Source organism: Triturus cristatus, chromosome 12, assembly GCF_964204655.1.
Source record: "Triturus cristatus chromosome 12, aTriCri1.1, whole genome shotgun sequence".
Taxonomy (NCBI): Eukaryota; Metazoa; Chordata; class Amphibia; order Caudata; family Salamandridae; genus Triturus; species Triturus cristatus.
This window is the reverse complement of record NC_140595.1, coordinates 679,870,479-680,447,194: the sequence shown is the minus strand read 5'-3', so window position 1 is coordinate 680,447,194 and position 576,716 is coordinate 679,870,479. Positions and strand designations below refer to the sequence as shown.

The following is a 576,716-nucleotide window of genomic DNA, read 5'->3' as shown; positions in this document are numbered from 1 at the left end:
CTTTCAGTTTTTTACTTTGATTCCATCAAGAAGGCATTCAGATGTGTCACACATTTCATTTGCCATAAATTCAGAATGTTAGGACTCTAGGTGCTCATTAGATCACTGTAGTAAAGCTACTGCTCACTAGGGAGTTAACTGGAAAAGTCTGCTGCTGGGATTGAAAGTGCATGTTTCAGTCTGCATGTCAGAATTTCTTCAATGAAATAGAAGAGGATTTGAGAAGTCACTCAAAATGTGCCCTAATTTTTCTTTCTGCGGCACTAATCATAATTTCTATGCAAAATGACGCCCTCATTTTGTTCCTTTTTAATTTAAATGTTTTTAGTGTTACCGGTTTATTCCAATCAAGCTGGCTTCAGGTGTGCCATACTTTTGTCATGAGTAAGACTGTTAGCGCTCTAGTTGTTCTTTAGAACACTCTGGGAAGTTGCAGTAGAACACAAATGAAAGGAATCAACTGACAGTCGATGCCCTTGTTGGATGTACATGTTTTACTGAGAATGTCAGGCTTCATTTTCACATGTCTGAGAAAGATGATGTGAATTTACATGAAATACGCTCTCATTTTAGCTTCTAGAGCACCGTCCAAACCTCTATCGGAAAAGCAGAAGAAAATAGTTTTCTCTCAAACGTGGTTCATGATATCCCAACAGAAAGCTTTTTCACAGGGTAAAATCACCTTAGAACACACCACAATTCCTAAAATTAGTATGGTACCAACAACATATGATTTAAAATGTAACTAAAGTCTGTTATCACCCTTTATACGTTCTCCTTTTGGTGACCCTCAAAACCTTCCATTTACCACAATGCAAATCAAATTAAATATCTTTATTCGGTTTTGTGAAAAAACCCATAAAAGCACAACAAAAACAAGTTAAAATTTAATACAATATGTGCAAACCTGATCCGATCAATCCCGATTACGGCATCTCGATAAATGATTTTAAACATACTTGTTGCAGCTAAAAATTAGTTAAAAACCTAACCGATTCGATATGCAGTTAACATAAAAAGTGCATAAAACCAGGAATTAGGACAAGGTAGAAGCGAGTTAGTCACAGCTCGCCTCAAGCCTAATGGCAGATTTTAAAAAGTTTAACACATGAAAGACGGTGTTACCCGTCAACATCTGGAGGAATAAAAAGGCAGGCCGAACTTTTCTAAAATGTGCCTGTTTTAAGATGGGGATTAAGAAAGATTTTCTGGGGGACGTGAAGTGGACCATGTCCTGTGGAGATGTACCATCGCAGCCGCAGGACGAAAGAGCTTGCCCTTTATTCATGCCCCTAGGCTGGGCGAGGAGAAGATAGAAAACATCAAACCAGAATCTGGTCAGGAGGAAATGGTCATAACTGTTTACATACCCCAATAGGTATGGCTCTGCTGTCACTGATGTCCTTAACATGACAAAGCAGCATACGCTTGGCTTCGTGAGCTCCCTCTCCTCCCTTGCCATGGACTGACGTGCAATAAACGCCTTTTTAAGGAGGGCTAGGTCTTCCTTTTGTGTTGCCTCAGGGTTAGAAAAAGATCTCCTCTTCCCGGGCTCATAAGACTCCTTTCTATATATTTGAGCCATGGTACCTTGGAAGCATGGTCCTGACCCAGGCATTCTGTAAGAATTGCTTTATTTAACGAAATCCCCTCTTTAACCCACATTTTTAACCAAAGAGACAGCGGGCAAAAGGCTATCAGATCAGTAATGTGAGGCATTCCTAGCTCCTCGTGAACGATAAAAGAAGGGGTACCCTGGGGAACTGATAGCAGAGGTCGCACAAATTTGTTTTCTGCAATTTGAATATAATTTGTGCCAGCATATCCCCAGAGTTCACTGCCCTAGAGAACCTTTGACATACACTTAGCCCTATAGAGCTCAAGAAGGGCCCCACTGGTCTTTTCCCCAATCTAGAGGCGAAACTGCTGTGGTCTCCCTATTGAGATCGTTACTCTTACGTGTAATTTGGGGTCCCCGTTTCATTTTAATGTCCAGGAGAATCCCCAGGATCGTCCAGGAGAACCCCAATGCATTTTAATGGGGTGCCATCATCTATATTGGTCCCAATATGGCTTCCAATCAGATCTCACGATGAGATGTGTCGTTAGGCTCTGGCCAGATATATACCTTTCTTTTCTGTTTAATATTTAAAAATTAACTGAACGGATTTACACCATTTAAACCAAAGAGTGCAATCTGGACCAAGAGCTCCCTTTCTATCAAATTTGGTGTAATTCTGTTTAGCAGTTCGGCTGTAGCCGCAACAAAAGTTTCCTATGGAAATTAAAATGGAGAAAACACGTTTTGGGACCCTCCTTTTTTTGCGGGCCCCACTTGACGAATCACCCCAAAACGTTCAAGACAGGAGCTGACCAGAGCGCCCCATAAGTTTTGAAAATTTTGCGGAGATTCGGCAAACGGCCCAAAGAAATTGGCAAAAGAAAAAACGCTTTTTGAATATATATATATATATATATATATATATATATATATATATATATATATATATATATATATATTCACTGAAAAAAAACCATAGGTTTCACACAAGTTATAGTTAGCTGTACATTTCACTCGTAAAAAACCAATGAAATTCCCCCGTTATAGTTAGTGCAGGCAACTATAACTCACGCGACCGCAATCCTCTGCTGACGCTAATACTGTATTTAGACACTTATTTGCCCATGTCTTCTTCCATTAAATTTTAGCTATACATATATTACAAATATTTTTTTTTCATAAAGACACATATGTGATCAGCAGAGGATTGCGGTCGCGTGAGTTATAGTTGCCTGCACTAACTATAACGGGGGAATTTCATTGGTTTTTTACGAGTGAAATGTACAGCTAACTATAACTTGTGTGAAACCTATGGTTTTTTCAGTGAATTTGCAAGGTTTTTTAAATGCTAATTCCTAACTATAACGTGTGTGAAACCTATGGTTTTTTCAGTGAATTTGCACGGTTTTTTAAATGCTAAGTTATGTATTTATTAATATATTTTTTTAAACAAAACTTTTTCTCAGCGCGCGCACGGTGCGCTTCGCGCACCGTGCGCCCACTTTACGCAGTTCATGCCGTGCACACCTCGCGCCCACTTTTCGCAGTTAGTGCCGTGCACGCGCGGTGGGCACTTAGCGCTTCGCCCCCAAGGGCCAAATACATTTTTTTGGGGGGGAAAAATAATGGAGTGCGCGCACGTTGCGCGAACTTCGCAGAATTTTCTCCGTTTGGGTGGTGCGCGCAAGGTGCGCGCACTCGGCGATTTTTCGAAAAAAAAATAAAAACATTTTTGGCCCTTGGGGGTCCTTCTGGGACCCCCTGACCACGGATAGGGGGTCAGGAACTGTCCACCCAGCCCCCTTTTCACGTTCTCCACATTTGTTTTTCACCCCCTCAGAGTGCGAGAGACAAAATGGCGGCCGACACTTCCTGGTTTCGACCGATTCGAATGTTTACTAAGATCTAACAACCAATCAGAATTGCGCTCGCGCACGGCAAGGTGCGCGCACCCAGCGCGCACGCTGCGCGCGTACAGATATATATATTGATTTAAATGCTATTTTCTCTGGAAATACTCAGCAGATTTACACCAAACCTGCAAAAGGCACTTCATGGACCTTATGGCTACCTCTCTGCCAAATTTCACGTACTTCTGTTCAGCCGTTCGGGCTGTAGCTGCGACTAAATTCCCTATGAAAAAATCCATGGGGAAAACGTGTTTTGGGACCCCCCCTTTTTCTCGGCCCCTGCTTGACGAATCACCCCGAGACTTTCAGGGTAGGAGCGGAGCGGAGCGCCCCATTAGTTTTGAAAATTTCGCGAGGATTCGTCAATCGGCGCCAAAGTTATTCAAAATAGAATTTTGAGATTTCCTATGGAAACTCGGTCCTAACTATAACTATCTACTGGCGACCGCCAGTAGATAATATATATATATATATATATATATATATATATATATTCACTGAAAAGACCATAGGTTTCAGGCACATTATAGTTAGGAATTAGCATTTAAAGAACCTTAGAAATTCACTGCAAAAACCATAGGTTTCAGGGGCGTAATAGTTAGCTGGATATTTCCCTCATACAAAACCGTAGAAATTCCCCCGTTATAGTTAGTTCAGCTATCTATAACTCGCGCTCCCGCAATGCACTGCTGATGATGTCACATATTACATCCCTCATGACATGGTCAGTGACATCACTGATGACATCACAGATGACATCTCAAATGACATCACTGATGACATCACTAGACACATTGAGACACATGTTCTCAAGTTGATGACTTCTGTTTGGGTAATATGTGTCCAACATATTTGTTTTCAAAATAACTGTACTTTCTGGTTCTTTTTCTGCTAAATATTCAATTTCTTGAACAGATTTCAGTACCCGATTTCACATTGCTGCAAGACCTAGACTCACCCAAATGATTCTTCTACTTTTGGAGTATAGACTTGCAGATGATAACCGATCTGAGCATTCATATGCTCCAATTTCACGATGCGATAACATCTTCAAACTGAAACTGTATAATTTCTTACTTAGAGTCTTCTCGTGAGAAATCTCTTCCCGCATTTCTTTCAATTCCGTCTTTTCTGATTTAGTAATGTAGGACGTTACATATCGAGCAACAGCAATGGAATTGTCCGCAACATACTGAATATCCATGTCAGTTTTCCACATGGATAAAATAACTGGATTGTAGTCATTTATGTATTTTGACTCTTCGCTTCTTCTTAAGTTGTAGGTATTTTTCAGAGACTTTCTTGTGATGGTATGTCGCATAGCTGACATAAAACTGTTCACTCTTCCTTTGGATAATACAGGACGTGGAAATCCAAAACGACATTTGGTATAGAACTTATCCTTAGACATGTACTTTCGTCGACAGTATTTTCCACATCTATGACTTTGGAATCGTAAGACTTGTTGTTTTAAGTTTTGATCTTCTCTGCTATTGGGTACAGCACATGTGGCATAATCTTCAATAAAAGACAAAACAGTATCATCTGAATCTGTTCCAAATTTGGGGGCGTCCTTGATCCATAACAACATATGTATATGAGGAGCACCTTTTGCTTGATACTCCTTTCTCCAAAAGAAATCCACAACTTCTCCAAGAGAAGGATTTTTTTTTATTGCAGATGAAAGACATCATAGCTTCAAATCTATGTTTGAAATATCTGCATACATTAACAGGATCCAAAGAGCACAATTCTCCAGGTGTCTTGTATTCAATATTTTTTATATTGGAATTTGCCTCTCAAAGAAATTCAAGTAAATCATCCCAAGCATACTCAGCACAGCTTAGTGTAATGAACCATGTAGGAGTTCCTAAGTTCCTTAGCATACATTTCAGTTCCCCATGACGACGGTACCAATATTCATTAGTCCCACGCTGACATGCCATCAGATTAATCAAATGAGATTTTAAATGATCATCTCTCTGATGCACTTTATCCATATCAATCAATCAATCAATCAATCAATCAATCAAAGACATTTATAGAGCGCACTACCTACCCGTAGGGTCTCAAGGCGCTGGGGGGGGGGGGGGTGCCGCTACTGCTCGAACAGCCAGGTCTTGAGCTTCTTCCTGAAGGAGAGGTGGTCTTGGGTCAGGCGCAGGTCGGCCGGGAGGGAGTTCCAGGTCTTGGCGGCCAGGTAGGAGAAGGACCTTCCTCCTGTAGTGGCTCTGCGGATGCGTGGGACGGCGGCGAGGGCGTGGCTGGCAGATCGGAGGTGGCGTTTGGGAGCGTAGAAGTTGATGCGGTTGTTGAGGTAGCTCGGGCATTGATCGTGGAGAGCTTTGTGTGCGTGGGTAAGGAGGCGGAAGGTGATTCTCTTGTTGACCGGGAGCCAGTGCAGGTCTCTTAGGTGTCCGGAGATGTGGCTGTGTCGTGGGATGTCGAGGATGAGTCTGGCTGAGGCGTTCTGGGTGCGCTGGAGTCTCTTCTGGATCTTGGCGGTGGTTCCGGCGTAGAGTGCGTTGCCGTAGTCCAGTCGGCTGGTGACGAGGGCCTGGGTGACGGTCTTCCTGGTCTCTGTGGGGATCCACCAGAAGATCTTCCGAAGCATGCGCAGGATGTTGAAGCACGACGAGGAGACGGCGTTGACTTGCCTGGTCATGGAGAGGGAGGAGTCCAGGATGAAACCCAGGTTGCGTGCGTGGTCCGTCGGTTTGGGTGCGGTGCCCAGGGCGGGGGGCCACCAGGAGTCGTCCCAGGCGGAGGGGGAGGAGCCCAGGATGAGGACCTCTGTCTTATCTGAGTTCAGTTTCAGGCGGCTCGTCGTCATCCACTCGGCTACCTCTCTCATCCCTTCGTGCAGGTTGGCTCTGGCGGCGGCGGGATCGTTGGTCAGGGAGAGGATCAGCTGGGTGTCGTCGGCGTAGGAGATTATGTTGAGGTTGTGTTGGCGTGCGATGGCCGCGAGGGGGCTCATGTAGACGTTGAAGAGAGTAGGGCTCAGCGAGGATCCTTGAGGGACGCCGCAGATGACTTCGGTGGCCTCTGACTTGTACGGTGGTAGGCGGACTCTTTGTGTTCTTCCGTCGAGGAAGGAGACGATCCATTCCAGTGCCTTCTCCTGGATTCCGACGTTGCTGAGGCGCTGCACTAGGGTGCGGTGGCAGACCGTGTCGAAAGCCGCGGAGAGGTCTAGGAGGATGAGGGCCGCTATTTCTCCGTTGTCCATCAGGGCTCGGATGTCGTCAGTGGCGGCGATGAGGGCGGTCTCGGTGCTGTGGTTGGCACGGAATCCGGACTGCGATGGGTCGAGGGATCCGTTCGTCTCGAGGAAGGCGGCCAGCTGTTTGTTGACGGTCTTTTCGATGACTTTGGCTGGAAACGGGAGTAGAGAGATGGGGCGGTAATTCTTGAGTTCGGTGGGGTCTGCTGTAGGTTTCTTGAGTAGAGCGCTGAGTTCGGCGTGCTTCCAGCTCTCGGGGAAGGTGGCGGTGTCGAATGAGGTGTTGATGATGTCCCGCAGGTGGGGTGCGATGACAGCGTCGGCTTTGTTGAAGACGTGGTGAGGGCAGGGGTCGGTCGGAGATCCGGAGTGGACGGAGTTCATCATGTGGACGGTGTCTTCGGTGTTGACCGGGGTCCAGGCGCGGAGGGTGGTGGTGGGTGGCGTTGCTGCGGTCGTGGCGTGCGTCGGTTGAGTGCTGAAGCTGTTGTGTATGTCCGCGATCTTGTTGTGGAAGTAGGAGGCGAGGGAGTTGCAGAGGTCTTGCGATGGGGTGATGTCGTTGTTTCCGGCGTTGGGGTTGGAGAGCTCTTTCACGATGTTGAAGAGTTCCTTGCAGTTGTGTGCGTTGTTGTCCAGTCGGTTCTTGAATGCAGTTTTCTTGGCGGTGCGGATCAATTGGTGGTGTTTCCGGGTGGCGAGCTTGAGGGTGGTCCTGTTGTCCGGCGTGGGTTCCTTTCTCCAGGCTTTCTCGAGGGCTCGGCAGTTCTTCTTGGAGCTCTTGAGTTCGTCGGTGAACCATGGGGCTCTCTCTCTTATTGCCGGGTCTGCTGGGCGGGGTCCTCAGAGGGGCGAGTTCGTCTGCGCATTTGCTGATCCACTTCGAGAGGTTGTCGGCGGCCTGGCTGGGGTTCGCTGAGCTGGCTGGAGGGTGCTGGCTCAGGGAAGCGGCGAGCTGGTCGGCTGTGATCTTGTTCCAGCTTCTTCGGGCAACCTGTTGCTGGTGGTGGTGGATCGTCATTCTTCTGAAGGTGAAGTGGATGCATCTGTGGTCCGTCCAGTGGAGTTCTGTGGCGTGGCTGAAGGTGATGTCTTTGCTGGATGAGAAGATGGCGTCGAGTGTGTGTCCGGCGAGGTGGGTGGGGGTGGACACCAGCTGCTTGAGTCCAAGGTTGGCGAGGTTGTCGAGCAGGGTGCTGGTGTTGCAGTCGTTGTTGTTCTCCAGGTGGAAGTTGAAGTCCCCCAGGAGGATGTAGTCAGCGGAGGGGAGGGCGTGCGGGCTGACGAAGTCGGCGATGTCCTCGCTGAATTGAGTGCGTGGTCCCGGAGGTCGGTAGATCAGGGTGCCTCTGAGGGTGGTCTTCGGGTCGGTGTGAATCTGGAAATGCAGGTGTTCGGCGGAGGGTGGGGTGTTGTCGGTGCTGGTCGTGATGCGGATGGTGTTCTTGTGGATGATGGCGATGCCTCCTCCCACCTGGTTGGCGTTGCGGTCCCTCCGGGTGATCTTGTAGCCTTCTGGGATGGCGATGGCGATGTCGGGCGCTGAGGAGGCGTTCATCCAGATCTCCGTGATGAAGGCAACGTCAGGGGCTGTGGCGTCTAGGAGGTTCCAGAGTTCGATGGCGTGTCTGTGGACGGAGCGGGTGTTGAGCAGGATGCACTTGAGGTGGTTGCTGCTGGTGTTCGGCTTCGGCTTGGCGAGGCAGGTCTGGATGCAGGTGAACTTGCAGGCGTGGCAGCTGAAGGGTCCGTGGGTGCGTCGTGGGGTGGCTTGGTAGCATCCTGGGAGTCGACCGGTGTTGAGTGCGCTGAGGGTGGTGGCGGTGTACGTCAGGCGGGTTGGCCGGGGTCCTCGTGGGCCAGGGGTCCTGGCGCTGGGCGCGGTCCAGGCGCGGACGGGCGTAGACGGGCTTGCCTTCGGCGCGCCCGCTGCGCGTTCGCACGGTCGCCATATATGGCGAAGTGCGCGGGTGGGCGGAGCAGCTGGGAGGCGGGAGCGGGGAGGGAACAGAAGGAAAAAAGGGGCGGGGTCAGCGGTGGTGGCGGGAAGCGGGGAGGGAAGACGGAGGGCGGCAACAGGCGGGAAAAAGACAGTCAATACGGCGGAAAAAACAACAATGAACACAAATACAATTCTACAGGCAATACGGCGGAAAAACAACAATAAGCACAAATAAGCACAAATACAAGTCTGCACAGAGAACCAGGGGCACAGGGAGAGGAGCGCTGATCACGGACCACGCCGCTCGAAGGAGGGGGCGTGGTCACGAGCCGGCAGTCGGGCAGCGAGGCACAAAGGAAGGGGGGGCACACACAGCAGCTGGTGGCCGTGCGGCGCGGGGGTGTCCTAAAACTAGGTCACACTCACCTGCGTCGCACGGTCGCCATATATGGCCAAGTGCGCGGGTGGGCGGAGCAGCTGGGAGGCGGGAGCGGGGAGGGAACAGAAGGAAAAAAGGGGCGGGGTCAGCGGTGGTGGCGGGAAGCGGGGAGCGGGGAGGGAAGACGGAGGGCGGCAACAGGCGGGAAAAAGACAGTCAATACGGCGGAAAAAACAACAATGAACACAAATACAATTCTACAGGCAATACGGCGGAAAAACAACAATAAGCACAAATAAGCACAAATACAAGTCTGCACAGAGAACCAGGGGCACAGGGAGAGGAGCGCTGATCACGGACCACGCCGCTCGAAGGAGGGGGCGTGGTCACGAGCCGGCAGTCGGGCAGCGAGGCACAAAGGAAGGGGGGGCACACGCAGCAGCTGGTGGCCGTGCGGCGCGGGGGTGTCCTAAAACCTAAAATCCTTTGCAGTTACATTTTGCAGATGCATTCCAGTTTTTAAAATGTGATTTACTGTATATGAAAGTCCAGACAAGTCACTTTCAAACAGAAGATGAAACATATAAGGGATACATTGTTGAAATCTTGGATCTTCTGCATAAAATCTTGTTGTCCGATATTCAGATGCAGGAATCTGCACAGGATGTTTATCATATCGTCCACCTTTTCCTGTTGGAAACAACTGCGGGAAACAACGAGCTTCCAAGCTCTCTTCCCATACACTCATGGGACTTCCTCTTGCTTTTTTCATTTGGAACAACTCAATCATATTCCCCATCACCTCTTTGGAATGAAGTGGATGTACACTGTTATGTTCATAGATTTCTTCACATCTGGACATGTCCACTTTTTCAATTTGTCCACTTAATGTTTCATTATCTTCTGCTAAATCTATTTCTTCTTCTCCTACAAACACATTTCTATAGTACTCATTATTTTTATCAGATACAATGATGCCTTTTGTACTTTTCTCACATCCACTAACTCTTGCCAGATCTTCTTTTTCTTAGTAGGAACACCATTAACTAGAATGACTAGTGGTTCATTTTCTGCATGGTCTACACCAATAGTTTCAATGTTTTTCTTTAAATCTAACGGTAAATACACAACTCTTCCTTTCAATCCTCTTTGTAACTCTGATTGAGGCAATTTACCTGTTTTAGGTTCCATACGAACAATAGCCTGAAACGGGTGCACACATTGAATGAGAATAGACTCAAAGGTATTTAAATCTATCAGCTCTGGAGGAACAGCATCCAACTCTAGATTATTATGAACAGCTCTAGCAGGCATTTTATTCTCATCTAATTTGTTATAACAATATTTGCACATACGCTGCTCAGATCCCAAAGTAAAACAATCCTCTACCAACAAATAAGTTGCAAATTCCTTCTACTTATCATTATTTTCTGTTTCACTTTTAAATACAGATTAACACTCCTAGTCTGATTTTTATAGTGACTTCGCCGACAACAAATACAAGAAACATTTGGCCTTTCAACTGAAATTACCTTAAATTTTGTGATTTGATCTTCAAATATTTTTTTGTAATCACGGGTTCTACATTGTCTTCAACATTTTGTTCTACTAATGTGTCAGTTTCTGCACTCTCTTGCTGAGGACCAAAGTAACAAAACTCAATATCATCACAAACCTTCCTCACATCTGATACTGACCCACGCAAAAGAGCACTGTTCAACTCATTTAACTTTAGTGCTGGACTTTTTGCATAATATAATCTTCTTACTAACTTCCGCATTTGAGTATGATGTACTTCCAACATCCTAAAATGGTGAAAAACACTTTGAAAAACTTTCCTACAAAGACAAGACAGAGAATGACCTTGCAAACCAGTATTTTTGTTCTCACTCTGCAAGGGTCTAGTCCTTGCAACACCTTAATCTTTTGTTTAACACTTCTTTTACTATATGCTCATAAGAAACTACATAATTTATCAATAGATTCTTGTCGTACACTACAAATACTACTGCAATCCCAAGTGTACACAGGGTGTTTAGGACGTCTCCCTAGAACTTCATCAGCTATCACTTCTTCTGCATTTCTTGCAACCATTTTCTCTTTGTCAATTGGACAACCATTTCTAACCTTATAACCTCGACCACTGGTGTCAACTGCATGCAATAATTTATTGCTCTGTAAATAACTCTCTTCATTAAAGAAAGGCTCTGAACTTGAACTGTGTTTCCATTCTCCCCAAAAAAATCACAAACATTTGTTCTATTAATTACTCTTTTCCTCCTACTTTTGGCCTTCATTAAATGGATTGGTTTATCTAGTGATCAAATTCTGTTTAATACTAAAATGAATAGTTTCCTTTTTACTTCAAAAGCCTTTTCAACAATGGTTTCAATATGCTTCTTCTTTTTATAAAATAGAGCTCTCTTTTTATATTTCTTCACATCTTTCAGCAAATTATGTACTACTCTCTTGTAAAATATTTTTATGCGTATTTCCTTATACTGATTTTGCCTTCTTTTACCATACTTCATCTCCTTTGACTGTCCATTTGCTTTTTTGCTTTTCCTATTATTTTGAATATTTTTTCTAGTTGAAGCATTCTCAGAGGTTTCAGCATTCTGTACATTCTGTCTGGTCCTACAAACATTTTTAATAAATTGCTTTGTGATCTTACCTGAAGATTTTTTCTTTTTAGCCACATTATGTTGTTCATTCAATACTTGTGGTTGATTTTTCTTCAAGTAACTGTCCTTTTTCTGATCTTTTCTTTTTCTTTCTTTTTCCGGCATGATTTCTCTATTTTAATGGTGAAAAACAGTATATGTAAAAAATAATCACAAATAAATGTATATTAATAACTTTATAATTTATACTTTTCTATTACTATAAAAACACTTTTTATATAAATACTGACTAAGAAATTATAGTTCTGAAGCACAAATGTGACGATGGTTAAAACACTACATGCATAGTGCATACTACTTTGAAGCAGTTCATGCCCTAAAGCCTGCCTCACTGAAAGACTACATGCTAACTGACTAAATGATTACAGTACTATAAGGAGAGACACTGGGTAAAATCACAGTTGTTTGAATTTTACTTCATTGAATAGATCACTACATGCTACTAAAAGACTCACTATGGGTTTGCAACAGCAGTCACAGTGTGTTTTCTGGAGTGTATGCATAGTAACTGTGGAAAAGTAGGCCTGATGCACCAGTGTAAAACTGGTTAGACCACTACATACATAGTGAATAGTTACTTCAAACAGTCCTTGTCAAAAGGCATGCTTCACTGCATGAGTACCTGAATACTGACTGAAACATTAGAGTAATGCAAGGATAGTACCTGAATGAATCTTTTAAGGGTTTGGGTTTTTGTGCAGTAAAGATTACTACATGGTGCCGGATGAGTCACTAGAGGAGAGCAAGGGGATTGACAGGGTGTCTGCTGGAAGTGTATGGATACTGACTAGCGAATTGAAGGTGTGAAAGACAATTGTGTACGTGGTTACAGGCCTACATGCATAGTGGATAGGCATTTGAATCAATCCATGTACTAAGGCCTGCCTCACTCCATTAGTACTTGGGTACTGACTGAATGTTTTGAGTATTGCAAGGAGAGTGCCTGGATGAATTTATAAGTATTTGTTTTTTGGCACAGTAAATGCATTAGTACATGGTGCTGAATGAGTCACTAGAGGAGTGTACGGGGAGTGACAGGGTGTTTGCTGGAACATATGGATACTGACTGGGGAATTGAAGGTGTGAAAGACAAGTGTGTAGGTGGCTAGAGACCTGCATGCATTGTGGATAGACGTTTGAAACAGTCCATGGACTAACACCTGGGTCACTGCATAACTACCTGGGTACTGACTGAATCATTAGAGTACTGCAAGGAGAGTGCCTGGGTGAATCTTTTTAAGTTTTGGGGTTATGGCGCAGTGAATAGATTAGTACATAGTGCCAATTTAGTCAGTAGAGGTGTGCAATTGGAGTGACAGGGTGTTTATTGGAGTTTATAGATACTGACTGGGAAATTGAAGGTGTGAAAGACAATTGTGTAGGTGGTTAGATGCCTCCATGCATAGTGGATACGCGTTTGAATCAATCCATGTGCTGAGGCCTGCCTCACTCCATTAGTACTTGGGTACTGACTGAATGATTAGAGTATTGCAAGGAGAGTGCCTGGGTGAATTTATAAGTGTTTGGGTTTTGGCGCAGTGAATGCATTACTACATGGTGCTGAAGAAGTCACTGGAAGAGTGCAAGGGGAGTGACAGGGTGATTGCTGGAAGTACACGGATACTGACTGGGGAATTCAAGCTGTTAAAGACAAGTGTATAGTAGGTCAGAAGCCTGCATGCATACTGGATAGACATTTGAAACAGTCCCATGTGGTAATGCATGGTTCACCTCATGAGTACCTGGGTAGTGACTGAATCATTAGACTACTGCTAGGAGAGTGCCTGGGTGAAACTTTTAAGTTTTTCGGTTTTGACGCAGTGAATAGATTAGCACATGGTACTGGATCAGTCACTGGAGGAGTGCAAAATGAGTGACAGGGTGTTTATTGAATTATATAGATACTGACTAGTTAATTGAAGAAGTGAAAGACAAGTGTGTAGGTGGTTAGAGGCCTGCATGCATAGTGGACAGACGTTTGAATCAATGCATGTGCTAAGACCTGCCTCACTCCATTAGTACTTGGGTACTGACTGAATGTTTAGAGTATTGCATGGAGAGTGCCTGCATGAATTTATAACTGTTTCTTTTTTGGCACAGTTAATGGATTACTTCATGGAACTGAATGAATCACTGGACAAGTGGAAAGGGAGTTACAGGGTGTTCGCAAGAACTGTATGAATACTGTCTGGGGTATTGAAGGTGTGAAAGACAAGTGTGTAGGTGACTAGAGGCCTGCATGCATAGTGGATAGACGTTTAAACAGTCCATGAGCTAAGGCCTCGGTTACTGCATGATTACCTGGGTACTGACTGAATCATTACAGTACTGCAAGGAGAGTGCCTGGGTTAATCTTTGTAAGTTTTTGTGTTTTGGCGCAGTGAATAGATTAGTACATAGTGCCAGATGAGTCACTAGAGGTGTGCAAGTGGACTGAAAGAGTGTTTACTGGAGTTTATAAATACTGACTGAGAAATTGAAGGTCTGAAAGGCAATCGTGTAGGGGGTTAGAGGCCTCCATGCATAGTGGATACACATCCATGTGCTAAGGCCTGTCTAACTCCATTACTACTTGGATATTAACTGAATGTATACAATATTGCAAGGAGAGTTTCTGGGTGCATTTATAATTGTTTAGGTTTTGGCACAGTAAATGGATTACTACATGATGCTGAATGAGTCACTAAAAGAGTGTAAGAGGAGTGACAGGGTGTTTGTAGGAACTGTATGAATACTGTCTAGGGTATTGAAGATGTGAAAGACAAATGTGTAGGTGGTTAGAGGACTGCATGCATAGTGGATTTGCGTTTGAATCAATCCATGTGCTAAAGCCTGCCTCACTCCATTACTACTTGGATATTAACTAAATGTGATTCTAGACAAGCAACTCTATCCCTTGGAGTTTACCAAAACTCATTCACTACTCTGGAAGGGGTAAGGGGACTGCACACAATCTACATATTTCAGTACTGCACTTTAGTGTCAAAGCCTGACTCATTTTATAGATACATAAGCAGTGACTGGCTTCTAATGCTACTAAAACTTGACAACATGACAGGTTGTAAAACAGTTATCTGTCAGCAAATACACAATGTTACCAAATGCTTCTCTCACAATGGTTACCCAAATGCACATAGACTCATAGTGTGATTCTAGACAAGCAACACTATCCCTAGGAGTTTACCAAAAGTCATTCACTACTCTGGAAGGGGTAAGGTGACTGCACACATTCTACATATTTCAATACTGCACACTACTGTGAAAGCCTGACTCATTTTGCAATTGCATAAGCAATGACTGGCCTCTAATGCTACTCAGACTTGACAACAAAACAGATTTTAAAGCAGTAATCTGCCAGCAAATACATGATGTTACCAAATGCTTTTCTCACAATAATTGCCTAAATGCACACAGACTCACAGTGTGATTGTAGACAGCCAGCTATCCCTTGTACAAAATACATTTACTAGTCTACAGGATGTAAGGTGACTGCACACATTGCAGAACATCTTCTACTACACATTAGTACCAACATGTTTCTCTCAAAATGATTCCTAAATGCACACAGACTCACTGTGTGATTCTAGACAAACAACACTATCCTTTGCACTGTACCAAAACACATTTTTTAATCTAGAAGGAGTACTACATTTTAGTGTAGAAACGGGACTCATTTAGCAAATACATAAACAATGACTGGTTTCTAATTCTACCAAAACATAAAAACAGCACAGTTATCTGTATGCAAACACATGAAAAACACAAATGCTTAACATAGAATGGTTGCTACATGCACACACACTGACAATAAGTTTGTAGACAAAAAAAAGTACTCCATGTACTTTAGCAGGAGAAATACATTAGTCTGATTAAAATCAAAATACACCACATACATCCCCTCACAATTAAATAACTCACCTTTCAATATGTTTTGTAGATTAAGAAGTATGCCAGATTTTCTTATACAGAATCTCTGCACTGTGCACCTGTCAGCAAAACCAAAGAATGGCAAAGTTTCCCTCTCATTTTGCACACATATACATGTAAACATCAATCACATTCCTTCCCACATTAATTCAAAAGCTAACACACATTTCTATTGGTTAAACAATTCAACCCTTTCCAAATGACATACATTTGAACCCTTCCCCCAATCTACCTTCTGCCTGTTACCACAGAAACAGTTCATGGAACACTGAACTGAACACACAGGTCACAAGTTCAGCACACAATGTTGCTAATCAAAACAGCAAGTGTGCTTGACTTTTCAACATATCAGCTTATCATATATAATGTTCCTTTCAATCAGTTTTTGTTAACCAATAAGAATCATGCGTTTAAAAAACAGAAACATGCACCCTAGTTTTCAGTGTAGAAGGTTATCAAACAACCAATGATTTCTTTTCTTTTTTCAAAACTGCATCTTAGCCACCATTTTAGAAAAATCTTACTTTTCAAGCTGCCATTTCATTTACAGAGACCATCTGAGTGCATCCAGACCTCCCTTCAAGATGCTTAGAGTGTGGATGTGGGACACAGCTATATTTTCTGGAGCCAAAGGTATGCAGAAAACAAAGGCATTCACAAAGACTTAGGTTTGCCAAATGTAGACATTAAATGGATTGGATAGAGAGGGTTAAAGTGGCACCAATTGATGCCATTGGTAAAATCCTTTATGCATCTCCAACACCCTGACCTCATAATAGTGCACTATGGTGGCAATGACCTAGGCACTTTGACTGGGGTAGGTCTGGAAATGCTTATGAAGGACACCTTTGCAGAATTGATTTCACTTTTTCCCAAAACTGCCTTTGTGTATTCTAACATATGCCAAAGGCAGAAATGGAACTGGTCCAATCATTTTTGTCCACAGATTGAGAAAGCTAGGAAACTTGTGAATAAATCTGTTTCTGCTTTTCTCCGAGACTATAGCATGGGGTCCATTTACAATAACAATCTTCGCTTTTATATGCAAGAGATGTATAGGAGAGATGGAGTACACTTTAATGATGAAGGAAACAGAGTCTTCCTCAACAACTTTAAACTCTGTATAGGTACTTACTTATAAGTACCAAAAACTCTCAATGAACACTTTTTAGAGCCACTCAAGAACAGAACACTTAAGATTGATGTTTATCTCCAAAAAATGTCAGTTTTTTTTCCTTGGAGTCGCCACCCAACACGCTAGGAACCGTGCACCCTACGCGAGAGAAATCGTGCACCCGACGCGTTAAGATGCGCGACTCCTAATTTTATCGTAAAAAAAAAATAGCCCCTATCACTAATTTGTATTATCCCTGGGGACCCCATCCCCCGGGGCTTCTAAAAAACGTTGGGGACCATGGGGGGGGGCCCAACGCCCCTACGGTCCCAGCCGGCTCCCCGCGTCCTTCGGGAGCCGGCATTGTTTTTCCACATGGGGAGCTGCTGACATGCAGCTCCCCGTGTGGAAAAGCAATATGGTTTGGATTTTGAAAGAGAGAGCAGGTTTCCCTGCTCTCTCTTTCAAAATCCAAACAAAGTTTGCTATGGAAGGGCGGGAGACTCCCACCCTCTCATAGCAAACAACAGTGTCCTGGGGGTGGGCACCCCATGACACTGTAGGAGCTGGCCCTGGGGGGTGGCGGTTCCCAGGGCCCTTGAAGGCTCCAGGAGGGGGGCCACGCAGCCCCCCTCCCTCAATTAATAAAGCCCCGCGGGTGATGGTCCCCGGGGCTTGGGGGGCCCATTCAGCTCCCCCACCCTTTTTATTTTCTAGCCCCAGGGGGTAGCGGTCCCTGGGATTTGGCCCCCCCTGGGGGCTAATTGTTAAGGAAGCGCGAAAGCCAGCGCTTTGTTTTTTTTTTTTTTACGGCCAGATCTGCGCACCCTGCGCACATTTTGCCGTTAAAAAAATATCTTTCACACACTTATTTCCCTTACTTCTTCAGCCTCGCTTCTACCGAGGCACAAAATGGCTGCCAACAGTTCCTGCTTTCGAATGTTGACAGACACTTGACAGCCAATTTGCATTCAGCGCGTGCTCAGGAGGGTGCGCGCACGGTTCGCAGAGGGTGCGCTCAGGGTGCTCATAGGGTGCGTGGATCCTCCGAGGCCATAGATATATATGTACTTTTAACTCTAATTTTCTCAGGAACTACTGAACGGATTTACACCATTTAAGCAAAAGGCATGAGTCTGAACTGAGGACTACCTTTTTGCCAAATTTGGTGTAATTCCGTTCAGCAGTTCGGGCTGTAGCTGCGTCTAAAGGTCCTATGGGAAAATGCATGGGGAAAACGTGTTTTGGGACCCCCCTTTTTTCTCGGCCCACGCTTGACGAATCACCACGAAACGTTCAGGATAGGAGCGGCCCGGATCTGGCCAAATGTTTGGAAACTTTTGCGAACATTCGTCAACCGACGCCAAGCTTATTGGAAATAGAAGGTTGCATATATATATATATATATATATATATATATATATATATATATATATATATATATATATATATATATATATATATATATTCAATAACAGTCGGGTCCTTCCGGAAGGACCCGACTGTTATTGAATTGAAACGGAGGGATCACTCGCCGGCCTTGGAGATACGAGGAGACTCCGTGGATAGACGAATCGGGAGAGAAACGAGAGCCTGCATGCAAAGGAGGTAAGCCGGGTCCCGGTGTGTGCTGCGGGGGAGGGTGGCAGGCGGGCACTTGTGCACGAGTGTTTACCCTCCTAGCGCGGATGCGGGGGGGCCCGGTACTTGCCTCCGATCAAATCGGATTGTACTTTACTGTAACAACGGAGACAAGCAGACAGGGCCACTTCTAACTCCCATACGATTCAGACAATATTACATCCCAAGGCATCAGGAACCGCGCATGTACAGCGGGGAGGTCTGTCATGATTAATTGAATCGGAGGGTGTAACAGACACTACAGGTTCTGTTTGTCCGCTGGTTTCTCAAGTGCAAACAGAAGACACAGAGTGTGTGCTGCATCCGGAAGTAATTGATCTAAGTTATGGAGAGTGACAGTGAGAGACGTAGGGAAGCACAAACTTTGTTCGCAAGAGCTCCCGGCAAGGGAAGCCAATCTGGAGCTTCTGTAAATAAACCAGATGTTAATACGTTGAACACCAAAATGCGGAGGTATGAGAAACTAAAAAAACAGGAAGCATCGAAATGGTGGGAGGCAGTCTCACTTCAAGACTACGTTGACAAGGAAATGGTGCCACGTGGTTTGCGCATATATACTACCCCGTCACATGAGGCACGGAACCCACGAATGCTTGAAGACTGGGCAAACAATTCGGCCCTGAGTTCCAAGAATATGCTTCTGATCCTCATTAAATACGCATGGGAGGATAGAGAGGAAATAATTAAAGAATTGGAAGCGATCAATGACGATTTCAAAAAGAGTACCGACCAGGAGGAGATCAAAAAATTCAAAGAAGACCTGGTGAATAGACTCAAGAGATATGAAGATGATATCAAATCACGGAAACAGAGAAAGCTGCATAGGGATTGTGCGGACTACGAGAGCGGTCGTATCTTAACGTATAGCCAGAAATATGATCATCTCTATAAACAGAAAGACAACCAAGGAAACACTTCTGAAAATGTGGAAGCAGTAACTGAAACACCGACAACAGAAGATTCGGACACAGAACTCTCAGATACCACAGCCAGTACTTCCTCTGAAGTGGAGATAACAAGTAAACCTGCGTCTTTTTTAGACGAATTTCGCGTCATGAGGACCAGACGACAGAAGGAAGATACCCAACCGACCACTCCGAAGAGAGGACGGGGACGTGGCCGGGGGCAAGGAAGAGGAAGAGGAAGAGGCAGGGGCGGTCCAAGCAGAGGAGACTCAGGCTCCGACAAAGGAGAAATAAGCAAGGCACTCATGGGAACCAAAAGAGGAGGCCAAAGGAAAATATACTAATCATGGATGAGGAAATGGTAAATAGAACAATCATCAATCTATCCTCTAGATTCCTTACACCCATGGGAAAAAACAACGCTATGCTTAGGCCTAACTTACTGCCCCACTGAGTTGTATAATTATGCTAACACTAGAGTGGATATCTTTAAGTTTGTAAGAAAACTTAAATTAAAAAAATGGCATAGCCTAAGGAACGCCAGACCACCTGAAAGCATTGATCAACAATTGGATATCTGGTCGCAACCGAATCTCAATGTTGGTGATGCAGATGTCCTAGAAACTATGTATGATCTAGCAGAGCCTGTGATGGGCACTGGAGGGTCCCAGGATTCAGAAGATCTGGAGGGTGTCAATATACATAGGGCAGCTTGCACTACGTTCAAGCCCAGATCCATTTTCTTTCCGACTTTGCCACACGACTCAATAGACACCTTTCAGGAAGTGGTAACGAAGGAAATGATTAAGCATAAACACAGACTAGGTACACGTCAGAATTATGACTCCAATCTTTCCAATCAGCAAAGAACCTTTATTCTTTCTCTAGCACAAGACAGTAGTATGGTAATCAGACCCTCCGACAAGGGAGGCAATATTGTCTTGTGGGACAAACGTATGTACATTGATGAAGCACTAAAACAACTTTCTGATGCGAACTTTTATTGCAAATGTACCACTGATGTATATAATGACAGCATAAATAACACATGGGAAAAACTAGCTAATTGGCAAAAAGAAGGACTCATCACATGGCAGGAATACTGTTTTCTAAAAAAAGATTTCCCCAAATTACCTATCTTGTACTTACTCCCGAAGATACATAAAAACCCACTTGTACCACCAGGGAGACCTATAGTATCATCACTAGGCAATGTCAATGAGAACATATTTAAATACGTTGACTTCTTTCTTAGAGAGTATGTCACCCAGTTACCCTCACACATCAGGGATACTAAAGATTTTCTGAATAAAATCTCTGATATCACATGGGCAGAGGAATATCTACTCATTGCCCTGGATGTGAGTTCATTATATACCATCATTGATCACACCCAGGGCATTGAAGCATGTCTCCACTTTCTCAAAGCAAGAAATATCTGCTATCTTGATCACACCAATATGTTAATTGACATGATGGGTCTATGTCTGAAAAATAACATCTTCCTATTTAATGGTGAAATTTACAAACAGGTCCGCGGCACGGCCATGGGAACGTGCTTCGCACCTAGTTTTGCGAACCTCTTCCTGGGTAAGTGGGAGGAGGAGCTCCACACTAACAGTGACATGGACTCAGACTTTGAAAAAGTCTTGGTGTGGTTAAGGTATATTGACGATCTCTTCGTCATTTGGAAGGGCAATGAAGAGGAAGCTAGGAAATTCATTAGCAAACTTAACAACAACAAGTATAACATACATCTTACTGCTAGTATAAGTAGCAATAAAATTGAATTCCTAGACACCGTCATTTCTATACAGGAAGGCAGAATGGTTTCCAGCTTACACCGGAAGGAAACTTCCGGGAACAGCCTGCTCCATGCTAACAGTGCTCATCCAGAGCCACTTAAATGGAGCATCCCCTTTGGGGAGGTGCTAAGAGCACGGAGAAATTGCAGCACGGAGGAAGACTTTAAGAAAGAACTAGGTATCGTACTAGGCAGATTCAGAGAAAGAGGGTACCCGGAATGGGTATTAAACAAGGCAGTAAAGAAGATCAGTGGAATCAGCAGATTACAAGCCTTGGAATACTCCACCAGGGAGGACCAGGAAGAAATGCCAACTAGAGTGATAACTACATTCAATCACGAATCAAAACAGGTCCAGAAAATGCTAGCTGACAATTGGAGGATCTTGAAATCAGATTCTGTCATTGGTGGGACCATCGGTGACAGACCTCTAATAACATATAGAAGAGGGAGGAATTTGAAAGATATTTTGGTCAGAGGAGATATCACAGAAACACCCAATAGGAACCGCTTCGATCTCAAAGGGTTCTATCCATGTGGCCATTGCAAAGCCTGCAAATGTAGCCACATGGTTAAGGATTTTAGGATCCCGGGATTAAGACAGAATAAAACTATCCCGCAGTTCCTTACATGTAGTACTAACTATGTAGTGTATATCCTGGAATGCCCGTGCGGACTCTGGTATGTTGGGAGTACAACTTGCATGGTTAAAAAGCGGATACAGGAACACCTTAGAGCCATAACCAACAAGGACCAGAATTATCCCATTGCTCGACACTTCCAGGGTGTACACCAGTCCAATAACTCTCTTTTGAAGTACTTCGCCATAGAACAGGTGCATGTTTCCAAAAGGGGAGGTAATAGAGAGCTGGCCCTGAGAAAGAGGGAATCCAAATGGATCATGGAATTAGAAACTAAGTTCCCTGGGGGGCATAATATGGACGAAGAACTTGCAACACACTTACATGATGATTGAACAGTTAATCGTGTATTGTGATATCTATCTGTATTTTGTAGTATATATGTAATTTATATGTATTTTATGAGTATTGAATGCCTTTTATATCGTTTTGAATAACATGCTAGTTCAGACATGTGATTTATGAGTAATCGATAGCCAATTTTTAACCTATGTTTCTCTCACCATCCAGGAGGAAAGGAAGGGACCATTCACTTGTTAACGACACGGCACAGGTTCCCTACCCTTTTCTTCATGAGGATGACACTTCATCGCACTCTCCTAGAGATAAGAATTTCACAGTTTTCGTATTATTTCAGTATATTAATTCAGTTCTTCTTTGATGTTAAGTACACTCTTGTGACTTTGGTCTTTGCTAACCACCATGTGGTTGTAATTGGATGTGCCAACTGCTCTTGGCTTTTATTTGCCACTTGGCATTTGAGCTATGCATTCTGTCCTTAAGGGTGCGTTTGTATATGAGGCACTAGTCCGTATAGAAATCCATACAATTGAGTTCAAAGTTTGAAAACCAATATATGCATGCCTGCACATCTATGGGAACGTATGCGGCACTAGTCCGCTTAATGCATATATAGTGGAGTCTACCGGGCTTGACTATTCAGTATTACTAGCTTTTGTCTGATTTTCAACTCGCAATGGATAAAGTTGGTTGAATCTTTTGTCGGAAATTCAATGTGCGGTAAAACGTATTGCATATATCCGACAACATGACATAATTGGAATTCAATATGTAAAATGTTAACAAGCTGATCGAATGTCAGAACTCAAAGAATACTAGGTTATATTCATCTAATTGTACGAGGTTTGTACCTGTTTAGAAATGGCGGCCGCTTTGCAGCCTAAATGAGCAATATGTCAGCACCTCTTCTATGTTTACATATACCTATATGTATGTTTGAGAATCCAGAAGTAATCGTGTGACCAAGACACAGGTTGTGTCGAAACGCATAGCGATTTATGATTAAAAAAGACTGACCTTTGAAAAAAAGTTGAAAATATATCACGCAATGAGGCACTGTTCTCTTCACGAAAGAAAGGGGAGAAAGAGAAAGGGACAGTCATCCCCAGGCTAATTACCACCTACAATAGCAGATCGAATACTCTAAGATATCTCATGAAGAAACACTGGGGATTACTTGAATCGGACCCTATCATTGGTACTGAGATAGGTCCTGCGCCCTTAATAACATATAAAAAATCCAAATCACTTAAAGACCAACTTGTGCACAGCTATCAGAACACTCCTGAGAACACTACATGGCTAGGAAGTACCAGGGGCTTTAAGAAATGTGGCTCGTGCAAAGCATGTGAGCACAGCAAAAACCGTGACAGTTACATCGCAGGAAAAAAGAGAAAAAAGATCAATAAATTTATAACCTGCACCAGTGACTATACCATCTATGTCCTGGAATGCCCCTGCGGTTTGAACTATGTGGGCAGCACGAAACTACAGCTCAAGACCCGCATTCTACAACACATGAGAGCTGTGACCAATACTGACCTCAATTACCCCGTTGCGAGGCATTACCAAGAGAAACATCAGAGTAATGCCAAATTGGTCAAGTTCTATGGCATTGACAGGATCTTACCCCTCCAAAGAGGGGGAGTTCGCGAGAAACTTCTGAGAATTACTGAGTCAAAGTATATCATTGAACTCAACACTAAGATTCCTAATGGGATGAATTATGGTGAAGAACTGGCCACTCACATAGGGATTTAGACCTCTTCCTCGAGCGTGTCCTCACATTCATATAACATTTTTACACCTTTCTTTTAATACCGGAGTAAAGGGCACAGTATAAGAATGACCTGAGATGATATTAGGTTGATATATCATTGTTTATTTATAGCTAGGTTTAGCTTAATGATAGGTTGTCCTAACCCTCCGGTGACATTTAGTTTTATCGCATTAATTTTCTTTTTTCTATCTTCACTGGGTGTAGGTATTGAAATAGATTTTATTTCTCACGATCCTTATCACGAACAGTTGATGGCCCTGCCCCATAATATCCCCTTCTCTTCCCCATTTTTGGCAAGTGGTAGAAGAAGTTATCGCTGTAATAATCTATCCATCTACTCCATGGGTTATCTGAATATATCATTTCGACTATGAGATAATGCCGACATGCTGTTGAGGCTATGGTAAACTACATAAACTATCTTTGGAATAGAGTTGGGGTACATTACCCTCAATTTATATTCACAATTTACAATTACAATTATATGAAATTGTCTCTGAAATATTGTCGGGGTACATTACCCGTTATTTATTTGAGCACCATAGTACCAGGTGGGTACCTCACCCAAGCACCCTAGGACTTCCCGTTTTATGTTTCATTGAGTATAAGGACAACAATTAATAAGTTGTGTCACATGTAGGAGATATTGCACCGAAATATGGATAAACCTGTACTGTGACCTGTCCTAACCTAATCTAAATGTTTAGGATTTATGATGAACGTCCATATAGTGTATCAGAAATTGTTTCTATGGGAATACGTCATTGGTGTACACGGGGTACCTTTACCAGGTGCATGTATGAAGTTGTGCTATCAGTGAGACATCGTATCAATTTGTTATTTGTCAATATTATAATTTCACATTGTCGGATGAATTTGAAAAATAATTGTATGAACAGCATTATAATCATCAGCATATTTTAGACATTATCATGGATTGTTTTGAATTATGCAAACATACACAATTGAAATGGTGGAGTTCGATAGTATTTCTTCACTATCTATCATTTAGTGTACTCGAGGTACATGAATTTGTGCTACCAGTGAGACATCATATGAATATGTTAATTGACTATTTTCCGTTGTCTGATGGACTTGTAAATAACTGTATTAGCATTATTATTAGAATGCGTTATCATGGATTGTTCAAAATGACGAAAATGTAAACAAATGAAATGTTTGATCGCGATAGTATTTCTTCACTATCCATCTACCTTGACCTGTATTTCTAGGGGAATTTGGGCACGGGTCACTAACTTGACAAAGGCTTCGCCGAAACGCGTAGTTCTGTTCGTTTGAAACAATAATAAACTTATTGTTTTGTCCTGGGTGTGCTGCTGGATTATTTACTGAGATTTCTCAGATTATATCCACACTGAGATATATATATATATATATATATATTCACTGAAAAAACCATAGGTTTCACACACGTTATAGTTAGGAATTAGCATTTAAAAAACCTTAGAAATTCAGTGAAAAAACCATAGGTTTCACACATGTTATAGTTAGCTGGACATTTTACTCGTAAAAAACCAATGAAATTGCCCCGTTATAGTTAGTTCAGCTAACTATAACTCGCGCGCCCGCAATGCACTGCTGATGACGTCACATATTACATCACTCATGACATGGTCAGTGACATCACTCATGACATCACTGATGACATCTCAAATGACATCACTGATGACATCACTGATGACATCATCCTTGTGATAGAGTGGCAGACCTCCTCTCACCTTAATATAAGCTTTGATACACACATTCAAAAATAGAGACTAAAAATTTCAAAACAATGGACATACCAATACCAGTTACAACAACCTCTTCAGTAATTCTAAGATCCACATACACATCCACTCATTCACCAACAGTCCTATACAGTCACTCATACATGTACTCACTCATCATATGTACTCATACATCTATACATCCTGTTACACAATGCCACTCATCCATAGAGTTACTCACACACATAGTCACTCATGCTAATAAAGAATAAAACATACATTTACTTGCATATACAGTAATACACACACCACCATACTTACTTCTACGGAAACTTACACATACTTAGTCTTTTAAACAATCACTTATAGAAACACATACTTATTCATATCTCTCCCTCTCACATATACTCACATATATACACCAATAGTCACATATACTAGTTAAAAACATATGTAGTTACTCCTGAAGACACTATTGAGACAGTCATTCACTCACTAACACACCCATACACACACTCATCCACCCATACAGTCCTGCACACATGCTGTCTTCAACACATACAAACAGTGAGTCACTCATTCATGCATCTATGCACTACGTAATACCCCCCACCGTACCATACAGACACTCAGACTGATACTCAAAAAAACAACTAATAACCTATATAGACACCCATGTAGCTACTCACCAACCCATGCAGCCACTTATACACAAAGTGAGAGATACACTTAATCAGTCAGTAACACAATCAATTTTTCAAAAACAAATCATCCATTTAGACACTTATATACCCATTTATTCTTCCATCGACCTTGAGATACACATATATAAAACATATTTAATTTTCAGAAAAACACACATTCACTGGATGATGTCATCAGTGATGTCATCAGTGATGTCATTTGAGATGTCATCAGTGATGTCATGAGTGATGTCACTGACCATGTCATGAGTGATGTAATATGTGACGTCATCAGCAGTGCATTGCGGGCGCGCGAGTTATAGTTAGCTGAACTAACTATAACGGGGCAATTTCATTGGTTTTTTACGAGTAAAATGTCCAGCTAACTATAACATGTGTGAAACCTATGGTTTTTTCACTGAATTTCTAAGGTTTTTTAAATGCTAATTCCTAACTATAACGTGTGTGAAACCTATGGTTTTTTCAGTGAATTTCTAAGGTTTTTTAAATGCTAATTCCTAACTATAACGTGTGTGAAACCCATGGTTTTTTCAGTGAATTTGCAAGGTTTTTTAAATGCTAATTCCTAACTATAACGTGTGTGAAACCCATGGTTTTTTCAGTGAATTTGCAAGGTTTTTTAAATGCTATTTTTTTTTTTTTATTCTTCATTTTTTTCAAACATATTTTTAATTTAATTTTCTTATCTTTTATAAAGACTATGCTTAAATTTTTAAAATCCTTAAATATTTTTTTTATATATATTTTTTAAAATAAACATGTAAAATTTATTTCCAGTTTTTTTTTTATTTTTTTTTATAGTACGCGTACCGTAAGCTCACGGTAAGCGTACGGTTTACGCAACGCCCGTAATCTATCTACGCTGCTTGCGTATAGTTACGTACTTTGCGTAGCCGCGCGTACTGCGCGTGGGACGCGTGCGCGCTTACGCAACACGCGTACGTTACGCGGAAGTGCCGGGGAGTGACTGTTATGCGCATGCGCGCAAGCGCGTGTCTTTTTTACGCGCACGCGTACTTTTTGCCGTAAGCGTACCGTAAGCGTACCGTAAGCGTACGGTAGGTCATGTGATCTTGAAACACAACTTTTGATTGGTTGAAACTACTTTCAGTTCTAGAACTCTCCTACACCACACCCATTCCCCTCATTTCTGCTTGTGATCCCTTGGGAGAAGGAGCTGGTTTGTCTTTGGGATACGATGGCAGAACAGCAGAGCTCTTCTGAGAGTGAGGCTAGCACCAGCAGCACTGTCTTGAGGCAGAGAGCGAGGAAAGTAAAGCCTTCTTATGTTTGGGATTATTTTACTTTTCCAGAAGGCCAGCAAAAGGTGAATGCACCCTTAGTTACTTGCAAGCTGTGTAAGCGTGTACTTTCTAGAGGTAATCCTAACAGGAAGTATTCCTTTGGGAATCACACCATGAAGAGACACCTCCAGGAAGTACACAGAAGGACACATGGTCATCTTTTTGGAGGTAACTCTTCAGAAAGACGAGCCAGTACATCCACAGCAGCTCAGCCTGGACCATCACCTGCAGGGCAGACTCCTTCTTCTGCAGGTCAGGTGAGCCCTTCATCTGTGGGGGGAGAATCTCCTTTTGCTGGCCCTCTGGAAATTAACCCTCGGTTTGCGAGGGTTGAAGTACGGTGCGCCACTTGTCACGATCTAATTACTTATAGGGAGACCAGTGTTTCCCTGGTGAACAGTAAAATAGATCAGCACACTTGTCGTACCGTCTAATATTCCCAATCTTTCTTTCCTCTGTCCCTGCATGAACACAACGGTTCTTTTAAGAGCCAACCTTATCTTTCATCTTTTTTTTACATATGTTTTTAAAAACTTTTTTTTATTTTTTTTTACCGTACGCGTACGGTAAGCGTACCTTTTTTTTATTTTAAAAAAAAAACACTAAAAATCATTTATCACATTACAAGGTCCTTGAGAGACTACAATTATTATTATTGACTTACCATACTCACTCAAAAAAATATTTATTCATTTGTTTTTTTTAAAAATAGTTTTTAAAATGGTTGTAGTTTCCAAAAATTTTCTATATCGATCTGAAAAAAAAGAAAAAAGTATTAATATTTTTAAACCATTTTATAATACAGTACACATATTTACATTGCTACACTCCAGCAAGGGCAACCAGCCTTAGTGATGCTGAATGTATTTGCATTACAGACTTAAACCTGAAAACCCCACTCGCTTCTAATTACTGTGCATGACTATACATGGCAAGCACATGGGTGTGTGCTAAGCCTCTGCTTCTTCCCCCAAAAATTCGCTCCCCTTTTCCATCTACTGCAACTGTGAAATCACCAGAGCAAGACGCAATAAATCTCTGCCTATAATTCTTCTATGCACACAGAGTCATGTTTTCACATTAGTGCCAAAATGAAATTTCTTTGCCAATTTGAAAGCACACTTACTGCTCTTTTTTTTTCGGGCCAAGTGAAAATCTCTTTTTACAATTTGAAATCACTTTTACAGACTGACACATTCTGAAACCTTTTTTTTAAATTTATTTAAATGCACATGTCCAAGCTGTTTTTTTTTCAGAGCACCACCGTGTGTATTCTCTGTGACTGCCTACACTCCAGCAGGGGCAACCAGCCTTACTGATGCTGAATGTATTTGCATTACAGACTTAAACCTGAAAACCCCACTCGCTTCTAATTACTGTGCATGACTATACATGGCAAGCACATGGGTGTGTGCTAAGCCTCTGCTTCTTCCCCCAAAAATTCGCTCCCCCTTTCCATCTACTGCAACTGTGAAATCACCAGAGCAAGACGCAATAAATCTCTGCCTATAATTCTTCTATGCACACAGAGTCATGTTTTCACATTAGTGCCAAAACGAAATTTCTTTGCCAATTTGAAAGCACACTTACTGCTCTTTTTTTTTCGGGCCAAGTGAAAATCTCTTTTTACAATTTGAAATCACTTTTACAGACTGACACATTCTGAAACCTTTTTTTTAAATTTATTTAAATGCACATGTCCAAGCTGTTTTTTTTTCAGACCACCACCGTGTGTATTCTCTGTGACTGCCTACACTCCAGCAGGGGCAACCAGCCTTAGTGATGCTGAATGTATTTGCATTACAGACTTAAACCTGAAAACCCCACTCGCTTCTAATTACTGTGCATGACTATACATGGCAAGCACATGGGTGTGTGCTAAGCCTCTGCTTCTTCCCCCAAAAAATCGCTCCCCCTTTCCATCTACTGCAACTGTGAAATCACCAGAGCAAGACGCAATAAATCTCTGCCTATAATTCTTCTATGCACACAGAGTCATGTTTTCACATTAGTGCCAAAACGAAATTTCTTTGCCAATTTGAAAGCACACTTAATGCTCTTTTTTTTTCGGGCCAAGTGAAAATCACTTTTACAGACTGACACATTATGAAACCACCATGTGTAACTACAACAAAAACAATTCCCATTTCTATTATTCATTTCTTAAGTTACCACATACATCCCCTCTCAAACTGTAAACTCACCTTTAAAATTAGTTAGTTGTGAAAGAAATGTGACACTCAAACAGCAGATTATCAGAGCCAGGATCTCTGTTGTGTTCACCTCTCTCCTCTCAGCAGAACCAGATAATGGCAAACTTTCCCTCTATTTTTCCACACATATACATGTAAGTTTCAAATCTCAGTGCTTCCCCCTTTTTTTCAAATGTAATGACACATTTCTATTGGTTGAAAACCAACCCTTTTCCAAAAGTACCCTTCCCCCAACTTGACTTCTGCCTAGTACCCTTCCCCCAACTTGACTTCTGCCTGCTACCATAGCAACAGCTCATGGAACACTGCTGTGTGCAGTTAGGTCAGAAGTTCGACACACAATGTTTCAATTCCACAGAGCAAGAGTGCTTGACTTTTCAAACCTAACAGCAAATCCATAGTACTGTTCTTTGGTTACACATTTTTTTGTACCAATACAAAACATGCTTCTATTAATTTTCACATACAGCCTAGTTTTTTTTCTAGAATGGTATGAAACAGCCAATCAGTTCTTTTTGTTTTGTAAAAAATATGTATGCCTCCATTTCCAAACTGTCTTTCTTTTCATATTGCCATTCTACTGAAAGACACCTCCTGAGTGCATCCAGTTCTCCTTTGAAGATGTTCACAGTGTGGATTGTAGGGCACAGCTATGTCTTCTGGAGTGAAAAGTTTGCAGAGAAAACAGATATGGTGAGAGACCTTGCTTTGCCAAATGTAGACATTAAATGGATTGGTCAGAGAGGGTTAAAGTGGCACCAATTGATGCCATTGGTGAAATCCTTCATTCAAATCCAACACCCTGACCTCATAATAGTGCACTGTGGTGGCAATGACCTAGGCACTTTGACTGGGGTAGGTCTGGAAATGCTTATGAAGGACACCTTTGCACAACTGTTTACACTTTTCCCTAAAACTGCCTTTGTGTTTTCCAACATATGCCAAAGGCAAAAATGGAACTGGTCCAATCATTTCTGTCCACAGATTGACAAAGCAAGAAAGCACGTCAACAAATCTGTTTCTGCTTTCCTCCGTGACTATGGTATGGGTGCCATTTACCACAACAACTTGCGTTACGACATGCAAGACATTTATAGAGGAGATGGTGTGCACTTCAATGATGAAGGGAACAGAGTCTTCCTCTTGAACCTTAGACTCTGCATCGGTACTTACTTGTAGGTACCACTAAAAAAATGACTCCATAAACACAACAGCTCTTTTTAGAGCTCCCTAATTTCTAAACTCTTAAATCTGATTTTCATTTATTTATTATTTTTTTTTTTACCGTACGCTTACCGTAAGCTCACCGTACGCGTACCCCGTGATTTTTTTTAAAATCAATAAATGTTTTTTTTGTACTTTTCTGTCCTTCTTTGACCCCCTTACAATTGTTAGGGGGTCTGTAACTCTCCTCATTGCCCCCTTTCCTTGTTTTCACTCTTTTTTTTCAGAGTGAAATACACAAAATGGCGGCCGCCGCTTCCTGGTTTCGGCCGATTCGAATGTTTACTAAGATCTAAGAGCCAATCAGAATCGCGCTCGCGCACGCCACCGTACGCTTACCGTAAGCGTACGGTAAGCGTACCGTAAGCGGGCTCAGATATATATATTGATTTAAAGGCTATTTTCTCAGAATCTACTGAACAGATTTACACCAAACCTACAAAAGGCACTTCCTTGACCTAGGGACTACCTCTCTGCCAAATTTTGAGTAATTCTGTTCAGCCGTTCGGGCTGTAGCTCGTTCTAAAGGTCCTATGGAAAAATGCATGGGAAAAACGCGTTTTGGGACCCCCCTTTTATCTCAGCCCCTGCTTGACGGATCCCCCCGAGACTTTCAGGGTAGGAGCGGAGCGTAGCGCCCCACCTATTTTGAGAAATTCGCGAGGATTCGTCGACCGGCGCCAAAGTTATTCAAAATAGAATGTTGAGGTTTTCCTATGGAAACGTGGTCCTAACTATAACTACCTACTGGCGACCGCCAGTAGGTAATATATATATATATATATATGTATATATATATATATATATTATTAGAGTATTTTAGGGGTTAGGGTAGGTATAGGATTTTGGTTGGTAAGGGCATTTTCAGGGTTTAGGGTGTTGGTATGGGATTTTGGATGATAAGGGCATTTTTAGGACCTAGTTTCTATTAAAAAGGTGATTTTTAATTGCGTATATCTTTGGCGCTGGTTGAAATTTTCCCCATAAATTTGACCAGTATTTCACAAATTTCAGGGTGTTTACAATGAGGGGTGGGAATGTATTATGGCCATGAAAATGCCCCCAATTTTTTTTGATTGTTCGCTGTTAGACCTGGCACCGTTGGCGTGGGTCACCCTTCCATTTTTGTTTGTGCCTCAATGTATTTTTGTGCTGGTGTTAGCTGCTCAGGACCCTGTGACACTGCCATCCAGTGCCACAGGGCAAGTGCTCCCTATGGTAAAATGTATTATGTGAATTGACTTCCACGATTGGTTTATTTGGTTTACTGTCAGCCCCTAGTAAAGCGCACCAGGAGTGTCAGGGCTTGTAAATACAAATACCGCTAGTGGGCTGCAGCACTGGTTGTGCCACCCACAGAAGCGGCCTAGTAAAATGTGTCTAGGACCTGCCACTGCAGAACCTGCGCGCAGTCAGGTACTGTTGCGCTGGCTGCGCAAGTGCACCCACTTGCCAGTCCATAAACCTTCCCTTAAGTGCATGTTAGCCACCCCTCTGGTAGGCCCAAGGGCAGGGTGCATTGTAGGCATAAGGTAGGACATGCCCTGATGTGTGTGGCATGTCTTACTAGTGAATAACAGCCCTTTTCGTTTTTCACTAGTGAGGGCTACCTGCTCTCCATAGGCCAGAATGGGCTGCTGGGATTGCTACACGCTGTGATCCCAGTGGACTCATAGAGCATGGTAGAAAGTCATCTTTAGTATGCCTGAACTCAGAATAATAAAATACTTCTTTTAGTAAAGTTTATTTTAATATCCTGTGTTTGTAAATACTACTTTTAGAAAGTTAGTATTTACTGATCTGGCCATCCAGTCCGCCTCTGCGCTGTGTGTGTGTTCTGCCTAGTAACAGGAGGAGTAGGGCTGGGGAATTCCAGGAGACAAGTTGGCTGCCAGGTGGTGGGTAGAAAGATTACACCAGGATGGGTGGGAGGAGTACACCTTGACTCTTGAATAGACCTGTGCTCTGCCACCACAAAGCCGGCTCCGCCCCCTGTGGAGCGGCTGATGTCTCTGCCCTGCTGCTGAAAAGAAAGAGCAGAGTCACCACAACAAAGTGCTCCAAAACTGGACTAAGCCGGGCCCAGGCCCCCTGGCGATAAAGAACAAAGGATTTGTGCTTTAAAAGAAGGAGCCCTGCTCCAAGGAAATCAGATCCTGCTCGTGACCAAGAAGAACGCTCTGCCTGAGGAAGAGGAACCTGAAGCTGAAGGAGGAAACGCTGTTCCTAAAGTCTGGAGGACTTGCCTGCAGTGGTTGCCTCGCTGCCAAAGGAGAGAAGAAACCTGCATAAGACTTGCTTTATTTGTTTGACCCAAAAACTTGTGCTCACAGCAATCTCCAAGGGCTTGATTGAGCTTGCCCCCTGAACTGAACCCCAGGACCAGTGGGTTCACCGTGCCTCCGCTCATCTGTGAATCGAGCCTTGTGCTTTCTCCCGCCGGAGTGCTCTGCGCACCTGCCCCCCCTCCACGGGCCGTGACACCCAGAAGCCTGGCCGCCTCCACTCGCTGAGAGCCCCGCTCTACCTGAGTCGCTCTTGACCCCTCGGGTCTGGCCGCCCCGCTTCCCTGTCACCCGCCAGCAGCTGGAGTGGGCTTGGTGCCCTCTCGCCCTCCCGCCGGCTTTCTGCTCGGACCGCGAGTTCAAAGCCCCGGACGGCCGCCCGTACGTCGTAACGTATCCGGCCGCCCCGCTTCGCCTCCCTGCAAGATTCAGACCGCGCCCCCCCCAGAGGTGACCTCCCGCACCGTCCGTGTTGGAGGCCCTGGGCCGCGTCTGTCGTCCGAAAGCCGCCCGCTGATTCCAGATCCGGAGTCCCTCAAGGTGCCGAAGCTGCACCCCCCCGAAGACGCGTCCAACCCGCCGCACGAACCAAGGTACAGTGAACACTCTATCGGACTCGGGGTCCGCAACGTTCTGATTTCCCCGTATCACTGTACCCTGGGCGCACGGCGTTTCACTGTGGCTGGACAGATCCAAGAGAGCGCTACAGAGCGCCCGTAACAAAGAACTTACCAACCAAAGAGAACTGGGCCGAATTGTCATCTTGTGGCTCCCCTTGCCCGAATGTTATTTATGGTCTTGTACTACGTCTGCATAACAAAGAACCTTTTACATAAAGTATACGTATTTTTGATACAACTTAGGCCTGGCGTCCATTTGTGGGGGATCTGGTGATTTACTGTGTGTGCTCATAAATGCTTAACTGACGTAATGCCCTGAGGTTTAGCCCTGACTGCTCGCGCCACACTACCTATAGGGTGAGCAGGGGTTGTTCTGAGGGAGAAATTCTCTTGCCCTGACTAGAAGAAGGGACCACAGCTTGTCACAAATACCTACCTGTGCCAACCAGGGGTTCCCCATTCTAACATTCGCAAACTCCACAGTTTGCTTACAAGGCTCAACGCGCCCCTGTGCTACTTCACAGGGGATCCACAGATTTAGCGCAGCTGGAAAATAAATTATATATATATTTATACTCTCTTCTTCTCACAGCTACTCACATACCCATACAGATACTGCTACACCCACTCACGCACCCATAAAGACACTGTCACTCCTATCCAAAACCCCATACTAACTCTTAAACACCCATTCACATACCTTTCAAGACACTATCACTCCATTCACAAACCCATACACACACTGACACACCCATTCACTAAGCCATACAGACACTGCCATACCCATTCACAATCCCACACAGACTGTGTCACGCCCATTCACATACCCATAGAGACACTGCTATACACATTGACATATCCATAGAGACTCTGTGACATCCATTCACAAACCCATAAATCCACTGTCACACCACTGCCAAACCCATACCGACGCTGTCAAACCCTTTCAAAACCCCATACAGACTCTGTCACACCCATTTACAACTATATAGAGACACTCCATGTCCTTTCATAACCCCATACATATTCTGTGACACCTATTCACAAACCTATAGAGACACTGCCACACCAATCCAAAAGCCATACAGTCACTGTCACACCCATTGACAAACACATACAGATACTATCACACCCATTGGCAACCCCATACAGACTGTCACACCCATCCATATACCCATACAGACAATGCAACACCCATTTACAAACCCATACAGACACTGCCACACCTATTCGCAAAGCCATACAGACACTGCCACACCCATTCATGTATCTAAAAAGACACTGTCACAGTCATTCACATACTCATAGAGCCACTGTGACACCCATTAACAAACTCATACATTCACTGTCACACATATTCAGAACTCCATACAGACTCTGTCACATCCATTCACATACCCATACAGAGACTCTCATTACCATTGCCAACCCCATACAGACTCTGTGCCACCTATTCACAAACCTATAGGAACACTGTCACACCCATTCACTAACCCATACAGTTACTGTTCCACTCATTGACAAACCTACACAGACATTGTCATTTCCATTTAAATACCATAAAGACACTGTTACACCCATTCACAAACCCACTTATGCACCTAAAATTATACCCACTGTGAGATTCATTGGGAAACCATTACTAGAAATATTAAATGTGTTCTTTTGCATTGAATGTGTGGTTTTGCTTTATAGATCCACGATGGATCCGCAGAATAGATAATCATTTTCAAAAAAAGGATTTACAGTTAAAAATAATTGTTTGGGGCGTAGGGTGGCTCTTAGAAGAGTTGTTATATTAATTGTAAGTATATGATTACTACATATACGAGCGATGCTGAGTTTCAAGTTGTTCAGAAACACTCTGTTGCCTTTATCTGTGAAGTGAACATCCTCTCTTATGTATATTCCATGCATGTGGAAGTTCAGATTATTATTATTAGACATAGTCCATGATATGGTCTCCGAGGAATGCTGAAACAGTTTTATTAACATGTTTCCTGGCTTCCCCTATCTGTGGACAGAATTCAGAAGGCCAGTTCCATTTCTGCCTCTTGCGTGTGTTAGAAAACACCAAGGCAGTGTGACGGAAAAGTTGCATTAATTGTTCAAAGGTATTCTTCATTAGGATTTCCAGTCCTACCCCAGCCAATGTGCCCAGGTCATTGCTACCACAGTGCACAAACATGAGGTCTGGATGTTAGTTCTCCATAATGCTTTCAACCAAGGGGAGAAGTTCATGCCACTTCAACCCTCTCTGGCCAAAACAATTAATATCCACATTAGGCAAACCTAAGTCCCTATCAATCCCTCTGTTTCTGGAAAACTCTCTCGACCAGAACATAAAGATATGACCCACAATACACACTCTAACCATTTTGAAGCATGCAGCAGTAGCACACAGGAGAAGTCTTGTGCAATAAATTTAAAATAAGTACAAGTGTGATTGGTTATGACGAGTATGTTTGTTATTGTATACATTCAAGCACACCTGCACAATTTGGCTTGGAAGTTAGTATGCTGCTGTAGACACAGTTGTGAACTTCTGACCTACTGCTAGCAGAGAATAATACATTGTTGGTCACCATGGAAACAGAGCTACAGGATTATGGGGAGAATGGAACAAAAAAAAGGCTAGAATGTCTTTGTATACACTCAACCACACCTTCAAAATTTGGCTTAGAAGTTAGTATGCTGCTGTAGAGACAGTTGTGAACTTCTGACCTACTGCTAGCGGAGAATGTTACATTTTTGGTCACTATGAAAACAAAAAAAGACTAGCATGTCAATGTGAGGGGACATTGTTCATGAAAGAAATTGTGAATAAGAATTGTTTTGGTTTAAATTTTGGGATTTGTAGAAAGTGGCGTATAAGTGGTAGTGTTTAGGAATAGTTTTAAAAAAAGATCTCGGTTTGACGAGTGGATCCATGGATTCTCCTTGAGGTTACACGAGTGGCCGTGCTGACAATGCCAGATACCCTCGTAAATACCCAGATCCTGTCCAAAAGTGCTACAGAATTGGGCTCTCTTTAGAGGAGTCAAACATCTGGTTAAGAAATTTGACCATTCAGAAGAGCTCTATGACTAGTATGGGAATGAAATTAAATGAAAGCAGTGTTTATATTTGTGGAATTGGTTGCAATCTCTGTAACCTTGAAAGCAAAGTTGAATTGGGTGACATTCATGGTTGCCCTATATAAGATCATTAATCTGCTTGGTTTTTGTGTGCTTTCTTGAAACAAGTTTGAGAACCTGATACTTGGAAAGAAAAATACTCACCACCAATCACATTGAACAGGTTTGTGCATTAAGGTGCAGCATAAAAGAAAATCGATACAGAAGGGCTTACTGTAAGTAAGCTGGATGGAAGTGAGCAGGATGTTTGAGAAAAGTAAAAGGAAATGCTGAAAGTGAGTGAAGTGTATTGATCAGCAACTATGAATAAAAAGTAGTGAAGAAAAAACCCCACAGGTATGCACCAATCTAGGGAGTGACTCAAAGAGTGAAAGGCTAATATATGCTGTGACATATTAAGGCTATTTATTATGTATTCAGTTATGCAACAAGATATACACAGATATGTAGATTAAGATGAGTCAGTTCACACTGATGCTTTTGCTAAGTGAGCAGGGTATAGTTAAATATATTTACTTTTCGCAGATAATGATATAGCTATGCATACAGTAACAGAGCAAAATGTACAGTGGTGAATACAATTGCCTAGTCAGGAGGAAGCTGATGTGTGCATCCTTTCACAAACTCACTAAGACCTCCTTTAGTCCCATTCGTATACAGACACTGCTATACCCATTCACATACTGATAGACTCTGACATTCTCTCATATACTTGCAGTGAGACTTTCACACCATCCCACATACCCATATATACACTGTCACATACCCATTCAGACCTCATTTATTCCTATCTACATGCCCATACAAACAGTCTGACACCCATTCACATACCCATACAGAGAGGCACACCCTCTCACATATATATATGCATAGACTGTCACACCCTCTCAACATACATATAGTGTCATAACCATTCACATGTGCATACAGAGACTCTCACACACTCACATATCCATTCAGACATCCTAATACCCATTATTATAGCTGTACACAAACTCTGACACCCTTTCCCATACTCATTTTGTCCTTACACTTTCTTATAGAGACAGTCTGACACCCCTTCACATACACTACAGGCATGGTAACACCCTCTCACATACCCATGTAGACACTGTTATACCCACTCACATACTGATACAGAGACTCTGACATCCTCATATGTACCCATAGAGAGACTCTCACCCCTCTCACATACTCATACAGTGTCACATCCTATCACATACCCATTCAGACCTCCTTTATTCCCATCCACATCCCCATATAGAGTAACAACCATTCACATACCCATACAGAGACTGTCACACCCTCTCACATACACATATAGAGACTGTCACATCCTCTCACATACCTAAGTAGACACCCTTATATCATTTGCATACACATACAGACTTTCACACCCTCTCACATGCCCATACACAGACTCTCCCATCATCTCGTATATCCATATAGACATCCTTATACCCATTCATATACCCACAGAGATACACTCACACCCTCTCACATGCCCATCCACAGACTCTCATATTGTCTCATATATCCATAGAGACATCTTAATACCCATTCATATACTATACAGAGACTCTTACACCCTTTTCAACTCGAGGCCAAGTGGCTTCCCAGTCTTGCTGGCTGCGTTTTGCGCAATGTCCCAGCAACCATTGAGGAAATGTTGATTGAAACACTAGGCAGATGCGTTTCAGCCTGACGGCTTTCTTCAGTGCCTGTTCCATCAAGCGATGTGATTTCACCTGGGGGCTGGTTTAAAAAAGGTTCCCAGTTCGCTCTGATAAGAGCAAAATGTTAGCCCAGCCTCTGCAGTCACTGTTGCGCTGCCCCCATTCCTTGCCAGGTTTTCGTGCGCTCCACAGAGAGTGAAAAATACAGGGATTTTCAACTCAAGGCCAAGTGGCTTCCCAGTCCTGCTGGCTGCGTTTTGCACAATGTCCCAGCAACCATTGAGGGAATAAAAAAAGGAAAAATCATGCTGCCAGCACCTTAATGCAGCAAAATGCTGCATCCTCTCTCTCCATATGGCGTATAGACTCAGGTGAGTGTTCTTCCCATACAGGGGGGCGCCGCGCTGTAGTTTCATACAAAGTCCAACGGTGCAAACCATGCGCGGAGCTCCAGAACGGGAGGGCGTACAGGACACGGTGCCTGCTGTACCGGTCAAATAATAAAATCCAATCCCACTTTTCACTGAAAAACGGGTCCGACACATGCTCAGTGCTGACAGCTAGATTTATTTCCAGATTTCAAGCGCTCAGGGTGAAAATGTTGATTGAAACACTAGGCAGACGCGTTTCAGCCTGACGGCTTTCTTCAGTCCCTGTTCCATCAAGCGATGTGATTTCACCTGGGTGCTGGTTTAGAAAATGTTCACGGTTCGCTCCGATAGGAGCAAAATGTTAGCCCAGCCTCTGCGGTCACTTTTGCGCTGCCCCCATTCCTTGCCAGGTTTTCGTGCGCTCCACCGAGAGTGAAAAATACAGGGATTTTCAACTCAAGGCCAAGTGGCTTCCCAGTCCTGCTGGCTGCATTTTTGCACAATGTCCCAGCACCCATTGAGGGAATAAAAAAAGGAAAAATCATGCTGCCAGCACCTTAACGCAGCGAAATGCTGCATCCTCTCTCCCCATATGGAGCGGGTGCCTCCGTGGTGACAGTGGCAGTCACCAAATATATAAACACCAAATGTCCCCACTTGGACGACGCAGAGCACTCCACATTGTCATGTCTTTCATTCATTATTTAAGCAGGCAGACGCGTTTCAACATTCCTGTCTTTCTAAATGCCCATTACTTTTGCATAATTAATTTCAGCCGCATTTAAATCATTGTCCTGGTAAGTGAAGACGGACTGGTATATTGTTATACCTGCACCTCTTTTAATGTCCGCCATATTTGCATGACTAAATTATCTCTCAGTGAGTAAGGCTTTACGTTTATAATGTCAATGTCACTCAAGTAGTGAATACGCATGCCATCATTTTTTTGTCATGCTTCTCTCACCCATTGCGGTTTCTCAAATGAAGACAGTTCCTCGCCCAGTTCCTAGTCATGAAGGCCCCCGCGGTTCCTGCCGGCTCCCCGTTTCCTTCCGGAGCTGCCATTGCTTTTGAACAGAGGAAGCTGCTATGCATGCAGCTCCCTCTGTCAAAAAGCAAGAGCAATTCTGCTCTGCTTCGAGTAAACCAAAGCATTTTACATGCTCTTGCTTGCTCGAAGCAAAGCAGATCTAGCAGTAGTCCTGCCAAGTCATAGCAAACTGCAATGTCCCAGGGGTGGGCACCTCAGGACATTGCTGGAGGCTGCCCTGAAGGAGGTGGTCCCCAGGGGCATTATTGGCCCTAGGAGGGGGGTCACATGCTCCCCCTCCATTGTGTGATTTAGCCCCAGGGAGGTGGTGATCCCGTGGGCTCAGAGGGGGGTTCCCCTTGGGCCCACAGTATTTAAATTTGAAGCCCAGAGGATTTGGTGGTCCATGGGGCTGCAGGTTGGCCCCCTGCACTCAATGTGAAGGCTGCAGGGGGTCGGTGCAGCCTCCCCTTTATTTAGAAAAAAAAAAAAAAGACCCGGGGAGGTGGAGACCCCCATGGTTGTGGGTGGTGGGTCCGTGTGGCCCCCGCATTCCTTTAGCGTAAAGCCCCCATCCATTATCAAAAAAGTGCTCCCAGGCCTGGCCCACCTGGGCGATGATAATGAACGAAGCGCCAGGGCTTGGCCTTGGGGGTTCCCAGTGGGACCCCTGCAAGAGGCATGGGAGGTCAGAGTGTTTCAACCCTGCCCCCCATTTTTTTCATTTTTTTTTACATTTTTTGTTCAAGTTAGTCCCGAGATGGCTGCAAACGCTTCCTAATTGAAGTATTGGCAGCCAATCAAATTTCAGTAGCATTTCATTAGGATTTTGGGCTACCAGATGACTATATTTTTTTAACTTAAATATCTCTGAAACTACTCAATGGATTCACACTAAATCACAAAAAGCATGCTTTCTGGAACAACATCCAGCTTTCTGCCAAATTTGGTATAATTCCGTTCAGCAGTCTGGTCTGTAGTTATGTTAAAAAAATGAAATATCCCATAGACATAGCATGATGAAAATGCATTTTAGGACCCCCCTTTTTTCTCGGCCCCTGTTTGATGGATCACTGCAAAACTTTTAACACAGCAGCTGAACCAAAAAGGGGAGGTTTTTGAAAATGTTGTGAAGAGTCACCAAGTGGCGCCACAGTTATTGGTAAAAAACAAAAAAGCTTTTCCTATTGAAACTTTGGTCCTAACTATGACTACCTATATATGTATATATATATATATATATATATTCACTTAAAAAAACCATAGGTTTCACACACGTTATAGTTAGGAATTAGCATTTAAAAAACCTTGCAAATTCACTTAAAAAACCATAGGTTTCACACATGTTATAGTTAGCTGGACATTTCCCTCGGAAAAAAACAATGAAATTCCCCCGTTATAGTTAGTGCAGGCAACTATAACTCACGCGACCGCAATCCTCTGCTGATGATGTCAGATATTACATCACTGTATTTAGACACCTATTTACCCATGTCTTCTTCCATTAATCTTTAGCTATACATATATTACAAATATTTATTTTTCAGAAAGACACATATTTAATCAGTGATGTAATATCTGACGTCATCAGCAGAGGATTGCGGTCGCGTGAGTTATAGTTGCCTGGACTAACTATAACGGGGGAATTTCATTGGTTTTTTCCGAGGGAAATGTCTAGCTAACTATAACATGTGTGAAACCTATGGTTTTTTAAGTGAATTTGCAAGGTTTTTTAAATGCTAATTCCTAACTATAACGTGTGTGAAACCTATGGTTTTTAAAGTGAATCTGTACGGTTTTTTTAAATGCTAAGTTATGTATTTATTAATATTTTTTTTTTTCAGGTTCTTCACCGTGCGCGCACCGTGCACGCGCTGTGGGCGCTCGATGCACTTCGCGCACCGAGCGCCCACGATGCGTTGTGCTTGCCGTGCGCGCACAGTGCGCGCACCCGGCGCTTTTTCGAAAAAAAATAATGTTTTTTTCATCCTTGGGGGTCCTTCAGTAACCCCCTGACAAAGGCTAGGGGGTCAGGAACTGTCCACCCTGCCCCCTTTTCACATTCTGCACCTTTGTTTTTCACTGCCTCAGACTGCGAGAGACAAAATGGCGGCCGACACTTCCTGATTTCGACCGACTGGAATGTTTACTGTCATGTAACCACCAATCAGAATTACGCTCGCGCACGGCAGCGTGCGCGTACGGTATGCTTACCGTACGCGCACGGTGCGCGCCTATAGATATATATGTACTTTTAACTGAAATTTTCTCAGGAACTACTGAACAGATTGACTCCAGATATTCAAAAGGCACATCCCTGACCTGAGGACTTTCTCTTTGCCAAATTTCAAATAATTCTGTTCAGCCGTTCGGGCTGTACCTTGGACTAAAGGTCCCTATGGAAAAATGCATGGGGAAAACACATTTTGGGACCCCCCTTTTTTCTCGGCCCCCGCTTGACTAATCACCCGAGACTTTCAGGGTAGGAGCGGAGCGCCCCACCTATTTTGAAAACTTCGCGAGAATTCGTCAACCGGCGCCAAAGTTATTCAAAATAGATTTTTCAGATTTCCTATGGAAACACGGTCCTAACTATAACTATCTACTGGCGACCGCCAGTAGATAATATACATATATATTATATACACATATATTATATGTTTGTTTGATTCAAAGGATTGAATTGACTCCGGCCCGCCCCGAAGTACATGCCTGAACCCTGGACTTCTGCGTGGTGCAGCTTGTCATTTGACATGGAGACGGGCTCACTGCAACTCCGTTTCATGGTCCGGACGGCAAACGTGCAACGAGGCCCGAGCGCTAAAGGGGACCAGAGGAGGATCGGCAATTCTTTCTTTTTTGCAAGACTCTCTATTTGAACACTCCACACCGTTCCAGAATAAAACCCTACATTTATGGGGGTTATTTTATTTAGCCACTGCCTAGCAACACTCACCCGAGCCTACAGCATTCTGGTAGCTGTAGTTGTGGCAGAACTACAGTGGGGTTGCACACATGTGACCGTGGGTCAGCGGATTTCCGCCAATGGCAGTGACTCTGGACAATGAAAGGTGGGGGTGGGGGTGGAGTTATCTCTTGCAATGCAGCAGCATCTGAGGAAGGCCGAAAGGCTGAAATGCATTATGCACACGCTGTCATCAATTAAAGATCTTCCAACGTTACCCCTGGTGTGGCCTCTACCTGTTCTGGTTGGAGTAGGAGTTTTTTGATGTTTTCGCGTCGGCCAGAGACGCGTGGGAGGCCCCGTTCCGACAAGAGGCCGGGGACATCACTGGCATCCGCTGCGAGCAGCTTTTGTTTGATTCAAGGGATTGAATTGACTCCGGCCCGCCCCGAAGTACATGCCTGAACCCTGGACTTCTGCGTGGTGCAGCTTGTCATTTGACATGGAGACGGGTTCACTGCAACTCCGTTTCATGGTCCGGACGGCAAACGTGCAACGAGGCTGGAGCGCTAAAGGGGACCAGAGGAGGATCGGCAATTCTTTCTTTTTTGCAAGACTCTCTATTTGAAAACTCCGCACCATTCCAGAATAAAACCCTACATTCATGGGGGTTATTTTATTTAGCCACTGCCTAGCAACACTCACCCGAGCCTACAGCATTCTGGTAGCTGTAGTTGTGGCAGAACTACAGTGGGGTTGCACACATGTGACCGTGGGTCAGCGGATTTCCGCCAATGGCAGTGACTCTGGACAATGAAAGGTGGGGGTGGAGTTATCTCTTGCAATGCAGCAGCATCTGAGGAAGGCCGAAAGGCTGAAATGCATTATGCACACGCTGTCATCAATTAAAGATCTTCCAACGTTACCCCTGGTGTGGCCTCTACCTGTTCTCGTTGGAGTAGGAGTTTTTTGATATATATATATATATATATATATATATATATATATATATATATATTCACTGAAAAAACCATAGGTTTCACACATGTTATAGTTAGCTGGACATTTTACTGATAAAAAACCAATGAAATTCCCCCGTTATAGTTACTGTAGGCAACTATAACTCACGCGACCGCAATCCTCTGCTGATGCTAATACTGTATTTAGACACTTATTTGCCCATGTCTTCTTCCATTAAATTTTAGCTATACATATATTACAAATATTTTTTTTTCATAAAGACACATATGTCATCAGCAGAGGATTACGGTCGCGTGAGTTATAGTTGCCTACAGTAACTATAACGGGGGAATTTCATTGGTTTTTTATCAGTAAAATGTCCAGCTAACTATAACATGTGTGAAACCTATGGTTTTTTCAGTGAATTAGCAAGGTTTTTTAAATGCTAATTCCTAACTATAACGTGTGTGAAACCTATGGTTTTTTCAGTGAATTTGTACGGTTTTTTAAATGCTAATTTATTTATGTATTATTTTTTATATATTTATTTTGCAATAAACTACGTATTAAAAATTATTATTATTTTTTTTTTTGGTTTTCACCCTGCGAATTATTTTTTTTTTTTTGCAAAAAAAAAAATTTTTTTTTTGTGTTTTTCAGGGTGCGCGCACTGTGCGCGCACCCCCGCGATTTTAAAAAAAAAAAAAATTTTTTTTTTGCCTTCGGGGTCCTTCAGGGACCCCCTGACAAAGGCTAGGGGGTCAGGAACTCTCTACCCTGCCCCCTTTTCACGTTCGCCACCTTCCTTTTTCACTCTCGCACTGAAAACAAACAAAATGGCGGCCGACACTTCCTGATTTCGACCGATTCGAACGTTGACTAACATGTAACCACCAATCAGAATTACGCTCGCGCACGTTAGGGTGCTCGCACGGTGCTCGCACGGTGCGCGCACCCTGCGCGCATATATATATATATATGCTTTTAAATGCTATTTTCTCCGGAAATACTGAACAGATTTACACCAGACCTACAAAAGGCACTTCCTTGACCTAGGGACTACCTCTCTGCCAAATTTTGAGTAATTCTGTTCAGCCGTTCGGGCTGTAGCTCGTTCTAAAGGTCCTATGGAAAAATGCATGGGAAAAACGCGTTTTGGGACCCCCCTTTTATCTCAGCCCCCGCTTGACGGATCCCCCCGAGACTTTCAGGGTAGGAGCGGAGCGTAGCGCCCCACCTATTTTGAGAAATTCGCGAGGATTCGTCGACCGGCGCCAAAGTTATTCAAAATAGAATGTTGAGGTTTTCCTATGGAAACGTGGTCCTAACTATAACTACCTACTGGCGACCGCCAGTAGGTAATATATATATATATATATATATATATATATATATATATACATATAGATAGATAGATAGATGGATGGATGGATGGATGGATGGATGGATAGATAGATAGATAGATAGATAGATAGATAGATAGATAGATAGATAGATAGATAGATAGATAGATAGATAGATAGATAGATAGATAGATAGATAGATAGATAGATAGATAGATAGATAGATAGATAGATCCTGAACGCGTTGGCTAGGACTTTCTTGTATTCTCTTATGCACCCTGCATGTTTAAATTTATCTACATGAGGTGTTCAGACCCAGCCGTATGTAGATGTCTGAAAAGTTTTAGCACTCCGTCCATCATCGCCTTGTGTTTGCTTTGTTGGCCCTAAGTAGGCAGGTTATGCCCAGACGTGGATCCCTCGCTCACTTTGCCACTGAATAAAAGCTAGCCTGGCTGATGAGGGGTGCTACCCCGAAACCTGTACCAGGATGCTAGTTTCCGGTCCAGGGTAGAGCTGGCTTAGCAGTTCGGGCTGGACTGTTCCGATGAGGACAGGGTCAAGGCTGATTTGCATTTGGCTGGGTCTGAACTGGGGTGGTGAAGTGGGCTAAAGAACGATGATGGATTCAACCCAGATCTGTGGCTGGGGGTGGGTGTCTGAAACGTTTCAGCACTCCGTCCATCATCTCCTTGTGTCATTTCTAAATTAGCCACACGGCGCCACTTTGTGGTAGACTGTTTCAAGTGCAGGTGTTGGCAATTAAGTGCCGGTGGCCAGCCCAGGAAACCACCGGCTCAAATTAAGCAGTGCCAAACTTTTCAATAATGCAGTTCAAGGATATGACAAAAGAATCTAGAACTTGAGTAACATTGAAATATGCGACAAAGGTGATTATGGCATGTGGGAACTTTTAGGGCTTGGAGCTGATGTTGACCCAGGACTCACGGGTGGAGCCACTACTTCTGATTGTGTGATAAGCCAAAACCATACTCGGAGGAAGCTCTGTTATTTGCATGATTGTGTGACAGGCTTAATTGTATGCCTTGTTTTGCTAGCTCCTGCTGAAATTTGAATATTTTCTTTGTGCATTTAATTCTTCCCTTATCACGTTTTCTTAATGTTTCCTTGGCTTCTTCTATTTTGTTCTTATTGTTTAGAGTCATCTCATTTGTTCTAGGTATCCTGATTTATTATTTGTGGGTTTTCTTTTTCAATATTAAAGGGGAAGATCTCTTTTTTAGAAGTGTTCCGTTTTAGAATATAGTGGCCTGAAATGCTGACTCAAGGCTCTGTAGATTTCAAGCAGTCCGTGGCTGGTTTAATGATGGTGAATGAATTGTTTCAAAAAAGCTCATCATATTTCGATCTTGTGCCTGTCGTAACTTTTTTTTTTACAAAAAGATAACATGTATAATACATTATAGACACAGAGTTGGGGAGGTGCCGCTCGGAGGCTGAATTTGCTTGTTGGGCTGAACTTTGGATTCCTAACTCACCGGAGGACTCTGCTGGGCAGACACAGTGAGGGAGTGTTGATTGTTCCTTTCCTCTGAAAGCACCCGGGACTGCGAGTATCAGCGGCCCTTCTGCCTCTGTGAAAACTGGACGCAGCTGGTGGCTCTTCCCGGTCCCTCCCTCCTACACTACAAAGCGCCTCGCGGCTCCCGCCTCGCGGCCCCCGCTTGGCGGGCGCCGCTCGGAGGCTGAATTTGCTTGTTGGGCTGAACTTTGGATTCCTAACTCACCGGAGGACTCTGCTGGGCGGACACAGTGAGGGAGTGTTGATTGTTCCTTTCCTCTGAAAGCACCCGGGACTGCGAGTACCAGCGGCCCTTCTGCCTCTGTGAAAACTGGACGCAGCTGGTGGCTCTTCCCGGTCCCTCCCTCCTACACTACAAAGCGCCTCGCGGCCCCCGCTTCGCGGGCGCCGCTCGGAGGCTGAATTTGCTTGTTGGGCTGAACTTTGGATTCCTAACTCACCGGAGGACTCTGCTGGGTGGACACAGTGAGGGAGTGTTGATTGTTCCTTTCCTCTGAAAGCACCCGGGACTGCGAGTACCAGCGGCCCTTCTGCCTCTGTGAAAACTGGACGCAGCTGGTGGCTCCTCCCCCTTTCATCCTTTTAATTGTGTCCCCATTTACGCGTACACGGGACGCATCCGGGGCGTTGTCCCGGGCGAAGCCCGGGCCAAGGGCGGGCCCGTTCTAGCCCGTTACAGACCGAGCAAGACTGGACCGGGCTATATCTCTTTTATTTGTCTTCTGGTCTTGGTCGGTTGTGTTGGTAATTGTACTCAACTAACATCTAATGTACTAGAATGGCTGCTAGGGGAACCCGCAGCAAATGCCTCTCGACGAGCACTTCCATCTCAGGTACCCTTGATTCCTTTCTACTTAGAGCCAATGCAGTACTCAGCAATGAGATAACTGTTTTGGAGAAGCGCCTGTCGATAGGCATCGAAAATGCTAAAAGATCCTCCCTGGGCCATATTGCTAATGCGATAACGCCCGATAAAGAACTTATCCTCCCAATGCACCCCTCTCCTACCCCTACTTCTGAGCCCTCTTTGTCTGTAGTTATCGATTGTCTCCCTGGTAATTCGAGTGCTTCGCTACTTCTTACTAAAGGGCCTAATTTCACCCCTGCCCTACCACAACTTCGTAAGCGCCCCAGAGCAGCCAGGGAGGGGGCTATTTGTAAGAGGAAAATGGGTCCGCCTTCAAAGAGAAACAAGCTTCGTAAGGCTCCGACTTCTTCTCACCTGCTTCCCGTACTTGGGAACATTACAAATCTGAGCATGAATTCTGCTATAGTACAAAAGTCTACATTCCCCCTGTCCACTCTTACTCCTCAGATAACCCCTGCCCCACATTCTCCTTCTGTGGCTACTGCTGTTAATAGAGCAACAATGACTGAACCTCAAACCCAAGATCTGGAGGTCCTATTAAAAACCATACTTGACCCTTTGTGTACTAAACTGGTTCAAATTGAGGATAGGTTAGTAAACATGGTAAGAGCGCTCGGGTTGCATCTTGACCCTGGTCTTACTCTTCCATCTGTAGCTAGGGGGCGGGTTAATACTGTAGCCAAGGAGAGCCAAAGTGCACCCATACTTCAGCAAACCTTACAATCAGTGGAAAACCCCCATTTGCACCCGAAGGATGTCACCGCTCCTAATAGCTCTGTCCCTTCTTTTCCCCCTCGAGATAACCTTATTTCTGCACCTGGGATAGTGGGAACCATGCGGCAGGAGGTTACTGCTACAAATGTGCCCATCACGGGAGATTATCAAAATCTAAATCTCCCCCCGGAAGCAGCACCGCTTGTTGTTGTTTTAGCGGGAGTCCCTAAGCTTACTGAGGGAACTATCGAATCCTTCGCATGACTTAAGAACAAAGTGATGAGTTGGCTTTCAAAACATAGACCACTCCCGCTAAAATTCTCAGGTGAAATCCTAATGGTTCGAAGGGTTCAATGGGTGGGCCCCACTAAGAAGGATCTCGATGGGGATTGTGTGATTATTAATATGAGGGATAAGGGTGCAGTCTCATTTATCCTGAGTTCTTTCCACCTAGGGATACAGTCTTCTATCAAGACTCTCCCATTAGCTTTTTTTTATCCCCCATTGAGTAGTAACCAGAGGCAAGATCCTGAATCAGGGTGGACACGGGTGGGACGGAGAGGCTTTTCTGCTGGGCATAGAACCGGACAGGATCCTCAGGCCCCTACATTGCATTTCAGAGATTACAATCGATTTAGGTGCCTAAGTGAGATTGATTGACTAGCCAATCATTCTACCCTGGATTCTCACTTAGATCTCTCAGGGCTCCGTCATGGAATTACAGTTATTAATTCAAATTCTACTAGTCCACTTACCTCGGGTGCTATAGGATTGGAAGTTGTTGACATACGAGAAGCCCGGGCTCCAAATACACCATTACAGAACTTTTCCCACGTGAATTCCCCCACAGTTTCTCATAGGGGGGCTAATAAGATCGGCTCTCCTCGTAGAAATTGTACAACTGAAGTAGAAATTCCAATTGTAATCATAGATTCACCATCTTTACTCCTTCATAGCGGAGATAATAAGACTGTCTTATGTCCCGTGAATCGTATAACTGAGGTAGATAGCTTCACTGTAAATGCAGATTCACCGCCGTTACTCCCTCACAGTGGGGTTAATAAGATCGGTTCATCCCTTGGAAATTTTACAACTGAAGTAGATAATTCATCTGTAACTGTAGACATACCATCTTTATTCCCCCATTTGAAAATGTTATCGTGGAATAGCTGGTTTGACTAATAAACTAGGGTGTCCTGACTGGGGTCAATTTATAGATACTATGGACATCTGCCTTTTCCAAGAAACTTGGGCAAGGTCCCCACAGTTCCGCAATGCCTTTGCTTGCTTTTCAATTCCAGCTCGGTGGCAGGGCCGCGGCAGACCATCAGGTGGTTTAACTATCTGGGTCCGTACACACTTAGGTTGCAATGCGACCGAGGTGAGTTCAGATTCCCCAGATATTCAGTGTGTGACTCTGACTTGGCCGAATGATGTTCACCTCACTCTGGTCAATGTATATTCTAGGCCAGTTAATCCGACTGCGGAGTCTGTAACTATTGCTCAGCTTTCGCAGTTTTTGAGCAGCCTTTCTAAGTGCTCTAGTGTGATAATAGGTGGTGACTTTAATTGTCATTTTGAGCCCCTCCCTGGTTTGATAGACGGTGATATACAGGTGGAGGACGATTACTGGAAAATCCCACCATCGGTTGGAAATCCCCCTAAGGCCTGGACCCCATTGTTAGTCCAGATCACGGCCTTGACTTTGCAGTATTCTTTCAGGGCCTGTAATGGTCGTACAAAATCTGATGTTCCTGCCAAAAGTACATTTAACAAACTTGGCCATGAGTCCCTGCTCGATTATATATTTGTGGAGACAAGAGCGTGGGACAAGGTTCATGATTTTATGGTCCATTCGAGGGTTGAAAGTGATCATAACCCACTACAGCTATGGTTCTTTCTTCAGGGGGTTTGTACAACTTCGGTTAATGACATTGACACGCTGAGTACTGATACTGGACTTGTACTCTCCACCAATAGAAGAAGGGTGAGGTGGGAAAATCTGGTTATGAAGCCTGGAGCAATCGATGATCTTTATGCCAAGGTAATTCCATCATTGGAAGCAGTCCGACATTTACCACTCCGAGCTCCTACTAAGGCCATTTATAAAAGATTTGAAGAATTAAACCATGAGCTTACCATTGTACTGGCTAGTGTCCTCAATCCTATAACTTCCAATGGAAGAAAATCTCCTGCAATACCTAAATGGTATAATGCATCTTGCAGGAAAGCGAAAACCCAGCTTTTTGCCGCACTCAAATCTACAAATAAAATATTAATAAAACAGAAACGCAGAGAATATAAAACATTAATTGCTCATGCAAAAGCAGAGTGGGATGCAAGTAATTGGGATAATCTAACTCAGGCATTAAAAGATAATGATCCTCGACTATTTTGGCAAATTGTCAATACAGGATCGATGGCCTCTCTCCCGGCAGTAATTCCCAATGTAGCCGCTAGTGTCTGGGAGTCTTATTTTTCATTATGCTTGTAATAATCCCCCATCCCATGATACCTTGATTGAGGAGGCTAACCGGGAGGTTAACCCGGAGGACTCTGGTTTTTATCAATTCGTGGATGAGTTTCACATTTCTGAAGTAGCAGACATTTTGATTAGTCTTCCTACTGCGAAAGCCCTGGGCTTAGATAAGCTCCCCGGCGATCTTTTTAAAAGTGAGCCGTTAATATGGGCCCCTTATTTAACCACATTATATAATGCAATTTTAAAGGGTATGGCAATCCCCACTACCTGGCTCGGAGCAGAGATAGTTCGAATTTATAAAAAAGGCTCTCCTTTACTTCCCGCTAACTATAGGCCAATTAGCCTTATAGACGTCTCCCAGAAGATCTTCGCTCGATTAATTTTAAATCGATTGCTAGATTGGATGGAGGATACCGCTATACTTAGTCCCTACCAGGCTGGTTTTAGGAAAAAGGTATCCACGGTCGATCAAATCTTTCTGCTCATGCTTATACATTGGAAGACTGTCCATGTTGAGGCGGGATCCCTCTATACTGTGTTTGTCGATCTTCGCGCGGCCTTTGACCTGGTCCCCAGAGTCAAACTCTGGACCGTCTTAGCAAACCTTGGAGTGCCTGCCCCCCTGTTGAATATTATAATCCGTTTACACAAGGGGAACTTCGCTCAAGTAAGGTATGGGAAGTCTGGTACACTCACCCCAAGATTTGCTGTAGAGAAGGGAGTTAGGCAAGGCTGCGTCCTTGCACCCACCCTTTTCTGTCTTTATGTAAACGGAGCCTTTACGTACTTGAACAGGGTTGTAAATAGTGATGCTCCTAAGTTGGACCGTAACAGGATTCCGGCGATAATGTTCGCCGACGATACCCTGCTGCTCTCCAAATCTCCCCTGGGTTTGCAGAGGGTATTAGATGGGTTTGAGCTTTTTTGTAATGAACAGGGATTGAAAATCAACACGTTGAAAACTAAATTTATGATTTTCAACCCTCCACTTAGAACACGCCCAAACCCCTCTATAGGCGGCATTATCCTGGAAAGAGTTCACACCTTCGATTATTTAGGCCTTACCCTAAACGAAGGATTATCTTGGTCCTCCCATCAAACAAAAGCCCACCTAAAACTAGCCCAGTCGACTGGTGCAATTTTAAAGTTTTATAATTCTTCATCTGAAAAGCCCTTAGCTCCACCTCTTGAAATCTATAAGCTTCAGGCCCGTGGACGGATTCTATATGGTGCAGAACTCTGGGGTTCTAAATGCTGTAATGAGACCCCACTTGTGGAATCCAAGTTTATAAGACATCTAACAGCTTTACCCCAAAGTACCCCTTTGCTTCCCGTAAGATTGGATTTGGGTTTACGACCAATAGAAGAAGTCATTGGTTTAAAGCCATTGATTTTCTGGAGGAGGATATGGTCAACACCTGAGCTGGAGGTCTATAAGAATGAATTAGCGGAAATACTGAGTCTTCCAAGTGCAGCCAAATTTCCATGGTTATCATATGTAAAGAAACAATTGACTGCACTTAGACTATCGGATCTTTGGTCAGACCCAGAGTTGGCTTGTACTACTATTTCTCGGAAAAAACTTATTAAAATATATCATGAGTACAAATTAGCAGAGATTATCTCTAAATCCCAACCTTTTATTTTAACCCAATCTTTTTTAAAAGTTAAAGCCGATTATCATTTAGAGCTGGCTTTAAGCGAGATTAGACCTTACTTTACTAGGAAATTGTTCTTACAGTGGAGATACGGCACACTGCCTCTAAGAGCATTTACAGCCAAATGGTCGCATCCCACGTTGCAAAATTGTCCAAGTTGCGATGCAGAATTAGAGTCAGATTTATATATGTTATTCTTCTGCCCCGCCTACAGAAAGAGTAGGAAATATTGGATTATACCTATTTGTAGGAATTTAGGGTTCGCACATTGCATGGAAGCCTATAGAGCTTTTAAATCAGACTCCTCTAGGCAAATAGTATTTGCAATTTCTCATTCCTTGCAGCAATGTGGAGGACAAGAAGATTACAACTGTCCTAGTTTGATTTTGTCAACTTGCCTCTTGTCCCAAAAATTGATGATTGTCTGTTGTATAATTTAATTTAATTTAAATTTTATTATTACTGCTAGTATTGTACAGGTTGGAGTTTTCGAATGATTGTCTCATATCTGCTTTTCTCTTTTTTTATGACAACTGTATTGTTTTTACTCATGTTTGTGCTTTTATGACTAAATTAGTCGCAATAAAGTTGGAAAGAAAGAAAGAAATACCCTCGCTTAGATTTGCAAAGTATGAGAGTGAGGCTAAATACGTCAGAGGTGAAGTAATCTAGGCATGGCCATACAAAATAGCAGCTATTAAAGCAAAATGACGGTGGCTATTTTAAGATCAAAATTGTGTGATTTCTCACTACTAATTTATACAGAAAGTAACTCACCTAAGGAGTAGAAAGCAAGTGAGTGTCGGGCTGGAGCTATGCCTGAGCTTGGCCACACCTTCACTCATGATTCGGAAGTGTGTCCTAGTTACGATGTATGCAAGTGCCATCCCCTCCCAGCTGGAGAGATAATTGGGCAACTTGATCCTTAGAGTTCTGATCCAAAGAAGGATGCTAATGGGACTCAAGTAAAAATAGGGCATGTATCTATCTTCTCCACTGTTTTCCCTGTGCGCCCTCCCTCTTATATGGACGAATGAACGTGTCCGCCCTGTCCTTCAGCTGATGCATAACATGGCGGCTAAAGTTGCTCTTGGCCTGGCCAGTTTTGTTTTTGCCCCTACTGCCCTTGACTCTCTGCATTGGTTGCCTGAGGTTAAAAGGATCACTTTTATATCTCAGCCTCACGTCTCTGGAATGATCTGCCCTCGAATAATAGACAAATTCATTTTCTTCTTCCTTTCAGAAAAGGCTTAAAGACCTGGCTCTTCCCTAGGGATGAGTCAAATGAGCTCTTTAAATCTGCGAGTAGGCTATCTGTTTTGCCGGTGCCACCTTGGTAACTCGCAGCGCCAGGATACCTGTAGGGTGACGGTTTTTCCGCTATATAAGTCTTTGATACAATACAATACAATAGAATATCTTTGTGCATTGTTCACAACTTCAAGGCTCTTCACCAAGCTGGTCCAACTTACTGAAACAATAAATGTAAGTTTTACATTACTAGTCGCTCTTTTTATTCTCAGGACTCTTTCCTTTGTATTCCAAGTTAAAGGAGCTTATTTGGCCGGTAGGGACTTTTCTTCAACTGTTGCTACATTGTGGAACTCTATGCCCCTCTCTCTGCATAGGATGTCAGGCCTGATTAAAGTAAGGAAAGCCTTAAAGACTTGGGGCTGTATTATCCATGCAACAGAATTTCCTTCATTGCGCTGGGCGCACCTTTAATAAGGTGCAACAGTGGCCTCCCCCCTGCTCTTATCTGCGGCTGTCGCAGTAAACGCCAGCACCCCTCGCTCTTACATTTGGCTGCCGGGTGGCAAACGCAGGGACTGCCATGGGTGGCAAAACATCTAGCTATGCCACTGAGGTGCACGTATCGCAATGAAGGAAAATGCGCTGTATTATGACGAATGCGCTGACCTCAGGGCAGCTGGGAACTCACGCTGCCCTGGGGCCAGTGCATTTATGAGAAAAACATAGCGGCTGCTTTGAAGGGGCTCTGTGTTTTCACAGTGCAGGCGGCAACCTGCCTGCACTTTGAAGGGGGTTTAGAGATCCCCTCACAGACGGGTGCAGTCAGGGACGGCACCCGCCTGCAAGGGGATGTCTGGTGGGGTCTATGGGACCCCCTTTTCCCCCTCCAGATGGCTGCTCTCAGGGGGTGCACTGACAGGGCGTCACCTTTTAGGTGGTGCATTGTTAGTACACCCCCTGAGAGCGTTGTTGCTCTTCGCCCGTATCTGTAATACGGCGCAGGCACAGGGGCAAAGGGATTCCCTCATTTGCATGGGGTATGCAAATAAGGGAATGCCCCTTAAGATAGGCCTGGCGCTTTACATGCACTAGCCTTTAGGCATCACAGAAGGGGCCGCACAAGCTTTTGCGGCCCCTTCTATAATACTAAAGTGCCAGGGGGCATGCAAAATGGGTGCAATGCCCGTTGCACCCCCGGGGCACTTTCTGTAATATGGTCCCTGGTTGTATACTCATTGACTTGGCTTCTGAAGTCGACTGTCTCTCTGTTTGTTATTGGATCGCTGTGCTCATTTCTGTAGCGCCCAGACCCTTTTTGACTATTTGAGCGCTTCATAAAGCATCTAAACATAACAGGCCAAAGGCATTACCATTTCTGCCACTAATAAAGCCACGTGGAAAGTTGTGTGGCTGCTGCACATGGTGTTTGACTGGTTTTCCAACTTATGCCGGCTGGTCCACTATCGGGTTTGGCATTGCACCTCTATACAAGCAATTGTGGCCGTGCATAGAAATCGCTGGAAGAGGCCCTATTGTGCTAAGAGAAAATCTTCCAGTGGGCGAAGGACACCTACAAAGTGGGGACTAATAGCAAACCCCTATCTTTCAAGCACTTTTCCAGTACACACATTTTGTTGATGGCGATTTCATCATGCCACATGATTGTAGTGGGGTTAACGTAAGGGAGCTAGTATGATGCGGGAGGGAGCCAACTCAGGAGGAAAACAGATGCCTTCTTGGTGTCAGAGGTTAAGTGGTTCCTCTGCCATGGTGTCTAAGATCTCTCCTACACTGCACTGGCATTCCCTAAAAGTTCTAAATTAGACTGCCACAAAACTTACTATAGTTAGTAACTTGCAAGTCAGGTTGGAGTACACTACTAAACCCAGCACACTGGTACTTACCTTGCCAGATTTCGGTAGGCAAGTGGCTAAAAATGCCAGTGGGAGTTAAACCTGTAATATGCTGATGGCAAAAGTCTCTTTTGTAGATACATTAACCCACTGAGCTTTAGTACTAGCTTCTTAAAAGACCTACAGTGAAGCAAACCTTTCTAATAGATATTATATTATATCTAAGTCATTTATATCGACACACCGTTATGTTGAGTTCACAAAAGCGACCTTCCTCTACATTGTAAAGTAACTATATATATGCTATTTTTAAGTGACAGAGAGTAGTAATTACGTACTTAGCTTACAATGTAGTGGTGGTTCGATGTAGTAGGTGCGACATTCTTGCCTTTCGAAATGTCGCAAGCGTTATAATGACGTATCACCTTGTCAGGTGACGTGAACAGTGAAAACCTTAAAGGGGCGTTAGCAGGTTTGTCCATGCGGGCTGAGATGAGGTCTGTAATTTCCAGCAGCGTAGCCAGGATGGCATGGGCCGTGATGCAAACGCGGATAATGGTGTCTTTGACTGCAGTTGGGGTTGTAAAACACACAATTATCAGGATTCAACGGTCCGCCTCAGGGTTCTATGCCCCGGTGCCACTGCACCTGCTGCACCAATGATAGCTACGCCCATGGTGTTTTTTTGTTTTGTGCAATACATATTACTGTCTAGATAGCCTCACCCTCTGGGAAAATGTGTGAAAACGAAGCCACAAAATGCTTCAGAATTGCCTTGGAGTTTGGCGTCTGCTGGCACTGTCCTGCAGCCGACAGTCTGTTCTGTACCCCGAGCAGGAGACATGCTGTAACACAAAAGCAGACACTCTGTAACAGAAAAGGAACAGCTTTTCCCAGCAGAGCAGGCTTCGACTTAATGAAATTTGCAGCTGTGGAGAGACAGGGAAACTCAATCACCGTGCCTCAAAACAAAGGGCTTTCTGTGAAGCGGAATATGGGGCGTCTTTATTTCCCTGAGAATGTGTGGTGGTTGTTGCAAATAAATGGACACGGTGATAACTTTAAATCATCGTAGGAGCCTGATCCAGCGAGGGGGAGCACTGTCTGCGTGATAGTTATGCACATTTCCGGTGACCTGCTCCTCCACACGTCATCGACTGTCTTGGGAGGGGAGCGGGGGCCCTGCGCCCTTTCTAACGTTTTCTTTGGGAACCCCCTCCATTGTTTTGTAATCGGCAGCCCGCCGTAGCATACCTCTGCAATCTAACAACACCTAGGGGCAGATTTACTACTTCGGGCCATCACTGCTAATCAGCAGGGATGTGCCAGAAGAGTTGCGGCGCATCTGCCCACCCGTGCGCCACCACTGATGTGCCGCATTTACAATGCGGCACACCATGGCGCACGGATGGGCAGATGCGTGTCGCATCCCCCCCCGCGGAAAGGCGGCGGATTGCTGGAGTTGCGTCGTAAGCGTGACAGCGCGACGCAGCTCCAGCAAGGCTCGGGGTGCCCCTATCCCTAACATGCTGCGTCAATCCTTACGCCTGCTTCAAGCAGGCACAGGGTTTTGACATAGGATGGCCGTAAAAGTAACTGAGTGAAACCTTGTAGATTTCACTCAGCCACTTTTCGGAGGCGTTCCTGCGCCGGAACGCCCCCCCCCCCCTGTGCAGGAACACCCACATGTGGCGCAGGGTTTTACAACGTGACGCATCTCCCTAGATGCGTCACGTTGTAAATAGCCCGCAGACATGGCGCTGGCTTTGCACCGCCGCTACGTCACAAAAGTGACGCAACGGTGGTGCAAATCTGGCGTAAGGGGCTTGTAAATTTGCCCCCTACTGTCTATCTATTTATCCCACCAGCCATGTGCATTAACTCACATACCCCCAATAAGGATCCCGCCTAACCATGGTAGTTTATTCTGCAACTGGAGTAAGTGCGTGGAATGGTTTCTCGGAGAGCACAAAACTAACCCCAATAACCGATAATGGTGGACTAACCACTCACGTTGGGTTCCAGAGTAGGCGAGTTACTCGCCATAAAGTGCTTCAGCGCCTCGTCAGGAGTCATAAGTACTATAGAAATGCAATTACAATCGACTAGAATAGAATACAATTGGTCTTTTTATGTTGGGAAGGCATCTTGGCTTCTCCGGAGACGCTGTTCATTGTGTTGTTTTGGTGCAGCTCTCTATACTGTGGTGCCAGGAAACTAATCTATTCTCTTCCTCCAAGGAGCTTCTCAGCTCTTTTTATTGGAGGGCCCATCAATTCACCTCTATCTGGTAATTCATCTATTCTTTAGGCCGGCAATCAAGGGCTTTCAACTTGTCCTCTATATCCATTGGTCTGGTATTGTCATTCACATTTTCTTCCGCCCACTATGCAGTGAAGTATGGGTCAACCCACTCAACCATTGGCCAACTTCACTATGAGTGACAGCATTGTGCCCTTTTACAAGGATCACATCCACACACAATTTAGTTCCCCTAAATGCCACAATTACAGGCAAATGCGTGCTTGTGTGCTTTTTGAGATCAAAAAAAATATTTCTGTGTTTAACTATTTTTTATTTTTGTGGAATGATGAGCCCCCGACAGCTTCTCCAACTATAAAGTGTTGTTAAAAACATGAAAAAACAAAACAAGCATTAGCCAAGCTTAAAAGCTGGCAGCTAGTGGTAAACCTTTTGACTTTGCCAGTACCTGTTTGTATTAAGCAGCACATCATTTGTCTTCTGGGATAGCTCTCTGTCCTTTTGTGCGGGGTAACCTACCCATTCTCTTCTTTTAGGGATCCCCTCCATTGTTGATTTGGGGGCACCCCTTTTGGCTCCTCTATTCCCCTCCACTGGAGCCTCTCTCTTGAGGATCCCACATTATCTTCGTTTGGACAGCGCCGCTGCCCCGTTTATAACATTTGGAGGGTTTTAGGGCCTCTGAATGCCCAGGCCCTGGGCCAACTCTGGAAGATCATAGGAAGCCACGGAGCCTGAACGTCATTGCCAAGTCATGTTTCAATGACAGGGTTGGTCCTCCCCAGGTTGTGAAATGACATTTTTCATAGTAATGGGTGTCTCTTTGTGCGACGCCTTTTAAACCTGTCTAGGTAGTGCCAAACTTAGCACAGTGTCATGGTGCAAGCAATAACTTGCCAAATGACCCAACAAAACAATACTAGGTACGTTTCCGTGCACAGTAGTGGTCGTGGTGGTCACAAGTGTCAACCCATACCCATTTCTAATGGGATACGGGCATGGGGTATTGCTGCGGTGCATGCACTAGTGACATTGCACACTGTAGTGCATGCATATATGGTGGCAAATAGTGCAAAGTTTTAGTGCTGCTCCATCACTACATTTGACTGTGCACAGTGTGTGAGGCAAGATGGCGGCCGAGTGAAGTCGGCCGTAGGTGGTTCCCTCTGTGACTGGACGATTAGGATGAAATAAGGATGCAGAGGATCTGAATGGCGTGGCTACAAAGGAAACCAGAAGCGGCAATAAAGCGCACGGAGACAGAGCGGATCTTACCTGGACTGAGGAGCTGGGTGTCGGCGCTGGCTGAGATCGCGGAACAACAGTTCAACGGCTGTCGAGGTCTTGAACACGAGATTTCCCGTGTGTCAAAGTGGAGCGTCGGCTGTGGCGTGGTTACTAGGCCTGGGCAAAAATTTCGTTCCGTTCGCGGAAATTGCGATAATTTGACATTTTTGCGTTCCGCGGAGAGCGCGAAAATGTCAAAAATTCCGGTTTCCGCAGCTTGGCGATAATTTGTTTCTTGCTCGCGCTGTAAAATGATACATTCTCGCGCGCGCGCGATCGCCTTACCTGAATCCCTGCGTTCGCCGACAAGTTTTCTTGATCCGGTCGCGTTCTCCATGAGATGTTGTATTGTTTTTAGCCATTTGCGCTGTCTCGCGACAGTTCGCGCCCGCAGTGACGTCATGCGTCGCGCGATCACGTCTTTCTTCTCGCGATCATGCACCGCGAGAACAACTCAAAACAAGATGGCCGCGCCCGCAAGCAACCACATGGGTAAGTTGGCGACCCGCAACCATGCAGAAAATCTCGCGAACATGCCGGAAAAAAACTTCCGCATCTTTGCGATATTTCTGCTTGTTTGCGATAATTTTAAACATTCTCGCGATAATTTGCGACGGTTAATTCCGCAAATTCCGCCCACCCCTAGTGGTTACCAGCGCGGAAGTCATGGTTCCTAAAACAGGCACGAAAAGCAAGGGCGGCCCCTTGCAACCACTTCCCATGGAGTCTCCACAGCGAAGTCTGGCAGACGCGGAAAGTGCTCTTGCCCCTTCAGCCCAAGGACTCTGGCAAAGGGTTCAGCCGGAGAATCCCCCGGAAGGGAAGGGGAGGGGTGCGGGCACGCAGCTCCAGCCGTCGAGGCCCGCCACAATAATCAACTTGCTCCGGGTCGCTGGAACAGGATCCGCTGCCAGCCAGGCAAGAGGGCAGACTGACGTTCCCGGCTTCAATGGATGGGAGTATGCAGAATCTAACCGGTAAGCCACCGGTGGGTCTCAGGGCGAATGTGAAGCAGGGGGATTTGGAGGTCATAAAGATGCATGCTCAAGGATCCAAGGGGGACAATGTGGGTCAGACATTGCAACGGGGGAAAGCCCTAGACACGGTACCGATCACCCATGGCATGGAGGATACGGGAGAGTCGGTTCAAGCGAATCCCTCACAGTACAGGGAAACTTTGGAGGCACCTAGTGCACAGAAACCAAAGGGGAACCTGAAAGAGCCTAAAGGAGCTCTGAAGCCTCACAGGATGCTGTTGGAGGGCAGGGAGAGGGACACTGATTCAGAGGCAAATGACTATTACTCCCTTTCAGATGCCACATGGTCAGGGCTGGGCTCAGAGTTAGGGTCCAATACTGAATCAAGTGAGGAAGAGAGTATACCTGGTATGGAGGACAGAGGTCGGGAAATGCTCACTACTACACGAAAAACGTTCCCTCGGACGGGGAGAACAGATAACCCTAAGCATACTGATCTCAGATGGGATTACTCTACTGGAGACCAATTGGTGGGGATTAGTAATCAGCCAAATGTGGGGCCCTCTATGCTAACCCCTACCTTGGAATCTATAATACAGTGCGTAATGACACATAGGGTAGAAGAACGGCTGGACAGCAAACGATCCCAAAACGCTACACGGAAACTACAGAGAGCTGTTAGAAAAATTGCATGAACTTGTAATGATATTAGCGACAGGATGATGGAGCTAGAAACAAGGACAGCTGCTCTGGAAGTGGATGTAGCAGGATCAAAAGGGCAAGTTGAAGCACATGGGGATCAACTCATGGATATCCAATGGAAACTGGAGGAAGGAGAAAACCGTCAAAGAAGAAATAACTTACGTTTTCTGGGTATTCCGGAGGGAAAGGAGGGATCCGATGCACGTCTGTTCATGGTTCAGCTTCTGGAGAAAGCCTTCCCAGAATTGGAAGGGTGGAACTGGCTCCAGGAAGTACAAAGGGCACATCGAGTCCCGTTTAATATTCGGTAGCCACCTCGCCGAGACGCTAAACCTCAGGCATTCCTGGTGTACTTTGGCAACTACTTGCTGAGACAAAATGTGTTTGAGAAGGCAAGACCTGAGGCACAGCGGGCAGCAGATGATTTTTCTTTCTTTACTAGACCAGACTTTTGCCACATTACACTGGAAAGAAGATGGCGTCTGCGTCAAATGATCTCCCAGTTTCAGGAGAAAGGAGCACAGGCCTTTCTCCTTAACCCAGCCCGTCTGAAAGTAATATGGAAAGATCAAACTAAATTTTTCACATCGGAGATCAACGCCAAGGAGTACTTAAACACTGGGGGGAGATGCTTTCTTAAAATAACTAGAATCGCAAATGCTCCTTGACTACGCTGGCCTAGAAATTTATAGGGGAGAGATAAAGTTATAATTTGCATTCAGATGTCATCTGAGGGAGGGAACCACCACTCATCACACACACAGACCTAGGTGGGTCTGTTGTTTCACGTAGCTGGGAGGGAAAGAAGGCACATGGAGGGAGGGGGGGAGGGCTGGGGAGGGAGAGGGAGAGGAGGAAGGGGGGAGTCCGGGGAAGGGGGGGTAAAATGCAGAAAATCCAGGAAAGCAATGTATGGGTACAGGGAAAGAGGTGTACCAGATTTACTAGAAGGAATCTAAAAACGTGGTCTAAAGCGCAAGTTAGGAACCAAGGTAGCCCAAATATGGGTAGACTGACTATCTGCACAATCCATATCGGGGGCTAAATGATAGAAGCAAAAGAAATAGGGCTGGGGAGATCTCGCGAGCACTGGGGGTCGATATTATCTGTCAGCAAGAGACTCACATCCCGTGGCAGAAAAGAGGGATTAATATCATCCCAGGGTATTCCCAGGTAATCTGCTCATCGCAGCCTACTAACACCAGAGAGGTGGCTATACATGTATCTAATCAGATTTTACCTATTAAGCAAACAAAGTCGGATAAATGGGGCAGGTGGGCCATTGCACACATTCCAAATTACTTTACAATCTGCACAGTATATGGCTCAAATATAGATGATGCAAATCTGTTTATTGAACTTGAGCTTGAATTGGCCTCTTGGCCAACGCCATTGATTATCTGTGGTGATTTTAACATTCATTTGGATTCAGGGGATTCTCTCAGGGGTGGGTATAAAGGTAGGAAACCACAAGTTTATAAAGCAGTAAAGACACTCTCGGTTAGTCATGGGCTGGTAGATATTTGGGCATGTAAAAAGGCAGGGCATCCGGGGTTCACATTCTTTTCATTCCCTCACAGAAAATATGTTAGACTTGATTATTTTTTCATCTCATTTTTGGAGGGTGCACAAGTTAAGAGACTCCCTAAGATCCTGTCAGACCATAACCCATTGGTGATTAATATTGAGGTCCCCACATACAATAAAATATTCACAAGGTGGACGTTTGACAAAAAAGTATTAGTTACAGAAGGTTTTGTAGATCACATCAGGGGTGGACCAAACAGTTTTTTGACATTAACAGACTTAGTACATCGAGAGAAATTGTTTGGGATACTTTTAAAGCAGGACTTTGGGGTGAGATAATAAGTTTTGGGGTTTTTTATAGGAAAAAACAGAGGGATGAAATGTATGCACTAACTGAGGAATTGAGTAATTATGAGAGACTACATATGGTAGCAATAGGTCATAAACAGATAGACCGGCAAACACAATTAGAGCTAAAAGTAATCAGGACTAAGGCTAACATTAATGGAATCCTTAATAAAAGAGTGGCCGAAATTCCAAACAGATATGCGGAATAATTACGAATATGGCGAGATGATGGGGAAGCACTTGGCACTCCAATTGAGGCAAAAAGCAGCAGCAAATATTATTTTAAAACTAAGAGGGAAAGAAAGTAAGATATCTACATATCTTCCGGGTATTTTAAATATACTCATGGACTTTTATCAAGATTTATACCACTCCAGAGGCCCTGGGCCAATGACAATAGAGGAAGCAACAGGGAACGGGCCCCCTCAGCTGCTAGAGCTAGAAGAAGACATATCCCTGAATGAGGTCCTTGAAGTACTGCAGACGATGGCCCCGGGCAAAGCTTCGGGCCCAGATGGAATCCTGATGGAGATACATAAAGTGCTACAGCCAGAATTGGCCCTGCTAATGTTAGATTTATTTCTAGCGGTACAACAGAAGGGGGTCCCACCCCAGTCGTGGCAGGAGACCAATATAGGGATCTTTTTTAAAAAGGGGAAGAACGCTGAGGACCCTGCCTCATACAGACCAATATCATTAATCAACACTGATGAGAAACTATATTCCAAGATTATGGCTCTAAGATTATCTAAAATAATCGGGACACTAGTGAGCCCATGGCAACATGGGTTCATACCGGGCACAGTAACAATGGATCATGTCCCAAGGGTAATCTCCCTATTTGATATAGCCGAAGCCACAGGTACACAGATGTCTCTGATATTGTTGGATGCACAAAAAGCATTCGACCAAGTAGAATGGGCATATTTGTGGCAAAATTTACGATCTAATGGTTTAGGTCCACAAATTTTAACCACCATTCAAGCTATGTATGTCCAAGCTCATGCAAAGATACAGCTAATGGGGAGGGAGTCGGGTAGGATTAAGATCACACGTGGTACAAGGCAGGGGTATCCCTGCTCCCCTATGTTATTCGCGCTCTATATAGACCCCCTAATTAGATCTCTGTTGAATGGTCATGTAATTAAATATAGTAAAGGTTCGGGGATACACTACTAAAGTCCTAGCCTACACCGATGATATTGCGTTTTAAGACTGTAAGAGCAGCCTGGAATGTGTGGTGGAGGGTTAGTAAAATGTTGAAAATCCCCAGAATTCAGAGATATGTGTCCCTATGGGGCTTCTCAGTCTTTCCGGCTCCGTTTTATGACAAAATAAGCAGAATATGGGAAAAGGCAGGAGTTAATAAAATCGGAAATATTATTGAAATGAATATGAGCTAGACCCTAGAACATTTCTTAAATATATACAAGTTAGTGAGATAATAAAAAAAACGGCCATACAACCTTCCAACCTTGCCCACATCCCGATTTTAGACTACCTAACGAAAAAACAAGCCAGAGTAAAGGATCTGTACGCTATGACTACCTAACGAAAAAACAAGCCAGAGTAAAGGATCTGTACGCTATGGAGGCTAATCAGGATGACATAGCAAGAGTAGAAAGTGGGTGGGCGACTAAACTGGACAACACGGACGTAGATCTGTGTAGATCATTAGAATTATCCAAGAAAGTATTTCTATCGGCTAACCTTAAAGCCCAAATTTTTTAAACTACTTTTAGGCTCTACTTTACGCCAGCTAAACTTTGGGCATGGGGGAAAAGGGATAATAACAAATGCCCAAGGTGTGATCAGGGCCCGGCTGATCTGGTCCACATGTTCTCTGACTGCTGCAAATTGGATGTATTAAAGGAGGGGATTGAAATGTTTTTAGGTCAAAATTTGGGGCGGGACATCTCTCTAACACCAACCATATTGTTATTTGGCTTTGATGAAAGTTTACAGTTAGCACGGCCCCAAATCTATTTCTGTTTCATGGTAATAGCTATTTATCGTATAATGATAGCGTTAAAGTGGAAGGATGAGGATCCTCCGACCTATCAGGCATGGTATGCCAGATTGTATCATGTGTACAATTTGGAAATGGCACTGTATAAATGTAAAGGCAGAAGTGGGAAGGTCAGGGGCCGGTTAGTTTGGGGACCACTGATGAAACAGTAGGCAAAAAAAAAATCTTTTGGTACACTGCTCGAGCTTGGTTGGTTGTTCTTATTCTCAGTTGTTGTTGTTTTCTTTAAAGAAAAGAATGTAACTACTGCTTTCTGGAAATAAAAATAAAAATAAAAGAAATAAAAAATGACTGTGCACAGTGTGTGCAATACTATTCAAATGCCACTATTGTGCAAACGTACATGAAAAATTGGCACTGGCATGAAACAAACCTAGCTCCGGATAGATATGTAGTCTGGGAACCTCAGGGGAAACTAGGAAATGCTTGCAACAAGCTGGGTCTGGCAGCTCAGTGGGTTAATGCATCCTCAGTAGGGGTCTGTCTTGGGCTGACTAGTCACGGGTTTCAATGACGGTTCTTTCACCCTAGGATAAAATGGGTATCAATGAGGTGGATAAAAGTTCCCCAAAAAAAACGTGCGCTGTATGAATACAGCGCTATGTTGTTATTGCCAGTTCTTCCTGGAACCAGCTACAACAGCTACTAATACAAAGTCAGTGACCTGGCATGGACCTGCCCTGTTGGCACTGAATCTCAGGGTGAGCATTCAATGCTTCTTCTTCAAGAGGGTGCCCCGGTTGGGGGTGGAGGGGGTGCAAACACAGCGAATTAAATTTCCAGTCAGTTCTATTACAGATCAATCTTTAGGCTTAATTCAAGTGCTAAATGCAAGAGTGCCACAGTTCCGGAGGCGACCTGGCTTCTACCATGCAGTACGTATCTCTGCAGCACAGCCAGGGCACTGGGAGGGGCACAGGCAACACTAGCTTGTTTGAGTGCGGTGCGGTCTAGGCTCTGTATATCTGGTTTTGGTTCAGCTCAAAGAGTTCTACAAACCTTTTTGAGGATGTATACTAGCCCAGCGTGGGGACTGGTGATGCCAGTCCAGGGGCAAGCTGTTTTCACGGAGGTCCTTGATGTTTTACATCACACAGAAGGAGTCAGGCGTGCGTGTGGGGGCTGCGAGGCAGCACGTGTTAGATGAAGTGGTAAAAGGGGAAAGAAAGGTGTTCCCCACCTGGGGAACACGTGGCTCAGTCTCAGCCTGGCGTCAGAGGGCCAACGAGACCAACAACAGTCCATGAGGGGAGCCAGTCTTAACAAAATCTGCCGACGGTAGGCCTCTGGACGTGGCCACTGCAGTAAATCTCGCACGGCTCCCTACCTCACTAGGACCACCAAAGGGGGCAGCAGTCATGGGGGTCTGCCCAAACATACCTGAGGTCATGGCGTTTCTTGTATACTCCTCATTGTGTGAATGCTGCCATGCAAAAGGGACGTGGAGACAGAACAGGGACGAGAGGATGTTTCATTGTCATCCTGGGGTCAGGGTGGGTGGCGGGAGGAGCACTGTGCTAGCGGGAGGACTATCATTATTTTAGCAGTTTTTAGCAGCTGCTGCATCGAGACCTTCTTGATGAGTGCAGGTGTGTTCTCGCCACCCAGGGCAGTCCGCCACCTTTACATTTTGTGCAAGCATCAGCAGTTGTTTCCTGTCACTTCTACAGCGTGCAGTGTAGGTCAGCCCACTCAACCATTGGCCAGCTTCACTGTGAGTGCCAGCATTCTGCCCTTTCTCAAGGAGCACATCCACACACATTGTAGTTCCCTTACGTGCCACGATTGCCATGGCAAATGCGTGCGTGTGTGCTTTTTGAGTTCCCATCTTGTTTTCTGTGTTTAACTATTTTTAATTTTTGTGGAATGATGAGCCCCCGACAGCTTCTCCAACTATAAAGTGTTGTTAAAAAAATGAACAAACAAAACAAACATAAGCCAAGCTGAAAGGCTGGCAGCTAGTGGTAAACTTGTTGACTTTGCCAGTACTTGTTTGTATCAAGCAGCACAACACTTGTCTTGATTTGGAATAGCTCTCTGTCCTCTTGTGTGGGGTAACCTACCGATTCTCTTCTTTTAGGGATCCCCTCCATTGTTGATTTGGGGGCACCCCTTTTGGCTCCTCCATTTCCCCCACTGGAGCCTCTCTCTTGAGGATCCCACATTCCCTTCGTTTGGACAGCCCCTCTGCCCCTTTTCATTTGGAGGGTTTTAGGGCCTCTGAATGCCCAGGCCCTGGGCCAATCCTGAAAGATCATAGGAAGCCACCGAGCCGGAACGTCATTGCCGAGTCATGTTTCAATGACAGGGTTGGTCCTCCCGCTCCCCAGGGTGTGAAATGATATTTTTCACAGTAATGGGTGTCTCTTTGTGCGCCGCCTTTTAAACCTGTCTAGGTAGTGCCAAACTTAGCACAGTGTCATGGTGCAAGCAATAACTTGCCAAATGACCCAAAAAAACAATCCTAGGTACGTTTCGGTGCACAGTAGTGGCCGTGGTGGTCGCAAGTGTCAACCCATACCCATTTCTAATGGAATACTGGCATGGGGTATTGCTGTGGTGCGTGCACTAGTGACATTGCACACTTTAGTGCATGCATATATATGGTGGCAAATGGAGCAAAATATTAGTGCTGCGACATCACTACATTTGACTGTGCACAGTGTGTGCAATCCTATTCAAATGCCATTATTGTGCAAACGTACATGAAAAATTGGCACTGGCATGAAACAAACCTAGCTCGGATGGATATGTAGTCTGGGAACCTCAGGGAAAACTAGGAAATGCTTGCAACAAGCTGGGTCTGGCAGCTCAGTGGGTTAATGCATCCTCAGTAGGGCTCTGTCTTGGGCTCACTAGTCACGGGTTTCAATGACGGTTCTTTCACCCTAGGATAAAATGGGTATCAATGAGGTGGATAAAAGTTCCAAAAGAACCCGTGCGCTGTATGAATACAGCGCTATGTTGTTATTGCCAGTTCTTCCTGGAACCAGCTACACCAGCTACTAATACAAAGTCAGTGACCTGGCATGGACCTGCCCTCTTGGCACTGATTCTCAGGGCGAGCATTCAATGCTCCTTCTTGAAGAGGGTGCCCCGGTTGGGGGTGTGGTGGGGGGCAACACACCGAATTAACTTTCCAGTCAGTTCTATTACAGGGCATTCTTTAGGCTTAATTCAAGTGCTAAATGCAAGAGTGCCACAGTTCCGGAGGCGACCTGGCTTCTTCCATGCAGTATGGATCTCTGCAGCACAGCCAGGGCACTGGAAGGGGCACAGGCAACGCTAGCTTGTTTGAGTGCGGGTGCGGTCTAGGCTCTGTATATCTGGTTTTGGTCCAGCTCAAAGAGTTCTACAAACCTTTGTGAGGATGTATACTAGCCCAGCTTGGGGACTGGCGATGCCAGTCCAGGGGCAAGCTGTTTTCACGGAGGTCCTTGATGTGTTACATCACACAGAAGGAGTCAGGCGTGCTTGTGGGAGCTGCGAGGCAGCACGTGTTAGATGAAGTGGTAAAAGGGGAAAGGAAGGTGTTCCCCACCTGGGGAACACGTGGCTCAGTCTCAGCCTGGCGTCAGAGGGCCAACAAGACCAACAACAGTCCAAGAGGGCAGCCAGTCTTGACAAAACCTGCCGACGGTAGGCCTCTGGACGTGGCCACTGCAGTAAATCTCGCACGGCTCCCTACCTCACTGGGACCACCAAAGGGGGCAGCGGTCATGGGGGTCTGCCCAACCATACCTGAGGTCATGGCGTTTCTTGTATACTCCTCATTGCGTGAATGCTGCCATGCAAAAGGGACGTGGAGACAGAACAGATATTTGTTTCATTGTCATCCTGGGGTCATGGTGGGCAGCGGCAGGAGCACTGTGCTGCTGGGAGGACTATCATTATTTTTGAGGTATTTAGGTGCTGCTCCATCAAGACCTTCTTGATGAGTGCAGGTGTGTTCTCGCCACACAGTGCAGGCCGCCACCTTTACATTATGTGCAAGCATCAGCAGGTGGTACTTGTCACTTCTACAGCCCAGTCCTGAAATCTCTCTATATTCAATGGACAGGCAAGAGTCCTGCCTGGTCCATACCTTTCATCTGTGCTGGTACGGACAGTACTGCAACACAGGCCATGGCAGTAACTAGAGCTCACCCCGGATGTAAGCCACAGCAATATGTGCATCGAAAGGTTAGCCCAGGACTTCAGTCCTACTTGTTATTGTTCACTTATGGGCCCTGTCTCTTTCCTGACATGTGTCCATGCCAGTGCTTAATTTGTAAAAAAATTAAGTGCCAGGGCTCTCGTCAGGAGGCTACTGCAGCTTGCACCACATATTGCCCCTGCTGTGCTGCCAATGATAGTAACAACACAACTACTAACCATCACACTCCTACAAGTGTGACAATTTGGACTATTTCAGGCCCCTGAAGCTATAAGAATGACTTGGGCGTCGGTTAATAGTCATTTTGATGTTTATTAACTTAATACTTAACTGTTGTTGTGGACATCTCTAAAATGGCCAGACAGCGCCACCTTGTGGCAGACTGTCACAAGTCCCGGTGCTGACAATTAAGTGCAGCGGGGAGCACCGGAAACCACCGGCTCAAATTAAGCACTGGCCCAGGCACCTTCCTTGTGACCTCTCACTGAATCAAAGAGCACCTTTGAAGTGTAGCGGGAAGCTTGGCTCCCCCCTCTCCAGTGTGTGTCCCACCTAGCTTACAGGAATGCAGCAATACACAAATCTGTCTGTGGAGGATTCATCTACCTCCTCTCCTCATGCTTCACCAAGCAGGCCTTGATCTCCCAAAATAGAACCCAAGATCCTCCATGTATCTTACGATTCACAGGCACACACACACCCAGTGCATATAAATAACATACACTCATTGCACCGCACTATACCCTCCCTGTACTGTACCACTCATAGGCATACATACACTTAGCACATACATTTAACATGCACGTACTCTAGAGGACTGTATCCTTTATGTATTGTACCACTCTTAGGCACACATCAGTTCTTTATGTGTGCCGGTGATTTCCAGAGCTAAGCACCGGCACTTATTTGTCAACACCGGCACTTGTGACAGGCTGGCACAAGGTGGCACTGTCTGGCTGATTTAGAGATGACCACATCAGCAATTAATTATTAATTAAATATACTTTAAACGTAAAATGACTATTATCTGCTGCCCCAGTCATTCCTATAGCTTTAGGGAAGTGTCATTCTCTGATAGTCGCACATGTAAGAGCATGATGGTTATTAGTTGTGTTGTTACTATCATTGGCAGCATGGCAGGGGCAATATGTGGTGCAAGCTGCAGTGGCCTCCTGACGAGAGCCCTGGCACGTATTCTTTTACAAACTAAGCACTGGCACACAATCATCCAGCACATTCTTTTAAAATGCACACACTGCACAGCACTACATCTTTCATATATTGCACAAGTTATAGGTAAACATGCATCCAGCACATGCATTTAACATGCACGCACTTCACAGTACTTGATTATACATGTATTTGTGTCCTTCACAGTCACACATATACCCAGTGCAGGCCCACCAGTCATTCGCTGAACAGCACTACACACCAAACCAATGTAGGCCAAGGGATGAGGTAAGCACACAGCAGCAGGACCTAAAAATGTGTGGGCCTGTAGGCCTCACTCCAGTGACACAGTTTAAAAAGGACCTGTTTACTCCTGCTGATCACTACACAGTATGCTGCCACCACCACACTCATGCTGTTTAACCTCTGATGAAGACAGTAGCCACTATGAGGGTAGCACTTCGGGTGTCCCTCCCAGTTCAACAAGGCTGCAATCTGTGAGACAGGCCTATGTCATTGCGCACATGGATGATCCGTGTTTGCCTACGACAACAAAAATCAGTATCAGGGTCCTGACATCAGTACAGTTGGACACTCAGGGCTCAGGTGTACTTCTATTACCATGCAGAAGACATTTCCATCCCAACATCAGGGCAGTCATAAATGTTGAAATAAGGATCAGGACAACATAGGGTCTCTGGACCGATGAGTTTCTAAGAAACAGTCTATTAGCATGCAGAAGACTTGTCCATCCCAACATCAGGGTAGTCAGCAATGTTGAAATAAGGATCAGGCCAACATAGGGTCTCTGCACCGATGAGTTTCTAAGAAACAAAAACAAAAGTAAGAAGTAAATAGAACTGGGCTGCAAAAGCATGGGCAAGTATCACATCCGTACAAATCCTAACAACCAACTAAGGGCCTCATTATGATGCAAGTCAGACTGCCCATCTGACCACCGTGGCCCGATTCCAACTGCTAAGGCCGGAAAATCTCTGCCCTCCGTATTAGGATGCAACCACTGCTACCGTAGAGGTCTCAAGTTCGGCAGTGCCCTGCTTCCCGGACATGTTGCTGCAAGTGGGAACAAATGCACAGGAAACATGTGCTATTGTACATACATGCAGGACACATTTGGGGACAAGCCTTGTGCACCATGTACCCCATTGTTGGAGTGTGGTGATATGTGCTCACTCCAGTCAACGGAGATACATGCTACCTGAAGACTTACCTGGATACCACCGCCCACAGGACCATCCACTTCGGGTGCAGCTGCTGAGGTGTAAGGGGAACCTGGAGGAAGGGATCCATGCCAGAGACTGTTGGAGAGAATCTGATTTGGACGAGTATGCACCCAAATCCTTAGTTTCCAATGAGTTGAGGCAGCTCGTCAGACGGCCATGGTCTGCTCGTCAGAAATGCAAATCGTAATCCAGATGGCGGTAGGAACTTCCTGTACAGCTCTATGGCTCCTGCTTTTCACCAGCTGCCATGTCAGCGGTTTGAGAAAGGCTGTCAGAGTTGGCAGTCTTCCAGCAGTTGATTGGACAGCATTCAGCATGCATCGTAGTTTGGCGGTCTGTCTGACCACTTCCAACAAGACCACAGCGGTCCGACTGACGCAGACAAGGCCACGGATGTTGGTCCGACCGGAATTGTAATGAGGCCAATAATATCCAGCCAAGGCATTGCTTGCAAGTAGGTGGGAGAGATGCACACTCTTAAACCATGGGCATTTTATGTGATTCAAGCTGTCGTACTGCTCTCTCTGATGGTACCAATAAGTCACAAGACTGTGAGACATGCCCAGACCCACACTCTGGAGATATGGAAGGGTAACAAGAAATAATCAATATTATTGAGGTCCCGATGGCTAGGAAATGCACTAATTATCTTAAATCACAAAGGTTAAAACTATTAATAATGGACTTAATAAACCAATGTCTTCTCCCACTGCCTGCACTTCCTGTCCTCTCCTGTGAAGATTATCTAATAACAGGGGAAGGCTGGGTAGCAGACAATTTAGAGACATGGGGCACAAGATAATTGGCTAGAAATTGTTTATGCAGCAGTCCTAATTTATATGGGATGCCCCCTCACTTTTATCCCCTGCCAGTGTCACATACATGATGGTCTGAGTCTGGGATACTTGATGCAGAGTCAAATACTGGACTTGTAGTTTTACTGATATCCAAGCAGCAGCCTACTAAAAGTTCCCAGGGCCAGACCATGAACTTAGAGATGCATTAGACTGTGTTTTCTTGCAGTTTCTGTTACATAAAGTGGAATGGAAACAAGTCCCCACCCACCTCTGGCTCCTCTGTAGCATCATAAAAACTGCCAGAGGCCTTTGTCTGAGAAAGGGATAGGTGTACAGTGTACAGTACAACCAATTATAGCCTTGAGGGCAGTGCACTCAGCTTCACGTATGCATACGCAGAAAGTAAAATGGGAGAAAAAGTTCCCTCCTAGACTTAGGGATGAGTCTGGTTTTTTTATTTGGGTCTGTGACCTGTCCAAACCTAAACCTGATTTACTATTTGAAAAATGTATTGCAGAGTCATCAAAGGGAGCCAAGGTTATAAGCAAAGTAAAACATGGCTTAGTTATTTAAGACAGTACATAATGCAAATAAGAAAAGAACAAGCTGAATAGCCACATCTTTTTATTATTTGTAGCTAATCCAAAACTGAAGATTTAGTAATGAAAACTTCATGTCTATGCAAACAGATAATGTCAGTGCATTTTGAGTAGGGTTTTCCAAAACTACCACATGATATGCATTAGCACAACTACAGTCAAAAGTTGTCTGCTCCAGCAATCCAGATATCCCTGTAAATCAGAGGTTTCTCTTAAATCCTATTAAACAATGGACTAGCATTTTTATACAGACCCTAAACATAGACATTTACAATTACACCCTCTTAGAAGACCACCTGGATATAGCTAACATGCAATCCTCCCAGATTTGATCCCTCTTGCCTTCATACATGCTTCAAAGTGGTGTTTCTGGCAGAAAATGTTATACCCTGGGCCGAAATACGGCCTGTGTCCTGCTCGACAGATCCCATCACGTCCGCTTAATGAAGCGGGATGCTCTGTCTCGTTACCTGGGTAGGGATCAGCCACAACCCGTGCAGTTAAGAGCAGTGGGGTGGTGGGGCCGAGTGGGAGGGGGGATTTCAACATACTTTGACGAGGGAAAATTAATTTTCCCTCATCATCATTGTCAAAATCCCCCCCCCCACCTGGCCCCACCGCTCTTACCTGCATGGACCACGGCTGGTGGGGATGAATGTGCTGGTGGGCAGCCTCAGTCTTTCTGGGGTGCACCTTCAAGGTGGTTGGCCTGCATGTGCAGTCTTCAGCGTTCTTCTTCCTGGGGGCCATTTTGTAAGTCACTATAGTTCTCCTTCCCAGAATTCCTGGGAAGGAGTTTTTTAAACCCTAATAAATTGTATTGTATTGTATTGTATAAAGATTTATATAGCGCGGAGAAACTGTAACCCTACGGGTATCCAGGCGCTCTGACCAGATAAGATGTTTTATCGCGCGAGGAAGGTAGATCAGGGACTTCATGCTACTGGGAAAAGGCAGGTCTTAAGGCCCCTTCTGAAATCTGTCAATGACTGCGTCTGCCTAAGAGCGGGTGGGAGTGCATTCCAGCTTTGAGCTCCGACCACCCTAAAAGCCCTCCCTCCCAGTCTAGCCCGTTTAAAGCTGGGCTGTACCAGCAGGTTGGCCCTAGATGACCGCATCTGCCTTACGGGGGAGTACCGGGCAAATCTTTCCTGTAGTGGGATCGGGCCTGTTCCGTGAATTGCCTTATGCACCAAGCACAGAGATTTGAAAAGGACCCTCTCTCTAACAGGTAACCAATGTAGTTCCCTTAGTGCCTGGGTGGAGGATGAGTCGAAATTGCGAAATGGCGGTTCACTCATTCCTTGCTGACGTGCCTTCCCAATTCATAATGGCTGCATCATTTCTGATGTAATTTCCTGTTCTAAAGGTATGTAAGAAGTGGGATTTCTTACACATTGCGCTGCAACACTTGTTCACTCCATTAGGTGTGTTTACACGCTCCTGTTGTTTCTAATTCTTGTGACGTTTCCAGTGTGACTGCTCTGGTTTCCGGCTTGATTCTTCTATATCTAGTTGGCACCTTCACTTCTGTGGGAGACAATCACATGAGATGACCAAGTGGAGAAGGCTTTCAAAGAATAAAACTAGCATTTATTCAGCCCCCTATTTTACATCATCCAGACACCACCAAGAAGTTCATAGTTAAAACAGAAGTTTCTGATCGAGCTGTGGGAGTAGTTTTGTTGCAAATGCAAGCAGATGATGGATTGGAACTTCCCATCTTCTACCTTTCAGACATATTGTCCACTGTTAGAACGTAAACTATTGGCCATGAAGCTTGCCTGTAATGAGTGGAGATGATTCTTTATGGGATCATCAGTGTCTTGGCAACATGCAATGTAGGAATAAGCGGCAAATACGAGGGCTAATTTTCTCAACAAATATGATTTCATCATCACTTACACACCTGGTTCTAAAAACATCATGGCAGACACTCTTTCTCACCGATGTCCTGAATCCCCGACTATCTTTAATCAGAATGTCCTGGCCCCTCAATTGGATAATAATAATTGGAGCCACACAATCATTATTGGACAGGGTACTATCTGAATATGCAACAATTACTGGGAGTATTGGAGATCCTTACATGGACAGATCCAAAATCAAGATGAATACTACTTCAATAGCAAAGCCTTCTTCATACTTACAAAGGAGTAACAACTTGAAGTTTTAAAGATGTGTCATGATTCCCCCATTGCTGGTCATCAAGGTGTCAAATCCAAATGGAACTAATACTTTACTTTTTTTGTGGCCTTCAGTACATACCGACATTGATCTGTTTTTGAACTCAATCTCATACTATCTAAACAATCTCATACCCAGCCTTTGGGGTTGTTGCGTCCTTTACCTGTTTCACCTGCACCCTAGCACACTGTATCCACTGACTTTATTGCTACCTTATCCCATTCAACAGGGAATAAAGCCATAATGGAAACAGTGGATTCTTTTTTTTAAGATGGCATACTTCATTCCTCTTAAGAAATTGCCATCAGCCAAATAATTGGGACAAATCTTCTTTATGAAATAGTACATTTTCAGGGCCTTCCTCATCTAATAGTGTCAGATTGCCACAATACATATCCTGTTTTTGGAAAGTTTTTTCCAAATTCCTACACATCGAGGTTGCATTGTCCTTTGGCTTTCATCCACAGACCAATGGTCAGACAGAATGTCTTAACCATGGTCTTGAACAATACCTCCTATATTTTGCAACTCTCCGCAGAGTGGTTGGTTCACCTTTTTGTCTCTTGCTGAATTTTCATATAATAATTCACTGCATAGTGCATCCAAGGCAACATCATTTTTTCTGTTTTCATGGGCTTGATCCTCAAACTTTCCAATCGGTCCTGCAGGGGCTGTCTCAGTTCCTGCTGCTGCGTATTTAACACATAATCTGTGGTAAATAAAATAAATATTACCTGACTGAATTTCGTACGGAGTCTTAAAATAAAGTAAAATAGCTCAAAATAACAAGAGGCAGAATCCGTGGTATAAGAGGTTCTCTAATGGGCTTTATTCCATTCAAAATGGCCGACTCGAGTGGCGGCCTTCAGGTTCCGTCACCACGAAGGTTCAGGAAGTGAAGTACAATAATTTATTGATAGACATGTATTTTTATAATAAGTACATTACAATGAAACGAATGTAGAAGGCGTAACATTTGATAAGAAAAGTGACGTAACAGTGACATAATCGAAACTAGGCGTAATAAGAAATAAAAGAAACATGATTGGCTTGCATTATCAGACATAGGTGGATCTATAAGATAATACTTGGCATAGATGCGCGCGCGGCAGCATGACGTGTAATTGACGTGTAACTAGGGGGTGAAGGGGACTTGACATTTAGCTCTACATGTGGAGACGAGAAGTCTGGGGTCAAGTCAACCTAATCCCAAATCATATCTAATATCCTATGTTTAGAGAACTATGTTATCCACAAGGAAGGACTCTCGGACAGAATCTATTCTATACTGACTGTGTGCGCGTACAAGCGTCTAAGTGTCTATATGAGATGCGAGGGGCAGAAAACTTTCCATGGCAGCAGGGCTATGAATCACTTGCATGAAGACAGAGAAGCCTGGCCTTTTGCTTGGTAACTGGAGGAATGTTTACTTAAACTACTAGGCAAGAATGCATCGGCTGAAGAGCAAAATAGATAATTCGAAGGTGAAATACAACTTCTTGGCAGACAGGCGAAAACTGGCCGAGGCAGGCACCGTTAGCTGCACAGGGAGTAGGACAAAGTTCATGGATACAGATGCGAGCTCAAGCTGAAGCTGTCAGAGGCTGGGAGCAGGGAAAGGCTTTGAGGACAGAATCGGGCCTACTCGCCTGAACTGTAAAAATGGAGTAACTTAGCCATATAAAGTCGGTGGCCTTTTATACTTAGGAATCGAATATCCAGCCCATTGATGGCGGATCTGACAGAGAACATGTTGACGGTAGACACACATATGTTTGCGTCTTAGAAACTGGAACTGGAGGGAACATACATGTACTTGTAACATGCATATAGAACCGTTGGGGTCCAAGATAGGGGACATAACTGACCAGGAAAATCCACATTTCCACATTCCCTCCTTGTCCCCTTCTTGCCCTTCACGAGACATCAATCTTCATCATTCCATCGATTTGCTCATGGAGCATCATTTCTTCTTCCTTCTTCTTCCGGGATCTTGAGCGAAAACCTTGATGTGGAATACACGATGTGGCACACAGACCACAAATCGCTGGTCCACATTGCAGACATATACAACAACTGAAAAGCATAAGAAGGCCAATACCTAGGAAGGATAGAACTCTCCATCCCCAGGCTGATATCACACTCCAAAACCACCCGGACCACGTCCAAGTGCCTGGATTCTCGTGTATCTGGCTTACAATCTTATGAAGGCGTGTTATAGCTTTATATACAGATGGCGAATTTTCTGGTATGAAAATGCAGCAGCTGGATCCGATGACCCTGCAAGCTCCGCCCCTATCGGCCAGGATGACGTCAAGGACAAGACGATTCTGGAGAACAACAATTCTCATCACTGATTGTTCCTCTGTCAGATTGCCTAGGGCGGCTATAGTCTCGTTTACTACGGCTTCAAGAGTCTTGGTGAGTCTGCGTATCAGCTTACTATTTGATATTGTACCTATATAGGGAAAGATACCTTTATTGAAATCTACATACTTGTCCCATGCCGTCTCAGTATAATCGACGACTGGGAGATCTCTTCGCTCTCTATTGTGTACTAAATGATCATTTCGATAATAATCAGGGGGAGCTAGGAAAACAGGTGGCAGTACTGGGGTGACCCTCCTTATTAGGGTGACAGACTTTGAATAAAACTAGATTCAGATTTCCCCATATCCAATGTTGTTGATAAACTGCTGTGTCTGGGTCTATGGAATTTAATAAACTAAACCATGCTCCACAGGAGCCATTGCGTGTAAATGGATGTGGAAAGAAAGGCAGAACTCCTTTGTTATTCTGATAGGGAGGGAGTCGGCCACACACCCAACAATTGGTGGCATTACTAGTCTGATGGGAATGATGTAACATACTAATGAATGTGTTATTGCGCAGCGCAAGTCTATAGGACAACTCATGTGGCGGTAGGTCACTAAAAGAATGTTCATCAGTTATATTGAGAACACGTTTAGAAACAGGATAATACATATGCAACAATATACTTGCAATAACTATTAAAAAACTCAAGGAAAACAATATTAATAAAGTCACAATACAGTGGTTACGCAGTAATTTACAATAAGCATGTCGTTTCATTATGATTCTGGACTCTACATCATTCAGACCTAAGGGATACATGTCGGGACAGATTCAACCGCTTCACCTTGGAGAGGACTTAAACAATCAAATCGTCCGACAGTTTAGATCTGGACCTGAGTTTCTGTTTATAGAGTTCGGTGCTACTGGCCTCAGCCAAAGGTAGCTTTGAGTCAATGGGGGAAGACACACGGGAAGTACTGTTTGTGTCAGGAGGAAGTCCATGAAATTTTTTTATATGGGTGGAATGCACCCATCCTTTCCGTCCTTCGATCTTCACAGCTGTTCTGGTCGTCAGCAGGACCTGCTTAGGCAACTTCCACCTAGGATCCAATTGGCTTTTCCTATCAAAATTCCGAACCAGGACAAAGTCCCCGGGGACCACGTCATGGGGTTTCACCTCAGTGTTGTCAGGAAAAGCTGCGACCACCTGTGAACGAGAAGATTGTAGTGCAGACATCAAGGAAGCCAGGTAATCTGTCAGCATATTACAGTCAACATCAGTTATTTTACGGGGTATAGGCGTCCCCCACATATTCGGTGGTCTACCAAAGATCACCTCATACGGGGATAGCCCTGTTCGAGAGTGTGCTACCATTCTCATGTAAAAGAGTGCAACTGGTAATGCTACTATCCAGTCGACACCTTTCTCTCTACATATTTTGGACAGTCTGATTTTCAGTGTCTGGTTATGTCTTTCTACGAGACCTGCTGCCTCGGGGTGTCGGACACAGTGGAATTTCCACTGATATCCCAACAAGAGTGATACATGTTTCATTAATTCGGATGAGAAAGGCTGGCCGTTGTCTGAATATACAACACGTGGTAAACCGTACCGTGGGAAGAATTCTCGAACTAGCTGCTTGGCAGTAGTCGGGGCAGTGTAATCTGATACGGGATACGCCTCTGTCCAACGGGAGAGAGCGCAGACAACTACGAGGACATATTTGAATCCTCGACAACGTTCCATCTGAATATAATCCATCTGGAGGACTTCAAAAGGATGGTCAGGAGGCTGAAATCCACCCTGCTCTACGGGAACACTCTTTCCTGGATTAAACTGACAACATATCATACAGGTACGAACTTTTTGTTTAGCTGCTGCTCGTAAATGTTTGTTGAACCAAATGTGCTGAATGCTGTCTAGCATAGCCTTCTCTCCTAAATGTGCTGGACTGTGAACTGTAGCTATAATGGCTTGAACCATGGAATCAGGGAGAAACCATACAGATTTCTCCTTCGTCATCCATCCTTGATCTGTCTGGATCCCTCCTAGTTCAGTCCACTTCTTTATTTCTTCTGCTGTGGCATGTGTCTGTATGTCAATTACGTCAAGTGCGGGGTCCTTAATTGTCATACACTGTGTTGGTGTCTGAACTATTGGCTTTGTCATGTCTAATGTGCGATTCTGAGCAGTCTGTTTAGCTGTTCTGTCAGCTAAGTCATTGCCTTGAGAAATGGTATCAGTAACCTTCGTGTGTGCTTTACATTTCATAATTGATATAGCAGTGGGTAGATGTATTGCGTCTAACAAGGCATGAATGAGGGGTCCGTGCTGAATGTGGGCACCATGGGAAGTTAAATAACCTCTCTCTCGCCACAGCACGCCGAAGTCGTGTACAACTCCGAATGCATAACGTGAATCAGTGTATACATTAACTTTCTTATTTGTGGCTTGAATACAGGCTTTTGTTAGAGCAATAAGTTCTGCTGCTTGGGCTGACAGAGTATCTATACAATTTGTCTCAATAACTTCAGTGTCTGTTGTGACTGCATACGCGGCTACTAAATCTCCTGTACTTGTTCTCATGCATGATCCGTCTACATACAACGTCAGGTCTGGATCTAACAATGGAACGTCTGTCAAATCTTGTCTAGGTTTCGTCTTTATTTCAATGATTTCAACACAATCATGAGCTAGTGGGTCTGTTCCAATTACAGGTAATAGTGTAGCAGGATTCAATGTATTACACCGTCGGATCTCTATGTGTGGTTGAAACAATGTCAGTTCATAACCGGTAAGTCTTGCTATGGTCAAGTGTTGTGTTTGTGTTCGGTTCACAAGAACCTCTACTGCATGTGGTACTTGTACTGTCAATGGGTGTCCTAAAACTATGGCATCGCTTTGTCTGATTGCTAAAGCTGTCGCTGCCACTGATTTCAGGCATGCAGGCAAAGCCTGAGCTACGGGATCTAATGTACTGGAAAAATAAGCACATGGCTTGCGTGATCCTGCTTGATCCTGAGTGAGTACTGACAAGGCAGTACCTTCGCGTTCTGTAACAAAGAGTGTAAAAGGTTTGCTATAACATGGTGTTGCTAAAACAGGTGCTTGACATAAAGCTTCCTTTAGGCTTTCAAAAGCTTGTGTATGTTCCTGAGTCCAAGGGAGAACAGTCGATGTGGCTGCCTCCTGTGTGGTTAACTGAATGAGTGGTTTTGCTAGAAATGCGTACTGAGGGATCCACTGTCTACAATATGAAGTGAGGCCTATGAAAGCCCGCACCTCCTTTTGTGTCTGGGGTATTGACATGTTAGCAATTAACTGGATGCGGTCTGGTGTAAGCTGCCTTCCCTCCTTGGACAGCGAGTGACCAAGATAAATAACTCGCTGAACACAGAATTGCAGCTTAGAAGGGGACACCTTGTGCCCCTTGTCGGCTAGGAAATGTAAAACTGTCAGAGAAGCTTTTTCACATTCTGGCTCGCTTCTCGCGGTGATCAGCAGATCATCGACATATTGAAGCAGTGCTGTATTGACTGGCATGTGGATACTGTCAAGTTCTCGTTTCAGTGCTTGGCTGTAGATGCTGGGGCTTTCTGTAAATCCTTGAGGAGCGCGTGAGAATTTAAAGCTGCGCCCATTTAAACTGAATCCGAACAAGTATTGGCTTTCCGGATCTATTGGGACGCTGAAAAAGGCATTCTTGAGATCAATTACAGTAAAGAATGTTGCTTCGGAATCAATTGCTGTCAATAATGATGATATATCAGGGACCACAGGGAATTGTGGTACAATACACTTGTTTAGTTCACGCAAATCAATAACCAATCGGTACACTGGTGGGGCAGTAGGATCAGTTCGTTTAAGAATCGGAATTATCGGTGAATTACATACATTGGAGTCTGTTTCTACAACTACTCCCTGGGCAATTAGCTCATCAATGATTTTCAGCAAAGCCACTACAGCATCATGCGGTAACTTGTATTGTCGCATTCGTGGTAGTACCACTCCTGCTTTCAGTGTGACTCGATAGGGTGTAATGTTCATGCAGCCAACATCCGTAGGGCCTTGTGCCCATAGACGTACTGGTAAAGTCTGTAGTCGGGGATCCATGTCTCTAGACACATAGTGACCTTTAAAATCACGTAAAAACAACCTTACTCCTTCCGGAGAACAACATATTATGGCTCCTAGTGCTTTCAGAGTTTTAATTCCCAGCAAATTTTCTGGGCATGATTTAGTAAGCAACAAATCTGTAGTTCGTGTCAAAGGTCCTATTGTAAGTGGTAGAGGCTTTGATACTTCATTAACAATAGGTTTTCCTGAAAAACCAAGGGAAACATTTTGAGAGCCTGAGAGGGGTGCCCCTGGAACTTCGCTACGTTTTATAGTTGTTCGACTTGCCCCTGTATCGAGTAAGAATTTTCTATCTTGACCTAATAATTCACTATGTACATAAGGTCCTTCTTGATCTACAGGAATCTCGATAAGTGGTAAGTCAACTTCCCTCTCTAGGCTGGTTCATGCGTAACGCTGGTATTCAGGGTATTCATACTGTGCAGTCTGATACAGTTGTCGTGTTGCGGTTTGTGTGGCAGTAGCAGGCAACGGTGGTGCAGCTGGCACAAACTGTATGGGTTGCTGTGAGGCTGGCATGGACTGTCCATGCTGCATAGCTCCTTGTTCATTCTGATCTTGTCTAACTAATCGTGGTCTCTCCTTTGAAATGCCTGTAGCTATATTACGTTTCAGGACTGGACAATCGTGTACATGATGGCCCAGTTGTTTACAGTAATTGCAGGTTCCTTTTACAGGAACTGCAGAATCACCAGAATGTGCTACACCCTTTTTGTGACCATCTGCTGGTACTGTCTGAGAAACTAGCATTTTCATTTTTGTATCCTTCATGCGTCTATGCTCGTGTTCTTGTTCATCCCTAATTCTATTGTGATGATACTGTAACATTTGTAGCATTTGCGACGGAGTGTTACTTTGCCAGGTACTCTCGAATTTCAATATTCTATTCTTTACTGGAGGTAATGCATTTTCCACTAATTTTGTCACAAATAAATGTGGATATGAGTCACTACTTGCTTTTATACCACTATTTATACCAAAACATTTTTCAAATCGAGCATAATAATCGCTTGTGTCTTCATCTTGCTTTTGTTTGCAGGCTGTGATTGCACCCCAATCTTCCTTTTTTGTAGTTAATAAACGTGGCAGTACCTGTACTAGTAAACCTGGTAACAATTTAACTTTATCCCCGAGCCCTGAACCTGCAGCTCGGGTCCTTTCTTCCTCTGCTAATGCTGTCCAGTCTATCTTTTGGTCTCCCACTTCCCACTCTTTTTCTTTCAGTTTTTCATAAATGCCAGCAGGCAAAAGCACCTTTAATATCGTCATAATATCAGGAAAGGTGTACTCTCCCATCAGTAACATGTCTTTAATTTCTCGGTGGAAACCCGCTGGGTCTTTATCATGGCTAGGTACTACTTTCTTCATTTCTAATAATTCCATTTTTGATATAGGTGTGTAAACAAATACACGGTGAAACTCATTGTCTTCGCCTTTTATTGGGTGCACTTCTCGTAAAGGATTTTGTCTATCCATATAGTACGGCGTTCTTTCTCTATGGGGCAGCGAGAGAGAATCCGGACTTACAAAAAGGACATACTGTTTACGTGACACTAATATCTCTTTAATTAACTTGTTACTAGAACCTCTCCATCTGTTCGTGAGTAGTTCCGTTAATATATCAGGTAAAGGACCAGGATCAGCATGTTGGCTCTTATATAATATGAGGAGTTGCTGAATCATATAGATTCCAGCTAAACGTTGTTCATCTGAACTGAGATTGAGAAACGTGTGTGCTACGGTCTCATCACCATATTTTTCAGGACTAACGATCCAGTGAACGGCTGATCTGGCTAATTCTTGCTCATCCATGGAATCGAGGAGGTGGTAACCCCTTCGTTCTCGTAGTATTTTATCTGCGGCTTGAAACGAATGTTCAGGAGACTTCAGATTTATTACAGGCGTTGGATACGTCCTGCTATTATTTGGACATACAGAATGTATGGGATCAGAAAAACATCTAGTATTTTCACAGGATCTTCCTCTGCCTACATAGGCTATGGTTTCTGACTGTTTTGCGGAATTCTCTGATTCGGACACTTCATCTTGCTCAAACTCGTCTGTTCCCAATCTCTCTTCATGAATACGTTCTATTTCTTTACGGATTTTTCGGCACATGGCTATTATACAATTTCGCTTATCGTGTCTCCCTTCTGATATATTCTGACTCCATCTTGTAAGAGTAAGCATTGCATTCGGGTCTACCCCCGGACGATCTTGATTTCTGATCACACAGTTTATGAGAAAACGCAACAGTTCCCCCTGTATCTCTACTTTCTGGAATTCCATAGCTCTGTTAATACATCCTGGATCTCGTCCTGTTTGAACAAAATGATATATGTTATCCAGATGCGTAATCATCCCTGGTAACCTTGCTAAATACTCTGCGGCTCGCCTGATACGTAACGATGCCAGAACCATTTCATCCTCTTTACCAACCACCGGGTCATATCTACAATTTACAAGGAGTTCCTTAAGCGTACGTTCATTTACGAATTTTGGTGTACGTGAATGTGTTGACTCTTGAAAGACAAGTTTATTTATTCTAGGTGGTGTAAAAGTACTGCTAGCACCTCCCGTGGCCCCATCTGGGGCGTCGGGTGTGAATGGGTTCGTTGAACGTGACACCGCAACTATGGGTGTCGATACCTCTGTAGAGTCGACTGCGGAGACAGATGCGGAAACAGATGTGCTTGCCGACGTTTGTGTCGGGACTTGCTGTTGCACGGGAACAGATACTTGAACCTGACGTTGAACCCCTCCGCCAGACGGTCTATGTGGTGTGGCGTTAGCATACTCGGGGGCTGCATCATCTAGATATGAGGAAAGGAAAACGTCTTCTGCGGTTCTGGGACGCCCTTTTGGATGTACCTTAATTGGAAATAATGGGGGTGGCAAGTCTTTTGGCATCTCTGGAGCAGCCTTAGGTAGTCCTTCGGCTAGAAGGGGATACATACCATTCATAAGAGCATTTCTTTGTCTATTTACTTGTTCTGATTTCACTCGGATACCTTCCTCAGTTAATAGATTTTCTTGAACTTTATTTGAACTTTCTTTACTCCTCTCTTCTTGTCTACGTGCTTTTTCTGTTCGTCTATGAGATTCTTTACGCCATAACTCAACAGCGTCTTTCTGTGACTGTCTGACCTTTCTTTTCCATAACTCTTCCTCCACTTTCATGATGCACTCTGCATCCCAGGTTCCCGCTGCGGGCCACCTTTGACTTTCTGGTAATCCCTTGGTATAATCTACCCATAGATCAAGAAACAATATGGCATCTAAGCCATGTTTATGGTACATGAAATGTCCTGGAGTGTCTCTAGGAGGAATAGGAACTGCTTCTTCAAGCACCCCTTTTCTGGTAGTAATCTGTCTTAACTTCGAGAAGAGCGGCATATTGACAACTGATCTGATACTTACTCTTGAACTTACTTAATACGAGAAACACAATAATGAACAGTGAACAATGAACAGTCATTCATACCACAATATGCAAGACATTTTCTGAATACTTTAAACATTAAACATTAAACATTTAATAATGGTCGACAATGATGACAGTCTGCTTAACTAATCACCACGCTGAATTCTTGACAATAACTGAATACTTCGGAATACTTGATATACTGCTAAACAGTACATATACACTGCTAAACAGTGCAGACCGGATTTGTGTACCCAAATCCGTCTTGACCGGCACAACCTATGTGCACGTCAACACGCCTCCCCGGCGATGGTACTCACCGAGTAGCTCCTTGAAACGGAAGGCCTCAGAGAATGGACAGGACTCGACGACTGTGGACATCGGACCCTCTGCACATCGGGATTTCGGAAAACCTGGTGGGCCTCTGTATACCTCGGATCTTGCTCTCTCAGCTAGGCTCTGGTCGGGATACTTCGCACTTCTCACCGCCTCGTCTGGGTTGATCGCAGCCTCAGTCGCCCCCGCTTGACCGGAGGGAGCTTACAGGAAATCCTGCTGGTACGCGTTTATGGTCCGTCCAGCTGTGGCAGGAGACCGGGCCTGCAACGCACCGCCGGCGCGTGAGATGAGAAAGTGTCCCTGTTCGGGCGCCATTATGTGGTAAATAAAATAAATATTACCTGACTGAATTTCGTACGGAGTCTTAAAATAAAGTAAAATAGCTCAAAATAACAAGAGGCAGAATCCGTGGTATAAGAGGTTCTCTAATGGGCTTTATTCCATTCAAAATGGCCGACTCGAGTGGCGGCCTTCAGGTTCCGTCACCACGAAGGTTCAGGAAGTGAAGTACAATAATTTATTGATAGACATGTATTTTTATAATAAGTACATTACAATGAAACGAATGTAGAAGGCGTAACATTTGATAAGAAAAGTGACGTAACAGTGACATAATCGAAACTAGGCGTAATAAGAAATAAAAGAAACATGATTGGCTTGCATTATCAGACATAGGTGGATCTATAAGATAATACTTGGCATAGATGCGCGCGCGGCAGCATGACGTGTAATTGACGTGTAACTAGGGGGTGAAGGGGACTTGACATTTAGCTCTACATGTGGAGACGAGAAGTCTGGGGTCAAGTCAACCTAATCCCAAATCATATCTAATATCCTATGTTTAGAGAACTATGTTATCCACAAGGAAGGACTCTCGGACAGAATCTATTCTATACTGACTGTGTGCGCGTACAAGCGTCTAAGTGTCTATATGAGATGCGAGGGGCAGAAAACTTTCCATGGCAGCAGGGCTATGAATCACTTGCATGAAGACAGAGAAGCCTGGCCTTTTGCTTGGTAACTGGAGGAATGTTTACTTAAACTACTAGGCAAGAATGCATCGGCTGAAGAGCAAAATAGATAATTCGAAGGTGAAATACAACTTCTTGGCAGACAGGCGAAAACTGGCCGAGGCAGGCACCGTTAGCTGCACAGGGAGTAGGACAAAGTTCATGGATACAGATGCGAGCTCAAGCTGAAGCTGTCAGAGGCTGGGAGCAGGGAAAGGCTTTGAGGACAGAATCGGGCCTACTCGCCTGAACTGTAAAAATGGAGTAACTTAGCCATATAAAGTCGGTGGCCTTTTATACTTAGGAATCGAATATCCAGCCCATTGATGGCGGATCTGACAGAGAACATGTTGACGGTAGACACACATATGTTTGCGTCTTAGAAACTGGAACTGGAGGGAACATACATGTACTTGTAACATGCATATAGAACCGTTGGGGTCCAAGATAGGGGACATAACTGACCAGGAAAATCCACATTTCCACAAATCTCCAAAATGTTAGGCATGCAATGTTCCTGAATTTACAAGAATCCAATTGACTAGTTAAAGCCTCTTCAGACGCCTATCAGCATCAGTCTCCTGCTTATCAAGTGGGAGACAAGGAGTGGCTGTCATCCAAATACTGACCGGTTCACCTCTCATTGAAAACATTTATATCCCTGTTTTATGGACAATTCAAGATTGTTCGAGCCCTCAGTCTGGTGGCATTCTGGGTTCAGGCACTCCTTTCGTGGAAGGTGCATCCTGTTTTTCATGCCTCACAATTAAAACTCTATGTAACAGATCCTTTCTGACGTGTTTTTTCTTGTCCACCTCTGGTTTTGGTTAATGATGCTCCTGAATATGAAATTCAGGATCTTTGTGATTCTCACTGTTTCAAGAATCAGCTGCAGTTTTTAATTCGTTGGAAGGGTTATCCTCCCAGTGAGAGGTAATGGGAAGATGCCTCTACAGGTCATTCCCCTGTTCTGGTTTGATTCTTTCAGCAGTATCCTAATAATCCCGAGGCCTCGGCAGGGGTTAGTACTGTTATATAGCGGGCCCGATGCAACATGTGTCCTCCCCAAGAGTTTCCCCCACATCCCGCTCTGTGCAGCAGGACATACTGCCTCCTTACATGGGTGGTTATGGCTGTATTGGTGTGCTGCCGTATGCATTCTGGGGTGCATCTTCACTGTGGTTGGCCTGCCGGCGCAGTCTTCAGAATCTTCTCCCTGGGGGCCATTTTGAAAGTTACTATAGTTCTCATTCCTAGAATTCATGGGGAGGAGTTTTCTAAAGCCCAATCCATCATGGCAGCTGATTAATTCCTTATTGAAGGGCCTTCCCAATCCATAATGGCTGAATCATTTCTGATATAATTTCCTGATCTAACGGTATATAAGGAGTGGGGTTTCTTTCCACATTGCGTTGCAACACTTCTTCGCTCCCGTAGGTGTGTTTCCATGCTCCTGTTACTCCTCAATCCTGTGACATTTCCAGTTTGGCTGCTTCTGTTTTCCTGTGGGGTTCTTCCTCTCTCCAGTTGGTTCTTTCACTCCTGTGGGAGGTCTATCTTCTGGCTTGTGCCTACAGTGGTGCTTTTGTGTCTAGTTTCTGTCTGCTCAGTCCCTTGGTCTTTGCCCTTGACATCTGGGAACCTACCATCTTAATCAGAGGTTTTTACCCTTCAAGAGTTTTCCTCCTTGGGGCTACTTTGGGAAGGCGATATCTGCTTAGACACTAAAAGGTGTCAGCGGCATCGTGGCTACTGGAGGGGGTCTTCCTTACCTCAGGCAGACCAAGACAGTCAAGGCTTGGGTTCAAAGATCTTCACTTCACCCTAAGCTACCGGCCAGATGTTTTCAATGCAAGAGTTCTGACAAGCCTGACAGAAAAGATGTTTGCGGTAACCTTACTCCAAATGATGAATGGCTCTGTGAAACCTGATGGCCGCCTGTCAAACTTTTAACTTATTTGAAAACAAAATCCAAATCAATTTTTGAAAAAACTAAAATCTAGTGACCCCACACCATGGGAGTTGTCTGCTATGGTTTGGGAGTCCTTTAATTGTTTTCATTGTCTCTTACCACCAGGTGTTTCACAGCAGTAAGGGAGAGTGACAGTCTGTACTCCGTTGGGCAGTGAGAGGAGTATGTCAATGATGGAGCTGAAGTAGTCTCTATTGCTGACATCCTGAAGGTTACCTTGTCTGTAATCCAGACAGAGTACCTTCTCAACCAAACTCTGAAATAGGCCTATGATATTTTCAGACCTAAAAGTACCAAAACAAATGGAACGTTCTTTGATAGTGACATAACCAAATATTGCAATTTGGACTGTAACAACCTTGGGTGTCTAGAAAGCTCCAAATAGTGTTTTATAATTCTAAAAGCAGTGCCAAAGTTATCTGGAAGCAGTGAGGGGACCTTCAAACAAACATTGACAAGGCCATTCATTCTGGGCTATTTTAGGTTAATATGCTTTTTGTTGTAATGTTTAAAGTTGGATGGAATAAAGATTTCTGTATATTGTAATGCAGATTAAAGGATCCACTGAATCCTCACTGCTGAATGTGATGAGCAACAAAACAACTTAGCTGTCAAAAGACTGCTCTTCACAGTAGTGCAGTATGGGGCAAGATCATAGCAAAGCTAAAGGCTAAGCAAGCATAAGGAAAACAGGAAAATATGGGGACCTAATGGTCTTTAGCTGTTACAATAGAGTATACACCTATAATATAAACGTAAAGGGGTCCCTGTATTTAGTATTCATATTTTGCTTCCTATTGGAATGGTTTGCTTGTCTATGGACCTTTAGCAGAAAATGCTTTGTGTTTGGTTTTTATAGGTTTTGATATCATGCTATAAACAATTTTCTTTTAAAATGCATATAACCAGTGAAAATGCAACAAAATATTTTACATTAAATCAACCTCCTCAATGCCACACACTAAAATGCCACACTTTGCAGTGGATTTTCTTTGTATCAATTCCTCTCCAAAACCCATATTTATTTCCCTTAATGTGGAGTAGCTGCACTAGAATCATGTTTTCAATACTGTGTTCCATATGGTAAGAAAAAAAGAGTGGATTTTACCCCCAAACTAATGACTTTAAAAATGCATATTTAAGTCCCCTCTACTTAGCCAACAACACTGAAGAACATAGACATTAATGCACAGGGAGGTACTCACTAGAATCAAATTGTTGTAAGGAGGTTCTGACTATCAAAAAGGAGAACAACGAGGTTTGGCAATCTGGAACAGTCTAAGTTTAATTAAACAATAACAGCTGCGAATAGCAGCCACATCTCTTAAAGTTGCGTGGTGAAATTCAACTTGCATTAGGAACATGGCATGCTTTATACTGTACAGGGGGTGCAATAAAGCAAAGCTCATCCCCTTTTGGGCAAGAAATACTGGCACAGTGGTCCTTTAATTTCCTGTTAGATGCCTGATCTCAACCTGATAGAAGGGTCCATAAATACCCACTGGAGGGCACATTGTGAGGTGGTCCAGGTGACCGGTTGTGTCATCTGTGTGTGTGTAATCTAGGGTGGCATTTACTACTAGGCATTGTTTGGGCTTTATCTGTTGAATGCAACTGTCAGGTTGCTCTGGTACAGCATCTTTGGGCTGAATGCAGGTCCTCTGCTGAGCCTTTGCTTTTGTTTATAAGTGTGTACATCTGACTCATTTTTTAGACATTACATCCTTGGGCCATATGTGATTTACTGTTGCAATCTTCCAGGGTTGTTTGAGGCTGTTCCATATCTGGTGTTTCCATCACAGGAAGAGCTCGGGTGGACAGAGGGCAGCTGTGATATGTTGATCTGGTAATGGGTGACTGAAACTGTAACGAGTGTTTTATTATGGAATAGGGTAACACAGGCAACAGTTGCTCTGTGGTGTGCTGGACTCCTAAAAGCGGTACCTTTTTATAAATTGATCCAATGCTATCAATACTCTAATGCTTTGGTTTTAAAAAATCCACTAAAACTACAAAGATAGCAAACTTCTCAAAGAAGACCTATATTATGATCTATCTTTACCAAACCTGCACACACCCTTTGAAAAAAGTGATTTCTTAGCACAAATAAACCCACCTTCAAAAACTACCCATTGCCTTGGTCACAGAGATCATTTCTCACATTTCAATATTATCTCTGTCACGCTACAGCTTGTGTAACCAGTGCTTGATTTGTGCAGGTCGGTTGGCGCTAGCAGTCATGTTTGTGCAACAGGACTTCATTTTTGTTATCAAACCTTGACCTACAGCATGGGAAAATAACAGTGGTAGAAAAAGAGAAACACGGAGAAACAGTGCAATGGTGAAAGTGAGTACGAGATGAAGAAAGCAACTTCAAGAGTTAGATGGGAAAGAAATGTAGTGTGGTGAAAGAAAAGAGGCTTGGGGTGGAATCAAGAGTAAGGCAGCCTTCATCTTCAACAACCTTGGCATTGAACAGGATCAGAAAAAGGTGGCTCATAAAAGGGCAAGGCATTTCTGTTAGGAGCATTCTTAGATGAAGAAACTTTGGTTGAAGTTTATCATAAAGGGCCATTTAAAAAAAAAAAAAAGGTAAATGTAGACGTCCATCACAAAGCACCAGTGCAAATGTATGCATAGGTGCACTTTTATATCACCTCCCTGACTGTTACTACTACCTTTTGTAATGGACCACAGGCACACCCTGCTGAATTTCTCCATTTCACTACAGCACAGGTGGCAATCTCCAAGCTGGAGAAGTTTGCATCCCTTTGGGTGTCAGAGGTGCTCTCGTTGGAGAGTGGTCCATTCTTTAATGAGAGCTCCATGACTAACTTGGCTCACTTGGGCTTCCGTCAATTACAGATTACACCATGCTAGCCACAAAGAGGAATGTTTTAGGATGACTGTAAACAAACAGCACAGTTTTACGCAAGAGAGGGAGGCAAGCATGGCAGTGGCTGTGCTGCTATTTTCAAAGGGTTGGGGGTGAGTCCTCACTTTTCCACCGAATATGCTTCCACACTTATTAGTTGACAGACTAAACCAAAAATCTCTGCTTACTAAGCATTGATCCCCACTCAAGTGAAAATAATAAGATAATTCTTCTGAGGGCTGTGCAAATCATGTTTGTGCCTGAATCAGGATTCTGTTTTAGGTGCTGCTTGTGCACCGTGGGAGTGTTTGCTTTATGATTTTTACCAGGTAAAACCACACCTCACCATTTTAATGACAAGCTGTAAAACGAGAAGGAAAGCTGTTGAATTTCCCCAGAAACAGTTCCGCTTTCTGATGGTCTGTCACTACCACCAACATAGTTGATCTTCCTCAACAGCACCTTGGACTCTGCAGGCTACACACTAGGGCCCTCATTATGAGTTGTGGTATTTCACCCAAAGCGATAACTGTGGGAGAAATATTGCATCAATTTCAATTGTTTCCAGGCCTGGATTGATCTTGTCCTCCAACACTGGACCCGATACTTCCTGCCCTGCACCCTATATCTCACCCCTCCCCCCCCTTCATTCAGGCCCCACTGGCCCTCCTGCTGACACTTTCATCCTGCTCAAAGCAGGTGGAAAGTGTCAGTGATTTCCCCCCAAACCTCCTCCCCCAGAATAAAGGGAAAACACACACTAAAGGGCCTAGGGGCATATTTACAAGAGCTTATCGCCACTGAAATGTCACTTTTTATGACGTTCCTGTGGCGATAAGCCCTTTGTCTTATTCACAAGGTGGTGTTAAGCCAAATATGACACGTTATTTTGCATGCCATTACTTTGCATTCCATTACTACGCGGTTATTACTTAGCAATAACCGTTACTACGCAAGTTTTTAGTTCGCATACCATTACATTGAAAGTGTTAATGTATACGAAGTAAAAACTTGCCTAGTAATAAAAATGGTATGCGGAATAATGTGTCATATTAAAAAAAGACATTTAACCCCTTTTTTTAAATGTTCAAAACACAACACTACAATAAATAACAAATAGAAATACACTACCCTACACATCTAAAAATGGAAAACACTACCAAAACACTCAAACACTACACTGCCCTACACTACTGAAACACAACTACACTACCCTAAATCCTAAATCACAACCCCCTACACGAACATTGGCATTCCCCCACTCCAGTCCCTACACTCATTCACTACCCATCACAGCCCCCCACACTACACTAAACACTAAAACAGTAACCTACACTACACTAACACCACAACACTACCCTAAACCCTAAAACACTACCCCCAGCACTACCCTGCCCTATGCCGCAGTCCTGTCCCGACGCCTAAACACTACCCTGCAGGGCCCCCAACACTACCCTAAACCCTACAACAGTATCCCACACTACACTAACACTACAACACTACCCTAAAACACTACCCCCAGCAAGACCATGCCCCTACCCCCAGTCCATCCCCTACACTTAAACACTACCCTGCACAACCCCCAGACACTACCCTAAACCCTAAAACACTACCCTACACTACACAAACACTACAACACTACTCTAAACCCTAAAACACTACCCTAAGCACGACCCTGCCCCTACTCCCAGTCATGCCCCTACACGCAAACACTTCCCTTACATGACCTCCTGACACTACCCTAAACCCTAAAACACTACCCTACACTACACAAACAATACAACACTACCATAAACCCTAAAACAAAACCCCAAGCACGACCCTTTCCCTACCCCCAATCCGCTCCCTACACTTAAACACTAGCCTGCACGACCCCCCGACACTACCCTACACCACACAAACACCACAACACTACACTAATCCATAAAACACTAACCCCTGCACGACCCTCCCCATCCCCCACTCCTGTACCTACACACAAACACTACCCTACATGACCCACAACACTACCCTTGAACTAAAAACACTACTCCTCAAACACAAACCCTTCAAAATTAAACAGTCCCTCTTACCACTCTCTCCTCGGTGGGTGCCCGGTGCCCCTCGTGCCCCTCCTTTGATGCTGTTGTCACCTGTTCTACTTCCACCACGCAGTATTTCTGGTCTCCACCTCACTGCAATTCGTCATCGCTGCCTCCTCGACTCCCGTCATTCATACACGCATTACAATGCATGCGTTGTAACAGCGCATGTGAAGTAATAACACGCGTAGTAAAGGCTACGCGTTATTACAGCGCATGCGTTGTAACGCTTGCGTAGTAATGGTATGCGGTGTAATGACCGCGTACAAAAGGATGTTTACCGTTAAGGCACTTAACATGGCTTTAAACAACTTAACATGGCTTAGCGCTGCCTTGCTAATAAGGCCCTCTTTCATGCAGCACTTATCGTGAAAAGGGCGGGCAATGAGTGTTGCGATGGACATTTCGCCACAACACCCATTGCTGTTTGACGCTGCCCGCAATTTGGCGTAAATATGGGGCAGTGCTAAAAATAAGACCAGGGACAAACTGGTCTTAACGTGGCGAAATGGGGAGAAATGATCAATTTGTCCTTGTTTTTGCTGTTTCTTTGTGTGCAGCATTCTGCAGCACAGATAGAAACAGCAAATCACCATTAGTAATTGTTCAGGTGTCCCTTCCTGCACATGAGCAATCATAAAAACATTATGAGTAACAATTACTATATGTGCTGCATTCTGCAGCACACAGAAGTTGCAATTCGCCATTAGTAATTGTGTGCAGGTAGGATCCCCTTCCTGCACATAAACAAACATGCCCTGCAACTCAGGCACCCTTGCACTATGGTGCATGGGTGACTGCATTGGTGCTAGGCAGCTGAATTTAGTGCCAGAGCTAGGGAAAATGCAGGGGTGTGCTGCATCTATGTTTTCAGAATTGCGTAGTGCGGCATTAGCAATTTTGGCTTCTTTTGTAAATATGTCCCCCAGTATCTCTACTTATTCTCCATGCAAGGGACAAAAGTCATAATCAATGGAGTTTGGTGCAACGGTGCTCGAGTGGAACAAGACATTTCACTCCTACCCTGTATCCCAGCCCCAAATTCCACTACACGTGTAGTGAGAGCCCAAGTGTGCTAATAACCTTTCTTGCTTCCCCTTTAAGGCCTAGCCAGGGATTGGGACATGCACTGACCCAGAGGATGCGTGCACTCATCAAGTAGAAGGTCTATAAGTAGTTCATTGTACCTTTTACAATATGGCAATTCCTTCCATCCATAGGTTTTTAGAGAAAGAGAGGTATTTTTACGGATCTTTCACAACCTAATGTACACATGGCACTATCTACAATAGCTTCGCGCAAACAGGCAACTGCTAACATTGAGCAGAGTGGTGAACCTGTTATACTACATATGTGTTGTGTGTCTACCTCTGAGTCTGTTGGTACACACTTGCACGAGCCCCCCCTGTGGCCATACTTAAATCCTCTTTTAGGGACACATCTTGTGTGTTCTGCTGTCACAGCTTCCACTGATGTCCCCACTTTCTTTGGCCGGTAGTCTGCATGCATGCAGCCTCTGTATGCTTGTTTTCCTCATCGCTCTCTGCCAATAGCATTAATAAAACCCCATTGGTGGTTGCAAGGCCTATGGGATCTCTGCTGGCTTCACCTTGTCATCTGAGACTTGACACAGATTGTTAATAAGCACATTTGTCAGTAACTCCCTCCTGCCGCAGGCTCTCAAGCGCGACTCTCCCTCTCTGCACACATCTGTGAGTCATCACATTTCATCTCTACACCACTCTATCAAGAGATGCCAAGTGGCGCGCTCTACAATGATGAGAATTATTAGCTTGATACATTGTGACAGGACTGGACAGGTTTGTAACTGCACAGTCATCTACAGTACTTTTAAGAGTTGTCAACTTTAATTAAGAATTCGATGCATTTCGTGTTTGAGTTTTTAAACTATCTGTAACATGGGATTGCCTATTAATATTTTAAAATGCATATAATCACCAGCAGACCTCTATTTAGACTCTACGCCTTAAGAAAGTCTTCCACCTGCGTGCCCCTTAACACAACACTGGTTCACTGTGTCTGTGGGGGTCACCTGCCCACTCAAGTCCACACATGGTTATATTTCATAGTTTCATCTTTCTGAGTGAGTGAAAGTTACAGTAGATATGGAAAAGAAGAAGACTTGTTATACACAATGAGAGTAAAGCATAATTTGCCCCGGATACTATTGAAGTGGGAAACAATTAAGGGCATTTGGCAAACGGGTACACCAATACAGATGTGGCGGATACCCCGTCCATCTTATTACAAGTACTTTAACATGTCGTATTGTAGGTACTGTATGGGTGATACTATAAGGTCCTATGAAGATGGTACCCGTTTCGGCACACCTTCTTTACTAGTTGGCTAATTCAATAACGCCAGGTTGGAGTTCGACAAGAGGGTTTCTCTACCCCTATATTTTTCTCTCTATCTTTTTTCCACTGTTTTGTGTTATGAAGATGAACTCGGGCTTTTGCATATCTTACATCCACATGGAACCCACATATCATGTCTATTAAATGCCTGTTGTTTTCTTGCTTATAGCCCATGTAACCGTCGATGTCTTTGTTTCGATCTTACCTCTGTTTCATTTTAGTCTGTTTTCTGGAAAATGTCTCAATAAAAAAATCTTAAATTTAGAAAACAAGTACTTTATGGTGATGTTCGCCCCTACCAATTTGTGAGTCGTTTTGCGAATGGCAAATATGCGACTCGCAAATTAGAATGTACAACAGTTTTGCAAATTGCCTGCCTCTAAAATACATCAGGTAGGTGCAATTTGAGACCCCATTAGGAATGGCTAGCAGTCCCAGGGATGTAGCCCTGCTGGGGTCGGCAGACCACCATGTCTGTGACTGCTTGTAAATAGAGCTGTTGTTTTTTTTAATGCAGCCTGTTTTCCTCAAAGGAAAACGGGATGCATTTAAAAAAAGAAAAATTAAATGTTATCGTTTCGTTATTTAAGAGTAGGCAGTGGACCACTGGCTGCTCTTAAAAAGTATTTTCAATGCCAGTCACAAAGGTGACGGGGTACCCTGTGGACCCCTTCACGTTTGTGAGTGGCCTGCCACCTACTTGAAGTAGGTTGTAAACTGCGAGTGTTTTGCGACCGCAATTGCAGTCGCAAAACAACGGTACATGCCATTGAGATTCGCTATCAGGAAGGGACGCGTTTGGCATGCCCCTTCCTAATAGCAGGTGGCAACCCCTATTTTGCGAGTCGGTAATAGGTTACTGGCTCGCAAAATAGGGTGTGTACATGGGCCAGACCTATTTTTGTCGCAAACAGGCCAGTTTGCGACCACACAAAACGGTCGTACATCTGGCACCAAATCGTAATGCACTTGTAATAAGTCAGACAGGGTCTCTGTCATGTTTGCGATGGAGTATCCGTCTGCCAAAGCCTAAATCAGGTCCTAATTCCTAATTGAATTCGAATCCCTGTGCACATGGGGACATTACCACATACCCACATTTCACACAGCAAACTTTTCAGGTCAAACCTGTCGAAATCTACCTTGGGAAAATGTGCAACAAATTCTAACATGTGCATAGTCTAGTGAAGATAATTCCAGTTCCACATATAGTTTTTAATTTTCCAGGTGAAAACTGTAACCTTCCCCCCTCACAACGGCGTGTTGATATTTACTGAGTTCAGTAAATACTTTACCTTTTACCTATACCTTGTAATCAACGTCTTGTGGAGAGGTGTGGCTCACTGGTTAGAGGCGGCAGACCCGTAAGCAGAGAATCGGCCAGGGACCAGGGTTCAATTCCCGACGTGGCAGGATCATGGACCAGGGTCAAAACGGACTCGATAATTCTCGCCTCGGTACCTACTCTAACCAGGAACACACTCGGCAGCTCTGGGCATTAAGCTTGCCTCATCTCTACAACGACCCCCCACAGATGCCGGGGATGCCTGGTTTCACCTTGGAGATACCCAGAAAGGGACCATCTCACAGGGATAGCCAGGACGGGTTCCCCAGTGGTCTACAGTGCCGGGACGCCCCGTTGCTGGGGCAGCTGTGCGCTTTACAAGTCTACAACATTTACATTACAATTTAGGTGAGGTGGGCAGTGGCTTTAACATCTGTCAATTGCAGTGAGCAAACAAACAGATCTAGTTAAGCCAGGACAAGAAATTGACGTTTTTTTCCACTCAAGAAAATATTGAAAAATAAATTCAACACAGTAGTTAAAAAATCCATAACTTCAGTAGTCGATTGTTTGTGTGTATTAATTGACATGGTCCTTTTAAAAATCCTGAAGCAGCTACTTTGTCATTTAGCTCTCAGTTCTTTTAATTTTCCTGGTCTTATAATATTATTAAAAGTATTCTTGGGAAGAGCACCATGAGGAAATGGAAAGTTAAATAGACTGAGTGACATGTCTTTCTTTATTTCAGTGGCGATTTGACAATCGTACTCTTCACAACTCTTGTGTGTTGGGCACTCTTACTTTGGCCAGCTATATGATTAGTGTAAATGCATATTAAGGTAGAAGCCTGAATATTGCATTGCAATGTAGCATCGGTATAGCATGTCACACCCTTGATGAAGCCTTGAAGTGCTGCTGAGTGGATGGATAAGATATTATCTAATATATTGTGAATTGTTGCAGGATAAAGGTGAACGTGTAAGGTTCCAGGGAGTGTGCCATGATGTTTTGTTTCTTGTAGTTGTGCATAAGTCTGTAGTGTAACTGAAATATTTAATAACAATCAAGTTATGTTTGCCTATGTCTACTGGCTTATTAGTGGTTGGAACCATGGACACCCTGATTGTTGTACTTGTATTCAGTGGTCTGGGTTTGTAGTCCTGTCTATTTAGGAATCATTAAATGTCAAGAGTGGAGTTTGGAGAGGTTCACCAATTGTGTTGCACCAGTGTTTTAGTGCCTGTTATACATGGATTGTAAAAGAAAAGTATAAAATGGGGTTGGTCTTGAGGGTATAATGACATCATCTACTAATCTGACTTGAGCCTTACTGAGTTCTTTTGGGAACAGCTTGGTGTTTGCAGCCCACTGTAATTTCAAGCAATTGTAGATGCTCTATATTCATTCTGGGAGCAAGATCGCAAACATGGTCATTTGAATACTGAATGGAATACAAGCAGCATATATTTTTCTAAAGGAGGCTTGGTCAAAAGGTCGACCTATCTTGATTGGTGCATTGTTCTTTGGGAGTATGGGCATGGTTTTATGTTTTATTTTCAGGAGGGAAGTTTGCATGTTGAGATGGCCAGGCAGGAGATGTAAGGACCCTTAAGGTAGCTACATGTGACAATGCACAGAATGCAGAGAGCTTGCAGAGCGGTGAACAGTCAAAATATCGATTTTTAAATATCGACCTACACTAATATCGAGTTCTTAATATCGTGGGGACAGAATATCGATCTCAAGAATATCGTAGACCAGAATATCGACCTTAAGGTATGTAATATCGTTTTTTTTATATCCAAGTAAGTAATAACGAAGTCAGGAATACTGAAGTATGTAATATTGTTAGCAATAATATTGATATTTCTATTAGTGTTATGTATTTTAGAATGTATTTTGTATGTATGTTTAAAATTTTTCTGTAATGTATTTTTTATTATTTTTAAATATATGTATTAAATGTTTAGAAATTGGTAATTTTTTTTAAGTAAATTTTGCGTTTAAGTATCAGAGTGGGTTGTGGGTTTATAGGGGAATAGGGTGGGAAGTAATTTAAATATAATTTATTCATTATTTTTTTATTTATGTCATATATAATGTATTGTTAATTAATTATTAATTGGTAATTAATTTGTATTAATTGATTATTTAGAATTATAATAATTATAATTAATTTATTATTAATTTGTATTATTGTTATTGTTGATTAATTTCTTGTTAATTTATTATTAATTGGTAAATAATTTGTATTAATTGATTAATTGAGAATTACATTATTTGTGTTTTTTTATGTGTAGCGGGTTGTGTGTTTATGGGGGAATAGGGTGGGAAGTAATTTAATGTTATTTAAGTAAATATTTATGTAATTTTATTGGTAGTTTTAATTAAAATTTTATGTAATTAATTTTTTATTTTTTACAAAAATTATTGAATTCATAAGTATGTTAATGGAACCCCTACGCTATACTGCATTTTCCACACTGTTACATTCACTGGAGTTGGAATATTAATTTTAACCTCAACGCTATCCAACATTTTCTCTACTGTTGCACTCACTGGAATGGGAATAGTAATTTTTACCCCTAGGAAATCCAACACTTTCCCAGCAGCTGCTCTCCCTTGAGTGGGAATAGTAATTTTAACCCCTACGCTATCCAACACTTTCCCTACTCTTGCACTCACTGGAGTGGGAATAGTAATTTCTACCCCTACGCTATCCAACACTTTCCCTACTGTTGCACTCCCTGAAGTGGGAATAGTAATATTAACCCCTTCGCTATCCAGTAATTTTCCTACTGTTGCAGTCACTGGAGTGGGAATAGTAATTTTTACCCATAAGCTATCCCACACTTCCCTACTGTTACACCCAGTAGAGTGTTAATAGTAATTTTAACCCTTACGCTATCTAACACTTTGCCTACTGTTGCACTCACTGGATTGGGAATAGTAATTTTTACCCCAACGCTATCCAACACTTTCCCTACTGTTGCACTCACTGGAGTGGGAATAGTAATTTTACCCCTACGCTACATTTTCCCTACTGTTGCACTGTTTGGAGTTGAAATAGTAATTTTATTACCTCCAGTATCTAATAATATGTGTATTATTTTAGTTAATGTAGTTTAATGTAGTATATAATTAATATTTAAAAGATTAACAATATTTTTAATTATTTTTAATTATTTTAATTTGACATATATATTTATTTAATGTGTATTTATATTATTGGTTTATGTGTATAGATTTATGTATAATTTATGTGTTTTTAAAAAAATACATTATTGAAATAAATATTTAAAATTATTAGTAAGTATATATATTATAGGTTTGATTTATTTTTACTTTATATATTAATTATAATTCTTAAACTTAAAAAAATAACTATGTTTATTTTAGTTATATGTATTATTTACTTTATTTTACTTTATTTTAACAACAATATTTTTGACATCGATATTTTTTCCCGATATTTTTGTACTTATCATAATGTAGATAGGATGTCGATACTCTTGAATTCGATATTCTTGCTGCGATATTTTTGTAGGTCGATATTCTGACCTTCAATATTCATAGATTTAGTATTTAACTGGCAACTTTATTCTGGATTCCTAAGCAGTTGATACAGTGGTGTAGTCTAGGCATGACAGGACTAAGGTGATGGTAGCCTTATCCATTTGAGGATATCCTACATGCAGGAAAATGTGGTGTAAAGGTTAGATGTTGAAGAAGGAAATTGTGGTGACTTTATCTACTTGTGGATCATGGAAGGGTTCAAAATTCATAACCATTCCCATACTCCAATGAGGTGGCTGTTGAATATTCAACTTTCTGAGGCCGGACAGAGGTGTGAATGAATGAGCATTTTATGTATAGCACAAACAAATACCTGAAGAAGTCAAGGCGCTGAAGCGGATCAACTATCTGACAGGAGCAAAGGATCTCAATACTGGCCAATTTACAAGGCAAAAAGCCAAGTCTTCAAGGCCTTACGAAAAGGAAGATGTAGCTTTAAAGAAGAAATAGATAGAGGAAGCGTTTTTCAAAGCTTGGCAGCTGCTACCGCAAAAGCTCTTCCTCCCCATCTCAGCCTCCTATACCTGGAGGTTGGCAAACGCACTGACCTCAGGCTCTGAAGTAGAACTTGACTCTGGATGCCCTGTAGTACTTGTTCTGGCCTGGGGCGGGAGACCTCTAATTACCAGCCGTTCGTTTTCAAAGTCAATGGCTTGCTCAGCTATCAAAGTTTTGTACTTGGCAACATCCACTTCTGAAAAGGAATTACTACCTTACTGTTCAGAAATACTTTGTACCGTGGATCCAAAAATGTGGCAGTAATGTAATGTGGATGTGACACAATGTTATTTTGAATCCTTGTATTTTCAGATAAGCGAACGGCTAAGGAGTCCGCCAAATAATATGCGTCTTGTTTGACATCCACACCTGCGTATGTTTCAGACACCTCCTTCAGCTGTTGCTTTAGCATGTGCAACAGTGGGATAGCTTGGCCCATAGTACAGTCCTCCCTGCTGACTTCACGTGTGAAGTCCTCAAAAGGAAGAAGCATCTATGTCAGGCATTTAACGAGGTCCCATTCGCCCATCTCAACTGTCATGCCTCTCACAGTAGGATCCCCTAATCTTTGCATGACATAAGCATTGAGTGGTATGTACTGCTCAAACAGACGATCAAGCATGTAATAAGTTGAGTTCCAACGTGTTGGCGCCGCCTGGATGAGGGCTTTGACTGGCATTTTATGCTCACGTTGAATGACCCTCAGCTGCTTCCGGGCTTTAAAAGAATGGCTGAAATGTGTGCATATTCTTCTGCAGGTGGCCAGTAAGATGCTGACTTTGTATTCATTTTTCAGAATTTCTTGAACAACAATGTTAATGCAGTGTGCCAAACACGGGACCCTGAAATAGCCACCATCTTTCAAGGCCCTAACTACATTACTGCCATTGCCTGTGGCAACAAAACCAATGTTAAGCCCTCTTGGGTGCAGCCACTCAAAGACCTTGCTGTTAAACTCATCTAAAATGTTTGCAGCGGTATGAGATTTCTCCATGGCAAACATGGCTACAGTTGCATGTTTGTGAGTGGCATGAAAAATCTCAGCAGCGTCAACACCAGCAGATATCTGTTCTCTAACCACCACAAAAGAGATCCAGTGTGCAGTGATGCACATGTAATCAGTGGCTTGGCAAATGGTCCACATGTCTGTTGTCAGGTGGATACTCTGAACAGCACTCTGCTTCAAGGCTTTTCCAAGCAATTCCAGCACATTGTGATGTAGTGCTGGAACAGCAACTCTGGCAAAATAGTAGCGGCTGGGAACCTGTCATTTTGGGCAGATGGCTGTCACAAATTCCAGAAAATCCACCCCTTCAACAAAAGAAAAAGGGAGAAGGTCCAGTGCTAACATTTTAGCCAGCTTCGCATTGTACAAACGTGCTAATGAGTGGTTGCGTTCGTACTGCTCCTCCCCCCTAAACATGCTGATAATGGGAGGCTGCATGGTTTTCCTTTCTCTTAGGCTCCACAATGCACTTTTTTTCATTGCGGTACTCCATGCTGTCTCAGGCTGACTCTTACTCTTGTGCCACTGAGATGTTGCTGAAGATGTGGGTGATGATAACACTGCACTGCTGGGGACAGGGCTACTTTGTGTACCACTACCAGAGAGAATGTCTCCCTGTCCTTCCTCTCCTCTTCCACCGTGATCGGATCTTCTTCTTCTACTCGTTTATCCCCACCAACACCAATGGTTGCAATTTTTATGCCACAAAGGTGGTCCTCCCAGTCGATCAAGTGGTGTTTTTTCAGATGGGTTTTTTGGCCTCCGGTACCATAGTTTGTACCAAGCTTATCCCGACTAACAGAGGTATTACAAATGGAGCATATAGCAATGTTCTCCTCTTTTTCACTAACCGTAAAGAAGTCCCAAACTGGAGAGATTAACTTTTGCCTCCTGCTTGAGGTGCCACTTCCAATGCCGGATGAACTGGAGGGTGTGAATTGAATTTGACTCTGTGCTTTACCACTGCCTACTTCTACTGAGGTGGTGGTTGTGCTGGATGTAGGTCGCTGCCGGGCCTTTGCGAATGCAAATATGGAAGCTGTAAGTCGTGCTGGTGTTACCTGTGTTGGAGGTATGCATGCTACATCCCTCGCAGCGATTTTGGATAGGGTAATAATGTTGGTCTCCATCTCCTCGGGCCGGGAGTGATGTTCGTGATGACTGGCTCATCATCATCATCCTGCTGTTTTACATCAACTTCCATAAGTGTAAGGCTTTCTGGAACCTTCCTTTTCCCTAGCCTGGTCTTGGGTCGTGTCTCCCTCTCAGACTCAGTTTGTGACTTCCAAGTGGCATCTAGATCATCAGAAGGGGGGCTTGGCGAAGAACTTGATGGACTATCCCTCCTTTTCCTTGCTGGGGATTTGGAAGACAATGGATCTTCTGAATGAGTGGCTTCCTCTTCTTCTTCCTCTGCATGAGGCTCAACTTCCTGAACTGCCCCTACTTCGGGAGGAACAACAACTACTATTGCGGGCATTGGTGGTGGCAGTTGTTGTTGAACACTTATCTGCTGTGTTTCCTCCTGCGTTGATTGGGTACTACTTTGAGATAGCGATAAGTTTAGCTCAGGCTCAGCATCAATGGTTTCCACCATTAGGCTGGCTACCTCTTCCACACTCATGTGCTTGGGCCTGGGTTGGTGGGTTGGACCCACTGATGTGGAGGTGCTGCCCCCAGCTTGCCCCCCGGACACCGCTGCTGCAGGCGTCATTTTTGGTTTCCCAAAAAAGGTTTTGGGCGGCACACCAGAGTCACTTCCTTCTTCTCTTCCTTCTTCTCAATAGCAACTTTCTTGGTACTGGAGGACCTGGTACCTGCTTTCTTTGGGGCCATCTTCTTCAGATGTCAGCAGCAGTCAGTTGCACAAGTTGCAGAGATGTCTTGTCATGTCACTCACACGTCACGTTGTGTACAGCAGCAGGACGTCTGTCTGGCAGCACAACGGGCGATGATGACACACCTCCTCCTCAGTCTTTTGTGCACCTAAAAGCAAAAAATCCAGAATAACATCAGTCAAATGATAGTACAATCAAACTAACATAATATATAACTTAGTGTGTGGTGGTCACAATTATTAAATTTTAGTAACTCACTGAACAACAACAGTGTAGCCATTTATGAGACTTTGACAACAAGGCCAGGGTTTTCCTGGTGTACTGTGTACACTCAGGAAGAACAAGAATAGCAAAGAACAAAAATGTAGTGGAGCCTGTTTGGCCTAAATTTGTGCATCACGTGGGATGGATGCAGCATCAGGGAGCTGCAGCTGGCAATGAGGATGGATTTGGAAGCAGTAACACAAGAGGAACAATGGAAAGACACACAGGCCTATGTGGCAAAAACAGCACAATACGAACTACCACCACAAAAGGTCACCCACAGGCACAAGGCATGGCAAACAATGAACTCAAGCAGGCCTATATGGCCAGACAAAGGATGCCTGATAAACAACACAGCTTTAATGCAAAAATGAAAATCCACATGGCTAAAAACAGGTTGGAAAATTACACAACAACAACAACACATATACACGCAAAAATGGCATTTATTTAACTCTCTTCAAAAAGTGAAATATACCCCAGAAAACCCCCCACATTTTGCAATTCAATCCAATGCCATCCATGCCCTAAATGAAATTCAACAGACACCACAGAAACAGTTGTTTCATGCACCCATGAGTACCTCTGAGCCTACTGAGTGAAAAGGCCGAACACACACCCAAAAAGTGAACCCCCCCAAAAAAAAACAGTTTACAATTCAATCCAATGCCATCCATGCCCTAAATGATGTTTAAATTCAACAGACAACACAAAAACAGTTGTTTCATGCACCCATGATAATTGATGGGTACCTCTGGGCCTACTGGCAGACAAGGCCACAAGCTTGGAGGCCTATGGCAAAAGCAGAGTGGCTGGTCCCACAACATGGCCGCCACCACATGGCCAGGCCACCCACAACAACAAGAAATGGAAGACAAGACAGACAATGCAGGTCTATGGCAAAAGCACAATGCCTGGCTTCACAAAATGGCTGCCACCCACATGGTCAGGCCACCCATAATAACAAGAAAGTGAAGACAAAGGACAGGACCAGGAAGTTGGAGACTCTGGGGAACTTCCTTCCTCTTTAAAATAATTGTAAAAAAAGTAAGGGTGGGCAGGATTTGCGAAAGTGCCTTTCGCAAAATATCACGAAACTGCAAAAAATCTCTGCGATCACGCGAAATTTCGCGTGATTGCGGAGATTTTTGTGTGCTGACTGCTGATTAATGCGTTACTGAATTTGACCTTCAACTCGGGCACCTGCTTTATTTATATCTGTAAGACTTACAGATATAAATAAAGGAGGTGCCCGAGTTGAAGGTCAAATACAAGTGCTTCCTGTTGGGGATGAATTTTTGTGACAGGAGCATCGTGCCAGAAATTAATCCTGCCCTGCCTGCATATTTATCCAAGAAGATGCCACAGTTTTGTGCAATACCTCTACTCAACTGGAGTACTTTCTACTGGCTAATCAGTAAGTGCTACCTCGTTGGGTAAATGACATAAATGTATAGTGCTTTTCCTACACTACAGCTGCGTAAAGGGCCAGAAGAGTTGTCTACAGTGACCATGTGTGTCTGTAACGTTGCCACAGTGCTGACGGGCGCCGGGGTCCCTCGAGTAAGCTCAGCTGTCCATCATAGTGGGGGAAAGGGCGGGAAGACGTTGCACACCGCTGGTGTGTGGGCCGGTGCCAAGCGGGCGGGGCTTCCATGCAGTTCACATGCCTCTTGTTTATAAAGGGCCAGAGACCGATCAGAGCCACAGATGAGGCGACAGAAGGAACCTCCTGGTGTCAGGAACTACACGGGAATTGCGCTCGAGAAACAAATGGGTGCACAGAGCTCCATCGAGTATACTGGAGTACTTTCTACTGGCTAATCAGTAAGTGCTAGCTTGTTGGGTAAATGACATAAATGTATAGTGCTTTTCCTACACTACAGCTGCGTAAAGGGCCAGAAGAGTTGTCTACAGTGACCATGTGTGTCTGTAACGTTGCCACAGCGCCGACGGGCGCAGGGGTCCCTTGAGTGAGCTCCGCTGTCCATCATAGTGGGGGAAAGGGCGGGAAGACGTTGCACACCGCTGGTGTGTGGGCCGGTGCCAAGCGGGCAGGGCTTCCATGCAGTTCACATGCCTCTTGTTTATAAAGGGCCAGAGACCGATCAGAGCCGCAGATGAGGCGACAGAAGGAACCTCCTGGTGTCAGGGACTACACGGGAATTGCGCTCGAGAAACTCATGGGTGCACAGAGCTCCATCAAGCATTACGGCAAATTGTTGATGGTAGATATGGGGAGAAAGCACACCTGCCTAGGTGACAATTTTCGTTCCCTCGGGGATCGCAGAAGTTTCGACATTTTCACGTTCCGCGCGGAACGTGAAAATGTCGAATTTTCACAATTTCCGCGAACGGAAATTGTCGCCCACCCTTAAAAAAAAGAAAAATTACTCCTTACCCAAAAAACTACAGCCAAATGACAACCTGAGGAGTTTTTTTAGCAAAATGAACAAAATCATCATTTTCAAGAAGGTTTTATGCTGCTCGAGAGATATTCTTCGCCAGATTGCAAATTCTGCATGTTCGGCATCGCGATCTTCACAAAAAGTCATTATCGCGTGCGCGAACACACATATTGAGTGCGCGAAGAAGAAAAAATGTGTAAGTCCGCCTTATCACGCAGTGCGGAGTTGCCACAGCTACGTGAGCTGAATGCCTAGAGTTACCTACTGGCTGAAAAGGCCTATTTATTTAACACATACCAAAAAAATGAAATTCCACCCCAAAAACCACAGTTTGCAATTCAATCCAATGCCATCCATGTCATAAATTATGTTAAAATTCAACAGACAACACAAACAGTTTTTATGCACCCATGATGACTACCTCTGGGCCTATTGGCAGACTAGGCCACAAGCTTGAAACTGAAGCCTATGGCAAAAGCAAGCACACTGCCTTACTCCACAAAATGTCAGCCACCCACATGGCCAGGCCACCCACAGTAACAAGAAAGTGAAGACAGATAATGAATGCAGGCCTATGGCAAAAGCAGTGCACACAGCCTGGATGGCTCCACAAAATGGCCGCTAGCCACCTACAACAAAAAGAAATGGAAGACAGACAATGCAAGCCTATGGCAAAAGCACACTGCCTTACTCCACAAAATGGCCACCACCCAGATGGCCAGGCCACCCACAATAACAAGAAAGTGAAGACAGACAATGAATGCAGGCTTATGGCAAAAGTACACTGCCTGGATGATTCCACAAAATGGCCGCTAGCCACCCACAACAAAAAGAAATGGAAGACAGACAATGCAAGCCTATGGCAAAAGCACACTGCCTGCCTTCACAAAATGGCCGTCACCCACATGGCCAGGCCACAACAACAACAAGCATACGCCAATGGGAACAAAGAAAAGACATGCAGGCCTATACGGAAAAAGCAGCACAATATTAAACTACCACCACAAAATGGCCCCATGCCACATGGTCACTCACAGTCACAACAGGCTATGGAAAACAATTAACTCAAGCAGGCCTATATATGACCAGACAAAGGAGGCTACGAAAGGTTGGAAATTTACACAGCAAGCACACACACACACCCAACAAAGGTATTTATTTATGAACACGGACACCCAAAAAGTGAAATACACCCCAACCACATTTAGCAATTCAATCCAATGCCATCCACGCCCTACATGATGTTTACATTCAACAGACACCACAGAAACATGCACCCATGGGTACCTCTGGGCCCACTGGCTGAAATTTCTAAGAAAAACAACTAGGCCCCTACTGAAACTACAGGCCACCCACAACAATACATTTTTAAAATGATGAAAATCCCCCAAAAATGTAGGTACAAACAAGCCCCAATCAAACAAGCAAGTACACCAATTCTCCAACTTACTTGTAAATTCTCAAATCTAAAAGTCCTCAAATCCAATCCAATGATATGATGCAGCAGACAGACACAAAAAGTGATCCTTCCAGCTCCAAATCCAAATGAAGGTGAACAGCACATGGACAAAGCACTGGGAGGAGCCTGCTGGACAGGAACAGGAAGTTGGAGACTCAGGGACACTTCCTTCCTCTCGATAAAAAAAGTAAAAAAAGAAAAAGGACTCCATGCACAAAAAACGACAGCCAAATCACAATCTGAGGAGTTTTTTTGAGCAAAATGATAATTTTTTAGAAGGTTTTATGATGCCCGAGAGATATTTTTCGCCAGATTGTAGTTACTGCGTGTTCGGGATCACGATCTCACCAACACGGCCGCCGGAAGTCAGATCGTGTATCCGAATGACGTGTTCGCGTTCGCTCACTCTCGCGGGGTCGTGTGGCCGGATTCTAAATCTCGTGGCGCACGTGAACGGATAGGAAATCTCGTCGGCGAACGCAGAATCACGGTAAGTCGTTACCACACGCGTGAGAAAGTATATTGGGCGTGCGAAGAATAAAAACAGCTACGCAACGTTGCAGATTGCGTAGAATTCAGTACCTGCGTGTTCTACGCGAACCACGAAGTTACCGAAACTCTGCAAACTCCGCGAGCGTAGCGTAGTTCACCGCCCAGGGTTCATAAAAATCATGATTCACAGGTGTTGCAGACATTACGAGAACATCATTTGTTTGCGAAACTGGAGAAGTGTAAGTTCAGTGCGTCTTGTGTGGAGTTTTTAGGTTTCCTTATTTCTCTTGATGGTATTAAGATGGATACCCGTAAAATTTAGGCCATTGTAGCCTGGCCTTCTCCTACTTGTGTTAAGGATGTTCAGGCTCTCCTAGGGTTTGCAAATTTTTATAAGCATTTTGTCTCACATTTCTCGGACATTATTTCGCCTATGACAGCCCTGTTAAGAAAAGGAGTGCCTTTTCTTTGGTCTTCTGCAGCTCAATCCACATTAGAACAGTTGATAGCCAAGTTTACCACTGCTCCTGTTCTTATGCATCCGGATCCTGCCCTGCCTTTTTATGTGGAGGCGGATGCTTCTCAATATGCGGTGGGTGGGGTATTGTCCCAAAGGGATGCGGATACAGGTCTGATGCATCCTGTTGCTTTTTATTCCAAAAAGTTGTTGCCAGCTGAGCAGAATTATACAGTTGTCGGCTATTAAATTGTCGTTTGAAGAGTGGCTTCATCATTTATGGGTAGCTAGTCATCCCATTACCATTTACACGGATCATAAAAATCTGGAGTTTTTTCGCTCTGGAAGGGCTTTAACCCCGAGACAGATGAGATGGTTATTGCTTTTTAATGAATATGACTTTACCACGACATATAGACCTGCTACACAACAACTTAAATCAGATGCATTGTCTCGTATACATGTAGGCCCCTTTGAAGAAGAGTCGGTCTCAGACGTTAGGCCTTTGATTCCAGCTGAAAAGATCGTGGGATGCGTCTCTATGGACGATTTTTTGGCATCACTAAAGGAAGACGTGAAAGATCTAGATCTGTCTCCTTTGTTGGCCAATCCGTTCTTTAAATTAAAGATGGATTGTTGTATCATGATGGACGGCTATTTATACCACCCGAGTTACAGAAGCAAGTGTTGACTTGGTGTCATTCCTCCCCTTTAGTGGGACACCCAGGGATGAATAAGACAAGGGAGTTATGTTTGCGGTGGTTTTGGTGGGACACAGTGGGACATGATGTTCAGATATTTGTGTCATCCTTCCCTGTTTGTGCTGTTAGTAAGGCTTCACATACACATCCTTCTGGGCTTTTACATCCCTTACCTGTGCCTCCTACCCCCGGCATACTATCAGTATGGATTTTGTTACGGATCTTCCATTGGAAGCGGGGTATACTACCATATTGGTGGTAGTAGATTTGATCAGTAAGACAGCACATTTCTTCCCATTACCAAAATTGCCAACTGCTAAGGAATTGGCTGTTTCTTTCATAGCCCAGGTATTAAGGTTGCATGGGTTGCCTTCTGCCATTGTGTACGATAGGGAGCACAGTTTATTTAAATTTTTTGGACGGGTTTTGTGTTCGTTGCTGAAGATGGAGTTGCGGTTGTCCTCCGCCTATCATCCACAGACGGATGGCAAACGGAATGGACGAATCAGACAATGGAACAGTACTTATGATGCCTCTTGTCCTCCTTGACAAGGAGTTGAGTAACAGCACTTCTGGTGGCTGAATTTGCATATAATACCAGCTTGCATGCAGCTTTGGGTATGACTATTTATTTTGTTCAATGGGTTTTCACCCTAAGGCCCTTCCCTTTCAACCTTCAGGGAGTGTTCCTGCTGCAGACACCACGAGTCGTGCTTTGGTGGACATTTGGGGAAAGACTCAGGAACAGTTATTGGTCGCCAAGAGTAGCATGAAGAAGCAGGCAGACAGGCATAGGTGTTCTGCCCCCTTATATGTAGTCGGCGACATGGTATGGTTGGCTACAAAGAATTTGAGGTTGGAAGGTCCTAGGAATTTGCAGCCTTGGTATGTTGGACCCTTTAGTATAGTGAAAGTAGTGAATCCTGTGGCTATGAAACTAGCTGATTATCGGATTCATCCAGTATTTCATATTTCCCTGTTAAAACCTTATACTAGAACTACCTAAGCTTTGCCTCCTCCTCCTCCTGTGATGATTGATGAACATGAGTAGTTTGAAGTCAACGCTATCATGGATTCCAGGAGGAGACGAGGGAGATTATTTTATTTGGAGGATTGGAAAGGTTATACTCCTGATGACCGTACATGGGAAACAGCCAGTAATGTACATGCTCCCCGATTGATGCGGCTCTTCCATGTACGACATCCTGGCAAACCGCGTCGGGTAGGAAGGCGTTTGGGAAGAGGTACTGTTGGGACTTAGAACATCTTTCCCTTATATGTTTACACTGTATAAATCTAGAGGCCACATACCTGATTGGGTGCACTTGTGGGGATGACGAGCCAGTCAGTGGCAGGTATATAAGTTCTTGCTTGCTGATCGACTGCGCTTGGTTTCTCTTCCAGTTCTGGTCACCGGAAGGACTTTGCTGGATCTGATCTCCAACCCACGTGGATAACGTTGATTCATGGCAAAGCAGTTTTGGCAAGGCTTGGCACTTCTGACTTCCTTGTTTCTAGGACTCCAAGTGGGACACTTTGGGTATTTTTTGTTTCTTTCCTTCCCTGGTTGTTTTTTGGGCCTTATCGGATTTTGAGATAAATAGAAGGAAAGTATGGGTCAAGCAACGTGGCTGCGTTCCCGACTTCCTCTCATCATTTCCAGTGTTCTTTTTTGCAACCTATCAACGTTGTTATCTGTCTGCTGGCAGTTGTTGGGTATTTTCTAGGATCCCTGTTCCTTTTTTTTTTGCCTATATAGTCCTTTTCCTCCTTTGTTTTGCCATAAATTGAGGACCTTCGTTTCTATGACAACCTTACCTTTATGTGGAGAAGTTCCCCATTTCCTTTGTTTTTTTGGCATGGACCACAGAAGAATTCTCTGTGGCATAATACCCTCTCTGACAAGGAGTTATGGCCATCCACAAAGGGTAAGTGAAAAAGGATCTTGACTCACTGGTCCTGAACTTTGGCTGCTTTGTCAACTCTCCTTAGCTATCTCAGCAGCAATTGTTTCTTGTTGTTCCATGTCATCATTGAACATTCATGAATTGTATGGAAAGACTGAATACTGAAGGCCGTCTTTCACAGTGTTGAAAGAATCTTTGTACCAGTCATAGTCTCTGAGTAATTATGATTCATAATACCAAGGTTTGAAGACGTGTAGAAGTGTCTGGAGTTTGATAACTAAGTTTTCTGTGGTTAATTAGATTTTCTTTTGTGTGTCTAGACCAAACAACCATCACAACCAAACACTGCATATTTCCCTTCATCTACATTTTCTGTAACATTGCTTCTATAACTGTAGCATTTAAGTATTTCATAAAGGCGCATGTTTTCTAGATATGGACTCCTTGGATAGTACATGGCCAACATATTTGATTTCATAATGTCTGTACTTTCCAGGTCAAACTCTGCTAGGTACTACATTTCCAAGAAAGACTTTAACACTCTATTTCACATGCTTGGAAGGCTTAGACTTACCCAAACAATTCCCCTTGACTTCAAGAACAGACTAGCTGAGGCAAGTGATCACACCACTCATAGGACACCTTCTCTCTATGGAAAAGCATTTTCAAGCTGAAGCTGCACAATCTCTTGGTTAGAGTCTTTTCTGCAGAAATCTCCTCCCAAATTTCCTACATCTCTTTGGTTCTCTGATTTTGTAATATACGAAGTGACATAAGTAGCCAAAGCGATGGAGTTATCTGCAACAAATTGAATATCCATATTAACATTTCACATTTTGAGAATCAAAGGGTTATAATATACTTGGAGTACTTTGTTCTTCTCAGGTTGTATGTGTTTTTCAGTGATTTTCTTGCCAGTGTTTATTTGACTGCAGATAAAAAACTGTTCACTCTTCTTTGGAAAATGACATGTTGTGGAAATCTAAAACAACATCTTGTGTAAAAGTTTCCTTTAACATCTGTATTTTCAATGGCAGTACTTGCCACATCTATGTGTTTGAAAGTGCAAAACTTGGAGTCTGAGGCCTTTTTCACCACTATCCTATGGGATGGCACATTTCACATATTGTTCTATGAAAAAGAGTACAGACTCAATATTGCCTGTTCCAAATGTTGGTTCATCTTTTATCCATAGCAGCATGTGAATATGAGGTGCACCTTTTGCTTGATACTCTTTACACCAACAGTGGTGGCTGCCTTGGAACAGGGGTGGTGAGGCGGTGGGATGAAAAATTAAATAAAATAAACTTAACTTCACCACTGCCACTGCACGCCTCTCCTCCATTCTCACTCGGCACTGGCAGCACCGGAAGCACCTAGGCTCTCAGATTCTCATAGCCAATCATGATGCTGCATCTGCAGCGTTGTGATTGGTCTGAGCGGCCTGCTTGGCCACTCAGGCACTGCCTGGGAGCCTGTGCAACACAGACAGGTGGAGAACATGCTAAGTGTGGATGACGGTTTGGCCGGCCCCAAAGGGCAGGCCAAACCATCATGCACACTTAGGGAGTGCAAACCACTCCTCACTCTGCTCTGGCGAGCTCAGCCTGGCCTCACCCCGACCTGGCACCTAGTCCCGCACAGAAAGATAAAATGATAATAACCTCTTGTTATCATTTTCTTTTTCTTTTTTTGTGCTGTCCCAAGAGCAGTGGAGCGACGCTTGTCCGCATTAGCGGAGGAAATGCCACTGTACGCTAAAATTAATTAATTACTTCACCAAGAGGAACATTTGTTTTGTTGCAGATGAAAGAATGCATGGCTTAAAACCTGTGGGTAAAATATCTACAAACATTAGCAGGATCTAAAGAGCAAAATTCTTCTGCTGTCTTCACATTGATGTCCTTAATGTTTGAGATTGCTTCTCTCAAAAGGTCAAGCAAGTCATCCCGCGCGCACTCAGCAACATGGAGTGTCAGAAAGCAAGTAGGTGCACCTAGGTTTCTCAATATACATTTCATTTCTCCATGATGATGATACCAATACTCGTTCGTGCCATGTTGGCACGCCATCAAATTAATCAAGTTATATTCTAAGCTCTAATCCTTCTCATGAACTTTGTCAATGTATTCCTTTGCAGAGAGATTTTGAAGGTTAACTCCTGTCACCAGTATGTGGTTTACATCATGTGATAGTCCAGACATGTCACTCTCAAACAGAAGATGGAATATGTATGGAATACACTGGAAATAGGATCCTCTGAATATAATCTGGTCGACCAGTATTCAGCTGCTGGTATTTGCATGGGGTGTCAAATGTCAAATGTCAAATGTCAAAGATTTTTGTATAGCGCGCAAATCACCAAAGGTCTCATGGCGCTAGCAACCAAGACAAAAGAACCGGAATGACTGAAAGTGATCATGCAACAACATTTATTGGGAAAACAGCCAAGTTTTCAACTTTTTACGGAAAAGTAAATGGTCAGATATAGAAAGCAGGTCCAGAGGAAGCTTGTTCCAGAGCAGAGGGGCCAGGTATGAGAAGGACCGACCTCCGTTACGAACTGTCCGAATGCGGGGTTGGAAAAGAAAAAGTCTGGAACTGGACCGCAAAGGGCGTCGAGGGACATACCATTGAAGTTTTTTTGCCAGATAAAGTGGACCAGTGCCATACATTATTTTATGCGTAAGACTTAAAAGTTTAAAATGCCCTCTTTGGCGGATCGAAAGCCAGTGCAAAGTTTTTAATGTGGGGGCAGAGGGGGTGCGGGAAGGAAGATTCAGAACAAGTCTGGCGGCCGTATTTTGAAGGACTTGAAGTTTGGAAATTAGATCCTGATTGAGTGCGGTGAAAAGGGAGTTACCATAGTCCAAGCGGCTAACGATGAGACCCTGGACCAGAGGTTTTCTTGCTTCAATGGGTAGCCATTTAAAGATCTTGCGTAACATACGCATCATCCCAAAACAGGTCCCAAGCACTTGATTTATATGGGTCTTCAAAGATAAAGAATTGTCAATCGTAATGCCTAGGTTGCGGACTGCGGACTTAGGGGAGGGACAGGTGCCCAGTTCTGATGGCCACCAGGCGTTGGTCCAGAGCTGTTCAGCTTTCCCAAATAGAATAACTTCAGTCTTCCCACCGTTCAATTGGAGCTTGTTTAGACTCATCCATTCGTTTACACGGATCAAACAGCTCTTAAAACGGGTTTGGACATCAGGATGGTCGGGGTCACAGGTCACTAGCAGCTGGGTATCATCGGCATAGGATAGTGTGTCAAAACCATAAGACCTGATGATATCAGCCAAAGGTGTTAAGTAAACATTGAACAGCATAGGGCTGAGAATAGAACCCTGCGGGACCCCCACTGTTACAGGATATGAGCTGGAAACTAACCCATCCACGGAAACCGCAGTGGATCGGTCAGCAAGATAACTGTCGAACCAGTCAAGGGCCCTCCCTCTGACACCAATCTCCCACAGACGATGTTTAAGAATACTGTGGGAGATGGTGTTGAATGCTGCAGATAGATCCAGGAGGACCAGGATTGCAGATTCTCGACGGTCCAAGGCCAGTCTGATGTTGTCCACTACCTCAATAACGGCGGTCTCCGTGCTATGGGCCGCACGAAAGCCAGATTGAGAAGAATCAAGAAGCTTATGAGTTTCAAGATAGGCGGTGAGATGTTTATTAACTAAAAACTCCAGTACCTTTCCAAAATAAGGGAGCAAAGAAATAGGACGATAGTTTGCAGGTGCACTGGGGTTGGTAAGGGTTTTTTTAAGGATAGGCTTAACCTGTGCTAATTTCCACCTGTGCGGAAATGTGGCTTGGTTCAGAGACAAATTAAAAACAATAGTTAAGATATCCACAAATAAGAGTAAAATTTTAGCACAGGGGCGGGGGGGGAAGGGGTCAGCTGGGGAGCCCGACTTGATCCGTCCCAGGCATTCCCTAACTTCAGTTTTTGTTATGGGATCAAACTCAGCTAATAAGGGTGATTTGTTTAATTCTGACGGAAGGCCATGTTCACTCACGTTAGTGTTATGACAACCGAAGTCTTCCACCTGAGAGGGGAATGAGGCATATATGGTTTTAATTTTATTGTCAAAAAATAGGGCAATAGAGTCAACCCATTCTTGGGTGGGTGTAAAAGAAGGTTGCTCAACCTGGGGAGCAGTAAATTCCTTCAGTATTTTATATAGCTCTTTACTCGAGTGAGCTGCATTGCTGATACGCTGAGTGAGGTAGGCCTTTTTTGCTGATTTAATATTATTCATATATATCGAATGGAGGATAGTATATTCCCTACGGTTTTTGTCAGTTTTACATTTCCTCCAATGACGTTCAGCGGCGCGACATTGTTGCTTATCCGCTTTTAATGCATCGGTAAACCATGGTGAAGCTTTGCTTTTTTCAAGAACGCTTGTAAGGGGAAGAACTTTGTCAAGGGTCGTCAAAATAGCAGATTCTAGATTATTAACAACAGAGTTGACAGCGTCAACTTTCTCACCCTGTAGAAGAGGCCCAAAATGAGAAAGAAAGGTGTCCAAGGTGTCATCATAATGGCCACCTGCCCCAGTGGGAAATAGTTGTGAAAAACAGCGAGCCTCTAAACTTTTCTCCCATACACTCATGATAGCTCCTTTTGCTTGTTTAATTTGAAAACGATCAATAGCATCACCAAAAACTTCTTTAGAATGCAGGGGATGGATGCTGTAGTGTTCATAAATTTCTTCTGATCTGGATCGATCCACTTTTTCAATCTGTCCTCTTAATGGTAATATTTCATCCTTCATACATGTTACATCTCGAACAACATCAACATTTGTCTAATAAAATATTATTTTGCACTAGATATAACATTCCTTTTTTTTTACTTTACTAAGATCCACTATCTCTTCCTAGAATTTTCTTTTCTTGATGGGCACACCATTTACTAGAATGATAAGTGGTTCATCAATATCTCTCTCTGCCCCTACAGTGTCAATATTCCATTTAAAATCTAAAGGTAAGTAACCAGCTCTTCTTTTAAGGCCATTCTGTACCTCTGTTGGTGGTAATTTTCCTGTCTTTGGTTCCATATGAACTATTGCTTGAAAAGGGTGTATACATGTATGAGAATTGATTCATATATAATCCTCAACGTTTTTCTGGAATTAATACTAATTCCAACTTTTGTATGTATTGCTCGGGTTAGCATTTTTTTATCCTCTAACTTATCATAGCAATACTTACATATAAAATATAATAATATATCTCAAATATAATTTGCCATGTGGACAAATCAAAGCGTTCCTCTACAAATAAATATACAGCAAAACCTTGCCTCTTATCTCTGTTCTCTTGTTCAGTTTTAAGTACAGAAGAAAATTACCAGTTTCGCTTTTGTTATGTGCATCGACAACAAATACAAACACGGTTTGTTTTTTCCTCAAGAAACTGTGTTAAACTTTGCAATCTCATGTGTATAATTATCACTACTAAAGCCTGTGTCCTGTTCCTCTACACCTCTAGTAACAAAGTCTTCATTTTACCTAGATTCCTGTTCTGGACCTAAGAAATGAACATCTTCAGAAATGCTTTCTACCTCTGCTACTGTACCATGAAAAAGAGCTCTATTCATTGCTCTTAAACATAACACAGGGGTTTTCATAAAGTAAAGTCTCTTAACTATTTTTAGCTAATATCCTGAAGCAATGAACAGTGCTTGTGTACACTTTCTTAGATAGACATGCCAGTGACTGTGCCTGTAAATTAGTGTACTTTCTCACTTTGCATGGATCTAATTATTGCAAAATTGGAGTCTTCCGCTTGACACTTCTATCTGGAAATTGATGTACAAAATGACTTACTATGTCAATTGATTCCTGCCTAACACTGCAAATACTGCTACAGTTCCATTTATACACAGGGGCCGATGTATGTCTTACTTGAACCTCTTCAGCTATCCCTTCCTCCACATTCCTAAGAACTATCTCCTCTTTTGCAATAGGAGCACCATTTTTTACTTCATAACATTGACCAACCATTTCCACTGTATGCACTAATATGTTTATTTGGAATTAGCTTTCTTCGTCAAAGAAAGGCTCGGTACTGGACGTATATTTCCTTTCACCTCTAAACATTTTTAAGAATGTACTTCTTTTCACAAGTCTTTTTATTTTGGCTGCTCCTCTTCATAGACAACACTGCTTTTTCCAGGGTTCTCATTCTACTCAGTATCAAAATACATAGCTTCATCTTCAGGGTAAATGCCTTATCTACTACAGCCTCAAAAGTTTGTTTTTGTTTGACTTCTTCTCTTCTCCTTTTATACTGCCTCATAGTTTGTACTTAATTCTTAATTACCCTGCTACAAAATATTGACTCTTATTTCCTTAAGTTGCCTCTGTCTCCTTGTTATCTGCCTTTTTATAAGATTTATATCTCTTTAAGTCACTTAGTTTTACTCCTTTCTTAGCTGATTTGAACCTTACTTTTTGTTTGCATGGTTTTGCTCACTGCATTTTTCCACATACTATTTTAAGAAACTTTTTTGTTTTTCTTACCAGCAGCTCCTTTCTCTTTAACCATCTTCTCCACATTGTGTTCCTCTTTTCTCTCTGTTGTAAGGAGATAGTATCCTTTCTAATATTTGTTTCTTGTTTCTGTTTTTTCGCCATTGTAACTCTCTGTTTTTAAGTACAAGTAGATGCCTGGAAAGAAAAAACAAATCAATACATTATGTTTCCATAATACACTATTAAATTACTTAATTTGAGCATTTAACTACCTTCATTAACAGTTATGACTTTTTTTTGTAACATTTTTTTTTTTGCCTCATTCTGCCAATTCTCTTGTTGGCAATAATCCATTCCCATTGCTAGAATACCAGCCGGGGGTAGAGTAATTCCATCAAAGAAAAAGTAGCTGCTTCCACTTCCACCCTTAACTGGTGTGCCCATAGCAAATAAGGGTCCAGGACCGACAACAAATCATTGGCTTAATCATTGGACCCCAGATTTTTGACTCCTGTCAACCAGCATAGCCCATATTTTCTCCTGACTACTAGGATCGCATGCTATATCATGTTGGCTTCTGGATATGATGATCTTCTTACACTATGAGAAATTATGTGGAACTCCTGATTTCCAAGGTCTACAAATCTCCTGTGTCCCCAATAAGATTACATAGAAAATAAATCTTGAAACCAGATTATTAAAACGGGTGGCACTGTCCTGACATATCCCCAAAAATACAAGTAAAGGACTTTCCCTCACCTGTATGCCTGTTACTTCCGTCAGGTATTTGCACAGTTCAATCCAGAAATTTGTAATCTTGGGGCATGTTAAAAACATATGCACGTCATCTGCTGGGGGATCCCAACATCTTGGGCATGAATAGTGTGTTCCTGAAAATTTTGATAATTTTGCTGGGGACCAATACACCCTATAAACAGTGAAAAGGTGGTTACTTTTAAGAAAAAGACAGGTTTGACTATCTCCCGAAACATTGCAAATGAGCCAAACCAAGCCTCGGTCAAGTTTAAGTTTACTAAGTCTTTTCCCCAGTGCTTTTGAATATCTTTATCCAGTTCATTTTCCGCCTCCACCAAAGTACGATACCACAAAGAAACCTCCTTTTTGATGGTACCAATTTTTATCGCCTGATCCAACCAAGTGTCGTCTTGTTCCTCATCCCAATCTTGTCGTGCCCACCACGCGGAGACTTGATAATACTTGAATCTACTTAGTTGACCCCTGTACATAAATTCAAAGTTTCCCAACTAACTAACTCGGTCTCCGACTTCAGATCTCCCCATCGGGAAATCCCCGCATTTTTCAGTGGAAGGCTGAGCAAGTCCTTTAAACACTCCGGGGTTCCTGGTGAATCCCATATCGGGCCCTAGAGGAGTAGTATGTTATTCCTATTTTTTTCCGAATGAAGACCCATGATTTCAATGTCCCCAGCAAAATCTTCAGTCTCACTTTTAAAAAAAACTTTGTGTCCCCATACTTAAGTAGAAACTGATCTTGTCCATCTCTCAGTCCACTCAGCATTGCCCCAAAGAGTGTTCCTATTGATGAGCCATCAACTTTATTTAACAGCATCCGACAGTTCTTAAAGTAAAAAGAATGCCCGTATGTCATCAGATCAGGAAGCGCCAACCCCCCCCTTCTCCAACCTCCTCCTTAATTTATTCCAAGAGATACGGGGGCCCTTCGAGTCCCAAATAAAGCTGCCTATCTTTTCCTGTAATTTAGCAATCTCTCCTTTGTCAAACAATAAGGGTATAGAGTTAAAGAGGAAAGTGACCTTAGGGAGAACAATCATTTTAATGAGATTGTCAGGAACCCTTTTGTTTGCCTCAGTGCCATTCGCACTCAAAGACTGTACCCTCGTTGGAGAAAAGCAAGTCCTGGCTGGAGAGCCGTCTTGTGCGCGATTTTGCAGGCCTTAAAGCATTACCGTAGATCGCATTCCCTTCTTGGGGAGTTGGCGGTCTAGTTCTTTCTGGTTGCAGTCTCTGCAGCGTTTAATGCGCATGCGCGACTAGCGCGCTGCGCACTTCAACCGTGAAGAGAATTCTGACAGGAGTGTTTCCCCTCACGCTCCGTTTTCCTGAAGTGAATATTGGGGGGTTTGAAGGCTCGACTCCCACCAGTTCTCTTTTAAAGGAAAGTACTAGAGACTATCATAATCCTGTGAGCCTGTTTATTTACTAATTCAAATTGAACCTTTAGTTTTCAGTCTCAACTTAGTCTGCTGAGGAGTATCTGCTTTTGAGTTCCCTGGAGAGTGAAGTTGGAGTTAGTTCGGCACCACAAAGTATATCTGGAAGAAGTCGCAGGAGAAAAGGTCTTTTCAAAGGAAGTCGCTTCTGTGAAGAGAAGCTCTTCGAATTCAAAGTAAGCGTATTTAAACCTTTTTGAACTAAACAGAAAAAACTGTCGAGAAAACTTTCAAGCATCACAAGAGGAGAAAATTCCAATTCATTTCCAGTAATTCAGAGATTGTTTTTTAAAGGATAGTTGGTTGAATAAATCCCAGCTCTTTCCCCCTTTCACACACCAAAGAATAAGAGAACATTGCAAGCGCGCTGAAAGGGATCATTCTGAGGAAAAACCTTGTCGCAGTTTTATTACAAAAAGAACTCTTTCCCAAAACAAAGACTTTTAGCAGGAAGTTCCCCTTGAGAGAAGATTTGAAAGAATGAATTCCTCTCCTAGAGTGCACAATTATCTGGTTGCCTAGAGAAAGATTGATTCTCAAGGCAACAGAATAAACTGCAAATTTATGCTGGGGGTTCTTCCTGTGAATCAGATGAAATAACAAGCTACTAGACAAAACATTTATAGAGAGTGGCAAATCCTAAACACAGTTGCAGGTAAACATAACACAATAGGATGAGAAGATAGACGGGAGCGTTAGATAGCAAGAAGGGTAATGTTTGTGTTTATCTTTCAGGTCTCTTCCAGTCTCCAGATTGCCTAAAAAAGAAGAGTCCGCAGCTGGGAGCAGTCTCTCTTGTTTTGTCTTCCACTTCCCCTTTCCCCCTGGCTGAAATTAGAGACAGGAAGCAGTACGTCTGTCTCTGTATTTTGGTTAGAGGGATCTGGGGTGTCAGTCATCTGCTTCCGAGGGGATCGTATCCTTTTAGCAAAGAGTTTCTGACAGATTGAAGTGCCTTAACCTCTTAATTGAGGAATATAGGTCCCCTCCCGGGCAGAATGACGGAAGAATTTGATTTAACGTCTTTGACGACTATATTAAGTAACATGCAGGAACAGTTACGCACTGCTGTGGGAGAAAACCAGTCTTTGAGGGAGGAAGTTAGAAGGTCCAGGGAGGAGTCCATTCAGACAAGACAAAAATTAGATGAGTTGTTAGCTTCAGGGTCAGTTTTTAAGGGACCTCCGCCCTTGTCTAGCAATTCATCCGCTGCAGACATTTCCACGCAGGTTATCCATGCCATTTCTCCCATTATCCCTTTGGCACCCCCAGAAAGGTTTGGTGGAGACCCTCAGAGAGCACAAATTTTTTTGACACAGTGTTCATTACACTTTTTGTGTCGTCCTGTGATTTTCGTGGAGGATCAATCTAAAGTGGCATTCATTCTGTCGTATCTCAATGGTGACGCAGCAGCTTGGTCGATGTCCTTGGTCACAAGAAATGATCCAGTGTTGTACGATTTTGCAAATTTCAAAACTGAATTTTTAAGAATATTCGACAGACGATCTGCATCTCAGGCAACTGACAACGAGTTATTAGAGCTCAGACAAGGGACAAAAGACTTAGTAGGGTATTTGGCGCAATTTAACAAACTAATTGTGGAGACGAATTGGCCGGAGGAGAAAAGAGCTGCCATTTTTTATAGAGGATTAAAAGATGAACTCAAGGATGCTTTGGCCCAGATTCCTCGTAGACCGACTGAGGTTTCGGAGCTGATTGATTTGGTGTTACAAATAGATCATAGACTGAGCGAACGTCGCAGTGAAAAGAGAAAAGATTTTCGCCCTCCGCCTCCTCGTTTCGATCGAATTAAATCTGAAGGTCACAAGGGAACAGAAAGTACGTCGGCAGAAGAGCCAATGCAAATCGGGTCTGTCCGGGGCCCGTTGTCTAAAGAGGAAAAAGAGCGCAGAAGAAATTCACAGTTATGCTTATATTGTGGAGCAGCTGGACATTTTGTGAGAGAATGCCCTAAGAAGCCAAAACCAGTTCCAGCAGTGGAAGAGCATGTAAAAGAGGTTCAGAGAACCTTAATGCAAGTAAAGGAAAATCTAGCTAAGGCAAAGGCTTCATACAAAGTTCAAGCTGATAAAAAGAGAAGGGAGGGACCAGTTTATTGCCCTGGTGACAAGGTGTGGCTTTCTACCAAAAATCTTAAATTAAAGGAGAGTCGTAAATTTCAACCCCGTTTTATTGGTCCCTTTCAGGTAGAAAGAATGATAAATCCAGTGACAGTAAAAATCCATTTGCCACCTTATTTGAAAGTTCATCCAACATTTCACGTTTCTTTACTTAAGAAAAGTCCACCAAATTTGAGAGTTCAGGCATCACCTAAACCAGTAACAGTAGATGCTGCTGAAGAGTTTGAGGTACACAAAATTTTAGATTCAACCTTTAGAAAAGGCAAATTGTTTTATCTGATTGATTGGAAGAACTTTGGCCCAGAGGAGAGGTCTTGGGAGTTATGTTCTGACGTTCATGCCCCAAGACTTATTCGAGAATTTCACAAAGCTAACCCAACAAAACCAAGGTTGGGGAGACGTTTTTTGGTGGGGGGTACTGTCAGGAACCCTTTTGTTTGCCTCAGTGCCATTCGCACTCAAAGACTGTACCCTCGTTGGAGAAAAGCAAGTCCTGGCTGGAGAGCCGTCTTGTGCGCGATTTTGCAGGCCTTAAAGCATTACCGTAGATCGCATTCCCTTCTTGGGGAGTTGGCGGTCTAGTTCTTTCTGGTTGCAGTCTCTGCAGCGTTTAATGCGCATGCGCGACTAGCGCGCTGCGCACTTCAACCGTGAAGAGAATTCTGACAGGAGTGTTTCCCCTCACGCTCCGTTTTCCTGAAGTGAATATTGGGGGGTTTGAAGGCTCGACTCCCACCAGTTCTCTTTTAAAGGAAAGTACTAGAGACTATCATAATCCTGTGAGCCTGTTTATTTACTAATTCAAATTGAACCTTTAGTTTTCAGTCTCAACTTAGTCTGCTGAGGAGTATCTGCTTTTGAGTTCCCTGGAGAGTGAAGTTGGAGTTAGTTCGGCACCACAAAGTATATCTGGAAGAAGTCGCAGGAGAAAAGGTCTTTTCAAAGGAAGTCGCTTCTGTGAAGAGAAGCTCTTCGAATTCAAAGTAAGCGTATTTAAACCTTTTTGAACTAAACAGAAAAAACTGTCGAGAAAACTTTCAAGCATCACAAGAGGAGAAAATTCCAATTCATTTCCAGTAATTCAGAGATTGTTTTTTAAAGGATAGTTGGTTGAATAAATCCCAGCTCTTTCCCCCTTTCACACACCAAAGAATAAGAGAACATTGCAAGCGCGCTGAAAGGGATCATTCTGAGGAAAAACCTTGTCGCAGTTTTATTACAAAAAGAACTCTTTCCCAAAACAAAGACTTTTAGCAGGAAGTTCCCCTTGAGAGAAGATTTGAAAGAATGAATTCCTCTCCTAGAGTGCACTATTATCTGGTTGCCTAGAGAAAGATTGATTCTCAAGGCAACAGAATAAACTGCAAATTTATGCTGGGGGTTCTTCCTGTGAATCAGATGAAATAACAAGCTACTAGACAAAACATTTATAGAGAGTGGCAAATCCTAAACACAGTTGCAGGTAAACATAACACAATAGGATGAGAAGATAGACGGGAGCGTTAGATAGCAAGAAGGGTAATGTTTGTGTTTATCTTTCAGGTCTCTTCCAGTCTCCAGATTGCCTAAAAAAGAAGAGTCCGCAGCTGGGAGCAGTCTCTCTTGTTTTGTCTTCCACTTCCCCTTTCCCCCTGGCTGAAATTAGAGACAGGAAGCAGTACGTCTGTCTCTGTATTTTGGTTAGAGGGATCTGGGGTGTCAGTCATCTGCTTCCGAGGGGATCGTATCCTTTTAGCAAAGAGTTTCTGACAGAGATTTACCCTGCCATATAGATTTAGGGGTAGATTTGCCCACCTGACCAACAATCTCCCTACATCCTGACATATCTTTCTCCAGTTAACAGTAATCACTTCCGCTAATTTCTGTGTAATTATGATACCCAAGTAAAGCATATGCGATTTTGTCCCACCGGGTTTGCTTAGGCTGATTCCACTCCATAATTTCTGTCTTATCCCTGTTTACCTTGTACCCCGATATCTTCCAGAATGTTTCCGCCTTAGCCATTAAGTTGGGGATAGCCCTCTCAGGGTTGACCGTATACAATATAAGATCATCTGCGTACAAGGCTAATTTTGCCTCCAAACCTGCATATCTGAATGGAACAATGGAGTCATCATTTCTAATCCAAGCCGCTAATGAATCAATGTAAAGATTGACATCCCTGCCTAGTTCCGCACATTATATTGAACCAATCCGTTAGCTCCCCATTGACTAGACCTCTTGCTCTAGGTGAACTGCCCTTATGATATTCTCGGGAAACCCAAAGCTCTTTAGAGCCTTCCAGAGATAGGGCCAGTGAACTTGGTCAAAGGCCTTAGCGGCGTCCACTGCCACAACTGTTACAGGTAAATTATAAGTTTCCGCCAAATCAATTACCCCAAACATCCCGAAGGTTAGCTCATTGAGCTGCCTCCCAGGGATAGACCTTCTCTGATCTCGATGTATAACACTTTTAATGATCCTAGCAACCCTGGCAGCCAATATCTCAGAGAAAGCCTTGTAATCGGTATTCAATAACGATATGGGCCTATAGGAGTCTACCACCAGGGGATCCATATTGGGTTTCAAGATCAGGGTTACTGTGGCTTCAGCCCAAGACAGCGGAGGGTCTTCCCCTTCCATCAAAATATCATTAAATAGCTCTTTCAAAACTGGTACTCTGCTGTCTGGGAGACTAAGATATATCTCAACCTGGAGACCGCCTTCCCTCTAGCCATCTTTCTCAGCTGAGCTTGGACTGCCTCCTCCGTTATCTCAGACGTTAGAGTCGTCTTCTGGTCTTCGCTTAATTTCAGGAGTTCAATGTTCTTTAAAAAAAACTCTATATTCTCTCTCCCGGGGGAAATATCCTCCTTATACAGTTGACTCATGTTTCTGCAGACTTCCGAACCAATTTTTATGTTGGTATCTACTATGGCACCTATTGTTATACGGGCTTTATCTACTTTGGCTTTCCAAGCTAAAAGTGAGCCACTCTTCTCCCTGTACGCGAAATGTTGCAATTTACTAACCCTCCATCTATCAGACAGCGTCTTATCTAGGACTCCTTGATATTCTGCTTGAAGCTGTTCTACTTCTTTGGACAGCAAAGAAAAATTACTAGAGATCTCAAATGATGCCTTTTGGAGCTCCTGCTCTTTACTTTTGTCAGAGGTCGAAGGGACCCACGTGATCGGGGAACATGACAGCTGGCTAACGCCAGTTGGGAGAACCGCCATGCAGTGATGTGGTAAATCCGGCGATTTTTGGCAATTTCAGCGAGGCGGTGACAGTGGTAACCGTTCGTAACTGATTCAGGGCATATTCAGAACTTATCCAGTGTCATACAGGAGTATTGTGCATGGGCTTGGACGCTGTTTCTGCCACGGCCACAAGATGTGCCCCCCCAAGGGAGCTGGAGTTGGGCGGCTGTGTTTCTGCGGAGGTCTCGGGTGGCGGCTACGCGGCTTAGAAGTTATAGGGGGAGAGCCCCAACAGATCTCTGTAGGCTTTTGACACAGCAGGTGAAGGGCAGTAGGAGCTCAGTTGTATTATTAGCTAACAGGGTGTCCATAGGAGGTGGCGTGGGAACATTATATCCTTTTCTAGAAGGAACTGAGCGACTGGTACAGAGATATATCCCTAGTCCCAAAGTAAAGTGGGGTAGATGGAAAGTGACCCCCCCCTTCGAGACCTACTCTCCAGCGTGAGTGATATAAGCCTTAAGAATACGGGTTTGGCGAGTGGCACTGGGGGTGCTTTGGTAAATCAAGAAAGTATTGGGGTGGTGAAGGCCCCTGCGGTCACTGTAGATGCACGCAGGGAGGAGCAATTTCCACCGGTGAGGAGTAGATATCTTCTACGCTCTGCCCCTGAAAAGAAGAGTGCAGTGGGAAGAGCGACACCAGTTAATGTACTTCAAGTCGTAACTCCTGTTAAAAAAGCAACTAGAGGAGGCAAAGCAAAAAGGTGTGGGTCAAGGGAAACACGTTCTCTTCCAAAACATCCCCACTCCCTTAGGTCCTATTTTAAAATCATGGAGCAGGTTGCAGGATCGGCAGGGGCTTTGGGGGATACCGGGAGTGTTACAGCACAGCTAAGTTGGACAGATCCACTGAGGTTGGAAAATCACTTTGCCCCCCAAGCAGATAACCAAGAAGATAGTACATCTAGCATACCCACAACACGACCAATTCAAAAGGGTGCGAGGGATAAAAATGAAGAAGGTAACAAAGTGTCCCTGAGTAATGGTGAGAACCCTGGATGGGATCACAGTCCGCAGGAAAAATCTTCCTCAGGAATTCAGGTTGCAGACCTATTATAAAGTCTGAGGCAAGACATCCTGTTTGAGACTTCTGAGCATTATCAGAAGGATATCCAAGAAAAGTGTGGGATACTTGAGCAGAAAATAGATAGAATAGTCCTACGTACTGCAGTATTGGAGAAGGAGGTGAAGACGTTGGAGACAGCTACTGCGACAAACTCTAGAAAAATAGGGGAACTTAAAAAGCAAAACAAGATCCTACAAGATGATTTGGAGAGACTTGAATTGCAGGCTAGGCAGAATAATGTTCGTCTCTTGGGTGTTCCTGAAAACGTGGAATGCATTAAAGCTTTTGAATGTAAGTTGTTGAGAGGATTGTTTCAGGATAGGATGGATATTGACTGGGAAAGGGAGCTCCAAAGGGTCCGTAGAGATTCTTTTCGGTTGCATACAGGGAGGAAAGCCCCAAGGAGGATATTATTAAATGTTCTTACTTTTTCAATTAAGGAACTCGTGCTGGGGCGAGCACTAAAGGAACGTTCTGTGAAGTTTGGAGATTTTAGCTATCAAATTCAGTCTGACATGGGCAAGAGAACAGCACAGAGACAGTGGACGTTAGGCATAAAAATGAACAAATTGCGTTCCAAGGGGGCCCAGGTGCATATGAAGTTCCCTGCCATGCTGAAGATAATGTGGCGAAACAAAATGTATGCTATAAGAGAACTGGAAGAGGTAGATTCTTTGCTGAAGCAGATGGAAGGCTCAGTATAGAGAACAAGGATGTATACCCTGCCACTCTGTGCATGTAGTACATACAAACATATTTGGTATTTGGTTTGTTTTAAGGATTTGCCTTTCACTAGCACAGGGGTATCTCAAAGGTGATTTTCACCCAAGAGATAGGGAGGGGGGTTCTCCAAGGTGGGTGGCGGGGGGGTACACGGGGTGTTGGGAGCATGTGGGACAAAATGAGAAAAAAGTGTCCTTACTCTGTCTTATAGGTGTCTGATCCCGACAAAACTTATTGATTCTATAGCCCTGCTAAATTGTCATGGTAGTCAGAAACTCCTCACATGGTGAAACTGCTCAGCCCCAAAACTCCTCACATGGTGAAACTGCTCAGCCCCTTTAATGCCCTCAGACCCTTTAATCCCACTTATGAATCCTAAAAGACCTACATGTGAGGTTCTCATTCTTTCCTGGCGTATGTATTTATTTTGATGTGCATGTAATCTATTAATAAGATATGGTTATCACAAACACCAAGAAACGCACCTAGAAATGCACTAGAATGATTAAACACTGCTGGTAGCAAAAACCTAATCATGCTGTCACATTCACGTGCTAAATATAATTAAGAACTCTGCACATTGTAGTGGTTGCATTCACGTGAAGAAACCGCTGTTGGGCTTGCCCATTGTATATTATTTGCATTTTGCATTTCAGCGGCAGAAGGGTATTTAAACCGCTCGCGTACACCGCCCTTTGCTTGGTCTCGTCGTTTGAAGCCCTTACCTGGTGATCCTGTTATTCTGAGCACCTCCACTGAACTCCGATACTTCCCAGCATTTCATCTTGGCATCTTCCGGATTCCGGGACAGCTCTTCATCTTCCGGACTCCTCGATCTCCCAAACTTCCTCCGGAACGTCTTCAGTGCCATCATTTCTAGTTCCTGTAAAAACAACACGCAAAGAAAGATAAGTTAAAGGCAACATTCTAAATAAGTGCATAAAACTGAAAAGAACGATCGGTGAGTTAATTATATGCTATTTCATTTAACCTGGAAGACTTTTGTAGATTCATTTCATGTGCAATCTGGAACCTTTAAGCAACTCAAAATCAGGATAACAGACAATTATCTTTGATTTGTGAAAAGTCAAGGATTTCAACAGACTCATCAGAAGACTAAAAGACAATATATTTCTACAAATACAAGACTATTTATTATCAGCCTCATGCATCAAGCCAAAATCCAGTCGGTAAAATACCGAATCGCAAAAATCACCCGTTAGCGATTACAAAATACCTACTTCAAATGCATGAACCCAAAACGTGAGCAAATAACGAATCGCAAAAAATAAATCCGCAAAAATACCGAATCGCTAATAACCAAAATGCAAAATTACCGAATCGCTAAATACACAATTAGCAGATACCGAAATCACTATTAGCTCCCGGAAAGTGCCAATAGCAAATAACGATTCGCACCCCAATGCAACAACAGTCGCTAATAACGAAAATCCCAAAAATCGCTATTTTGCCAGAGCTAAATAAGGGGAATCAAATCCTGGAGGTAAAGTAAAAAAAAAAAAAGCGAATCCCCCCAAAAAAATTCAACATGTGCAAATGATTGAGGCAATCACAAAACCCTTAAATGTGGCCCAGGAGACCCTGTTGGCTCCCACAAAATGGCTGCCCTCTACGTGCTTGCAAGGAGGATGCGTATCAATGCAGCAGGACAGCGCAGGAGAAGGGTCCAGGAGCGGGTTTTCAGACTGCGCATAACCTTGCTCGGGCAGAATGAGGACGAGGTGTACGAGAAGTATCGCCTCAATCGTGCAATGATCATGCGCCTGATTGCAGACCTGGAACCATTACTGAAGCACCAGACACACCGGACCAATGAAATCCCTGCGCACGTTCAGGTCCTATGCAGCCTGCACCTACTGGCCTCAGGGAGTTTCCAGGGGGTAACTGCGGTGGCCGGAGGCGTATCGCAAAGCGCACTGTCACGCTTCTTCAAGAAATTCCTAGATGCCATGCTGACAATGCTGCACACCCACATCAGCTTCCCCACAACCCCGCAGCAGTTGGACCACACCAAACAGGCATTCTACCAGGTGGCACAATTCCCACATGTAATTGGATGCATCAACTGTACGCATATCCCCATATGTCCACCCGCAGCAAATGAGTACTGTTAGACGGCGACCTCAGAGGAGCCCGGAAAGGGGTCCTGACTACCCTGAGACCCACCCTCGAAGTATCGTAGCCGGGCACTGGCGGGAGATTCCCCCGGGGGAGGAATCTCGCAACTAGGATCGTACTTCTGGCACCACACGACACAGAGTGACCACACTGGGTTTTCTCAGAAAACAAGCTTTATCAAATAGGTATCACTGCAAATATGTACAAGGTGAGCACGGGCTCAAGAGTCTCGGAAAGGTAGGGGGTAGCGGGACAGTCTCTGGTAACGGTTCAAAGCGGGGACGTATCCGGCGCACAGCTCACAATCCTCGAGCTGGGGGATACGCGGTCGGAGTCGGGGTCCGGCGGGACCGTGAGAGTCTGGGGGAGCCGCGAGTCACTCAGCGGGCTCAGGTACAGGTTCGGAGGTCTTACGATCTTCAAGGAGCCGCGAGTCACTCAGCAGGGCTCAGGTACAAGTTCGGAGGTCTTACGATCTTCAGGGAGCCGCGAGTCACTCAGCAGGGCTCAGGTACAAGTTCGGAGGTCTTACGATCTTCAGGGAGCCGCGAGTCACTCAGCAGGGCTCAGGTACAAGTTCGGAGGTCTTACGATCTTCAGGGAGCCGCGAGTCACTCAGCAGGGCTCAGGTGGGTTCAGGTTCCAGGAGCCGCGACCACGTCGGCAGGCTCTCGTTTTTCCAGCGTCCAATCTGCCGGACAGTCTCAGAGCACCCCTTGTTATAGGTCGACCCCTCTTTGATGTCCGGCGTCTGTGCAGGCAGGGGTCTTGTCACCTGGGGGCCGCTTGTCGGGGTTTCCTGCTATTGTCTTTTGATCCTTTCAAGGCCGGGTCGGGAGGAGTCCCAGACACCCAGCAGGCACGGAGCCAGCCCGCAGGGAGGCCGGAGGGCCGATCGAAACCCATCGTCCCAGGGGAGTTCAGAGGTGCGATAGAAACTGCTCCTCCCTCTCGCATCCCCTGGAAGCGTGATGTCCTCCAGCCGGAGTGGCGCCTCGAGGCCCGGGTCGCGCCGGGGCCGGGCGGCCATCTTGTTGCATGGAGTTGGCACGCGGGCCCGGGGTGGCCGAAAGGAGGGAGGCCATGGACGGGGATGTCCGGGGTTGGTGCGGGTGTCCTGGTGGGAAGGGTCGGCTGGGCCGTGTGCTTGGGCTGCAGGTACCAGGTTTCGGTGGTGCGGGGGCACGGAGGGCCATTCTACGAGGCCGGGTCCAACACGCGTCCCCCCCAGCTGAAAGCCGGAGAGAACTGCCCATCACCTTGGGGGGGTTCTCTTCGCTGAGGCGGAAGAACCGGGAGAGGCCGTCAGCGTTGGCGTGGTCCGTACCAGGGCGGTGTTCTACGGTGAAGTCCATTCCCTGGAGGGAGATTGACCACCGCAGTAGCTTGGGGTTTTCTCCTCGCATCTGCATGAGCCATCGCAAGGGCCGATGGTCAGTTTGGACTCTGAAATGAGTGCCGAACAGGTAGGGTCGTAGTTTTTTGAGTGCCCAGACCACGGCAAAGGCTTCGCGCTCTATGGTGCTCCACCTCTGTTCTCGGGGCAGCAGCCGCCGACTGAGGAAGGCGACGGGCTGGTCTAGGCCTTGATCATTCACTTGGGACAGGACGGCCCCAATACCATGCTCGGAGGCATCGGTCTGGACTATGAACTCCTTGGTGTAGTCGGGAGCCTGGAGGACGGGGGCAGTGCACATGGCCTTCTTCAGAGCATCGAAAGCTTCCTGGCAGGCAGCCGTCCACTGCACCTTCTTTGGCTGCTTTTTAGACGTGAGTTCAGTGAGAGGGCCGACCAGGCTGCCATACCCCCGAATGAATCGGCGGTAGTAGCCCGTGAGTCCCAGAAAGGCTCGGACCTCCGTTTGGGTAATGGGTGGTTCCCATGCCAGGATGGCGTCGATCTTTGGCTGTAGAGGGGCGACCTGGCCATTCCCGACTTGATGCCCCAGGTAGACTACGGATCCTTGCCCGATCTGGCACTTGCTGGCTTTTACGGTGAGGCCTGCCTGGCGCAGGGCTGTTAGCACTCTCCGGAGGTGCTGGAGGTGCTCACTCCACTCTGAACTGAAGACAGCGATGTCGTCCAGATAGGCCGCGCTGAACTGTTCTAGCCCGGCCAGGACCCTATTCACCAGTCTCTGGAAAGTGGCCGGGGCATTTTTCATCCCGAAGGGCATCACGCGGAAGCGGTAGTGCCCATCGGGGGTGGAGAAAGCAGACCGCTCCTTGGCTCCTTCGGTGAGCGCAATCTGCCAGTATCCGCAGGTGAGGTCGAAAGTGCTGAGGAACCGGGCGGCCCCTAGGCGGTCAATGAGTTCGTCGGCTCGTGGAATGGGGTGGGTATCGGCTCGGGTAATGTCATTGAGCCCCCGGTAATCCACGCAGAACCGGAGCTCGGGGGCGACACCGGGGGCCGCTGCCTTCGGAACTAGGACCACGGGGCTGGCCCAGGGACTGTCAGAGGGCTCGATCACCCCCAGGGTTAACATCTTCGAGACTTCAGCTTGAATGCAGGACCGGACCCGGTCAGGAACCCGGTAGGCTCGGTGTCTCACCGGCGGGCTGTCCCCGGTGTCCACATCGTGAACACACCAGTTGGTGACCCGGGGGGTCAGAGAGAAGAGGTCGGAAAATTGTCTGAGGAGCTGGCGGCAGTCCGCTTGTTGCTGGGCAGTGAGGGCTGGGGAGAGGTTCACCCCCTCCACGGAGCCATCCTGCTCCTTGACACACAGGAGGTCCGGGAGGGGATCCGACTTATCTTCGGCCCCGTCATCGGTGGCCAGCAGGAGGCTCAGTTCTGTCCGCACGAAGTGAGGCTTGAGGCGGTTCACGTGCAGGACCCGGAGGGGATCCCGAGGCGACTGGACGTCCACCAAGTAGGTGACTTGACTCTTCCTCTCAACCACTTTGTAGGGCCCAGTCCATCGGTCCTGGAGGGCGCCGGGCTTCACGGGGGCCATGACCCACACCTGCTGGCCCGGCTGGAACTCGACCAGAGTAGCATTCTGGTCGTACCAGCGCTTCATTTCTTCTTGACTCGCCTCCAGGTTGGCCTCGGCCAGTTCTCGGAACCTCCTGGTCTGGTTCCGGAGGGCCAGGACATATTGGAACACATCTCGGGGGGTGGTCTGGGGCGCTGCCTCCCACCCTTCCTTAACCAAACTGAGGGGACCTCGGACGGGGTGCCCATAGAGTAACTCAAATGGGCTGAACCCTAAGGACTTCTGGGGGACCTCCCGGTAAGCGAACAAGAGGCAGGGGAGCAGGACGTCCCACTTACGCCGGAGGGGCTCTTCTAGGCCAGCGATCATCCCTTTCAAAGTCCTATTAAACCTCTCTACTAGGCCGTTCCCTTGGGGATGGTACGGGGTGGTGAACTTATAGAACACCCCACATTGTTGCCACAGGGACATCATATACCTTGATATAAAATTAGTGCCGCGATCGCTCACGACCTCGCGGGGGAAACCCACCCTGGAAAAGATCCCCATCAGGGCCCGGCCCACCACGGGGGCCGTAATGGTGCGTAGGGGAATAGCCTCTGGATAGCGGGTGGCGTGGTCTACTAGGACCAAGATGAAACGGTGACCTTGGGAGGTGGGGGGGTCCAGTGGCCCCACGATGTCGATTCCGACTCGTTCGAAGGGGGTACTGACGACCGGGAAGGGTTGGAGGGGAGCCTTGCACTTCCCCCCACTCTTCCCACTGGCCTGGCACGTGGGGCAGGACTTGCAGTGTGCCTCTACCGCTGCTTTCATCTTAGGCCAATAAAAATGGGTCACGAGACGGCTGTAGGTCTTGTCCTGACCCAGGTGGCCGGCGAGGGGGACGTCGTGGGCTAAGCCCAGGAGGAAATCTCGGAAGCGGAGGGGTACCACCAGTACCCGTCCGGATCCCAGCTCCACCGACTTCTGCTCACTATACAGGATGTTATTCTCCCAATAGATTCGGTGCGTTCCGGTCTGGTCACCTGCGGCTTGGCCCTCGGCCTGGCGCCGCAGCCCAACCAGGGAAGGACAGGTGGCTTGCTCCCGGCAAAATTCTTTCCGGGTGGGCCCGCCCTCGTGGCGCCAATGGGCCAACTCGGGTAGATCCCCCAACTCGGGGACCGGGGCGGGGTCGGATGGTGCGGGTTCGTCGCTGGCGACGGACCCTTCTGATGGGGGAACGGGAGGACCCTCGGCGGGGACGGTACTGGTTTCTTCGACCGGGGGGCTCTCGACTTCTCTCCGGGGAGTGAGTCGGGCTGTCATAGATCGGGTGGTGGCACACACCCACTCGGGGAGTCCCATCATTCCTAGGTGGGCCTTGCGCTCTACGTGCTTCCAGGGAGAACTCTCCAGGTCGTTCCCTAGGAGGCAGTCGACCGGCTGGGAGGTTCTTACGGCCACCTTGAGTTTACCTATCACCCCTCCCCACTCAAATGGCACCAGGGCTACCTGACACATACTTTCCCTATTGTCTGCGGATATTACGGGGCAAAAGACATTGGGGAGGATCTGCTCCTCGGGGACTAGGTGCCTGAGGACACCGGTGATACTGGCCCCGGTGTCCCGCAGGGCCTCTACCTGGTGACCATTGATCTTGACGAGCTGCCCATATTTCTGTGTGTTGGAGGGTAGGAGGCTACCAGGGATCATTTCCCTATCTCCCAGGGATACTAGGGCCATCGCGGCGGGTTCCCACTCCTCGGCTTCCCCAACCTCCTCCCCCAGGGCTACGTTGGCTATCTGTCTTGCAGGGGGGACTTGGGTGGCCATGGGACACTCTGGGTCATTGGCGTAGTGCCCGGGTTTCTGGCAACGGAAGCACGTGACGGTCACCCGGTGTCCCCGTCTCCCAGGGGGCCCGGTCACTGGTGGAGGGGGCGCCGGGAAAGGTGGAGGTGGTGTCTTCGGGGGGCTAGGCTGGGCCTCCCTCGGCCCTCCCTGGTTCCCTCCTCCTCTCTGGCGGGGTGGTCCCTGACTGGCTCGGGGATACTGTCCTACCATGCCCCGGGAGACCCGGGTGTTGGTCCAGCGGTCGGCCTCCACAGCCAGCTTCCGGGGATCTGTGAGCTTGCTATCCAGCAGATGTTGACGTAGCTCTATGAAGCAGTTCGCAGCCAGATGTTCCCATAACATGAGATCAGTGAGTTCGGCAAGGGTGGTGACTTTGCTGCCCTTGACCCACCCATCGAAGGCCCGACTAAAAAAGTTTACATACTCCACCCAGGTGGTGCCCGGGATCTTCCTGCAGTCCCGGAACCGTTGGCGGTACATTTCTGGGGTGAGGCCGTATCTTGTGAGGAGAGCCTCTTTCATGTGGCTGTAGGAGGTCTGTAGGGAGAGGGGTAGGTCGAGCAGGGTGTCCCTTCCTTCGCTCAGAAACCGCCCCCACAACCCCGCCCCCCAGTCCTTCTGTGGGATCCGATGGGAGGTCATGGCGACCTCGTAGGCCCGAAACCATTGCTGAATGTCATCGTTCTTATAATATTCCTTGACCACATCCTTGGGGATGTGGACCTTCTGTTCCGCTGGGGGGGCCGTCTCTCGGTTTCCCGAGGGCCTCCCGTCCTCATTTCGGGCCTTGAGCTCGAGTTCCTTTAAGCTGCGTTCGTGCTCCAGTTGAAGCTTCCTTCCTTCGTGCTCCCGTTGGAGCTTCTTTTCTTCCAGTTCGCCTTGTACGCGCATTTGCTCTACCGCTAGCTTTTTCTCCGCTAGCTTCAATTCGCCCTCGATTTTGAGTTTGGCTAACTCGAGTTCATGACTGCGGCTTCTCTCTCTGTCCGCGAGTTCTTCCGGGGATAGGCCCCCGTCTGGTACTATGCCTCGCACCTGATTGTCGCTGCTTTCACTTGGAGGGGGTTCGGCTTCGTCGGGGCGCTCTCCCGTGCCTTCCGGGCGGGGGGCCCCGGTCTCCACCCAAGTTTTCAGTGCTTTCTGCAAGTCTTCCTTAGTGTTGAGGCCAGTGGTAGCGATTTTAAGTTCTTTGCAAAATTGCTTTAGCTCTTTGTGTGTGTATTCTTCTAGATGCTCCACCTGGAACACTCTGTTGGCGTTGGTTTCTGCGGAGCTCGTGGCGCTTCCTTCTGCCATCTTTGTTGGTCGTGCGTCCGTTGTTCACTGTACGATCTCTAGGTGATGGGCCCGAATCCCGTCGCTTGCCACCAATGTTAGACGGCGACCTCAGAGGAGCCCGGAAAGGGGTCCTGACTACCCTGAGACCCACCCTCGAAGTATCGTAGCCGGGCACTGGCGGGAGATTCCCCCGGGGGAGGAATCTCGCAACTAGGATCGTACTTCTGGCACCACACGACACAGAGTGACCACACTGGGTTTTCTCAGAAAACAAGCTTTATCAAATAGGTATCACTGCAAATATGTACAAGGTGAGCACGGGCTCAAGAGTCTCGGAAAGGTAGGGGGTAGCGGGACAGTCTCTGGTAACGGTTCAAAGCGGGGACGTATGCGGCGCACAGCTCACAATCCTTGAGCTGGGGGATACGCGGTCGGAGTCGGGGTCCGGCGGGACCGAGAGAGTCTGGGGGAGCCGCGAGTCACTCAGCGGGCTCAGGTACAGGTTCGGAGGTCTTACGATCTACAAGGAGCCGCGAGTCACTCAGCAGGGCTCAGGTACAAGTTCGGAGGTCTTACGATCTTCAGGGAGCCGCGAGTCACTCAGCAGGGCTCAGGTACAAGTTCGGAGGTCTTACGATCTTCAGGGAGCCGCGAGTCACTCAGCAGGGCTCAGGTACAAGTTCGGAGGTCTTACGATCTTCAGGGAGCCGCGAGTCACTCAGCAGGGCTCAGGTGGGTTCAGGTTCCAGGAGCCGCGACCACGTCGGCAGGCTCTCGTTGTTCCAGCGTCGAATCTGCCGGACAGTCTCAGAGCACCCCTTGTTATAGGTCGACCCCTCTTTGATGTCCGGCGTCTGTGCAGGCAGGGGTCTTGTCACCTGGGGGCCGCTTGTCGGGGTTTCCTGCTATTGTCTTTTGATCCTTTCAAGGCCGGGTCGGGAGGAGTCCCAGACACCCAGCAGGCACGGAGCCAGCCCGCAGGGAGGCCGGAGGGCCGATCGAAACCCATCGTCCCAGGGGAGTTCAGAGGTGCGATAGAAACTGCTCCTCCCTCTCGCATCCCCTGGAAGAGTGATGTCCTCCAGCCGGAGTGGCGCCTCGAGGCCCGGGTCGCGCCGGGGCCGGGCAGCCATCTTGTTGCATGGAGTGGGCACGCGGGCCCGGGGTGGCCGAAAGGAGGGAGGCCATGGACGGGGATGTCCGGGGTTGGTGCGGGTGTCCTGGTGGGAAGGGTCGGCTGGGCCGTGTGCTTGGGCTGCAGGTACCAGGTTTCGGTGGTGCGGGGGCACGGAGGGCCATTCTACGAGGCCGGGTCCAACAAGTACATATTCCGGAACCGCAAGTCATACCACTCAATCAACGTGCAGGTTGTGTGCGATGCCCATAACATCATAACGGACCTAGTGGCACAATTCCCGGGGAGCACACACGACTCCTACATCTTCCGCCACAGTGGAATGCACAGGCGACTAATCAACGGAGAATTTGGAGAGGGATTCCTGCTAGGTACGTAAAAATTACGCTTCCCTACACCAACACCACACATGTATGTACATCACCAATGCTAAGTCTATGCTTCTATCTTCTAGGTGACAGTGCTTACGCCCTGCGTGAATACATACTCACCCCATACATCAATCCAGCCACCTCACAGGAACATCGCTACAACGCTGCATAATTGCTGTATGTGCAATGCTGCACAACATTGCGACCAGAAGGGGGATACCCATAGAGGTGGACAGGAATGACGACCACCGGGATGACCAACCACCCGCCCAACAACGACAGGCACACGTCCCTAACACAGCAGAGGGCCATAGGAGGCGGACATACATCATGCAAAATCATTTTTGAAACATGTGAGAATGAAACATTACAAGTTTGTTTGGGGTGCAACTGTTTAATGCACAGTAGCACTGAGGTTTGTGCAACAAAACTAGCTATGTAAATCATGCTCCAATTGCATAAATTAAAATCAAATGTGCCTTAAACTCACGCCTGTGCATACTCAGTAAGTGGATGTCCATGGTTGCCCCACCATGGTCCTGTATGCATGTTCCACTGTCTAGTGGCGCTTGCCACGTACCCCAAGCCTCCGCTCAGGTGTCTCCATTGCCTCACCACGGCCTGTCCCCATGGATGCCCGCGAACTGCGGCGCCTGGTGCTGGCCTCTGCCAGTGACACGCTGCTGACACTGGAGGCAGCCTCACTAGCGTCATCCCCCCCCAAAGCTGCAGCACTGCATGTGCTGCTCTGGAAGTGTTCCACAGCAGTGGTCAACTGCCCCAGTGCCTTTGCCACATTCCCGCAGAAGTGCCCAAGGTCGACCTGCAAGGACACAGTGCGGCGTGCCAACACTGCGGTACTGTTGCTGTGGCGCGTGATAGCCTTAGTAGCGGCAGCGGAACGCAACAATTGCTGTCCGTGCCTCCTCTTCTGGCACTCATGGCCCTCCCTCATGGCACTGGTGAGCTCCTGTATATCTTCCCTGAGGTGAGCATTGCCCTCTGCCACCACAGTGCTCATGTCCCTGACCGACGTGCCCATGGCCGTTACTGCGGCAGTCATGGCTCGCATTTCACGAACAAGGTGCACGATGTTGGTGCTGATGGTTGCCATGTGGCGGCTCTGCACGCGCTGTACAGACAGCATCCTCTCCTCAATGCCAGGAGTGTGTTGGAGATCCAGGTTGCCTGAGGAGACCGAACGTTGGCGAGACCTGCGCCGCTGTGTTAGCCTGGTGCGGACAGGTGGTGCATCAGGTGGTGTGATGGCGCGCTGACCGTGTCCCGTTTGTGTGGTGGGTGTTTCCATCACCGGCAAGGGCGCAACCTGGGACCTGCGCTGCGGCGCTTTGGTGGCTGTCGTGGCAGCAGCTGGTGTGGCTGGTGCTGGTGCTGGTGGTGCTGGTGTTGCTGGTGCTGGTGTTGCTGGTTCTGGTGGTGCTGGTGGGGTGGCAGGTGTAGGTGATGTGAGGGCATCCTGCGCTGTCCCAAGGTCTGAATCAACCGGTGTTTCGGAGATTACCAGCTGGCCGCTGTCATCTGAATCCCCAGGTGATGCATCTGTGTGTGAAACAGTGCATGGTTAGTGGGATAGTTAGACCTACGTAGTGTTGTACACATACATGTCCCTCTGTGATCCACTAAATATACTGTCTATACCCAGCTTCTACTGATCTGGTGAATGGTTATTGCATTTACCCCTTTACATGCACACTTGCCTGAGTAGACTACAACTCCCATGATGCACTAGTGTTAGGAGTAAAGCTGTGTGTTGCAAAGCTGCATGCACACTCAGATCCTGCTGGGGGCCTGGAATGGGATTTACGCTATGCTGGGTATGGCAACAGGCATGCATCTTACCTTGGGCACTTGTGGCTGTGCCGGATGTGTCCATCTGGGTCACTCCTACGACAGCTTCCCGCTCAATTGTTCCTTCCACCAGCTCCTCCAGGGCAGTGTTAGCCTGGACCGTGGAAGGGCCGCCTCCCGTTCTGCTTGCGTCCCGGAGCCTCTCTGCTATCCTCTCCTTCGCACGCTTCCGCAGGTCGTACCACCTTTTTTTTAGGTCGTCGATGCTGCGGGGCATCACACCTACTGCATTCACCCTCTCGCGGATGCGCAGCCATATGCGGCGCTTCTCCGCCTCAGGCACCTTGAGGGACAGCTTGCCGAAGAGGCGATCGTGCTTGCTCAAGACTCCCTCAATTAGGTGCTCCAGCTCCCTGTCGGAGAACTTGCGCTTGCGCTTGCGCGCAGCCTCAGCGCTGGATGGGGCTTCCTTCTTCATGGATGGTGTATTTTAGCAGATGGAACAGTCTGTGTGGCTTCAGTCTGCACAGGCAGTCTGCAGTCAGTGCTCCTGTTTGCTCCTCTGTTGATGCAATGAGGGTGGGGCAGCTGTATTTCCTGGTTGGTGATGTCATCTGCACGTTCCCGGTGCGACGCGGTCATTTGCGATTTCGCTAATATCGAATTCGCAATTTGCTAATTCGGTATTACCGAACTCGCTATTAGCTATTCGGAGTTTGCATGCCCCGCTATTGTATATTCGGTAAAAATAGCGATTTTTAAGGAATCGCTAATAATTACCGAATCTGTTGATGCATGCCCAAAAGCGATTCCTTAATAACGATTCCTTATTTCTCGCTATTAAGGAATCGCTTTTGGTTTGCTTGATGCATGTGCACCTATGTTGTTATTTAGTGTATGAAGAATTACCACATATCAAAGGTAACGATGTATGCCTAGAAGAAAAAATATTTGATTATTGTTGAATGATGAATAGGTGATTGAAACGCTTAAATTTTCCTCCACAGGACAAGAAGCATAAGGCAACTGTTATAGGAAGCATTTTTTTCTAAAGATTATGATAACGCAGTATAAAAATAGGTAATGATATAAAGTTCCAGAAGTCATTAGGTTTAAGCAAATGTTGTAGAAGATTAACAAGTGAGTTTTAATCCTACATTATTGTTGTTTATGCATTAGGTAATAATTTGAAGTTGCCAGTACAAGAGACTTATATCCATTACACGGGGAGAAGTCGTGAACAGTGGACCATTGGTTAGCTGCACTATCGCCAGTTGAAGCAGTGCCTCTTTTTCTTGTCTTTTGATTCCCATCCCCCTTTCCCCTTGGGGGCTTCTCAGACTTCAGAGTATTTACTAAGAACTCTGCCTTTTGGGGAGCTACCGAGGAGACTGGGGTTCGATCGTCGTTAGAGAAGAACAAGGAACAAACACCAGGTGAGTGGCTTGTTTGACAGAAGACCAAGCCACTATAAAAAGGTTCTTCTAAAATGACGACCGAACAAGGATCCAACTAGTAATGTTACCGAACTTTCTGAAAAATTAGACACCTACAAATAGAGATGCAGCAGGTAAAACAAGAGAACTATGCTCTCAGAGAATAATTATCCAAAAATAAAACCGAGTTTATGCAGTGGAGGGATCCCAAAAAATCCGATAAACATCCTATTTTGTCCCAAATTTGGTCAAACTACATTCTCTCCTTCCACTTGTATAGTACAACAACCTGAGTCTAATGTTCAGGTCACAGTTGTCACTCCTACCCCGTCCCTCTGGCCAATCCCGAACGCTTCCAAAGAGATAGTTCTCGTTTTGCGGCTTTCATGAGCCAATGTCAGTTACATTTTCTTTGTAAACCTCAAGTGTTTAATTCAGACTCTGCCAAAACATCCTTTATCATTTCTTACCTAGGTGGGGTAGCTGCAGACTGGGCTATTCCATTAGTTGAGAAAGAAGATCCACTTTTACAGAATCTTACTGCTTTCAATGAAGCAATGACACAGCTTTTTTCTTGTCATGTTTTTGTCCAATCTAGTGATAGTGAATTATTAAATCTTCGTCAAGAAACAAAAGTTTTACTTACTTACCTTACAACATTTAATAGACTTTTTTCCGAAACCCATTGACCCGATGAAAAACGTACCTCATTATTTTATAGAGGACTGAGAGAGGATCTTAAAGATTCACTGGCCCACATTGTAGATTTGCCCAAAGACTATGGGGAGTTTGTTGATCTTGTGGTCAAGCTAGACCATAGAATAACCGAAAGAAAAAGTGAAAAGCCTAGAGCTGATTTTAGACCAACAGTATTTAAATCAGAAAGAAAAGAAAAAGAACTACGAGTCACTGAACCAGAACCTATGCAAATAGGAGATATAAAAGGGCCATTGTCAGATGAAGAAAAAGATAGATGGCGTAAAGAAAGACTGTGTTTATTTTGCGGAAAGGCTGAACATTTTGCTAAGGAATGTCCCATAAAACCCAAGAAAAAGAAAGAAGTCTCTCTTACAGAGCAAACTAAATCGGAAAACTAATCTGCACAAAGAAAGTCGAGACCGTTTCTTTGAGTAAAACCAAAACTAGGGTCTTGAAAGCCGTCCCAAACATTACCAACAAAGTTGCTAAACACATGATGATTTTAATGACTGTTGTTATAACCGTTCAACAGCCACCTTTTATCTGTCCTAGTTGATTCAGGGGCTACCGGAATTTTTTTTATATTACTCTTGCTAACAAACTAGGTATTTCTCACATAACTCAAGATGAACCCGAACCTGTAAGAGCAGTTGATGGTTCAGCTCTGGCATCTGGTTTAATTCGGTTTCATACTGTGCCATTGACCATAGTAAGCGAGAATGGTCATACTGAACAACTAATGTTTGGTTTAATTGACACCCCTGTTTTTGGAATTATTCTAGGAATGCCCCGGCTTGAAAAACATAATCCGCAAATTGATTGGGTACAATGGACTATAAGTCTTGATTCACCTTTCTGTAGAACCCACTGTTACCAAGAAGCCGAGGATCCTATTTATCCTCCACATTGCGCAGTCACTTATAGCATTGAGAATACCCTACCCAATGAATATAAGAATTTTGCTGAAGTGTTTGATCCAGTACAGGCCACTCAACTCCCACCACATAGAGTATATGACTGCAGAATCAACTTAATACCAGGAGTCCCTTTACCTTGTAGTCCTATTTACTCTCTGACTGAACCCGAAACTCAATATTTAAAGGAATATCTTGATGAGTTACTTGAAAAAGGGTTTATTTGGCATTCAACTGCCCCAGTATCCTCTCCACTTTTCTACGGAGCGAGAAATCAGGAGATTTAAGGGCATGTATTGACTACCATGCGGTTAATAAAGCTACAATCAAAAACCTCTACCCTTTACCACTAATTCCTGTCTTGCTTGATCAAGTAAAAGGATTGAACATTTACACAAAGCTTGATCTCCGCAGTGCTTAACACCTAATACGTGTACGTGAGGGTGACGAATGGAGTACCGCCTTTCTCACTAAATTCGACTTGTATGAATATACTGTAATGCCTTTTGGGTTATGTAATGTCCCAGAGGCATTTCAGTATTTCATTAGTGAGGTTTTCCATGATCTTTTGGACGTATTTGCTATCGTCTATATAGACGATATATTAATCGTCTCAAAAAATGAAGAGGAACATGTGTTACATGTGCGAACAGTTTTACAAAGACTAAAAGATCATTCCTTGTTTGCTAAGCTTGAAAAATGTGTTTTCAATGTTCGTTCTGTGAAATTTCTAGGATATGTTCTGTCACCCAAATGTATAAAAATGGATCCTAAAAAGGTTGAAGCAATACCAAATTGGCCAGTTCCTACCTCAGTTAAAGAGGTCCAAAAGGTTTTGGGATTTGCTAACTTTGACCGTCGTTTAATCGCACATTTTTCCAGAATAGTAACCCCAATCACACAACTGTTAAAAACGGGACAAAACTTCCATTGGACAGAAGATGCTGATAAGGCTTTTCTAGATTAAAAAAGGCCTTTACCACTGCTCCAGTATTAAACCACCCAGACCCAGACCAGCCATTTATAGTTGAAGCAGACACCTCTCAAACTGCTGAGGGAGGGGTTTTAATGCAGAATGATCCTAAAACTGGGTATCTACAACCCTTGGCCTACTTTTCACGTAAATTTCTGCCAGCTGAGCAAAACTACACAATTGCCGAACAAGAGTTGTTAGCCATTAAAGATGTTTTCTCAGAATGGAGACACCACCTTCTTGGAGCTAAGCGCACTGTGACCATTTATACAGATTACAAGAATTTGCAATTCTTTACTTCTATCAAAGCATTAACACCAAGACAAATGAGGTGGTTAATTTTTTTCAGTGAATTTGACTTTTTAATAACATATTGGTAAGGACAAAAACAATTGATATCGGATACCCTTTCTCGCTTGCATGAGAAAGGTTCACAAGAACACCAAAATACAACACAAAACATCATACCAGTTGAAAGAATTGTAGCAACAACCCAATCTGATACCTTTTTGTCAGAGGTCAAGATCAAATTCCAAAAGTTAAACAAAGAAAAATGGTTGCAGAGAAAAGACAAATCTATCATTGAAAGACTTTATTTTTATAAAGAAAAGTTATTTATTCCATCAGAAAAACTGAGAGAACAAATCATATTCTGGCATCAGGATTCGAGTTTAACTGGTCACCCAGGTATGCAAAAAACCATTGAACTATGTTCCCGAAAGTTTTGGAGGGAAACTATGAGAAAAGATACTATGGATTAAGTAAACAAATGCCCCATTTGTGCTCATAATAAATCACACCATATAGCCCCAGCTGGTCTTTTACAACCTTTACCCATTCCTTCAGTTCCATGGCATACAATCAGTCTTGATTTTATTACCGATATGCCCTTGGCGAATGGTTTTACGACTATTTTGGTGGTTGTTGATTTATTATCTAAAATGGGTCATTTTGTTCCACTCAAAAAATTACCTACTTCTGCTGAGTTTTGTGATATTTTTGTCCAACATATTGTCAAATTACATGGGTTGCCAAGTAAGATTGTGTCAGACAGAGGCCCTCAGTTCGTCTCCAAATTTTGGAAAAATCTATGTGAACAATTAGGAATTGAAGTGGCATTGTCATCAGCCTTCCATCCACAAACAAAAGGCCAAACTGAAAAGGTTAATCAGTTTGTAGAACAATCATTGCGATGTTATCTAACTACCTTGACTTCGCAATGGGACAAAGTGGTACCCTTTGCAGAATTTTCATATAATAATAGTGTACATTCAGCATTAGGCTGTTCACCATTTTATTTTATGACCGGTTATCATCCAAAATGTATTCCCATCTCAATGCCGTCTCATCAGGATGCCATGCCAGCTGTGTCCGAATAAATTAAGGAATTACAATCCCTGCAAGACAGAGCCAGAAATTGCTTAGCAAAGAATAAAATCAGGATAAAAAAACAGGCAGACAAACACCGAACTCTTGAACCAACATATAAAATTGGAGACTTAGTCTGGCTATCCACCCGAAATACTCATTTGGATGGGCCACGAAAATTACAACCTCGTTTTATAGGACCCTTCCCCATACAAGAGGTGATAAATCTAGTTTCAGTTCGATTGTCATTACCAACTGAGTATACTATTCACCCAGTTTTTCATGTGTCCGTATTGAAACCCTATCATCCAGGTACTAGAAAAGATAATCCCTCTCCGCCAATCATTGTAAACGATCATTTGGAATATAAGGTTAATCGCATTCTAGATGCAAAAAGAATTAATAAAAAGTTTCATTACTTCATCGATTGGAAAGGTTATGAGGCTGCTGAAAGATCTTGGGAACAAGCATCCAGCATTCATGCCCCTAGATTGGTCAGACGTTTCACGCATGTAATCCAAACAAACCTCGACCTATTAGACAAAGGCAACCTTTGCAGGGTGAACTGTCATGGTAGTCAGAAACTCCTCACATGGTGAAACTGCTCAGCCCCAAAACTCCTCACATGCTCAGCCCCTTTAATTCCCTCAGACCCTTTAATCGCACTTATGAATCCTAAAAGACCTACACATGAGGTTCTCATTCTTTCCTGGCATATGTATTTATTTTGATGTGCATGTAATCCATTAATAAGATATGGTTATCACAAACACCAAGAAACGCACCTAGAAATGCACTAGAATGATTAAACACTGCTGCTGGTAGCAAAAACCCAATCACGCTGTCACATTCACGTGCTAAATGTAATTAAGAACTCTGCACGTTGTGGTAGTTGCATTCCTATGAAGAAACCACTGTTGGGCTCGCACGTTGTATATTATTTGCATCTCACATGTGCGACTCTCACGCGGTATACGTGAGCGGCAGAAGGGTATTTAAACCGCTCGCATACACCGCCTTTTGCTTGGTTTCATCGTTTGAAGCCCTTACCTGGTGATCCTGTTATTCTGAGCACCTCCACTGAACTCCGATACTTCCCAGCATTTCATCTTGGCATCTTCCGGATTTCGGGACAGCTCTTCATCTTCCGGACTTCTCGATCTCCCAAACTTCCTCCGGAATGTCTTCAGTGCCATCATTTCTGGTTCCTGTAAAAACAACACGCAAAGAAAGATACGTTAAAGGCAACATTCTAAATAAGTGCACGAACTGAAAAGAACGATCGGTGAGTTAATTATCTGGTATTTCATTTAAGACTTCAGGAAGCTCGTTTTGTTATTTAACCTGGAAGACTTTTGTAGATTAATTTCATGTGCAATCTGGAACCTTTAAACAACTCAAAATCAGGATAACGATCTTAGATTCGTGAAAAGTCAAGGATTTCAACAGACTCATCAGAAGACTAAAAGACAATTTATTTCTACAAATACAAGACTATTTAATATGTTGTTATTTAGTGGTAAGCATAATTACTACATATCAAAGGTAACGATGTATGTCTAGAAGAAAACATATTTGATTATTGTTGAATGTTGAATAGGTGATTGAACCTCTTAAATTTTCCTTCACAGGACAAAATTTGTAAGGCAACTGTTATAGGAAGCATTTTTTTCTAAAGATTATGATTACGCAGTATAAAAATAGGTAATGATATAAAGTTCCAGAAGTCATTAGGTTTAAGCAAATGTTGTAGAAGATTAAAAAGTGAGTTTTAATCCTACATTATTGTTGTTTATGCATTAGGTAATAAATTGAAGTTGCCAGTACAAGAGACTTATATCCATTCCACGGGGAGAAGTCGGGAACGGTGGACCATTGGTTAGCTGCACTATCGCCAGTTGAGGCAGTGCCTCTTTTTCTTGTTTTTTGATTCCCATCCCTCTTTCCCCCTGGGGGCTTTTCATACTTCAGATTATTTACTAAGAACTCTGCCATTTGGGGAGCTAACGAGGAGACTGGGGTTCGATCGTTGTTAGAGAAGAACAAGGAACAAACACCAGGTGAGTGGCTTGTTTGACATAAATATAGCGGTGTGCAATGAGTATAGGTTTAAATCTGGGAAGGTGGTTAGGAAGCGGGCGTTAACATATAATAAATGAGTAAAAATTTGGCCCAGTTTATGTCCTCGAATGTAAATGGCTTGAGGTCCACGAGAAAGTTGGCCCCAATCCTGGAATTCCTTAAGAAAACTGAGGCCAGCGTTATTTTGTTACAAGAAACTCATCTAGAAAAGAGTGAGTGCAAAAATGCATTTAATAAATTGGCCTGGGTTCAGGATGTTGCCAGGATGTTGGATCAGAGAGGCAGTACGAGGGGGGTGGCAGTTATTATAAGAAGTAATCGGGGTTTTAAATTGGCGAGTAGTCAGACAGATTCCTCTGGGAGATGGGTACTAGTTAAGATGAGGATACAGTGACTGCCAATAGTTTGAGCCAGTTACTATGGGCCAAACGAGGACAATCCAGATGCACTACTTAAGATGGAATCATGTTTGCTATTAACTAATGCCCCATGATAATTGGAGAGGATTTTAACATAGTACAAAATAAAGATCTGGATAGAACCTCCAAAGTTAAATATATTAGCCCACCGACAACAACTGCGGTACTTAAGACTCTGTTCCAAGAATTAAACTTGGTGGACATTTGGAGAAATAAGGTGGGAGATAAGAGGGATTTTACTTTCTTTAGTAAGAAGTACAGCCACCATTCTTGTATCGATTATTTTTTAATGGATCGGGATGTGTTGACAGGGGTTGAAGGGATTAAACATCTTCCTGCTATCCTTTCAGACCACTCAGCTGTGCTTTTTTCCTTGAGGCTCCAGGATAAGAGGGGTACAATAAGGTGGACTCTAGATAGGGTCATCCTGTTGAATGAGGAGGTGATATCTAATATGAGAGATGAGGTCTCGGTCTTCTATCAAGCCAACATAGGGTCAGCAAAGATTCAAACTGTATGGGACTCCATCAAGGCCTTTCTAAGAGTTATTGGTACTTCGATAATGGTGGGTAAAAGGCGTTGCATGAGGCAGCAAGAGGATGAACTTTCTAAAAAAATCGAAAGTAAAGAGCAGGAGCTACAAAAGACATCATTTGAGGGCTCTAGTAATGTTTCTTTGCTGTACATTAACAGTTATGTCACTATGTTATAGCCACTTTAAGTCTGTTACTTTTCATGTTTAAATCGGTCTGTGCCTAGCTGTGTCAGTGTATGCATCAGTGTGACACCGGTGTATCACTCTATGCATCAGTATGTACCTGGGTGTGTCAAGATATGTAGCAGTGTGTGCATGGGTGTGACAGCATATACGTCAGTGAGTGCCTGGGTGTGTCAGTGTATGCATACATGTGCCTGGTTGCGTTAGTGTAGAGATCAGTGTGTGACAGTATATGCAGAAGCGTGTACCTGGGCGTGTTAGTATATGCATAAGTGTGTGCCGGTGTATATCAGTGTATGCATCAGTGTGTTCATGGGTGTGTCAGTGTAGGACTCTATGTGTGCTAAGGTTTCTTATTGGATGGGCTAGTGTTTAGCTTGGTGTTTCAGTGTCTGAATTGGTATATGTCTGGGTATGCCAGTGTATACATTGGGATGTCTCTGGGTGTCTCAGTGTATGCATCAATGCATGCCTGGGTGTGCTAGTATATACATGAGTGTGTGCTTCAGTGTGTTAGTGTATGCACCAGTGTGTGCCTGGGTGTGCTACTGTAGGCATTAAAGTGTGTCTGGATGAGTTAATGTATGCATCAGTGTATATCTACCTATGGCCTACATTAGAGGTGACATATGTAGTAGGGAGTTTAAGTCTTGGCATGGGGTGTTAAATGCTTAATTAACCTGGTAGTAAAACTAAACACACAGGCTGTGTAGTCATAGGCCCAACACATGTTTAAAGGACTTCTTGTCTGGATATGTGTCTTAGAATGTTACTACTTGAGTACATATCTAAATGAGTGTATCAGTATCTCTGTAGGTGTGTCACTGGATGTGTAAGTAACTATCTCGCTACATGACTCGCTGTCTTAGGATCTGTATTGGTGTCTATATTTATATGTAAGTAGCTATACATATTACTTACTGGCTCTATTACTGAGTGTTTGGGTATGTAAGTGTGTGTTACGGCTGGATACCTACATACTGTATGGACATGTGACTGAATATGTAAGTGCCTATGTCTCTGTCTGACTGGGTGGTGAGTGCCTCTATGTTTTTGTAAATAAGTATGTGACTAGCAGAATGAGTGGGAGATTGGATGTATTACTGTGCCTATTGGTCTGCACGTATGCATGTAACTCACTAAAACATCAAAGTTAATGTCTTACCTTCTAAGCACATAGCACCCTGCCCAATTGCTTACCTATATTCTACCTTTGGGGTTACTTTTATGTTGTAGAAGGGAAGTTTAAAGCTTGGCAAGGAATTTTCAATACCAGCTTGAACTGGCAGTAAAGCTGCAAATACTGGCTCTGCAGCAGCACACTAAACACATGTTTAAAGGCCTACTAGTCTGGATCACTGACTAGGAATTTCAGTACTTGAGTACATATCTGAAAGAGTGTATCAATCCCGCTCTGGTGTGTCAATGGATCTGTAAGCAACTATGTCGCTATATGACAGGCTGTCTTAGTATCTCTATGGGTCTGAATATATGTCTGTAAGTGGCTGTACAGATTGGCTGGCTCAGTTACTGCTGCATACACAACTGCTCTGTGGGTGTGTGCCTGAATATGTAACTTCCTCTGTGTCTGTCTAACTTGATGGGAGAGTTTCAGTATGCTTTTTTTATTGGAGGGAGACTGGAAGTATAACTGGACATAAGGGTCTGAAAGCGTGCATGTGACTCACCGAAAATTCAAAGTACATGTCTTACCTTCTAAGCACATACCAACCTCCTCTTTATGGCCTACATACAGCCTACCTTAAAGGTGCCTTAGGTGTAGCAGATGGGAAGTCTAAGGCTTGGCTAGAAGTTTTCAATACCAAGTCAACCTGGTAGTAAAACTGCACATACAGGCTCTCAAGTAGCAGGCTAAGCGCATGTTTAAAGGCCTAGTAGTCTGGATCACTGACTAGGACTATCAATACTTCAATACGCATGTAAATAAGTGTATCAGTCCCTCTCTAGCTTTATCTAAGACACTCTCTATAAGTTTCTATACATCACACACACTTTCATCTACTTTATCTACACACATATGTTTCCAAACACATTTTTTAATAAAATATACTCTATTTCACATAACTTTTAAAATTAGTTTTTGGTTGTTGGTCTGTAATTTTTTGTGATGGTATCAGTTACACTCTTCTCTCTCTCCGGAAATGTGAAATCTAAGCATAAGAATGGTATACCACTCTCATACAAAGTAACCATTAATGGCAACCTTTTTAGCTTTTCTCTCAGTGATACTGTCATATTTAGCAAATCATAACATGTGTTTCATATTTAACCTTTTTTATTCAATTTCTCAATGGTCAGTGTTTGTTGACCCTTTCCTGCACTTCTGTTAAGAATCCCAATCTGGCTGTGTTTTTGGGTGAACTCGCGATTTGTGTCGCAATGCTTAGTAGGGACCCCTGTGCTACTTTGCGATTGATTCGCAAATACCACTAGGAGTCCGAAAAGTATTTAGCATTGCTCTCTTAAAACTTTACAATGCACTTTATAAGATAGCTCTGGATGAGAAAATATACCCTCTGTAATAAGTAATGACTCTAAACCACTCTAGTTTTAACTAACACACTACAGACTGTTTTTTACCCTTCCAAACTACAGTCTCTTAACTGGTTTTCCATAGCAAAACCCTTGTGAACACTCTCTTAAACCAGTAAGTCAAATGTTCATAACACATTCTAGAAGCAGCATACTATCATCAAAATCATTTGCATCAGGTGTGGTTGACTGTTTGGAATTAACAGCATATCCAAAATAGCATTACATTTTTTTATTTTTACCAGAGCCAATCACAGATCTACTTACTTTTCTTTAAAAATGAGTACCTAATTTTAGCTACCCGGGTATTTACACCATGCAATCATATATGTATTTTTTTAAGCTAGGTCCTGCCCTCTATTTTATGTGCCTTTCATTTTGAAAACTGTCTCATTCAGCTCCAGCCTTCTCCTGTGTGCTACTCCTACTTGCCTCAAAGTGGTCAGAGTGTGGATTGTGGGTAATAGTTTTATATTTTGGGTTAGAGAGTGTGCTAGAAAGAGTGGCATAGACAGGGACTTGGGTTTGCCTAATGTGGACATTACTTGGGTTGGGCAGCTAGGATTAAAGTGCCATCAATTGCTGGCTTTGGTTGAAAACATTGTGGATTGCCAACATCCTAACCTCATTTTGCACCGTGTCATGACCTAGGGACACATACTGGGATAGGACTGGAAAACCTAATGAAGGATACCTTCACTCAGTTGATGGTACATTTCCCTCATACTGCCTTGGTGTTCTTCAACATATGCCAAAGGCAGAAATGGAAGTGGTCAAAAGAATTCTGTCCTCAGATAGACAAAGCCAGGAAACATGTTAGTAAAACTGTTTCTGCATTCCTCAGAAACCATAACATGGGCTCTATCTACAACAGCAATTTATGCTTTGACATGGATAGTATCTATATAAGTGACAGCTTGAAATACTGCATCCTATTTAATGTGTAGTTATCATTTACAAATAATAAATACAAAGACTCTTCTCAGAGCCACCTTTTTACCCAAACTCTGTTAATTTTCTTTTTAAATCCCTTTTCAAATTCCCGAATCCATTGTGAATGCTCAAACAAAAGCACACATTCAATACACAAGAGCACATATACTTTTAAAAACTGTATAAGTGACTCTACCCATCTCATTAACTGCATCACTGAGTGGGCCTGTGAGTGAGTGCATGAGTATCTGAGTGGGTCAGTGAGTGGGTACGTGAGTGTCTAAGTGAATTTGTAAGAAGGTACATGTATCTGTGAGTGGGTCTGTGAGTGGGTGTGTCAGTGTCTGAGTGGGTCTGTGAGTGGGTGTGTGAGTATCTTAGTGGGTATGTGAGTGTCTGAGTGTGTCTCTGAGTGGGTGTGAGAGTGTCTGAGTAGGTCTGTGAGTGGGTGTGTGAGTGTCTGACTAGGACTGTGAGTGGGGGACTAAGTATCTGAGGAGATCTATGAGTGGATGCATGAGTGTTTGTGTGTGGATCTGTGAGTGTATGTGTGTCTGAATAGGTCTGTGAATGTCTGTGTGAGTCTAGGAGTGGGTGTGTATATCTCTCAGTAGGTCTATGAAGGCATGCATAAGTATCTGAGTGAGAGTGTTATTGTGTGTCTTAGTGATTGAGTGGGTGTAAAAGAGTGTGAGTGGGTCTGTGAGTGAATGCAATAGTATCTGAGTGACTACGTGATGGTATATTTTTTCATTTCGGTGATATTCGTGAACCCATTGCAACATTACACTGAGGGGCCATGCTCAGCATCGCGATGGATTTGAGAATGTCACACGTGGGGAATTTATTTTTCTTTGACATGTTAAATACATATGAATTCCCTGGAAGATCCCTATTTTCCAGTCATGGGTATCAAGGTACCTCTACTCTGAACATTTCTAGTACTTTCCAAAAACTGTTGAGGCCCTCAGGACAGTGTCCTTTGACACAAAATGGCAGCCGCAACTTTCTCCACAGTTTGCAGTCAGTCGATCATGGCTAGCCTGTTGGCGCATGGATTCGCAACATGTTGCAATGTATTTGCGAAGGATCCGCAATAATGGATTTAACACAGATCTCTTGACTGGGGGAGAATGTTTTATTCATTCAGCATTCCATCCATCATTTGTTGCCACAGCATGTTCCAAATGTTAGCATGCTTTCTTCTTTCCTCCACTTTTTGCATTTTTTTAAATTTCTTTTTGAATTTTCAAAAAAGATATATATATACAATTCTGTAAACTTTTTGAATGCAATACATACAGTAAATAAATTGTTATGGACACATATACTCAGTCATTAAAAAATTGTCAGAAAAAAATTTATATATGGGATACATATATGTATAATATTAGGGGTGGGCGGAATTTGCGAAATTCACTTTCGCAAATTATCGCGAAAATGTTCAAAATATCCGCAAACACGCGGAAATATCGCGAAGATGCGGAAGTTTTTTTCCCACCCGTTCGCGGTATTTTCTGCGTGGTCGCGGCTTGCCAACTTACCCATGCGGTTGCTCACGGGCGCGGCCATCTTAGTTTCACTTGTCTCACGGTGCATGATCGCGAGAAGAAAGACGTGATTGCGTGACGCATGACGTTACTTCGGGCGCGAACTGTCGCGAGACAGCGCGAATGGCTACCGACAATCCAACATCACGTGGAGAACGCGATTGGATCGGGAAAACTTGTCGGCGAACGCGGGGATTCAGGTAAGGCGATCAGGCGCACGCAAGAATGTATTATTTTACAGCGTGAGCAAGAAACAAATTATCGCTAAGCTGCGGAATGCGGAAATTTTGACACTTTCGCGCTTTCCGCGGAACGCGAAAATGCCAAATTATCGCAATTTCCGCGAACGGAACGGAATTTTGGCCCAGGCCTATATAATATATAGAAATAGCAAAAATAGTAAATAATTGTAAACAATTCTTCATATGAAAACACATACATCAACACATATATCCCAAAAACTTTAATTGGTTCTCATCAATTAATCAAATATTGACTAAAAATCCATAAAATAGCCTTTCCAATTTCAGTGTGGTGGTATTGACCACTCAAAATAATTTATCTCCAGCACATTCTCACATTCTTTTCTATTACCTTATACATATTAATGTGTAGATATGAACATATAAAATAATTGAAATGTGAAAATATTAAGATGTTAGAATTGAGCCCAAGTGGCATTTGCAGAGTAGTGCAGAAAGGGGGCGGAGCCTCCGGCAACTTGCTAGTGCTTCTTTCGGCCCGAGGACCCCATCCCCTGGGGCCTGGCCTTTTAAAAAATGTTATTTCTTTTTTCTTTTTGGGAGAGGGGGACATGCAGCCCCCCTTCTTGGGCCAAATTAAGCTCCTGGGACCCCAACCCCCAGGACCTACCTGTGTAAGGAGGGTATCTCCAGAGCAATCACCCCTTACTGGGACCAAGGGGGGAGCCTCAAGGCTGCTGCGGTCCTTGCCCTCTCCCTGCATCTCTCTGGAGCCGGCATTGCTTTTGGACAGAGGGAGCTGCTGAACATGCAAAAAAACCTTGTTTCTAGCTCAAATGGCTCAAACATTACAAAAAATGCAGCAACAAGTGGTACAGCCTGGTGGAAAGCTCTTTGCAAAGCTGGAATGGTTACCTGTTACTCATTGCTAAATGTGGGTGTTAAATTGATACTACTGGTGTGCAAACCACTCTTGCTTCTTTCTGCATCTCTCTTATTTCTTTCTGAAACTCTCTTGTCTCTTTCATCACTTCTGTTGCTTCTTTCTGCACCTATTTTGCTTCTTTTTGTACTTCTGTCACCCCTCATACCTCTTTCTGCACCTCTCTTGCCTCTTTCTGCACATCACTTGCCTCCTTCTGCAGTTCTTTTGCTACTTTCTATACCTCTGTTGCTTCGTTCTGCACTTCTCATGCCTCTTTCTGCACCTCTCTTGCCTCTTTCTGCACCTCTGTTGGTTCTTCCTGCACCCCTCCTGCCTCTTTCTGCACACCTCTTCCCTCTTTCTGCACCTCTCTTGACTTTTTCTGTATCCGTGTTCCCTCTTTTTGCACCTCTCTTGCCTCCTCCTGCACCCCTCTTGCTTCTTTCTGCACTCCTGTTTCCTCTTTCTGCACATTTCTTCCCTGTTTCTGTACCTTTCTTGCCTATTTTTTCACTTCTCTTGGCTCTTTCTGCACCTCTGTTGCTTTTTTCTGTACTTCACTTGCCTTTTTCTGCATTTCTGTTGCTTCTTTCTGCATTTCTCTTGCCTCTTTCTACATTTCTCTTGCTTCTTTCTGCACTTCTCTTGCCTCTTTCTGCATCCCTCTTGCCTCTTTCTGTACCTCTCTTGCCTCTATCTGCACCCCTGTTCCCTCTTTCTGTACCTCTCTTGCCTGTTTCTGTACCTCTCTTGCCTCTTTCAGTACATCTATTGCTTCTTTCTGCACTTCTATAGCCTCGTCTGCATTTATGTTGCTTCTTTCCACAGTTCTCTTGCCTCTTTCTGCACCTCTCTTGCCCTTTTATGCACTTCTTTTGCTTCTTTCTGCACCTCTATTGCCTCTTTCTGCAGTTCTCTTGCCTCTTTCTGCACCTCTGTTGTATCTTTCTGCACTTCTCTATCCTCTTTCTGAATTTCTGTGTCTTCTTTTTGCACTTCGCATGCCTCTTTCTACATTTCTGTTGCTTCATTTTTCTCTTCTCTTGCCTCTTTCTGCACCCCTGTTCCCTCTTTATGCACCTCTCTTGCCCCTTTCTGCTGCTCTCTTGCCTCTTCCTGCCCATCTGTTGCTTCTTTCTGCACCTCTGTTATTTCTTTCTGCACCCCTCCTGCTTCTTTCTGCACCCCTCTTCCCTCTTTTTGCATGTTTCTTGCCTGTATCTGCATCTCTTTTGCCTCTTTTTTGTGCTTCTGCTGCCTCTTTCTACATTTCTGTTGATTCTTTCTGCACTTCACTTGCCTCTTTCTGCAACTCTGTTGCTTCTTTCTGTACTTCTCTTGCCTCTTTCTGCACCCATTTCGCCTCTTTTCTGCACCTCTGTTGATTCTTTATGCACCTCTCCTGCCTCTTTCTGCACCCCTTTTCCCTCTGTCTGCGCCTCTCTTGCCTTTTTCTGTACCCCTGTCCTCTCGTGTTGCACCTCTCTTGCCTGTTTCTGCACATATCTTGCCACTTTCTGCACTTCTCTTGCTTCTTTCTGCACCTCTGTTGCTTCTTTCTGTATTTCTCTAGCCTGTTTCTGCATTTCTGTTCCTTCTTTCTGTACTTCTCTTGCCTCTTTGTACATTTTTGTTGCTTTTTTCTGCACTCCTCTTCCCTCTTTCTGTACCTTTCTTGCCTCTTTCTGCACCTCTGTTGCTTCTTTCAGCAATTCTCTTGCCTCTTCCTGCACCTCTCTTGCTTGTTTCTGCACCTCTCTTGCATCTTTCTGCACCTCTCTTGCATCTTTCTGCACCTCTTTCTGCACCTCTCTTGACTTTTTCTGTATCCGTGTTCCCTCTTTTTGCACCTCTCTTGCCTCCTCCTGCACCCCTCTTGCTTCTTTCTGCACCCCTGTTTCCTCTTTCTGCACATTTCTTCCCTGTTTCTGTACCTTTCTTGCCTATTTTTTCACTTCTCTTGGCTCTTTCTGCACCTCTGTTGCTTTTTTCTGTACTTCACTTGCCTTTTTCTGCATTTCTGTTGCTTCTTTCTGCATTTCTCTTGCCTCTTTCTACATTTCTCTTGCTTCTTTCTGCACTTCTCTTGCCTCTTTCTGCATCCCTCTTGCCTCTTTCTGTACCTCTCTTGCCTCTATCTGCACCCCTGTTCCCTCTTTCTGTACCTCTCTTGCCTGTTTCTGTACCTCTCTTGCCTCTTTCGGTACATCTATTGCTTCTTTCTGCACTTCTATAGCCTCGTCTGCATTTATGTTGCTTCTTTCCACAGTTCTCTTGCCTCTTTCTGCACCTCTCTTGCCCTTTTATGCACTTCTTTTGCTTCTTTCTGCACCTCTATTGCCTCTTTCTGCAGTTCTCTTGCCTCTTTCTGCACCTCTGTTGTATCTTTCTGCACTTCTCTATCCTCTTTCTGAATTTCTGTGTCTTCTTTTTGCACTTCGCATGCCTCTTTCTACATTTCTGTTGCTTCATTTTTCTCTTCTCTTGCCTCTTTCTGCACCCCTGTTCCCTCTTTATGCACCTCTCTTGCCCCTTTCTGCTGCTCTCTTGCCTCTTCCTGCACATCTGTTGCTTCTTTCTGCACCTCTGTTATTTCTTTCTGCACCCCTCCTGCTTCTTTCTGCACCCCTCTTCCCTCTTTTTGCATGTTTCTTGCCTGTATCTGCATCTCTTTTGCCTCTTTTTTGTGCTTCTGCTGCCTCTTTCTACATTTCTGTTGATTCTTTCTGCACTTCACTTGCCTCTTTCTGCAACTCTGTTGCTTCTTTCTGTACTTCTCTTGCCTCTTTCTGCACCCATTTCGCCTCTTTCTGCACCTCTGTTGATTCTTTCTGCACCTCTCCTGCCTCTTTCTGCACCCCTTTTCCCTCTGTCTGCGCCTCTCTTGCCTTTTTCTGTACCCCTGTTCTCTCGTGTTGCACCTCTCTTGCCTGTTTCTGCACCTATCTTGCCACTTTCTGCACTTCTCTTGCTTCTTTCTGCACCTCTGTTGCTTCTTTCTGTATTTCTCTAGCCTGTTTCTGCATTTCTGTTCCTTCTTTCTGTACTTCTCTTGCCTCTTTGTACATTTTTGTTGCTTTTTTCTGCACTCCTCTTCCCTCTTTCTGTACCTTTCTTGCCTCTTTCTGCACCTCTGTTGCTTCTTTCAGCAATTCTCTTGCCTCTTCCTGCACCTCTCTTGCTTGTTTCTGCACCTCTCTTGCATCTTTCTGCACCTCTCTTGCATCTTTCTGCACCTCTGGTGCCTCTTCATGTACCTCACTTGCCGCTTTCTGCACCTCTCTTGCATCTTTCTGCACCCTCATTCTACACCTTTCCTGTCTCTTTTTGCACCTCTCTTGACTTTTTCTGTACCTCTGTTGCTTCTTTCTGCACTTCTCTTGCCTCTTTCTGCACCCCTCTTGCCTCTTTCAGCACCTCTGTTGTGTCTTTCTGCACTGCCCTTTCTTCTTTCTGCATCTTTGTTGAAATTTCTGCATCCCTCTTGCCTCTTTCTGTACCCCTTTTTACCTCTTTATGCATCCCTCCTGCCTCTTTCTGTACTCCTCTTCCCTCTTTCTGCATTGCTCTTCCCTCTGTCTGCACAGCTGTTCCCTCTTTCTGTGCCCCTTTTGCTTTTTTCTGCAACTCTCTTGCCTCTTTCTGCAGTTCTCTTTGCCTTCTTCTGCACCTCACTGGCCTCTTTCTTCACTTCTTTTACTTCTTTCTGCACCCTTCTTCCCTTTTTCTGTACATTTCTTGCCTCTTTCTGTACCTCTCTTGCCTCTTTCGCACATCTCTTGGTTCTTTCTGCACTGCTCTGGCTCTTTCTGCACCCCTCTCGCCTCTTTCTGTACCTCTTTTGCTTCTTTCTGCATTTCTCTCTCCTCTTTCTGCACCCCTCTTGCCTCTTTCTGCACCTCTGTTGCTTCTTTCAGCACTGATTTAGCTTCTTTCTGTACCTCTCTTGCCTCTTTCTGCACCCCTCTTCCCTCTTTCTGCAATTCTCTTGCCTCTGTCTGCACCCCTGTTCCCTCTTTCTGTACCTCTTTTGTCTGTTTCTGTAACTCTCTGGCCTCTTTGTACAGTTCTCTTGCCTCCTTCTGCACCTCTGTTTCCTCTTTCTGCAACCCTCTTTCCTCTTTCTGCTCCCCTCCTACCTCTTTCTGCACACTTCTTCCCTTTGTGTGCATCTCTCTTGCCTCTTTCTGCACTTCTCTTTCCTCTTTCTGCACCCCTCTTGCCTCTTTATACACCTCGTTGGTACTTTATGCACTTCTCTTGCTTTTTTCTGCACTTCTCTTGCTTCTACCTTATTGTACACAAGTTAACAGAGTATGCTGTTTGAAACACAGGTATTCAAGTATTTGATGTTTTTATTTTTATGCTTAGGGTTGCTGTTTTATATTTGGTAGGCCTAACATTCTGAGCAGTCGATGAATACTGAACCTTCAAGAAAAAAGTGAGGTTTAAGACATCTTGGGAGACAGATTAGTGATTAGGCTACTTTGTATGCATCTGTGGAAAGGTACAGTTAAAGTAGGCCTCTTTCTGCACCTCTATTGTTACTTCCTGCACTCCTCTTGCTTCTTTTTGCACCCCTCCTGCTTCTTTCTGTACCTTTCTTCCTCTTTTTGGACTTCTGTTGCCTCTTTCTGCACTTCTCTTGCTTCTTTCTGCGCCTTTCTTCATCTTTCTGCACATGTACTACCTATGTAGGCATAGTTATAAATTAACATTTAAAAAACCTTAGTAATTCACTGCAAAAACCACAGGTTTCAGGGATGTTATAGTAAGAAATTTTCATTTAAAAAAAACTTTGAAATTCACTGAAAAAAACATAGGTTTCAAGGATGTTATAGTTAGAAATTAGCATTTACAAAAACCTTTGAAATTCACTGAAAAACATAGGTTTCAGGGACGTTGTAGTTAGAAATTAGAATTTAAAAAACCTTTGAAATTGAGTGTAAAAGCATATTTTTCAGGGACGTTATAGTTAGAAATTAGCATTTAAAAAACCTTTGAAATTCACTGAAAAAACCATAGGTTTCAGGGACGTTATAGTTAGAAATTAGCATTTAAAAAAACGTTGAAATTGACTGAAAAAATCATAGGTTTCATGGATCTTATAGTAAGAAATTAGCATTCAAACAACCTTAGAAATTCACTGAAAAACCTTAGGTTTCAGGGACGTGCTAGTTAGTTGGACATTACATTTCGTACAAAACCAGAGAAATTCGGCTGTTATAGTTAGTTGAGATAACTCGTCCCCCGCAATGCACTGCTGTTGACGTCACATATTACATCACTCATGACATGGTCAGTGGCATCACTGATGATATAACTGATGACATCACTGATGACTTCATCCAAGTGATCATCTGATGCACCTCCTCACACCCTAATATAACCTTTGATGCACCTACTCTAAAATACAGACTACCATTCTCGAAACCATAGACACAACAATACCAGTTAGTACATACCCACTCACTGATTCTTAGGTCTACACACTCATACACTCACTCATACATACAGACACTCATCAATTCAGCCACTATCACATGCACTCATACACCTATACAGACACACATACCGCTACTCATCCATAGAGATACTCACACACCTAGTCAGTCATGCAAAGAATCAATAACACTCTCATTTACTCACCTATACAGTTATACACATACCACCTCACTTATTCAAACATATACTAAAACATACTTACCCTATTATACAATTACTGATACGAGCACACACTCATCCACACAGGCACTCTCACAATCACTCACTCTTACATATAGTCATTTATATACTCCAACACTCACATATTCTGCCTTTCACATATGGAGTTATTCACATATGAACCACTGAGACATCCATTCACTCACCAAGATACACATACACATACTCACCCACCCATACAGCCCAACACAGATGCACTCTTGAACCCCTACACCCAGTGAATCACCCAGTCACACATCTATGCACAGAGTCACCCACCCCCACCCACTCACACAGACACTCAGGCACCCACACAAATACTCAGACAACCAATTAATAACCCATATAGATACTCATTGAGCTACTCACCAACCCATGCAACCATTTACACACCAACTGACAAACTAAACTTTGTGAATGTAAGTATCAGTCACTAACGCACGCATTCAAGAAGACATATTTAATTACTCACTTATACAATCAGTCACACAACTAATAAATCATCCATACAGACACTCATACACCCACTCATTCTTCAATACTCCTTGGCATAATATATATATAATATATATATATATATATATATATATATATATATATATATATATATATATATATATAAAACATATTTAAACTTTACAGAAACACACAGTCACTGGATGATGTCATCAGTGATGTCATCAGTGATGTCACTGACCATGTCATGAATGATGTAATATGTGACGTCACGCAGCCTCAGCCAGCTCCTTGCATGCTGTAGGAGCTGGCATTGTTTCAGACTGCAGGGAGCAGCAATTTATTTCAGTATTTCTGGGCAGGGGGAATTTCTTGCTCTGTTTCCCTACTCAAATCAGTGCAGGTGGGGACACAGACCAAAGTCTGCTCCCAGCTGGAGGGAGCATTTTTAAAGCTCTCGCCCACTTTGTGTTTGCTCCAGTGTGGAGGATTCTTGAAAATCCTACCACCAGGCAGGAGCAAACACAATATTCCCTGCCAGCACTTGTGCAGATGCCTGAAAACTGCCTGGGAAGGGGTGCCACGCATCCCCCTTCTTTAGAAAAATAAAGCTGGCGCCTCCAATCGTAATACCTTTTACAACGCAACTTTTATAATGCAGGCACCATTACATCGCATGCTATTACGAGGCATGTGCCTCTGCTACGTATGTCATTACAATGCAAGCCATTACAACGTATGCTATTTGAACGCATTTTTAGGTAAGTATTTGATTCATGTTTTATGTGATGTTTTTTACACTTGAAAATTAACACTCTTGTTTTTTTTAAATACTCAGGTAATATTTTGTGAACATTTTTAATATGCAAAATCTTAAAAATGATTTTATTTAAAGTTAACTTTAATGTTTTTCAAAATGAATAATAATACTCTATGATTTTAAAAAAAAGTTTAATGTTGTTTTGGGTGGGTGTTATTTTTAATACTCTGGTATTAATAGTATTACTAGAGTATTTTTTGTAAAAGTATTGGAAATGTGGGGCCAGCCCGGCGGGGGCGACCTGCCCGCCATCCTTCCATGATTGACCCCCTGCCACGTTAGGATGGCTGGGGGGTCTGCAGCGGACGGGTAGACCGTCCGCCACTTTTAAGCCAGTCGACTCGTCGACCAGGCAGAAAACTGCCACAATATGGTGGCGGTGTCTGTAAGACACCGCCAACCATATCAAGATGCCAGCGGAGAGCAGCCTTTCCATGGCGGCGCATGCGGTTTTTGCTGTTGGGGTCCCGTAGCGGGCCCCCAGGATGTTGGGGGGTGGGTGTGCACATGGGGGTACTTATGGTACCCCCCTGCATTTGCATGCACAAGGTGGCAGGCACCGCGCAGTGCTTGTCACGTTGTGCATGCAAATGCACTACATGCATTTTTTACATTGCGGCGGGTGCTGCTTACAGCACCGCCAGCCGCAATGTAACAAATGCGTGATGCGCCTGCCAGTGTGGCGGGCGGATGCTAATTTGAATGGCGGGACCGCCGTACTTATGGCGGGCGGTCCCTTTTGCCGTTGAGCACTATATTTTTAGAAGTAATTTATCATAACTTGAATATTAAATAGAGGGGGAATAGTATTAATTTAAAAGCTTGGGGTGATTTGTAGTATTTAAAAGATAGAGGTATAATAGAATGATGTATTTAAAAAATTGGAAATAAATTTAAATACAAAAGTAAAAAAAACAGTTCGACGGGATACTAGGAAAATAGGGGGGTTTGATGCGGAAGTGATTTACAGCTCAGGTAATAAATTCAATACAAGAGCATTTTTTGAGACTATTGAAAAATGTATTTTAAAAATTATTAAAACATTTAAATATATTTTTCAATTAATTAGATAAAAAGTAATTATATGTAATGGAAGTATTTTGATATAGGTAATCATAGAGAAAAGTGATATATTTTAGAAATTAATGTAGACAGTATTATGAATAAAAATAGATTTTAAAGTATTAAATAATTCATTTTAATTACTACTAAAATATAAACTAAAACTTATTGGAGAACATAAGTAGGAAAAAATACATATAGATAATTTAAACATCACAATTTAATTTACTAAAAAAAGAACTCGTTTGAGATGGGAGGTTATTACTCCTAGTGATTTTCTTGAGAAATTGTATCACAGTAATCTGGAGGATTTTAATATATGCCTAGCGATAGAATCTAAACCAGGGGATATTCTTGGTGCCTTTGAGCGAATAACCAGCCAGGTTATGGACAATTTAACTCTCGTAGGGAAACCCAGACCTAAGAAGCATAAAAACTGGTTTGATCAGGCATGTAGTAGCGCGCACTCTACTCTCTTACTGGCCTTAAAAGACGGCGCTAAAGATACCAGTAGGATTGTGGAGGCAAGAAGATCCTTCAAGAAAGCACTAAAGGCAAGGAAATCTTGCCTGAAAAAATTGGCGTGGGAAGAATTGTCAGACGCTAGTGTCTTAAAAAGTAGTTCCCAATTTTGGAAAGTAATTAACAGCCCACTTTTTAATGAAATGGAAAACACTATAAACGATTGTCTTATTGCCCCAGATAAATGGGTGTCTCATTTTAGTGGGCTTTATTCTGAGATTCCTGACCAGAATCCGGTAAATTTTGGGGATACAAATCTGTCATCGAAAATTAATTTTACTGAGACGGAAGTTCAGGACGCCATTGAATCAATGGCAAAGGGCAAAGCACCCGGCCCCGATGGTGTCCCGGCGGATTTGTACAAGGCAGATTCTATTTACTGGGCGAAAATCCTAACCTTAGTTTTTAATGCGGCAGCAAAGGAGGGTGTCCCTCGTTCTTGGGGTAAGGCCGTGATAGTACCAATTTTTAAAAAAGGTGCAAGAGAGGATCCGGCATGTTACCGGCCTATTTCTCTTCTTGACTCCGCAACAAAAATAATGGGTAAAGTTGTCCTAGTACGGTTAACATCATGGTTGGAGGCTAACTCCATAATTTCGGACCTACAGTATGGTTTCAGAAAGGGAATGAGCACGGTTGGCCAATGCCTTAATTTGCATCTCATCATTGGGAAGTACACGATTGCGAAGCAGGGGGTCTTACATTTAGCATTCATGGACCTATCGACTGCTTTTGATTTGGTTAACCGCCAAAAACTTTGGGCTTCCCTGGCAACTATGGGTCTTGACCCTGTGCTGATTTCCTTTTTGGCACTTATACACGAAGATACTACTGCGGCGGTCCGTTATAATAAGGACGGAATCTAACTGATGCCTGGCAGGTGAAGCGTGGGGTGAGACAGGGGTGCATTCTTGCCCCCCTGCTTTTCTCACTCTATATTAATAACCTGGGGGATGTTTTGTCTTCATCTTGTAAAGACATCCCTAGAGTAGGTACTAAGTTGATTCCCGCGTTGTTGTATGCGGATGACACGGTCTTATTGGCTAGAACTGCAAGAGGCCTTTAAGCCCTTTTAAATGGTTTTAATGATTTTATGGTCTCTTTGGACTTAGTAATAAATTTTAAGAAATCCCATTCTATGACAATAGGTGATGGAGCTGCAAAAAAGGTTAAATTCTTCTGCAATAAGCAGGTGCTTACAAAAGTCCAGACCTTTCCATATTTGGGGGTCACTTTTGATGATCGAGGATCATGGGTCGCGCAACGCGCGCTGAAACAGAATATCCTCGCCAGGGCAACTGGAGCGTTGTTGGGCTTTGCAAAACGGCTGGGATGCAGGCCCTTGCCTGCGATCCTGAAAATATACAACGCTAAGTGTGTGCCTATGGCCCTGTACGGCAGTGAGGTCTGGGGCTATGCATCCGCAGTAGAGATTCAACTAATCGAAAATGCCTTTTTCCGGAAACTTTTGTCATTGCCTGTTTCTACTTCTATTTTTAATATTCATGAGGATTTGGGGGCCGAGTATTTAGTGGACCAGATTGCTGTTGCCCCTTTAATGGGTTGGCTAAGGGTTTGGGCGCAGCACCCACCAACCCTAAACCAGCTCATTATACAAGACTGTCTGGTCCTCGATAAAGCCATGTGCATTCCCTGGCTACGATATATTAAATTTCATATGGAGACCCTTGGATGCCTAGAATTATTTGTGAGACCATGTGAGCTGTCCAAATTGAAAATAAAAGACTTAAAGTCTCAGTTCATGTGCAGGGCAAAGTTGCAGAGAGAAGGCGTGGAAGTGTGCAAACCGTCTGTTAGAAGATTTGTCATGTTAAGTATGGGCAATGAGATTCAGCCATACTTGACTTATATAAATAACCCTTTTCATTTGTTTTTACTGATTAGGTTTAAACATGACATGTTACCCTGGCTCCTAGCACACCCGAAGGGCTTTTTTAAAGAGGGCACTTTGGGCCCTTGTCCATGTGATAACGCCTCTGAACAAAATACGCTGCATATGATTTTTTGCTGTAAATTTTACACTCTGTTACGTAAGAAATTTATTTGCCCTATTTTTAGGAACTGCCACTTTGACCAAGTAAGGCCCGCCTTGGTATTTCTGCAAATGCTGGGTTCTCCTTTTGTCTGTTTTGGAGTTGCCAGTTATCTTTCAGGGGCTATTCGAAGTAGAAATCGAATGTAACCTAATATATTTTAGCTCTATTCTTTTTATAATGTTCGAGAGACCGAGACCAGGCCTTTTTATCTTCTTTTTTTTGAAATCATGAAATAGTCTTTTAAATTTTGGCCTGTTTTAATCTCTTAATGTTCACTCTCGCCAATTTTCTGTTTAAACTTATTTTTATGTATATTTGCGTATTTTGCACTGTTTGTATTTTCTTTGTTAATTATCTTTATTTGTAACTATTTGCAAATGAAATTTTCTGTATGCTTTGATGGTTTTAATTATTAACCGAATAAAGCTATTGTTGACTGACTGACTGACTACTAAAAAAAGAAACAGTCAAGAAAAAAACAGATATTTTTTGTTTAAAAGAAATGTATTAACATTTTTTTAAAAAAAAATAGCATTAGAAATAAATATGCACAACATATTGAAAAAAAACGTTATTATTAATTACTACTAAAATATAAACTAAAACTTATTGGAGAATATAAGTAGGAAAAAATACATATAGATAATTTAAACATCACAATTTAATTTACTAAAAAAAGAAACAGTCAAGAAAAAAACAGATATTTTTTGTTTAAAAGAAATGTATTAACATTTTTAAAAAAAACATAGCATTAGAAATAAATATGCACAACATATTGAAAAAAAACGTTATTATTAATTATTATTTTTTTAAAATAGGTATAGAATTTACAATGAACAGTAACATATTTTTTCTCATTTCTTTCTAGGCTTTCCCACGGTTTTCCGTTGAAGTCAATGGGGAAAATTTTCCTTTTTTATTTTTTACAGAAAGACATGACGAAGCAGCGTATAAGTAACTTTCATTATTACGAGGATCATCACACTACGGATCAGATGCAAGGGAGAGCTCCATCAAAGAAATGCAAATTTTAAGTATTAAAAAAAACAATAGTGGTAATGTTTATTGTATGGAGAGTGGAGGGAGGTGGTTAGAAGTTGTAAATGTGTTTTCTGTACTTTTAGTGTGTGTTAATGTAAAATGTCATTCCATAATAGGTTGCAGTAGTAGGCCCACATCTGGTTTCATTCTTTCGTAACACTTTTTGATTAATAAAATGTTTTAAAATATAAAGATAATACATTTTATCAAACCAAAGTGTAATGAAAGTAATCGTTTGTGATTTTTTATTTTAAAGCAACCGTTTTTTTATTAAATAAAGTTAAAGCGTTGTCGCAGTTAGAGGTATTAGTTATAGGAACTTACAAAAAGGCATTGTTTCTGGAAAAAAAACATTTTGGACATTTTTAATCCATTGCATATTGGTTTTGGCAAGAACGTATTGTTTTTTTCGAGAAGGGATTGCAATGATGGGTTTCAGGATGTGGATTTCATTTAGATTGGATTTCGATCGAGATTGAATTGCTTCCCTGGGTTTTTTTTTTGTGTTTTTTGCCAAACTATTTTTCATTTTCGAGATTTGTTTTTGGGTGTGAATTTTGTAAATATGCACAGAAATGTTTACAGTTACTTTTATAACTGTAAAAATATATGTTTAGAGAACTGTGCTCTTTTTAAAAGTTTAATTCAGGTCATGGACTTTCAAAAGGATTATGGAATTTTTGCAATGGATTAAATGACTACAAAGGACTCTTGGTGAAAAAATGGATTGTACGTAAGTGCAAGAGTTTAAAAAAGAAGTCATCAGAAGGTACGAAAACTCGACTTTTAAATAAAATTGAAGTATTTCAATGACAATTGAATTAGGTGGTTTATTGGGTCAAAACAGGCAAGTAAGGAGATAGTGCAGGTTAGAAATGGAGGATGTGTGTAATATTATCTAGGTAGTCTGAAGCCACCATCAACGTAAATTTCCGAATTGCACCCAATAAAGTTGATAGGACATTTCTTTTGTTCTTTTAGAAATTGGTGGGTTCAGACTACCAGTTAATGATTACAACATTCTCATTTCTTGGAAACTTTGCTCCTTCCACAAAATATCCAAGAAATGATAGAAGTTAGGATGAGGTTTCCCAATTGACTTATTGAAGGAGTTGGGCCATCCCTCCATGGCATTGTTTGTTTTTGCTTCTCTCTCTAAGCAGGTCGAGTAGCAGTTCCACCACTTCACATGGAAACATGGCTTCCTCCTGAAACCTGACCGGCTTAGATGGCCAATCCATGTGTCTTCAAAGTAATTTGAAAGGGGTACCAATTTGTCTTTGTTTGCTGTAAAGTATTCAGATTCTGTAATAGAAGTGTAGTGTTCGTCTACACTGTCAGGAGGAACAAAACAAAGTGCTGTTATTTTTTTTAAATTCAAATTGTAGTTTGCTGTCTGATATATAATCCCCTCAACCAAAGATGTTTTTTGTTTTTTTTGCCAATATGCCTGTGAAAAGTGAAAAAAAATCCTTGAATTTGGGTATCTGTGTACATTCTGGTAAGTGTGTTAATCATTGGTAATTCAAAGTCAATTAACACTTTTCTAGGTCTTTTGTTTGCTGTTTTTGCTTTTATTACTGACAAAAATTCAGTGTATGTTGAGGATTGTTTATCAGGGAGTAAACTGTACACTAAGGGAACAACTGTATTATTGATGTAGGCATGAATAGTGTGTATTTGGGTGAATTGATGGGGTGTGGATTTAAACGTCCCATCCATCATCCAAATAACAAATATCACTACTCTCCAACTTAACGAGGTGATGGGCTGTGCTAAAATTAGTATTCTTTTATAAGGGTTTTGGTTGTCATGTAAAAGAAATGGTTCAATAGTAACTGTTATAGAAAGTTCAGTAGGAATGTTAATGTCAGAAAAGGTTTGGGGTGTTACTCTTTGTGGGTTATGTGCCTGTTTTTTACGCTGAATAATTTTGCGTAGGTTGGGTATTGTAGGCATACTACTTGCAACATGAGATGGAATGTGTTGGGATACCTCCCTCAAAACTGGGCCACAGGCTTCACTGGAAGTGGATGCAATTGATTTGATTTCATTTATATTTTCACGTACTTCATTCTCCATTGCAGAGTGGTTATGCTCTGTGGTTCTTAAAACAGATGCTTTCTGCACCTCCTTCATGGAATGTGTCCCCCTTTGCTCTCAATAGGTGAACTTCAATAGGTGAGTGCAAAATTCACGCAATGTATGAATAAATATATGTATTGAAATTTCACCTAATTCAAGTCGTTTGAATATTCATCAACCTGAAAAACTAGGATATGATCAACAGCTGTGCCCAGAGGGACACATTCCATGAAGGAAGTGCAGAAAGCAATTGTTTTGATGACGTTCTGAATGAAAACGCCACCCTAGGAGCATGCATACAAATTCAGAAGGATTATCAACCAGACGTAAAGATAACCCAGGTAGTAGCGCGTATTCAAATCAACTTACAGTTCTTAAAACAGAGTCACCAAGAGTAACCACTCTGTCTGTGCAATGGAATGAGTAATATTGCACACACCTCCAATGACACCTGGGCTCAGTTACTCTCTCCATACAATAAACATGCCCACTATGGTTTAGCAGATGGTTTCCTCTGATGGAGGTAATGTATTTTGCTTTTTTATTGACAGACATTTTCTGTGAAGGATTGAAAAAGAAAACATATTTGTTAATTAATTTTGAATTTTTAGTGATTTCCTCTTTTAATTAAAAAAACATTGTGAACATTTTATGCTCATTTTTTTTACTGTTTATATTTTATGCACTAATAAGTATGAATTAATAGTTTAACCTTGTTGGTTTTGAATTCTGAGGTTTTTAAATCTAAATTATTAGGTTGTTATACAGATTAGTTATTGTTATACCTTACCTTTTTTATTGTTGTTTTTTTTTATGCTTTTGGTGTATTTGATGTTCTGTGGTGGTTCTTCTTCGTTCTGTTGGTGTTTTTCACAGTCTATAGTTTTGTTTCTTTGTTGGGTCTGGAAAAAAGATTTAGAGCCATTTTTGGTGTTTTTGATATTTACGATTATCCTGCAATGGAATAGATTAGTGGTTTGAAATGGTAGTACATTTGAAAGTTTGGTTTGTTTTTCTTTGTATTGTTTGCTTCGGTTTTACTTTTTTGGGGTGTTTTTTAAACTGTTTGTTGATGTCCAGCACTTTCCCTGAGGCAAGCACAGTTCGGAGTAGGAATAGTAATATTGCCCCCACCACCTTCTAGCACTTTCCCTGTTGTAAGCAGTTGTTGGAGTAGTAATAGTAAATTTGCCACCACCACCATCCAGCTCTTTCCCTGAGGCAGGCACTGTTGGATTAGGAATAGTAAATTCACCCCCACCACCATCCAGCTCTTTCCATGAGGGATGCACCTGTCGGAGTAGGAATATTACATTTACCCCAACACCATCCAGCCCTTTCCCTGAGGCATGCACCTGTCGGATTAGGATTAGTAAATTTGCCTCACCACTATTCAGCACTTTCCCTGAGGTATGCACCTGTCAGAGTAGGAATAGTAAATCTACCCCAACACCATCCAGCGCTTCCCCTGAGGCATGCACCTGTTGGAGTAGGCATAGTAAATTTGCCCCACCACTATCCAGCACTTTCTCTGAGGAATGCAACTGTCAGAGTAGGAATAGTAAATTTCCCAGCAATACTTTCCAGCACTTTTTCTGAGGCATGCTGTAGGAGTAGGAATAGTAAATTTGCTCCCACCATCGTCAAGCAGTTTCCTGCTGGTAAGTACCTGTCAGAGTAGGAATAGTAATGTTGTCCTCACCACTATCCAGCACTTTCCCTGAGGTGAGCACCTGTCGGAATAGGAATAGTACATTTTCTCCCACCACCATCCAGCACTTTCCCTGAAGCATGCAACTGTCGGAGTAGGAATAGTAATTTTCCCCCCACCTCTATCCAGGACTTTTCCTGTGGTAAGCACCTGTCGGAATAGGAATAGTAAATTTATTACCACTACCATCAAGCACTTCCCCAGAGGCATGCTTCGGTTGGACTGTGGACACTATGGTTCGGATTACGAATAGTACATTTGTTACACACTCTATTTCATACTTTAAGTGAATGAAATACTGGTTAGATTTAAATGTGCCTTTATGTTTTGGACCATACCACATAGAGGAAGAGTCACACAGACCTCTGTCTATTTTTATTAAGTTTTACTTCAATATATATTTCACTCTAAAAACCTAAAAAATTAGCTATTCATTTTTAAATAAATCTCTGTTTTACTTACAGAGTTTGTGGGTTTATTGGCTGGGTTGTAACTTAATTAAATATGTGTCTGTTTTTCTAAATTAGCAAAGTCTGTAAAACATTTAGAATTTAAAATTTCATTTTTTAATGTTCATGTTTTTTATTATTGTACCTAAAATATATTTATTTTGTATACTTCAAACTGTAGATGGCACTGTTTGAGTTCAACAAAAGTTCAACTGCTGCCAGGCTGGAAAAATGTGTGTGGTGTCTGTGGAAATCAGTTTACCACTGTTTTCAAAATGGTGATTGGCTGCTTTTATACTTTTTTGGATGGTGAATGGTAATTCAAATGAAATATGTTTTGTGCTTTTTTGGGGGGCATGATTTAGATGCTAACAAAAGTATAGTTATTTTGATTATTTTAAAAATGTTCGTTATATCTTTTTTTGTTTTATTGTATGCCGTTTTGTTGAGTTGTGGGTTAATTTGCATTCATAGACATTGGTGCCAATTACGATCCGGTAAAAACCAGGTACGAACCGTCGGACGGAGCATATTCTCCGTCCGACGCGTACCCGGTCGTCAAAATATACAAACATGGAATTACGATTCGCACGGGAACACCATTTCCGTACGAATCGTAAAAAACCCCGACCGAACAAAATAAACCTACAAATGGGATCCGGGAAAGCGCCGACCTGACGTCGGGACGCTCGCAGCCTGCCATTCACGAACAAGGAATTACGATTCGCACCGACGTCATCCCGCACGGTGAATATTTTCCGGCAGCCAAAAACTGCCGGGAAATCAGGACGAGGCGAACAAGGACTACCAGTACGCGACGGACAGACAAGACGACGCGAACAAGGAGGACCAGTACGCGACGGACACACAGGACGACGCGAACAAGGAGGACCAGTACGCGACGGACACACAGGACGACGCGAACAAGGAGGACCAGTACGCGACGGACACACAGGACGACGCGAACAAGGAGGACCCGTACGCGACGGACAGACATGGACCCGAACCTACGTGTCATCCCGGCCCTCATAGCAGTCGACCTCCTCTACAGGTTCGGACGCAGACGCCGCAGAAGGTCAGAACAACTAAGGGAGGGGGGAAAGTGGGGTGGGGTGGGGGTGGCAGGACCAGGGCAGGCCACAAACCCCCCACCAAAGTCACACAGCACACATGCCCTGACATACCTGACTCCCATGCCCTGGTCACTACGAGGGGGTGGGGGCGTGTCCAGCTAAGCCAGCGACCGCCACAACGGAAGTCCGTCACAACGCGAACCGGCAACACAACCAGACATGTACATCCCGTACCCACGCCTGAAGAGCGTGGGTACGAGTCGTACCATGCCCACACCCACATCACCCCAACAATGGCGGGACGGCTCGTACCCACGTGGCAAAGGCCTGGGTACGGGCCGCACAAGCATCACATAGCGTGGGGACGGATATGTACGGACCCTACCCCCACCCGCGTACGTATGGAGTGTACCCCCACCCCAACAGTGTAAGTACGACCCGTACCCACACCCACGTACGTATGGAGCGTACCCCCACCCCAACAGTGTAAGTACGACCCCCACCCCGTATGCATGGAGCGTACCCCCACCCCAAAAGTGTAAGTACGACCCGTACCGCCACCCGCGTACGTATGGAGCGTACCCCCACTCCAACAGTGTAAGTATGACCCGTACCCACACCCACATACGTATGGAGCGTACCCCCACCCCAACAGTGTAAGTACGACCCATACCCTCACCTCGAATGCATGGAGCGTACCCCCACCCCAACAGTGTAAGCATGACCCGTACCCACACCCGCGTACGTATGGAGCGTACCCCCACCCCAACAGTGTAAGTACGACCCGTACCCTCACCTCGAATGCATGGAGCGTACCCCCACCCCAACAGTGTAAGTACGACCCGTACCCTCACCCGCGTACGTATGGAGCGTACCCCCACCCCAACAGTGTAAGTACGACCCCCACCCCGTATGCATGGAGCGTACCCCCACCCCAACAGTGTAAGTACGACCCGTACCGCCACCCGCGTACGTCTGGAGCGTACCCCCACCCCAACAGTGTAAGTACGACCCGTACCCACACCCGCGTACGTATGGAGCGTACCCCCACCCCAACAGTGTAAGTACGACCCCTACCCCCACCCCGTATGCATGGAGCGTACCCCCACCCCAACAGTGTAAGTACGACCCGTACCCTCACCTCGAATGCATGGAGTGTACCCCCACCCCAACAGTGTAAGTACGACACGTACCCCCACCTCGAATGCATGGAGCGTACCCACATCCGTGCATGTCATGAGCGTACATATTGTGAAATTGGAGAGGTGGGTGCAGAGTCCTCCCAGCAGTGCCCTGAGACAGGAGGGGTGGGTGCAGAGTCCTCCCAGCAGTGCCCTGAGACAGGAGGGGTGGGGGCCTATCACTCCCAGCAGTGCCCTGAGACAGGAGGGGTGGGTGCAGAGTCCTCCCAGCAGTGCCCTGAGACAGGAGGTGTGGGTGCAGAGTCCTCCCAGCAGTGCCCTGAGACAGGAGGGGTGGGGGCCTATCACTCCCAGCAGTGCCCTGAGACAGCAGGGGTGGGGGCCTATCACTCCCAGCAGTGCCCTGAGACAGGAGGGGTGGGTGCAGAGTCCTCCCAGCAGTGCCCTGAGACAGGAGGGGTGGGGGCCTATCACTCCCAGCAGTGCCCTGAGACAGGAGGGGTGGGTGCAGAGTCCTCCCAGCAGTGCCCTGAGACAGGAGGGGTGGGGGCCTATCACTCCCAGCAGTGCCCATGGAATGCAAAGGGTGGAGTAGTCACATATACCATGCCCACAAATCTCAGTCAGGTGCACAAAGACCCTGCAGTACATGTACCACATGTGTGCGAGGCTGGGAGTATACGCATGCATAGCACAGAAAAGAAAACATGTACACATGAAGTCATGTCAATAGGCCACATACACAAGTACAATGACTACCAAGGATGCCACGAATGATGCAGGTGGAGACATCGCTCAGCATGCATGTGCAAAGGTGAAAGACTAGGTCACACACCCAGCTAATGGACACACAGCTCTGTGCTAAAGTCAGGGGACACCCTGCAGGGAAGAAGTCAGGGTACACAGAGGAAGGAATACACCTTGGGACAATTGCAACATGCAGCAACTGCATACATTAATGGAGAAAGGTAGCTAACACCGTGTGAGGCACACAGATCCCAGGGTCCCCCCTATGAGCAGCACACTACTACATTTCCCACACACCCAACACATGACCAACACCCACAACCATGTAGCAGCCCCACCAACAGCAATGCCAGCAATGCAGGAGTGTTCCAAGGGAAAAAAATAAATAGCTTTATTCAGCATGAGCAAAAAACTAGTATGACGTAAGTCCAATATTAACAAAGGCCATAGGGCAGTCCAGGAGTCCCAGCTGGATGGGGGACACAGTGGGATGCGTGTCCCCTAGCTTGCCTGCACAGTTACAATCCGTTGTCTTCCACAGGGGTGAGGGCATCATGTGGGGGTGAGGAAACAGGCACCGAAGGGACAGGAGGGTGAAGGGTAGGCGTCGTGAGTGCAGGGATGGAGGACTCCACCACAGGGGGTGGGGCAGGGCCAAAGGCGGAGGCCAGGATCTCGCTGCACACCTTAGCAAGGTCCTCCAGGGACTCCCCTGCACCCGAAGGAACCACAGGCCCCAAGGAGGGGGGGGTCAGAGGGATGGGTCGCAGCGCCACTGGGGGAGGATGTGGACAGGGGGGGGACTCAAGCACCCTGACCGGGGACCTCCTTGACCGCTTGCGGGGTGGTGTCAATGTGGGGCTCAGGGACAGAGCGGCCATGAAGGAGTCCTTGGGGGAGATGTGGCCAAGGTGAGGGGAGGGGATTTGGAGGGAGTGGATTGGGTGGAATGCGGACTCCCACTCTGGCTGCGTGTCACACGTTTGCCCCCCGACCCAGTGGGTGTGCCTACTGCACCCTTTGTGTGCGTGTCAGGAGGTGTGCGGCGGACCTTGCCTGCTGGTGTGGTGCCTGCGTCTGTTGTGGTGGGTGCATGCTTACGTCTGGGTGTATGTGGGACAGGCATGGGAGTGGGAATTGTGGAAGGAGCAGGGGTAGGGGGTGGGACGTAGCGCTGCAGGAGACCCACTGCTGCAGTCAGTGTGGAGTCTATGGACCTCAGCAAGTTGCGTTTTTCAGCCTGCGATGAATGAATGCCCTCCAAGTATGCCTCCATGTTGTTGAGGACCTGGCTGTGGCCATGGAGGACATTAAGGATCGCAGTCTGACCAATCTGCAACTGCCGCTGGATGTCCACAGACTCAGCATTGGCGGCAGCAGTGGAGACAGGGGCAGGGGGTGCGGTGCCTGGCAGGAAGGAGACATGTGGTGACCGGGCACGTTGGGAAGGGACACGGGCACGTGGGAGGCGGCTGATGCCAATGGAGGGGGCGGTGCCAGATGTAGGGCTGCTGTCAGATGGTGGTGCAGCCACCGCCCACTCGGAGTGATCATCCTCGGACCCGTCAGCTTCATACTCTGTTGTGCCAGTCGACAGGTCCCCGGGTTCACTCTCCACCGCCTCAGTCCCACTCGAAGTGCCAGCCCCGATGTCACCGCTGGCACTGGTGCTCGGTCCCTCCGCGCCGTCTGTGTCCATGTCTCCCTCCGTGTCCCCCGACGATACTGTGGGCAGGGTGAAGAGACAGAAAGTAATCATACACCTGTATACATATGTCACATGAGTCAAATCTACGTAGGTTACAGTGCATAGCCTGAAACAAAGGAAGAGTTACATCTACAAAACAAGGTACATATGTAGGGCATGCAAGACACAGTTTTTTGACCCACCATGCCATGGAAAAACTATGGAGAGCATGACACAATAGCAAATGAGATGATATGGAATTTTGACTGAGGAGCAAGGCCCTGGGGACAATCCAGCACTGCATCTGCACCACACAGCGTGGCAGCAAATAGGGATGAGCAGGGACCATAGGCAGGAACTAGAGGCACATGCAGCATAGGTAATACTGATAACATGCCCACCCTGACTGGCACACTGCACCTTGAGTGTATGTCCAGGCAAACATCACACACTGGCCAGTCCTAGCAAGGAGATATCAGGTCTTGACATGTAGGACATGCCTGCACCACCCACCCCCTACATGAGACAAATCTATGGAGACACAGGAAGCACGTATATCTCTTAGTCAGGGTGAAATACACATGTGATGCAAAACTTCAATATTGCACACAAACTACCCAAGGTGCGGCTGTGCAAATTATCATGTACAAATGGGCAGCATCAGATGATTGCAACAAGACACAAAGGCAATGGCCACCGTGAGTATGTAATAGGAAAATCAGGTCAGGCTGTACAGTGGACACTTGTAATACATCGCACGTCAATATACACGTTGCCAGGGGACAATGGCACAGAGCACAACCTATGCTGTAGACCCAGAGATTGTCGACATTCTCGGATTACACACATGATACCTAGGAAAAGATGCCCCTGGGGACGGTAGTGGCCACACAACTCCATGCTCCTGAATGGGAATGACTGCAACACACGCTAACATCCCTGCACTATGCCTAACGCACACTCATGCACATCATGTCACAGGCCACCACATGGGACATGCCTGCTGGAAGGCCTGGCACTCGAGAGATTAACTCCCATGTCTGGACTCAGCATTAGTGCCAACTGACATGGAACCCACAAGTCCAGAACTGGACAGGGCACAGGCAAGGTCACAAAACCTGTTACACACCACCCCCACACATGATGCTGCAGGCATTGTACACTTGTAGAAGGTGTCAGGCTACATAACCTTGTGATGGAGTGACTACACACAGACCAGGGAACACATTGCAAGGAGGGGAAGGGAGGCAGGAGAGCACTGCAATACTGTGGGGAACAGGATCTGCACAGCACCATAAACCCTGGAAGTGTATCCATGGAACATTGCACTTACAAATGCTGGTGAAACACAACAAACACACACATGTACCTACCCCCTTCCGGCTGCTGCATCTCCTGTAGACGCCTGTCCAAGTCAGGAAAGACCACCGCCAGCACACGTTTCTGGATGTGGGAGAGACGGCGGCGCCCGCGGTTCTTGTGGCTCTCAGGTGAGTCCCCCAGCAGGACCCGTGCGATCCTCCGCGTCCAGCACCGGATATCCTGCCAGCGTTTCCTCACCTGGGACAGGCGCCGCTTCCGACCATCCGCACTCCTCACGGCACTGACGGCGTCCAGCCATATCTGCTCCTTGGCAGAGGCGTCTACCTGTGAGGATGAACAAGTGACACGACATCAATACACCTTGCACATGTCACGGGGACACAGATTAGAAAACATTTGCTGTTTACAACAAGGCATAGTGTGCATGCAACGCATTGCAACTTTGTCATAGGGACATGATCCTGTGGGGGAAGGCCAATAGCTGTACGTGCCATTGAAAGGACACAGGTGGAATTAGGGCAAATACACAATCAATGAGCCAGGCTCACACTGTGCATCACACCCACCCCTCCTGTCTCAGGGCACTGCTGGGAGGACTCTGCACCCACCCCTCCTGTCTCAGGGCACTGCTGGGAGGACTCTGCACCCACCCCTCCTGTCTCAGGGCACTGCTGGGAGGACTCTGCACCCACCCCTCCTGTCTCAGGGCACTGCTGGGAGTGATAGGCCCCCACCCCTCCTGTCTCAGGGCACTGCTGGGAGGACTCTGCACCCACCCCTCCTGTCTCAGGGCACTGCTGGGAGGACTCTGCACCCACCCCTCCTGTCTCAGGGCACTGCTGGGAGGACTCTGCACCCACCCCTCCTGTCTCAGGGCACTGCTGGGAGTGATAGGCCCCCACCCCTCCTGTCTCAGGGCACTGTTGGGAGACATCAGGCATTCCCCCCCTGGGACCCCCCCTACAGTACATAGCATGTGTGTCACACCTGGACACAATGGCAGAAGTCACAGTCACAAAAAAGGGACACAGTCTGTGGCAGTGGACACTGCACTCACCTGATAACCTGGTCGCCCATACAGCATGGGGTACCGTGGGAGGATCACATCCACCAAAGCCATGTTCTCCTCCAGGGTGAATGGCTGTGACCTCTCCACAGCCCTTGACATGGTTCCAGGGAATCAGTAGCAGCAGCTGGGTCGTGGAATACAGAGATGTGCAGACAAGTGCTCCCTCATGGGACCTGGCTGCCTTATATCTGCCTTGCTGGCCCATCTCATGCACAGGAGTACAGAGTGATTGGTCACTCACATTTGCATCCTATGTTTCCTCCAATCCCTTCAAACCTAGCAGTCTGTGGGTTCTCTATCGGTTTCATTCTCCTGCATGATGTCAGCCCCACAAACACATTGCAACAAAGTAGAAGAATTCCAACTGACTTCTGCTGTGCACCTTCCAGAACAAATTCGAAATTTGAACTTGGTCTCCATGACAACCAGCATGCATGTAGGCCTTAATACTTGTCCCTCATGTGTCCCCTATGTAATTTGGAGCTTCACACACAGGTACGGTGCGTTCCGGGGCCCTAGGGCATCCCAAATGCATTGCAACGGCCCGTACACGCGTGCCTACGTTCACTATCACTATGGGTGTCCTCGCGTATGCGTACTCGTAGTGGTACGGGCCGTACACACGCCTGTACGCTCCCTATCACTATGGGTGTCCTCGCGTACGCGTACTCGTAGTGGTACGGGCCGTACACACGCCTGTACGCTCCCTATCACTATGGGTGTCCTTGCGTATGCGTACTCGTAGTGGTATGGGCCGTACACACGCAGGTACGCTCACTATCACTACGAGTACGCATACGCGAGGACACCCATAGTGATAGGGAGCGTACAGGCGTGTGTACGGCCCGTACCACTACGAGTACGCATACGCGAGGACACCCATTGTGATAGGGAGCGTACAGGCGTGCGTACGGCCCTACCACTATGGGAGTTCTTGCGTATGCGTACTCGTAGTGGTACGGACCGTACAAATGCCTGTACGCTCGCAATCACGATGGGTACACATACGGCAGCACTCCCATAGTGATATGGGAACGTACACAGGCCCTCTTAGCAGCAGTACGGCTGTTTTCACACATCACAGTGGTGATAGGCGGCACACAGGTAGGAATAGGGCAGACATACTTGTCCATGGATGGACATACTTATCCATGGATGGACATACTTGTCCAGGAATGGACATCAAGGCATCGTCTGTGCATTACTACATGTGTGGGGCACAGGTGTGACAGGCTGTGATGTGGAACATCACTCCTGAGTGGAGAAGGCACCAGATGTATGATGAGATGTGTACAGATGTACTGTGTGACGGTGCAATGTGTGCCAGGCATGCCCTTGACTCCTTTGACATGTGTGCATGTCGTACTGCACACTTGGGGTGAGCGTCACTGCCATGGCACGGACACCAACACATGGAAGTGTCCCCTGATTCCCGGTACAGGGGTTACCACACCTGCCTTGTCACTACCCACGGTGCACAATGTGACAATGTCATGTATGTGTGGGGGCTTCCCATCAGGTTGATGTTGGAGCACCCTCAAAAGCTGCAGCTGTTGCAGCAACCAACATGTGTCTGTGTGTCGATTGACATTGCACACTGTTCCGCACACCATGCCACATGTGGTATCGGATGTGAGGTGCACATGTATGCATGGGACAAGGAGTAGCGTGACAAGGACATGTCTGCATCCTCACAATGATTGTGTGGTGAGTCATGACATGTGCACCTTCATGGCAAGGTGTGTGGGCTGTCCTAGTGTAATGTCATGTGACCTGTGGCTCTAGTGTTCCACTACCAGTCTCTGCAATCGGCATCCTACTTCTGCTGATGTGTGGGCGTATGTCACTCCTGTCTTGCGTCTGGCTGTTCACTTGCACTGGTACACAGCTATTCCCATGGCATGGCATGGGGAGGTTCTCAATCTCCGTGTGTAGGGGGGTCTTGGTAGGAATGTCACCTGGCAGCCATACGTGTCCTGGGCATGTAGCACATACCTGACTCCATATGTAGCATATGTGTATTGACAGATTAACATGTGCTCAGTACATATGAATTGTTGTCGTAGTGCACTCACTCTTCCTTGTCACTTCCTAATTACTGCAGAGCGCCGCCTCTTGCACGACCAATTCCGGACTTGGCTGCCATGCGGGAGAATGACAGGATCCGTTGCTACCGTTTCCCCCAACCGTTGATTCTGGAGTTGACGGCGAGACTGGCACCACACCTGCAACCGCAGCACAGGTACCCTACGGCACTGACACCCCAGCTGAAGGTAATGGCTGCCCTACATTTTCTTGCCACGGGTACCTTTCAATATACCATAGCTCATGTTGGTGGCATGTCCCAGAGCATGTTCTGCCGTGTGCTGCATGATTTCTTAGAGGCCATGTTGATTCACCTGGATGACTTCATCAAGTTCCCAACCCCTGAACAGTTGACTGCGGTCAAGCGTGGATTCTATGCCCTGGGAGGGATGCCCCATGTCATTGGGTCCATAGATGGGACACATGTAGCTTTGGTACCACCACACGCACGGGAGGTAGCGTACCGCAATCGGAAGCACTACCACTCCATCAATGCCCTTGTGGTGTGTCAGTCCAACATGGTGATTTCACATGTCTGTGCTCGTTTTCCAGGATCAGCACACGATGCCTACATCATGAGGCGTAGCAGGATGCCTGAAATGATGATGCAGCTGCGCAACGAAAGAGCATGTGTTGTTGGTGGGTACAGTCTGTCTGTCCTGTATTTTGCATTGCCTACCAGCACGACCGCTTCACCAGTTCTAACGATGTCCATGTGCTTCCCATGTAGGGGACGCTGGCTATCCCAACATGCCTTGGCTGCTCACACCTCTCCACAACCCCATCACGCCGGCCCAGCTCCGCTACAACACCGCCCATGGCCGGACAAGGCGAGTGATAGAGGATGTTTGGCCTGCTGAAGAGCCGCTTTCGGTGCCTCCACAAGACCGGCGGCGCCCTCCCATATGCCCCTGAGAAGGTCTGCAAAATATTCATGGTCTGCTGTATGCTGCACAACATGGCAGTTGAGAAAGCTGTGCCACTCATCCTGGATCAAGATGACGAGGACCATCCACCCGTGGAGGACGAAGGTCTTGGCAATGGGGCTAGTGATGTGGAGGATGTGGAGCCGCAAGAGGACATCCGGACTCGGCTCATACGCGACTTCTTTGCTTAGTGGTGAGTACCAGTGTCTGAGTGTGCACGCATTGGTCCCCGTGTGGCATGTGTTGTGATGTGTGTGTCCACCTGCATGTATGGCATGTGAGTCAGAGGTGTGTGTGGATGTGTCACTGGAGTGATGGTGCCAGTGATGTGTATTTCCCCAGTCATAATTGTGACCTGGCATGTTGTCATCCTTACATGTGTCGAGTAAATGCACATGCAAGTGGCTGTTCTTTTTGTGGCTGACTTCTTGTGTGTCTCTCTTCCCCAGGTACTTGCGCATGCCGTCTGCTGGTTGCATTGTTGTGGCACTGCTATTCCTCATGGACACGTAATCGTGGGCTGACTCAGCGTTACAGGCACGGACACGTTTGGAAGTCTCCATAGGGTAAGGGATGCATCAGGGGTGTATTGGGTGTGGCAGTTGTTCACGATGTATGCACACTGCCCCAGTCGATGTTTGGTTCCTCTGCAGCCATGTAGCATCACCATGGGACACGACATGCAGCTGTGTACACCTGAATAGATGGTCTGACTGGTTGACAGTCATCAGTGATGGGATAGTGGATTGTGATGATGGCATCAATCTGTGTGACACTGCCCTCGGACACATACGGTTAGCATTGGCTTGACATGGTGTGGGACTTCCACATCAGCGGATCAATGGTGTATGGCAGGCTCTCCGTGAGCAGCTGTGGGTGTTTAGCTGTTAGCCGACAAGTGTGTGCCAGTTCCATGGCTAACACGCATTAGTGCTGCAGAAGGGGGGTGCCAGTGTTGGACCCACATGTTACTCCACAAGATGTGTTCATGTGTACTTCAAGTTGCCTCTGCAATCTCGAAAACATGACTAATAAAGGTGTCCCTATGCCTCCAAGGTGCCTCTTCTCAGTCAATGCTGGTGTGTTGCCACGGTGCATCCAGCATGTCTGGCATGGTTTTCCCTGATTGTGGCTATGTGTCAATGTGTCGAGTAGCAAGATGCAAACTGTGTGTGTGGGCTGAGACTGTGTTTTGGGCATGATGTCCATGACTGTGTGGGTATTGTGACATGTACCATCCCCATGCATCCAACGTTGGCCAGGCCCCCATTCTCTGCATCCACCGGACTCAAGCTTGCAGGACATGGTTCTGCCACCTGTCTACACATACCTGCGTGCCCCCCAGGACACTCCACATGATCCCTGACCTCTGTGCATGACTGTTGCTGTACTCAATGTGTCTGTCAGCACGGTTGTGCGGCCACCCCCTCAGCTGGTTGGGCCCATCACGGGTGTGTATGGTGCTCCATGTCTGTCTTGCCTAATACACTGTGACCCGTGTGTCCTGTGCCAGACTCAGGCCCCAGGGTGTGGATGGTTGAAGTCAAAAGAGAACTCAGGCATGTTTAGACTTTACAACACACATGTAAGGTAATATTGCAACCAGCAGGCATCTTCTCTTCATAGTGTGATATATTATTTGGGGGGGGGGGGATAAAGTGAGGGGCTTTCCGGGAGTTTGGAATCCAAAGTTCAGTAGGGGAGTTGGTGTCCTTGCCATTGGAAATCATCAGAGTCCATGCCACAGTCTTTGTCAACATTGGTCAGACAGTGACCAGCAGGGCCATGTGGCAGAGAATGTCTCTTGATGCTGTGATGCTGTTGCTCCAGTGGGCCAGGTGCCAGGCCAGGTGTCCTGGGAGATGGTGATGTTGCGCCGACCCTCACGGCCTTTTCCGTGGACGACCCGCCCTCCTGCGGGGACCCTCAAAAGCAGGCCGTGACGACGTCTGGGATGCTCCATCGGATGTGTCCTCCTCCTCCTCCTGCTCCCTCCCTGTGGGTGGTGATGTTCTCCGCCTTCTGGCACAGGGAGGGTCGGCCATGTTGTCGGCCATCCGACGGAGTGTATTGTGAATCCCCTGGAACACCGTCACTTGCTCAGCCTGTCTGTCCTCCATCCGTCCTTGGTGTCGCTGTAGACAGGCATGTTGCTGGGCCTGCTGGGTCTTTATCTCATTGAGGGTCTCCTTGATCTCATTGAGGGTGGACACAACCTGGGCCATGCCCGTGGTGTCCTGCCGGTATGTGTCCATGATGTTACGGACATGGGCAAATACCGGTTCCCCAGCCAACTGGTCAGGCTCGCGCCTCCTCCGTCCTCCACTCCCACCACCCCTGCCCACTTGCACCTGGCCTGCCCTTGTGGGTACATCGGGTCTCCGGGACCCCTGAGGGGTGTCATTGGCGTTGTCGCCTGCCTCCTCCTGGGTGCCCGGGACACCGTGTCCCTCCTGGCCAGCCTGGCTGCATTGTGGTGGTGGGGCAGGGATCCTGGGTGTCTCCTGGGATGTGGCAGGTGTGGGGGTGGTGGTTGGCACAGTTGTACCTGACGCAGGTGCTGCAGGTCGTTGGACACCAGAGGGGCCAGGTCGGTCGGGGTCGTCCACAGAGTGGTGAGAGTCGTCGCTGCCGGTGGGATCGGGCTCCCGCAGATCCGGGTCCTGTGAGTCTTCCCCCCCAGTGTTGGGGGGTGAACCACGACGTTGACCTGTGTGTGAGAGAGACAATGTTAATTTTGGTCCATGCAACATCCATGTTTCATCAGTTTCAAAGTTGGCACATTTCCTCTTGGAATTATGATCTGTCTTGCATTCCACTCACAGTGCACTTGTGCATGGGTGTGTCCCTTGGGCACCACTTTGGCCCCTTTAACTATGTGTGGCACAGTCTTACTTGCTGCGTCAAGTGTGACTGCAGTCAGCAGTGGAGTGGGCAGGTGTGGCAAGCCATGCATTGGCGCCTTCCGTGTAGCACTGTACATGTGCACATGGAGTGGATCCACACACTTATATAATGCAGGTAGCTGTCGTCGTGATCGTGCACAGGTTGTGACATGGCCCTGTGTTTTGCCATGGAGAAGAGGGGGGGTTCTGGCACTGGCCACCCTTGGCTACATGCACGCAGTCTACCTGCTGACGAGCAGACATTCCCACACACCACACGGCTGATTTGCTCTCCCTGTGTCTCCCTCCCTCTCTGTCCCCCTCTCCCTCCCTCTCTGTCCCCCTCTCCCTCCCTCTGTGTGTCAGCCTCCTCCCTCTGTCCGTCTCCCCGTGTCTCCCTCCCTCTCTGTCCCCCTCTCCCTCCCTCTCTGTCCCCCTCTCCCTCCCTCTGTGTGTCAGCCTCCTCCCTCTGTCCGTCTTCCCGTGTCTCCTTCCCTCTCTGTCCCCCTCTCCCTCCCTCTGTGTGTCACCCTCTGTCACCTCAGCCCAGCTTCCTAGGCACACAGTTTTTGCAGATCTTTGAATGGCCCTTGGCTTGTTGATGTGAGTTTGTTTCTGATCTCCAGGCACCCATTGGGTGTAGTGTCTGTGTGTGCGCTGCTGCTGTGGTGGTGTGTGCTGCCACTCTTTCACATTGTTGGCTGTTCATTAGCTGCTGTCATGTGCTAAACAGTGCCTTCACCCCCATGTGTTGATGCAAGGCGTCCGCCATTTGCTGGCAAGTATTTCCTGTGTGGGGACACACTGTTTGTCTGTCTGTGACCTAGGCCATATGGGCAGAGGGCATTGTTGTCTGCTTCTGAGTTGCACTATGTGAATTTTGGGGCCCACCCTCCCGCCATCCGGGTTACCGTGTCATGTGTTGGTGTCTTCTGTGGCCTCTGACTTGCCATTGTCCAGCTGGGTGCATGGGGCATGGTGGCGGCAGTGGCATGTGCGTGTTCATGGAGTGTGGTTGAGTCATGCGATAGCTTGGGGTGGTTGCGTGCCTGTTTGTGAGTTTGGTTGTGCATGACGTTCCCCCCATGTGAGGTGCGTTGTTTGTGTACTCACCCGGGTCTCGGAGTCCTCCTACTCCTTCGACTGCCTCCACCGGCAGTATGGCCATCACCCTCTCCTCCCAGGGCTGGTAGTGTACGGGACTGCGGGAGGGCCCTCCTCCAGTGGCGTTGGCCTGGTTGTGTTCCTCCAGCATCTTGGCTCGGACCCTCCTCCGCAGATCGTACCACCTGGATTGGCATTCCTGCCTGGTCCTTCTGGTGTCCACAACAGCATTCACAGCATCGATGATGGTCTGCCACATGGCTGTTTTTGCTGCCATGCTGGTGTTTCTGACCAATGTTCCAAAGAGCTGTGGCTCGACTCTGAGGATTTCATCGACAAGAACCGCCAACTCTCGGTTACTGAACTTTGGATTCTTGGTAGTGGGCATGGTGAGGGGTGTGGGTGTGGATGGTGGGGGGTGTGTGTGGATGGTGGGGGGGTGTGTGGATGGTTGTGGGTGTGTGGGTGTGGTTGTGCAGGTGTGTGTGTGAATGTGATGAGGGGGTGTTTGTGAAGGTGGTTGTGTGAAGGTGTGCAAGTGTAAGGTGTGGTGAAGCTTGTAGTATGGTGCTGTAGGTTGTCTGTGGTGTCTGGCAGCAGTGAGTCTGTTGCAAAGGCTCATGGTTTGTGTGTGTGGGCCCTTTTTATTGGTCCATTGGTGGGTGTGGCTGTGTTTGAAGTTTGGGTGGGTGTGTTATAAGGAGTGGTGGTGTTTTGGGCCTCTGTTTGTTTTTGGCAGTTGCAGGTCAGTGAATGTGTTATTTTAGTGGTTGTTGGACATGTTTAGTGGCTTTGTGCCATTCGAATGGTGTATTCTTGTGTTGTTTTGGTTTGTCCTGGTTGTGTACGTGCATTTTGAGCGTGTGTACGGTGTGTACATGGGCCATGTGGTTGTACGGTGCTGTCCTTGTGTGTGGCTTGGTACGACTCGTACATGCGGTTGTGATGTTGGGGCCTGGGGTGCGCTCCGTACTTAGGAGGTTGTGTTGGGGGTGCGACTGGAACGTACTGGGGTGTACATAGACGGTGGTACGACACGTACAGGGGTGGGGGTAGGACTCGAACGTACAGGGGTGTAGGTACACGGGGGTACGACACGTACAGGGGTGGGGGTAGGACTCGAACGTACAGGGGTGTGGGTACACGATGGTACGACACGTACAGGGGTGGGGGTGTGACTGGAATGTACAGGGGTGTGGGTAAACGGGGTTACGACACGTACAGGGGTGGGGGTAGGACTCGAACGTACAGGGGTGTGGGTACACGGGGGTACGACACGTACAGGGGTGGGGGTAGGACTCGAACGTACAGGGGTGTGGGTACACGGGGGTACGACACGTACAGGGGCTGGGGGTACGACTCGAACGTACTGGGGTGTACATTGACGGTGGTACGACACGTACAGGGGTGGGGGTACGACTCGAACGTACAGGGGTGTAGGTACACGAGGGTACGACACGTACAGGGGTGGGGGTATGACTCGAACGTACAGGGGTGTGGGTACACAGGGGTACGACACGTACAGGGGTGGGGGTACGACTCAAACGTACTGGGGTGTACATAGACGGTGGTACAACACGTACAGGGGTGGGGGTGCGACTCTGACGTACAGGGGTGTACATACAGGGGGGTACGACACGTACAGGGGTGGGGGTAGGACTTGAACGTACAGGGGTGTAGGTACACGGGGGTACGACACGTACAGGGGTGGGTGTACGACTCGAACGTACTGGGGTGTACATAGACGGTGGTACGACACGTACAGGGGTGGGGTAGGACTCGAACGTACTGGGGTGTACATAGACGGTGGTACGACACGTACAGGGGTGGGGGTGCGACTGGAACGTACAGGGGTGTACATAGACGGTGGTACGACACGTACAGGGGTGGGGGTAGGACTCGAACGTACAGGGGTGTAGGTACACGGGGGTACGACACGTACAGGGGTGGGGGTAGGACTCGAACGTACAGGGGTGTGGGTACACGGGGGTACGACACGTACAGGGGTGGGGGTACGACTCGAACGTACTGGGGTGTACATAGACGGTGGTACAACACGTACAGGGGTGGGGGTACGACTCGAACGTACAGGGGTGTACATACACGGGTGGGGGTGTACATACACGGGGGGTACGTGTCGGACGTACGGGGGCGGGGGGGAGTGTTGGGCGCGTATGCGGGCACATGTCTCCATGGTTGCTATGGGAATTCGGTGCGGACGGTGTTTTTTCCATACGGTTGTGAGATCGGACGCACGGGATGGATCGTGATTCCTCGGTCGGACTTCACCTTTCACATTTGTACGGTAAATAGTCCGAGGACGTGTCGGACACATTTTCCGACCCGAGGACGTGTGGGAAATCATTCCCGATGCGGTTCGTATGGACTTTTTACCATGCGAATCGTGATTGCCAGTTCGTACGGCACTTGTACGATTCGTACGGTAAAAAGACCGGATACGAGTCGCACGGGGAATTTTTTTCCCGGATCGTAATTGGCACCATAGTTGCAGGACTTTCATGCTCAATTTGGGAAAGCAAATGTAAGTTACATGTTTTTTATTTGTACCAACTGATGATATCAGTGAGTTCCTAAATGCATGTGTATGCATGCTTTTAGAAGTGCCTAGGTTGTAAACCTCAATAGCTTGACATATCATACTCAAATCAAAATATACTATACAATAACAGGCATGACATCCACACCAAACTATACTATACGACAACAGACGATAACACACATGTTATACTAAAACAAACTGTACCATAACATTGCAAGCCATATTATACAATAAGAGGCCAAAACATACCGTACAATAAAGGCCCATACCATTCTATTAAATGACTGGCTATACCATATCAAATTACCCTCACCTACTTTTGCATTTGAACACTCCTGAACACTAAAGTCGCCCTCACCTCCCTTTACATCTACCCATCCCTGAGCCCCCAAGCCACGCTAGTTTCCCTTTACATCTATCCAAGTCTGAACCATTTAGTCACGCTTAAAGCTCAAGTCAGCCTCACCTCCCTTTACCTCTACTGTAGGAAAGAGACTCTTTTGGCATAATTAGTCCCCACTTTTTGCTTGGAACATGATGTGATTTTGAATTTAAGTACACTGGATCCCTTCTAACCAGGCTCTGAGTGCCAGAACTATTTCCCTAAATGGTACCACGATTGGCACAACTTTAGCAACTCCTGTAAGTTCCTAGCAAATGGTACCCCGATACCTAGGGCATTGGAACTGAAGAGGGTCCACTAGGACTGCAGCATTTAATTTGCCCCCCTAGGGACCCTTCACCAGGTTCATGCATACTACCACTGAAGACTGTGTGTCTTGGTGCAGAGAAAACTGAAGAGTAGACATGGCACACATCCCTGTGTGCCATGCCCACAGACAATGCATGAGATGGTGAGCAGTCTAAATATCGAAAATTTTATTGCGACCTAAATTAATATCGAGTCTAGAATATCGAAGGGACAGAATATCGATGTCAAGAATATCGATGGACAGAATATCGACCCTAAGGTAAGTAATATCGATTTTTTTATATCGATGTTAGTAATATCGAAGTTAGTAATATCGATATGAAATATATCGATGTTACTAATATCCCTGTCACTAATATCAATATGTATAATATTGCTATGTATTTTATTATGTATTTAATATGTATGTGTTAATTATTTTTTGTTAAGTGTTCAACTGGTTTTAAAATATATGTATATAATTTTTATATGTTAATAATGTGTTTTTTAAGTTAATTTTGTGTTTTAGTACCGTAGCGGGTTGTGGGTTTATAGGGGAATAGGGTGGGAAGTAATTTAATTATATGAATTTAATGATACATTTTTCGGAAATATAAATAAATTTTAAATAATTTTTGCGTTTAAATTCTGTAGCGGGTTGTGGGTTTATAGGGGATTAGGGTGGGAAGTAATTTAATTATGTGAAATTAATTATAAATTTTTAGGAATTATAAATTAATTTAAAATAATTTTTGCGTTTAAATTCTGTAGCGGGTTGTGGGTTTATAGGGGAATAGGGTGGGAAGTAATTTAATTGTAATTAAGTAATATTTTTATTTATTTATTGGTATTAATAATTATATTTTTGTTAATTAAGTATAAATTGGTAATTAATTTTTATTAATTGGTAATTAGTTTTTATTAATTGATTAATTGATAATTATGTTAACTGTATTATTTTATTATTTGAGTGTTTCGTGCGTTTATAGGGGAATAGTGTTGGAAGTAATTGAAATTTAATTAAGTAATTATTAAATTTGTTGCTGGGTATTGATAATTAATTAATTGGAGATTAATTATTAATTGGTAAATATTTTAAATTATAATATTTTGGTTATGAAAATTGGGTTATTGTTGATTAATAATCAATTGGAAATTAGATATGTTTAAATATTATGTATTGATATTTCTAATTAATATATTAATAAGTAATTATTAATTGGTAATTAAAGGTTGATAATTATTTTTGGGTATAAAAATGTAATTGTTCAATATTTTTTAATTGGTAATTAATATTCATTAATTAGTATTTATTGGTATTTATTAAAAATGTATTGCTAAATAATTATTTATTGGTAGTTATGTTTTTAATAAATATCTATTGGTATTTGTAAGTAATTTTGAGTTATTTAATAATTACATTATTAATTATTTTAAAGAATTATTGTATTTATAAGTATGTTATTTTTAACTTCTAAGCTATCCAACACTTTCCCTACTGTTGCACTCTCTGGAGTTGGAATAGCAATTTTTACCCCTACGCTATCCAACACTTTCCCTACTGTTGCACTCTCTGGAGTTGGAATAGTAATTTTTACCCCTACGCTATCCAACTCTTTCCCTACTGTTGCACTCTCTGGAGTTGTAGTAGTAATTTTTACCCCTACGCTATCCAACACTTTCCCTACTGTTGCACTCTCTGGAGTTGGAATAGTCATTTTTACACCTACGCTATCCAACACTTTCCCTACTCTTGCACTCTCTGGAGTTGGAATAGCAATTTTTACTCCTACGCTATCCAACACTTTCCCTACTCTTGCACTCTCTGGAGTTGGAATAGCAATTTTTACCCCTACGCTATCCAACACTTTCCCTACTGTTGCACTCTCTGGAGTTGGAATAGTAATTTTTACCCCTATGCTATCCAACACTTTCCCTACTGTTGCACTCTCTGGAGTTGTAGTAGTAATTTTTACCCCTACGCTATCCAACACTTTCCCTACTGTTGCACTCTCTGGAGTTGGAATAGTCATTTTTACCCCTACGCTATCCAACCCTTTCCCTACTCTTGCACTCTCTGGAGTTGGAATAGCAATTTTTACTCCTACGCTATCCAACACTTTCCCTACTCTTGCACTCTCTGGAGTTGGAATAGTAATTTTTACCCCTACGCTATCCAACACTTTCCCTACTGTTGCACTCTCTGGAGTTGGAATAGTAATTTTTACCCCTACGCTATCCAACACTTTCCCTACTCTTGCACTCTCTGGAGTTGGAATAGCAATTTTTACCCCTACGCTATCCAACACTTTCCCTACTGTTGCACTCTCTGGAGTTGGAATAGTAATTTTTACCCCTACGCTATCCAACACTTTCCCTACTGTTGCACTCTCTGGAGTTGGAATAGTAATTTTTACTCCTACGCTATCCAACACTTTCCCTACTGTTGCACTCTCTGGAGTTGGAATAGTAATTTTTAGCCCTACGCTATCCAACACTTTCCCTACTGTTGCAGTGTCTGGAGTGGGAATAGTAATTTTTATCCCTACGCAATCCAACACTTTCTCTACTGTTGCACTCCTTGGAGTTGGAATAGTAATTTTTACCCTTACGTTATCCAACACTTTCCCTACTGTTGCACTGTATGAAGTGGGAATTGTAATTTTTACCCCTACGCCATCCAACATTTTCCCTATGGTTGCACTGTCTGGAGTGGGAATACTAACTTTTACCCCTACGCCATCCAACACTTTCCCTACTGTTGCACTCTTTGGAGTTGGAATAGTTATTTTTACCCCTACGCTATCCAACACTTTCCTTACTGTTGCAGTCCCTGGAGTCAGAATAATAATTTATACCTCTACGTTATCCAACACTTTCCCTACTGTTACACTATCTGGAGTGGATATAGTAATTTTTAGCCCTCCGCTATCCAAAATTTTCCTTTCTGTTGTTTTTTGGAGCTGGAGTAGTAGTTTTATTGTCTCGGCTATTTAATATTTTTTTTATTATTTTAGCTAAGGTAGTATATAATTAATTTTAACAACATTTAAATTAAATGTAATTTTTTTAATTTGTGATATATAATTATTGAATTTTTATTTATGTTATTGGTTTATGTGTGTAATGTTTTTGCAATTTTTAATATTTTTATATAATTTATAATTTATTAAAATAACTATAAAAACATTATTAAGTAAGTATATATATTATATATTATATGTATATGTTTACTTATTTTGTTATTAAATTATATTGCTTAATTATTAATTTTGAACATTAGGAAATATATTTAATTATGTTTATTTTATTCATAAGTATTATTATGTTTATTTTACATATTTTTTGTAACCAAAAAAAACCCGATATTTTTAAAAACGATATTTTTGACATCGATATTTTATTTTCGATATTTTTGTACTTACCATGTTGTAGATAGGATGTCGATATTCTTGACAACGATATTTTTGTTGCGATATTTTTGTAGGTCGAATTTCTGACCTTCGAAATTTTGTCAGAGATCCGCATGAGATATAGGTACTCCACCCCTACAGCAGGCCTTACAGCCTAAGAAGGGTGCACTATATCCCATGTATAGACTTATCTGCCTGAGTGAATTTCACCCTACAATCTCCTAGTCCATTCTTGAAAATTTTAAGTGCACAGGGAAGCCATAAAGAGACCATGGGCTGGATACTTGTCAGTACGAGTTCACCAGCACTATGATGGCTTCACTGTACCTACAAATGATTGGTAACAAATATCTTGTCTTAATTAATCCTCACTGATGCTGCTGTTGGATTTATTAATAAATGCACACAGAGGGCACCCACGAGTTGCCCCCTGAAAACCAATCAAACACTGCTGTGGACTCTGACTAGTCTTAGCCAGCCTGCCATCACCAGACCTGTTTCTGACCTCATGCAGTGAGAAACTTCGCTCTCATTGGCTGAGAACAATTCCTGTTCTGGGCAGAGGTGCTTAACACCTCCCCAAGGCAAGAGTGGCAGGCGGAGGTGCTTCACACCTGCCAAGGACAGAGTGGCATTACAAGGTGGGAAGCTTCAACGGTTATGCCGCCTTTGAAATGTAACCCAGGCATCTCCAGTTAGTGGAGGTTGCCAACACCCCTGTCCTGCTCCACGTTTAGAGGGAGGACAGGTGAGAAAATTAGTTAGATTAGGAGGTGTGCCGACATTCAGCCTGCACCACCCCTAAGGTGGGGCATGTGATGTGAATCCCACTTCTCCAAATCCTCCATCTTGTCTTGGAGAGAATTAGCCAACCAGGGTCAGGGTTAGGCCCTCTTCCCAATGGAAGTGGTCATACGAGGGTGTAGTCACCCTAAAGGTAGATAGCCCATTGGCTAATACCTGTCACCCCCTTTACCACCCCTAAATTTAGTATTAGGTGGCAACCCTAAACCCTGAACTCTAGATTTGACAGACCTAAGAAGAAAGCATACAAAGAAGAGCTGCTGAAACCGAGAACCGAGTGACTGCTGTGGACTTTGGGCACAAAACCTTGCCTGTCGCTGCAAAGTCTCCACCATTGTGGTGTGCTGTCTCATTTTGCCACTGCGAGGGCTCTAAGAACCCATGAGGACCTCCAGCACTTCACAAATCACCCATGAACTCCCTTAGAATAGAGGAGCTACTGCCCTGCAGGCACCAAACCGGCAGAATCTAGCTTACGGACTTTCCACTCCCCAGGCTACACCGATGAAGCAACCAAACCAGAAGAGGAACACCAGTTTCAGTGGGTCAGATCTGCCTCCCCACCAACTGTAAAGACACCAGGACCTACTGGAGCCGTGCCGAAGCAATACCTAGGGTACCGGACCCCCTGCAACCTACACCAAGACGAAGAGTCTAAACTGGACTCTCACTGCCCAGGAAGCAAGCACACATCAAGTGACATCAAGACCCCAGAGACCCACTTAATGAGTGGCCCAGCTGTCTGAAAATCGTCCCTGTAACCTGCTTGCCCCTGACCATGAAGACCATCTAGACGCACAGTGCCCAACTGACCAGCCTGTTCTGCACCCACCCCACCCGGCCATCGATAAGGCAGCTGTGCTCTAATGCTCCTGAGGCCGTTGCAACCTGGTCCCTCGGGCTTACTTGTAAGTCCCCTTCTGCAGCCTCTTCTTAGGTGGCCTCCTTCTCCGTAGCGCGCCTACTACTAATGACTACGCTACCCTGCGGCCAGCTGAATCTAGGATTTTCCCAATGATCCGCTGGTGGAACATTGGACGTTGGCTTGCTGCTACCCTAAACCTCGAAGGTGAACCCCTAGAACAGAATGTATGATTTGATATGCATTAAGCATAATATTCTCCCATAGGATATCATTGTGCATAATTGAGCACAATAGTGAAATATTTTTTGAACTTTGATAAATCATAAGAAATTAAATACTTACATGTAAACAAAGTTCTTGGTCTGAAAAATTAAATAAAAATAAGTATTATTTTTACAAATTAGTCTCGGATTTATTCTTGAGTGTGTCTCATTTATTGCCTCTGTGAGTACAACAAATGCTTAGCACTACCCTCTGATAAGCCTAATTGCTGGTTATATGATGCAACCACGAATTCCCCTACCCCGCATGCCTAAACAACGTGGTTTAAATAATGACCACATATTAACCAAGCATTCCTTTACCATGCATGCCTTTACCACAAATTTTCATAGTACAGGCATATCTGGAGTGGCATGCATGGCTAAGGTTGCCACCCCCCTCTCCAGAACCCTAAGGTACAAACTCCTCCGCCTCCCTCCCACCCTGAGGTGCAAATACCCTTACACCCTCCCAACCCCCCCACAGTGTGCCCCCTGCCCTGATGTCTAAAACCCTATTCCTTAACCCTGTATCTTAACCTGACCCTGCCCAGCCCTGGCCCAGCCTGAAACACTGCCCCACCCTCACCAAAGCCCTAAAAACGACCCCGACTATCCATTCCCCTCCCCCTGAGGCCTAATACCCTATCCCCAATCAAAGCAACTACCCCAACACTCCCCCAGCCCTAAAAACTACACCAACCCCCCAGTGCTGAAAACTAGCCCTGACCCCTCCAGTTCTGAAAACTTGCCCCACCCCGAGCCCTGAAAACTGGGACCACCCACAGCCCTGAAGACTAGCCCCAAACCCCCCTAGCCCTGAAAACTACCTCCAACCCCCAGCCCTGAAGACTAGCCCTGAACCCTCAGCCTTTAAAACTACCCCTGACCCAACCCCAGCCCAAAAAACTACCCTGATCCGCCACCCAGCCCAGAAAACTATCCCGACCCAATCTCCAGCCCACAAAGCTACCCCAACCCACCCCAGCCCAGAAAACTACCCCCAACCCACCCCAACCCACAAAATTACCCCAGAACCACAAAACGACCACAACCCACACCAGCCCTAAAAACTACTCTGACCCCACATCCATGAAAACTATCCCCTAACCCCCAATCCCTGAAAACTTGCCCCACCCCCAGCCCTGAAAAACAGCCCCAACTCAGCCCTGAAAACTAGCCCCAAACCCCCTATCCCTGAAAACTACCTCCAACCCCCATCCCTGAAGACTTGCCCGAACCCATAGCCCAGAAAACTACCCCAACCCACCGCCAGCCCAGAAAACTACCCCAACCCAAAGCCCACAAAACTACCCTCAACCCACCCCCAGCCAAGAAAATTACCCTCGACCCAACCCCCAGCCCACAAAAACTACCCCATACCCACAAAACAACCCCGACTCATCCCCCAGCCCACAAAACTACCCCCACCCCAGCCCACATGAGTAGCACAACACTTACCTCATCGCTGCTCTCTTTTTGCTTCCATCCAATGCAGCCCACAGCCCACAAAGGATTCCTGACCCACCCCTAGCCCACAAAACATCCCCAATCCACCACCAACCCACAAAAGTACCCCAACCCACCACCAGCCCACAAAACATCCCTGACCCACCCCCAGCCCACAAAGGTACCCCACCCACCCCAGCCCACAAAACTACCCTGACCTACCCCCAGCCCACAAAACATTCCTGTCCCACCCCAGCCCACAAAATAACCCCGACCCACCCCAGCCCACAAAAGTACCCTGACCCACCCCCAGTCCCACTTACCTCACCTCTCCCTCCTTCCGTCCATCCATTCCGCAGCTAGACAACACATATGCCTTAACTACACACATGCGTGGTTAAGGCATATTCATGAGTAAGGCATGAATGGTAGGGCTTGCAGAGTCGTAACACTCGTGATTTAGACTGCGGTGTTCCAACTGTTTCCCCTAATTGCTCTCCCGCACTGCCACAAATAGAGTGTTAGTATTATCCACTTTTGTCTCTGTATACCAATCTGGGACTCACTGGAATCTCAGCACAGTGTACTTCTTTTTAGTGCACTATATAGAGAAGCAGCTTCCTACATCTACCCACCCCTGACCCTCAAGTCACCCTCACCTGGCTTTACCTCTACCCACCCCTGGACCCTTGAGTCATCCTCAGCACCCTTTACCTCTAACTACCCCTAACCTTCAAGTCAACCTCACCTCTCTTTACCGTAAACCACAATAAACTCTCAAATCACACTCACCTCCCCTTACCTCTATCCACCCCAAACTCAAATCACCCTCACCTCCCTTTACCTCTACCACTCCCAAACAGTTACACCACCCTTGCCCTTACCTCCCCTTACCTCTACCCCAGCCTGAACCCTCAGGTCATCTCCACCTTCCTTTAGCTCTACCCACACGGAACCGTCCCCTTAACTCTAACCACCCCACCTCCCTTTACGTCTGCCCACTATGTGCCCTCAAGTCTCCCTCCACCTCTCCTCCCCCTGCCTGTACTCACCCCTGGACCCTCAAGTTACCCTCATCTCCCTTTACCTCTACCTACTCCTGAACCCTCAAGTCATCCTCACCTTCCCTTATATCTGCCTTCTCCTGGACCCTGAAGCCACCCTCATCTCACTTTAACTCTATCCCCACCTGAATGCTCATGTCACCCTCACCTCCCCTTACCTTTATCCATCCCTAAGCCCTCTAGTCACCCTTACCTCTCCTCACCTATACTCACCCTGTAGGCTCAAGTCACCCTCACCTCTCCTTACTTCTATCCACCCCTAAACCCTCAAGTCACCATCACCTCCCCTCACCTCCCCTTACCTCACTGTTCCGCTGAACTGTCAAGTCACCCTCACCTCCCTATACCTCTATCCACCCCTCAACCTTCAAGCCACTCTCACCTCCCTTTACCTCCACCTTACAGCCAATACTTTGGGTCACGCCTGAGAAAGTGGATGAGCTGTTGCTTGCGAAACATTTTGTTTCCTTAGCGGGCTTAGAGCCCACCTATTTGTTTATAGTTGGTTGGCTTCATTGTCAGTAAAACTGTATTTAATCTGCACCTGCATGCTGATTTCCAGCTTCAGTACTAAGGACAGCTGGCTGCACGTCATTACGAGTGCGCTGCCGGCTGTGTTTAAGGCTTTCCCTCTGGCTTGATGTGTCACGATGATATGCACACCTTGTGAAGGAACTTCATTTTCTTCAACGTGTCAAGAATTCAGTGATGTGCACACTTGTGAGTGCATTTCTATGAAGTATTTTCTTTAGGCTTGTCGTGTCACGGTGATACGCACACCTTGTGAGGGAATTTCATTTTCTTCAAAGCGTCAAGAATTCAGAGACGCACACACTTTGAGGTGCATTTCCAGTTCCTATGCCTGATAGGCTCACGGTGATGGGCAAACCTTAGTGTGCATCTTGAAGATTTCTAGCTTTTCAAAGTGAATGGAAGCACACACATTACACGCTATAAAAAAGTTATGGTGATGCACACACCTCATCTTTGTTAAGGAAACACATTCAATTGCTGCTCATTTATTTTCACCTCATTTTCTAAGAGGTTTTGTGTGGCATCAGTAACTCGCTCATATTTTCTTTGGGTATTTATATACACTGTGTTTCAGGGTCAACTAGGTGTGCTCAAATTTTCTCACTTAACCTTCCATTACCATCTTTACCTGGTCCATGGGAGCCACAAATGAAATGGCTAAAAAGCAATAAAAGAGGAGGGTTCTGAGGAGTTTACTTCCTCCCGCAAAAAGAAACTTTTACTGCATAGACTAGGTTGTGAAGGGATACACATCTACCTTCAAATGGATAAGCAGACTAGAACAGCAGAAGAAGGGGATGTTTTTGTGAATGCTCCTTATGACTTGGATCACTATTATCTACCCATAGTTTGCTTAGCCATTGACAGGTTCAACTACTTCCAGAGAAAGCAAGGCAAGTCTGAACCTGTAGAAGACTATGGTGCCCATCACGATCCGGTAAAAACCGGGTACGAACCGTCGGATGGAGCATATTCTCCGTCCGACGCGTACCCGGTCGTCAAAATATACAAACATGGAATTACGATTCGCGCGGAAACTCCATTTCCGTACGAATGGTACAAAACCCCGACCGACGAAAATAAACATACAAATGTGATCCGGGAAAGCGCCGACGTGACGTCGGGACGCACGCAGCCTGCCATTCACGAACCAGGAATCATGATTCGCACCGACGTCATCCCACACGGTGAATATTTTCCGGCTGCCAAAAACTGCCGGGAAATCAGGACGACGCAAACAAGGAGTACCTGTACGCGACGGACAGACATGGACCCGAACCTACATGTCATCCCGGCCCTCATAGCAGTCGACCTCCTCTACAGGTTCGGACGCAGACGCCGCAGAAGGTCAGAACAACAAAGGGAGGGGGGAAAAGGGGGGGGCAGAACCAGGGGCAGGCCACAAAACACCCACCAAAGTCACACAGCACACATGCCCTGTACCTACCTGACCCCCAGGCCCTGATCACTACGAGGGGGTGGGGGCGTGTCCAGCAAAGCCAGCGTCCGCCACAACGGAAGTGCCTGACGATGCGAACCGGCAACACAACAATACAGGTACGTCCCGTACCCATGCCTTAAGAGCGTGGGTATGAGTCGTACCCCGCCCACACCTACGTCATCCCAACAATGGCGGGACGGCTGTACCCACGTGGCAAAAGCCTGGGTATGGCCCGCACAAGCATCACATAGCGTGGGGACGCATATGTACGGACCGTACCCTCACCCACGTACGTATGGAGCGTACCCCCCACCCCAACAGTGTAAGTACTACCCGTACCCTCACACGCGTACGTATGGAGCGTACCCTCCACCCCAACAGTGTAAGTACAACCCGTACCCTCACACGCGTACGTATGGAGCGTACCCCCCACCCCAACAGTGTAAGTACGACCCGTACCCTCACACGTGTACGTATGGAGCGTACCCCCCACCCCAACAGTGTAAGTATGACCTGTACCCTCACACGCGTACGTATGGAGCGTACCCCCCACCCCAACAGTGTAAGTACGACCCGTACCCTCACACGCATATGTATGGAGCGTACCCCCCACCCCAACAGTGTAAGTACGACCCGTACCCTCACACGCGTACGTATGGAGCGTACTCCCCACCCCAACAGTGTAAGTACGACCCGTACCCTCACCCGCGTACGTATACGTCCCACCCCAACAGTTTAAGTACGACCTGTACCCTCACCCGCGTATGCATGGAGCGTACCCCCACCCCAACTGTGTATGTACGACACGTACCCCCACCTCGTATGCATGGAGCTAACCCACACCTGTGTATGTTCTAAGCGTACATATCGTGAAATGGGAGGGGTGGGTGCAGAGTCCTCCCAGCAGTGCCCAGGCACAGGAGGGGTGGGTGCAGAATCCTCCCAGCAGTGCCCAGACACAGGAGGGGTGTGTGCAGAGTCCTCCCAGCAGTGCCCAGACACAGGAGGGGTGGGTGCAGAGTCCTCCCAGCAGTGCCCAGACACAGGAGGGGTGTGTGCAGAGTCCTCCCAGCAGTGCCCAGACACAGGAGGGGTGGGTGCAGAGTCCTCCCAGCAGTGGCCAGACACAGGAGGGGTGGGTGCAGAGTCCTCCCAGCAGTGCAAAGACACAGGAGGAGTGGGTGCCTATCACTCCCAGCAGTGCCCATACGCAGGAGGGGTGGGTGTAGATTCCCCCCAGCAGTGCCCAGACACAGGAGGGGTGGGTGCAGAGTCCTCCCAGCAGTGCCCAGACACAGGAGGGGCGGGTGCCTATCACTCCCAGCAGTGCCCAGACGCAGGAGGGGTGGGTGTAGATTCCCCCCCAGCAGTGCCCAGACACAGGAGGGGTGGGTGCCTATCACTCCCAGCAGTGCCCAGACACAGGAGGGGTGGGTGCCTAACACTCCCAGCAGTGCCCAGACACAGGAGGGGTGGGTGCCTATCACTCACAGCAGTGCCCAGAGAGAGGAGGGGTGGGTGCAGAGTCCTCCCAGCAGTGCCCAGAGACAGGAGGGGTGTGTGCAGAGTCCTCCCAGCAGTGCCCAGAGACAGGAGGGGTGTGTGCAGAGTCCTCCCAGCAGTGCCCAGACACAGGAGGGGTGGGTGCAGAGTCCTCCCAGCAGTGCCCAGACACAGGAGGGGTGGGTACCTAACACTCACAGCAGTGCCCCTGCAAAGAAAAGGGTGGAGTAATCACAGATCCAATGCCCACAAATGTCAGTCAGGTGCACAAAGATCCTGCAGTACATGTACCACATGTGTGCGAGGCTGGGAGTATACACATGCATAGCGCCAAAAAGAAAACATGTCCACATGAAGTCATGTCAACAGTCTACATACACAAGTACAGTGACCACCAAGGATGCCACGAATGATGCAGGTGGAGACATCGCTCAGCATGCATGTGCAAAGTTGAAGGAGTCCATCACACCCCCAGCTGATGTAGACACAGCTCAGCACCACATAGTGGAAACACCCTGCAGGGAAGATGTCAGGGTACACAGAGGAAGGAACACACCTTGGGACAATTTCACCATGCAGTAACTGCTTACATGAACAAAGACACTTAGCTAACACCTTGTGATGGCACACAGTTACCAGGGTCCCCCCTATGACCAGCACACTACTACATTTCCCACACACCCAACACATGTTCACCACCCAAAATCATGTAGCAGCCTCACCAACAGCAATACTAGAAAAGCAGTACTGATCTAAGGAAAAAAAAATTGGCTTTATTCAGCATTACCAAAAAATGTTTGTGTGGATAAAGTTCAATATTTACAAAGCCCATAGGGCAGTCCATGAGTCACAGCTGGATGGGGGACACAGTTGGACGTGTGTCCCCTAGCTTGCCTGCACAGTCAGACTCCTTCGTCTTCCACAGCGGGGAGGGCATCATGTGGGGGGGAAGGACCAGGCACCGCACACTGGGGGAGGGTGTGGACAGGGGGGGACTCAACCACCCTGACCGGGGACTCCCTTGACCGCTTGCGGGGTGGTGTCAAAGTGGGGCTCAGGGACAGAGCGGCCATGAAGGAGTCCTTGCCGGATATGTGGCCAGGAGAGCTGAGGGGGGCGGGGGATTTGGAGGGAGTGGATTGGGTGGAATGCGGACTCCCACTCTGGCTGCATGACTTGCGTTTGCCCCCCGACCCAGTGGGTGTGCCTACTTCACCCTGTGTGTGCGTGCCAGGAGGTGTGCGTATGACCTTCCCTGCTGGTGTGGTGCCTGTGTCTGTTGTGGTGGGTGCATGCTGACGTCTGGGTGTATGTGGGACAGGCATGGGAGTGGGAAGTGTGGATGGGGCAGGGGTAGGGGGTGGGACGTAGCGCTGCAGGAGACCCACTGCTGCAGTCAGTGTTGAGTCTATGGACCTCAGCAACTGGCGTTGGTCAGCCTGCGATGAAAAAATGCCCTCCAAGTATGCCTCCATGTTGTGCAGCACTTGGCTGTGGCCATGGAGGACATTAAGGATCGCAGCCTGACCAATCTGCAACTGCCGCTGGATGTCCACAGACTCAGCATTGGCGGCAGCAGTGGAGACAGGGGCAGGGGGTGCGGTGCCTGGCAGGAAGGAGACATGTAGTGACCGGGCACGCTGGGAAGGGACACGAGCAAGTGGGAGGCGGCTGATGGCAATGGAGGGGGCGAGGTGCGATGTTGTGCCGCTGTCAGCTGCTGGTGCAGCCTCTGCCCACTCGGAGGGATCATCCTCGGACCCGTCAGCTTCATATTCAGTCGTGCCAGTGGACAGGTCCTCGGCCTCACTCTCCACCGCCTCAGTACCACTCAATGTGCCAGGCACGATGTCAACGCTGGCACTGGTGCTCGGTCCCTCCGCTCCGTCTGTGCTCATGTCTCCCTCCGTGTCCCCCGACGATGCTGTGGGCAAGGTGAAGAGACAGCAATTAATCACACACCTGTATACATATGTCACATGAGTCCAATCTACATAGGTTACAGTGCATAGCCTGCAAAGAAAGATCAGTAACACCTACAAAACAAGGTACAGATGTAGGGCATGCAACACACAGTTGGTTGACCCACCATGCCAATGAAAATCCATGGAGAGCATGACACAATAGCAAATGACATGAAATGGAGTTTGACATAGGAGCCAGGCCCTGGGGACAATCCAGCACTGCATCTGCACCACACAGCGTTGCCGACAATAGGGATGAGGAGGGACCATATCCATGAACTTGAGGCACATGCTACATAGGTAATACTGAAAACATGCCCACCATGACTGGCTCACTGCACCTTGAGTGTATGTCCAGACAAATATCTTACACTGGCCAGACCTAGCAAGGAGAATTCTGGTTTTGACATGTAGGCTTGGCCCGCACCAACCACCCCCTACATGAGACAATTTGTTGAGACACAGGTGGCACTTAAATCTCTTAGTCTGGGTGAAATACACAGGGGCTGCATAAATGCAAGATTGGACGCCAAATATCCAAGGTGCGCCTGTCCAAATAATCATGTACAAATGGCCACCATCAGATGATTGTAACAAGACACACAGGCACTGGCCACCGTGAGTATGAACAAGGAAAATCAGGTCAGGCTGTACAGTGGACACTTGTACTACATTTTACGTCATTATACATGGCGCCAGGGGACAATGGCACAGAGCACAACCTATGCTGTAGTCACTGAGAGTGTCCACGTTTTGTGATGACACACATGACACCTAGGAAAATATGCCCCAGGGGACAGTAGTGGCCACACAACTCCATGATCCTGAATGGGAATGACTACAACACACGCCACCATCCCTGCACCATGCGTATCGCACACTCATGCACATCATGTCACAGGCCACAACATATTACATGCGCGCTGTAAGGCATTACACTTGAGAGACTAACTCCCATGTCTGGACTCAGCATCAGTGCCAACTGACATGGAACCCACATGTACTGAACTGGACAGGGCACAGGCAAGGTCCCAAAACCTGTTACACACCACCCCCACACATGATGCTACAGGCATAGTTCACGTGGAGAAAGCGCCAGCCTACATTACCTTGTGAAGGAGTGACTACACACAGACCAGGGAACACATTGCAAGGAGGGGAAGGGAGGCAGGAGAGCACCGCTATACTGTGGGTAACTGGATCTGCACAGCACCTTTAAACCCTGGCAGTGTATCCATGCAACTGTGCCACTTACAGATGCTGGTGACACACAACAAACACACATGTACCTACCCCCTTCCTGCTGCTGCTTCTCCTGTAAGCGTCTGTCCAAGTCTGGAAATACCACTGCCAGCACACGCTTGTGGATGTGGGTCAGACGGCGGCGCCCGCGGTTCTTATGGGTCTCAGGTGAGTCCCCCAGCAAGACCCGTGCGATCCTCCGCGTCCAGCACCGGATATCCTGCCAGCGTTTCCTCACCTGGGCCAGGCGCCGCTTGCGACCATCCGCACTCCTCACGGCACTGACGGCAGTCAGCCATATCTGCTTCTTGGCAGAGGCGCCTACCTGTGAGGATGAACAAGTGACACTACATCAATACACCAGGCACATGTCACAGAGAGACATATTTGAACAAAATTGCTGTTTACAACAAGGCATAGTATGCATCCAACGCATTGCACCTTTGTCATAGGGACATGATCCTTTGGGGAAGGGCTAAAGCAGTACGTGCCATTGAAAGTACACAGGTGGAATGAGGGCAACCACACAATCAATGATCCAGGATCACACTGTGCATCACAAACTACACCAGGATAATGTGCAGCACCTCAAAGCAGTCACATGCCACAGGCCACTGACGCTACCGCAGCAGAGTACACAGACACACACAGGCACAGGACATTCACCTGCCATTGCCAAATGCAGCGACAAACCTCACTCTGTACATGTGCCACTAGACGGGGGGGCTCACAGGTGTGGGGCTGGCTCTGCACGTCAGACACACAGCACTGCTCCCTGCTCACATCACATGGGCAGGGTATCTCCATCCCTCATGCAGCCCGGGTGCTACACTCCACATATGCACCCACCCACATGACAGGGGACTTACACACACACACACATGTCCTGGGTACGAACACATCATGTGGACACTCTCAGCACAGGTACACAGAACTAACACACATCTGTGGGTACAGTCACCTGTCACACTGGGCTGACCACATAATCACATGAGGACTGTAGAGGCTACATTCCCAGGAGGACAAGACAGGCAGATTGTGGCATGCACCATGCAGTGATTGTCACAGTAAACACAATGCAAGTGAGGACGGCAGACATGCACCACTGCATGCTCCCCCCTACAATACATAGCATGTGTGTCACACCTGGACACAATGGCAGAAGTCACAGTCACAAAAAAGGGACACAGTCTGTGCTAGTAGACTCTGCACTCACCTGATACCCTGGTCGGCCATACAGCAGGGGGTACTGTGGGAGGATCACATCCAGCAAAGCCAGGTTTTCCTCCAGGGTGAAAGGCTGTGACCTCTCCACAGACCTTGACATGGTTCCAGGGAATCAGTAGCAGCAGCTGGGTCGTCGAATACAAGGATGTGCAGGCAAGTGCTCCCTCATGGGACCTGGCTGCCTTATATCTGCCTTGCTGTCCTGTTTCATGCACAGGAGTACAAAGTGATTGGTCACTCACATTTGCATCCTATGTTTCCTCCAATCCCTTCAAACCTAGCACAGTCAGTGGGTTCTTATTGTGTTTTTTTCTTCAGCATGATGTCACCTCCAGAACCACATTGCAACAAAGTAGATTCATTCAAACTGACTACTGCTGTGCACCTGTTTAAAAAAATTCAAACTTTAAACTGGGTCTCCATGACAACCAGCATGCATGTAGGCCTTAATACTTGTCCCTCATGTGTCCCCTATGTAATTTGGAGCTCCACACACAGGTACGGTGCGTCCCGGGGCCCTAGGGCACCCCAAATGCATATCAACGGCCCGTACAGGCGTGTGTACGGTCCGTCTCACTATGGGTGTGCTCGCGTATGCGTACTCATAGTGATAGTGAGCGTACGCACGCGTGTACAGTCCGTATCACAATGGGTACGCATACGCGAGAACACCCATAGTGATAGTGAGCGTACAGGCGTGTGTACGGTCCGTACCACTATGAGTACGCATACGCGAGAACACCCTTAGTGATAGTGAGCGTACGCACGCGTGTACGGTCCGTACCACTATGAGTACGCATACACGAGAACACCCATAGTGATAGTGAGCGTACGCACGCGTGTACGGTCCGTACCACTATGGGTGTGCTCGCGTATGCGTACTCATAGTGATAGTGAGCGTACACACGCCTGTATGCTCACTATCACTATGAGTACGCATACGCGAGCACACCCATAGTGGTACGGACCCTACACACGTGCGTACGCTCACTATCACTATGGGTGTTCTCGCGTATGCGTACTCATAGTGGTACGGACCGTTCACACGCCTGTACGCTCACTATCACTATGAGTACGCATACGCGAGCACTCCCATAGTGATAGGGAACGGACACAGGCCCTCTTAGCGAAAGTACGGTGCCTTTCACACATCACAGTGGTGACAGGCAGCACACAGGAAGGAATAGGGCTGACATACTTGTCCATGGATGGACATCAAGGCATTGTCTGGCCAGTACTACATGTGTGGGGCACAGGTGTGAAAGGCTGTGATGTGGCACATTACTCCTGAGTGGAGAAGGTACCAGATGTATAATGAGATGTGTACAGATGTTATGTGTGATGGTGCAATGTGTGCCAGGCATGCCCTTAACTCCTTTGACATGTGTGCATGTCGTACTGCACACTTGGGATGAGCGTCACTGGCATGGCACGGTCCACAACACACGCAAGTGTCCCCTGATGCCCGGTACAGGGGTTACCACACCAGACATGTCACTACCCACGGTGCACGATGTGTCTATGTCATGTATGTGTGGTGTGTTCCCATTAGGTTGATGTTGGAGCTCCCTCAAAAGCATCAGCTGTTGCAGCAACCAACATGTGTCTGTGTGTAGATGGACATGGCACACAGTTACGCACACCAGGCCACATGTGGTATCGGATGTGAGGTGCGTATGTATGCATGGGACACGGAGTAGCGTAACAAGGACATGTCTGCATCCTCTCTATGAATGTGTGGTGAGTCATCACATGTACACCTTCATGGCAAGGTGTGTGGGCTGTCCTAGTGTAATGTCATGTGACCTGTGGCTCTAGTGTTCCGCTACCAGTCTCTGCAATCAACATCCTACTTCTGCTGATGTGTGGATGTATGTCACTCCTGTGTTGCGTCTGGCTGTTCACTTACACTGGGACACAGCTAATCCCATGCCATGGCATGTGGAGGTTCACAATCTCCGTGTGTAGCTGGGTCTTGGTAGGAGTGTCACCTGGCAGCCATACGTGTCCAGGGCATGTGGCACATACCTGACTCCGTATGTCACATATGTGTATTGACAGATTAACATGTGCTCAGCACCAAATAACTGTTGTTGTAGTGCACTCACTCTTCCTTGTCACTTCCAAATTACTGCAGAGCGCCGCCTCTTCCCCGAGCAATTCCGGACTTGGCTGACATGCGGGAGAATTACTGTATCCGGTGCTACCGCTTCCCCCAACCGTTGATTCTGGAGTTGACAGCGAGGCTGGCACCACACCTGCAACCGCTGCACAGGTATCCTACGGCACTGACACCCAAGCTGAAGGTAATGGCAGCCCTACATTTTCTTGCCACGGGTACCTTTCAAAATACCATAGCTCATGTTGGTGGCATGTCCCAGAGCATGTTCTGCCGTGTGCTGCATGATTTCTTAGAGGCCATGTTGCTTCACCTGGATGAGTTCATCCATTTCCCAACCCCTGAAATGTTGACTGGGGTAAAGCGTGGATTCTATGCCCTGGGAGGGATGCCCCATGTCATTGGGTCCATAGATGGGACACATGTGGCTTTGGTACCACCACAGGCACAGGAGGTAGCGTACAGGAATCGCAAGCACTACCACTCCATCAATGCCCTTGTGGTGTGTCTGTCCAACATGGTGATTTCACATGTCTGTGCTCGTTTTCCAGGATCAGCACACGATGCCTACATCATGAGGCGTAGCAGGGTGCCTGAAATGATGATGCAGCTGCGCAACGAACGAGCATGTGTTGTTGGTGGGTACACTCTGTCTGTCCTGTATTTTGCATAGACTTCCAGCACGACCGCTTCTCCTGTCCTACTTATGTCCATGTGCTTTCCATGTAGGGGATGCTGGCTATCCAAACATGCCATGGCTGATCACACCTCTCCGCAACCCAATCACGCCGGCCCAGCTCCGCTACAACACCGCCCATGGCCGGACAAGGCGAGTGATAGAGAGGACATTTGGCCTCCTGAAGAGCCGATTCAGATGCCTCCACAAGACCGGCGGCGCCCTCCCATATGCCCCGGCGAAGGTCTGCAAAATCTTCATGGTCTGCTGCATGCTGCACAACATGGCAGTTGAGAAAGCTGTGCCACTCATCCTGGATCAAGATGATCAGGACCATCCACCCGTGGAGGACGAAGGTCTTGGCAATGGGGCTAGTGATGTGGAGGATGTGGTTCCGCAAGAGGACATCCGGACTCGACTCATACGCGACTTCTTTGCTTAGTGGTGAGTACCAGTGTCTGTGTGTGCACGCATTGGTCCCCGTGTGGCTTGTGTTGCGATGTGTGTGTCCATCTGCATCTATGCCACGTGAGTCAGAGGTGTGTGTGGATGTGTCACTGGAGTGATGGTGCCAGTGATGTGTATTTCCCCAGTCATAATTGTGACCTGGCATGTTGTCATCCTTACATGTGTCGAGTACATGCACATACAAGTGGTTGTGCTTTTTGTGGCTGACTTCTTGTGTGTCTCTCATCCCTAGGTACTTCCGTATGCCGTCTGCTGGTTGCATTGTTGTGGCACTGCTATTCCTCATGGACACGTCATCGTGTGCTGACTCAGCGTTACACGCACGGACAAGTTTGGAAGTCTCCTTAGGGTAAGGGATGCATCAGGGGTGTATTGGGTGTGGCAGTTGTTTACGATATATGCACACTGCCCCTGTTGATGTTTGGTTCCTCTGCAGACATGTTGCATCACCATGGTACACATGACATGCAGCGGGGTACACCTGAATAGATGGTCAGACTTGTTGACAGTCATCGGTGATGGGATTGTGGAATGTGATGATGGCATCAATGTGTGTTACACTGCCCTCGGACACATACGGTTTGCATTGGCTTGACATGGTGTGGGACTTCCACATCAGCGGATCAATGGTGTATGGCAGTCTCTCCGTGAGCAGCAGGGGGTGTTTAGCTGTTGGCCGACACTTGTGTGCCAGTTCCATGGCTATCACGCATTTGTGCTGCAGAAGGGGGGTGCCAGTGTTGGACCCACATGTTACTCCACTTGACCCGTTCATGTGTACTCCGAGTTGCCTCTGCAATCCCGAATACATGACTAATAAAGGTGTCCCTATGCCTCCAAGGTGCCTCTTCTCAGTCAATGCTGGTGTGTTGCCACAGTGCATCCGGCATGTCTGGCATGGTTTTCCGTGATAGTGGCTATGTGTCTATGTGTAGAGTAGCAAGATGCAAGCTGTTTGTGTGGGATTGGACTGTGTATTGTGCATGATGTCCATGACTGTGTGGGTATTGTGACATGTGCCATCCCCATGCATCCAACGTTGGCCAGGCCACCATTCTCTGCATCCACCTGACTCAAGCTTGCAGGACATGGTTCTGCCACCTGTCCACACATACCTGGGTGCCCCCCAGGTCACTCCACATGATCCCTGACCTCTGCGCATGGATGTCGCTGTACTCAATATGTCCGTCGGCACGGTTGTGCGGCCACCCCCTCAGCTGGTTGGGTCCATCACGGGTGTGTATGGTGCTCCATGTCTGTCTTGCCTAATACAATGTGACCCATGTGTGTCCGGTGCCAGACTCAGGCCCCAGGGTGTGGATGGTTGAAGTCAAATGAGAACTCAGGCATGGTTAGACTTTACAAGACACATGTAAGGTAATAATGCAATCAGTAGGCATCTTTTCTTCATGGTGTGACTTTTTATTTTGGTTGGGGTAGGGGGGGGGTTTGACATGAGGGGCTTTCCGGGTGTGTGGAATCCAAAGTTCACTAGGGGAGTTGGTGTCCTTGCCATTTGAAATCCTCAGAGTCCATGCCACAGTCTTTGTCAACATTGGTCAGACAGTGACCAGCAAGTCCATGTGGCAGAGAATGTGCTGCTGTTGCTCCAGTGGTCCAGGTGCCAGGTCAGGTGTCCTGGGAGGTGGTGCTGTTGCGCCGACCCTCACGGTCTTTTCCGTGGACGACCCTCCCTCCTGCGGGGACCCTCAGAAGCAGGCCGTGACGATGTTTGGGATGCTCCATCGGATGTCTCCTCCTCCTCCTCCTGATCCCTCCCTGTGGGTGGTGATGTTCTACGCCTGATGGCACAGGGAGGGTTGCCCATGTTGTCGGCCATCCGACGGAGTGTACTGTGAATTCCCGTGAACACCGTCACGAGCTCAGCCTGTCTGTCCTCCATCCGCCGTTGGTGTTGCAGTAGACAGGCATGTTTCTCCGCATGTTGCTGGGCTTGCTGGGTCTTGATCTCCTCGAGGATGGACACAACCTGGGCCATGCCCGTGGTGTCCTGTCGGTATGTGTCCAGGATGTTTTGGACATGGGAATATACCGGTTCCCCAGCCAACCGGTCAGGCTCGCGCCTTCGCCGTCCTCCACTCTCACCACCCCTGCCCACTTGCACCTGGCCTGCCCTTGTGGGCACATCGGGTCTCCGGGACCCCTGAGGGGTGGCATTGGAGTTGTCGCCTGCCTCCTCCTGGGTGCCCGGGACACCGTGTCCCTCCTGGCCAGCCTGGCTGCATTGTGGTGGTGGGGCAGGGATCCTGGGTGTCTCCTGGGATGTGGCAGGAATGGGGGTGGTGGTTGGCACAGTTGTACCTGACGCAGGTGCTGCAGGTCGTTGGACACCAGAGAGGCCAGGTCGGTCGGGTTCGTCCACAGAGTGGTGAGAGTCGTCGCTGCCGGTGGCTCCGTCATCCCGCCGAGCCGGGTCCTGTGTGTCTTCCCCCCCAGTGTTGGGGGGTGATCCACGACGTTGACCTGTGTGTGAGAGAGACAATGTTAATTTTGTTCCATGCAACATCCATGTTTCATTGGTTTCTAAGTTGGCACATTTCCTCTGGGAATTTGGATATGTCTTGCATTCCACTCACAGTGCACTTGTGCATGGGTATGTCCCTTGGGCACAGCTTTTGCGACTTTACCTATGTGTGGCACAGTCTTACTAGCTGCGTCATGCAGTCAGCAGTGGAGTGGGCAGGTGTGGCGAGCCATGCATTGGCGCCTTCCGTGTAGCACTGTACGTGGGCACATGGAGTGGTTCCACACACTTAGATAATGCAGGTAGCTGTCGTTGTGCTCGTGCACAGGTTGTGACATGGCCCTGTGTTTTGCCATGGAGAAGAGGGGGGGTTCTGGCACTGGCCACCCTTGTCTACATGCACGCAGTCCCCCTGCTGACGAGCAGACATTCCCACACACCACAAGGCTGATTTGCTCTCCCTGTGTGTCCCTTTCTCGCTCCCTCTCTGTCCCCCTCTCCCTCCCTCTGTGTGTCAGCCTCCTCCCTCTGTCCGTCTCCCTGTGTCTTGCTCCCTCTCTGTCCCCCTCTCCCTCCCTCTGTGTGTCAGCCTCCTCCCTCTGTCCATCTCCCTGTGTCTCCCTCCCTCTCTGTCCCCCTCTCCCTCCCTCTGTGTGTCACCCTCTGTCACCTCAGCCCAGCTTCCTGGGCACACACTGTTAGCAGATCTTTGAATGGCCCTTGGATTGTTGATGTGAGTTTGTTTCTGATCTCCAGGCACCCATTGGGTGTAGTGTCTGTGTCTGCGCTGCTGCTGTGGTGGTGTGTGCTGCCACTCTTTCACAGTGTTGGCTGTTCATTAGCTGCTGTCATGTGCAAGAACGTGCCGTCACCCCCATGTGTTGATGCAAGGCGTCCGCCATTTGCAGGCAAGTCATTCCTGTGTGGGGACACACTGTTTGTCTGGCTGTGACCTAGGCCATATGGGCAGGGGGCATTGTTGTCTGCTTCTGATTTGCACTATGTGATTTTTGTGGCCCACCCTCCCGCCATCCTGCTTACCGTGTCATGTGTTGGTGTTTTCTGTGGCCTGTGACTTGACATTGTCCAGCTGGGTGCATGGGGCATGGTGGCGCCAGTGGCATGTGCGTGTTCATGGAGTGTGGTTGAGTCATGCGATAGCTTGGGGTGGTTGCGTGCCTGATTGTGAGTATGGTTGTGGATGACGTTCCCCCCATGTGAGGTGAGTTGTTTGTGTACTCACCCGGGTCTCGGAGTCCTTCTAATCCTTCGACTGCCACCACCGGCAGTATGGCCATCACCCTCTCCTCCCAGGGATGGTATTGTACGGTTCTGCGGGGCGGCCCTCCTCCAGTGACGTTGGCCTGGTTGTGTTCGTCGGTCATTTTGGCTCGGACCCTCCTCCGCAGATCGTACCACCTGGCTTGGCATTCATGCCTGGTCCTTCTGGTGTCCGCAACAGCATTCACAGCATCGACGATCGTCTGCCACATGGCTGTTTTTTCTGAAATGCTGGTCTGTCTGACCAATGTTCCAAAGAGGTGTGGCTCAACTCTGAGGATTTCATCGACAAGGACCTCCAACTCTCGGCTAGTGAACTTTGGATTCTTGTTAGTGGGCATGGTGAGGGGTGTGGGTGTGGATGGTGGGGGGGGTGTGTGGATGGTTGTGGGTGTGTGGGTGTGGTTGTGCAGGTGTGTGTGTGTGAATGGGATGAGGGGGTGTTTGTGAAGGTGTGTGTGTGAAGGTGTGCAAGTGTAAGGTGTAGTAAAGGTTCTAGTTTGGTGCTGTAGGTTGTCTGTGGGGTCTGGCAGCAGTGAGTCTGTTGCAAAGGCTCATGGTTTGTGTGTGTGGGCCCTTTTTATTGGCCCATTGGTGGGTGTGGCTGTGTTTGAAGTTTGGGTGGGTGTGTTATATGGAGTGGTTGTGTTTTGGGCCTCTGTTTTGGATTTTGGCAGTTGCAGGTCAGTGAATGTGTTGTTTTTGTGGTTGTTGGACATGTTTTGTGGCTTTGTGCCATTCGAATGGTGTATTCTTGTGTTGTTTTGCTTTGTCCTGGTTGTGTACGTGCGTTTTTAGCGTGTGTACGGTGTGTACATGGGCCATTTTGTTGTACAGTGCTGTCCTTGTGTCTGGCTTGGAACGACTCGTACATGCGCGATGTTGTGTGAAGGTGGTGATGTTGGGGCCTGGGGTGCGCTCCGTACTTAGAATGTTGGGGTGGGGGTACGCTCCATGCAAACGCGGGTGGGGGTTCGCGTCGTACATACACGGTTGGGGTGGGGGCACGGTCCGTACGTACGCGTCTGAGGGTACGGGTCATACATACACAGTTGGGGTGGGGGGTACGCTCCATGCATACGCGGGTGAGGGTACGGGTCGTACTTACACTGTTGGGGTGGGACGTATACGTATGCGGGTGAGGGTACGGGTCGTACTTACACTGTTGGGGTGGGGGGTACGCTCCATACGTACGCGTGTGAGGGTAGGGGTCGTACTTACACTGTTGGGGTGGGGGTACGCTCCATATGTACGCATGTGAGGGTACGGGTCGTACTTACACTGTTGGGGTGGGGGGTACGCTACATACATACGCGGGTGAGGGTACGGGTCGTACATACACGGGTGGGGGTAGGACTCTGACATACACGGGTGTACATACAGGGGGGTACGACATGTACACGGGTGTACATACACAGGTGGGGGTACGACTCTAATGTACACGGGTGTACATACACGGGGGGTACGACACGTACACGGGTGTACATACATGGGGGGGTACGACTCGAACGTACACGGGTGTACATACACGGGGGTACGACTCGAACGTACACGGGTGTATATACACGGGGGGTATGACTCGAACGTACACGGGTGTACATACACAGGGGTATGACTCGAACGTACACGGGTGTACATACACGGGGGGTACGACACGTACATGGGTGTACATACACGGGGGGGTACGACTCGAACGTACACGGGTGTACATACACGGGGGGTACGACATGTACACGGGTGTACATACACGGGGGGGTATGACTCGAACGTACACGAGTGTACATACACGGGGGGGTACGACTCGAACGTACACGGGTGTACATACACGGGGGTACGACACGTACACGGGTGTACATACACGTGGGGGTACGACTCAAACGTACACGGGTGTACATACACGGGGGTACGACTCTAACGTACACGGGTGTACATACACGGGGGATACGACACGTACACGGGTGTACATACACGGGTGGGGGTACGTTTCTAACGTACACGGGTGTACATACACAGGTGGGGGTGTACATACACGGGGGTACGACTCGAACATACGGGGGCTGGGGGGGGTCGGCCCGTATGCGGGCACATGTCTCCATGGTTGCTATGAGAGTTCGGTGCGGACGGTGTTTTTTCCATACGGTTGTAACATCGGACGCACGGGATGGATCGTGATTCCGCGGTCGGACTTCACTTTTCACATTTGTACGGTAAATCGTCCGGGGACGTGTCGGACACATTTTCCGACCCGAGGACGTGTGGGGAATTATTCCCAATGCGATTCGTATGGTCTTTTTCCCATGCGAATCGTAATTGGCAGTTTGTACGGCACTTGTACAATTCGTACGGTAAAAAGACCGGATACGAGTTGTACGGGGAATTTTTTTACCGGATCGTGATCAGCACCTATGTGTCAGCCTTAAAAAGGTTAGGAATCACATGTAAATTTGGTAATTTACATAATGATCTAATTAGGGATAAGGTCATCATGCATACTAATGATACCAATGTGCAAGAAAGAATTTGGGTGATTGGGGACTCATCACTCAAGGATGTTATAGCTCTAGTAAAAAAGAGTGAGCTATCTAAAAGATGGGCCAAAGCAGCTCATTCCTCATCCACCACTAATGTGGGTGAAGCCAAGGAGGATATGTTAGTTTTTAAAGTTTTTAAAGCAAAGATTGTTAAAAGTTCTGGCAGTTCTGAGACCAAAAGGAAACCTGCAATGGGTTGGAAAGGTAAAATTCTGAGTTGCTATATGTGTGGTAGGAAAGAGCACCTAGCCAGAAACAAGAACTGCCCTGCGATAAAAGTGAAGCGTTGTCCTGTGGGGTAATGGGTCATTATGCCAAGGTGTGCAGGAGGAAAAACAAAGGTATGCAGTGTGTTAAATTAGTGGATGATAGGTCAGACTCTGAACAGTCTGACACTGGCCAAGTAGATGAAGATGCGGGGGTGCTGTGTATTGAGTGCCCCGGTCTAAACCTAGGCAATTTAGAAAGGGACAAACCATTGTGGGATGTTGACATAGGTGGTGTAACAATAAGCATTACAACAGACTCTGGCTCACCATTTACTATCGTGAACAAAGCTGTATTGGAAAGTAAATTTGTGGATGCAGTGGGTATGCAACTAATGGATTCTGACATCCACGTGGTCACGTTCACGGGTGAGAAAATACCGATGTGTGGGTATTTTGTATTACCTTTTGAATTCAAAAGTACAGTGATGGTGGGAAAACTTTATGTGTCTGAGATTGGTCCTTGGGGTGGGTGGATCAAAAAGCCTTGAACATTACATTAAACCCCAGCAGTGTGAAGCAAGAGCTAGGAGTAGAAGATGCTGAATTGTGTTTTGTAGAGAAGCTTAAGAAGCAGTATCCAGAGGTGTTTTCAGGCACAATTGGGAATCTTAAGAACTTTGTTCATAAGATTGTCTTAAAGAAGGATGCTGTACTCGTTTCTGATAAAGTGAGGAATATTCCTTTCAGTATGAGGGAAGAAGTTACAAAAGAATTGGAGAACTGAGAACGTAAAGGTATTATAGAGGAAGTGGAGTGTGCAGAAAGGGTGGCTCCACTTGTAGCGGCCAGAAAAGGGAACGGTAAAGTGAGCTTATGTATAGATTTGAGGGACCTCAATAAAAATATATTTGTGGACAAATTCCCACTGCCCAATATAAATGAATTGCTGGGTTTGACCGAAGGTGTCAAGTGGTTCTCTACTATTAATCTGGCGTTGGCATACCACCAAGTGATCTTGCATCTTGACAGCAGAGATTTAACAGCGTTCATGACGGCGTTTATGTGTTTCAGATTTATTCGCATGCCATATGGACTGGCCACAGCTGCTGCAGTCTGAATAGACTTTTCAAATATCTTCCTGGAGTAGCCTAATTCCAGGATGACATACTGATTATGGGCAAGAGCAAAGAGGAACATGAGTTTAGACTATACATAGTCTTAGATAAGTTGAGTGCCTGTGGTTTAATTTAACTGCCAAGATAGAAAAATGTACGTTTGGATAACAGTCAGTGACTTATTTGGGGCACAAGTTGTGTGATAGTGGTATCACTCAAAAAAAACAATTCTGGCATCTATTAGGAATGCACTGGCTCCGTCATGTGAAGATGAAGTGAGATCAGTTTTGGGCTTAGCCAAATTTTATGCCAAATTTGTTGAGGGATTTGCAGACAAAATATATCAATTGAGGCAACTCCTACGCACTAGATAAGCATTTGAATGGAGTGAGATGTGTCAAAAGCAATTTGAGCTGATTAAACTTTGCATCTATGGGGCAATACCTCTTCAAGGATTTGATCAGAGAGCTAAAACATTGGTGCTGTCCTCTGCCAGATTTCAGGGTGATGGGGTAGAAAGCTTCATTTCCTTAGCTTCCTGATCCTTAACCTCTCCTGAAGGGAAATATTCTGTGATAGAACTGTGAATGTTAGCTTGTGTATAGGCCACATATATGTTCAGGCAGTTTGTGTGGGGTAAAGAGTTCACTATACGGACAGACCATAAGCTACTGGTGAAGGTGTTAACTACTGAGGGGTCAAACATTGCTACTCTCCGCTTACTTGATTATGCATAGAATGTTGAGTAGATCCCAGGGAAAAAGAATAATGTAGCTAACTATCTCAGAAGTTCACTGTTTCAAGGAGATTGCAATGAAGTGTGTGATGGGATGGTTACAGTGTCGCAAGCATGGAATGTGATGCTGGTAGTATTGCTGAGATCGAATGGGAAACTGGTTACAAAAAGGACTCTACTTTGAGCAAGGTCAAAGATTACACATTGCAGGGTTGGCCAGATAAAGACGATTGAGGAAGAATGTAGGATTTTTGGGAGCTCAGGATTCCTTCTAAGGAATTTTTGAGTTTCCGTCCCGCCTCTTTCCTCCGCCAAGGCCAACTCATTCATATCTCTCAACCCGACCCTATATACCAGGCATCTTGCTGATCTCCACTGTATTGCCAATCTGCGCTTATCCAACAAGAGAGAAGCACATTTATTTTGTATTGTATCCTTCTTGGGCTGTGGTATAAGGTCCAACAAGTAATGTTTGACTATTGCTTCTGCTGGAACTGATGTTGCCCGTCCCTGTCGCGTTGTCATCTCCCCACAGTAGTCTGAGGCCAGACCACAATCCCAGGGCATTTGTTTAAATGTGGTGTTGGCCTCCGGGCATCTTAAACATACTGAGGGCCAGTCTGGATATACTTCATGTAATCTCTCTGTTGTAAGGTATGTGTGACATAAGATTATGAAATGCATCAACGTAAACCTTGCTTTAGCGGTTATCTGTTGCTCAAGTGCACCCGCTGTCTCCCACCCCTCATTTGTTAACCGTTCAAGTAAGTTGTGTTTCCACCTGTGGTGCAAATTTAGAGTTATTCATAGTCTATCAGTTGTCAGTGCTTTGTACAGCTGTGTGGACACCAGATAATTGAATGGTTATTTTTGTGGACACAGAGAATACACTACTAGGAAAACTTACCACTGCCTCCCATGGTCAATGGTGGCTGCATTATATCACTTTTTTTTTTAACTTTTAGCTGTGCTGCATAGAAGCCGTGGTGCTGTACAACACTGCTAAAAGAAACTGACAAAGTTGGCAGCTGTCTCATAGGTGAGACCTATTGACTTTCCCAAGGCTTGTCTTTTTTGGATACATATTTGAAATTCTGCAGTCTTTCAGAAACTTTTATACAATTACCTCATAATCCTCTATTACATGTATTCTGTATGTCTTCTGTTTCAATGCTATTATATATCTATCCTCGATTGTCTAATTCGTCACACTCTCTGCCATTTAATTTTGTCCAATTAAATTTTACAAAGACACTTTTCCATTAAACAACCATCACTCCTTCCCCTTCCATCTCCTAAGTAGGTGGCTTTATCTTCCCGCCTAAGATGGGCAAAACTAAGGGCCTTATTACGAGTACATTGGTCCTCAGGACCGCTGTACTCGCAGTGCGACAACCGCCACCCCTGCGGGTCCACCCACTGGTTTTTCAGTGTGCCGATCAGATCTCCATGAGACCCCCAGCTACACTGGGATCAAGGATCCCACTGCGCCGACGGTCTGCTACTATCCTCAACATGCTGCAGGTGCCGATGCCGGCACTGTCGAGCATATTATGACCTACACATCCACCGCCCTTTTCATGGGGGTGAGCTTGCCATGTGAAGGGTGGCGGACATGCAGGAAAGGGGGCTCTAAGAGGGCTCTCAGCCAGATCTTTGCCTGGGGGTGCATGCAGGGGGGGGCACATGTTGTGCGTCTCTGGAATTGCACCCTCGTTCCTGCACAGTGTGGCATGCAAGACATGGTGCATGCCACACCGTGCAGGAAACGTTCTGCAGGAGCTGTCATGGTGGCGGTCTGCTGTTAAGGCACTCCTATGAGCTTTATACAGTTGTGTCGTGAGACCACTTCAGCACCGCCCGCCTGCCCTGGATTTTACTCATAATCCAGCGGTCGGGCGAATGGCGGGCTTGGCGGTCTCCCTGCCTGTGAGGCAGTGGTGGGCCTTGAGGAGGACCACCAAACTTAAAATAATTCCTTAAGACTTCATGAATGCTCTAAACCTTTTAATTTACTTTCAAAGAACTGCATGAGAATAACATCCAAATGCCTTCCAGAATCTTTTCAATAATATCATACTGGCCTCCTTTGATGTCAGTCACTCTTTCCTCTTTTATTTCCCAACCCGCTGTTCAGTAGCTCAAGTAACTTATGAGTTAATTGATAACTTCATTACCTCGGATCAATCTTGGCTCCACGTTGCAGGAATTTCTAGGGATTTCTCTTCTTTATGTAGAGCCAGGATTTTCAGGAGAAGGGCAGCAAATTGGATTGTTCAAATATTCTCTCCAATGTATAGTTTAGTCTATGAAAGAGCATAACATATAATTCGTTTTACACAAAATTAGTGATCTATCGATTTTCTAAAGTATGGGATGAATCTAACATTTTTTTTGCATGAATGTGTATCTGCAATCAACATAACATCTAGCTAAAAAAACTTGTGATCAAATGGTACTTATTAACCTAATCTACTTTGTGTTTGTCGACAGACTGACTGCCAACGTATAATTCTAACGGCATGACACTTAATACAATTTTCACCATATGAAACATAAGTTTAGTGCTTGCTGATTGTCTTCATGTGTATTTTAATTAGTTTCAAACAAAAATATCTTGAACAGTTGTTTGTCCTTGAATGCATTTCTAGAAACGCTTCTCTTCATCAGGAGTATTATCATTAATTGTATTGGCTTGCTCCATGTAACATAATGCCAAGCCCCTTTTTGGCTTCTTATCAATGCACCTTTTAACTTGGAAACCTATTGGTAGATAATGGTAGGTATTCAGTAGATTCTTATGAACAACTCCATAGCCTATTTTGCCACTATACAATGCCATGAGTCATACTTCTAATGATGTCATGAAAGAGTCTGGGTCATGAAGTCCACCCAAAGACAATCTCCTTTTCTGTGGCCTTCTGACCACATTTTCAGCAGACATCCCAGCGGTTTCTCTGGGCACTTTTTCTCAAATAAGAGTTTCAGAGCGGCTTTAACAAAGAAACAAGTGCAAAGCTTTTAGAAGTACCACAACAATTGAATACGGATGAAACACAACACAAAGGGAATCAAACACCAATTTATAAAAAAGATTTTATTTTTATGAATTTTTAGACACCAAAATAAACAAAATCCCAGTGGCGGCTCGCAGAGGGTGTGCTGCGGGGCGGTGAGGCGGGGTGTGGGAGGGGCAGGGGGGGTAGTGGACTCCGACATACGGTGGAACTGAGTAATCTAAGTAAATACATAAAACTATTTACCTTGCGCGCGCTGCATCGCCAACTCTGCGATGCAGCGCGCGCATGGTAAATGGTTTTATTTATTTATTTACTTAGTTTACTTCGTTCCGCCGTATGTCCGAGTCTACTACCCCCCCAGCCTGCGCTGCCCCCGCCGTCCTCACCGCCCCGCTGCACTCCCACTGCAAAATCCATCAGAGGGCTCCAGAGAAATAAGTTATAAAGCAAATTATAAATCACAGCTTTTCACTGAAAAAACGCAAACAAGCACTGGCAACTACTATGGTTAGCAGTTTCTTTACTTTGAAAACGTTTTGTAAAGTTGTGTTTGGGAACTGCAGGCCGCTTTGGGCGACCAACTCCGGCTGTCCAGTTCCAGGCTCTATGGGCCAGTCACTATAGGCATCAATGGAGTGGTCCTGATGCAAGGAATACAGTATGTTGAAGATGCTGGAGGATACTCTGGATGATGATCTGGTCAATGAGGATCTTCCTGGGGCCACCCCTCATCCACGAACACCATGGGGCAACTGTGGCCACAGGGGTTGATGTCCCTCAAAGTTCAGGTGAAGTCCAGCCAAAAAACTGTTGCCACTGGTCTATTGGTCTCCGATCACAGAGAAACCAGCGGTCCCTTATAACTGAGGATAGTGTTCATCTTTGGCAGCCAAACTGCTCTCCCATGACTCTCCCGGTCCAACAGACTTGAGTGCAACATTTGAGCATGAGGGCTCAGTTTTCCAGGCTGCACTTCTGTGGTAAGTGGCAGTCAAGTGATTGTGGCTACCAACTCGCCAATGCAGGCTTCTTCACCTTTTGTAACCCTGGAGCTGCAACAGGAAGTCAGCCAACTGACTACTGGAGTTCACCTCTTCTAACCCCTTGGGGAGGTCTTTTCCTCAACAGGGCACCACATGTACTATCCTCTCTGCTAGATCATGAACAGCAGGTGCAGTCTAGTCCTTGGTTCAGCCTCTCTTTGCCAGTACCAGGGAACAGCTGGGCAGTTCTTCTCGGTCCTATCTTCTGTGCAGATGTGTTCTGAAGTCTGGGTGCCAGGGGTGCCACTTTTATGCCCCCAACTTGCCCTTAGGGGATGTGGTGACTAGTAGCCAATTGGCTCCCAGGTCCCCTTCAACCTGGTCATGACGTCCTGCAAAGTGTGTCATCCATCTATCCAATAGTGCAATATTCTGCCACTTCAAAGATGTCAGTACCCTTCTCTGGGTGCATGAAGCTTGGTAGCCCACCCTAGAGGTGTGGCTACCTGAGGGCTACAGGCCCACTGGAAAACTGGTGCAGCAACAGTTGTCTCCTCACTGTCCCCATAACAAAGCTATTTGGCTTTGTGCCAGGGAGATGTATCATCTCTTCCAATGACAGGCCTTTCCTGGGGGTCATTCACACCCCTCCTCAGAGGGCAGAAGGAGGTGTCTCATGGACAGCAACCATAAATGGCCATTAGAAAACTTGGGCAAAAGAGTGGTAACTTTCTTGAGCTGTGTTTTACTCAAAGGTTACATTAAATTTGACTTGAGCATCAAGTCGGGTGTAATGTAATGATACTTTTGGTACTGTGAAGTACCAATTTTAGTAGTCCCATTCAGAAGTTAGCAGTGCTGACTTGTATGCATGCAACCCTATACTTGTCAAGGGGCTACTAGCCTTTCTTCTATAAATTGAAAATTTAGGGTTTCTACTGTTAGGACATTAAAAAGACACATGTTCTACTTTATTATACAGCACCCTGCCTTGGGGCTCCATGGGCCTACTTTAAGAGTGACTTATATATATTAAAAAGGAAGGTCTGGCCTTTGTCATTAGTTTAAATGGCAAAGTCGAGTTAGCAGTCTAAAACTGCTTTACCAGTCAGCAGTGGCTGGCTAAGAAACCTGTTTTACTTTGCCACACTCATGGTGGCACAATAAGGTCTGCAATCCACAAAGGATACTGTAACTTACAGGCCCTAGGTATCCCTGGAACTATATACTAGGGACTTATAGGTAAATTAACCTATGCCAATTGAGTATAAGTCAATTAAACATACTCATTTTTAGGAATCAGAGCGCTTTAACTGGGGTCTGGTTAACAGGCCTCAGTGCACTCGCAGAGCCATTACACCAGTACCTAAAAGTCAAAAAGTGTGGCAAAATGTGGGGGTGAACCTACAAAACGTAGTTTCCTCACACATACAAATTGTCCCCCATAGACATCATACCAGCTTCTGATAGATTCTAAGTTGTCTAGCCCTGAGGAATTGGGCAAGATGGCTGATGAATGGTTACGCACTTGGGTGCCCAATACGTCCATGTAAAGAAATGCCTCTTTTTCCATGGCCAACCTCCAGAAAAAGGGTGATAAGCAACTAACCAACACCCTGGTAGTTCTCATCATCTAAGACCCTGGAAAGGAAATCTGCATTGGCATCAGTGGTGGCTCGCAGAGGTAACGCTGTCGGGCAGTAAGGCGGGGCGGGGCGGGGCAGGGCTGGGTAGGGGGTAGTGGAGTCTGACATATGACGGCAAACGTGAACGTAAATAAATGATTAAATATCTGCCGTCGTATGTCAGACTCCACTATCCCCACACCCAGCCCCAAACCTACCCGGCTCCACCGCCCCACGGCATTACCTCTGCGAGCCGCCACTGATTGGCATAGTCGTCCCAAAACAGTATTCCACTGTAAAGTCCATACCTATTGGTAAATGGCCCCCCTCACAAATGTGGGGTTCTCTCCTCTCACCTGCATCAGCCACCTGAGGCATCTGTGGTCAGTTTGAAATTTGAAGTGAGTGCCAAACAAGACTTTGTCCTTTTCTATCTCGGCGTGGATGGCACTGTGCTAATCCTATGCTTAAAGATTTTGATAGAAAACAGACATTTGAGGTGAGCAGATCTAGAGTGTCGCTGGTGTTGAGAGTGCTCCATACAGGAGCTGCTTTCCACCTAAACTTGAGAACTACCCAGAGTTCTCTGCTTCTTTTTTGAGTGCCAAACAAGTAGGGCCTCTACTTCTTCAGGGACCACACCACAGCAAAGGTTTCCCTCTCGATGGCATTCCAACTCTGCTCTCTGGGGAGGAGTCAACCATGAATAACTTCAACTGGTTGGTCCTGGTCCTCATCATTTACCTGTGCCAACACTGCCCCAATTCCTATAATGTGTGCGGATAACTCTCCCCCTCAACAATTACGTGGGTGTTTTCTTCCTCCTGCTCCCGTAAAAAAAAAAGCATTTTTACCCTTGGTAGGTGTTAATCTCCATATATTTCTATGGTTTGAAGGGGTCAAACAGGAGTTTGATATTGACCATAAACTCTTGGGTTTGAGGATGTTCAAAAAGTTACCAGGGACCCCTATCCTGGAACAAGCCCTTCCACCCATTCAGTAGGAATTCCTTCGGCATAATATTACAGAATTATGGATTGATAAAAGACATAAGTAAAAGGATTTATTAGTGAAGGTGCCCTTTTGTGAAAACCGAGTACTAGTAAATCCAGTCATTTGTGAGTGTAAGCCAAACTCACATGCAAAACTTCTATTGTGAGTAAAGCAGAATGTGTCCTTTCAGGACAGACCATTAACAAAACACTAGAACTCCCAAACAAGTATCCACATATAAAACCATAAAACACATTGTTCATGGGGGAGTGCAGTTCTGGGAACTGAATGGACTTTCTAAGAGATAGATGGTACACCCTCTCCCATGTGCACAGGTAAACCAGCATTGACAATGATAATAAGTGCTGCCTGTAACATCCTGTTGACTTTGCCAATGCTTGTGTTTTTGATCCCAGTTTGATGCCACGCATGTGCCTAATTGGTGGCCATGTTGGAATGCTTTTCTTTTATTTAAAAAAAAGAATTCATAGAGTGCTGCTATACATGTGAGATAACCGTCTTTAAATAACTATTGAAAACGAAAGAAAAACCCTTCAAAGGTGGCTCCTGTGAAAGTGTGTTTATGCATGTTGGCAATCTTAAAATGTTTTTTTTGTTTTATTAAAAATCATTCAAAGATAGCTTCTGGATGTGAGCACTCATGTGCAGCAGCCAATTTTGAATGATTGTTCTTGAAAAGAAAAACCATTCCAATTTGGCTACCGTGTGTGCATACCCACATGTACCTAGCCATCTTGAAATTGTTTAAAATCCATTTAAAGATGGCCATCTGCTGATATAGAGGTGTGCAGTGGTGAGAAACGAAGAGGTGTTTGCAGGCAAACAAGTGCAGTGGGGACTAATTAACTATAAAAAGTGCAAGGGGGTGAAAAATCAGGGAAGAGAAGGGAGGGACAAATCGAGGGAGGAAATTAGTCCCTGATGTCCTTCAAAGTAGTTACAACATGAACATTAGTAAAAGGATTTATAAATGAAGGTGACCCATGCCCTTCAGTGTAAAGTTACATCTACAGTGAAAGAATGCACCTCATCCAATCCAACATGGTAAGGCCGAAATCCTTCTTTGGTGGCAAAAGCACAAGATTGGACAAGAAAGTAATTGAATCATTCGCAAGGGATGGATGCAAAGCTTACTCCAAGTCTGCAGTTCTAGGTCTGTTTGCAAGCAAACTACTGAAGATGGCTGTAGCTGAAACCTAAAAAATATCTGCGCTGCATTTGAAATCAACCGCCACCAGGGAAGCAACTAGACCCAACCTTTGAGGGGGGCTAACAGTGGGAGCGGAGCTATATTCAGATCTGCATAAAAATTACTTGTTTGCACTCCCTTCGCTCGTCTTGTTCAGTACCATGATATGGGGTGTCATTATTCTCAAACATACGCAGTCAATAATGGTTATTTAAGTGCACTAGCAAATATTGTTGTTCTCAGCATAAGAAGACTTATTTTTTACCATGGTGTCAGTGAGTGACACATTATGCTATTGGCCAATGGAGGCTCCATAGACAGAATACTTAAGGTCCGTCCATCTCTATATAAGGAGAGCAGACCAATGGTTTGGTGGAAAGGGTACAATGGGCCATATTATCAAGCCAGGCGATAAAATTATCGCTGCTTTAGCAGCAGAAAACTGCAGCTAAAACGGCGATAATGGGCTTGATAACATGCTCTATGGATTTCCAATTGAAGCCCATGTTAAATGTGAGGGACGTCTAACATGGGCTTCAATTGGAATTCCATAGAGCATAATATTAAGCCCATTATCGCCGTTTTAGCTGCAGTTTTCTGCCGCTAAAGCAGCGATAATTTTATCGCCTGGCTTGATAATATGCCCCTCTGTCACGTTTGCAACAGAGTACACGGACTGCCAAACTCTAAATCAGGCCCTTAGGACATGCATATTTCTTTCTTTCTTTCTTTCTTTCTTTCTTTCTTTCTTTCTTTCTTTCTTTCTTTCTTTCTTTCATAAAAGAACATTCAAAAATATAAAAAATGCATAAAAATAGATTAAAGAACTAAAACACAGATAAAATGAGATTTGATTATACATATTACCAGGAGGACAAAGTTCCTGTGGGCAGGTGCAAAAAGTCACCCGAGCCCTTAAAAATAAATAAGGAGTGAAAGAGTTCCTAGTTTGAAGAACCACTCAGGTAAGTGGAGGACCACTCTATGTCCTCTGTTGCCCTCACACACCCCGAGAGGTGTCATGCTTCATCATCGGGCGGTTGCTCCTCGTAGGGCCGGCGCTGCAATTCCCTACGGGCCCCCGAAGGGTCACTTTTTCGGAGATCTTTTAGGAACCGCCGGATGGTGCATGTGGGTATGTGGAAAGTGGGTTCTGTATGGAGGGTAAAAAAGGTGCGTGCAAGTGAGTGAAAAACATGGTGGGTCATCATGCAGCAAGACCTGTTACCACTCTGAGGGTGTACAGGCATTTGCCCAGACCGATATTGAGGGTATTTTAACTTGATTTACTCATTTTTCACGTGCACTTATTGTTAAGAATTTGGTCCTGACGAAGCGCCACCGACCTCTCAGGCGATAGAGGCGCGAAACATGTTGGCCTTTGATCCATGATCCATGGGCAGATTGTGCCTTCAGGGTCACAATTTTTTAGCAGTTTAATTCTGCTCAGGGTACATCTATACAAGTTGCTGCATGATGACCCACCATGTTTTTCACTCACTTGCACGCACCTTTTTTACCCTCCATACAGAACCCACTTTCCACATACCCACATGCACCATCCGGCGGTTCCTAAAAGATCTCCGAAAAAGTGACCCTTCGGGGGCCCGTAGGGAATTGCAGCGCCGGCCCTACGAGGAGCAACCGCCCGATGATGAAGCATGACACCTCTCGGGGTGTGTGAGGGCAACAGAGGACATAGAGTGGTCCTCCACTTACCTGAGTGGTTCTTCAAACTAGGAACTCTTTCACTCCTTATTTATTTTTAAGGGCTCGGGTGACTTTTTGCACCTGCCCACAGGAACTTTGTCCTCCTGGTAATATGTACCTAGTCTTGGGAGCATGGACACTGGACCTATTTTAGCTCCTAGATCCCCCCCTCTTTTTGTGTTTGATAATTTGATTATACATAACAGTTAAAAATCAGTCGACATTAAATTCATTGCTGGTTCCCAAAAAGACCTTTCGCACCCACCACATAGAGCTTAAAAAACAGGATACAGCACAGACAATTGGCATTTGAGTGTTGTATTTTAGGAGCCTAAATGCTTCTTCACATTGTCGTGTTCCTAGATTCCTGCACAATTGACCCAGCCATCTGTGTCAAAGTTTTTGATGCCCAGGACAGAAAAAAAGCATGCAGTGTCATCTCCTTTCCCCTACTGCAGTTCTGGGCAGCCCAAAGCAGAGATGCCAGTCCATTTATTAGTAAATACACACAGTGTGAGGTAGCAGTGCCTATATTTGTACGTAGAGTTTCCTGGCTAGAGCCGGTTGTATTTCATCTAGGAATGGTTCTAGATTGTACATATCCTTTATTGCCAAACAATTAGCTGTGAGGGAACCAGTGACAAAAATTTTATAAAGTTGGGCAAGTTTTCCCTCCCTTGTAGCTGCTAACTAGTTGATTGCGCGAAATTGCCGCACAAGCCGACTCCGGGTTGTTCTATAGATTTTATCTCCCTATGATACAGAGACATTCCTTGATATGTGCGAACCAAGCCAGTTTACCAGTGCTGTGAAGACCTAGTAGTTCTTGAAGCTCGGACCTATATTCGGCCAGTTCAGGGGTCACCCATAAGCGTTGCCAGAATAGTAGGGGTCTACAATGAATTTCCTCTGCAATGGGTCTCACCCCTAAATCCAATTGAAGTGGAACTAATGGGGAGCTCGCTGGTAGACCGAACAACTGTCTAAGGAAACTGTTCTCGGTTTTAGTAATAGTCTTAGGGCAGTGGTCTTCAAACTTTGTTATGCCAAGCCCCCCTGAGAAAAGTTTTTGGGGGTCAGCCCCCCCTCAAACATATGAAAGGGTAGATTGAGACAAGGGCAAGAAGGCTAACTAAATTGCCAGTATATAGGGATTTCCTCTGGGCAAAAGCCCCATCCAGGTCCTCTTACCAAAGCCTCATTCAGATCTTCTCTGCCAAGCACCATCCTGATCTGAACTTACAATGCCCTATTCTGAAAGACCTGGAAATTCACACCCATACCAAAGCTGCTAAGTTTTCTGAATGCTTATGTGTCACATTTCCATGGTTTCAGTATGCTTAGGAGTGACATTCAATGATCAAATGTGTGACACTTAAAGTAAGACTTTCCCATGAACAAAAATAAGCAATGAAGTGCATGGAAATAGCTAGATCTCAGAAATTGCACCCTTTTAAGCAATGAGAAGCATTAAAAATTTGTAGAAACTGTTGAAAAACATCTACAATGGAAGGTCACTTATCTTCTACCCCTTAATGACCCGACCATAACAAGAAATTGAGTGACTAATGCATTTTAGTGCTGTGATGCGGACACCAGCACTAAAATGGTTTAGTCTAACCACCGATGCGTGGTACTTGACAGGATAACCAGACTCATTCTCCAGAGTTCTCAACTAGACCTCCTCAGTGTTTGAAATGGAGAAATAAAAGTGCAGGTACTCTGTACCAGAGTACCTGCTTGTTTCTGAGACGTGCTGGTACTCTCAATTAAAAGTATCACGTTTTTCTTTAGAAGTGCAGGTACTCTCCCTCCCAAAATAAAAAAGTGCTGGTACTCAGTGATAGACATTACTGGCCCATTTAAAGCACTGGACATCCTCTAGAAAGCTCACTATGGACTCCCTCTGCAAAGCCATACCTCGACTTTCTCTGAAAGGCACCACACAGATCCCACCTGTAAAAGCAGTGCTCGGGCCCCTTTCTAGAAAGCACAATTCAGACATCATCTACGAAGCCCCACACAGAACCCACTTTGTAAAACACCATTCAGTACCCCTTTTCATAGCACCACCTAACCTGCTAAAAATCCCCATCTAAAAGTCCTCTCCAAATACCCATCCAAAACCCCACTGGGGTGTCTTTATTAAAACCACAACCAGCCCCCATCTTCTGACTCCCATCCAGACAGTAGAAATTTTAAAGTGTGCAATGCTCAGTCTCCCTGTCCACCCTTCGCTACTTACGAGTTTTCAAGGCTGCTCCTGCCCCTCCTTACACAAATCCAAGCCATTCTCAGTACAAGCCCATCTGCATTTTAAAAATGAATGAATGAATGAATGAATGAATGAAATTGTATTTGTATAGTGCATGGCTACCCTGAGGCCTCCCAGCGCTGTAGACAGAACAGGCAGACGAGCCGAGATGTTAGAGTGATGTCTTGAAGAGGTGAGTTTTTAGAAGTTTACGGAAGGCCAGCAGATTTGTTTCCTTCCGTATAGTAGAGGGAAGCGTATTCCAGAGTTTTGGTACATTAAACGAAAAGGAGCGTCCGCCCCATCTAGATCTTCGTATTTTCTTTGGAGAGGCCAGAAAAGAGGAGCTGGAACCAAGATTTCTGGAGGGGTGATATGGAGTGACAAGGGAGTGGGTGATGACTGGGCCAGTTTTCCACATGGCTCTGTGGGCCAGGCACATGGCTTTGAACTGTATCCTGGCCGAAATTGGGAGCCAGTGTGCACAAAGACATAAACTGGCTACAAAATGTTCGAATCAAAACCACTCGTGAGTGCGTTCTAGGGCTTCTGCTTGCCACTGGGGGGAGATGGACTGGCGACCCCCTTAAGAGGACTCCACGACTCCCCAGGGGGCACGCCCCGTAGTTTGAAGACCAATGTCTTAAGGTGATGATGACCATAGAGTTTGGTCCCATTTTCTTTTTTTAAACAGAGTTTTATATACCGCAAACTTGACCCAAAGGTATCGGGTATCAGAGCACTTTACATAGCACCAGTTGAGTTACACATTCATTTTTGTTAGGCACGAGGAGATTAAGTAATTTGTCCAGAATCACAGGATGTTCAGCGTCATTGCCAAGACCCGAACCTGGTTCCCCAGATTCGAGGTTGACCGCCTTAGCCGTTAGGCCAACTCCTTTCCCCAATACAAAGCAGCACTCCTTAGTTGTGTTATATATATGTCTATGACCAGGCCCACAGGCTTGTGAAAAGAGTTTCTGTAGAGCTTGGCCAGACCACCAGCGGTCTGAGTCAGCTTGAGGCTTGACTTGTGTATTTGTGGCCCCCAGTCCATTTTTTTCTGTTAGGGTTAAACCTAAGTAGTCAAAAACAGATACCGGCTCCAAGTTGAATACCATTCATGTGCGGGGGCGGGTGGGTAGAGCTGGCGGGGTTGAAGACCATGTATTTTGCCTTTTGAATGTTGATCTCCAACCTTCTGAGACTACAAAACTCACAAAGCCCATCAAGGATTCTCTGAATTCCCATAAGAGATTTAGAAAGCAGGAGGGTGTCATCTGCGAACATCGTTGCTGGAATTAACTTGTGTGCTAACTTGGGGGCATCTATGTCTTTCAGACCACTCAACACACCTATCAGTCCATTGATGTAAATACAGAACAGGGTAGGGGCGAGCACACAACCCTGTCCGACTCCCTTGTGAGTCCAGCCCAAATTGCGGGGAGTGCCAACCCTTGTCAAATGGCATTGAAAAGCACCCACAAATAGGGATTCCAAATGTTAGGCTCGGCACGGAAAAGATCCCCAGGTATCTTATCCAGACCTGGGGCCTTGCCAGGAGCAATTCTGTTCATGGCTATGATACCTTCTGCCAGGGTTAGCTCTGGGGTCTCAAGATTGGAATTCAATAGGGGCTGGGTTACTAGGGCTGACTGCTGTCCTCAGCCTCCAGTGGAGCATAGAGAGCCTGGAATTACTTTTTCCAGCTAGCAGCGGCTATATTTGACTCCAGAACCTCCTTTCCATTGCTGCTACCTGTGGTTACGGTGTTCGAAAAGGCTTTCATCTCTTTGGCTGCTAGTGCCAACTTCAGGGTTGCCCATAGGTCCATTTCCCAAGATTTTTTTGCGAGTGCAATAGTGGCTTTGTAGAAAGCTCTCGGTGTTTAATTTTGGGGACGCACTTGGATTTCCTAGCCTCTATCAAGGCCTTCTTTGCCTCCTGACAGCTTCCGTTGAACCAGGTCTGCTTCACTTTTGACCCTCCCCTCTGGGTGCCCAGTGGCCAGAATATATCCACCAACTTAGCTGTCAAGGTCTCATGAATCTAAGTAACAACTACTGTGGATACAATGGTACCATCTTACATGACAAGCTTTGCCGGTTCCCCAAAAATAGGAATAATGGATTCAAATAAAAGGGAAATTTTTTGGGGTGGTGTTCTATCCACACCCACCTTACATTTTGCCTACCATTGGTAAGTGTTATCCTATTATCTATTGTTGAGACTAGGTCAGGGTGTCCCACAGTAGTTGGCACCAACAACTCGAGAATTAAAGCATTATGATCGCTGTCGTGTCAAGTCAACAACCCTGGCCCACATTCTGGTTTCTATCAGAATGTAGTCCATGATGGAACAGTGATCAACCCTAATCAATGTGTGCTTCCCAGGAGAGTCAGAACTGGTTCGGCCATTGCAGGCTCTCAGAGAATGTTTTAGAGTAAAGGATTTTATCTGGAGAGGCAGCGGTGTCCAATCCCTGATTTGAGAGGTGTTAGGCTCAGGGATAGCCCAGAACTCATCCTCCTCTGTGGAAGGTGTGCCTTTAAGATCTTTTATTGGCTCATATTGGCAGTTAAAATCACCCCCTATAACCACCAATACATTATTGGGAAACTTAGACATTAGGCCATCTAGTTGATCTAGAGTCTGGATTATTGGCCAATCATCACAGGCCTAGAATAGACATTGACTAGAACTAGTTTATAGTTTTGTGAGAAGGTTAGCATAGTACACAGTATATCAACTGAGGGGTACTCCACCGGGGTGACTGTGCAACCTAGGTGGGAACCTACCCAGGTACATAACCCTCACGAGGGTCTACCCCATCCCCGTGATGTGGCAGAAATTTTAGAAGATGCAAACCCCACACCCAATGTCTCTTCCATTGCCCAAGTTTCCTGGAACATGCATATATCAAATGAATCCACAAAATCCCACCAATCGGAACAGCTCAGTTTACTCTTGAGACCTGCTACATTCCAGGATAGAGCTTTAAATGTATTTGTTACGTTTTGAATGGCTGAACTGCCACCCTGAGTTTCAAGCTCCAGTGATTCTTCTGACTCAAACAGCACACTGTGACACTTGCTCATAATACCAACAGTGGCTTCAGATTTCGCCCTGTCGGCTAAAGGGCCAGGGGTTTCTGATACGCCTGGCGAGTGAGTTTGAACATGTGAGTTTATGTAGCTAAAGGGGGCTTTTCCTGTGGCAATGTGTTAAGCTTGGGGCTTGATGTTACTAGTGGAGCTAGGGACAATGTCAGGGAATCAGTTAAACTAGAGTGCACAATAACAGGGTTGACATTGGGACACTGTCTAATGGACCTAGACTCTTCAGTTTTAACAACCATGGCCGTACCCAATGAGTGTTCTCTCATTTGTGCCATCTTTGGTTCCCTCCCCGCCTCAAGCAGAACAGCCAAGCCAGATCGCAAGCAGGGCCACAAGCCCCACCCCTTAATTGTCACTGGGCTGGTGGTTTGCGGGTTGGGATTGGGTTCTGGTACGAGTCAATTGACTTCTTCCAAGATCCCTGTAACGATTCTCGGCTGTGTCCTGCAAGCCCCGAGCTTCTCCCACCCCCGTAAATTCACCTGTGTGCACGGGCACTGGCGTAGGCAGTCAGGGAACCGGCTGCACTACAATTCCCATAAGACAGTGGGGCCTGGCCAACACCAACCCCGCTACCGGAAGAACCAACCCATATTTAAGCACCGCCTCTGCAATGGGAGGGTGCTTGACAATCCGTACCAGTGACAAGCTGCGAGCGGACGCTTCCTGTCCCGCTCTCACATCAACTACGGACTCTCCGACGCTTCCGCGATTGCGCGGATGCTCTCTTTCCCGCTACGGATACGGGAAACCCCTGAGTAGGCAGACGCTTCCACTGTGAGCGGACGCGCGCCTTCTTGCTATGAGAGGCGAGAGACGCCTCTGCGGAGCTCCGAGGGAGGACGCTTTCTTTCCCGCCTTGGAGTGTTTAGGCACTTTGAGGGTGGACGCTTTCCTCCCCGCCTTGGAGCGTAGTGCGAAAACCCCTGGACACCTCTCCTGAGGATACCACGCAGTAATTTCTTGCACAGACGTCGATGGACCACCTCGCATTGCACAGATATCATGTGTATGATGAGGGTTATGTGTCAGCGCCCCCGGCATTGACGCACTGCCAGTGACGAAACGAAACGAAAGACGCATTAGCAGTATTCTAGGCGCAACAGCGCGTACTATGGGGATTCCTCTGTGACCATTTGTGTTAGTTATATACATTTCATTCCTCGTTTGTCGTAACGTTGAGAAACGAGCAGTGGAGAAATTCATTTAACCGCTGGTTGTGGTGGATAACAGCCAGGCGGAATCGTTTCTTGGCAATTCCGGGTGATGCAATGACCGTTATGTCATATGGGTTCTTAGGACTTCTGATATCTGGAGTATAGAGGAGGTGGAGCAGGATTAAGACGCCAGTACCTTCCAGACAACCACAGATAGTCCTATAGTGAGTGGTTGAGGTGTTTTATGAGAGCTTACACCCAGATAAGAGCAACACATGGTTGTTACTTGTACTTCTATCTTTTGTCTTTCTGCAGTACACCAGTAGAAGGTGGTTTTGAAAGAGCCTATACCAGACGCTCTCCCAAAGACACCAGCACTGCCTACAGTACTGCCTTTTATTTTTCTTCCCTGTTCTCCGGCGGACTATTTTCCATAGACGTGCTCCCTACACTGTGGGAAGTTATGCCCTGGCAAATAGGGAAGCTTTTCTACCTGCTGTCGTTCTCGCTGGCTGCTGTGATATGGTTAGTGGCTTGTTCCTCTCTCTTGCGCTGCTGACAACCCTGACATCCCATATCTATTTGCTATGGGCAGATTAAATGTTTGGGGTCTCGAGTATTGATACCCCAGTCCCAACGATGACTACTTATGGTACCAGTCATCCTGTAGTCAACAGTTGCCTGCCTTGGGTTGGATCATCGGTCTTGGAATGAAAAAGTGGGTCAGCAGGAGTGGCCTGATTACGGTGCCTGGATCCTGGGTATAGTGGTTCAGTTGCAGGAGGTGTTGTACAATTGGTGGGTTTTTAAAGTTGACGCAATCCCCATGTTGATCTTTGGGCCTGTTACCCGTCCAGCTGACCCTCCTAGTCGTAAGGATTTCATTCGGCTGTGAGTAGGCATACTGGCGATATCTAGCAAGCCAGTGTAAACACTTATTTTTAAGCTCAAACTGTGTTTCCCTCTGACCCTCTTTAACTTCAGTGACTCCTGCAAGTACAACAACATATGCGGTTTGAAGCAAGGGGAAGGTTAATAGTTGGCAAATCAGTCCCTACCTCACCCACCGCCCAGTTCTGGGGCCCAGCTTTGGCCACACTATTAGTCAAAGTACCCCTGGTGATAGTGCCCGCTCCCCCTGCTTAGATCCAGCATCAAAGCGATTGTTTGCCAGAGCCATGGAAGCATGGACCTCCTCACAAGATGCTTCAGGCATTTCCATAGCCTCTGCGATGCCAGAAAGTCTGTGGTCAACAGGGTTGGTTCCGCTTACTCTGACTGGTGCGGGGTTTACAAAGATTTTTCCATCACTATTGACACACAGGTGGCCAGTTTATGAAGTCTAGCTGATACTGGGGCAAGCTCCTCTCTCACAATGTTTCTGATCAGCCCTTGTAGAACCTCCATCAGGGCAGCCACCCATGGCAGGAGTGAAGTGTCCAGTTCTAAATGTTGACCATTGTACAAGACCAGGGTAGGCGGGGTTCCATGAAATTTCCTACTTTCTGGGGTTTGCACCACACAGAGGGCCTTTTTCACAAAGATGACAAACCTTTGAGTAATTTATCATTTTTCAGTGAGTTTACTGCTTTTTAGCTGTTCACAAAATAAAGGTGTAAATTTGTTTTAAAAGTGTAACCTACATGTCCCCATCAACTTGAAGGGCCTAGGGACTACTCATAAACTGGAGGGGTTATACATAAGGGATACTTACAGTTTTTAGTAATTTATCATGTAATTTACTCTTACACTTTTGAGGCTGCAGATATTGTTCCCTGCAAAATGGGAGCCCTCAGACTTTGTTACCTTGTCGCAGCTGAGGTGTGACTATGTGCCCCAGCTTCTGCAGCCCAGAAGAAGGGGCATTCAACACGCTAAAAGCGGTTTCCTTTTCCCACATTGCAGGAGCTCGCAGATTTTGTTAGCTTGCTGCAGCTGGGGTGGGACTATGTCCCCCAGAATTCTGCTGCCCGAAGCCCAGGAGAAGGGGCAAGCAACGTACTAAGAGCACTTTCTAAGAGCACTTTCCTGATTCCGCAGCAGAGGAGGCCGCAGATCTTGTTCCCCACAGTGCGGGAGCCAGCAGACTTTGTTACCTTGCCACAGTTGGGTTGGGACTACGTCCCCCAGCAGTCCACTGCCCGCAGCCCAGTAGGAGGGGCAACCGACTCACTAAAAGCACGGTCTTGTTCCAGCTGTACAGGATGCGTGTGGGACTTGCCTGGGTACGTGCCCAGGTGAAGACTGGTCCAAGAGTGGGCCCATCTGCGCCTGTCCGTGGCCAGACAAAGGTGGGCTAGGTCTGGTCTCTTGGCTCTGGTTGATCAGGCTAAATTAAGCTTAAGGTAACTTTTTACCTTAGTTTGTTTTGATAAACATCAGCTGGGATGTTGCAATGGGCAAATGTAAGGGGGATCAGCGCTATGTGGGGGCTAAGAAAAGACAACCAACTTCTAAATTCATCACTAATTATTTGTACTCTCTGATGGACGTAATTGATTATGAAATAGGCCATGTTGAGGCCAGGTTGGACGCTACCCTGAAAGACCCTAATGTTGTCATTGTGAATCCACATAAGGAAGGGCCCCTTACTCTCCAGATGGCCTGTACGGAACCTCCTCTAATAACTGCATACGCTCATCAGCCTGACTCCTTAAAAGTCATTATGCATCCTAGTGGGGAAGGCATAGCTGTTACGCATGGCCATAATCAGTGTGCCATTTACACTATGGCGAGCTCATCTACTTCAGGGAACTCAAACTTATCCAATAGCCTGCCTAGGAAAAGGTCTCAGAAGGCCATCTTGAGACTTAAGGGATCTACTACCGGCCCCCCCCGCCCTGTTTCTTTGCCAGTACTGTAGACAGGGAGACGGTTTTGGTCCTATCTGTACTTGAAAATAAAGTAAAAGACTATGGCGAGAGGTACCTTGGTAAACTGAACAAATTAGAAGCACTGACAACAACTTTTGCTCCACAATTCAGTCTAATGAGAAATTCTGAAATGGCAAGGAGGAAAAAATATATACAAACTCTCACTCTCATAATTCCGTCTAAGTTAAGAGTTATGGACAATAAATGTGAGCTCTTTAGTAAAGTTTCAGCGGTTGCACAACCTTCATCTACCAGAGCTCACCAAATGGAACAAATGGAAATTGTGTATGTTGCTGGTTTTAGAGACATGTTGAGGTGATAAGAAACAATGTGTCTTTACTCTTTTTTCATATTAAGTCTGCTTGGCCCTTAGATACATATATCATGAACTTTAAACTAATGCATAGTTGCCTAGGGGTTTTGTTCATATAACCAGTCTCAGGCGCATCCACAATTGTTGCCCCTTGTCAACCCATTCTATAATGATCCTCACACAGATAATGGCAAACTCGGTCCATCATGGGGCCGAGAGAGAGTTCCCGCATTCGCTACCTAACCTTCCTCCCCGTTTGATCGATGTTACTAATACTCGTCCGCAGATTCCTCCACAATGTACTCCCTATATTATTGTTTTAGACAATGTTCCAGGTCTTTTATACCCTGATGTAGAAAACCATACCTCACTTTTGAACAAAGTTGTCCATTGGCTCAGGAAACACTCCAAATGGACTTGCAACCTCTTTGATGAGATACTTACCACCAGGAGAGTTCCTTGCATGGGGACAAGTGTGAAAACATCTAAAGGAGACTGTATCGTTATTAACTTTAAAAATCCTTCATTCGCTTGAGCAATGTTACATTACCTTCACCCTCTGACTAATTTACAAGGAAACATCAAAGTTCATCCATTGGGATTCTTTTATCGTCCATCTTCTTGCGCCTCAGGATGCTTTAGTGTCCAGGCCCAAAGGATCGAATATCTTGGCCCCAGTCCAAACATGGTAAGCCAGATATTGACCTATTATAGGTTTGCGGCCCTCTCATCCCTGGTTTTGATGTACTGACTTATTATCTGCAGCCAGGATTGACTTGAAAGCCTTGTGCATTGCATTTATGACTTTGCACAACTCCGGAACTGAATATTTAAGTCCAACAACGCAGCCATTTCAGTCAGGAAGGATGAACAAGGGCTAAGGCTTGGGAAGACTTGGAGTTGACTTGGAAGTTAAAGAACTTTAGTGCTTTCTGGAGGGTTGTAAATTAACCATTCATCCGCAGCTTTGACAGACCTCAGATTAACACCGTTAATCCAGTTACTGCGTGGGTTGAAAGTTTTTCTAAAATCTCCGACCCTGGGAGTTCAAATCAGGGTACTCAGCATAGTGAAGAACCAGTCTTTGATTATGAGGCTGCTGTCCTTTTAAGTTAGTCTACTGGTATTAAGGATGCAAAACTGGTCATTGAAAACAGCCTTTCTGGGAAAGTACCAGGCCTGGTGGATTTGTTCAATGATAACTCCTTGTTCTACGCCCCAACTGTTACAAAAGTTGTAATGGCTGCCATAGTAGGCCCATTGGTGCCAACATGGCAGGAGTCAGTTGTCATCCCAATATTTTAAAAGGGGAACAAATGCCAGCCATCTCCTTATTGGATAGTACTTTTAAAATCGTGGTAAGGGTGGTATTATTAAAGCTTGAAGAATGGGCACATGAGAACAGGATCCTGTCCGACAGATAGGATTTGTCCAGGAGTTGGTACGTTAGATCAAATCCTTAATCTTTACCTTATTACGCAGAAATATGTTAGAGTTAAGAAAGGAACTTTACACTTAGTCATCGTGGATCGCACATGTTCTTTTGATTCAGTTCAACTGCACAGGTTATGGGATATCATAGAAGGCGGGGTGCAATAGGGTCCTTGTCTATTTGCTAGGCAGATTACACTGGCAGGCATCTGCCAAGTTGCGTTACAGCTCCGATGACAATTTATCTGTTGGGGTATGCTTAGGTTGTGTCATAGCACCCTTCCTATTTTTACTTTACATTAACGGTTTGGAAGACTTCCTGTGTAAAAATGTCAAAGATTTTAAGTTAGTTCCTCACCCCATCCAAGCCCTTTTATATGTAGACGACGTGGTCCTATTGGCTAGAACTGCCAATGGGCTGCAGATACTTTTGGATGTTTTTAATACTTTAATGGTTGACCTGGACCAGACAACTAATCTTGCAAAACATTTAAGTCTTGGAAATTTACAGTTTCAGGGAATGAGGTGGCCAAAGTTTTAAACATTACTTTTTTGGGAATTCTATTGCATGTAGCATTTTTGCTAAAAATTAGATCACTTCAATTCCAAAGAATGGTTGATTCAGCATTTTGTCTCACTAAGCGACTTGGTCATAAACCAGTTAAGGAACTAATTTACATCTATAAAAGGAAAAGCCTACTGGTTGGCACATGTGGTGCAAGAGTCCGGGGTTACACAGATGTCAGCTGCTTGTTGGCTTGCCTTCTGTTCTCTGAAGTCTCAGGGTCACAAAAGACTTCTAGCAACTGTGCTGGTGCTCCTGGACTCTGTCATCTATGAGTCCTACCCTTGCCTGAGGTGGCCCCTCCAGTTGGGGCCTCAGAAGTGGGTTTTCTGCTCTACAGCCCCTTTACACGAAACCTTTGGGCTCTTTGCGACCACGAACGGGCCCACGTCGCTCGCTGGAAGGATCAGAGCAAGCAGACGCAAGTTCACCTCTTTGCACAGAAGCATCACCGCTCGCAACTGCGAGGCCCCAGCCAGTCTGTTCACGACACCCGGGGGCTCTTCGCACCTTGTGGACCACCGCCAGCAAAGCTCACTGTGCTCCTGCCAAACTATTTCCCCGCGAATGGGACTCTAGGCTCAACTTGAGAAGGTAAAACTTCAGTGGGAACTTTTTGGAACTCCAGGCGACCCGCAAACCATCATGTTTGGCTAGATTTTTAAGATTTTGGCCTGGTACAGCCTGACCTTGGGTAATCCTTTAGTGCTATTGACTTCTGAGCACTGTTTTCACATTTCATCTTTAAAAATTCATATCTCAACTTCTACTGATTTAGATATTTGTCATTTTGGGTTTGTTTTAAGCAGAAATATATTTTCTATTTTTCTAAACTGGTGTGGAGTCTTTTTTTTGTGTTTTCACTGTGTTACTGTAATTAAAGCATGCACAAATACTTTGCACATTGCCTCTTAAGTTAAGCCTGACTGCTCTGTGCCAATCTATCAGAGGGTGAGCACGGGTTAATTTAAGGTGTGTATTTGACTTACCCAGACTAGAGTGGTGGTTCCTATTTGGACAGGGTGCACACCTCTACCAACTGCAGACCCCATTTCTAACATCCGCACCTTACTAAAAGTTGTACATTGCTTCATTCATAAGCTCCTGGCAATTCCCCAATCCTCACCAACTCTTTGCTATCATGCTGAATTGGGGCTAGGCCTCATCGAAGATTTTATCAAATTACATCCTTTGCTCTTATGGCTAAGAGCCTGGAGGAATACAGAAGCACACCTCATAAAAGCAATACTACTGGATTGTCTTGCTTTAGATAATGACTTAAGAATGCCATGGATCATATATATTAGGCACACTACTACTGAGCCAGTTGTACCTGAATTATTTTTAAATCCTCAGAGCTCTGTACACCTAGCTATTGATCAGATTAAAGCTTTGAAATATAAAATGATTTTAATATGCATAGGGCTAACTTGTAGGTGAGGGATCTGGGACCTATCCCAATGGAATACTATTATGAGTCCTGCCCTGAAGGCATACCTCCAACTTAGTTCAAACAAATGGTTTAGGTTTCTCCTCACAAGGTTTTGTTTTAACCATGTCCACTTTGTAGTGGCATTTCCCGTACAAGGCACATGGTTCTTGTCCCTTCCACCACAGTGTCGGCTGGTAATTTTACCAGGGAGAAGCTGGAGAGGGGCACACACGTACACATGGACCTCACTCACACCCATTTATTCACACACACCCATTCACAACACTCACTAACAAAAACACATACATGGACATACCAAACAAAATAAAACACATAAAACTTACCTCAATAGAAACTCTCAAACAGGGAAGCCTCAGAGGTTCCAGGAGGATTGGGACTGCTGCCTTCCCTTAATGTCAGCCAAGGAGGTAAGGCAGAAATCCCAAACTTGTCACAGAGTGGGATGGGTTCAGTGAGACTGCGGACTCCACACCACTCTGTGACAAGGTGTCACTGATTGCCACCTGGCCCGGTGCTCTTCAGGGCCGAGGCAATCATTGAAACTCCACTTCGTCACGAACGGGAGGGCCTCGAGGCACTTTTTCCAGGCTGAGGAGATCACGCCCACAGGGCTGTGAAATCCTCAGTCTGGCAAAGCTTAGCTCAGGCAGCCAGGAGCCTGACCATTTAGAGCATGTCTAGCTCCTTGCTGCCTTACCTGGACAAGAAGGGCAATTGTCAGGCTGACCTTGTTTCAGCTTGACAGACACTGTTCTTGCCTGGAAAAGGTGGAGATGTGGCCCCTCAGCCTGTACTAATGGGTCCCTGGTGTTCCAAGCCCTTGTGATGGTTGATTCGAGCAGAACACAATGTACTTTATCCTTTTCTGTAGATTTTACGCAACTCATAGGAAACTCTTCCTTATTCCTTTCCTGCGCAGTTTTAATGCAAGTTCGCACAAGGCGGGTTTTACCTTTATACAGCAATTAGGCACCCCAGAGTTGTATTATGCTGTGCTATAGTTTGTTACATGCTGTTTACAGACCAAGAAGAGGTATTGATGTGATGATGAACTGCCAGAGTTTTTAACCTTGTGATATTGCTCTGTATTTTGTATATAACTCTTTGCTGCTTTTATAGTACATTGTGTGAGTTGTTATGTATTTCTTGTGTACTTTTATGGTTGTTTACACAGCAGAATAAAGTTTGATTAACTGACTGGGCTACTAGTTACCACTATTCACATCCAAGCAAAAAGTTACTCACAGTGAAAGATACATTTACACACATTGTATGGGTAAATTACATGTGCAAATGATGCAACATTGTAAATTACCTCTGTGAACAGCCCTTAGAATGTTTAATCTATATTTCCATCATTCTAAATAGTACCTCTGAGTTTTAGCGGCCATCAAAATGTATTTTTCCAGGATATGCATATGCACTCCTAAGGGCTAAAATGGTGCACACATTGGGAAATATGTAGAATGTGCAGACACACAAGAAACACAGAAACTGAGATTGAAGTGTAGTAATCCAAGGTGCCACAATAACGCAGAATCAATGCAAAAACTTGCAACATGCCCATTAACATTGGTGTCTGTACAATGTTAAATAGTAATACACTGTATAACAAGCATTGACATAGCCAATAGGTCTCGCTTTTGGGACCTTATAAGTATTTAGTCATGCAGCACAATAGCCTTGGTGCAACAACATCAACTGTTGCATGGCTAAACACTTATAAGGTCCCAAAGGCGAGACCTATTGGCTATGCCAATGTTTGTTTTTAATGTGGGCTTTTCCTTCTGTAGTGTCACCGATGGTACGTTCACCCGAACCTGTACAATTTTAGGTATTTGTAATTGTGTTGAATTCTTTTTAAAACCGCCATAGTTTATAAATATTAGACAGCTAGAGCCGGCCGGGACTTGAGCCCTGCCCCAGTTACTAAGTCGGAAACTCTGTATATTACGCCACATCCTCTCACTAATGAGGCCTCAAGGAGAGTGCATTGTGGTAATGCACTACATTCTTGCTGAAGTGCCCTTATTAAACAGAGCTGTTAATATTGGCCGATGGGAGGGAGTACACGGCCTCTCGCTTAAAGCAAACTGCTACGGCAGAGCCATACTTATGCTCCATTGTCACTTATCATCCCCAGCTCCTTTGCAGCCAATGGTTGTTCAACCGTGTTTATCTGGCAGAAAGGCTGCACAGACGGAAAAGCAAGCCCACTCACTCCTGCTGAGGGAAGACGGCATTTCCTCCAATTGGGCCGTCATTCCCGCTTCAGGTCAGAGGTGGCTCAGAAATGAAACGGACAGATGAGCCCGTCTCCTCCTCACGGAATAAATTAAAAGTAACAAGCGCGTGGAGGGGGTTGCCATTTAGCTGACTGCACTTTGTACATGGATGCTAACAGGGCCATAGCTTATGAGGTGCTTTTTTCTAGCTCCTGAACTTCTTGGCGATTTATCCTTCAAGCATAATTCTTAGGTTTGGAAAATAGTACTCAGAAATGTGTTCTTGAGGCCCTGTGTCACAGGAGTTCGATTTGAAGAAAAAACAAGCTCTCAAAGTGCTAAGGCTGCAGCGCTCGTTACATAAACAAGCACTGGCTGCGCACGCCTCGCGCTCAAAGATTAAAAAGACACAAGCTGCGAGACGCGCTCTGTGGTGGGGGAGGGGAAGGGGCATTGAAGCGATAGGGTGCCTCTGCTCATGCCTGTGAAAGTGCTCACCCTCCAGATGGCGCCTCGGGTGCTGAAAGCTGGTGGCTGCGTGCGCGCTCGCGCGCGTAACCGCAAGTTTGAGGCCAGCAAAAGCCTCTGTGGCACTTTTAAAAGCCACTTACTAAATGTCTCGAAGAGACAGCGCATGCGCAGTCTCAGGCGAGACCTAAATAACGATTTCTCCACATTGATTGCACTCTACTTCAATTTATATCAGTGGAAATTTTACAGATGGCATTATAAGTGTACTTCAGTGGAATTCTTGTGAGGTTGGGTGGACTCATGCATTCCCTGAAAGGATCTATATTTGCCCTTATTGTAAAATGCTTGAATTCCAATAGGCTTTTATCCACCTGAAGTCAATAAAATTAATATCACTGAGATTGATAACTAAATATCTGTTATTTATATCACATTTTATTTGATATAGAAGCCATGGAATAAAACTAAGAAAATGTTCAATACTGGCCAAATAGAAGAAAGAATGATAAATGCATGAAACTGGCTACCATCAAGAGTGATTGGGTTACATCAAATCAGAAGTTGAACAGGAGTATTTGTAGTGTAAGGAAAAGTGATTTGCAGGCATGTTAGTTTATATTGCCTTGCAGAAAGCAAGGAAGTGAGAGGAAGAGATAAACACAGCAATCCTAATCCCAAACTCATGTGAATTCCAGAGGTAGAGTACTGCCTCTTCTGAGCAGAAAACAAGTACTGCAGGATAATAAACACCTGCTCTTGGCATTTTTCATTTGAGGAAGCGCAGCTTGCCATTTTTTTCATTATTATCTTTCCTGTCACCGGTTAACTTTCACTTCTTTTTTCTCACATACTTTTTTCTCATTTCCTCCTCAGTGCTCCTTCTCTCTTCTGGTCTTTTCCATCTCTTATGCCTTTCTCTGCGTACATTTTCTGTCCATCTTTCTCTTACTCTCTACCTCTGTAGCTCTTTTCTCTTTATATTCATCTCTTATTTCTTTTGCCGCAGTGTCTGGTTTTGCCCCTATCTTGTTTTCTTTTCTCTTCCTGTTCTTTTCGTTATCTTCTCTGTTAATTTCTAACATTTCTTTGACTAACCAGAGACTTTGAAGATCTCTCAGAATCTGCATGTCCTCTGTGGCATGTAGCATGCCTTCAACAGGTACAGTGCATTTAGAAGGTGGTGCAAACTCAACGTTTCCAAATGTTATCACATACAGGAAGCTGCAAAAACAGGGCATCTGGTCTTGCAACGTATGGTTACTGGAAAAGCCAGGATTGTTAAATCCAGCAAAGCCATGGTTATCAATTACCTTAAGCATAGCTATCAGATAAAGGTCATGCAGGAATATGAGAGAAATATGGAATTACAGAAAACCATTAATGGCAAGAAAAGAATGTAAAAATATTTTGATCAAAATGGTAACATTTCAATCTACTTCGCACTATAGTGATGTCATAAACAGAAATTCTTCAGAATTTGTGGCTTTTGCATACTATTTTAACCAAAAGGAGCCTATGAACTAGTATGGTATTCTACAACAGTACATACATCAGTATTCAGGACTTATCCATGGTCATGGCAGATACGTGTGCCAAACAAACTCATATTGAGTGAGTTTCTGAAAAATTTAAGTTGGGCTGTGGGAGGTGGTGCTATTTGCAAAAACAAAAATTTTGGACAGAATGCAGATCAGTGTTATACGTTCACCCCAGTACAGAGATTTGGGCCTAAATCCATCATTTTTTTGCTCACCATGCCATTCCAGTTTGAAGCCAGCTATATGCAAATCATTCTTGACCCTGCACCCAATGGGAACAGTCCAGCCCAAACTGCCAGGTCAGGTCCTCCCTGGACTGGAAACAAGCATCCTAGGACCGTTGTCGGGGATTCACCCCACATCATCCAGGATAGCTTGGGTCCAGTGGCATGAAGAGCATGGGACCCATGTCTGGGCCTACCCGTCCCACTCAGGATGACAAATGCAAAAATAATACTTGATGGACAGAATGCAGAACAATGTCATACATTCACCACAGTACAGAGATCTGGGCCTAAATTCATCTTTCTTTTACTCACCATGCCATTCCAGTTTGAACCCAGCCATATGCAAATCAGTCTTGACCCTACGCCTTGACAAGCATCCTAGGACCGGGCTCACTGTGCCACTGGATTCAAGCTATCCTGGCTGATGAGGGGTGAAACCCCGAAACTGGCCCTAGGACGCTTGTTTCCGGTCCAGGGAGGACCTGGCTTGGCAGTTCGGGCTAGACTGCTCACATGAGGCACAGGATCAAGACTGATTTGCATATGACCAGGTCTAAACTGGGGTGGCATGGTGAGCAAAATAATGATGGATTTAACCCAGCTCTCTTTACTGGGGATGAATGTTTTGATTTGTTCTGCATTCCGTCCGTCAATTGTGTGTCTTTTGCGGAGGTGGTGCTATTGACGGTATTCAAAGAGTCAAGTTGGAGGACCCTTACATATTTAAATCTTCATGGAGAAGACATCATTTAGCTTTAAGATTCAATCATTTGGGCTTTTCTGAACAATACAGTATTGATTTGGCACAGTTGGGCTTCAATTCCATGTTGGCTGGGTTTAGTAAGTTGTACAAGATGTCCGGTACAATTCAGCTTGGCTTAACACTACTTTGTCTTTTCAGGAACCTATCAGCCAGTGCTTAATTTGTGCTGGTGCTTTCCGGTGCTTAGCACCGGCACATATTTATCAGGGCCGGGTCTACTTGTCTGCTGCACCGCGTCACATTATGATTATTCACATGATATTAGCAGGGCCGGACTGGGAACAGAAACCGGCCCTAGCAAACTGCTCAGCCGGCCCCCCCTGGGGCAAATTGCGAGTCGCAATTAAGGAATTGATTCCCATTCATTCCTCCAGGCCTACAGGCCGCGAGGAATAAATGGGAATTGCATGCGCAATTTGCCAGTACCCAATAGGTACTCGCAAATTGGGCATGCAATTTCAAGGGTGCAAGGGTGCCAAAAGGACACCCTGTTGCACCCCTGAAATGACAATTTATCCACATGTTGCGCACACACATGCCCCATGGGCATGTGTGTGTTTGTAACATGGGACTTTGAAAAATGCACTTTAGTACATTTTTCAAAGAAATCGCAAATTACTATCAATTTTAGATTGACGGTAATTTGTGTTTCATATTTGCGAAATCGCATTTTTTTTTTTTTACTGCATTGCACTTTCTGAATGGCAATTTGCAATTCGTTAAATACAATCGCTATTTAAGTAATCGCAAATTTTGCGATTCCTTAAATTGTGATTTTTGCATTTGGGATGATGCATCTCAAATGCAAAAATACAGGTCGCAAAGGGGTAGATTCTGCAAATCTGCCCATTTGAGACTGCTTTTTAGTTTGATGCATGTGGCCATAAGTCTATGCAACATGAAGGTGCATCAGTGATCCAGGCAGACTGTTGGACTCACTGGGGAAAACAAAACAAACGGAGACTGTAACAGAAAAAATAACGAGAGCTGCACACTCTTCAAAGCCATGCAAGGGACTTTTGTCCCAACATGGACTTTATGTCTTTAGCGACTTTAACAAAACAAGTATAGTTTATCAATGCTATTCTCATCAAAAGACTGGAATGTAGCCTCTTCTGACCCTTAGTGGGCCCCAAAGGCTCATAAACGAGTGGTGTCAACCAATTCCCTATGGTTGCCACATTTTACTTTTATACAAACCTTTACCTATGTGAAAGTTGTGTCTATTGATTTTCCTGAGACAGCATCTTCTGCTCCTGAGTGGACCCAAGAGATACATGATTTCTTAAGGTTGCTGCACCGCCACGCCTCTGTGTGCCGCTAAGGTTCATATAAGAAAAGTGCCTTTTGGTTTTCTTGTGTTATGCAATCTCTAACCCTGAGTATATGGGATCGCTTAATCTTCTAGTGCAAGAGCATCTTTGCGATTGAGTTCACTGTATTAGAATTGTGTCTATTGATTTTCATTGGCTTGTACCCTTCTTTAGCCCAGACAACAAACCTAAACCTATTCACCAAGCACAGCCAGAGCAGCTCACCTCTCAGTCACCTTAACAAATAACGAATATCAGAATATCAACCCCTCCAACCACTTCAGTGACCCGTTGCACCCGGCTATCTTCAAAAAAATCAAGAATGCATTCATCGCCACCTGGACAAGGATAGTAAACGCTTCTGTCTCACAAGGCACGATCCCCAGTTGCCTAAAAGCAGCTCAGGTTACACCTATTCTAAAAAAACCTAATGCTGATAAATCTGATCTCAATAATTTCCGCCCCATTTCCAGCATCTCCACCCTAGCGAAACTTCTAGAAAAATGTGTTCAATCTCAACTTTGTGATCACATTGAGAACTATCAACTTCTAGACCAACATCAGTCTGGTTTCAGAAAGGGAAACAGCACTGAATTGGCTCTCACCCATGTTATGGATGACATTTTAAAAATGCTTGACAAAAACGAATCCTGCCTCTTGATTCTCCTTGACCTTTCCTCTGCCTTCGATACGGTTAATCACGACAACCTTCTATCCATCCTGCAATATAGAATGGGTCTTGCTCATCAGGTGTTGCAATGGTTCTCGTCTTTCCTTCATCACAGATCACAAAGAGTCAAGGCAAACCACTCCCTCTCATAGCTCTCTCCTGTACTCATGGGGTCCCTCAAGGGTCTGCCCTATCTCCCATCCTATTCAACCTTTTCCTGGAACCTCTCGCTAACTCATCAAACTCCATGAACATTCTCTTCCACATGTATGCGGATGACACGCAACTCTATTTGAAAATCTCATCCTTGGATAACATCATCTCCCTCAACACTACCCTAACGTCTAATCAAAACTGGTTAACGGAGAACCATCTCCTGCTTAACACTTCCAAAACAGAATTCCTGATCATCTCCCCCCCAAACCTCATACCCAAGATAGACCTATGGCTGAGTCACCTCACTGCTTTCAAATGCACTCCTCTCATCATAGACTCAGCCAAATCCCTCGGAGTCACCATGGACAAGCACCTGAATATAAAAAATCATATCAGCAAAGTATGTAAGGGAGCAAACTATTTGTTGAGGTCACTCAGAAATATCAAACCTTTCCTTCCACTAAAGGACTTCAAGCAGGTAGTCCAAGCGCTTGTCTTGCCGAGGCTTGACTACGGCAGTGATACCCTCTGTGGCCTTCCCAAATATGCTCTGGCACCACTAAGGTCAACTCTGAACACAGCGGCTAGACTGGTTACAGGCACCAAAAGATACGATCATATATCCCCAGTACTAAAATCTCTCAATTGGCTACCCTACGAAGCCCGAATTCAGTTAAAGATTGCTGTTTTAGCTCACGAAGCCCTTCACATCAATACTCCCAGGTACCTTGTGCAAAAACTTGAACTATCCTGTGGTTCTAGAGCCTCAAGAAGTGCCACTACCTTCCTCCTGAAACCACTTATCCTGAACAAAAAAAGAACTTGTCACCGATCCTTCTCTGGTGCTGCACCAAAGATTTGGAACTCTCTTCCACCGGAAGAGCGCAGAATCTCTTCAACAAAGGCTTTCATATTGGAAGCTAAATGATTCCTTATGAATAAATTCTTACCCTAAGAGGGATACGTTCTTCTGCTCGGATGTTGATACTGTTTTTTTTATGTTATTCCTCCCATTCATATTGTAAAGCGCTCTGTTATCCTTCGGGATCTTGTTCGCGCTATATAAAACTTTATTAAATAAAACAAAAATAAATAAATAACGATGGTAAATATGGTTGGGGTAGTATGGGCAAATGCAACTGTTTCCCACATTTTTCTACTTCATGACGTGGTTAAGCACAGGTACACATTTTCTACTGCATGCTTGGAACAAGCCTCTGAACCTCACACACATCCCCAAAATACTTCCAACATAGAACACACACATTCTACCAGCCACGTTTGACACCCTGTGGAGACAGTTACTCAAGTGCCTCAAAAGCACTTCCAGGCATCATCAGAGGTAGAAAGGTGGTATAAAAATGCTACAATATAATACTGCACTCCTTCAAAGCAAATCCTATATGTATGGTTATTATCCAGTCAACATGATATGGCATTGCATAAAGAAACTGGTAGCAAATCCTCTTCATTAACTATTTGGCACATGGGAACTGAACCTAAACAAATGTATGAGTGTATAATCAGACAAATTAAGGAGGAATATTCGAACCAAAGAATACATTTTAAGACTGTACACCTGTGTACTATCCACTACTTAACTTTACTCACGAGCAACATGCAAGACTACACCTTTATCTACTTCAGAGTGAGAGGTGAGTGCAGCACTTAGAAGCCCATGCGGGCTCATCTTGGTGCCGGTGGGTGAGGGCAGGGCAGAGGGGGCACTGCAGCAGACGGCCAGACTCCAGCGAGACCTGTGCCTTTCATTGAATAATGCCCCACCCGAGGGGGCAAGACAGGTGGTGGGGGCAGCCAGGCTTCTTCTGGTGGTTAGAATGGGTTGTGGGGGGGTCAACCGTGCTCCTCCTAGGCGAGGGTAAGACGGGGGTTGGGGGCTGTAAGGCCCCTCCTGTGTGGGTAGTACTGGTGGTGGGGTAGGACGGGTGGTGGAAACAGCCAGGCCTCTCCTGAAGGGGTTGGATGGACGGGTGGTGGGGATAGCCGTACACCTCTTTAAGGGGTAAGACGGGTGGGGAATAGCCAGACCCCTGGGGGTAGGGTGGGTGGTGGGGGCAACCAGACCCCTCCTGAAGGGGTATGATTGGTGGTGGGGGTTGGATGGGCGGTGGGGATTGGATGGGTGGTGGGGGTCGGACAGATGGGTGGTGGGGGTGGGTAGGATGGATGGATGGATGGATGGGGGTAGGATGGGCGGTGGGGATATGATGGACAGGTGGAGGCAGCACAGCGTGTTTTCCTCTCCATACCTCCTCCCCGGAGACCTTTTCTTGGAAAACACAAGATCACACTCTGGATGAATGACATCACACTGTGCATAGCAAGCTGCCTTGATGCTAGCTCCCCCTGCCACTTGGGGCCTCGTGCCTCTGCCTCACAGGTGGCACTGGGCTTCTAGCGCTGTTTCACAACTAGTTCAGACTTGAGGTGCGGCCTGGTATGCCTCGCACATACCTGCCAACTTGCGCAATCTCAGTGTGAGAGGGCTGGGTCTCATGCCGAGAAGTACCTAGGAGGCACTTTTTAACCCACCTGCCCCCAAGCCCCTCCTCCAAAAAATAAACTTGCACAGGCTGGTGCCGACGTCCTGGGGGTGTCCACACACCCCAGGACGTCAGCAGTCCAAAGCCTCAAAACGAGCTGGAAACCACTATTTCTAGTGGTTTTCAGCTTGTTTTCCATGTCATCGTGTGATATCGGCTTATCATCGGGATACCTGTGATGGGAGTTGATATCCTGTGTCACATGGTGGTGGTACTCTGTGAGTTGGCAGATATGTACACAAGATGTGTGTAGCACAAGGGCTCTACCTCATAGGATGAGTAACACGTGGGTTAAGTCTCAGGGGGCAGTCAGTTATACCTCACATGGGATGAGTGTAAGCACACAGCCTCTACCTCACACAGAATGAGGGTAGCACAAGGCCTCTACCTCACACAGGACGAGGGTAACACACAGCCTCTAACTCATAGGATTAGTAACAGATGGGTTCAGTCTTAGGGGGCAGCCTGTTGTACCTCACATGGGACGAGGGTAGCACACGGCCTCTACCTCACATGAGACGAGGGTAGCGCATGGCCTCTACCTCACATGGGACGAGGGTAGCGCACGGCTTTTACCTCACATGGTACGAGGGTCGCCACATGGCCTCTACCTCACATGGGACGAGGGTAGCACACGGCATCTACCTCATAAGGTGAGTGACATGGGTTCAGTTTCGGGGGGGCAGCCTGTTGTACCTCACACAGGACGAGGGTAAGCACACGGCCTCTACCTCACACGGGACAAGGGTAAGAACACGGCCTTTATCTGTGTGTATTGCTTTGTATAAACATGTAGAAAAATTATGTTGTTAAAAAATAAATACAGGGGGCGTGGTTAACGCCTTACGAAGATGGCGGCTCTTCCCTGACGCTCCCGGGGTCGGGAGGACAACGCCGATTTTTTCTCTCGTAATTACGAGTACGAGGATGCCACAAAGTGAGGACAGGCTGTCTGAACATCCGGAGCACTGAATTTTGCAGTCGCTATGTCAGTAAGCTGCATTTAATCCTCTTTATTTCCCTCGGAGGCCCCGTTTTCGGAACGGCCGCCATTTTGTTTTTTCGCCTGAGGAGAATGTAAGCTGTTGACTTGAAGAAGCATGCTGCAAAATTGGTTTTTCTCCCTTTTGGCTATTATTCTGCTCAACTCTGGCTTTTGTTTTCATTTCTTCACCAACTTTGGACAATCTCAATGACATATTTCTGGAGAATACGAAAGGTGCGTAGTTTGTGCAGCGTCTTCTTCTTCGATTCAGCCGCCATTTTGTGCACGCACTTCACGAGAGTGTTTTTCTGTACTGTTCTCCTCAGATAACACAGTTCTTCCTCATTCATGGCTGTTCTTGACGAGTGTTCTTGTCTCAGATATTGAAATGATTTTATGGAACTGCCTCATTTTTACGGGTACGTCAATTCAATGACTATTTCTCTAACTCAGTTCAAACACGCGCTTCAATGAGGCTTTCTGATACTTGCTGGATCTGACTGTGATGTTAACCATTTAACTAGTGATACTCTCCTTCTGGGTCACGTCTCTGCCCCTCTCGCTCACCTGGACTGTTGGACTTGCCTCTTATGGGGAGAACGAAAGGCTCACTTGCTAAACACCCTGCGCCCAAGTATACCCTTGTCAAAAATTCAAAAGTTTTTACTGCCTTCTCCAAACTAGAGGATTCACTGTTATCCTCACAAGACCCCACGGAGAATATGGATCCCTCTCCCTCGCCAGTACCTGCTGTGAAGTCTGTCACCAAACGTCTAAAGCACAACCCACCTTCTCCTCCTAAATCAACCTCGCCTATTTCTATGGAAACACTACTGGAAGAAATCAGGGCCCTTCGTCCCTTTATGGAGGAAACAAATAATAAACTACAAGTCCTCACTGACTCTTGGGCTCAACTTGATACCCGAATTACTGCAGTGGAAAGTCACATGTCTTCCTTTACGGACACTAACACCAATGTCTCTCACCTTCAATCTCAAGTGTCTGCCCTTCAACGCCAAGTCGAGGACCTTGAAAACCGTAATAGGCGGAACAACCTGCGTATTTATGGTCTGGTGGAGGGATCAGAGGGATCGGACCCTCCTACTTTCTTTAAAACTTTCCTACCCAAGATTCTCCATATGCCAGAAGACACCGCTCTCAACATTCAGCGAGCCCACAGGTTAGGGCGTCTTCCATCGAGTGCATCTCCTTCACAGAGGCCGAGAGGTGTCATTTTGTACTTTTTGGAGTACACGGACTTGCTAAAGGTTTTGTCAGCGGCCAAATCCTCTCAACGAGTCACCTGGTCCGGTGCCACTTTGTTTTTCGCTCAAGATTATGCCAAGTCCACAGCCAACAGACGTAAGGCCTTTCTTGATATGAGACCTACTCTTCGTGCCATGGGAGCACGTTATGGTCTTTTTCACCCCTGCCTCTTTAAGGTCACGTTTAATAACAAGACAACATCCTATGAAGATCCGCAGCAGTTACAGAGTTTCATAAACTTTCACAGGACGGAGACCATGGAAGCTTCGGGACCCTCGTCGTCAAATGTTACTTGATGTTCTGATGATTTTTCTTATGGTTCTCTCATTCACTGTTTCTCTTTATCACCGTCCCTCATGTATTCTTTGGTGTTCTTTTTAGTTTGAATGGTCTTCTTAATTTAATTTGAGTTAGTACCTAATCGTTTTGCTCTGTTTTAACTCCCCTATTCCTCATCGCTTACTGTGCTAAATAGTTTTTAACGTTTTTGTTCTTTTGTTCCCTCTCGCATCCGTAGATATCCTATTTTATTGGCGTTTTCCCCCTCGTCCTCCGTCTGGTCAGCCTGGATGGGCTGTCTGTCTCGTGTGGCTTCTTCCCCTCCCCCTTGTTCTCTTGGATCTTCTTCATGTAAGTATGCCCTTTGTTCATATTCTTCTTTTATGCTTTCTGTGCTGTTCTCTGTCATTGTTTCTCTTCTCCTCTTTTTCTTTTTCTTTTCTCCTTTTCTTTTCTTCCCGCTTTCACTTCCCTCTTTCTACCCCCTTCTCCCCTTCTTTGGTCATTTGCAAATCCATATTCCTTGCTTCTGTTCCTTATCCCTTATCGAATTTCTTAATACCATTGTTTTTAATCTCTTCCTCTCTTATCTTCTTCTTTGTACATTTCTGAGTTCTCATTTCTCTACTCTTTCCAATCTCAACCCTATTTATCGCATTGTATGTTCATGGTTTTTGAATTCAATCTCATCCTGCCAAGTTCAGAGTTATCACATGGAATGTTAAAGGATTGAACAATCCCATTAAAAGACAACGAGTTCTTTCCCACTTAGCAAAGTTAAAATCTGATGTTGCTTTCCTTCAGGAAACCCACCTTCCTGAGGCTGAAGCATCTAAATTAAAAAGATGTTGGGTAGGTAATGTGCTTTCTTCTCCAGCTTTAGGTAAGAAAAATGGTGTTCTTATTCTTACTCATAAAAAGTTTAACGTATCGGTGATTTCTCAAGAAACTGATTCTGAAGGTCGTTGGTTAATTGTTAAATTACTTATTGACAAAATACCAGTGGTTTTCTTCAACGTTTATGCTCCAGTTTCAGTTGACAATGTTTTTTGGTTGCATATTTCTGATAAGTTGCTCTCCCTTACAGATGAATATATTGTTTTTGGGGGTGATTGTAATCAAGTTTGTGATCCCATTTTCGATAGGAATTCCCCAGTCAGATTTGTAAACAACAAAATGCACTCACAATTTGCTTCCACCATCCGTCAAAAGTCTTTAGTTGACATCTGGAGACTATGTCATCCTGAACTCCGTGAATATAGCTTTTTCTCCCCCCCGCACAAATCACAATCCCGTATTGACTACCTCTTTTTAAGTAAACCTCTAACGCAACACGTACTTCATTCAGAAATAGGCTCCATTTTAATTTCAGATCACGCCCCGGTTTCTGTTGATTTTGACCTTCTTCCTCACACCCCAGGTGCTGGACGTTGGCGTTTTAATAATTCACTACTTGCAGATCCTAATTTTTCCAGTCAGTTCAGTTCTTTTTCGTCAGAATTTTTCACCATAAACACTACTCATGATTCCTCCCCTGCTATGATTTGGGATTCTTTTAAAGCAGCTGCCAGAGGCTTTATTATTAACTTTGTTTCTCGGAAGAAAAAAGTTTTTGAGAAACAATCGGCTCAATTGCTTGCCAAAATTAAAAAATTAGAATACGCCTACTACCACTCGTACTCTGAAGCTTCTTTGAAAGATCTTATCACTGCCAAAATCACTTTCAATAAAGTATCCACAGAAGCGGCTTCTTCTTATCTCCTGAAGTGTAGTGCTCGTTACTATGGAGGTCAGAATAAAATGGGGAAGCTACTGGCCAACTATCTAAAATCTCGGCGAGACAGAACTAGGATAGAGTCTCTGAAGAATTCCAATGGTGACACTCTTCTCAAGGATGAAGATATCTTAAATGAGTTTGTCTCCTTTTATAAAACTCTCTACACCCCTGAGGCCCAACCTCTTCAATCTGATCTTTCCTCCTACTTCCAATCCATCCATTCTCCTCCCTCGCAACATATTGATTTTGATTCACTGCAGTCAGATATCACACTAGCAGAAATTTCTCATGCCGTATCGGTCTTGAGGCGAGGGAAAACCCCTGGTCCTGATGGTTTTACCATCGAATTTTATGAACACTTTTCGAAACTCCTCCTCCCACAACTTCTTCTTTTGTTTACTTCTTTTATCGCAAACGGATCATCTCAAGGTACCTTCCAAGATGCTATGATCTGCCTAATCCCCAAAGAAGGCAAGGATTCCTCTTTCTGTAAAAACTATCTCCCGATATCTTTAGTGAACACGGATTATAAAATTTTTGCTAAAATTCTTGCCTTACGTATTGACCCAATTTTACCTGAGCTTCTTGGTTCGGAGCAATCGGGCTTTGTAAAAGGTCGCTTATCCTCTGATAATTCTAGAGTCTTTTTTAACATTCTTAGCAAGGCCTCTTCCTTAGACTACCCGCTTGCTGCCATAGCTTTAGACGCCGAAAAGGCTTTTGATAGGATTGGCTGGGACTTTATGTTCCGCGCTCTTCAATGGATAGGGTTTCCCTCTAAGTTAATTTCCTTTATTTCTCTCTTATACTCTGGTCCTAAAGCGTCTATTTTTGCTAATGGTAAGGTCTCCGATTATTTTTCTCTTTCAAGAGGTGTACGGCAGGGTTGCCCCCTATCCCCTCTCCTATTTGTAGTGGCATTGGAGCCTTTCCTTACCAAAATCAGACAGGACTCCCTAATTACAGGATTCCATTTAGGTACCCATCAAGTCAAAATGTCTGTTTATGCAGACGATATTCTGTTATACTGCTCCAATCCCGATACTTCTCTTCCTCCTTTCCTTTCCCAAGTAGATGCGTTTTCAAAACTCTCAGGGTACCGCCTAAATCGTGATAAATGTGAAGTCTTGCCCCTCAATGTTTTGTGTCTTAAACACTATTTTGATCATACCGGTTTTTCCTGGCAATCCTCTAAATTAAAATATTTAGGATTATGGTTCTCCCCGTCTATTTCCGAAACTCTCAAACACAATTTTGATTACATTACTAAGAAGCTAAAGGACTCTATTACCAAGTGGCACCCTCTTTTTCTCTCTTGGTGGGGTAGGTTAGACTCCATTAAGATGATGCTTGCCCCCGTCATTTTATATTCTCTCTCAATGATTCCTGTACACATACCAGATTATTACTTTAAGACATTAGACCGCACTTTACTAAAATTCCTCTGGAAAGGTAAACCCCCTCGGATAGCCTTATCTACTCTTAAAAAAGATAAGTTAAATGGTGGGCTTAAGTTTCCTGACTTTAAATCTTATCACCACGCATTTTCCCTGAAACAAGCCTCTTCATGGCTTTCCTCGGACCTTCCTACCTATCCTCCAATCTGGCTTAACATCGAGAAGTTTTTTACTTCCCCCTTCGCCTTTTTGGAATCCCTTGCCTTCTCTGCGCACACTTCTTCTTTGCGTCACCCTGTTATCTCTCACACGCGAAAACTTTTAACTCCTCTCCTACCAGCCTCTTATCCCTCACGTGACTCACTTTCTCAACAACCTATTTGGCATAATAAGTTACTACGTATTAAAAATCGTGCTTTCTACTGGAAGATATGGCACTCCAAGGGCTTGAAATGGATTTCCCAACTCTTAATGGACGGTACACCTCTTCCCTTCTCAGTCCTCAAATCTGACTTTACCCTTCCTAATTCCTGTAAAAAGCAATATGACCTTCTACTTCCCTCTCTTCACCAATATCTCTCATCGCTCCCACCTTCTCCAAACCTCCCCACAACTTGCTCTACTTTGTTTCCATTGATAAACGCTTCCCCTTCTGCATCTTCCCTCTACAATGGTCTCTTATCTCTGGCAACGCGGTGCAAAACAAGGACTGAACTGGCATGGGAAAAAGATTTACTACATTCCTGGTCTGTCCCTTTGTGGGATAAGCTGTGGTTAAAGATTCATAAAACTTCGCGGGCGGCCAATACCACTCAGACTCTTTATTTTGTATACCACCGTGCATTATACTCACCCGCACAATTGGCTTCCTTTTCTTCCACCACTTCATCACACTGCTGGTCCTGCTCGTGTTTAAAGGCTGACTTAAAACATATGCTATTTGATTGCCCTTACATTGCTAAATTCTGGCTCTTAGTTTGGTCTCAAATTAACAAGATATTTAACACTAAAGTCCCTTTTTCCCTTTCAAATATATTCCTTGGTTCCCTATCCCCCTCATGGCCTCATCCTTCACCACATTGTCAGTTAATAGATTTGTTAATTGCTATAGCCTTACATCTAATTACCCTGAATTGGAAACACGCGGATAAAGTCACTTACAGAGCCTGGTGGAACGCCATCTGTTTTAATCACAGACTTGACACCAACTATGTTACCCCTATTTCACTAGCAATTAAAAGGGATTTGTTATGGCTTCCTCTCACTACATATCTATCTGCTTCCCCCCCCCCAAATACTCCCATTACTGTTACTGTGAGAACATCGGATGATGTCCGCAAACCGCCTTGATTTAATTTCGTTGTCTTTTGTTTGAATAATTTATTATTGTTCTTGTATACTGTACTCCTCCCTTTACATCACTATATGCGTTTTAGAGTTTTACAATACATGCAATGTAATGCTTCATTTTACCTCTTTTGTTGCCCTTGATCGCTCTGAACTCTCCCCAACGAAATTCTTATTGCTCCCTCCCCCTCCCTCCCCCTCTTTTCTTTTTCTCTCTCCCTTCTTCTTTTCTAGGTCACCATGTTTATTGTACCCTTTATGCTTAATATCCTTTATTGTTCATAACATAAGTACTCATGTTCTCTGACCGGATTTTCATTGTGTATTGTATTTTCTTGCTGGTCTCAATAAACTTAAACTTAAAAAAAAAAAAATAAATACAAATACATTTTTAAAGAATAATAACATTTGAAAAACAGAGTTTATCTAATGCTTCTTTTTACATCCTTTATGCATCTATATACCTTCCATGTACTTGGATCTATATATTGATTACTTTTATCCTAAAAAAGCATATCCAATGCACTACCCTATTTCTCATCATATACCTCTATCAATATCTTTAATCTACATATACCTACCTCCTTTATGCATCTTTATACTTGCCATGTATTTATAGATCTAAATATTTATCACTTTCTTCCAATTCAGCATATCCAATGAAGTATCCTATTTCTCACCCTTTACTTCTCTCAATATATCTTCTACCCCAACATTCTGACTCATCCCAAACTTCTTTCTACTACTCTTTCCAATGCACTACCCTATATCTAAACCTATACCTCTATCAATATATCCTCAACATCTACTCTCTCATTTATCCCAAACCCCATACCACTACTATGATCCCCAAAATAACTCTTTCTAGACTCTCTCATACACACCCCTCTTCACATCATCTGACACCTCTTTTACTATACCGATCCCCAAAATAAGCCTTTCTAAACTCTTCCCTCTGACTCTTCCCCTCCACATCCCTTTGTACTCATTCCAAAGCCTCTTCCTACTGCTTTGACTTCCAAAACAAAATATAAGTCTAAATCCTTTACTCTTCTATCCCTCTACTATCCTTTTCAATCAAAATAACAGACTAACATGTTCACTTCTCAAATTTCATACTTCACTATACTAATTCACCACTAATCCTTTATGGGTTCCTGAGTAGCATGCTACTCGGCAAAAAGCGCTTCAATACCTCTTCAGAGGTAGCAAGCACTATATAAATGCAAACCTTTTTCCCTCTTCTATTCCTCTGCTACCCTTCTCTATCCAAATAACTGAAAAACATATTGTTATAACTTGCCACTTGGTATGTTCCGTTCTCCCCTCCCCTACCCTCCGCACTGGTATGGCTTAGAATGTTGTAGTGAAGGCAGCTTTGGAATGTTGACAGGCTGCCTTCACCTTAGAATCTCATTGCCAGCAAACTGAGGGTGCATATATGTTTGGAACTTAATAAAGCAAATTTAATCTTTACCTGGGCGACTTCTTCACTTCATTTTGGCGACGAGGATAACAGCGGCTGTGGCAGGGACAGCGTGGCACCCTTCCCTGCGAAAATTTCTACTTGCTGGCGTGACGACGTGACACTCAAGCTGAGAGATATTTTATAGACTGAAACCTAAGGCACATTCCGGTGCTACCATCTCCGAAGGTGAGAGGATTACGGCAGAAGGGGTTGGTGGTTGATTTCAGTAATCACTGTAATTTCCACCGTGACGATGGAAACGGACAGATGCCAAGTCCGACAGCTGATGAGGGCGGAGAGTTCACGTGAGCACCCGCAAATCTAGTGGAGCACTTTCGGATCAGCGTAAGGCGCTTATCTGTCCTCTTGGGGTGAGGAGCCCTCGCGCCCCCTGCCACGGTGACTGTGTACAATAATACCGGAGCCTTAAACCTGCCGAAAGAGTTCTGTGAGGAGATCAGCTGTTAGGAGGCGGGGCTTGCCATCCGCCGTCCTCAGAGTACTGACGGGGGAAATTTCACCCTCGGACCTGGTTTGTGGTGCGGTTCGGGAATCCCTCCGGCTGCTTCCAAGGGTGTTAGCGAACAGCACCGTAGGGGGAGTCCAGGCCGTGCCAGCGATCAACGGAGGAGCAGCGCATTCCAGCGGAGCGTCGGCGAAAGCGCAGAGCAGTGGGGAAGCCGCCTGTGAAAGTTGTCGAGGGATTAAGCCGTGTGCTGCCTCCAGGACTGCACGGTCAGGGTGGAGGACTGTCGCTTCTCCCAGACTGTCTCCCCTCAGGGTACCATCCAAAGTTTCCTCAGAGGCACAAACTTTCCTCACGGCCTGACAAGAATAACTACAGGAAGGAGCGTCATAGCCTCACGGCGGGAACTCTGGGAGCTCACCACAAGTAAAATAGAAATAGGACTGTTCATTGTGGGAGAAATATAGTAGGAGGAGTTGTAAACTATCCAATATAGGTGGCCCCAGGGCTTAAGTTAGTTGTATATCGTTCAGACATTTTTAAGGAGTGTTGAGGGAGGAGTAATTTTGGTTTTCATATGCTTAAGTACCCTAACAACCCCTTATCCAGCCAACTGGGTTTTTGGGGCACAAACTCCTTAGAGGTGTAACGGTGGTCGGCTTGGGAAGGGGAGTCTGTTGGCCCTTAACACGCAATTTTGGGGGGAAAGTCTCCCACCCCTGTTGAGGGTAGCAGAGGTTCAGGAGATCATTGCACAGCGGTAAGGAGTGCACCTTTCGCAGAATAGCAGGGGCAGGAATGAGTCAACCACCACCATTCCTGAATGAGTTAGGGGAACCAGAGATCCCTTGGAAAAGGTGGGAAGGTATTTTTAAGTCTTACCTGATAGCCATCGGGGTGGGAACTTCTCTAACATAAGGAAGCAGCATATACTGTTACATAATTTAGGAATACATGGTAGAAAAATGTATGAGGACATAACAGGAAGATTGGTGGATAATGAGGTCCCGGATGAAGATGAAGGGGTTGATGTTTATGAATACACATTACGAAAGTTAGAGGCACATTTTAAAGTTAGAATCAATGTGGTTCTGGAAAGGCATACATTTTTCAAAAGGGTTCAAAGGAAAGAGGAGAAAGTGTCCTCTTATATTGCAGTGTTAAGAGGTATGGCGGCTACATGTGAGTTTGGGGCGCTTACTGATTCTCTTATCAGAGACCAATTAGTAAGATGCACCAACGAGGAGAAGGTACAGGAGGAGTTGCTCACAAGGAATCCAGATCTAGAGGAAGCTATAAGTATAGCAAAAGGTCTGGAACACACAGCACTATGTATGAGAGAGATGAAAGGGTCAGAGGAAAGTAAAGAGAAAGCCACGTCTAAAGATGCGTTGAATGGGGAAGCAGTTTGTAAAGTGGAGAACAAGTACAGAGAGGGGGCGAGCAATAAGATGGAATGTCTGAAATGTTTTAGGTGTGGGAACCACAATCACTTAGCCAACAATTGGCGATGCCCAGCAAGGAATGTCACATGTAGGAGGTGCAACAGAAAGGGTCATTTTGCTAAAGTATGCAACGTTAGTAGTACAAAGGTGCATATGGTTGATCACAAAGAAGAAGAGGTGGGGGAGGAGAAAAGTTTTATTTGTCAGATAGAGAATGAAAGTAAGGAGGATAATACACAGTACCCCACATGTGAGATAAGTCTGGATGGAGAGAAGTTCAAAGTGTATGCTGACTCATGTTCTCCCTTTACCCTAGTAGACAAGAATGTGTTCCATGAAACATTTGCCAAGCACAACATCAAATTAGAGACAGCTGATATAGCTCCCTCAGGTTATAATAGAGTGCCCATCCCGTTGGAAGGGATGGTGAGAATGAGAATATCCTTCAAAGACAGGCACACTGTGGGGAAGGTATATGTAACCAGGGAGGGCTCAAGTCTATTAGGGTGGAAACACCAGAAGGAATTGGGAATAAAGCTCGACCCCAACAACCAGGAGCAAGTACTTCTCATAGATCCCCCGGTCGTGGGGTCCAATCTGGTTAAAGAATTCCCAGAAGTGTTTAATGAAAAGCTGGGGGTACTCAAAAACTACATGCATAGAATAGAGCTCAAGGAAGGGGCAACACCTGTCGTGCACAAAACACGCTCCATTCCCCTATTGATGAGGGAACCTTTAAGAATGGAACTGGAGAAATTGGTGGAACAAGGGGTCATACAAGAGATAGAATGCTCAGCATGGTTGGCGCCCATTGTAATAACGAGTAAGGAAGGAGGTAAAAGCATTAGGCTATGTGTGGACTTGAGGGCGTTGAATGCCAACATTGTGGTGGACAGGCATCCCCTACCGAGAATACACGAAATGTTGAGTACATTGCAGGGAGCTAAGTTTTTTAGCGTGCTCGACCTCTCATCGGCCTACCACCAAATCACGCTGCCTCCTGAGTCCCAACCATTGACTGCTTTCACCACTCCATTCGGCAACTTTAAATTTTTGAGGATGCCGTTTGGGCTGGCGTCGGCGGCATCAGCGCTTCAAAGAGCAATGCAACATGTGTTGAGTGATTGTCCAAAGTCAATGTGTTTTCAGGACGATATATTGATTTATGGGTCGAGCGACATTGAGCACAATGAGAATGCCAAAAGAGTACTCCACAGGTTAAGGGAGGTAGGTTTCACCACTAAAGAGAGCAAATGCAAAGTGGGAGTAACCTCTGTGGATTACTTAGGGCACACCATCTCGGAGGAGGGGATAAAGCCCAAAATAGATCTGGTGGAGGCAGTAAGGAGAGCACCCACTCCATCTTGTAAGGAAGAAGTACTTTCGTTTTTGGTCTTAGCCGAATACATGGCTAAATTCATTAAGAACTTTGCAATGATAGCACATCCCCTCAGGGAATTTTTTTTTAAAAACACGCCATTCTTGTGGGAGAAGGAACAAGAACAGGCCTTCGAAAGCATAAAGGAGTCAATAGTGTCAGCACCATTTATAGGCAATTTTGATATAAACAAGGACACTATAATCACAACTGATGCAAGCGGCAAAGTAGTGGGAGCCATGCTGTCACAAAGAGTGGACGATACGGTGAAAGTAGTAGCCTTCGCATCAAGGTCCTTGTCTGGGGCAGAGTCCAACTACTCCACCATCGAGAAAGAGGCTATGGCGGTGTATTGGGCAATTAAACATTTCAGTTTCTATGTTTGGGGTTTGCCATTCAAAGTATGCACAGACCACAAACCTTTGGTCAACTTGTTTGATAACAAGGTCTTAGAAAATATGACTCCCCGCATAGCGAAATGGGTGCTAGGGTTGCAAGGCTACAACTTCAGAACAATATATATACCGGGCCAACAGAATAAAGTGGCAGACTTTTTATCCCGAGCCCCAGTGGAGAGACAGGAAGAAGAAGTCAGTGGCAGGGAGAGTGTCCTGGAAATTAAACTCCCGGCTATGACAAAAGAACAGTGGGACAAACACATGGAACAGGACAATACCCTTCGGGAGGTGAAAACATGGGTTGTAAAAGGGTGGCCAAACAAATGCGGAGTCCTACCTGAGCACATACAACCATTTTGGAACGTACGCAACGAGCTGTCAATAGCAGGAGAGTATCTCCTCAAGGCCGGCAGAATAGTCCCCCCCTGAGGGGTTAAGGAAACAAATCATTGATCTAACCCATGCGGGACACCTGGGTAGGAGTCTATGCAGGGCAAGATTGAGATCAGAATATTGGTTTCCAGGCATGGATTCGAGCATGGAAGAGAAAGTGAAAGAGTGTTACGTGTGTGGGGTTAGCGATAAATCAAAATGTACCAGGCGACCCCCACTTAGTCCTGTGGAGATTCCAAGGTCCCCGTGGGACAAGTTAGGATTTGACATCACAGGCCCTATTAAGGCTAAGGGACCACAGCAATGGTACATTCTGGTGCTCATTGACTATTACTCTAATTGGGTCACCCACAAATTCGTGAACAACATCAACACCAAAGCTATAGTAGAATTCCTGAGTGACGTATTCTCAAAGGAGGACATACCTTCCACTTTGATCACGGACAACAGAGTACAATTGGTGTCGGAGGAGATGAGAGAGTTTCTAAGGGATATGTCCATAAAGCACATACGGACCCCATTGTACTGCCCTAGAGCCAATGGCAAAGTGGAGAGGGCTAACCGGATGTTGAAGGAGTGTATCCAACTAGCAGTCAAGTCTGGGGGGAACATTGAAGCGGTTCTGAGAGACATGCTCTGTTCCTACCACACAACACCAAGCCTATCCACGGGTCATACACCCTTTGAACTGTTGAGAGGTAGAAAGGCGGGTTCTAAATTGTCACCCAATTGGATGAAGCCTAAGGAGCCTGTGTTGATCAATCCAGAAGAGTTCAGTAGGAAAGTAGATTCAAGGCAAAAGAAGTACAAAGAAAGATATGACAGCAAATGGGGCTCAAAGGAAAGACCCTTTAGCAAAGGGCAAAGTGTGTATATTCGGAAACCTGTGAGTTTAGGAGGCAAAGGTGACAAGTTCTATGCCCCAGAAAAATAAGTGAGGTGAAGAGAAATGTTGTCATCTTGGAAGATGGGAGAAAGTGGAGCATGGATCGGGTGGCAACAGGACCGAGGGAGACTGACCAAGAGGGGCAAAGGGGAAATCAGGAACTAAGACCCAGAGCAAGGGCGACCCAAGAGGGAAGGGGGCTCAGACAACGCAATCCCCCTAGTTGGCACAAGGATTTCAGAAGGGTATGAACATTGTGGGTAACCCTCTGGCCTTTTCTGTTTTGCCCCTGCCTTAGGTTGGTACACACATGTTGCTGTTTCTTTTGCTTGCAATCATTTAAGGGGGAAGATATGTTATAACTTGCCACTTGGTATGTTCCGTACTCCCCTCCCCTACCCTCCGCACTGGTATGGCTTAGAATGTTGTAGTGAAGGCAACTTTGGAATGTTGACAGGCTGCCTTCACCTTAGAGTCTCATTGCCAGCAAACTGAGGGTGCATATATGTTTGGAACTTAATAAAGCAAATTTAATCTTTACCTGGGCGACTTCTTCACTTCACATATCCACCACTCAATTTACTTTCATATTTCACTATACTAATTTCCAACACTAATTCTTTATGGGTTCCGTAGTAGAGTGCTACTAAAGAACTTCAACACCCCACCAGGGGTAACAAGCCCCATATAAATGCAAACCTTTTTCCCTTTTCCAAAGCTTACCAACCCTTGTCATTCCAAATAACTGACTAACATATCCACCACTCAAATTACTTCCATATTTCACTATACTAATTCAACACTAATTCAACACTAATCCTTATGGGTTCCTGAGTAACGTGCTACTCACCAAAAAAGCTTTTCAAAACCCCATCAGGGGTAGCAAGCACTATAAAAATGCAAACCTCTTTTCCCTCTTCTATCCCACCGCTACCCATCTTTAGCCAAATAACTGAATAACATATCCACCACTCAAATTACTTTCATATTTCGCTATACTAATTTTGAACACTAATCCTTTATGGGTTCCAGAGTAGCGTGCTACTCGCCAAAAAAGTGCTTCAACACCCCATCAGGGGTATCAAGCACCATATAAATGCAAACCTTTTTTTCCATCTTCTATCCCTCCGCTATCCTTCTCACTCCAAATAACTTACTAATATCCACCACTCAAATTACTTTCATATTTCACTATACTAATTCACCACTAATCCTTTATGGTTTTCCGGAGTAGCGTGCTATTCGCCAAACAAAAAAGTGCTTCAACACCCCATCAGGGGTAACAAGCTGTATATAAATACAAACCTTTTTTCCCTCTTCTATCCTCCCGCTATCCTTCTGAATACAAATAATTGACTAACCTATCTACCACTTAAATCACTTTCATATTTCACTCAACTAATTCAACACTAATCCTTTATGGGTTCCAGAGTAGCGTGCAACTCGCTGAAAAAGCGCTTTGATGCTCGTCAGGGGTAGTACGTGCTATATAAATGCAATTACAATACATTGCAATACAAAGCTTCTATTAAGATACAGGCGTGGTGCAAGGGCTGTTGGTGCCACAGGCAAACGTATTCTCAAAAAGGCCCTAATTGTAGCTTCCTTCTGCAATATGGGACTCTTTCATGCCTATTCCTGGTAGTGCAATAAGGCAGCTATACATTACTTTAGGTGCTTGTGAATAAATTCATCATAGTTGAATACTCACAACACATAACGTGACTTCATGCAATATTTAGGAAAAGTTATGCTTGGTATAGTGTTATGTGGTTATTTTTTTAAATTAAAAAATCACTTTAAAATGTGTTTCAGTACTTTTTAAACTCTTTCTTCTCACAGAGCACCCTGTAGCCTTTTTAACACTCACTTTTTTTAACCCTGTTTTTGATGTAACAAATGTTTTGTATTATAATTAAATTACAGTGGGGGCTTTGTGGCGTCGTGCAGGCTACTGAAGAGTTGAACAGAGGGGCTTGCATGGCATAGGCATTATTGGAATTCAGTGTGAAGAGCGCGGAGATCTATTGAAAGGGGTGCACCTAGCACCTTACTTTGGTATTTTCTGTAATGCAGATTTCATGATGGGGCAGAATGATCAAGAGCAGCAGGGTCGACAGGGAGACAGTCAAGGCCGGATGTGCCACAAACAGGCTTTAGAGGAGAAGTCAGAGCAGCACCACACACTGATGGGACTTGGCAATTCTGCCTCCCAGGCTCAGCGCAGGCCGCGGAGGCTGACGGGAGGGAGGGGGGGTTGGGGCTAAAGCCCTCTCTGCCCAATGGGTGATGCGCGCCTGCCACCCACCAAGCATTATTGGCTGTAAAGGTTGCAATACCCATCCTTCAATATCAGTGGGGTACACTTCTGTTGCACCCTCCTCACCAGTAGCGGTCCGTGGAGGGAGTTCCGTGGGGCGGTGAGGCGGGGCGGAGGAGGGGCAGGGTGGGGAAATGTAAACACCGGAATATGGGTGAACGGAGGTAATTGCACATTTAAATAAATACAGAGAATTTCGTTGCGCGGGCTGCATCGCATTTTGCGATGCAGCGTGCGCAAAGGAATTCGTTTTATTTATTTAAATGTGTACTTACCTCCGTTCATCCATATTCCGGTGTTTACCTTTCCCCACCCTGCCCCTCCCCCGCCCCACCTCACAGCCCCACAGAACTCCCTCCACGGACCGCTACTGCTCCTCACAATTGGGGAGAAAAACAAAAATGTGGAGCACTTTCGTTGGCTTACTGACCTGAAGTCCAGTGTGGAAAGCACCGATTCAGCAATAAAACATCGTACAGAATGTGAATCAGGGCACAAGTCGAGGGTACGCATGGGTAGACGGCTTCTGCCCACTCTTTTCACAGGGTGGGCACCATCTACCCTGCCATGAGGTTGGGCACCACAGAAATATGCTAAGTCCCGGTGTATTGTTCAAACACCAAGACACATTCAGCAACGCCTGACGTTGTCTGCTGTCATTTCAAGCAGCAATGTGCAGGCAGGAAGAGGGCTCATCATACTCCAGCTGGGCCCATAGCAAAGGCCGGAGTTAAGGGGCCATCCTTTTGTTCAATTATCCTGGCTGGGGCCTATCTGAAGCCTCACACCTAAACACAATGGAGTGGAAACAAAGGCACACAGCAAATCACTTCACAGGTACTTAAAAGAGGCATCCTTTTGACTTTGCTCAGTCCCTATAAGATATATAAGAGATATGCAAATACTGTATGAATGTCAGATGTGTTGGTCTGTCTCAGTATTTTACACAAATAGCAGTTTAAATACCACTATTTTGTGTTATTTGGTTTCTAGCGCTACTCATCCCAATGCAGGGTGTAATGGAGCTTTATATCAGATGTACACATTATACATTGACAATAAATCTAAATGTGTGTGTGGAATGTGTTACATAAGACAGTGAGAGTTACAAGGCCACATGTCCTCCATAGCTCACTGTGCTTGCTACATTAGACGAATTACAATTTATGAACAGCAAATAACAAAAGGATCTCTATGTTAAAAGCAGTAAGCCACTTATCCATTTACATAAAATAAAAATCTGTCATCTGCGTGTTACATAATGTGCTTTGCAGGAGACGTATTTACCATCTGTGCTGCTCTGATTCAAAACTGGGACTAAACAAAACACAGATCTCTCCAGCAAATACCTGAACCTCCAGAGTTATCTTGCCATTAATATTAGTCCCTGAGATCTAGTTGGCACTCGGAGATCTCTGCAGCAGCTGCCTTAACCCCATCAGATATTTTCAAGTGCAGACTTTGCAACCAATTAAGCAGAACAGATTTCCTGCCACATTTCTGATTGTTGGTGATTTCTTTATGGCAGGGTATTAAAAAGTGAATGTATCAGTTGAAGCCCAGATTTTGCTTCGGAGTTACGTCACTTTTTTGGCACAACCCGACACATTGCGTCACTTTTTTGGCACAACCCAACACAAAATTGTAATGTGCTCAAATATACAGCTGATAAAACTTCTAAAAATATGTGTGAGGTCTTAAGATCAGAAGTCACTGCTTGTGACGTCGCTTCCTTTGAGTTCATTAGTTGTGATGTCACTGCTTGTCATTCCTCGTGGGATGTCTCATGCCGTGATGTCACGCACAGTGATGTCATGTGCCATGATGTCACTTGCACACTGCCTAACTAGGTTAGTCTCCCCAGTTCTTTCTGTAGGACTTGTGCCCTAGTGTGAAAGGTGTAGGTCTCCTCACTGTGAGTGAGGCCTTTCAGTCCTACCCCATTGGATGGATCTCACAGGTCATTCACAGGCCAAAGGCAGAACCTGAACTCCCTCAAAATGAACAACAATTTCTCAGCTACAGATCTTCCAAACAACTTTGAGTCTGCTTACAATAAAAAGCATTTGCACACAGGTACTTGTCGAAGTACATTTTTGTCTGGATAGCCATGGATTTATACATTTCTTTCCGCACCTTTGCATCCCTGTTGTAGCAGCCTCGGCATATTCATCAATGCCTTTAGAACGGCAGGGCACGGGCCATTCCGCGTGCGGAGTTTTCATTGGTTCCGAAAATAGAGTTCCTTCGTTGTGTAAAGAGTGCAGAGGGTGCGCTCGTGCGGTGTTTTTCCCAGGGTGGCTGACTGGCTGTCAAGGTAGCTTGCAGTCACACCGTGTGTAACTCGGGGAACTGCATAGTTTCCTACCTTATGACTCATTGTGAGAAGCACACACCTTTGCACTTTGCACCATGTACGCAAGGTGTAAACGAACACATATAAATGGTCCTGTGCAGGCGTGTTAGGATATTGTTCTGTGAAGAGCCATGTTCAGCACGTGAAATATACACCTTGCTTTCTATAGGGACCCGGAACGCGTGCCCTAATTCTATAGCGCGATTTGTGGCAAGCGCGCCTGCCCTGGAGCCTGTGAGATTTCCAGAGGATGAGAGGTCTGTTCACTCAGGCTAATCCTACCGTGTCTGTCAATCACCCTCAGGCAAGAGATAGCCACGAAGGGGCGGAGCCACACACCATGGAAAACAAAACGTCCCGATGAGGAGGTGGGGCGGGGGGTGGCCTATGGTATTTAACCAGAGCCTGCTAGCATCACACATGCTAAACTTTGGTGACAATACCGTGCGGCTGTGTCCCAGTCCTTGCAGGGCTGCAGCCGCGTTTCCTGGGTGTGGGGCACGCTGCCAGCAGCACCTGCTGTGCACTCTCCTGTGGAGGTGACCCTGCGCGTGGCATGTCCCTCTTGGAGATCCTGGGGCTGCTCTGTGTGGGCTTGAGTGCAGCCTGCGGATGCTGGGTGCTGCTCAGGCTCCGCGGGAGGAAGGTTCAGGTGCAGGGGAGGGCTGCGTGCTCCCTGCTCCTGATAGCAGCGCTCTCTGCCTGCTCACTGCCGGCTGCTGCGGGGCTGCCTCTCTTCTGCGGGGCATGCCTGCTCTCAGCGCTCTGCGTGCCCTTGCAGGACATGCTACCGGCACAAGGGAAGGCGGTGCTCATCACAGGTAAGACGCCTGAAATCTGACCACGTTGGTTTGTTTGGAACGCATTAGTTTCCTGCAAATAGGTACACTTTTTTTTTTTTTACATTTATGCTTTACTAATGTTCCAGAAGTTTGAATTTATAGACACTGCAGTTTCATATCTCGGGTTTTAGGGGTGCAGGGGCGTACCTATGTCACAGATTCTGTCACATAGTTATTTGACAGCACTGACCGCCGCTCGCCACCTGGTAATGTTGTTTGTTACTACCAGCGTGCGCTGATACTCGCCTCGCGCGAGTACCATTTCTAGAATCAGAGCGCTGGTTTTCATTGCTGTCGCCTGGGTTTGCCAAAAACTGCTTTAATTGCAATCCGCAGATAGAATCTAATTACCCGTAATTAAATCTGGATTGACAAGCGTCGAGGTTGGGCACACCTTTTTTTCTAACTCTCTTACATTGGCAGGTCTGTGGCCAGATCATATTCAGACTTCATTTGCATGGATGGCTTCATGCCACGAGGACACCGCATCTTTCATGCATCGCATCTAGATGTTTTGGGTCATATGTCTTAGACTTGTTCAGTGAGACAAACCCACGTGATAAACTATGATCTTGTACAATGGTAGGGTCCTGTACTACCTACCACAAGTCCCAGCATGCTTGCTGCTGTGGGCTAAACAAAACAAGCATTGGCAACACCAATAGGTCTCATTTTCAGAAACTATTGGCTTTGCCAATGGTTTTTAGCGATGCTGTGCAGCATGGCTAAAGAAGTAGAAGAATATTAAAGGTTGAGAGACGGCCACCTGCATCATTTCTTAGGTATACTTCTGCAAAAATGACATGGGTGTTAAAAAAAAAAACAATTGATCTGAATTTTATCTGTAAAGGAAAGAAAAAAAATGGGCGGAAGTGAGTGGTGCAGAAGCAAATAGGAGGAGAAAGCAACATGGAACACTGGGTGGGGGTTTAAAGCAGCATGGGAGTGAGGGTGGGGGGAAGCAACACAGAGGGTTGGGGGAACAACATGGAGAGTGCAGGTAGGGGCAGAGAAAAACAGACCGGTGAGAGAGGGATCATTGTGGCATGCCAGTGAAAAGCAAACCAGCAAGACGGGGCAATATGGAGTTGGGAGGGGTGAAATACAGGATTGAGAAAACATCATGGGGAAGCACACCCTTAAGGGTGAGCGCATCACAGAGGAGGCATGAGAAAGGCAATCAATGCGCTTGCATGTTTGCTTAAATGTTTGACCATATATGTATCTTTATGTACATCTATATCTGTGTATGTATGTATGTGTATATATATATATATTCACTGAAAAAACAATAGGTTTCAGGGACGTTATAGCTAGTTGGACATTTGACTGATATAAAACCAGAAAAATTTGCCCGTTATAGTTAGTTGAGCTAACTATAACTCATGCACCCGCAATGCACTGGTGATGACGCCACATATTACATCACTCATGACATGGTCAGTGACATCACTGATGGCATCTCAAATGACATCACTGATGACATCACTGAGGACATCATCCAGTGAATGTGTGTTTCTGTAAAGTTTAAATATTTTTCATATATATCTATGCCAAGGTGTATTGAAGAAAGAGTGAATTTACAAGTCCCTGAATGGATTATTTAGTAGGTGTGTGCCTGACTGTATAACTGAGTGATTGAACATGTGTTACTTAATGTATGGGTTAGTGACTAAACTGTCTAAAAGTCTGTATTAGTGTCTAAGTTAGTGTATAAGCGGCTGCATGGGTTGGTGAGTAGCTACATGAGTGTCTATATGGGTTATTTATTTGTTGTCTGAGTATCTGTATGAATGCCTGAGTGTCTGTGTTTGTGACTCTGTGCATACATGTCTGAGTGGGTGATTCACTGGTTGTATGGATTCAAAAGTACATCTGGGAAGGGCTGTATGGGTGAGTTAGTATGTGTGTGGCTGTGTTGGTGAGTGAATGAATGTCTCACTGGTATATGTGTGATTAACTAGATATGTTTTAAGGCAGTATATGTGAGTGTTGGAGTATATAAATGACTATACATGAGAGTAAGTTATTTGAAGGAGTGGGTGTATAAAAGTGACTGCTTGTATCAGTGATTGTATAAGACAGTAAGTATGTGTTAGTATCTGCATAAATAAGTGATGTGGTGTGTGTATAAATAACACAGTTGGTGTGTATAACTGTATACATGAGTAAATGGGTATGTGATTGATTCTTTGCATGACTGACTAGGTGTGTGAGTAACTCTATGGATGAGTGGCAGACTGTGACTGTATGTATTGGTGTATGAGTGCATATTATAGTACTGTATTGATGAGTAACTGCATGTATAAGTGAGTGGATGTGAGTGTAGCCCTAGGAAATAGTGGGTGGTATGTAATATCTGGCATTGTTGTGTGTATGGTTTCAAAATTAGAAGTCTGTATTTTAGAGTGCATGTATCAAAGTTTATATTAGGCCATCAGTATGTGCATCAGATTATCAGGTGGATGATGTGATCAGTGATGTCATCAGTGATGTCATTTGAGATGTCATGAGTGATGTCATAAGTGATGTCACTGACCATGTCATGAATGATGTAATATGTGATGTCATCACCAGTGCATTGCGGGCGCGCAAGTTATAGTTAGCTCAACTAAATATAACGGGCAAATTTCTCTGGTTTTGTATGAGTCAAAGTCCCTGAAACCTATGGTTTTTTCAGGGAATTTCTAAGGTTTTTAAAATGCTAATTCCTAACTATAACGTCAGTAAAACCTATGCTTTTTTCAGTGAATTTCTAAGGCTATTTAAATCCTAATTCTTAACTATAACGTCTGTAAAACCTATGGTTTTTTCAGTGAATTTCAAAGGTTTTTTTAAATATTACTTTCATATTTTAATATTTATAAAACCTATATTTTTTGTAATATTTTGGAACTCTATTATCCTTTTTTGTTTTTAATTTGAAAAATATGTCATGTTTTATATCTCCCCAAAAAGTATGTATGTTGTTTTTTTTTTGTTTGAGAAAACTGCAGTCCCGTACCAGTAGTGTACCAAGCTCCATCAGCACACCAATCCTATCTGCCATATTGCTAAACTCGTAAAGGATGCGCATTTCGTATCTGACGGGTTCGTGGCAGCGCGCCCTGTGTAACATCATATACGTATGTGGTCGCACCAGCTGCTACTTTGGTATGCGACGGGTACGCAGTACCAAGCTGCGCCTTACATCATGTACATATGGGGTCACGCCCACTGCGTGTTGTGTATGCGACGAGTGCATGCTGCCAGGCCCTGTGTTACGTCATACACGTATGGTGTCGTGCCGGGAACACAATTCCGTCATTTTTTTTTTGTCTCAAAACTATATCTAAATAAGTTTAAAGTGTATATGAGAACAAGCGATTATCTTTATATATTTCTAACTCTAATAAACTTATATTATGGTACTATTTTCTCAAAATCCATCGGTGCGGCCACATTGCGCGCTCGCTGCACGATTGCCATGTGACCTTAAAAAAAAGTATTTGATTGGTTCATAACATTTCCCATTGTAACAGTTGGAGGACCCCACCCATTTTCGCCACTCTCTCTACAGCATTTGATGAGAGACTCCTCTTCTGCTTACAGAGCTTTTTTGAAAACTTTTTGCTATGTACACATATCTGACAGTACACACAACATGCAACTATCATCTTCATCAATATTCATGCTCTGTAAAGCAGCCTTCCACCTGTGATAGCCATGCATCTAAAAGCTACATAACAGAACTTTTCCCCACTGCCAGAGGTAACATGGTTGCATACGCTGTCCACAGCACAATGTAATGTGGTACGGCCCAGGGGCAGTATCATGCATACATAATGAACACACGGACACAGATAGATAGTGGAAGTGGGTATGGGCACGTGCGCTCGACTCCGTTTTATTACCAGGGTTACATATCCAGTGACGTCTGTGCTGGATGATTGTGGGGTGAGTGTAAAGCAGCCCTCAGGGAATAGTTGCTGCTAGCATCAACTAAAACAGTAATCATTGGATCACACACAGAGATTCAATAATAAAAGGATCAATAGTTTGTGCTGCAGTAAGGTATGGACACTAGATGTGAAATAATACAGAAAAGATTCTATCGTAAAACAACCATAACTTGTGGTATACTAAGATACAGTCAGTAGATCTGAAATAATACACAAATAGATTGTATCATAAAGGGTCCATCAGGTCTAGTGCACTTAGATAGCCACATCAAAAGCATTCAGCATGTGCACAGCCAGTGATGATGCGTGCTGCAGGCGGGTCGTACTAGGAGCAATGTCTGTTGCCTACAACACTACATCATCTGCAATAGCCACTCGATCTAAATTGTAAACACTGATGTCTGCAGTGTAGGCCAGAGAGCTGTCAGCAAGGGCCCACAGCCAAGTGGCGTTGACTTGAGCTGCCCAGCTTGCCGTACGCGAAGCAACAAAAACTGCGTGCGGACCCTGTGATGATGCGTATGCGTGGTGCGGACAGAGCGCACTGGAGCAATGTCTTTTGCATACAGGACTGCGCAATCTACAATAGCGACTCGATCTGAATTGTGAACACTGCTGTCTGCAGTGTAAATTGAAGGCAGTAGTGAGCACAGTCTTCCATGAATACTTTTTCTCACTTCCTCTTCACAAAATACAACAACATAAATTACACAAAACTCTGCAATAAATAAATCAAAACAATTCGAATTGTGATCTCTGCTGTCCACTGTGTACACTGTTATTCAGTGTCCTTTACCACTACCAAGAAGAATTTGGTCATTGTACTAGACCTATAAGTCATCTTAAAAAACTTCTTCAAGCAAGTATACTAAAAGGCTATTGTGTATATTTCAATAGACGTTGTAGTTAGTAGCCTACTGGATTCTGTAATTAAACAATCACCACTCCATCAGAATTGTGAGCCCTGCTGACCGCACTGTAGGCCAGAGGCAGTTGTCATTAACGCCTCACAGCCACGTGCCGTTGGATTCGGAAGCACGCAGGTGGTTGCACCTGAACGGAGTGGGTACACAGAAATCATCACAAACTTTAACTTCTGACATCCTCAGTCACAGAATCAAGACCCAGTTTCACTGTTCCGACCTGCTGTACCACGGTGTACTCCATCGACTGCAGTCAACCAAGCCCAATAATCACGTGCCTCAGATAGCTACGGAAGCCTAGAGTCTGATGCACCTCAACGGAGGGAGTTCTGTCAAAACCAAGCAGCAAGTAATATTGGACATCTTCCATTTTGGGATCAAGACACCGTTCCACTGTTGGAACCTAGAGTTGCTTGCACCTGGTCGAAGGGAGTACCTTCATCTCCACTCTCAGATACAGTTCTAACATCATGCATTGTGGGATCAAGACCCCGTTCCACTGTTCGGACCTGCTGTACCGCGGTGTACTCCACCGACTGGTGTCAACCAAGCACAATAATCACGTGCCTCAGATAGCTACGGAAGCACAGAGTCTGATGCACGTCAACGCAGGGACTTCTGTGAAAATTCACAAGCAGCGGGTAATAAAGGACATCATCCATTGTGGGATCAAAACACCGTTCCACTGTTGGGACCTAGAGTTGCTTGCACCTGGTCGAAGGGAGTACCTTCATCTCCACTCTCAGATGCAGTTCTAACATCGTCCATTGTGGGATCAAGACACCGTTCCACTGTTGGGACCTAGAGTTGGTTGCAGCTGGTCGAAGGGAGTACCTTCATCTCCGCTCTCAAATATAGTTCTAACATCTTCCATTGTGGGATCAAGACACCGTTCCACTGTTGGTACCTCTTCGACTACTGTGTTAGTAGTATACAGAGCACTTCACGGTGCTGGGCCTCAGGCTGGGAGCTGTCTGCCTGTGTCACGGTAGCCAGCGTTGATCTCAGGAGCCTTCCCAGCTCGCAGACCTCGGCCCAAAAGCTTCCGCCGGCACGTGGTGGGCCCTCTTTCACATGCGACGGTGTCGAAAGGTGAACTGTGGGACATATGTGCGTTGCAGCGGCCATGGCGGTTTCTGGGTAGCAGCAGGCTGAGATTATTATTCCCACAGCCACCTTCGATCACGGCGTCAGCCTCGTAGCGGTGTAAGCTGCGCAGACCTGACAGACATGTTCACCATTCCGGAAGAGAACCACACCCAGAGAAACGTGCCTTTTATTCATACCCCTATGCTAGCCTTGCGTACGCCAAGCCAGCCCACAACGCTAAAGATTTGGGGGGGGAGGGGGCACGCACGCGCTATGTTTTCGTAATCTTCCCTACTGACTGTACTATCATGATTGCGTCCACTGTCGACTTCACTCAATAGACCATCAGTGTATGTTGACATGTAAATGTCTGTGCTCCGCATACTCAAGTCTCTCTGGCACATCCCCTCAACACTTTGCATTGTATACTTTTATAATCGAGAATCACATGCCACCTTTGCACATACTTTGCTCTCATCTCTCCCCGCATTCTGCATTGTGTGGCAGAGGTTCCATGCCATGTTTGGTTTGTGTACATGGCTAACCACTGTTCCCACCGTACAGAAGTACAGACGTTTTTCTCACAGGTGAAAAGTGCGACCACAATGGCAGTCATCCATTACTATGCAAGAATGTCCAACACCACGACGCTTCTAAGCTTACAGCCCCCAATCTTGCATGCTTTCTTAAAAGCACGTTAACTCCCACAATCAGACCAACATTCACACAGCTTTCTAACGGCAGTTATCTGCTTCTTAATAACATGGACTGCTACGCAATGTGAGCTGCCATACCGTATGTCCTTACTGTTTCAAACCGGATAACTTCCTCTGGTGATCTCTATTCCCACCCACACAAAGTAACTCCCAAAGTTCAACTTGGCCTTCAATACCTACTTTGAAAACAGATTTTATTAAACGGAGCACACTGAAAGCGCTTTTGTTTCAAACAGAAGTGTCCCTCACTTCTCCAAAAGTACTTTATCGACTGAAGATAGCACAAACTTCAAGTAAAATACACTCCCTTTTAAATACAAACCTCCCATTACACTTTGTGAATTGTTACACAATTTTCAACACATCTGACATTTAAGGTCTGGCACACATTTTTAACATTGTCTCCTCCGGCCTTCTTACAGGCTTTCAAATTGTCTTTAGTCTAATACCAGACTTCATTCATTCGATCATCTCTGGAATAACAGCAACAGTGCCCATAATTCTCGCTCTGTTTGCGGCCATCCTACTACTATTTTAGCTTGTTAAAAATGGCTACGCTCCCTGTGGTAACAAGCATGTCCGACAGAATACGCCCCTACGCGAAGCTACATCAATACCGTGAAAAAATGGACCAACTTTTCGGCTGCCTGCCTCTATCTATTATCGGAGCCAGCTACAACATGACATTTATTTACACATATACAATCTGCATGCAGCCATCTTTTTATTTCAAAACTTGCCCAATCGACTGGCGAATGGATCTATGCCTTGCCAACATCCCAGCAAACGCTCCCAATATCCAGCAGGTAATGGAGTATCTTGAAAACCATGAACTTGATTATTCGGGCAGTGGAGCAATGGCGGATGCAACGCAAAAAGGTATCCTGGCGGAATGGGATTTCTGCGCATCCGCGAAAGATCTCCTGCAACGTGCGACCTTTGACATCGCAGATTGCCTGCCAATTCAAATTGCTGCTCCAACATTCGAGGAACATTACTGTCCCTTTGAGGATATGAATTGGATCGCTTCGCTTTTCTCACACAATGGCAACAATCACCTCTTGGAACATTACGCATCTCAAGCCGCTGAAGAACTTCCGGACTGCAATCTCCAAGAAATTCACTTTATTCTTGGATTGATTTTTTCCAACTTTTTTGACTTTTTCCTATTAACTTTTTTAATACACTTCAATTGAACTATTTTCATATAATAACTTTCTAAGTATGCTTAGGCATTTGAACTCTGATTTCATTATTGGCCCTTACCTCTCCACACTAACCAGGGATGGATGATGTATGGCCTATGCATATACGCTATTTACTTGCTAAATTAGCCTAAACCCGACATCCATTTTGAAACCATATCTATTCTTTGTACAAACGTCTCTCTGCCTGCCTCTTATCCACGAAGCCCTTTCACACAAATTAGCTCATCCGCAGCCTCTGTTCACAAACAGGCGATCAAGATAAAAAAAAAAATGGCATTGTATTGGAACTGGTAGGCACAGTGTGGTAATCGTATCCTACCTTTATTTTCATTCTACAATTTACAGTCATTCATGTCTAATAGGTATTGTTTATGTCACATGGAACTGTAACATGTAATGTGGAATTGACTGATGCAGGAGCTTAGCGTTGAATACTGCAGAAGCGATTGGAGTTTGCCTCAGCTGGATGCCTTAGCTCTTGCACCAGTGGTTCCATTTATGGCACTTACATAAAGACACTTTTTATATAACTTGCAGACTCCATCGCTTTATCCCACACAGCCACTTTCTTAAACACACCTGATTTCACCATTTGTCTTCTGTGGCATCGCAACATTCTGCATTATATTCTTCACGATTATTTCTTTATTCCTGCTTGCTAAAACACTCCATTCGAGTCTTCAGACCGGTAGAGGTGAGTAGTTTGCTTCCCACTCCCGCTATAGTCTAAACCCATGCTAACACCACTTGCACAGCTATGCTACAGCGGCCAGTATGCTACAGCGCCAGGAGCACATCAGTTTAAAGCAATCAGCTCACGGTTTCATCCACAAGTGTACCGGCACCTCACCTCAGCACCATCTCACTCTGGTCAAAACAGCACTTTTACACAACTAGGGGTGAATACTTCACTTCACACTCCCTGTAGAGCACACCCTAACCACCCCACAGAGCTCACACCGCTATACTCTAAACCCATTCTAACACCACTTGCACAGCTATGCTACAGCGGCCAGTATCCGACAGCGCTCAGAGCAATTCAGTTTACAGCAATCAGCTCACGGTTTCATCCCCGAGTGTACCGGCACCTCACCTCAGCACCATCTCACTCTGGGCAAAACAGCACTTTCACACCGGTAGGGGTGAATACATTGCTTCACATTCCCTGTATAGCACACCCTAACCACCCCACAGACCTCACAGCGCTCCTACCCTCCTCTTTCCTACTCTTTTCACCCTTTTTTCCCCTTACTCGCTTCAACGGAATCACAAAATGGCGGCCAACACTTCCTAGTTGCAACCGCTCGCAGCGCTCACAACCAATAAGCAGCAAGCTCGTGCTCGTAATGCCTCAGCCAATCAGATGGCAGAGTTCCCAAATATCGATATCTGTAAATTTCAATATTTCTCAAAAACTACTTAACGGATTTACACCAAATAAACAAAAGCGTGCTTTCTAGACCAAGACCCTTCCCCCTGCCAAATTTGGGGTAATTCCGTTCACCCGTTCGACCTGTAGCCTTGTCAAAAGTTTCCTATGGAAATTAACATGGAGAAAACATGTTTTAGGAACCCCCTTTTTTCTCGGCCCCCCCTTGATGAATCACCCCCAAACGTCCCACATAGGAGCTGATATGAGCAAAGAATTAGATTGGAATATTTCATGAAGATTCATCAAACAACACCAGAGTTATAAGCATAACATAAAATGCTCTTCCTATGGAAACTTGGTATAACTACCTACTGGCGACCGCCAGTAGGTAATATGTATATATATATATATATATATATATATATATATATATATATATATATATATATATATATATTCACTTAAAAAACCATAGGTTTCACACATGTTATAGTTAGATGGACATTTCCCTCGTAAAAAACCAATGAAATTCCCCCGTTATAGTTAGTGCAGGCAACTATAACTCACGCGACCGCAATCCTCTGCTGATGACGTCAAATATTACATCACTGTATTTAGACACCTATTTACCCATGTCTTCTTCCATTAATCTTTAGCTATACATATATTACAAATATTTATTTTTCAGAAAGACACATATGTAATCAGTGATGTAATATCTGACGTCATCAGCAGAGGATTGCGGTCGCATGAGTTATAGTTGCCTGCACTAACTATAACGGGGGAATTTCATTGTTTTTTTACGAGGGAAATGTCCAGCTAACTATAACATGTGTGAAACCTATGGTTTTTTAAGTGAATTTGCAAGGTTTTTTAAATGCTAATTCCTAACTATAACGTGTGTGAAACCTATGGTTTTTTAAGTGAATTTGTACGGTTTTTTAAATGCTAAGTTATGTATTTATTAATATTTTTTTTTCAGGTTCTTCACCATGCGCGCACCGTGTGCGCACCGTGCGCTTCGCGCACCGTGCGCACGCTGTGGGTGCACCGAGCGCCCATGATGCGTTGTGCGTGCCGTGCGCGCACAGTGCACACACCCTGCGCTTATTCGAAAAAAAAAAATGTTTTTTTCATCCTTCGGGGTCCTTGAGTGACCCCCTGACAAAGGCTAGGGGGTCAGGAACTGTACACCCTGCCCCCTTTTCACGTTCTCCACCTTTGTTTTTCACTGCCTCAGATTGCGAGAGACAAAATGGCGGCCGACACTTCCTGATTTCGACCGATTCGAATGTTTACTGACATCTAACAACCAATCAGAATTGCGCTCACGGTGCGCGGCTATAGATATGTATGTACATTTAACTGCAATTTTCTCAGGAACTACTGAACAGATTGACTCCAGATATGCAAAAGGCACATCCCTGACCTGAGGACTACCTCTTTGCCAAATTTCAAATAATTCTGTTCAGCCGTTCGGGCTGTACCTTGGACTAAAGTTCCCTATGGAAAATTGCATGAGAAAAACGTGTTTTGGGACCCCCCTTTTTTCTCAGCCCCCGCTTGACGAATCCCCCCGAGACTTTCAGGGTAGGAGCGGAGCGGAGCGCCCCACCTATTTTGAAAACTCCGCGAGGATTCATCATTCGGCGCCAAAGTTATTCCAAATAGAATGTTGCGGATTTCCTATGGAAACACGGTCCTAACTATATATATATATATATATATATATATATATATATATATATCTCCAACAGCCTCGTTGTACTTAAAAAGTCTAAAAAATGAGAGTAGACCCAGCATTTGTGCAAGATGTTAATTGCCACCAATTCAGTCCGCTATGACGCGTATCGGCCAGTATACGGCCTTGATCACATGACGAGAAAGGCAATCAATGCGCTTGCATGTTTGCTTAAATGTTTGACCATATATTTAACTTTATGTACATCTTTATCTATGTATGTATATATATATATATATTCACTGAAAAAACCATAGGTTTCACACATGTTATAGTTAGCTGGACATTTTACTGATAAAAAACCAATGAAATTCCCCCGTTATAGTTACTGTAGGCAACTATAACTCACGCGACCGTAATCCTCTGCTGATGCTAATACTGTATTTAGACACTTATTTGCCCATGTCTTCTTCCATTAAATTTTAGCTATACATATATTACAAATATTTTTTTTTCATAAAGACACATATGTCATCAGCAGAGGATTACGGTCGCGTGAGTTATAGTTGCCTACAGTAACTATAACGGGGGAATTTCATTGGTTTTTTATCAGTAAAATGTCCAGCTAACTATAATATGTGTGAAACCTATGGTTTTTTCAGTGAATTTGCAAGGTTTTTTAAATGCTAATTCCTAACTATAACGTGTGTGAAACCTATGGTTTTTTCAGTGAATTTGTACGGTTTTTTAAATGCTAAGTTACTTTACGCCATTTGTGGCGTGCGCGCCCACTTAACGCAGTTCGTTCCGTGCGCGCACGGTGCGCTTCGCGCACCGTGCGCGCACAGTGAGCACGCGGTGCGCTTCGCGCACCGCGTGTCCACGTTACGCTAGATGGGCCCTGAACGCACGATGCGCTTCGCGCACCGTGCGCACATGGAGGAAACATATGATGAGCATCGTTGTGACAGGTAAAATATATGTTTTGTAATGTCTAAATAAGCCATGCACAACTGGTGCCCTTCGGGCACCAGTGGAACACGGGGTGGGGAGAATGTGGATATTTTTTTTTTTTTTTAATATTGGCTACCGTACGCGTACGGTAAGCGTAATCGGCGAAATTTCCGAAAAAATTAAAATTGCTTTTTTTCCCTTGGGGGATCGTTGGGGACTCCATCGACATGGCTAGGTGCTTGGGAGCTGTCTAAACAGCCCCTTTACATGTTTTTTCACTTTGTTTTTCGACCCCCTGTCAGAGTGCGAGAGAGAAAATGGCGGCCGCCGCTTCCTGGTTTAGACCGATTCGAATGTTTACTAAGATCTAACGGCCAATCAGAATCGCGCTCGCGCACGTCACCGTACGCGTACGGTAAGCGCACCGTAAGCGCACCGTAAGCTGGCTCAGATATATATATTGATTTAAAGGCTATTTTCTCAGAATCTACTGAACAGATTTACACCAAACCTACAAAAGGCACTTCCTTGACCTGGGGACTACCTCTCTGCCAAATTTCATTAAATTCTGTTCAGCCGTTCGGGCTGTAGCCCTGTCTAAAGGTCCTATGGAAAAATGCATGGGAAAAATGCGTTTTGGGACCCCCTCTTATCTCAGCCCCCGCTTGACGAATCCCCCCGAGACTTTCAGGGTAGGAGCGGAGCGTAGCGCCCCACCTATTTTGAAAAATTCACGAGGATTCGTCGACCGGCGCCAAAGTTATTCAAAATAGAATGTTGCGGATTTCCTATGGAAACGTGGTCCTAACTATAACTAACTACTGGCGACCGCCAGTAGGTAATGTATACATACATATATATTTTATACATACACATATATCAATGAGTCACATATATATGTGTGTGTGTACATATATTTATATAAATGTAGTTATGTTTAAACGTTTTATGCAAATGTTAATATAAATACACACACTCTTCACAATTTCCTTTTGCAAGTGGTCCCACTGATTTTAATTAGTTCTAGAGATGCTACTGTCTCAAATTTACACCACCCACTACTTTCTCAGCTCTCAACTTTCTCAGATCCTTGTATAAGTAGTTCTTCCTGTCCAGAATATTTTCTTTGTGTATCAATGCAGTAAAAAATCGATTGGAAATACCATTCCGAGCTAATCATGAATGGACCTGGCAAACTTGAAATCTTTGTACATCACAATAGATTAGTCTGTTGAGCAATCTGTTAAAATACTGTTGATGAATGCCATCGAGTAATGGCCTGTCAGATCCCTCCATGACACCTTGTTCTCAGTCAAGTATAGGCATGTACTCTGTTTTGCATGGGCGTGCTATGGCAAAATGAGTCAGGAGTGGCTACAGGTGTCCTATGACCAGTGGTCAGTGGGGGGGGGGGGGGTGTCTGAGGGACAAGCATGCCCAAGCTTTTTTAATTTTAGAAAAAAAGTTCCCCTACTTTTTGCCAAAAAACAACCATCCCAGGACAGTTCATTCTGACAGCTGAAATACCTCAGCTGAAGCTTAGGGTAGAGAGACTCCTGCTCTGTGAAACCGAGGGAGGGGCAGGCAGCTAAATAAGCCTACTTGCCAGGGTGTCTGTTTGCCTGAAAGAAATGTAAATGTGTGAACTGGTTAATCAGCAAATGTAAAGGTTTCCTGGAAGCCGGTATTGACTTTAATTGATGGAATAAGTTGAGACTGATGGATGACACGTTTTTTTTAGAGGTATTGTAAGGGAGCTACCAGCTACGATGTGAAGTGTGTGCGTTTAAAGGACATCTACCAAAAACAAATTGCTTCCTGATTACAAATATTTATTCTTTTTGAGCGGTATTGTAAGGGAGCTACTAGCTAAGCTGTGAAGTGCTTGCTTTTAAAAGACAGTTATAAAAAAAACCTGTATTATGTTCAGTCTGACAAAAAATCAATAATTTGGAATTAATTTTTATCTTATACCGTTTTGTGCACTCTGGAACAGTCTTTTTTATACTATGTGCAATGAAAGTTTAATATAATGATGTACATGTTCACAGTGCTTCCTGTCACAGACTGGGACCTTGTAGCACTAAACATACACAAGTCTCTATTCTATACTGCATCAACCAGGTTTCAATTCTGTGACTCTCTAGTTAGACACAGATCTCTTCAGTGCAATAACTGATAAATGTACGATATTGCATTTCCCACTGACTAACATAACTAGTATTTAATTTTCGCTAAAGCTGTGCATTATTTTATATGTAGTTATTGGAAGGTGAAAGACTGAAATTGTTGTTTTAAAGAATTAAGCACAGGAGAATTTATGTTTAGGATGGCCAGGTCATTTGGGTAGTTGTGGTCCTAGGTCAGGAACATGACGAACCAACACACCTGAAAACAAACATTTGTAAAAGAAGAGCCTAGGACAGGAGCACTGTGTTCTTGGTGTTGTGCTTTTCTGCTAACTATAAACCTCTTACAGTATACAGCAATGCACTAGAAAGCGAAAGGTCGTATATTCTTATTTTAAATTCACCCATTTAGTTGCATTTGTTAGCACTGTAGTGATATGTTCTCAACTTACCATGAACAATGTTGTCCAGAGAAGTTTTTGTGTGTCAGAGGTGGAAAAATTGCGTCCCTAGTTAACTCTTCCAAGCAGGGATTTCACATTTGTTGAAAATGTTTTGTTGGACCACTGAATGCCCTATTTCAGCTGCAGTGAGCGCTTTCTAAAAGAAACTAGCTTCAGTGTGACATGGTGTAAGAGTGCTGCTGTTCTGAACTGATATCGAAATCCAGTTGTATCTAGCTGCAAAGGGACTCCTTGAAATGTGAGGCGTCTTCAACCAGTTCTGGCATGGTGCTGGTTGGTAATGCGTAGATAGCGCTGAGTGTTGTAGGACACCATGGTTGGTAATAGCATCTTTTAGGTGGGGGTCGAGGAATGATACATGTGACTGAGTGATCTTTGGAGGACTTGATGTCTTTGACTCTCAGGAAGAGCTGCATGGGTACGCCTGCCTCAGTATCATTGCTGATTAGTGACGGTAGATGTTGAACCCTCAAGGTTTATGGTTGTGAGTTCAGTGCTGTATTTTGGCACACTTTTTTGGTAAAGTATACTAGTGTTCAGCAGCTTGCATCTTTTGGTTGGCGGTTTGTTCAACGTCCTGGGATTGTCTGACCTGACTCAAGAAAGAGGACTTTGGAAGAGAAAGCCAGACACGGAAGTAATGCCTGGATAACCAAGTCCTACACCGCTTTCAGAGTCCTCGCATCCTCCCCATCCTTTCCTGGACTTCTATGCTTCAGACATTGATGCTTGGCCAATATCTGGATGCAGGTAGAGAGGAGGACCAATCACAAGTGAGGAAGCTAATGAAGGTGAGTAGCACTAGGAGTAATTGTGTGTTCTTGCTGATTTCAGCATCCAGCTGTCAATCAATGTGCCTAAGGTAATTTCTCTAATGTGTCTACTACACGCCGCTTGTTCCTCTGTGCAGCTGGGTTGAGAAGGAACTGTTTTTCAATAAGTTTGCTTCAGTTTGTCTAAATAGGAACCCTCAAATGCATTATATATGCAACAGTATGATTTAAATCTCATTTTCACAATTTTGAAGAAGTGCATCTTTTTAGTACTCCTTTTCCTTCCTCACTAGTGTTTGAGATTTCACCTTCTTTCTTAAATGAATGATTATCAAATTGATAAATGCAGGCTAATTCCTCACCTGTGTTGCTCTGTACATCGATACTCTAAATGATATGGCTTCTCATATTTCACTCATAGTAACAATCCTACCACTTTTGACGTGAAATCCATTTGCGATGCAAGCAGCAGATGCTACAGACTACAGCTGAGGCCTGGCACACAGAGGATAAGGGCTCCTCTTTTCATCCCACCCATCAGCCTTGCCCGCCTAATAAATGAGATATTGAGCCAAAACAAGTAGCACTTGTTGCCTAAGTCTTTTACTGGTCTCTTATTGTACTAATCAGAAGGCAATTGAAATAAGCCACCTTACCCGTGCATGAAGACTGGCACTCTTAAGCGGTGCAATTTTTAGACCTGAACAAACTCATACCTGCCAACTCACATGGTGCCAAAGTGTGACACATGATATCAGCACCGGTCCCCTGGTGAGGAGCCGAAATCACATTGTCAGGGAAAACGAGCTGAAAACCATTGTAAATAGTGGTTTCCATCTCGATTTCGAGAGGCTTTGAACAGCCGACGTCCATTAATGACTGTGAAAACACCCCAGGACATCGGCACCAGCCTCAGAAAGCTTTTTTTTTTTGGGAGGAGAAGGCTTGGGGGCAGGGTGGGGTTCAGAAGTGCCTCATAAGTACTTCTCAGCACAAGGGCCTGCCCCCTTCAAGGCCCCACCTCCTCCTCACACTGTGAGATTGTTCCTCGGGTTCGCTGGTATGCAAACTCTGTATTCCAAGAAGTAGAAATGCCCCTTATAAATAGTGGAAGAAACTCCTTAACCACTGGAGAAAACTCAACCCCTAAGATTATTGCATAATAAATTGATTCTGAGTCAAAAAGCCAACACAATGGTTTGTAGACGTTCCACTAGCATGTAGGCCCACTGGTGCCTGTCCTCTTTACTACACTCCTCTCTCTATCCACCCCAATGGCGCTTGTCATCTTTACTGTGCTCCTCCCCCTTATCCACCCCAAAGCACATGTATGCCCAAAGGTGCTTGTCATCTTTACAGTGCTCCTCCCTCTATCCACCCCCAATGGTGCCTGTCCTCCTTTACAGTGCTCCTCCCTCTATTCACTACCAAATCCCATGTATGCCAAATAGTGCTTGTCCTCTTTACAGCGCTCATCCCTCTATACATCCCCATGTATGCCCATTGGTGCTTACCCTCTGTACTGTGCTCCTCCCTCTATCTACCCCAGGACCCATGAATGCCTAATGGTGCATGTCCTCTTTACAGCGCTGCTTCCTCTATCCACCCCCAAACCCCATGTATGCCCAATGGTGCTTGCCCTTTTTAGAGTGCTCCATTGCTTGCCAGCCATTAAGGTGCTCTCATCAAAGAAAGATGTCTGTCCAGAGATATGTACTAGCCTATTGCAAAGGTTAAAAGGACTCACTCAAAGTTAAGGAACCGTTGAGGAGAACAGGAACAATCAAATGTCCGAAGCAATCTGAGATGAGTGAACAAAGAAGCCCCATCCAGTAACACAGAGAGGCATTTCTCAAGCTCTAGAGCAAAGTACAACAGAAAACAAAGGGGCCACTACAAGCTCTGTGGCAGTGTGATTTGAATCAAAATAGTAGGAACCTATGTACGAACTCTAAGTGAACAGTGGTTCTGCCACCTATTAGCTTTAGAAAGCGTCTAAATTATTTGTGTACCCAGTCCCTCTACTAATATGAGACTATCATTTGATGAAATATGTCCAATTTTAAGACCAAACAAAAGAAACTCATGTAATTCTGAATCAATATATGATTTTATAACATATTGTTTCAGAATTACATTAGTTTCTTTTGTTTGGACTTAAAATTGGACATATTTCATCAAATGATAGTCTCATCTTAGTAGAGGGACCAAGTATACAAATAATTTAGACGTTTTCTAAAGCTAATAGGTGGCAGAACCACTGTTCACTTAATGTGCGAATCCCCAGGTTCTGCACATAACCGGGTTACCCCATTGCTTTATATTGACTATGTACGAACTCAGCAGGACAGTACAAAGTGTGGAAAAGAAAGACAAACCAGGCGCTGTGACTGTGGATGTGCATGCTTTTCGGGCCCCTGGGCCAACAGGCTTGGATTAGCTGTCTAGTAATAGGGCAGTGACAGAAAGGCTGGGACTAAAAGGCCACCTGTGGGCTGTTTTTTGGGAGGGGCTTTGGTTTGTACCATCATGGACAATGCACAGCGAAAGGTGACTTTTTGCTCCTCTATCACTATTTTAGAGCTAACACAGGTGGAGTTCCTGGGGATGTAAAGCTACCGTCCCCAGGGAAGTGAGCACAGGTTTCCCCACTGCTCATGCCCTGGGCAAAGAAAAGTGCCTAAAGTGTCTCAACATTCACCTTTAGCCTCTATTCGACAACAAACTTCCTACAGTGGGAAATTAAATTCACCATGGTAACTAGACTTGTGATCCTACTCTTTTGCACACAATCTGTTTTAATATGTATAACTTGATCTATATCTATATATATATATCTATATATCTATAGGGAGGTGTGGCCTCTATGCCAAAATGACTGTCACGCCTCTGAAGAGTGCATTGAGCACGAAACGCATCAGGCGTGAATCGACAGGCATGCTGTAAACAGGATCCGCCCGCCGATCCAGCTTTTACCTCATGAAGGTTGCTGCAGTGGATGTCAGAGTGCGTCTCCACAGGTGGGTACCTTGGAGCTTTGATTTTTACTGGGTGTCTCAGCCGTGGGAGATGCACCACACGGAAATTTGGGGCCACGGAGCTCCGAATCACGGAGTCTCAGTGTGGAGGCATCCATGGAGGATTGACAAGACGGATGTGCGAGTGGAGGCCCATTGGTGGGCTTGAAATGTCTCAGACAGCAGCACACAACTGAGGCCCACACTACAAGACCCACAAACCAAAGCAAACTCATTTGAGTCGCCCATTGGAGGCCTCATATTTTTAAGTGGGAGGTGTGGCCTCTATGCCAACATGACTGTCGCTCTTCTGAAGAGTGCAATGAGCACAAAACGCGTCAGGCGTGAATCGACAGGCATGCTGTAAACTGGATCCGCCCGCCGATCTGTCCTTTACCTCATGAAGGTTGCTGCAGTGGATGTCAGAGTGCGTCTCCACAGGTGGGAACCTTGGAGCTTTGATTTTTACATGGCCTCTCAGCCGCAGGAGATGCACCACCCGGAAATTTGGGGCCACGAAGCTCCAAATCACAAAGTCTCAGTGTGGAGGCATCCATGGAGAACTGACAAGCCGGATGTGCGAGTGGAGGCCCATTGGTGGGCTTGAAATGTCTCAGACAGTGGCACACAATTGAGGCACACAATACAAGACCCACAAACTAACGCAGATTCCTTTGAGTCGCCCATTGGAGGGCTCATATTTTTAAGTGGGAGGTGTGGCCTCTATGCCAAAATTACTGTCGCGCCTCTGAAGAGTGCAATGAGCACGAAACGCGTCAGGCGTGAATCAACAGGCATGCTGTAAACTGGATCCGCCCGCCGATCCGGCTTTTACCTCATGAAGGTTGCTGCAGTGGATGTCAGTGTGCATCTCCACAGGTGGGAACCTTGTAGCTTTGATTTTTACTCGGCCTCCCAGCCGTGGGAGATGCACCACCCGGAAATTTGGAGCCACGGAGCTCTGAATCACAGAGTCTCAGTGTGGAGGCATCCATGGAGGATTGACAAGCCGGATGTGTGAGTGGAGGCCCATTGGTGGGCTTGAAACGTCTCAGACAGCGGCACACAACTGAGGCACACACTACAAGACCCACAAATTAACGTGGACTTATTTGAGTCACCCATTGGAGGGCTCATATTTTTAAGTGGGAGGTGTGGCCTCTATGCCAAAATTACTGTCGCGCCTCTGAAGAGTGCAATGAGCACGAAACGCGTCAGGCGTGAATCAACAGGCATGCTGTAAACTGGATCCGCCCGCCGATCCGGCTTTTACCTCATGAAGGTTGCTGCAGTGGATGTCAGAGTGCGTCTCCACAGTTGGGAGCCTTGGAGCTTTAATATCTATGTATATATAAAAAAATATCTATAAATATATATATATATCTTCCGATTAGGCTGTGCGTCGCTCGACCTCAACCAGGGAGGGGGTCTGTAATAACTGGAAGAAGCCTGCTTCCATAATTTCAATGCCACGACGTTTCCCAACAACATTCACTCGATACGGATAAATGGGTACGAACTCCAATATAAGTGCAAACAAATCTTCTTTATTTCCCTCGCCTTAACTCACCTTTACGCGTTTCGGTCACTGCACCTGACCTTGATCACATGAGGAAAGGCCGCAAATCATTGCATTTAAATCCATTGTGTCAACTTGTTACCTGACAAGAGTTCATTTAAACAACTTAAAAACAGACTGGGTAGTTGTAAGGCTCTTATTGCAATATTTAAAACTACAAAGTATTGAACTCTATGGTTTGCAAAATGTGGTTTTTCTATTTACCAATTACATTGTATTATTGCACACAGATGTATGTATCCACATGGAAATATAAATAAATACTTATAACTATCAACAAAATAGATAAATGACTCACTCCATTTATTTAATATTTTCACTGCTCATGGGTGGGAGAACATTACCTAACTGCATAATGCATATAATGTGATTGTCATACCACTACAGAGACTAACAACCTTGTTGAGATTGTTTTGTTTTACTGATTTGATTGAAATTCTTTCCTTTTTTTCCCATGTGTTCGGACTTATGTCAGCTTAAATGCTTAACCACCAAATTCTAGATAAATCATGTTGCAGCTTTAATCACAAAGCTGCTACGAAAGATCTTTTAGTGGATCCCCACTGAGTCCAGAAGAACAGTCACCCAGGGACTCATCAGCAGCAAACCTGACTATGGCAATGCACACTACTGCGGCACCACCCAGAAGCTCCGAAAGAAATTGCAAAGAATCCAGAATGCCGCTGTGAAACTTATCCTGGACATCCCCCGCCGCAGCCGCGTCGCAGATCACCTGAGAAACCTCCAGGGTAGAAAGGAATGAATCTGTGGTTCATTTTGTTGATATGTAACTAGCTGTGGTTGATTCTTTGCTTGATCTCAGACTAGCAAGATCACAATGCATCTTCCAAGGCTGGGCAATTTTTCACAGCTGTTCAGGCCCTTAGCTTCAGTCTTGCTTTACACATCCTGGCATGATTTTCTGGGCTACTGCTTCCTGATTCAGCGGCGCTCAAAAATCCTAATACAGATGTGTTGAAGTGCAGAAGACAGATTGAAAAAGTCAAACAGATGATTATAGAAAGCAGAGACAAAGTTGAAGAAGCATTTCATTACTTTTGTGAAAGCCCAAACCACATCAAGGGGAACCTCTGACCATGCCACTCCTTACTGGCAGGCAGACACAACAGCCCAATTACAAGACTAGCTATCCTGAGGCCTACTATTGGATTTTAATATTTTTACCATTTATAGGATCTTTATTGAATGAATTGTCAGAGATTCAGCCAGCATGTGGAAAAGTCATGCACAATGCAGTATCTCGTACCAAGGTTTGTCAACCAGTAGTCTTTTAAAATCTTGAAGGATGTTCTCGACTTCTATGAGGATGATTTACCGGGTAACGTAAGGATCTAAAAAAAGAGTATGACATATAGGTTCTGACATGGTTGAAGGTACCTATTGGAGAAAGGCGAAGGAATATTATGGATAACTTAAGTCATGCTCACATTGACTTCTATCCCAACATATACTGCCTGCTAAAAATGTTTCCACTTTGCCAGTGACAACCATATCCCCAGAATGGTGTTTCAGTTGCCTTCGCAGACTGAAAACCTATTTTCGGTCAACAATGGGGAAAGAACAACTCTCTAGACTTGCAATGATAAACATTTTGCAAGCACATTGTTCTCCTATTGAAGCAATTGTAAATAAACTGGCGAAAAAGGGTTGCCACCTTGAAATAGCATTGTTAAAATTGGTTCTATTGTGCTCTCAAAGTGCTTTGTAGAAAATATATAGAATCAGCCTTTTAATTCAATTTTTAGTACACTCTGTCCCTTTTTCTTAGAACAATAGTGTATAAATGCATCAACTCAACAAAAATGTGTGCTGATTGTTGTCTAGTTTCAAATGCAGAATTTGTCACTTCTTTTTCAAAGCTTGGCCCGAATATGATCTGATACTCATTATCTGCCATGTTAAGCCTGCCCCCATTGAATGATATGTTAGCCACGTCCCTTTGTTCCCCACGAAGTTCAGGCCTAGTTGTGCCCCTGTTTGTGCCTAATTAAAGGTGTTTTCCACGAACGTGGTAGAACGATGAGAGATGCTAGGTATGTAGACATTCTTGGGTTTTTTCAGCTCTTGAGAGGAATGTCTGCTATGCCAGCTCTGTACTACCAATGAGGTAAGCTCCAGTAAGCATCTCTCCTGACACCCCTGTGCCCAGAAAGATGGGCAGGCGGCCAACATTCCATTCTTTTCTGTGCATCTTTTTGTGATCTGATATGAAACCAGCAGGACATTTCAAAGAAAGGGAAACAAAGGATGGCTGATCTGGCTTACCCGCCCCCCACCCCCTGGCCTGTTTTTCATATCTTGAGCGATGCCTCTTTGTGTTTCTGAATGGGAATTTTTTGTCCACTCTCATCTCAGATTGCTTCTGACTCTGGATTGTTCCTGTTATCCTGGATGGTTCATTAACTCAGAGTGCATCGTTTCAATTCGTGTCATAGGCAGGCACATATCTCTGGACAGGCATCTGGCTTTGCTGGAAGCACCTTAATGGCTGGCAAGAAATGAGACACTGTAAAGAGTGCAAGCACAATTGGGCATTTTTGGGATTCTTCACTGCTAATGTGAGTGAAGGTGATTCCGTGATCGATAACTCTACAGAAATAGTATTGGTATATATAGGCTCCACTCATTGTGGAGATGGGGAATACTCTTCTAACGGGGGCACACCTAGTGTCCTTGTGAATACAGGATGGCTTCACTTGTGATTACTATTGATGTTGAAGTCACAACCAGCAGTTGTCCTTATACCACACAGCATTAAATATCAGGTCCTGGCTCTAAGGAAAGTGGATGAATAATTAACTAAAATGCCAAGAATGGCGAGTGAAAATATTGCAAGATGTTGCGAGAGGTGGTTTCTAAATATCCCCACCAAAAGAGGGTGTAATGAATGTCTCAAACCAGACAATAATTCCACCCTTCCAAGTGACTCTCTATTGCAGTACGATGTTACAATCAGGGTGGGTGGCACACTGGTTGCCCAGTACATCCCGAACCTTGATTATGAGTTTTGTGTAGTAGCCTATTAGCCTGCTGTCTGATCACTTGTTAGACCTGGCCCTTTTTTGCAGGTTTATCCCCAAACGTTTTTGCATTTTGCCTCCTATTTTTGTTGGCTATAGGATTATGGCCACTTTACCACTGCTGATGAGTGCTAAAGTGCATATGCTGTCTGTGCAAATTGTACGTCTGATTGGTTATCTATGATTGGCATATTTGATTTACTGGTAATTCCTTAGTAAAGTACACTGAGTGTGCCATGGCCTGCAAATCAAACGCTACTAGTGAGCCTGCAGCACTGGTTGTGCCACCCACATGAGTAGACCTGTACATTTGCCTCATACCTGCCACTGCAGTGTCTGTATGCACAGATGTAAACTGCCCTGTTGACCTGGCAATGGCACCCTCTTGCCAGTCCCAAACCTTCCCTCTTCTTACATATAAGACACCCCTCAGGTAGGCCCAAGGTACTCTGATGGGTAGGGTGCAGTGTATGTGAAAGTTAGGACATGTACTGGTGTGTGTGACATGCCCTGATAGTGAAATAATGTGTATTTCAATTTCCACTATTGAATGGCTGTCTGTCAAATAGGTTAACATTGGAGCTGCACTATAACATTTTACATGTGTAACTTTCAATTGGCAAAAGATAGAAAAATTGAGTTTAGGCTCTCTGAACTCAGAATATATTAACACACATTTTGGTAAAGGGGTTTTTTAAATTGTCTGTTTGAAAATGCCACTTTTAGAAAGTGAACAACAAGAATGTCTGAATTAGAGTGCACTCCTTCCCTTTTTATGTAATCCTACAATTGATGCATGTTCAGACTTGCGTGCGCTCCACTTAGTGACCCGTCCCAAGTCACTGTGTACAAAATGAAGGTACAAAAAGCGCGTGATTGACGCACAAGATAGGCCCACTGCTGTGAATGGGACCTTTTCCCTTTCCAATCCATAGCTTTCATTCATAATTAGCAGTTGTTATAGCTGATTGTGTTGTATTTTGGGAACTGGGAACTGAGAGGGCTTTTTCTTTGTAATCTATATATCTGTTTGGAGCAGTTGTTATAGCTGATTATGTTGTATTTTGCAGAAACCCCTGACGAAGAGCATTTAGCTCGAAATGCATTGGGTTACAGACACAGGGCTGACATTGGTGTTTATTAAATTACACGTGCCGCTGTGTAAAAGCCTGGATTGGAATGCAGCTGCATTTGAAAATGTGCAATAAACGCTTAAATGGAATTTCGCTGTCTCCGTGATATTTAAGAGGATGAATTGGAAGAATATGGTGATTAAATTGTCAAGTTATGGACGAATTATGAATGAAAGCTATGGATTGGAAAGGGAAAAGGTCCCATTCACAGCAGTGCGCCTATCTTGTGCGTCAATCACACGCTTTTTGTATCTTCACTTTTAGAAAGTGGGCATTTTCTTACTTTACCATTCTGTGTGCCTCTGCCTGTTTGTGTATTCTGCGTCTGTTTTTGGACTGACAGGAGCTAGGCATGTGCCAGTCACAAGTGGGGTTGAGGTGTATCCTGACATGCCTGGGCGACTCTTCCCTGGGCTGAATGGACATGGTCTGCATGTGCACCTGAATAGGCTGCGTTTCCTTTGCACAATGCTAACTCCACTACCTATGGTCATGCTGGACCAGGGAGGACATAGCTGGTTTGTACTGAGCTTAGAGACTCTGAAGCAAAGAGAACAATGAGAAAATTGGGTATAAGTATTGGACGTTAAACCTCAAGACTTTAGATTACTTAGAGAAACAAAAGGACCCCACCAAGAAAAACTGTGTGAGGAGTGCTGCCTTTTCTGTGTGATGGGTGGCTTGGCCTGCAGTTGCTACTTTTTTCTGTGGTGCTGTGGTAGCTTGCTTGTCTAGAATCTCCAAGGGCTTGTGTGTGCTTGCCTCCTGGTGGAAGTCTAAGGGAGATAAAAGACTTCAGAGAAAGATTTTGCTTGATTTAAAAAAAACCTGCCTGGGATGAGAGCTATAGACGCTGTGTGAGTAGTGCTGCCCCTGATGTGTGTGGGGTAGGACTGCCTGCAGTGGCTGCTTCTGCCTAGAGCAAGAAAACAGACTGGACTGCTCTTCACCTTTTGAAGAAAAGAGAGCCTGCAAGAGCGCTTTATTGTTTTCTTGCTCCCGCTTTACTTTCCATTCCAAGCTGAGGAAGTGCAAACAGGTGAGCGCTTTATTACCATGAAGTCCCTTGTGTTTCACGTATGGTAAAACTTCCCTGAGCACTTTGTTTTTGAACCTGCACGAGGCTCGGCTGCACCACGCCATATCGTGAGGCCCCATGGGGGAAAGAAGTCCTTTGGAATCCCCGCCTAAATGCTTGCCAACTGAGAGAGCACTTTCAGAAGCTCCAGGTGTTGCCTGGCAAATGGCCTCAAGCGGCTAAAGTCCCAGAAGAAGGGGAACGGCCTGTTGCAGCGCCGGCAAATGCCCATCAAGTCAGCCCCATTCCAGGGGCAGGCTTGTGGGCTCAAAGTTACCAGCTGCACCAGCCTCCCACCTCAGAGAGCAGGAGGAGGGTGCCACTCAGATGTTGGTCTCACCAGGTGAATTGCAGTGAGGAAAGCAGAGGAACTCCGCCATCGTCCCGCTGAGGGCGGAGTGCGGCGTTGTTCTGCTTCCGTTGGATTCCAGCACGGGACGGGAAGGGAAGCTACACTCCTCCCGCCCTGCCAGTATACTGTGGACCGGACAGTTAAAGTGTGTAGGTATCTCCACCACCATATATTAGCCATATTTTGGGACACTGGGTCTGGGCTGGGTGCACTGTGGGGAGAGCCCACTTGCCAAAAGAGTTCAAAGTTACTGTAGTCCCCCAGAGTAGGCGCGCAGCACCTCTGGGGGTTACATGAAGGCCAGGAAATTACCATATAACCTGTGATAGGAGCACAGGTTTGACATTCTCAATGATTTCAGGGTGCCCAAGGTTATAATAGTGATAGCTGGGGATTGATGTGTAAAATAACTGCTACCTTATATGCCCTGACATTAGGATTGATGCAGTTTGGATCCTCGTAAAGACAAAATAAGTATTTTTGGAAGCTGTATGCTATGTGCAGTGGTGGTGTAAGTTGTGTTTTTCATGATGTTTTTATGACATGTGCAACTTATAAGTATTTATCTAGTGCCCTAACTGTTATGTTTATGATAATTGCCTCATGACAAAGTGATTTGTGATATATGCATTATTATGATAATTGGCTTGTGGCAAAGTGATTTATGTGATTGCGGTCGTATGTGTTTTATATACAATTTGAGATTTTTATATAACCTTGTGTTGAGACTTTTGTGGTGTATGGTGTGTGCCACTGGTGTGTGTGTGTGTGTGTGTGTTGCACAAATTCTTTACACGTTGCCTCTGGGATAAGTCTGACTGCTCTGCCAAGCTACCAAAGGGGTGAGCAGGGATTATCTTGTGTGTGTAACTCCCTTACCCTTACTAGAGTGGTGGGTTCGGCCTGGCTTAGGTGCATACGCTTCCCAACCAGAAACCCTATTTCTAACACCACTAAATACTTCTGGATGGCCTGAGAGTAGGTCCTTACTTACAGGTCCCAGAACTTGAAATCTCATCCCATGTAACATAATTTTCTTTCACATATGGTAAGGTCAGGGCTAAAGTGGAGCATATTCTAATTCAAAGGGCTGGTAGTTCCCTGTTGCCTCTGTTTTGGAAACTGGTTACCCCCCCCCACCAAATCTGACAAATCAAGGAGGGAGTTGTGGATCATAAGTCCCTGGAAGCATTACATAAGCATTTGGCACTACTGCTGGTGATTCAACTACTCAATAATGAATATCTGCTCAGACCACAGACCTTCCTGAGTCAAAGTCACTGGTCAACCCTCTAAGCAAACTAAAAGCCTAAAACTCTCTGCGAATTTGAAGCCAGAGGCAGGAAGCTTGTCGCCATCCCTATATTAATCCGTGGGGAAAGCGCAAGTGCTGCACGAGGAATCTAATGGATGGCCCCAAATGTTTGTGAGGCACAAATTCCAGCACATATGTCGGCAGGTGTCATCCCCTGCTGAATTGGCCCAGATCACTGGGCATTGCCACTCATCAACTACCGCTTGACGCTCCATTACGATGGGGGCAGTGGCGTCTCACAAAAGGGCAGGGTTTCGCTCGGAGGCAAAAAAGGATTAATGGGTTCGGACAGATGCTATAGGTGGTATGGACAGGGCTTAATTTGAGCTTGTGGTTTCCGGTGCTCAGCACTGGTGCTTAATTGTTACCACCTGCACTTATGGCAGTCTGCTACATAGTGGCACTGTTTGCCTAACAGAGAGAAGTACCACAACAATTGTTTTACCTGTCGCCCAAGCCATTTTTATAGCTTGAAGGCTTGGAATAGTCTGAATTGTCACACGGTAGGAGCATTATGGTTCGTAGTTGTGTTGGTATTGGCGTTGACAGTAGCAATAGGTGTACAAGCTGCATTGGCTTCCTGACAGGGGCCATGGCACTTATTTCTTGACAAATTAAGCACAGGTTATGGACGTCTAAAGACCAGTACTTTATCTCCTGTCAGTTGCGTAGCCCGCTTCGAATGAAAGAGGTAGACAATCACAGCGTGGTAGAAGATCAAAGCCTGATGTGTGCATTTTTGCATGGGCTAGGAGTGTGCATCAGACAAAGGCTCAGCAACCTGCGGATGCCGGGGTACTCGGCAAAAGTCCGGGTCCACGTACCTTGTGTAGGTATGGTCATGCTCCTATTTAACACCCCAGGCACCACTGGGTGCTGGTGGGCCGCTCTTAAAGGAGTAGGGCTGAGCAGCGGAGATGGAGCTGCCATGCGCGTGCTCGTAAAGCACCAGGCAAAAGAAGGCCTAGCGATGGGGAGGGGAGTTGCCAATGGTTGTGAAGTGTAGCTGTGACAGGACCGTGAAGCTGCAATAAGTACACAAGAGCAGCAGGTAGGCTGTTGGAAAGGAAAGAGTTTCAGTAACAATGGTGGTTCTTGGGGGGCCTGAGAGCTGGGACACTTGGAGGAGGGGGGGGGGCAACAGAGATTCCCCGAGAAAATAGTTGCAAAGTAGACACAGCACTTGCAGCCCGGTCAGTGCCGGAAAGGTCCTCGGATGTCACAGATCAGTCGCAAGGGAAGGGACCTTCGCATCCAGCTCATGGACAGGATCCTGTGTCTGCTGGTGCTGCCAAAGGTGATTTATGGTGTTGCCAAACTGGCTTAAGACTGGGGATCACTGATTTATGACTGTATGATCGAATAATGTTGACTTTCTTGCATGATTTATGGCGTATATCAATCAATCACTGTCATGATAATTTTTGACCTGCTCATGATGTATGACTTAAAGTAAATAAACTGCGACCTTTTACCTCCACCCTGGGGTCTCTGACTGGGAGGGACAGTCAGAGGCCCGGTCCTGTCTGGGGCGGGTTAGAGCAAATCACAACAGAAAAGGGGCCACTACAAGCTCTGGTGGTGTGGTTTGAATCACAATAGCAGGAACCAAGGTAGGAAGAACCCAGCAAGACAGTACAAAGGGTGGAGAAGAAAGACCAGCCAGGCGCTGGAACTGTGAGTGTGCACGGCTTTGGGCTCATGGGCCAACAGGCTCGGACTGGCCATTTAGGGCAGTGACAGAAGGGTTGGGTCTAAAAGGCTACTGTGGGCTTTTTTCCTCCCCATCGTGTACAGATAAAGGCGACTTTGTGTTCCTTATTTCTATTTTAGAGCTAACATAGGTTGCCGGTGAATTGCTGGGGACGTAGTGCTATAGTGCCAAGGGAGGTGAGCACAGGCAATTAGACTCGCAATCCTACTCTCTTTGGCACACAATCGGAGATGTTTTAAGGCATGGGCAAAGTGGGCTCTGGCCCAGGGCCCCAACCTTTATTGGGGCCCCCTGATAGAGCCACCTCTATTCTGCAGAGTCTTGCCATGATTACCATAAATAATTCTAAAACAGATAGTTTTAAATCCGTTTTCCATTTATTTTTAATGTGGGTGTGGAGTCTATTGCAGAGTTTTTGAAGAGAAATGTTGTGTTTTTGTTTCATGTAGCATCCTTAAAAAAGTTTTCTTTAGATCAAAACAGAACCAAACAAATGTGAAATGGGAGGGGGGTCATAGATATTATTTGCATTATTATTAATGAGCTGCTGTTTTGTTACAATATTGAAAACACACACCACTACCCCTGAATGTTAGATGTAAACACATTTAGAATATGGACGAGTATGTCTGTGCACTGCCAGTGACCTGGCCAACTGGGCATGAACAAGCTGAAATTGGATCATAAATTCAAAGCTGTCCTGAAGAGGGGCCCCAAAAATGTGTTTGCCCCAGGGCCCCCACAATCCTTAAGATGTCCCTACACACAATCTGCTTTAATATGCACAACTTGTTTCACATTTTATCTAAAGTGCACTGTTTTGGTACGACCACACAGTGTGTCAAATTGTGATCTGTGGCTATTCTCCTTTTTGGTGCACCTGCCTGTTTTTTAACCCACCTTGCCCCAGGGGTGGGACAATGGCCATAGACATTACCTGTCACTTCTCCAGCAACAACCCTCCTACTTGCACAATTGTATGAGAAAAATAGTTCGAAGGTTTACAAATCTGAATTTTAGAGAAGAGAGAATGAGCAGCCGACTTTCGAGCTGGGAGCCATGTTCTGTTCTCAGCGTCGGCTCGCCAACCCGTGATTCTGGGCAATTCTTTTAATCTCCCCGTTAATAAAAAATGAAAGTGTAATGTAACTAGTGCTCCTTTAAAGTGCTCCCATACCTTAGAGTTCGCGGTAGAAAAGCTGCCATAAACACATCTGTCACCTGAACTGTTAAGGGAGTGGCAATCTCGTTTATGTCAAGAGAAAACTACACAATTACGTTATTTCCCTGTTATTTTGCTGGCAAAGAAAAGTTGTGTTTTTTATTTTTTCAGAATCTCACAATGTTGAGTCAAGTGCTGAAGTAGGGATTCGAACCCAAGTCGAATGTGCGCCTTAGTGGGCAGCTCGCCCTCCCAGGTTGCACGTTTTACTTACTTTTGTCTCCTAGATCATTTAACACATCGTTCTCCACCATTAACCTCAAACATATATTTCTTAGAGACGTGTGTGAAGCTTAAAAAAAGATATTTTTTTGAGGTGCGGTTAAGTCTCCCCCCACCCGTGCCTATTTAAAGTTGTTTTTCAAGGAACGTGGTAGAACGATGAGAAATGCAGGTTATGTAGTATTTCAGGATTTTTTTTCAGCTTTCATGAGAGGCAAGTCTGCTAAACGAGCTCTGTGCCACCATGGAGATGACCTCTGGAAAGCATCTCTCGTGACACCCCTGTGCCCCGAAAGACGGGCATGTGGCCAACATTCCGTTCTTTCCTGTACATCTTTTGTAATTTGATATGACAGCAGCAGGACATTTCAAAGAAAGGGAAACAAAAGATGGCCGGTTCAAGGAAACGTACATACCCCTATATAATCAGGATCACACTAGAATTATGTGAATGTAAGACTGCAGCATTTTCCACGTAATTGTAGCTTTGCCACATTTGCCACGTAATCCATCATCTGCTACGTTATCTGTATATTTAAACAAAAAATGTCCATTCTAGCTGGAACGGTTCAAAAGTTACTACAAACACAGGAACACGTTGTGCCTTGCAGTGTAAGGCCCTTTGCAAAGGTTGACTGGTTGTCTTTTTGTGGCCTACGCCTATATTTAGATGGTTTAACTGGTACCAATGAGGTGCAACCTGTGTCCAGAGAGAGTTAAGAAGTGTAAAAATGTCAAAATAACGAAAGTATACTATCACAGTGTGCTGCATCATGCCACATAATTTGCCTTTTCTTACTGCATAATTTGGCCCTCCTCTGCCACATAATTCCAGTGGCCCTGTACAGAATTTAGAAACATCCTCAGATTTTTTTTTCATTTTGCTATTTCCTGGTGCTTAACTGGAATAAGGAAATGCTGCCCACCAATAACCTTGCTGACTGTGGTCTTTATTGCAAGAAGATGGTCGCCGATGCACCATGGCATAATAGTGAATGCATGAGGTTAGTTCATTTCACGTACTTCAAGCACCAGGGTTCCGATTCACAAAGCCCTTTACGCATGGCACTACTACTAACACTGCAAATAGCTGGGTTTGCCTCTGCCTCACTGTTTGCTGCACCTTGGTGGTTGGAACTCAATTCTAGAGGGAGACTCCTTTTTAGGTCGAGCCTGATTCAGCGCGTATGCGCTGCCCTGGCGATCTGCTGTGGTGGAGCATCGAAGAGAAACCCCGCCCACACTCCGCCTATATTTGTTATTGGCTTTTGTCTTTTCCTTCATAAATGCAGGCTTTTGATTCAGTAATCGGTTTGTTAGTCCCTCTTTAGTACCGCCTTTTCTACATTTGTAACATCCCATGGCTACTGGCCTCTTTACTTCTGTTGTTACACAGTACTGTTTATTAGTCTGTAAGCACTATTTCATTTTTTTCCTACTGGAGGCAGGACGACATGTGCAGCCGGGACAATGGCGGCCGCTTGCTTTAAATATTGTATGCTTTTAGTAACCAACGCTGCATAGGTGGCGTGCTGCGGTGCTTCTGAAAAATGTACAATATTGAACAAATGGATTTTGGCGAACCGCGTCGATTAAAAGAAAGGCACAGCTTGCTAAACTGTATTTTTTCAATATAATATGTTTTTAGTAAAGAGCTCAGAAAAACGTACAATATTGATAAATTAGAAGTTGGCAGCCTTGTCTTTTTTTCCATTGATGCGGCTCGCCAAACTCTACTTTTTAATTTCTGAACGTTTTTCTGCCATTAAACCATTACTCCGACTCCTTTCTGTAAAATACCAGCATCTTTTCTTTTCCTAGCAAGTTACCTGCTTCTGAGTGATACTGAGCCATAATCTGCTTCCCAATCCTGCTTAGACTAGAGCTGGGCATGGACAGTACGCACACATTTGCTGCATGTAAGTTCCTATGCCCAGATTCGGGCACACCCTTTCCAGTTCTCTTTTATTCACCCCTTCTATTTTGTGTAGCGTTTCTGCCAGTAAAAGATACACTCCTTTTCCTGTGTTCTTAGGTGTTTTTTTTTCTCTCCAGTGGGTTCCAGCCTGAGCATTTTAGGTTGCAATACCCGGGGGCAGCTGATGTGCACAAACACTGCATATCCTAAGTAGGAAAGAGCCATTCTATGCTCGTCGCCTACGTGTGTCATCATGTGTTCACAGTTCACAATTCTGTCCGTCAAGAAACGCTCACCCTCCTTTTCTCCCTGTTCATAATGTCTCCCCTTCATTCTTTGTAGAGCATATTCTGCCTTAGAGGTGAAGAGACTATTCAGTGCCATACGGGCTTGTTCGAAAGATTTATGATTTTGTAAGGTAGGTTTTTTAGTGTATAGGCGGGTGAAATGTGCAATATCTTGTTCTAATTCTTTCTGTCGAGTAACATTTTTAGGTCTCGCCTGACCAGCGCTTTAGCGCTGCTCTGGCGAGACTTATAGTAAGCGCGTTTTGGAAGTGCAAACAGTGGCTTTGCAGGCCTCCAACTACAGTGCATGTGACCCGTCCGGGCGCGCGCACCATTTGGAGTCCTGCAACCACTTGTTTGCTTTCACTTTAGCCGTGATTCATCGCACCATTTGGCAGCCTGCGTGCCCGCCCCCACTCCCCCTCCCACTCCGTCAGCTTCAGTGCGCGCTTGTTTTCTTTCTTCCTCTTTAACTTTGCATCTTCTTTCCCCGTTCTCTTTTTGTATCTTACTCCATCCTCTTTCCGTTATATTCCACTTTCTCTATTTCTTTCCTTTCTCCGTCTCACGCTTTCTCTTCATTTTGACCCCTATATTTCTTTCTTCGCTGGTATTCGTTGTTTTTCTCTTTGGTTGTATTTCACTTTCTCCATTTTACTCTTTCTTCGCTCTCTGTCTCACACTCTTTCCTTTTTCTTTGAGCTCTATATTTGTCTTACTTCCCTTGTTCTTTTTCTCCCATTCTTTTTGCATGCCTCGCTCGTTTTTTTCTCTCTTTTCACCTCCCCTTTCTACCTTGCTTTGTTTCTCTCTCTGCCCTTCTCTGTTTAACCCATCCAGGCCCCCGTTGCCTCCATCTAAGCCTCTCTCTTCCTATTTTTTAAGTTGTGCGTCGTTGCAGTATCTGACTTCTCCCACACTCGGATACATCGCCAGGTAGGAGGCAGCACGCGCCTCCCGAGGACGTCTCGTGACCATCTCTTTGTTCCATGATATAGTTGAAATTGATATGCCTACAACAGGCTTCCTGGAAATAGCATATATTTCCAAATCTTCCTGAAATAAGACGGCATCCGCCTAGGCGCTGCATTGAACTGCATTAAAATTACAGTTATGTAGCGCTTGGCACCCCTGACGAGAGGCGGCAGCGCTATATGTTGTGTTAAGTAAATGAAGCACGTGCCGTGCTGATCAGTGTTGATCAAGGTGGGATAATGGCATTTTAATGGCAGCTGGTGTGTGACAAGTGTATGACCGGTCTCAGTTTGTTACAAACACCGATGTCGTGGTCCAGGTATATCCACACAGTGCGCACAGCCCGGCTGCCCGGGGGAGGGGTGAGGAGGGGGTGTGCTGAGCACGGCTCTGCAGCGGAGTTCTCCGTCTCACATTATCAGGTACAACATTAAACTAGGGGAAACCGTACATTAGTGCAGCCTACCAGCTGTCCTTAATCACGTGCGCCCCCTGCGTGCAACAATTCACTGTCCCCCCCCCCGCCCCACTGCCCTCGCGAAAAATATTTCGGAGTAAAAACCTAGCACAGTGGTCAGATTTCTATCCTTGTGATATAGATTTGCCCACGTTTAATGCACACACGAGTGAACTTTTCTTACTGACTCCTGTGGGTACGTGTAGTTTCTTCCTTCTTATGTAATCACCTCACGTGCAATATTGTATATATCTTGTTTCACATATGTTATTGGGGTATCTGTCTATTAGGAAACAACTGATTCATAAAATGATAATTTATTTTTCACTGAAACATTTTAAGTGTATTAATGAGAAGAACTAATTAACAGATATAAAAACACTCTGTGTAAGATCTAGGCAAACGCAGGCGCAGAACAAAACTCTCAGCAACACCCAGGCTTCAGACAAGTCCATACCTTTTTTTGGAGAAAACCACTCCATCCCTAAAGGTTGCACTTTCTTCCTCAGTTCCATATCTGTTCTTTTCCCCTGTCTCTGTTCCTCTGTTTCATTTCGCCTGTCCCTCCTGAAGGCTTTGAGTTAATCTTACAGAGTGCATAAAGTGCTGGGCAAACATTCAGCATAACTTAACTAAACACACACACACGCAATCACTCTCTCTTTTCGCTCCCTCCCTCCATCTTCCCTCTCTCTCTCTCGCCCTAACTCTCTCTCTCTTCTTCTTCTTGTTCTCTCTTTCTCCCTGCCTCTTCCCCCTCTCTCTCCCTCTTCCCACCTCTCTCCCGCCTCTCTCCCTCCCCCCCTCTCCCACTCCCCCTCCCACTGCACGCCTCACACTGCTGCATGCCGCACACTGCTGCACACCGCACGCTGCTGCACGCCGCACACTGCTACACACCACACACTGCTGCATGCCACACACTGCTGCACGCCACACACTGCTGCATGCCGCTGCACGCCACACACTGCTGCACGCCGCACACTGCTGCACGCCGCACACTGCTGCACGCCGCACACTGCTGCACGCCGCACACTGCTGCACGCTGCAAACTGCTACACGAAACACTGCTGCACGCCACACACTGCTGCATGCCACACACTGCTGCACGCCACACACTGCTGCACGCCGCACAATGCTACACGAAACACTGTTGCACGCCACACACTGCTGCACGGCACACACTGCTGCATGCTGCACACTGCTGCATGCCACACACTGCTGCACACTGCTGAATTACTCACTGCTGCATGCTGCACAACACTGCTGCACGCAGCACACTGCTGCAGCCGCACACTGCTGCACGCTGCACACTGCTGCACGCCGCTGCATGCCACACAGTGCTGCATGCCTCACACTGCTACACGAAACACTGCTGCACGCCACACACTGCTGCACGCAGCACACTGCTGCACGCCGCACACTGCTACACGAAACACTGCTGCACGCCACGCACTGTTGCACGCCACACACTGCTGCACGCCACACACTGCTGCACGACGCACAATGCTACACGATACACTGCTGCACGCCACACACTGCTGCACTGCACACACTGCTGCATGCCGCACACTGCTGCACGCCACACACTGCTGCACGCCACACACTGCTGCACACTGCTGCATTACTCACTGCTGCATGCTGCACGACACTGCTGCACGCAGCACACTGCTGCACGCCGCACACTGCTGCATGCCACACACTGCTGCACGCCGCTGCACGCCACACAGTGCTGCATGCCTCACACTGCTTCACGAAACACTGCTGCACGCCACACACTGCTGCATGCCACACACTGCTGCACGCCACACACTTCTGCACACCGCACACTGCTGCATGCCGCACACTGCTGCATGCCTCACACTGCTGCACGCCACACACTGCTGCACGCCGCACACTGCTGCACACCGCACACTGCTGCACGCCGCACACTGCTGCACGCCGCACACTGCTTTTATGCAAGTTTATGCTACTGACATTATAAATGACAATGCCTTTTATTTGTTTTAAAACCAAAACATAAATAAAAGGCATTGTAATTTTACAATGCCAATAGCTCAAACTCTTATAAATGCGAGACCTATTGCATTGCAAATGCTTGTTCCTATTGGCCTGAGCTGCATCCCACATACGGTGCCCCCGAATAGTAGCCTTAGCAGCAGCCCACAAAATCCTACCAGAGGTCACAGAGCCTTGATTTAAAGAAAGGAAGACGTGAAGATGATCCTGATCCTGTAATTGTGTTTTACCCTTAGGTGTTTTATGGCGTTGAATATTCATCCTCCAAGGTTTTCGGCCTGGTCTGGTCATTCCTGTTCGTAAATGTAATAAAACTGGAGAGTGGTCAGACATTGATGCTTCTAAAATATGGGGTTCTTGAACTGATTGGACTATACCTTGAGAGATTAAAAAATAGTCCTACCTAGAAAGAGTTCCATGAGTGGGAGAAGTGAAGGTGTATTCAGTATCATCTAGGTGTGAAAGATGCCAGTGATCTACAAGGCCGTTGTCTTCAATTATATCATTCATGAGTGCTCTGTCTGCAGCATTATGTCTATCAAGAGGACCTGTCCTATCGGGAACTGGATCTCTCACCAAATTCCAATCACCTCCTATTAGGTAATGTGAAGCATCAATCACTAAAAGCAGGCGATTCAAACGCAAGAGGAAGGATTTTTTGGAACCTGTCGGAGCGTAAACTGATCCCACACAGATATGAGTGTCTCCAATGCGTGACCTAGCAAAGACATAACAGCAATCCAGATTTTCCCATGTTTTAGATACCATAACTGAAAGTGATTTTCGAATGAGGATTGCCACACCACATTTTCGAGAAGGGCCTGTATCTGAGCAACTGTCGTCAAGTATACTGCTATTAAAAACTTTTCCCACCCAATCTCTACACAATTTTTTTAATTCAAGTTCGTCAAGATGTGTTTCTTGAAGAAGAGCCACATCTACTTTTTTGGATTGAAGAGAAGAGAGGATTTTCTTCCTCTTAATGTAATGTGTTAAACCATGAACATTGCATGATATTGCAAATAAGGCATGAGAAACAATCATGTTTGTAAGAGTACTAGGGGTTTTGCCGTAATTCTTTGTTTAAATTCTTTTGTTAAAAAAGGTATTGGAGATTGGGTTCCCAGCTAAAAGGAGGAAAATGAAGTATGTAGGAATACGTTTTCCAATGACCAATATAAAGTTTGTTGACTTACTAGTCAATGAAAAGAAGTGTATTGTGCAGATAAAATAGAAATATACGTTCAAATTACAATATAATGGTATATAGAGTATTACAATATTAAGACATCAACCGCGGGTCTGGGCTCACAAGAGCACCGCTCTGGGTAGGACCCCCACCGGAAGTAGAAATCAAAAGTCAGGACCAGTTATAAGAAGGACATAAATCTAAAGAATCCGATTATGTTTAACATTGATCTATGAAGGAGAGGCCCAAATACTACAAGACATAAATCCAGACATACCTTAGGATATGTAAAAAAGAAGACTAGAGAGTATTCTAGAAGAATATACATATCAATAATGTAAACAAAAGAACACATTTCATATTAAATATATCATAAAAGATCTAATATATAATAAATTACATTCAAAACTATAAATATCATTTAGTAAACATGTTTGTAAAAAAGATTGCAAGTAGAATAAATACATTTCGAATGACTATTAATCCACCAATAGAATCAGTATGAAAGATGAGCAGAGAAGAAAATATTATCCAATAAATAACATTAATTATGAATAATAAAATAGCTAGTGTAATAAACAAACATTCATCCTAAGTAGATAGGCTAATATATGTATATAAAAAAAACTTGAAAAAATGGTTAGAATTAAATCTTGGAACTAAAAGGTTTACCTCTAAAGATCTGTTGCTACTTGTGGGAGATGTTAAATAATCTCCAGAGTATCAAAAAACTAAGAAAGTGTGTTCTCACAAAACTGTTAAAATATCATTAATGAGAAATAATGAATCATGACAATAAACATTATAAAGAAAATATATCTTTAGCATAAATGATATAATAAATACATTTCAGATCTTAAGGTGAGTATAAATAAATATATAAACATTTCATTTGAAACTTTGGTAACATTAATAAGGAAGTAAATTGAGAATTAGTGTGAATAATACTCCTCTGATGCATATGAAAGGATTATCTGTCTGCGCAATATGGACATGGAATTTGTAACCTAGAATGGTTATTAATTGAAGTGTAAAGGGTGCTTGTCTCTCTGTGAAACATGGATATGGAAATCACTAGCTGAGATTTTAAATAACAAAGGAGAAACAGTGCATCAAGGACTACTCTCCATCTGAAGCGGATTTTAAAGGGGAGCGAGATTTGTCTCTATGTTGGTCTTGAGTAAAGTTAGTTACTGACTGCAAAGCTGAGGTTTTATCTTCGTGGATACGATTCGATCTCTCAGTCTCTCTACCACGTTGTCGAGCTTCACCCGATATTCGACGTCTGCCATCTGTAAGGTGATGAGTAGATTGAGAACTTTGAGAAATCTGAAGCGGAGACGTATGCTGAATTTCCATATCTTGCAACTTCATGTCATCCAAGAAACATTGTAATTCGTCTGGGTTGTAGAAGTCTCTTGAATCACCGTTTTGGTGACACGAAATGGGCTGGATCAAACAAGCCGTATTTGATGTCCATTTTTCGTAGCTGAAGCCTCATAGATAAAAAGGCTTTTCGTCGTTCATTAGTTTCTCGAGAGAAATCAGCTGCCATTCAAATTTCATGCCCCTCATAGCTGAAGAAGCCTTGTGTGCGTGCCGCTGTCAACAATTGCCTAACCTGATCATGTCTCAAAAAGCAAGCAATGAGGGGTCTTGGGCGAGTATCTAGGTCTTTACGCAGAGGACCAAGACGGTGCGCACGTTGAATTTCAAGCATTGGTTCAAAATGAATACCAACCAATTTGGGAAGAACATCACACAAAAAGACTCTAGTATTCTGGACTTCAATTTTCTCTGGAAAACCAAAGAAACGAATATCATCTCTCCTGCTGCGATCTTCTAAATCAACCAGCTGACTACAGAGAAACAATAATTCTTGATCTCTGCTTTGTACTGAGTCAAGTTTATTTTCAACTACTTTCAAGCATTGATCCAGACCTTCCGCTTTAGTATGAAATTGCACTATATCTGCTCTGATTGATTTGGCCTCCGATGCAAGGGAAGAGATGTTAATATCCATTTCCGTTAAACGGCAACTAACGGTTGATATTTCCTGAAAAAGACAGTCCATAGCATCTTCTGATATTGCAGTTGAGGTAGCGCGGGGCTGGTTAGATGGTGATGAGGCAGAGCTCTATATCTCACATTGATTTGAGGTAATTAAGAACAATGATGTTACAAACTTGGCAATAGAAATTAAGTAAATTGTATTTACTGAACGTTCTTTAATGGAGCGTGAAGCGTATATATATTTATTGGCACTTGTTAGATGTAAACAACCCTGCATATGTTGCTTGTCAGCTGATATTGTGAGGTATCATAATCGGAGTGAGAGGTGGTAATTTTGTATTGGTGAAGCAAGCGGTGACAGAAGTATTAGCTGAAAAATACAGAACTTCAGTTTCCAGGGGTATAGAGCTGAGAAAATATCATGTACTCAGTATGTGTGAACTCCTTATGCAAATAACGTAACAGATGCACATTTATATGATTGGCAAGTCACGCAAGATCCAGGATAAATAGTACACAGTATAACATAATAGTACTTTTGCTTCACATCATGTAAAAAGTATTAACATGGTGTTATGAGGTCTTTTAATTACTGAGTCTTAGTACACAAGTGGTCACAGTAATTTGAGGAAACTTCGATAAATTAGCATTTGTCAAGGCAGATATTTCAAGCGTTAAATATATTTCAAAATAGACTTCTGTTGCCCTTTTTACATTCAAAGGCTATTCATACATGAATTTCAGCCAGCTTCATATCATAGAAAGGAAAATGTTGGCTGTTAATTGATGGAGTACAACCACTGCTGACAGAAACCAGAACAAGTTTCAAACAGTCAAAGAAGCTAGCAATTATCTCAAAATATTTGTTATAAAATAGAAGAGCTGAATGTAGTTATGCCTCTTAGTTTAGCTATCTTTAATTTATAAGCGCAATAAGAGTTCAAAGACAGAGAAAATACCTAGTGGCTGGAAATTCTTCTGTCTAGCCTTTAAATACATTTCTTAACAGAGTCAATTGGCAGTAAACTCTGAGCTACAATTGTTTACTGAAGAGATGAACTTGCATTCTGAAGGAAAAAAGAATAAAGCGTCTGCTACACAAATCACCACACGTCAAGCCCGGCAGCACTTCAAGGAGGCGGGTGTGCAGATTACGTGAGGCACGGTGGTTTTTAGAAGTCACGAGGCCCGACCGGTGCTCTTCTCCTCAGACAACCCTTTGACTGAAAAGAATCCCAGAAAGAGCTTGCATGTCAACAAAAAGCGCACCACTCATTGCCACGATATCCAACCTGTGCTGTAACATTGCACTAGTAGACCTGAGCTTGCTGCAAACAACGCTGCCTCCATATGAGTGTCGTCCCAGAGCGGAGCTCCTCGTTTAGGTGGCCATCATCTTTCGTGGCCAGACCACGCCCCCGCTTCCTGATTTAGACCTTGGAATTCTGTTTAGCTTGCACTTTGAGCTTTAGAAGGGTTCACACTATATTTTGTAGAATGTAGCTTGTAACCTATGGTGGACGTTTTCGTGTTTTTGTTTTCTATGCTTTACTACATAATTAGGGCGGTTTCATAATTCGTATTTTTTGTTTGTTTACCTCCTTTACTAAAAATAAAGGGGTATGCAGTTCTCTTTAATTAGTTGGTGAGTACTACAAAAGTTTATGACTCCTGACTCTTATTATTCTCAGTATATTGGACTTCTTTATATATTTGATTTAACTTTGGTGAATGGCTTCCCTTTTTCACAAAGATACATAACTTTCATCTTTGCTGTTAGGTATTCTGATGTTATTTATACGTATGCAAACAAAAAAGGTGAAAAACATTGGTATTCACAGCGCCAATAGCTCTAACATTAATAAATGCAAGACTGATTGCATTGCAAATGCTTGTTTCTTTTTTTAACGCAAGTATGACCTTAATTCACCATTCTGCTGTGTATCTGACTCACTGTATTTAAAGCACATGCAATAAACATGGATTGAAGTTCAATGGCACATTTCAAGAAGCAGTATAAATGGATTGCCTCAGGGTTTATTCTCCTCACGGTTGTAAAACCATCATGATACCTGAAGGATGCATCACCAATCCGAAAGTTAGAATAGTGAATAGTGGGTCATAAGTTCGAATCCCACAGGTGACTCACCTTTCCCTCTTCCGGAAATCTGTCATTTGAGTGCTATAAATTCTGTAATGTAAGCAATCACATATTGACAATGCATTAATAAGGGCTATGCACAAAGCAAAGTTACAATTATTGTTCAAAGCCACTGCTGACGTTGTCTATTGCTGCAAGGTGTGTGAAAAATGAAGTTGGTGGGTGAGCAGTGGCGCCTGATGAAGGGGGCAAATCTAAGAGGCAATGTTTCCAACAGCAAGCAGTGCACAAAAGGTGACTTACACTCGGGAGCAGTTCTATTAATGAGTTATATTAGCCCTCGACCATGTAAAAACTAGGGGTGGGCCTAACTCGCATAATTCCATGTAGTGGAATCACGCAGAATTAACGAAGAATTACACAAGAGAAGAGTAGTTCTACGTTAAGTGTTATTTCTTAGTTCAAAAATGCCGCCTGAAATCCAAAAAGGATGCATTTTGCATTAAGAAATCATGCTAAATGCTATAGGACATGAATAGTGAGTGCAAGCAGATGCTTGCTAAAGTGCTCTTGAAAACTTTCCCCCAACGTACTCTGGCATTTAGCTATTTTCTTAGTGCAAAATGCATTCTCATGTCCAAAAAGCATGCAATGGTTCACTTTGCATCAAGAAATAACTCTAAATGCAGCAGAATGTGAGTAGTGAGCATGAGTGCCCGCTTGCACTAGCTAAATGTGCTCTCACTGCAGGATTTGATTGCCCCTTCCCTCCCAAAATTGCTTTTGATTACACGAACAGGTGTATTCACGTAATTTTTGATAATGATGCATCAAAGAGTAAGGCGTAATTGCTCTGATAACTCCGGCGTATTTGAAATTCCACCCAAGCCTACTAATAACCAGCACAACTGGTGATAGATGATGTTTCAGAGATGTTGTAAAAGTTTAACGCCTTTGTGGACATTCACAAACTCCTCTATGAACAAGTTGCCCTCTTAGAGCATACATACACTTAGCCCTGTCAAGTAAATCCCTTTCCAGGGTGGGAAGAGGGGCTGACCATTTCAACAACTCATTGGGAAACAGGAGAGCAGGTTTCCACTTGAGGATACAGTTTCCTAGTGTAGAAAAAAATATTAAAAGTGCCATTACACGAAGGTGCTGACCTTTTAGAAGGTATAATTATACATCACGTAAAATTTAAGTTAGCAGAAATGCAAACAAAAGCAGAGGAATACACTATCTTTTCCTAGGTACAGTGAATGGAAAAGCTTTCGAGGTGTAACGTGGAAAAGTTTAGTGGCTTTCTACAAGTCGGATATCTGAACTCATGAAAGATAGTAAAGCTGTGGGTGCAGATTTTGAACTCTTTGTGAAATGTGCCCCATGTTCACTACCGACTCTTCCTTTATATAAAACTTTGTTATGGGATGTGGAGATTAAATTGAAACAAATTTCTCACAAAGCACTCATTTGACTACATATGAATATTTGTTTAGAGTGCTTAATCTAGAGTTAATATGCTGAGACCAGAATTCTTTTGGGGGACTTGTCTATGATTGTAACAATTCAAAAATAAGGAATAACATGAGGTAACATTTAGTATGCTGTGATGTGGTTTTTACTAGGCCTGGGTGGTGAACTCTGCTCCATTTACAGAGTTTGCAAAGTTTTCTGCATTCCGCACTCCGTGGAGCTCGCGGAGTGCAGAAATCTCTGCTTCAGGTAGTGCAGCAGAGTTTTTTCCCCGCTCGCGAACGGTAAGATTGCGAGCGCAAATGGTAAGTTTGTGAGTGTGAGCTAGCGCTTGGGTAAAATTTCTGCCTAAGCGGCAGGAATACCAGCACAAACTGCAGTTCTCACTGCACTCCGCCACTTGTGGAACTCCACTGAGTTTTTTTGTAACTTCATCCAGGCTTGGTTTTTACTGCTGCACTCCGCTGGCCTGTTTGTAGCGTTTGGTGTTAATTTGCGAGGCAAAAAATATCAGTTCCTTAAGGATTGCCACCCATTTTACAGCCCAGTGTGGAAGTGTGTAAATGTTACACAAATAGCTATCTTTGGCTGCTTTACCACACCTGCTATTAGTGCAGTATTTTAATGTTGAACCAGAGTCTTGGGAAGGGACTGGGTGCCCAGGTCCTCTCTGACAGTAAGTGGTTGCCCAAAGCTGTTAAGTTTCTCAGTTACATGTGCCAGCAGCTCATCAGGTCCAAACATTTTTCTTGCAGTCTAAGATCTGCAGTCCTGATATAATAATGTGAGCAACAGAATCCCAGAAAGCAAAGGAAATCATGGACCAAGGAAATCATGGACCAAATGGGTTACCTCAATTAATTGTAACTCATGGCACGCAAGCACAGTTATCAATAATTTCACTGCAAATGTTGCAGTTCTATTATCAATGATGTCATGAGTGATGTAAATTGTGGGGTAGTTAGCAGTTCATGGCGAGGGTGGTAGTTAGTTTAGGGCACAACGTAAACTTACTTGAGATAACAATAATCGCTGAATTTCTCAGTTTTGTGTGTGAAAAATCAGAATCTAACTATAATGTCCCTGTAACCTTAAGTTCTTGCAGTGAATTTCAATTTTCTTTATAATTCTATTTCCCAACCATAACATCCCTGTAACTTTCTTTTATTAGAAATTGTCCTACAATTTGACCCATAAGTTCAATCTACTAATAAATATTTTGACAACTTTATGAATACATTTTGTTCACACATTCATTTTTTTTCATATTTTAAAACTACATAAATCAGGTAATGTATGTAGTCTTTCGATAAATTCACCAATAATTCTCTTTTTTAAATTCATCTGTGCATCTGTTACGAATCCTCAGAAAAAAAAGGGTCTGTTGGTTATATTGTACACATTCAATACTAAAACAATGCATTTAATACACTTAGAAATTGCAATAGCATATGTTTGTATCACTGCCTATGTGTGAGTGGCTATATGTGTGTGTGATTGGCTATATGGATGTGGGAGTGGTTGTGTGAGTGTCTGTGGGTGTGTGAGTGGTTTTGTCTCTCTGTGTTAGTGGCTATATGAACAAGTGGATGAGTAGCTGTGTGGAAGTGTGAGTGGCTGTGTGGGTCTGTGAGTGGGTGTTTTATAATTTTTTAATTAGGGTCTGGATCCACGGATCCACCTGAATCTGAAACAAAACAATGTTTTTAGACAAGTTCTTGCCCATGAGGGGTCCCTCAGACCACTCCTTCAGTCCCATGGAGTTAAGCTACCTCTACCTGGCCCCTTCTATTACTTTTACATTACATTTTCTCCCCTGGCAACAGTGTCCCAATGCAAAAAATTGCAGCTGCAACTTTCCTCTCAGGTTGCAGCCAGGCAATCGCATCATTGCTGTTGGTGCATGGATCCGCGGATCTGCATCTCTAAAGATACATAAATCGTTCTACTTTAATAACTCTAAAACTACTGAATAGATTTACACCAAATTACAGAAAGCACTCTTTCTGGACCAAGATCTAGCTTTTTGTCAAATTTGGTGTATTTTCATTTGGCGGTTCAGGCTGTAGTTGTGTCTAAAAACCCTATGGAAAAGCATGTGCAAAACTAGTTTTACCCCCTACCTTTTTCTCGGTCCCGACTTGACTGACGACTCCGATACTTTCCAGACCGCAGCTGAATTTCCTGGTAGCATAGTTTTGAAAAGTTCATGAAGATTCTTCACACGGTGCCAAAGATATTGGCAAAACAAAAATGATTTTTCTATAAAAACTACGGTTATAACTAGCTACTGGCGACCGCCAGTAGGTATTACACATATGTATGTGTGTGTGTGTATTGATTCCACATTCCAAATGGAATCTTCACTCATGATGCTTTTTGAAAATTCAGCTGTCATCTGTGCAGCCACAGAGCAAACCATGTTGTACTACCTGAGGAAGGCGGAAGCTGAAACGTTGTAGTGGAAATATATATTTGTTCTTTGGTGAATCTATCTGTCACTTCTTTCTTGGATATATATATATATATATATATATATATATATATATATATATATATATATATATATATTCACTGAATAAACCAAATGTTACAGGGATATTATAGTTAAGAAATAGAATTAAAACAACCTTAGAAATTCACAGAAAAACTAAGGGTACAGGGATGTTATAGTTGGGTTCAGATGGTAAACGCATAAAAACCATAGAACTTCAGCAGTTATAGTTATCTCAAACTATACCACGTGCCCTAAGGTAAGTATAACTCACGCCCTCGCCATGCACAGTTTCCTCACTAATAATTTTATTGGAAATGTTGCAGTGATATTATTAATGATGTCATGACTGATGTAATATGTCGGGTAATTAGTAGTGCATGGCGAGGGCGCAAGTGAAAGTTAGCTTCGGGCACCAGTTATAGTTTCTTGAGAGAACTAATTACTGAATTTCTATGCTTTTCTTTTTGTCATATATGAACCTAACTATCACATCCCTGTAACCTTTGTTTTTAGTGAATTACCATGTTTTTAAAAATAAAGTAATATTTAATTACCATACTTTAATCCAACCCCTGCCGCGCACAGCCAAGCTCTGTGGCCAACATCCTGCATTTAACTAACTCCAGGCTGCGCATGGCCTTAGGCCATGTGCAGTGGGGGTTGGCCACAATGCCTGGCTGGCATACCGCCAACCCCCAAAGGCAGCCAACCCACAGCCCCCCCTCTCCAGCTGCTTTTGGCCCAGGGGACCACATTCCCCAGAGACTGTAGCATTTAGTTAGGGGGAGGGGCACAGGGCCCCCTCCCCGGGCTGCTCTGGGCCCCAGGCACCCCACCCCCGGGGTCCCAGAAACATACTTCAGGGGGAAGGGGGCATGTGACCCACCTCCCCAGGCCAATTGTCACCTGGGGACCCCATCACCCCAGGCCCATCATATGTTTTTGGGGAAGGGGGCACATTTCCCCCCTCCACAGGCAGTTTTTTGCCCCGTGTAACCCATTCCGTGGGGTGATATTGGCCCTGGGGACCCCATCCATCAGGGCCCAGCCAATGTCCAAAGAGGAAGGGGGGCAGTGGACTCCATCCAGCAAAGGGTGGGTGCCCTAGGAAACCCACCACACTATGATTGGGGACTTTGGGGGAGCCCGAGGTCCTGCAGCCTCATCCAGCAGGAGCCGCCATTGCTCACATCTGCAGGGAGAAGCTAAAAATGCTGCTCCCAGTGGGCGGAAGTAATCTTTTTGTTTGTTTCTCTGCATGCTTCAGTGCAGGCATTTAACAGATGAAAAGTCTGCTCCCAGCAGGCAGGTGCAAATATGCTCCTGCCCACTGGGAGGAAATTAGGTGTTTGCTCTTACTTGGCAGGAGTTTTCAAATTGCTCCTGCCAAGCAAGAGCAAACACAATTTTCCCTGCCTGAACAGGCAGCAAAACCTTTATGTCCCAGAGTGTGCAACCTGATACTTAGCATGAGCTGGCCCTGGGGGATCGAGTCCCCAAGGCCATTAATGGCTGAGAGAGTGGGGCCACGTGACACCCCTCCTCATTACATATACGGCTGGGGGATGGGTTCTGGCTGATTTTTTAGAAGGGGGAGGGCGGCCCCATGGCCCCCTTCCCTGGCAAATTTTGGTCCTGCAACTACTCCTTCCTGGGCTGAATTAAGCCCTCTGGGATGGGCTTCTAAGGGCCATAAACGGCCTGGGAGTGGGGCCGCATGGCCCCCCTTCTCAATTTGCCTGGCCGCAGGGATTGCATTCGCGGGGTCGAAAATGGCCTTTAAATATTTCTGATTATTTCCCTGGGATTTGGCCAACCCGGGTAGTTGAAAAAAAACAAGCTTGAGTGATCTTTTGTGTTTTTTTTGTTATTTCTTACAATTAGCCTCTGATCCTGTGTGTATTAGCAACCAACTTAAAAAATAAATTGCAGCTGATCCTCTCCAAGTCTGTGGCAAAATTAAAACAAAAATCTTTGGCCCCACCACCAGTCCTATTGGGTCTGGTATTCCTACCCTGCCCCCTTGTGTTTTTTTTGCCTTTTGTCTAAGGACTTTGGCTGTGTTCCAAGTCTTAAGATGGCTGCCACATGATGTCTGTCGTATCGTGGGATCCTCCATGCCTCTAGATATACATAAATCTCTTTTTTTTATTACTCCATACCTACTAAATAGATTTATACCAAATTACAAACATAACTTTCTGGACCAAGATCTAGCTTTCTGCCAAATTTGTTGTAATTCCGTTCAGCAGTTTGGACTACAGTCATGTCTAAAATCCTTATGGAAAATTGCATCGGGAAATGCATTTTGGGACCCCCTCCTTTTTTTCCGCCAGCTTGATGAATCTCCCCAAAACTTTCCAAATAGCAGATGAAGTGATTGGCAAACTAGTTTGAAATTTTGTGAAGATTCGTCAAGAGGTGCTATAGTTATTAGCAAAACAAAAGGTGCCTTTCCTGTGGGCATGAGATCCTAACTATAACTACCTACTGGCAACCACCAGTCGGATATATATTACCTACTGGCGGTCGCCAGTAGGTAGTTATAGTTAGGACCCTGTTTCCATAGGAAAACCGCAACATTCTATTTGGAATAACTTTGGCGCCGGTCGACGAATCCTCGTGAAATTTTCAAAACTAATGGGGCGCTACGCTCCGCTCCTACCCTGAAAGTCTCGGGGGGATTTGTCAAGCGGGGGCTGAGAAAAAAGGGGGGTCCCAAAACGCATTTTTCCCATGCATTTTTCCATAGGACCTTTAGACACAGCTACAGCCCGAACGGCTGAACAGAGTTACTTGAAATTTGGCAGAGAGGTAGTCTACAGGTCAAGGAAGTGCCTTTTGTAGGTCTGGTGTAAATCTGTTCAGTAGTTCCTGAGAAAATAGCATTTAAATCAATATATATATCTGTGGCAGCTTACGGTAAGCTTACCGTACGCGTACGGTGCCGTGCGCGAGCGCGATTCTGATTGGCTGTTAGATCTTAGTAAACATTCGAATCGGTCGAAACCAGGAAGCGGCGGCCGCCATTTTCTCTCTCGCACTCTGAGGGGGGGAGGAAAAACAAAGGTTGAAAACATGTAAAGAGGCATGTTAGACAGCTCCTAACCACATAGCCTTGATTAAGGTGCCCCAAAAGAACCCCCAAGGCAAAAAATTCAATTTTATATTTTTTCGAAAAAACGGCGATTACGCTTACGGTAAAAATTAATTATAAAAAAAAAATTATCCACCGTTTCCCCCCCCCCCGTGTGCAAAAGGCGCCCGCAGGGCACCTCTTGTGCATGGCACATAAAGCAATGGAACATTTAAAAGTTTTCCTTTCACAACGAAGTGCATAATATGACCTCCGTGTGCGGACGGTGCGCGAAGCGCATCGTGCGTACATGGCCCATCCAGCGTAACGTGGGCACGCGGTGCGCGTAGCGCTCCGCGTGCCCACCGTGCGTGCATGGCACTAACTCGCGCACCGCGTGCTCACTGTGCGCGCACGGTGCGCGCACGGAACGAACTGCGTTAAGTGGGCGCGCACGCCACGAACGGCGTAAAGTAACTTAGCATTTAAAAAACCGTACAAATTCACTGAAAAAACCATAGGTTTCACACACGTTATAGTTAGGAATTAGCATTTAAAAAACCTTGCAAATTCACTGAATTAACCATAGGTTTCACACATGTTATAGATAGCTGGACATTTTACTCATAAAAAACCAATGAAATTCCCCCGTTATAGTTAGTGCAGGCAACTATAACTCACGCGACCGCAATCCTCTGCTGATGACATATGTGTCTTTATGAAAAAAAAATATTTGTAATATATGTATAGCTAAAATTTAATGGAAGAAGACATGGGCAAATAAGTGTCTAAATACAGTATTAGCATCAGCAGAGGATTGCGGTCGCGTGAGTTATAGTTGCCTGCACTAACTATAACGGGGGAATTTCATTGTTTTTTTATGAGTAAAATGTCCAGCTATCTATAACATGTATGAAACCTATGGTTTTTTCAGTGAATATATATATATATATATATATATATATATATATATATATATTACATTGTTAAACACTCAGCTGGCATACATTGGCAAAACATAGGTAGGGCGCCAGCTTGTGATGAGGTCTCATAAATAAGTGCTGGTGCACAGCAAACGCTGTCACAAATTAAGCATTGATTGCTGGAACTCCACCTAGCCTTGCAGCACCTGCTCTCAAAATATTTTGTAACATATTCTGATGAGGAAAAAATTATTACCCACTTCCTTTGCATGAACGTTTGATGTCACTGTGCCATGCACTGCGTTCTGGCAATTCATATAATTTTTGATGTCCTAAGTGTTTCGTTTACTGCAAGGATTTCACATGCTGTAACGTAGGAAATATCCAAGGGTATAGCTAGTGCATGGAGAAGGGGTGAGTTCTCGGTAATGTAGTGTAGCGAGTGAGGTCACAAGACTATGTATGGAAGTGCGCGAGTGATAATAATTTAAAGGTGGTCATAAGAATAAATGTGAGTTATAATTATGACTGATAGTAATGTGAAAGTGGTTTTGAATTTGTTATGGATGTGTAGTTTATGGTGTGTTTGGCACACATAAGATAGAAAGAAGTGCAGAAGTGGTTCAGAAATCATAAAATTAACAGATAACCATAACTATAGAATTGCTAATGTTTGTGGAGTTTAATTTGGGTTTGTATACCAAACAAAGTAATTTATGTTTAGCCTCTTTGTGATTGTTTTTTTTGTTGTTGTTTTTTTGTGTGACTTTCAATGGTTTTTATAATGTGAGTAACAATTTTGTAACATTTTCCTAGTTTAGTGGCATGGAGTGTTATTAAGTGGAGTGTTGTATGAAAGGCATATAATGGTTCACTGCTAGAATATAGATGTCACAAAGATTCTAAATTTCGAGTAAAAAATATCAACTACAAAAATATCGACTCCCATTCCTTAACAAGTAAGTACAAAATTATCGACTCAAAAATATTGAGGTAAAAAATATAGATGTAAAAAAATGTTGATTAAAAAATATATATTAAATAATATATATTAAATATATTAAATAATATTGTTTTAACAAGATCCATTTAATATACTTTTTAACTAAATATAAAAAATAAAATTAATTAAAAAAATATAAACACACAAACATAATGTATACATATATCTACTTAAAAATAATTTATGAAATATTATCTTTATTTAATTTTTATACTTTAAAATTACATAAAATATATATTTAACAATAATAAAAAATAACCATTCTATATTAAATTTGAACATTAAACTATTTAAAAAAAAATGTAAACTAACATTTCCCAGTTTAAAAAATAGATGAAACAGTGGGGAAAGTGTTGGATAGCGAAATAATTAAATTTACTATTCCAACTCCAGTGAATGCAACACCTCAGTGATAACACACAATAGGGAAAGCGTTGGATAGCGGAGGAGTAAAAATTTCTATTCCCACTCCAAATAATGCAACAGTAGGGGAACTGTTGGATAGCGGAGGAGTAAAAATTACTATTCCCACTCCAGTGAGTGCAAAAGTAGGGTAAATGTTGGATAGCAGAGGAATTACATTTATTCCAACTCCAGTGAGTGCAACAGTAGGGAAAATGTTGGAAAACGCAGAGGTAAAACTTACTATTCCCACTCCAGTAAATGCAACAGTAGGGAAAGTGTTGGATAGCGGAGGGGCAAAAATTACTATCCCCAATGCAAACTGTGCAACAGTATGGAAAGTGTTGAATAGCGGAGGGATACAAATTATTATTCCCACTCCAGTGAGTGCAAAAGTAGGGTAAGTGTTGAATAGAAGAGGGATTAAATTTACTATTCCAACTCCAGTGAGTGCAACAGTAGGGAAAATGTTGGCTAGCGAAGGGGTAAAAATTACTATTCCCACTCCAAACAGAGCAACAGTAGGGAAAGTGTTGGATTGTGGAGGGGCAAAAATTACTATTACCGCTCCAGTTAGTGCAATAGTAGAGAAAGTATTAGATAACTGGGGGGGGTAAAAATGACTATTCCCACTCCAAAGAATGCAACAGTAGAGAAAGTGTTGGATAGCGGAGCGGTACATTTTTTTATTCCCACTCCAGTGAGTGCAACAGTAGGCAAAGTGTTGGATAGTGGAGGGGTAAAAATTACTATTCCCACTCCAGTGAGTGCAACATTAGGCAAAGTGTTGGATAGCCAAGAAACAAAAATTACTAATCACACTTAAACAGTTGAAAAAACCCAAAATATATTACAAAATTTAAAAAATCATCAAAATATGAAAATGTCAAAAATATAAATTTAAATGTATTAAACAAATGAAAAGACAACATTTTATTATGTTAATTACATATAACAAAGACCTACAAATAACATAAAATAAATGGATACATTTCTAAACAAAAATTATTTAAAAGTAGCAAATTTTAACAAACAAAAGAATGATATAAATACATAAACATATTTATTTTATTTCATACCCTATAACACCACATCAATAACTAAACACTTCAAGATTTTTAATTACATTTATTTCCCTAATTAACATAATTATTAATAAATTAAAAATACATCTTATTGATAAAAAATTCAAATGAACATTCATTGAGGACACAAGCTTTAACACTCTAATAGCCACAAAACACACATAAAATAATAAAACACAATTATATATTATTTTTTAAAGGAAAAACTATTACTATTAACAACTAATAATTAAATAACAATTTTATTTAATACCCACCCTTTACCCCTTTAAAAGTAAAAACAAAAAAAAAACATTTACCCAAATAAATATCAAATAATTAACATTAATTAACAACTATATCTTAATTAATTAAACACACATTACTTCCCACCCTTTACCCCTATAAACACCACAAAGCACACATAAAATTAATTACACGATTACTATAATTAATTACCAATTAATTATTTTAAATTAATTAACAACTAATTATTAATTCTTCAATTAAAATAATTTCCTTCCCAACCTTTACACCCTTAAAAACTACCACACATATATAGTTAATTACACAATTACCAAAATGTATTACAAAATAATTAATACTCATTAACAACAAATAATTAATTCATAAATTAAAAATAAAGGGGGTCATTAGGATGGCCCAAGGACTGCCACCGACGGGCCGGCGGTGGCGGTCCTTCCGCCATCACATAGGATATTCCCACCGCCGAATTAAGATGGCAGGTAAAATCCCAGTCTGTCCCCGGCGGATGGAAAGTCCGCCCGCCACGGTTCCACAAGGCGGTCCTTTTCTGCCTGCCTCGCGGTACCAAAACTCTGGCCAGCATTGCGGCAGTGCCTGCCAGGCACCGCCATAGGGATTAGGAAATCCCTTCCCACCTGTCTTTTCGCTGCGGTCATCCCACAGCGAAAACACAGGCGGAGGCTGGATTCGGGGTCCCATTGCGGGTTCCCTCCATTTTGGGGGGTTCACTGGGGGATACCTATGATACCCCCTCTATTTCCCTGCACTGCGTGGCAGGCACCACGTGGTGCCTGCCACATAGTGCAGGGAAATGCACAGCATGGCATTTTAGCATTGCGTACGGTGCTGCAGCCAGCAGCACCGTCCACAATATTAAATGCCCTGGATGTGCCCGCCATACTGGCGTGCTCGTCCTAATTGCAGTGGTGGGAATGCCGCTTGTCTGGGGGCAGTCTCAATACCGCAACGATGGCAGGCAGACTGATGTCTGCCCGCCATCCTAATGAGCCCCAAAGTTATTCCCACCATTTACACCTATTAACACCACAACACACACCTAAAATTAAATACCAAATTACCATAATTAATTACCAATTAATTAAAATTAATTAAAAACAAATTAATAATAATAAATTAGTTTACACATTTAACACTATAACATCTCAAGCAAACAATTATTAATAAATAAAAATTAATCAATACATTAAATATAATTAAGTCACTTTCCACCCTATTCCCCTATAAACCCGCTACGGAACAAAAAATGTAAAAATTAAATAAAAAAATTAAAACTTCCCACCCTATTCCTCTATAAACCCACAACCCGCTACAGACCTAAAAATGCAAAATTCAATTGATTTTTTATTCAATATAATCTTGGCTTTTCCGCCAATGGCAATCATTACGAGGCAAAGCTGGGCCACTAATATGGTGGCGGTGCCTAGTAGGCACTGTCTGCGATATTAGGATGTGAGTGTTTGAGGGGCCTTTCCATTGCGGCGATGCCGGCATGGAAAGGCTGGCGGGGATTGGCTTTGGTGGCCCGCTGCGGGCCCCCTCTGTGGGGGTTTGGGGGGTACACTGGGGGAATACCCATGCTACCCCCCCTGCAGTTCCCTGCACCACGTGGTGCCTGCCACATGGTGCAGGAAAATGCTGTGCAGGCTCTTTTACCATTGCGGACGGTGCTGCAGCCAGCAGCACAGTCTCCAATGGTAAAAGGCCAGGATGCGCCCGCCAGTATGGCGTGTGCATCCTAATTGCACTGGTGGGACCACCGCACGTCTGGCGGGTGGTCCCATCACCGTTATGATGGCGGGTAGACTGATGTACGCCCGCCATCATAATGAGCCCATAATTACCAATGAAACAAATATTATTTATTTAAATATAAATGAATTACAATTAATTAACTTTCCACCCTTTACCCATATAAATGCCACAACCCCACCTAAAATTAAACCAAAACAATTAATAAGGTAATTAAAATAATTAATTTACAATTAAATAATCAATAGTATTTAACAAATAATTATTAAATAATTAAAATTAATTTTCTCCCCACCCTTTACCCCTATAGACCTCACAACACATGCAAAAGATTTATATTAAAAACATTATTAGCACAATTGACCTAATTAAATATCTATTAAATAAATATTATTGAATACAAATAGCTATTCATTATATTTAAATTACTCTCTACCCTATCCACTTATAAATCCACAACCTGTTACGGAACTAGAAACTAGAAACTAGAAAATTAAATTCAATTGAATTTCATAACTACTACAAATGTAAGAAACATAAACAATAATTGAACAAATAAATTACATCATAAACATTTCAAATATATACTAAAATACATAACAGTAATAAAAAACAACATTCTAAACAACTATGGGCATCATTCCGATGTCAGTCAGAAAGCAATCCGACTGACTCCTGGTTGGAATCGTTTCCTACCAACTCTGGCTTGGAGAGTCCGACTGACCAATTATTAAGGTTTCCAAACACCATTCAGTCCGACTCCCATTGACTTCAAAGGGAGCTTGTGTTCTAACCGACAACACAGGCTCCCATTGAAAAAAGGTGTTGTTGCTGAAAACCTTGCTCCCTGTGGTGGGCACCCCATGGCGCCTGCCACACTGTGCATGGTTGTAAGGAGGGGTCCCATGGGAACCCCAACGGTCCCCAACCGGAGGCCTCAGGGTGAAGGGGTGCCTGCTACAGTCCCCCAAAATCAGTTTCCAACATCCGTTTTGTGTCGGACAGACCAATTCGGAAATGCTGTCCGAATCCGACATCATAATATGTCAGTCGGAAACGTGGTCCAAAGAGATATTCTTTTCGGCTCTGACCGACTCGGAGTCTCTGAATGCCGGTCTGAACCGAGGCGGAAAGACTAAACAGTTAACTTCTATTGTAATCAGTCAGTTTGAAATGTTTCCGAGTCCGTCGGAAACATGGGTTCCGAAACAGGTTAGGAAAATCCAAATGCCGTTCGGAGCCTTTCCGATCAGCATCGTAATTGGCCCCTATGTCTTAGCAAACAATATTGATGACTACAATTTTTTTAAATCGATATTTCCATGTCACGATATTTCTGATTCAATATTCTTGTCTGTCGATATTTTGAACTCGATGTTCTGTCTGAATACCATAATTTTTCATAGCATGAGTGATGTAATATGTAATATGTTTGGATTTATGCAGTGCATGGTGGGGGCAAGTTATAGCTGGCTGAGTAAACTATAATTTGTTAATTTCAGTGGTTATTTTTTTGTTTTCAACATTAGTTTTTGAGTTATTTCAACACCTACTAAGCCACTTTACATTTGTGTTTTGTGTGTATATATAAATATATATTTATAAATAAAATATCTGAGCAAGCATCCCAAATGAATTAAAAGATCTCTAGTTACAATCGGAAGACCGGTTTGCACAGAAATTGTCTTGCCAAGAATTTCTACTCTAACCTGTCTCTCACTGGGACTTTCTTAATGTAGGTTTGTTATCGGGTACAAGTACCAAAACGATCTACTGGCAAATCACATTGTACTCCAAAATCAAAATTTCAAGAGGAAACAATTATGTGAATTTACTCAGTTGAGTCTACAACTTGCCTCTTTATTTTTTGGGGGGGGTTGGATCCTAAAGGCATTGGCATCATGGTGTTACACTCCTGCTAGCTCCCGGGCAGCATGTGTCAAGGACAAATGGAGTGCCTATGGCCCATGTCAGTGAGACCTCTGTGGGTCTCTGCTCTGAACGCAAAGCAGATAAAGTGAAGGTGTTGCTTAATGTTTCCAGGTGAAATCAAAGTGCACCAGGACACAGTGGGCAAGTTTGCTGGAGCTGCCTAAGATCTGGCTCAATAATAGCTGCTGGACCACCCTGTGTGTCAGAAAATTTGTTACATTCATAGTGGAGATAACCGGAGATTGGGTCTGGATCAATATTAACACAGGGGGTGAACAAGGCAATACATGTTTACACATATGTTTCTACCACAAGATTTCAAAAACCTTCAGTGCCCATATTGTGTTAATCATATGTCATGGTTATATTTCACTGTCTAAAGCAGTGGTTCCTCCTTTAGGACAGAGGGGCGTCACCCAACCCGTCCCCCCCCCCCCCCCCACAGCTGACAGTGCTGCAAGCATGAAAGATAAAATGGTAATGAATAGATTTCGTTAGCATTGCTTTTCAGTTCAGCCACATTGAGTGGCAGTGCTGGGCGAGGCAATAACTGCGATTGGTGGCAGGGTGCAGTGTTGCTGGCTGCTCCAGTTTAAACTGCGCATGTCATTTTGTCTGGCTGTCTTGCGACAGCCAGCATGACATGCGCATTTTTAAACCTCTTCCCTCAGCTGTCTTGGACAACTGGGCGGAGAGCAGGCACAGTTCCCCCCCAGTGCCTAATGGAGCATCAAGATGGCCCGCTCCTACCAATCCTGGTGTTCCTCTGATGCTGCTAATATTATCAGCAGCACAAGAGCAGCGTCCAGATTCATAGAGCGAAGTTGTCTGAGGCGCCGCGAGGACACTCGCTGACTGCATTCCTGAAGAAACATGGAACAGAGGATAAGAAAGTGTGGGTAAGTACATTTATTGATTTTACGGTTCCCTTTTTGGCCCACTGACGGGCACTGTGAGAAACTGGCATTGCCTTAAACATCAACTTTAAAGCTCTCAATCACAGCTCGCTTTAAAAATAAAATCTGTTGACACACGCCATGATTGAGAGCTTTGGCTTTGAGCCTAAAGGCATTGTGATTTATTACAGTGCTTGTCACTGGTGTTTGTTAATAACATTCCCTATGCTCTGTGCTCTTGATGGTGTCAACGCCACTCTGCTGTTGAGGGTTCACCGCCCGCCACTGGCTGTACAGCATAATTGCATCACAAGAGGCAAGCAATACTGTCTCTGTTATGTGTGAGAGTCTATTACAGACATTTTGCAGAGAAATGAGGAGTTTGTTTCATGCAAAATCCATAAAAAGGTTTCTTTTAGATCAAAACATGATCTCATATATGAGAAATGGGAGGGTGTCACAGAGATTATTTGCAGTAACATAAGTGAGCTGCTGCTGTGTTACAATACTGAAAACACATGTTACTAACCCTGAATATTACATGTAACACATTTAGAATTTGGACCAATGTGCCTGTGTACTCAGTGACATGGCCAAAGAGGGCAGGAAAGTGCTGAAACTGGATTATAAATTCAAACCTGTTCCGACCAGGGTCCCCCCCGAAATACATTTGAGCCTGGGCCCCCAAAATCCTTAATATGTCCCTGGTGAGTACACAAATCCTGTCACAGGAAGTAACACATGAAAGTTTTTAAGAAACCAGTAAAGTGTACTGTTTTGTTACACATTCATACGTGGGTGTTACAGGGCAATACACTTCCGATTTAGTCCTCAGAAGAAGAAAATATGCCATGTTCTGAGTAAGGGTGGGCGAAGTTCGCGAAGTAGCACTTCGCGAAGCTACGCAAAGTGAAGTTCCCACTATGCGAGCTACGCGTAGCACTTCGCGAACTGCGTAGTAACATGTTCGCACTGTGCAAGATGTTGTTTTCAATGATTGCACAGTGCGGACAAGCAACCGGCACTGTGCAATCATTGAAAATGGCATCTTGCACAGTGCGAGCTGTAGTTTTCTGCTGCTCGAGTAGATTTTTACTCGAGCGGCAGCTTTCTCAACGCGAACTGGTAGTTTCTCATCGCGAGCGGTCGCGAGCATAAGCGACCCCTCGCAATGAGAAACCTGACCTCCTCGCGTTGGGAATCTCGCCGGGAGGGTTATTTTCCATGCTCGAGATCGCCAACTTGATGTTGCTGATCGCGAACAAGGAAAAAGTCTCGCCGGGATGTCATTTTGCTTGCTCGCGGTCGCCAACTTGACGTTGAGGACCGCGAGCAAGCAAAAAATGACCGCAGCACTACGCAACACTACGCTACGCGTGTTCGCACTGTGCTACGTGCAGTTCACGTAGTGCGAAGTAGCGCGAACTTCGCAAACTACGCGAGCGTAGCGTAGTGCTTCGCCCAGGCTTAGTTCTGAGTGGTTACTTTCTGTGACATTGCGCTGTCACCTCAGCCAATCACAAACCGAACACCATTTAATTACTTTCAACCTCAGTACCACCTCCAAAATAGAGTTCGATTGACCTGTCTGCACTCTACCTCATTAGGGTTCCTCTTCTTGCACCATGACAGCACTACCTCCTTGCAAACCTTCAAAAAGACCCTAGGAATTGCCTCTTTTGCATCCACAAAATAATGGTTGATTGTGGGGCCCTTTGTAAAATTACTGCTAAATGCACTTTAGAACTGAGTGTCACCATTTCTTGTCGAAATATCCTGTATTGAAAAATTAGAACTACAAAAGTCTAAAATGTGTTTTTTAGAATGTTTCCTACGGATTTTCTAAATGAAAAAATACACAGGGAGTCCCATCCTCAATTATGATGGCCGGTTCATCCTGAGGTACATTTTCAGACCCATGGCAAGCTTCTTTTAGTACTCTTTACTGTTTATGGTATCCAGAGTTATCTTGATAACCATTTTAAGTTGCCATTGCTCTAATCGTTCACTTCTAGGATTTCATTTAGGACACAGTAAAAGTATACAAGTACTTGGGTGTACTGCTAGATGACAGGGGAACAGTCAAGCAACAGCAGTGCCCTAATCGCCACTTGTAACTCTCTGAGCAAGAGGTTGAAAGAACCAACACTTGAAACTCCTAAGATTAAAGGAAGCAAAGGTTCTGCCAACCTTCACCTAAGGCAGTGAGGCCCTTCACAGCAGTGATTCGGCTTTACAAGCAAACTCCAAGCAAAGGTTTATCTTCATGTTTTAAACTTAGCACAGAGCTCCTCCCCCTGCCAAACACAGCTGGAGTTTGGCCTCAAAAGGCAATCGATTGGAAGGCAGGTTGCAATAGTCAAGAGCTGCCTTAAAATAAAAGATGCTGAGCCCAACACACTAAATATTATCCTGTGGTCAGCAATCAACAACACAGGCAGTTGTACCCACAGCAGCAGCTTTAACCTCTTCCATGCTCATGACGGAATGGTTCTGTCATGAGCACACGTTCCAGTGTGCTCATGACGGAACCATTCTGTCATGAGTACATGCTCAGGAAATCCCTCTGCTGCAGACGGCAGGGGGATTTTCCTTTTTTTGCCTGGGGAGGTGGGGAAGAGCTTCCCCAACCGCACAAGGCCTATTTTTGAATTCCCCTTATCCAATGGCATCCTTCCCTAGTGGATCCCTGCTTGGGGATCACTCCAGGAGGGCAATCCCCAAGCAGGAATCCACCCACTAGCACCAGGGAGGGGGGAGCAGCCCCTTGGCGCTAGGGCGGACGGGGGGAGATGGGCAGGCCAATGCCCCCACCACCCCCAAAAAAAATGCAACAGGCTTTCTGCTCCTCTCAGGGGAAGATGGGGGCAATAGCCCCTCATCTGACCCCAGGGGGGCAGAAAGCCCTCTAGTCCTCAGGTTTTTTATTTAGGGTTGAGGTCAGCCCCGAATGGGCATGCCAATGCCCACACCTCCCCAAAAAATGCCACAGTCTTTCTGACCCCCGGAGGGGCGGATGGGGGCAGTGGCCCCTGATCTGCCCCTGGGGAGGCAGAAAGCCCAGTATGCGCCAGCGATTACGCTGGATTTTTTTATGCGTGGGGGCTACCCAGAATAGGCATACCAATGCCCCACCCCCAAAACCATAGCCACAGTCTTTCTGCTCCCCTTGGGGGCATATCGGGCACCCTCCCATTCCCCCCCCCCACGGCAGCAGAAAGCCCACAAGGCACAGACTTGTTTTTACTAATGTGCCTACCTGTGGATTTTGAGCCCTCGCACAGCCTGCACATAGGGAAACCTAGCAAACCTGTACATTTTTTTAAACTAGACACCAATGGGAATCCAGGATGGGGTGACTTGTGTGCCTCTCACCAAGTTCTGTAACCCATAATTCCTTGCAAACCTTAAACTTAGTTAAAAAAACAAATTTTCCTCACATTTTTCTGATGGAAAGTTCTGGGATCTGCGTGGATCCAGAAAATTCCACCCACCCCGCATTCCTCAAAGTCTTCCGAGAAAAATGGTACTTCACTTGTGTGGGTAGGCCTAGTGCCTGCGCCAGGAAACGTCCCAAAACGCAATGTGGGCACACCACATTTTCACAGTGAAAACTGACCCTTTTTTTGCAAAGTGCCTAGCTGTAGATTTTGAACGCTAGCTCTGCCTGCACCTAGGGAAACCTAGCAAGCCTATACATTTTTGAAAACTAGACACCCAGGAGAATCCAGGATGGGGTGAGTTGTCTGGCTCTCACCAGGTTCTGTTACCCAGAATCCCTTGTAAACCTCAAACTTTGTAAACAAAAGCCACACATTTTCCTCACATTTCTGTGGTGGAAAGTTTTGGAATCTGCATGCATCCACAAAATTCCACCCACCCCACATCCCCCAAAGTCTTCTGAAAAAAATGATGCCTCACTTGTGTCGGTAGCCCTAGTCCCCGTGACAGGAAATGGCCCAAAACGCAACGTGGACACAACACATTTTCACAGTGAAAACTGACCCTATTTTTGCAAAGTGCCTAGCTGTAGATTTTGAACCCTAGCTCTGCCGGCACCCAGGAAAACCTAGCAAACCTATACATTTTTGAAAACTAGACACCCAGGGGAATCCAGGATGGGGTGACTTGTCCGGCTCTCACCAGGTTCTGTTACCCAAAATCCCTTGCAAACCTCAAAATTTGTAAAAGAAAAGAAACACATTTTCGTCACATTTCTGTGGTGGAGAGTTCTGGAATCTGTGTGGATCCACAAAATTCCACCCAGGCTGAATCCCCCAAATTCTTCAGAGAAAAATGGTACCTCACTTGTGTGGGTGGGTCAAGTACCTTTGGCCTTGGGAGGGAAATGTTGGGGGACCCATGCAAGCCATACCTTGCTGGACTCCCCCGGGTGTCTAGTTTTCAGAAATATGTGGGTTTGGTAGGTTTCCCTAGCTGGCTGCTGAGCCCGGGGCCAAAAACTCATGGGACCCCCCCTTGAAAAACCAGGTTGTTTTGTGATAGGTCATTATGATGTCACCTCAATAGGTTTTGGGCCCTTGCCTGTCACAGGTACTTGACCCACCCACGCGAGTGAGGTACCATTTTTATCTGGAGACCTGGGGGAATGCTGTGTAGAAGGAAATTTGTGGATCCACGCAGATTCCAGAACTTTCCAACACAGAAATTTGAGAAAAAAAGTGATTTTTTTTCAGCTAAATTTCAGGTTTGCAGGGGATTCTTGGTAGGGAAATGTTAGGGGACCCATGCAAGCCATACCTTGCTGGACTCCCCAGGATATCTGTTTTTCAGAAATGTGTGGGTTTGGTAGGTTTCCCTAGATGGCCACCGAGCCCGGGGCCCAAAACTCATAGGACCCCCCTTGCTAAACCAGGTTGTTTTGTGATAGGTAATTTTGAAGTCGCCTCAAAAGGTTTTGGGCCCTTGCCTGTCGTGGGTACTTGACACACCCACATAAGTGAGGTACAATTTTGTCGGAAGACTTTGGGTAATGCGGGGTGGGTGGAATTTTTGGGATCCACGCAGATTCCAGAACTTTCCACCACAGAAATGTGAGGAAAATATGTTGTTTTTTGACACATTTTCAGGTTTGCTAGGGATTCTGGGTAACAGAACCTGGTGAGAGTCAGTCAAGTCACCCCATCCTGGAATCCCCTGGGTGTCTAGTTTTCAAAAATATATACGTTTGCTAGGTTTCCCTAGGTGCCGGCAGAGCTAGGGTTCAAAATCTACAGCTAGGCACTTTGCAAAAAAAGGGTCCGTTTTCACTGTGAAAATGTGGTCTGTCCACGTTGCGTTTTGGGCCCTTTCCTGTCGCGGGCACTAGGCCTACCCACACAAGTGAAGTACCATTTTTCTCAGAAGACTTTGGGGAACGCGAGGTGGGTGGAATTTTGTGGATCCACGCAGATTCCCGAACTTTCCACCACAGAAATTTGAGGAAAATGTGTTTTTTTGGACACATTTTTAGGTTTGCAAGGGATTCTGGGTAACAGAACCTGGTGAGAGCCAGTCAAGTCACCCCATCCTGGATTTCCCTGGGTGTCTAGTTTTCAAAAATGTATTGGTTTGCTAGGTTTCCTGTTGCAATCCTAACTATGTAGATGCTCTCATGGCATGGAGTGTGGAGCACTGTGTGTAGTGCATTCCACGTTCCACCTGAACCTGGGGCATTCTGTGTAAGGCAGTTGAAGACTAGCTGGCCTAGGGTGAGCATCGCTTTATCCACGCAGGTTAACAACTGGAAATAAAGAAGTACCTAACCTCAATCCTGTGTTCCTCGGATCATTGGGTACCGAGCTTAATATTGGCGACGAGTTGGCCAGCGTTCCTGCTGTGGTAGCGGCTCAGAATCCATGCTACAAGCGACGGTGAAGAAAGCAGATATCGGATTTGAAGCGACGAGATCTATGTGTGTCAAGACTCCGCCAGATTCTCTCCGGATGTCGAGTGGGTGCCAGTAGGAGATATCCTGTGTTTTGGGAGAAGAGGACGACAGTTGGTCAGAGTTGGAGCTCGAGCCACGACTTGCGCGAGCACTGCAGCGCGTGAAGCTTGGTGTGTCTTGAGCTGTATCCTTTGTGCCCAACTTCCTGGTGAAACAAGGACTCAAGTTGCTGCAACAAGCCCTATCACCCCTGGAAAGCACGTTCATACGACGTCGGCGGCCATTTTAGTAAAGTACTTCTGGAAGTGTTCCTTCATTTGTTTTACCATCATCACAATCGCTTCGCAATTGTTCTTAACGGCGATCGCAAATCGAGAACTCTTCATAATTTTGAGGTACTGTTTACCTAAATTGGGTTTGAGTGGATATCCGTTCTTCGCAAGTTAAAAAAAAATATAGATAAACCGCTTGTGAGTTCATTGGTGATTTTCATGAACTGCTGAAAATTTTACTTACTGGTAGAGAGGATCTTGCTCATATTAATCTGATTTTGAGTATCCTCATTTAACAGCATTTCAGTAATGGAACCACAGGGCTCGATTATCTCACCGCCAATTTTTCTAGTGTCTTCGGGACCATTACCCATTGAATGGGAAGATTGGTTACCCATGTTTGAGAACTACATTGATGCACTTGATGGGGCTAAGTTCAGTGCTGTAAGGAAGAAGGCACTCTTATTGAACAATCTTGGCAAGGAAGGTCAACGAATTTTTAAATACCTTCCTCTTGCTACCTTACCTAACGGGAATGCTATTGAAGATGTTTATGTTGAAGCAAAGAAACGTCTTGAGACCAGATTCGCTAAAGAAATCAACATAGTTATGAATAGGTATCATTTTTACACGCACAAGCAAGAAGAAAACCAATCTGTAGATGACTTTGTATCCAAACTTCGTGAACTATCTTTGAAGTGCAACTTTGGTGCGATGACGCATGAGTTAGTCCGTGACCAACTGATTGTACAGTGCAAATGCAAGAAAACGCAAGAGCGACTTTGGGCAGCAAAAAATCCGATCTTTAAAAGACGCAATAGATATTGCAAAGGTCCTTGAACAATGTCAATATTGTATGCGAGAATTAACCAAAAGACAAGAAAATATGTCAGACAGCGTATCTATTGTATCTAAAGATGAATCAGATGTTGCTGCAGTATTTAAATCAGGTAGAGCTTCACAAAAGGGTAGACAACAAATTAGGCAGTGTTACAGATGTGGAAGCTTGTTTCACAATGCAGATTATACCAAATGTCCAGCAGTAGGTAAAATTTGCAAAAAATGCGGTCGCAGAGGGCATTTTTCTAATATGTGCAAGCAGTCTTTCAAACAAAGAGTTGCCATAATAGAAGATAATACCATGGCAATGTCTCCTAACACTGTTCCATCCTGTATAAGTAATGTACCTATCCAACATATTGATAAGATCTTAAGTGTAGATGATCCAACTGACAATATATTGAGCATTAACGAACAAGAAGGTAGAAAGAATAGACCCAAAGCAGATTTTCTAATTAATGGGAAACCCGTACAATTGATGGTGGACTGTGGGTCCATGTACACCATCATTCCAAAGGATATATACAATATGTCATGGTCTGAAGTTTCTCTGTTACCCAAAGATATTAATCCTGGGGGCTATCAAGGAGAAACAATAAACTTGTTAGGTTACATGAATTCTACCATAGAGTTTAGTGGCAGATCCATACAAGGTAAGGTATATGTTGCCACTGATGGTCCACCTATTCTAGGATGGATGCACCAGTATGATCTCTCAATCGTTGTTGATCCCAGAGCTCCTACTCAAGTAATGGTAATTGAGAACCCATCGTTGGGGAAAATCCTCGAGGAAGCGAAAGATGTTTTCAGGGATGAACTAGGCTGTTTTAAAGGATATGTACACAAAATAATTTTAAAGTCAAATGCCGTTCCTGTACAACATAAGGTGCGTAGAACACCCTTAGTTGCAAGAGAAGCTGTTAAAGACATGTTGCAAGACATGGTCACGTCTGGGGTTATAAAACCAGTGGAGAGTTCATTGTGGGTTTCTCCGGTAGTTATCACTGAAAAATCGGATGGAAAATTCAGATTTTGCATTGACCTGAGGTCGCTTAATCAAAATGTAGTAGTTGATACATTTCCTCTACCGAACATTAATGAGTTGATTCTGGCTTTAAGTGGTGGTGAATTCTTTTCCAAATTGGATTTAAAAAATGCGTATCATCAGATTAAATTACATGATGAATCTAAGCCACTCACAGCCTTTATCACTATGGAGGGAATTTTTCAGTGTACCAGGATGCCATTCGGTCTTTGTTCTGCCGCTAGCATCTTTCAAAGAATGATTAATGTTTTGTTTAAAGATGTTAAAAACATTGTTTACTTTCACGACGACATCCTAATTTTTGGTGACACTGTAGACCAACACAATTATGCACTTAGAGAAGCGCTATGCAAAATCAATGAATCTGGCTTAACCCTTAGACGTGAGAAATGTAAATTTTTTGTTGATAAAGTTGACTATCTAGGGTATGAGATATCGGATCTTGGGGTAAAACCCAAACAAAACCTATTAGATGCTATTCGCTTAGCTCCCATTCCCTTGGATAAGGACAAACTGAGGTCCTTCCTAGGACTCATTGAATATTATTCAAAGTTTGTCAAGGACTTTTCTACCAAAACAGCCAGTATGAGATCTTTGTTAAAGAAAGGCGTTGTCTTTGTTTGGGGTACAGATCAACAAATAAGCTTTGATGACATAGAGTGGAGTGGTGTGGCTCACTGGTTAGAGGCGGCAGACCCGGGAGCAGATGTCGGCCCGGGACCAGGGTTTGATTCCCGACGCGGCAGGGTCTTGGGCCAAGGTCAGCGGACTCGACAATTCTCGCCTCGGTGCCTACTCAACCATGGATCCCACTCAGCAACCCTGGGCAACAGCTTGCTTAATCTCCGGGGATGCTGTCTTCACCTTGGAGATGCCCAGTAGGGACCATCTCACAGGGAAAGCCAGGATGGGTTCCCCAGCGGTTTACAGCGCCGGGATGCCCCGTTGCTGGGGCAGCTGTGCGCTTTACAAGTCTACAACATTTACATAAAGAAAAGTATTTGTGAGGCAGGTATTCTCACACCTTTTGATACTAAACGCCAATCTGTACTGACAGTAGATGCCAGTGCCACTGGTTTAGGTGCAGTCTTAGCTCAACTGGACAATGGTCATGAGAAGACAGTAGCATTTGCATCCAGAACACTGACCAATTCTGAGAAAAATTATTCAGTCATAGAACGTGAGACATTAGCGGCTGCTTGGGGCTGTGAGTATTTTAGAACCTATTTGTGGGGCTCCAAACTTACTCTTAAATCGGATCACAAACCTCTCATCAAAGTATTGCTACCGGGAGGCGCCGCCAAGTGCTCAGCGAGATTAGCCAGGCTAGCATCTCGTTTACAAGAGTATTGCTACAATATAGAGTATATTTAGGGTTGGAGAAATGTGCAAGCCGACTGTTTATCGAGATTGTCTCTTGACTGGGAGACAGTTGACAGAAGTGCAGTTCTGAAGAGTCAGAGTGAAGGAGCAGTTGCATCTGTTCAGGATGTGTTAAGTGTTTTTGATTCTCAAGCCTTAACCAAAGCAGATTGGATCAAGGAGATTAATCCTACTAGGTAATAGAAGAGAAAGCTCAGTTCCTCCTTCCATCAGACAGTACATTAAGATTCTAGAGGAGTTATCTGTTTGTGGCGATGTTATTATCATGCGAGAGGAGTTGTTCATTCCACCTGTAGCTTTAAGACGCAATCTAATCAGCCTAGCTCATGAAGGACATTTATGTCAAACAAAAACAAAGAAAAGGTTGAGAATGAATTGGTGGTGGCCTGGTATGGACTCTGATGTAGATTCTTGGGTGGTGAAGTGTGAAATTTGCAAGGAAAGTGACAAGCGTCTGAAGGTAGGAGCTCAAGCTTCCATGGGTCACATAACTGATCCAGGTCAACCATGGCATACTATTTGCTTAGACTTCATTGGACCTATGAATGGTCTCAGAGAAAGTTTGCGCTTTGGCTTAGTAGTCGTAGATGTCCATACTAAGTGGCTAATAGTTAAGTTTTTAAAAGATATTACTTCCTTAACTGCCATCAATGCCTTGAAGGAAATTTGTGGGGAGGAAGGCATTCCATCAAAATTGATTACGGATAATGGTACCCAATTGACATCTAACGAAATGCAAACGTTTTTGGGTTCTTTTGGCATTAAGCACATTTGTACCTCTCTGTATAACCCACAAGGCAATGGCACCTTTTGAAATGATGCGTGGTAGACTTCCCAAAACCAAATTGGTTCCCACTTGGATAAAAGATATTGTCTTGGGAGATTCTACTTCCATTGATATTCCTGCTGTTGACCCTCAACAAGGTAGAGGTACTGATAAGAAAGCAGAGAAACGTATCACTTCAGGTGATTGGGTGAAAGTGCATAGTGGTAGACCGGGTACACGTTTCTCTAAATTTTGGGGACCTTACAAAGTCAAACACACTTTACCTTATGGGGTTATTCTAGAGAATGGAGACAAATGGAATTATAGACGTGTTGCTCTGTGCTAGAAAGATTGTGCGGGTGCCAAGGTCAGGGATGGGGTACAAAATTCTAGTTCCAGCAATATCTTTTTGTCGATGTCAGACAGTGACCTCATGAATAGTCCTTGTGCTAGCGGTTCCACTCTTATGGGAAGGCAAGGGGGTGGTGATGCTTCTGCCGCTCCATATGAGGTGGAACCAAATGTCCCTGCTGCAAGAGAAGTAAGACATGTTAGAGGTCGTTATCCTCCAAGCTACTTGAAAGATTACATATGTACTTAACTTAATCTATTATTCATTAATTCTTTTAAAATTATTAAATGATAACTTATGCTTGAAGCATCATTTGTACTGTGTAGTTTGAAAAGTTTTAGACTATGTATTTTTATTAGTTTTTCTTTTTGTTTCTATCTCATCATACCTTATGTACTTTAGTTCCTATTCTTTCCTAGGTGTGTTCTTATTTTGTTCTCATTTTTGATTGTATAAGAGGGAGGATGTGTTGTAATCCTAACTATGTAGATGCTCTCATGGCATGGAGTGTGGAGCACTGTGTGCAGTGCATTCCACGTTCCACCTGAACCTGGGACATTCTGTGTAAGGCAGTTGAAGACTAGCTGGCCTAGGGTGAGCATCGCTTTATCCACGCAGGTTAACAACTGGAAATAAAGAAGTACCTAACCTCAATCCTGTGTTCCTCGGATCATTGGGTACCGGTCTTAACATTTCCCTAGGTGCCGGCAGTGCTAGGGTTCAAAATCTGCATCTAGGCACTTTATAAAAAAAGGGTCAGTTTTCACTGTAAAAATAAAGTGTGTCCACGGTGCGTTTTGAGCCATTTCCTGTCGCAGGCACTAGGCCTACCCACACAAGTGAGGTACCATTTTTATCGGGAGACTTAGCGTAACACAGAATTGTAGAGCAACTGTTATTACCTATTGACTTTCGATGCAATCAATCAATCAAATATACTTTATTCGATTTTTGACATTAGAAATCATAAAAGAAGCATGTTAAAAATTTTCAGAATTAAAAATACACACAGTTCTATCTATACAAGAGTCTCAATCCTAACAGTTCCCATCCGTTAATTCTAATAATCATCTGAAGGAAACACTAAAATTGTATACAGTAACCAGCTTCATACCAAGATTAACCAGTTATGCTTTTCCTTTTTCTCAATTTGCTTTTCAAAAATCCAGCCATTACGCCCACATAATGAGCATTTTCCAACAGTTGCAAATATAAAAAGGCCGGGTGGCATTGCCTCCATCCCCCTCTCTTCAACACTGGCAAAATCCATCTTGATCTTTCGAGTAAATACATTTTGCAGAATAAAATCACATATATTGTTGATTGGGTAGACATCTTAATGTATGGACATTGACATAAATCTCTAGACCAATCATTTACTTTGGGAAAGCTAACTAACCGATGGAAACTATCAAACCTAAATCTGGTAAGGACATACCTGTCATACCCTCCTATGCACCAAACCAAATATGGTTGTATACTGGGGGTTACCAGGGTTAGCTGATGCTGAATCACAGTACATTTCTTCATTTGCACTGCGGTTCTTAAAGACTCCAAGTGCGACTGACATAGCAATTTAAAGTCCTTCCTGGAAATAGAACTCATAGTTTCGGGTGAGTATAGAAATCAAGTCTGTCCAAATCTATTAAAAATCTTCTAATATAGTTCAGCTAGGTAATCTTATTTGCATGGTATAGACTCATAGCATCTCTAATGATTTCTCTATTTAACCCTGTAGTAGTAGACGTCCAGACTCTATGCCATAATAATAAAGGTTGCATTTTAATCATGTCGGAAATGTAGGGGATCCCCAATTCATTGTGGCAATTAAAAACTGAAGAACTCTGTGGAACTGCTAAAATAAACCTTAAAAATAATTTTTCCACAATTTGTATTGGGGATACATCATGGTAGCCCCAAATTCCTGCTCCATACATCGCGATACTCATACATTTAGCTTGGTAAATTTTGAGAAGGATCCCCGGAGGCCTTTTGACCAAATTTTTAGCAAAGTTTACCACAGCCCCAATTGACCTCTTGAAAAGGAGAGTCCTGCTCTTAACTGCCGGGTTCCAGGAGTCAGTGTGTTCCAATAAGACGCCCAAATAGGAGAATGTATTAGTTGCATCTATCCTTTCGTTCCCCATTGGCAAACTTTTACATTTATTTCTCCCCTTCCCACATGTCATTACGAAAGTTTTCTTAATGTTAAGTTTTAACCCCCGACAATCCATGAATCTAATATCTGCTGCAAGGGCACTCTGTAGGCCCATCTGGGTTCTTACCATAAGCACTGCGTCGTCCGCATAGAGCAGGGACACAATAGGCTTGTTGTTATATTGTGGTAGATCTCTTGTCCTGGCCACCAGTTCTTCCTCTAAAGCATTGGTATATAAGGAGAACAAGAACGGGGCCAGGATGCAGCCCTGCCTCACTCCCCTCTCCACGGGGAACGGCGCAGTGCATTCGCCCTTCAGTCCATGCCTCACCTTAGCAGAAGCCCCAGCATACAATTGTCTCAAGACTTGCACTAATAGTGGGTCAACCTTTAAATCTAAACGGATTTTCCAGAGTCTATTATGTATGACGCAATCAAATGCGTCTGAGAGGTCCACAAATGCTTCGTAAAGTTTCCCCTCCTTAGCTTGAGTGTACTTTCCCATTAAAATAGTTACATTTAAAACCTGCTGATTTGTCCCTAGCCCTTGTCTAAAACCATATTGTACCGTGCTTAAAATATTATTGTCCTGAGCCCAAGTTTGCAATCTATTCAAAACAATCCTACCAGCTACCTTTACTAGAGAATCTAAAAGGGCGATAGGTCGGTAGCAGGCAGGATTGTCACGTTCCCCTTTTTTAAAAATTGGTATAATCACTAACTCAGACCAAGACTTTATAAAACCCTTTGCACAACAGGCCTCTAACACCCAAGTCAACAGTGGGGACCACAGTGGTGAGATGAACTTAAATAGGTCCATTGGCACACCATCTGGTCCCGGGGCTTTACCTCCTTTACTAGCATTAATTGCCGCTGTCACTTCGTCCAATGTAATATGCAGTTCAATAATAGGCGTGAATCCTACCGTGCCTCCCTGTTCTATTAATTCAGTGTCAGTAGGAGATTCTTCATTCCCCTTGATACTATATACATTCGAAAAAAAGTAAATCCATACTTTTTCATCAATTGCAACCTCAATCTTGGTGCCATCATTATTGGAAAGGAATGGGGCATTATGTGCCTGCCAAAATGAAGTGCAATCCTTCCTCGGTGATGCTTCATAGAGCGGATCCCATGCCTGGTCTTTCAATTCTTTTTTTCTATTTTTTCTGGCCAGATTATACGCCTTCCTGCATTGTTTAATCTCTTCTTGGTTTCTCTCTATCTTATGGAGTGCATCTTTCAGATGGGTATAAGCTTTGGTGCGCTTTGAATCAAACCAACCGTTAATCTTAAGCAGGGATGCCTTATTTTGGGCTCTTAGAGAATTTTGGATCTCTAACGTAATAAGAGAAAAGGCCCTCAAAGTGTCATCATGATCCGTACCATCTTGTAGACACACTACTATTTGATCATAGGCATTAACAACGATCCGTTTATTGATATCTTCGGGGTTTATATTGCCCCATCGTAGACAGTAGCCATTTTGGCGAACTAGGGCAATATTTTGCGTCCATGCCAAAGTATTATAATTGGGTTGAACAGCTCGTTTGGAGATGACTCAATTAATACTCAGGGGCAAGTGGTCACTCAATAAACATATGAAATAAATCAACAGGCGGGGAGCACAACATGCTTGCAAAACCCAGATCATGTAGGCCATTAAATCATTAAACTTCTCCCCCCTCTCGGAGTGCACAAAATGCAACATAGGATCATTTTCTTCATCGTATACATCACACAGCCCACGTTCAGCATGAGAACAAATACTAGCATTAAAATCACCACCTCAGAGAGTAATCATATCGGTACCATTTGGGACCCTTATTTTACTTATTTCATTGCTAAGTGAGCTTAAAATATCGCCCATTTATCCCTTTTCGATGTAATTATAAAAGTTAACTACACACAGTACTACATTTAAATTCAGATGGATGGCCAGAATTTTGTAATATATTGTTGATGTTATCATTTCAATTTTTGTAACCCCTATCAAATTCGAAATATATACACAAATCCCACCTTTATGTCTTCCATGTACTGACTGTACTGCTGGCATGTGAAAGGTCTTATAGCCATCTATATTTACTTTATCCAATAGCCATGTCTCCTGGAAGCATAGAATATCAAAACTATATATAATATCAGTCCAAATAGAGTTATTTACTTTTGATTGTAAACCAGCAAAATTCCAAAAAAGAACCCTAATTCTCCCTGAGGCAGATACATTTAGAGTGTCAGCAACATGATCATTCTGAACCTGTCCAATCGTCTCAACCCCTTCTATGGCATTATGTATACATACATCGCTAATTTCTACAATTGATGGTTCTACCATTTCATCCCTAGTATCCATTATCTCTCTTTGAACGGAATTATGTTCCCCAGCATTAATCATTAACATATTCTCCCGGGGATTTCGATGTACACCATTATCTGCACAGATATGATTGTCACTAATATCAAGGAGTCAATCATTCTCGTCTAAGGACTGAAGGGGGCCTAAATCTATTTGTCACCTCTACATTGTAAATCGACTTGTTAATGGGCTGGGTGAGGGAACGCATACCCATATGCCAATTGGAAGGACTTGGCTGATAAAAATAGCTCAGGGGCAAAACCTTTATACCTGCTTCCATGTTGTTGTTATTATCGCCTGTTCGTGGAAAATTTCATGAACCAGAGAGGGAGTCCCTAATGAGAGGACAACACAGTCCCCTCGAAAGGATTTTCAAGTCGTTCCCACCCACGGGGGCACGTTTTACCATCTTAAAGGCTGAAAACATCTCCATTGTTAACCCCTTTCTAATCCCCAGGCAATGGATTGCCCTATTCCTCAAAGTGCGCCACGTTTCCTTTCCCCCCTCAGAAGATGGGGGAACGTTTACCGTCACAACTGTGTATGGTATCACAGCAGGAGGTGGGTTTAAAATATGATGTTTTGGTGGATGTTCATATGTTTTAATATTAGAAGATCCTATGTTAGGGCACGCTTCCCTTAATTGCATACCACCCTGCTGTATTTCAGCCCTACCATTTCATTTCTCTATGGATTCTGGCCCATTAGCTAAACCTCTGGTAGGCGGGGTTTCATTAGGCTTCCTAGAGCCTACGGCGGTATTTCTCTTATCACCCCTATTCATCTGATTACCGCAAGACATAAAGTTAACTAAAGCAGTCTGGCTATGAGATTTAGATACTTCACCAGCACTACCATCTACTTTTTGGTTAATTTTACCTTCCATTGTGAGACACTTCTTTTGATTCTCAACTATTATTTCTAGGCCCAATTCTATCTTGACTAATCTTGTTTCCATGGTGCCGATAGATTGTTTAATATATTTAGTTAAGTCGGTTAATAGACTTAATATTCTATTCATTTCAGTAGTAGGGGGCCATTGACCATGCTTTTGCTTCTTATTGCCGCGCCTTTATCTTTATAGTTTGACAGAGTGCCTTTTACCTGATTGTTGCTAGCTATAGGTTTCAAAGTATCAGGCTCAGAAGGAGCCTGATGTATTAAAGGCGGCAAGTTTCCAGAGGTATCCTTAGGCTTAGGCTTACAGTATCTTTTGGATGGGGGGAGCGGCTCTGTATCTTGGTCGCTAGTAGAAATCTCATCGCTGATAACCTGGATACAACCATTTAGGCACTCCACATCTGTATTAACTGTAGATCCTGGTTCCCCTATCTCGCCTTCCTCGTCCTGCGCCGCTGCCACCTCTGCTTCAGGAAGTTCTCTCCACCAATATCGCTGGGAAAGTTGCTGCCAGGTTTGCAGGCAAGTTCGATGTTGGGCTTCTGATACAGGTCGGTGGGCTGCACAGATCAGGCTCAATCGGCGTTCACGCGGCAGCACCACCTTCAACTCGCAGAAGCGCTGACATCTGTGTAGTCGTCGCTGATAGTAGAGTGTGTTCCCCTTTTCGATGCATTTCTGCCATCCAAATGAAAGACAATGTATAAAAAAGAAGTCTTTTTGAAAAATGACCTATAATTTTCATGTTAGTATGGGTACTCACAATTTCGGAAATGTGAAAATATCTACTGTTTCTAAACTCTATATTTTGTTCCAATTTCAGAAATACATAGGTGTCTTTCATACCGATTTTTCCATGTATATATTTTCCCAAATTAATTGCTATATACCCGGCGCCTAATAAAAAACCATTGCAAGACGCTGCTCAGTTATTGGCTCTGGGTTCGTCGGGTTCTTGGTGAACCTAAAAGTACTATTTATCCCTACAACCAGAAGGGTCCAGCGGATGTAATGGTACATTGCTTTCAAACAGCTGTCCTAATTAGAAGAAGTTACAGGTGAAAATGTTGACACAAATGGCTGTTATTTTCAACTAATTTTCAATTGTTCCTATATTCAAAGGTTAGTTTCTATAAAGAAACCTTGAAGGATCTACACAAAGGACCTCTTGATGAACTTAGAATTTTGTCTACTTTTCTAAAATGTATAGCTTTCTAGGATCCATTATTGCTTTCATACCCATTTCTACCATTAACTGGAAAGAGGTTGAAAGCACAAAACATAGCAAAAATAGGTATGTCCCAGAAAAATGCCAAAACTGTGTATAAAATGTTGGTTTTCTGACAAAAGTCTGCTTGTCCCTGAAAGCTGGGAAGATGGTGATTCCAGCACCACAACCCCTTTTTTTTATACCATTTGCAGGGAAGAAAAACAGCCGCTTTCATCTGTAGTCCTTTTTTCCCATTCCCCCCCTCCAAAAAAAAGGTACCTGTATTTTGGCTAATTTCTGGGTCCCCTCCAGGGGAATCCACAAATCCTGGGGTACCTTTAGAATCCCCATGATGTTGGGGGAAAAAAGACGCAAATTTGACATGGATACCTTATGTGGTCAAAAAGTTACAGGGGCCTAAACTCGAAGTACCCAAATAGCCAAAAAAAGGCTTAGCACAGGAGCGGGGAAAGGCCTAGCAGTGAAGGGGTTAAAGAATACTTGGACCAATCTTTAGTAGACCTGCAACTTTGGAACCTTTGGCTCTGCCACTCTCATATGATGCTTTTATAAAACCAGTTATCTCTGCAGTGGCCAAAATGTATTTCATGAAGGACAAGGAGAAGCTTGCAAAAACAACACATGTCTGGATGGTCATTAACAGTTATTCACAGTTAAAGCGCGCTACATACCTGCTTCACCTGAAATGGGGAGAGGAAGTGGTCTGAGGGATAGAGACTTTGGTGCTGGAAGCCACTTAATCTCCCCGTGCCTACCCAAAAAAAAAAAATGAATGTGTTCTTGTGTAACGTAACCGGTGATCATGTAAAGCGCTCCAATACCTTCGGGTCGAGTGTGCGCTATATAAATCTGCAAAAAAAAATCAAAACTGTTGCAGTGCTGCCCTGGCCATCCACCCACATTAGCGAAAGAAACAACACGGCTGCCCTCTGGCGACAGAGGCTGTCACTTATGCAGCGCAATCATAGAAAAACAGCTGTGTAACCTTCATAAACCCAAGAGACGGCCTGATACAATTTTATTCTGTACGCTTGCACTTTAACATATCTCTTTTCCCTACGCGGGGAGAAACCAAGACTTTGGAAGGCCTCCAGACAAGTCACGCGCCTGCTCTGTCAAACCTCATGCTTTCATGAGACTGCAAGAGTACAGTCTAAGGATTGTCGGACACTTTAAAACACCTTCTTACTCTACGTGTGGTAACATGAGGACTTTGTGAGTCCATTCAACAAGTTACCTGGCGCCCAGACTCTGCTCACCTGCACCTTAAAATACTTTGGGGCAGTTTACAAACCCCTTGCGCCACTTTTGCATCACTTTTAACATGGGAAAAGTGACGCAAAAGTGGCGCAAGCGGCTTGTAAATCTGCCCCTTTGTGTCCTTTTCTGACTTCATGCATCCGCCATGTTTGATCTGTACATTTGCTATTTAAAATGCTTTTTAACTTACAGGGGCCTATTCCCACTCAATGGCAAAATTGCTTGGTGTTTGTCACCTGATTAGTCTTAGACATTTTAATTATTGTTCTTTCTCTTTTGTAAGATTTTAATTAATCGATGCAGATAAAGTTCCTTACTTACTAGGTTTGCATTTAGTGAGATTAGAAGTGACACAAAAGCATAGGGATTCCACCTCTGCAATTAATAAATTATATGGTTGAAGGGTCTAGTCCACACTTTTGCCAGCTTGGATTCCCCTATGTACATAATATGGTGAAGGTCCATGTGCTGGGGGAAAACGGTTATAATGTGGTGAAACGTGCCAATCTGAGTGGATTTGCACAGGTTGGAGCGGAAAATGCTCTCACTGATATAATCTAGCACTCTACAAGCCGAGGGGTGGGGACAGCTACCATAGGCGTTGATTCTCCTAGACATCAGGGGTAGCGAAAGTGACGTCGCACACCCTTTGACTCCTCCCCCACCCTGTTATGAGGTCCTAAGAAACGACATCACAAGACCTTTGACCTGGTGACTTCACAGGAACTGTCACTGAATGACCTTTGACATGGTACCATCACATGAAGTGCTGTATCAGCCCTTTGGTGAGCTACATCAGACAAAGGCTGGAAAATATACAGCTGCAAATAAAATACTTTATAAACAAACATAATGTATTCAAATCCTATTGAAAACACTGCTACAAACATAATCTGTATCAGATAGTATCTTTAGATACAGAGTTGATACAATGCTGCATTGGTTGAAGCTATTAAAAAGAGTACAACATTGGAAAATATGCTGGTGAAGTTGAAATCAGCCAATATCATTACCAAATAACCTATAGACTGGGAAAGTTGATTGGCCTAGAAAACTTGGCACAAGCCCACTCCGCCATTTGTTTTTCAAAAAATGTCAAGTACCATGTAATTAAAACTCATTCTTATAATGTTGGTCACAGTGCTAGTTAATGCAGATCAGGTTTCCAGACAACCTTCATTTCCATGATAAAGTATATATACTTTCTCAGCTAAGGTGTCCGGGCACATTTCCAATTTTAACTTCAAAGGAAAAAAAATCACATCACCAGCAGAGTTCTTGTGTTTATTGATAGTATGGTTGTCACCTTCAGCATGTTTAGTTTGTTAGGAGAGGATGTGGCCTTACGGCTAGAGTGGGCGACCTTGACGCTGGGCAGCCGGGTTTGAGTCTCGGCAGGGACTCTCAACATCATGTGATTCTGGGCAAATCACTTAATCTCCCCATGCCTAACAAAAAATGAATTTGTCTGTCAGTAACACAACTGGTTCTCATGTAACACGTGCTGATATCTTCGGGTCAAGTTTGCGCTATATAAAAAACTCCGGAATAAGATGGGAAGTTATTTGCATGGAAGAAGATACTGGCTGCCATGCTGATGTTGAGTGACTGATGAGAAGAGTACTTTGTATGCTGGAAATCAAGAGGCTGATCTACATGACTATTATTATGATGCTGTTTCTTGGCATCCTTGAAAAGAAGGGGACACTGAGTGGGCAGTAAGTAGTTGCCTGACTAGCATGATATGAAGAGGGCAACAGTTCACACATCCTCAGATGAAATATCTACTGCCAAAATTTGCTGGGGTTTATATGATGGTTTAGCATCTTGCTATAACAAGACTGACCCCAGGGTAAGTTGATGCTCAACTAGTCTGACATCAAGCAGATGGCTGAAAGTGCAGCAGACACGGTTTACAGACCTCTGAATAGGATACTAGTGACTACAAAGAATAGTTGCGGTATTGATGCTTGCCAATCTTGATGAGAAAACCAAACTCTGCGGACAGCAAGATTTGCTTGGATATCAGAAAATCAAGAAGCCTACTAGTGCTTTGCATTACTCCAAGACAACAGCTCTAGCTGATGTGCCGAGGCTGAATATCCATTGTGAGAGGAAGAAACTAAATAGACACCAAGTTGGTGCTTTGCCAAAAGGGATTGGCAGTGGGGTAGAAGCTGTCTTCATGAACCTGCATAGGGTACAAGCCTCTGCAATCACTGGCAGATGTTGTCAGGAAGCATTTGCTTTAAAGGTGAGAAAAGACTAACTGGAAAGCAACAGTTGCATGTCAATCAAGAGAAAGCTGATACTGCTTGGCAGCATGGTGGTTGCTATCTTCATGGCCCTGCATGGGGTACTGGCTTCTACGATCACTGGCAGGTGTCTTTGGGGAAAAAAACAACTATTAGAACTAAAAAGGTGACTCCATTTTATACCTAATTAGGAATGGATTAGATAGCACTGGGGCTACTGCATTCAATGTAGAGATAAGAGCCATATAAGGAGAAAGTCATAGGTTTGAATAATGGAGGCTCTACTTAGGCTTTCATTCTCTGACCTCGATACAATGAGTGAGATTGAACTGAGTTATAATAAATAACATCTGTTATCAATGTGAGAGACTAGAATAATGGTAGACCTCATTATGCAACTGTGTTCATTGCCGCTATTTAAAATTATTGGTATAGAGCATGGTATTTCAGAGAATAGAATCCATAAAAAAAGGCATTTAAACTAGTGCCTCAGCTCAGAGGCGGTAATAATATTGCTATGGGACATCAATTATTCAATGTATGTCTACTGTAGGGTACATTATTCCAACTTCACTGGAGTGGCAGATTGTTAATTAACATCAATCTTAGAAAAAATAGAGTAACAGGGGGACGGACATACATGATAACATTTAAGAATGCCACCAGGCTCCAAGCATCAGAGGAGGACTGACAAAGATTGCTCAGTAGTGGCACTCAACTTGCACCCTTAGCTTGTCAGTCAGCCCATATGCCTATATTTTTCCCGCTCCTGGACTAGTATAAGCGGCGCTTACAGAGCCCGAGGCTGCATGAGTTGACCAATGCATTTCTAGAAGAGAGTGAAAAATAGTTGTGTGGGGCATGCTGGCTGCTGACCTGGGTGTGATGCTGCTGCCAGCATGCAACTAGTAGGTGACTTAAAATTGTTTTTTCTAAATGTCACAGGTGGGAATTTAGTACAGGATTTAATGCATGACACCCCCTTTCTATGACCACTCCTGTGTAACATGCTTATCCTTGATGGAAATCTCAATTTCTTAGTACTGATACTGACTTGTTTCAGACAGTCTGCCCATTCATACATGTATACAAATCAGTTCATACTAGGATCTCTAGTCCTGAAGTACATAAATTCATCTAATTGAACCATCACACCTGAACAAATATTGTATAAATGCAAAGTCTGACTACGAGAAAGAGCTAACACCCAAACATAAGTTATAATCGACAGCACAGTATTTATTTTTGTGTGTAATTTTGATGTGGTGTTTCTGTAGTACAACCATAGCTGGTTGACTAGTAAAGGAGCGCTATACACAACAAAAGGAGTATGTAAAATATAAGGCAGGGTATTGATTCCAAGGTCTAGACGGCCCACTATGTGCTGGTGCTTTATTAACATATGTAAAATATCTACAAAATGCATACTACAAAAAATGGTGAGAACTAAAATCAACTGACTGTCATGCTGGAGCATGTTTGATGGAATGGCTGTTTATCCTTGGTCTCTTCTACTCCTTTTTGTAATGGACAATGCAGAGTGTGCTTACCAAATTTTGTACTTCACTGCGAGGCAGAGGTGAGACCTATCCCACTATATCATACTATAGTTGTACCCCTAAAATGTCACTGTATCGCTGGATGCAATAAAGAATAACACCAAGCCTAATCTTTCTAGTTGTTTCACTGTAATAATAAAGAACATCAAAAACATGTTTCACTGTATTACAAAGTGGAAACAAGAACACTGCTGGTATTTAAACGAAATAAACAACATCTCCCAGGCATGATTCTCACACTGCATTTCTGAGTATCCCCAGGCATGTCTGTCTCTGTATCACTGCAATGAATATGGAGCACACCAATATATATCAATCATACTGCCTGGCTTTTAGCATTCTATTAGTTTGTTGAAAGCATGTGTTTGCATCTTGTGATTCTGAATGGTTGATCAAGCTCTTAGTTTAAAGCCTTCACCTCTACATTTTTATGGTGTAAAATATCATCAAAATCGTACGCCTTGATGCCTTGCTTCTCAACTCATAACAAACATATGCACACCTCCATGGACAGTGGAAGTGTATTGCCTAGATGGTTTGAGAGCTGAAATCCTACAGTGAAGTTGTGGAAATGTACCCAAAAGTGAGCACACTGGTGCAGGGTCACCCTCTTGGCCATGGGTCCAAAGACCAAAAGGAGATCGGCACTGGAGTTGAAATAAAACAACAAGTTTATTAATCACTCATGAGCGGGACCACGTCCACACAACACTTTGAAGTGTTGCAGGAGGAGGTACACTGAACTCACAAACCTTCTTCCTTATATACAGATTTGTTGCAATGTAAGCATATGGACAGAAATGGAAAGAACAAGTTTAGAAATAGCTATCAGCAAACAAGGGCAGATGGATGACCACTTGGTCAGCAAATAGGGAGGGGTAGCAGAAATGCTTATGGCAGCAGTAAACAGTCACCAGATAACATCTAAGACCAGGTGCACCGGCAGCTACAAACCCCCAGCACGTACATTGCTTATCCATGTCAAAAGAGGTCAATTAAAGTTGATGCCACAAGCAGGGTGAAAAGGCGAACAGCAGAGGACGAAAGAATTACGAAGGAAACAAAATGGACACCGCAGCCAAAATGGCTCTTGCTTATGCTAATGTAAAATATTACACGTTTCAACCAAGTGAGAAAGGGCGGACAGGGTACCCCTTTAACAATTTAATGAGGGACCTGTTAAGAAGGGGATGCTGATTACTTGTTGTCCATGAGTACTGCAGATTGGTAGATGGTAAATATGATGGGGAGTTGAAGACTGAAGTTTCTATTGATTAGGTGAGGTAGCTGGATAGGGCCGTTCCCTTTAGTGTGTGTGATTGCTGCTACAGAAAGGCTGAAGGACAGTTGGTTGCAAGATCTCACATTTCATCTGGCCTATGTTGTGGGTACTTGAGACTGGGGGCAACCCCACAGCTACCTGCCCCATCAAATATTACTTTACACAATTTCACTGAAACAGCCTCAGTTATCTTTCATCCAACTCTGATCACCAGAAAGAAATGGGAAGTGCATCTCAAGCACAAACATTTAAAGTACAACATTCCTGTTTTGTGTTTCCTTCCATCTGATTTATGAGAAAATGAAACCAAAATTATCATACATTTATTTACCCACAGGTGATGGTGGTGTGTATGAGCACTGGTGTTCTCACGGCCTATAATGCTATTGCAACATGCAAATAATGTTTCTTTCTGCAGTTTTGCATGCAATCTCAAGAAGCCTCCATAATATTCCTAAAAACCCTGCATGAGAGCTGCAATTGTTGACTCTTCTTTCTCTTTTGGATAACTCTTTTCTTCCTTGCCACCCTCTACATGCCACCTCTCTCCAAGCTCTTCCTACTCTAAGTCACATGCTTGTTTGACATTATATTATATTCTTGTATCTCTAAAATAAATCCCACACCTCATTTCAAAGATCACAACCTCTCCTTTAAGAGTCCTACTCCTGCAAACTAACAATTCTTATCTATTAATACTGCCAATCAATGCATGAATTCTCATGACCCCCTCTTCCACCAAAGATCACCACACTTAACTCCTATTAATTTAATCTACTGCATAGAAACTGGAATAAATGCACAGTACAGTTCTCTTAAGAGTGCAAGACTAATCCAAATTACCACCAATAAGCCAAAATAAAATCCTACTAAACCTGGGTTCCAGAGCAGTGTGCTGCCCGACATAAAGCACTACAATACTACTTCAAGGGTACTAAGTACTATATAAATGCAATTACAATACAATACAATATAGAACACACACTAATACCATAACACTCAGCGGTTGGGAAGTTAATTGTAGTTTGTACATGCTACATAATACTACTTTTATTGCTTGACACTCTTGCAAAAGACAAAACCATGAGTCAAGTCCATCACCCTGTACTGTATCTGTGCACAGCAACAACCCACCCATGACAATCTAAACAGGCATGGAATAACTGAAAAGATCTGCTACATGCCACTGGCCAACGTAAGAACTTTAATTTAGTCCACCACTGCGGGTCCCAACTAGATACATACTATGACCACCTTTTGACATCTCACAATGGCAGTCAGATAGTGGATGATTATAAAAAAGGCCATCCCAGCAGATCCTTGATCCATGTCTCCCTCCAACCTACGCCTGCTCAGAACCTTAAAACAAAAGATCTCAGAATGGACCGCCCAATTCAGTAACCGGCTAAGTGGACTATGAGAGTGAGAAATGCCATAAGGGGATATGCAGAGGTGCACAAAACTGCTAGATTACTGATAGACAAACTTTGCCCATGTTTCTCACACTTCCTCAACTATCACACTGCTAAGCGCTTCACCCCATAAGACAGAGGTCCCCACGCACAACATGGAAACACTTTCCACACAGAAAAAAACACAAAGACAGCACCATTCCAGCCACACAACCTACAAGATGTAGGCGTGCACTCAGCAACCCAAGTAAGGGTAGTAAGTGCTTTGTAACTGTTGTAATATAATACAATGCAAATATATCTTGAGAAAATTGCCTCAGGCTCTGACATTGGATCGAAATGCCCTTTAATTATCATGATGCAACAGTTGTTTCTAATGCTATTATGAAAGAAAGGAAAAGCAGGTTAGTGCCCTTACATTAGCACTTGAGGGGAGTGGCATCTGTTTGAAGTACATTTCACTATGGCATCTCCCAGTGCAAGAGGATAGATACTGCGTGGTATTTATCCCACTACATGAATTTCATTGCTGGTTTTTACCGGTGATGCAGAATCACTCAAACCGTCACAAATTAAGCAATAAAAAGGTACACATAAGTACACTAAAACAATGTAAATTTCACATACAAGCTATATAAAAACTGACAGCGATACATTCTATCCTGGCTTTTATTAAAACAATGCTGCCGGACTGGCATTTCGAAAAATGAATAATTAAGAATATGTAAGGCAATCATTTTCCTTTCACATGCCCCTTCACTTATTCATTTTTTGCCATTTCATAAAACTGGAATTTTGGGCTAGGGGCCTCAAAAATTAAAGGGAGTCAAACCCCTCTGTATCTTGACGTAGGTTTCATACTAGCTGAATAGCTATGAAAGTATTACACATTTGAGGTTTGTTTAATATTTATTTTTGAATAACATATTTGATAATAGTTGTTGCAGCAGACTGTGGGATCTATTTGGAACACAGCCTTTGATTGGGCCTGGCACTGGTCGTGTGTGATGTAAGAAAGTGTGCTAATTATTATTGTACTGTTCCTTAAGATTGGAAATTCGAAGCCTTTCAATGTCTCTTAAGGGTTATGTCCCTCAGCAAACAGAGACATTTCTTTGTCATCAGGGGAGGGAAAAACCGTTTATTTGCTTTCTTAATGTATATAGGTGACATAAAGAATGTAATCTGCCCTTTATTTAGATCATGTTAAAAATTATAGTTTCACTTTTTTGCGACGAGAGAATGGAACCAGTTCTTTGCTGAAAATAAAAAGTTGCTTTATTTGTACAAATTGATACTCTATGTTCATTACGTCATGAATAACAAACAGTTCTTTGTCATAAAACCAACCATTATTCTGCATGAAGAAAAATATTTAGAAATAAATAGTCTGTGTCCAATGCGAAGCCTGCATGCTTTCTTCTAATCTTTGAAATAATGTACCTGCTGTATTGCCAAATCCCTATCCCAGGTCAGGGACTAGGTGCATGTGCATTAGCAGTGCAGCGTGGACCTCCAGGGCTGGATAAAGAGACACTGGGACATGTCACCAGCGTGCCGTGCTCGGTGTCCCACTGCTCTAGGAACAGCAGTGCTACAACTTTGAAAGCCAATGCCAAAGGCACCCTGTCTGTACAAAAGCACATGAGCAGAAGTCCAATAGGTGCTGCAAATGTGTACCATGCTGCTGCCAGGGCTATGTCTACAATATGGTGCAAACCGTACCTCACACAGTGCATTTAACATCACAGAAGAATAGAATTTTAACAAAAACTGTTCACATCAACTGATTCAATTGTTTTTTAGGTCGAGCCTAGACAGCATGTGCGTTTTCTGCAAGACAGCTGTATCTCTTCTGTGGGCTTTTGGTACACCCATCGATTGCCATTGGTGGTTTTCTGTGGCATTCTGAAATGCTTGCTTTTTATTGGTCTATTAATGCAATTGTCCCTCATTTGTGTGGCTCGTTCCTCCCATGGCAATTTCACGAACAGTTCCCAGGGGTGGCTGGTGACATTTTAAAGTGGTAGGGCATAAAAGTTCTGGATGAGTGCCTGGTGGCGTGCTCAACCCCCATAAGGATGGTTCAGAGGAGTTCTCCCTCTGAATTGTTTTTTAAAAAGAGTGGGCAAATGGGGCATTTTCAAACAAATTAGAGGAAACAAGAAGGCTCAACGCCTGATAGCAGGAACCGTTGCTGCATCTTTCTAGCTATTTGACATTTACATAAGGAAACCCAATGTCCGCTCTCTGAGATTTCAAGATCAATTCATCTTTCATTCCAAACATTTAAGGATAGTAATGTATATCACAACCTGAAATGTGATTATGCACCGAATAGCTGGTATTATTATGTAAACAAATAGTATTCAGACTATCTACCACGAAATGATGAAGGATTGAGTCGGTTCTGTTGGTCTTTCCAAGTTTTAACCACTGTCAGTGTAGGTATTTAACCCACAGTGCCAGTTTACTAAATTTACAACAAAATGGCTTTTTAACCACAGACGCAACTCTCTGAGGCATGATGGATAGCAATAGCTGCACCAGGGGTCTCGAGGAGTCTGGAGATCAGGGATTTCTTTTTAATTGTTTTATTTTCAATTTTGCAAAAAACACACAACATAAAAAGCAAATAATCACTGTTGGCAGCATAACGACCTGCAACTTGAAGTGATGATAGAGTGCTGAAGAGAACAGGGATTCTTAAGTACTGAGTAGTAGTGTTCTCCCACTTTGGGGACTTTCTGTTCGCAGTTTGGTCATATAAATCGACGTGGTTTGAAGCAGCCTCCACAGCATGCAGCTCTCATTAAAATCCTTCAAAAATATTACCAGCAATATCCACACACAAAGACTTATCTTTTTCATTCATGACTGGAATAAAATCCGTGGCCAAAGATTGCTAAAACTCATCCCAGTACTTTGCTAACTCATGGCATGCCACATTTATCACAAACTCTCAATGCCTTTGGCAGTGTCTGGAGCCTGCCAAGATGCCCAGCCTGGTCTACAAGATAAAACAGCCCATCTCACGCATGGAGCCCTAGCTCAAGCTTGTTTTACTATATTCCCCCCAGATTCTGTATTAGACACTACAGACATGATGAATGCCTCCGTCCACGCTGCAGTAGTGTTCTGCCCTAGATAATACCACTGGCACCCTACCTCTATACTTGATGCCCTCTCTGGGACAGGCCATGTTTCACCACTTGACCGCCAAGCAGACTCTACACAATTATGGATGAAAGTACATGATGCATTAAAGTATAGTTCATTTTTAGGCTATAAAATGTACTATGTTACCAAATCATGCAACCAAATTTGTTTGACTGTTATTGTTATGTAACACTGAGTGTTTTGTTTTTTTAAGTGTGCACTGTATATATCAACTCATATGAATATTTTAAGCTTTTATTGACCTACCCAGAGACTCTTGCACAAGTTAGTGATATACTTGCCTTTTATAGTAGGGAAATACAGGTATCAACTAGTCAGCTACATGTTTATGCTGTCTTTGTAATAAACTAGAGGTATTTAATGGCTTGTATTTCTGCACTATTTGGCCACCTTTACAGTAACAGAAGTATTAGTCAGACAGATTTCTTCAGCCCATTTACCGAAATAAAGATTCTTTTAAAACGTAGCATGTAAACAGTCCAGCAAAAGCATAGCAGGGATGCCAGGGGACACGGTGCAGGCAAGGAAAATACCCCCCTCCCACCGTTATAGCAGTTAGATTAGTAAAAAATACAACAATAAACAGGGTTTAATTGGCACCTTAGGACTTCTGCTACAACAATGGTTACTACGGTCATTTATCTTAGCATAACCTCCATTTTCGACAACTACTAGGTATGTTTTAGGGCCGAGTTATAGATTGAGACAAAACACAGAGAATTAAGCATGCAAATAGGCTTTGCTCCCACCGCGCGCATGCTATTTAAAACACTTAGTATACGCTGATTGCCAAAGTTTGTGAAAATGTTAAAGGGCTGCTCACAGCCATTGGAGGTGAACGTTAAAGGACTTTATTTAGCACATGTAAAAGGCTTTTGACACAGTGAGGATTCACCGTGCAGGAGCAAAGTGTGTGCACCCACCTAGCAGGGAACGACACACAAGGGTCAGGCAGAGGTGTTACTGCAGGCTCAGTCCAGACAGGAGACCGGGGGTCTGCAGTCAAAACGCAAGGTACATTCAGACAGAAACAGGGTGGGGGTCTGAATGGATTCCCATTTCCCGTATACAACAACTGCAACACAATTTCACGGCATACCCTGGTTTCAGCGACCGATGCTGCAAGAGGTGAAATGTTATACATGGTCTCAAATACTTGATCATAAGCTCCCGGCTAGTCCTCCATGTGGCACCAGTCCTTGGACTACAACTACCTGGCCTAGCCACCCGAAACAATATTGTATGCGTACGTCCATTTATGCCAGTACCAGACGATACCCTCTTTTTAGCACCCCCGAGGACATTTACCCTGGAAACAGTCATTCTAGTGCCCCCACTACACCCGAGATATCTTCTCTTCCTGTCTCTCGTGACATCATCCGTTCTCCAATTACCCTTGCTTTACTCCTGTGGCACCCCATTACTATCTCTTCTCATCTTTGCCCATCTGAACTGTGGCACCTTTGTGTTTGACCCGGCCCTGCTAGCCCGTGGTACAAACGGAACAAGGTTTCCATCTCCTGGCATTGCCCGCTGGCCTACCTATGTTGCAGTCTCTGACCCCAGGGTCCGGATAAATTTGTTTACTCTTTGTGAAACCTCACCCCTCCCCCAGTCTTGATGCCTGCGGTTCACCCCAAGACGCCTTTAACGTGAGAATAAGTTGTTTCTGGTCTGAGTACCTTTAACACATTGAGTGCCCCCTGTCCACTTTTGATTAATTCTACGACAATATGTTTACGTAGTCATGTGAAAGCCTGCAACCCTTCTCCATTCCTTCAATGTGCCAGCTCCCTGCGTAGCAGGCTGTGCCTATCGATTCTTGAAATTCATGGTACCCTCTGTAATACACTCAATGGCCTGTGTACTTTTCCATGACAACTAGTGTTATCTGTTACACTCAGGGATTCACTGCCATTGTATCTTTCACGCACCCTGTGAACTTAGTCACGGCTCATGCTCCAATACTCGCGGGGGGGGGAAAGGGGGTTTGGGAGTGTTAGGGGTCGTGCACTGCTCTGCGTGTCCTCCTGGGCTAGGGTCCGACTCCCACGTTGGGGCCTTGGCAAGTATCGCCTGCTCTCAGCCAATTCAGAAGCTGCTCCAGCAGCAGCGCTAGGATTGGCTTGAGCAGTAGTGCGCATGTTCTGTTTAGGGCTTAAAATTTTTTGCGACCAGCCCAAAAATGCGCACTAGGCTGCTCATTAGAAGAGCGGCATGGAACAACCCTCGCTCTTCTAATGAGCAGCCTAGTGTGCGCATGTTCAGGGCTGGTCCCAAAATGTCTAAGCCCAAAACAGAACATGCGCACTCTTGCTGTGCGCTCCGCCGACCACGTGTGGAATCTGTGGATGTCAATCAGACACTGTCACTTGCAGCTGAACTCTAGTGCTGCCCCGCTCCCTTCTAAGCCGACTGCCTCCGACGGCCTGGGAATCGGATACAGGCCAGGATTGCATTGTGTGTGAGAGTTAGAGGGACGGTCACGGCAACGCTCGGTGGGGCAACGCCCAAGCGCCCCAATGGACGCACTGCCCCTGACAGTTCCTTTTAGTTGTCCCACTTCCCCTGTCATCACTCCTCACCAGTCCCCCTGCTTGGCGAACCTGACTCGTGACTGACTATTTCCCGTTTTTATTTGTCTCTCTCACGTGAACCTCACGTGTGACATTTGCGATATCCAATACAGCAATATCTCGACTGACTCTTCCCCAGCTCTAGCAGATTTTCACAGCTGTTCCTGACATGCCATATTAGCCTCTCCAATGCCCATCATGTGACTGGCTATTGTGACCAGTCGCCAAAACAGTTGAATGTCAAAGAAGTGGCTGCTTTTTTGCAGCAGGTGTGAGCTCACAGAAACTGCTTACAAGCTGCAGCACTTTAAAACTTGTCAACCCTCTCCCCCAAGCCCCTCTGTCTAGGTTGCGGCACCCAGGATAATGTGCTGCATGGCTCAATACTTATAAGGTCCCAAAGGCAAGTCCAATTGCATTGCAAATGTTTGTTAACCTAGGGGCTAAACAGCTAAACTGCTGTGTCCAGAAAAACGTTAATGGGAGCCATGGGTCTCAAGTAAAGTGGCAGGAGTTGCAACAGGTAGCCAAGGGTCACAGTGGAGACCCCCAATTGACGTCCATGAAACCTACTATTTTTTCTAAGATTAGTGAGAATAGAGGTAATGAACACACATTCAAAACTGTTAATATATAGTGGGTAAATATTTGCAACTCTAGCACCTGATCATAATGAATCTTGCACAAGTGTTTGGTTTCCCTGTGGCACTATGTCAAGTGTTCAAGCTTAAGGCAGCCCTGCCTCTTCAAGCCAACGGCACTTGGCATGGCTATATTTTGGAGCTTTATGCTTCAGTGTTAAAAGCTGCTCCACAAGTAATTGAAGGTGACCTGCTGTTGTTTAGAAGCCAAAAACTGACAAAGGTTGTCACACCTGACATAAGAATCTGCAGCCATGTATCCTGTATGACCGGTCTTTCCATGATCAGTGCGGGGAAAAGTGCTAACCACAAGTCAGCAGAAAAAAACAGTAACTGACTCAGCAAACTACCACACAATGCATTTGCTGGCTTTCTGTTATGGAGAATTCAATGTAAAGTGAATACACACACTTTTTATGGACCACATTCTCCTACATATCACGCTGTTACCTTATTCTGTGAGTTGCGGTATCATATTTCCCAGGTATTTTTCTTTTTAGGTCCAGCATTCAAGACCTCTAGTACATACTTACTATATACTTATATGTGTATGTACTTTGTGGGCTCTGGAGATCAGCCCTAGGGCTTGTCTACTTCCGCTTAGGGACTTTTTTTCTGTTCAACTGCCTCTATTTAACTGTCTTGATAGAAAACAACCAGCAGAGGTCAGTAAAATACCCGTAGACAATAATATTTTTTTCAAATCTTGTATTTTCAGTGATATGACCACCCAAGGCCCTTATTTTATATTAAAAACAGAACTTTAGACTATACCATTTCCCGCTGAAAGGCAATATTTCACTCCATGTGGTCCCATACCTGGCGTGTCGCGCAGTTTGGTGCTTACTTTCCCTCCATGTTAAAGAACTGTAGATGTTTCAGCACCCAGGCTAATGTGCTGCATGTCTAAATACATATAAGGCCCCAAAGGCGAGACCGATTGCATTGCAAATGCTTGTTTAAACAATGGTGCTTAAATTTATCATTTGGTCCTTTATATACAAAGCCCCTTTGTGTCTCAATGTAAGAATTCTAGGGTTTGTTTCTGGTTACTAATCTTTTATTTGAGTCTTTGATGTATACGTATGCAATGATCCTCATGATAGTCTTTAGCCAACTTATCATACACCGCTTTGGAAGGACTTGAAGAATGTATGCAGATTGTTGACACCAAGGCAAGCATCAGCAAGTTTAAATTAAATCCAGCTAAGGCCTAGAGGTTTGTTGTGGTTTTAGAACCAAAACTGACAATCCATTCTCTGGCCCACGGCTTTCTCAGAATGCCCGACCCCTGCAGCTCAAGGCAGGAATCTGTGTCTTGTTCAGTCAAGTCCCTAACAAGGGGGCTTTAAATGTCAGTGATGTTGAAGGCAGGATGCTTAATGTAAGCTACTTTAATACTTACCTAACCTGCAGAGAGTGAGCTCACTGAGGTTTCCTGTTATTTCCTGTCTCGAGAATGCAAACTGTATATATTTTGACTTTTCTTGGTACATCTGAGGCTAAGGCTGCTGGTGCCCCAGGCAGGTAGAATTGTAATATAGTCTTGTTTGTGTAACATAGCTTTCATGATTGAGACCTCGTTTCTCTAACAAAAAAAACAACAAAAAATGCATTACCTCCTATCAAGACCCTTTAATTGCTCCAGCACTCTACCTTCAACTGCCACAAGAATAATAATCATACAGAGCGATGCGGAAAACTATTTTTCTTACTAGCTCCATTTCCGTGGAATGATCTTCTATTCCTGTAAAGAAGCATTGTAGATACATTTTATTTTCGCAGTGAATTAAGATGTTCTTTTACCCCATGGATTAACTCCTCCTATACTGTTCAGTATGTAATCAAATTGTTCACGCTCTAGTAATGAGTGTGGTATGTGTGTTTTATTAATCTATCATTCACCACATAGGAATGAGTGTCTGCAGGTCACCTGCAACCAGAATTTGAGTCCAAAGTAGTTGAGTGTGGCATCTCAAAAGCTAATAAATATTCTTCAGAGTTTCAAATTCCACAGTTGATGGTAGCAGGCAAAGAAAAGCGTATTCAGAATTATTAGGAATATTAAAACCCATAAAATGTTGGTAAAAAAAACTAATGAGAGGTATTGCTTCAAACACCTTGGACACAAAAAAGTATCCACTGCATTAGATGATGTTGGCATGACTGCATGGCTGAAATTCCCTGCTCCTTGGCCTCCCAAACTCCATAATAGCCCTGTTAGAGGTATTCTAGAGGCCACAGCAAAGTAATTCTCAAGAGAATACCTCCCAAATACATGCATCACACATTCAGTTCTGGCTCTACACAGCCTAGATTTAGATTTAATCGAGTGACACAGCCTCATTCCACCCTTACTTAATAGCAAAGAACCCCAATGGAATAGAAATTAAGAGAATGGAGTATTTTGTGTTAACTTGGTTGAATGTGGTCCTTGTTCATGTCCTAAGCAGACAATGGAAACAATCACCTCTTTGCAGCCACTTATCCAGGTTGAATGTAACCTAATGCCTAAATCTACCTTGGCTAGTGTCGCAAAGCCTCAATAACACTTACTAATTGTTTTAAAAAACTGCTCTAGTAATTAGTCATGACTTATCTTTGACATTATGTCCAGGAATACTTCTGCTCCCTAAATTAACAGCAATATGTCACCCAGACCTAGAGATAGTGCATTGTGTTCATATTATGACTTCCAAGTTTAAAGTCCCAAAAAAAGTGGATGCTCCAGTTCTTTCCATTCAGTGTTTCTCTAAGTCCCTGTGTTTGCTTGGTTTTGCCAGATAAATTCTTAGAAATCCCAGTGGCTGATCTGTCATCCATTTTTTGCTTCCAGAATTAAATGATGCATAAAGGTTTTCTTATTCCGAGACTGAAGAAATGCACTGATACATAAGGGCCGAAGTTTTCAACTGCCACCTCACTAAACCACTACCTTCCACTGGGTGGACAATGTAAGTCCATTACTCCCAAAATTCCTGCTTTACTGCCTGTTCTGACCCAGTCTCCTGTCCTTTCTTCTCGAAGTATTTTTCCCAAGACTTAAATACACTCTTGGAAACTGTGCAATTTACTCATCATCTTGACTTCTCCATCCTGGTGCCCTGAACTGCTCTGTCCCCTCATATAGCCACTCTCCTTGAAACCCACCAGTCTCTTTCATAGTTGCTCTCTGGCTTGCCCTTATTCAATTTCTAAATTTGTCAGTGGGATCTTCTTGTCCTTTTGTACCTAGCTGCCTTTCTCTTACTCAGTCCACCCACTGACAGCTGAGTGTTGTCTTGTGACAGCTTTGGTGTCCTCCGACACCAGCAAATATTTGCCTCTACCCTCATATTGGGCTACCTCAAGCACCATGTCCAACTAATCACTGGCATCTTTTGCCCAAGACACCTACTGGATTCTCTGCCTCAGCTGTGCTTCTGATGCTGACCTTCTGTCTCCACCTCTTTGATACTTCCACGCTGTCTAGATCCTCCTTGAGTGAATCCAGACGTTCAGGTTTTTCATCTCTATTTCCCCATGGTAGGAACCATCTCTGCCTTTCTGAGGGTACCCAAATAAAGAAGATCAATAGTCACCTTCTCCTGCCCCTTGGCCTGTCTGCGCACTACCCCAACTGTTGATTTTAGGGTAGCATCCTGGGCTGAATCTCTGCAGCTCCCCACACCCCTCTGCCAATTGCCCTTGGCCCTCAATGTCTTTGGTTGTGTTAACATTTTTAGGCGAGAGGTGCTCTGTCCACCTCTGCTCTCTCTGTAGACTGAAAGCCAGGCACCCATTTCTGGTCAGCTTTATCCTCTTCTGTAGGAAGAATGATTTCTTGGGTAAATCTAATCTTTCAGGTGGTGATTTGGGATTTTTCTTGAAGGGACCATGACTAGTCTCCCACTGTGTCCTCCTCCTTCAATCCCTGATGAGATGAGGTTCTTGTGGCTTCTCGGACTACCCTGTCCCTCAAACATGTGGAGTTGTCATCTTTGGGCCTCTACATCAGCTTCCTGGTTCATCAAGAGGGTCTGATTGGTCCGCCTCTGTAATCGCCAAGCTCATAGCTGCTCCCTCCCCTTACTGCAGTTCTTTGGTCCTCTGGGGAGGGGTTCACAGAATGCATCGAGCCTTACAGACTTCTTGACCTCCCCCCGCTTTGCATTCTATAGGCTCTAGCTATTTTGTGTTGCTTGTTGTGGTTTACATGCAGATTCCTTCCATCGTCTTCTCGGATTACCTTCCTGCTCATGGGTTGGGTTTGCCTGTGTCATTGTACAGTCTCATCTTGGGCCCCTATGTGTGCCTATCATACACTGTTCTGGGTCTTCTCTCCTTGTGAGGGAGGGAAGGCAGTTTCTAGCTGCTCCGTGTTGCTCCAATTTGCTGACCTGGAGTCACTTGGCATTGACTTGGCATCTATACCTAGGATGCTCGATTCTCCAAGGATCAATCAAGGTGAAGTCGCATACAAGATTGGCCAAGGCTTGTGCCAATTTTGTTTTATTCTTATTTGTTTATAAAGGAGCAATGTCACCCTACTTGCTGAATTAGATTAAAATCTCCCTCAATAATAACTCGACCCATAAGAGGAGTTAGAATACTGTAAATCTCCTTGATTTGAGTCATCTCATCTTCTATAGGCCCATTGAAGCTAATTATAAGGATAACTTGTTTAGAGGTCTTTAGACTCACCAAATTCCACCTTGCACCAGGCTCACATGTCACCTGAATCACCTCGCCATCAAACGTATCAGTAAATAATATAGCCACACAACCACTGCATTTGCTGATGCAAAAAAAGCCTGCAATTTGAATTTGGGCGTTTTCCGTGGTGTTGCTGAGGCTTTTAGATGTGTCTCTTGGAGCTAGATTACCTGGGTGCTAGACACCTTGAGCCAAGGTAGAATAGATTTAAATTTACTTTGATTATTGATGCTATTGGTATTGCATCGGACAATTCTACAATCTTCCATTATAAGAAATGGACATAGTTATGGGGGTCCTCCCCTTGACTGCCTTCTCATTTACCTTTCTCTGAGCAGTAATAATGGTGACACTGAAACCACCCCTTAGGCTTCTGAAACATATCTTCAGATATCCACAATACCCTTTCTCTGTATTTCTAATCCTGATGATTCTTTTAGATACTGCTTCCCTCCAAACCCACACCCATGCCCTCCATACCCCTCTCTTCTGTGGTAAATAAAATAAATATTACCGGACTAAATTTCATGCGGAATCTTAAAATAAAGTAAAATAGCTCAAAATAACAAGAGGCAGAATCCGTGGTATAAGAGGTTTCTAGATGGGCTTTATTCCATTCAAAATGGCCGACTCGAGTCGCGGCCCTCAGGTTCCGTCACCACGAGGGTTCAGGAAGTGAAGTACAATAATTTATTGACATACATGCATTTTTATAATAAGTACATTACAATGAAACGAATGTAGAAGGCGTAACATTTGATAAGAAAAATGACGTGACAGTGACATAATCGAAACTAGGCGTAATAAGGAATAAAAGAAACATAATTGGTTTGCATTATCAGACATAGGTGGATCTATAAGATAATACTTGGCATAGATGCGCGCGCAGCAGCATGACGTGTAATTGACGTGCAACTAGGGGGTGAAGGGAACTTGACATTTAGCTCTACATGTGGAGACGAGAAGTCTGGGGTGTCAAGTCAACCTAATCCCAAATCATATCTAACATCCTATGTTTAAAGAACTATGTTATCCACAAGGAAGGACACTCGGACAGAATCTATTCTATACTAACTGTGTGTGCGTGTACAAGCGTCTAAGTGTCTATATGAGATGCGAGGGGCAGAAAACTTTCCATGGCAACAGGGCTATGAATCACTTGTATGAAGACGGAAAGGCTGAGTCCCTTGCTTGTGAGCTAAAGGAAATGTTTACCTAAATCACTAGACAGGAATGCATCGGCTGAAGAGCAAAATAGATAATTCGAAGGTGAAATACAGCTTCTTGGCAGGCATGCGAAAACTGGCCGAGGCAGGCACCGTTAGCTGCACAGGGAGTAGGACAAAGTTCATGGATACAGATGCGAGCTCAAGCTGAAGCTGTCAGAGACAGAGAGCAGGGAAAGGCTTTGAGGACAGAATCGGGCCTACTTGCCTAAACTGTAAAAATGGAGTAACTTAGCCATATAAAGTCGGTGGCCTTTTATACTTAGGAATCGAATATCCAGCCCATTCATGGCGGATCTGACAGAGAACATGTTGACGGTAGACACACATATGTTTGCGTCTTAGAAACTGGAGCTGGAGGGAACATACATGTACTTGTAACATGCATATAGAACCGTTGGGGTCCAAGATAGGGGACATAACTGATCAGGAAAATCCACATTTCCACATTCCCTCCTTGTCCCCTTCTTGCCCTTCAAGAGATATCAATCTTCATCATTCCATCGATTTGCTCATGGAGCATCATTTCTTCTTCCTTCTTCTTCCGGCATTCTGAACGAGACCTGTGATATGGAATGCATGATGTGGCACACAGACCACAAATCGCTGGTCCACATTGCAGGCATAGACAACAACTGAAAAGCATAAGAAGGCCAATACCTAGGAAGGATAAAACTCTCCATCCCCAGGCTGATATCACACTCCAAAACCACCCGGACCACGTCCAAGTGCCAGGATTCTCGTGTATCTGGCTTACAATCTTATGAAGGCGTGTTATAGCTTTATATACAGATGGCGAATTTTCTGGTATGAATATGCAGCAGCTGGATCCGATGACCCTGCAAGCTCCGCCCCTATCGGCCAGGATGACGTCAAGGACAAGACGATTCTGGAGAACAACAATTCTCATCACTGATTGTTCCTCTGTCAGATTGCCTAGGGCGGCTATAGTCTCGTTTACTACAGCTTCAAGAGTCTTGGTGAGTCTGCGTATCAGCTTACTATTTGATATTGTACCTATATAGGGAAAGATACCTTTATTGAAATCTACATACTTGTCCCATGCTGTCTCAGTATAATCGACAACTGGGAGATCTCTTCGCTCTCTATTGTGTACTAAATGAACATTTCGATAATAATCAGGGGGAGCTAGGAAAACAGGTGGCAGAAGGAATGCTATGTAACAGGTACCATCCCAATCTAGAGGCAGACGCATATATGCCGTCTGACCACATATAAAGTAGGAGTGGCGAGAAGCTCTAAATGAAGATTTACCTTGATCACTATATTCTACTGTAGTAACGCATTGGCTATGGCCCATATGTATGGAACCAACTTTTCTCACACATAATTCACCCTTAACTGGAAATACTGACATAGTGGGCAGAATTAGTTCAACTTCGGATTTGACATTCAAAATCATAAGATTAGGCGTAAAATTACCTAATTTATACACTTCATTTTCTAAATCAGTTCCTGTTCTACTGAGGTGACCCTCCTTATTAGGGTGACAGACTTTGAATAAAACTAGATTCAGATTTCCCCATATCCAATGTTGTTGATAAACTGCTGTGTCTGGGTCTATGGAATTTAATAAACTAAACCATGCTCCACAGGAGCCATTGTGTGTGAACGGATGTGGAAAGAAAGGCAGAACTCCTTTATTATTCTGATAGGGAGGGAGTCGGCCACACACCCAACAATTGGTGGCATTACTAGTCTGATGGGAATGATGTAACATACTAATGAATGTGTTATTGCGCAGCGCAAGTCTATAGGACAACTCATGTGGCGGTAGGTCACTAAAAGAATGTTCATCAGTTATATTGAAAGCATGTTTAGAAACAGGATAATACATATGCAACAATATACTTGCAGTAACTATTAAAAACTCAAGGAAAACAAAATTAATAAAGTCACAATACAGTGGTTACGCAGTGATTTACAATACGCCTGTCGTTTCAACATTTCTCGGGTATTTTCTCTACTCAGGTCCAAGGGATACATGTCGGAGACAATTCAACCGCTTCACCTTGGAGAGGACTTAAACAATCAAATTGCTCGACTGTTTGGGCCTAAGCTTTAATTTATAGCACTGAGAGTCATTCTGTTCAACAAAAGGAAGTTTTGAATCAGTCTGTGAGGGAGTGCAGGGCACAGTGTCTATATCTGAAGGTAGTCCATGAAATTTTTTGACGTGACTTGAATGAATCCACCCTTTGCGTCCCTCGATCTTCACGGCTGTTCTTGTGGTCAACAGGACCAACTTGGGTGCTTTCCACCTGGGCTCCAGTTGACTTTTCCTGTCGAAATTTCTCACAAAGACAAGATTACCCGGAACAACGTCATGGGGTTTCGCCTCAGTGTTGTCGGGAAAGGCTGCAGCTACCTGTGAACGAGAAGATTGTAGTGCAGACATCAAGGAAGCCAAGTAATCTGTCAGCATGTTACAGTCAATGTCAGTTATTTTGCGTGGTATAGGCGTCCCCCACATATTCGGTGGTCTACCAAAGATCACCTCATACGGGGATAGCCCTGTTCTAGAGTGTGCTACCATTCTCATGTAAAAGAGTGCAACTGGTAATGCTACTATCCAGTCGACACCTTTCTCTCTACATATTTTGGACAGTCTGATTTTCAGTGTCTGGTTATGTCTTTCTACGAGACCTGCTGCCTCGGGGTGTCTGACACAGTGGAATTTCCACTGATATCCCAACAAGAGTGAGACATGTTTCATTAATTCGGATGAGAAAGGCTGACCGTTATCTGAATATACAACACGTGGTAAACCGTACCGTGGGAAGAATTCTCGAACTAGCTGTTTGGCAGTAGTCGGGGCAGTGTAATCTGATACGGGATACGCCTCTGTCCAACGGGAGAGAGCGCAGACAACTACGAGGACATATTTGAATCCTCGACAACGTTCCATCTGAATATAATCCATCTGGAGGACTTCAAAAGGATGGTCAGGAGGCTGAAATCCACCCTGCTCTACGGGAACACTCTTTCCTGGATTAAACTGACAACATATCATACAGGTACGAACTTTTTGTTTAGCTGCTGCTCGTAAATGTTTATTGAACCAAATGTGCTGAATGCTGTCTAGCATAGCCTTCTCTCCTAAATGTGCTGGACTGTGAACTGTAGCTATAATGGCTTGAACCATGGAATCAGGGAGAAACCATACAGATTTCTCCTTCGTCATCCATCCTTGATCTGTCTGGATCCCTCCTAGTTCAGTCCACTTCTTTATTTCTTCTGCTGTGGCATGTGTCTGTATGTCAATTACGTCAAGTGCGGGATCCTTAATTGTCATACACTGTGTTGGTGTCTGAACTATTGGCTTTGTCATGTCTAATGTGCGATTCTGAGCAGTCTGTTTAGCTGTTCGGTCAGCTAAATCATTGCCTTGAGAAATGGTATCAGTAACCTTCGTGTGTGCTTTACATTTCATAATCGATATAGCAGTGGGTAGATGTATTGCGTCTAACAAAGCATGAATGAGGGGTCCGTGCTGAATGTGGGCACCATGGGAAGTTAAATAACCTCTCTCTCGCCACAGCACGCCGAAGTCGTGTACAACTCCGAATGCATAACGTGAATCAGTGTATACATTAACTTTCTTATTTGTGGCTTGAATACAGGCTTGTGTTAGAGCAATAAGTTCTGCTGCTTGGGCTGACAAAGTATCTATACAATTTGTCTCAATAACTTCAGTGTCTGTTGTGACTGCATACGCGGCCACTAAGTCTCCTGTACTTGCTCTCATGCACGATCCGTCTACATACAACGTCAGGTCTGGATCTAACAATGGAACGTCTGTCAAATCTTGTCTAGGTTTCGTCTTTATTTCAATGATTTCAACACAATCATGAGCTAGTGGGTCTGTTCCAATTACAGGTAATAGTGTAGCAGGATTCAATGTATTACACCGTCGGATCTCTATGTGTGGTTGAAACAATGTTAGTCCATAACCGGTAAGTCTTGCTATGGTCAAGTGTTGTGTTTGTGTTCGGTTCACAAGAACCTCTACTGCATGTGGTACTTGTACTGTCAATGGGTGTCCTAACACTATGGCATCGCTTTGTCTGATTGCTAAAGCTGTCGCTGCCACTGATTTCAGGCATGCAGGCAAAGCCTGAGCTACGGGATCTAATGTACTGGAAAAATAAGCACATGGCTTGCGTGATCCTGCTTGTTCCTGAGTGAGTACTGACAAGGCAGTACCTTCGCGTTCTGTAACAAAGAGTGTAAAATGTTTGCTATAACATGGCGTTGCTAAAACAGGTGCTTGACATAAAGCTTCCTTTAGGCTTTCAAAAGCTTGTGTATGTTCCTGAGTCCAAGGGAGAACAGTCGATGTGGCTGCCTCCTGTGTGGTTAACTGAATGAGTGGTTTTGCTAGAAATGCGTACTGAGGGATCCACTGCCTACAATATGAAGTGAGGCCTATGAAAGCCCGCACCTCCTTTTGTGTCTGGGGTATTGACATGTTAGCAATTAACTGGATGCGATCTGGTGTAAGCTGCCTTCCCTCCTTGGACAGCGAGTGACCAAGATAAATAACTCGCTGAACACAGAATTGCAGCTTAGAAGGAGACACTTTGTGCCCCTTGTCGGCTAGAAAATGTAAAACTGTCAGAGAAGCTTTTTCACATTCTGGCTCGCTTCTCGCGGTGATCAGCAGATCATCGACATATTGAAGCAGTGCAGTATTGACTGGCATGTGGATACTGTCAAGTTCTCGTTTCAGTGCTTGGCTGTAGATGCTGGGGCTTTCTGTGAATCCTTGGGGAGCGCGTGAGAATTTAAAGCTGCGCCCATTTAAACTGAATCCGAACAAGTATTGGCTTTCCGGATCTATTGGGACGCTGAAAAAGGCATTCTTGAGATCAATTACAGTAAAGAATGTTGCTTCGGAATCAATTGCTGTCAACAATGATGATATATCAGGGACCACAGGGAATTGTGGCACAATACACTTGTTTAGTTCACGCAAATCAATAACCAATCGGTACACTGGTGGAGCAGTAGGATCAGTTCGTTTAAGAATCGGAATTATCGGTGAATTACATATATTGGAGTCTGTTTCTATAACTACTCCCTGGGCAATTAGCTCATCAATGATTTTCAGTAAAGCCACTACAGCATCATGCGGTAACTTGTATTGTCGCATTCGTGGTAGTACCACTCCTGCTTTCAATGTAACTCGATAGGGTGTAATGTTCATGCAGCCAACATCCGTAGGGCCTTGTGCCCATAGATGTACTGGTAAAATCTGTAGTCGGGGATCCATGTCTCTAGACACATAGTGACCTTTAAAATCACGCAAAAACAACCTTACTCCTTCCGGAGAACAACATATTATGGCTCCTAGTGCTTTCAGAGTTTTAATTCCTAACAGATTTTCTGGACATGATTTAGTAAGCAGTAAATCGGTAGTTCGTGTCAAAGGTCCTATCGTAAGTGGTAGAGGCTGTGATACTTCATTAACAATAGGTTTTCCTGAAAAACCAAGGGAAACATTTTGAGAGCCTGAGAGGGGTGCCCCTGGAACTTCACTACGTTTTATGGTTGTTCGACTTGCCCCTGTATCGAGTAAGAATTTTCTATCTTGACCTAATAATTCACTATGTACATAAGGTCCTTCTTGATCTACCGGAATCTCGATAAGCGGTAAGTCAACTTCCCTCTCTAGGCTGGTTCATGCGTAACGCTGATACTCAGGGTATTCATACTGTGCAGTCTGATACATTTGTTGTGTTGTAGTTTGTGTGGCAGTAGCGGGCAACGGTGGTGCAGCTGGCACAAACTGTATGGGTTGCTGTGAGGCTGGCATAGACTGTTGCTGAACTGGCATGGACTGTCCATGCTGCATAGCTCCTTGTTCATTCTGATCTTGTCTAACTAATCGTGGTCTCTCTTTTGCAATACCTGTAGCTATATTACGTTTCAGGACTGGACAATCGTGTACATAATGGCCTAGTTGTTTACAGTAATTGCAGGTTCCTTTTACAGGAACTGCAGAATCACCAGAATGTGTTACACCCTTTTTGTGACCATCTGCTGGTACTGTCTGAGAAACTAGCATTTTCATTTTTGTATCCTTCATGCGTCTATGCTCGTGTTCTTGTTCATCCCTAATTCTATTGTGATGATACTGTAACATTTGTAGCATTTGCGACGGAGTGTTACTTTGCCAGGTACTCTCGAATTTCAATATTCTATTCTTCACTGGAGGCAATGCATTTTCCACTAATTTTGTCACAAATAAATGTGGATATGAGTCACTACTTGCTTTTATACCACTATTTATACCAAAACATTTTTCAAATCGAGCATAATAATCGCTTGTGTCTTCATCTTGCTTTTGTTTGCAGGCTGTGATTGCACCCCAATCTTCCTTTTTTGTAGTTAATAAACGTGGCAGTACCTGTACTAGTAAACCTGGTAACAGTTTAACTTTATCCCCGAGCCCTGAACCTGCAGTTCGGCCCCTTTCTTCCTCTGCTAATGCTGTCCAGTCTATCTTTTGGTCTCCCACTTCCCACTCTTTTTCTTTCAGTTTTTCATAAATGCCAGCAGGCAAAAGCACCTTCAATATCGTCATAATATCAGGAAAGGTGTACTCTCCCATCAGTAACATGTCTTTAATTTCTCGGTGGAAACCCGCTGGGTCCTTGTCGTGACTAGGTACTACTTTCTTCATTTCTAATAATTCCATTTTTGATATGGGTGTGTAAACAAATACACGGTGAAACTCATTGTCTTCGCCTTTTATTGGGTGCACTTCTCGTAAAGGATTTTGTCTATCCATATAGTACGGTGCTCTTTCTCTGCGGGGCAGGGAGAGAGAATCTGGATTTACAAAAAGGACATACTGTTTACGTGACACTAATATCTCTTTAATTAGCTTGTTACTAGAACCTCTCCATCTGTTCGTGAGTAGTTCTGTTAATATATCAGGTAAAGGACCAGGGTCAGCATGTTGGCTCTTGTATAATATAAGGAGTTGCTGAATCATATAGATTCCAGCTAAACGTTGTTCATCTGTACTAAGATTAAAAAATGTGTGTGCTACGGTCTCATCACCGTATTTTTCAGGACTGTCAATCCAGTGAACGGCTGATCTGGCTAATTCTTGCTCATCCATGGAATCGAGGAGGTGGTAACCCCTTCGTTCTCGTAGTATCTTATCTGCGGCTTGAAACGAATGTTCAGGAGACTTCAGATTTATTATCGGTGTCGGATACGTTCTGCTATTATTTGGACATACAGGGTGTATGGGATCAGAAAAACATCTAGTATTTTCACAGGATCTTCCCCTGCCTACATAGGCTATGGTCTCTGATTGTCTTGCGGAATTCCCTGATTCGGACACTTCATCTTGCTCGAACTCGTCTGTTCCCAATCTTTCTTCATGAATACGCTCTATTTCTTTACGTATTTTTCGGCACATGGCTATTATACAATTTTGTTTATCGGGTCTCCCTTCTGATATATTCTGACTCCATCTTGTAAGAGTAAGCATTACATTCGGGTCTACCCCCGGACGATCTTGATTTCTGATCACACAGTTTATGAGGAAACGTAACAGTTCCCCCTGTATCTCTACTTTCTGGAATTCCATAGCTCTGTTAATACACCCTGGATCTCGTCCTGTTTGAACGAAATGATATATGTTATCCAGATGCGTAGTCATTCCTGGTAACCTTGCTAAATACTCTGCGGCTCGCCTAATACGTAATGATGCCAGGACCATTTCGTCCTCTTTACCAACCACTGGGTCATATCTACAATTTACAAGGAGTTCCTTAAGCGTACGTTCATTTACGAATTTTGGTGTACGTGAATGTGCTGACTCTTGAAAGACAAGTTTATTTATTCTAGGTGGTGTAAAAGTACTGCTAGCACCTCCCGTGGCCCCATCTGGGGCGTCGGGTGTGAATGGGTTCGTCGAACGTGACACAGCAACTATTGATGTCGATACCTCTGTAGAGTCGACTGCGGAGACAGATGCGGAAACAGATGTGCTTGCCGAAGCTTGTGTCGGGACTTGCTGTTGCGCGGGGACAGATACCTGATTTTGACGTTGAACCCCTCCGCCAGACGGTCTATGTGGTGTGGCGTTAGCATACTCGGGAGCTGCGTCGTCTAGATATGAGGAAAGAAAAACATCTTCTGCGGTTCTGGGATGCCCCTTTGGATGTACCTTAATTGGAAATAATGGGGGTGGCAAGTCTTTTGGTATCTCCGGAGCAGCCTTAGGTAATCCTTCGGCTAGTAGGGGATACATACCATTCATAAGAGCATTTCTTTGTCTATTTACTTGTTCTGATTTCACTCGGATACCTTCCTCAATTAATAGATTTTCTTGAACTTTATTTGAACTTTCTTTACTCCTCTCTTCTTGTCTACGTGCTTTTTCTGTTCGTCTATGAGATTCTTTACGCCATAACTCGACAGCGTCTTTCTGTGACTGTCTGACCTTTCTTTTCCATAACTCTTCCTCCACTTTCATGATGCACTCTGCATCCCAGGTTCCCGCTGCGGGCCACCTTTGACTTTCCGGTAATCCCTTGGTATAATCTACCCATAGATCAAGAAACAATATGGCATCTAAGCCATGTTTATGGTACATGAAATGTCCTGGAGTGTCTCTAGGAGGAATAGGAACTGCTTCTTCAAGCACCCCTTTTCTGGTAGTAATCTGTCTTAACTTCGAGAAGAGCGGCATATTGACAACTGATCTGATACTTACTCTTGAATTTTCTTAATACGAAAAAACACAATAATGAACAGTGAACAATGAACAATCATTCATACCACAATATGCAAGACATTTTCTGAATACTTTAAACATTAAACATTAAACATTTTAACAATGATTGACAATGATGACAGTCTGCTTAACTAATCACCACGCTGAATTCTTGACAATAACTGAATACTTCGGAATACTTGATATACTGCTAAACAGTACATATACACTGCTAAACAGTGCAGACCGGATTTGTGTACCCAAATCCGTCTTGACCGGCACAACCTATGTGCGCGTCAACACGCCTCCCCGGCGATGGTACTCACCGAGTAGCTCCTTGAAACGGAAGGCCTCAGAGAATGGACAGGACTCGATAACTGCGGACAGCGGACCCTCTGGACATCGGGCTTTCGGAAAACCTGGTGGGCCTCTGTATACCTCGGATCTTGCTCTCTCAGCTAGGCTCTGGTCGGGATACTTCGCACTTCTCACCGCCTCGTCTGGGTTGATCGCAGCCTCAGTCGCCCCCGCTTGACCGGAGGGAGCTTACAGGAAATCCTGCTGGTACGCGTTTATGGTCCGTCCAGCTGTGGCAGGAGACCGGGCCTGCAACGCACCGCCGGCGCGTGAGATGAGAAAGTGTCCCTGTTCGGGCGCCATTATGTGGTAAATAAAATAAATATTACCGGACTAAATTTCATGCGGAATCTTAAAATAAAGTAAAATAGCTCAAAATAACAAGAGGCAGAATCCGTGGTATAAGAGGTTTCTAGATGGGCTTTATTCCATTCAAAATGGCCGACTCGAGTCGCGGCCCTCAGGTTCCGTCACCACGAGGGTTCAGGAAGTGAAGTACAATAATTTATTGACATACATGCATTTTTATAATAAGTACATTACAATGAAACGAATGTAGAAGGCGTAACATTTGATAAGAAAAATGACGTGACAGTGACATAATCGAAACTAGGCGTAATAAGGAATAAAAGAAACATAATTGGTTTGCATTATCAGACATAGGTGGATCTATAAGATAATACTTGGCATAGATGCGCGCGCAGCAGCATGACGTGTAATTGACGTGCAACTAGGGGGTGAAGGGAACTTGACATTTAGCTCTACATGTGGAGACGAGAAGTCTGGGGTGTCAAGTCAACCTAATCCCAAATCATATCTAACATCCTATGTTTAAAGAACTATGTTATCCACAAGGAAGGACACTCGGACAGAATCTATTCTATACTAACTGTGTGTGCGTGTACAAGCGTCTAAGTGTCTATATGAGATGCGAGGGGCAGAAAACTTTCCATGGCAACAGGGCTATGAATCACTTGTATGAAGACGGAAAGGCTGAGTCCCTTGCTTGTGAGCTAAAGGAAATGTTTACCTAAATCACTAGACAGGAATGCATCGGCTGAAGAGCAAAATAGATAATTCGAAGGTGAAATACAGCTTCTTGGCAGGCATGCGAAAACTGGCCGAGGCAGGCACCGTTAGCTGCACAGGGAGTAGGACAAAGTTCATGGATACAGATGCGAGCTCAAGCTGAAGCTGTCAGAGACAGAGAGCAGGGAAAGGCTTTGAGGACAGAATCGGGCCTACTTGCCTAAACTGTAAAAATGGAGTAACTTAGCCATATAAAGTCGGTGGCCTTTTATACTTAGGAATCGAATATCCAGCCCATTCATGGCGGATCTGACAGAGAACATGTTGACGGTAGACACACATATGTTTGCGTCTTAGAAACTGGAGCTGGAGGGAACATACATGTACTTGTAACATGCATATAGAACCGTTGGGGTCCAAGATAGGGGACATAACTGATCAGGAAAATCCACATTTCCACACTTCTCTTGAACTATCCTTGTCTGTGGAGCCCTCCCTGCTTAAGGCACCTTAGATAGTTCCCTTCCACTCCTCTATTTGTTGACCCTTCACTTCCCTCCCCTTCTTCCACCCATCCCTCCCTTTATGGAGGCACTGTGACATGGCACCCCTTCCCCTAAAGTGGGTGCCTTGGAAACGCACTTAGGAAAACCATCTTTCTGAGATAACCACCACCAATTAAATGCTTGATGATGGAGAGGCTAATCATTACATCGCTTTCTACCTTTCTACATCATGGTCCTGCAAAAAGCATATATTCAATAATGTATGAGCATTTATAGACATCTTGCATGTCATTTTGAGTCTTCCTGCCGAAACTGCTCCTTCATAAGTTCATTGACTTGCTCAACTGTGCTGAAAATATGGAATTTACCATCCCTGGTACTTCCATTTTAGATTGTTGTGCTAGTACAGCTTAGATGCCCTGCTCCGCACCTAAGCCACTTCCGGGTAGCCGTCGCAGCAGGATCAGCAGGGTATGGTGTCCGAGCTTGCCTGCGATGAAGTGGCTAAAAAATGTCTTGTAACAGAGCAGTAGCAGGGTCTGTCAAGCAGCGGTCAGCAGACAAGCGGTTGAGCAAGGAATAAACGGATTACCAGGGCAACATCGTATGGATTGCGACGCTTGAAGGTCCGCAGTGCATCAGACTGAAGGCAGAGTAGCGGACGTAAGCATCGGAGGGGTGGCGCCCCACAGCTGAAAGCATAAGCTCGAGTGGCAAGCAATAAAAGAGAAACTTGTACAGATTAGAGGGAGGCCGGCTTCAGAAGCAGCAATGGCGGAGGGGCTGCTTTAGGTGCGCTCCCAGGTGAGTGTGAGGCTTGGGCTCCCCCGTTCCTCCCGCACCTAGCTCTGCATGTGATATCTACTAGGCAGTTTATCAGCGGACATTCAGGGGCCCCCATCCCTCCCTCCTCAAAAGCAATTCAAGCATCCAGTCACCTCCAGACATTTTTGGACCGATTGAGCGGCTAACAGTGAAAGAAACAGGGGAAGGCCACATTCCTGCTGAAGCTAGAGGGGCAAAAATGACCAACACTCTCCCAAACACAGCGATGAGAGGCAGTGTGGAAATTGGTCCTGGACATCAATCAGGATGGAACCAAAAGTCGTCCAGGCTCCAGGGGGGGGGGGGGGGGGGGGGAGTAACAACCTGGATTCTATTAGTACCAGCACTGCATGAGTAACCAGCGAGCTCTCAAACCTTCAAAGTCCTGGCTCTGGAACATTTCACAGTAGTGAGCAGCTCTCACTCATCCCCAGTAAGGCTCTATCAGAGGAAAGGATCTCTCTGGTAGAAGGGAGATGCAACTCTCCTAAACAAGGTCCCTATGAAGGAACCAATGAACACTGATGAGAGACCCCCATACGACCTTTTCAGCCACAGAGTGTCAGGAGGAAGCAAATTTACATTGGTGACTCAACAATAGAGGATGGTACTCAACAGCTGTCAATCCAGCACACTATGTATCAGTACAACTAAGAGAAATTGAAGAGCAAAAGGTACTGGGATCTCCTACACAGTCTGCAAGGCCCATTATGAACCCTGAGACCTTCCAGATAAATTATCTTTTAATTGCATCAATGGTTCAGGATGCGCTGCAGCTCCGGAGGCCAGCCCCCAGATGGCTGTATACTCCAACAGACTTTGGATGAATTTCATGAAATGAGGAATGCTTACAATAAAGTTCAACTTAAGCTCAGCAATATGAATGTCTGCCTCCTTCAGATGAATTCCAGGCTAACGCAGCCAGAACAACGAATTTCGAAGATTTCCAAAAGAGCATAGAGCTTGGTACAGCTCAAGCAAGATGTGAGATCATGAATTTGCAGACAAAACTGGAAGAAATAGAAAACAGGTCCAGACATTTGAATCTCCAGTTTGTTGGGATCTGATAAAGACAAGAGACTGACCAAGATCCTATCAAGTTTATTGCTTAACTATTTCAGAAATATGTGCTGCCAGAGAACCATGTTAAAGTTGAAGATTTTTCAATAAGAAGAGTCCACAGATTCCCCTTCTTCCAGTCAGCAAACTCATGATCTCCTCATTCATTTTTGGTACACTTTGATAAAATCCCTTCTTTTATTCGAAAATCCCCAAAGGCTATACAATCTAAAGGACTTCAGACTAAGGAAAAGGGCTGTTTCAATATCTTTAATGACATGTCTATGGCAGCAACTCATCATCAAGAATTAAAATCTGACTGATCTTTTAAGGAATCTATTTGCTTCTTATTGGAATGCTTTGTCATTCGATTACAACTACCAAGGGTAAGGTAGGTTTGCAGGGTTGCATGATGGAAAGCAGTTTACAGCTGTGTGTAGGATAAACCTAAATATCCCACATTTACACACAGCCCATATCATCACATTCCCATACAAATCCATCCTCCCTTTCTCATCTGTCATCACCCTAAGTGTATTGAAAAGCAAAATGGGACCTTAGGTCCTTATCACTGCAACCACTTTTGTCTAAATCCACTATTGCCTACATAACATCTATAAGCTTCACTCCCATTTAACCCTTCACCCAGCTTGATCAATAGCCTTCTTCTTAACCTCCCCCATTATTCTGCCAATGTTCCTATAAGAGGTAATTTGTTTTGTAACTTTTTCATACTTCTTCACCCATCCATCTCCATCTCTACCTCCTTTTTCCACATCAACATTGTGTCACATATCCTGCCTGGTCTATCTCAACCTCATTCTCTTTGCGAACATCTCCATCTATACTCTTTGTCACCTCTTATGGTACAAAACAAAAACATCACTGTAATCCTGAGGTGCCTCCTCTAAAGCTAGACATTTCTCCCTCCTGACACCCCACCTCTGAAACACTGTTACCCTCTACATAAGTGCACTTCCAGGACACTTGCACATTTAACCTGAAACATCAACTTAGATGAAGAGCTGCCATTGCAAATATTCAACAACTGTCTTGCACACACAGCACATCACCTCATCCTTCTCCAGCCTCTAGTTCATTATGTCTGCATTGTAAATGTTGATGGCAATATTGATGCTATCGGATATCTTAATCTTGTGTGTCATTTATTACTCTTATAACTATGACCTTGTGGTTGCATCGGCGCCTTTATACTGTTACTTTAACACATCTTCTGTAAAGCATGATAGATCCTGATGTGTACAAAGTCAGTGCATGTAAATACCCAAAGCAAGAACCTAAGACATAACTTCATATTTCAACTGACTGCCTATATTTATTTAAGTAACTCTTCTGGGAAAGTGACCTGTAAATACCCCCAACTTGAGTCAGTGTGCCTCCTTTGGTACCCCTCCTATGAGATAGAACCACAAAATGTGCTCAAATATAGATATGGAGGTCCAAAGAAATCCTCGATTACATGATGTAACTATGTTTAGATCTCTAGGTGAAAAATATATGTAATATATATATATTTTCAGTAAATAAAAGGGTCTGATAATTCCTTGATGCAGTAGATCCCTCCTGTTGTCTTCTGGCTGTTTCTGTTGCTAAAATGTGCTATTTTGTACCTGATTAAATTGATCATACATACATTTCGAGAATGTGGTCATTAGGATTAAAATCAATTACAATCCATTTTTAAATTCCCATTCATATACAGATCTGAATGTAACGTCCTGTTTGTAATTGGGCCCATGGAGTATAGGCACCCATGAACCAGGACTGTTGAAGGTACCCTTCCAGATATGCACAACAATGCAGGATGGAACGAGCACTGTAGAACGCTTGGACATTGAATACATGGAGGTTTTTTCTCCACATCTGGTAAGGTGCCCTCAACTGAGCTGGCTAATAGACACTGCCTTCTTGATGTTCTGGAACTGTGCATGGCGAAAGCGCAACCAGGATGTATTCCATTCTCCTCCACAGTGGTTTAGAGATGGGCATACATTGTTGCAAGCCTGCCTTCTTAAACACATTTAAAACCAAAGTGCCCAAACACCTTTGAAACAGCAGTGCAGTAGTAAGCTAAACAAACCATACTCCAATAAAACCCTTATTGTTCACAGCCAAAACAGGCAATGAATATTACCAACACAATTAAAAACACAATCTTTACGTTTAAAATTCACAAATAGCGTTAGAATCACGACCAATAAAAATGCTAAATGTAATCTGTAAGATTCTGCGATTTGATGATTACAAGTATTAATGAATCCAAGAAGGACATTTCTACAGTTACAAGGAAAACATCTACAACAAAAACCAGTCCAGACCCCTGCAATGTCCTCTAGTGCAAATACTACATAAATAAATGGTATAAGATACAATACTGTTATTTGTGAGCATAAAGTGTAAGTGTGTCAGTACTTTAAACCCTCAAACAATCAACTTATTATTGCACTAAATTAGCAGCAAGGAAGAAGACTTTCTCCGTTGAAATATTTCAAGAAACACTGCATGGTGTATTTTTAGAACGTGGATCCAGGAGAGAGTTAATTAAGCTCGGAAAAGTCACTAGCTGGGGCCATTGTAAAAGCTTTGAGCATCATACAGTGCGTTAGCCCCGCCCTCACTATGATCCCCTCCAACAATCGATGTATTTATTGCCCTAAATTAGCAGCAAAGAAAAGGAAATATCTCAAGAAAACCGCATCGTATTTTTTGCAACATGAATCTAGGCGAGAGTTAATTAAGTTCCTAACCGTTTCTTGCCTGGGGCATTGTAAAGCTTGGGAAACCATTGGTTTTAATCAACGGTGGTTTTGAAAATGAAAGGTCTTTTATTCGCCTTTGCCTTTAAGTTCAGGTATAGCTTTAGGAATAATAACAAGGTTTTCTGATCTCAGACTCTTTTCTTCTAAGCAGCAGGAAGGTACCATGATATGGCCAGGGCTTCTTTGCAATTTCTAATATTATATTTAAGGAAAAGCGGCCGTAAATAACATTTCTGAATGCTTAACGTTTAGTGACACAGCAACAGAAAATGGATAACCGTTTCTGAACCCCCCAAAGGGCATTGGACAGATCTGCTCTCTGGACAGGCTTTGGTGACCGTCTTTTGATTATTAAACCGGCCGGCAGAGTACCCAATCGGAATTTCAAGCTAAGAATTTTTTTTCCCCCACTGGGATAATTTAATCTAAGAAAGAGTAAAAAACATTGTTTGAATAGTATAAAACTTTTTAGCAGTGGATCTGCGCGGCTTGACTTGTATACAACCAGTAATAACACTTTAGTACCACATCAAAACTAGCCTTGGTAATAATGTCCGGGTGAAGCCAAAGGTCTTCCAGGCCAATAATATAAGAGCATTTGATATGTGGGCAAACAGGGTAAACAACGATAGTTCCGGTTCTTCATAATATCAGGTCATGCTTTACTGGACCCAGGGCAACATAGTCCTCCATTTCTTAGATGCCCAATTCTGCTCACAGAGCATCCTTCGGCGTCCCACGACCCAGGTGCAATAACCATCGTAGGAAGTTGTTTTGGGTGATTTGAATGGTCAGTTGCACTCTACTCCCAAATCTTTGAGCGATAGACTTGCTGGCAGCCGTGGCTTTCATTCTATACATCAGCGTAGCCGAACCTACCGAACCGCTTCCAAGCGATTTAGCAAGTCCCAGCACCTTACCAGCTGTCTGGGCCAGAACGGTGTTACTTTTGGACAATTGGGGGGGCCACAGACGTTTGCTATCCAGACAAATTCTCAGATAATCATAGGTGGTCACAGGATCCAACGGCTAAATCCTGAGGGTCGCCCTAAGTTTGGGGCCTAATTTACAGAGAATTGGTGTATGGTAGTGAGGCAAGTGATTTTGCTGCACTGCCCCACTCGAATTCGAAAGGGCGGGAATGCACTGTATTCACAAGATACGGTGCATTCCCGTCCTTTCAGCCGGCACACAATTTGCAGGCGAGCGCCAATGCAGACACCTTTGCACCATAGTGCAAGGGTGTCTGTGTTGTGGGCATGATTGTTTTTGTGCAGGAAGGGGGACCTTCCTGCACAAAACAATTACAAGAGTGGTTTTGCTCCTTCTATGTGTGCTGCATCTCTCCATGTTACACCGGCTCTGAGGAGGTGTACGTTTTTTGCCCTGACCCGGGTTTACGTGATGCTGTTAATCTGGGGCAGTGTCAAAATACATGGGTGTGTCGGAACACCCACAGCAATGCCCATGGAACGCCTCCTTGATGTAGAGAAAGGCAAGGCCGCGCTTGGCGCAGCCTTGCCTTACTCCATATCTACGAGGTCATGCAAAGCCATGCAGGGTGGCTTAGTATTGCCTCATAGATGTGATTGAGTGGCCCCGCGCTACTGGAGCGTCATAAAAAGAGATGCTCCAGCAGCGCAGGCGTCTTGTAAATGAGGGCTTAGGTTTTTTTGGTTAAAAATCATGTACTTGGGTTGGATGGTACGGTTTCTGGTAGCACAAAATGACTCAAAACATGTCAGAAGATGGTACATCAATAGCTTGGTTCAGGCCATTAGCACGGCGTCGTCTGCGAAGAACAGTAGTGGTATTGACTCTTTGTTTATTTTCGGCACGTCTAAGTCAAAGTTCGTTAGTGTTTTTACAACATCATTTACATAACAGTATTATATATATCATGTATATAAGTTAAATAATGTTGGGGCCAGCACGCATACTGACTTGCCCATTGTATAGGGATCCCTTTGTACTATATTTCATCACAGTGGTATTTCCAGAATGTAATGCATCTAAAAGCTTTAATAGCTTATCCAGAACGTCCTATTTCTTTAAGATTTGCCATAGTATAGCTGAATAAACACTATCAAAAGCAGTTTGAAGATCAGTTAAAACGAAATATAGACACAACTTTTAGAGGGATAAGTATTTTGAACAGATAAGGTTTAATCTCATTAATTGGTCCACTGTACTCTGGTCTGTCCTGAAGCCCACTTGGCATGGAGATATTAGATCTTTTTCTTCCAACCACTGGTCTTGACGAGATAGTAACAGTTTCCCGAAGATTTTTCCCACTCCATCGAGCAGTGAAATTGGTCGATAACTTTCCAGTAATTCTCTTCGCCCCTTCTTGTGTAGTGGAACAGTTATTGATATTTGCCAAGACAGTGGTATCTCCTAGTAGAACCAGATATCATTAAATGACCTAGTTAATGCAATTGACCACAAGTCTAGATGATCCCAATAGATGTCTGTAGGAATTTCGTCCGGTCCAGCAGCTTTGCTCGGGTTTTGGGCTCAGATCACTCGGACAACTTCTTTTTCAGTGAATTCATCGACTAGCCCCAATTTTAAGTGATGAAAGAAAAACACCAGCTGAAGCAGTTAAGGAGATACAGGAATTTGATTTAAGAGCCATAATTTTTTGATAGGCTATAGGTTGGTGTGCCAATTTTGGGTTTTGATGTGTATTTGCCTCCAGGTCAACTTTACCGCACTTTTTTTCTGGTCGGGTTAATGTGTTCAAGGAAATATTATTTTCTAACAAGAACTGGTTCTCTGACTAAGCCGCTTGGTACTTATGATGTTTTTTCTGCTATGTTTCATTAGAGGGTTGCAAAGTGATTTATCCAGGATTGTGGGCTTATAGTCAACTCTAGATTCGAGGGAGGGCCCTCACAGCCCCATCTTTCAATCTCCCAAAATTTCCTGGAATTTTTCAGTTCTTGTTTCGTTTAAAGCTTGCCAGAGTTTCTGAGATGTATTTTTTAAAATATATTTTATCAGTTGTTTAAAGAGCTTTCGAATATCGTGGAAGTACTGTGTGTTGCAGTTATACAACCATCAATTTTTTAAGGCTAATGACCATAGCCCTATTTAATTTTAAGCACTACATATCGTACCAATCTGAGCAAACTGTAGAAAAACTGCAACCATCTGTGCCAATAGCTCTTCAATTTATTTCAATGTCAATCCTCCTTCTCCAAATCTGCGTTCATAATTAAAGCTTGCAGGCCCACCCATATACTACTGGAAATTTAAATCTTTTGGTCGCATATATCATTGATGCTACAATGTTTCTCGTGTTTGGTGTCAAGGCAACATTTTGACCATCTACAGATTGTTTTGATCGAGAAGCGATAGAGCTCTGTATGAGTGCACTATATCCACGAGTAGACGACTGTGATCTCTTTCAGTTCTTTTGTGCACTTTCCTATATCGACAACTAAGGGCTATGCTTTGATGTTATTTGCCTTATAGTTAATAACACTTTGCCTGTTCCCAGATCTGAATGCAAATTTTGGGGACTTGTCTGATGGAGTTTGGCCATTCAATGCACCTAAACCCCCCTCAACTAGAGTTTCAAAGATAGATTCACTTTTCCTTCTATGAACGTAGAGCTCTTTGGAAGGGGGGAAGGAATATTTAATATACTATCTTCGTCCTTTACCACTGGATTCAGCAGTCCAAGGTCCTTTGTGTACACTTTTTATTGGCATCTTTATTGGCTCTGCAAGCCTTGGCACCATGAGCTGTTCTATGAATAGCAGTACATCTGGTTTGGCCAGGGCCCAAACTCCTGGAGGAAAATGTGCATTCAGTATCATTAGTGGCCACTCCTATTTTCTTAGCTCCACGGTTTCTATGTTCTCATTGGTTTTGGTATAAATCACTTCAGAATTACCTCCTATCGGTCTGCCTTTTTGTTGTTTTTTTAGCGGGTAAATGGTATTTTGAATATCCATCAAGGTTAATGATTTCAACAGCCCACGTTTCTTGCAAACAGCAGGTGTCCGGTTTTATAAAAGTCAACCAATCCTTACTGTCCATTTTTAGCCTGCTACATTCCAACATAATACTTTTAGGTGTGTTGATCTTCCAATTACCGAATTAGAGATTCTGGATTTATCTGATAAGTGATTACCTGATCTGATAAAATGGGCCTTTGTAATGCTATATAACTGTATGTTTGGTTTGAAAAGCTGTTTGCTGTTTTTTCTACATTTGTGGAAACTTGTTGAATTTGTGGTAGACTAATTGCAATACAGAATTTAATTTCAGTCAACCATACTAATCAGTGTATACTTAATAGGATGCATAGCTTATCAATCATCTAACTAACTGATAATTGACTTCTAAAGCAAAATCCCACTAATGGGCCAACGTTGATAAGTCTTCAGTTCATCTTGAAATATAACTAGGTCGTTGGTGTTCAGCCTGAAACACCAGACTCAATGGCTGAAGAAATATTACTATATTCTCAGAGATCTTTGGCCAATTTTTGAAAGAAAAAATTAACTCTTGTGGTGGCATCAGCTATCTGAGACACAAGACTAGAACTCAAATTCTTTTTATTTGGGGCATTATTTTGATGCCTTTTATGCACAACTCTAGAGCACTTATAGGCCTTGATAAAGATCTAAGCTTATCTAGTCAAGTGAAACCTATATGGGCTGCAATCATTGTAGTGAGGATATGGACACACCTGCAGACATTGAGAAGTTAGCATAAGTTAGATATACTTGGCCGCCATTTTGCCACTTTTGCTCACGTTACTACATGCCACAGTTCTCGTAAACACTTTGCTTGCTCGCTTTCACATGCATTCTGTCTGCATTTCACATATTTAGTTGAACACTCTGCTCCTCGTCCGTACAGCGTGTTACAGGTCGAAAAACAATGAGCTCTGTTGATTTGCTTTGGTCAGTCTCACGTCCCTAGCCATAACATAGAACACAGCTGCAAACCTGGAAATCTGGTGCTTTTAATATTGCCTTGCATGCATGTTAAGACACTTGGAGAAACGCTTTCCAGGATAGAAGAGCTGTGCTCGTCCGGTGATGTAAATTCCTGCATCTGAACTCGGAGGTATGGGGTCCCCCTGACAAAGTCTGGAGGTCTTCTATAATTATAATAAACTAGCTTGTAGCATGGGGAGGGTGACAAGGTGCGATAGTCCTGTTTCCACCATCATTATAATATGATTTCCCTTTTTGTTTGAGATGGAATTGTAACAATGCTGATTTGTTTGATCTTATGCATATTGCTGCTAGTATTGGCTATTGTACGGCATTATAGAGCACGTTAGTTAAAATGAACATTTTAAACTATTCATTGGCTCTATTTACTCATGTTGTGGACAAGTACGAGAGTTTGAACAAAAGAGTGTTCTTGTTCCCACGTATCCTGAGAGAGATGGAGTAGCATGTTCTAGGGTGTCTAATCATTGGTAGCTTCGCTGTTGCATGGAGAACGAATGAGACACTATAGCTAGTCGGATTGAGGTTCTGAGCACCGAGGTGAGTATTTTGGTACACCACTACACACTGAGGTCCTGGTTTCCTGTGCATAGTTCTGTATATGTGCAGAATCCCTGCAACATCATCTCTTGTTATTTTGGAATTCAATCATTCTCTTGTAACTGACTTTTGCTTGGATACTTGTTGGATAATTCCAAATATAGTGGAAATAATACATTAGGAACGCTAAAGCATGTAACAATAAGAGCCTCAGAATTTGGCTGGGGAGGTGAAGCTTATGGCACTTCTACTCACTGTCAACTAATGTATTCTCCCTAAGGGGAATCACTCAAAGATCAAGACCACATTTCACATTGGTCAATAGCATGTTCCATAAACCATGTTCTCAAATGTCCATAAGATTGAGGTGTAGTAATCCATCCATATGTAACATCCGATAAAGAGACTCATATGCCATTAATTGAAAATACATGATCAATCTTTATTCTTCATTTCTTGATAAAAATAGACAAAGACAGCTCAGCCAATGTGTTTCGTCCCATATGGGACTTCATCAGGGATTATGAGTCTTATGTTCATACAAATTAACGGTCATCAAACATGTAATCCACAATGGCATATAAGGCTCCTTAGTGGATGTTACATATGGATGGATGACAACTCCTCAAATCTATGGATATTTGAGAACATGGTTTATGGAACATGTGATAGTCTAATGTGAAAATTGGACTTGGTCTTTAGTGCTTCCCTTTGGGAGTTTACTTTGTGTGAATTAGGGGGTTGTGGGCAGGCCAACCCTCGGGTTACAGCACCAAATACATTGAAATTCCTGTATTTATACTTGTGCAGTGGAGAACAAACAATTGCTAGGGTTGTTTACACCAAACGAATGGCTATCCCAGCAGTTCCACACCCTAAGACGGGTCAAGGACCAACTTTATATGCTTCTGAATATAGATATGTATTTTTGAAAAAGAAGCTCACTTCTGGAGGGTTAGAATTGAAAATATATGCATAGAAATGGAAGAAAATGCAAAATGGTGACACCTAGTAATAGATGGTGAACAAAAATATAACCACATTTTAAAGCTGGCACAGAGGGCTGGGAGCATAAGGAGACTACTTTTGAAAAAATGTATTAAAGTATTGTCTGTATAAGTACTGTTACAAGGAAAGGTCCTGATGATTGGGGAGTGTAATTTGTAAACATTCTCTGCTCATTTGCTTTTTCTCACCTTTGTCCTGCAGGCTGTGACTCTGGCTTAGGATATGCATTAGCAAAGCACCTTGATGAATTGGGGTTTCAAGTGTTTGCTGGAGTTCTGAATAAGAAAGGAAAAGGTGCAGATGAATTAAGAAATGCATGTTCCCCAAGACTCTCTCTTCTCCAGTTGGATATAACCAGTTGTGAACAAGCAAAGGAAGCGTACATTGAAGTCAAGTCATCTTTGAAAGATTCAGGTAGAGTTCTGTTTACAATTTGTAGAGAATCATAAGTATGTTTTACTGTGGCAAATGCTATGTATCTAGCCAAATGCATGCTTTTTGTGTGTGTTTCACAGATCTAATAGAAGCAAAGTCACAGAGTTCAAAAATGTGCCACCAGCGTCTTGAAAGTTCTTATAGTCTAAATCAGATTTGAATTTGTAAAGCCATTCTGCTTTTACACACAATTTCTAATTATGGAAATATCACAATTTCATAGGGTGATCAGCCAAAAGTATAATACACTAGCCTACCAAGAAGATGACTGTAGACTTACCTCCTACATACAGAAGACCATTGCCTTCATCCTCGAAAGTCAATGCTTTAATTTTGTTCTCGGTTTTTGTTTGCAAAAATAAATAATCCTTGCAGATCTACTATTTTGCCAGGCTACCTATAAGGCTGGCTGTTGGGAATTAGTGGCTTGTACAGAATAGAGTCTGGGGAGTCTCTGTGGACCCTTGCATAGTAGGGGTGTATGCTCAGCTTTGAAGGGGGCACCAAGGGATTGTCCTATGTTTCATGGGGCCATGGGTCATAGACTTGGGAGTTTCTAACATTACCCAGTGTTCCAGTGATATGTCCATAAAAGGAAAGCTCATTCAAGGCATAGCCTTATCTTGAGAGCAAGTGTGACAGAGACAATAGACCTCTTCTGAGACCATTGGTGTTCCAAATGTTTCTACGGCAGCTTTATTGCATGTGGACAGGATGCAGTGTGACAGTAGACTCCCTTAGGTCTTTGGAAGCGTGTACAGATTCTTTTGGAACTGTCCAGTCCCACACTGCCTCATGCTTCTTCAACATCCTCGACTGTCAGAAATGATAGACAGATACTTCTAGCTTATCTGGACATGCCTGTCTAGCAGACTAAGGGTGGAGGCAGATGTTTCACCATAAGATTAGCAGAATTTCAAACTGAGCCTCTAAATGTACTAGGGTGGAACGGAGTAGTTAGAATATGGTGGAAGGCAACAGAGGATTCACTTGGAAAACTCTAGAGTCTGTTTTTTTCTTTCTATGCTTTTAATGCTGTAGATTATGTCCTGTCATCTTAAACCTGAATGGGGAAAAACTTAAAACACACATCAAGGCCCCTTACCTTTGGCAATTCTTTGGTGAACCCTTATTTTTACCTCACTGAAATTCGGTAGACATATGCACTCCATGCTGACGGTGAAATAATAGTTCTTCTCTTCCTCATTGGGCCCATCTATTTTTTCTTCGAAGTGTGACCAAATATTGGGAGATGATGTGTGGATTTCTGTCTTCAACTATTTGCACTAGTTTATGCTTCTGTTCCAATACGATGCATGTACTCTTCTAATTGTCCTTAATGTATCTCTTCTGAAATAAACAAAAAAAAGTTAGTATACAAATCTTACTAATGTATGACAAGGTAGCTGTGGTAGCCACATTCATCTAACAACAACAATGAAACAGGAACTGTAAATCTTCATCTTTATTGGAGCACCGGAACCCCGTGCCTGAGGAACCAGACACCAACAGTCTGCACAAACTCAACTGATATAGGACCCCAGTATGTCATCAACCCCACATTCCACTATAGACCTGACACAGAAGGTGAAGGGTGAAGAAAGACTAAGACACAATATAACACACATCCCCCTTCTTTCACTTCAAAACTTACAGCAGGAGCACCAAACATACACAAGAGGAACCCCACACAAGACACCACCCACAAGACACAACAAATGAACACATAAACAAATGCCAAAAACATGAGATCAGCGACAAACAAAATCATCAAGCCCAAGAACATGAGATCAGCGACAAATAAGATCAGCAAACCATCTGGGAGGCCTACCACACCTCTTTCCTCTCTCCAGTATGGCAAACGGCAACCTCATAACATTTTCTCTTCCAACATCACCCAGTGGAATCACCTGGGACTCTTATTCATTCAAGCTTGACAAAGACAGGTCTAAATCCAACTCTGCCTGCACTGGAATAACTCCACCCCTTTGAAATAAAGCCACTCTTCTCATGTTACAGACTTCCTCATTGTTTAACTTCAACCTATTGCAGCCCACCTGTTTAACCCTGTAGGGACCACGACATTTTCATAAACTGGACTTAACACCACCAGGTATGACTTTGAGCCAGTCACCCACCCGAATCAACCCCTCCTTGGAGTAGTTCGGATCTGCCTTTGCTACTGAGTTACCACCACTTCTCCACACCCAGGAAGGAAACAGTTTAGTGCCAGGTTTCCTGCCCCTCATCATCTCAAAGGGTGTTGTGCCTGTTGCTGCATTGGGTGTGGTGTGGTATGCCCACAACATGTCTTTAATTGCATGTTGCAGATTCTGCCCTGCTTTGCTAGCTAATTCAATATTTCCATTTGCTAATCTATTGATACTTTCCACTTGCCCATTGCTCTGAGGGTTATAAAGGGAAGTACACACGTCTTTCGCCCCCACATGAGCTAAAAAGGTTTCCATTTCACACAAAGTGAGCTGTGTACCATTGTCAGTGATAAGTTTTATAGGCACCCCTTCCCGTCTAAAGATGTCCTTCAATAAGGCAATGGTGGTTTTGGTACTGATGTTCTTCAAAAATATTTGTTAAAACCATATACGAGGACGGCATAAAAACTTTCTTGTTCTGGCAAAAATGTGACAGGACCAATAAAGTCCAAACTGATCTTCTCCCGCACAGAGTCTGCCTCAGACATATGCAGCTGAGTGTCCTTGACACACCCACCTACTTTCAACCTCTTCTCAGACTTTTTGCATTCCACACAGTTCTCGACCCAACTCTTAACATCAGTATCCATTTTGAGCCACCAAAAATTCTTTTTCACCCTTTTAAGAGTGAATGTTTGTCCCTTGTGGGCCTCGTGTGCCAAGGTGATTAGTTTGGATCTGAGTGTTACCGGAGGAACAAATCTCTCACCCCTGACAATAATTTGATCCGAATTTACCGATAATTCTTCCACTACTTTGGAATATGATCTGACAGAATATCTACTCTCTCTTTTGACCCCTTATTTAATCATCCTTGTTACAGCTTTAAGTTCTTGATCCTTGTCTAAGGATTCCATCCACTCCTGTTTCGAAACTGCACTGTGCAAATCTGTTAAGACCTCATACACACTCACCACAACCTCTTAAGTAGCTACTTCGCCTACTTCACGCATTTTATCAGGCAACCTGATAAACAATCGGCTACTCTATTCTTCCAGCCACGCAAATATTCCATTGTGAAATAACACTCCTGTGATTTGACGGCTAATCTGGCCAGGCAGGCTGAAAAGTTCTTAAATCCAATAGGTGCAAGCACCTTTGACAGAGGCTTGTGATCGGTCCTGAGAACTACTCTAGATCCCCATATGAAAGTGCGGAAATGAGACGTCGCCCACACAGCCGCCAATGCCTCCCGCTCAATGACCAAATAATTCCTTTTCGTATTCGTCAGCATGACGCAACAGCTACAGTTCTTTCAACTCCACCATGTAGCTGCAAAAGAACGGCACCAAATCCTACTGCTCTTGCGTCTACAGTAAGCACCGTCTTAAAGTTGCACTGAAATGTGGCTAAAATCTTGGCATTGGAGATCTCTTCCTGAATACTAGAGTAAGCTTTCTCTTGAGCGGTTCCCCACTCAAACTTCCTTCATTTCCTGAGTAACTCCCTCAACGGTTCAGATTTTGTGGCAAAGTCCCTCACAAATTTGGCATAGTATTCTACCATTCCCACAAATGAGTGCAGCATGTCTTTATCATTGGGTGTTTGTGCGTTGACAATGACACTTACAAGATTCAGTTTCGGTCTCACGCCTTCACTGGAAATACGGTACACAAGATAACTGACCTCACTCACCAGAAACCTGCACTTCTCTTTCCGCAAAGTGAGATCAGCTTCTAACAATTTACTGAGAACTATAAGTAATGGGTCATTGTGAGAGTCAATGCTATCTCCAAAAATGACATTTGTTACACCAGCCAACACTTTTGAAATAAGTATTTGAAACACGCTAGCTGCGGATGACAAACCAAAAGGCAGTCTATTAAATTGAAAGACACCTTCGGCTGTGACAAAGGTAGTTAGATGATTCAAATCAGGATGCAGCATTACCTGGTGGTAAGCACTCTTAAGATCTAATTTGGAAAATAAATTCCCCCAGCCAGTAGAAAGACTAGCTCTGTGATGTTGGGAAGAATGAGACGGTCCATTCCTTGGGCTCCACTTCACAGGAACAGATGACTGGCACAATGGTGTCTGGCACATCCCATCCTGTCCCAAACATGTGGTAGTCACGTACATCTAAGAACAACGCTGAATCAGAAACTGTAAATCTTCAACTTTATTGGACCATAGGAATCCCACGCCTGAGGAACAAGACACCAACAGTATGCACAAACACAACTGATATAGAACCCCAGTATGTCATCAACCCCACATTCCACTATAGATCTGACACAAAAGGTGAATGGTGAAGAAACACTAAGACACAATATAACATTAGTCCTGCACATTAAACTGCTTAAGAGCTCAGGTATGTCAGCACATACACAAATTAAGTACTGATTAGTATATTTGATTACATCGTAGGAAGTGATCCCATACAACCTTTGTAAAAGCTCAAGTGTCAACCCAGTATTCTTTGGAACCAGGGTACTAGTATTTGTATAATAAGAGTGGTTCCATCAGACTCATTTATGTGATTTTATCAAATTGTAGAGTATCACCTAATGTATCGACCAAGATCCGGAATAGCTTAAGTGGAAATAACAATCGCATATAGTAACGATGAAGTGACCACAACTGACATTTCAATCAAGATTGGAGGTCTTTTATATCATTCAATTTTAAGTTTTAACCAAACACATACATAACGTTTCATAAATAGTGTAAACCAGCACAGTGCTTGTGAATGGTGAGTGAAATGGAAAGATAATCTACATATAAAAAATAAAATCAGTTCTGCTGTGAAGCATCAAATGGTATGCATGGTTGTTACAGATAGTAGGCCTTAGGTTAAGCTAAAGTGCGAGCCTGATCCATCTCTGGCATTGAGCATCTCACTGACTTGTCCTTTTGGTGATGATATGCATTGCAGTTCTACTCAGTGTCTGGCTATTGAGCCCCCAGGGTTACTAATTGCTTTGACGCAACTGATATGGGGCCCTAATTCCTTTGACTGTAGTCCTAATGAAGACCCCGCTTAAAATATACCTATTGGTATAAAAATGTTGATTTTAATTCTGTTTTGGACAAGTTTGTTTGTGTTTTAAAAAAAAATCATTAAGTACTTAGGATTTCTGTTTGTAACACTCACTCATACCATTTGATTCTCAGAAGATGAATTGTTTGAATTGTCTGTTTACAAAATCTTTGTATTTCACTCACACACTGTTAGCGAGCGCTGCAACACTAGCACCATTCATAACACCTCTTGTATGTGCTGTTTTGGAACATAAAAGTCAATAATATAAAATACTTTGAGTCTTGACTGAAACTTTGGTTGTGGTCACTTCATCATTTACTTCATATAAGGGTTATTTCTCCTTAAGATGTTCATAATTTTGGTCTACACATTAAGTGATCCTTACAATTGGATAAAAATATTTTACAAATGACTCACACAACGTCATCAACAACGTTGAAGTGACATTAAAGTCCTTTCAGAATGAATAAGAAAATTGCAAAACCTCACTAATATATACTGAGCAGACAATATAGCTGACTAACCAAATTGGCTCTCAGTAATGTATAATTCCCAAGTAGTAAAGGATGGACCAGCAGATTGCCTCCAATTATGACAGATGGACTCCTGCTGTCTTTCTGGTGGTCATTATTTAACCCTGTTACCGGGCATGACGCTCTCATTCCAGTGAATGAGGGTGCAACCCAACCTCCAAATGTGATTCTCACTCCAAGTGAGAGGTGAAGTGTCTAAGTGTAATGAAATTGAATAGTTCTTGTGATCTCAGTTACATATTAGACAGTATGCTCCCAGTGGTCAGTAATCATTACTGCTTGCCTGAAGCCCATTGCCCATAAAAGAGACGCACAGTTGAAGTGAGTGATGCATTCTGCCTGTCCATTGTTCCCCACTGGGTAAACTTTTGTGCTCGACTGTGTGATGTGGATTGGTATGCAAATAATAGTATCACTCCAAGCCGTCACCATTGTTACAAAGGAGCCTTTAGATGTTTCATAACCTTATAAGGGAACTCTGCTTTCAGCCTCATTCTTCTATTTGGCCATGGAACTCCTTGGTGACTTGCAATTCCTTATATTGTACTTGTATGGTGTACATTATCCCATGTACAGTGCTTGTTGTACAAAATCACTCCCAGCATAGTAATTCTACTTTCTTGCTTTAATCTAAATCCTTGCCTTTTAATATTGTTACATTAAGTAAAAACTGACGGATAATATTGCTTTCTCAAGGTGTCAACTAGAATTATACTCATGTGAGGTACAATCCTAGGAATGGTGGTATGTGTACAGGCCATTTTGGAAACAATTCTAAATAAAAGTACCAATGATAAAAATCATAGATGAAGAACATTGTGAGCATAAAATAACATCATGAACCTGCAAGCTTTTATAATATAAAAAGATAATACAAATAATCCCATGCAATATTGTACAAAGGCAGGTGCCGAAATAAACCGGTCACAATACAAGGGTCAAAAATCATAACTCACAACACATACTTATTTACTGCTTTATACCCAGTCAATCTGTGACTGCATTAGCCATTCCTAGAAAGATGCACATTAACATATATCAACTATCATGGCTTGCCTGCATGCCCAACATTAGCGCTCAAACACGGAAATCTGGGATGAAGATATTACCCACTCACAGGCCCTTAGTCTGGAGCACATACCAATAATCAAATCTGAATTCAGGAGTTCATGTAGTTGTGTTCATGCAGTCATTCATGGTGGATAGGACAAGAACAATCAACACAAAACGGCCTACCCTAATTACATAGATTTCCAACATTCATAGGTTGGCAGCCAACGGCTCCAAGTGCTGCTGGTAGGGGATTTCCGATTATGAGGTCTCCTGAGGTTCCACCATTAGAAGTCAACCTTGCTTGCCGCACAATCCCTATTCCACCCTCCTTCGTGTAAAGTGTTAGGGGTTATTCCAGATTCCCTGGTTGCCGCATCCAGGAAATGCTCACTTTTAGGTCATACTCTAGTTCCCCTTTGGCTCTTCAGGATTTAGTCAAAAATGTGTATGGTGCCACAACACGTTAGTGAGTGCCCTTGGGCCCAATCAACCCGTTCTCATCTTACCTGCTCTCATAGCACAGAAAAGTTCAGCGGTCACCCGCAAGTCCTACTTGGCTCGGAAAAGTCTGGCTGCCCGCAGCCCACGCGCAGCACCGAACAGTAAAGGCTCTCTCAGAGCAGCGCTGCTGGAGTTCTCTCAGCTGTTAGAGCAGCTCCTAGCTCCTGAAGATGTGCTAAGTTGGATTTATCCAGAGGGGCGTGGGAGAATCGTTTCTTCAGCTCCCGACTAGAGCCCAGGGAGGGCACAACATTGTCCTCGCCATTTCTCTGTTATCAGTCAGCAGCAGTTCCCTTGTAGTGCAGGTCTAACCCCCCACCCCCAATGTTGTCACGATTCACTCCCTGTGCTCTCGTGCCCACCACCAGGGGGACGAATTTTGGGGCTTTCCCGTGTTCTAATATGCCTCCAGACACTCTTCTGTATGCATATCCTGACTTCCAGGCATCTGGACATCATTTAGGATTTGACATCCATTCCCAATCCATGCCGGGTTTTGTGGAAGCCAGTCTGCTCATGCTGGAAACTCTACTAACTAGAATTCCCTGCTCTCTGCTTCTTCTCCACCCCTGCAGGCCAAGAATGGGTGGAGGAATTCAGCTCACCTGTGGCTGGCTGCTGCTCACACCTGATGCATATGATTACTGTGAGGTCTTTTAAGCCCAGCTCCCCTCAGGCCAAGATGGTCATTGTAGCTGTTTTCTGGTGAGACCGATCTTTGTTTCCAGTGTTTCCTGAGCTTTTGATATCTTTGTTTCCAGTGATTCCTGATTTCCTGAGCTATACCTATTCCTTGTACCTGAATTAGCACTGCCTGTAGTGGTACCTTGTTTCCTGAGTTCCTGAGCTATAGTTATTCTTTGTTCCTGTTCCTGGGCTTCAGCTATTTTCTTGTTCCTGGTTTGCACTGCTTGCAGTGCTGTCTTGACTCCTTGTTTCCTGAGCTGTAGCTATGTCCTGTTTCCTTGAATCAGTACTGCCTGCAGTGCCACCTTGACTCCTGAGCTATAGTAATTTCCCTGTTTCCTGAACTAGCACTGCCTGCAGTGCCACCTTGACTCCTGAGCTATAGTAATTTCCCTGTTTCCTGAACAAGCACTGCCTGCAGTGCTACCTTGACTCCTGAGCTATAGTAATTTCCCTGTTTCCTGAACTAGCACTGCCTGCAGTGCTACCTTGACTCCTGAAGCTTTAGTAAATTCCCTGTTCCTGCACCAGCACAGCCTGCAGTGCTACCTTGACTCCTGAAGCTTTAGTAAATTCCCTGTTCCTGCCCCAGCACTGCCTTCTATGCTACTTTGTTTTCTTGATTACTTAACCCGCACTATTCTAGTATACCCTTGTAGCCTCCCCTTCTGCATATCCTTCTCCAGTCCCCGCCTTTCTTCCCATTTCCTTGGTTCCAGTCCCTAGTTTGCTGTCTTTCTATTCTTGCTTCTGTTGTCTTGTATGTTTGTTACCTGCTTTCTGCCAAGTGTGCCCTGTGATTTCCTTCCTTTCCTCTAAAGCACTCCTCCTTGCTGGCTCCTTGTCTATTGTGCTTGTGTTTAGTTCTACCTTCTTGCTGTTACTGCCTTGCGTGTTCCTGTTTGATCGCCAGGATCCGTGGGCACAGCTGACTACCTAGGTGGTGTTTCTTGTTCACTGTGAGTATTGTCTTTGAGTTGCATTTATAACATTACCATAGGTATAAACTCCACCGACCCTGCCTTTGCAATAAATATCCTATATGGGGGTATTTGCAGTCAGTATCTGTAACAGCAATTGTGGGTGGGAAACTTACTGAGCTTCAGTCTTACCGTGTGGAGCTCCTGAGTGCTTTACCCCACGCTACCCTTTATTGTTAATGTTGATTCATATATATGTCTTGCACATTCGTCCTGGGTGTAGTTATTCTGAATGCTATATTGCCTCGTGAGTGCCCTTCCTTTCTGAGTCTTAGCCATCTTGTTCACTTGTACAGGCTTCCCTTTTCTCCTCTGACTCCCTGTATGATCCTGGGCAGTGCTGTACTCCTCTTTCTGTGTACGTTTTATACCCAGTTCCCATTCCTTGCCCAAGCCCCTGACTGTGTTCCCCACATAGTCCCAGACAGTCCCTGACAAATGTAGCCTCAGCCTTTCCTTTGGGCAGAGGCCCGCATCCTTCAGCAACATTGGTAGCAGCAGCCCTCCTGATGTATGGGGTTGCCCCAGTACTGGTCAGTTCGGGTCAAAGGCTATTTTGGTACAAGTGCCCCTGAAAAGAGGGAGAGGAGACTCAGTGCTCCTCACAGTAGCATCTTTACCAATGGACCCCTCCGGCATATGGGGCCACCACAACATGGCATGATGACTCGTCTAGTTACGCACAGCACTCAACTCATGGCTCAATCCATGATGGCCCTCTTCTGGTATATGGGGGTCACTGAGCCAATACTGCACACGGGCAATGACCCGATTGGCACACAGATGTTCCTACACACCTCACTCGGAGTCCTCTGAGCAGGGCTCCCCACTGTACACCACTCCCTCCAACACTCTCCTCTTCCTCACAGGGCACACTGGTTTTGACAAGCAGGCAGGCACTAGTGCTCCAGGGCAGGTGACCTTGGCTTCCTGGGTGACGTCCCCTCACCCAGCAGGGAGCCTAGGAGTCCTTTGCCCCTAGTCCTGGTCACAGGCAGAAGTCTTGCAGAGCAGCTTCCCCTCCTCATAAAGCCCATCTGGATGCTTGGCAGATGACAAAGTTTAGGGACTCAACCTCCCCTTCTTATAGTCTATTTCCAGACACCAAAATGTATTTTAGGGTCTATGTCTTTGAGGTTTCATGTTGGGGTTCTGCTTCTTTTGAATGTGAACACTTTCTTCTTTCCTCCTAAATGGCTGTCTGTCACAGGAGACAAGACTCTGAAGTGGATTATCCCACAACACAATTCATGGGAGTGACCAGAGTTCACACCTGGATGTCATTCACAGTGATATTGAAATCAAAGATTTAGTCCCAGGCATCCAGTCCTACTCTTTATGATATCCTTATCAGTGCCATCTCCTTTCCTGAGATGTGTCCAGACCCTTTCCTTGTGATCTAGCTCTGAGTCAAAGAGCAATTTTTTGAAGTGTACAGGGGAAGTCTCTCTCTCCCTTCCTCCATTGTGTCCCACCCAGCTCACAGGAACGCATCAATATACAAATCTGTCTGGGGATTCCATCAACTCCTCATTTCTTCAGCAGGTAGGCCAATATCCTCCATGTAAATGTACCATTGCGGGCACATTTGCACTTCGTGTACCTGCACAGCATACTTACTGTCCAGCACTTATATCGCCATGCACTGTACCATTACAATTGCGCAACATTAAGCACATACATTGTCTGTGCGCACTGTTTAGCACTGAAGCTTTCCTTTACTGTACCATGGTGTGCTATTTGCAAACACACCCTGCTAGCACACACACTGTGCTCACTGCGAAACACTTCACCCTTTGTGTATTGTACTTCACGCAAAAACACATACACCCAAAGCATGCGTTCATTGCGCATCCACTGCACAGCACTACATCTCTCATGTAATGTACCCCTAACAGGTATACATACATACATTCAAGACATGCACTAACCACACAAATACTGCATAATACTTGTTTATCCCTTTACTGTATCCTTCCCAGGCACACATACAACCAACTGAGAATCACTACTCCTGTGCAGCACTCCACATCTAGCTGATGTAGGCCAAGGGTGAGTTAAGCACACAGCAGAGGAACCTTTAAAAAGGTGAGGGAGCTTGGAGGCCTCAGTCCAGTGACACAAGGTAAAAACAACTTGTTCACTACTACTGATCACTACACTGTGCTGCCACCACCGTGCTTGTGCTTCTTTACTCCTGGGGAAGGCGGTAGCCTTCCACCACCATCATGAGGGTACTGCTTTGGGCCTCCCTATCCGGTCCAACAAAACTGCTATCCGTGAAACAGGCCTATGGCATGGCGCACATGCATGATCCATGTTCACCTATGACAAAAAATCTACATGAGGGATCCAGACAACAGTGCAATCGGTAACTCGTGGCAGAGGTGCACATCTTCAAAATTGCAGATGACTTTTTCATCTTAACACAGGACATTTGATAATTTCCAGCACATGTCCCTTACTCATAATTTTCCAAATTCTACAGCAGACCCATAATCTCTTAGAACGAATGCCACATTTGGGACTTTTATGTGATTTAAAAAAAATCAGCCCCCAAGGTCTGACTTGAATAACTACATTATTGCCAGAGTTTTATTTGGACACATTGAATATGTGTCTTTAGCAATGCTTAATTTGTGAAAAAAATAAGTGTTGGTGCCCTTGTCAGAGGCCACTGCAGCTTGCACCACCCATTGCTGCTTCCAGTAGCAGCACCAGCGCAACAACTAACTGTTGCACTCATCCTATAAGATTGGCTTGGGAGGCAGGTATTAGTCACTTTAAGATATATTGAATAAACAAACAACCCTTTTTGCACTTTTCTAAATGAGTCAAACAGAGCCAGCATGTGGCAGACTGTCATAAGTGCCTGTGTTGAAAATTAAGTCCCGGTAAAGAGCAGCAGAAACCACTGGCTCAATTTACACAGGCACAAGGGTTTTGATTGACTCGGGAAGTATGGCGCTCAGCTGTATGGACGCAAATGTTGATTAGAAATAGATTTCAATACGGTGCCAAAACAGGAAAGGGGACAATCCCTTAAACCCCTAGATTTGATGTAGGAGGCCCTACACCAAGTTACTGTGACGCTAAGACATGGGCACACGTAATTCGAGGTGTAATTCACAGTGAGGTAATGTTAATATACACATCTGAATAGTTCATTTTGTAGTTCATGATTTATTCAACAAGAGCAAACGAAAAACCAGCCAACACGTGTTTCGTCGCTTATGGAAATAATCCAGCGACTTCCTCAGGGCTGAATATGAAGTTTGAAAGTCATGTACTTGCTCTGCCGGTGATAATTCCTACCCGGCTGGGTAAGGTCTCAATCAGTAAAAAGGTGCGTGAAAACGTATTCATCGGACGGTGTAGTTGAATCAGATTATATAGAAAAAATGCAGGTAAAAAGATCATGATGTGAGAGGCCGCGAATGTTCCAAACCAAACGAGAGTCCTCGTGGTGTGAGAACCTCCAGCGGGTGCGCTGTGAAGTCTTGCGGCCCCCTCCGTAACAAACGCTTCTCCGAGTGCGGACTGGCTCAAATTAAGCACCGGTCTTGGGGCTTGAAAATCTAGCTTCGCTTGCTGAAACATGTCATGTCACGGCTGAGAAGTGTCCTTTACCTCTGTTTCATTTTAATAGAACTATTCTGTAACTGAGCGGTCAGTCCTCATGCACAAGGTGCACTTTATGCAAGTACACAGACCTTACATAGACCTCATCATGCCTGATCAGAAGGACCTTCCTTTTGCTCTTGCTGGGCTATGCTGCTAAGAGAAGGACGTGTCAATTTAGTAGAAGCAGAGTTGAGGCTGGTAAATATTTTTGAGACACCAGGGAAGATGCAAACCTGGTAGAAGGAATTCCGTACCCTGGCTATGGCAGACTTTATTTTAAAAACAACCTTTCTTGAAAACCACCGAAGTCTGCTCCATATTTGTAAAGCATAACTGGAAATCATTTTATTGTAATTGCATTGAATTAGTGCTTACTACTGCTGGGGCTGTACATGGGGTAGGCTGCATGTACTCAGCTATTACAGGGGAACCTAAAGATACATTTTTTAAATCCTCTGTATTCAGATTTCTTAACTCATAGTGGGTTTCAGTAGAGTCCACGTGGGATGCATAGCTTCCTAGATTAAAGGACTATTCGGTTAGCACTGAAGGGTGAAGGCAAATGTGTGGTTAGGTACATTTCTTCTCTACACATCATATAATGTTGAAATGCTGGCGAAGTTTGAACTCTTAAGTAGGCCTGGGCTAAAATTCCGTTCCGCTCGCGGAAATTGCGATAATTTGACATTTTCTCGTTCTGCGGAGAGCGCGAAAATGTCAAAATTTCCGCAATCCACATTTTACCTGAAATTTTTTGCTTGCTCGCACTGTAATATAATACATTCTCGCGTGCGCGCGATCGCCTTGCCTGATTTCCCGCGTTCGCCGACCACTTTTCCCGATCCGGTCGCGTTCCCCACAAGATGTTGGATTGTTGGTAGCCATTTGCGCTGTCTCGCGACAGTTCACGCCGCAGTAACGTCATTCGTCACGCGTCACGTCTTTCTTCTCACGATCATGCACCGAGAGACGAGTGAAAACAAGATGGCCGCGCCCGTGAGCAACCGCATGGGTAAGTTGGCGAGCCGCGACAACGCAGAAAATACCGCGAACGGGCGGGAAAAAAAATTCAGCATCTTCACGATATTTCCGCGTGTTTGTGGAGATTTTTAACATTTTCACAATAATTTGCGAAAGTGAATTTGGCAAATTCCACCCACCCCTACTCTTACGAACTACTTTCACCATTACTCAGGACAGAAGTCGAGGGTACAAGCTGGTGGACAGCGTCTATCCACTCTTTTCACAGGGTGGTTTCCAAGGAGTTTGGCCCAACAGAAATATATTGAATTCGTCCTGGTGTATTTTCAGACACCAGACACATTCTGCACCGCCTGCAGATTCTCTGTTTTATATTACCGGCAGCAACGTACAGGCAGAGAGGCGGGCCTTGTTATTTTAAATTCCATCTGGGCCTAAAACAAAAGGATAAAGTTAAAGGGCCATCAGACTTTCTTTTTTTGTTTGAGTCTCCCAGCAGGGAGCTAGCTATTGAGAGCCTCACACCTAGATGCAAATGTAATGGAGGGGAAACCAAGGCACACAGTTTATAACTTTACAGGTACTTAAAAGGCATGGTTTTGACTTTGTTCAGTCCCTGTATAAGCAGTATGCATGAATTTTTAAGAATGTCAGATATGTTGGTCTGCATCAGTATTTACACAAATAACATTTTGAATACCACTATTTTGTTGTATTTCTTTTATAGCACTGTAGCGCTACTCTTCCCAATGCAGTGTGTCGGAGCACTTTACACCACACTATGCATAAGGCTCTCAGTTTACCGTTTTTACTGATTTTTATAGCTACATACAGACAGAAAACAATGTGTTTCTTGTCTATATATATTTTTAAAAGCTGAAAAATACTGAAAATGGTGTCTCTTGTGAGAGACTCTCCATGCTGTCTTTTGTGAATTCAAGACAAAAGCTGAGCAGACAAATAGCTTAAAAACAGGATGAGATTTTCTTAACTACATGCATATGTTAACATATATTTGTAGTATAATGCAAACATGTACCTATAGGTATTGTGCTTGTTATATGTGGCTGCTCAATTTGCTAAACACGACACGCATCACCGTATCAGTGCACATCTAAGAGTTAAATAAATGTCGAAAAACCATTTTATGACTCTATTTATCCTCAAAGCACAAAGTAAATATGGATAAATACCAATAAGATGGCCCAAAAATAAATCTGAATAAATACAGACGGGAATATTGAAAATAAATACCATTAAACCTGAAACACTAGTTATACATTCACAATAAACGTAGTAGTCATATGTCCTTCATAGCTCCTGTGCTATATTAGAAGGATTACAATGTATGAACCACAAGTAACAAAAGGCTCTCCGTGTTATAAGCAGTAGCCCACTTACCCACTACCTTAATTCAGGGGAAATGCCCGGGCTTCTTGCGCAGCTTGCTCCGTCCTTATATTCCTGCTCGACAGCTGCGCTCCCTTGGAGGTGGATTCCTATCGATTCCTAGAATCAAGAGGGCCAGGATGGGTGGGAGATCGTTCCGCTCCTTAACTGCCCGCAGATGGAACACCCTTCCCCCCCCGACTACGGACAGAACCATCAGAACTGATTTTTTGGAAAGAGCTGAAGACGTTTCTCTTCCCCAAAGGCTAATCATCTGCTCTCTGTTTTGCTGAGTAGGTGCTGCTGCAATCCTTGATAGCGCGGGGACACACGGTTAAGTGTAACCAGGCGCTCTACAAACTCAGAAATAATAATAATAATAAAATAAAAATCTGTAATCTGCATGTATATAATGTGCTTTGCAGGAGACGTATTAACCCTCTATGCTAATTTGATTCAAAACTTGGACTAGACAAAAACATCTCTCCAGCAAATACATTAGCCTACAGAGTTATCTTACCATTATTATTCTTCCCTGAGATTTACTGGGCACACAAAGATGTCTACAGCAGGTGCCTTAACCCTATAAGATATTTTAAAATGCAGAACTGGCGGCCAATGAGGCAGAACAGATTTCCTGGCATGTTCCTCCTTGTTGCCAATTTCTTTGTGGCACAGTTTAAAAAAATAAATGTTTAAGTTGAGGTCCAGAATTTGCATCAGGGTTGGGTCATATGCTTAGTACAATCTCGATGCAAAATTGCATTTGTTTAAATATTGTAATTCGCTCAAATGTACTCATGACAAACCTACTAAACATATGTGCAAGGTCTTAAGATCTGATGTCACTTGCGATGTTGCTTCCTTTGAAGTCCTGGGTTGAGTAGCCACTTCCTGTGGTGCCACTTGTGATGTCATGCTCTGTGATATCCTGCGCTGTGATGTCACACACCACGATGTCACTTGCATACTGCATAAATGGATTGGTCCCACCTACGTCATTTTTTTGGGGACTTGTGCCCTGTCTTTTTCTCTATTGGTTTGACAATAACGATTGTTTGTTTCCCTTCTTCCAGGCCTCTGGGGAATTATCCACAATGCTGGGGTACTTGGATATGTTGGAGATGGAGAACTGCTACCCCTCAGTGTTTACAAAAACTGTATGGATGTGAACTTTTTTGGAGCTGTTCGAATTTCTAAAACCTTCTTTCCATTGCTCCGGAAGGCCAAGGGGAGGCTTATCAGTGTCTGCAGTATGGCAGGTAAGAGCCGTTCCTGCATTGCAGCTCCGCACCACGCTGGCAGGAATTCTCTGAAATTATTATGAAACCTATTGCTTTATGGTGACCACCTCCTTCCAAATCATTATGGACACAGTTGCCAGTCCCTGACTTTCCTGTGAAATCCTAATGCATTCTTGGTGTTGTAGTCTATTTTAGGTTTCAGCTGTATCAACTATGTGGGCTACAGAGGCATGCTGTATCTACTTTGGCTGCTGGCTTAATTGTCACTCTTCCATTCTTTCTCCCCTTTTGCCCATGGCATGCACATGTCATGCCTCTTCGTGTGTTTACCCCTCCCTTGGAGCATGGACCAAGTACACTATCCCTCATTTTATGCCCAATTTAGGAACTCCTTTTTTTTGCCTTTACTAGCCCTCCTTGGAGCGCTGATTATCTTAATTCTTTTTTATTTGCTCCATGCTCCATTTTGACTACTTCCTTGACTACTATACACAGGGTCAACACTGGCACTCTCAAATGAACTGGCAAATAGCAAACTGAGCCATAGCGCCAAGGTAATATTGTTCTTTAAAAGGACTGATTTTTGCGTGTCCCTGTGCATGTGTTTATGCTCATGTAGGCTGTACGCTTCAATTGTTTATTCCGAGTCTCTGATCTTCAATTATGTGGTAGTTGGGGCTCCCCACAAGTAACTTGGCCTGAACAATGTTATGTTCTTCCGTTTTCAACTTCTGGCGCTGTCCATTCTCATTGTGTTTTCTGGTTAGTTGTCACATCTTGAACTGGACTGATCAGAACACCTAACATGAGTAGTTCTGATATTGGCACATGCTTTCTATATATCTCTTGTGTTCACAGTGCTCCCACAATTTCTTTGAGCCTCCTTGAATGTTAATCAAGTATTTTTATGTGAGACAATGCAAGTAGCTGTTGTTAATATTGTTCGTTCAGCATGAAAGAAAAGCTTATGAACTCCAAAATTAATTCCTGTATCGAACTGTATTTCTCCTCAATGTCTTTATTGTAGGAAACCATCTTCCATAACATTATAGTAAGGCAGCTCAGTGGGACAATGCACATGTAGCACATTTGTGCTCATAGCTTGTATGAGCACAAGGTTGAATTCCGGCTAGTTGATCAAGAATTTAATTCTTCTCTTGTTAATGTATTACGCACTGTCTGTGGATGTATACAATTCCAAATATTTAATTCTAAAAGACAGCTCTGACGTGCACAGTATATAAATGGTCACTAATAACAGATAAATTGCTGTATATTTTTAATACAAGGCTTCCACTGCATCATAACGCCGCATTCCTCCTACATATTTTACAGTGCCATTTCTGTCCCATCAGAAGTTTCTCTGGTCACACTTTAAAGTATGAGAAGAAAAACATGTATCTTGCAATGTACATGGGAAAGTACTATAGAGCTCAAAATATGTGCATCAACATTTCAACAACATTCGATAATACAACATAAGGCACTATCACCCCATTCTCCAAATGTGGCATGCAGAGTACATTGCGACCTTTGGATAGCCAAGCTAATCTGGCCGTGCCTGAGCTAATGCTGTGAAAAGAAATTAGCTAGGCACATCTTTGACTGAAGGTGGACAAATTCTAGCTCTCAGATTGTGTGGACTGTCCCCAAATGACTCTGCACAGAGCAAAATCTCCCCCAATTACAGACGAGAATGAACAAATTAAATTGCATATCATTTATTTTGCTCCCCGCACTGCAACAGTGCTGATTTCCCCATGGGCATTTCCAGGGCTCGACCCGGTGTACCCACTATTTTCAGAGGGAAGACACCATCTACCCTGCTGCAAATCTGGCTACTTTCAGCGCAGTGCCACGTTCCTTTCCTTCTTCCGAAATTCGCAGAAATATGCTGCACTAGTCCCGGTGTAAATTTCTTGCACATGGACACTTTCACCAGCGCCTGCACGCTGTCCGCTTTTGCTATGAGCAGCAACATGCAGATAAGGAAGGGGCTTATCCAATTCTCACCAATAACAAGAGCCAAAGTTATGGGGCCATTAGGTCTCTTTTTGTTGGATGATCCTGGCTGGGAGCTATCAGGGGAGCATCACACCTAAATGCAATGGAGGGGAAACAAAGGCTCACATCTTGTCGCTTCACAGGTACTTAAGAGAGAAATGATTTTGACTTTGTTTAGACCCTGTATATAAGAGATATGCATACACTGTAAGAATGTCAGATGTGTTGTTTGCCCCAGTATTTAGACATGTAACAATATACACTATTTTGTTTCATTTCTTTTAAACCGTTTTAGCACCACTCATCCCAGTGCAGGGAGTCAGACCGCTTTACATCACACGTACAGATTATACATTGACATTAATAAATCATATGTGTAAAGATGTGTTACATAAGACTGTGAAGGTTACAAGGTGTAGAAGCCACATGTCCTTCATACCTCACTGTGCTATAGTAGAAGGATTATGTTGCAAGGTGGAATATGATGTGGTATGGTTGGGGGGTCTTACCATGTAATATTCTCCCAATACACAGAGATGGACCTCAGATTTGCCCTTGGCAGTCTCAGCTTGGTCATGGTAGTGTGGCACACAGCAGTCAGGCATACCCAGAGGAACATGTGTTAGGCATTTCACACTACCAGCATCAACAATAATCAAATGACATGACTTGAAAGACACCTGGACACCAATTTATAAATATAGATTGTATGTACATATAGGCACCAAAATGAAAGTTGTATCATACATGCAATCAGCGTTTTGGATTTTTTAAGCCTTCAAAAATAAAAGCATTAAATCTATCAAACTGGTTCTATTGAAGTCAGTGGGGGAAAACACAGGTAACACTCGGTCATTTGCAGAGGGAGTTCAAACAAACCCTCTTGCAGCTAAGGTCATGCGAGTCCCTAGACTAAGTTCCAACAGTAGTTACTTTGTTACCTCACACAGGGAGTTCGGGTGCAGAAGTGACTTGATCCGCAAGAGCTGCCAAACCTGGAGTACTTGACAAAACCACACTTTGAGATGGAGTTCCACTCTACCTATGGAGAGTAGAGGCTATTGGGGTCTTAGGACTCTGGTTCGACAGCTGGATTTCTTCTACCTGCTTGGCGGCTCCAGGTGCAGAGGTAGCTGGCAGCTGCCAGTCACCGGGGCAGGTCAGGCCAAAGATTCTTTGCCACAGACTCGACAACTCCAACTTCAGGATGCAGGGACACAGCACCAGGGTCGTTGCCGATGGCTGTCACTTTGAGCTGCTCTCGGGCTGGAGATGTCCCTCAAGGGGTCGATCACCTGACTGCCGATCACCAAGCCTTGGCTGCAGCAAATGTAGTCCATGGTTACTACCACTCTAGTCTTGCAGTACACCACATCTCTTTGGGCTCGCTCTCGACTGGTCCAGCGGGTCGCAATTCTTGTCACGCAGCACATCGATTTTCCTGCAGGGAGTCTGCTTCGATTTCTGGCATCCACTGGAGTCCCTCTTACTGGAAACAATGAGCTTTTGCAACGGATGCACTTTGAACACTTGGTTCCAGTATATGGTCTCTTCAGGGCACTTAAGTGTCCTATCTTTGCAAGGCAGCAGAGTTCAAGGTCCTGTTGTTGGTGACGGTGTCTTCTTTGTGCCTCTTCTCAGATTCAAAGTCAGAATGAAGGTTCTGGAGCCGGGGGAGCCTCTTAAATCCTTGTTTAGGGGCGTTAAGGACATGAGCGACAGTCACCAATAGGCTTCTGGTCCATGTGGCTACTCCACCGCTGAGGTGACAGTATCCTGTCGGGGTACGTCACCTTTCTACCTAGAGTTCTCTATTTCAAGGTCTGCCAACATGACAGAACCTTTCCTGAACTGTAGATACCTCCTAACCCACCTTAAAGGTGTGGCTAGATTTTTGGAGGTGTACGCCTCCTGAATAACACATTTTCCTGCCTGTTGGGTTGGAAAGGGCTTTGTCCTCAAGTGGGGACAAGGAATTACATATAAAGGGTGATGAAAGCCTTTAAGACTCACCCCTTGATGACTAAACACTAGGCTTCCTAGGAGGAAGGAGGTGTGACCTTCCTCCCAGGCTTTTGTCTCCATCCTGGGGAAGCGCTAGAACATCCCATTAGGAGGGGAGACTCTTGTCTCAGTGTCAAACGGCTTGGGGAAGCCTGCCAATGCACTGGGTCACTGTATCCTATGGGGGCACCCACTCAGGGTGACACCCCTGTGAATGCCAGCTAACCCTTGACACGAGAATCATTTTGGGGGTGAAAAAGCACGATGTTTGATACCAAACATGACATAATTTGGGGGCATATCAACAAGGGCTTTATCTCTGCTTTTTTGGCTTTAAAAGCCAAAAAAGCAGAGATAAAACTAGCGCCCTATCAACAACAGGGTGCTAACACGCAAATTTGCACGTTAGCACCCTTTTACTCTACGCTTCCCCTTGCATCTCTAATGAGACGCAAAGGGGGCGTTCCAGAGTAAAATAATAGGAGAAATGTCGCTAAGCGACATTTCTCCTATTATCAAGAATGTCGCTAACCCTGTTAGAGACAAAAAAAGCAGCGCTAACCGCGGTTAACGCTGCTTTTTTACGTCTGCTAATTTTCAGACTTAGCCATGATATCCTATGGAAGGAGGATATCATGGCTAAGTTTGCCTGTCCCTATCAACAAGGTAATGTGTGATTATCGCTGGGTTTCCAGTGGTAATCTCACGTTAGCCTGTTAGCGTGTAGATTTTTATCGCTATTGAGATAAGTGTTGCTAATAGCACGCTATCTCAGCGATAAAAAATCACGCTAGCCGGCGATAATTATCCTCACGCTAAGAGCGCTGAGCGATAATTATCGCCGGTTGTTGTTGATATGCCCCTTGGTCGTTCCATAATGGAGCTGGCTATCACGTTTTCTTGGTAGGCAACCCATATTACTCTATGGACAGCCTGTCACTTACAGTAAAACCTTGCTTTACAGGGTTACTGCAGGGATATATATGTATACACATCTATATCCAAACCTTTAATATAATGCACTCTAACTCTTGGGCTTAGGAGGACAAACTTAAGAGTGACTTACTAGCATTAAGGCAGTGGTGTGACTGGTGTGTGCAGAGCCACACTCGAGTGGACTTGCTGCTGGTGCAGGGCTGCAATGGTAGACGTACAGACATACTTTTACTTGAGTCGCACAGGGTGGCACAATATAGTGCTGCAGCTTTCGTGACCCCTTCAGCACCCTTGACCTGGGTACCACTGGGACTTATAATGGGACAAAGTACCTTGCCAATAGGGTGCACCAATTCACATCACTTTTTAGGGGAAAGAGCACGGGCACTGGGGGCCTGCTTAGCAGGTCCCCAGTGCACTATCGGAGTCAAAAAAACTGCATCTAGAAGTCTAAAATGTGGCAAAAAGTAAGGTGGCATCTGCAAAGAAGCCCAGTTTTCAACAGATTACAATTCATGAACTGCAAGTAACTAAAGGATCTCTGTCTTAAAAGCCGTAACCCACTTATCCATTTACATAAAATAAAAATCTGAGTGTTTTACATATTGTTCTTTGCAGGATATCTATTAACCCTCTATGGTACTTTGATTCAAAACTAGGACTCCGCAAATCAGATATCTCCAGCAAATACGTTATGCTCCAGAGTTATTTTGCCCTTATTATTATTTCCTGTGACTTAGCTGGCACACAAGCCTCTCTGCAGCAGATGCCTTAACCCCATAAGGTATTTTATAATACAAACATTGCAATCAATTAAGCAGAACAGATGTACTGCCATGTTTCTCCTTGTTGCCAAGTTCTTTGCGGCAGGGTTTAAAATAAATAAATGTATAAGCTGAGGCCCAGATTTTGTGTCGGGTTTGCGTCAATGCTTTATCACAGCCGTAATGCAAAATCGAATTAGTTAAATATTGTAATGCACTAAAATGTACTTATGATAGAACTTCTAAACATATGTGAGGACTTAAGATCTGATGTCACTTCCTGTGAGGTCATGGGTTTTGATGCCACTTCGTGCGTTGTGAGGCCATCCCCTGTTATGCCAAATGCGTTGTCGCTCTGTGATGTTACTTTTTCTGATGTCACACATGGTAATGTCACACCCATTCTGCCTAACTTGGTGAGTCCCCCCCACTACTTTTTTTAGAGCTTGAGCCCTGGGCATGTTCAATGCTATAATTTAGCTACTGGCATTTTTGGGCGGCACAGTGATCAGTTTTGCAGGCAAAAGCCATATGCATTTAGAGGGTGGGCTTATTTCATTTGCTGTTGAAGTGGGTGGATAACTTTTGTTGCACATAGTGAAACAAACAGTGGCAAAGCTATGCAAGAGCTATTGGCTTTGTCAATATCTTTTTGCCATGTTGTACCGCAACGAGACTGCTATGCAGCATGGCTGAAAGTTAGAAAAAAAAGTGTTATTCCGTTTTATATCGCTATGAAAAAAATGCTAAATCGCGCCCAGCAGTAACCCCTATATACTGCTTTTTTTCGGACTTGCTGCCCTGCTGTACAACATGGTCAAAAGACTTTGACAATAGCTCTTGGACTGCCAAGACCTGTTGGCTTTGCCTATGCTTGTTCTTTTTGTCTTATTTGACTAGCGAGAGTAACACACCTGAAATCAGTGATTTTATAGGTGGAAAAGTTCAGCATGTGGACAGGGCCATAATATACAGCAGTTAGGTGTTCACCATCATTTTTTGCATATTTTACATACCAATGCAGGAGTGTGTTACTAGGGTTTGACAGTTATGTCTACCTTGTCGTGGTCACTTTACAGCCTATGACATTGGAACTGTCTATATTTTGCAAATACCTCATATTTGAAATATAAAAATTGCGAATTTAGAAGCTTTCTCTTAGTACACAATAAGCATCTTGAAGGGTATATGGAATAGCAAAGCTAAAAGTACTGTAGCCACCCTACTAATCCTACGGCTTCAAATGCAGTCCAGGTCACAGTTGTCGTTTGCAAAACATGGAAACTCGTAATAAACTATGGATGGGTAAAGGCTGGTTTTCCCAATGACTACATTATATCTGTATTTTGTATTTAGAAGGTTTTCATATAAAGGCATGCATGTATGCACAAGGTCACTCCAGTAATATGATTTATAAATATACCTTATCCTTCCACTCCAGCTTCAAAGTGCCTGGAGGCACATTATTTCAGGTCGCAATGCTGTGCACGCTTGCAAATAAAACACATTCCAGTACTCCAAGTGTCCAGACAGTCTATTTGTAGCTAAACACACACGTTTATTTTTGAGGTGTTCTCATTAGGGATTATGCCATTTTTTTTTTCTATGCATGACTCAAGTGTCGCTGAAAGTTACAATATATTGCTTTCAGGCGGTGGTTTTGTTTAAATAGGAAACAATGCTTTGTTTTGCCAGGATGTTTTTATTTCAAAGGCTCTCAGTTTGGAGTAGTTAGGTCATTGATTCACAACCAGCAGATGCCCAGGAGCACAAGGTTGGGTCCAGAACCGGAGCCGGGATGAGAACAGTTTTTTGCTTCCATTTTTAGGTCGAGCCTAGAGCCAGCGCGCATGCGCTGCTCTGCGAGACTTGTTGTGGTGGAGTAGCGAATAGAAGCCCTTCCCACTCTCCGCAAATATTTGGCATTGGCTTGCGTCATTGTCTATCCTAAATGCTGGCTTCTGATTCATAAATAGGCTTGTTAGTCCCTCCTTAATACCACCTCCATTTAATTTGTCACCTCCCATGGCAACTGGCCCCTTTACTTCGGTTGTTACACAATACGTGTTATTTAGACTGTGAGCACTATTTTCTTCATTCAGTTTCTCTTTCTACAGGCACGATGTGCTTTGGTGCCTCCTTTACCTCCTCTCCTCCCTCCCGTTGTTGTGCCTTGTTTAATCCCTTTGTCCGTGCCTTCTACCCCCCCCCCCCACCCTGCCTGCACGCTGTCCATGCAAAGGAAGTAGGCAGATACTGCCAAATCAGAGGGAATAAAAACCACTAGCCCCATAACCCTCCAGAGGTCAAGAGGCTACTGCTCCAGGGCCACTACATGTGAGGTGGAGCACTTAGAGGATGTTTCAGGTGGCCTTAATTTACCAAAATGTGGCTAGTCGCTGGCAAGAGGAAAGGAAGATAGGATCAGCCCCAGAGTCAGATATAACAGACATGAATGCAGGAGTCAGATCACAGGAATTAAGCTGTCACTTGCAGTCCATTGTTAAAAAAATCCTTGCAATGAGTCGGGCGTGCCAGATCAAAAACACATGCTAAAAACTTATATGCTTTGGGCTTTTTCAGTGTGGTGGTGATAACAAAAATACTGCACCAAACAATTGGTACTCTGCAGCTTGAAAATAAATGTTTAACCTTACTGTCGTGTAGATTTTAGTCTAGGTCTAGAACGGCGAGGAATCATGACCAACAATTCTAGCCTCGCTTGTTAGGTCAATAAAAAAATGCAACAGTTTAGGACACCCCTGCAAGCACTCGTACCTTCTTGATTAGACTCCCTGTGTTGCTTTCCATAAACCCTTTGTTGCTTTTGTGTCCCTTCCAGCCCTGCACCCTGCTGTTTTCACGACCCCGTATTACTTTGGCAGAAACTTGTTCAATCAGCGGTCGCCCCATACCTTCCCCCATGTTGCTTCCCTCCGCCCGGTTTATAAAAAATCGTTTGCACATTTTATTTTCGTCTTAGTTACTGATCCAACTTGGTTCTGTAACTAAATTAAAAAAAGATACAGTCTCATTTTGTAGGTGAGTGTATGCGTGGTTCATACAGCAACAAAATGATGTGTTTTAAAAAAACAAACTTTAAACACACTGCACAGCATTGCGAATGTTGTGCACCTGGGATATAACAACCATTGGCAAAGAGAATACATCACAAAGGCAAGACCTATTGGCTGTGCTAATGCTTGTTATGCTCTCCTGAGCCATCTGGTTCCCAGTCAGCAAATGTGTCTCAGTAGTAGGCTAAAGAAGGTAGAACTCTGCTGTTATGTATGAATACTATTTCTAAGTGTGTGGTTGTTTTATTTGCCAATGTAGTTCTTGAGGATTACAACATTACAGGGATGGACCTAAAAATCTAAGTTTAATGTGTGACTGTTCAGAGAAAGGCTAAACCAGGCTAAACCATAAAACATTTGGGGCCATATGACAGACTTGTGATGAAAGGCCATTCAAGTTGTGGCAGAGAAGGTCCCAATTATCGAACCTTTTGGCCTGTCTATTGAGAATATTATTGGAAAAGCAATTCATATCCTCTGCGCCTCCTTGTATGTTGCTTCCTTGAATATTGCAGCATGAACTGCACATAAGGAATGTAAATGTTGTCAAAGTTACTTGTAAAAGTTTGATATTACCTCCCTCCAGGCTCCAAATACTTCAGTGCCAGGCAGCCATACTTTTCCCTTTAATCCTTAAGCGGGACAATATCAAACCAGCCATTAGAAAACACAGCAAAACACTGACTCCATGTCGATGCCTGGAACAGATTCGAGATCCTGTGCACCACCCATAAACAATACTGGGTCTAAACCCAAGCACACCTCCAGAAAATGCGTCATCACTCTGCTGCAGCAAGGGTCCTCTGCTGCATATGCACCCACATGACCCACAAATGGTCATTCAGAGCGATGAAACAGAGCAGCAGACATATTGGGCATTCAGGGACATAGTCTCTGATGCGCTCAACACAAATCTGAGATCTTAACCCAAGTGCATGTGATTCAGGATACCTTTGAAACCCAAACTATCTAGAATAGCCCTAACTGTACTCAACACAGCAGCGCCTATTTGTCTGCACTCTAACTCCCTGCTTACCACATCACTCCTCTGTCAAGCACTCTGAAAAAGCCATGTGGAGAAAGTTGCACTTTATGTAAGTACTTAGGAGGCATTTGACCTCTTTCTTACGGGAGTTGCAGCCAAGGTCATGTAAATCCGTATTACTATCACAAAGAAATACAGGGCAGAGATTCCGCTTTTTTCTACCCAAATAGAATTTACAACATTCACTGCAACCGCGACCGCTGCAGGTAAGAGCGGTGGGGCCAAGAGGGGGGATTCGAGAGATGACCACAATGGAAAATTAATTATTTATTCATTTTCCCTCGTGGTCATCTCTCAAAATCCCCCCTCACCTGGCCCCACCGCTCTTACCCGCAGTGGCCACGGCTGATTCATTGTAAATTCTACTGTTTTTTTATAATTATCGGGAAATATGGCAAAAAAGTGGTCTGTTTAATACGTGCCTAATAATCGATGCATATTCTAGAAACTGGATTTGTAAGCAGCCGAAAACCTCGAGGACAAGTACATACGAGGGTTGTCCAATGATGGTAATAAGTGAATTGAATGCCAAATTACAGGCAAAGTATTTTAATTAAATGTTTATCTTCACTATGGTGTTAAAGCTTGACCTCTGTAAAGAAGGTGAATTCCACAAGTAAAGACGTTTATTAAAACACTCAAAACAAACGTTAGTTGGTGAGTAACAATCGAGTGACTGTTTCGAAGATGCATATATAAACACTACAAATAAAGAATAAAATCCTTTATATAGACATGGTGGATTTGTTTCGAGAGGATCAAAAGATTATTTGAGAAGAGATGATATAACGCCAAAAGATCTCTTGCCCGGGCTACAATTGGTGAAAATAATTTAGAGTTTTAGAAAAAAAATAAACAAGTTATGGTGATTATTCAGGGAACTGTAGAAACAAAAAACTCCACATGTTTATTTGAGGGGAGTATAGGCCCATCAAAGGGGGTGTTTGGTGTAAAAGAAGATTCTATATTTGTAATAGAATTGAACTATGACTGAGTTGTAAAAGAAGATTAACTTTAAATTACTTCATAGCAGTAGGGGCTAGTGGCAAGTCCAAGTGATCCAAGTTATCTTTTTAAATTGCACGTGGCTTGGTGGTCACTATTGTTAATGTCAATTAATTGTTAGGTGCTTGCTACGGTCTAAATACTGTATTTCTAAAAGAGATGTGTAATGGTCCCTGTCATCTCATCTTATTGTGTCATATTGGTCAATCTCGTTAAGTGATGGCCCTTTAAATGAGTTTTTGGAATTTAAGAGACCTTGATAAGTAGCTTTAAGAGTATATTGCTACCTATAGAGTAGGCAGGATTTCTACAAGGGCATTCAACAATCGATCAGTGCATAGTGCCGGACTAATGAGATCTAGGGAATAAGCTGGCACAAATGGGCAGGTAATCTGACAAAAAGTAGGATTCTCTCTCTCTCTCTCTCTATATATATATATATATATATATATATATATATATATATATATATATATATATATATATATATAAAACAGAATATCATGGAAAATTTGAATCATGGAATCTGCAACAGCTAATCGCTGACGATGAATATAAATTCCTTAAAACTTTGTATCCAGTCACACCTACAATTTCTTTTCTCTCAAAGATCCACAAGAGTCTATTCAACTCACCAGTTAGCCCAATAGTCAGTTCTGTAAATTCTCTATTAGAGAACACTTTGTGACACATCAACCTCTTCCTAGCACCTTATGTAACAGCACTGCCCTCATACCTCAGAGACTCCATGGACTTCTTAAACAAAATCCAACATATACCGCGGAAGCCTCGTATACGATGGCCACGATAGATGTTGTCTCATTGCACATGTCCATTAGACACGAGGATAGGATAAAAGCAGCCCAGCATTTCCTACGTGACAGATCAATTAGTTATCGATTAGTTGACTCCAATCTACTGATAGAAATGGTGGAATTCTGTTTGACTCATAACATCATCAATGGATGTCACTAGTGGTACCAACAAGGAACTGCAATGGGTAAATGCACAGGAGGTTCAGCACTATGTACTATGGTTAGATCTCCAAGTACCTAAATACTTTTGTATCGTTAACAGTTAACGAGTAAAATTCTGATAAAGCACACGACACATTAACCATATAAGTTTTTTTCTTTTTCTTCTTTATTGATTTTGTATGAAGATTTCTTCCATGTCATATTTCACATTTTCATAGCCAACGCGTTTCGTCTCCCATGAGACTTCTTCAGGGCTATCAAAAGAGCATACACGAAAGAGTTTTTAGAATTCAATCTTAGCATTTCTAAGCATTTTTTTAAAAACATATTATTGATTCCTTCACATACAAATCTTTGCTTATGAAAGTATATCAGCTCTATATAATTCTTCACTGACCATATCATTCATAAAGCATTTTACATACACAGACAAAGGACCTGGTCTATAAAAACATTTAGACAGCATCAGTATTATTATTTTTTGGTATTCAGTTGTTGTCTGAATTGATAATTTCCTCAGTACATGTCATATCTCCCCTAACATCTAAGTTTCTTAACTTGCAAGTATATAACATTCTATTTACCTAAAGACCACATAGTGGTCAAGTGCTTTAGGGTTACAAAAAGGCTTCACTTAAAAGTATACAATACATAGTTTTGTTGTAATGCAAATTCACATCCTCATTGTCAATATTCTATGCTCCATTTATATCTTGATTATCAATCATGAGTAAACCTTTGCATCACTTTTGCATAATATTCTTTAAAATCATATTTGCTTAGCATACCTCTATGATATGGTGAATCTAATTCCTTTTTATCGTGTCGTTCTTTAGGGTATGGTTTCCAAAAATTCAAGTATTATCTAGATAATAAAATAATCTGTAATGAGTATATCTATAGAGTCTTTCAATATTCAAGTCATATTTAAAGATACACTGAATTCATTTAGAAAATAAAAACATATCACAGTCATGTAGTTCTACTATTTAGAAAATATAAAAACATCAATTCTGTCTAAAAAGCTATAATACATAGCCTATTATGATAAGCGATGTCGTTATCACATTGTGGACTCATGATATTGTCAGACTGTTTCTAGCAAAATGACAATGAGATAGATGCGTTACACAATTGTCATGGAGACATCTCTCCTTAATCACACTAGTCTATTCAACTCACCAGTTAGCCCAATAGTCAGTTCTGTAAATTCTCTATTAGAGAACACTTTGTGACACATCAACCTCTTCCTAGCACCTTATGTAACAGCACTGCCCTCATACCTCAGAGACTCCATGGACTTCTTAAACAAAATCCAACATATACCGCGGAAGCCTCGTATACGATGGCCACGATAGATGTTGTCTCATTGCACATGTCCATTAGACACGAGGATAGGATAAAAGCAGCCCAGCATTTCCTACGTGACAGATCAATTAGTTATCGATTAGTTGACTCCAATCTACTGATAGAAATGGTGGAATTCTGTTTGACTCATAACATCATCAATGGATGTCACTAGTGGTACCAACAAGGAACTGCAATGGGTACATCTTTTGTTCCATCTTACGCGAACCTTCTGATGGGGTATTGGGAGACTAAAGTTGTTTGGACAGAAAGTGATACGGAGAAATTGGAGAAAGTGGTTTTATGGTCACGATCCATTGACGACCTCTACATTATCTGGGAGGGTGAAGGCAGAGACCTGGAGGAGTCTATTGCAATTCTTAACAATGACAACTTAAATTTGACCTTTCCACACACAATAAGCACAGATTGCATCACCTTCTTGCATATAGAAGTCTTAATCGGAAAACATGAGTATCTGTACCAAATTGCACAGAAAAGAGACATTGTGCAATATCATTCTGCATGGGAATAGTGGTCATCCTGAGAAACTATAATGGAGTATCCCCTGCGGGGAAATGCTGAGTAGAAATTGCTCAGAGGAAAATTATTTCAGAAATGAAGTCTTGGACATGAAAAAACGATTCCTTGTGAGGGGATATCCACCGGAGGTAATTACAGAAGCGATAAAATGGGCATCTACTCAGCCGGGGAGTTTTGGTTCCTAAGGAGGAAATCTTGAACAGCGAGGGAGGGAATATTCGATTGATTATAGTCAACAATATAGGGAAATCAGAAAGATAATGCAAAATCATTGGAATACTCTGAGATCAGATTGAACTTTGAATACAGCCCCTACAGGATCAACCACGCATAACATACAGAAGCACTGCTTCCTTAGCAGATATTTTGACCAGGAGTCACTTTGCCCCCATGACAAGTCTAAAGAAGAGCTGACTCAACCAACCAGGCTTTTGTTAAGTGTAAAAAATGTAAGGCATATGAACATGGTGTAATTAAAAGGGACTATAGATTACAAAATGGGAGACTAGAAAAGATAAAAGAGCATATCACCTGCAATTCTGACTTCGTGGTCTATGTCCCACAATGCCCATGTAAAAACACGATGTCTGCAGCACCGTCAATAAGGTGAAACTTAGGATATAACAGCACCTGAGGGCGATCAGAAACAAAGACTAATATCCGATTGCTAAGCACTTTTAGGAGGCACAGAAAGGCAAAACAAAACATATCCAGTTCTTTGAAAGTGACAGAGAACTACAGCTGAGAAGAATGGAATCAAGATTCATCCTGTCAGTAGGAAATGAAAGACCAATGGGACATAACCTGGATGCAGAATTGCATGTACACTTATAAACTGGAGTGACTTGTCTTCTCCCCCGAAGGTTCGAAAGCTCTGTGATTCAAAAAACTCCAAACCCTTGTAGATAACATATTTTCCACTCTTTACATCATGTAAAATGTAGTAATATGTATGACTTAATCTTAATTTGATCATTATGTATAAACTAGCACCTTAGACAAATGTCAAACAGGTGTCTTAACCTGACTATTGTGCTCCAGCACTTTATGGTTCATTGTATATTGGATCTGATGTTGGTAGCAACTAGTCAAGTACATTACAGTCAATATGGGCAAACAAACTTAAATCTTGTTTTTAACATTTTAGAGGACTAATTTTAACCCTAGGACATTAAGCAGCACCTTATGCATATGCATTAGCACTTTAGAATTGCCCCTTACAGATCTACACAATGTAGCACTTTAATTTTGTATAAAATGAACACAAAGGGACTACTGGTGTAACAGATGAGCCCTACCAGCATTGTATATCCATGCACTACCACTTTAAATGAACAAGCACTTTAGGAGAAAATGTCATGAACATTTATTTCAGGATTCATGTAGCACTTTATTTGAAAGGAAGAATACACCTTGCAGTGATATATCCTAATGCAAACTTGTTGGCTGATCACACTCATTGATTGTTGAGTGCTTGATCCCTGCTAAGTATATTTCGGTGTGTACCCTTATCTAAACTGATCAACGTTAATGATGTGAAGTATAGTTAGCAACTTAGTCATCATTATGGGGTACACCTGCTAATGTCAGCTTGGCCAGATTAATGGGTTTAAGGAGAACTCTCTATGCTTTCTATGCTACAAGGGTGATGAGCACTTTTCTCTATGACTTGGCACTCGACGTGATGGCTTGAATGAGGATAAGCATTGATCTAGGTAACTTGAGTATATTAGACATTTTCAATTTCTTAGCACATAATGTCTGACGTTTACTGCTACTCTTGTTAATTACCGTGCTGGGAAAGACGGAGCAGTCCTTAACAACATTAGAATAGGTGTCATAAAGCCCTTTTCCCAAGAACAGAATTTCCAAAGAATTCTGGACTTTATTAAAAATGTTTACATTGTGTTTAGCTTTCTTTGTTTCTAAAACATCTTTACCAACTGGGAGTGTATTATTTTCATTGTGGCTAAGATAAGCCTGTTTGTCACATTACAAGGCGTTTAATTATATTAATTTGCAGATTTGGCTCATGAGTGGTAGATTAAATATTTGTTAAATATGTGGAGTACACAGATTTCATTATAGAAAGTTTGTTATTGTGGTGGTGTCTGTGTGCCTGCTACTTTTCCAGGAAAAGGGATAAGCACAGTTGTGGGCTGATAATATAATATTACACTCATTGTGTATTTAGGAGAGCTATTTGAATCTGCTGTTAATCTTTTGATACTATGCCATTTCATCTTTTTTCTATTTATCTTTGCAATGTCAGCTGAATGCATTCATTGTGTGTTTTATGACAGCTCCTCAAATTTCCTAAGTGTACATTGGCACTTGTTTAGTCGTACTGTGATAACTCTGCAGGGTGTTTTCCGAAGGTAGGTGTGAAATAAGGGAAAATGAATCGGGGCAAAGGTTATTCAAAGGATACCCAAGCTTGAATTCATTCATTTTTAGTTCTGAGAGCTGGAAATGTAAATCTAAAATATTACTTAGTATATTATTGTATCAGGTACATTTGATAGTCGTTAGTTGATTTTCTATTTTTATTTTTTCAGAAAAAGGGGAGCCAACCTAAACTAATTTTTAATTTTGAACCAAGGATTGGGAAATGGAGATGGGAGACTGTATATATTGTGCTTAATTTGATCCAGTGAATTCCGCTGCTCAGCACCGGCACATAATCATCAACACCAGTGCTTTTCATGAGCACCAGTTAAGGACACATTCATTTACAGGGAGATTAAGTGATTTACCCAGAATCACAGGATGTTGAGCCAACGCTGAGACTCGAACCTGGTTCTCCAGCTCTGGAAGTCGACAGCTGTGGCATTACGCCAAATCCTCTCCCAACGTTGATGGTTAGTAGTTGGCTCTGTATAAGGTGATGCTAACAGAAATAGGCTGGTGCAAACTGCCTCCTGACGAGAGCCCTGACACTTTTCTTTTTACGAATTAAGCACAGTGTATATGGGCACAGTGAGCAATAAACTGTAAAAAACAAATTTAATATGGTGAATGGAAGACATGTCTTCCTTGAGCTGGGTCATATTCACCAAGGCCTTTTGGAGTCATAAATAGAACTACAGTAGTAAGTTTATTGTTAGGTACTCTAACATGGCCTTATGAATTCTCCCCAAACCATCAAAAATGGGAAAATTCATCAGATAGCCATGTTCAATTAGCATAAATAGAAAGAACTATGTCCTCTTTACACTTTTACAAATAGGGAGTTGGAAGTTTCGACCCAATTCACAAAGCATGTAAGAATACGTAAATGGGTACTACAAGAGTAATACTTTAGGTACTTCAAAATGCCTATGTGAATCACAAATGCAGTGTTTGGCAGCCAGTGGAGGTCAAAGTACATCTGTTGCTGTCATTCAGATTTGCTCTTGGATATATATTGTTTATCCAGAGGAAGATAGTGCCATAGTATGCATTCTACCTCTGAAATAACAGTGTTCTAAAATACAGATTACTGGGAGTCGAAAGCGAACATTGTTACAACAAGCTGTTGGTTCATCTGCATTGTCCTAAGTGGCCAATGATCTAAACCTCTGCTCCTTCACTAGTATCCATTCAAAGTTCAGAGGAATAAAGTGTAGGATAATATTGGAAAAGTTACTTAACACAAGTGAGTAGAATAGTAATTCTGTAATGAATGACTAACCTCTTTTCCCCTCTCAGTCTACCAACTTGATGGACTGTGCTCTGATAGCTAAATAGTAATGTATTGCTGCCACCATTGTTCTAAAGCCTAAAGATTTATTGATAAGTAAGGAAATGTCACTTTAAGAGCTATTGCATTCAGTGCTTAATGGCAGATAACTAGCAGTCGTGGGGCAAAGACATTTTTACCAGCACCCCATAATGAGGCGGGCTTTCTACTGGCCTTCACCGGTTTATCTGGGTATTCTTCATTGGTTACAACCACACACTGTCCCTAGAGTGTTACACATGTATGTAGAATGATTGAGATTTACATGAGAGGTTAAGAGAATCCAGAGAAGATCCCCCCCCCACCATTAAATGTGTTGGCATAGATGGGGCATTGCTGTGTTAGTGTTAGAATGCTGCTTACTGCTCCCTGTGTGGGATGTATGATGGAACAACGACAGTCGAAACAATGTCAGTCTTTACAATGATGCCTCAACAGCGACTTAGTTTTAACAACAACTAATTTTAAGTACTGAACTGCTGAACAGAATCTCACCAAAGTTGGCAGAAAGGTAGCTCTTTGATAAATGGTGTATATCTGTTCAATAATTCCTGACAAAGTGAAATTTCTCAGCTATACAAATATGGCTGCGGAGGATCAGTGAACCCTCCCGATCTCGAGCCTGCGATCTGATTGGCTGACAACACTTCAAACTAGGAGGTGTTGGCAGCTTTGTTTCAACCGAGTCACAAGAAAAAAGGTAAAAATAAATTACAAATTAAGAAAAGGGGGCAGGGTAGAAACACCCTGACCCCCTTGGCCTGCTCTGGAGGTCCAACAGGTTCCTTGAATCCTGCCACATTAAATTTAAAAAAAAGAAGCACGGGCTCCCATGCTTCATTTTCTTTAAGCCCCCGGGTAGGTCAGGTCCTGCAGGCAAACATTAAAATAGATGCGGGCCCCTGCAGCCCTGGGGACCACCACTCGCTCCAGCCCCCCTATGGATCCCAAGGAACCGCCCCCTCCCTGAGGCTAATTTAATGTGATGCAGGGTCCCCCTGCATCCCTGGGGACCTCTACCTACCTGCAACACAAATTATGTAGAGGCAGGGGTCCATTGCAGATCCCTGGCCCCAGGGACCATCACCTCCCCTGTTCTACAATTTAGATTGGAAGCACTGCTCCTGCCAAGCCATAGCAAACTCTGCTTCGCTTCATGGAAGCGAGAGCATTAAAAATGCTCTTGCTTCCATGAAGCGACGCAGAATTGCTTTACGGCAGAGGGGGCTGCATGTTTGCAGCTCCATCTGCCCAAAAGCAATGCGGGCTCCTGCAGAAGATGGAGAGCTGTCAGGGACCGTGGGGGCCTTGAGGCTTCCCCCACGTTTCTCAAAGACCTGACCATGCCCCTAAACGGTCCGGTAGGGGGCTGCACTGGTGGCCTACCTATTTTTTTTTTTTTTTAAAGGATCTGTCCAGGCCCAGAGCGATTGGGTCCCCGGGGCTATATCAGCCTCAGGAGGGGGGCCGCACAGACCCTTTCCCATTTTATTACAAAAACAATGTGTCAGGCTTTGGGGGATAGGGTCTCCGGGGCCAAAAAGCATCAAGGGAAGGGGGCCACAGAGCCCCCCTTCCTAGAACTAAGAAAAAGAAACAGAAGCTGGCAACTCGCCGAAGCTTTGCCTCCTTTTTCCACTACTCTGCAAACGTGCCTCCTGGCACACTTAGTTGTAGGTTGAAGTTCCCTTCATTGCTAAGGGGCCTTGGGGCAAACTAGCCCACCTGTTACATCCAGTAAGCCCCACACAGCTGGATTACTGAGAGTTGGTCAGAGGCCACTCCCCTTTTTCAACCGCTCTGCAAACCCGCCTCTCGGTGCACTGCTGGTGGGGTGATGAGGTCCTCAGGAGTAGTAGACTGTATTCCCCAAGCAGCAGTGCGCCAGGAGGCACATTTGCAGAGTGGTGGAGATAGGGTGCATGGCCTCTGACCACCTTTCAGTAAATCATCTGTGTGGGGCTTACTGGTGGTAAGAGAAGGGCTAGTTGGCCCCCAGGGACCCGCAAGGGGATTTCATCCCCCAACCAAGAACACACCAGGAGGTGCATTTGCAGAAAGGTGGAGAAAGGGGAATGTCCTGCTATCAGAACTCAGCAATCCTGCTGTGTGGGAGTTACTGGAGGTAACATGAGGGGTTGTTGGCCCCCAACTAGGTAAGTCCCACACAGTGAAATTGCTTAGAGGTCTTCGAAGGCCACGCCCCTTTTCTCCAACACTCTGCAAACGTGCCCCCTGGTGCACTACTGGTGTGGGGATCAAGTAAACTTTACTCCAGCAGGACTTTGGGGGCCAAGAAGCCCTCCTTGTAGTTCCTGTAAGTCCTACACAATGGAATTCCTGAAAGTTGGTCGGCAGCCCAGACTTCTTTCTCCACTACTCTGCAAACGTGACTGCTACTTAAAAAAAACATAGAAATTCACTGAAAAAAACACAGGTTTCAGGGACGTTACAGTTAGAAATTAGCATCTAAAAAACCTTAGAAATTCACAGAAACAAACACAGGCATCAGGGATGTTATAGTTAGAAATTAGCATTTAAAATCCTTAGAAATTCATGGAAAAAACAAAACGTTCTAGACGGGTGTGAGTGGGTGTGTCAGAGATGCTGTGAATGATGTCATCACTGATCTCATCAGTGATGTCATTTGTGATGTCATCAGTGATGTCAAGTGATGTCACTGACCATGTCATGAGTGATGTAATATGTGAGGTCATAAGCAGTGCATTGCGGGGGCACAAGTTATAGTTAGTTTAGCTAACTATAAAGGCTGAATTTCTCTGGTTTTGTACGAGTGAAATGTCAGCCTAACTAGAACGTCCCTGTAAACTTTGGTTTGGTCCGTGAACTTCTAAGGTTTTTTAAATGCTAATTTCTAACCATAACATCACCAAAAAAAACTGTTTTTTTCTGTGAATATATATATATATATATATATATATATATATATATATATATATATATATATATATATATATATGAGAAACGGTTTTGTATGTACCTGTAAAATACTTACATGCATGGTAAAGAAGACATATACATTGTAAAATAAACACTATATGTACATATATGTGTGTGTGTGTATATGGCCCTTAATATGGCGTTTATGTCGGAATTTGGAGCAATAATATATATATATTATTGCTCCAAATTCCGACATAAACGCCATATTAAGGGCAGGCACTCCAGGATGTGAAAAAGGAAGTTTATTCCACACAGAGGCACTTTATACACACATATCCACACTCACTCTTAATGTTATAAATGACCTTTCCACCCAAAAACCTACAGCCTCATCAAACATTAAAAGTTCCCTTTCCACCCAAAAACCCGTCCCCACCTTAAACACTAAAAATGCCCTTTGATACCAAAAACCCATACATACTCTTAACCCAAAATTGCTCTTGCCACCCAAAAACCCATGCCAACCCTAAACCTTAAAATTACCCTTCATACCCAAAAATCCATACCCACCCTAAAAATACCCTTGCCACCCAAATACCCATACTCACCCTAAACCCTAAAATTACCCTTGCCACCCAAAAACCCATACCCACCCAAAACTTAAATACAATTTCTACCCAAAAACCACACCCACCCTAAACCCTAAAAATAGCTCTGCCACCCAAAAATCCTTGATTCCAACGGATGGTTTCAGTTCCTTCAAAGTAGAGGGGGAGTTACAGCAAGCAGGTAAGCTGTAAATAGTGGGGAATGTCTCCAAAGGGTGAGTGAGTGTGCAAAGTGAGGAGAGAGTACTCCTTTGTGTGGTACGTTGTGCCCTCCCACACCCTTGCGGGTGTATAGCATCATCATTGGGCAAAGTTGCTCCTCGTGGGGGTGGCGCTGCAGTCCCTCACAGGCCCTTGGTTAGGGGCTCTCTAGCGGAGTTCTTTTAGGAGTTGCCGCATTTGTGTATGAGGGTGTGTGGGTTGGGGTGTGCTAGTGAGTGCAGGTTAAAATGAGACCGGGACCCTAATAGTTTTAATCGAAGGATCCCTGATTCAGAATAAAAAATTCACGGGGATGGAGATGCACGGTAGTGCTGATTGGAGAGGGGAAACAAGACCAAATAGAATCCCACTTCTCTCAACCCGTGTAGTGTATAACTAGGGTGATTTAAAGAAAGGTCAACATGTTTCGCGCTGTAGAACGGTCCCCATTGGATCCAGGAGCGCTTCGTCAGGACCATGAAAAAAATTGAGAAATGGGATTCGGGAAAAGACAGCCCGTAATCCCATGTGTTACCTAGGTCAGGTATGCTTGACAATTAGTGTCCAGGACCCGTTCTTTATACGTTAATCCTGTTCACAGCCTAGAAGGAGACACAAAAAATGGAGGGTGGGAGGGGGGTAAAGGAAATACAGACAGTAACATATCAAAGGTATATGGCACATATTTAGCTGAGAGGGAGACACTCGTGCACGGTGTGTGCCCAAGTGCCATGTGCATGAGACAAACAACAACCAGGATAGTGTCATTGTGTTCATTCTGAGACTAAAAAACATAGTGCTAGGAATTGCCCAGCGTACAGGAGGAGCCCACGGTGATAGTGGTAGGTTCCAACCTAAGTCAACTTAAGTGAAAAAATGTGGTACAGAATGTGGTTGTAACTCACTGGAAACCTAAGGTTCAATGGTGCAGGTGGGGGTGGCAAGGTGAACACAAACTCGTAAGGTGTCATAGGTTGTGCCCACTGTGAGTAGTAGCGCGGATCTAAATCACTATGAGGCGAGTGGGCGGTGTGGAGACCCTTCACAGGAGGTCAACAGTGACTATTGCGCAACCGGGGGTTAAAAAATTGCCATAGTATAATTATTATGCCTTGTCAAATGTAGCGAGGTGGACAGAAAGATATATACATTTCGAATTGTGTAAAACAAAAAAGGGGAGAAAACAGAGAGATCACATGCCTACCCTCTCCTAATAGATGATGGGCTCCGTCAGCAAGTACCGCGGAGTAAGGCTATGGAAAAACAGAATAAGAAACAAGGCTTCGATTTTGCGATCCCTGACTCGTGGTGAAAGCTCGAGTGTCCTGAGCCGGTAGTAAAGGTACTTACTTGGAAAGAGGCCTTACGTAGCGGGAAACCTACCCATGCAGCTGTACTGCCGGTAACATTAGTTATGAGAAACCGGTCTGATTAAATAGTGCTGCTGGGATGCAAAACGGGCCCCGGGCAATGACGTCCTCTCATGGCGCCTGAAGATAGGGAAGTTAGAGAACAGGAAGAATGGGCTATTAGCTGCCGCGGCCATATTGGAATGGTATACGGACCACGTTATTATATCAAGATGTGGGGGCAGGAGGTACTGCCTCTTGGGGTAGAACAGGGGCATGGTGTAAAAGGTTGACTTGATACCTCTCTTAGACATAGCGGTGAAGTGAAATATATAATAATGATGTTACCTATACTTTGTTTTAGTCATAAGTAATGCATACAACGTCATCGGCATACGATGTTACTTATGAGAAGAAATACGAGCAGGTCATGGTCCAGGTGGACACAGTGGTGCTTACTGTTCGAACTCTCGAGTGCTCGATATGGTTATCAGGGGATCTGTCCTATGTGCCACCAGCTCCGACTCACCAGCTACTCAAGGCATCTTTCACATTGTAGTGATTGCTGAACCAATACTAATTCACGTGTGCTCACAGCTATGTGAAAACACAGGGGGGCAGGGAAAAGGAGAGGGAAAAATGCTATTAACGAGTCCCAGGGGGAAAAGAGGGTTGTTAGTGGTAACCTGGACTCATAGGCATAAGAGGTCGCAAGTGTTGTGTAAACCACCTAACATCGTATACCGGGAGAACTACCTTGGGATTGATGGTTCATGTTACTCGTGTCCCAGATACATAGGTGGTTTAGATGCAGTTATCTAGTTGATCTTTGTGTAGAATACAACTGTGAGGTAATCTCATGACATACAGCTATCGGGATAAATCAACCCAGGGTATATCTTCGTTGAGTCCCCCTTTATTGCTTCTCAATTTGAACACCCAACGTTGTTCCTGTCTGAACAATGTGGAGGCTGACCAGTATGGGTTTGATTCGATAATAGTCCATCGTAAGCTTTCGGGGGAATGATTCATCTCCAAGAAATGACTTTGTAGTCTCGTGGCTGTGCGTTTGCACCGGATCGTTCTCTTATGTTCCCCAATTCGGGTTTTGACTGGTCTCACTGTCATGCCAATGTATCGTGACCCACAGGGACAGGTGATCATGTAAACGCAATTTTTTGTGTTACAGTTGGTATGATGTAATTGCTTCCAGGGTCTCGAGAGTCCTAGATCAAGTTCCTTGGTGATGCTTGTCAGTGGACATACTGTGCATGAACCACATGGGTAATGACCAACTACCGGGGGTAGATTCCATAGTGTTGGTTGCGTTTTGATAATGTTCTTGGGGCGTGTGTGAACTAACATGTCTCTCAGATTCTGTGTTCTCTTGAAGGCAAAGAGAGGTTTCGGTCCTGGTTGGAACTCCCCCATCTCAAGGATCTTCCAGTGTTTTTTGATTATTCTCTGGATCTTGTTGGAGTTCGGGGTGAAAGATGTCACACATGTTAGTATATCTGAAGTGGTTTTTTCTCTGATTTCTAGTAGAGCTTCTCTGTGATTATTCCTAGCTTTATTGCGGGCCACCTTCACGATTCTTTTTGGATACTCGCTCTTTATCAAATTCTCTGTTAAAGTGTCCGCCTCTTTCTCGAATTCCATGGTGGTGTTGCAGTTACGGCGTAGGCGGAGGAACTGCCCAACCGGTAAGTTATTTCTTAAGGACTTTGGGTGGTGACTTTGGAATAGGAGGAGACTATTCCTATCTGTGGGCTTTTTGTAGTTGGTGGTCATCAGGGAACCTACTTTCAGGGATATCAGAAGGTCAAGGAATGGAATGGATTCAGATGACAAGGTGCCCACAAATTGTAAGTATGGATTAAGGGTATTGATCCACGTGAAGAATGTCCGGCATGTCTCTTCATCCCCTTTCCAAAAGATGATTATGTCATCGATGTACCTACGCCATAATAAGATGTTATTGGTATATGGGTTGGTGTCCGTCAAGATGTACTCTTCTTCAAAGTTTGCCATGTATAGGCAGGCCAGACTTGGCGCAAAGGTGCTCCCCATGCTGGTGCCCTGTATTTGATGGTAAAGATTGTTTTCAAAAGTGAAAAAGTTCTCTTTTAGTGCTATCGTAGCACAGTCACAGATGAAAGTGATTGGAGTTGCTGACGGCCAAGGGTTGATGTTGCGAAGGGCCCTGTCAAGGACAGCAAGTGTGGCATCTTGGGGAATGTTTGTATATAACGATTCCACGTCTACGGTGACCAACAGGGTTATTACTTTTAGGAGCATTGGTTCAGGACCTCTCTCTAACTGCTCCTTGTCCCTCCTCTTATTGTGTTTTTGACCCAAAAATCCTTACCTACCCTAAACTCTAAAAATACTCTTGCCACCCAAATGCCCACACCCACCCTAAACCCTAAAATTACCCTTGCCACCCAAAAAACCATACCCACCCTCAACCCTTAAATATACCCTTGCCAATACTTACCTTTAATACTTACCAAAATATTTACATTTAAATGTCATTTTTGATTATTACAAATATGCCTTCACATTTAATGCATTTACAATGAAATGCGTTGTGAAAGCAGCCGTGGTAAACGCATACTCCTTGTAAAGAAATCACTGTAAAAACATGCGTTGTAAACACGCTGCCGTTCAGCCTTTGTTGTAAAGGCATCACTTTGTTCAGCCTTCGTTGTAAAGGCTGTTTCCCCCGTGTGTTCACTTCTATTGACAGTACAACCTGTGGCTTCTAAGAAAACATCACTTTGCCAAAGAAAAGACAATGGCCAATGGAATAGCCCTGCTAACCTTTGAAAAAAGATATACTGAGCAAATGGTAAAGTGGTTTAGAACATCCTTTTGTGGCCTCTTCCTTTTTTGTGCTTGTTGGAGACAGAACATGGTTAACGCTAGAATCCATTTACATTTCCCAAATTACATTAATTTTTTAGCCTTACTTTTTCTCCACCATCTTATTGTGTATGATAGAATTCATCCTTCCACAGAATCTTTCCTAGCTTCCTTAATGTCAGGATACAAATTGTATCACTATAGACAGACCCTAATGAAGTGTCATTTTATCCTTTGGGTCTATCCTCAATACTGGGTGTGCTCCTTGGGCTGTATCATGTTCATTTCTGAGGTGAGACCTCTGACCCTCAGTCACTGGCCTGCTCTTTCCCCACATCTCTGTGTCATCTACCTCACCACTAAGCCTCAGCCTCCTCCCTGGAGGGGTTCGAGGCCGCTATCCACTCCGTGGTTGCCCGCTGTGTGACCAGTATTTCATGCCCCTTTGAATTGTTTCTGTGCTCATCATGCCCCCTTGAAATAGTTTTCTGTGCTCTTTGTGCCCCTGGTAATTGTTTTTCTGTGCTCTTTGTGCTCTTTGTGCCCCCTGGTAATTGTGCCCCCCGGTAACTGTTTTTTCTGTGCTCTTTGTGCCCCCTGGTAATTGTTTTTCTGTGCTTATCGTGCCCCCTTGTACTGTTTATTTATGCTCACTGTGCCCCCTGGTAATTGTTTTTTGTGCACGCCTGGTTCTGATATTCTCTACCCCATAACCCGCTTCACTCTTCCCGCTGCTGCTGCCCCTGTGGCCCCTCCCCCGGCTCACACACGTTCCCACCTTACAACTGACTGTCCCTCCCCCACCCCTACTTAATGGCCGCCAATGCACGGTCACGCTGCTGGAGGCAAGCCCATCTGCGTCAGTCCGCGACCAGTGCCAGGAACCCTGGATTACCAACCATCTATCGCTACGACTCCGCTGCCCTCCTCGGAATCAACTCCGGAAGACTCAGACTGCCAAGAGGCCTTTCCAAACATGACCAATGGCCAGTTCTCCTGCCTCCACTGCCTCCAGACCCTCACCACCACCCCAACCTCCAAAACTATCAACACCAGCACCGGCGACACCCTAAAATGCATCCTCCTCAACGTGCGCTCCATACACAAACATGCCACTGAAATCAGGAACCTACCCAACTCTCTCTCGCCTGATATCGCCTTCTTCACCGAGACCTGGACCAATGCCTTATCTGCCCCCAACATCAACACCGCCATCCAGGACGGATACAAGATCCAGAAGAAGGACCGCCCCAACCACCCGGGAGGAGGCCTTCACCATCACCCACAAGATCACCATCTGCCTCGTCACCTACAGCGAAACCTTCCCCTCTGCTGAACACCTGCACTTCCAGCTCCAGACCCGCCCCAAAGCCAGACTCCGAGGAACCCTTGTCTACAGACCCCCCCGGCCCCGGACACCCTTCACCATCACTGACTTCATCGCCCCCACGCCATCGCATCAACAAACTACATACTCGTAGGAGACCTGAATTTCAGCCACACAACGCAACCACCATGGACCGACCACCACTGCGTGCATTTTGCCATCGACAAACCCAAGGCACCCAAACCAGCTCCTCGCCTACCACAAAGAAACTGGAGCAAAGTTACAGAAGAGCAACTCAACTCCACTCTCACCCAAGACAACCACATCTAGACACCCGGACTGCGCCTGGACATCACAGCCAGAGTACTCCACACTTGGATCTCCAACTGCGCAGACAAGCTTGCACCACTATGCAACCCCAACTAACAACGCCCCAGGAAAGCTGCCTGGTTCACCGATGATCTCCAAGAAGCCAGACGCACCTGCAGACACCTGGAGAAGAATCTGTATGACCAACAGCTGCCTGAAGCTCAACGCCCAGAAGACAGAAGTTCTCGTCCTTGGGACCAACCCTTCAGCATGGACAACACCTGGTGGCCGACCGCCCCCGGTAGCCCACCTACCCCCTCAGACCACGCCAAAAACCTCAGCATCGTACTCAACTCATCACTCACCATGAATCGACAGATCAACGCAGTCACCTCCAGCTGCTTCAGCACCCTCTGCATCCTTCGCAAGACCTTCAAATGAATCCCCCAGACTCAAGAAAGACAGTAACCCATGCATTCATCACCAGCAGACTGGACTACAAAAACCCCCTCTACGCCAGCATCAACAAGTCCCTACTCCGCAAACTCCAGACTATACAGAACACCACCGCCAGACTTGTCCTCAGCATCCCGCAGCACAAACACATCAGCCAACACCTACGTAAACTCCACTGGCTCCCCGTGGAAAAAAAGTCACCTTCAAAATCCTCACCAACGCCTACAAATGCCTTCACAACAACAGACCCAAATACCTCAACAACAGAGTCAACTTCCACGTGCCCAAAAGAAACCTCCGATCTGCCAACCTCGCACTGGCCGAAACCCTGTGCATCCTCAGGGCCAGAGCAGGCAGAAGATCCTTCTCTCACATTGCAGCCAAGACCTGAAACGAGCTACCAGCAGATATCAGACGCGCCCCCTTCCTGAACACCTTCAGGAAGGCTCTTTGGCTAAACAGATCTGCGTAAACCCTCTCCCACCTCCCCCTCCCCTCAGCACTTTGAGACCCTCACGGGTAAGTAGCACGCTTACAATTCTTCTGATTGATTGAATGATTGATTCTTATGGGTTGCTCCTTACCACAACTTACTTATTCAAGAGACCATATAAAATGGCTGGTTATTAGTGCCCATTCAAAGTGATTGCTCCTCTGATTGTCGAGGGCAGGCTCCTCAGGCCATGTCTTAAGGCTGCTTGAATGATGCCCATTTCTAAGGGTGTTCTTGGGCACTCTTTGATGGACTTCACAGCACATGTAGTATGGCGCTGTGTATGCATATACATATATAGTCCTTTTCTGCCAACCCTAGGTGAATCCTAAGAGCATACTCCATAGCCAGAGAGACACTGGCTGTCCTATGCCTATTCACCTCTGCATCTCCTGGATGGACTCATGAAGAAAAATTGCATGATGGTCATAGAATGACAAGTCCTTTCTCTTCTAGATGGACTCCTCTTAGCACCTAATAAGGTTGGTTGCATACTAGCTAGTCCTCCCCAGTTTCTGGATCCACTCCATAGATGTACATTGCACATTCCTATGGGTTACTCTGTGTCCCTCAAGTAGACTCTTCGGGGATAAATCATGTGTGGTCAGATAATTGTTGCACCTCTGTCAAACCAAAGTGTACAAATTAGAGCATATACAATACCTGGTCATGTTATGCCCATTGTGATGGGCTTTCCCCAGGACTGCAGAGCACATAGCATTGCTGGTAGATTACACATTCTGAGGATAGCATAGTCCACATTAGGCAGTTGCCTAGCTTTATATTCAATAGGGTTTGAACCGAATGACATAGACCACTTCAAATACAAGAGGGAGTTGCTTGCACACTCTTGTGTATTCTCACATTTGACCATTCACCCATGGATAGAAAAGACGTTTTCCTTCGATTCTTATAATAGCAATGTTTATTTTATTTTACAAGTGTGACACTGAGAATGATGCGACCATCAAGACTAAGCTGGCAAAAAGGAGCTCTGAAGAAAAGGTGTGGCATTAGGGCAAACAATGAATATGGAGTAAGAGTGGGATGCAGGACCAGCAATGGAAGAAAGGGTGCATGCTTTTCAGGTTCACGGGGGCGGGGGGCGGTTAAAAGAAGCAGATGGATATATGTGCAAACTTTCTGGCCTGAAGGATAGGAGAAGATTGGCCAAATTCATAGATTATCCCAAGATTACCAGTACACCTAATAAATGCTAGTGCAGTGAAAGGTGGAGAATAGTAGGATATTGGTGCACACATGGATTAGGCGAAGGTGGCGGAGGATTTTTCTAGTGCTCTGTGCACGAGAATGTCTGACATGCGTTCTACTTTTGCCTAAGTTGTTATCCAATACAGGTGTGTTTGTCTTCGTTCTAAAATACTCACCCATCACACCATTTTATAACTGTTTGTTCTCAAATGCCATGTGGAAACCGTTATCTTTTATGGAACAACATAGTTCTAGATGGGCTCTCTACTGACTAACAGAGGACATCTCCACAGGTGGAGAGCGTGAGTACGCAGCACCGAATATCACTTGTTACTTAGCATGCGTTTAGTACGCATGCCATTACAACGCGGTCGTTAGTACGACCGCGTTGTTAGTTCGCATACCTTTACTACGCAATTCGGAACAATGAATTGCAGTAGGGGGTGCTGGATGTTGGAATAGTATAATTTACTATTCCAACTCCAGTCTATGCGGACACTAGGGAAGGTGTTGGATTTTAAATCCAACACCTTCTCCCCCCTAACGCAAGTCGCTGTTCCGACTTGCGTAGTAAAGGTTTGCAAAGTAACAATGCGGTCGTACTAACGTCCGCATTGTAGTGGCATGCGAAGTATCGCATGCGAAGTAAATGCTGTTTACCCGCAGCACCATGTGGCTCTGATAGGGCGATCAAATATCAAAATCAAAAAACCCTTAATTGCTGTAAGTCCTGGCATCCTTGGCGATGTTTTCCCCTGTCTTTTTGCCTCTGCCTCCTGTATTTCTGCTGTGTGCTGGATTTTGTTTGCTGGTTTAGATGCATTGGGAAATTTGCTGCTGCTGATCCGTGCCAAAGTGCAAGTGCTCCCTATGCAAATTGTGTTTATGGATTTGTTTTTCCATGTTTGTTTATCTTCTTACTACTAAATCCTTAGTATGGTGCACTGTGTGTACCCAGGGCTTGTAAGTCAAATGCTGCTAGTGGGCCTGCAGCACTAATTGTGCCACCAACACAAGCAGGCTTTCAAAGGGGTTTCAGACCTGCCATGGAGTGTCTGCACGCAGTCTCTACTGCCAGACCTGGCAAGTGCACCCACTTGCCAGGCCCTAACCTTCCCTTTTATTGCATATGAGTCACCCCTAAGGTACGCATGTGGGCAGGGTGCAGTGTATGTGAAAAGTCGGACATGTACTGGTGTGTGTGACATGTTCTGATAGTAAAATACAGTGTTTTTCATTTTTCACTATGGAAAGTCCATCTGTCCCATAGGATAGAATAGGAGTTTATTTATAACATCTTATTAGTAGAACTTTCCAATGGGACGAGGTAGAAAGATGGAGTTTAGTATGCCTGAAATCAGAATATAAAAATGCATTTTTTTAGTACAGATGGTTTTTATATTGTGTGTTTCAAATACCACTTTTGTAAATAGGTATTTTCTTGCTTAGCCATCTTGTGTGCCTCTGCTGTTTTCTGAACTGACTGTCTGGCTTTGGAGTGACAGGGTCTGGGGATGTGCATTCTCTTCAGATGGCCACTGGGGGTTGAGGTGTGTCTTGCCTTTCCTGGATGAGTCAGGGTGGGCTATAAATATTGGGGCCCAGACCCCAGGACTTAAGAACTCACTTGGATCAAGAAAACTGCAAAGAAGAAGAGCTGGGGAAGCTGTGAGTAGAGACTACCACTTTGCTGTGTATTTTGCTGTGTTGGGCTGCAGTAGCTGCTTCTGTCTTGGGCAGAGAAAAGACAGGACTGAAATTCCTGCAACTTGCTTGCTTGAGTTTCTCCAAGGGCTTGAGGTAGAGCTTGTCACCTGCTCAAGAAGACTTAGGAACAGCAAAGACTTCACCTTCTTCTGGGTACCTCTGAGACTGGGTGTTTCAATTTCCACAGAGGGAAACCGCAACCGAACGCCACCACCAAGACTGCTGGTGGTTCTGTGACCTAAAGGCACAGCAGAGGGCATGCAACCCTGGTCTCACCGACGACCGCCATCGAGCCTCTACTTGCACCGCTTACTGTGGGCACCACACTCCACACTGCCTTGCTTCACCTCACCACCCTGGTCCCACCGATGCCGCCGTTACCAGCTGACATTACTGCCATGGTCTGCACCATGGTCTGCAAGCATCTCTTGTAAGCTACAAGAACCACCACTCTGTACCACATCGCAGCCGTAACCCATCTAAGCCAGCTCACATCAACCGGCACCGCCGCATGCACCGTGACCTGGCAGCATTGCAACGAGCATCGACCGACTTCGCACCGATTCCCCGGTCTCACTGATTCCACTGGACGACCTTCACCAAGCCGCTGCCTGCACCACAACCTGAGGGCACCACTCTTCGCACCACTCCACTTCACACTGCGACGGTTGCGGCCACTGGCCCACACCCTCACGGTCAGCCAGAACGAAAGGTACTGTTTACCAGGCTTCTGACATCGATGCCGGTCTGCACCGATGCAGTTGACTGAAATTGTTGGATTGGGTGGTTTTCAGCACAGCGGTAGCACCAGACAAAGCTACCGACTTTAAGGAACTGCATTTTCAAGATTATTCTTGCAAAGTGCATATTTAGATTATAGTATGTAAGATTTTTGTAATTTTGGTCTTGTTTGGTTTATATAAAGATTACTTATTTTTGTAAACTAGTGTGGTGTCCATTTGTAGTGTTTTTCACTATATTACTGTATGTGTGCACAAATGCTTTGCACATTGCCTCTGAGATCAGTCTGCCTGCTCGTGTCAAGCTACCAAGGGGGTGAGCAGGGCAAAAACTCCCTTACCCTTACAAGGGTCCCTATTTGTATGAAGGTGCAAACCATTGTCAACAGGAGACCCCCATTTCTAACAATTGCTCACTGTCATTTATGCAGCAGACACATTATCTTTAAACTTTCAAATGTTGGTGGAGGTCTAGATGGGTTGGGTGGTTGCCCAGTTCAACTCTAGATTCTGGTGCTTCACCGAGGTGTGTAGCTAAGGCCAAATGAGGTGCTGACATGTTCCTATGAGGTCCTCCTCACAGTCCACTTTCTGGATGGGGTTTGAGGCCTGCAATAGTTGGGGGTTCATTGGGGCTACAAGGAAATACAGTAGCATAGACACAGTGATTAGGTAGATGGAGTCTGAATAGAGGTATGTTCTGATAGAAGGAACACAGACTCAGTGAGGTTGGTGGCATAATGGGATGTTTGTGTATGGAGTATGATGGGAAGTAGGCTTCAAATATTCCACAACATGTCTTTTGATGACTTGGTGCATATACTCCCCTGCATAATAAAGGAGATAATTTACTTAGATGCTTGGACCCCGACCGGTTAATGTAATACCGCACGCTGAGCGCTTAAGAGAGAACTTTACCTAAACATGTGGCAACTTCGAGGATCCTCAATATACCTAGGTACAATGCACCAGAGATGGTTGCTCAGTAATGCTGCCGAAGATGAAGCAAGGAACTATTCAGCAGCCGCACTCTGAGCATAGGGGGTCTTGGGCACCCCTGAACTGTTGGTTTGTCTCTTGTGAGGGGGTTCCTAACCTTTCTATCATTCAAAACGATTTGTTGAGGTAATGACTTCAGCTTACTTCTTTACAATTGATTGTCAAGAACATCAGTTTTCTATTCTAGCAATGCTTCACATGTTGCTCAAATACTTCCCTATCAGTAGAACTGCTGCACTTTTTTCATTGCTTCCACAGTGTTATTCTGAAAACAATGTGGCCAAGGAATGGGTTTTCCAACTTCATTCTTAATAAGGTCAACCATCCTTTGTTCCATTTTTGTCAACCACTCTTCCCTCATGTCATCAACCTAACAAACCATTCATACATTGATGCATCTCTCCTACCATCCCCCATCCATCTCTCCACCCTCTCCTTTCATTCTTTTCTCCTTTGACATCCATTCTTCTCTCCATTGATTCATTCTCCACTTCATTAATCCTCCCCATCCTTCCTTCCCTCTCTCAGTCCAGCCATCTTTTTATCTTGCTCTCCATGCATTCTCCCTTCTCTACATCATCAATTTCTTCAGTCACCCATCTATCCCTCTGTCCAGCCACCCTTTTCTCCCTCCTTTATTCTTGCCATGCATCTCATCCCTCCCTCCATACTGTCCGTCTTTTGCTTCTTATTCTCTTGCTGCAAGTCTTAACCCCACTTCATTGCTCCATCATGCTATTCTCCTGCAGTGGTTTCTACGAGCTTTTATTTTGAAGGTCAGTGTCTCTGATCAAAGTCAAAGGAGCAATAAGCAACTTTTTAAAAGGGTTTTATGATATACACATCGCCAGGTTTACCCACACCTGCTCAAGCTGTTTGTGTGGGGTTTCTGAGACCCCTATGCCCAAGCCAGAAGTATAAGTGGATATATTCTACTGTTCCTTGAAGCTCATTAGGTTGGGTGCAAGTAGAGCTTGGATGATTCAAACCAAAACAGGAGTTTGCCCAGGTTTACCCATTGCCTCCTGTGTCAAACATGTGGCATGAAATATTGACCCACTGGCCAGTTCATAAACGAATAGCCAGCCACAAAGTGTAATCTGAGAAAATGAATGAAGATAATGTCACCAAACGCCAGGCTAACTTGGGGGGGTACTAGTCATTTATATCTGGACCAGAGACAGGGAGAAATAGCAGGGCCCCAATCTGAAACAAATCAGACACTCTTCCTACCACCCATGACAGAGGAGTTGAAGGTGCAGTTTGTATATTGCAGATCAGGATCAGGATCCCCAGCGTACCCTTGTCCACCTCATATCCCGAAGACTATTGCTGAGATTATTGCCCTAATTTATCAGGATCTGTTCTCCATCTTGCTCCATTGGGGTATCATATCAGACTCCTGGAAGAGGGCTAACATTTTCCCCTTCTTAAAAAGGCTAACGCTGACTCCAAAGTGCAAGCAAACTTTGGAACAGTCTCTTTACTGCCAGCGGCAGCTAAATATCGGGAAAAAATTGTGAATCTTCAGCTCACTACTTTTTTGGTATACAACAATCTGTTACACCCGTCCCAATCCAGCTTTAGAGCCCGACACAGAATTGAGACAACGCTTTTAGAGATTACTGAACCCATTAAGATTAGCCTAGATTCCAGTCTCAATGTGGTCCTTGTGCTCTTGGACCTGTCAGCAGCGTTAGACACGATGGACAACAGCATTTTGCTACAAAGGTTGGAACATCTAGGGGTGACTGGGCCTGCCGTAGTTTGTCTGGGCTACTTTTTGAAGAACCGAGAGCAGTAGTCTGGGTGAATACTTGCTCCTCCAGAGCAAAACCATTGCAAAGCGGTGTCCCCCATGGCTCCTCTCTGAGCCCTACTCTTTTTAATGCATATATGACTCCAATGTCACTTCTGGTGTGGATGATACACAGCTCCTGCTCTCAAAGGGGGACTCGGTGAGCACTAAAGAATCTTTCACCCTCTTTAGCCAGTCCAATAGCACTTTCATGCACACAAATTACAATGCAACCCAGACAAAACCAAGATACTATTAGTTGGGTAGAACCCTTTTCCTGGGTGGATAGGAACCTGGCCCAGTAATGTCTCCCCCACCACCACATCCCACCACCCAAATGCAAGTGGCCAGAAACCTGGGCCTTATGTTTGATTCCTAACTTTCCTTCAATGCACAGGTTTTGGCAATAGTAAAATCATGTTTCTGGATCCTTCTAAAGCAATTCCTATAATTTCTGCCCCCACAAGTCGTAGGTCATGGTGGTCAGGGCAATGGGTTTATCTAGTCTGGATTATGTCAATGATCTGTACTCGGGTCACCCTGACTATCTAGTCCACCATTTACAAGTGGTACAGAACATGGTAGTATGCCTAATCTATAAGCTACCTATCATCCTGCAGTATCTCACTTTCATGAGAAGCTTCACTGGTTAAGAGTGCGCAAGCACATAATGTTTAAAACTCTGACACTGCCCCACTAAGCCCTCCACAATAAGGGCCCCCCATACCTGAATGAGAGGATCAAGAAGTACAGACCAGGAAGGTCTCTACCCTCCAGTAGCACTAGGATTTTATAAATCCCCTATTTTCAAAAAACACTGGGGGCTGTTTCTCCTTCATGGTCAGGGCGGCAAGCATGTGGGACCAGACGCCTGGCCACCTGACATCAATAACTGAGGAAACAATCTTCAAAAAGGCACTGAAAACTTATCGTTTTAAAATTCAGGGATTCTTGGACACATTTTGGATTCTGTCTCACCTGTTGCTCTATGCTGAGCGTCGGTACATCGTGTGCTATACAAAAACTACTCATTTTATTAATTCATTCATTCAATGAAACTGGAAAAAGATTAGACAAGGCTAAACAACCCTCTCTTAGTATGTGGAAGAAAAAGTGCAGGAAATGAAAGAGAAACCAATGGAATATGCTTTATCTGGCAGGACAAGCTCAAAATATTTCTTTATAGGAAATATATTGGCAATTGAGGGGCGAGGGGGGTGTTGTGGAACTTTGGTCAAGGACTTAAGCATTAAAGCATGCAGTCAATCACCAGCTCCTGGAACTGGAGATTGTATCATGGTATCAAAGATGTAGCAGAACAGATTGAAATTTCCTTCGCATTTTGTGACAAGCATGCTAGCCAAGATGTCCGACAACACCTAGGTTAAAAATCGAGTTTTAATCAATATGATCTGAGAATATTCGCAAATGCCCCATACCATTATTTCCAATTTATTTCACTTAAATAAGAAAAATCTAGGCTAATATTTATATTGAAGTAGTATATTTATATAACTAATATCCATTCAGAAATGCTGTGAGTTCAAGATGCTCACCCATGCCTACAAAGCACTTTACAACCAGGGTCCCACCTAACTCAACCACTGTCTGCACTTCCACCAACCCACCAGGAACCTCTGCTCTCCATCACTCATGCTCACCTACATCCCCAGTATCCGTAGAAGCAAGACAAGAGGTAGGGCCTTCTCTTACCTGGCAGCCAAATTCTTGAACGCCCTCCCCCAGCACATCATGACAGCACATCACTTATGAATGTCCACAAGAAACTGAACCTTCTTGCAAAGCCCACATCTACTCAGATCCTGGATAACAGCACGGTTGACAAGTTTTGGACTGTACAAATCCATGTTGCATTACATTGCATTTAAAGACCTTTGCCTGGGTCTCCGTACAGTTGGAAACCTCCCTGCTTAACACTTACTTCGCCTTCTACTAGCATATAATCTTTTCTCTTTGCACCCTTTCTTCTTACCTCTGCTGCTTATAAAGCCCTCCTCTCACACATTTAACCCTTTCGCACAGTGGTCTTCTGCTTTGCAGGTACATTGTCAACTATAAAGGTCGCATGCAAGAACACACATAGGTTCTTTTTTGCATATTGATTGTAGTCATGCTGTCTTTAAGTATCTCTATGTTAATCATAGGATGGGTTATGTATTTTATTCCCTTGTGAATCATCTAGCAGTTGTTTTCAGTTTGTATAAAATAGGCACACTCTTTAACTTCACGCCACCTCTGAACAGCCTCAATTGAAATGGCCCCTATTTTATGTCGATTTTCCTTTTGTTGATGTTGGTGTTTCTGTACTGTGGATCTTTTAAAGATCTGCTACAGAGAAAAGGTTCCCAGAACTGATGAGTTCTTAGTAATATTAGACACAGACACAATACAGTCATTTAGAGGGACACATGCCAGAAGAACATGACAAATACTAATTTGTGGCAGAGCAAAGGTGAAAAGACTCATTCCAGGAAAAGGAAATCTTAGACTTTTCACACTTTGATTGAACATGGTGATTCATGGGAACACTCGGATAACTCTACATGAACTGTACACAGGCTGCCCCTGGCAAGCTTATTTTGTGGTTTTGTTTGTGGTAATGGGAGTACTCTGCATGTACTTGTCACTATAATGATGTAGGCATGTCTGAGAAGTCAACAGTATTAGCCGCTTTATTTAACAAGTGTCTGTGAAGGATCAGGAACTATTGGAAATAAGGTATTATGTTGAAGTTATAAGGTCTGTAGTGAAGGAAAGGAATTCTGAATGATAAATTTATATGCAAAACAAGGAAAAGAATTCAGAGTAGTTCCCAAGTTTAGGTGGAGAGCGGCTCTTGTTGGAGAGCATCGACAATACCAACCACACTCTAAATCCGTCCAGCTCAAATGTCTTTTTATAGTAGAGTTCAATGCGTAGGATTAACACGGTGCTATCCACACTAAGGTAGAAAAGCAGCAAAGCCTTTTGCCATGTTTAAAGCAAAATCTTTGTGCAAAGGATTTGTCACTGCTATCTACACTGTACTGAAAAAAGGCAAGTCTTTTACCACTCCAGGTACAGTTTTACAGCTTTGTATTAGTACAATGTAAGAAACATGCATGATAGGCAAGGTTTGCAGGGCATTGTGGCTAAGAAAACGTCATGAGATCCACGCAAGGCACACCTGCCTTGAATTACATGGGTGTCTATTTCTCAAAACTGTTTGTTGTTGGTAAGTTTCATTTGGTGGATGAGCCCGGCCTCAAATATTGCAGCTACCCGTATCTCTGATCTCTCTACACCGCGTTTTAGGGCTTTAATGTTGTGGTCGCGTGGCCCACCCACAGAAGTGTGGTGCCATAGTAATGGGGATACTTGGAGAAATACTGGGTGGTAGGAAATTTGTGGATCTCTGCAGATTCTGGAACTTTCACTCGAACAAATGTGAGAAATATATATTTTTTTACTTTCTACCCAAACATTTAGGTTTGAAAGGGATTCTGGGAAAAGCACCTTGTGAGATTCACACAAGCCATACTACCCTGGACTTCCCTTGCTGTCTTTTTTTCAGAAATCTGCGAGTTTGGTTGGTTTGCCTGGGTAGCAGCCGAGACCAGTTCCAAAACCCACAGCTACCCACATTGCAAAAACAGGGTTGATTTCTGTGGAAAACTTTGATATGTCTGTGTTGCATTTTCTACCATAGGCTCTATACCTTCCCACTAAAGTGAGGTACCGGTTTTATCAGAAAACATGGAGAAATACTGGGTGGTGGAAATATGTGGCTCCTTGCAGATTCCAGAGCTTTTCCTCACAGAAATGTGAGGAAAATGTGTGTTTTAGCCAAAGTCCACAAAAGTCATGTAACCCTGGAATCCCCGGTATAGTCAGTAGCAGCCGATCACAGGTCCAAAACCCACAAGTACCCACACAGCAAAAAATCACTTGGGTTTGAATCAGAATAAAAGACTGTCTGTGTTGCATCTTGAGCTGATTGAAATCGCAGCTCCTCAGTCCACCCCAAAAAATTGTTTTCCATTTTTATGTGAAGACACATGGGAATTCTGAGTGGTTGGGAGTTTGTGGATCGCCACATATTCCAAATATTTGCATCACAAAATTTCAATAAATGTGTGGCCCTAGCCATTATGCAACGTTTGAAGTTTCCAGGGCATAGTGGGAAAGTCCGTGGGATCAATGCAAGTTACACCACATTGGACACCTCCGGATGTAGTGTTCTCAAAAATGTGAGGGGGTGTCACTGAGATCTGGTTAACAGGCGTCTGTGCAGTCTAAGAGTAAAAACAACTGCAGCATTAGTCCACACATTTGGGGGTGAACATACAAAGAGGCATTTCCTTGCTGCATGTGGGTGTGAAGAGATTACCGAGCAGTCATGCCACCGATATGTGGTCCAGTGTTGGGTCCTGGTGCTGGGATTAGGTACTGCCCAAGGGCCCGTCGGTGGACTTCAGAAGGAGAAGCCTCCACAGGAATGGGATGAGGGAGGTGCCAGTGGCCTTAAGGGGGTCACCATTCACATGCCCCATGCGTTGATCCGCAGTCTCCCCACTCATTGTACGATGGGTTTAAGACCACCCTGGTGGAGGCAGGCTCCAGGCATTGGCCCCCTAAAAAGGACAATGCTCCAAAAGATAGAAAACGGTGCATAGACAGTTCTAAGGCAATAGACCTCTCCCTGGGTGCATTATCTGTGGCCCCAGAGTCTAGGACAGGGCGGGATTGGGTAATCAAAATGGGATTTGGGCTATAGAAAGGATGGTCTCTGGGCATTACGTGAGGAGAGACAGAGAGGGAGATCAGTGTGGTTCACTTTCAAATGTGCAACTACTCTATTGGGGATGTCTGTCTCTCCATCCCAGAAAGGATAAGTGCTGTGCATGAGGGGTGCCCTAGGAAGCTATGCCATCACCTTCTGAGAGATGCAGGTCTGACTGAAAAGAGTTAAGTCCATTGCGGAGTCCTGGAAAGGTAGGTCTGTCTCCAGCAGTTAGTCCCATCCCCACTGGGTCTGCAGGCTGGGTGTAATGACAATCCCTTGCAATTAATAACCCCTTGGGGGCCCCTTCTCCAATGGCCTCGTACTGGGGGTTGAGGGAGTGGGAGTTGGTTCCTTGCAATTGATGGAACACTCAATGTTGTTGACTCCGTGACAGAGTAGGAATTCTGTCTGGGCCATGACAATCAGCCTGCCCCTTGCCACCTGGTGTGGCTGGTCTAGTATCGGGAAAGATCCCTAGCAGCTTCCAAGGGAGACCAGGGGGACACATCTCGTCTCCTCACTACTTTGTGAGGGCTGTCTGATCTCCGATCTCATAATTGGGCACCGGCAGCAAGCACTGCTTGGAATGTTCCCTCTAATTTGTTTCTTTTGTGTGCAGCAGTGTAAGATCTCTGTGCACTGCAGACAAGTCTATGTGCACCAAGGGACTGATCATGCATGTGAGCTCTATGCTCAGCTATATAAATCTGTGGCAATCTCAACTCCAAACTTTTGTTCACAAGAATAGCGAAAACAGGTGCAGCTCATACATACAGCTACATTTAACAAGGTGTTGAGACTGTTTTGTATTGTCGATACAATTCGTCATGACATGCATTGTTTATTATAGTGGCACCAGGTTTAAAAAAGGATAGGACTCAAAAGGCCGTACCATTATAAGGTTTTACTGACGGTAAAATGATGTCCGGAAGGCAATTGCCTGGAAGGGTTAGATTTGTTTAATACAGCCTCCATGGCCCCAGAGGAGAGGGCTGGGGTTGGTGGCATTTGCTACCACATGCATTAAGAAAGCATTCCCCAAAGCAATCCTAATGGGGAACAAGTCACAAGTGAGTATCGAAGAGAGAGGTGATCATCTTACCTGCAAGATATTGAGCCTTTTCTCCTTGGAGGTCTGGATCATCAGGGTAATCATGGCCCTGTAGGAGTGTGGGGTCTTAGCATGACGTCTGTTTACTTTTGCTTTAATTTCACCTTCTTGCCTTACTGCCCGAGTCTCTTCACCTTCGGCCCTGAGGCCCCTCTTCCCAGGCTCTCGTTCATGGAATCCAGGACCTCCATGGGTGTTTGGTCTGTGGATCTTAAACTTCACATTACCTACTTTCATATTATATCTGTCCAGCAACATTATCGGCGTCCTTTCCACTCCTGGACAGACTCACTATACCATTCTATTCAGTGGTGTTGTTATCTGCTGATCCACCGTGAAACTGGGACTGCAGGTGAAAGTATTTTTCTCATCATACTGTTGAGAACCAAATAGGGCAAAGCGTGCCTGTGATGTACAATTTTGAGAACTGCTTGACTCGGGCTGTCTAAGTTGAGGTCAAACGGGTACTGGCCTCACACTGTGACATTACTGAGTACCTTTGCCTAGAATTCTTAAAGCAAAAAATTGTGTGCCTCTAATTCACAGTCTACATGAGACACATAGTCTACTTGTGACTTTATTGTGGAGTGAAATCTTATGTCCCTGTGCAATGTCTAGATAGTCATGAGACTTGTCATTGTATACCCAACATGAACTTGTTCTGTTCCAGTACTCACTGTCTCATTTGGGTTAATACAAAAACAAAGAAATTGGGATTGTAGCACCCAACTACAAAAATAAACTGTTAATGATCTCACTTTTAATTTAGTCTGCTGTATCACATAAGCATAATTTAGTGTTTTACTTATTACATGGCAAACACAAGGAGATGATGGACGGAGTGCTGAAACTTTTCAGACACTCACCCCCAGTCACAGATCTGGGTTGAATCCTTCATCGTTCTTTAGCTCACTTCGCCACCCCAGTTCAGACATAGCTATATGCAAATCAGTCTTGAACCTGTGCCTCATGGGAACAGTCCAGTACTTATTACATGTACACATGCATTGCCTCTGTGGGAGGCATAAAGGAAAGTATACAGTGCAGAACTGCTAACTCATACGGTGCCACACAATATTGGTTTGATTCAAACGGTCACCCAGTGAGGAGGCAATGTCACAGGGTGGCAGGGAAAACGAGCTAGAAACCACTGTAAACAGTGCATTTCCAGCTTGTTTTTGGAGGCTTTTAATTGTCGACGTTTATTAAGGGGTGTGAAAACACTCTAGGACTTCGGCACCAGCCTCAGCAACCCATTTTGTTTTTTTGGAGGTGGTGGTTGGGAGTCAGGGTAGTGGCAAAACTGCCTCTTAAGTATTTCTAAACATGAGGTTCCACCCCCCACGGTGAGAATGTTTTCTTAGTTGGCAGGTCTGACAGTGTAAGAAAATTGCATTATTACAGACCAGCTTAGTTGTCGCGTGTCATTTGTGACACCCAGAACCAGCACTTTATATGCTGAGATTTATTTTTATATGCTAGGATTTTTTAACTCCTGCAAGCTCAGGATGTAGGTGGGTGTTTATAATGGCCTACGATGGAGAGTTCTGCAGTTGCGGATGATGGAAGTGTGAGATTCGCACAATGCCTGTCAGTGGGTCTGACAGGTGTTGAAAATACTGTGCATCCAATTGTTGGCCCCACTGCAGAGCGCAACAAGCAATGGTGCCATTGAAACTGTGATTATATGCAAAAGTGTGTGCACAAGATACAAAACACCTTAAACAGGGCAAAAGTAAATGAAAATGCAGTTCTTGCCAGTGAGCAGCTGAGTGTGACACTATAAAGACCATTACACCTTCAATAAACCCCAGTAACGGTGCCTTTTTTAGAGACTTACAACTTTTTCATCTCACTTAAAGTCATAGTGAAAGTATGATTTCTCCTCTCACTGGCAGCACACTTTACACATAAAACAGACTGAGGAGCAGACGCTCTGTACAATAGAAGGGGGTGGGGCACAAATGAACATCTGTCTGAAGTGCAATGCAGAGCAGAGAGTGAGTAGAGGTTGGTGAGCCAACAAATTAACAGGGAGAGCTGAGCCAAGGATCGGCTCTGGCTCTAAGAGCCAGTGTACGAGCCAAGCCCTGAAAATATTTGACATCTAAATTGTGCAAAAAACATCACGTTAAACTATGATAAGTTGTTATAAAGATGCTAGAAAGTGTATTTCTTTAACACACAGAAGCATTTCACCTTAGTGCATCAATTTATTTGAAAAGCATTTATGAAAAGTGGGAGTTTTTAAACATGAACTGAGAAACATTCCCACCCTGGCAATGCTATAAGTGAACAAAGATGCAAATCAGTTGTTATATATACAGAATATGTGGCCTAGATTTTTATTTTAGAGCAATTTAAGGAGCTATTAAATCAAACACAAGACACTTTTTTTGTACAACGCACATCCTGAACTCAAGTATTTGAAGGTGCTCTTATATGTGATAATGAACAAAAAAGTTGCTCAGTGAAATAATGTATTTGCATAGGATCACACAACTTTGCCAAGCAGGAGCTGATCCTAGGTTTTCCAGTTTCATGCTGTACACTTCAGGCCCTACATAGGGTATCTCTTTCTGCAATCAAAAATGGATGCTTTGGGCTTATATCTTAAAGGATGTGATTAGATGTTGGTGACAGGCAGAATCCACCTTTTATTTTGCTAATTTTTACCCAGTGCTTTACAACAGATACCATGTAATAATTTGTATCAGCACCACTGCCAACAATACTTCCATTTCTGCATCAGGCTCCCAGAGGCCGCTGCTGCTCAATCCTTGTAGGCCCCCCACCCGAAAATAATAATAAAAGCAGCATATTTACAACTGCCTGCTAAGAGATCTGTAATCCACTGTAGCAAAACCCATGCAGACAAGAGAAAGACTTTGCCAGTCCTTTCGCAGGCATTCTGCTCCTCCACCTAGCCTTGTAAGCTCACTGTCACTGCAATTCAGCTCCAAGAAAGTGAGAATATTTTCATGCCGCTCACAAACCATCTCTTGGTCTTGCATGGAGCAGTGAAATGCACGCGTTGGGAGAATGTGTACGTGCTGGGGAACAGCAGTGTGTGTGCCCACTCATGCATGCATGCTACCGGGAATGACTGCTTGGGAGCTTGTAGAAGGGCATCTCACTCTGCACGTTGCTTCGCCTCTCAGCATGCACATCTTGATGCCATATGAACTCTTTTTCTCAGTGAGTGGTGCCTGATCAGCAGACACCCTTTGTACAGAAACAAGGACTCCTCAATGGCTATATTCTGTACAGGAGTTTGAATCTATGGAAATTAGCAGACAAAAGTTTTATGTCCGGCCAAATTTTGAGCAGCCTGTTATGTTCTGAATGGTTACTCAACTAAAAAGGCCTGGTTGCGGCTGACACACAACAAACTTGTGCATTCTTAATCCATTTAGTAGCAAATGCACCTCCTAGTTACGGCTATCCTTATATTATTTAGTCATACCTGCCATGTGTGTACAATTATTTCGAATAAAACATTCACCCACAAACATACCCCAATAATCCTAAAAATTGAGGATGATACTGGTACATTGGTCATAAAGAATGTGAAAAAATGTGAGGTGGGTCAGAAAGTGCCTCAAGTAAGCAACCACCACAGAGTTGCTGGTTGACACGCACCGGTGTGCTCATTTTGTCATCATCGGCACTTTCATTACAAGAAAAAATAAATGTGACCTAACTCAAAGTGTGAGAATTTAACCCATAAATGAGAAAGGTGTAACTAATAGTGGTGTGAACTACCTACCATCTCTACTTTGTAAAGTGTAACAAAGAGTCAACTGCACTCGCCATTAAAATAGGTTGTGAACACCTATCATATGTAATCAATATTTGTCTAGTGTTCACACCCAGTTGAAAAAAACGACATGTCAATATTGGAGCAGTTCTGATTTAGCAGTGAGAGTCAGTGTGGGTGTTTGGTATGATATGGATGACTGCAGGCATCCGTGCTTGATGCAGGCAATGTTTGATGTAATATTAGCAAAATAAACACTAACAACATGGCCATTACATGGACCTACACACTCCCAGGTGCTCCACTCTTTTCCCCTGGGGGGTGCAATTGTGCCCTTCTTGGTGGCGTGAATCCACCTACCAGGGAAAAATATACATATTCAAAAAAAATGCATTACTGTGTGGGGAGGGAGTTGTATTGTTGAAGGTCTTGGCCTGTGAAATAGGTGAGCCGATTGCCCAGAACATGTTGCCACCATTTTTTTATTCTTTTATTCTGCTGGTGTGATCGAGCCTCCCATGGAAAACATACATTGCAGTAAATGTTTGTGCCCCAAGGGGGTAAGCCCATGTGCCCGGTGGGGAGATCTCCCTAAAAATAGAAAATCCATGGTATCTAGTAGTTCCTGCTTGTGAATCACTGTGCATCTGCAATCCATGAGCAGGAAATATTTTGAGAAAAGCAGTGATGCCTCCCTTAAAACTTGAAGGCCACCTAAGACCTAAAATCCCCACTGGATGTGAGGGAAACCACTCATTTGTTCCTCTTTGCCATGTTGATTTTATGCAAAAGTGTCTATATTTGCCTATAATTTGTGAAAGCATGGTTGCATGTGTCAGATGTTCATTTAAAACCTAGTAACTGAATGTAGAGATTGGAGTTTGGCGGAGCTCAAACTTTGTCATAAATGAGCAGAACTTCTTAACTACCAAACTTTTGATTTCCCACCTCATTTAGAGGTGGAGATACTGTTAGGTTTTTGAGTGATGACCTTTGCCTTGTTTGGCTGTAGAAAAACAATACCTCAGAGGATGGTTGTTAGAAATGGGAGTCTCTAGTTGGCAGAGGTATGCACCCTGTCCAAGTAGGAACTCTTCTGTCTGTTCAGGATAAGGGAGTTAAACGTCCAAGATAACCCCTATTCACACCCTTGGTAGCTTGGCATGAGTAGTCAGGCTTATCTCAGAGGCAATGTGTGAAGTATTTGTAAATAACACACACAGGAACACTGTGAAAACACCACAAATGGTCACCAGACCAGTTTAGAAAAATAACTAATCTTTATCTAAACCAAACAAGATCTAAACGACAAAAATCCAACCTCAGGAACTCAAGATATCACTTTTAAAGGATTAAGCAATTCTTTCCATGGAACTCTATGGATTCATTGATTTTAGCTCCAAGTACCTTTGATGCGTAAAGATCCAAGGTGAAAAACAGCTGAAGAGGAGGGAAGCATCTCAAAAGACAGCAATCCGTCGGTCTGGAGTCCCATGGGAATGATGGTGCCAGTTCTGCTGCACACAGTAGAAGTGTTACGTTGATTCTTTACTACAAGGAGAAGCAATGCTTAAAAATCCAGAGACAGTTCCAGTCTGCGGGGCGATGTGTTGGAAGCTTGGCGCACAGGTGCGATGCCTCGAAATCTGGCGGCGCTGGGATCTATGCAGGTGCAAAAAACAGGTACTGGTATTATTCTTCCTGCCGTGACCCAGAGATCCATCGATCCTTTCAGCTGCACAGCAGGGCCTTCGTCAGAGTCGGAGCAGGAGTCTCGGGTGTCGGAGATGCGTTGCTCCAGACTCAGGCTGTAGCGGTTCCTCTGGCTGCAAATGGGCACTGCATCAATTTTGTTTTTTCAGCTCTGACTATGTGTTGGTTTTTCAACCCCACCGCAAGATTGCGTCAGGAAAAATGTGCTGGAAGTGCGATGCATGGATTTTGAGTCTTTAAAACAGACAAACCACCTCCAAGGGCCCAGAACTGGAATTGGCACCACTTGACAGGTCAGAACCCCCAGCAGAGAGCATTAGGGGGTCTGCAGATGAAGTATTTGATGGACCGGAGACTTCTTAACAGGAGGCAGGCACACACACACACCCTTGGAGAGTCTCCTGAAGCAGGATAAAAGACAGAAGAAGCAGCTACTGTAGGCCAGCCCCGCAAAGAAACACAGCATAGGGGCAGTACTCCTTCTAACAGCAATCCAGCTCTTCCTCTCGGCAGAATGTCCTCAGGATCCAGAAGAGTTCTAAAAGTCTGAGGTTACAGGTCTAATACGTATACCCGTTTTGGCCATTGAAGTAGGCACACTTCAAAGTGTAGTCTATGTTTTGCACAGATTCTGTCTTGCCCCGTCCTGGCTCCAGACATATTACAGGGGAAGGAGACAGCATTGTGAGAGGCCAGGCACAGCCCTATTCAGATGTCAGCGACAACTCCTCCAACCACTCTAGCTCAGGGAGCCTCATCAGCCTGGTGATGGACAATCAGGATATGCAGGGCACATCTCACCTTCCTTTGTGTGACTGTCTAGAGTGAATGCACAAACAGCCCAACTGTCAGTCTAAATCAGATGTGGATTTCGCAGGCAGGCAGGAGCACAAGATAGTAAAGCAATAACATGCCCACTTTCTAAGAGTGGCACCTTCAACCACACAATTTTTAAAAAAACACCTTCACAGAAAGATATGTTTTTAAATCCTGAGTTCAGGGAACCCAAACTCCAAATCTCTCTGTTCTTAGTTGAAAATTACAGTTGTGAGGTGTTATGAGGCAGATCCAATGATAACCTATGAGAGATTAACTCCTTGCAATAGTGAAAAATGTAATTAGCAGTTCACTATCAGAGCATGTACAAACACACACGTACACGTCCTACCTTTCACACACACTGCACCCTGCCCATGGGGCTACCTTGGGCCTTCCTTAAGGGTGCCTTACATGTAGTAAAAGGTAAGGTTTGGGCCTGGCAAGTTGGTGCACTTGCCAGGTCAACATGGCAATTTAAAACTGTATCCGACAATACAGTGGCAGGCCTGAAACATGTTTGTCGAGCTACTTCTGTGGGAGGCACAATCAGTGCTGCAGGTCCACTAGTAATTGATTCACAGGCCCTGGCACACACTGTGCACTTTACTGGGGACTTACCAGTAAATCAAACATGCCAATCATGGATAACCAATCATAATCACAAATTACACAGGGAGCACTTGAGCACTGACGAGCAGTGGTAAAGTGCTCAGACTACACAAACCAGCAAAAACTAAGTCCAGTATATAGTCAAAAATACTGGTGGTATAGGCAAAGACACTGTGGAAACCACACCACGGATGCCAGGTCTAACACTGGTCCATCGCAGGTCACCAGGTTACATTGAATGTCACACTGCCCTTTTTAGGGTAGATTTACTATCACAGACTATTTCTGGAAGGGACAATCATGCGAGAACTAGTGGTCCAAGAATAAAATTAAAAAATGTCCCTGGATTGACATTTTTATTTTGTTCTGTGGAATAAAACCTCAGCTAGGGGGTTTTCGCTGTGCAGAATTAAAATAAATGCCAAGTGGGCCGCATCAACATGGTTGTCTTCTTGGTATTCAGCTGTACCTCAGTCATCCGCTGCACAGATACTCTGACACAGATCCCTGCCAGGCACATGGGGACCTCTCAATAAATAGGGTGTCCTCCCCGTGTGGTGGGAAGGAGGGGCAGTGGAGTGTTGGTGGAGGCCAATTTCTTAGGGTGACCATGTGTACTGGGTTTGCTGTGAGAGGCCTGTTTTGTTACCATCTGTCCTGGCAAATTTCAGCATATTTAGCACGTGTCCCGGTTGCTAGAAAGGTTCCACTGAACACAGAGGGCGACACACTTTCATATGTTCCAGTGCAGGGTTAGTGGACAGCCTTTATCAGATACTGTGTGTAATAGCTGCATTTAATTTGCCCAGTTAACTTGTACAACTACGTTTGTGGAATGTCCTGGATTTTGGTGTTTAAGAGGATGTGTCCAAACGGCCAGAGCTAATGACTTTGGAGCTGGGGGACCAGATTCGAGCTTTGGTGTCGGCTCAACATCCTCTGATAGTGGGCAAATCACTTAAATCTCTCCGTGCCTACCAAAAAATGATTGTGTCATTATTCTGTTTTGTAACTGGTGGTCATGTAAAGCGCTTCAATACTTTCGGGTATATAAAACTGAAAAAAGATCTGGTCACCCTACGCCGGTGTTTCCGTCGAACTAGGTGAAGGCCATTTCTTGCATGTATATTTTTTTTTGGTGCCTGAAGCAGTAACATATATGGCCCACCAGTCTGGGCTGCCTCGGCCTGGGATCTCCTTTCTGTTCCTGGTTATGAGAATTGAATTTTTTTTTTTCATGAACTTCATGCCCACAGACCCATTTCCACAACATCCTTTGATTTCCCAGCGGAGTGTGTCACTTGACCTGCCACGACTGAGACAAATTGCCCTGCAGAGCAGATAAAGAGTGCAGCCCTGGGCCCGGACTGTTTGATGTGCAGGCTGACACTCCACACATGGGACCCCTCCCACGGCCCCCGCCGCTCCAGGGCTCGTGGACTCTCTCCGCTTGGGAGGGGACAGCTGGGGAGTTCCTCGCGCGCCTTTCATCTGCTGCACTGAGGCCGTCCATCACAGCAGCGTGCTTCCCTTAAAGACACCCTATGCATGCTTTGAGATTTTAATTGGCATCCGTCAAAGCATGTTTGTATGTAGCACCTGGCGCGCAGCGCCTCGCGATGCAGATAGACTGCAGGGTTACGCTGACCTCCTCGCGCAGTCAGAAGCCTATTTATAATTGTGAGGGTTTGATCATGCCGAGGCTTTGGCGTCAACATGCAATTGCAGCCAACCAGAGTGGGTAATCAGAATTGATTGGTGATAGCACACCTGCAAATCCTCTGCCTGGAGTGGCAAATGGCGGCGCCACGTCATCGGAGGGGTTCAAGACGTCGGAATTTGTGAGACCTGATGGAATCGGTTCATATGTATGTATTCAGGCAATGGTCCATAAAACCATCACAAAAGAAGCATAAAATAATTTGCGTATGTGTAACAAACCAACAAGGACATTTAGAATGATAGGGCGCACGACAATGGTGGATCTAATTCTATTTCTTACATTCAATAGCACATTTAAAATGAACTAGAAATAACTTCAGAATTTTCCTACGTTCCATTTTAAAATGAAATCAGTGCAAAATCACATGACCAATGCCTCATTTAAAATTTTAATTCACATGAAGGGCATTTACCGCAATTTCCCAACATTTCACGATAAAGAGTGCAGTAAAACTAACAAGCACTGGCTTATCCAATAGGAACACAAGGAACAGGGTCAAGACTGATTTACATATGGCTGGGTCCAAACTGGGGTGATGGGGTGAGCAAATGATTGATGGATTAAACCCAGATCCTTGTGACTGGGGGTGAATGTTTGCATTGTCCAGCATTCCGTCCATCAATTGTTTCTTTTGCATATATCGCCCTAAGTGGGAAGGGTATGCCCAGACGTGGGTCCCGTGCTCACTACACAACTAGATTCAAGCTAGCCTGGCTAATGAAGGGTGATGCTCTGAAACCAGTCCCAGGATGCTTGTTTCCGGTCCAGGGAGGACCTGGCTTGGCAGCTCGGGTGGACTGTTCCCACAAGAAACAGGGTAAAGACTGATTTGCATATGGCTTGGTCCAAACTAGGGTGGTGTGGTGAGCAAAAGAATCATGGATTAAACCCAGATACTTGTAACTGGGGGTGACTGTTTGCATTGTTCAGCATTCCGTCCATCAATTGTTTCTTTTGCATATGTCGCCCTAAGTGGGAAGGGTATGCGCAGATGTGGGGTCCCATGCTCACTACTCCATTGGATTCAAGCTAGCCAGGCTGATGAAGGGTGATGCTCTGAAACCGGTCCCAGGATGCTTATTTCCGGTCCGGGGAGGACCCGGCTTGGCAGCTCCGGCGGACTGTTCCCACAAGGAACAGGGTCAAGACTGACTTGCATATGGCTGGGTCCAAACTGGGGTGGTGTGGTGAGCAAAAGATTGATGGATTAATCCCAGATCCTTGTGACTGGGGGTGAATGTTTGCATTGTCCAGCATTCCGTCCATAAATTGGTACTTTTGCATATGTCGCCCTAAGTGGGAAGGGTATGTGCAGATGTGGGTCCCGTTCTCACTACACCACTGAATTCAAACTAGCCTGGCTGATATAGGGTGATGCCCTGAAACTGGTCCCAGGATGCTTGTTTCCGGTCCAGGGAGGCCCTGGCTTGGCAGCTCGGGCAGACTGTTTCCACAAGGAACAGAGTCAAGACTGATTTGCAAATGGCTTGGTCCAAACTCTGGTGGTGTTGTGAGCAAAAGAATGATGGATTAAACCCAGATCCTTGTGACTGGGGGTGAATGTTTGCATTGTACAGCATTCCGTCCATCAATTGTTTCTTTTGCATATGTAGCCAAGAGGTCTAGCCTTTGGAATCTGATAAGTGTTTAGCCAGATCTATTGGCTATGCTAATGTCTTTAAACTATGTTGTACAGCAGCATGTCAAAAGTTATAATAGTGTCATAAGCATTTCTTACCATATATATATAACCATTAAGACATTATGTACAACTGAACGACCCATTGAATCAAATGAACATAAAACATTTCTTCTAGTTTTCTTTTTGCCCTTGCGATGCTGGCAGTTTATTCCTGCTTGTCCTAATGCTTGTTTCATATAGCTTTTATTGCTGTTATGCAGTCGGGGGCAAAAGCAATGGGAGGGTGGAGGTTGGGAAATAGCACCAGATCACAACATGAGCAGCGGACGGACACTAGGGGAGAATCAACAGATGCCAGTTTCCAAGAGCAGATTGCACTTATGGCAATGAGGCCTATTAGAAAAAGTGTGGACAGTCTGAAATCACTATAATATCGTATATGTAGAACCATTGAGGCCAGAAATAGAGAATTAAACCCTGAGGTAAGTGGGTGTGTGTAGGAGGAAGAAATAAACATGTACTACTCTCTCCAATGCACTACCCTATTTTACACCTTATACCGCTCTCAATATATCCTCTACCTCAACTCTCTGACTCATCTCAAACCTCAGTCTTCTGCTCTTTCCAATGCACTAAGCTATTTCTCATCCTATACCTCGATCAATATATCCTCTACCTCCACTTTCTAATTCATCCCAAACCCCATACCACTACAATGATCCCAAAATAACCCTTTCTAGACTCTTCCCTCCTCTACCCCCTTGCATACTCATACCTCTTTTACTATTATGATCTTCCAAAAAATCCTTTTTAAACCCTTTCCCCTGACTCTTCTTCTCCCTCCACCTCCCCTTTACTCACCCCAAACCCCCTCCTATTGCTAGAAACTCTGAAAAATAACAGCTTTATAGATCCTACCCTCTTATGTCCCTCCACTATCCCTTTTCAATCCAAATAATATACTAACATGTTCATCACTCAAATTAATTTCATGTTTCCTTATACTAATTCCCCACTAATCCTGTTTGGATTCTGGAGTAGAGTTCTACCCACCTAAAAGCACTTCAACACCTCATCAGAGGTAGCAAGCATTATATAAATGCAAACCCTTTCCTCTTCTATCCCTCCACTGGCCTTCTCAATCCAAATAATAGACTAACATATCCACAGCTCAAATTAATTTCACTAATTCACCACTAATCTTTTATGAGTTCCAGAGCAGCGTGCTACTCACCGAAAAAGTGATTCGACGCCTGGTCAGGGGTAGTAAGCACTATTTAAATGCAACTACATTACAATACAATACAACATGAGAAAAGCAGGCTGAGTTAGTATGAGAGGAGAGCAATAGAATAGAAAGAATGATACCCACAGGAAGGACAAAGGGTGACAGAAAGAGAAACAAGAGAGAGAAAGAGCAAGGAATTGTGTGTGTGTGTGTGAGTGTGTATGTGCTTGAGAGAGAGATAGAGGAAGCAAGAGAAAGAATGAGTGAAACTGAGAGTAGAGAACATATTGTTTGTGTCAGAATGAAAGTTACCACAGGAGAAATTAAAATAAATTGAGGATGAGTGTCTGGGTGATTGCCAGACAGAGAAAGAGATAAGTCAGAAGACTAGTGATAAAGACAAAGAAAAAGCAACAAAGAGGAAAAGAAAAAGAGGGAAAATAGTGAGAGAAAGAGTGATAAGAGATCAGGTGAGCGAAAGAGGAAGAAGAGAAAGGGCAACAGAGGAAATGTGAAAGGGAAAGAAATTAATATACAGGAAAGGGGAAATGAGAGTAAAATATATGGATACCAGGGAGAACAAGCAAAGAAATGAAGGGGAGAAAATGACAACTGACTGACAAACAAATTATGAACTAATGTTTGTCGAAGAAAAAAAGATAATGCTTGAACTTATAGTAAAAGTAACATTAGAAATAAATAGTAGATCGGTAAGCAAAGAAAGATGGAAAGTATGAAAGAGGGAATGTTGTGAGGGGGGACACATAGATATTAGCAAAACTAGAGAAATGTGTAGAAAGAGTGAGAAGACCGAGGGAAAGAAAAAGAGATGAGAAAATAAATGAGTGTTAGAGAGAGGCAGAAAGAGAGAGAGAGATACATTAATAAGTGAGAAGAAGAAACGAAGAAAAGAAAGAGTGATAGGAATTAGAGAGGTAGCAGAGGAAAATAAGAGACAGGAAAAGGAAGGAAAAAGAGATGAAGAGAGCAAGAGAGAGAAACACAACGAGGGAGGGGGGCAAGAGCAGATGAGAGGTGGACGAGCGATAAGAGAGAGAGTGTAAGAAGAAGAGAAATAAATGCAAGAGGGCGTGGGAAGTGTAAAAAAAAGGGTGGGAGAAAGAAGAAATGATTAAAGCAGATGAATGATGAGGCACACAGAAGTGAGGGGAATGGAGACTGAGCAAGTTAAAAGTTAAAGCTGGAGCACAGACCAGACGCCACATGGATTCTTATCAGCCGATGAGTTATTGTGCTATTGATAAGCCACCACCAGGACTAGCACCCCCTCCATTTCTCTTCTTTTGCTGCCCTCTCAGCTCCACTAGCAACACTAACAGGTGTATCACCACGTGGGTCAGAGAATTGATTTCCCGGTGATTAGTTAACCAGCAACGATATTGATTTTTATTTAGTAGATTGGTTAAATATTTATTTTCACTTTGTTAAGCTTGGGAGGTCAAAGTCCAGAGGAAGCTGAACAGTTCACACCTTATTGAAATTAATATATGGTTCAGTGGGCTTAAAATACTTCATGCTGGTTGGCAGGTGACAGCCAGCAGCTCACCAGCAGGGGCCATTTGGCATGCATCACTGGAGGCAGAGGAAATGAAATACAAAAAGAGGGACAAAAAGTGTTAATATCGGTGAATGTGATGTCAATGTACACCATGATATAAGCATGCATAACAACGTTGATACCAGTAAATGCAAATTCAATTTACGCCAGATAGGGGAGATTGGTTTATCAAGCCCAAATGCTGCCAAAGAACAAGGACCTCTGCCCGAACGGATTCACATCTGCGCAACAAGACAGTTGAGCAGATGCCATAATTGGTTGAAAGTTCTGCTGAATCTATGGGGTGGAGGTCCATCCAGAGGCCGCTGTCACAGGGCAAGAGGCTACATCTGATCCTTAGTCCCAGCATATGGCGTGTGGCAACCTAGGACAAGTGTATAAATCACTTTTTCCCTAGTCAGCACACTAGAGAAGGTGAATTAAGTTTGTAGTTTAGTTTGCTTGAACCGCTGAGTGTTACACAGCTGATACACCTGGGCCCTGGGTGTGTTATATAGGGTCACTTATTTAATCTCACTTGGGCCACTTAGCACTACGTAGATTGTCTTATTTTTTTTTTTTTGTACCGCTGGACCCCACACACAGAGGCCAAGCATAGTCCCTTGGTGTGATATAGGGTGGCCACCTTGATCTTATTTTTTTTAGTTAAACGGGTTTTCTTAGGGACTGTCACTTTCATAACTGTGGCAGTGTCTGAAAGAAGTAAAGAGGTTGTTTTTTTTGCTTGGACTGCTGGGCGTTAAATAGCAGGTACGCATAACCCCTGGGTGTGATATAGCGTGTAATTTGAACGTTAGGGAAAAATTCGGAACTTGATGAATAAGGTGTAGCTTGTGTTTGGTAAGGGAGGGCCGATAATTGTCATGTTCCATTTTCTCTGCACAAATTATCACTATTTATGTCCCTGAGCCTATACTGACAGACTGTTGTGCTACCTTAGCTCTGTGTACTGCACTGAGTCTCTCCTCTCCTCGGGCAGTAGGCGCTAGGAGGGGGCAAAGACTTATGGACAAAATAATTATTTTTTCTGTCTCATCTTTCTCTTCTAGTTTCTTTAGGGTTTTCCATTCATGCGTTGTTGATGTTGTGGTGCTGTAAGATTTTGCAATTGTACTTAATGTTTAAATGTTATGTCCTGTTAATACATTTATGTGTTAAGAAATCATAATCATTTTTGACCACAAATCAGAATTCCATACTTGCTATTTCGTTTCTAAAAATCAACTCGTACTGCTCTGAACTAACCATTGCACTTTGTTACAGGTCGTTACTATTTCATTGCATTTATCTTTGCCAATGGTTAAGTGTTTTTGTGATGCATCATTTTTAAGGAGAGGAGTTGGCCTAATGGCTAGGGCGGTCGACCTCGAATCTGGGGAACTGGGTTCGAGTTTCTGCATTGACGCTGAACATCCTGTGATTCTGGGCAAATCACTTAATCTCCCCGTGCCTAACAAAAATAAATGTATGTCCTCTTGTAACGTAACTGGTGCTATGTAAAGCGCTCTGATACCCGATTCGGGTCAAGTTTGCGCTATATAAAACTCTGCAAAAAAAAAAGATAGAGCTCATAACCAGTAGATTGTTGCTGGTACAACCCCATGTACAGTTTCCCCATGATCAGAGTAAAATGTGTAATTATTTAAAACTTGAAAAAGTCAAGTCTATGAACTTGTTAACAAGTCTCCTAATCCACCATGGAGACACCACTCGACCACATGCAAACTAGGTTATCAACACAGGCTCTAAAGTTGGAGAAATACTGCCGTGAGTGGCACACCCATACCAAGGCATAGGCATTTCCTTGGCCTGAGGGGGGAACATTCAATACCAACATAATGTAGCATAGAAGAACACACATACAGACCAGGTATGCAGGTCAGAAGAGGGCTAAATGAGAGGCCCTATTAGAACTGTGGGCCATCTTCGAGATGGCTCCTCCCTGCATGACTATCCTCAAGCCCACAAAGGAGGCATCCGCACCTCCCCCACCATGCATCGGCAGGGGCGCGCCCTCTCCGATGCCTGCCATCTAGTTACATCAATCCACCGGTCGAGGGGGCCAGTGAGCCCCCTCCTGGTAGCAAACCACTGGACCTAGGGTAGGGAGACCACCAGACCAACCAACCTTGGGAAAGAATAGGGAGCATCTACCAAAGGCCACCAAGGCACTCAAAGACGTGCGCACCCCAGTGTCTGCTCCGCACTGCCCGGAGAAGGTCTGCATGGTTAAGATACTAATAAGCAAGACCCCATATCATTTTCTAGTGGACACGCGGGCAGCAATCTCATGCTTGCCGGAGAGAGCAGCACCCATATCAAAGACCACTGCCAAGATACAGGAAATCCTTGGGTCAATGGCTGAGGTTCCCCTCTCAGAACCTCTTGAGTTGGTGATAGAGGAGAGGAGGTTAAGGGAACAATTGTTGCACTATACTTCCTCCTCGACTAATATACTAGAACAAGACCTATTGTCCAAGCTAAGAATGCCCATCCAGTTCACAGAGAACGGGGCTATAGCCTGCTTCTCCCCAGGAATACCCCTCCGACACCCTCACGACACATGGACACCAGTCAGGGTGGTCCCAGTCCATTGAGCCCCATTCAAGGTGTAGCCCTGGAGTACACGGGAAGCCTTTTAGAGCTATGTGAATTAACTCGGCAGTGGGTAGGTTGCCCACACCACCTCTTGGTAGAAGCTGCCAAAAGTATAGCATGTAAAGTGCGCAAGCAGCAGGAGACTCAGGAACACGACATACGCACACCTACTGAATGCCCTGAGGCTAGGTGGGTGGTCAGCCCAAAGCACATAGGGACAATGGCGATAGAAACCAGACTGTGCACATCCCTGGGGTTACCCAGGTCAGCTTCTGTCACCACCCTGGCACCACCATGACTGAGGAAGTGGCACAGATGAGGTGGTCCCATACCATGCCATGTGTTCCCCACACCAGAAGCCCCCTACCTGTTACCAATTACGGTACCCAGCGAATGACCTAAGTAGGGAATTTGGCATGCCTGAGCAGCGGAAAAAACACCTCAAGGATGTTTCCCCACCTGCCACATGGGAAAATCCAGTGGCCTAAAGTGGGCAGGCTACCATCCACACCCCACAGTCAGTAGCCCCCTTTGAAAGACCAAGAAAAGGGTGAGATTACCCTCAAGAGGGCCATTGCAGCCGCAAGCATGAAATTTGCTCCCAGATTGGAGACGACTCAACCATGGACCCAAACGTACCATCGTAGCGCTCTTGCCAGGAGGCAGAGAGGCTGGCAGCCCCCAGATCCCAGAAAATGCCACTGTTGTTACTGAAGAAACCATTGTCGCCTAGGAATATATCACGGGTAGAAAGGAATGGTATAAGGACAGCCCCCACAGAATACCCATCCCCAAAATCATGCCCAGAGCAACGCAAATGGATCGTATAATCAGCCTCAAGGTAACCAGGAAACAGCCACCCTGCCGCAGCATTGGCTGTGCGGTTGGCCAAGCACATGGCAACAGCCTCAGTAGACAGGGAGTCCAGCTGGGACCGGGGCCACAGCCACGGCAGGGATGGGTGACTGTCTGGGTGGCAATGGCCTAGAACAATCGCAGAATACAAACTAGCAGGGATGCGCTAACTGAACTGTCTTAAGCCTGCATGAGATAATTACCTGCTTGTGTGGTCTTGCTGGGGTGGGACTCTTTCCCCAGTGTGCCCTTCATCAGTGGAAGAGGGGCAATCCTCCCAAAGCCACATAATAATAATAATAGTAATAATAATGAACAATTTATAAAGCGCATGGCTACTTCCACTGAAGTGTCCTAGCCCTAATGCAAACTAGCTGCCAAAATTAACAAGGTCTAAAAAGAAAGAGTAAACTACCTAAAAAGCCATGTTTTAAGGCATTTCTGAAACAAAAGCTATGTTTTAGGTAGTCGAAGATACAGTGCAAGAGTTCCACTGCGTGTAGGCAACAAACCTAAAAGAATTAGCTCCAGTTTGAACTTTCCTGACAGTAGGATTCTCTGCCAGCAAGGATCCTGAAGACCTCAAACACCTTGAAGGAAGGTAGGGTTTATTAAATTGGTGGAGATATCTGGCACCAGCTTTATTACAGGATCTTAAAGTAATCCAGCCGAGAAATGAGAGCCTGGATTACTGTTTTCCTTGCAGCTTCAGGCAAGAATCCAATGATCTTTTTAGGGGGTTTCAACATCCCAAAGTATTTGACTGCTAAAGCATTGATCTGGTTGTCAAATATCAGTCTCGCACCAAACAGCATTTACGGATTCTTGATCTTGAGCTTCAGCACTGGAGGAGAACAGAGTGATGGTGGCCACCAGTCGGGAGTCCAAAAAGAAGGCTTCCCTCCTCAGAATATGGATCTCAGTTTTGCCCACATTTGATTTCAGGCAATTGGGTTCCATCGAGAAGGCCACCTCGGGCAAGCATGCCCTCAGAGGCTGCAGCCACAGCAGCATTCTAAGACAGGGTGACAATGATCTGAGTATCACCAGCATATATCTTGTCAAAACCATACTACTCAATGATATCCACCATGTGACAAATGTAGAGATTGAATAAAGTAGGGCTCAGAGATTAACCCTGTGGCACCCCCTGCTGCAGTGGCAAGAGCTCAGAATGAAAAGGTTTCTGCAAGACCTGGAAAGTACTGCCCTGCAGAAAGGATGCAAGCCACGACCGGGCCTTCTAACCAACACTTTAGCTACACAACCGCTCCAACAGAAGGTTGTGGGCATGGTGTCAAAGACAGTGCTAAGATCGAGCAGCAATAATGGTGCCGTGTCACCTCTGTGGGACGGAAGCCTGACTGTGTAGTGTGCAGGAGTCCCCTGGTCTCAACAAATGTTGAGACTTGACAAATTTTTCCCCAACCTTCTCAGAAAATGGGGGAAGTGAGATAGGTCTCAAGTTCTTAGGTTTTGATGGGTCAAGTGAAGGCTTCTTCAGAAGCGGCACCACTGAGGCGTGTTTCAGTGGAGGGGGGACCTCAGCAGATGCCAAGGAAATATTAATCAAATTACCCAATACAGGGAAAACCTCCCCCGCTCCCAATTCCTGAATAGCAGGAGTGGCCACATCATGGGGAGAGCCAGATTTAACAAAAGAGAATGTAAGTCCTCCGGTTTGATTGGTTGGAACTGCAACAGATGAGAATAAACCTGTGAAGGTTCAAACCAAACCTGAAGACACAGAGCATTTCTAGAACTATCAGAGAAGAAAAAATGCACAGATGTTACTTTGTCTCTAAAAACTCTAGCAGGGACATTACAACTTTCCTCAGAAGGAGGCCTGTGGGCTGAGACCTGTCCAAAGAAGAAAGACTTTACAATGGAAAAACTTTCCTGAGATGAATTCTGGGTCCCTTCAATTTTATCAGTGTAGAATTCCCGCCTTACTTGTTTCATTTGCTCATGACACATTTCTAAAGAATGGTGATACTGAAATTTGCTACATTAGTGAAGTGAAGTAGTTTTATAGAGTTCACATTACCCGAAGGTGTCTTAGCGCCAAGCGAATCAAAGACTGAGGAAAAAGGGCATCAAGCTGAGTTAGGTCTGAGTGACTGTGTTGTCTACAAGCGGGAATAGCCTGGTCTTTATCTGCTTTCTGAATGGCTGTAAACTGTGTTAGGACCGGAGGGCAAGAGGAAGAGGGTTCCATAACATCCCCCCCCCGACCCCGGAAGTTCAGTGTTCTACCGCCCCAGTTTACTCGTTTAATTCTGGGAATCAGGGCCATATGCGCCAAGCTAGATCTGAGTGTTCTACTGGGCGCATACCAGGTAAAACACTCCTGGAAATAGAGCATGTCAGGACCGTGAAGAGCCTTGTGCATTAGGCACAGAGTCTTAAATGAGATTGTCTTCTCCACCGGTAGCCAATGAAGGCCGTGTAACAGATGAGATACTGGTTTAAACTTAGGGATTTTCAAAAGGGTTCTGGCTACCACATTCTGCAGCGACTGAAAAAAATGTTCAAAGTATTTCGAGGTGCCAAGTCTAAAGGGCATTGCAGTAGTCCAGTTTAGAGCCTATGAGGGCCAGCTTTACGGTCTTCTGGAGTTCCATTGGGATAAAAGGGAGGATTTTTTTGAGAAACAGTAACATAAAGTATCCCCCAGAGGTCACTGCATTGATCTGAGCAGTGAAGCATAGCTTGGTGTCAAAAATGACTCCCAAATTTGTAGTCTTCTGCACAGGCTTGGGCAGGTAACCCAGCTCCTGGGGCCACCAGGATGCATTCCAGAAGGAAGTCTCATTCCCCAAGAGCAGTACCCCCGTTTTATCCGAATTCAATTCTGAGACAATTCTCTTTCAACCAGCTTGCAACAGCAGCCATACAACTGCAGAAATTATTAGCATCATTTTCAACCAGAGATGAGACAGAAACCACTATCTGTGTGTCATCTGCGTAAGACAGTACGGTGAGGCCGAAGCTCAGAATAAGGTTCACCAGTGGGGTGACAAACACGTTGAAAATAGTGTACATTAGCTCCAGTACTCTCCCAAAGCGTGGGACGCACTAACCGGGCTGTCTAAAGCCTCCATCGGACACTTGCCTGCTTGTGTGGTCTTACTGGTGTGGGACTCAGTTCCCCAGTATACCCTTTGCCAGCGGAGGAGGGGTAATACTCCTGACACCACATAAGCGCCAGGAGTCACCAACAAAGGTGGGCCCGTCCGCACCTGTCAGAGCCTGGAAGAGGCTGGGCTGGGCGTACTTTCTTTCGTTTGTCTCCCTGGTCTACGTTCCTTGGGTCAAGTAAGCCTTTTTTGTACCATATCATACTACCACAGTACTTGGCATTTCATAATTTTTCAAATTTGGAGAAACGAAAAGATGGGCATCCAGAGAAACTAGCATCCCATGCAAAGAAACCATGAAAGCCTACTTGGGAGTAACTCTGAGCTTCCACCCGACTAACACCAGTGTCTGTACACTTGCTAATATTCACACTTTAATGAAGGAGATTGTCACTTCTAAACGTAAAAGCCCCTAAGCCTCATGAAAAATCCACAAAGGTGCCTAATATGTTTAAGAAAGTTAAGATTCCATCACCAAGAATTTGTGATCCTAACACCTGATGCAAGGGCTTAAAGAAAGTAGCTAGACTGGAGCGAAAGGGCAGCTCCCCTAAAAAAGATTTTGATTCAATGTCTCCCCTGAACACCCATTCTCTGCCTTCATTGAACAGTAGGTTCAATAGTCCACAGGTTAATCATCAGTCTTATTTATTGTCCCAAAGTAATAATACAATGTTCCTTTATCATATCTCGGGTCAAGGAAAACATGCTGGCAGTAAGAACATACATTTGCAGAATCACTTGACTGCTCTTGTGCATCCTTCCAGATTCAGTGCCTCTACGGACATTCCAGCACAATCAATACCATTTCACCCTGAGGTTAACTCTGGGAGAATGATTTATATGAATCAGGTGTCAAAATTAAAACCAGGATCTTTTGAGGAAACTGATGCATTGATAAACAAAATCATTGACAGGTTTAGGAGGAAGTGCAATTGTTTATCTGTAATTTGATCAGATAGTATTTATGTGAGGAGGTGCTCGACCAATTAATCTGCCAATGCTTACATTTTGGTTATGTTGTGCTCTAAATTGTTGGCTGAAAAGCTCATCAACTTTGAATTGCGAATCTGCCACCTCAAAGGGGGACACACATCTATAAAAAGGCTAAAGTCACCCCCCACCTATTACTCCAACAGTGGGTTCCAATATGGCCTTCCCTAATTCAATTGAGCAAGAAACGTATTCTTCTGAGCTTGCTGATGCTCCTAATATTAATGCAGTTGATTGAGTTCTCATGATGCAACTGATATTTGCACAGCCCTAGAAAAAAGACCTCACGTTATTAGCAGTAAGTAGTGCTGCCATAAGTGCTACTTGTGGTAGCCATAAGACTAACTGGCTGGGAAGAGGTGATAGTATTGTTGTCTCATTGTTAGAGGGAACATTTTGCCTCCCAAATACAGCAGAGTTTATGGGTGGTAGGGAGAACTGTTCTGCTCTAGAAAATACACATTTTATTAACAGCAGTGGTGTTGCTAAAAGTTCCGCAGGTGGCAGCTATTTAGTCAATTTGCAGGGCAAAAGTGACAGCACTGTTATGCCTACAGAAAAAAACTCCTTGCCCCCCTAACAAAGCTGTTTTCAAAGGTGGTGGGGACCCTCAAGCTAGCATTATCATGTTATCTTGGAACTTGGCTGGAATTAAGCTAAAGTTGGTAGACTCTGAGTGGCTGTCATACATTGGTGTCTGTGACGTTTGCTTGTTCCAAGAGACATGGGCCACTGAAAGTGTTCAGAAATGGGTTCACGTCATTTAGTGTGGAAGCCATACCCCACAGAAATTCGGGATGGCCATCAGTGGGCATTTGATTTTAATTGAGAATGGTCTTTTTTATTCACACACCTTACTGCAGGTAGACTGCCCTGATTTAATTAGGATTACTGTTACATTACCTTCAGGCATTCAGCTTGCATTTATAAACGCCATTGGTGGCTGTGACATTTGCTTGTCCCAAGAGACGTGGGCCACTGAAAGTTTTCAAAATGGGTTCACATAATTTAGTGTGGAAGCCATAACTCCAGTGAAATCAGGGAGGGCCATCGGTGGGCTTTTGATTTTGATTGGGAATGATCTTTTTAATTCACACACCTTACTGCAGGTAGACTGCCCTGATTTAATTAGGATTACTGTTAGAAATGGGGGTCTCCAATTGGCAATGGCGGGCGCCAATGCCAAACAGGGACCCTTCTTCCTAAGTCAGGGCAAGTGGGCTACTCCCTTTGATAACCCCTGCTCAACCCTGTGGTAACATAGGACGAGCAGTTAGGCCTATCTCAGAGGCAGTGTGTGAAGCATTTATGACCATGTACAACAAGGGAGCAACGACACCACCAAAGGACACAACTCAGGTAAGTATAGAAAAATAATATCTTTATCTAACAGTTTAACTCGAAATTCTCAAAGCGTTTCAACAACTACAATTCACGTCAACCCGTAGGGTCTCCAAAAGGCAATTACATATTCACCAGAACGTGACACTGACTAAGTTCAAGGCTGGGACCTACGCGACCTGTTGCTCACCAGATACCTGTCAGTGAAAAGGGACACAGCACGCAGCTTCTCAAAGAGGCAGAGACGATGACAGCTGGACTCCCAGCGATGTCAAGTCCAGGCTGCAGAGGTCCGTAGCGTGCACCCACAATGATTCGGGCACTCCTGGACAGGCGGGCTCTCAGCGGCAGCAGCACGCGGCTGCGGCAGCCCAGGCTGGTGGTGGTGATGATCCTCGTCATGCAGCTCCGTGGTGGGCTCATAGCGGCAGCAGCTCTCTCTTAGCTGCGGCGGCCCACAAGACGATAGCAACAATCCTCAACGAGGGTGAACAAGGTGCGGGCACACAGCGGCTGCAGCTCTCTCTTAACTGCGGAGGCCCACAGGACAAATCCCAATGATGCAAATTTGATAAAGGTGTGGGCACTCAGTGGCCACAGCTCTCTCTTAGCTGCGGCGGCCCACAGGACAAATCACGATGATGCAAAAGTTGACAAGGGTGCGGGCACTCAGCGGCAGCAGCTGTCTCTTAGTTGCGGCGGCCCACAGGACAAATCACGATGATGCAAAAGTTGACAAGAGTGTGGGCACTCAGCGGCAGCAGCTCTCTCTTAGCCACGGCGGACCACAGAACGAACCACGATGAGGCAAACGTTGACAAGGGTGCGGGCACTCAGCGGTGGCAGCTCTCTCTCTTAGCTGCATCGGCCCACACGGATCCAGCGAAAGGTTCAGGGGTTCAGGTTCAGGCGGGCTCTCTGCGGCAGCAGCTCTCTCTTAGCTGCAGCAGCCCACACGGATCCAGTGAAAGGTTCAAGGGGTCAGATTCAAGCGGGCTCTCAGTGACGGCAGCTCTCTCTTAGCTGCAGCGGCCCACACGGATCCAGTGAAAAGGTTTAAGGGTTCAGATTCAGGCGGACTCTCAGTGGCGGCAGCTCTCTCTTAGCTGCAGCGGCCCGCACAGGGTCAGCGAAAGTTTCAAAGGTGCCCAGTCCGCGGTCCTCACAGTAGAACTAGAGGCTCCGGATTACTCAACGGAGGCCTCACCTGCAAGCAGAATTCAGGCCCTCAGGTAGTTTCTTGGTGAAAGTTTCAAAGTCCTTTCCTCTGTTCACTCGAACAGAGTTTCGTCTTGACATCCAGAAGGAACAAACTCGGAAAAAGTTCCAGCGCAGCATTTTATACCTAAAAAGTCTTTGTTCTCTAAGGTTGCAAATCTCCGACTCCAGTCAGAACCAGGTCGGTGGGGTCGGGGAGCACTTGGTTTACGAGGTGACATCCTGCCCTTTCTGAATGAGGGGGTCTGCTATCAGATGCCCAGTGGGAGGGGGAGCCATCATTCACCTTGCCAGGCAAAGCCCTGCTCGGATCAAAGAGTCACCCCTCCCCAGGCTCTGAATACCGAACTCTCTCTCCAGCCAGTTCTGACCCAGCTGGCCCTGCTGCTCCAAAACCAGATGGCCAATACACATACTCACAAAGCCTATAGTAAAGCTTAGGCAAGAAAATGCAGCACTTTCAGAAGAGGCATTTCTAAACATGGGATATATAAACGGTCCTTACTAAAAGGTGTATCTCAATGTCCCGAGCACAAACATATCAAACTCGAAGTTCCTATTAGGTTCCTGGGCCCAGATAGGATGATAGAGAGTAATCCTCAACCGGCCCAGTCTGGCCTATGAGAACGGATCGTGTCCCAGTAGCGACAGTGAAATGGAGGGTAACTCACTATTGGACATGCTACACAGATCTAGGTATTATGGTTATCCTAAGTCATACAGTCATTTATATACAGGGAGCATTCGGGCTGTGGCACTGATTAGTAGTGGCACGGTGCCCAGAGCATCTAAATCCAGCCAACATAAAAAATAGGAAGAGGAGAGGGGAAGGGAGACCCACGCCAATTATGCCAGGTCTAACAATTACTGTTACATTACCTTCAGGCATTCAGCTTGCATTTATAAACGTGTATGCAAGATCAACCTTGACTAGTAAAGAATCTCCTGTTTTATCTCTCTTGCACGAGGTCCTAGAATCTGTCTACCCAAATACAAAGATAGTCTTAGCAGGAGACTTCAATACCTCCTATGAACCCTCTTTATACATCAATGAGATAACAGATATGGAGGATAAAATGCTGAGTATTCCTGCTTTGATAGGGTAAACTCTGAGTAATGTTTGTGCCACCGCTCTTAAAATAGCATCCATGACGTTTGGCAGAGGTATAAGAGCATGCAATGGGCGTACTATCTCAGATCCTGAGAGGGCAGCCACATGTAAGAGAGGCTCTCATCTCAGTGTCATCAATTATGTCCTCCTGGATGTAAGATTATGGCTATTGCTGGTTTACCTGAGAGTGGATTCACGTTTGGAGAGCGACCATAATTCTTTGGTCTTAACCTTAGCTCTGAGAAGAACAAGGAATGTTTGTTATACCATTGTCCCTGAACCAATTTTAGTTAATATTTGTTGTCCTGTTTCCTGCCCAAATGTGATGTTTAACTAAAGGTTGTATTCATAAATATGTGGTCTGCTTGTGACTTTTTATCCAACTATGTAAGGCACAGTGGTCCAGACATTCCTATGCTCAATATTCACAACTCACTATTTAATGAGAAGCAGAAGATTTTCTATAAAGAGGTGGGATACAAGAATTTGTATTAGGGCAAAGAAGTCAAGTGGTATGACAATGACTCTGCATTGACTAGACATACTTTTTTGTAAGTTTAATAATAGACAGGAAGTAGTAAGTATCTTGTTGGGTCTCTCCCAGCTAGATCCTTTGTGTGAATGTGGTCATCCAACAAGGACAGTCATATAATCACCTTTGATCTAATCTGTACATAGACAATCTGCACTTATGGACATTTCAACCAGGTGAACAATGTCAGTCATCAGCAGGAATTAGTACTTGGGAGAACTGGGCTGAATGTCTGCAAAAAATAAATTTACGGAAACGAAATCATTAATTGGAATAAATGTGCCTATGGGCCTGTTACAAGAGATGTTATTTTCATGCTATTGACAATTGGTTTCCTGCACAATATATGCATGCCTGTGTTTGCATGCACTAGCATATGACGACCAGATCAAAGAGTAGGTGAGCTTACAATGCAATAATTAAAGAAACCATCAGTGAAACAAGTAAGTTTGTATTTGAAGGTCTCCTTCTGGGTAAAAGCTAGTTCCACAACATTTTATTTTCCCATTCTCTTGATGTGACAGATGCTGCATTCTAGCGATAATATGGTTTTATTGAGGATGACCAGAACCAAGTTTTCATCGATGATGGTAGATAGGTATATATGGAAGTTGCATTATAGACTGCAAATCGGAACATCAGGTGGAACTTTTCATGTGATGTGTGAGATGGTTGTTTGGGTTGAGATGAGGTGAGTCTTCAGTGGTTGCTTTGGCAATTGATCTTTATATTTTGGATGTGTGAATGGTAATAAGATATGTTGTATGGTCTGTCCTCTGTATTTGGATGTAAGTTGTGCATTGAAGTTCTATAATGTTCTATAAAGTTTCTATAAAGTTCTGAGACTGATGAGCATGCTGGTCTCAAAGAGTAGGTATGTTGAGTGAGGGATAACTGCATGAGGAGAGTGAATCTCGGAGAGATAACAGGGTGGTGTCTTGACTTAGTATCTTCTCAATTTTATGTTAACCATTTCATTTTGTGGAGCATACAATATACCAGTAGTAATTGGCCGTTATGAAGTATTAGGCAAGCAATCATGTGCCACATAAATTACTCCCTATGGTTTGTCGAGTTTCTCTGAAAAGTCAGTTTGTTTCCAGTTTTGCTGTAGCTGAAGTGGGAGGCTGGATGATAGAGGGAGGTTGTGTTAATGGGCGGTGAAGGCTACCAGGAGAGCTGTAAATTTGGTCCCTGGTAATGTTTTTGTCTGTGTCACATTTGGGTGACTTTCTTCCAGACTATGGATCAGACTACCTCAATGTACAATGCAAATATGCTGTCTGGTTTAATGCCGCAAGGTCTGAGCGGGTGATAATGGGGAGATAGGGAGGGAGTGGTGGTGAGTGAGCTGATAATGTCCTAGATAGGTGAGATGTGAACAGTATCGGTGTTAATGTCCCTACTCATAGTAGAAGATTTTAAGGCCTTCACAGTATCAAACAATGTGCTGAAAATATGGAGTTTGATCTCCAATGATTGGATCATTACCGTCATATAGGGTGATGTGTAGGTAACATTTCTGGTTCTGGTAACCTGATATAGTAAGCTTTTTTCCCCATATGGGATTTCTAATTTGTGTAGGAGGCTTGCTCTCTATATCGTGTACTAAAACAACATACACTGTGCAGCGACTCCAGCGGATCCCTTACTGGTACACAGAGCCTAAATTCGATAATACTAATGCTTTTTTTGCAGTATAGTAGGCGAACAGTTATGGTTATCAGACGGTAGAGCTAAGCATTTGTTGTACTCCCAAAGGCAATACATGAGACACACACTCAAGAATAAATCCAAGCTCAATGTATATTTTTAAGACGAAGAACACAGCTCTAAGGTAAGTACTTTCAGAGTTATGATTTTTCAAAATTCGAAAAATATATCACTTTTGGGAGCAGTTACGCACCATTAAAAACAATGGGGAAAAGCAGACAAATGCATATAAAATCGGGCAATGCTTTCTCGAAGTTCACCTTCTCTTTTTAGGTCGATGTCAGAGCAGGTCCAACGTTCCAGCAGGAGAAGTTTCGGGAGCATCCCGGTTTGGCCAGCAGCAGAGTGCTGAGGGTCTTGGAAGCTGGTGGGCAAAGACGAAGGGGGCCACTTGAAAACACACTGCACAGGAGGACTTACAGATAAGACCGGGGGTCTCCTTGGAGAGAGAAGATTGCAAGGTCCTGGAGACCACAGGATATAGTTGGTTCGTCGTCACCAGGGTCGGTGGGGCCGGGTGCAGGGTAGACTGGTCGGCCGGGAGTAGTGCGTCTTGAGATCCTTGGGGTCAGGAGCAGGCAAATTGGAAATGCAATCTCGGAACAGCTGGGCCACTCAGGAAGTGGGTCTCAGGGGTCTTGACATTCCTCGACGGGTGCTTGCCTCTGGAGTTGTTGGAGTCCGAAGTGGACTCTTCTCGGTGCTCGGCATTGGGGGTCCGGTACCCTGAATATTGGTATGCCTCGGCTCCGGCAGGTTCAGGTGTCTCCATACGTGGACAGAGACCCCCGAAAGCTGTTGTAACCTTTGTTGCCTTGGTGCTGTGTGAGGCTGTTTGGTAGCAGCAAGTCAACAAACTGGACTTCACAGGTCTGGTGCCTCTCGTATGCAGGGGAGTGATGCCTTCAATTCAAAGGAGCTTCTTGGGGATTTCTTGAAAGATGGAGGAGCTGTGGGGTTCTTGGAGCCCTCACAGTCGCAGGCAGAGACAGCACACCACGATTGTCGAGTCTTCAGCAGGTAGGGTTAGGCACCAATTTCTTTTGCAGGAGGGCTTAAGTATTCAGGCAGCAGCTCTTCTTTGTCCTTTCCCTTCTCTTGTCCGTCAAATCTGATGTTCAGGTCTCGGAGGGCCACCTAAATACTGAATTTAGAGGCATTACAAGGGGAGACAAGTAGTAGCCAATGGGCTACCTACCTTTATGATGCCTACAACCTCTAGTGACCGCTTCCAGTGGGAAGGGGCATTACCCTAGCCCTGATAGGTTGTTCCTCCACCATTCCAAGATGGTGGAATTACAGGAGAGGAGTTCACCTCACCAGCCCTGTCCAAGGGGTGCTGTATGCTAATTGGGTACCCTTCTCCTAATCTAGCTAATTTTCCTGCCTTTCCTCCTGCAAAAGTGGAGCAGGATGTGGGCTTAGCCTTCCCCATTATCTGGAGTTTCCTATGTTGGATTTCAAAGGCAGCATTGCCTTTGAAGCTTCCCTTCCAGGAAGGCCATCCTGTCCTGAAGGAGGTGTGAAGCACCTCAGCCCAGAGCAGGCTTTGTCTCTGTCCTTTGATCTCGCTGGCTCTCACCCCATGAGGTCAGAAACAATGCTGGTGGTGGCAGACTGGTGAAGACAAGTCAGATACTACACCGTTGCTTGATGGGTTTTCAGGGAACGCTCTAAAAGTGTACCACACACCCTAGAAACCAGTGAAGCCATCATGGAGTTAGGAAACTCGTTTGGACAAGTATCCAGCCCATGTACACTCTATAGCTTTCATATGCACTTACAATATCTCAGAATAGACTGGAAATTGTAGGGGCATATCAGCTCATGCTTGTATGCCAACACATAGAATATAGTGCACCCTGCCTTAGGCCTAAAGGACTGCAGTAGAGGTTGCCATTTCAACTCTTCGTATTTCTCTGACACCCAGCCTGCGATGGCAGTATGCATAGCCTTGGTGTGGGGTCCCTGGGGTGGCACAATACATGCTTTCGCCCCAGTGGACCCCCTTCAGAACCCATGCCCTAGGTACCACGGGTACCATTTACTCGGGACTTGAAGGGGTAGCTGAAGCTGTGCCAATCATGGTGAAGTGTTTAGGAAAGACATCTGGCACTGGAAACCTGGTTAGCAGAGACCCAGTGCACTTACCGTTCAAAATCACATCAGGCTAAAAGTGAAGACTAACCATGTCAAAAGAGGCACTTTCTGACAATTTGTGACAAAGAACAAAAATGTGCTTAGATCAAAACATGCATTTTGAATGACAATAGGTCTGACTTCTGAATGAAAGTGCCTTGTGTCATTTATAGGTTGAGGCATTCAATAACTCATCATGTATGTATTCTGTCACTCATCTTTGCAATTATGAATCTACTTATGCATTTATTGACTCATTCCCCTCTTACACAACCACAATAAAACACACACAAATTCAACAGCATATTAAATATAAAAGAAAAAACTTTGAAAAATCAAACATCCTGCTGTCTAAACAAAGCAGGCATATGCTTGCAAAAATGAACCTACACAGCCGCGGGTTTCATTGCAGTGGTATTGTGCATAGTATATCATTATTTTTAAGTTCCAACATGGCCGCCACATTTAGAATCAACATACTGGTCATCTCAGAAGGGTATAATAGTGATACAATATGGACAACAACATTCCAAAGTAGTATCCTCGTTTGAAGAAAGTGACCACATGGGATGCGGCATACTGAAGATAAGTGGAGTCGCAAGCAAGCAACCTGTTAGCACTGCCTGGGGAGTTGTAGTATCCTCTTAGAAAAAAGTCAAAATAAAATGAGAAGCAAAGAAATGGAAGAGGAAAAGTAAAAGGGCTGGCCAGCCAGCCCTGACACTGATGGGCACTTGTGATCATAGAATGTAGTTATTTACAGGGCAAAAGTGCCAGTGACTGAATCATTACTCCCTTAAGCGTGCTGCTACAGTCATAAAAATGCAAATGTATACAAAATTACAGTTGGCAGATCAAAATATTATGGAACTTATTTAGAGTTTGATGGTTAGAGTACTCTGTTGCAAACAGAGTAGGCGCTGTTTAAGGAAGGACATTACACTGCCTGCCCTCTTTAGGGTGAACGGTGTAATATGATTTTTCTCCTGTCCCTCATCCACAGCAAAATAAACATTTGCAATGCAATAGGTCTCGCATTTGTGAGAGTTAGTGCTATTGGCGTTGTAACCGGCAATGTGCTTTTTGTACGGTTTGGTGTGGAGTGGATGTATGTGGTATGAAGTGGAACTGTGGGTTGGATTGGAATTGTTAGTTGTGAAATTGTGTGCGGTGCAAGTATCCCAATGAATACAAAATAAGCAAGACCGCAGGGGTGGGGGTGAAGCGGTTAGCAACATGGAAAGTGGTGGGTGGGAGAGGAAAGCAGCAACACTTGTAAAAAAAATAGCACTTCAATTGAAGAGCACTTTAATGAAGGCACGAGCGAATGGAGACCAATTAAATTTAATGAATCTGTGCCAGACAAAAGAATGGAAGTGACGCATGGGCTCTCCTGGCTATTTAGGATGCAGTAAAGCAGAATGACAGAGATTCCAACAAAGTGCCAAGCAATGGCTGGGTTGTAAGCGCAATACTGTATACTATAGAGGTAAGCCCTCATCTTCTGATAAATTAGTAATTAATATACGCCGCACTCCCAGAGCTGCCGACTTTGGAACTGAGAATCAGGTTGATTCCCAGCATCTGCTGAATATCCTGTGATTGCGGGCAAATCACAAAGGGGCATATTAACAAGCTAGGCGATAAAATTATCGCCGCTTTAGCGGCAGAAAACTGTTGCTAAAACGGCGATAATGGGCTTGATAATATGCTCTATGGAATTCCAATTGAAGCCCATGTTAGATGTCCTTCACATTTAACAAGGGCTTCAATTGGAATTCCTTAGAGCTTATTATCAAGCCCATTATCGCCGTTTTAACTGCAGTTTTCTGCCGCTAAAGCAGCGATAATTTTATCGCCTGGCTTGATAATATGCCCCTTAATCTCTTTGGGCTCACTCAGATTATTATCCTCCTTACAGTGATAAAAGCAGTACAGTTGAGAGTAGTAGTAATAGCATGTGCTATTAAACGTGCAGTGTCGAAATAGCTTTTAGTTTGCCGCTATTTACAAGGAGATAAAAGATCCCCGATCTTGAACAAGTATTTTGCTGTAAATGTGTGCTCTAAGCAAACACTTCTAAAGATTAAGCGTTACCTGCTAATCTACCTTTCCGTATATAAAAGTGAATGCTAAGTGAATTTCGTCTACAGCCTGGCGCCCAGGGCTGGTATGCTAAAAGGGGAAGTTGGCGTTCTGGTTTGATGTGTTGCCTTGTGTAATGTAATACAAAAAAACGAAGAGAGGTGGGGACTGACGCCGGTGTGAGGTTTGGAATGCAAAGTAAAAGCTGGACAAACTAAGCTGCCAGACGTGTGAAGAGTAGCTGGCGCACCGTGTGAATTTTGCAGTAGAGTGCTGTTTTGACCTAATTGTGGTGCGTGGAGTGTTTAGAAAGATGGCAGACGACCTGGGCAAGCAGTGGTGGCAGAAGGAGCAGGAGCCACTGGTGAGGAAGCATAAGGTATTGGAAAAATGTCGTCGTCTGAGGCATGTGCAGTCAAGCATTTTCTGTAAAAGTCAGACTTCCCTCCCTGAAGATATTAGTCCGAAGATCTCGTTTACGGACCGAACGGCTGGTAAAGAGATGCTGCTATCAAGAAGGCAGTGAACAGAAATAAAAGCATCATGTGAATTTGAAGATAGGCAGTATTTGCCTACTTTCATGTTGTAATTTACTTATTGGATAAATCGTTTGCTTAACTATGAATTGGGTGACAAGTTAGAATAAGGTACAATTTCCATTGTGCAATGAAAAATACTTGACTGGCAGTGCTGCAAAAAAGTTGAGACGTTTTGTTATGGACGTTAGCTTAACACCTTATGATGCCGGGGAAAATCACGCACTCTCTTTGTTACAAAAAAATATAAAATCTGCCTCTATGTAATTTCATCTGGTACTCACGTAAAGCGCACTAATAACCTTGGTCCAGTTTTGCACTTTATAAAATTGTGATGAAAAAAAAGAGTAAAGAAATAACATGGAAACTCGAACGCATTTAATTTAGATGCCACGCTACATGCCTGCAATTTGCAGGTGGATACGTAACGTCTATCAAATATTTGAACTGCATCTATTTGTATTAAAAAAGTACACCCAGGGATGTTATATTGTAACAAACAAGCTATGCACTGGCAGGGTGAGTGGCACTACAAAAGGTGAATGACTGGGCACATGCTGCATGGGGGATTCCTGATCCAGAGAGAGAAGTGCAGGAGACTTGCACTTTCATGTCTATTGATAGATGTTGAACTAAAGCGGACCCCGAAAAGCACGGGGCTTAGAGGCATTATATCCACTCTGGCCACCCCTTGTGATGACCCTTTTACTAAAAGTAAGTAAAATGAAAAAAGAAAACATGCAAACCAATCAAATACAACAAGCACTGCAAGCGCCTTTCTTTTTGCTGAACTCACTACCACACGCAGTACTATTGTGTTTTGCAGGTAGAAAAACTAACATTTGCACTTCAAGTCAGTGATCAGATTACAAAACCTGAGTCAACAGCTGTCGATTTCTGCCAGCACGTTTTGGTAGGACTCTTCTTTAAGTAATTCCAAAAGTGAACCCGCCATGGAAGGAAAGAAAACAGAATGAACATGATCCGCTGAATGAGCGTTAAGCAATCCCCGTGTGTGCAAAGCTTCACCATGACAGGTAAATTGCATTCTGGGACTTGTAGTCCCGGAGGTCAAATGGGATAAACAAGAGTGCAATATAGAAACCTGGTCTGGATGAACCACTATTTCATGGTTCTAAGAAACTTGAGCGCTACCTGAGCATCATAGTCAGCGAGGATTAAATATTAGGTAGGCATAAAGACACCGACCATCCGATAAATGATGAGCTGTCCAACGAGGGTTTAATAAAAAAGGGTGAAAATATGCTTACCAGGCCATGCTAGCAGGTGCAACTACATGGAAGAGGGGACGACAAAAGCTGGGGAAGACAAAAGCTGCGTTAGCGTCTGGGTCACGACCCCGCCTTTCAAAAATACTGACTCCGCTTTTAATGACTGCAGAAAAAAAACATTGCACCGTAACGTACTCAAAACGTATTAAGGCATGTTTATAAAATCCTTTGTGGATCTACAAACCTATATTCTCTTAAGCAGCTGCTTGACAGCATGTGCAGTTCGTGTACGTAAACTTGCTGGTCTAATCCCAACGAAAACGTGCAAATATGCTTGGTGTGTGCCTGCAATGTAAACTCTCCCCCTAAATTTGAAAACAAAAGCGTGACACAAGGAAAGCTCGCCACGGTACAGGAAGTGGATATGCGGTTTTATAAATCCATGACATTTTTCATCGGTGTAATTTCACAATATCATCAAACTCCAAATTTATCATCAAACTCACACAAGAGCGGATTCATTTGCGGCTCTGGGAAACTCATGCAGAGACACTTTGTAACACCCCTTCCATTGCTAATCACCCTACCATAATTGTATTTATGTAGCGCCTACTACCCTTGACGTGGCATTGAAGTGCTGGTCTGCAGCGATGGTCAGAAAGCAACTGTTAAAAAAACCAGGCACAGCTGACCTCTAACTAACGAAGAATCAGAGCTTGTGCGGGCGTTTGAACTGTGTTTTATGCTACAGGAAGCGCCCCACTCAGACTGAACAAATAACCCAAATGAGGGGGTTGAGTCTGGCTCCTCTGGCCTCGGCGTGCATCACATCACATTGTTTCCAACAAGCGAGGCAGGCTGCCGGCAGCAGGGGGAGGAGCGCGCGCGCCTCGAGGGGGGGAGGGGGGCTGCGCGATTCCCTTGCGAGAGTGATAATTGCTACCGTATGGCGGCGCTTGCTCCCGCAAGGGAATCGCCACACGCGCACGCGTTGCCATTGAAGGAAATGGAACGCGTGCACGTTTTAGCCTGAAAAGGCACTCGATGGCTACAGGTCTCTTTCCTATGCAGCGCATGCGCGCTGCGTAGGCGAGACCTAAAAACTGGGAGTGGGTGAGTGGGGCCCCCAAACTCTGGGAAAGAAGTCCCAGAGTGTGATAATTATTTGTTTTGTTTTTCTGAAACAAACTCCCGCTTTGGCAGTTTTTTTCTGAAAAACAAAAGCTTTTGAAAAGTTTAAACAGCCTACATAACAGGCAATGGCTGCCCATCAAATGCTTTGTACATTGAAAGGAAACACTATCACAGCAGCTCCTTTCAATGTTCAGTGATGATGGGTGAGCCAAGATTTCACCTCTATATTTGGCAGACAGTAGTCCATGAGGATGGTAGAGGTAATGTCCTCCGCCACCCTGACAGACTGTACTCCATTCGCCAAAACTTTAAATCGTGCCCTGTCTCTCCAAAGAAGTCCAACAAAGATTCCCACAGTGTGAATCATGGTTTGACAGAGGGAGTAACCAACACCTAAATCCTTGCAGACTACTATAATCTGTGAGATTCCATTTAAAAAAACCTATCAGTCGGTTTTGGTACAGGGTAATAAAAATCCATCCTTAAATTCTGCCTTTATCATAACTTGTCATAATACGCAATCAGGCCTATAACCTTTAGAGTTGGCTCATCACCATAACCAACTCTGACCTACTGTGTTGGGCCTAAGCAGTGCTTATTGATCCTGTGGTTTCCGGTGCTGGGCACCAGCACTTAATGGTCAACCCTGGCCCTTATGACAGTCTGCCTCATGGTGGGAATGTTTGTTTAAATCAGAGATGAACACTAGGCCTGGGCGGTAAATTCCGTTCCGCTCGCGGAATTTGTGGAATTTGGGTAATTTTACATTCCGGGGAGAATGCGGAATTGCCCAAAATGGCGGTTCTGCAGAATTTTTTGCTTGTTTGCATTCTCAAAATGCGTGTTCGTGAAATATTTTCCCCCGAGCACGCAAACAGCGTTCGCGAACAGGAAAAAAGCATCACGAACAAGCAATTCCGCGTGTTTGCGGAACATCTGCGTGCTCGTGGAGATTTTTTACCGTTTCACGGAGCTTTGTGTAGCGAGACTACGCAAATTCCGCCCACCCCTATTGAACACAGCAACAGTTCCTTTATTAATTCAATATATATCAAAATTGACTAAAACTTGTCACCCAAGCCCTTCTTTTAGCTTTGGGGGCCTCAAATAGTTTCAATCGTTACACTTGTCGGTTGTGATGTTTAGTAGTTGTGTTGGTTCTGTCATTGGCGGCGCAGGCAGGGCAATGGGTGGAGTGACATGAAGTGACCTCTTGACAAGGGTGCTGGCACTTATTTATTATTATATTTTTTACAAATTAAGCACTGGGCATAAGCTTTCATACAAGACCACTATAGATGCACCCTAATTAATTACAAATATGCACATATTACAGTTGTCAAAACAATATAAAATTCATCTTAATAATAAAGCCTAATAAGTATTACCACAGTGCAAATATTCTATCCCCATGGCTTGTTCAGGTAGGTCACCAACAACAACAAGCATTGGCATAGCAAATAGGTCTCGCATTTGGGACCTTCAAAGTATTTAGTTATGCAGCACAATATCCTTGGTGCAACCACATCAACTGTTACGTGGCTAAATACTTATAAGGTCCCAAAGGTGAGACCTATTGGCTATGCCAATGCTTGGTGTGGTTGTGTGTGGGTTTGCGTGTGTGTGTGTGTGGTTGTGTGTATGTGGTTGTGTGTGTGTGTGGTTAGGGGTGTGTGGTTGTGTGTGTGGTTGGGTGTGTGTGGTTGTGTGTGTGGTTGTGGTTGTGTGTGTGGTTGGGTGTGTGTGTGGTTGTGTGTGTGGTTGTGTGTGTGGGTGTGTGGTTGTGGGTGTGTGTGGTTGTGTGTGTTTGTGTGGTTGTGTGTAGGGGTTCTGTGTGTGTGGTTCTGTGTGTGGCTGTGTGGTTGTTGTGTGTGTGGTTGTGTGTGTGGTTGTGGTTTGGGTGCGGTTGTCTGTGTGGTTGTGTGTGGTGTGTATGGTTGTGTGGTTGTTTGTGTGGTTGTGTGTGTGGTTGTATGGTTGTGTGTGTGTGTGTGGTTGTGTGGTTGTATGGTTGTGTGGTTGTGTGTGTGTGTGTGGTTGTGTGTGTGTGTGGTTTGTGGTTGTGTGTGTGCATGTGGTTGTGTGTGTGCATGTGGTTGTGTGTGTGGTTGTGTGTGTGGCTGTGTGGTTGTTTGTGGTTGTGGTTGTGTGGGTGCGGTTCTGTGTGGTGTTTTGTGTGGTTTTGTGTGTGGTTGTGTGTGGTTGTGTGTGGTTGTGTGTGGTTGTGTGTGGTTATGTGTTGTGTGTGTGGTTGTGTGTGTTGTGTGGTTGTGTGTGTGGTTGTGTGTGGTTGTGTGGTTGTGGTTGTGTGTGGTTGTGTGGTTGTGGGTGTGTGTGGGGTTGTGTGTGTGGTTGTGGATGTGGTTGGTTGTGGGTGTGGTTGTGTGTGTGGTTGTGGGTGTGGTTGGTTGTGTGTTTGTGTGTGGTTGTGGAATGTGTGTGGTTGTGTGTGTGGTTGTGTGTATGTGGTTGGGTGTGTGGTTGTGTGTGTTGTGTGGTTGGGTATGGGTGTGTGTGTGGTTGTGGGTGTGTGGGTGTGGTTGTTTGTGTGTGGCTGTGTGTGTGGCTATGTGTGTGGTTGGGTGTATGTGGTTGGGTGTGTGTGGTTGGGTGTGTGGTTAGGGGTGTGTGTGTGGTTGTGTGGTTGGGTGTGGTTTTGGGGGTATGGTTGTGTGTGTGGTTGTGTATGTGGTTGTGTATGTGTGGTTGTGTGTGTGGTTGTGTATGTGGTTGTGTATGTGTGGTTGTGTGTGTGTGGTTGTGTGTGTGTGTGGTTGTATGTGTGGTTGTGTGTGTGTGTGGTTGTGTGTGTGTGGTTGTGTGTGTGTGTGGCTGTGTGTGTGGTTGTGTGTGTGGTTGTGTGTGTTGTATGTGTGTGTGGTTGTGTGTGTTGTTGTGTGTGTGGTTGTGTGTGTTGTCTGTGTGTGTGGTTGTGTGTGTGTGTTGTTGTGTGTGTGGTTGTGTGTGTGTGGTTGTGGGTGTGGTTGTGTGTGTGTGTGGTTGTGGGTGTGGTTGGTTGTGGTTGTGTGTGTGGTCGTGTTTGTGTGTGGTTGTGTGTGGTTGTGTGTGTTGTGTGGTTGTGGGTGTGGTTGTGTGTGTTGTGCGGTTGTGTGTAGTTGTGGGTGTGTGGGTGTGGTGTGGTTGTGGTTGTTTGTGTGTGGCTGTGTGTGTGGCTATGTGTGTGGTTGGGTGTATGTGGTTGGGTGTGTGTGGTTGGGGGTGTGTGGTTGTGTGTGTGGTTGGGTGTGTGGTTGTGTGTGTGGTTGGTTGTGTGTGTGGTTGTGTGTGTGTGGGTGTGTGGTTGTGTGGTTGTGGGTGTGTGTGTGGTTTTGTGTGTTTGTGTGGTTGTGTGTAGGGGTTGTGTGTGTGTGGTTCTGTGTGTGGCTGTGTGGTTGTTGTGTGTGTGTGTGGTTGTTGTGTGTGGTTGTGTGTGTGTGTGTGTGTGTGTGGTTGTGTGTGGTTGTGTATGTGTGTGGTTGTATGTGTGGTTGTGTGTGTGTGTGGTTTGTGGTTGTGTGTGTGGTTGTGCATGTGGTCATGGTTGTGTGTGTGACAGTAATACTAAAAGCATCTCAAAATAAAGGAACACAAACATCGAGTTTAAGGAAAGAGAAAGCATGTTGTAAGTCAAACGGGTGCAGCAAAGCATTGTGTGGTTGTGTGTGTGTGTGGTTTGTGGTTGTGTGTGTGGTTGTGCATGTGGTTGTGGTTGTGTGTGTGACAGTAATACTAAAAGCATCTCAAAATAAAGGAACACAAACATCGAGTTTGTGGAAAGAGAAAGCATGTTGTAAGTCAAACAGGCGCAGCAAAGGATTAACACAACAACAAAACAAACAAGATCACTTAGCGAAGACTGAGTGCTGATAATGGATACACACAGCCCATCATCTTAAGAGTTCGATTGCAGCCAATGTGCACTCAAACCTGCCCCCTCCTTGTGAGTTCCAGCCCATATTTCATGAGTTGTAACTGCTGCACCCACCATAGCGCTTTGAGATCTAAAGCGCTACATAGGTCTAATCGATTAACCAGTCGCCAACATGCCGTGCTTTTAAAGAGAATGTGCCAAAAGTTTCCAGCCTCCTCATCATGTCCTCATGAAAGCGCCAATGAAAGGACTGCCTGAATGGTGCAACGGACATGAAGCAGCCGCTACGATCAGAAATAAACACTGTGAACGTTGTCAAGTTTCACAGTAACATTTCCTTACTGTTCTTTAAGTCACAAAACAGTAATACTAAAAGCATCTCAAAATAAAGGAACACAAACATCGAGTTTGTGGAAAGAGGAAGCACATTGTAAGTCAAACGGGCGCAGCAAAGCATTAACACAACAACATGTTCTTTGATGTTTGATGTTCTTTGAACAAGAACATCAAAAGGGCGCAGCGAAAGTGATCGGGGCGAAAGTGAAAGTGATCGCAGGCGCTTAATGAGCATGACGAGGTTTGCCAGCCTCTGCTCCTAAGCGCGCGCCCGCTCACATGCACTGTAGCTCTAGGCTGGCCATGGTAGCATTTTTTGTGAGCCCTCACAAAAAGTCTCGCCAGACCAGCGCATGCCCTGGGTCAGGCGAGACCTAGAAACCTTGCCTACTACAGTAATCTGCAAGATTCTGTGTAGCAAAATACCTGCCTTCTGTCTTTAGCACAGTGTAATAACAATCCACATTTGAAAGCCCATGGCAATTAATACATACATTTCACAATTGGCCTAGCCTTCTTTGTGATACCTGTTCTTTTTAAACAGATTATGTCCAACAAATCTGATATAACTTTTGCCTGTGAAACGATGAGGCCTATAGCCTTAACCATTGGCTTGTCAATATAACCAACACAGACCTACTGAAGCATGCATAAGCTGGCAGCCATTGTGCATTACAGTTAGCACAACACTATGCAACCCTTCTCAATAGGGCTTAACAAGAATTATCACAGTGAAAAGTGAGTGACCAACACCAAAGCTCTAACCTACTACAGTAATCTGGAAGTTCATGTTCCAAAATACCTTGTCTACAGTGTGTAACACAGCTTGCTTTAATTGTTATCAAGCTTTAATGATTCATTGAAGCATAATAACAATTCACTGTTATATGCCTATTATCTTTAACAAATGCTTTTCACAGTAAATAATGCAGGCCTATTGCCCTTGTCATAACTTTCCTTAACCCCTTCGCTGCGGCGGACATTCCGCCGCAGCGCTGGGGGGTGCGGGGGGGCAGCGCGGTGGCGCTGTGCTCATGACGGAGCCGCTCCGTCATGAGCCATGGTTGGGCTGTGCTCATGACGGAACGGTTCCGTCATGACTCCGCCCAGTTGTGTTGTCCCCCCGCACAGGCGGGGAAACAGCGCCGCGTAGGCGGAGCGGCCGCCAACGGGCGTGTCATGACGGAACCGTTCCGTCATGAGCACACGGCAACCGTGGCTCATGACGGAGCGGCTCCGTCATGAGCGGGGAAGGGGTTAATAAAGAGACCACATATATAACATTTCCCAGCACACTAATCAAGCATATAGCTGTTAGTGTTGGTCTTGTCAACATAAACAAATCACAATTACTGTACTGAGCATAGGATTTCCCACGAGGCAACCATCAAGCATGCAGTCACAAAAGTACAAATGTACACACAATTACAGTTGGCACAGTAGTGTGCTAGGAGGATCTAATAAGGGTTATAGAAATGCACACCTTCTATCACCATCATTTGCTTGGGTGAGCCACCAAACCGTTGCCTACTAATCTGTGAGACTTCATGTAACAAAATACCTGCTTACAGGCTTTGGAACAGTATATTAAAAATCATCTTTCACAGTTTGTAATCTGTCAAGTGTTTCCAAATGAACCGATGAAGTCTGTTGTCTTAACCATTACCTGACACCACACCCAATCAAAGTGTGCATAAGTTAGCAACCTTCATTAATACAGATTTATCTATCCCCATGGTCTGTCAGAGGGGCTAACCAACACTAAATCCGTTGCCTACCACAGGAAACTGTGACATTCCATGTAACAAAATGCCTCTCTGCAGATTTTAATAGAGTATTACCAATCCACCTCTAAATGCCAACTGACTTGAACATATCCTTTTCACAATAAATATATCAGGTACACTTACTTGATCATAACTTTTCATACTACATAGATCTAGCTTAAAGTCTTGGTAATGTGCTTGCCATCATAACCAACAAAACCCTGCTGTATGGAGTATACACTTTCACACATGGCAACCAGAGAAGAACACACCATGATAATCTAGAAGAAGTTGTTTTAAGGCATTGTCCATCATAGAGGCATGTGTGTGTGGCCTAAAAGACCATGATAAAGAGCCTGGCTCAAACAGCTGGATGAACAAATTATCATAGCTGCTTGCAGGATCAGCACTCTTTATGTGGTAGCACACATTTTTTGACAAATCAAAAGCTATTCTCAGATAAACCAAACATATGGGCAGAGCAATGGTCTCTCCCTGTAGTACTCCTGGAAGCTCTTTCTTTGATTACATAAATTTGGGGATGGCTCAGCTGTCAGGCAGACCTAAATAGTAAGTCAGTGTTAACCAACTTGGCCGGACACTATGACATTTTTCACTGAACAACAAGGTTTCCAGACAGTCTGCCGGGGCTCGGGAGTTGTGTTTTTTTAGAGTAATTTTTGATAGACCTGTGGAGAATTAGACATCTGTGTGTTACATGCATCCTGAACTCCCCAAGTGGAGGTAGCAAAAGAATACAATTTCGGTGATTTTATTGCTAAAATAGTACATAATTGTGAAATAAATCACTTAGCAAATGTTTCTTTGAACATGATTCTATGAAATAGGGATGTGTGTATTTTATGGAGAACTATTTCTAATTTAATAATCTCCATTAAATAGTAATAGGATGACCATCTCACTAGAAGTCATTACAGACTCCATCAAGGTTTCGACTTACATGATGCATTCTGGGTGGTGTCATATTTTGATTCCATGTAACTAATGAGACTAGAACACCTGGAAAGAATGACCTTTTTTGTGAAATGTTCAGAATTGAAGACTATGGCCAAATGGTCTCCCTAAATAGCCAATAATTAAAATGCAGACTTATGTGCTCCTCCGTTTGGTTCAAAATATGAGTAAGACTTTCTTCAAGAAATGACTGAAAGGGACTAAAGCAGGCAGGCCTAATAAACCTATGGCTAAAAGAGGGTGATCCAAAGTCTGTCTGTTTATGTTGTTTGTGCTTATGACATGAGCTCTTGCAGTCCACTGTCTTTAGTCAGACCTTAAATGTGAGGGAAGAGCTCTTTGGGACAATCAAGAGAGATAATCCTAACTGGTGCACCTTCACTCATGCACACAAAGAAAGAGCGAGTCCTTGTTTGAAATGAGCAGAAAGGGAACTGAGGAGAGAACAGCCATCAGAAGATGGGTATCTGACTTGCCCCACCTAGATAAATCTAGCAAACCCACAAGGAAATCCTAGAGCTTAGACTTGCTCAACAAAAATGAGAATGGCTCACTCTGCCAGAAAGCTAAAAATAACAGAGGGCATTGAAATAGCTGGTGCATAACCATAAAATAAGATAGAGCCCTACAAGGAAGCACAGAGACTCAATATAGCCTTACGTCCAGTTGTAAGGGTGTCCTTAAATACCACCCCTGTTTTTCTTGCAAAGACTTGGAGGCCCAGGCAGCGCTCCATTGAAAAAAGAGATTGAAGACACAAAGTCTCTTTCTCCCAACCCAGCTCTCCAGTCATCCAAAGAAAGAAACAGTTGCATCAGTGCCTATATTTCATCACACGTGTAGAGATTTATATCCCTGATGCTATGTCAACACAACAATTTGCTCCTCATTTTAACCATTTTGCCAGACGAAGTATATTTACTTGTGCAGCACAAGGTAATCCCATGGGCCCTGAAATCTTACAGGAGGCTAAACTTTAAGATATTCACCCACACAAGTGTAACAGTAGAAACCAGGCTGAGCGCTCCATTACTCTTTTGGATACATTCACATAATTGTAACAGTGATTCCATGTGTGTCTCTTCCCCCAGCGCATAGCAGAGAAGGAGCAAGAATTACATTTACTCCATATTCCATAGCTATAAGTAATTCCATACCATAAATCATTTAACATTACTGTGCATGTTTCGATAAGTGTTATTCCTTCTTTGGAAAGAAAAAACGGTGTTTTAGCAATCTATTGAGCTTCCCAGACACTCAAAATTATTTTAGAGGAACCCGGAGAGACCCTTTATTTCCGTATCCGCTGAGTGACTTGCTCAATGCAGAGGAGAAGGCTTGTGCTGTGTTGTGCTATTGTTCTATTACCCAGGCAACCCACAAGAGTTTGTTCCGCTCATGCCAGAAGGAGGTCCTGAGCTCTGTGGAGGACATGGCACAGACCAGTACCTGGCCACGGGAAGATTTTAACTTTTGTTTCTCTCCTCCCCCACTTTGGGCCATATGTAGCTAACATACAATTTACCGATTCATAAATACCGAATTTTACCGAATCGGTAATTATGAATGGGTAAATAGTATGTAGGTAAACAATCGGTAAAAATTACCGATTCGGTAAAATTCGGTAAATGAATACCGAATCCAAAATACCGGCCGGAATCATGATTCGGTATTTAACGAATCGGTAAATACCGAGGTGGTATTTAACGAATCGGAGTTTACCAAATCGGTAATTCAAATATACATCACTTGATGAATCAGCCAATCCAGTGCAAGGCCAACCCCACCCAACCAGGAAGTGGCCACACCCAGGCAGGTGCACACAATCAACAGACTCTGGAGAGGCTGGGAGTGCAGAGCAGAGCAAGGGAGCCAGTGCCTGATTGTGAGCCTCAAACTGACAATGTCCAGCCAGGAGACAGAGAGAGATGGAGGGGAAAGGAGGAGGAAACAAAAATTTTGCCCAAAGGAACTGCAGGTACTAGTGGAGGAGGTGGTCAAGCAGCACCAGAAGCTGTTTGGAAAGCAGTCCCTGCAAGTGCCTGAGTCGGAGAAGAGGAAAATCTGGCTGGGAATCCAGGCGCAGGTGAATGCAATCGGAGTGACCCCCAGGGACATAGACGTGCTGAAAAAGCAGTGGTACGACCTACGTATCGTCACAAAGAGGAAGATGGGGGAACTGCAGAAGGAGGCCAGCCGGACAGTAGGGGGAAGGAACAGGGCACCTGCCCTTACAGAACTGGAGGAGCTGGTGGAGTCCACAATAGAGCCCGAGAGTGTCGTGGGGATTGGGGATGCCGACAGCTCTGCCAGAGCCGCCACCAAACAAGGTAAGATGCATGCACAGCAATGTGGCCCCCCCTACCCCTATCCCAACTCCCCAAGTGGGCAATGAGTATCCCACTCCAGTCCATGTGTTAGTGCATACTAGCAATGCATTATGGGAGATGTAGTCCGGGAAACCCCAACCATGAACTGAATAGCACAGAACAACAAGGCATGTTACACACATTAGCGAAAAGCAGGCAGAGGACAATGTGAGAGCAATGCAGGGCTTCAGGTACACTGAGCTGATGTTGCATTTCTGTCCACAGACGATACATTGCGCAGGACTGCACATGAGACGGGAGAGAGGGCACACCGGAAAGACAGCTCAGGGAAGGCCACCACCAGTTCTGGCCAGAGATCAGCACCACATGCAGCCTCACCACCACAGCCAGCATCACCACCACAGCCAGCATCACCACCACAGCCAGCATCGCCACTCATGCTGGAGTCACCGGCATCATCACCGCCTGCATTGCTCAGGTCGAGGAGGCGTGCTGCTTCCAGGTTGCAAGTGTCGGAGTCCTCATCTGAAGACTGCAGGGGGCCTGAACCATCCACTGTGCCCCTGGATGGTAGCCATGCCAGTGTGCCCTCCGCCTCTGAAGGAGCACACACAGGTGCCAGACGTCGCCGCAGGGCTCGGGTGCAAAGTCCACCACCACAGGGTGAGAGCCATGGAGTGTTCTCGGGGCTGGAGGCCACCATGGTAAAGATACAGCGCCTACAGGCAAGGGCAATGATGTCAGTGCAGCGGCAAATGCGGGGACTCCAAGATACATTTGTAAATATGGACAGGGGCATCAGCACTATGGCTGAGGGAATGAGCGAGACATGTCCCAGTCCGTCATGCTGCTGTGCAGTAAGTTCGATGCGGACAGAGCTGCACGGTGCCAGGAACGGCAGAGAAGAGACAATCATACAAGGGCAGTCAACCGGCTGGCAACTGCCACTTCGCTGCTCTGCAGGCGCTCTGTGGCAATGCAGGAGGGCCTGACGCACTGCAGCAATGACGTCTCAAGGGGGATGGTGAGGGTCATCAGTGCACTGGAAGTGCTACTGACAAGCCAGTCGGCCACAATTGGTGCTAGGGATGCTGTGGACAGCGTAGAAACCACCAGCAGGAGCAGCAATACCCCCCCTGTCCCAGATACACGGAGGAGCAGCAGGCGGCATGGGGCTGCCACTAGCGAGGATGCACAATCAATGGCATCCCGCACTGTAGTGCGTGGGCGCAGACACTAATGCTGCACAGTATAGCATGAGACATTTGGGTGAAGTAACCCTTGATTTGCAACTGGTGATTGCACAATATTGAGAGGACAGGTTTTTCTTTGTGTTGTGGCGTAGTGCCGCATAATTAAACTACGTCATGCCATCCAACTACTGGCTGTGTCCCCTTATTTACTCAGAAATAGTTGCATGTGATCTCTGCCCGTCTCTCTCTCCCATCTGTTGCTGTTGCCACTCCAGCTGCATTGGCCTCTGGCTGTGCAGACTCATCATCATTGTCCTCATAATCAGTTAGCTCCACCTCTGTACCTCTCTTCGTGGCAAGGATTTGCAGCATTGCACAAGAGGCAATGATTTTGCAGCAGATGATGGGTGAGTACTGGCGTGCGCCTCCGCTTTTGTGGAGGCAGCGGAACCTGCTTTTCAATAGTCCAAACGTGCGCTCCACCACATTGCGTGTTGATTTGTGTGCCACATTATATCGTCTCTCACTCAGGGTTGATGGGTGTAGGTAGGGAGTGAGGATGAATGACCGCACGGCATATGCACTGTCGCCTAGGTGAGTAAGAGAGAACCATCAGTCACATGCCTCAATACACAATAATTTGCACTAAGTATTAGGGAGCGTCACAGTGATTTACCTAGCAGGTATCCTTCTCCAAATTCTCCGGCAAGCAGTCGTGTGTAGATCCCACTGTTCTGGAAGATGGAGTCGTGGGTGCTCACAGGAAACTTTGCTACGATATCAGTGATAATGTTCCCTGCATCGCAGATTACCTGCACATTTATGGAGTGGGTGGACTTTCTGTTCCTGTAGATGTGCTCAGTGGCTGCTGGAGGGCAGATTGGAATGTGTGTGCCATCAATACAGCCTATGACATGCGGGAACTGTGCCATCTGGTAAAAGTCTGTCTTGGTTTTCTGCAGTTCAGCCTGTGTGTTTGGGAAGCTGATGTAGTGTTGCATTCTCTGCATCATGGCATCCAGGAACTTCCTGAAGAAACGGGACAGGCAACTCTGGGATACACCGCCTACCGCAGCTATCACCCCCTGGTAACTGCCAGATGCAAGTAGATGTAGGCTACAGAGAACCTGCACATGTGGTGGTATGGCATGCGCCCTTCTTGTTGGCTGGTCCAGGAGTGGGTGCAGGTCCCTTATCAGGTCCATGATGGTTTGTGGGTGTAGCCTGTATCTTTCATGTATCTCAGCCTCAATCTGTTGAAAGAGTGTGATGCGCTGTCTGTAAATGCGTTCCTCCCGTCTCCAAAACCTCAGACCTGCTGCCTGTAGACGTAGGCGCCTTGCAATCACATACAGAGCGGCCATGGTGTCCACGCTGTTGCATTTTGGGATTGCTGATATGCACTGTTGCTGATTACCACCTGCTTTCAATCTGTGTTAATTACCGACTCTTAAATACCGAATTTCATGGATTTCTTAAATACCGAATTTACCTACATCTCTTTTCTCGTTTTACCACTTCATGTTTACCGAATCGGAAAATATGTATTCGGTAAATATGAATCGGTAATTTAGAATTAGGTAAATATGAATCGGTGTTTACCGATTCTTATTTACCGAAACCTTCTTTTTGGCCTCCTACATCTCAATTGACTAAATACCGGTTGGTAACGGGATATTTACCGAATTTCGGCCGTTACCGACCGGTATTTACCTACCTACATATGGCCCTTAATGTGTAGCTGGCTTTGTTAGTATCCCTTGCTCTCTGGCCTCAAGGAGCCCGATGGCACATTGTTTGTGATGGCCACGGAGGATGCTGAATATAGAGGATCACAGTGTGAAGTGGGGGAGCCCACTGCTGCGAGTTGCTGTGTGGAACCGGCTGGCAGTTTGTGTCTAAGTAGCGGTTGAAGTGGGTGCAGCAGGTGTGGGGCATGTGGGGCGTGCACTAGACTTTGAAGGAATCCATACCCATGGTAAACGGAAGTGGCCAGGATTAGGTTGGCGCTGCTTCTGCCCATTGAGGAGGGACTGTTGTCCCTCTGTCCAGAACCTGCCGTGTAGTGCAAGTGGAACCCTGAGAGGTGGAGTGACGCAGATTTCCGGGCACTGTGAACCACAGTGCCTTAACATTTGCAGCTGGCATATTGGATCTTTGGAAACAGGTGTGTGGCTGGTTCTTTATTCAGAGTTGTAAGCACCCTATTTCACAACAGTTATTAAAATTGATTGATTTGCAACACCTCTCACATAGATGAGAGACATGTAAGCCATACTCAATTCACCATCAAGGTCGAAGTCACTCGCTAATTTTCCAGTTCCCCAGAGGAGAATGACTGTTAAGAAACAAAGATCAGGGAACTTTACCTTTGCCAGAATTTGCCAAAAAACAAGATGAAATCCTCTAAGGTATAAATCAAACCATTCAGGTTCACTGAGGGGGTTCTCTACTATACCCACTTATTTTCCAAAATCAATGGAGGATGGCATACTGTTAGCTCAGTAAAGGACTACTATACAGGAAACTTACAGTCCAGTGGAAAAATCTAGTGCTGGAAGACAAGATGGCAGAGGGGACGTGATCGGGCACAGCTCTGGAGCTCAGAACTGCCGGATGGTGGTTCCACCGAGCGGAGGAGCCGAAAAACTTTATGTGCTGCTTTGTGAAGGTGGCGTGAGGCAGAGGTAGCCTGGCATGAACTTTTGTTGCTGTGCTCTGTCATTTTTGCCGACTTGGTGTGGCACTGCCTGAGACATCGCAGTGCCTCAGAAGCAAGATGGCAACGTAGCCGCCCATCCAGCACGATCCTGGCACGGTGGAATCCCGCAACAGCAGCACAGGTGGTAGCTAGAGCGGCTAGTGAATCCTGACGGAGGGCGATCATGTGAGCGAGCCCCCCACGATTGCAGAAGGCTCCAGGTGTTGGAGCTCTGCAAAGTGGGGCTGCGGCTGGAGTTTAATGAGGTGGCGGAGGACGGAGGTGTCCTACGCCGGAATATATTGAAGAGCTGTCCCCGGGCATCGCCACAAAGAAGGTGCGTGTACTGCCATGAGGGGAGTGTGCAGATGCTGAGACTGACCTGCGTTCCTGACTCAAGTAACCCAGTGAGTAAGACATGCCCGATTCTTCTTTAATAACAGCCCGGATTAGCCGATGGCTGGGGGCGCGTCTCCAATTAGGTGTTTTCGTCGCGGGCAGTAGCGGAGCTGATCTCCTTCCTGTGGGAGCTTGGATCACTTGTTTAAAATCACTGGGAGCATTAGCGGAGCTTATTTTCTTCCTGCGGCTGCTTGGAAAAATTATTTCTAATTGCTGTGAGCATTGCGGGTCACGCACGCAGGCAGAACCATGGTCAATAACAGTTCTTGACTGCGATATAGCTGCAGTGCCAATCAGTGAGAGCCAGAGTTCATGCTGGCACGACAGTGCACACAGCCACTGGTTTAACACTAGCAAACTTTCATATTGCGCTTGCTGGAGGCAAATTATTCCTCTGCTTCTCAGCCTATTTGTTTGAAATAGCAGCAACAGCTCAGGCCTCAAGGGAAGTCCTCGTTTAGTGTCACAAGCAACTGAGTGGGATATGAGAGGCCCAGATGCCTGATCCTATTATGGCGTCTGTCTCTCCCCATGGTAGCTATAACGCAGAAATACTCTCCTTCTTGGGAGGCAAGCGGACACTGACTCCGGCCTCAAGCTGCTCCATTGCACAACAAACACCCCCCCACCCGAGCGAAAGACTAAAATGGGAACCGGCTGTTTCTAACTCCAAGGTCAGAATCCCTTGCCTGACCCCAAAATGGCTGCCACAGTGTTCCCTATCAAGTCGTGCTACTCCTCTGAGAAAAAAACGGACTTCGGCCAGACCTCGAACACATCCCCCATCCGGCCTACCCTTTAGGATACCGATTCTGTGAACCTACCTCTGACCGTGGAGACCTAGCTTTTTGGCCGATGCCCGGTGGAGCTACCTGATAGCTATAGAGGAGATGGGTTGTGGACTTCCCCATCTGCCGTCACCTACCCAGGCGGACTTTGGGCAGACTCTCCTTGTCTCTCCATCCATCCTATCGCCATCCTTTCTCCCTCCTACACCTTTACCCCACCCCGTTACCCTTCTAAGCTCCATTTATTTCGTTTTCCGACGCTCTTGAAATGTTTTCTTGTAACTGATGTAACTTGTAACTGATGTAATTTTGGAATTCTGTGGAACCTTATGTAAAGCGCTCTGATACCTCCGGGTCTAGCCAGCGCTATATAAAACTCAAATAAATAAATAAAAATAAATTGTGCTATTAATACTCCTTCTGGGAAGATCTGCTTGCAAAAGGTCCATCCGAGTCACCTAGGATGGATTATACGTAGCCGGATATTTACTTAGTCGAAACCTATTCGTACACACTGTTTGTAAATTTAATGGTCCTTTGACTCCTGTAATTGAGACCACCACAACTATGAAATTTCCTATGTTTCTATCCTGTAGCACTCCAAGTAAACTTTCTACCTCTGCTTACAATATGTCACTGTCTGAAAGTGAAGACCTCCCATCACTTACCTGGGGACTACGTTCAATAGTCTGAATCACACCATTGTTTAGAATATATTCTATCCTCTATTTCGAATTTGCTACAGAAAATAACAGTTTCTTAAGATCATATTCTTGACATCTTGTCTGCAATACTTAATTAACTTCCTCCAAAAGCAGAGGCAATGTTGGGAGGAAACAAAGGTGGAGTATGTCTATGAGGAGGTGTGGAGTTTGATTTACATGTTGGCTGCCCTTGGTCGAAGCTTGCTGATATTGAATCACGGCAGGATGAGAGTGTCTATGGCAGAATCAATACTTCTAGACTAACTATTTACAGTTCCCGAATCATGAATTCTGTTTCATATGAAACGTGAGCGCCCAATTGATGTACCCCACCTGTGCACCCGTTCCTATTCTTAACAAAAAAAACAGCATGAGCAATCCAAACCCCTTAATCTATTAATCACTCCTAAAAAGTGGAAAAAGGATAAAAATACAGAAGGCTGGATAAAGGTAGCAAGAAAATTAGGATTTTCTCCTGAATTTAGTTCTCAAGATCATACTATTGAAAGTTTATCGGATCCTTCTGCTTTCCCATGTGATAATCCATCAATATTGTAAGGGGATGTAACCCACCATAATGCAACACCGGATACAGGGGGGCGCGTGAATTAGCATGACAGAATGTAATAACCTCTGTTGCACTTATGGGTAAAGTTGAAATTTTATGTCTAACAGACTGAGGTGTCTCCCCAGAAGAATTGGTAAATGATGCAATATTAACAGGTATTTTAGTAGGTTTTGGAGGAAGATCTGTCACATTTCTAGCCCATAACAGTAACCCTTCATGGGTCAGTGAAGTTGTCAAAGTAACTAAATGGAACTGGTTGGCTTGGGCACTTAACTCTAAACACTCAGTTCAACATATAACGACACAGTCTTTTTAATAAGTCTTAAAATCCTCTCCTGAAATGTAGCTGGTTGTATCTCTGAGCTGCAAATGTTGTGTTCTTTTAAATCCCTGAATGTGGATATTATCAGCATTCAGGAGGCTTGGTGCACAGGGATTTTAGAATGTGATTTTGATGTAATCAGTTGCCTAGCAAAACAAAAATCCAGGAAAGGTCATACAAGCAGAGGGATCGATGTATTGATTTCTACTGATTATTTTTGTTCTTATAAAAGTTTATTATATACCTCAAACTTAATACAGTGACTGTGTGTTCAATTGGAAAAGTGACTTGAGGCAGGTGGATACTTTGCTCCTTTCTAATTTATATATTCCCCTGTATTGTAGAGCGATCCTCTTATTAAGTCTGTGTCTCATTTTATTCACCAACTAGCTGAAACTGAAAATATTAATAGATTAATTATTGATGGAGACTGCAGCACTGAGGTCTCTAGCCATGCCACATGACTGTGTGCAGGCAGAGGTAGATCATGTAGTGCGAATAAAAGTGGGAATCTTGTTTTAGAACTTTGCAGGGATAATGGGTCCATTATTTCGGATTGAAGATTGGATAAAGATATCCCTGCTCATCCTTTTCAGTTGTTTATAGAGCGGATCATAATTGACTATATGGATGCATCTTTGCCATATTCAGTCTGCTGTCTGATCTGGAGATTATTGATATCCTCTTGAGTGACCATAAAATGCTATAATTTTATATTGAGAGCTCCAAAAGAAATTCTGCCCTGGAATATGATGGGAAGTGCACTGGACTTCTTCCAAAAAAGAACAATTAAGGGATGAATTAAAAAATAAATTAAGCGATGCAACAGAGCAGGGATTGACTTCACTAGTCAAATTTGAAAAGGATTTGGCAAAGTTTGTGGTAAAACAACCCTTATCACAAGTATTTCATCAGGCAAAAAGATCCCTAAAGATCCTTGCAAAGACGACAACTTTTGCACTTCTCCGGCGATAGAAGGAAATTAATATTTTTAAAAGATTGAAAGCTTCCATATTCAGTAATAAAATGCTACCTCAAATAGATGTTCTACCCCAGTCCATCCATCAAGAGTAAGCGTTGATGGTTGGAATCTACATACCCCAGTAAAATAAACCCTAAAATGTACTCCTTTGGTGTTTTCATTGAGCGTGCATAGTAGCGGGTTTCTGTATTTGCAGCGATAGCAGCCACACTGGTTACATAGATTAAACAGCTCCTAAATCATGCAGGCCGTGGAGAACTGGTCTAGTAGTGTAAATCTAAACCAGCAATTCCAGGAAGCATGCCACCAAACTATCCATGTCAATCCACACTTTAATTCACTATGCTTCAGAACAAAGTCACAGCAACTAGTGCAACCAACCAAAGCTTAATTTGTAAGGCAAGATCCCAAAGCTTTCCTTGGTAGCCCACCACCAGCGCTACTGGATGCCATTGTTGCTGAATACTAAGACTAGGAGTCTTGTGACTTTCTTTTGCTTCTTCCCTCCACCATCCTACTTTGTATCTTCATTGAACATTTTTAGGTTAATTTCCATCCATGCTTTATACCTCTGTCATTATTTTCCTGCCTTTCTATTCTTCCTATTCCCCTTTTCTCCCTTTCTCACTGTTGCTCTGAAATATCTATTGAAAAATATGCCTGGACCCCGAATATAATTGCAGATGCTTGCAAACATTGTGTGCTAAAGATCCACCGTGCCTACCTAACTATAGTCTGTTGAGGGGAAAATTCAAATATGCTTTGCCTCTAATGAAAGGTAAGTTAAAAAAAGCATCGCCAGTTAAAACATTTATTTTTGGTGTTCCTAGAGTTGATTGTTATGACCCATAATGTGGGCCACTGGAACAAGACAGTGGCAATGCTTAAAGACCTAGTCCAAATAGGAATCATCTAGCTTTGTAACTTAAAAAAGCTTTGGCACATTCATAGTGCAGCATTAAAGCAAATGAAGGACTGTATAAATGTAGGGTGTGGGTAAGAAAAGTTGCCAGAAACACTAAAAAGGATTATAAGGTCTAAGCAGAAAGTGCTCAAACTAATCATTGTCATTGACCTCCACCTTCTTAAAACAAATATAACTTTATACTAGTATTATTTTACACTAGCCTTGGTTGAGACCCCTTTTGTCTAGCGCATTTAGTAAGTCAGATCTGACTTTATGCAAAACCTGTCCATTATACCTTACAGAGTGCAGTGGCCATCTCACACAAAACCCTTCAACTTGTCCACCCATACCCTTTTGTGCTGGGTTAAATCTGTTGTCTATGGACGATGTGGTAATTCCAATCCAACACATTTTTATGCCATCACTACTTTTTAGGTATCGCCTATGCAGCGCGCATGCACTGCTTAGGAGGAGACCTCTTGTAATCGATTCGGTTTTGAGGGCAAAAACGCGCATGCTTTGAATGGCAACGCGTGCACGTTTGGCGATTTCCCTTGCGGGAGCGAGCAGCGAGCAGCGCCACGTGTTAGCAATTATCGCGCTCGCTCCCGCAAGGTAAACGCTGTGTGTCCCTGCCGCACTCCCCCCCACCCCTCCCACTTGTTTAGTATTGTCGTGAAATCTTAACGATTTTATACTATACTAACATAACCTTTACTTGTAAAGGTACGTTCTTGCCAAAGACATTTCAGATGTTTGTTATTAGCCAACTAAATGACGCTCATTTTATCCACCCCTTACTGATCATAGACTGAAGGGACCCACTAGAATTTGAACCAGTGCCCATGAGGTCCAACATAGATTCTTGGAATGGATGCATTAGTCACTGAGCCACCAGACCTCGTACAGCGTTGTCTTGTGACCCTCAACGTGCACCACATATCACAGCTGTTAAAATATATTACCTCCACATTGTTTTGCTTTACTCTGGCTTACTCTTATGCTGATAGTTTTGCAGACAAGATGCACAGGAAGAAATGTTTTGTACAGATTTTCTGAACACAGACTAAAACCCAATCTCCCAAAGGACCGGGGAAGCAGTTTTGTGACAAACAGACGTGTTGGTTTCCTGATGCCGTTTTTGTCCGTGTCACATTCAAGGCTGAATGTGTTTATTGGCTGTACCCGGCCAGTGATGAACCTTTAACTTCGACGCGCAACCGTGCGCTTGATTTGACAAAATGGATACCTGAATTGTGTGCGCACATGGTGCTTCAGGCACGTTAGGTACTTTGGTCAAGTTCTGAGAGACAGACAAAAAGCAGTTTGTAATGGAAGTTAAATATACAGATCACACCTGAATGTACAACATTTAGCCATCCATGAATGTAACCTGGTTAAGCCTAAATGCCATTGCCAGCACTGACTTATGTCTCAAGAAAGATTTCATTATCTGCATATCTGCCTAGATTCCTTCCCTGTCTAAAGACTCGGGTATCTTCTGTCCATATAAGCTCTTGCAATTATCCTTGACGTACCTCCTTTCACTTGGTTGTTATAGAAAAGTGAGTCATGAGTGGACAGATAAAGATTATGCTATAATAATGGTTTGTTTTCTGTTTAGTAATATCACATTCTATCTCACAACATATAGTGACTCGCTATAGTTCTGGTACTTTTTTTTGGTATCTTTTCATATTTGTGTATTTTCGCTTCATTTTCCTTTGTGCCTCTTTTCAAGCTCTTTTTTTGCCCTGTGTTCATGTTCAGCTGTTTTTTTGTTTATCTGATTTCTCACGTAATTTTTTTATTGTTATTTTAGGTTCTATGTCATGTGCTCTGTTCTCTGCAGTATTTCCTGTCATCTTTCAACCTTGTGTGTTTTATGGTTTATTTTTCTTATTATTGTTTCGTCTTTTCTCCGCTTTTTTCTGCTTTTTCAGCCCCATTTCCTAGCTTAATCCTTGTTTCTTTTCTTATCATTTTGTGTTTGTTTTCCTGCGGTTGCTTTCTCTTACCCCTTCCTTCTATGTCTCTTTCTTGCTCTGTACATTTTTGCCCTCATTTCTCCCCTTCCCTTGGTCTCGCTCCCTGCTTTCCCTTTTCCCTCTTGGCCTGCATGGGTACAGAAAAAGGGACCAGTACAGCAGAAGGATCTTCTAGAACATCTGCCTTTGAGCTTGTGCAGAGCTCTGTCCAAGGTGCAGTGGTTAGAGAATTGCAATAGAAACGGTATGAAAGAGATTATTGCAGCCTTGTGCTGTGCACCATCTGCCTATGTTCCTGTCCCACTTACCTGTTCCTCTTAAACCAGCGGATCTCTAGCCATGGGGGACGCCTCTTTGGGGATAGAGAACTGCAACTCAATGAGAGTTTGGGTTGCTGGCAGGTGACACCTACTGCTACGATGCTGCCGTGGGGGATAGGCAGGCCGTCTCTCCAGCCCTGAAAACCCTTTGATCAGCCTCCAGCATCCTAAGAAATCCCCCAGTGGCCCCACTCACTGTAGTCTAAAAACGACCTTCCCTGATTCCTTCTGGCACTTTGTCTACGAACAGTCATTGATAAAGCGAATAGGTTTCCCTTTGTATTGTGACATCGTTTTGGAGTTGCACTGCTGAAAAGCCAGTTTGGTCTCTTAGAAATCTTGCAACCAAGACCATCATCATCATGGACTTTAAGGACATCTTATAAGCTTTGAATGTGAATTTATTTTACATTTCTTCTAAGAGTCTCTACATTGTCCAAATAGCGGGGAGTCCCCAAATCTTGTGTACAGTGCCCTTGAAACCCTGTTAAGTGTTACTGTCATGCCGTTTTGGTCAAATTTAACCATAACGAGCAACCATTGGGACAGGCAGATACAAGTTGCCAGCATTGAAAGGACAAAAAAACCCTCAAGACATTGTTTATTGTTAACACTTTTTTAATACGTTCGTAAAGTTGTACATAATACTTTCTTGGTCATATCTAAGGAAACAACAAGCATTGGCATAGCCAATAGGTCTTGCCTTTGGGACCTTATAAGTGTTTAGTTATCCAGCACAATATCCTTGGTGCAACAACATCAACTGTTGCACGGCTAAACACTTATATCCTTGGTGCAACAACATCAACTGTTGCATGGCTAAACACTTATATCCTTGGTGCAACAACATCAACTGTTGCATGGCTAAACTCTTATAAGGTCCCAGAGGCAAGACATATTGGCTATGCCAATGCTTGTTACACTTGTCCTTGTTTGGTTGTAAGTTTTCCAATGTACTAAAGGCTGGAGTGGCTGAAGTATGTTAAAGAAACTTCAAAACAATTTCCATTTGATAAGAAGACGAGTAGATCAGTCAGTCAGTCAAGAATGTTTATTTTTGACCTTAGTCTTAAAACATTGTGAAAACCACATTATATATTAAATGGTCAACTTACATATGAAAACAATTATAATGGTGTTGTATTCAAATTCATCATCTTGCGTATAGAAAGCGATTAAAATCACTTATGTCCAAATTCAGCATCTTACATAAAAAAAGCAGTTAAAATCACTTTACCCAACAAGACATAAATTTCCTACATTCCATAAAGAAACGTCTTTGACAGCCACCACAAATCTTCCTAAGGCGAATGACACATCTAATAAACGCCTTTGAGTTAGCAACAGTACAGCTTGTCTCCGTTCATAAATACCTTATTTAAGAAAGATGGGATTTAGGATTGCCTTCCGAGGTGTCTGCATCTTCAAGCAATCTAAAAGAATATGCTGGCAGTCACACTTTATATTTTTGCTCGCTTTCCTAACTGCTAATGTGGCACGGGTTTATACACATTTTTTGTCTTAAGGTCTCCGCTCTAAGTCTAGGATTTGGTAGAGCATCAGTATACAGAAACCACTCCTTCTGCCAGGACATTAACATGAATTGAATAGAGGACATCGCCTGAAGATACTGCATGTCCTGTGCCCTGGTTTTATTCCTCAATAGGTGTGAAGCACGCCCTTTGTGATACCTATCTGCACATTCTCTTCAAAGCAGTCTAGCCCCAGGATCCTGCATACTTTACCAAAATTTATTTTGCCACTCTTATGTTATGTCAGCAGGATTTGTAGAGCGCACTACTGCTCGAAGGCATCTAGGCACTCTTGGCCTACTTCATCTCACTGTGCAGGGTCTCATTTTTGCATCTCGTCGAGCTCTTGAGCCCATTCTATGCCTTTAAACGGTGCCAGAATCTTATATGACAGCAAATGCTAAGTAACTCCAGGATGATAATCCTGTTTCCATTGTGATTGCCTGGTTCATTGCTGATCCCTGTAGTGACAGCAAGCTTTTCAGGCAATTTCCCTCTTCATATTCCCAGTTCATTTGACCTCTTATACATGGTAATTCAGCACTGTAATGGAATTTCGGATGAGCCATAGCCATGTAAGCAGTCAACACTGGTCGTAAAGGCATGTTGTCATAGAATTGTTTTAATTTTTTTTATGCCGCTTATTGATGCTAAGGTTCTCCCTTTTAGGGAATCAATATGTTCCCTTCATGTCAGACTCTTTTCGAACCAGACATCTAAATACTTCTATTTATTCACAGTTTCTAATCTGTTAGGCCCTAAATATCATGAAGTTTGGATTGCTTTTTCCCAAATTCCAACACCTTGGACTTATCCTTGTTTTTCACAAGCTTTTTTCTTGTTACAGTACTCCAGAAATGTATTCAATTTGTTTTGTAAGCCTCTTCCAGTTATATCCATTATGACCAGGTCATCTGCATATAGGAGGAATGTTATATGGGCACTATCCATTTTCAGGCTGAGGGCCTTTGCTTCAGCTAACACTGCTGGTAAGTCTGTGATAAACGAGAAGAGCATGGGGGTCAAAACACATCCCTGACGTAGGCCATTCCTGATTGGGATTATACGGGTCAATCTGCCATCTATGTCAATAATTACCTGGGCGCGATTGAGAGTACCGAATCTGTATGATAGTTAGACTTGGGTGGATTTTCATTTTTAAAAAGCATTTGCCATAGGCATGTCCAATCGACTGGATCTAATGCTGAGCGAAAGTCAATGAAGCAACAGAACAAAGTACCCCTTTGTTCCACTGTCTTCCTAGCACATAACCAGAGATTAAAACGGTGGTCTGTCATTGAATGTGCTTCACTTGAACCCTTGTTCTGATGGAACAATCTTATTGAGTTCTGTCCATTCCTTAAGGCTTCCTAAAATTTGCAAATGATTTTTCACCCACATCACTCTATCATTTTTAGGGATTTTTGTGTCTTCTTTCTTGTGTAAAGGTCTTACAATCGAGCCACATTTCAGAGAACTTAACTGTAGAGAGGAAATTCTGTAATGCGTAATGGAAGAATTTATGCCTAACGCGCCAACTTTAGTTTTTATTATAATGTCAGGTATAGTATAACTGCAGTTGACTGTCAGATTGCTCAGGTATACAACATGATAGCAATTACTATAAAATCTAAAATCTAAAAAACTAAGGGCCATATTAGCAAGGAACGGCGATAACATTATCGCAGCTTTAGCAGCAGAAAACTGCCGCAAAAGCGGCAATAATGGGCTTGATAATATGCCATTGAGAATTCCCATAGAAGTCCATGATCTTGTGTCAACATGGGCTTCTATTGGAATTCTCTGCGGCATATTATCAAGCTCATTATCGCCGCTTTAGCGGCAGTTTCTTGCCGCTAAAGCGGCGATAATTTTAACACCGTGCTTGATAATATGCCCCTAAACGGGTTAACCTTGGTAGTTATGGGGATAATGAGATATAATTCCAAAAAGTGGGATATTCAACAGCTGAGAATCCAATGTGTTTCAGTAGCAAAAAGAATCAAGACAGTTTATGGATAGTATCAAAAGGGGTAAGACAAGTAGTGCGAGACCTGTCAATCACACTTTTTAATTGTAAGAATGAGGTACATTTGGATAGCAGAAAAATTACGTAAATGAGCAAATCAAAGTTCATACCTAATAGGAAAGCACAACTTTTAATATACTTAACATAAAATTATTTCACTACCACATGTGAGAGGTTTAGTAATACAGTGGCAGGTACAGCCTGCATAGCTCCCTGTCCAATGTCCAGGAACACCTACCCATTCAATACAGGGCCACCAAAGGTATGAAAGAAGGAAGGATAATGATTGGGGTGGTCTTTAAGGGTGGAGTGTTAGAGAAATGTCTTTCAAAAGAGTGACTGCGTGACCAAGCATTAAGGACCACTTAAGTATTGCATACCACCTCTATGTGTACATTTTTCAGGTACTTGGATCCAACACCCACTCACAAAAACTGATCAATTCTCATTTCTGAATATATTCCTAGTGGGACTCTTGAGTTTGCTGGTGGTCAGTGCAAATAGACTAATTGGGAGAAACTGAGAAATTGGGCCACTAATGTGAAAGCAGCATTTTATCAGCAGGTAGCTTATTAGAATTTTTGAGGAAGGCAGTGTTGTAGTGTCAACCTGTCCTGGCAAAGAGAGAAATGGCTGAAAGTGGATCCTGTTGATACTGACAACAGCTACATAAGTAGTATTATTGAAACTGGATTCTGAGCAGGCTTGCCAGGATTTCTGGACAGGAGAACACACCCTATATACAAGAGGCTTCATATGTCTTTGATATTGAAAATTCAATTGATGGAAACTGGCCTCTGAAAAATAATAGTACAAGATGTCTTGATATTTGAAATGATGAAACTGCTTCTTAGAAACTGGAGAGCTTGTACAATGGAAATGTAAATTGAGGCAATGTGTCACGCAGAAACCCATGATTCATGCTTCAGTTTGTTCACTCGAGCATGTGCAAATAATGAAGCTTACGTTTATTGTCTGATTAATTAAATTCATTACAATTAAGACAAAATTAATTTAAAAAAAGCATTCAACCTGCTGTACATATTTAGCAAAATAATCTTATGCAAATCATAGTCAAAAAGCTGTGCAAGTTGATCCTAAAGTGCTTAACTTCTAACCAATTCATTCCACACAATGCTAAAATACGTGTCTGATCATTACAATCAAGACAAAGCGATAAAATTATCCTTTACACCACTATACATATATGGTAGTTCAAGGTTGATCATGTGCTTGGTAATGCTAAAGTGCTTAACTTCTAACCAATACATTTAAAACAATGCCAAAACACTTAACATTTGATAATTCTAAAATGGGCATGTGGAAATCAGAATCATTTTCAGCTATCGATAAAGATCCAACGCTCGCCCCTCAAATAAATCAAGTGTCTTCGGCTTGCTTCTTAGCGCTGAAAGTCTTGCGTAACATTCTTCCTTTTATTCCTTTTTCACTAAGGAAAATGGTAGTCGGAGCTTTAGTTCTGTCGATAGTAGATTATTGCAACGCTCTATACCTGGGAGCAGGCGCAAGGCAGTTTTCCAAACTCCAGTCACTCCAAAATGTGGCCGCGTGGGTATTGCTTGATCTACCTAAACATCATCCTACGTCCGCTAGCATAAAGCAGCTCCACTGGCTATCAGTTCGACGGTGAGTGCATTTTAAGGCCCTCTGCCTAGTGCATAAAGCCCTATATGGTGGAGGTGCGGAGGCTGTACAACCATTATTTCCCCAATATGTGCCACTAAGCTGCCTAAGGTCCACTAACACTGGACTGGTACATCTCTCCAAGATAAGAAGAGTTAGGTGGGGAGGAAAGGGTTTCTCATTCCAAGCGGCTAAACTGTGGAACTGCCTCCTCGTACAGATGTGACTACAGTCTAGCAGGACTCCTTTTAGAACAAGCATTTACAATGCAATAGGTCTCGCATCTGTGAGTTTTGGAGCTATTGGCATTGTGACTGGCAATGCTTTTAAAAAAATTTAAAGGCATTGTTATTTCCAATACCAAAAGCAACACCTATTGCATTGTATAGCGTGGTGTCCGTGAAGACGGCGCCACGCTTATTAACCCCTTCGATGCTGCGCAGATTCCGCCGCTGTGCTGGCGGAATCTTGCGCGGGTGTGGTCATGACGGAATGGTTCCGTCATGAGCACAGCTCAACCGTGGGTCATGACGGAACCATTCCGTCATGAGCACCGAAGGGGTTAAAGTAAAAAAAAGAGAGAAAAAAAAGAAGAGTGTGGTGTCCCCGAAGCGAGTGCCGCGCTAATGACTAAAGTTTATTAAAAAAGCATTTTTCAACTGATTTAATGCCTTATGAAGTTAAGCAAAATTGAGGGGAGGGGCTGTGAGGGGAAGTATAAATAAACAAGCCACGGCAAGTTGGAGAATATGGGATTGGATGGCAGGGGTTATCTTAAACTAGGTACAGAGCAAGAAACGACACTGCCACCTGAAGCATAGATACAGGGCTTCGTTGGCCACGACAGGAGCATCCCTTTTGTCTACAAAGCACAACGCCCACCCTGTGATGGCAAGACCTCAGGTCACACTGTGCTGAAATGGGGTGGATGGCGTGGTATGCGCTTACCTATACAAAACGGGGTTAATGTCCCATGAGGTACAGCTGAGGTAGTCCTTGAAATCTGTGCAGAGAGTTAAGGCATTAGTTGCTTAATGCATACAGAGCTGAATGCAACGGATTGTGCAGGGCCACGGGGAGACTGCACTTACAGTTTCGTAGGATCAGCAGGTCTATTAACCGACCCGACCTCTCGCCGCCTCTGAGGATGTTCATTGTTGCTCTCTCTGTATTTGTGGCTGTGTGTTAGGTGGCGGTCGCGGGGTGTCCAAGCGCACCTAGCATGTGACATAGTAGTCACGTGTGCGTGTCAGGAAAGCAGGCGCCATCTCAGAGTGGGTTTCCGTTGTAGTTGTGGGAAGGTAAGAAAGAAGAGCCCTACTTAATTATCAAGGGTACCCCACCGGTTATAGATGATATGCGCCTCAGAGCAGTATGGCCCTGGATGGATATAATTGCTGGGGGGCTCATATGTGATAAAATAGCAAATTCATGGAAGTGACTGCAAGGTGCGTATCACAATGCAGCACTGGTCCTTATCGGTCCACAAAGCTGACAAAGCCAGAACCTGTGGGGATATAATAAAAATCATATGTACCCCAAAGTGGTATAGACCTGGTTGAAGGGTCCTGCATGTAATATGGCAGGGTAACAGAAAGAAGCGCAGAATGCGCATGACGGGCATCTATTATTGTTAATTCCATGGGCTAACACAGTAGAAAAGTGGCGGCAGAACGATGAACATAAACATAGGGGGGGTGTATTACCCTTGTAGTTTGTATGTGCCAAAGGGAATGGTTGTAGAATAGAGCACACTATGCTCTTGGTTGGAGAAACATAATATCACAATGTGGCATGGTCTGTGTTGGTTCTTATAGCAGAGAAGGCCAGTATCTGGAGAGACACAGCTGAGGGCCTAAGCGCTATTGTGGAAGCATAAGAATGCACTGAGAAAGAGAAAGGTTGGGGGACTATGAGCATAGTTAGATCATAGTCATGAACTAAGAGCAGAAAAAAGATAATGTATTCTTGGGGTATCAGTATCACTACTGTTTCATGTATGGTTAGTGGTCATACATACAAGGCATGAGGTGTTGCTTAGGATGGATGGTTCAAGTCTGTGATTCAATCCAAGGGATCTCATCATTCAACCCTTTCACATTAGAGCGCAGTTTGAACACCCACCGCTGTTCTTTGCGGAACAGGGTACAGGTGTTCCAAGCCGTATTGGCTTACAGAATGGTTCATTTGAGGTGGTCTGTGGTGTGGTTGCGTTCAATGAAATGAGTGCTCATTTTCGTTGTGCTGCGGCTGCGGCCACAGCGGATGTTGCATTTATGTTCATTGATGTAAGTTCTGATATTTCTGGGGATTATGCCCACGTAGAGAAGACTGCATGGACACTTGATCAGGTATACGCAGATTTTTTGTGTTGCAGTTGGTGTGTTGACGTTGAATCCATGTAAGGGCGCCCAACTGGAGTTCCTTGGTATGGCTAGTGGAGGTACATACATTGCATTTACCACATGGGTAATGCCCTTACACAGATGGGAGGTCCCATAGGGTGGTCTGGTTTGTTGATTTTCTTATTTGAGGTCTAGTATGGACTAGCATGTCTCTTAGGTTGTGTGTCTTCTTGAAGGCAAACCTGGGGTCTTCCAAATGCAGGTCCCCTGTATTGACAATGTGCCAATGATTTAGAACGATGTTTTTCACTTGGTTGGAGGTAGAGGTGAATGTTGTTACACAAGTCATGATGTCTTCTTGTGTTCTGGTGTTTGTTTCCAACAGCGCTTCGCGGTGGTTATTGTGTGCTCTCTTTTTCGCGTTTCTGATGACTTGTCTAGGGTAGTTCTTTCTCCGGAGGTTGTTGTCCAGGGTTTCTGCTTGCATCTCGTAGTCGCAGATGTTGCTGCAGTTCCTTCTCAGTCTAAGGAATTGTCTGTAGGGAAGGTTCTCCCTAAGTGCTTTGGGGTGATGGCTATTGTAAGGAAGGAGGCTGTTGCAAGTAGGTTTCTTGTATGTCTTTGTTTTGTGATCCTATCTGCAGTTTCTCTTCAAAGCAATCTAGCCACAGGATTCTGCATACTTTACCCAAATTTCTTTTGGCACTGTTATGTTAGTGGGATTTGTAGAGCACAGGAGGTATCTAGGCATTCTTGGCCTACTTCATCTGTCTGTGCAGGATCTCATTTTTGCATTTCGTCAAGCTATTTAGCCTTTGTTACATCTCTAGATGTTGCAAGAATCTTACAGTGTCAGCAAATACTGAGTAACTCCAGGATGTTAACCCTATTTCCATTGTGATTGCCTGGTTCATTGCTGATCCATGTAGTGACAGCAAGCTTTACAGGTAATTTCCATCTTCATATTCCCAGTACATTTGACCTCTTATACATAGTAATGTAAGCAGTCAACCCAGGTCACAAAGGCATGTCGTCCTAGAATTTTTAAAACTTTGTTATGCCGCTTATTGATGCTAAGGTTCTCCCTCATAGGGACTCAATGTGTTCTCTCCATGCCAGGCTCCTTTCGAAACCGACTCCAAAATACTCATATTTATTCACAGTTTCTAATTTGTTAGGTCCCAAATACCATGCAGTTTTTATTGCCTTTTACCCAAATTCCAAAACCTTGGTCTTATCCATGTTTATAACAAGCTTTTTTCTTATTTCAGTGCACCAGAAATCTATTCAATTTGGTTTTTAAGCCTCTTCCCATCATATCCATTATAACCAGGTCATCTGCGTATAGGAGTAATGCTATATGGGTACAATCCATTTTTTGGGCTGAGCACCTTTGCTTTAGCTAACACTGCTTGTAAGATTATGGGGGCCCTTTCCTTATTGGGATTTTATGGGTCAATCTGTCATCTATGTCAATAATTACTTAGGCCCAATTGAGAGTGCAGAATCTGTATTATAGCTAGAAATTGTTTTTTTTTAATTTTATTCAGCATTTTCCATGGGCATGTCCGATTAACTCAATCTCATACTGTGCGGAAGTCAACAAAGCAACAGAACAAAGTTTCCCTTTGTTCCACTGCCTTCCTAGCACATTACCACAAGCTAAAACGGTGGTCTGCCGTTGAATGGGCTTTACTTGAACCCTTCTTGTTCTTGTGGGACAATCTTATGGAGTTCTGCCCTTTCCTTCAGGCTTCCTAAAAAGACATTTGCAAATTATTTTTTACCCACATCACTTTGGCTTTTTTGGGTTTTTTTTGTGTCTTCTTTCTTATGTAAAGCTTTTACAATTGATCAGTAGACTGAAAACCCTGAAATGCGTAATGGAAGAATTTTGCACACCTGTCAATTTTAGTTTTAATTATAATGGTGGGTAAACTGCAGTTGATCGTCGGATTGCTCAGGTAGACTATATGATAGCAATTAATTTAAAACCTAAAAAACTAAACTGGTTAACCTAGATCCTTCTGGGGATTATGATATATGATTCCAAAAAGTGGGCAGTTCAACAGCTGAGAACCCAATGTGTTTCAGTAGCAAAAAGAATCAAGTCTGTTTATGGATTGTCTCAAAATGGCTAAGGCAAGTAGTGCGAGAACTGGCAATCACACTTGTTAATTGTAAGAATGAGGTACATTTTGATAGCAACAAAACTACATAAATGAGAAAATCAAAGGTCATACCTAAAATGAAGCAAAAGACACACAATTGATTGACGGAATGAAGAACAAATCAAAACATTCACCCCCAGTCAAGAGATCTGGGTTAAATCCATCATTCTTTTGCTCACCATTCCACCCCAGTTTAGATCTAGCCATATGCAAATCAGTCTTGACCCGGTGCCTCATGGGAACAATCCAGCTCGAACTGTCAAACCAGGTCCACCCTGGCCAGGAAACAAGCATCCTAGCACCGGTTTCGGTGTTTCACCCCCTCATCAGCCAGGATAGCTTGAATCTAGTGGCAGAGTGAGCCCATGCCACAGGAGTCAAGCTATCAATCAATCAAGCATTTGTAAAGCGCGCTACTCACCCGTGAGGGTCTCAAGGCACTAGGGGGTGGGGGGGGAATGGAGCTACTGATCGAACAGCCAGGTCTTTAGAAGTCTCCTGAAGGTCAGCAGGTCCTGGGTTTGTCGCAGGCGGGTAGGGAGGGTGTTCCATGTCTTGGCGGCGAGGTGGGAGAATGATCTGCCGCCAGTGGTCGTTTGGTGGATGCGTGGGACGCTGGCGAAATGTATCCCTCATACAGGATGGAAAGGGGATAGACATATAAGGTTGAATTCTAATTTTTCATAGGAATTTGTGGCTGTCCAAGCATGCTTCTTGGCTGCTTATTCATCTTTATCAACAATAAACAAGAGTTTTTTCGTTGCTCAATTCAAACATTTCTTAAAGCAGTGTTTATTCATTTCTGGAGGCCTAGATATCTGTAAATCAAAAGTGTGGTCCCACCCTGATAGGCAGGCTCTCCATGCACCAGCATGCCTAGAGTTGTTGATTTGTTGCCAGCACATATTTGCTATGGAACCAGGTTCAGTTGAATACAAGGAGTGTAAACATTTTTAAAAGGAGGCCAGTGAGCTTGTGCTTGGAGACCAAACTCTAATCAAATTTTTGCATGGCCAATGTTCTTAGGAATCATAAAAACAGATTTAAATGCCTTGATTTGCAATAGGTCCAGTAATTTGGTGTACTTCCCTCGGAAAACGACTGTACCATAGGATAGTGCTGGGATCAATTTAGCGGCCATGATTTTACCAAATGTTAGTAAGTGGGGCACCCTAATTTATCTTGTAGTGATCCAACAGCAAAATTGGAGGAAGACGTGCTAGTAATAGAACCATAACATGCTTGCATGATCTGTCATCAATTTTTACTTGCTACTAAGTAGCAAGGTAGAACTGTTAGCTTGCATGACCTAGAAGGTACATTGTCTCATTCACTTTCTCAGCGATGGCTGTCATTTGTTTAGCTGATTTAAAATACAATGTGGCTGGTCCTTACCTACCAATAACAATGGGTGACAGACTGAGCCATATAAGATTATGTAATGGAATGTCAATATCACTGTTAGACCTGGCCCTTTTGACAGGTCTATCCCAAACCTTTTGTCTTTTTCCTCTTATTTGTCTGACCCTGTTTTTGTTGGCTATAGAATTCTGGGCCCTTTACCACTGCTGATCAGTGCTAAAGTGCATATGCTCTCTGTATAAACTGTGACAATGATTGGTTATGTATGATTGGCATATTAGATTTACTGGTAAGTTCCTAGTAAAGTGCACAGTGTGTGCCAGGGCCTGTAAATAAAATGCTACTAGTGAGCTGACAGCACTGGTTGTTCCACCCACATGAGTAGCCCTGTAAATGTTTCTCAGACCTACAATTGTAGTATCTGTGCACGCAGTTGTAAGGCTATCTGTCCCTTAGGCTCATCATTGGGGTTGCACTGTAAACATTTTTATATGTGTAGCTTTCTATAGGGACAAGATAGAAAAATACTGTTTAAGCTCTCTGAACTTAGAATGTATTAACCTCTTCAGTGCCCATGACGAGATAGTCTCGTCATGGAGCACGGTCGCGCTGTGCCCATGACGAGACTATCTCGTCATGAACCCCACCCACTAATGTAACGCCCGGCACAGGAGGGGGAAAGGGCGTGGCACAGAAGGGGTTAACGCACATTTATGTCAAGGTGGTTTTTAGATTCTGTGTTTGAAAATACCACTTTTAGAAAGTGGGCATTTTCTTACTTTACCATTCTATGTGCCTCTGGCAGTTTGTGTATTCAGTGTTTGAGTGACAGGAGCTGAGCTGTGCGTTCACTATAGACAGTCACTGGGGAGGCTTGAGGTGTGCCCTGCCTTGCCCAGGTGACTCATCGCATGGCTGAATAGACCTGGTCTGCATTTAGAGTGGTGGGAGGAGTTTCACTTGCACCTGAATAGGCTGTCTCCTTTTTCACAATTCTGTCTCCGCAAGCTGTGGTCATGCTGCATCAAGGAGGAAAGGACTGGGTTCAGAGACCCTTGCCACAAAGAGAACAATGACATTTTGGGGTATAAGTATTACACCTAAAGTCCCTGGACTTTAGATTGCTTCAAGGATCAAGAGGACCCTGCCAAGAAGAAGAGCGGAAGGACTGTGTGAGGAGTGCTGCTTCTTCTGAGGGAGGGGATTGATGGCCTGCAGTGGCTGCTTCCGTTTGTGGTGGAGGAAAAGGACTGACTCTTTTTGCCCTGCTGTGGTTTCCTGCTTGGGAAGAACCTCCAATGGCTTGTGTGTGCTTGCCTTCTGTTGTAAGCCTCAAGGAAATCAAAGGCTTCATGTTAAAAGATCCCTTTTGGGGTCTGAAAGTAACCTGCCTGGGAGGAGCGCTGGCAGTATGTGTGTGGTATAGGGCGACCTGCAGTGGTTACCCCTGCCTGGAGCAGGAGAAGGACTGGACTGTCTTTCACCTTTTTGCTTCAAAAGCGAACCTGCAAAAGAGCTTTATGGCCGGGAAGTCCCCAGTGTTTCTAAGGGGAGGGGGGAGAATTTCCCTGAGCACTGGATGTGCAGAAACTGCAAGAGGCTCTGCCTTACCGTATTGTGAGGCCCTCGGGGAAAAGAAGGCCTTCCAAATCCCTAATGTGTAGCGAGTGCTGGTGTGCCTCTCACAGAGCTATTTGTGTGCTTTGTTCCCAAACTCTGAAGGACTCCCCCGTGCAGAGTTCCTTCATGAAGCCGAAGGGAGAGCAGGGCATTGTAACCTGAGCACAGTCGCTCGCCCACTGATCGAGCGCGAGGAGCGCTCCAGGCATTCCATAGGAACTCTCCACAACGCCGCACATCACTGATGGCCTGGAAGAAGGACAGGACCATTTGCTGATGTGCTGGCAAATCTGCTTCAAGCCAGCACTATTCCCAGGGAAGCCAGAGCCTCGTGGGCTCAAAGTAACCAGCTGCACCTGCATCTCACCTCGTAGAGCAGGAGGAGGGTGCCAGTTAGCTGGGAGTCACCAGAGAAGTTGCAGAAAATTCAGCGCAGGAACTCCGCCATCACCCAATGTCAGGGTTCTGGCTGCAGTAATTAGACCCAGCTGCTGTTACAGATGCAACTAAATGATTGTAAGCTAGTTTCAAAACCATATTCAATTACATAAAATACTTGGCAAGACCAGAAAAATCAATTTTGAGGGCCATCAACTTCAAGATGACATGAAACCATACTATGTAACCTACCTGACTGCAATCCTTCATGCATGATAATGTGAACAAGAAATCTCTTCATTACAAAATTAGAGTCACCCTCTTTTACCACCACTCTTAAGAGGGGATAGAGCTCCATCTCACTCAGGCTCCAACATTACTAGCTAAGCCAAAAGCAAATGTGTCTGATCTCTGAATTCAATACAAGAACCCGTAAAGCTCTTCTGGAGTTCAGTGACCTAGTACTTACAATTGGACTCTTAAACCCTGAAAAGTGCCACGAACTATGAAATACATAACATTACAGGCTCAGACATGTCTGGACTTTTAGTTCTGTTTCATCCTATTTAAGATTTTTTCTTTTCTACCTACTATGTATCCAAGCTCCCACATTGTTTCTCACCACTGAGAGGAGGTTAGGTTTTAAGGACCTTCTTAATAACTCAAATTTCCTAAAATCCATTTCTTTAGCTCACTCTTTGTTTGCAATGCACACTCCACCACACCATTCTATGTGAAGAACTGGCATCCTAATTTGAAAATCAAATCACTAAACTCAAGTGTCACATTGGGGGGTCCTCCCCAAAATGGCCATCCCTAACATTGACGTATAAAAGACTGGGTTCTCCTGGTTAGTTTGTTCAGTAGCTCACTCTTAAAGGTGTAGTCCTATTGGAATGAAGGGCAACAATAATACTTAAAAAGAAAAAAAAACTGTGGATGTATACAATACAATACCGATAGTTATCAGCTCTTTCTTGTTAGTGGGTGTTGGAAATGGCCCTTTTTGCAGGGTTATCCCCAGACTTTTTGCTTCTTCCTCCTTTATTTTTTCTGACCCGTGGTTGTTGGCAATAGGACTCTGGGCACTTTACCACTGCTGATCAGTGCTAAAGTGCATAAGCTCTCTGTATAAATTGCTACATTGATTGGTTATCCATAATTGGTATATTTGTTTCACCTGTCAGCCCCTAGTAAAGTGCACTGAATGTGCCAGGGCTGGTGATTCAAATGCTACTAGTGGGCCTGCAGCACTGATTGTGCCACCCACATGAGTAGCCCTAAAATGATGTCTTAGGCCTGCTTGCAGTGCCTATGTGCAGTCCAGGACTGCCATGTCGACCTGGCCAGTGCAACCACTGACCAGGCCTTATCCTTCCCTTTCTGTACATGTCAGGCATCCCTATGGGGGCCCTAGGTACCCCCTGGGCTGGTTGCAGTGTATCTGAAAGGTAGGGCATGTACTGAGGTGTGTAACATGCCCTGGTAGTGAATTGCAGCCATTTTCGTGTTTCACTGCCGAGAGACTATCTTGCCCATAGGACAGAATGGGGGAGGATGTTTACATGGCTATCTTCCCCTAAAGGCAAGATAGAAAATCCAAGTTTGGTATCTTTGTGTTGAGAATTTAATTATACATCTTTTTAGCAAGATGGTTTTTAAATTCACTGTGTGAGAATAGCACTTTTTAGAAAGTAGCTATTCTCCTGTTTAACCTTCCTGTGTGCCTGTGTGCAGATCGGCTGACTGGTGTCATGTGATGGGCTAGGTGGCTCCAGGAGTCTGGATGAGTCAGCAGCAGGGTGAATAGGGAGATCTGCTCTAGATGGGTGGGAGGAGTAGCCCCTAGGTTTGAGTAGGGCTGCCTCTGCCAGCACAATGCTGGCTCCACCCCCTGCTGGCCAGGCTGAGGACTCTGCCTCTGCCAGCACAAAGAAGGCTCCACCTCCTCCTGAGCATCTAACGACCCTGCCCCTCACTCTGAAAGAAACCAGGTGCTCCAGGGCAGAGCACACCCAGGAACTGGTTTGAGCAGGGGAATCCCCCCACTGAAACAAAGAGAGACAAAGACTTTGAGGGGTATAAGAAGAGGACCCCAGACACCTAAACTTGTGGAACTAAGAAGGAACCTCTGCCAAGGAGAAAGCTGTAAGGAACTGAAGAGGAGAAGACTGCCTGCTTGCTGTTTTGCTTTGCTGCCAAGGAGAGGGGAAGGACTTTGCTGTGTCCCCTTCTTTTGATTCTGATCTCCAAGGGCCTGAGGAGAGCTGGCTCCCTGTTAAGAAGTCCCAGGAACAAAAGGACTTCACCACCAGCTCCCCTGGAACTCTGCTGAGGGAGTTCTGACCTGCCTTGGAGTGCCTGCCTAGTCTGGGGGCCTCAGGAGGTCGTTTTGCTGTGTTTGGGAGCTGGAAAGCAGAAGCGTGAACAAGAGTAACTGGTACCCATCGCATCATCCATTTGAGGGACGCATCATCCGGTTGCGAGTCGCAAGAGCGAGAGTGCGAGGAGAATTTCATCGCGGCGTCATCGCAGCACCCGGAGTCCCCGCATTGCCGAGTGCGTCGAGCATCGTCCCGGTGCGTGAAGATTCCTGATGCTGCGAGGGTCGTCGCTGAACCAGTTTGCGGGCCGCACCACTGCTGGTGCATGAAAGTATCCAGTCGCTGCGTGTGTCGACGCAGAGTCCCGTCCGATGACGCATCGAGGGTTGCGGCGCCAGAAGTCAGGGCTGCGCTGCGCATCGCGCCGCACCGAAGATCGTCGCATCGTACCTGTGCGTGAAGCTTCCCCCTAAGAAACCTACGCAACGAAAGCCAGAGTCATCGCATCCTCCCCCTACAGATCGGAGCCGGCGCATCCACCTCTGATGCATGAAGCAGGGCTGCTGCAAAGCCTCCCCAAGGACTCAGGAATATCGCATCGCCTTTGCCATCTTCCTTGTTATAGCTTTTGGGAACGTTAACACAGCTACAGGTACTGTTGGGCACGAGAGTGTCGCATTTTGTGCATTGAGAGTCACATTGTGCAGGACACTGATTTTTACATCCTGGAGTACTTTCTGCAAACTCTTGAACTATCTTTAAAGTAACCTTTTTAATTTATGTTGGATTTTCTGTAGTATTTGGTCTTGTGAAGTTTTTAGTAAATATACTTTATTTTTTTTAAACTGGTGTGGAGTAAATCTGTTGTGTTTTCACTGTGTTACTGTGAGTGTTGGTACAAATACTTTACACATTGCCTTTGATAGTCTAGACTGCTCAGGCCAAGCTACCTAGAGGGTGAGCAGGGGTTATCTTAACAGTGTATCCCCCTTTCCCTGACTAGAAGCAAGGGTCCCTACTTGGACAGTGGTACCTACCCTGCCAACTAGAGACCCCCAGATCTAACAGTGGGGCTCACAGTTTCATACAGTCACTATGAAAATTAAATCATGTACTTGCTTACTGAACTACTATGAGTTCTAAGTCTTTGAGGAATGTGTTTCCAATGCTTTAAATACTTCACAAACAAACAATAATCATAAGCACAGCATAATGTCTTAAACATTTAGACTATCAGTAAATCTTTTTACCATTGCAATAGTGCTGCTTTTCATGAAAGAATCGATCAGTGAAAATTGGATGGTATCTCTCCTTCATGCCATTATTGGTATTTTTGAAGAAAAAAAGAATTGCAAGTACCTATGATAAAGCTTTCATTGATCCAAGATCCGAGGTGTGCACTATAGATCGTGCAAGAATAGCCTATCATCAGTGCGATGTTGCATTTTGGTTTTGTAAAATGTAATGAATTTTATCACACAGCATACACCTGCTAAATTGTGAGTGGGTGTAGGAGAGTAGAATCTGGAATAAGTAGGTTGCAATTTTCTATTAGAACTTGGAGGTTTATTTCCAGGTTAATGTCATCAGGCAGGATATTCCACTATCAAAGTCAAAGTGCATTAGTCTGCTGTTGTCTACCATGGGACATTGCAAGCTGTTTGAGATGGAGATTTTGCTCTGTTCAGCATAGAGATTGAAATGGGGGAAACTATATTGACATTTTCTTGAGCATTCTGCGGGGGACACCCTTGCCATAGTTGAACAGCAATTCTAGATATTGTTGTCTACTTCTGGCTTCCACTGGGAGCCAAATGAGAGTCTTCATAGTGGACTACACTGGATTCCTCTTTGTGAGGTCAGCAGCCAAGCCAACATATTGAACTTAGTGGAAAGAACGGCCAATTTGTTGATAAGCCTAAAGATGAAACTTTATCATAGTCCAACCTAAAATTAACTACTTGTGAATCATTATGGCTCCAAAACCGGGAAGGGTGAACATAATAATGAGGTTTTGTGTATGTACTCTATCCATTTCCCACTTCCCCCACAACATTCCTCACAGTGTGGTCATGACTTTGTCACAGCCAGTATGCCCAGAAATATGGATGACAAACTGGTAAACCAAACAGGATTTACCCATCATGTTAGGTGCAATGCAGTGTGCCCATAAGCATGGTTGGCAAAATATTATCCAGGCATACCCCAAAATATTTTACCATAATTTTGAGAGCATTACCTGTCCAAAGACTGGAGGTACCATGACCAGGTAGCATTTTCAGCAGGATAGTACCTACATGTATGCTTAGCACCAGGATACCAATTTGCTGACAGTGGTGCTTTATAAATGTTTTACATAATAAATAAATACCACCGAGCTAATCTAATCTCAGATCATTATATTGAATTAAACATATGTAGCCAGGAGGATACCGTTGTCTTTTATTTACATAAGCAATTCAATTTAAAGAGATGTCTTTGTGGTAGTATTTTGTTGTGTTCACTTCCCAAGCAGAGAAAACCAATTTAAGTGTAATTAGTTAATAGATATTAATAGTGTCATTGATTGGATGCAGAGAGAAATGTAAAGTTAGTTCCCCTAACTGATCAATGTCTATTTAGTACCACTTGGAAAGTACACCCATTTTAATGTAGGTGTTCTCTGAAAATGTCTGTAAAGTTTTACACCACACTGTCGAAGATATAGTTCTCCTAATTTCTCAACTGTGCAATCTACTGTTTTTTTAAGGTAGGAGTGTCTCAAAAAAGTCTTTTGAACACAATGTTTTGTGTTCCAAAAGTTTTTAAAAAAAATGTTTTTGGGGACTACTAGATGGAAAGATCTCTCCATGCATATCTTAACATAACATTTTGACTTATAGATATAAGTAGCAATACAATGACAATAACATAATCATCAAAAACGACTGCTAGAATAACGTTTTGATTGATAGATCTATATTATACTCCCAAATGCTTTATGAAGCAAAGTCTCCTGCTGAAAGTTGGCTTTTTTGACACAAACCTACTTTTAGCTACATCTTTTTCCCACTCTGCTTTTTATGTCTCGTCTTCCAAACAGCTTTTAACTTTTTGTTACCCAAGGCGCATGCAATTATGGCCCCTTTCATGAGATCAGTATTCATGTCTGTTGCAAAGGCTAGCCCTCAAAATACAAGTCGGGTATGGCCTGAATGCGAAATATATCTCATCTCAAACAGTAAAGTAGTATGTGAAAATGCATTGTTTTTTTGTTTTTTTTCGTGCATGAAACATGGACTGCCTCATAGAGCAGTTTTTCAAGAGAAGCCAATGAGAATTTGGAAAGAATTTCCCTTTGGCATGGAAGAGAGGTACCGCCTTCATAGTCTAAATGTAAACAAGCACTGGTACATGCAAATAGGTCACGACCAAACTCATACACAGGCACATAGAGAGCATAAATATATGCACAAAGCAACTTTGCAGGAACACATACACTTTAAAGGAGTGCACATGTTTTCCATAGACCTTAGCAAAGGTTGAAAAAGCAAAACTTTGGAACTTCAGAACTTAACCCCCCCCCCCCCGATTCACACTCCAGTAATATGCATAAAGGTTCATGTGCTTACCCAAACCACAATATAGGTGCACCTAGACAAACTTATATTTGTCTCCCCCCCCCATGAAAAAGCACGCCTATCTTACGCAATGTTTAATGAGGTTTTTTTCTCTACAAATTGATGTATGCCCAAGATGACGCAGCCATCTATCATTTTCTATGATACATCAAATTATGCCTGAAAGGAAATACTTGGTTACCATCTGGGCACATCTTTTGTGAAGAATAATTCTGGTACACTGTTCTATGCATTAGTCCATGTTCAAAAACTCTAACATTTTAAATGAAGTCCATCAGTCATTTTTGTTTTAAAGTATTTTTTAATAAAGATGCAAAAACATTGAACAACAGTAATTTACATCGCGAAATGTATCATAATACTTAATATTACTTAATATGATTATTAAGAATATGGAAATAGTAAAGAAAGTTAGAGAAATGTATAATGAGTTAGACAAAGAAGAAAAGAGGAGGGAAAAGAAAAAGAGGAAGAAAAAAGAGAAAATAGAAGGAAAAGAGGAATAAAAAGAGTAGGAAAGAAATATATATATATACATATATATATATAAAGTAAGGCTTCAGGTGAGTGAGAGGAAACATAAGTAGTGAAAGGTAAACAATATAAATCAGATTTAATTTTCTGATGAACCATAAATTAAGAAACAGTAGCTATGCTAGGCACTTCAGTAATACAAATCCACCATAATATAGACCATTTAGAAGCGTCTTTCCAGCAAGAAAGTACCACTTTAAAACCAACAGCAATAAAGAGATCAAGTAATATAGGTTTAGATGAGATGTGATCGAAGCCAGGAGCTATAGTCCCATAGAAAACATTTTGAATTGATAACTGAATGTTACATTGAAATATTATTAATCATTGTAACCAGATTTTTTCTCAAAACTTAAACACATGGGAGCAATAGTAGAGTAAAATAATTAAAGTCCTTTTAGATGCAGAACAAGATGAGGATAATGGAGAAGAAGTTGAAGGAAATTTAGAAATACATGCAGCTGTAGATGTTGTAAATATTTTCAGTCATAATGTATCCCAAATGTGAGTAGGGAATGAGATAGAAAGGTCAGCTGTCCTATACAATAGAATTGTTGGGTCTTATAGTAATAATGGATAAGAGCATATTATATAAAAAAAGCCGCTTTGGGTATGGAATCATGAAAAATAGTATGTAATGGTGTCAAGGGTGTATGTGATAAAGTATCAGAATGAAAATTATTAGCTGATAGAAAAGTTTAAAGAGCACAATATATTAGATTGTATTCTTGTAAAAGAGAGCTAGGTAGATTATATTGTGTTTGTAACTGTGGAAAAGAATGAAAACTGTTATGCTCAATGAATTGAAGAACAAACATAATATCTTTCTCCTTACAATGTTTAAAATAGAATGATGTACATTGAAATTCAATACATTTGTCATACCAAATAAAAGATGCAAGGAATTATTGATAAAAATAAAAACCTGTAGAAAATATTGGAGGTAACAAATATTGAGAGTGTTTAAAATAGAGCTTGTAGAAATAAAAGTGCAATTGAACATATTAATTTCATCAGTAGATATGAAATCCTTCAATAAAGAATGTTCAAATACAATCCATTGTGGTATGAGAACATCGTGAAAATCATCAGTTAAAGCATTAACTGGTCAAAATAGAAATGCAGAATGATACAAATTAAAATAAGGAAAATTAGCACTACCTTCATTCTTCAGACGTTTAAGTTTTGCTAAGGAAATATGTGTATGTTTGTTATTCCAGAGAAATTTGGTACAAATACAATTAATCTGAGAGGAATAAGAAAAAGGTTTTTTAAAAGGTAACATGGACAAAATATAAAGGACATGTGAAGCAATCATCATCTATTAGTATTTAACCTACCCCATCAATATGGGTGAAGAGGAGACCATGATGAAATTAATTTCTGGATTGTAGGTTTTAAAGTATTGAAAGTAAAACTGATTGTGTTATACCAAGGTATTTTATTTTAGAAGGACACCAAGTAAAATTAGTGTTAGCAAACATGTAATGGTAACAGGAGGAATTTAGTGGTAGAATTTCAGTTTTAGAAAAGTTTCGTTTATCACGAGACATGAGAATATAATTTTTGATTTCCTATAAAAATGGATTTAAAGAGGAGAGAGGATTAGACAAATATATTTAATTATCAGCATAGGCCGATAGCTTGGTTTCAAGGGAATTATGTTTAAAATCTGATATTAGTGTGTTGCAATTAATATGTTCTAAAAAAGGTTCCAGACAAAGAATAAAAAGCAGAGGGGAGAGGGGTAAACATGTCTACTACCTCTACGTAAATGAAAGTAAGGGGAGAAACAGCCATTAATACAAATACTAGTGCGAGGAAAAGAGTATAATGATTTTATAGATTAAATAAAATGAGGGCCGAAGCCAAACCAATGTAAAGTGGTAAATATATATTGCCAATTGATGTGGTCAAAAGCTTTTTCAGTATCAAGAGACAACGTGGAAAGGGGGAATTATATTTCTTACCAAATGTGAGGATATTAGAGAACATTCTAGCATTGCCTACAGCAAATATAGACTTAACAAAACCACATTGCCCAGATTTGATTATTAATGGAACAACATTCTCAAGGTTGCCATTGTAATAAATTTATGAAATAGGACAATCGTTTTTACAGAGGGTATGATTAGCATTAGAAGATACAAGTTTGCTATTAAGTTTGTTTCAAATGGGTTCAATATTTTTACATTCAGATTTAATGGTGGCCATTTTATTAAGGGCAGACTTGGCATTAATCAATTTGTGTAAAACAGAAAAGGATTTGGAGGTAAAATTGGTATGTTCTAATGTTTTAATTTGCTGTAGTAATGTACTATATTGGAGATTAGTTACTTTTTCCTTTTTAGATGAATAAGCTATGGTGTAAGCACGGAAAGAGGCTTTAAAAGCATCCCAGTAGTTACAAATAGATGTGTTGAGGGGTTGGTTGAATTAAAAAACAATAATCATTAAATAAAGCAGTAGCTTCTTTAAGAAAATTATTGTCAGGTAAAAGAAAATTATTACATTTCCAGTGACCAGTTTTTGAATCATTTAGAGATGCTTCAAAAGAAGATAAAACAGGGGCATGGTCTGAAACAACTATGGAGCGAATAAAAGGATGTACGGATTTAGTAACCAAAATATAGTCTATTCTAGATCTGGTTTGAACCTTGAAGAAAAACATCAATTCATGAGTATCAGGATTGTATGTTTTCCAGACATCAAATAATGGACGAGTGGGGATGGACGATTGTAATGCTTTATGGGATTTATCAGGATTAAATTTACTTTTGGATTTTCTGTCAGTAAAAGGATTTAGCAAAAACCAAAGGAAATGATGGGCGGAGTGTTGAACATTGCAAGCACTCTCCCCCAGTCAACTGATCTGGGTTTAATCCATCACTGTTCTTTAGCCCACTCTGCCACCCCAGTTCAGACATGGCCATATGCAAATTAGTCTGACCCTGTGCCTAATGGGAACAGTCCAGCCCGAACTACCAAGCCATGTCTTCCCTTGACCGGAAAGAAGCTTCCTAGGACCGGTTTTTGGCATTTCAGCCGTCTTCAGCCAGGCTTGCTTGAATCCAGTGGCAAAGTGAGCAAGGGACTCACGTCTGAGCATACCCTGGCAACTTATGGCGAACAAAGCAAAAACCAAAGGAAATGATGGACGGAGTGTTGAACGTACTTGCCATACCTACTCCAGGATTTAACCATTGATTGAAGTCTCCTGCTACAACAATGTTAGGATTATCAATGGATGGTCATTTATTTTAGAGCTGTTCCAAAAATCAGGATCAGGTTTAACAGGACCATAAATTTTAAATAAAGCTAGCTGCCTATTATGAATTAGAACAGTGACCAATAGCCACCGTCCAATTGTATCACATTGAGTAGATATTATCTGTGCATGTAACGATTTATGGAAAAGAATGGCAACACCTCAAACTCAACACTGACAAAACAGAGGTACTCATCTTTGGGAGCACACCACCCCATGGGTAACTCCTGGTCATCAGCGGAATTGGGCCCTTTGACCATTCACACAGCCCATGCCAGAAACCTATGCATCATACTTGACAACAAGTTCACCATGAAGAAGCAGATAAACGCTGTCTCCTCAGCCTGCGTCCTCACCCTCTGCATGCTCTGGAAAATATTCAAATGGCTCCCCATCAACACCAGACGCACCGTCAACCAAGCCCTCTTCACCAGCTGCCTGGACTATGGAAACTCCTTCTAAAAGGATTTCACCTCACAACTACTGAGCAGACTGCAAGCCATCCAAAATGCTGCAGCCTGGCTCATTCTGGACCTCCGAGAAGAGCCTACATCATCCCCTCCACCTTATAGCCCTCCACTGGCTCACCGTCCAAAAAAGGTGCCAGTTCAAACTGCTGACTCCTGCACAACAAAAGAACAGCTTACCTCAACCACAGACTGAACTTCCACCAACCCGGCAGACAACTATGCTCCACTTCCTCTCCCTCGCCCACAGGCCCTGCTTCCAAAAAAGCAGAAGCGGCAGCCGCACCTTCTCCTACCTGGCCCCCAAGACCTGGAATGGCTGCCCACTGGACCTCTGGACGGCATCCATCCTACAAAAGCTCAGAGATGGCCTAAAAACCTGGATATTCAACTGACAACTCCCAGAAGCAGCCCCCCGACCCAAGCGCATGGATACCCTCATGGGTGATAAGAAGTGTGCTTCAAATCGGTGATTGATTGATTAATGGCAGGAGTAGAAACAAACTGGCCTACCCATAGCCATTTTAACTTAAGTGATTCAACATTGTAACAATGAGTTTCATGCAGAAAAGCAACATCTGAGTTAACTTTGGACAAGTGAGAGAGTACGTTTTGTCTTTTGACAGGGTATCCCAGACCACGAACATTCCATGTTAAACATATTGGGGATTGGGAGGAGAGAGACAGGAACATGCATAACAACCCTGCAGAAAAGTAAAAGGAGATAAAAAGACACCATTTATTAACAACTAGATAACTTGTATGGAATACAAACATAATAAGTACTCACTAAAAAACAAGGAAAAAAGTGAAATAATAGAAGAAATGAAATAGGACTATAGAGATGAAGAAACAGATCAAGGAAAAGAATCAAGATCAGAAACGTAGCGCATAGGACGAGAGAGGAACTTAAACATAAATGGCAACAGGGAGATATAACTAGATTATAGAAAAGACAGCCATTCAGTTTGATGAGAGAAAAAGAGAAATAAAGGGAACATATAAGTAGACAGAATTTTTAAAAGTGTTGAAGAGAGTATCCATAGAGTGAGACTAAATGCTTTGGATAAACAATTTCAGTTTAACAGGATCATCAAAAGATCGTGTGGTGCCTTCATGAGTCATTTTACTTAGCCATGGATGTAGAATGCCATAACAAATGTTTAATTGTCACATTTGACTCCATGTAGAGCGCACAATTATTTTCTTCTGGCATTAGTGGCATTGGAAAGGTCTTGTGATATGAAGATATTATAGCCAGACCAGATAAGGCAACATTTTTCTTTTACAGCCCACAAAACCTGCATTAGGTCTGTGAATTCTAAAAATAACATTATAATGTCTCTGGGTCGTGTATAGTGAGATTGAAGTCGTCCAAGGTGATGCGACTATTGAAGATTCAAAGGCGCAGTGTGGAAAGGGTAAGACCTCAGGCAGGAATTTCTTCAAGAAGGTAAGTAGGTCAGGACGTTCCAAATTCAGTGGTAGGCCATATAAACAAAGATTAGTGCATTGGTTTCTGTTTTCAAGGTCCTCTGTATGCAATTTAAGTTTGCAGATCTCTTGCTCCAATAAAGGAATCTTTGTAGCAACATCTTAGAGATCACACATGTGTTGTTCCATACCAAACAGCTTAGTTTCCATAGCGATCCATTTATCTTCAATTTTTCAAGTTTTTCTTTAGTGGCACTCATGAAAGGTTTCAGACCCCTCACCTCATCAAGTATAGTGTCCAAAACAGGGTTATGATATGTCATAATAGTGTTGGAGGATCATTTTTCACCCGTTTTAGTTTTGTGCGAGAAGAAGTAGGTTTAGAGGTTACAAGAAGATCACTGGCCATTTTAGCGTGATTTAGAGGACAATGTGTGATCTTTTGGAGTGTCCGAAGCTTACCCATTCACTATGCCAATGGAATGCAAGAGTATATAGGTGAATAGTATAAAAAACAGTAGTCCATAAAGTGTAGGCAAATAATGAAGGTATCAGGATCAGTACATAAGTCTAATACCAGGATCCAAAAAGTCACTTGACAACTTAATACAGCATATAGAAGTAATTAGAGTGCAGGAAAAAAAGAACAACATTTGAGGAAAATGTTGGTAGAAGTTAAAATCGTGTAGACAGTATATCTGGCATAGTTGCAAAAGACTTCGAGAGACCGCACCATGTGACCTGCCTATCCTTGGTCCCGGAAGTCCCGAGCTCATTGCTGGCTCCGACTCTTTAAACGGCCGAACCTGGCTCTCCAGCTCTCGTCCGACGCGGCGCTTATTATTACCAATTACCGCCCCGGACCCCCACGCTACTAACGACTGCAACTGGCACTCCTTCTACCCAGCAACCCGTGAGCTTGTCTCCTTCGCCGTCCTGCGTCTCCTACTCGGATTGCCACCTATGCCATTAACACAGGCGCTACGGCACTAGTAGGTCCGGATTACGGATGCTCCTCTGCCGCCTCCTTTCGTGCATACCCCCAGAACCTGAGGCCCCTCGGCCATGAATTCATTCTATCTGTTGCAATTCAGCTAACTTCCCAGGCATCCTTACCTTCGTCTTGTCCTGAAGAGATCCCACCATCTGTTTGGGGATCGAAACGTCGTCGACCTACGTCTCTAAACTCAAAACTTTATTGTACATTTGTTTTCTGAGTATGAGATGTTGATTTGACTTTTCGTAATTGCATTGTTTACTTAAAAGTCACTTTTTAAGTCACCAGCCTGGGTTTAGGAAATCAGCTGATTTCCTTTTAAACCTTCTCACGGCTAGCTCACTTAATTTTTTCTTTATTATAATTCTTAAAATCAACATAAAAACCTTCTTTCATTATATGCATTGTTAATTTTTTTGAATTCCTTTTCTTATTGTAGTAATTGTGATATTTTTCTTGACTTATCTTGAATGGGACCACTGTTCCTTATACATACTTGCAAAGGATGCAGAAGGTAAAAATCAAGAAAAATATTGGCAAAAAACAACCAACATAACTTTTGATATAGGGGCAGCTCCAGCATTGGTTCTGGGCTTTAAAAAAAGGTAATAGGAAGATGTATTCATGAGGAATACATCAGTGCGTACCAGCAGGGAGTCGAATAACGCAAGTGGCGCAATAGCAAAATGGCTGCTGCTCGGGTCTCTGTGAGGCAACGCTCAAACAGAGCCATAAACACAGCTCAACGTGCCAAAGGGGTGTTATGAAGAATTCCAGAAAGCCTTGGTGAGGCAAGGCACATAAAGAAGAGCTGCAAAAGTAACAAAGAGCTCTTTGCCGAAGTGACCTCAGCAGGTTGCTGCCATCTTGATCGGCACAAAACCCATGGTCCCCATCAGTTATATGTATACTGCTATTGTGAACATGGTTCTTTAATTCTTGTCAAAGATTGTTAAATAGATCCAAATGCCTTTCAGGAGTGCAAGTCCCTTCTTCATGGGAACATGTATTCATAGACCATTTTGATTTGTTATTAATGAGTCCTGACATATCTTGTGCTTCTGCACATAGTTTCGACGTCATCTCTAGAAATTACTAGAAAAAACAACTGCTGATGCCAGCAAACAAGGTGGACCACATACATTTATTTTGTGAAGTTAAATATATTTATCAGCTCATTTTCACTAAATTATAAAATTCAATATTTTGCTCATCCTCTAGACATACTCGCAATAAAGTTCCAGGTAATCAGATAATAACGAGAAATGTGAACATTTCAGGCATTATTATATCCACACAGAGGATCTAGCCCGACCATGGACGTACTGATCCCTAACTTTCATGCAATTCGCATAAAGTACATATGGTCATAAAATAGAAAACAAAAAACACAGTACATATATATATTGCCCCATATATACAATTGTGTGTGTGTGTGAGAGAGAGAGCTGTCAGGGGAGGATTTCTTTCATGACAAGAACCCTCACTCCCCCAAGGTGACATGCTTCATCATTGGGTTCCCTCCTCACACCTTGACTGCAAGGTCCTAGGTGTAGGGTACAACTCCCTTGCGGGGAGGAGCTGAGGTGTTTTAAAGATGAGTGATGTTATAGGGTGCGTGAGGGTCAGAGCACAAAATAGGTAATCAATAAAACTATCTCCAGAGGGCTGAATCTATTTTATTCAGTGGTCCACTGTGATAGGATTAAAAAGAGAGGACTTGGGGTTTTAATCAAATAGATCCCTGTAGATGGTCTTCATGTGTCTGCCCATAATTCACCCCAGCAGGGTTCAGGGGCATTTATCAGGACCTAGCAAATTGGTCACTCTGCTCAAAGTTGTGATAATAAATTAAAAGTATACTGGCCATCAAGATACCAAACCGACCAGACTGGAGATGGACTGTATATATTCAGGGCCCACCGTCTTTCTAATTTGGGGGGGGGGGGGGGGGGGAATAGTGCCCACTCTCAAATCACTGGGTACGTCTTTACCGCCATACTCTTTCATCTGCGCAGTGCAAAAAGGACATCCCGGTGAGTTGCATGAACATTTAAGGCGTACCATGTTGCCTCGTTCTGAAAAATAGAAAAATAGAAAGAAATACAAATATAAATCCTTGCTTAATTCTAAATATCTGCTTTCTAAATAACTTTTCTACTATGCAGAAGTGCTCTCTTAGTCTTAAACCGTTATGGACTGGATTCCTTAGCTGGGTTACTTTCCCTGAACTGGAATATTTGTATGACTTGCATATCACAACTTCATATCCCGGCGATTCTGAAATGGTTTGCACCAAGCAGGAAACTAATTCTCTGTGTCATATCCTGTTCCATGAATTCTAATTCAAGGTGGCAGGAGGCAATGCAAGCAAAACCTATTTTGCATTCAAAACCAGCTGCTGTGGCATTTCCTTTGGTGTGTTTCCATGCTTCTAGATGCAATATTTCAACTTGCTTGATTCTGTGGGCCCTTTGCATCCCAGTTTCATTGTCGTGCTCTAATTCTCATGGGAGTAAGTAAACGCGTACATAGTATGTATAGCCAGGGAGTTCAGATGTTGGTGAGATGCATAAAAATTGATAAGACATCTATTGCCAAATATATTATAGATGCATGCAAATGCATATTAAATTAGGTAAATCTTAATGGGGTGCACACTAAAGGACCACAACAAAAAATACAACATAATACACTTGGACTGTTCCTTGCAGTTGCTGTCTCCTAAGTCACAAGTGAGCAAATAGCTGTCTAACACAGAAGAAAAAAACAAGATGGTCCGCCCTATATATACTCGTCTGCCGGCTCCACCAATAATATAGCCATATGCCTCAGGCAAATGTCAAAACTCTGTTTCATGCATAGCCAATACAATTAGCCAATGACAGATGGGTGAAATGAATTATACAACAACCAATGGCAGAATGAGTCTAAGCTAAGTGGCTCCTCTCTGTATTTTTTACATGAGCTCTCTAAGAGAACTTCAAAACCTTATAAGGTTGTACCTTATGCAAGCACATGAAAGAAGACAATTAGAAAATATAGAAAATGGCAATATTGTCTTGAACCCAGAGTGGTAGTGAATTAATTACATCATATACAAAGTGCATGACTAAAGGGTAATAAGAAAGGTGAGAGGAGTACAGCTTCTCAAATATATCTGATTTTTCAATGATGAAGTTTCATAACTGGGCTTCTGAGAACACTTAGTAATACTGCACATACACGCTTAATATTCACATTTTAGCTCCTATCTTCAAAACTGCTGGACGGAATTATTCCTACATTTGAAAAGGCAACAACTGATGCAAAGGCCTCCAGGCCATTAAAAATAGCTTTTCTTTTATCCTGCGATTTCACAGGTATGTGCAGCAGGTGTTTGCATAGGAAACTCAGATGAAACTACAAAGTATACGATTTTGCCCTCCCTCCCCTTATGATGTAGGAACAGTTGAATTGTTTAACCAATTTCCACCAAATTTGGCATTGCTCAAGTTTGAAGTCTGCTTCAATAAGGGGCTTATTAGGGGTTCTCTGACAAAATATTCATGGCAAAAATATAGATGTAAAAAATATAGATGAAAAAAATAGAATGCAAAAATATTGACTCTATAGTTAAGCAGGTAAGTACAAAAATATCGAAAAGAAATATTGATGTTAAAAATATAGTTGTCCAAAATATCGATTTTATATATATATATATGTTTCCAAAAGTTCGTTGTGAAATCACCGCTCTCGAACAGAGCGCTCGTAAAGTTTTTCTTCAAAGTGTTTCTTCTATGTTAATGAACCTTGACCCGTATTTCTAGGGGAAGTTGGGCACAGGTCAGTAACTTGACAAAGGCTTCGCCGAAATGCGTAGTTCTGTTTTTGTGACACAATAAAGGTATATTGTGTTGTCCTTGGTGTGCCGCTGGATTTATTCGGAGAAATACTCGGATTCTATCCTGGGTTAAACATATATATATATATATATATATATATATATATATATATATATATATATATATATATATATATAGATAGATATAGATATAGATATAGATATATATTTATTTATAAATAAAATAATACATATTAAATATTTTTTTTTTAAATAAAGTGGATTTAATATACATTGTAACAAACTTAATAAATATACTTAAACACACATACATAATAAATATATATATATATATATATATATATATATATATATATATTTACTTTAAAACAATTATTAAACTATTAATTTTAATTTGTTTTGTAATTTTAAAATTATGTGAAAATGAAAAATGTACAATTATATATATATATATAATATTTGTGCACGTGTATATATATATATATATTCACTGAAAAAACCATAGGTTTCACACACGTTATAGTTAGGAATTAGCATTTAAAAAACCTTGCAAATTCACTGAAAAAACCATAGGTTTCACACATGTTATAGTTAGCTGGACATTTTACTGATAAAAAACCAATGAAATTCCCCCGTTATAGTTACTGTAGGCAACTATAACTCACGCGACCGTAATCCTCTGCTGATGCTAATACTGTATTTAGACACTTATTTGCCCATGTCTTCTTCCATTAAATGTTAGCTATACATATATTACAAATATTTTTTTTTCATAAAGACACATATGTCATCAGCAGAGGATTACGGTCGCGTGAGTTATAGTTGCCTACAGTAACTATAACGGGGTAATTTCATAGGTTTTTTATCAGTAAAATGTCCAGCTAACTATAACATGTGTGAAACCTATGGTTTTTTCAGTGAATTTGCAAGGTTTTTTAAATGCTAATTCCTAACTATAACGTGTGTGAAACCTATGGTTTTTTCAGTGAATTTGTACGGTTTTTTAAATGCTAAGTTACTTTACGCCATTTGTGGCGTGCGCGCCCACTTAACGCAGTTCGTTCCGTGCGCGCACGGTGCGCTTCGCGCACCGCGTGCCCACGTTACGCTAGATGGGCCATGAACGCACGATGCGCTTCGCGCACCGTGCGCACATGGAGGACATATGATGAGCATCGTTGTGACAGGTAAAATATGTTTTGCTCACAAATAATAAGCCATGCACAATTGGTGCCCTTCGGGCAACATTTGCACACGGGATGTGGAAAATGTGGATATTTTTTTTTTTTTTTTTTATTTATTACCGTACACGTACGGTAAGCGTAATCGGCGAAATTTTCGAAAAAATTAAAATTCCCTTTTTTCACTTGGGGGATCGTTGGGACTCCCTCGACATGGCTAGGTGCTTGGGAGCTGTCTAAACAGCCCCTTTACATGTTTTTGCACTTTGTTTTTCAACCCCCTGTCAGAGTGCGAGAGAGAAAATGGCGGCCGCCGCTTCCTGGTTTCGACCGATTCGAATGTTTACTAAGATCTAACGGCCAATCAGAATCGCGCTCGCGCACTTCACCGTACGCGTACGGTAAGTGCACCGTAAGCGCACCGTAAGCTGGCTCAGATATATATATTGATTTAAAGGCTATTTTCTCAGAATCTACTGAACAGATTTACACCAAACCTACAAAAGGCACTTCCTTGACCTGAGGACTACCTCTCTGCCAAATTTCATTAAATTCTGTTCAGCCGTTCGGGATGTAGCTCTGTCTAAAGGTCCTATGGAAAAATGCATGGGAAAAACGCGTTTTGGGACCCCCCTTTTATCTCAGCCCCCGCTTGACGAATCCCCCCGAGACTTTCAGGGTAGGAGCGGAGCGTAGCGCCCCACCTATTTTGAAAAATTTGCGAGGATTCGTCGACCGGCGCCAAAGTTATTCTAAATAGAATGTTGCGGATTTCCTATGGAAACAGGGTCCTAACTATAACTATCTACTGGCGACCGCCAGTAGATAATATATATATATATATATATATATATATATATTCTCCAAATATATATATATATCTCAGAACCAAACGTTGCCTGCTAAAAGAGGGCCTCAGACAGGTACGTATCTTGTGCCAAATCTTTAATGAAGGAAAGCAATGGCCAAAGGCAGATGGGCCTTGCCAGAATTCTGCAGTCTTTTTTCCAATGCGTTTCATGCTTTGCCGCACTTCTTCAGGGTCTCAGGACAACGTGCAAAGTAAAGGTTTGGCGGTTGCTGCTTGCGGCATTTCAAAGGTTTTCAAAAAAGGCAGTTCATGCTCTGCCTAGACTCACCCTAAAAAGGGTTCCCTATAAAGTTTTTACATTAACTTGGTGTAACTGTACTGCTGTAAAATAAAAACATATACACATATATATAATGTTTTGTAACTTGTTCTGAAGTGGACATTTTGCCTTTTTAGTATTGATGCACAGTTAATATTTAACTAAAAAAGGAAGAGTGTCTTTTAAAATCATTCTCAGATGGCATTTCCATAAAAATCTTATTTACATAGCATAGATCTAAGCACATAGTCCCAAAAATAAAAGACAAACAGAAACGTGTCAGCCTCACAGGAAACTAACACATTTGTTCAACATGCTACTAGTCCTAAGTCATTCTGAGTTGAAGAGAATTTGTTAGGTGCCAAACTCTGTATATATGTCCGTTCTGTCCTGTGCTGGATTTAGAGGTCAACGGAGCTTTGGATATATATATATAATGTATTTTGCCCATTGCATTACTTTTTATTTTTGTATGTTACACCTTTCATCAAATGCATAGTATAGCTACATTGGGGAAAGTGGTCACTAGTTCAATATACTGTACAAAAGTGTTTAAATAATTAACAGATTTTTTTAAAAATAACTTTGTTTCATACTTTTATGATGTTTTCTACATCGAATAAAGTTTATCCAGCAATATATATATATATATATTTCTTTTTTTTAAAGATTTCTGTGAATTACAACTATAGTATAATTATAGCTATAGTGTAATTAAAGTTGGCAACCCCTGTAAACCTTCTAGCTGCTTTACTGTTTGTAATGTTTTTTTTCTCCCCACAGGACATGCTCCAATGCCTGGGTTTGCAGCATACGGTGCTTCAAAGGCAGCTCTATCTATGTTTTCTGCAGTAATGAGACAGGAACTTTCTAAATGGGGCGTTAAAGTATCTGCAATGTATCCAGGTGGCTTCAAGACAAGTAGGTATTAAATGATGTGATGTGTATTTGCTCTAACACAATGATAAGGTCCCTCCCAATGTTTGCCCTATGAATTTTGAGTTGAATAGCAATCACACTACTCCTGCTGTAAGGTGGTTCAATGTACCCCTTCAAAATGATTATGATACTACTTTACTTCACCCATCTTTTCTCCTCTAGTAGACTGCTGGACACCCCAACATCTTGCTTATACATTCTGCTTTCCCTTTTCCCCAGGCTATACATATCGAAGTCATTGCAGTCTGCTCTCCACAATGCTTGCGGCATTGCTTGGAATGTCTGAGGTTACATGATAAAGATAGTCCAACCATGAACTTCCTTTAGGGGTCACCAGGGGTCACAGCTGTGACTCTTGGGCTGTCCCTTGTGACCCCTAGCAGTGTCTTTGTGACTCCTGTCCACAGAAGAGACAAAATCAGTGCTAGGAACACCAGGGCAACTCTTCTTAATGGATGGTGGTTGGGACTTCACTTTCATTGTTTTTTTGTCAATATTATTGTTATACTAATAGTGGATAATATTATATTAGTCACTATTAGTGTAATAAAAATTAGAGTCCCCTCCCTGGCAGCTGATGTGTTCGAAATTGGCCTGGTGGTTGACTGGGGTTATGAATCCTAGGCAAACCACAATCACAATCCTAGTCAGGGCAAGAGGCAGGCAAACCCTCAATTAACCTGTGCTCACACACTGGTAGCTTGGCACATAGCAGTCAGCCTTAACTTTAGAGGCACTGTGTAAAGTATTTGTGCAGCACTTCAAACAGTAAATCACTGAACACACCAAATAAAAAGATTCCACACCAGGTAGAAAAATAGAGCTTAATATAATAAATAAAACAATCCCTAAATGACAATAATTCATAAGGTAGAACTTGAGATATTGAATTTTAACGTTTATAGGAAAAAATAGCATCCATAAGCAAAAAAATATTTGGGATAACTGGCTGTGCCGGGTCTGGACAAAGTCAAAAGTTCAAGCCAACCGCGATGAAGTGTGAGCTGACTACAGGGACCAAGTTAGGCCCGCTGCACCAAAGTACCTTAATGCTGGATTTGGAGCACTGCTTGGATCTGGGTCGAAGATGCGTCACACAGCAGAGGCAATGCATTGGTTCTAAGATACAACAAGGCTGCAGTGTGAAGTCCTGACGGGGCTTGCAATGCGAAGTACTGAGGATGCAAGGGGCAGTGGAGAGCATGCGTCAGTTCCAATGAGTGATGAAGCTGAGATGCAGAGGTTCCTCCTTGTTGAGGCTGGCGAGAAATATGCAGAGGTAGTGCCCGGAAAAGCGCTGCACCGTAGCAGTTACGAAGACAATGCTTTGTCCCAAGATTCAGGATACAGCGATGATGTGAGTGTTTTGCGACGGGTCCAATCCTAGCAACAATGGTGATGTGTTGGTTCTGCTCAAAGGTGCGCTGCTCACATGAGGAGATGCGTTGGTTTGCTCGGGGATGCATCACTCAGCAGGGAATGCATTGGTTCTGCTGGAGAAACAACTTAGGCCCACTTCCAAGGTTCCTGGAGTAGGGTGGCACCACTTAGCAGGGTAGAACCTCGATTGGCAGATTCCTAGGTGCAGAAGCAGGTAGGTTTGAAGTATTTTATGTTATGTTATATTCATTTCTAAAGTGCATGTATCCCCAAAGGTGTCTTGCCGCTCGCTTAACTAAAGCCTGACATGACGTGTTCATTATGACCTGAAAAGGAAGGTTTTTAGAGTTTTTCTGAAAAGGAGCAATGTATCAATTAATTTGATCTCAATAGGTAAAGAGTTCCATGTTTTGGAAGCTGATGGCACAAAGCTTCTTCCTCCCCAAGAGGAGAGTCTGAATCTTGAAACAGAGACGTTTCTACATTTCTGGATGTGGAGGAACGTATTGTCCCTTTAGGTGCATACCAGTCAAATTTCCTTTTTCAGATATTCTGGTCTAATTCCATTACGGGCCTTGAAGTGATACAGAGTGCCTTGACGGTGATTCTCTGTTTGACCGGCAGCCATTTCAATTTCTTTAGTGTACTAGAAGCTGACTGAAACTTTGGTATATTAAGCAACAGATGTGCCACTGCATTTTACATGGTTTGCAGTTTTTTCAGTTGTTGCTGTTGCATGTTTGTGTAAAGGCAGTTAGAATAGTCAATTATTGACAGGACTAAAGAAGTGACTACCATCTTCTGTAGATCAGCAGGGATGTATAGAAGAATTTTCTTCAAGATCTTAAGGGTGTAGAAAGAAGCAGATGTGACAGCGTTTGCTGGAGCCCCAAAGGACCTTTTATCATCGACCAGTACTCCCAGGTTACAAATTTTCCTGACTAGGAATTAAAGGGCACCCAGTTCCTGCGGCCAGCATGAAGGGGCCCAAAAGGTATTATGTTTACCAAACAGGATAACCTCTGTTTTACCAAAGTTAAATTTCAAGCAATGCTGGGCCATCCAGCCACTGACTGCCTGCATACATTTGTTTAATCTGGAGCCGAGACTTTGATTTTTTTTAGCTTGGGACACCTCAATATGGTTATCATCTGCATAAAATTCAATCAAAATCCCAAACTATCTGATGAGATTGGCTAAGCTGGTGACATAGAGGTTAATCAAAGGGCTTAGCGAGGAGCCTAGAGGCATCCCACAGGGGAGAAGGAATGGTTCAGAGGTGAATTAATTGAGTACCATCGATTGCTCTCAGCCCAAGAGGAAGGAGCTAAGGAGGGCATGGGCTACTATACCGATTCCAATGGATTGGAGGCAGCCATTCAGCAACATGTGATTAACAATATAAAAAGCTGAAGAGAGGTCTAAAAGAATGTAAAAGAATAAGGGCCACACGCCCCCCCCCCCCCACCAATTGAGAATTTCTCTTTTTTCTTCCACGACCTTAATCAAGGCCGTATCAGTGCTATGGCCACTCCTGAAACCATACATAGAAGGGTTGTTCTCCAGAATATAATCTGCTAGTTGATGGTTCATAATCTTTTTTACCACTTTTGCTGGCAGTGCATACGAGAGATAGGGCGATAGCTGTTTGGGTCCATAGGGTTATGGGTGGGTTTCTTTATGAGAGGAAGTATTAGCACAATCTTCCAAGGTGTTGGGAGGTATCTGTTCTCAAACATGATATTAAAAATAGATGTTAAATTGACAGCGATAGTGTCTGGAGCTAATGTATCCACAGATGAACGACACTGGTGCAATGGGCACTCAGAATTTGTGGACTTTATGTCACTGAGACTCAGATCAGGCAGCCAGCCAGCTAGCCCTTGAAGTCACTCTGGATTCAAGTGATGCTGGTCCAGTCCCCTCACCCAGACAAAAGGGCAGCAGGTCAACCCAGCAAGGCAGGAGTTCAGCAAACCAGCATTCCGGTAGAGTGGCAGTCCCTTCAGCAGCACAGCAGTCTCCTTTTTCCCGGCAGAGTCTTCACAGATCCAGACGTGTACTGAAGTGGTGGTGTCTGAGGTTCAGTACTTGTACCCAGTGGTGTCTTTGAAGTAGGGGGACTTCAAAGATGGGCCTTTGCAGTTCACAGGTGCCCTGTCCTGGCTCCAGACTCACTGCAGAGAGGCATGCAGCCCTTTGTGTGGGGACAGGATACATCCTATTCAGGTGTAAGTGAGGCTGGGTCCAGCTCTGCCCTCCCATCCTGCCTGGATGGCTCATCAAGTCACACCTAAGCTCCCATTGTGTGTGTCTGGCTAGGGAAAATATACAAAGCCCAACTGTCACCCATCCCAGACATGTGATCAGAGACAGACAGCAAGCACCAAATGGCTAAAGTAAGAATATACCAACTTTCTAAAAGTGGCATTTTCAGAATTGCAATTTAAAATCTGACTTCACCATAAGTTTGTCTTTTAAATTAAGTTTCCAGAGACACCAAACCTGATATCGTCCCATTTGGAAATTGCACTTATAAAATGTAATAAGGTAACCCCAATGTTATCCTATGGCGATATAGGCCTTTCACTAGTGAAACACGAGTTTAACAGATTTTCAGTACCAGGACATGTAAAACTTAAAGTACATGTCCAACTTTTAAATATACTGCACCCTACCCTTGGGCTGTCCAGGGCCTACCATAGGTTTGGCCCTGGCAAGGTGTTTATCTTACCAGGTCGACAGGGCAGTTTAAACTACACACACAGGCTCTGCAATTGCAGGCCTAAGATATGGCTAAAGAGCTAATTAAGTGGGTGGCACAAGGAGTCCTACAGGCCCATTAGTAGCATTTAATTTGCAGGCCATATGCACATTGAGTCCACTTTACTAGGGACTTATAAGTAAATTAAACATGCCAACTGCGTATGAGCCTATGTTACCATGTTTAGAGGAGAGGGCAAATGCACTTTAGCACTGGTTAGCAGTAGTAAAGTGGCCACAGCCCTAAGCCTAACGAAAACAAGGTCAGACAAAGTTGAGGAAGAAGACAAAGTTTGAGGGTGGCCCTGCAGAGAGAGCCATTTTCCAACATGAGGTAAGTAACAAAAAGCTTTTAAATATATGTTGTGCTTGAGGATGAGTGTATGTTTAAATGTGTGTGTGTGAGTGAAAGAATAGGTCAAATGGCATGCAAAACCACTTCTGCTCCCCATGGCATTTTGGTGATTTGACCTCCATGACCCCCACTATCTACTGTGTAATGTCATTATTACCTTTAACACTCCTGTGTAATGTCCTTAGAATTCTGCTTCCCCCAAGTGAATGCCTTTCAGTTGCCTGCTTTCAATCATAGTTTCTGGCTCTTTGTCCACAACCTGAGTCTTTGTAGACATTTCCTTCTCAGCATGCTTGATACACAACTTTGTCTCCCCTACACATTACAACACATTCTGAATCAGTGAATTTGATAAGCTAAGTAACTCCAATAGTATAAGACAATACTTTAAAATTCCTTTAAATATAATGAACTCATATTTAATTTACGGCATCATTAGATGTTAGTCAGGAAGTACTTTAAGACTTGTGCTCTGTTCATTTTATGACAGATCTCAAACTTTTTAGACTATGAAAAGTATAAAAACTACATATTTTCTGTCTGTACGATGTAAGGAATCTTCTGTTGCACACCACACCTTCCTTACCCTGATTGGCTGACCTGGAGGTTGTTCTGCACCTTTGTCAGATTTTTGCATTTTTTCCAAAGCATGGTAATTCATAACTATTTCACTCATTTAGGTTCATATCAATGCCAAGGCTTGACCCCCAGATTTGTTCTCCTTGTTCTCCTGAGCATCGGGGTACCAGACATGATTGGGTTTTCTATGCATTCAAGTGCCTGTAGGCTATAAACTATTTATTTTGGAAATTGCACTTTGTGTTGTGCACCAGAAAGGATGCAGACTCTGGATTTTTCTTAGGCTAGAAAACATCAAGTCAAACAACACCTGATTACTCACTGGGACACAGATGTGTGTCTGCGCCGCAGCAAGAAGCTACACTATCTTTGTAGTGTTACTTAGGCCCCTAAAGACCAGAACACTGGCTTTCCACCCCCACAGCAGCCATCTTCCTTCATACTTTTCCAAAACAAACAAGCATTTGCAATGCAATCTGTCTCTCATTTGTAAAAATCAGAGCTATTGACGTTGTAAATGACAATGCTTTTTCATTATGTTTATTGAGTGGATGTATGTGGTGTGGAGCGGAATTATGCGGTTTGGATTGAAATTGTTAGTTGTGGAATTGTGTGGCGTGGAATAGTGCGGTGCAGAGAGGATTTGTGTATTGGAATTATGTGCCATGGTGTGCAGTGGAATTATGCAGTGATTATGTGGTATTAAGTGTGCTGAAAATATATACCGTGGGATTGTGTGTAATCACTGGATGTTAAACAAGCCTCCCACAAATTAAAAACATTTAAAATAAATTATATACAAAGAATCATGTGCGCTTACTACACACCTCCTTTGCATTTGTAAAAGGATCATCTGCAGTATACCCGAAGTAATATTTCGTTGTATTGAAAAGTACTAAGACATTAAAGTAAAGTTACAAAATAAAATGGCACTTAAACAAGTACCCCGTTTACACACTATGCAAGTTGCTCAGTGCAGTAAGTTATTTTACCAGACGTTTTATTAAGCTTGTTGGCACACAGAGTTAATAACTGCCAAGTGGCTGAACGCCAAGCAACATCCCCTCAGCCAGTTATGGATGAGTGTGTTTGCACTGGAGAAGCACATAATCAAAAAGGTAACTACAAAACTACAAATCCTACAATGCAATGTTCCTGGCCCCCCCAAAAAACAGAACGAGGTAAATTGAAAAACAGTTTCCTTCATTTCCCACATAGCATACTTTCATTACAAGGAAATTACATGATAAGATTAGCAAAACAGTTCCAATCTGCCTGCAGCTGGAGATACCGCTGTTCACCTAGATGTATGTATTTTCTTGTTTACCTTCCTGCCACTGCTGCATTGTGTTTTCATAAATAGGAACCTTCGAAAACAACTGACTTATGTAGAAAAGAAAATATAAGGCCTTCCCCCGCTATTCGTGCTTGAGGCTGCATTGTCTGGTTAATGGGAGTGTTCTTTTTATGTCTCACTCATTCCTGCTGGTGTGAGGAATGGAGCAGTAAGGGAGACTCCCTTGGTTACGCCGCCGATACCCCACAAGGAAAGAAACGTGCTGGAAAGACTGGTACGCCCCTGCGTCGATTAAATACACGAGGAAATGTACTCACTGCAGCTTGTTACACTAAGCGAAAAATAAATATAGATAAAGAGGTGGAAATGGTAAAAAAAATACCAGGAGCCCCTATCCATAACATAGGGACTACAAGATGTATGGAGTTCATCCAGGTGTGTGTTCTTCATTGATCAATATTGGGGGATAAACCAAGAATGCTCCAGACAGGAAAAAAATACCTACCAAGCACCGACCAAATTCTCCAGTAAAACCGTCCTCATTCGGAAATCTCTCTGCCCTATAACGTGATGCTATCTAAAATGATTCATGAACACCATGTGCTACCCAGAGTGTCTCTGGACTCGACTTTAGGGCAAACACGGTATCGTGGCACTATCTCCACAAGTGTCTTGAACCATGACAAGAAACGAGGGCGCCGAGGCTAAAAATGCAGTAAATCACACTAAAAAGGCACCCCACGCTAAAAATCCTTGTGAGTCATAAATTCTATTTCACATCTGTTATTAAATGCATCACTAACACATGCATACAAAGGAGCCTTGTAAAATAAAAGCGAACATATATTTAAACATTCTGAAACTTTGGAAAAGCAATTAATATTGGGAGAGAGTTCACAACCTGCAGAAAGCACCCGGGGAAAGATTGCAATGTGGCTCGGGGACAAATGCAAAACAAGAAGCAGGGACCTCGGAGGGTGTTGCGGGCGGGCATGCACTGTTGTCCGAGGGGTGAGGTGGAGTGGGAAAGGGCACAGGGAGATTAACATCAGCTAAATGAAGCTCACAGCTTTCAGTGCATAAAAGCATTGCCAACAAAAAGCAGCACACAAGGCAGATACTGACTGCTGGTATGAGCCTCACAGCACCTTCCCACGGTCACTAACCTCGCCTCACATGCAAACTGTGGGGGAGGAAAACTCTGGGTCTGTGTTGGGGGGGCACTCAACACGAATCGGGAGGCAAAAATAAATATTTAATGACAGCGGCCAACTTTGAAGCTCCCAGGTGAGCTCCTGTGGTGGCAATAAAAATGAAGCGGCGTGTGCTTAACAAAATGAAAGGCAGGCATTAGCTGAGCTCTGATGCTTAGCAAGATCGTGGACAAAATGCACACAGAAAGGGTTGGGGGAGGGAAACGCTGTGCTTGGGCTCGGAGGGTGGGTGTAACGCTTCTAATGTGAACCAGGAGGGAGAAAGCAATTTTGCATGAAAGGGGCAGACTTTGAATCTGTAACAACAACACACAATACAGTGAGAATGCCATTACATTTTTGTCTAACGTCCTACGGTTTTGAACGCAGGGCGCGTTTATTTGACTGGATTTGTCGCACCACACCAGGCTTGAAAATAGCATGCTCGACTGGAGGAATGCCACCGTTCTATCGTGAACATGGGCGGCATTCATACAAAACAAGGAAATAGTCCCTAACTAAAAAGATAACAGCCCAGCAGTGGAACTACACTGTAGTTGGTCGGTGCTGCTTCCTGCAAAACGGAAGCAAAATGGAAGTGAAGTATCTAACCACCAGCCAATCAATGAGCGAGATAAGAAGAGCAATGCCAGATTCAACCAATGGCAAGCAAGAAAACAAATAGAAACGGAATGGGTGGAGTTTCACCACTAATACTGATTACTTGATGTCTCAGAGAGGCAGCGCATGCGCTGCCCTATGCGAGACCTAAAAAAGGAATAAAACCCCAGACCAGCCCAGATCTCTGACTCAAAGCAACTAAAAGAGGATTATGCCTTTTTCCATTGCCCTGGAGCTCCACCTAGTGGCTTAATTATGGATGACAACCTACATTAGTAATATCCTTGAACACTAATTACAAATTTCCAATTTCTTCCTCAGATGTCTAAGCTCTTCTCATCCATGCTTATACCTGGACATCCCTAACCCCAAATTCAATCACTTCTACACATAATCGTAATGAAAATCTGAACCCTGCTCACAAAGAATAATCGTCACCCAATTAGTGTATGTGCCGGACTCTCTCTCTACTTAACACTTTTAACTACCCTTTTAGCACACCTAATTACCACAATCTTACTCTGTTTCCCCTACCAAACACCTCCCCCACTATCCAAATCCACTCCCCTCGCAACCAACCTCACACATCTACTCCATGGAAAGATATGGGCCCAATTCCTTCCACATACAATTTCGCAAAACCTCACCAAGCAAGCTGCAAAATTTACAAGAACAAACTCCTCAAAGAACACCCAGATACACTAATAAGAGACATTTACTACAGTTCTACACATGCCGGCATTATAACGGACTTCATTTTCTGCACCAGGAAACCTGACAAATGGAGAGTGAACGTCCTACAACACCTGCATGTAACTAACACAATTAACATCCCTTATGGATCCAAATTCACTAAATCCCCCTCCCATAAATTAGGCGGTGTATTGTCTATTTCCATTTACAGAAACAGGAGCATCCTAATCCAAGCCTTGGAACAGAACCTCGCCATTTTCGACCGTCTTTTCCTAGCTATCAGTGCCTTCATGCCATCCTCATTCAGTGCCATTATACTGCCACCCACATTGAACTTATCCCCACACTCCTCTCCCTCAAATGAACCCCCTACTTCCCAATCCCTGTGCGTTTTCACCACCTACACCCCCCACACCCTCTCTATCCCAAAACTCCTCAAAACCATGGCTATATACCATGAACTATCTCCCCTGACATAAAGGCCTTCTTTCTACATACACTTAGTCCAAATGACCACAACTGAATTTTAACAATCCTTGACCGTCCTCAGACGAGACCCAACCATAGCCCCCATGCTAACTTACGACGATCACCAGCCTACCCCACTCTCTGCTACTGATCGAACCACCTCTCCATTAAACCCCATGATGCTCTATCTTTAACATAAAATAAACACCCTATTGGAGGAAATCATCTCATTATGAAAGGTCAAAGTCTAACGCCAACTCTCCTCTCAATTACACAACTATGACAAACACAGTTCCTGCCACATACATGCACTCAAACTCCCTGCATTTTTCCACCTGGGCTACCGTCACCTATATTCACTACCACGATGATGAGCAACTCATACAACAGTGCTTTTTCCCAACCCTCTTACCTCAAGATTCTGATCATCTTTGGTACTAGGAGGGTTCCCTCTAGTAATCGGCCTTCCAGACCACCTGCCCAACTAGCCACCATCCATTCTACCCACTCCGAACCAAAAAAATCACCTCCCTTAAACTGCATGCTTTTAATCTGTCGGTCTGCAGCCAAACATGCCACGGAAATTACGGAAACCATCCTACTACATAATATTGATATTTGTTTTCTCTGCAAAACCTGGCTAAACAACCACTATTTATCTTCGCACCCCACAGGGCTTCTCAATCATTTGCTGCAACCTAAAGGATCGTATCGATGGTGGATTAGCTGTCATATAAAAAAATCAATCTATGCCTCAAACCCTTAAGCACAGCCGAATACTCAGCCTTCGAATATCTAGGAGTTGACCTCTCCTCCAAAGGCTACAACCCAATCAAATTCCACACCATTTACCACCCACCAGGTGAAAAAACACAATTCTTTGAGGACTTAACAGACCTAATATAACACAAACTCCATGAAGGACTCCACAGACATTATACTAGGAGACCTAAACCTTCACTTGAAAGATACAGATGATACAACAGTACAAGCTCTATCCACCATCCTTGATACGAAAGATCTCACTCAACATTGAAAGCAACAAACTCACAAAAAAGGCTCCACCCTCGACCTTATCATTTCCAACCCCAATACCATATCCCTCCACTCCTTACTGCCCACTGACTCTACTGTCCACCACCTAATTCTATTTGATTTTAAAGTCTCCCAACCTAAGCACCTCACCCAAACAAATCGTCCTAAACATTGGGCAAGTAACACGCGCCAAATCCTTCAATTAGATCTAGAATCCCTCATTAACCCTCAAATCTGACCTCCACTAAACCTCACTTCACTGGCGACCTCACCACCCATTATAACACAAAAATTACAGAACTTCTTGACAATGTCACCCCTCTAAAACTCAAATCAAGAAGTATCCCTTCCAGATACTGGTTCAATAAAGACCTGAATATAGAGAGATGTAAACTTAGGCTGGCTGAAAGAACCTGGAGACAACAACCCTTGTTGACTCATTTCTCTCTACTTTGAGCTGAACACCTTAAATACAAAGACCATATCTACAGAGAAAAATCAGCCTTTTTCAGAGCCCAACTTGACCACTCCAGAAATAGAACTAATGACCTTTTCAACATCATAAAAGAGCAAACATCCTCTTTCCCATGACATTCTAATGATAACTCTGTTAGAGTGCTGTGAAGAGTTCATCAAATTCTTCTCTAAAAAATAATAAACATCAAACTCTCACTACACTCCTCCACCTCTTTTCCCCTCATCAAAGATATTCTTTCTTCCAAAGTTCCCACATTCTCCTCTCCTCTTATTGATGATGGTCCCCTTAACCCAACTCCTCACTGAGCCAGAGCACCAACCACTCACCTCCATCTGAGGACAGTCCTCCCAAACTCACCACCTCACTGAGCCAGAGCAACAACAACAATAACATACAACTGAAAACAAGCATTGGCACTGCCAATAGGCCTCGCCTTTAAAGTGCGATGCCGCAGCTAAATGTGATTTTGCTCCTGCGGTGTGTGCACCGGTGCTCTGCGCTTTTATTGTGATGCAAGTGTTAATGGAATATGTATTTGTGCATACCGTGTTGCCTTTTTCTGGGTGGTCAGTGTTTGTGTCCATCAACTCTGGGTTCCACTAAAATCCTCAAAACTGGAGAAAATGGACACAAATTTATCTTAGATGCCTTTTGTGGAAAAAAGATTATGAAGGCCTTAACACAAAGTGTCCCAGATATCACAAAAGGGCACAGCACTGGGGTAGGGAGTTTACGGGGGAAGGTTTTGGCATAGAGGGTCAAAGAGAGCAGCCACAGCAGCTAAGGAGTCAATATATCTCCATTCATAAAGGGGCAGCATGTGTCAATATTTGTCACCACACTAGGAGCATTTACCACATGCCAGGGATGATCAACACATACCAGAGATACCCACCCATACACTATGCCAAAGATGGTCACCATGTATCAGGAAGGGACATACCAAATGAGTGCCTTCAGATGGGAGGAATACCCACCATATGGAGACATTCTTACAACTATTAAACACATGCACTCAGGCACAAATATAAAGAAATACTAACATTGACACTTTAATTCACACACAGACATGAACGCCCACACACACATGCACACATACATGTCTCACACTTTCCAGTTGTTGTGATGGTCTTATTCAGCTCCAATGCCTGCTTTTGATGGGCGAGTGCTTAGGACGGGGCACTGTACAGATGTACCTTAATAAATCTAGGGAGCAGAGAGTTCCAGGCTAGCTCGTTTGTCCACCTGACCTGAGTCAGGAGGGTGGAAGAATGCAGGAAACAGGACAGGAGACCTGGAGTGACAGCGGACAGCAGTAAAAAGGCAGATGTGAGGATGGGCAGAAACAGAAACCCTCTTCACCGTTTACTTAAGGGCACTCCATCCATCCCTCAGTCAGTCAGGCTATTTGCAAAGGCTCAGCCAATGAGTGAAGGTTGTGAGGGTTCCATAGTGTCAACAGTGTTAGGGGGAGAGGACACTCCGTGCCATTCACTGTTGAGAAAATGATTATCCCTACCCTTTGGGGCCCTCTGACATGCGCACTATGCATCTCGACCAGAAAAAATAAATGTGCCACCAGACAGGGAATGCACAGTGGGCATGCAGTAACAGTTGGCAAAGATTCAATATAAAAGAGCTAACAGACTAGCTACAGTGAGGAAAATGCTTTGGCCGCGTTATTTCCATAAGTGTACAAGATCAGGTATTCTCCTGCTCATCCATGATAAAATTATATCTATCACCTATTATTTTTTAGGCTCATTCTAATCTGTGGTGAGAAATGCTCTATTTTGCTACCAATATCTTGGGGTTGTTGAATGGGGGTTAGCCTTGCTTTTCACACCATCAACATACTGAATGACTTTATGAGTGCCCTTTTAGAACCTTTGGCTTGTGAACATTATTTGTTACTAAGCCCATATATTTTGCAAATATACATGTGTAGAGAACTATGCTGAACCCCGTCTCTCCCATAGGAAGAAGAGGGTCTTGGTCGCTGAATTTAGGGCGGGTGTTTGCTAAACTGCTTCCAAAGACCACTAGCTGCCAGTGTGCAGTATTAGTGCTCATCGTTTAATAAAACATATTAAAACGTGCTATTATTGAGGAAAAATTAAGCTGCATAGTAAAATAAATACATTTTTTAACAGTGCTAAGCAAATTAAAGCATGTTATCATTAAAGGAAAAACACTGGCCTACATTTTTTTGTTTTAATATTAGGTCCTGGTAGATCAGGTACCGCCGCACCCAGCACCTTGGCATGACTGGACCCGGGGCTCTCAATGACCCACTTGAAGGAATCTCTACAGAGCCCCCAAATTGCCATAATATAAAGCGATCTCGACACGAAGTACTGGAGTGCTTTACATAAATAAGCACCAGAACCATTACACAAGTACACTATCATTTTTCATAGGCAAAGGGAAGATTCATTTATTTGCCCAAAATCACAAGATGTGGAGCCGACGCTCAAACATGTTTCCCCAGTTACAAAGTCAGCACATTATAGAGCGTTTAATATTTATAAGCTACATATAAAGGAAAAACAAAATAATTCATTCATAAAAGTAATGCATACTTTAATTCAAATAAAAATATAGAACCATGTTATTATGTAAAAATAAAAACGAGATTCCCCGAACAAAGTTTAATTTTAATGAGCAACATTTACACTCCAGTTCCAAAGTACACAATGAAGCTGGGATCGAAGCAAAAAAATAAATATGTCCTGTAAAAAGCAAATAAAATGTGTCAAAAGGAATCCTTGTTCCACGCAAATAACAAAACCAACAGGAAATCCCAAGCAGAGGCAGAACCGGAGCGACCCTGGCCGCCGGGTCAGTCAGAGCGGCGATAGTCAGGAGCTAGCCTTAGTCGCCGTGGAATGCATGTGGCGCCCCGTGGTGTCTGAGGTCAGACTGTGCTTTGTTTTTTGTCTGTTTGCTTTGAACCCAGAGAGAGGTATGTGTCCGCTGATTTATTTATTGACCCACAGTGAATCCCCAGGTACACATAATGGGGAGAGGTCGCTGATGTCGCTTCTGTCTGCCCCCAAGGAGAAGCCTCTTGAAGGAATTAGCCGGCTATTCAATGGAACAAACCTCCAGACATCACAGGCCCAATGCCTTGAACTTGACAATCATTTTACTGAAAATTACTTTTTTACTGTCAATCTTATTATTTCCAATGGGTTTCTGATTTGACATGGAGCTGGCTATCTTCGCCGCCCGGGCTTAATATATTGAGAGATAGGATTAACCTTTTCGAGGGGATGCCGAAAGTCTTGCCTTTTTTGACTGTCCAGATTACAAATCATGCCCTAAGGCTTTGTTAATGGTTCATAGTGAACATTGTGTTTACACTGACGTATTGAGAACATACACAGCAGAGCTTTTTCCAGAAACATTTCACTTCATTGCATTACCAACCCCGCTCCCGCCTTCTCCTTTCCTCCTGTTCGCTCCTCATGCAGTCCTCGTGCAGCAGTCTCAGACTGCAGAAAAGGGACTGCAGCATGCCCCCCGGGTGACCTGGCTCGTTCGCCAAGGCACAGTCTCGAGCCTGGCAGATGACGGTGCGCCAGCCTGCTCTGCTGCTAATTGGAACAAGCCAGCTTCAATGACCAGAAGGGAGGAGAGGCCATCACGCGCTGTGTGAAAAGGAAGCTGGGATGGCAAACAAAATAAATCACTTAGTAAAATCGCCTCCACTGAAACAAGCCCCAAGAGGCGAGACAGTTGAAAGGAATGGACCAATAGAAGGCCAGCATTTCGTATTGGTAGACAGAAAAACCAATGGCAATGAGTGGGTTTGCCAGAGCCCATAGATAAGGATACAACAGGTCGATCAAGGCTCGACCTAAAAAGAAGTCTTCAAAATATCTGCATCCCTGAAGCTGATGTCCCACCTCTCTGACCCTCTCCATTCCTCTCTTTTTAAAAATCTCAGACACATCATTTCCCCAATATGGACCAAAATCATTAACTCCTCCTTACCTAGTAACTTTCTGCCGACCTCACTCAAAGTCAATCAAGTCATCCCCCTCATCAAAAAGCTAGACACTAACTTGAATTACCTCAATTGTTACTGACTTATAGCTAACCTCCCTTTACTAAACTATTGAAAAATGTGTGCTCCTACAACTGAATAACCACATCGAAAAATTCAACCTGTATGACACCTTCCAATCTGCGTTCAGGAAACGCAGCAGTATGGAGACTGCAATCCTGAACATCACGAATGACCTACACAGAGATATATACAATGGCTAGGGTTCTCTCCCAATTCTCCTGGACCGCTCAAAAGCCTTTGATACAGTCAACCACAAAATGCTCCCAAACAATCACTCATAACGTGCAGGCATCAATGGTATGGTCACTCAGTGGTTTGCCTCTTATCTAAACCAACAATCTCAACCAATCAAACTTTACAGCTCCACGTCACTGGCAGCATCAGTCACACAAGGAGTTTCCCAAGGATCAATCCTGTCTCCTACATTTTATTTATTTATCTATTTATTTGTAGAGTTTTCTATAGCACTGGCTAGACCCAGAGGTATCAGATTGCTTTACATGAGGATCAGCGAGTTACAAGTTACAAAAAAATTAGTTACAGGAGCCAAGTATAACATAGGAGAAAAAACAGTGATTAAACAATAACATGAGTTATTAGTGCCTAGCATAGTCAAGACACACGTCCAATGGGGCATAGAAGGTAGAGGAGGAATGGTAAAAAGGGGTAAGGAAAGCATATCAAGTCAGGCAGACCGGCAAGGGGGAAAGTACTTCAATAGGACAAAACTGTCAAAGTGAAAGAACAAGCAAACGGGCTAGGGACACACAAACCAAAAACATCCTGTGTCTCGGTGAAAGTATAGGAAGGGAAGGGTGTTGGAGATCTAAGAGGGTGGGGGGGTCGACTAGAGGAAAAAGGTCAGTCAGAAGAATAAACGAGCGGACCAGCAGAAAGGAGGAACGGCCGAAACCGCCAAGAAGGAGGACCCAGGTAACAGGTGCCAATAGCAAATATCTCAAAACGGCGATATATACAAAATTCCAATGCAAAATCCATAAGGTAACTGACTCCATGGCTCCACGCAGGGCAGGAAGGGGGAGGCAGCCATAGGATCATGGAGGGAGGTGGCGGGGGAGGGAAAAACACACAGCGGAGAGACGGGGAAAAACTATGTCCAATGTCCGGCTGGGTAGGTGACGTCCGAGGGGGTGAAACCAGAGCCAATCTCCTCTATAGCTGCCTAAACAGCTCCACCCGGCATCGGCCATGCTAGCTCGGGCTTCGCGGTCAGTACAACATTCGTGGTTTCCGCCCGGGGGCATCATCACAGTTCCATTGGCCGCACCAGTCTCGGTGTTACTGGGAAGCACAGCCCGCCTCAACCTCCAGCACGCACCAGGAGGGCCGAGTTATGTCCATAAAGGTCGGCATCAAGGAACGCGGACAAAAGAATGTGGCGGGGAAATACCGTGTACAGCCAGGGATGTCATGTAGCACCAATAACCAATCACCTGGAATATAAAAAACTGACTAGCTGTCATATACTAATTTAGCCCACAAGGTGGTGCTCAATGTTTAAACCAGGAGACCACTAACTCTTCTGCATGAAACAGAGCAGTGGAGAATGAAAGGGAGAGAGAAAGGATGGGGTCAATTGGGGGGGTGGTGGTAGAAATGTTAATGTTACTGTGATTTATAAAGCGCACGTATACCCGGAGGTGTCTTGGTGCTGCGGTTAAACGGTGGGCCTGCTTGGGCGTCTAGTTCTGGAACAGCCAGGTTTTCGGTCCCTTCCTAAAAGAGGAAAGGGAAATCGCACTTCTGAGTTCCCTCGGAAGGGAGCTCCAGAGTTTAGATGTGCCGAAGCAAAAACTGCGGCCCCCCCAGATAGAGGTTCGGATTCTGGGCACTGTCAGCAGTTTAGCTCCTGAAGAGCGAAGATGTCTGTTAGGTTCATATCAGATAAGGAGGTTCTGCAAAAAGACCGGACCTGTGTGGTGCAGTGCTTTGTACGCCAAGCACAGCGCCTTGAATTTAATCCGTTGTACTACAGGAAGCCAATGCAGGCTGCGAATCTCGTTGGAAACAGATTTGTGCCTGGGGGTATTTGACAATAACCGTGCAGCTGAGTTTTGTACACTCAGAAGCTTTTTTAGGCATTGCTTCTGAATATTTAAAAACAGCCTGTTACAATAGTCCAGATTCGACTGAATCAGTGATGTAACTACAGTTTTTCTATTGTCGACAGGGAAGTAAGGAAGAATCTTCCTGACTTTCTTAATGAGAAAGTGGGAAGAGGAAACAATTGCATTTGTGTGCTTGGTGAACGAAAGTTTGTTGTCAAACCACACACCCAGGTTCTTAGCTTTGACCCCAGGTTTTGGTGGATCTCCCATCTCTGCCGGACACCACAGATTACCCCAGTTTGGTTGTATGTTACCAAAGATCAGACTCTCTGTTTTATCAGAGTTAAGTTTCAGACAGTGTGTGCTCATCCATCGATTAATGGCACACGTAAAATTCTGAAATTGCTGGGTAGGGGGGACCTGGTTTTTGTATACCGCCACCACTATCTGAGTGTCGTCAGCATAGGATGTAAGATTGAACCCAAAGTCCTGAATCAAAGGGGCCAGTTCAGATACATATATGTTAAACAGAGATGGGCTCAGAGAGGAGCCCTGTGGCACACCGCATGGGAGGGTATAAGGTCAGAGTGGTACCCATAGACCGAAACTATTAACTTCCTATCGTTGACAAAGGAGGATAATAGTGCCAGTGCAGTGCTCCTGACCCCCAGACTCTCCAGCGGCTGTTGCAAAAGAGAATGATCAACGGTATTGAAAGTGGCTGATAGGTCGAGGAGCACTAGAGCAGCCGTACCTCCTCCGTCCATCACCGATTTGATCTCCTCTGTGGCTTTAATGAGTGCCATTTCCGTGCTATGTTCTCGGCGAAATTCAAACTGAGCATGGTCCAGTACATTGTTTTCGCAAATGAATTGAGTAAGTTGGATGTTCATAAGTTTATTAATAATTTTAGCAGGCAGCGGCAGTCGGGCTATAGGACGGTAGTTATTTGGATCGGTTGGGTCTAGGGTAGGTTTTTTTAACAGCGGAAGGATGGAGGTGTCCTTCCACATGGATGGAAAATTACCAGAAACAAACATAGAATTGAAGATATCTGTTAAAACAGGACTCACCAGATCTGCGATTTCTTTCAGAAAAGCTGGCTGGCAGGGGTCAGAGGGAGATCCTGACTTTGCTTCATGAATATACTTTGCCACTGTTTCAGAGAAAACAGGCGAGAAGCTAAGCAGGAGGTTATTGCCTGAATCAGGGCTTAACAAAGGGGTGGCGGAGAAGTGAGCTGATGTGTCCTTAAACATGTTTAAAATGTCCAAGACTTACGTTTTAAAAGCAGCTGCAATGTCGTCACAAGACTTTTGATTTCCCTTGAAACCTGTTGTCTTGGGTGTGGTGAGCTTGTTCACAACTGTAAAGAGTGCTTTGGAGTAATGTTTTGCTTCCTCAATCTGTTTTGTAAAGTGGATTTTTTTTTCTGCGATCGGTAAGTTTTTATACTGTGTTATGGCCATTTTGTACATTCTCCTCTCAGGTGAGTGATAGTTAGCACGCCACCACCTTTCTAATCGACGACATTTTTTATTTTCTTTCTGTAAAGCGTTGGAAAACGAGGGGGTTGAAGGGGTCTTCCTGTTCCCTGCAGTTTTTTTGGTGGGTACTGAAGCCGTGAAGGCTTCATTTAGCCAGTCTGCATATTTAGTAACTATTATTTCGGGATGACCGTGTAACTGTGGGCAGGAGCTCTCCAGGTAAGTACGGAGAGTTGATTTATCCGTTTTACCCCAGCCCCACTTGAATACAGCTGGGGTCTTGGAGGTCCACCCACATCCGGCGAAGATGATTGGGAAGTCAAATTTGATTAACGAGTCATCCGACCATGTCAGAGGCAGGGTTTCTTTACAGGTGAGACCGTGAAATGTGGTGAAGATCCCATCTAGAGTGTGACCCGCCTCATGCGTAGGGGTCTTTACCAGTTGTGTAAGCCCAACCGCCCCCAGGGTATCTATCAATACTTCTGTCTCCCTGTTGCCCCTGTCTTCCAGATAGAAATTGAAATCTCCAAGGATAGTAAAGTCATTATTTAGGAGAGTGGGTTCTAAAAGACTATTGAGGTTAGAAGTAAAGGAGCTTCTGGAGCTTGGAGGCCGGTAAAGTAAGATACCTCTGAAAGTCTGCCTTGGGCTCAGTTCGATTACAAAGTGAAGTGCCTCATAGAAAGGCGTGGAGGTTATGTAAAATGTAACAGAGAGATGATCCCTCAGGATAATAGCAACTCCACCTCCTCGTTTTAAAGGTCTATCAACCCTGACGGCCCTATATCCGGCCGGGGTGGCGGAAACAAAGTCAGGGTCAGAGGCAGCATCTGCCCAAGTTTCAGTTAAGAAAAGTATGTCTAGATTGCAGTCTGCGATTGTGTAAGCTATCTCGTATTTGTGTTTGGCTACAGATCTGACATTTACAAGGTCCCCAAGAAGTTTAATGTTCTCTATGATTGTAGATGAGTTGCGACTCTGAGATCTTATGAGGGGCTGGAAGGCCCTAGTCCTTTGTGTCTGTGGGAGTTTGTAGCCACATGGGCAGGTTGTGTCACCTGTACCTGGAATAAATCGGCAGCAGTTATCCACAGGACAGTTGAGGAGGAGTAACTCATTTGAGGTATACCTGACTACTTGGGTGCAGGAAAGGCCAGGGGTCCTGGTCCTGGGCTCGGTCGAGGCGTGGACGGGCGCAGACGGGCTTGCCTTAGGTGCGCCTTCGGTGTGCCAGCGGCGTACCCGCTGCGCGCGTCTGCTGTGCGCCCCCATACCATCTGTCAGCTTTAAATTATTCCAGTGGACGACTAGACCGCGTCCAACCGGAAGTGTAGCCTGGGCGGAAATGAGCTGACAAGTTAATGGTGGGGTAACCGCCCTCCGTACAATCGGCACATCAGCCGTGACGGACCGGGGTCGGCATCCACTAAGTGCAAGCAGCAAGTACAATTAATTGCAGGTAAAAATGTCCCAAGTTTAAAATAGATTCAGAGTTAATGGCAGCAAGGTTTTTTACAAAGAAATTATCAACAAGGTTAAACAAAAATCAGCACCTAATGCAGCATTATAAAATGTTTTAAAATCTGAGCAGAAGTAACGCAGAGAGGCTAAAAACGAGAGAGGCGCCAGCAGGGCTTACTTGAGTCCGCTGCGTGCCCGCACCATCTGTCAGCTTTAAGTGATTCCGGTGGACGACTAGACCGCGTCCAACCGGAAGTGTAGCCTGGGCGGAAATGAGCTGACAAGTTAATGGTGGGGTAACCGCCCTCCGTACAATCGGCACATCAGCTGTGACGGACCGGGGTCGGAATTCACTAACTGCAAGCAGCAAGTACAATTAATTGCAAGTACAAATGTCCCAAGTTTAAAATAGATTCAGAGTTAATGGCAGCAAGGTTTTTTAAAAATAAATTATGAACAAGGTTAAACGAAAATCAGCCCCTAATGCAGCATAATAAAATGTTTTAAAATCAGAGCAGAAGTAACGCAGCGAGGCTAAAAACAAGCGAGGCGCCTGCAGGGCATACTTGAGTAAGGGATTAGGAAGCAAAATGGCTGAAGATTGAGAGATTAAAGGGGGAGCAAAGATAGGCAAGGCATTTATAGGCAAGGGACATGTCCAGAAAGACAGAGCCAGTTAGATAAAAACATTCCAGTAGCAATAGCAAGTAATCAACAGGCAGACTTTTCTACACAGTTTTGACTTGACCTATTTTTCCTAATTTTTGTGCTTTCAACTTCCTTCCAGTTAGTAGTAGAAATGGGTGTGAAAGCAATAATGGGTCCTGTAAAGTATACACAATTCTAAATTCAGGAAGGGGTCCTTTGTGTAGATCTTTCAAGGTTTTCCTATAGAAACTAACTGTTGAAATAAAAAATATTGAAATTGAGTTGAAAAAAACCCAGCCATTTGTGCCACCGTTTTCACCTGTAACTTCTATTAAGTATCGCAGATATTTGAAAATACGTTTGCTCATCCCTTCTGACTCTGGACACATATAGGACTTGTAGGTTCACCAAGAACCCGAGGTATCCAGAGCCAATAACTGAGCTGTGTCTTGCCTTTTCATTGTGTACCAGGTACATAGCCACTCATATGGTAAAATATAAAAAGTGAAAAATAGGTAGCAAGGAAACCTATATATTTCCAAAATGGGAACAAAATATAGAGTTTAGAAGCAGTGCTTATATGCATATCTCTGAAATCGGTAGTACCCATACTAGTATGTGAATCAGAGGACATTTTTCAAAATTACTTCTTTTTTGCACATTGTCTTACACTTGGAAGGCAGAGATGCAAAGAAAGCCAATTGGCAATAACACTTTTTCTACTATTCTGTGTTCCCCCTAAGTCTCCCGATACAAATGTTACCTCACTTGTGTGGGTAGGCCTAGTGCCTGTGACAGTAATCGACCCTAAACTCAATGTGGACACATCACATTTTTCCAGTGAAAAGTTTTTTCGCAATGTGTTTAGCTGTGAATTTTGGACCCTAGCTCACCTGGCACCTAGAGGAACCTAACAAACCGATAATCTTTTTAAAGCAAGACACACAGGAATCCAGGATTGGGTGACTTGTGTGGCTCTTTCTAGGTTCTGTTACCTAGAATCCCTTTCAAACCTCTAATGTAAAAAAAACGTTATCCTCACATATCTGTGATAGAAAGTTCTGGAATCTTTGGGGAGCCACAAACTTCCACCCACCCAGCATTCCTCCAGGTTTCCTGATATAAATGGTGCCTCACTTGTGTGGGTATGCCCAATGCCCTTTACAGGAAATTGCACAGAACACAACAAGGACATATCAGATTTTCAAACAGAAAATAAAATCATTTTTTTAAATTTGTGTAGCTTTGGATTTGGGACACTAGTTCAGCAGGCACCTAGGTAATCCTAGGAAACCTATAGATGTTTTTAAACTAGACTCCCAGGGGAATTCAGGATGGGTTGACTTGTGTGTCTCTCACCAGGTTCTGTTTCCTAGTATCCGTTGCAAACTACAAACTTTGTAAGAAAAAAACATATTTTCCTGAAATTTCTGTAATGGAAAGTTCTGGAATCTGCGGGGAGCCACAAACTTCCACACATCCACCATTCACCTAAGTCTCCTGATAAAAATGGTGCCTCACTGGTATGGTAATAACCCTCATCTAGTCCCCAAGAGGGGCAGAAAGACAGTCCAATTTGTGGTTGGGGGCACTGGCATGTCCATTTTGGGCAGCCTCCACCCCTACATAGAAAAATAATAATCCCTGGTGTATAGGGGGCTTCCTGCCCCCTGGGGGTGGCTTATAAGGGGCTACTGCCCCCATTAGCCTCTGGGGGGCAGAAAGTCTGTGACATTTAGGAGGTGGAGGCATTGGCATGCCCATTCCAGGAAGCCCCCCACCCCTGATCTACAAAAAATAAATAGTCCCTGGCTTCCTAGTGGGCTTTCACCCCCCCCCCCCCGCCACAACATGCCTAGGGGAGGCAGAAAGACTGTGGCAAGTTGTTTAGGGAGTAGGGCATTGGCATACCCATTATGAACATTGCCCACCTCTCAATTACAAACAGAATTGTTCCTGGCTAGCTAGTGGGCTTTCTGCCCCCGGGGGGGACAGATCATGGGTTATTGCCCCATATGTCCCCAAGGGTGGCAGAAAGAGTGTCTAATTAGTTGGGTTTGGGGCTGCCCACAATGGGCATGCCAGTTCCCCCACCCCTATGAATAAAAAAACGAAATCCATGGTGCTTCGAGGGCTTTCTTCCCCCATCTGCCACCCAGTGGGGCAGAAAGACTGGCAATTTTTGTAGGGGGGGCAGGGGAATTACCATGCCCATTTTGGACAGCCCCCATCCCTAAATGTACATAAATAAAATTCTCTAGTGCCCAGTGTGCTTTCTGCCCCCCTGGTGGACAGACCGGGGGGCTATTGCCCCCCATCTGCCACCTGGCAGGGCAGAAAGAACGTTTCCAAATACATTTGGGTGGTCTTTCCCATTGTAGGCAGCCCCAACTCCCATTCTGGTGGGCTTTTTACCCCCCCTCATGGGTTATTACCCCCATTTGCCCCCTGGGGGCAGAAAGACTGTGGAGGTTGTTTGGGGGATGGGGGCATTGGCATGCCCATTATGAACATTGCCCACCTCTCAATTACAAACAGAATTGTTCCTGGCTGGCTAGTGGGCTTTCTGCCCCCGGGGGGGACAGATCATGGGTTATTGCCCCATATGTGCCTGGGGGCAGAAAGACTGTGGAGGTTGTTTGGCATTTTGGGCAGTCCCCACCCCTATATGCACACGTGAAATAAATCCCTGGTGCCTAGCGTGCTTTCTGCTGCCCAGGAGGGTAGATTGGGGCGATTGCTCCCATTTGCCTTCAAGAGGGGCGGGGGGGCAGAAAGACTGAATTTTGCCCAAAGCATTGGGGGGAGCAAAAGCCCATTCCCAAGGGGCTGCTCCCCGGTCACGAGCGTCTAGTGGGTGGATCCCTGCTTGGGGATCAATCTCCAGTGGCGATTACCGAGCAGGGATCCTCTAGGGAGGGTTACCATTGGAAAGGAGAGATTCTCACCTTTCTAATGTAACCTATCCCATCTTGCTACATGCTCAGGCTGAGATAGCCCAATGAGCACATAGGTAGTGAGACTGAAACAAGCCGATAGGCTCATTTGAGTTTCGGTTTCCATGCGCCCTGATTGACATTTCACTGAAAACCACAAAACAGCCTTGTGAGCAGGGGAAGCTGTTCCCCAGCTCCCGAGGCTGTTTTGGACTGAAGGAAATCGCTCTGGTGCCGGATACTAGGGATTTCCTGTGCCATGTGCGTAGAAAGCCGGAAGCCGTCCGCACACGAGCACTGTAGTGTCAGACGGCTCCCGGCCATCCGACGCCCTGAAGGGGTTAAAAGAGTCAGACACTGTTTGGCTATTGTTTTCATACTGAGAAAACAATATGAACAGTGTCTTGATCTTTGCTGATGCACAGATACACAGTTCCTTTGTTTTATAATTCTTCTTTCACACAGAGAAACATTGTGCAACAAAGGAGCTGTGTGAAGTTGAATCCAGAAGTGTAGAATGGAAGAGGAGGAACTAAACTTTACCCTTGGAATTCCAATCTACTGGTTCAGTTGTTATATTGGTGGGGTGAGAAGGGTGGTTAGGATCTGGCCCTCTCACAAACCTCTCTCCCTCCGACCAACAGAAAAAAGTGGAACAAGCTGGTGTGCATGGCACAGGAAGAATCAGGGGTAGTAAAAGCTCCCCTCATCACCTCACATAGTCCCGCCTACCAGCTTGATCCTTGAATGGACATAGGGGTAGTTTAGAAATCCCTCCCAGGTGCATCTATATGTGTGCTGTCACTGGTGATATCCCCTGCATATTGATGAGGCAGCCCAAAAGTGAGCACCAAGCCCCCTTGTTTGGGAGTTTGCAGGTGCTCTCAAATGATCAGGCACTGCACACTCCCCCCCCCCCCCTCATCTTCAGTAACAAGAGTAGGAGTAGGAGTTACTTCCCCGTAATTACACATGCATCGGCCACAGTGGAGGAAGCAAAAAATGTCAGGCTGTAATAGGACCTAGTTTATATAGGAAAATAGGTTTATGACTTGCCTATATTTTAGGTGCTGGTTGACGAATCTTCACAAAATTTTCCAAATAAGTATGCTGATGGGTGTTATTGTGCAATGAAAGTTTCAGGGTGATCCGTCAAGCGGAGGCTGACAAAATGAAGGGGGGGGGGGTGGGGGAGGGGGGGGGCAAAAGAGTGCATTTCCCCTGTGAATTGCAATAGGGATTTTGAATGCAACTACAGTTCTAACTGCTAAATTTGGTACAAAGCTAACTCTTGGTCCAGATAGAGTACTTTTTGTTATTTCTTATCTATGGATATGAACCCTCCGCAAATCCTCCAAATCTCATGCAGAGATTTGCTTGGCTGCCAACACTTCAACCAGGAAGTGTTGGCAGCCATCTTAGGACACCTCCTCAGCCGAGTCCCTCCAAAAAGGAAATATTAAAGACAAGGTGGCAGGGCAAGAATATCCTGACCCCCTAACCCTCTTGTTGGGGTCCCCCAGGGACCCAATGAGGGGAAAAAGCATAGAAATTATTCAGTTATAGTAATATTTTACATTTACGATTTATGTGCCACCCTTAAATTAATATAACTTTATTCTTTAGCTACTAAGGAAAGTTAAAGCACACAAAAATTTAGATTTATACATTTTTACTCATATCTTTAATTTATAGTTTATGCAACACCTTCACATTATTATAACTCACGCACCTCTTTATACAGTGTATTCAGCTCTGTAGACAAACTATATAAATTAACTCATGCCTTCTCCATGCACTGCTTATACTGCTTTTTGTCCATCAGGGCTAGACCAAAAATAAACCTCCGCCTCCAGGTCTAATGATGTATCGGTTGCTTTAAAAAGTGATGTATATTGCTCTAACAAGCTTGGAGAAAGACTTAAGACACCCTAGCGAAAGCATCCTATATGAATGCAGTAAAAATCTACCATAGAATGATCAGGAAAACGTGGGCCAAATTATTTTATTTCAAAATCATAAATAGCAACGAACCGGCAAAGGAAATCTTTTCCATAGTCAACAGTCTAAAGAAAACAGCAGCGCTTGCAGTCCATTCAAAGCCTCGAATTATCGCTGCAATAAATTAGCCGACTTCTTCATCAACGATTGTTATCTATTCTCATTATTTGACAAATGTCCAGGCTGAAGCTTATGATTGTTTGTCAGATAGGTGAACTTTGGCAGGAGGCAGAATCGAACGGACTTGCATTATTTGACTTAGCCTCTCTAAAGGCTCTATGCAAACCAGTGCAATCGGGCTATCCTGATGAGCCACTCAAACCTGAGATAATCTTAAAACATCATGAATTCATTCTACCATCGTTTTTAGAGGTTACCAACCTTTTCTTCTACTCGGCTACAGTACTTAGGACATGGAAGCATGCAAAACTATTTCTGCTTTTGAAAAAAATGTCCCTCGACACAGATGAACGGGAATTTCTGTCCCACCTCCCTGCTTCCTTTCTTAGCAAAAGTAGTGCAAAAGCACTTGAATAATCTTTTGACTGCGTTTCTAGAAGTTAACCAAATTTTGCATACTTTCCAAAATGGCTTTCGGCCCTCCCATAGCATGGAATCGGCTCTCCTAGTGGTGACGGAAGTGCTTTGTATAGAAAGAGATGAAGGCGGCTCACAGGCTTATTCTCTTAGACCTGAGTGATGCCTGTGATATAGTATTGCATAAGGTGCTTCTCCGATGCCTTCACGATATGGGTCATGAGGTAAGGCCTTGACATGGTCTGCCTCCTTCCTTATCAACCATTTTTTTCAAGCAATTTCCCTGCCCTTTGCTTCCTTGCAGAGGCCCTTGGAACACAGTGTCCCACAGGGCTCTTCATCGAGTCCCACTTTTTTTCGGTCTCGCCTCGGCAGCGCATGCACCTTCTTTTCGAGACATGCTGTATCTAGGATATAGGCTTAAAAAATTGGTCCTTCTTACAGTCTTTTGGAAATAATGGCTTCTCATTGGTGAATACACTTACTAGTCCCTACTTTTGTTTCCTCCCATGAGGACTGCCCTTCTAACATGTGTTCTTACTCTTTCATTGTAGTTATACTTTGAGAGCACTCTTTTTTCGGTTGGCCTGCGTCTGCTTGGCATTAAGTGTTTGGTTTACGTATTCATGAAACTTTGGTCTGCTTGCTGTCTCTTAATCTCTCCGTGCCTCCCTTTCACCCCTCCCACAGCACTGCTCGCAGGCCCCCACCATCCCGCCGAGGCTACTGCTGGTTTTGCTAATTTTTTTTGTTTGTTTAATTTATGTCTAATTTGCAATGCAGTGCCCTCATTTAATCTCACTTTGACATATCCCCCAGCCCCTTCCACAATGCTGTTTGTCCGCCCCCACCTCTGAGATCGCTGCATTGATTTATTTTGTTAATTATTCGTCTTACACACAATGCCTCTCCTCAAGAAACCACTAAATCGCAGCCACAAGATGAAAACTCTGTCGTCCACAGTGACATCCGTGTATTTTGTGTGTGAAACCAGAACAGACTTCAGCGCACATACCGATATTTCCTACATAGCCTTTGCCCTGTTTTTTATTTAGATAACTACATTGTCATGTTATCTGAACCCATTTTACAATGGAACACCTGAACTTCACAAATATTCATTGCAGCCGCTACCACGTCTTTGCTGGCACTGCTATATTGGTAAAAACGGGTGTGGTACCTTATGTGGCCAAAAGAGGTCCAAGGGACTCCTAGTGACAGCATGTGGTACTGCACCCTTTCCCTGCTTCATACACATTAGAACAGTGGGTTGCAGTACCCACAATAATGTGATGCATGGGTAAATACATACAAAGTCCCAAAGGCGAGACCGATTGCATTGCAAATGCCTATCAATATGTCTGTCAGGCCATTGGCAGAGGTTGTGCAGCCCTTCAGGGTCTCCCTATTTTCAAAAACGGAAGATACACAACTTATTCTTACTCTTTCTGTGGGTGCAACCAAAGACAGCCAACTTCCAGGAATGCATGCTTGCAGTGGCCAATTGGTTGGAAAATAACTGCTGGAAGCAAAATACCAGTAAAACCAAGATCCTTTTACTGGGGAAGTATACCCAGACCTGGTGAGATCACTGGTGTCCGGAAGGCCCCATGCCCTCCCCTAAATCCAAATCATCGATAAACAAATTGGGCTTTTGGATGAGTGACACGCTTTCTTTTGATACTCAAGTTCAAATACTTGCGGTTACTTGCTTTGACCTCCTTAGAGGGCTCAAACCAATTATTAGTTCCTTTCAATCTCAAATGGGGCAGTTGGTTATTCAATATCTAATCCTGTCTCTCCTTAGTTACAGTAACATCCTGTATCTAGGGGTCAAGAAATCGGTTATTAGAAGGCTACAGTCTGCCCAAAATGCTGCTGCCAGATTACTGTTTTCTCTCCCTACATTTTGTTCCATATCTGGGCTTCTTCAGTAACTCAATTAGATGCCCTTTGAGAAACTCATACAGTTTAAAGTTTTAAGTGCAACACATAAGATCATGAATGCATTAGGAGCCCCAATTTTTCTGGACTTGTGCAACCTTATTTACCCCTATATCCTTTTCCTCCGCCAGCTTAAACCTGCTGGTTACTTCACATTTTAAAATAAAGAGATGAGGTGGCTGCTGATTTTGGGCCCTTGCCCTTTGGAATAAATTGCCCTCATACCTAAAAAAATATGAAAAATCATCTTGGTTTTAGGAAACCACTCAAAACGTGGCTATTTGCAACCTAATTATTTTTTTGGTTCTTAAAATGCTATTCAATATCTCTGTTTAATTTCCGTTGTATGATACCCTAATTTAATGTGAAGCACTGGGAATAATGTTGTTAGGGAAGCCATGTGCTTTATATATCCTGTTAACATAACATAACACAACATCATCCAAAATAATATTATTGACAAGATTTTTTATGACATCACAAATCGTATCTTTTTTACGAGAAGGAAGTGCATGTTACAATGGTGATATATAGGTAATATATTGGGTTACCACGTTGAATACACTGTATATGGAGGTGTGCGAGTTATAATAATTTGTGCTGCTTAAATGATACATTAAAGGTATACATTTAGAAATGTAAATTCTTTGTGTACTTTAACTTTTGTTTGCAGCTAACACATAAATACATGCATATACATTTAAAGGTGGTGTGTAAATGATAAAAAATGCATATAACTGAGAAATTTCTAATGTTTGTGTATTTTAAGTAGGGGTGGGCGGAATTTGCGAAATTCACTTTCGCAAATTATCACGAAAATGTTAAAAATCTCCGCAAACACGCGGAAATATCGCGAAGATGCGGAAGTTTTTTTCCCGCCCGTTCGCGGTATTTTCTGCATGGTCGCGGCTCGCCACCTTACCCATGTGGTTGCTCGCGGGCGCAGCTATTTTGTTTTCACTTGTCTCGCAGTGCATGATCGCGGGAAGAAAGACGTGATCGCGCGACGAATGACGTCACTGCGGGCGCGAACTGTTGCGAGACAGCGCAAATGGCTACCAACAATCCAACATCTCATGGAGAACGCGGCCGGATCGGGAAAACTTGTCGGCGAACGCGGGGATTCAGGTAAGGCGATCGTGCGTACGCGTGAATGTATTATTTTACAGCGCTAGCATGCAAAACATTTCCGGTAAAATGCGGATTGCGGAAATTTTGACATTTTCGCGCTCTCCTCGGAACGTGAAAATGTCAAATTATCGCAATTTCTGCGACCGGAACGGTATTTTAGCCCAGGCCTATTTTTAAGTTGGGTTTGTATAAAAAGAATAAATACAGTTTTCCTAAGTATAACAAAGGTTTAACCTATATATTTCTGTAGTTACAGGCAGGATTCTGAAAGATGGGAATTCCTCATCTGTTTGATTGGTAATAAGTTTCTCCCTGTTTGACAAATCTCCATGAGACTTTGCAGATCTATATCTTTCCCTACAATGATTGACGGGTGATTAGCTAATGGGGTGCAAAGGAGAAAGGGGATTCCCAAAACACCAATGCCTTTTCCATAGACTTTGTACACAGGTGTAGCAGCAAAACAGCTGCCTGGAGTTTCATGAAAGTTGGCAGGCATATAGATTATGGTGTGTAAAGGATCCTTTTTGCAATCACATACAAATTAGTTAAGCGGTTTTGTAGTAATAATGGAAGTGATATATTGGGCTGCAGAATAATGCAGTAAATTTGTAGTATACCACGCTACATGGCGATGGCAAAACAATGCTGCTGGCTAATGACTAATCTTACAAAAGTAGAAGGCAGCTATATTGTTTAGACCACATTTTGGCTGTGTTGTGGGTTTGGACCTGAGCTATGTTAGCACTATATTTTACACTATTTGGAAGACCTAATGCACACAAAAGTAACAGAATACCATTGCACTACCTAGGAAGTACTGCTGTACCTTTTGAGATTAAACAAAATAAAATAGTTTATGACAAGCAATAAAACAAAAATAATCAACAATAAAAAATACAGTTTTATTGTTTGTCATAAATCCTTGTTATGTCTTGATTTCAATAGGCACCGCCAATGTTCTCTCTAATTTATTTCCTCTGTGTGGCAATGTAAGGTCTCTGTGCACTGCAGCTAAGACTATGTGTGCCAGGAACCCGACCGCACATGTGGGTGTAGTGACACATATCAGTGCAAATATCACTTCAAACCTTTTTATGTTACACTGGCACTAATGAGGCAAATTCTTTGCAAGGACTGTTAGTATGTGTAAGAATGTAAAAAAATAAAGTATCAGAAAATATACTGCATTACACTGCAGCCTTTTTTTTGCTGCATAGTTTAGTCACTACTGCAACATAATTTTGTCCTCCATTGCTGCATAATTCTAGGCGCCCCAGAGCAGGAAGTGCATGTTAAAAGTGCTTGTGCATGATGCAGAGACTGTGAAGTTTGCAAACTTGGTTTGGTGTGAGTGCAAATCCTTCATTGCCGATCCCTGGTGAGTTGCACTACTACTGTTGAAACAAGGCCAATGGATGTACCAATGGGTGAGGCAGAAAGACCTCAAGGGTCGGTGACCTCAGTGACATAGTAATTTTCAGTCTAGGGTGTGCTGCTTCGTAGGCCTGCCCACAAGACTGGAGGTGAACTTCAGTATGGTGGACAGACTGTCCAGCTTAACCCACACTGGCCACCACTATGGTTCACCTGTTGGTCCGAGGACACCAGGGCTTCTAAGGTCTAGCAGGGTCTTCTAAGGTCTAGCATGGGGATCTGCTCCCTCAGGAGATTGGTCTGGTGGACTAGTCATGAAAGCTGAGCCTTCTCCCCCAGTTTCAAATTCAGCAGCTCTTGCCATAGTGCCACATCCTCTCCCCCACTGTACACAATACTGCCTCACTGACAGATACTCACACTGCCTTCAGCTTGAATCCAATTGTGCCCCACTATAAACACCTCCTTGCGACTCAATTCAAATTATGAATTAGACAAGAGAGATATGCTCCGTGAAAAAAAAAAGTAATAACATCTTGGAAAAAGCAAACTCTCATAGGGAATGCAAGATTAAGTAAAGTATGTGAAATATAAGCAGGAACAACATGGTTACCCTAATGCTTTTACACTCATTATTCAGAAATCAATGAGTGTTTTTTGTCATGAAAAGTTAAGGACATGACTAACAGGGCCTGGAAGTGGCCCGTTTCAATGTCCATTGCTTATATTCTTACAAAATGTAAGCAGTATGGTTTAAAAAGATCACATCCCTGAACACAGAGCTGCAGTACACATTTTGTAAACTAAAATAAGGAAAACACTGATAAGGATCACCTTAAAACTTTTTCACACCACTCATCAGCCAGGTATTGCTGTTCCTCCAGGAATGGTGAGCTTCCCCACCCAGTACAAATAATGTGTTTTTTCCTTTTTTAGAGTTTTACATAGCGCAAACTAGACCAAATACATTGGGTATCAGAGCGCTCTACATGAGCACCAGTTTCATTACAGATGGAAACATTCTTTTTGTTTTGTTAGGCATGGGGAGATTTAGTGATTTGCCCAGAATCACAGGATGCTGTGCGCCATTGTCAAGACTCGAACCCGGTTTTCCAGCTTTGAGGTTGACTGCTCTAGCCGTAAGGCTAAATCCTCCCCCCTTTTTCAAAGAAGGACGAGAAAACGAAAGTAGTGCTTCGCTTGCAAATTCTGTAAAGTGGTGCTAATATGTTTGGGTGTGAATAAAACCAATCTGGCCACTTTGCTACCACTCTGTCTAGCTTTATTTTAGTTATTTTGTCATTTTTCGTATTTCAAACCTTTTTTTCTCTCCGTGCCAAGGCTGCACTTTTGAATTCAGAGAATTTCAGAAAAAGACAACATTTCCAGCAAAAGTGTTTCTTTCTATTTTGGATTCATTTCACAGGGGAACGAATGAAGGAAAGAGAGGGTAAGATTAATTTCTTAAAGTCATGGTATTCATTCAACAAGTGAGAAGGAGTGAGACAGAGACAGAAAAAGAGGGAATAAGAGGAAGAAAGAGAGGGGGGACAGCTGACAGCAGCAGAGCAGGAAAAGCAGACACTGTCCTTGTCTTCTCAGGGCAAGAAGGAAAAGACAGCCTACCCAGCCCCTCCCCGAACAGCCATAAATGGCAGAGCCTTATCTATAAGCCTTGGATGCTTCTGCCATCCTGGGATGCATTTTTAAAATAAAAAGTAGGGGAACGGATTCTATAAAATTAAAAAAGTAGAGGCATGCCGTGTCCAGCCAATACCGCCCACTTTAACCACTTGTTGTACTCGATATGTATGAAAACAAGTCCTCATGTCAAGTGATGTGAACAAACATTAATTTCCCCTTAATTCCCCCTTCACACTCATTGCATTCTCATGGGGTAGTTACTCCTTAAGATTATTTTGACAACTAGCATAGCTTTCTGAGTGCATTTTTGAGCACTGGCATGCTGCATGCAGGGGTTTCTAAACACAGCAAGTAGAGAGAGCAGAACCTGTATGTTTAAAAAACATTGCAGATTAAAGTATTTAATTCCATCGGTGGACCGGTGGAATTTATCAGCAATTCTAAGTTACAAGAATAACGTGGAAATTCCAAATTCTTTTGATACCGCCAGCGGAATTAAAATTTCCACCAAGGCCTGCTTTATCATGAGCCGATAGAGCCTGAGCCAGAAACTAGCAAAAGACTTTCTGTTGTCATTGGCCCATGAACTGCCTTTAGCAGCACACTAAGGGATTAGTAAAACCCAGGATAGTTTGGACTCTGTCTTACCGGACAGGGATGTGCAAAGACACAGAGCGGTTCTGTAGAACCTGTCCTGCTTGCCAGATGAATGGTAAAACAGAAGGAAAGAGTGAGGCAATTTTGGTGCCTCATCCAATTGTAAGTGTTGCATTTGAGTGGGTGGAATAAACATTGTTGTTCCATTTGACTCTCCCTTACCGTCAGGCAACAAGTACATCTTGTTGTGGTGGATCACACCAAGTTGTCCACAGGCCCTAGTAAGAGATGGGTGGGGTGTAACCTCAGTCTCGACGGAAGGAGGTGATGCACTGTGTGATTGTCCTCAGAAAGTTGATGGTGCAATACATGAGTCAGGCAAAGGAGGACCTTCAGGCTAGACAAGTTCTGATGAAGGAATAGTACGACCTACCTGCACACTGCTATTGGAGAAGAAGTCTCAACATAGGCCGCCAATGGACAGCTTCATCCTGCAGGAAGTCCTCAGCAGCCACTGCTTTCTGCAACCTACCAGGCCAATCCTGCTCCACTTCCTGTTTCCAGAACCAGACTCTTCTTATACCGTTGCTCCCAGGGCTGTGTCCGGCCCACGCGTGTCTGCCCGCACCTGGTGTTGCGAGCTTCAGCTCTCCAGGTGCGTTCCCACTTCCGGTCACACAGGTCGCCATCCCACCATGTACCACTGCACCAATAGCAAGGCGTTTCATTCATCTGTTTCCGCCCACCAGTTCTCGCCTCCTGGCTCGATAGCTTGCAAAGGCCTGCTGTTTTGACTGAAAACACCTCCTTTAGTGCAAAGCTTTCAGGAAGTTCTAGTCTTTTGCCTGATCTGAGTCTTTCAGTAGTGCAATGTTCCCCGGGCCGTGATAAATTCTCCAGTGTAGGCTGGAAACTCCACCACGCGGCGGAGCAGTTTTTCTGCCTAACTGTTCTCTAAGTGGGGCGTGGAGTGGCAAAATCTCTGAGAACTCCACCAGCGGAGCAGAGTTCACCACCCACCCCTAGCCATGACATGAGCCTGTCTCATGGATTGTGGTATTTATGGAACGGGTAGGTCCCAAAAGCGCTGCCCTCATAGATGTGGAAAGCAACCACCTTCACCAGGAGTTAGGAATAAACAACAAGGGCAGAGTCATATGCCCACGTGGGCCAGTGTCAATACATATTACATAAAACATAGTCCAATATCAAGTTACTGAACTCTGGGGGATTCTGAGGAATCCACAATCCAATTACAAATTTCATTGATCATCACTTAATGTTAATTAAGAACAGGAAACACGGGACAAACTGCAGTTTCTGTCAAATAAATATGCTAAACTAAATTGTATGCAATGCTTTGTGAAAACGTGATTATAGTGCAGACGAATCAGTGCTCAAATAGTTAAGATATGTTTACAACAAATACAACATAAGACTCTGTGTAGATACCATTGATTTTTTACATAATGTATAGGTCATAATAGTGTGGTGTGAGTTGATCCACATTTACTAACGCATCAGTAATGAACATTGCATGCAGACTGAATGTGTGTACTGAATGTATGTTTACTTGTCATGGTACAATGCATGGAGGTAACAGTGCTGGACAGTAAGTGTGCTGTGAATGTACACTGAGTAAGTGTGCCTGCATTGGCACATATCACTGTGGCTGACATCCCAGTGTGAACTCTGGTCACTCCCATGAATTGCGTTGTGGGCCAATCAGCTTCAGAGTCTTGCCTTCTGTGACTGATATCATTTCATGGGAGGAAGAAGAAAAAAACTAGTGGACACTTCAAAAGAAGCAGAAACCCAACATAAAACTTCACAGACTCCAACCTTAAATCACATGTGGTGTTTGGAAATATACTTTAACAAGCTTTAGTAAATGCATCAGGTTTCGCCTATGTGATTATAATAAACAGTTTTTGGTTGTTATGTGTAGCTTGCTGAGGAGTTGTTCAATGTAAGTTACATGAAGTCTGTTAAATTGTTATGACTTGTTTATGTACAAAAAGGCAGTATATTGTGCTGTTACAAGTGGTATAGAGCGGGTAAGCAACATTTTGAAAAATGAAATGAAGGAGAGAAATAATATAATTAATTGATGTAAAAGCAATATAATGTGTGTAGAGAAGTTATGACAACGTTTGGCCCTGTACCACTGCACCACTATTCAAATCATTACCCTGTTGGCTGTAACGCAACTGCACTTGTGACTGCCTATTTAGTAGTAAAATATTGCAATCAATGGTATTTTGAGAGGTTCTTAGATCTTTGGGCCCTGATGTCACTACACCTGCTGCACCATTGAAATCATGACCCTAGTGCCTGCAAGGTAACTGCACTTGTGACTGCTATTTAGTGGTTAAATATAGCAATATTTGGGGTTTAGAAGAGTTCTGACAAACTTTTGGGCCCTGTGCCACTGCACCTCCGCCCACCATTGAAATCATGGCCCTGGTGCCTGCTAAATAACTGCGCTTGTGATTGCCTGTTTAGTAGTCGGATTTAGCAATAATCTGTGTTTAGTGAGGTTCCTAGAGCTTTTGACCCCGGTGCCACTGCACCTGCTGCACCATTCAAATCAAGCCCATTTAACTGCAAGATGACCGCAATTGTGTTTGCCTATTTAGTAGTAAAATATAGCAATATTAGGTGTTTGGGGGAGGTCATTACAAATTTTGGGCCTGGTGCCACTGCACCTGCTTCACCATTCAAATAATGACCCTGTTGCAGCCTGCAAGGTAACTGCATTTGTAACTGCCTGTTTAGTAGTAAAATATAGCAAAATAATATTAGGTGTTTGGGGGAGGTCATGACAAATTTGGGGCCTGGTGCCACAGCACCTGCTGCACCATTCAAACCAAGTCCCTTTTAAATGCAAGGTAACTGCAATTGTGACTGCCTGTATAGTAGTCAAATATAGCAAAATTATGTGTTTAGGCAAGTTCTGACAACTTGTGGGCCAGGTGCTCTTGCACCTGCTGCACCATTAAAATCATGACCCTGTTGTCTGCGAGGTAACTGAACTTGTGGTTGCCTGTTTAGGGAAAAAATATAGCAAAATTAGGTGTTTAGTGGGGTGCATGGAGCTTTTGGTCGTGGTGCCACTGCACCTGCTGTGCTATTGAAATCGTGACCATTGTGCTTGCTAGGTAACTGCACTTATGACTGCCTGTTTATTTGTAAAATATAGCATTGTTAGGTATTTAGAGGAGATCTGACAACTTTGGGGCCCGGTGCTGCTGCACCATTCAAATAATGACACTGTTGCCTGCAAGATAAGTGCCTGTTTAGTAGTAAAATACAGCAATATTTGTTGTTAAGTGTAGGTATGACAACTTTTGGCCCCGGTGCGACTGCACCTGCGGCAACCTTTAAATCAAACCCCTTTCAACGGCAAGGTGTCTGCAATTGTGACTGCCTGTTTAGTAGTGAAATATAGCAATATTTAGGGTTTAGAGTTCTGACAACTTACGGGGCTGGTGCTACTGCACCTGCTGCACCATTCAAATCATGACCCTGTTGTTTGCAAGGTAACTGCAATTGTGGCTGTCTATTTAGTATGAAAATATAGCATAGCTCTTGTATAGTAACGTTATTTTTTTCGTGCAATGTTGATTACAACATTTAGAATTTGATCATAATGGGTAAACAGATCAAGTTGAAAAGATCAATCCGCTTATGAAATGAAATGAAATGAAATGAAAAGGAGTTTTATAAAGCGCGACTGATGCCCAGGGGCATCCAAGCGCTACAAGAAGAAGATAGTACCTCATAATGCAAAGACACCGGGGGTGATTAGTCAGTGAAAGAGAAATGTTTTGAGCTTTTTTCGAAAGAAAAAGCTTATGCTTACCAAGTGCAAAGAAAGGTACTGATGTATGAATAGGAAATGACACAAATGTTCTAAGGCTAAAGCATCTGCTTTACACAGTAACAAAAAGCTAGAATGACAGCAGGTGTCTGCCTTTTCCGTGAGAAGAGATGTTATCTTGACAGTGAATGGCACTTAAACAGTGTGAACAGCTTTAGTAGCAGTATCATAAATGTGTGCAGCCAAGGTAAGTTAAAAACAATAAGTTCCACACAAAAGCAAATGAACACAGTAATTTGGTCATGGGAACTGATAAGATACTCCTTTTAACATATATTCAATATAAGAGATTTCACAAGGACAACACACGCGCTGTGTAGGCGAAACCTGAAAAGGTGAGGTTAAGACCCCAAAACTTTTTATCTGCCAAGCAGCCAGATGGGCTATGTGAGAAGGGGAAGCTCTGCAAGACTTCTGCCTGTGACCAGAACTTGGGGCAAAGGCATGCCTGTGTCCCTGCTGGGAGAAGAGGCAGTACCCAGGAAGACCAAGACCACCTGCCCCGAAGCCTTGAGCACCAACTCCTGCCTGCATGCAAAGACCAGTGTGCCATGTAAGGAAGAGGAGAGCGTTGGAGGGAGTTGAGAGTCATAAACACTGCTGTGGAGGTATTTACACGTGAGGAGTCTGCTCCCAGTTCACCAAGTACCTTAGCACCCTTGTATGCCGGGAGGGGCTGCCGATACCTATGTTACCAAGATATTTGGGCTGCCCCTTAAGAAAAGGACTAAGGCTGTGTTTGGCAGATTGAGCCTGCACAGTGAGAAAGCTTTCCATGATGGACCCCGAGGACTTCAGAGAACGTTGTAAATGACATCACACCCTGCCGGGCTACTGTCGGGAGCTGAAGAACGGATTCCCCTCCCCCTCGCTGGAAAGGCAAATTTACCATGCCTTCATAAGCTGAGAGCTGCTCAATAACTGGAGAAGCTGGCAGCGCCACTCAAGAGAGAGAGCCCCTGCCGCTGAGTGCCGTTGCATGGGCCGCAAGCAGCCCAACTTCTCCGGACAGGATCAGAACTTTCAGCTGCCCGATCTGAGGACACCCGCTGCAATGCTGAACATTCTCGTCTTGCAGGAGTGGGTAAAATGTGAATTGAGCCTGCTACAGGTGCTTCGGCAACATATACACATTTGACTAATTCCTGAAGAGTCAAAGGGAACTCTTGACTATAGCCTATTAATGAGCATTCCCTGGATGTGTTAAGGGAATTGTTATTACTTGTGCATGTCGGTATTCCTTTGTGTGTAGATTTAGAAATAAAACACTTTTTTTACTTATAACAACAAGTATTTGACTGGGCATTGATTTATTGTCCGTACTGTTTGCACTATGAGCTTTTAGTTGTGTTTACCCATCTGGAGCTACACTTCCCCCCACGATGGAGCCTTTGATTGTTCATCCACAGCTACCACTGAGAGAAAAGTACAGAAGGGGAACTTGGCCAAGTTACTCAGGATCCACAGTAGGTCGGGCCCTGGGACATCAGGAGTAAAAGAGCTCAACAACCATGGTTGGGCCCAGTAGATCCTGTGTACCCGGGACCCTCTGAAAGGGATTCAGACACAAGCCATTGAACTGTCAGCAGGAGCAAGCATGTCTTACTAGGTCTCAAGACACAGTGCACCTTACTCATATCTCAGCCACCATACCTAGGTAACTCCTGGACCACAATCCAGTCCATGCGGCCATTTGATTAATCCATGTATCCTTATCAACTTTTGTCCTGATGAGAACTCAAAACTACAAATATGTTCAAAATGCTGTCAACACCATTGCACACAAACTCAATTGACTTAAATGGACTGTTTTCAGAACAGACTATAGTTGTGTGTTAAACGAAACACACTCTGAAAAAAAAAGTTATGTACAGAACCAGTATTGTCTCACTTCAATATGTTTTTTCACTGGTACACATTGCACCTATATCTTTTTATTTGTCCATTTGAATTTGTGTTTCTATTGCAACTGCTGTTGGTTCTTGTTCACTGATTCTTTCTCCATATTAAAACCACTTATGAGGCTAGACTGTGATAATGTTCAATACATTTTGAGTATATATTGATATTTTAATCTTCCCCAAAATTATGAGAATTAGTTCCAGGTAAACCACTGTTCATTTACGTATTAGAGCAATGATGGCTGCTAGCCAATGCAAGTGTTTTAGGTCTGTTGGGAAGGGAATGTCACCTGCATAGTATACAGATGTGTCCCTGTGCCTTCAGTGTCAGACTGCATGTCTATATGGTACACTGACTTTCAATCAGGCCCTCGTGTTAAGTTAATCTCACTGTGAGCTCAGAGGTCTGAGCCTGTCCCTGGCTATGCAAGGTCCTGGAAGTCTCCTATGACCTGGATGGATGCACCAAGCGTGTCCTCATTAGGTATAGAGGACGACTGTCCCTGTCCTGGGTGTAGTACATAAAGCAATGGTGGCAGCATACCATGCTTGACAACTATATTGTGAACAGACATTTTTATCAGTGACACTGAGAGTGTAGCCTATAAGACTCTCTTTTATTATATTCCACTCATTGTGTGAATGCTCATAACCTTCTGCTGACACCCTGTGCGTATATTAAGAGTGTGTAGTGAGCATGTAGTACATGTGCGGTATTAGGACTGTGCGGGTGAGCAAGTCTGAAAACTGAAGCGAAAGGTATCCATTTAGGATGCCCGTAGTTGGTCTACAGACAGATTTCCCACACAGAGTAAGTGTATTGCCTGCATCCTGCGTAGACATTCCATGAAGGACCTTATTAGAAATGGCCTTCTGATTAGTTTCCAGAGCACTGCTATTTGGGTGCTGGTAGGGGTGAGGGTAGGACTGCAGTTTCTATTGTACAGCATGAGGATGTTTCTGGGTCAGGCCTGTCCTTTTTTATCTCTTCCTGACTAAAGCTTCAGAGTGACTAATACCCATGGGCAGAGATCTCACACTTTATTGTGCCCATTTTGGGGGAATTAGTTTGAAGACCGCGTCAGTGCTACCTACTGTGAGAAGCATCACTATACAAAAAGGCTGTGTCTGGAGAGCAGCCTGAGAGGGACTCTTGAAAAGAGAACCGCCTTAAACCAATTCTGAAGTTTGAGACTGTGAGCGCATTGCCCTTTCTAGAACATGTGTATGAGCAGAGACCCAAACTACCCCACTTTGTTCCAGTTCAAAATCCTTCATGGCCAAGGAAAGGGGTGCTGCAGAGAGTATTCGAAGAACTGTTGGGTTGTTAGTGCTGGTGTCTGCTTTACAGCCAGTCTCCTCAAGGTGAGGGCACATCATCTGAAATTTACACTTTCTGCTGGAGGAGCTAAGGTCCTACCCAGTGCCAAGAAGCCTGTCTGTCTGCCTGGTGAAGCAGGAGAAGAGCCTGTTTAAGAGGAGAACCCTAGAGTGCCCCTGGATGGATGGACAGCCATATAAAACTGACTGCCTGAGTGAAGCCATGAGAGACCCATTTTGCTGAGGTTAACCCTGTCTGTTAGAAGGTTCCTGGTGGTTACCACAAAAAACCCTCATGAATGCAACAGCACAGTGGTGATTGCAAGTGCCTTGGGGATAGTGGTGACCTGGTCGGTCTGCAACTGCTTTGGTGATGGTGGCCCATACCTGCCCTGAGGTTGGCAAACATCCGAAGTGGACTACATCCATCTCACAGGCGAGATGGAACTGCAGCAACTGGACCTGCACATGCACTTTAGTGCATCTAAATGGTGTTGAACTGAACCAAAGTGGTCACATGAGAAGAGATGCAGGCTGCGCCCAGCCTCTTTGGTGTCTTTCGATGACTGCATCCAAGTACCATGGGACTCCTCATGCCGCAAGGTGGTAGGATGACTAAGGCGTCAGAGCCACACTAGTCGAGCACAAGAGATTCCAAGACTACTTTCTACCCACTACACCCACCAGGGATAAGAGCATATGATAGGTATGAACTGATTGCGCTTTTGACTTCAGGAACAACAGAATCTGCACTTGACTCTGATTCATACTTCCTCCCTAATTAAGGCAAAAGGATATCAGAGATCACTTGGGGACAAGAGAAGATGACACATGGAGGAAGGTTCAGTGGGTGTAGTGCTGCAAGGGAGAATGGTGACCAGTATGCTGGTTGAATTGTGTAGTATTTAGTACTGGACATAGAAGTTATTGTGTCTCTTGGTTGATTGTTGAGTTCTGAGCGTTTGCCCTCCACACTACCTCCCTGAGAGCCCTGTGAGTGCTCGCCCTCGCTACTCTGAGTTAAGTATGGAAAGGCTCGTACTTTGCACAGTTTGCGGAGTCACACCAGAGCACCAGTAGCAAACAACTGAACCATCACTATTGGGGCCCTGTAGCCCCCATATTCTATCCCCCACTCAATGAGGTCTGACAAAGGCTATTACTACTCCATTGTTTTCATTGGAGCTACCAACATTTTAACATATCTTAAACACTAGATTACAACAGCATGCTCTCACCTTTCACGTACTTTAGCTTTTTGAAGTATTTTTCCTTGTAGCCTGCAACTGGCTTCCCTGTTTTATAGAACAATATTCTTCACAAACGTAATAAAAACAAATGTAACCAGAGGTTGCTGTGCAATAAATCACTTGGCAAGCCTTACTTCTTGATGAGATCACTGAAGCTCCTTGATTCGATAAATGTTACCTTTTGAAGGTCAGATGGGAGCAGAAAATCCTGTATCTCTTGATAGATTCAGTGCACCATATTTTGTGACAGAAATTGAATCAAAGAGAACTTTTTTTGACCTTCTGACTCTTGCACTGTTATTTGATATTTCAGGTATTTGTGGGCCGCAAGAGCACTGGTCTGACCAAGATGAGCAAATTCTGTGCAACCTTGCAGATGACGTGAAGGAGGACTACGGAGAGGACTGCATTAGGACGATGAAGGAGTGCTACAAGATGATGTTGAGCGATTCTTCTCCCGATCTCTCTCCTTTCCTCCATGATGCGACTCATGCACTTTTAGCCAAGAAGCCACACCTCACATACACACCTGGGAGTTTTGCCTACATAATCCCATGTATTTATCGCTACTTTCCTGTTTGGGTGTATGATGGCCTTGCCAGGAAGCTTTTTGATGGCTTCAATATATCACCCAGAGCCCTACGGCCAATTCAGACCCCTAACAAAAAACACAAATAGATACAATGTACATTCCTCCCTTCACCGCTGCACCTTACGTACTGGAAGTGACCTGCAGATGATACCAGCAGCATTAAAAAAAAAAGGAACACAAGGACCTCATTGACATTAACTTTTATCAATATAATTTTTTGTCATTCATTTTTAATATGGATTGAAAAACACTGGTGCTAAATGCAAGCGAAAGCTCTGTTTGCTTGTTTAGCAGTCTACATACGACTTTGCTAGTTGGCTGACACTACCCATGGACATGAACGAGGTGTAGTAGCTGCTACCCATGGCCTTCTCTTTACTGACACTGCTCTTGCTTCCTATGGCCTGAGGTCATGAAAAATCAGCATTTGTGAATTACATGACCAGCTGTACTTGATAGGAGCATATCTACCTCTCCAGTCCCTCTGGATGCTTTTACCTCACCATAATGATTATATCTCAGATTAGAAGTGTTTCATGCACACTTTTTTTACTTTGGACAGTGTCTGAAACTTTGGCCAATTATAGAGCCTTTGTTCGGGTCACCAGTAACAATGAGGAGTTCTAACACTTGCTTCTACATTACCCCAAGCTGCTGCAAATATAGTGTTGGCCTTGTCTAAGATAGAGCATTGGTTCTTCAACTGCAAATTGTAATGCAGTCCAAAAGAACAATCTATCGCCCTGAAATGAACTTGTCTACTACAGTCTGTGAACATGATTGGAGGTACAATGCTATCGTACTGTGATCTGACAGTTGTCAATGTGTGACGTTGCCTTATAAATTGGCCATAGCGATTATCAAAATATTTCAGATACATTAAATTTCAACGGGGGCGCATACTTTGCTGGATCTAGTGTGTGACAGACACCTGGGGCTGAATCATAGCCATCTCTTTCACGAAGTGTTACCTACCACAGATAGACCTGGGTAATTCCTTTTAATTCTGAATAGCAGGTATCTTCGGGGAGCTTTGGGTTGGCTCTTAAATATTTGCAGGTAAACTTGAGCTCTTAGTGTGCCAGAGCCCCTTACCCCACCCCCCCAAAAAAAGATTTGTCTTTTTAACTTTAGGCTGTGTCGGTTTTTTATTTGTTTGATCATTTCTGAAATATAGTTCAAAGACAACTTCTAGTATGTTCTGAACATCACAGCTATCAGTTTTACTTCTGTGTAAACAAGGAACAAAGTCTGCCTTATCCCCATACTGATTACTCATCGGGACCTGCCACCCTCTGAGGGGTTTTACAATTTTAGAAACAGCTGGTTTGAATATGCCCTGTGAGGACTGCTCCTCCTGTCCCACCAACTCAAAAAAATTCTAATTGAACAAAGGGACGCAATGAGCTCCAATCCAAATTTCCGAATTACATGATAAATATGGACGCTTACAAGGAATCCGGATTACCTCAAAGTAGCCTAGAGAACTTTCTGTCTTGTCTTTATTACTCACAAGTTCTCTTCCCTGCTAAACTCTCTGAGGATCTTGATGAGCGAGCAGCAATGGTACTTGAACACATTTTAAAGTTGTATTTATCTACTTACTTTTAGTATATACTTAAGTATATCCTTTCAATTAACATCACTTTTTCCTGATTTGAAATTGGACATTGAAAAATGCAAACATGAGGCACTTAAATCTAACAGCAGCATATTCAAAAGAGAGTTAGGAGCACTGATACCTCTTTGGTTTTAAAATTCACAGGGAGTGGAAAAAAACTGACCTATTCCCAAAGTGTCTATCCATTAATGAATCTCTAACTCGCAAGACAGTAAATAATAAAGGTTTAATTTGTTCAATACCGCTTTCTTTTAATACGGCTGACTGTTTTACGCTGCATTCTTGAAACCTTTTCCCAAATATGAAAGTACTGTTCCTTCCCAGGCTCAACCATTCCCTTGTCTCTGCCTGGCAAGTGGAATATTCATGTTCAACTATGTCAAGAAGACTTTTAAGTTAAAAAAATTGGGATAATGTGAGGGATGGGATTTGTAGACAGACAAATTCAGATCTTTTATCTTTAAATATTTTATGAAAAATGTTTTCAGGAATAATAAAGTGAGAAACATGATTTACCTCCTTTAGATTAGAAAACATCTGGCTACATTTTTCACTTTGTAAGCTGTTGCCAATTTTTCAGTTCAAAACACTATTGTAATATTGTTTTTCATACGGGTATTCTTGTGAAACGTGACACGGGTTTTATGTGAAACATAACACATTATAATGAACTGTTTTAGGCAAATCTTCAACTTCCTCTGATACACTAATGACTGTAAAACCAATGGAGCATGGTAAAGACCAGAAGACTCTCTATATAGCTTTTAAATGTACTAACTACATGCTCATAGCAAACTGATGTTATGGTATTTTATGTTCTTCATTCAAAAGAGCTCGTTCTCCCATACTCCTCTGTGACTTTAGCAGGAAACTCAACAGATTATTTCTAAATTTGCATGACTGTGTTCTCTATTTTGTTCTAGAACAGGCTTCAATTCCCATGATAATCCACACAACAAACAGCGCATTTATACAACTTCTTATATAGGTTTCACAGTGGTGTCAAGGCAAAGGTAGACCTTATGTCTATGCACAATTTTAAGGTGAAACACTGTATCTTGAGCCAGAGAAGGAACAGAAAAGTGCTATTTGAAAGGAGACAGTTGCTGAAAGATGACTCCTCTCTAGACAAACCTCTACCATTGATGTTCAACATTGTTCACCTTCAAGGATAAGACTGTCCCAGTTTCATCAGAACATGTTTTGGTAAATGCAGCATAAAGTTTACTTCCCTTCCTAAAACCTGCAACACCTTTATTAGCCCCTACCCTAAGTGGGACCTAAAATATGACTTGGATCCCTGTGTCAATGGGCCATGTTAACACGTTTTTTGCAGAAGGTCTGGGGCCAGAATGGCTTAAGGGTATAATCAAACCTATCTCTAAAAACATCAGTGAAGCTGTGTATTGTGGCTATTCACCCAATATTGTACCTCTCAACAGTCTTAATGTACCAACACCAGATATCCCTGGTACACATACTATCCTTGAGCGGTCGACTCCATCTTCAGTAACATTTAATGTGGGAATGGTCTCCATTTTCCTTCCTTCAACAAGATACAGCTGTGGCAGAGCAGCCACCAGCAGATCAATTCAAACATCTAAATAGTGGATGTGATGGGCCCTTAGTCAATGCAGCCCTTCTAACAGGGGAGTTGTTTTCTGTGACAGAGTTTAAAACCAGGTGTATTCATGGAACGGAAAGAGTTAAGGTTTTAAGTGATTGCAGTTTTCAATTGCAAAAATTAAAAGTAATTGTGCTTTTGTGAATAGGGATATTGTGGTGGGAACTGCTGGTAATATTGTTAATTTGTTTAAAGTTCATTGTAGTCAGGCTCTCTGGTTAAGCTATTAGCAGTTTTGCAGGCCCTATCTGTGTCAATGGTACTGTTAGTGAGTGGTCTGAAAAAACACTATTTTAGAATACCTTATATCTTCAATGAGTGTTAATAGTAATAAGGAATAACTACCTAGTCTACAGATGTATACAACCTAGGCTCTTTACTATCTTTTATTGAAAATGGTCTCTTCTCTTCCTAAATGGTCCTTGTGCTTAGCAGACCATCACTTTGAGTTCCAAGCATGTTACACATAGAGTCCAAAAAGAGGAGAAATCTAACATATCTAAAAAGCAAAACACACATTTCACCTGAATGTCTTCGTCCTCGAAGCTCTCTCGCTATCAGTTTTTTTCTGAATAGGGAGAGAGCTCCGAAATGGCTTCTGAAATGGCTTTGTTAGTTTGGCCTTTGGAACAGTTGTTCCCAGGGCCTGGATGTCACATCAGTGGTATACAATGTTATGCATGTGTCTCACCTATGGCTTTGTAACAGTCACATAAGGAGTAATATGTATTCGTCCAACGCATTACCCCTTCCACCTAAAGCAGACCGTGGAGAGTGGAGAGTTGGTTGTGAACCCTCTCTCTAGAAGGGGATCCTGGCAGTTTTTATGAGGAGCCAAAGATACATACTTCCATCTCCTATGGAAGGCCATGACTAGAGTCCTGGAGATGATGGGAATAAGCACTTCCAGTGGAAAAGATAAGACTGCAGAGCTTTCCATCTTGGTGGTGTATTGTCTATCGGCACATAACTAATATCAAATGTTTTGCATTTGACTGTTCAGAAATCAACTCGCCTATCTCAAATATCCTGGGCTTACTAAATCCAATGCCATTTGTCTTCACGTCAGTTTTGTTTTCAAAGTCTTACCACCAAGTTATTCATGGTGTGGCACAGGACAAACCAGAAAAATAGCCATAACCAGGGTTCTCCATTGGAGAAAACTGAGAGAACCTGGCTTGTGAGTACTGCAAACTTGAAAAAATAGGTTTGCTCGAGATTGGTTGAGAGAAGAAACAGTATTTAACCAATCTCATACCTTTATACAAACCACAGTGACATTCCTGGTAAACCTCTGAATACTATTACACCAAAGTAAGATAGCATTTTCTAAGGAGCGGCAGGTGTTTTTAAGAAAGCGGCGGATATATATCCAGGACATATCACAACTGGGATGGTGGTTCAGTGGATTAATCCAACCATTTGTGTTTGACCTCATGGTCTCAAGTTAGAATCCCAGCTAGTCCACTCAGACTTTCATTCTTCCGAGGTCAATAAAATGGGCATCATTGAGTTGGGTAACAAAAACATCTGCTGTTCACCCCCAAAAAGACCTAAGACTAGGGCAAACATGTGGTTTACAAGTACATATGTAAAGCATAACATAGCATGTGTTATGAAGAGGGTGAACAGTTACTTTATGGAGAAGGATAACCAGTACACAGGAAGTATGTAACTAATCAGACAGATCACTCAGTACAAAATGTAAGGACCAAACGTTTCTAGAAAAAAAGTCAATGTTGACCAAGAAAGCACTGCAGGAAGACCAGTCCCTGATATTCTAGCATACCGTAAAAGGAAATGCAACAATTCTTACCAGCAATATTCATTCAAGGTATAGATTTCCCTTAGCACTCCCTGGGCTGGTACTCCAAAAGGTAGGTCCACTGGATTACCTGCTAATTCCATTTAGATAGAACATAGGGGCATATTATCAAGGACGGCGTTAAAATTATCGCCGCTTTAGCGGCAGAAAACTGTCGCTAAAGCGGCGATAATCGGCTAGATAATACGTCCTGGAGAATTCCCATAGAAGCCCATGTTCACACCGGAACCTGGGTTTCTATATGAATTCCCAAGGGCATATTATCAAGGCCATTATCGTCGCTTTAGCGGCAGTTTTCTGCCGCTAAAGCAGCGATAATTCTTAACTCCGTCCTTGATAATATGCCCCTAAGTTTCAGAAAAATGCTCTTAACATCCTGCTGCCAAGAATGATGATTTGGCGGCCTCTCACAAAGTTTTCTAGCCCACTTGTTGTACATTCTTTTCAAGGGACACTGATAGATCTGGTGACCAGCATACGCATCTCTAGCCACCAGTACCAAATTATATTCTTTGGTGTCTTGAGCAGGGACATCCTATTGCTGAATTATAGGCTCACATGTTATATCAAGATTCTATTTATACATCTTTTTTATTTTGTTTGTTTTTTTACAGAGTGTCATATAGCGCAAACTTGACCGAATCGGGTATCAGAGCGCTTTATATAGCACCAGTTACATTACATGAAGACACATTCATTTTTGTTAGGCACGGGGAGATTAAGTGATTTCCCAGAATCACAGGATGTTCAGCGTCATTGCCGAGACTCGAACCCAGTTCCCAAGATTCGAGGTCGACCGCCCTAGCCTTTAGGCCAACTCCTCTCCCATCTTTCCTTCTAAAGATGAATTTGCATGTGTTTTATATAATTCAACTGCATCATTTCTATCCCCACCCACCCCATTTTTCCCCTGAGCATGCACATATTACCCAAAGTGGCTTGGTTTAAGCTTTGCATTTTCTAGAAAGTGTAACCATTTTTATTGTATGCAGATCCCATGACTACTATCCAATAAATAGTTTTAACATAACTTGTGAAGACCGTCTGCCATGTCACTTTTCATTTAAATGCCAACACAAAATTTGATAAACATTTCTCTGATGCACCTTTCAATTCGTGGACTTCTCGTCTCAGCTGCCATTGTGTTTAACATCTTCTGTAGCCTCTACACAACATTACATTTTGGTCATTCTCTCTACATTCTAGATCTTGGATGGTCAGTGAACTCTGCACTTTTCATTAGATTTCTCAGACTAGGAAAATAAAATTCCTTAATCATAGCTCTTTTGCTCAGTGTCCACTATGGTGAACTAATTGTATCTTGTTCCAGTACCCTGTAGTACAGATTATTCTTCTGTGTGGCACATGTTTTTCGCACATGACAATGCTTTACGGAATCTTCCTAGTATAAAAAGCTAACGTGTTTATAGATTAGAACTGGTCCCCATGAATGTCCCTGCAATATTGGCCTATTATAAATATGTGTCTTGGACGTTAGCGTGTGATATTACCTTGAAACGACATTTGATATGTTTCTGGTATCCACTTATTCCACTCGCTTTGGAAACATCTTCAAGGACAATAAATCAATCAATCAATCAATCAATCAGTGACACTTATAGAGCGCGCTACATACCCGTAGGGTCTCAAGGCGCTGGGGGTGGGGGGGGGGGGTGCCGCTACTGCTCGAACAGCCAGGTCTTCAGCTTCTTCCTGAAGGAGAGGTGGTCTTGGGTCAGGCGCAGGTCGGTCGGGAGGGAGTTCCAGGTTTTGGCGGCCAGGTAGGAGAAGGATCTTCCTCCTGTAGTCGCTCTTCGGATGCGGGGGACGGCGGCGAGGGCGTGGTTGGCTGATCGGAGGTGGCGTTTGGGAGCGTAGAAGTTGATCCGGCTGTTGAGGTAGCTCGGGCCTTGGTTGTGTAGGGCTTTGTGTGCGTGGGTGAGGAGGCGGAAGGTGATTCTTTTGTTGACGGGGAGCCAGTGAAGGTTTCTCAGATGTCCGGTGATGTGGCTGGTTCGTGGGATGTCGAGGATGAGTCTGGCTGAGGCGTTCTGGATCCGCTGGAGTCTCTTCTGGAGCTTGGCGGTGGTACCGGCGTAGAGGGCGTTGCCGTAGTCCAGTCGGCTGGTGACGAGGGCCTGGGTGACGGTCTTCCTGGTCTCGGTGGGGATCCACCGGAAGATCTTCCGTAGCATGCGTAGGATGTTGAAGCACGTCGAGGAGACGTTGTTGACTTGCCTGGTCATGGAGAGGGAGGAGTCCAGGATGAAGCCCAGGTTGCGTGCATGGTCTGTCGGTTTGGGTGCGGTGCCCAGGGCGGGAGGCCACCAGGAGTCGTCCCAGGCGGAGGGGGAAGAGCCCAGGATGAGGACCTCCGTCTTGTCAGAGTTCAGTTTCAGGCGGCTGGTCGTCATCCACTCGGCTACCTTTTTCATCCCTTCGTGCAGGTTGGCTCTGGCGGAGGCGGGGTCGTTGGTCAGGGAGAGGATCAGCTGGGTGTCGTCGGCATAGGAGATTATGCTGAGGTTGTGTTTGCGTACGATGGCCGCGAGGGGGCTCATGTAGACGTTGAAGAGGGTGGGGCTCAGAGATGATCCTTGAGGGACGCCGCAGATGACTTCGGAGGCCTCTGACTTGTACGGTGGTAGGCGGACTCTCTGTGTTCTTCCGTCGAGGAAGGAGATGATCCATTCCAGCGCCTTGTCCTGGATTCCGATGTTGCTGAGGCGCTGTACTAGGGTGCGGTGGCAGACCGTGTCGAATGCCGCGGAGAGGTCTAGGAGGATGAGGGCCGCTGTTTCTCCATTGTCCATCAGGGCTCGGATGTCATCGGTGGCGGCGATGAGGGCGGTCTCGGTGCTGTGATTGGCTCGGAAGCCGGACTGTGAGGGGTCGAGGGATCCGTTCGTCTCGAGGAAGGCGGCCATCTGCTTGTTGACGGTCTTCTCGATGACTTTGGCTGGAAACGGGAGGAGCGAGATGGGGCGGTAGTTCTTGAGTTCGGTGGGGTCCGCTGTTGGTTTCTTGAGTAGAGCGCTGAGTTCGGCGTGTTTCCAGCTCTCAGGGAAGGTGGCGGTGTCGAAAGATGTGTTGATGATGTCTCGCAGGTGGGGTGCGATCACAGCGTCGGCCTTGTTGAAGACGTGGTGAGGGCAGGGGTCGGTCGGTGATCCGGAGTGGATGGAGTTCATCGCGCGGATGGTGTCTTCGGTGCTGATCGGGGTCCAGGCGTGGAGGGTGGTGGTGGGGGGTGATTGTTCGGTCATGGTGTGCGTTGGTTGGTTGTTGAAGCTGTTGTGTATGTCCGCGATCTTGTTGTGGAAGTATGAAGCGAGGGAGTTGCAGAGGTCTTGCGATGGGGTGATGTCGTTGTTTCCTGCGCTGGGGTTGGAAAGCTCTTTCACGATGTTGAAGAGTTCCTTGCAGTTGTGTGCGTTGTTGTCCAACCGTTCCTTGAATGCTGTTTTCTTGGCGGCGCGGATAAAGAGTGGGATGCTCCTGGAATTCTCCTTGCCACAATTGTTAGTCCCAGAAATCCATCTCTTTTTAGGACTTTGCTCAACCTGTAAAACATGAAATAATTGATGTAAGTTCACAATATTAAATCCCTATGGTTGTGGTATAACCTACTATTGTGGAAGTAAGCCTGCATCTGTTGATTGTTTGAAAGAATGATAGGACTACTGGCTTATTGTCATCCGCAGTGCTACATGCCATGGTATGAGCATGAAGCTCTCATCTCTAAGACTAGACAAAGGCCCCTGAAGTCAATACATTTAAAATTCTCTCTCACTTCTCTCCGCTCTCTTCCAATGTGGACTTGGGTTGCAGATGGCACTATTACCGGCCATTCTTCCAAGACTTATTATGAAATATTGGTTTTAGTATTATTTGAGTGCTGTGTCTATTCCCAATACCGCTCTAAGGTATGGCTACAAGATATATGCTCACCTGTTGTGGAGCCTTAAATGGGGTTCCAAGGATCTGGGTTCTCATACTTTCTCCTGTCTAATATCCTGATGTACCATGGACCCTGAATCTTTGGGATATATCTGTAATTTCAGGTATATACACAGTGCAAGACAACAGATTTGGCTTTGGGGGAGAACACCGCACTAGAACTGCACCTTTCTGGTACCTGGAACGACTGTTCATTGGAGTTTTGCCTTTCCGGGACCTCTGAAACCCAACCTATTGAAGCAATGGAACTTAAAATCCTCACGCCCAAGTCCAACCCTAGAGCCGCCCTGCCTGTAGCTGTAAGTTACAAGTCAGAGAGATAGTATCTATCCTGAGCCGAGAATAACTACATGCATAAGTTGGCCATTGCCTCAAACTCCCCTTTTAAGACTTCTGTCACTATATAATAGTCCCCTTTTATGTCTTGCACGTTCAAATAGGGTCCTCAATTTGGTTCTGCATGTGAAATATTTAAATGTTACCACTTTTTCATTAAATACTGTTAGAAAATTAAATACAATCTGCTCAAACAAATAATCATAGCTAGTCTTTAAATTTAGCTCTTTGGTCAATAGATTGAAAACAACATTCAAATCCTATTTCTGACACCACCCAACCCTAGTGGTAATGTAAAGCCTTCCATAAGAAACTGTATATTGTATCAGAAAATGGCCCTAACATGCTAATGATCATCTTCATGTATCCCTGGCCATGCATCCTCGTAGTTGGTGATTTCTTCCTGTTTCCTGATTGACCAATCTGCCCACATAGACTGTGGCATTTTGTATCTTGCATTAGTTGTATATGTGACAATAATTATGATTTTCAAAAGCTGGAAAATGGCAAGAGTGTTACCTCTAAAAGGGCCTTGATATAGACCAATGTTAAGGGTTAGGGGTTTAGCAGAGTGTTGAGCTTTGGTCCAAAACTGCTATTGGAGAAAATTGGAACAACATTCTATTGTACTATAGAACCACTGGGAACTATCTTTGCACTCTTCAGTAAGAGAATTCTTTGCAAACTAGAAATTCCCTGAATCAAATGTGATCATTTTTCTGATGGAAGATCCTGAGTTAGCAAGAATCCACAGGTGGGTCTGTGTAACAGGAACCAGCATCCACAAGTAATTCAACGTTCCTTACACCCGCACTGCACAGTTCCTCCTGGTCTTCCACTAATGCTGCCTTCCTACTCTCTTGTTTTGTTCACACCAGCTTTTTGCCTCCACATGTGCTCGAAATAACTTTTTCACACTTCTTGTAAGATTATTCTACCTATGGAC

At 44.1% G+C, this 576,716-nt stretch overlaps 1 protein-coding gene across 1 annotated transcript; it reads left to right on the top strand.

The window, feature by feature from the left end:
* Positions 1-265,060: 265,060 nt before the first annotated feature.
* HSD17B2 (hydroxysteroid 17-beta dehydrogenase 2) lies at positions 265,061-568,919 on the top strand. Its single transcript, XM_085639054.1, has 5 exons — positions 265,061-265,768; positions 381,305-381,517; positions 397,559-397,744; positions 524,531-524,668; positions 566,126-568,919. The coding sequence occupies exons 1-5, from the start codon at positions 265,504-265,506 to the stop codon at positions 566,488-566,490; spliced, it is 1,167 nt and encodes a 388-aa protein (XP_085495180.1). The 5' UTR covers positions 265,061-265,503; the 3' UTR covers positions 566,491-568,919.
* Positions 568,920-576,716: the final 7,797 nt, after the last annotated feature.

What these genes read in the sequence shown, in the direction of transcription:
- HSD17B2 (XM_085639054.1), top strand. Translation starts at nt 265,504, where the DNA reads ATGTCCCTCTTGGAGATCCTGGGGCTGCTCTGTGTGGGCTTGAGTGCA. An exon ending in CAGTGTCTGCAGTATGGCAG is followed by an intron (nt 397,745 to 524,530) that starts GTAAGAGCCGTT and finishes TTCTCCCCACAG; the next exon opens with GACATGCTCCAATGCCTGGG. An exon ending in TCCAGGTGGCTTCAAGACAA is followed by an intron (nt 524,669 to 566,125) that starts GTAGGTATTAAA and finishes TTGATATTTCAG; the next exon opens with GTATTTGTGGGCCGCAAGAG.